Source organism: Xiphophorus maculatus, chromosome 17 (assembly GCF_002775205.1).
Source record: "Xiphophorus maculatus strain JP 163 A chromosome 17, X_maculatus-5.0-male, whole genome shotgun sequence".
Taxonomy (NCBI): Eukaryota; Metazoa; Chordata; class Actinopteri; order Cyprinodontiformes; family Poeciliidae; genus Xiphophorus; species Xiphophorus maculatus.
Genome location: NC_036459.1, coordinates 9,208,109 through 9,784,824, shown reverse-complemented (window position 1 = coordinate 9,784,824; position 576,716 = coordinate 9,208,109). Strand labels below are relative to the sequence as shown.

The 576,716-nt window shown below is 37.5% G+C and overlaps 19 protein-coding genes across 34 annotated transcripts in view; 8 read left to right on the top strand and 11 right to left on the bottom strand.

Moving 5' to 3' along the window:
* Positions 1 to 1,735, bottom strand: part of LOC102235523 (tetraspanin-9) — a 19,195-nt gene extending 17,460 nt beyond the window's left edge. Inside the window, exons 1-4 of one of the 2 annotated variants that reach the window (XM_023350338.1) lie at positions 1,531 to 1,735; positions 400 to 438; positions 93 to 176; positions 1 to 11 (exon numbers count right to left, since the gene is read on the bottom strand). The exon at positions 1 to 11 is cut by the window's left edge and continues 181 nt beyond it. In XM_023350338.1, the coding sequence (XP_023206106.1) occupies positions 1 to 11; positions 93 to 155 (74 nt within the window). In that variant the 5' untranslated portion in view covers positions 156 to 176; positions 400 to 438; positions 1,531 to 1,735. The remainder of the gene's footprint in view (positions 12 to 92; positions 177 to 399; positions 439 to 1,530) is intronic. The other variant, XM_023350337.1, reaches the window with a different exon arrangement.
* A 1,293-nt stretch (positions 1,736 to 3,028) lies between these two features.
* Positions 3,029 to 22,702, bottom strand: LOC102232328 (UPF0577 protein KIAA1324-like). 2 transcript variants are annotated; one of them, XM_023349733.1, is made up of 23 exons: positions 22,613 to 22,702; positions 18,627 to 18,876; positions 15,842 to 15,962; positions 15,579 to 15,768; positions 15,152 to 15,299; positions 14,979 to 15,068; positions 14,046 to 14,151; positions 13,820 to 13,969; positions 13,211 to 13,299; positions 12,929 to 13,109; positions 11,636 to 11,764; positions 10,539 to 10,629; positions 9,119 to 9,221; positions 8,152 to 8,289; positions 7,802 to 8,074; positions 7,449 to 7,622; positions 6,591 to 6,780; positions 6,423 to 6,519; positions 6,255 to 6,356; positions 5,543 to 5,669; positions 5,296 to 5,474; positions 3,963 to 4,125; positions 3,029 to 3,355 (listed from the first exon to the last, which is right to left on the bottom strand). In XM_023349733.1, exons 2-23 carry the CDS (start codon positions 18,759 to 18,761, stop codon positions 3,284 to 3,286), a joined length of 3,048 nt encoding a protein of 1,015 aa, XP_023205501.1. In that variant the 5' UTR covers positions 18,762 to 18,876; positions 22,613 to 22,702; the 3' UTR covers positions 3,029 to 3,283. The 2 variants fall into 2 exon arrangements, with proteins under 2 accessions (XP_023205501.1, XP_005815906.1); XM_005815849.2 differs by lacking the exon at positions 22,613 to 22,702 and having other exon boundaries at positions 18,627 to 18,920.
* On the top strand, positions 19,646 to 24,168 carry klhl42 (kelch like family member 42). The gene is made up of 3 exons (XM_005815851.3): positions 19,646 to 21,589; positions 21,694 to 21,887; positions 22,651 to 24,168. The coding sequence occupies exons 1-3, from the start codon at positions 20,751 to 20,753 to the stop codon at positions 23,103 to 23,105; spliced, it is 1,488 nt and encodes a 495-aa protein (XP_005815908.3). The 5' UTR covers positions 19,646 to 20,750; the 3' UTR covers positions 23,106 to 24,168.
* itfg2 (integrin alpha FG-GAP repeat containing 2) lies at positions 23,062 to 78,410 on the bottom strand. Of its 4 annotated transcripts, XR_002754212.1 has the most exons (15): positions 78,206 to 78,410; positions 77,204 to 77,299; positions 77,089 to 77,130; positions 76,843 to 77,020; positions 76,625 to 76,764; positions 75,754 to 75,902; positions 75,593 to 75,687; positions 75,184 to 75,237; positions 74,774 to 74,865; positions 74,536 to 74,653; positions 69,901 to 70,074; positions 51,428 to 51,530; positions 27,100 to 27,186; positions 24,255 to 24,302; positions 23,062 to 23,148 (listed from the first exon to the last, which is right to left on the bottom strand). XR_002754212.1 is itself a non-coding variant. In XM_023349735.1 (12 exons), the coding sequence occupies exons 1-12, from the start codon at positions 78,299 to 78,301 to the stop codon at positions 51,526 to 51,528; spliced, it is 1,239 nt and encodes a 412-aa protein (XP_023205503.1). In that variant the 5' UTR covers positions 78,302 to 78,410; the 3' UTR covers positions 51,271 to 51,525. The 4 variants fall into 4 exon arrangements, 2 of the variants coding, with proteins under 2 accessions (XP_023205503.1, XP_005800012.1); XR_002754213.1 differs by lacking the exon at positions 27,100 to 27,186; XM_023349735.1 differs by lacking the exons at positions 23,062 to 23,148; positions 24,255 to 24,302; positions 27,100 to 27,186 and having other exon boundaries at positions 51,271 to 51,530.
* Positions 25,135 to 58,683, top strand: nrip2 (nuclear receptor interacting protein 2). Its single transcript, XM_023349736.1, has 6 exons — positions 25,135 to 25,945; positions 45,029 to 45,343; positions 50,501 to 50,583; positions 51,870 to 51,976; positions 53,432 to 53,484; positions 55,389 to 58,683. Exons 1-6 carry the CDS (start codon positions 25,790 to 25,792, stop codon positions 55,503 to 55,505), a joined length of 831 nt encoding a protein of 276 aa, XP_023205504.1. The 5' UTR covers positions 25,135 to 25,789; the 3' UTR covers positions 55,506 to 58,683.
* Positions 78,411 to 81,852: 3,442 nt separating the features above from the next.
* Positions 81,853 to 83,392, top strand: ascl1 (achaete-scute family bHLH transcription factor 1). The gene is made up of 2 exons (XM_005799956.2): positions 81,853 to 82,583; positions 82,667 to 83,392. Exon 1 carries the CDS (start codon positions 81,973 to 81,975, stop codon positions 82,570 to 82,572), a length of 600 nt encoding a protein of 199 aa, XP_005800013.1. The 5' UTR covers positions 81,853 to 81,972; the 3' UTR covers positions 82,573 to 82,583; positions 82,667 to 83,392.
* A 2,738-nt stretch (positions 83,393 to 86,130) lies between these two features.
* LOC111611801 lies at positions 86,131 to 147,935 on the bottom strand. The gene is made up of 16 exons (XM_023349915.1): positions 147,916 to 147,935; positions 141,480 to 141,612; positions 134,831 to 134,896; positions 128,950 to 129,136; positions 127,180 to 127,656; positions 125,848 to 126,294; positions 121,830 to 121,979; positions 116,943 to 117,131; positions 115,026 to 115,102; positions 112,808 to 112,907; positions 106,207 to 106,404; positions 97,312 to 97,382; positions 96,569 to 96,679; positions 96,402 to 96,499; positions 88,656 to 88,725; positions 86,131 to 86,551 (listed from the first exon to the last, which is right to left on the bottom strand). Exons 3-16 carry the CDS (start codon positions 134,888 to 134,890, stop codon positions 86,300 to 86,302), a joined length of 2,487 nt encoding a protein of 828 aa, XP_023205683.1. The 5' UTR covers positions 134,891 to 134,896; positions 141,480 to 141,612; positions 147,916 to 147,935; the 3' UTR covers positions 86,131 to 86,299.
* Positions 147,936 to 158,279: 10,344 nt separating this feature from the next.
* Positions 158,280 to 174,531, top strand: pah (phenylalanine hydroxylase). Its single transcript, XM_005799957.3, has 13 exons — positions 158,280 to 158,410; positions 159,030 to 159,146; positions 162,743 to 162,926; positions 166,451 to 166,539; positions 166,980 to 167,047; positions 168,004 to 168,200; positions 169,491 to 169,626; positions 169,707 to 169,776; positions 169,893 to 169,949; positions 170,874 to 170,969; positions 171,526 to 171,659; positions 172,675 to 172,790; positions 174,111 to 174,531. The coding sequence occupies exons 1-13, from the start codon at positions 158,339 to 158,341 to the stop codon at positions 174,152 to 174,154; spliced, it is 1,380 nt and encodes a 459-aa protein (XP_005800014.1). The 5' UTR covers positions 158,280 to 158,338; the 3' UTR covers positions 174,155 to 174,531.
* A 2,231-nt stretch (positions 174,532 to 176,762) lies between these two features.
* Positions 176,763 to 184,738, top strand: LOC102222085 (tyrosine 3-monooxygenase). The gene is made up of 12 exons (XM_005799958.2): positions 176,763 to 177,216; positions 178,534 to 178,711; positions 178,787 to 178,875; positions 179,854 to 179,921; positions 180,003 to 180,053; positions 180,126 to 180,271; positions 181,835 to 181,970; positions 182,047 to 182,116; positions 182,218 to 182,274; positions 182,658 to 182,753; positions 182,824 to 182,957; positions 184,445 to 184,738. The coding sequence occupies exons 1-12, from the start codon at positions 176,926 to 176,928 to the stop codon at positions 184,608 to 184,610; spliced, it is 1,482 nt and encodes a 493-aa protein (XP_005800015.2). The 5' UTR covers positions 176,763 to 176,925; the 3' UTR covers positions 184,611 to 184,738.
* Positions 184,739 to 188,864: 4,126 nt separating this feature from the next.
* nup37 (nucleoporin 37) lies at positions 188,865 to 207,234 on the bottom strand. 6 transcript variants are annotated; one of them, XM_023350469.1, is made up of 10 exons: positions 207,150 to 207,234; positions 203,478 to 203,672; positions 203,275 to 203,396; positions 197,884 to 197,956; positions 197,618 to 197,712; positions 191,795 to 191,885; positions 190,578 to 190,762; positions 190,456 to 190,506; positions 189,115 to 189,208; positions 188,865 to 189,037 (listed from the first exon to the last, which is right to left on the bottom strand). In XM_023350469.1, exons 2-10 carry the CDS (start codon positions 203,631 to 203,633, stop codon positions 188,924 to 188,926), a joined length of 981 nt encoding a protein of 326 aa, XP_023206237.1. In that variant the 5' UTR covers positions 203,634 to 203,672; positions 207,150 to 207,234; the 3' UTR covers positions 188,865 to 188,923. The 6 variants fall into 6 exon arrangements, with proteins under 6 accessions (XP_023206237.1, XP_005800016.2, XP_023206235.1 ...); XM_005799959.3 differs by having other exon boundaries at positions 203,478 to 203,669; positions 207,150 to 207,219; XM_023350467.1 differs by lacking the exon at positions 207,150 to 207,234 and adding an exon at positions 204,616 to 204,689 and having other exon boundaries at positions 203,478 to 203,669.
* On the top strand, positions 204,963 to 222,625 carry parpbp (PARP1 binding protein). The gene is made up of 11 exons (XM_023350465.1): positions 204,963 to 205,007; positions 205,747 to 205,902; positions 207,174 to 207,410; positions 208,599 to 208,703; positions 209,966 to 210,136; positions 210,242 to 210,396; positions 212,570 to 212,753; positions 212,829 to 213,010; positions 214,880 to 214,961; positions 221,103 to 221,283; positions 222,291 to 222,625. Exons 2-11 carry the CDS (start codon positions 205,753 to 205,755, stop codon positions 222,611 to 222,613), a joined length of 1,770 nt encoding a protein of 589 aa, XP_023206233.1. The 5' UTR covers positions 204,963 to 205,007; positions 205,747 to 205,752; the 3' UTR covers positions 222,614 to 222,625.
* Positions 222,626 to 223,906: 1,281 nt separating this feature from the next.
* On the bottom strand, positions 223,907 to 225,612 carry LOC102234005 (pro-MCH 2-like). Its single transcript, XM_005800003.2, has 3 exons — positions 225,324 to 225,612; positions 224,082 to 224,211; positions 223,907 to 223,998 (listed from the first exon to the last, which is right to left on the bottom strand). The coding sequence occupies exons 1-3, from the start codon at positions 225,549 to 225,551 to the stop codon at positions 223,952 to 223,954; spliced, it is 405 nt and encodes a 134-aa protein (XP_005800060.1). The 5' UTR covers positions 225,552 to 225,612; the 3' UTR covers positions 223,907 to 223,951.
* An 8,832-nt stretch (positions 225,613 to 234,444) lies between these two features.
* On the bottom strand, positions 234,445 to 256,993 carry igf1 (insulin like growth factor 1). 2 transcript variants are annotated; one of them, XM_023350163.1, is made up of 5 exons: positions 256,923 to 256,993; positions 254,172 to 254,331; positions 242,621 to 242,877; positions 242,478 to 242,513; positions 234,445 to 240,163 (listed from the first exon to the last, which is right to left on the bottom strand). In XM_023350163.1, the coding sequence occupies exons 2-5, from the start codon at positions 254,323 to 254,325 to the stop codon at positions 240,104 to 240,106; spliced, it is 507 nt and encodes a 168-aa protein (XP_023205931.1). In that variant the 5' UTR covers positions 254,326 to 254,331; positions 256,923 to 256,993; the 3' UTR covers positions 234,445 to 240,103. The 2 variants fall into 2 exon arrangements, with proteins under 2 accessions (XP_023205931.1, XP_023205930.1); XM_023350162.1 differs by lacking the exon at positions 256,923 to 256,993 and adding an exon at positions 256,085 to 256,375.
* An 11,781-nt stretch (positions 256,994 to 268,774) lies between these two features.
* Positions 268,775 to 276,402, bottom strand: LOC102234262 (zinc finger protein 11-like). The gene is made up of 7 exons (XM_005800004.3): positions 276,266 to 276,402; positions 275,046 to 275,248; positions 274,851 to 274,952; positions 274,677 to 274,772; positions 274,487 to 274,597; positions 272,983 to 273,106; positions 268,775 to 272,054 (listed from the first exon to the last, which is right to left on the bottom strand). The coding sequence occupies exons 1-7, from the start codon at positions 276,291 to 276,293 to the stop codon at positions 269,455 to 269,457; spliced, it is 3,264 nt and encodes a 1,087-aa protein (XP_005800061.1). The 5' UTR covers positions 276,294 to 276,402; the 3' UTR covers positions 268,775 to 269,454.
* A 1,108-nt stretch (positions 276,403 to 277,510) lies between these two features.
* On the bottom strand, positions 277,511 to 283,445 carry LOC102234513 (zinc finger protein 11-like). Its single transcript, XM_023350626.1, has 7 exons — positions 283,358 to 283,445; positions 281,913 to 282,115; positions 281,728 to 281,829; positions 281,553 to 281,648; positions 281,349 to 281,459; positions 280,367 to 280,490; positions 277,511 to 280,202 (listed from the first exon to the last, which is right to left on the bottom strand). Exons 1-7 carry the CDS (start codon positions 283,443 to 283,445, stop codon positions 277,603 to 277,605), a joined length of 3,324 nt encoding a protein of 1,107 aa, XP_023206394.1. The 3' UTR covers positions 277,511 to 277,602.
* Positions 283,446 to 283,852: 407 nt separating this feature from the next.
* Positions 283,853 to 463,962, bottom strand: LOC102235035 (ankyrin repeat and BTB/POZ domain-containing protein BTBD11-A). 2 transcript variants are annotated; one of them, XM_023350132.1, is made up of 17 exons: positions 462,834 to 463,962; positions 332,686 to 332,835; positions 311,349 to 311,556; positions 308,669 to 308,821; positions 306,799 to 306,964; positions 303,161 to 303,250; positions 301,002 to 301,103; positions 300,096 to 300,189; positions 298,791 to 298,926; positions 294,603 to 294,835; positions 293,404 to 293,582; positions 293,095 to 293,200; positions 291,749 to 291,851; positions 291,581 to 291,662; positions 290,576 to 290,644; positions 290,372 to 290,485; positions 283,853 to 288,840 (listed from the first exon to the last, which is right to left on the bottom strand). In XM_023350132.1, exons 1-17 carry the CDS (start codon positions 463,930 to 463,932, stop codon positions 288,601 to 288,603), a joined length of 3,324 nt encoding a protein of 1,107 aa, XP_023205900.1. In that variant the 5' UTR covers positions 463,933 to 463,962; the 3' UTR covers positions 283,853 to 288,600. The 2 variants fall into 2 exon arrangements, with proteins under 2 accessions (XP_023205900.1, XP_023205901.1); XM_023350133.1 differs by lacking the exon at positions 301,002 to 301,103.
* Positions 463,963 to 478,528: 14,566 nt separating this feature from the next.
* On the top strand, positions 478,529 to 484,005 carry LOC102235298 (NADH-cytochrome b5 reductase 3-like). Its single transcript, XM_023350265.1, has 9 exons — positions 478,529 to 478,658; positions 478,913 to 479,038; positions 479,140 to 479,212; positions 479,729 to 479,835; positions 479,925 to 480,054; positions 480,313 to 480,396; positions 482,346 to 482,431; positions 482,511 to 482,610; positions 483,402 to 484,005. The coding sequence occupies exons 1-9, from the start codon at positions 478,638 to 478,640 to the stop codon at positions 483,572 to 483,574; spliced, it is 900 nt and encodes a 299-aa protein (XP_023206033.1). The 5' UTR covers positions 478,529 to 478,637; the 3' UTR covers positions 483,575 to 484,005.
* Positions 484,006 to 484,078: 73 nt separating this feature from the next.
* On the bottom strand, positions 484,079 to 511,049 carry LOC102235557 (liprin-beta-1-like). Of its 2 annotated transcripts, XM_014469099.2 has the most exons (26): positions 510,917 to 511,049; positions 500,364 to 500,443; positions 498,123 to 498,328; positions 496,280 to 496,360; positions 495,209 to 495,322; positions 494,996 to 495,106; positions 492,531 to 492,623; positions 492,350 to 492,388; positions 491,785 to 491,884; positions 490,371 to 490,432; positions 490,221 to 490,287; positions 489,909 to 490,027; positions 489,676 to 489,749; positions 488,585 to 488,639; positions 488,303 to 488,447; positions 487,874 to 488,009; positions 487,679 to 487,801; positions 486,437 to 486,587; positions 486,171 to 486,282; positions 486,004 to 486,092; positions 485,692 to 485,814; positions 485,494 to 485,619; positions 485,231 to 485,419; positions 484,990 to 485,148; positions 484,845 to 484,910; positions 484,079 to 484,765 (listed from the first exon to the last, which is right to left on the bottom strand). In XM_014469099.2, exons 2-26 carry the CDS (start codon positions 500,425 to 500,427, stop codon positions 484,682 to 484,684), a joined length of 2,688 nt encoding a protein of 895 aa, XP_014324585.1. In that variant the 5' UTR covers positions 500,428 to 500,443; positions 510,917 to 511,049; the 3' UTR covers positions 484,079 to 484,681. The 2 variants fall into 2 exon arrangements, with proteins under 2 accessions (XP_014324585.1, XP_023206032.1); XM_023350264.1 differs by lacking the exon at positions 492,350 to 492,388.
* A 45,502-nt stretch (positions 511,050 to 556,551) lies between these two features.
* Positions 556,552 to 575,316, top strand: syt10 (synaptotagmin 10). 3 transcript variants are annotated; one of them, XM_023350624.1, is made up of 8 exons: positions 556,552 to 556,928; positions 558,886 to 559,282; positions 564,342 to 564,903; positions 568,013 to 568,133; positions 568,350 to 568,521; positions 569,817 to 569,946; positions 570,513 to 570,522; positions 572,303 to 575,316. In XM_023350624.1, the coding sequence occupies exons 1-8, from the start codon at positions 556,727 to 556,729 to the stop codon at positions 572,326 to 572,328; spliced, it is 1,620 nt and encodes a 539-aa protein (XP_023206392.1). In that variant the 5' UTR covers positions 556,552 to 556,726; the 3' UTR covers positions 572,329 to 575,316. The 3 variants fall into 3 exon arrangements, with proteins under 3 accessions (XP_023206392.1, XP_005800017.2, XP_023206391.1); XM_005799960.3 differs by lacking the exon at positions 570,513 to 570,522 and having other exon boundaries at positions 556,554 to 556,928; XM_023350623.1 differs by lacking the exon at positions 570,513 to 570,522 and having other exon boundaries at positions 556,555 to 556,913.
* Positions 575,317 to 576,716: the final 1,400 nt, after the last annotated feature.

Sequence of the window (576,716 nt, the reverse complement as noted above, 5' to 3'; positions counted from 1 at the left end):
CATCCGCCCAGCTGGAACGCACAAAAAAATACCTGACAAAAAAATCCTAATCATAAAATATCGTATTACTGTTAACAGTTGTAAGAACTTACCCAGAAGAAGAGGTTGAAGAGGAAAAGCATGTATTTCACACAACAAATGCAACCCCGAGCCATGACTGAAGACAAAGGGATCTGCTAAAATTAAATACAGAGAACAAAAAAAACATAAATGCAACAATTTATCACTCAAGTCTAACTTTAACTTTTCCAAGTTCCAGAACTGTTGGAAAAACTTCTCATATTTGCTGATTCACTTTTTTTTCTTAAACTGAAGACCACACAGTAAGTTCACATAGCGCTTTGATTCATTTTATTTTGGCACCGAAACCACATTAAAGGAAAGAAGCAATAAACTCACCGCTTTAAGAACGAAGACAACTCTGCAGCTTGAAGGTTTCTGTAAAACACAAATATATAATTATAGTCTGGAAATTATATGACAGACAAAAAATAAGAGTAAAAACAATTGGATATAAATGACTTCATGACACAAATATTGTTGAAAAGGAGGAAAGAAAATGCAAATTGTTTGAAAATTTGATTCAAAATGCCTCATTTGAATTAGTTTAACACATTGTTTCATATTTTTATCAACTATTAGGAATCTATATTTGTCCCCACAGCAACATTTACTCACTTTTGTGAATTAAATTTATGTCACACAAAAACATTCGTATTTTCTCCTGATCAAAAACATACTTTTTGTTGATTGGTTTTGGTAATTATTATATATTACAGCTTAGGAAAGCAAAACATTTTAAGATCATATCGTTCAGCCCTAATATTTATATTTCATAGAGTTAATTTGTTCTTTGTCGTTTTAGCAAACATTACTAATTGTTATTGTAAATGTAAAAAAAAACACGCTTGAATCTAACCTTGAAAACGAAAAAGTGTCAAAAAGCAGAATTTTTAAAAAAGACTAAGAAAATCCAATTTAAAGTTTTTTCCTGACTTTTGTTTTACTATCAAATAAAAAATAAAATGACGTTATCAAAAAACTTTCGAAACTCGTTAAACCTAACAATTTTATCTAAAGAAAAACACGCGTTTTTATAAAATAAAATGTATTTTAAAGAGAGGGAGAAAATACCAAGAAAAATGTGTAATAGTTTTAGAGTTGAGATTTTTGGACGTTAATAAAAAAAAAATTAATTAGGCGAAATATCAACTGTCCATTTCTTACTTTATGCTAAAATACATCGTCTGTTTTAACCAGTCTACATACTTTAGGGATTCTACGCCGTGACGTATCGTTTACGTCACGGCGTCCCCAGATTTCGCCGTTCTCAAAAGTTTAGGCAGTAAAAACTGGACGAAAACGGAGAAATGCAGTTTCAAAACACTTCTCCTTGTTTATATTCAGATATGTAATGTTTCTGATAAGCAAATTAACCGCTTTCCTTCGTCTCGTGCCGTGTTTGCTTTCATGCCCATGCAGCCAAAAAAAAAAAAGTGACGAAGAGGAAAATCAGGGATAAAATCTCACCGTTAGCTACGAACTGGCGTCCATCTTCTCACAAAAAGTCTGGCGTCTTTTACAGCAGAAACCTTCACATTCTGCTTCTGCGAACAGCCGGAGTCGGTTTTAAAACACAAGTCCAGTAGCTTGAAACAGTGGCCGCAGCTTTGGAAATCCGTCGACGGCTGGAAGTGAAGAGGAGTTTTCCCCTGCGGAGGGAGGCGGAGCTGGACAGGAGGCCAGGAACGGGCCCGCTCCTCAGTCACCCGCCGGCGCACGACCCGGCTACCACCGCGTTATTACAACGGGCGGAGCTTTTCTCTTAAATCAGGGACACGCTGTAAGAGGGGTTTAAATAAACTATACCACGAAAAATGTAGAACATACCCAACTGAGAAAAGTAATTAACAACTTCCCTTCTTGTGCTTCACTTAATGCTTCTTTTCAGTTTAAATAAGTGAAATTTTCACACCACAATATCCCAGTGACTATAAATTTAAATTCTTCTGGTCCTATGCTAATAAAATATGTCTAACATTAATCAACGAGTAAAAATATTGATTTCAAAATTCCCAGACTTTATTAGGAAAAAAATGCTTAGAACATCAGACAAATAAGTTCTAGTTTACTATTCTTCTTTGATAGTTTTCCTTCAAAAAATGAAAGGTTATTTTAAAAATCTTAGTTTTTTTGTTGGGTTTTTTTACTACCCAGAACTTGGATATTACATTCAGCAAATTTGGTTTTACTTCCTGGAGATTACAGGCTACTAAACAAGATTAATCTTTTCAACTTTTTAAGTTAGTCCTCTGCAATTGTCAAATTACAACATATGTAATGTTTAAAAGTGCTTTAGCAAAGCTTTTGCAAATCCAGCTTTGGATTTCCAAAGCTGCGGCCACTGTTTCAAGCTACTGGACTTGTGAGTCTATTTATAAGTTTTCTAGACTTGAGGATCTTTACGTCTCGGAAATTAACTTCTATAAAACAAAAGGCTTTTTCCAAAACTTATTGTACTTTAATACTGTAATTTTTCTGGAACTAGATTCAAATTTATTGGAGCTCTAACAGTTTTTACAAAGATGTGATACTGGAAGTGACCTGAAAACTTATACCAAAGTAAAAACGATGATCATTCATCTTTTCCAGGAACGAAAAGTGTCCAAATTTATGAGTGCGTACCAAAAGAATTTGAAAAGCAGATTCTTTGTCTTAATCATTTTGTCTTATTTTAAATATTGGAAGCAAGAAAACAAGGATTTTAAAGTCCCAGTACAGTCAAATCCAGGATCATTAATAACCACAGGATTGAGTAAAATATCACAAAACGCAGGTTTTTGCTCTGGTTAAAGGGGCAGCTAAATTAATAAATATTTTCTAAACACATTTCAAAAACTAATCTGATGTTACTGAAAAAAGAAAAAACAAAATGCATTCATATTAAGTTTTATAAACAGTTTTTCTATAAAGTCCGCCTCCATTCACTGGATAATATTGAAGGACATTAACTTGAGAGACCTTCTAATAAAGTCAAACAGGACTTTAATAAACGTTCTTTATCATAACAATATAAATACATTACCCTGAACAGAAAATAAATAAAATACAAAACGTACAAAAAAACATCAAGATGACGTTTGTTTTTTGGTGCAGTTTTTGAATCCATGGAGTTAAACTGTGGGGGAAAATTACGATGTATTATCCAGGCTGTCTGCAGTTCAATAGCAAAAAAGAGACACAGGACTCTGGACAGCGAACGCATCACCGTCCATCAGGAAACTTATCCCAGGACCCATCGATCGGCATGGGAGGAGTTCAGCTGCACCGACTCGCTGCTCTCTCCGCCCTCATGCTGACAAACACAAAACAAATCAGATGAATAAAGCAAGAAAAAAAACAACTTTCCAACTGGTGTCATTTTTCCCACTTAAAACATTAAAACAAATCATTTTTTGTGTAGTTTCTAGTGCAAATATATTACTACACTTGAAATAAGTCAAAACTAGCTCAGAGGTAACATTTCAGTAAGACATAGGAGCTTGTTTAAGTAAATAATTATTTAATATTAATGAAAAGTAGTAGGTACAAGTAAAATAATCTGCCAAGATGGGAAAAATAGCTTGTTCCATTAACAGATTATTTCACTAATAACTACAACCTTTTCATAAATATTAAGGAATTATTGATGTAAAACAAGCTTCTGTATCTTAGAGTAGCATAGCATAGCTTAGCATAAAGTAAAGCCTGTCCAAAGCACAAATAAGCATCATAAGACATGGGTAGACAGGTGCCTGAGTCTGAGAGGTGCTGCTCTTTCATTAAATGAGAAAAATAATTTTCTTGCTGAAAAGTTACTTTTAAGTTAGTTTTGTCTCATTTCAGGTGTGCTAATATATTAGCACTGGAAGCTAGGCCAAAAACCTTGCTGAGATTTTGTGTTTTTCTGTGTTTGTGCCCACCTTGCTGGCGATGGCCCTGAGTTTCCCCAGCAGGGAGGGTTTCTGGGTGTAAACCACGTCGTCTTCGGCCTCCTCTCCTTCCGCCAGTGCACAGCTGTCTGCAGCTGGAAGCTCACACTCCTTGTTGGCGGACATCACCAGACGAGAGTATTTATACTCCAACCTGGACACAAACATCGCTGGGACTTTCAGCACTGGGCCTATTTTAAAAAACCATGAATTTGTCTGATAAAATCATTTTAAAAAACTAATATTTCTACATCTAGATTAAGTGTTTCTAGAAATTTAATGTATTTCCAATCCTTTTAAAATATTTATTTCATAAATATTAATTTTGAAATAATTTTTTGATCTATAGATTTGTTGCATGCAATTATGAATGTAACATTTTATTAAAATATTTTGTGGCGCTATCATGATAAAGAGAAATGCTCATGATAAATTATTGATTACTTATTTTTCTAGAGTGAATTCATGGCACAAACACAAATATTTATCTTGAAAAGCATTGCCATTTGAAATCGGCTTCTTAAAGAATTCTGATTTAAAAAGCTTAACTGCAAATATTAATTGCATTCAACCCTATTTTCAAACTTATTTATAAATTATTTTATAAATTAGTTGTTTCACATAGTAAAAATGATATTTCTGATGTCAGTTTTTAAAAATAATTTAAACATTGTTAATTGAAATTTATTGAGATGATAAATAAAAAAAAAAATACAAAATATTAATAATAAATCAAATTAATCTATAAAAAGTGTAATAATTTAAACAAATAATTATTAAATTAAGTACATTGCACAATAAATGACAAAAACTACATTAAATTAGTGTGTAAAATTTAAACAATATTTTTAAAAAAGATAACAAAATTACTTGTCTCAATTTAAAATAAAAAAATGTGTTTTTTGACCCTGATTAACACATCAGTGAAGTATATTTATTTATTTGTATTTATTTATGTTTTAAAATTATTTCTGGGGATGTTTTTTGCAGCAGCCTTCCTCTATCCTGTCTGGAATAAAACACTTTTTACCAAATACTGAAAAAACAGGGGAAAATGAAAGTAAAGAAATAAATGTTTTATCATATTTATTGTCCCAGTATGCAGTTTATCTAAACGGCTTCAACTCTGTCTATTCTAAATAAAGAGTTTCTGTTACATGAAGAAATATGTTTGTTTTCAGCTCTATGTTGCAGAGTTTTTCAGGTAAAATAAAATCAGACAGTAATAGTGACTCAGCTGCCGTCCGTCTCCACTGTCATTACATCAAATTCCTCTGTAAGTAACGTCTGAGTCATTTAATGGGCCTGTTGCAGGTGTTCCCACCTCTTGTTTTTCTTCCAGAAGTAGAAGGTGAGGGAGACGAGCAGCACGGCGACGAAGGCTCCGACGCCGAGCCCAACCTTCAGCCACAGAGCGATGACCTCGCAGGGGGCGGAGCTTCGAGAAGGCAGCGCCACGCCTTCGGTGCACAGCTTCGGTTCGTTCCACACGTACAGCGTTTCCTGAAAGAAAGGTGAGATTAACTCTTGGGAGACGTTAACCTGCCAGATTAAAATGTTTTCTCTGCTACCTGGATTCCCCCCCTGCAGGCTCCCTCTATCAGGTGGTAGTCGGCCTCGGTGCAGCGCGGACAGGCGCTGGCGCTCTGCCACAGGAAGTGAAACGTGCATCCGTCACACGTCCCTGCAGGACAGGAGCTGCAGAAATCCAGTCAGGGTGAAAAAGGGCCTTTCCTTTTTTAACATAAATCTCTAATGTTCAACTATTTAGTTTGGGAAATTCAACCTAATGTTGTTGGTGTTTCTGTAGAATGTAGGTTCAGGAAACTCAATGCTGAACATCAGATTTAAGAAAAGCATTTAACAGTTTAATGCTGAAATTATTCAAATTTCAGCCTCTAAGACAAATTTCCTAATATTATTACACAGAATTAAACCAAGGATTGAAACACGTGATTTACAGACATGATAATGACATAATATAATATATATTTATAATATATATATACTGTATATACAGTATAAGTATTTTACATATATAGTGTAATTATTTCTCCTCATTTGGCATTTTCTTAAAGCTGTTAAGCTTTTTAAGTCCAATTGAAAACTTGTGTTTTAACATTATTTTCAACTCGAATGTGCTGATGCTTAAATTTTTGAGTTTTTATTGCTAATAAGTAAAAATATTTTAGGAGAAAAAATCTCAGTGAATCTATGGTAGCTGTTCTACCATAGACGAATGGATGGATGGATGGAACCGGGTCAGAACCGTGTCGGCTGTACCTGGGCACAGAAAGTTCTCCTCTGTCTGACGCTTCCGGGTCACAGCGAACCGTGATGACTGAACTTCGACCCTGATCACAGGACGCCGTCGCCTGCGTTGACCTGAAGGAAAATCTCATTAAACCCAGAACCAACCAGGACAAATAAAAATCGCCTGCCTGTCTCCACCTGTAGAAGAAGTTGATGTCCAGAACGTCGTTTGGATTTTCTGGGAACAGATCCGGTTTGGCGTTCACTCCGCTGAGAACCGTGTCCACTGTTGCTCCTGCAGAGAAGAACGGGTCAGATCAGCTTTCACCAGCAGGGGGCGACATAAAGCAGACCAGCAGTTTCTACCTATGAATGTGTCAGCCAGGCTGATGGACTGGGAGGAGATGGCCATCCTGAAGCCCCGCCCATCTCCTGGGATGATGGTCGACTGGCACAGGAAGCTGTCCACCGTGTTGACGAACTGAGACAGGTCACTCTGGTCGTCTTTGCTGGACACGTCGGTGACGTTATCGGTGCAGACGGCAGCTCGTTTTCCCTGAGAAGGAAACGGAAACAGCACTGTTTCTCTATTTTTATCGTTCGGTTTTTATTCTACAAACACTGGTGCTCCCAGAAAATGTTCATAGATGAGGCCAGTACAAATTCAACGGGGCATAAGTAATAATTGCTAAAAAATAATTTAATTCCATTTTTCATATTGTATTTATTTATTTATAAGGTTTTTACATGTTTGTCTTCATAGAAGAAGATGACTTTAGGGCTGTTGGGGCTGTCACTTTTTAAGAACTAGGGAAAAGGATTAGCAGCACTGAAAAAAATATACTGACTTTAAAGTCCAAATTTTAAAGGAAAAAAATAATACTAAAGAAAAAAATAAGAATTCTAAAGAAAAGAAAAAAAATTCTGAAGAAAAAACAAGAATTCTGAAGAAACAAAGTCAGAATGTTGAGAATAAAAGACAAGATTCTGAGAGGAAAAACGTCAGAATTAGTTTTTTAATGGTCCTAATCCTCTTCCGTACTATTAGGGCGCCACTGCTTTTAAATACTTGAAATAGTGAAGTGTTTTATTTTTTTATTTTTTATAATAATTTATAGAAAATGTGGATTCTGTATATAAAACTGTGTTTCTAAATGCTTCGTATTTTAGGAATTAAATAACTTAGACAAACGTACATAGGGCTGATCTTCAGAGATCAGTTACCTCATGGCCACAGAGGCTCACGTTGAACAGGTGTAGATACTTTGTGCCTTTAGAGGTGAAACTTGGCCCCAATATCAGCGAAGCCACGTTACTCATGGGGCTGAGGTCAAAGGTCAGCGTTCTGTTGTTCTCGGTGTGGGTGAAAAAGCAGTCGCTGAAGCAGCGGGAATGCTCCTGAAAGAAACAACAGTTTTGATAATAATCCAGTTGATCTTTTTGTCAGTGTATCTGTTAGTTTCACTGTAAAAGTCAAATTTACATTTGGAATCACATATTTATAATACAAACACTGTAAAACACAAGCAAGAACAACCAGAATCCCAGTCCAGACTGGGATTACTGGATCTCTGTACCTTGTTGCTGATGCTTCCTGGTCCACAGGCGATGCAGGCGTCCTGGCCGTAGGTGTGCCGCCCAGCCAGGTGTGTGTTGGCCGGACACTCCTGGCACCTGTTGGTCTCCCGGTCGATGAAGAACCCGGCGGGGCAGGGAACGCAGGAAGAGCCGGCGCGCTGCGAGTTCTGCGGGACGAGAGCGCAGGCCCGGCACGCCGACGCCACCCCGTCCAGGACGTTGGTCACCTTGATGGAGTAGATCTTCACCGTGTCGCTGACGTAACGGCGCACCTGCGGGTTTAATCCGCTGGTTTTAAAGAAGCGATGGAAAAGGTCGGAGAGGTTTTGTTGTTGAAGATTTTACTCACATCCAAAGCGTGGCTCGTCCTCTGAAAGGCCCAGGTGTACGTCACAGAGGCGTTTCTCGTCATGCTGTGGGAAAACGCCTGCTTCCCCTTACTGCCCTGCCAGGACTCCACCACTGTGGTGCTCTTCCTGTTCACATCCTGCAGGGGGCGCCCAAGACAAAACAGAGAAAAACTCACAAAGTGCTCATTTCTTCTCCTAGGCAACATGTTTGTTTTTTCTTTTGTGTTTTCTCTCAGTAATGTACTTGTCAGTTCATGTGGCATCTTGAATACTGAATGTCTTTCTGCTACAATTAAAGGTTTTTGTAAAGTTTTTTTCACCTATGTTGATATTTTGTTATCAATGGTACCCACAAATTTTACTGAAGTAATAGTAGAGTAACTTCAACATATTTTTACTCAAGAAAGAGAAAAAAGTATTTGGTAAGTAGTCTATTCAAGTACTGAGTAACTAATCAAAATATCAATCATTTAATAGTTAAAAATTACATAATCAAACGGACCAAAATATAAAGTTAAGCAGAAATTTTGGTATTTTAATTCATATAAGTAACAAAAAATAAAGTTAGGCTAAAGAAAAATTTTCCAAATCAGTTTCTTTCAATATGAAACTGAAAAACTGGTAAATTTTTGGTTAAAACAAAAAAAGAGTAGAGATATTTTGTAATAAAATTACTAAGTAAAAGTAAAAAGAACAGTGTCGTAAAAATACTAAAAAACTACTAAAAGTAATTTTTAAAAAAGTTACTTGTAAATGCTATTGAGTAAAAGTAACTTATTACTACTCAATTCTAATTGTTAGTGAGATATCTAAAGGTTTTTGTCTTTTTCTTTAGGATGCACCTCAAACTTATGTGCTGAATGCAAAAGCAAAACAGATTTATTACGAGGGAACACAAAAGAATAAAATTCTCCATGTCCACTAGGGGGCTCTGTAATTTCTGCCAACACACACTGAGACACACACCATCATGAAGTAGAGCTCACAGTCAGCAGAGCAGATCGTCTCGAACACAAATGTGATTTTTCCGATCTCTCCACCGGTCATCCCTGAGAGCGACGCCGGCACCCTGAAACCAAAAACAAGCAGAGATGTTATGCAAACACTGTAGGTTTGAAACGATTAATCGATGACTGAAATCAACTAATTTAGTAATCAATTAGTCATTAACTAAAAAAAAAAAAAAGATAATTTGTTGAAAAATTAACATATTCAAAGCAGTAATTAAGCTAAAATGGAACAAAAAAATCTAAACATTTTGCAATTAAGATAAAAAAAAAACTTTTGTTGGTAAATATGTTTTACCCAAAACTCCTCAAGTGGCAGTTTTAGCTTCACTCAGTTCAAATTCCATTACAAGCAATCTATCCAATTATTAATTAATAAAAAAAACAGATCAGCCATAAACTTTATTGATGTTAAAGAAAGAGCAGAGCTTTCACATGTTGATATTAGAAATATTGTTTTAGCTGCAAATGATTGAGTTTTCCCTAAAGGAATGCTTTGTTACTGCATTTTAGGCAAAACAAATGTTTACTTTCTTATTTAAAAAAGGAACTGAGTGTTTAATATATCTCTAATACTATGTAAAAAAAAAAGTTTAAGTGGTTGAAAAGTTTAAGTGGTATCTGCAAAATGCACAAGGTTATTTTATCCGATTAATCGATTAATCATCATAACAACTGTTAGTTACAACCCTAAAACAGTTAATGTGTCACCACTCAGCCAGTTAAATATTTAAAATAAAGCAAAAGTTTCAAGTTGCCTTTCATTTCTTTGCATTTTCCTTCAGGAACTCAAATAGATGATTCAAAGTGGATTTTATTTTTAAAAATTCAAGTTTATAAGTAAAAGTAAAAAGTAGCCGTGCATGAAATTATTCTAGTAAGAGTAAAAAAGTGTTTGGTAAAACGTCTGATCAAAATATCAATCATTTAATATTTAAAAATTACATAATCAGATGGACCAACATATAAACTTGTTTGTAAATTTTGGTATTTTAAAAATGTCAAAATGAAAATAATTTATATAAATAAAATCAGGCAAAAGAAACGTTGTCTTGTTAAAACTTATGAAGCTTTAACCAAAACTGTCTTTGGTGAATGTTTGGTTAAAACTAATTTTTTCTTCATTCAGTGAGGAACAAGTGAAGCAGGTAGAGGATTCAGAAATGTTACGCAAGTAAACATAGCGATATTTTAAGATAAAAAGGAAGCTCTAACTTTTTTTCCAAAATGTTACTCAAGTAAGTTTAACTGGTTACTTCCCAACTGCGTACCAGACTGAAGTAGAAAGGGAAAAATGGTGAAGTTTGACTATGAAATGAGGGTAAGAACTGGAAAAGAGGTGAATTAACCCAAAGTTATAAAATATAACGATAACTTACTTAAATCCAGGAGCAGTGAGACTGAGGATGAGGTAATCGTTGTCCGAACTTCCTGCCCCGCTGCGGATGTGATCTCCAGCGACCTCCCATCCTGACAAACAGGGTCCAACATGCTTAACTTTACTGAACGTAGTGTAATAAACAAATATACACACAAAATAATGTTTAAGACGGACATTGTTGAGTAAATGTTTGATTCACGAGGGAGAAAATGTACAACAGCTTTGATTTTAATAGCTTAAACTCTGTATAAATAGTTTAGTTGATTCTTCATAAAACATATTTTAAAATGTATTTTAATTCCAATCTAGAATATGTGATTTTGTTATTGAGGCAGATAATAGAAGTCGGTAAGAGTTAAATGTTTTAAATGCAATTTAATTGATGAAAAGGTCAACAGAATGTTTTTATCTAATGGGAAAAAGTAACTTTGACATTTTTCACATTTTCTTTCCCTTTTTGTCACATTTCAAAACACAACATTCAATCTGTTTTATGGGATCTTATGACCTAATTTTCTACCTAAATACACACGATGGACAAGGAAACTATTGATCAGTAAACAGAACAAGAAGTTTTTGTGAACTCTAGAAGTAAAAAGAAAGAAAGAAATCCCAGAGTTTCCTCCAGTGTATTATAAGCCTGGTGAAATCAACTAATTTAGTAATCAATTAGGCTTTACTTGTTTCCCCACCAGGCTAATAAATGCTTATTTATTTAAGTCTTTTTAAAATGTTTGGATTTTTTAAGACTTTATAGTTTATTTTCAGATATTAATCTTCCAATCTTCCAATAACACATAATTATCTAGTGATATTTTCAAATTTCCTGTTACCTAAATCTTTTTTTAACTCAAAAACATAAAGAGCTGCTGAATGAATGACTGCTGTAGCGCCCTTGAAGCCACAAGATGTCCTATTTTAAGTTTCTCAGAAACCAGAACAGAAATAAAGATAAAGAGCAATGTTGGAAGAAAACCTACTGGAGGTTGTAAAAGCCTGGAAACTGAGAAGAAGGACAACAACCCTGAGTTTGAACCGTTTTGCAAAGAACTGGAAAAGATGTTGGTAGAGAAAACCGGGTGTTGATTTTCTCACCGTTCATATCGTCGCATTTGGAGTTCCCCACATTGAAGCAAGACGTCTTCATGTTGGACGGCAGCACGTTCCACCATTTGTACTCGTAACCCAACACGGGTTCGGTGCCTGCAGGACACTCGACGCACGCTGAAACCCAAATATGACATCTAAAAATCAATTCAGGCACACAATGATAAAAAGCTGCAGGCTGCAAAGCTGTTTGAACAGAAATGCTCTGTTCAGAGGAGGATTAACCATCTGTGTCAACAGTTTAATACAAGGGATGGATAGAGAGGCTTTTAGTTATACATACACATGTGGGTACAGTAACCAAAACCATACTCAAGTAAGAGCAGAACTACTTCAATATGCAGCTCTGGAAAAAATAAGAGCCCACAGCACTGAACCCTATTGAAAACCTCCTGGTTATTCCATCAAATATTAATTTCTGAACTCTTCCTGAGTACATTAGTATTGTTGTTTTTAAATTAATATGAACTTGTTTTCTTTGCTTTATTTGAGGTCTGAAATCACTGCATCTTTTTTTATTTTGACCATTTCTCATTTTCTGCAAATAAATACTAAATTTTTGCTTGGAAATTCAGAGACATGTTGTCAGTAATTCATAGAATAAAAGAACAAAGTTCATTTTACTCAAACATAAACCTATAAAAAGAAGTAAAATCAGAGAAATTGATCATTTTAAGAGGTCTCTTAATTTTTTTCCAGAGTTGTATTTTTAGTCAAGTAATTTAAAAAGTAGCCATTCAAGAAATGACTCAAGTATTTGGTAACAAGTCTACTCTAGGTCTCAAGAACTGATCAAATTATCAATCATTTAATATTTTAAAATTACATCATCTGATGGGCCAAAATATAGCTAAGTGGAAATTTTGGTGTTTCCAGGACGAAAATTATAATAATTCTAAGTAAAAAATAACAGAACATTTTTCCAAATCAGTTTCTTTCAATAAAAAAACTTATAAAACTTTAACAAAAACTTCAGGTGTGTGTGTCTGGTGAAGTTTTGGTTAAAACATGTTTGTTTTTCATCCAGTGGGTACAAAATCCAGAACTTTTACTCAAGTAAGAGTAGAAATGCTTCATAATAAATTTACTCAAGTAAAAGTAAACAGTACAACGTAGTGAAAATACTCTTAAAGGTAAATGTTTTCAAAACCGTTACTTGAGTAAATGTGATTGAATAAATTTACGAGTTATTTCCCAACTCTAATTATATATCAGTGCAGGGAAAATCTGGCTCACAGTAACAGCAGAGATAATTGTCCCTGACATGTTTTTATTTTTTACCGTAGATGCCGTCAGAGTGTGTTCCAGGTGGGCAGGGCAGACAGGTGGAGTCGTTGCTGTTGTAGTATCCGGGGTTGCAGGGCGGGCACGGCTCTCTCTGTCCGGTCGCAGGCAGCTTGACGGCCCCCGTCACGTTCTCCACGCAGATTTTTGGCTCCACCCATCGATACAGCACCTGCGTCTGGAGCCGAAACAGACGGAGGGCACGGATGATAAAACCCAGAACCTGTTTGTTGGGATTTTGCTCATGTTGGTGTGTGGATGAAATGTGAAACCTCTGACCTTTCCCTCGCTGTCGCAGGCTGTGTGAATCTGGAAGTAATCTTTCTCTGAGCACGGCGGTCTCACCTTACATTCAGCCCAGCCCTCATCTGAACAAAACACACTCACAAATTAATCACTGCTAGAGGCGAAACACTAAAACAAAACAAAAAAATCAGCAGCTTGAACGGACTTTGGTTGTTATTTTTTTGATAACATACAATCATTCCCACTTCTCTACCTGTCATGAAACACATTTTGGTGTTTCACGATAGACAAATGTATTTTCATCTTAAAAATATATATATTGTAAAGTTTTGGCTAAATTACTGCTTTGAATTTAAAGCTGTTTTCAGTAAAAGGCCTTTTTTTGAGCCTGTATAATCCAGTTAGTGATTAATTGACTACTAAATCAGTTAACGGTTATTTGTATAATTGATTAGTCACAATTAATCAAGACTATTCGCAATCCCGATTAATACGATTAATTGTGATTAACCCGATTAATTGTTCCAGCCACAGATTAAAGTGGATTCCCAAATCTAATCTGAATGTGAATAGTGTTAAATTGGATGGATTGGATTTGGATCTGTCTATGTTTTTGTGCTCTTTCGTTCTCTGTGTACGTACGTGAGTAGTAGTGTTCAGGGCAGGCTGAACAGGCGGACGCTCCCTTTCTAGAGTAAGTGTTGCTAGGACACGCTTGGCAGGATGAGGAACCGGGCATCGGGCTGAACCAGCCGGGCCGACATGGAAAACACTCAGACGTGTAGGCGACACCTGCAGCAAAATATTCAACTGAGCTTCTCAAGATTCTGGTATTTTAATTTGTCACAAGAGCACAACTTAATTTTACCCTCTATTTGGATGTTCTTCAGCAGAACCGGTTTCACCATCTTCCCTCCCACCAGTATCCCCGTCGTTCTCCAGTACAGGATGTTTGTCCCCGACTTCAGGCTCACCTGAACAAGAGACGCTCTGTGAGGAAACAGAACCCTACCAAGTATTTCTGGTCCAGTTTAGTTCACTTGAAATAAGACAAAACCAACTTACAAGTAACTTTTCAACAGGTGTAAGTTAATAATTACTTAATATTGATGAAAAAATACTAGATAAACAGGCAGATTATTTTACTTATAACAAGACGTTACGAGTGATCAACATGCTACTTATAACCCTAATGCTAATGTTAGCATCTTAGCTAATTTTGATATAAAACTCAAACTGAAACTGAAATAGAGTAAATTAACATGCGAGTGATAATCCATATTTTTAGGTTTAATTAACAGTTAAATAATTTGCCAGTGGAACTAGGACTTTTTAATCAATATAAAGGAATTCTTTACTTAAATTAAGCTCGTATATCTTGCTGAAAAGCTATCTGTAACTTAGTTTTGTCTTATTTCAAGTATACTAAAAGCTAGACCATAAATTATTGACTTAAAACAAGCTCCTATTTCTTGGAATAGAATAGAGCATATTTATTAGCATCCCAGGGGGTAAAATGACATCTGACATTTCAGTACAGCCCATTCAAAGAACAAAAAACAAACGAGAGACATGGGTAGACAGAGCTGCCTGAGGCTGCAGCTATGGGACACGCTGCCTTTCATCAGATGAGAAAATGTATAATTTTCTTGCTGAAAAGTTACTTGTCACTAAGTTTTGTCTTATTTCAAATATACTAAGATGTTTTCACTGGAAACTCGATCAATTATATTGTTAAGATTTTGTGTTTTTACAGTGTAAAACATTCCATTGACACAAACCATCAGAACCATGGACTTACTGTATGGGTTCCCCATTCTCCACTGCTAGTGACTTTAATCCACTTCTGGTCGTCAGTCTGGGACATTTCTTGGCATTGCTCGTTCTGGACCTGAACACACATTCAGAATCCCTGAGCCCTGCATGCTTAGTATCAGAGAACGTCACCTTCTAGATGTTGGTAGCATTGCTTACATAAAACTCAAAGAAAATGTTGTTGTCTGGATACTGATAGTTGAACGAGACGGATCCTTGTTTTTCCAGATGGACGGCGTAAACTAGGGACACTGTGCACTCGTCGCGGTTGGACTCCAGGTACACACCCTGCGGCGTCCATGATGAGCTGCAACAACAACACAGTAATCATAAACTTCATTTTTCTATGTTTAAAGGAGACCTATTATGCCTTCTTGAACAGGTTAGGATATGTCTATGAGCGTTCTAAAACATGTTTGTTGCATTTTTGCATAAAATTAAAAAAACAAAACAATTAGGTGGGACATTTTAAGTGCTTAGGATGTTTTCAAAAGCAGTTGAGACCTAAATGGATGTACAAAAATGCGTAAAAAGTTAATTTTGCATAATATATCAAATTGAAAACACTTTTTAATGTTTTTGTTACCTGTTACAGGCCTGAATGTCCTCTCCATTTGGCCCAGGATCCAAAAAGCTGGCCAGGCTGGTGAAGCCCGCAGGAATGGCGTCCCATTGGTCGAACCTCAGTCCGCTGCCCAGAGAGTAAGAACCGGCTGCACAGGGCGTGCACAACTGGGACGACATCTCCAGAAACATCCCAGCCGGACAGGAGAAGGCTGAGAAGATAAAGATAAAGGTTATCTTTATGTGAATACAAAACAAGTTTGAAGAGGAAAAACTGAAGCTCACAGCAGTCTGTTCCTCTGGTTGGAGAGGGGAGGTCCGAACAGGAGCCTGGACTGAGCGGGATGGCGACCCGCCATCTTGACCCGGTGCTGTCACACTCTGTGTACTGGTAGTAGTAATCTCCCTGTGGAAACCACACGTAAAAACATAAAACGATCAATGATCCGTCCACTTTTAGCCGAGTTAGCAGAGCAGGTATGCGGAGATTTAAAACGTATGCCTTAAAACTCTTAAAGACAGAACGTGTCAGCGACAATCCAGCCAAATTTGCAGTACCGTAATTCCGCCACACTTTGCGCTGTCTTAAAAAATCCCAACGGTTTATGAAAGGGGAGACGTTGCGCTTTCCAAGCAATATGGGGTTATTACGGTAATTTCACTCCCGCCATTGCAAGGAGCATGAAGAAGCATTCTTTTAATAGACGGTAAATTGTGAAAATAACCGCTAGATATTGAAAGTTCAAGTTGTTATGGAGAAATGGGCAAATATATTTACTCACAGGACATTTAAAGAACTTCGTACAATTAAAATAAGCAAAAAATATCCAGGCGGAGATTTGAAATTTAGTCCTGAAAGGGCACCAACTTCAGAAAGAAGAAATAATCATGCTAATCTAAGACTTTATAGTCCCAGTTTCTAGAAAATCTTTGTTTGCACTTCAAATTAAAACTCTGCTTTAATTCTAGAGAGAAATTGATTTTTTTTTTTTTTTTTTAAGCAAAGTATTAATTATGAACTTTCTGGTTGTTTACATATTCAGTAACAGACTGAGAGAGATTTGGAGAACAACCCTGGAAACATGTAGTAAGATAATAGTATGCATGACCAAATGTTTAGAAAAGCTGATCATACAAAAAAAAAAATCATGGATGGCCTTTGGTGACTGACCCTGATCACCATGGCAACCAGCAGTTGGAGCTCTAATGGGTCCATCAAGAGCATGACTGCAGGTCAATGGGGTTCTTGTCAAGGACGGCTGCTTGTCGCTTGACATGTAAACTCACTGAACATTTTCTGAAATACTCTCTGACCCAACTCTAATTAGTTGTAGCAAAACAAATTAAAAAAATTTTTTCTCTGAAGAGTTTTTGCGGCGCCAGTGGCTCGTATTTTTTGCGACAGTAGGCAGACAGGAAGGAGGGTGAGGAGAGGGGGGAGGACATGCGGTAAAGGTCGCCGGGACCGGGAGTCGAACCCGCGACATCCTCGTCGAGGACTAAGGCCTCCAAACGTGGGGCGTGCTAAACAAATGTATTCTGATTGCAGGATTTGTGATAACTTTGCAACAAATCTTTGAAAATATTGAACTACATTCCAAACAAATCAAGGAAATAAAAAAATGGTGAAAAAACACAGCTGATTTCATTTTGTCCAATAAAACCCAAAGAAACATTCAGTTTTCTATGTGTCCGACTTCCAGACTGCAGCAGAGCAGTGCTGAATATTTACTTTTCTGCTAATTAATCTGAACGTATTACGAGAATAAATGGCAAAACCTCTGCAGGGAAATTAATCAGCAACATGGAGGCTGTTCAGACGCAGAAGCAGGTCAGGTGTGAAAGCATTGCCAAACGACTAAAGATCGTTATTCATGGTGAACATCTGTCTCTCATCTCCAAACACAAATAATCTAAATGTCGGTTTGCTTTGAGTGTGGAAGAAGTCGAATAAACATGCTGAGAAGGCAACCTACACTGCCTTTATGTTTATAGAAGACTGAGAAAAAGGACACAGACTAATCTGTTTCACTGGTCTCCAGGGTGATTCGGTCTGGCTGTCATGGAGACTGGAGGCAGGAAGCGAGAGGGTAAAATTTAGCTTTTCAACACACCAGTCAGGAGATTTCAAGATTTAACAAAAATATAAAAATTCAGCTGAGGATTTATTTCCTCCTGTTGGGTTCAGTTTGTTTCCACCAACAGCTGCAATGTTTACACACACAGAATAAACAGTTATTAGTGGGAAATTATAATTCTGAAATGAATATTAGAGTTTTTTTAGAGCTGGATAATTAATCAAAAATATATTCAGCATCCTGGGAGATGCACTGCTGGGGTCTACTTTGACTAGAAACCATGAGCTCTCAGCCAATAGTGCCACAAATCGCCACTTTTACCTCTCATATGGGTAGAAAGTCGCACAAAATTGCTGGTTTGTGGTTTAGGACGCCATAAAATATGGATAATATATCAAGATGACACTTTTTGTACTACTGTAAGACTACCTTCTTACCGCTTAAATTACCACATTTATTCTGGACACTGAATGCCACTTTTTAAGCTAATAGTGTTTAGTGAGGCGACCAGAACAAATGCTGTAAATTGTGCAACATTATTACACCGTATTAGATGATGTTTTCTAAAATTATGCAAAGCTCTGCCCATACTTTTCTTATCTTAGTGTGCAGACTACACTAATTCATCACAAATCAGCTGTGCTGAAAAGAGATTTTTTTTTTTGATCGATTTTATATATTCTGCAGAAAAGTGATTTATGGCAATTTTGGTCTTCCATATCCTGACGCCAGCAGACCGCGTCTTCTCAGAGTGCGGCGAGTTTATGGTGAATTAAAAGCCTTTTAATCCGGTCACCGAAAAGACATGAGATTTAATGAAAGGAAAACTTAATTAAGCTAATTAATTAAGCGAATTAAAATGCAGTTGCTCTTGGTACATAAGCGCATTCAGGTGAATTTTAATATAAACTGTTAAATATAGGAACATGCACTTATCAGACGTGCTTGTAAAAGTCAAGTCAACGTTAGCAGATGATACTAGACAGACCCACCTTGTCGCACGGCTGCAAGTCTCCATCGGCTGACGCTGCTGATCTGTGAGCGCTGATGATGAGGAGCAGGAGGAAGAGGAGGTGGATGGAAAGGAGGCAGCGGGAGAAGCAGGAGGTGCGCACCGCCCCCCACATCCTGAGCTCGGATCACAAACAGCTGGCAGTTCGAAGCCTGGAGCCGCGGACGTGAAACAGGCCGAGCGGTGAAGGTTTGACTGCTGTCCCCGTCATTGATGCGCCTGCCGTCCTCCTGCAGCAAAACCAGCAGAACGTAAAGAGCAACAGCAGCACTTCCGGCCTGGGGTTTCAAAAATAAAAGCAACGATTTAAACTAAAATATTTGTTAATATCTACTTCTGACTAAAATATAATAACCATTATTATTATTATTGTGATACTATATAATATACAATATATTACTCTATAATAATATATCTTAAATATATTATATACTAATATATAATATATTATGTTATATATTATACTTTTGCAGTTATTATACAAGTATAATAATTACATAATAATTAGCATTATTATATAATTAAAAAGTACATAACATATTACTATACTATTATTACATATAATAGTGTATTATAATTATTTTTATTATGTACTTAATTTCTTTGATTTTCAATTAGAGCACATTGTTTGAGGTATTTTATTTTTATCCAATTATTTTTGGACAATACTCTTGATTTTTTATTTTGATAGTTTTTCCCCTTTTATTTATGTTTTTAAATCAGTGCATTAATACAATTCTTCAATTATTATTATGAAATTATTTTATTATTAATTTGAGGCATTTAGTTTATTTCAACCTAAGAACAAATTATGAGTATTTTTTAGTTATTAAGAATTAGTTTTTTTTATTGTCCTCAGATTTATTCTTACGTTTGTTTTTCTGTTTATTTTAGTGTTCTTATTTTGGTTAAAAGTAGAGTATTTATGTAATTATTTACCTCCTATTATTATTTATATTAATAAGTATAACACATTGTTAAATTAATTGGCAGAATTGTTATTAAAATTTAATGTTTAATATCTCAAAATTTACTAGTTTTTGCTTGGGGGTAGGAGTAGGAAGGAAAAGATGTGTACTTTTCTTTCCTAAAATCATAATATATAAAGGAATGGCAACACCTCCTCTGGTGGCAACAGTGCATTTTACTTTAAGTTGAATTTGAAACTCATAACATAAACATGACTGAGAATCGCCACAATCACTTTTATTTTGAAGCACAACTTCCTGCCACAAGCTGGTTAATTTGTTGAAGCTTTTCTTCATCTCGTTGTTAAACCTTTTAAATCCTCAGGCTGACGCCACCATTGTGATAACAAGCATTATCTTGACTGACAGCAGGAGGAGCACAGCAGAGCAGCTGAGTTGATTTTAACCCTGAAGGAACTGGGATGAAAACACTGGAATATGTCAATTTTCTTCACAGCTAACAAGGTAGCACAGTATGTCACTCAATTAAATCCCATTGTTGTTGTGTAAAATAGAAAAGAAAATAAATTAAGTAAGATTCATGATGTAATCATGTAAAATGTAGTTCTCTTTTGTCAACTTCACATATTCCTTTAAAACATTATTAACATATATTTTAGTAACACAAACTGTCTCATGTAAATTAAACTAAGCTTAAATAACTTGAAATGTACTGCGTTGCTTTGCCAAACACTTTTTCATCTATTCCATTATTTTTAGGGTTTATGATGCAACAAAGTACTTTTTAAATCTCTGCGCGTCAATTTGAAAATGAACTGCTATTCCAAAACACATCGGTAGGTGGCATCAGCGCACATGCACAGCCAGAGATAGCAGCCAATACACTAACGAGGAAGTAAAGAATCAAAACAGTTAGGGTCTTTGACAGTTTTTTCCCCGAGATGGAGCTCATGAAATTTAGAAGAAAAATACATTTAAATGTCTGAAATACTGTATAATACACCGTGAATATTTTTACGGTCTTGATACACTTTTTCAGGAGAACAGACGAATGTTTGAGGAAAAGGCAGTTGTTGCTGTTTTACTTCTTAGCCGGTTAGCTTCCCCGTTAGCGTTTTAGCCTTTCAGGCTCGGGAGCAGCTCCATGGGGAACTATGGGATGAACATGACCATATATGACCGGACACGGAGCTGCCCCGCCGGTGAACTGTAAACTCATCCTGGAGGCTGACAAACAGCAGGGGGTAAACATGTCAGCGGACCAGGTCATAGCCATCGTGGTGGACGATAGGACCTACGAGGTGAATAAAAAGAAGCTGATCGAGAAAAGCGACTACTTCCGAGCGCTCTACAACTCCGGGATGAGGGAGTCCACAGAGGACTCGGTCCAGCTGCAAGGGCTCAGCGTCCCGGGCCTGGAGCTGGTCCTGGAGTTCATCAACACCTCCAAAGTTCAGGTGGTCAACGAGACCCTGGAGGATCTGATCGAGACTGCCTCCTTCCTGCAGGTTACCTCCATCCTGAAGCTGCTGAGCTCAGAGATCCGGCAGGAAAACTGTGTGGAGCTGTACAGCCTGTCTGAAGTGTACGGAATCCACGATCTGAGGACCGCCTGCCTCAAGTACATGAGCTGCCACTACCACCCCATGCTGCGGCGGCCGGAGTTCAGCAGCCTGCCCACGGCTGTGAGGGACCAGCTCCGGGAGATGCGCATGAAGGGCACCGCCACGCTGGTGGTCATCGGAGACTTCACCTGTCTGTCCTTGGATGTGCCGGATCAGGACGAGCCCTGGTCCATGCTCAGGTACGGGGAGGTGGAGCAGCGCTGGAAGCCGCTGGCCAACAACCTGCCGCCAGACATGATCAACGTCAGAGGCTACGGCTCCGCAGTCCTGGATAACTACCTGTTCATAGCGGGCGGCTACCGGATGACGAGCCAGGAGATTTCTGCGGTGCATTGCTACAACCCCTGCAGGAACGAGTGGAACCAGGTGGCTCCTCTCAACCAAAAGAGGTAGGCCTGTCACAATTAAATGAGCAATAAATCAGTTAATCGCATGATAAATTAAAACTTGCTCAATAATCTCCATTTGCATTCTTTCATGTCTTCTGATCCAGGTCCAACTTCAAGCTGCTGGCTGTCCAGGGGAAGCTGTACGCTGTGGGAGGTCAGTGTCTGGGTACAGTGGAGTGTTACGGCCCAGAGCAGGACTGGTGGACCTGTGTGTCCTCCATGCCCGATTCTCTGGCTGAGTTCTCAGCCTGCGAGTGTCAGGGAATGATCTACGTCATGGGTGGATACACCGCAAGAGGTTGGTACCCAAAGAAATACTTAATAATTTGGTGCTGATGTGTTAAAATATCTGGTCATGTCATGGACCATGTCAGCTTTTTTCTCATTAAAGCAACTTTTTTTTCCTTTGAGTTTTAAGATGTTTTCCTAGTTAAATGTTCTATTTTTTTCTGCTAATATTAAGACTAAACAAAAGCTCTTTGTCATACAATTCAGAGAAGAGATAAAATATTTACTGTCATTTTGTCATTACACTGCAAAAACAAAGTTTCACTAAGTGCTTTTTTTGTCTAGTTTCTAGTGCAAATAAATTTCTACACCTGCAATATGACAAAGCTAACTTATAAGTAACTTTTCAGCAAAATATAAGATATAAGAGCTTGTTTTAAGTCAATAATTCCTTTATATTGATGAAAAAGTGGTAGTTGCACATGCAGGTGATTTAACTTATAAAAAGACATTTTTCCCATGTTATAAGCGAAATAATCTGCCAGTAGAACTAGTACATTTTCATCAGTATTTAAGAATTATTGACTTATATGTTGCTGAAAAGTTGCTTCTAATTTAGTTATGTCATTTCAAGTGAACTAAGATATTTGCTCTAGCAAATAGACCACAATTACTTGGTAAAATTTTGTGGTTTTGCAGTGTAGAAAAGAAAGCAAGCAGAAAAAAATCAAAAAATCTGATCTGGTATGAAAAAAATTACTGGTTTTATTTCTAAGTCGTATCTCCCAGCCTTACCTGCTTATTTCTGATGCGACGTTTTTCCCTCCCGACAGACAGAAACACCAATGTGCTTCGCTACTGCCCCACCTCCGACTCCTGGTCGGTGTTCCAGACGTGTCCGGTTCACATCCGGAAGCAGCAGATGCTCTCGGTGGAGGACACCATCTACCTGGTGGGCGGCTACACCCACCAACTGGAGGCGGGGCGGCGGCAGCGGAGGCCCAGCCAGACGGAGGACGTCCTGTCGGTTCAGTCGTACAACGTGTCGACGGGGGAGTGGATCCAGCTGAAGGAGAACGCGTCCAAGTCGGGTTTGAACCTGACCTGCACGCTGCACAACGATGGCGTCTACATCATGAGCCGCGACATCGGGCTGCCCACCTGCCTGGACCACCGCGTCTTCCTCAAATACAACATATTCTCTGACGCCTGGGAGGCCTTCAGGCGCTTCCCGGCTCTGGGTCAGAACATGCTGCTGTGTTCGCTTTACCTCCCCAACACGCTATGACCAGCGGCCCACCGGGACCAGAGGAACCTCCAAACGAAGCTCACTGCAGTGGAGAGAACATTCAAGAGAAATTGGACCAAACTCAGAAATCCTAATGCTTCTCCAGTCAGTGAATGCACCATAAGACGTCACTTTCATCAGCCAAACATCCGATTATTCACTTCAGTCCTTTGCTACTTGGCATTTCTGCAGTTTTGTAAATTTTTTTCACCCAAAGTAACATTTTTCCCTCAGTAAATTAGCGCAACCTTGTAGCAATTAGCATGATGCCTTTAGGGACCGGAAAAGAGCAGATTTTTGAGTTTCTGACCAGCCTAAAATCAACTAACCTCTACAAACTTTTTTTTTTTATGATTATCTCCATAATTCATCAAACCACTAAAACTGAAGATGAGTGTAAATAAAGTTTGTTTACAGACACAAAATAAGGATCTGAATTGAACTGATGTTTACAGTTAACACTAAACACCAGTAAATGTTTAAAATGTAACTGTCTTAAAATATTAAAGTCTGGTTTCACATCAGAGACTCTTAACACACACAGTGTGACGTCACCTCTTAATGTAAATAATTAGTGAGCGCTTGAGGCTAAAAGGAGACATTTTGAACAACATCCTGATGTTTACACTCCAAATACGGCATTTTGCTACATGTTTTTATTTCCCCCAAAACTTTACAGCTGCATTTCTTCTGTTTATGTTCACATCTAACCAGGGACAAAGCAGCGGTCTACGCAGACACCTTAACGAGAACGGGGGTCCTTGAATGTGTCGGGAAACAAAGTGCCTTGTTCAGTCTTATTTTTCCTGAGATACACTAAATAAACGTCCCTGATGTGCCTTCTGCAACCGCAGTGGAACCGTTGAGGGAAAAAACACAAAATGCAAGACTCTGTTACAGCGCCAGCATCTGACCAAAACTGCTGTTTTTATTTTCTATTTTTGTTGCAGCGGATGTTTGTTGAGCAGTGAAATGAACCTCTGATCATTTTGTGTAATAAATGCAGTATTTATAGGAATTGGATTGTTGTGTTTTGGTTGGAGAATAAAGGTGATGTTCTGGGTTTGATCTCTGTTTTCTTCGCTTGTTGATAAAACAACATTGAATGGATAAGCTGCGGATTTTGTAATATTTTTTTGTTTTTCTTACCATTTGGAGAGGATGTTTAGGATTTCCTCTGCAACTGCAGGTTGGTTCCTGTTACCAAAAGAAAAACATGTTAATATTTAATCTGAATTATCCTTAGAAAAGGTTAAGTAAACCAAACAGCTGTTATGACTGACTTACAGATATTTCAATTAACTTTAAATAATCCCTTTGTAAAAGTCCCACTTTAATGGTTAGTTTCCTAGATTACATTTTGGGCTTTTATAATTGATTTGCTTCTTTTTTGGAATGCACTACAAAAACAGTCTTACCAACTTTTTTTCTTTTACTAGTTTCCAGAGAAAATATCGTAATACACTTGAAATAAGACAAAACTACCTTAATAGTCACTTTTCAGCAAGATATAGGAGCTTGTTTAAAATCAATAATTCTCTAACACTGATGAAAAAGTTTTAGTTTCAGTGGCAGATTATTTCACTTATAATGTCTTGTTATAAGTGAAATAATCTGCCAATGTAACTGGTATTTTTTTAAAGTAATTACTTAAAACAAGCCCCTTATTCTAAATGAAAAGTTACTTCTAAATTAGTTTAGCCTTTTTAAGTGTAGTAAGATATTTGCACTAGAAACTAGATGAAAAATACTTGCTAAGATTGTGTGTTTTTGCAGTGTTTGCTCATATTTCCTCACTCAACAAACACTTCAAACCTAGTGAATTTATTTATTGCTCATTTAATTGTGATTCAAACTAAAATTTAAATTGCTGCATTATTCTTAACATGAGGAATTATGTCATTTATTTGGTTTCAGTGGGAAAAATCAGACTTATAGATGCAACCAGCAGGGGGCAGCACTTGCTTTTAAATAACTCCCCATCTCTAAATGCGCGCTGTATTTTCACCTTCACAAGGACTCCGTTTAAAAACAGATCTGTACCCTAAAGAGGAAACGTTTCACATGGGCGTTGTTTGTGCTGAACAGAGTTATGTTGTTGTTTTTCATTAAATCCGCAGCATCTTCAGCGTGTCATCGTCTAGAGGTCACGGACAAAGATTGGATGGGATATTTATAGAGTGAATGGACGGGAGAAATTGGATTCTGGTTTTAGCTGTGGCACTCAAAGGGGGGACAGAGGAAATCAATATCTGCCAGATTGATCCTCAATGTGAGGTCAGATCCAGCTGCAAAAACACAGCATGAGGCATGATTTTTAAAAAAATTTTTAATGCATGAAGAGCTGTCATTTTTTTCTGTAAAGTCAGGGAAGATGTGCTCTGAATGGTGAGCAAACGAAGAAATCCAAGGACGGCAGCGCTGAGGGGAGGGTAGAAAAGACGCGCACAGACCTAGTAGTCCCACCTTCTTCTTCTTCTTCTCAGTCAGAGGGAACAGATCTCAGAGGAAGATGCAGCTCTACATCCGAAGAGCGCTCAGGAAAAGTACATGAGAGGAGACAGGAGCAGGATTTGACCAGACAGAGAGGAATATCTGGTTGTTTATTCTGCAAAACAGGGGGACGCTAAAGCAGACCGTAAACCGTGACGTCCACCCCGTCTGCTGCACAGACAGCTGAGAGCATGAGTGAGGCGAAGAAAGGAGAGCTGGCCATCCGGGACAAAGCCATCCTGCATCAGCAGAGGCGCCTAAAACAGGCCACCCAGTTCACACACAAGGACTCGGCTGACCTGCTGCCCCTGGACGGACTCAAGAGACTCGGAACCTCCAAAGACCTGGTGAGTCCAGCATCCAGCAGCAGAGACTGTGGAGAGGCGGAGAAGGTTTTCTCCTCAAGTTCACACCACTGCTGCTGATAAAATGCACGTTCGTTTAAATCCCATCTCTAATATAACATCGTAGATACATACAAAAGTAAATAAGTAGTATGTAAATTTCTGCCGAAAAAAACCCCTCAGATTTTGAGCTAGTAAATTTCTGAGTTTTAAAAGTCAAATCTGCTAATAAATAAAAAGTAAAAAAATATATATATTTAAACTCAGAAAATTTCTAGGGAAAAAAGAAATGTTTTACTTTTGAAGCTCAGAAAATGTCAAGGTTTTTTTCTAGAAATTTTTTAGATTAATCTAAAAATTTATGAGTTTAGAGTACATAAGGAAAAGGAGGAGTAAAGAAGGAATACATTTCTGGAAAAAATCCCTCAAATTTTGAGTTTGGAAATTTCCAAGTTTGGAAAAAAAACAAAACAGATTTAAACTCAGAAATTTTCTAGAATTTATTTATTTATTTTTTTAACGTTTGAAACTCAAAATGTCCTTGTGTTTTCTAGAAAATTTCTGAGATTGATCTCAAAATTAGATGAAAAAAAAAACCCTAGTAAATTTATGGCAAAGTACTCTGAAATTTTGAACGTTACCTGAAATTCTCTAGAAAAATGTTTTTTTTGCTGCAATACTTTAATCAGATTTTATTGCTCTTCTTTAACAATTAGAGTATCGTGAATATGTGTAAAGAAACTCTTGGCGCTGATTGGCCAAGAACGGACGGCCATGAATGTTAGCTTGCGCAGCATTGCTAACATAGTTTTGTTTTTTTGCTAACAAAGTTTCCACTCTGTGTATCAATGAATATTGACGTATATTAGTTGCTTGAACCACTAATACAGGCAGTTCTAAATGTTTTTAGAGGGCTCTCAAGTATTTGCGTGTTCTTTTAACATGTATCCGTAACTAACTGACACGGCAGTTGTTATGGAGTTGCTATGACAACAACAAACAAGCCCCATTCTGTGTCGTACGGGCCGAAAAATCCCAAAAGCGGTGATTTTGTTTATATGTATTTCTCTGGCACTTCAGTCAGAAGTATCAATATACTTTATTTTTGTTGGTTTCGGAGCCGAGGTTCGTTTATGCTTTCCGCTGCGATTGCTTACCAAGATGGCGCCGATCACTTCCGGTTCAGACCTGGGGCAGCGTACAACCTTAAGATGTTCAGAAATCATCAATAATCTTACGCAATGCTGGGGAAAGAGCAAAACAAAACTACTGTAAGGTTTTGATGCTAAATTGATTAAATCGCTGCTTTGTTTGTCCATGCTTGTATGTTTATTTTGAGGGTTTTTTGGCAGCATTTCTTTAGAAAAGTTGGTAAACTTGATGTTTTTGAAGGTTTCTTGTGGTTGTTGGAAGTCAAAATATTTCCATTTAAATATTTCTCTTTTTCTAACATGTTCTAACATTTTTCACTAGCTTTTCTATGCCTGCTGTTTTGCATTTGTGTGTGTTTTTTAAAAAATGTAACATTTTCTAAGCATCTCAGAGTTACCCGTCATTTCTTCATCCGCTAATGCTTTGCTTTGCTGTGCACACTGGGTTGCTTTAAGAAAAAAATGAGCAATGTTTGCAGAAGTGGGAACGTCAGCGCTGGTCACGGTTCACTGCGCATCTCCTCTCACACATTTTATAGAATGAAATCCGGCCCTGCATATAAAGTCCTGACTTCCTCTTCTTGAAAGCCTCTGAAGTCAAGCGGTTCTTAGACTCTGGAGGAACTTTCTGTAATAATCCCCACAATTTATTGCTCCTCTAACAGAGTTCTGGTTTAATGGCTGCGGCCCTGATTCCCCTGAGCTTTTTCAACAACTTTCAATACGTCACTCTGGTGTGGGGGAACTGGAAATGTCGCTCTCATGTCTGCCACATTTCAACAGAGACATTAGTTGCAAAAAAAAGATCAACCCTCATTCTCACCTTCAGTAGTTGAGTTTTGTTTCTTAATCAGTCTAATTACAAACATATTTACATTTTTCCTCTGTATTTGCAGTGTTTTTGGTTATAGACGAACTTCCTGAGCCACAGTCTCTGTTTAGCTAATAATATTTTTAGTTAATTCACTCTAATTACTGAATAAAATGACTCAAAAACAACAAATTTAGTGACTCCAAACTATCAAAAGACCCAGACATGATTTATGCACAACAAAATTACCAAAACTGCACAGCAATTTTAAGACAGACAACTTAAAATGAGTTTAAAGAAGAAAAACAATTTAAATGACAACAGCAAGAAAGAAATAGAGAAAGAATCACGTGTCATTCCAACGAGACGACTCAGAATTGACTAATATCATTAAAAAATAACTACAGATATGCCTGCAAGGACACAAGATTTTGTCAAGCTACAGAAAACACAAAATTATTTAAAAAATGACTTCCTCAAAGTTTCATTTGAGGTAGAACTGATAACAGAGCAAAATGTCTCGAGACTGAAGGCTCCTATTAATACCAGAACAAGAACCCATGAAAAACACTTTAAAATAACCCAAACTAAACAATAAAGCAATAAAACTATTATAAAACTATTATATATACCTAATATTGAATTTTTCTACACTGCAAAACATAAAAAGTAAAATATTAAAGCAGAGACTTCAAGAGTTTAAGAATATGAATTAAGTTGGGAAATACCAAACTTAATCTTTAGTAAAGTTTACAGCACTGTTTATTTGTTTATACATTGATGTTAAAAATGTATTTTTTTCCTTTTTGTCAAATGTTTCAGAGCAAACTACTTTTAAGTATCAGAAAAGAAAACCTGAGTAAATGCAAAAAAAAATTCTGAAAAAATGATCTAATTTATTTATGAGGTATAAATGAGCAATAAACATCTTCATGATCCAAGACTTTTAGGAAAATATTCTGTGGACAAATGGGAACTCTTTGTTAAGTGTGATTTTACACCTGAAATAAAGCTAACAGCATCTCAGAAAAGCATGGTGATGGTAGTATGATGCTCTGGGCTTACTTTGCTGCTTCAACTTGTTGTATAATAGAGCAGTAGAAAGATTTTAAGCACAGCAGCAAATTCACTTCTGAGTTTCAACAAACAACAAAAATAGGTTTTTTTTCTAGAAAATATCTGAGATTAATTAAAAAATTTCAAACTTTTTTTTTCCCCTTGCAAAATTTGGACTTTTGGAGCTCAGAAATTTCCAAGTATGTTCTACAAATTTTCATAGATTTTTTTTCTTTCCAAAAGAAATGTATTGTTTTTTTCTAGAATTTCTGAGATTAATCTTAAAATGTCTGAGTTTTTTGGCAGGAATGTACTCTTGTTTTGTTTCGGTCTAAAATGTGCCGTCATAGATTACCAACTGTCAGGATAAAGTGTGAGAAACGCGAAGCCTGGATCCCAGGTGATGGCAAACATTTAAAACTTCCTCCGCAGCCTGATAAACTCTCTGCTCTCACCTGTAGGTAATCAGTCATTCTGGTTTTGTGACGTTAATGATTTTATTCTGCACATGCGGGTCACTTTGGGAAGTCTATATAGAGCAGGGTTGTCCAAAGTGTGGCCCAGTGGCCTTTTGTGGCCCTTGGAATAATTTTGTGTGGCCCCTGAATGATGCAAATGGAGCTGATGCAGATGGACACTGATTGTAATTTTTTAACAACAAAATTTTTCCATGGCCAGCTTAAATGTAAAATGTACAAGATTTTTTTTCTTTTTGCTTTTCTTTTTATTTCATAGAAAGTTGTGCCACAAACATCCAGCAATGTTTTACACAGGCAGAGTTTGAAAACAAATTTTTTATTTTTGTTGCTGGAAATGAACAAAAAAAACAACTTTGTTGGTTTTATAGAACCAACAAAGTAGATAATAATAGGCCAAAGATTAAGGCAAATGTTGGTTTCATTCAAATTTAACTTGCTTAATGTGCAGGTAAAGGAGAAAGAATTCACTATAATCCCTTTTTCTCTTTGCAAAAATAATAATTTTGGCCCTTGAGAACTTTCAGCTTTGGGATTTTGACCCCAACAAATTTACTCCACAGCAATATGGAAACTAAAATCCTGCAGATATTTCAAAAATACTGAAAGAAATGTGGTTCGAGAAGCTGATGGATCAGATTTTTCAGGTTTTCCTTCTTTGCCGGGTTTTCTAGACGGATCAGCAAAAGCAAATGAGGTGGATTAGCTTAACAACCGATTGTATCATCCAGAACATGTGACTGTAAAACATCGTCTTTATCGAGGGGAAATCGAGCCGTTGGCACGTACAGACAGTCAAACAGTAACTGTCTTCAGTCAGAGGCCTCCTCAGATTTGTTGCGATACTGACTGCTACCAGAGATCAGCAGATACTTGGATGATGTGACATATTGAGACTTGGCTTTGTGGTGAAACATGATCTAAAAAGTATTCTTAGTTCACGGTAAAGAAGAGAAATGAAAGGAAGAGATAAATGATCCCATTTTTCTCTCATGACTGTAATTCTGTCTGTAAAAAATCACTGAAAAGCATCGCTTCCATCTTCGCTGGAGCGGCTTTCATTTGTCTCATTTGTACAGCATAAAACATGGAGGTTACACAATAATCTGGGTCATTCTGGGCTCAGGTGTTGAACAGATTTTTCAACCCCACAGACGAACTCGTACCCTCAGAAATCCTTGTAGCGTGTTGCATGAACAAGGCCGAATACTCTGCACTTCCTCCCTGAATCCTTTTCTTTTCTTCCCCTCCACTGCACTCGTGCTGTGGAATTGGGTTTTGCCCTTTCAGAGCGCGCTGCTGCCCCGACTTTGCAGCAGAGCTTGGCTGTGGTGATGCTGAGAGTGAGAGCACCTCGGGCTAAAGAGCAGCAAAACAAACCCAGCCTTACGTAAGAGCTGAGCTGCAAGCAGGGACGAAAGTCAGGCTACAGCAAAAAAAAAAAATCTAATGTGTAAATTAAAGCAGTAGACATTTTTAAAGTCTAATATTGTCTTTCATTTGATTTAATATTTATTTTTTTTATTGTCTCATCGTTTTGGAAGAGATTTGATCCACTTGTTTGCAGAAATTGTTTTAATTCAAACATTTAAACTACAGTAAGTAACTTTTATGAAGAACAGTTTAATTTTTACATATTTAATGAAACCATCACTTAAATCGCCAACCAATCAGAGCCAGGAGGCGGGACTTACTGCTGCCAATCACAATCTCATGTGGCTCTGCTACGCAGCAGTTAGCATGGCCTGTTGTGATGCTAAGGCTAGTTAGTATAGCCACTGTAGATGGCAGATAAACGGTTTCTCTGTAAAGATGAGTTCACCATCAAAAAATTCGGAAATTTTGAGATCAATCTCAAAAATTCTTTTTAAAAAACCTGGAAATTTGAGTTTCAAAAGTTCAAATGTTTTGACTTTTGAATCTCAGTTTTTTCAATCTCAGAAATGTTCAAGTTTTGAGAAAATTTCTAAGGTTAATCTCAAATTTTATATATATATATATATATATATATATAAAATTTGTATATACAACTGGTCAACCTTTTAAACTTAAATTAAAAAAAATTCTAGAAAATTTCTAAGATGAATCCCTTATTTTTATTTATTTAATTATTATTATTATTATTTTATTTTAATATCACAAAAATCACAAAATTTCAGAATAAAAAAAAAAACATCTACAGTGGTCATAATACGCTGCTGTAGATTTTTATATATAAAACACAATAACCCAGCAAACAAATAATGTCCAGATATTTTCTTGCAGACCTACAGAAATATCGTCTCTAATATAACTCAGTTTCACATTTAAAATATGCCTGTAAGTGTCTAAAAAGCAGCAGATCATCAAACCTGTATGGAATAAATCAAGTTATTAGTCAGAAGGAAGATCCTTAAATTAAAGATTTGAGAAATGTGTGAAAATTTTGTCTGTATATTCAAAACTGAAACGACCACGAGCCACATGAGAACGACATCAAGAAGCAGATGCTTTCATTTAAGTAAAACAGCCAAGAAATAACTAATATAATACTAATACGCTTCACTCACTGTAGCCAAGAGTTCATATATTAGGTTATCGTCATTTCTAGGAAGAGCATCAGAAAAAAAAGCAAAAACAAAACCAAACGTAATAAAATCTGTACTGATGTAAAGACATTAAGCATCTCTGCTCCTGCTGCTGTATCCATGGTTTTGCCCTACATACTAGCTGTCCGTTTCCTCGAGTGTAACTCAAACAGATGAGTGAAAGTGTGTGTGTCTGCAGGTACCTGAGGCTAATCAAAAGCTACAGGTCTGGATAGATGGGAACTGGCAGCATTTACAAACAGGAAACCACAGCGGAGAAAAGTCCTTCTGCATAGAATATGTACAGCTAAAGTAGGGATGCAACAAACGATTGTTTTAGTAATCGATTAATTGATTATTTCGACGATTAATCGTATAAACAAAGGTTCATTCTACAGATTTTTCATTTTGCCACAATATTAGAAATGCATTAAAAGCAACAAATGACTAAATAATTAATTTTAAGTAAGAAAATTAAGTTTTATTGCCTAAAATGCAGTAAAGTAGCATTCCTTTGGTAAATCTGAACCAGGTGGAGCTAAAACTACGTCACTTCAGGAGTTTAGAGTATGTTTTTATCTGAAATGATTATATTCTATATATATATATATATATATATATATATATATATATATATATATATAACTTTTCTGAATGGGATTTTTTTCCAGAAAATTGCCCTTTTTGTGTCTGTATATACCCATTAACAATTAATTGATTACTAAATTAATTGACAACAATTTCAATAATCAAATAATCATGATTAATCTTAAATGCAAAATGTATATTATTTGTACAGTTTTGGTATAATTGCTGCTCTGAATATGTTGGGTTTTTTTTTTAGCAAATGGCTTCTAGTCAACAATTAATCATGATTAATCGCTTCAGTCCTAAACCAAATTAGTAAAATTTCCTCCTTGGTGCATAAATAATGAATCCAGGTAATTTTGAAATCAGAAATGAGAGCTGCCAAAGCAGAATTTTGCAAACTGCTTCATTCAGAAGTAAATCTACCCTCCAGAGGGAAACTCTGCTAATCCAGAGCAGAGTTTGGGTTCCAGCACCTAGACATGCTGCGTGAAATCGGTTCAGATGCGGGTTTTATTATTAGCTCCAGGACAATTAGGAGGCTTGGACCTGTCTCACTCCGTGTCATCTGGAGGGGTGGATGGGCGGTGACACTCCCTCAGCTGCTCCCCTCGGAGCGCAGCAGGAAGACTGGAGGCTAAAAATACCCAGCAAAACAAAAACCACGAGCAAACAAACAGACAACGTCCATGTTTGTTCACTAAGGCATAAATTAAGCCAGCTCTGATGTAAATTTTAATTATATTTGGTAGGAACTAAATATATTTCTCATTAAAAAGCATTTATTTGGGTTTTCAAAATATTTAACTTCAATTTCATGCATTTCTTTCAGTATCTCGAGATCTGTACTACGAAGCTTTTTATTTCAAAATGTTAGAACATTTATGCTTAAATTACTATTTCCAACAAACTTCATATGGTGCCCATTTGAGAATAATGGCTCGCTCACACAGAGAAATAATAGAAAAAAATAAATACCTTAAAACAGAAACTGAATTCAGGCGTCGCTTTGAAAGCAAAAAACAAACAATTGGTTTGTTGCATCTTTTTGCTGCGTTGTGGCTTTTGTTGTGTTTTTGTTGATGCACTGAGCTTTTGTTGCTGTGTTGTGGCTTTTTATGTTTTTATTTCTGTATTGTGGGTTTTGATGCATTTTTGTTGCATTGTAGTTTTTGTTGCTCTATGGCTTTATGTTTTTGTTGCTGCATTGTGGCTTATGTTGTTGCATTTTTGTAGTTCTGTTGTGGCTTTTTTGTTTTAGATTTCTGCGTTGTGGCTTTTTAAAAATGTTTTAATGGCTGCATTATGGCTTTTGTTGTTACACTGTTTTTGTTGCTGCATTGTGGTTTTTGATTATACATTGTGGCTTTTTTGCTGCCTTTTTGTTGTTGCTTTTGGTTTTTGTTGCTGCATTGTGGGGTTTTGTTGCTGAATTGTGGGTTTTGTTGCTGCATTGAGGGGTTTTGTTGCTGCATTGTGGGTTTTGTTGCTGCATTGTGGGGTTTTGTTGCTGCATTGTGGGGTTTTGTTGCTGCATTGTGGGGTTTTGTTGCTGCATTGAGGGGTTTTGTTGCTGCATCGTGGGGTTTTGTTGCTGCATCGTGGGGTTTTGTTGCTGCATTGTGGGGTTTTGTTGCTGCATTGTGGGTTTTGTTGCTGCATTGAGGGGTTTTGTTGCTGCATCGTGGGGTTTTGTTGCTGCATTGAGGGGTTTTGTTGCTGCATCGTGGGGTTTTGTTGCTGCATTGAGGGGTTTTGTTGCTGCATCGTGGGGTTTTGTTGCTGCATTGTGGGGTTTTGTTGCTGCATTGTGGGTTTTGTTGCTGCATTGTGGGTTTTGAATTTCCTTGACTCTTCTGGGCCAGTTCAAAATGCTGCCATCACAACAGTAGCAGAAGCTTAAATGACGATGCGGGACATTCAGTGCATCCAGCAAAGCAATTAGCATTAAGTGACCCTGCTTGTGTTCACAATCCTGTTCTAGAGTCTAATCAGATGTACACAGGTTGATCTCCTGAGTTAATCATTTCTAAGTCGGACAGAGGTTTGTTCTCCTGAAAAGTCCTGCATGTATTTTTTATTTTTTTTACAAAGCAGCAGCAGCAGTAATGGTCTCAGCTTTTCACCTTGAATCAGACTCAAAGTTTGACGTTTCCAGCTGCAGACAACTTTTCATACGCCTCACGCCAACCACAGGAAATGGTCATGAATTATACAAATCTTATGTAAATATAATCTCAACCAAGCAGCTGGATGGAGAGCTTAAGAAAAATATTACTTTAGAAACTCAGAAGCGAAGATGGACAATCTTTATTTCTTTTTCCAGGGGGCAATTTTTATAGCAAAATCACAGGAGGGACCCTGCATTTAAAACAAGACAGCATGCAGCTGGGCATAAAATTAAATAATCTTTACAAAGTGATGTTAAACACAAGCTGAACATAATTTACAAGTATTGCTGTCAACTGTCACGAATCCCGTTAATGTAAACAGACAGGACGCTATCTGGCCACTTAGGCCTCCAACAAACTGGTTTGTTTGCTCCCTAAAAATCTCCATTTAAATGAAAAAAGATGCAAGAAACTACAAGATTATAGAGTGAACAACCCAAACACACAGTTAGTTCACACAAGATTTGTTTCTGGAAATGGAGAGTGAAACTCTGTTCTTAGAAAAGGCTAACATGTGACTAAAAATTACCTTCAAATACATTAAAATTCAGTTTTCTTCCTTCTTTAAATAAAGGAAACTGTTCTTTGGTTAAAGTGACAGTCAGATTCAGGGTTCAATACAACACACTCCCCTCGTGGCCCCAGGGTTTCTAGGGTAACGGGCTGGGATTAGCTGGGGTTGCTAGGTAACGAGTGGAACTCTGCAGGGGTTGCTATTACAAATCAGGAAAACTTTTGAAACAGCTCATTTTCCAGACACCAAAAATCAAACTTATTACCAAGAAACTGGCCAGGTGTTTTTTTTTCAAGCGATTGGGTTGATTTTAGAAGAAGTTGAAACCCAAATGGAAGTAAAAAAAATGTGAATTTTACATTGCATCTCCATTAAATAAAGACCTCATGATCTTCATTATATCTAGATATATAAAACGGTAGAAGTAAATAAGGATGTACTTTCCTGTTATTATGACTTTATTTTAGTTCTTACTAACCCGTCAAATAAAATGAGGTATTTTGAGGACTAAAGTTTTAAACAGGAAGAGAGTACAAAAGCTTAATTTTTAAAACTGTCAATTAAAAATATATTAAACTCACTCAGACTAAGTAGTTCTGTTTGTATTTGTCCTCACTGAGCGACTGAGCTGCCCTTGTGGGTTTTAAATGCATTTATTCAAGCTTCTGTTTAAAAAGACTTTAAACAACCTTGACATTTCAGTTGCTTAAAAGAAAATTAAACAAAAATCTAAAAACCGTGCAAAACGTGTTGCTTTCTCATCTTAAACAAACGTCCCCCAACGAAGTTATGCTTTTTCAATCTGTCTGCACAGAGTTTTCATTAGTTTTAATTTGTTGCGACTTTTTATTTGTCTAATTTATGTAGTTTTAATTCGTTTTTTGAGTGTTAGCTAGTTTTTATTAGTTATTAGTTAAATAGTAGCTTTAGTTTTTTCATACTTCGGTTAATTTTTAGGTGCAGAATTAAAAAAAGATTAAAGTATTTAGATTATTTATACATTTATCTTCAACAGAAGTTACTATTTTCAAAAAAAGTATTCAATTTTTGTTGAGCAACCAGTTAACTGGTGTTTTCTCCCATATTGCAGACTTGCCTAAATGCCACCAGGGGGAGTTTGAAGTGACGTATTTTGACGAAAGCTGAGGCAAACTGCTTGTGAGGAGTTAAAAAAAATTAATAATTAAGACATTTCACAGTTCAAAAGGCTAATAAATAGACTCAAACATGAAAACAAAGTCTATTATATATGTAATTTCAGCATGTTTTAGTTTTATAAACACACTTTATCTTCCCATAATAACAACACACATCTCACAATGGGAAATAAAAATGAAAGGAAGTACATTAAATATCAGTGAAAAATAGCTGGCACAATCATCAAATACCGTTTTTATTTATGTGCGTTAAAAACTTTTTCTCAATTTCAGTTTGTTAGTTTTATTTAACTACAATAATCTGAACCATCGGTCGCCAAAACTGGGAAACATCAGGTCACTGCAGCGCTAAACGCAACGCTCATTAAAATGTTTGCAGTTTGGAAATCACTGACCTGGCAAAGTCTGAGCAAAAAAATGACAGCAAAAACTTCCAGGAAGCGGATCAAATAAACCCCGAAGAGCGCCGCTGGAAACCACATGAGCAGTTTATTCTGTCACCAGAGATTTAGTCATCACAGTTACGACGGAGTGGGATGTCGCCACGTGATGAAGACACATTGCAGGTTTATTATTATGAAGAAAGAGCATGGAGGGAAAAGGAGGATCCTGATCGCTGCAGCGGGACGTCGGCTGCAGGAGACGTCCAACAGAATGAGAAAGAGAGCATTAGAAAGCTGATGGAGGAGAGAGACGAGTCTGTTGCTGTCAGATAATTAGTCCACATGGCAATCAGCCTCTAATCTGACTCACAGAGGGAGAGACACAGAGCCAAATAGACAGAGATGAAGAGGAGGAGGAGCAGCCCTGGTGCTGAGCTGACCTGCTGGGGAGACTGGTTTGAACTGGTTGGAGCACATAGGTCGCCACTGGACGCACATGAGCCAAATCAGCAGCTTGACACGAAGGAACAGAAAACACAAGGAGCAAAGTCGATCCTTGTTAGGCCGGATTATGATCATGAGAGGCAAGGCTAACAAAAAATGAATAAAACGAGAATAAAACCATAATATTACGAGAAATCGTACGAGAATAAAGTCGTACAAGGAGTACTATACACTGAACTGTCACGATAAATTTTGTTGACGATAAATTCTCCCAGAAGTTGTTGCGATAAACAATAATATTGTTTTGTGACCATTTTTAAGCAATATAATACAAGAACATATTCTTAGAGATCAATAAACTTTAAGAAGACATTTTAAATATCCAAAATAAGTAAACAAAACAACAGAAACCACCAATAAATTGAATTATGAAGTCTCTGGAAACAGAATTATCCTTCAGAAAAAGGAGCTATTTGAGACCAACGCACAAACTGAAGAGTTTTGTTCTGGTATTTGGTAGAAAGAGAAAAACAATAAATCATGCAGCAAATTATTGAGCTGGTCTTAATGGATCATGCAATTAATTGATTTATTGCTTATTGCGACAGGCCTAATTTTACCAAAGTTCAAGTTTTAGTCCACAAATAGCACAACCAAATACTGAACAGGGCTACAAACTGCAGAACACATTAAATCAAATTTCTTTTACAAGAACTTAGGCCTATTGCAATAATACATTTTGCTGGACGATAAATTGTCCACAGAAGTTATTGCGATAAACGATAATATTGTTTTTTGAAACAGTTTAAGAAATATTATAACGGCAAAAATGATAATGCAAGAAGACATTCTCCAAGATAAATAAACTTTAAATTCTAATGAACATTTAACACTGGCACTGGAAAACATTTTAAATATACAAAATAAAAAAACAAAACAGAAATAAATAAAATGAATAATGAAGTCTCTATAAACAAAACTGTCATTCAAAAAACAGCCTAGTTGAGATCAAAACACCAGACTGAAGACTTTTGATATCCAGTTCTTGGTGGAAAAAGAGAGAAAAACAATAAATTATTCAAATATTGAGTTTGTTTAAATTTATCGTGCAATTAATTGATTTACTGGTTATTGCGCCCAGCTTACAGAACTTTGCCTTAGGCTTTCCTGCAAAGAGATTTGTGGGAAAATGTCGGGTCACAGATCCACAGAAATGTCACCTTGTTGTGAACTCATTTCTGTCTAGCTTAAATAATTTGCACCAAAAAAACAAAAACACATGAATGAAATTTAAAAATCCTGATATAAAATCAAAAGCGTAACACATTGGGTTTTCAGACTCTCCCTGCACTGCACAGCCAGGTTTGCGCTGCGCATCAAGCCGCTGTTTGCATCGCTCTGCCATAAACACATCAGGACGGCGAGTTATTGATGCAGCTTTTCATGCTCTCAATCTGCTAACAAACCGCCGGCTGAGAGAGGCGAGAAAATGTGCCGAAACGTCGAGATGCGTCACCGGGGAGGGAATTTGTCACACTTGACAGTTTGTGAAGAGACTCTCCACAGCTTGCAGAAAATGTGCAGAATGACTCGTTCCAAGTCTGTCACCGTTGACCCTTTTCAGATGGCAAAATAAAAGCACAGAACTTAACAAAAGGTGATTTTTTTATGTGGATTAAACAAAAACTAATGGCAGAAAAAGAGAAAAAGATAAATGGTTTAATGGATTAACGACTTGTTAGGTTTACCTAATTTATACATAAGGATTTTAGCCTGCAGATAATTCAATATGATGCTTTCAAAACTGCCAAAATAACAGCAAATTAATATGCCATCTGCTCACTACTATTATGCTAATAATCTTACAGCTGTTGATCATAACTCTCCATCCAGAGACATTAAATTATCTCAGAGGAAAACAACAAAACTGACGTTAGAGTCATGATCTCTATTCTCAAACGTCACCTTGAACTGATGATATGTAAAGATAAATAAAAAAGGTGGAGAAACATCCTGGGTGGATGCTATGCAAAACTGAAAAGATGCAGAAAATTGCACCCGCTGCTTTCAGATGAACAGGAAAGGTTGGAGGCGTCACATTTCTGTGCACCTGTGGTGCAGATATGGAGAAGAAATTGGTTTGACTGAAGAGATGGAAGGGTTTTATTTTAACCTCGGATGTATTTTGGATCATGCTTGAGTTGTTTAGGTCGGAAAAAAGGCTGATTTTCCTTTTGGTGAAAGGTTTGTGTTGATTTGAGTAAATCAGAGGCGTAAAACTCATTTTCATTCTCATTAACGAAATGCCAATATATTTCTAAATAGCCGTCTCTGCATTTGATATTTATTAAAATTAAAGAGCATCTTTTCACATCGGTCAGTCCCTCCAGGATTGTTTTTGTGAGTTTCTGCAATGAGGATCACAGATTTTGTGGCGCTTATTTAGAAATATTTGCAACAAATATTTCATTAAGCAGATGTTTTTTGTTTTTCAAAGCCAACCAACTGCAAATCAACTGACCACCAAACTTTAAGACAGTGTATTCTTTTTTTAATTGGCCCAAAGTGTGAAATACTAATGTTTGGAGCTACTTATAACCAAAAAATATAAATAAAATCCAGCTTTTCTGGCTTGTTTGGCTTTCTAGCAAAATAAAGTTAAAAGTACCAAGAGTTGATTAGTAACTGGTTACTTACTTTTAGAAAAAAAATACTTCTAGGAGTATTTTTATTATGCTTACTCAAATAATCTTATTTATCGCTCGTACTGGAGTAACATTTCAGAATACTCTACCCAATTAGATGAAAAAATTAACCAAAAATTTACCTGTTACACACCTGCAGTTTTAGTTTAAGTCTCACAAGTTTTATATTGAAAGAAAATAATATAGAAAAAATATATTTTGGCTGATTTTGTAATTATGTTAATTTTAAAACATTTCCAAATACATTTTGTCTGCTTAATATTTTTAAATATTAACGATTGATATTTTGATCAGTTACTCAGTACTTCAGTCATTTCTTGGACGTCTACTTTTTACTTTTACTTTAGTAAATATGATGAAGTAGTGCTACTCTGGGTATAATGTTCTAGTTAATTTAATATGCTACAGTTTCTTTTCGTCTCCTCCTGATTACGTTTGATCAGTTTCTCTCCAGACATCTCTACCATTTCCCGTTTCAACTCTACATTCAAACCAAACAGAACAAATCAATCTTGTGTCCGATAATACGGAGCAAACGCTAACGTTATGATTAACCGCTGTCTGGAAAAGCACTGCTGCTGCTAAGCTAATTTGCTCCATAGCAGTCAGGACTGACCACCAGAAAACATGGAAAAACACTAATAGCTGACATTACGCTCAATCATATTAGCTTTCTTCCGTGGAGGATAATGGAAGCACTTTAGCAGAACTAGTAGGCCGTTTCATTTATATTATAGTCTGAACCGCTGTTGCTGCTAAACCCAGCCTCAGCAACAATCATGACTGATATTTAATATTAAATATTTAATATTTAATCGCATAAAAACTGTTTGGTTATCTTTCACTGGTAATTTTGAAAATCCCTGACTGTGTAATTTTGGTAATTGACATTCAAGAAGCTCAGTGTTGGCCTGTTTTTCAATTCCAGAACCAGTGATGGTGTGTGTTTTAGATAATTTTCCAGTTTAAGGCCCAGCTGGGTTTAAATCGCACCAATCTGACGGAAACCGAAGGAAAACTGGTTAGGATGCTAGCCAAAGGTCTGATGAGCCATTTTCTAAACATGAGACAAAGATTGTGCCATTTACCACAATGAAAACCTTTAAAGGGAGCTTTTCAGCACGATGGTGGCAGCAGTATACTGTGGTGGAGGGTTTATACTGATTGATACAGCAGAGAGACCGCCTTTACCTTTACCTCAAAATAAAAGCTAGATTGTTAAACTTGGACACAGTTGGGTATTGCAACTACTCAATGATCGTTGCACGAATTAAAAAAAATGTTTTTAAAAGATAAATGAGGTTTAAAAAAGGCGCCTAGATCAACCTTAACTTTTGAAAATTTTGGACTAACCCTAAAAAATTAGGCAGTTCTCTAAAGAGATGTCAAATATTCTGCAACTTAGTTTGGTTTTGCAATTCTGACCCAGTATAGATTACAGGAAAACAAAAACATTTAAATACATTTAATAATCAGAAATTAAGATCACAGTTGTGTGTAATTCTTATGCTTGAAAGAATAAATATATATCTCAATAGACGTGTGGTAAACATTAATAGATGATACAACTGATATAATTTAATATTCACTGAACTCTGATAAAGAACCGCACAGCATTCTGGGCGATGTAGGCAGAGGAAGAACTTTAGCTGCTCAGCCTAAGCTAAGTTAGTGGAATCAACTTCACTCACTCTTTGGTTACCTAGCAACTCACTCATTCTTTGGTTACCTAGCAACAACCAGTTGAGTAACTTGTAACAGCAGCAGTTTAAAGTTTTGTCACTGCACCTCATAACTGCTTAAAAATAAACTGGAGCAACAGTTTATTTTAGGTAATTAAAATAAAAAGTTATTATTTAATGAAAATTAAAATAAAAAACTAATCAATAATTATTGATTGACTAATTTGAAACGCTTATAATCGTGTTAGATTTTTCAGCAATTTTGTCTGGTCTTAAGAATTAACTGAAGATGTAGGTAAATCAATCCACATTATTAAAAACTAGCTCAAATAAATATTAAATACATTTTAATAATAATAATTTCCGTAAATTAAAAATTTGAGTTTTTTCTTAAAAATTTCTATTAAATTAAAAATTTTACTTTTTTTGATTTCTGATATTGATCTCAAAATTACTAAATTGTTTGGCAAAAATTTACTCTTGCATTTTACTGTTTGTTAAAAATCCATCATTTAGAAATATTTTTTGCAAGGGATTGAAGGGACAAAATAAGTTAGAACAGTAAACTGAAAAAAAGAGAATGACGCTACAAATTAATTAAATGAGTAATCAAATTAATTTTGTCATCACTTTATTTTCCTTTTTTTAGCATGACAACTTAACTTACTTTGATTACTTGTAACAAATTAAAGTTATATTTAACGTTGGATCACTTGTTTTCTTTTTTCAGTGAACAAAAGGGTAAAAAAATGATAAAGCATTCTAATATCAGCAGTAAATGAGGAAAAAATAAATGGAACAAGTTGAGAATCAGTGATAAAAATGGGGGAAAGTGTCAAGTTGGTTCAGTAATGACGTGGGAGAAGAGGAGAGGTGCAAAGACGAGACGAGGGCATCAGCAGCAGCTGCTCAGCCCCAGCTGGAGAGACGACAAGAGGCCAAATCGAACTCTGTGACCTGGGAGGTGATTACCTGCTGGAGTGTTGCTGAAAAACAACCAGCTAACGCAGAAACCTCATTTTATTCACCCAATTTTATTGTTTATAAATGCCAAGAAAGTCAATTGATGTCTGCCAAAACACCGCCATGTTATTTTGGTTTCCATGAAATACTCTGGGTCCAATTCAAATTCCAGTCAGGAATATTTGAACAGCAAACCAGGTCATATCAGCATGATTGTTAATCAGTGCAAAAAATCCTAAAATAATCACTGGTGTTAAAGAAAAACAGCAGCTTCAGTGTTTATAATTCTTACTACGTTTACACATAACCTGAGACTTAATGGGTTTAAAAGCTGGACAACAACAAATTGCTCAACTGATTGCACAATTATGCAGAAAATTAATCAAAAGCCCAATCAGATGTGTTGGAGCCGATTCTCAAAAACACCTTGTGCTAATAGCTGGAGCTCCCATGAGACGAAGAGCAGGGACAGCGATGGCTGGACGGCTGTTTTTATGTTTGGGAACACGCTGCGGACAAACAGAGCGCTTTCTCTAAAGGTGTAATAGCTGCAGGCTGGTCACTGCAATAAAGAGAAGTGGAGGACAAAAGGACAACAGGCAGCATAGATACATTTTAAACCACTGATTGGATTACTGCAATATTTAGCGAAGGATCATTCAGTTTATTGCTCAAACTAATCCATGTTTACTCCCGTTTCTGTCTAATAATTATATATTTTTTTGTCTGTTTCATTATTTTAATGAGATGCTGCTTGTAGTTTTCTGTCCTGCTGACAAACACTTCTTTTACCTCTAAATTTAAAGAATTAAACTTGTTCAGGTCTGTTTTTAATTGTTGATTCAAATAATGATCCTAAAATTCAGAGTTGTTCATGTAAACAGTCCACATTGTTCCTGATTCAACTTTCAATAGATGGAAAGAAAAACTAATGGAGAGAGGACAACCAGAAGGAACGAGAAATGGAGAAAGAAGGACGAATGAATGGAGAGATGAATGATTGAATGGATGGGTTAATAAACGGATGGATGAACAGATGGATGGATGGTTGATTGGCTGGTTGGATTGTCGCATGGATGGATATTTGGTTGGATGGCTGGTTGGTTGGTTGGTTGGAAGGATGGATGGATGGATGGATGGATGAAAATTATCTTCCATTTTCACTTTAAAATTATGTTCTAATCAAAATCAGAGATGACATAAGTTTAGATTTCTGAAACATTAATCTATTTTGAATAGTTTGACAGAAGTTTTAAATTATTATTTAAAGTTTAACTGAGTAAAAAAGAGAAAAATAATCCAGTGTTCTGGTGGTATGATTTTCAGAGAACCCTTGAAAAAGACGGAAAGCTTTCAACCAATAACTCTGCAGGTCTGGAAAAGCAATGAGATTATAGAGCAACAGGCTGCTTAAATAAAATTTTCTGCTAATATGACGGTGAACAGACAGCCATGTTGGTTTGAATCTGACACAAAACACCAAACGTGCTGAGAAAATAAATTTTACTCCAGGCAGGTGGATTAAGGGATAAAAAGAGCTTTGTCACAACACCTTAAAACCTTTATAGTTCAAGGTTTGTCTAAATAAATCCCTCCCACAGATCTTTCCACGGTAAAGAGCTTTAATATGCAGATTTAGCTTATTTTTATGACTTATTTCAGCTTTAAATTGGTCTTATGTCAACATATGCTACAACAAAATGGCTGACTATGCCAAATCAACACTTTCTTATTCAGAGGTCAAATGTAAGCTTATTGAAAGGCTACAGTTGTAAATTGAAGGTTGATGGAAAAGTAAAAAAAGACTGCACTCTTTCTGTTAGTTAAAGGCAACCCATTGCACTTTTTTGAACAGCTTAGGATAGATCTATGGTCTACACAAAACATGTTAAACTTTTTTTGCAGAAAATCATTCTTAGATAATTAGATTTTAGTCTGATCATTTCTACCAACTTTGAGCTGCTTTAGAACGTCTTGTAACTTTAAATCCAAATAAGCTGCTTCCGGCCACACTCCCCAACTCAACTTTTACATAATTGCACAATGATGTGCAATTATGCGACCGTAGATCTTTGAAAAGCATTAGTAGAGCCTCCTGCACAACCAACGAGAATGCAGCAAGTGGTTTCTGGATGATGAGTCGACAACAAAACACTGGATTTGTCTTTTCCAGCATGGGCTGGAGTTCCGCTTGGGTTGCTAGGTGACAGGCTTGGCTGGGGTTGCTAAGTAACGGGCTGTGCTTGGCTGTGGTTACTAGGTGATTTGTGATGTTACATTCCGAAGGTGACACCCAAAAAACCTTTAAGTTAATCCTTAAAAAAATGTGAATTTTTCAAGTGCTTGAGTTGTTTTTAGAATCAGTAGAAACTTTTTCATTACTATCTCAACATTTACATCTCCGTTTTTCTTTTTTAGCAACCTCACAGCATCGTCCAGCGGCGCCTGCTGGAGGGAAACATCACGCGGCTCCGAGGCGAGGCCCGGGACGCCACCGCCAGGGTTCGCTCGCCGTTGGCCGACTCCAAGGACGGACCTACGGACGCCGAGGAGCGGAGTGAGAGCACGGCGGAGGACTCCACCGAGGAGAGGGAGTCTCTGGAGGAGAGCGAGAGGAGCCTCCGATCGGACGAGGAGGACGATAACAGCGAGGCCGCAGCCAGACACTCAGCCGAGAAGCCGGAGAGCAGGGACAGCTCGACCCAACTCACAGCTTTAATTATTCAATGCAAGGTATCACGCACTGTAAAACAGTCCGCCTGCATTTTTCCCTTTTATTCACCCACGTATATCTGCAAGCAAAGTGAAAACAAAAGGAGACGGGCTCCATTGTGCTCCTGTGACTCATAACTTAAAGCTCATTTTCACTTGAGAAGGAATGAAAAGCTCTGCAGGACCGGCAGCTTTCAGACTGGATCAGAATTACAGATAAGTGAGTCACAGAGACTGAAAATCTAAACGGGTCCAACATGGGTGAAAGTATAACATTTACTGCAGCAGAGCTTAAACAAAACCAAGTCGTGGTTTAAAACAAAACTAATGGGTTTCAGGGCAAAATTAAAAGTCAGTAAATTTGTTACCAACAAATTATGTTCATGGAACTCAAGTTTAGATCCAAGGCAGCATATTAGGGTCATTGTTTATAAAACAAGAGAAAATTTCCAACAGAAAATCTACAATTTTCTAGAAAAAACATGTAAATTTCTGGGTTTGAAAAGTCAAAGATTTTCAAGAAAAAAACCTGGACATTTCTGAGTTTCTGACTTTTGAAACGCAGAAAATTCTCTTGTTTTTTCTTGAGAATTTCTGAGATTAAACTCAATTTCTGAGTTTTACTGTAGCAAAATTTTGACTTACCAAATTCAGAAATTCTTGTCTTTTTTCTAGAGATTTTTTGAGCTCAATCGCAAAATTCAGAAAAATTCTCAACTTTTCAAATTTTACCAAATTTTTCGAGCAAATTTTTTACTTCGTAAAGTCAGAAATTGTCTTGTTTTTTTCTAGAAAATGTACAGGATTAACCTCAATTTCAGAGTTTTATTGTAGCAAATTTTTGACTCTTCAACCTCAGAAATGTCCAAGTTTTTTTTCTCAAAAATTTCTGGGATCATTCTCAAATTTATTTTGACTTTTCAAACTAAAATTTTCCACTTTTTACAGAATTTTTTTAATTAGTCTCAAACGTTTTGAGTTTTTATGTGGAAATGTACTTTTTTTTTCTATCTACCATAATCATTGCTTAATGTCTCCAGATTGGGATTAAATTCCTCAGATTATCTGTTAAATCTAAGATAAATTGAACAGAACTAAAAACAGGCATCATCTGTTTTCTAACAAATATTTTCCCTGTATTGGAAGGGATCAAAGTAATTTAATGAGAAAAAAAGCACATATTGAAGTATGACATTATTATAGTTTAATTCTTTATGAAAACAAAAAGTGTAGTAAGACTTTAGTCCAAAAGTAGCTTATATTTAAAATTTAACCAGCGGCAAAAATGGCTAATATTTCCCTATTTTTATCTTTGAAAGAAATAAATGCTAAGATCAAACATCTCCTGTTCTCAGTGGTGTTTAAATAATGAATCACTTAATGCTGCCGATCTGTTAATATTTTAAATAATTCATCCCATTTTCCAGCACATTCAGCATTCTGGGTTTTATCATCAACTCATTAACAGCTCAGGGTTCTTGTGTTATTCATTCAGCGGCTATTTTTAAAGCATCAGGGATTTGAGAGGCAGCAGGACTCAGAACAAAGAGCAGGTTTCTGTGTCTGCTGATAAGCCTGCAAGAACAGAGCGGCCATCTTGGTCTGTGCAGAGCGAGCAGAACCACAAGAAACCCACTGTGCTCATTTCCACCAGGGCGTCTTTGGTGAAGTGGATAAAGTATTGATTTATGACCGGCAGAGAAGGGTAAATAAATATGATAGAAGATGACTTTTTGAAAATCTTGGTATAAAACAACAAAAGAAGAGAGAAAGTCAAATTTCAACTGTAAATAGATGAGTGGGTGATAAGGATTTAGAATTTTATTGCTATATTTTGTGGTAATATTGTGATTATGGTTTTTAAAAGAAATCTGGACTGGTAACTGTACGACTGACTACATTCATAGCTCCACAAATTTGAAATAGGATTCTTTAAAAATAATACAATAAATATTTTAATAAAATAAAAATTAATCACTTGGTGATTTGAATCACTAAGTGGCACACTGTAACTGCATTAAATCATACTTTTGAAGTTATTGATATTTATTGATGCTTTTGTGGGACAAACAGCGAAGAAAATGGTAAAATACACACAATACTGACTGAAATTAATCGTGACGATAAATGAAAATACTTTTAAAAAATTTCACAATAAATGTGTCAAAATAAGGAATTAATCAATTAATGTCATGATAAATTAAAATGAGCTCAATCATTTTCATTCTGATGATTAATGTTTAATATTTACTTATTATTTGTTTTATTTTGCGTATTTAAAATATCTTCCTGTTAAGTGTTGTGTACAAAATTCAAGTTTATTAGTGTTTGAGAAAGCAAACCTGCCTTATTACTTGAAAATGGTCTCAAGAGAAAATATTATGTTTATTGTATTAATTTTTTATTCTGTCAAGCCTAGAAAAAACATTTACCAACCATTTTAACCCACAATTGTCCCAGTAATTATGGTAATAAACTATAACAATGTTGTTTTGAGACCATTTTAAGTAATGTATTCATAAAGGCATGTTCACCCTTTCAAAGATTAATAAGTACTTTTTAATATTTATAAAGGACATTTAACACTGGAACTGGAAGATATATATATAAAAAAATAAATAAAAACACAATAAACAAATAAAATGTGCTTACAACCAAAACTATAAATATTTTAATTCATCATGCCATTAATTGATTAACTCCAACAGAGCCACCTTTCCAAACAACCCTCTAAATAAAGTGAAATTTGCTGCTGGTTACATTTTAAACAGCTCTACAGTTTGTTAAAATATTGAACAGCTAACAGTGTTAAACTGATGATAGAGTTGTAGTTTATATGAGACTTTATAAAAGATAAAAATAGTCCATACAGCTGAGCGCTATTTGCAGATTATCCGGGAAAATATCTAAATTATGCACCGTGTGGGGGTGGCGTCACCCCACTGCTTATCTCACAAGCCTGCAGAGCCGCCATATGCTGCGTTTACATCCCAAACTCTTCCTTTAATGTTCCTCTACTGACACCAACTTAAAGGTTTCTGAGGAAGGACCTTAGAGACAACACTTAGCATAAACCAGTCCAGTCTGCTGCACTACAGAAAGAAGCACATTGAAATGTCTTGCAGGCAGCAGAGGAACTGTGAAAAGAAAGAACAAAATAAATGTCAGTGAAAATAGGCCAGGCTGCCTGCTGAAGCTGCTACTCCAACACCTCACCTTTAGAAAATCAATGAGAGCTAGAGAATACCAGCTCTGCTAAGATAGTTCAGTTCAGCTAGGCTAGAAAGATTCAAGGATTCAGGATTTTTTTATTGTCATACCACCTTTGCTTGTTTGTGGTACAAAATCCCAGATTAAGAAACATAATTGTTCTGCCCAAGGCTAAAAGTTAGAAATAGTTCATGATAATTTAGTGATAAAAAATTTCAATATTTCTGTAATAATTCATGCTAAAAAGTTGGTCATTTAGTTTAAAAACGTCTATACAGTTAGTATAGGTATATCTGTATTTTATTTTTAAGGTGAATTCTGAGGTCGCATTGCATTATGGGTAGCAGAAGCAGTTAGGAAGACGTTTTTAGTTTGCCTATCAATGTGCAAACTTTGCCTTTTGTGTCTTAAATCTTTTCTTACTCCTTCGAAAGCAATGCCTTTTCACTCAACGCTTTCATTGAGCTTTCCAAACAATTGTACAGAATCGTAAGCTGTCAAGAAGACAGTAATAAAGGAGCAAGACGCTCGGTTTCCTGACTCATTAAAATTGAGTGATAACAGCGCACTAATACACAAATAAAAAATAAATGAATAAATAATGAAGTAATTTATGTGATGTATATGTAGATATGCATATTAAAAAAGAGAGGAAGCTAGCATCCAAATCTTTTAGCTTTTCTAAAACCAGAATTCATATTTTTAAATTTGTTTTGCTATTTATTGAATAATCCAACATGAACAGATCAGATTTAGTTTCAATTTGTCTTTTGTTTTACCAGTCCTTTGTGAGAATGTAAAAAACTGTCTAAATAAATTATTCATTCATAACTGCAAAATGTAATCCTCGAGAAAGCAATAATTGTAATAACATGCAGCAATATTTGAACATAACTCAAATCATAATCTTATAAATTTTCAATGTGAAAAACTAACGCCTTTCCTAACGAGGTTCAGCCAGGAAACATTATGTTTTCAGAGTGGATTCTGATGAAAGCTGAGAGATTAAATCAAAGATGAAACTCATTAAATAGCTCTAGAGCTAATAGAGAGTGCAGGACTGGCCGCTAATTATCTATTATTACCACATTTCACAGTAATTTCTTCTAATTGTATGAGAGAAATGGTTGTAATAGACGCAAGATAACTGGTTGTGGGACGAGAATAATGTTATTCTTATTCAAAGACATGATTTAAGATTTGTGGCATGGCATAAACAGTAAATCACCTCTATGTTTTCGCTTCACTGTACTGTGGTTTGCAATTTGTTAAATGTGCACATATGACTCACTTGGTTAATATTTCATGGTTGGTGGTGTATAAACAGGAAAATTCAAAGTGCATTCAGCAGACCTATGAATCAGCATCTCCTGTCAGCAATATGAGTCTTAATATTTAAGCTAAACATCCCAAAACATCCTTAAAATAAAACATAGAAGCAGAGTGACTTCATAGCTGCTAGCTAATGATGACTACCATTGGTTTTAGCTGTTAAATTGTCAATATCACATGGTAAATCTTAAATGTACGCCTGCTATATAAAAGAAAAAGCACTACAGTGCTTGACAACTAGATAACAAGGTGAGGAAAACGCTTTAATTAAGAAAAAATAGCGAGGGAGAAGGAAGTAGTTTACAATTCTGTTTCGGTTCAGCAAAAAAAAGAAAAAGGCTACCGGCACAAATTTTAAAATTTAAATTAGCTAATCTACCACCGTCTCCAGCGTTGTGCGCATGCACGACATACATGACATACATAACATACATGAGTTCAGCTTGGCAGTTTCATAGACACATTGCAACCAGACAGATTTGTGTAAAAGAGGGAAGATCAGCTTTTTAAAACTCCCTAAAGCTATACTTATGTGCCGCTGTGACAAACCTTTCCCTTGCGTGCAGAATCATTGCAAATGGGAAAATCCCACTATAACACCAAAATCCCCTCCTCTCTCTGAATCTCTCTTCTCAGTGCTGCGAAACTGAAGTGAAGGCATCCATCAACACTGGCAGCCTACACAACCACATCTCCACCTCCTGCTGCCAGAGGCTGGGGTAAGAAACATCCAGCTCAACACACCAAAAACACACCGTTTTCACTGCACTACTTCCTGTTTTTATAGCCAGACAAACCAACTATCAACAAAGATAAAAGTTCTAATAAAAGAGACTTTAACGCACCAAAGGGAAATGTATTTAAATGGACTATCATTTTAATCAGTTCTTATCTTCAGTAATGATTTTATTTTATTATGGTTTATTTAATATACATTTACAAAATTGAGAAATATAAAAAACATATTAAATTTTAATTGTTAAGGGGAATATTTCATTAAATATTGTCCAACAGGCAGGAAAATGGAGACTTATTAAACCGGCACTCAAGATAGCAATCACTACATTCTGGGTTTAATTAATCATAATGGTAGTCTTCAAGTGCTCTGCAAAAACACAAAATTTTAAATGATTTTTGTATAGTTTCTAGTGCAAATATGTTAGTTTAATTATATTTCAATTGTCCTAACTTACAAATAACTTTTCAGCAAGATGTCAGCTTGTTTAAAATCAATAATTACTTATTATTGATGAAAAACTCGAGTTCCACTTGCAGATCATTTAATTTATAACAAGACATTTTCCTCATGTTATAAGTGAAATAATCTGTCAATGGAAATACTTTTTAAAATCAAAATTAAGGAATTATTGACTTAAAACAAGTCCTGTTTTTGCATGGAAAGTTACTCTTAAGTTAGTTTTGTAATACTTCAAGTCTACTAACATATTTGGACTACAAACCAGACCAAAAACACTTGGTGAAATTGTGTGTTTTTGTAGTGTATGAACATATTTTATACAAATGAAGAGTGTAAAATGTGTTTAAAAATATGTAATTTCTTACCTGAGAAGCTTTATGCTGTGTAAACTCTTGCCTTGGTTGTAGCTGCTGACAGCTTTGGGTTTCTTTCCTCAGTTAAAGCCACATCTCCATGTTAGCCATCATCCTAAACCAAAACATGTTTGTAATAGTGACCACTTATTTTCAATAATATCACCATGTTGTCAAGTTATTTATATATATATATATATATATATATATATATATATATATATATAAAAAACAGTTTAATTTTTTTTAAATCTTAAGATTCTACTGGAATAGACAGCTAAACAAATGTGAAATTTTTCTTTCTCCTTTTGATTTCAAATTAGTTTTGAAAGTAGCTGATAAACTGATAAATGAGCTAAATTATTAGTGAAAGCTGCATATGGAACATCAACCAGGTAAACATGCTAATTATTGAAGTTACTGTGAGGATCACAGTGTGTGTATGTCTCCTCAGACTGGTTCCCAGTAAGGACAGTTCACCATGCGGTGCTGCCAGTTCAGTGACTGATCTGCAGCTACAGCTGGGCAGGCAGACTGTCCAGTGTTCAGCATATGTGAAAGGTAAGGACATTGTTATAAAACCGATGTAAAGTAGCTTGGAAACATTTTAAGGATTTGAATGTGATTTTGTATTTTTTAACTTGTATTGATATTTTTATTAATTAAGAATTTGTCCCCTTACCGATGTAATCAATTTCTGCCATTTTAAAACAGTCAAATGTTTCAGATCAATCAAATTTTAATAATAAAAAGAGCTAAAGTAAGTACAAAGAGAAAACATAACATAAAAACCAACCAGGACATACAACTACGCCTCTCTGAGCCATAATTTCAGAATAATTTAATTTCTCTTTGGGATTAATAAAGTATTTTTGAATTCAAATTGAATCCATACTAGACAATAAATCAATAATATATAATCGCAATAAACATGTGATCAATATCAGTAGATAATACGTCTGATAGAATATTCAATAATATTGTTGAACTCCAATCCAGAACCAACTGCTTTTGCCACTCTAGCTGACTCATTCTTTGGTTACCTAGCAACAACTCCCTCACTCATTCTTTGGTTACCTAGCAACAACTTGTTAGTAACTTGCACAGCAGCAGTTTAAAGTTTTGCCTCACAACTGCTTAAAACTAAAAACACAGCTTGGAGTGAAAACTGTGGATAAAACAGGAAAAGCTTCACCTACGGTTTGTCAATATTTCAGATATTGAAAACAAAAAACTAATCAATAATTATCAATATCGACTGATATGACACGCTTATATCATATGTTTTTAAGCCTAAAGTAAGTCAACCATTTTAGATCCAAGGTGTGATGAATTTTATGATCGTCATACCGCAAACTAATCAGAAATCCAACTTTATTGTAGTAAAATTTCTGTATAATTCTTTTTATTTAAATTCTTATATGCCTAACTCAATGGATACGAGTCTGAAATCTGCACAGAAAATGTATCCGTTTATAATCCAAGTCCTGTTTGATAACTCGCCTAGCATTTAAATCCTGTTAGGAAGTGATATGTTTGTCTCTGTAACCTTGGGATTTGTGGCAGTAATTTCTGCTTTTGCTTCCTGTGCAGGTGAAATATCTGAAAGGAAATATGATCCCCATCTTCTATTAACACAGATCAAATCAAAAACGTTCCGGTTTTATATGTTTGCATGTCAAGAAATGGTTATCAAGACAAATCCTAGATGGTCTAAATGAAGCTAAATGAAAAATGAAGCCACACCGTATGGACTTAAATCATTCTAAACAGTGGAAAACAAATAATTCAAGACAAATTCAACTCCATACCCACAGATATTACGTTTTTATGATACAACACCAACCCTCACAAGTACAAGCTCAACAGCTCTCATTATCACACAAAGGAATATTTTTGTAGAACATCAGTCTAATTTATGCATGTTCAGATGAGGTGGTTAAATTGCTTTCATAAAGCAGTTCTATAATACGTTTTATTTTCTCTGCTCTTATCTTTCCTTCTCTCCACTTTTAGAGGATGAGGTGTCTGAACTGTGCCTGGGTCTGCAGACTCTGTTGGAGCTGAAAGTAAGGTTCACTTTTTATTTTAATACTTAGTGAATAAAATGTGCAAAAAAAGAAGTAGTCCAGTTTGTAACTAAAATGCTAAATGGGAAAAGCAGAAATCTGTTTTAAAAAATGGAGGCAGGAGAGAAAAACAGAAAGTAAGTTCATGGTGTGAAAATAATGTGAACTTGGATTTAGTTTCATGGAAGGTGATTTTACCCTCTGGCTTTTTTTTCATTAAAACCTAATTAAATATGACTAGAGGCCTGAAGTACGAGAAGTCTAATTAGAATGTTGTTTTAGTGTGTAGCTGTAAAAATATCACTGCTTCTCCCATAGATCATAATGTCAAGTCCTCCAGACTGGAAAATAATTAAATTTCAAAGCGAAAGTTATATCATGTCCTCACAGGCCTGGTGAAAGAAAGCAAATCCTGCATCAGAGCAACTGTTGACTGAATAAAACCAGAAAGTTATTGATTTCATTTGACTTTAATCAGTCTGTTGCATCATGCTGAAGGATCATCATCTACTTTACAACAGGTTCCCAACAAAGAGCTGTAACCTCTGGCAGGGAACCCCCGCTGTCAACTAACAGGAAATGTTAAGAAATATCAACTTTTACAATGTTTTTCATTCACTATTCACTAATTATTACATTCATTTAACATAAATGCTGTCTCGTAGATTTGGATTTTAGACGGCCATAAGTTCTGTGGCAGAAAATTTTATCATCAGATAATACAATTTTTTATCACAATCCCTTTTTTTGATAATATGTAAAATATCATATATAGTATATGTATATTTTTTGCAGTAGTATCCTCCACAGTCGGGAACTTTCGTCTTTTTTTGGTAAAAACGTTCCCATTTATAGCTAGCTACGCTAACTTAAAAATTTGACTGGCAGCCAATCAGCTAAAAAACATAAATAACATTTAAAGCAATTATTTTAACATATTTTATTTGGAAAAAACATGATTGAATAATAGATTAATCTTTATTTTCCCCTCATCTTCGCTTCAACCTTCTGAGGCCCTCACAGCGCCCCCTAGCGGCCCTTTGAAAAATACTCCTACTACACTTGGAATGAAACAAAACTATCTTACAAGTAACTTTTCACCAAGATAGGAGCTTGTCTGAAGTCAATAATTTCTTAAAATTGATGAAAAATACTGTTATCTGCCAGTGGAACTAGAACGTTTTCATCAATTATTGATTCCAAACGAGCTCCCATATCTCCATTTAAGTAATGATTAAGTTAGTACACTTGAAATAAGGCAAAACTAAGACCTGCAAACTAGAAACCAGACTACAATACTTGTTAAGATTTTGTGTTCTTGAAATTTATAACTTGAAAAAGAGAGGTTACGGTGCAAAAACGCAAAATCTCAAGTATTTTTTTCATCTAGTTTCTAGCACAAATATCTTAGTTTTATCTTATATCAACTTTACTAACTTACAAGAAACTTTTCAGCAAATTAAGTCAATTACTTAATATTGATGAAATTGTACTTATTTCACTCTTAAAACATATAAGTGAAATAATCCGTCAATTTAATTAATACTTTTTCATCAATATTAGTGGATAATTTACTTAAAACAAGCTCCTGTATCTTGCTGAAAAGTTACATGCAAGTTAGTTTTGGTTTATTTCATACAAAGATATTTGCTCTAGAAACTAGACTCAAAATACTTGGTAAGATTGTGTGTTTTTGCTGTGTAGAAAGTAGAAAATATAATCAGTTAAAAAGGTATGAAAATATATAAGTTTGACAAATCAGTGGAGAGTTTTCCTTGGTTTTTGGATGATTTATAACCGAACCCGTCCAACAGGCCTCGGATTAGCCTCCTGAAGTCAGGCTGTCAGCCTGTTTAAATTATTTACAGCAGTAATTACGTCTCACCATGTGAATCCTCCCTCAGTGCTGCTTGGATCTGAACAATCGGGTTCTGAAGCTTCAAGGCTGCGGCGACGAGCTGCCCTTCCTGAACACTGTAACCGACGGCCGGTGCCAACACGACACCAACGAAAACCTGTGAGCCGACTCCACATCAGCTGCCAAGTCTGGTCATCGCTAACGGGCTGCAGCTGCGAGAAACGATGCCCTTTGTTTTTATCTGGACTGTCCAATCACAGCGTCACTGCCAGAACATGGATGAGCGTTCACCTCTGTTGTTCTCAAGCTTACATCTTCATGTCTGCTGAGTTTTGACATGATTTTCTCTTATAATTGTCTAGTTAAGCAGAGCAAATTTTGGGATTATGCTGTATTTTCTCTGTTCTGCTGCTAACAAAAAGAAAAATATTTATGACAATTTGAAGTGAATTTATATTGAATCTGCTATGATTTGGCTGCTGAGGAATTGTGTTGAATTACACCTCAATCACATACTGAGATTTTTTTCCACTTTGGTTTTTTTTCTGTTACAAAAAATTCTACAGTTCTGTTAAACTACGATGACATATTAGAGCCGATGCAGATAGAAAAAAGGAGTAAATTTCTGTTAAAAAAACCTCAAATTTTGAGAATGTTCTAAAAAAAAAAACTTGGAAATTTAAAAGTTTCAAAGTCAAACATTTGCGAGAAACAAATCTGATAGCTTGAGGATAATCTGAGAAATGTTGTATAACAAACAAAAACATTGTCTGTGCTCCAAACAACGAAAATTTGCAAGAAAAAACTCAGAAATTTTGAGATTAAGCTGAGAATTTTTTCTGGGAAAAACTTTCAAACGTCAAAAACTCTGAAATTTCCATGTTTTTGTAAAGAATTTTTTTAGATTCATCTCAAAATGTGAGATTATTTTTTTCTAGAAATTTGTAACTTTTCAAACTCAGAAATGTTCTTGTTTTTTCTAGAAAATTTGATGGAAATTTAATTCTTTCTCCTCTATCTACAATGGCCCTAGTTCCCTGCCATAGTTAACACCGATGTTTGGTGTTTTAAAGTTTAATTTCTTTTTGGCTAAACAGTCACTCCAATTGGCAGAACAATCAGAAACCCGAAAAATGTTTTGGATTAAACCAGTGCTTTCCAACAATTTTAGCCTTTTGGGTCTACTCATACTTAAAGATGACCTTGTAACTAATTGTAAAATTGTGGTCAATACTGAAATTTAAGATACAACGTATCAATTGTCTTACTGTCATCATGACCAACTTTGAGTTTAAATGTTTCTCAGTTTATCTTTTATGCTTATATTAAAGTTAGAAGTCAACCGTGTTCAACTTACAAGGATTTTCTTACTGTTAGCAAAAAAAAAAAAGCTAGTAAAAGTGAATATATTTTTACTGCTACTGAGGCCTATAAACCCTGAGGTGTATGTTCATAAATGTGTTGTTCAGTACAGTATGTGAGTGATTTTATGATGTACAAACACACAGAAGCACAAACAGCTAATCGCTTTATACATGTAGCAGCAGCCATGTTGGATCTCGAGGTCCATCGCAATTTACTTTTACACTGCAATATTTTTTAAAAGTTGCTTATTTTATGGAATTCGATATTCCAACATCCAAGCACAAATGGATCAAGCCATTGTTTAGCTGTGATGATGGTGGCTTTTGAACATTTTTATTCAGAAAACTAAACATTTACGAAATATACTTTAACACCCAATAATTCTTGTTGATTTGTTCAATTTCAAACTCTGAATGAAAGCAGTTAAATAAAAAACACCACACTAGACTACTAAGACTTCATGTTGGCTTAATGTTTGTACATCGCAATAGTTGGCTGTTATCTTCAGAAAACTTTTATTATTCACATTTAAATATTCCTTTAATTTAAAATAGACATTTTTAAAGGACTCATTTGTTTCAAACACAGGAATCTGTAGGTATCCATTCCTTTCTATGCAGCTGAACCGTTAGCGTGCTAGTTAACCTTTAGCATGTTAGCTAACAGTATCAAACCGTTATGGATTTGAAATATTACAAACGATTACTCACAATTTTATCAAATGCGTAAGTTTGAGATTTGAACAGCTAAACATCAATGTTAGATTAACATTTCAGGTTAGATTCTATCAAGCTAAATATATTCAGTTTTAGCGTTTTCTTCAAGCTATTTTTAGCATCAATAGCATCTCCTTACTGTCAAAATAATATTTGGTCTTTTGGCTGGAAATCACTGGTTTAATTAATTTAAGAAACGACTGAGTAAAGTGTACTTTTGTTTTGTTTCTGTTAATTTGGAGAGAGACGGAAAAATAAAACATTACCCCAAAAATTGTAGTCCTTGCAGTAAAGTGGTATTGCATAAAATGATGCAATACCACTTAAATGTATTTTAAAATATTTTAAATTCGGTTTGGCTCAGACCATTTCCTGAAAATATTCCAACTTTCTACAACTTTTAAAAAAAATAATTGTGACTGATTTTTTTTATTTTTTATGTTTTCCACACACTCAGCCTAACGGTAATATAGATTTTATAACAGCACTGTCCAGAAAATTCCCTAAAAACAATTAAACATTGATTTGATATATTTGAATCAGACTCAGAAGCAACAAAAATACTAAGTCAGTCCAGATCTGCATGACTTTGTCAAGTTCAGCCTTTGTATAAATAAGTCTGCATGTGGTGTTCTAGTCAGAAAATGTCACGTTGGGAGTCTGTAGGGGCAGGATGTGAGTATGTTTTGTGTGCATGTTTGAGTTACAAGTCATAGCGAGGTTTTGTTCCTTTTTCACATGGGAAAAAAAACTGAATCCTTCCCGTTTTCCCAACTGGGTCGAAACAGAACACCCTGCCAAAAGCCTACCCCAGCTGCCTTCATCCTCTGCCTCTTTTGGGAGACTTTAATCATTTGGTAACGGCTCAGCTCCATGCCAAGGTCTCCTCTTCATGCTAATCGTTATAGATATGGTCTTTATCAATATAAATATTTCACCATTTCTGTTTCTGATGCAATTGTTTCTGATTTGTCCATATAAAATAAGCAAACCTGGCAACCTGAATTATGTTTTCATGGTTCAGAGGACAAAAGCTGTTTATCAAAGGCCATCATGCTCTGCTTTGAGCCCAATCATGCTTACGACTGTGCTGCACAGCATCCATCCACACACAGATTGGCAATATTTGTTTCTTATAAATGTAGTAGTGAAATTCCTATGCTGTGTGAAAGGAATTAATGTATTAAAGAAATTTATTTTTGGTGTTTTACCTCTTCTGAATAGTATTTTCTCTGCTTAAAATAAAATCTGTATTCTGGCTAGCTGTTTTCCTTAATATTTGTGGAAACTAGTTACACTACGGGCTAGTTTTGTAATGTGGCAAATACAGAAGTGGACTGGGGCCGATGAGGGAAAGAAATTTTTTTTCATTTAATCTCAGAATTCTGACTTTTTTCCAGATTTTTTATTTAGCAGAATTTTGACTTTTTTCAAAATTCTGATTTTATTCTCAGCATTTTGACTTTTTTCTCAGAATTTTGACTGTAATTTTCACGTTGATCTATGCTGACTTTTTTTCAGATTTTTTTTTTCTTCAGAAAAAAAAAGACTTTTCTCAGAATTTACATTTTTTCCTAGAATTCTGATTTTCATCTCAAAATTATCTTTTTTCTTAATTCTGACTTTAATCTTGGAATTCTAACTTCTTTTCAGAATTATTTTCTTTTCATCATTTTGACTTTCTTCTCAAAATTCTGACTTTAATCTCATAATTTTGACTGTTTACCTTCAAATTTCGACTTTTTTCTCAGAATTTTGACTATTTTGTGAGAATTCTTTTTTTCATCTATTTGATTTCCCCCCCAAAATTCTGACTTAATCTCAGAATTTATAATTTTTTTTCTCAGAATTTTGAGTTTTTCCCCTGAATTCAGTTTTTTTTATTCTGAATTTTGACTTTTTCTTGAAATTCTAATTTTAATCTCAGAATTCTGACTAGTCTTCTGAGATTAAAGTCTGAATCCTGAGAAATATCTAGATTAAAGTCTGAATTTGGAGAATTTTTCAATGGCTCTGCTCCACTTCTGCAGAAAAAGATCCCTTGTCTGTAAAATGACTAAGCAGCCTGTTTGTAGGAGGGCTCTGCAAGAAAGAGGGTCAACGCAACCTATGACATTGATTCCCATAGACAAACTATTGGCCCTTCTCTGCCATCCTTCTATAAAAAGCACAGAGAAAGCAGATGTTCCCACAGCACCAGAGGGAAATGACCCACAGCCAGTTTGACAAACACACAATCTCATCCTGCTGCACAATAGATTTTTTTTCCATGACAGAAACACAGCACTGCTGTATACATCATGTCCAAACGTTATTGTCATATAATAAAATCACTTTGAATTTACTGAAATCATATTAAACAATGATTCCACCAGTAAACAAATTTACAGATCAACTGCAAAAACACAAAATCGCAAATGTATTTTGCCAAATGTTTTGCAGTTGAAAAACATGTGCAAACATGTTTCTAGGTAGTACTAGAAACATGTTTTTCTAGTGCAAACATATTAAAGACACTTGAAATAAGACAAAAATAATTTATAAGCAGCTTTTCAGCACAATACAGGAGCTATTTTTAATCACAAATTACTTAATATTGATAAAAAATAACTAGTTATAGGTGAAATAATCTGCCAATGGAGCAAGACATTTTTCCAACATCAAAAGTTAAAATGTCTTGTTTCACTAGATCATCCTAGCAGAAAAATATTTTATCAAAAAGCTTTGATTTCTTCCCCCCAAATTGCTGTGTTTCCATTAAAGCTACAGTATGTAACTTTTATGAAAAATATAGTTTTACATATTTACTGAAACTTGTTACTGTATTGTGACAGTAAGATATGAATTATGTTCTCCCAGTGCTGTCTAGAAACAACCGATCAGAGCCAGGAGGCGGGTCTTAGCGCTGTCAATCACCTCTCCCACACGCCCCTTGCTCTCTGCTAAGCTGCAGCTAGCATAACATAAATGGTCAGCTATTTAGCGTGCCCACTGATGATGGCGAATGAACAGTTTTCCTGTAAAGGCAAGTTATTAGCACATTTAGCAGGGATTACATGCGGTTGATTGACAGCTTTAAGATCCTCCTCCTGGCTCTGATTGGCCGTTTTTGATCTGAAGCGATGGATTTCTTCAGACGGCAATAATAGCTCAAAGAGGAGGTGAAGGAGATCAATCTTTTCACAGATTATCTGTCTAAAATTACACTGTCACAACATGGTGACAGTTTTAACAAATATATATATAAAAAAACATTTTTTATAAATGTAAAATAATGCACCTTTAAGCAAATTTATTTTCATAATTCTAATTTGAGCAATTACATGGTCAATGGAAACATAGCTTGTGTGTTGAAGGAGTACTTCTCTTTTAGTAGAATCAGACATAATGTTGATTTTTGGGGTGCTTAAAATACACCAAAAAATATAAAGTGAACCCATCTAGTGAGCAGGAACAGACACTGACAGCCCTGGTTTAAATTCACAGCACAGTCCAGACCATCTCTGCAAGCTAAAGCAAGTCAAACACCATCCAATTACTGACTGGGGGGGATGTAATTTGATTTCTTCTTGAACTCTACAGTTTCTTAATGTCTAAGCTGCTTTCAGCTTGTCAGACCAGTCGGTTGATGCTTTATTTTATTTTGGCTTCGTGTGACAGCTCGCTGCGTCGATAAGTCAGGAAACGGGGGTCTGTTGGGGGGGAACGGGAGAATATAAAGTCACACCAGACCTTGTTAGAGAAGGGCCCCCTTTATCCACCCCCGTCTACTGTTTTGAGTCATTTTCTACACCCACATCCTGCTAACAGTGCAGCCGATAACACCTCTGGTTGGAAAGTTCAGTTATTCTTTCCTAAATCACAAAGTTGTGCTTTCGCTTTGCACAGCCGCCTTTGTCTCTGCAGCAGCTACAACTCAACGTGTCGAAACCACAAACTGTAAAGCAGAAAAGGAGCAAGTGCTGAATTCATTGACCAATCTTTATGCAGCAGAGCTTCGATATTGAAATGTTAAACAAATTTAAACAAAAACGGCCGCAAATGCAAAAAATGATTTCATTATTAACTGAAAAGCTATCCGAATCATAAATCAACTGTTCTCATATTTTTTGAACAGAGAAGTAGAACATCATTTCATTTATAACACAGAAACAATGTTTAGAAGTGGAATAATCTACCAGTGTAAAAACAACTTTTTAAAAATCAATAATGAAGGAATCTTAACGAAAAGTAACGTGTTAATTCGTCTCATTTCAAGCGTACTAAAAACTAAAACAGAAATACTTGCTAAGATTTAATATTAATGCCCCTTTTAAAACACTTGGTGTGACTAAAGGATCCTTAAAGGTCAGTGTGGGCAGAGGGACTTGACTTAAGCTCACGTCTCGCTCCTTCCTGAAAACCCTGATCACAGGCTGCTCACTCCCACACAACAAGTCTGTCATGGGTGGATTTTACTCTGCCTGCTGCCACACAAAGCTTCAAATATCTATTTGCCCTTCATTTCTTGTCAATACCTTCACTCACCTTCTTATTTATTTATTTCCTCCATCTGCTGAAGAGATTAAAACACACAGTGAACTGTCTGGTTTAGTAACACATTGGGAATGACTCACAATTTGAACCGCAGAGTTTTATATTATCGATCAGATTAGGGCTTTTGTGGTGACGGAAAAAACTTGTATAATTTTCTTTCCACTTCACAACAATGCACTATTTAGTGAGTTTACCACATAAAATCTAAGTAAAAATGCTTTACTTGTGGCTGCAACGTTACAAAATGTGAAAATGTTTATTATTGTTTTATTAAAGTACTATAAACGCAACTTTCAAACTTGACCGTTCCAAACGAACCGTTCCTGACGCAAAATAAACCAGTACAAGCTAGACGAACCGAAGTGAAGCTAATAGCTGTTAGCAGTGAAGCTAATCTCGTAGCGGCTGGCAGTGAAGCTAACTTCAAATCTTTCCTGATTATCTTGAGACAATTTAGTTAAAATCATTAAAACACAACAATAAAACAAGCACAGGTTCATAAAAATTAGCCAAGCTTAATTTACTAGGCTTTTAACAGAACGGGTTTGTGGCCGAGACAAACACTATACCATTTTTTAATCTATGGCATATAACGTTTCTTTAAGCCAGGCGATTAAAAATAACATGGTGTCCAAGAAAAATGGTAAAAATCTCTGCAGAAGCTAAAATAAAACTCATAAAGCAACTGAATCTTATCTTTTCAAAACTGCCTTTATTCAGGAAATAAAAATGAAAAAATACTGCCATAAAAATGTAACCTTATACAAACAAATAAGTCCATAAACCAGACGCTGCACAGATATTTTTAGTCAAACCTCCATATTTTGCCATTAAAAAGGCCAAAACTGCTATTTTGTTAAGCATAATTTGCTTAAAACTGCCTCACAGTTGCGGTCACCCAAGAAGCCAGTAATAACGACAAGGCCAGCGGCCTGGTGCAGCCGGGTCACAGAGTCAGATGTTTCAGACATGTTTCATGCACAAAATTTATGTCTGGGAAAAATCCTGGAGCAAAAGTCAAAGCCACAGAGGATTCATCATCATTGGAGGCCAGAGAGGTTTCTGCATACTAAGCTGACATTTTCTCTGGGAGATCATGCTCAGGAAGCCATGTACATCGGACAGCTTACATATTAAAAACAAGAGCCTGGTTCTGCTTGACCATTAAAGGTCATAAATGAGCCTCCATGAGCTCACAGAATGGAAATGCTCAGCATTTATAAAGGCAAGCTGCAGCCCAACAAAGATGTGCTCTGATACAACTGCAAATGTTATGATTATAAAATCCACTTATCTATAATAGGGGTCAATCATTTTGTTAGGATGCATTTCCTTTTAGGGACGCAAATGTTTTTTATTATCTTAAAGCTTCAAAAAATAAAAATGCAATCCACTTGTTCTTCATTTTGACTACACAAATTACCCAACTAATGACTGAATGATGAAATATTTCTCCGTTGTATTTAATGATGCAGGAATTGAATTGTCATAGTGACAAAAATTTTAATTATTTGAAAATATTAAACAATGCAACAGGATAAAGCAAGCAAAAATGAAGCCACTAATACTACAAATCAAGTTTCCTTATTATTAAATAGCTGAACAGTTATGAATGTCAAACTGATAATTCAACACAATAAATTAATTCAAATACAGCAAGCTGTTTAAAGATATGAAATAATAAACAATTATTTCAAGATAAATGTTCTCAAGACAATGAGAAATTATGGAAATGAAATTTGACGCATGCATTTTGTGAAATTCAATTACAAATTACACAAGATTGTGTGTCTGTAGATGAACTTTTTATGCAGGAGAGAAAGACAAAGACCGAAGTATCCAGAATGTCCAAAAATCAAATGTGAAGAAGAAAAACTACAACAATTTGCAGCAACTTCATAAAAAGCAAAGATTGCAGAACAACTGAGCTAATCAGTGAAACTTTAGGTGTTGGACTGAGCAAGTCTCTAAAGGGCAGATGAGAGGCAGCAGCCTCCCAGGACACCTGAGCTTCCCCCAGTCAAACACAAACACTTCTCATTTATTTTTCATAAGACACAGGCAGCCAAACATGGGCGGTCACTGGATCCTCCCCAGAGGAACAGTGGGTGATTCCCCAGCCTTCCCAATCGTCACACCCTCCGAGGAGATTGCTGCTCGCCGCTGAGACAACACTGCCGTCTTGCTGCCTTTTTCATTATGTAACAAACGCTGTTATGTAACATCAGTAGGGCTTTATAAATTTAAGAGAATTCACTAGATAAAAAAAAAGAGGGGATTTCTTTTTTCTTGTCAGTGATTATTTGACAGCCACATAAAGGCGGTGTTGATTTGGACTCTAGTGAAAACAGCGAAGCGTTTCCCCTGCAACGCCTCGCGCTTTCAACCTCCCCTCGTTTTGCTAGGAGCTAGCCTGAGCAGACAGAATGCAAATGACAGGTAGCACAGAAACAACAGCAGTAGCAGCAGCTGGGGAACGGTCTTTATTACAGAGTATTTACATTAGGAAGAGAACGCCGCGTACTACACATGCATATTGATGCTATTGTAGGTAGGAAAAAAAGGAGGAGTAAATCTCTGCCAAAAACTCAGACATTTTTAGATTAATCTCTAAAAAAAATTTCAAGAAAAAAATAAAGAGTTTGAGGAGTTGAAAATTAACTAGAATTTATTTTTTAATTTTAAGATTTACCTGAGAAAATTTTTAAAAAGAACGAGGAAATTTTTGGGTTTAAAAAGTTTACAGATATCTAGACAAAACTCAAACATTGAGATTATCCAAGACATTTTCTAGAAAGAACAAGGACATTTTTGAGTTTGAAAAATCTAATCAAAATTTTCTAGAAGCTTTTTGACTTTTGAACCCCAGAAATTTCCAAGATTTTTCCTAAAAAAATTCTGAGATTAATCTCAAACTTTGAGTTTTTCTCAAGCAAATGTTCAACTTTTGATACTGTGATAATTTTTCCCAAAAAAGAAATAAAAATAATAAGTAAATTTTCATCCAAAAATTTTAAGATTAATTGCACACATTTTCTAGATAAAAACTTGTAAAGTTTTCAGATTAATCTAAATGTATTTTAGTTTTTGGGTAGAAACTCACTCCTTTTTTCCCTGTCAGCTGTGGCCTTAATACGCCGTTGTAGAAAACAGAGAAGGAGGCTGTGTGGTGGAAATCTGTTGCTGCACTACGTCTGTGCGTCCTGGTACAGAACATTCGCCACCAGATCTCTCACTGCAGCCGGATCTTCACCGTCTGTGGAGACAAAAAGAACAATGTGGCAATTACTGATGACACCGGATAATCATGAGGGCTTCACAAGTCCAAGTACAGAGAAAAAGTATCCATATCCTATCAACTCTTCTACATTTTCTCATCTTCCAACCACAATTGTTAAACTTTATGTGGTCTTTATGATAAAAAAACACAAAGAAGTGAATAACTGAAGCAAACACGTGATTGACAGTGCTAAGACCCTCCCCCTGGATCTGATTGGTTGTTTCTGACTGGGAGCTGTACATTTCTGCAGATTACTGTAGGACAACAGGAATGAGGCAGAGGATTTCTTCACAAATCTGTCTCATGTTATACTTTTACGACATAGTGACAGTTTTACCAAATATGTAAAAAAAAAAAAAAAACTTTTAAAAGTTGCGTGCTGCATATTTAATGCCTACTTTGTAATGTCAGGCAGGTCCTATATAGATCATTTATTTCTGTTAGTGAAACTGGACCTATTTAATAAGACCAATCACAGATAATTCATGATTTATTAAGGGGAAAATTTGTATTTCTACAATAACCTTAATGTAACCTCACAGCATTGCTTAGCACTAAGAATATTCCATGTGATTTCATCCATTTCTTTTATAATGAGGTTTAGGTTTGGGCATTGACAGCAGAGGTCTGGTCACTGACAGCACCGTGACCTTTAAAGAGCATAAAAGGGAGAACTGCTCACACATTAATATGAACACAAACAAAGGACGGTTACACGAGACGGGAATTCAATTAAGTTCAGAGACTTTTGAAGGCATCCTCCCGGATGCAGTGGAGCAAAAAGAAACAAGACAGAATTACATTTATAAATGAATAAAATGAAACTAAATATATAGTGTATACCAGCAGGTCAAAAAGTTTTTTTACATTTATTTCAGATATGATTATTGTGCAGCAGCAATGGATGGATGATGAAAGAATGGAGAAAATGACAGACAAAGAGTAATTTATATATACTGCTCAAAAACATAAAGGGAACACTTTAAGTGTTAAACACCTGTTTAAGTGTTCCCTTTATTTTTTTGAGCAGTGTAACTTTTATGTGGAAACAGAAATATGTTTTTATACTTATTCACACTGGAAGTTATTTTTAAGTCAAATTGTGTAGAAATATGTATGAAAAAGAAACAATAAACCTTTTCCATCCTAAATCTCTGACCTTCTGCTATGATACCATGACGGTTTCCATTGTGTGCATTAATGCATGTTAAAGGTGACCTATTATGCTAATTTGAGCAGGTTAAGTTAGATCTACGGGCTACACAGAACAAGTTAATTTAATTTTTTGCACAAAATAATTCTTAGATAATGAGATTTTAGGTTCTCTTGTCTTTAGTACTTGAAAACGGCTGCAAACGATGCAAAATTATACAACTGTACAGCTCGGACAAGCAGAAGTGGAGTCTTCTGCACAACCAAAAAGAATGCAGCAAGTGGTTTCTGGATGGTAAGTCAACAATAAAAAACTTGTGTTTTCTAGCAGACCAAAAGTGCTGGAGCTCCACCTGGGTTGCTAGGTTACAGGTTGGGCAGTGTCTGCTTTGTCAGTTACATTTTGGAGGTTTTTTTAAAGGGCTCATTTTCCAGACATCAAGAAACTTCATCTTACTGCCAAAAATGGCTGGGTGTTTCCTTTAAGCACTAGAGCTTGAATTTTGGATAATATACTCTTTACATATTTACATACTTTCATTATTGATTTATATTTATTAATTTATTAGGCTTCTTAAACTTCTTAAATGTCGGTATGTTTTATAGGAATTTAAAAAAAATAAAATTAATTACTGGCATGCCGTGGTGTCTTAGGGGAAAGCGCGACCCATATTTGGAGGCCTTGAGTCCTCGACGCGGCCGTCGCGGGTTCGACTCCCGGACCCGACGATATTTGCCACATGTCTTCCCCCCTCTCCTTCCCCGTTTCCTGTCAGCCCACTGTCATATAAGGGACACTAGAGCCCACAAAAGCCCCCTGGAGGGGTAAAAAAAAATTAAAAAATTAAAATAAATAAATAAATAAAATAAAATTACTATCTACCATCTTTAAACTGTTCAAATCAAGCAACTGAAATTATTTTTTGTCCCATTTTTTAATACTTGTATACCTGGTGAAAAAGGAGGTTTAGTTTAACCTGTATTAATAGTTATCAACATCTGTCTCACTTCTGTTGATTTACAGACAAACTTTACAGAAAACTTCCCATTTGTTGATTTCAGGTGAGAAAAAAAAAGCCTGCTTACCTTCTCACATCACAACTCCTCAGGAATGAACCAAGGTATTTGCTTGAGTTGAAACAAGCAGACTGAAGTCCTTCATCACAAATTTAAAAAGTAGGAGTAGCTGGCTTTATTTAGAAACCTTTTCCAGTTGCAACAGAAATCCGAAAGGTTCTTAATAGTCAACGTTTGGCCTGAGGGCACGTATTAATAAAAACGACAGCAGGGGAGAGGCTGAGTGTTGCTGCGAGATGTTTCTGTTAGCTTAGATTACACACAGTACAGACTTCTAATTTATTTTTTCCATTTTTATCCTTATGGCAGCCATTTGGTATATGATCATTAAAAAAGAATCCCAAATATAGATTGCTTCTCTTCTTTAAATGAAATCTGTCACCATTTTTCTTCTGTTCCTGGTAAAGTTAGTCTCAACTTTGACATGATGTGTAAAAAAACAATCTAATGTGTCATTTAAATTGAATCTTATTGAGTGAAAATCACTGCGACAGCAGCGAGTCTAATGTTTCACCGTGAAAGATAATTAACAAAAGAAATTAACATGAAATAAACAACCATGGAGGATTCAGAATAATAATTAACCAAATGCTGACTAAAGGCAAACGTTGCGTTTGTTATTAATACAGAGCAGCAAGAAGAGAGCGGCGGGGAGAAGAGAGGAAAAGCTAAGGAAAAGCAAAGAAAGGAAAAGCAAGCTGCAGATTTGTCCGTATTTGGACAGGATAAATTTCCCTCCTGACCTCCTCTGTCAGTCACTATGAGGGTTTTATGAAAGACTCTTATTAGCTGTTAAATAAAACGCCAGCAGCAGAAGCAGCATCTGGTTAGCTTAGCTTCACATTAACGCTGGAAAATGGAAAAAACAATCCTGCATTTACTTTTTAAATTCTTTATACTTTTAATCCTGATATATTTAAACTTTGTCATAGATAGATTTAATACAAACAGAGCCTATTGAAAGAGTGCTGTTACTGCAATCTAGTAGTTTGTTATGGCCAATTAACAGACTAGAAACACAACCAATTTTGAGTTTTTGAGTACCGATCATCTGCACCCAATACTTCAACAACCTGCAGCGACTTATAAAATGTCTCATTGATGATTATTAGCCACAACATAAACATTCATCCAAAAGCCCACATAGGGACAGACATTATCAATTTGCTTAGGCTCAGAATACTTAAGATAATTTACAATAAGACTTTCCCATATACAAACAAATACATTGAAATCTAATTTATGCAGTTTTCTTTATTTTTGGCATCAAACTGCCTGACTGGAGAGAAGTCCTTCAACATCCATTTTCTAAAAAAACAGAGGAGGTTTGCTGAACTTGATTTAGATTTTGTTCTGGGTTTTCTCTACGTTTATTCAGGTTTTCTTGTGTTTATAGATATATATTTAATGATCAAATGTAAATGAGAGGCTTAATCTGCATTCTTGAATGCATAAATTACATATAAATACAATATAAGCACCGTAAGTGATCTTTTTTTTAACATTTATTTACTTCCTCACTCATTTACATAAAGATTAAATTATTACTATTACGTTGGAGTTGCAAATAATTAATTGACTTATTATCGATTAATAGTTTAGATAAAAATGAGTGCCAATCGATTAACTAATAATGACCGTTTAGGCCTTATTTTAGTGTTGTGGTTGGGCTGCCGTCCAGCAGAGGGCGCCGCTGCTCATCCGTAAGCGGAGCCGAACAGAAACAAAGATGGCGGAGAGCGCCACCCAGAACAGGAAAGTGAAACTCTGAATGGAGTCCGGTTTTTATGCGGTTCTGTTTAATATTACCATTATTAGGCACCAAAAACAAAAATAACAACAATTAGGTCAATTAACAGCTACTGATTGACCTGGTAATATCATTTATTGTTGTGTTTATCCTCGTGTTACTCTTCAATTGTATTTGTTCTCTTCCAATCTTCACAAAAAATAAAAAAGATAAATCACATGTATGATGAGTCACATCCCGTGGCTTAAAGCCAAAGTTTAAGACTTTAATTAAACACTTATAATCTGCTACTGACTTCTTAAAGGTTGTGTGTGTGCAGCTGGTTTGATTAAGAATGTTCTGGTTGGATCTTTGAATTTCACAGATTAGGCAGAAGTGCCAGTCCTGCTTTGTCACTCTTCTCATAGGCAAATAAACACGTTTCTGAAACTGTGAGAAGAAAGTGGGCAGTAAACCTCGCAGAGAACCAGGATTTACTCTCCTCCATCCTCATTACCATTCAGGTCAGAGTCTGAGTGCCAGCTCAGGACTGAACGTTTGTTGGCTGCAAACAGTCACAGTTTGTCTTCTGTTCAAATAAAAACTCCAACTAAGGCAATGTTGGCTGAATTTAATGAACGATATTCTGGTTGGAGCTGAATGTGCTTCCTGGAGACCACCTTCGAGTTGTTTTTGTACTCACCAACTCCTAGAGCCTCCAGCTGGCTTTTAAACTCAGGCTTCTCCTCAAGCACTCGCTGCAGGTTGCTGGACTCCATCCGCTCAAGCTCCACCTTCCAGTAGATGTAGATTTTCTGGTTGAAACTGACGTACACCAGACAGGGGCTGTTTTTACCCTCCTTGCATGTGTACTGACCTGAAATCACAGAAGTAAATCCACATTTTGAACCTAAAAGTTTTGTAAAATAAGACCCATCTGGTCAGGTTACATTCACAATCTTCAATGTTTTGGAGGGATTTTCTGTAACAAACCAAAACAGAGTAGTTCATAACATCTAAAAGGCGAAATTAAATAGTTTGCAGAAGAGCTAATGTTAACATTTTAGCTAATGAAAGCATATAAACAGCAGCTAGCTTAGTAGAAATGGTAAACTAATAATACCTGATGTGCAAACTTGAATATATTATTTTGTGTTAGCATTTTGCCCACTGTTACCATCAAAGACAGGCAGTTCTGTTCTGCAATAAGCTAAAACTAGCATACTAGCTAATGTTGGTATTTTATCTAATGACAGTACAGTATAGCAAATAGTGAAAGACTTTCAACACTGCCACGGCTGCACATTTTGAATCCCAGGTTAAGCACAATGCTACTTATTTAAATAATTGTTAGTAAACAAAACCAAAGCAGTCAATTGAATCCACTCATACAAACAATCTCTTTTACAAATATTCCGAGATATTTAAATGCCTTCAAGTTCAGTTTATTTTTCAACTTAAATTAGTGACTGTGGAAAGTCACTTGTGTTGTGTAATTGACTTTGCAGCAATCCCTCATACAGACCATGCATAGAGCGACAATGGAAAAGAAAACTCCCCTTCAACAGGAAGAATCAGGATCAGCTTGAGCAACAACCACCAAATAGGGGTTTGTGGAGACAGAGCGTATACAAAAAGAAAAGAAAGAAGTGAAAATCAAGAGTATATGTCCCAACAAAAATCTTATGTTGTTAAGTTTGCTTGCAGTTCACAACCGTGTAAAGGATAATGAATGAATTAATTAAATGGCCTTATAATATAGGTTGTGCTGGGTATGAAAGAAAAAACGATATAGACTGGAAAAAAGACAGAGTGGTTGAATCTGAAACACATTTCTCATGTATAAAGTACTGTTAGCCTAAAGTGTTGCTAGCGCTACTGATGCTCTTTGTAGTACTAAATAACTCCGACATGTAGATGATGGTCTATGTTCTGTTTGTTAGCAAATGAGCTAAATGTTAGCATTTCAGAAAGTACACTAAATACTGGTTGTATTGACTCTTTGACCCTACGTCATTTTCGAGGCGCCATGACGGACCGAGCTACTTAAAATTGTTTTACAAAGTTGTTTTTGCCAGTTTATTCATTGTCTCTACTTGTTGGGAGTCGAGCTAATTTATCTGTGAACGTAACAGACCCGGTCGGGGCCCATAGACGGCGATATTTGCTAAGCTAGCTGTTGGAAACAGGTAGCTTATACCACCATAATATACCACCATGTCCTAAACGCCGTTTTTTCTTAAAACGGAGAAGCATTAAAAACGCACAAAAGACGAGATGCTAACTAGTTTGTTTCCATACACGTTAGGCTACATGACGGAGCGCCGCTGTCTCCATGGTTACAAACGGTTACACGCATACCTTCTCCATAATGTAATATTTATAATTATAGATACTTATAAAGTAAATGAATTTTTTTCTTCTTACCTTGTAAAAAGTGTTCGCTGCAAATCCGCGGTTACACCGAGGGCTGTCAATAATAATGACTGACAGCTGCTATCCACCGCCGCCATATTTTTCCTCATTAAAAGTTATAAAATAAAACGACAAGTTTGGTTTCTATCCTTGTCTGTTTATACAGCCGACGGCGCAGCACTCTATGACAGTTTTTAGAGTGAAATCAACTGAGTAGAAGCATTTTTAGGCTACCGGCTGCCTGTTTTTTGACAGGCTTTAAAGGAGCGCATCGGTTGTTTGGAATCCATCATGGCGGAGCGGGCGGATGTCTGAGGAGCGTGACGTCACGTGTTGAAACGTTAGCCACTGTTAGCTAAGATGCTGAGAATGTTATGATCAATAGACTGAGTTCAGGTGGTTTCGATGTTCTGGACTTTATTTCCCTACATTCTACATTCAGTTAGGTGGATCCAAAGATATTTGAAAACTCCTAATTCAATGTGGCTTTGGATTCATACACAAGTCTTTAAATCCTTGGGTGGCCTAGACGTTTTATTAAGTTGTAACTACAAAATAGAAAAGCTCCCTGTTAATTTATCTAGCTTCCATAAGCAACTACTTTTATCCTGGATATTGGTTTATAAACATAACTTTTCCCCTCATAGCTGTCTTATTTGGAATAACCAAAAATATTTGCTTCAAGCATAAATCCCTACTTCTTAAGAATTGGGTGGATAATGATATTCTATCTGTAAAACAATTGTTTAATGAGGATGGTCAACTGTTTAATTATGGTGAATTTCTTTGTAAATATAACTTCCTTGTGACCCCTAAAGAATTTGCTGTTGTTTTCGATGCTATTCCAGCAGGTTTGAAATTTCTGATATCAACCCCAAGTAGAGCCCATGTCCAATATCCCAGATTCCCAGAGTTATTTACTGGTAAATCAGACCCGTTCCTTAGTATTACAACTGGAAATAAACATATTAGAGAAATAATCCAGAGGAATACTGTTAGCAAACCTGCCTCAATCTTTTTTGAAACAATCTTTATTCAGATATTGATTGGGAACAAACATGGCTGTGGCCAAGAAAGTTTTTTGTCTCAAATAAAGTATGGGAGGTGTCTCTTAAAATTCTACACAGGTGAATTCTACACAGGTGAATTCTACACAGGTGTTACCCAGTAAATTCAGCACTGACTAAATATATTCCAAATATTGATCCTCTTTGTTCCTTTTGTCACATCGAACAATAAACATTAACCCACCTTTTCTGGGAATGCTCTTTCAGCAAAACCTTTTGGTGTGACTTCAATATTTTCTTCAGTCAGAAATGTAATATACTTCTTCCTTTGAATGTTAAACATGTTTTCTTTCGTATTTCCAATAACAGTTTGTCTGGGAAATAATATATTATAAACTTTCTTATTCTGTTGACTAAGTTCCACAAACATGCCTGTAAATTTGCTAAAAACAAACCCAACCTCACTGTTTTTAGAGCTTATGTAAGATGTTCTTTGGACTCTTTGAAAATGTGCATCAACTCTAAAGCTATGAAACTTCTAACCTTAAGTGATGAATTTGATTTGTAAACTGTTATTTTTTCTTTTATCTCATGGAATCCTGTGGATTTGTTACCCCAGCACCTGGAGCATACTACTGTCTGCAAATGTATATTCTTTATTTGCAAATAAAGTTTATAAAATAAAAAAATAAAAAAATAGCTAAGATGCTACTACTAGACAAAGTAAACATATTAGTTATTGTGTGCCTATTGTGTGGGCAACACAATAACGTTAGCTTCTGGTAGCAACATGCTAAAAGTAGCATGTTTCCAGAGATGATCTATTTCAAAATACAGATTTCAGAAACGCACTATGGGCTAACAGCTTGCAAAACCATTAAGCTAGGACACTAGAATAAGGTTATTCACTAAACACTGTCCGCTTATGTTATTTAGTATAAGTCCAGCTGTTCAGGTTAATAAGAGAACATTAGTGAAACGGCATCATAAAAAGCAAAGAACACAGCAGAAAGGTCAGAGATGAAGTAGTGGAGAAGTTTAAACCAGAGTTAGGTTCTTAAAACAATATGTCAAGCTTGTGAAAACCTTTGCAGCACTGTCAGGTGATCAAAATGAACAACATGGAGCAGAAGGAGTCAAGTGTAGAGGAGGACTTAGCTCCATTTCAGCAAAGAAATGAACCTAAAATAAATCAAAGAAAATATCTCACGGATTAACAGTGCCATCTAGTGGTGAAGGTTTAGCTCTACACCTGGCCATTGAACGATACAACCAGGCTACAAAATGTGAGGGGCAACCAAAACATATTTCAACGCTTGTTTCAATCACTTCTAAACCCAAATGATTCTAAATATTTGAGTTGATTTTCTATGTTTAACTGTGATTTATCATTTAGAAGCTGACTACTAACAAACTCAGAAGCTACAGAGCATCTTTATCATATTTATGATTAAATATTGAGCACTAGGCTTCATGTAAAATTGTTGAATGTCTCCTCTGCAGCTATTTTTGCACCCCAATCAGAAGAGTTTTATTGATGAGAGAGACTAACGGGATTTAAACCAGACGAGGTTAGAGAGGACAGAAGGAAGCAATTGCAAATAAACCCAAGCTGGTTCTTTTCTGTTTGTTTCTTCTTTCTGGACCAGAACCAAGATGAGCACCGGTGTTTTATTTAAACTGTTGATAGTTGACTTATTGCTGTAAAATACTCAGCAAATGTCTCAGTATAAACAGAGCAGTCTCTCATTTCTTTATATTCAGAGCAGCCACAACTTTTTATAAAAGTGACTTCGGAATTTTAAAAAAAATCTCAATTAAAAAATGAATTTATTTAATTTCCGTTTGGGATTAATAAAGTATTTTTGAATTGAATTTGAATAAAATGAATCTGAATTATGAAGTTGTTGAGTTACCTGCACAGAAGGCGTTGACGTTTTCGTCAAACTGGAAGCGCACCACAGTCCTGTTGTGGTCAATAATGTAGGTCTGACCGTCCCAGGCGCAGGCCACCACCTCCTCTCTGCCATCTCCCTGCAATTAAAGGCCCAAACAAACAGATTTTCACCCAGAAAAATGAACCTCAAACGGATGACAGAACTCATAATAGATTTACTTAAACAACCGGTGAAATTAGACGAAGCACAGACTCACAGTGACATCGAGTTTCTGCAGAGCGAAGAGCTGATGATCGACCTGAACCGACCACAAGAGCTGCTCTGAGCTGTCCATCAGCTTCAGGGTTCCTGAGGACAAACAGTAAGATTTAACATTTTTAAATACAAGAAATTACGCAAAATGTGCCTTTAATAAGCTTTGTTCAAATACATGTGAACATAATACTTGAATTCCTTCATCAGCATTTCACCAAGCTGTGCTGAGGCTAGCGACTATACTTTGGGTGAATCTAAAGGTTGTAGTACAATAGACTCCTGTACTACAATAATTAGTTAATTGAGTATTTAATACCTTATATTGCTTTATTAGTGCTCTAATCTTCTAAAAAACAATAGCTGGTTTTGTCAAAAATAATTATAAAAAAGAGACAAAAATCCCTCTCTCACCATCTAAAGTGCAAAGTGCAAACAGTCCACATTTTGAGGATTCCTCTTTTGAACCTGGAAAATTAAAAAAAACAACATAATTTAAAACAAATTAAATCAATATTTAGAGTTTTTGCTTATGTTTTGTTGTGGGAAACAAAACAAAATACATAGCAGAAACAAATGGGTTGATTATCTGTCTGTTATCAACATTTCTAAATATATATTTTTTATTAATATGACATGAATTCCGATTTTTATAAGTTAATTATTTACAAGCTGAACTCAAAGGAGGAGGAACACTTTGACTAAGACATGACCCAGCAATGTTAAAGCTAGAAAATAATTTTTAAAACGTTTAAATAATTTGTTGTAATCTGAATTAAAAGAGAAAAAGTACTAAAACTAGTATGTTAAATAATTTAACGACCTTTGCTTATGCTGCCGATGAGGTGAGTAGAAACGTTTTTGTTGTGAATCCGCCCGCTGGTCAGGTGGAGAACTACATCTCTGGACGGCCCGTCACTGTGAACAGACACGCAGCTGATCGTCCAGCAGCCGAGCTCGTGTTCTGGGTCTGACGGGGTTTACCTGCCCGGTGTGGCAGGGGCGTCGTCCTCAGACTCGGTGGAGTCCTGCTGTGTCCAGGTGCAGAGCAGGATGGCGTAACCGCAGCCCGGCTGGGACACCATGAGCTCCGGCAAACCCTCGGGACCCGGGTTGACGGACAGGCTGTCCACCTGCAGAACGAACATCAGAACATGTTAAGGATTATTTAACGACAGAAACCACACAGCTGGGTGAAAAGTTTACAAGCAAAAAAAAAAAAGAAGAAAAATGGTTCCTATGAGAGGAAAGTGAAAGGGGAGGGACAGATGAGCGGCGCCAAATGAGATTGTGATTGTCAGCGCTAAAACCCACCTCCTGGCTCTGATTACTTGTTTCTAGAGGAACTTCAATTTTTTCAAGTCAAGTCAAAGTTTATTGTTGTAGCACATTTACAACAGCCTCATCTGACCAACGAACACAACATCACAGGTAGATCAATGATAAAATAGAAAATAAAATTAAGTTTAGTAAAAATAATTAGACAATTATAAAATTGGCAAAGATACCGAAAGCAAATAGTATGAATAAAAACCAAAACAATACTTAATTTTAGCTCTAGCAATTTTCTTCCATCTTTCTTTTACCTTTTCACAGATTATTTGTCTCATAGCAAACTATCACAACATGGTGACAGTTTCAACAAATATGCAAAAAAATATATTTTAATATAAGTTACATACTGCAGCTTTAAACCTGAGGACTCAATAAGTATATCTGAGTTTGATATTTCATGACTTTCAATGCTAACTTTTCCTGATTTGAGGATTGCAAGCTTCATGGATGAGAACTACCTAACTAAATTGTGTAACTATGGATACTTCTGCACCATAAATAATATTTAAAAGCTTGAGACCTGTCCCTCCAGTAGCCACTTCTTCAGGAGAACCAGCTGACCGGATCCCCCATCCGAACTGTCGGACGGTTCCTCCCAGCGGAAAGCTCGGACCACCCGGTCTGTGTATCCCACCACCAACTCACATCGCCCATCTCCGTCTAAACACATGGAGATCACCACATTTAGCAGGGAATACGCTTTGATTTGAAGGAGATAAATGGAAGCAAAGGTTGTACCGATGTCACTGATGAGGATGACTTTGGTGTTGGCCGGGATGTGCTGGGTGAAGAAGGGTCTCTGGTCGTCAGGACACAGGAGCTCATGCTGGCTGGAGGAGTCGGATTTGCTGGCGCTGGCCGCCGTCAGGTCGAAGAGGTGGAACCATCCTTCTGCTCCCACAGCGACGACGAGATTCTGGAAAACATCCAGGAAGCTGAGTGGATCATTCAGGATCCAGCTGCTTCTGATTTAAATCTGCTCACCTTTCCCTTGTTGCAGACGTCTCCGGCTGCGACGCAGGTCAGCTGGAAAAGCAAAACATGTCAAAACGGACCTGAAGTCACATTTTGTTTTGTGGTTTTTTTGTTCCATACCAACCATTCCCACACAGGTTCTTGTGATCCAGGGCTTAGAGTCATCATTCTTGTAAACGAGCAGCTTTCCACTTGTGTCTCCAACAATTAGTTCATTCAGCTGCAGAGATACGAACACAAAGCTTTACTTCATTTATTTATAACTTAGGCTGTGATATTTGCTTCAGTTGAGAAATGTTGATAGAAATGTGAATAAGTTACATTTAATTATCTGATTTTGTGCATGTAGGCTAATAAATGCATCTGGTGCTAGATATATTCAATATTAAACAAATATATGATGATATGTTAAGGCCAATATGGATTGAAAAATATTTAGGAGTACATTTCCAACAAAAAAAGAAAAAAACTCTTTCGAAATTAATCTCAGAAATTTTCTAGAAAAAAACTAATACATTTTTTTCTAATTTAAAAACTTTTTACATTTGACACTCAGAAATTTCCATGTTTTTTCTGGAAAAATTTCAGAATTTTTTTCTAGCAAACATTGACTTTTCAAACTCAGAAATTTCAATGTTTTTTTTCCTAGAAAATTTCTGAATTTTTTTTTTACGGAAATGTATTACACTTTCTGTTCCTGGCTACAATGGCGCTAATACACAGTTATACCAATACGATCTCAAAATCCATTAAAACAAGAATGTTTCACAATTTTTTGTTTTTAATGAACAAAATCGCTTATTTATCATTGCTTACGTCCAAGTCGTCTAAAAATTTATTTCAGATGTAAAATAAAATAATCATCTAAAATTTACAATAAAGAGTCCTATTAAAATACGATACAGTAAAGATATTTGAATTATTTTTATTTTTAAACTAATGAAATCATCCATCCCACATACTGCACTACGGTGAACTTTACTTATCTTTGTTTATTTATAAGCTGTAAAACAGACATAGAACGATAATAATAATAGTAGAAACAGAAATTATCTTCCGTTTGACGTCTAATATTAGGAATACTGGGTCAACTATAACACCAGTGAAGTATAGAGAGGTTCGTTACCGAGTCGTTGTCTGCGTCTCCCAGACAGATGGCGTGAGGAAACATAGTTCCTGTAAAGTCCAAACTGATCCGGTGAACAAAGTTCAACGACCTCATCGCTACTGGATTAAAATCCGCTAAACTGACATGTGGAATACGTAACTTATTCTTGGGCTAAATCGGCAGCTAGCTAGTCTAACGGTCGCTCTGCTTCCTTGTAAACAAAACCACGTGACCTAGGACCAACGGAAGCTCGAAAAGGACAAAAAATCACATTCGCGGACTGATTGGTGCTCAGAAACCATTCAGAAAAACAAAGCATTTTCTTTCTTTCTTTTTTTTTTTAAACATAACTGGAGATAAAATTAATTAGAAAAATATCAGAGCGTTTCTATTTCTAAACAAATTTTAATACGCTTTACGGTACTTAGGTTGTGACAAAAAAATGTACAATTAAAATTAGTCGTTACATTAAAAAAAACACCGTGCAAAACAGACAGATCAACGTCTTAATATTTAAGTTGAAATGAAGACATCTAGTGGTCACAATATGCAAACGCACTGAAACGCAATACACTTTACTTTTTTATTTTGGTCATTATTGTTTTTACTCTATCCCTCCATCTTTCTATCTAGTCCCTACGTCACATTTAGGTTCTGCATGGCAACCCAACCCTATTAAAGAGAAATGTTCATCGGCATCTTTAAAAGTCCATAATGACTCGTGTATGTAAATATTTGACCGGAGTGCAAATACTGACGTCCGCTAGAGGGCGATATTTCATTACAACTTAACATGGACAGTGGAAAAGACACGTTCTCCAGCAGAAGCTGTTGCCTAAACCGTCAACTTGTATTTATATATTAATTTTATATATGCAAAAGCACGAATAAAACAGTGAAAACGTGTCGGGCTCATAATTAGGTCATTAAAAATATTGTAAAATATAATATATACTGGCTCGCCAGGTTTCCGTATGGGCTAAAAAAATGTTTTTGATGAGAAACAAATGAGAGGGTAATCCCTTCATCCCTCACAAATTAGTTTTGGTGCTTATATTATTTTTCTGTTTTGTTTTTATTGTCCTCCCGGACAGTGCACGCATCTCACAAAAGCGTAAAATCACGGAAAGTGGTGAAATGGGAACCCGGGCGCCCAGATGTCATAATAATTATTACACTCAGCTTTGACTGGAAAGCCCCTCCAAGTGAAGCGCGCCCTCCCAGCTTCTGGAAGACCCGCAAAGTCCGCACAAAGCGCTAATTGGACCCTGGAAGCGGGCAGACAAGGGGGCATGGATAGGTTTCAGAAAGCATGGAGATGGGGAAGGGGACGCTGAAAAGAACCCACGCCTCTTTTGCTAAACTCTCTTGCTGCGCCAAAAGGGGAGGAAGAGGAGGAGGGAAGAAAAGAAAGTATATAGGTGGGGCGCACAGGAGTGGGGGTCGCTCAATTGATCCTGAATGCCACCGCCAACAGAAAATGTGCGCAATTTTACAATCCCACTCAACAAGAAGTAGAAGTAGTGGCATATAACTGAAATTGCGCGCGTTTTTTATCCTGTTTCTCCGCATCTCAGAGCCACAATAATCAGCCTGCGCTGCAACCGCATCGGGTGTGTCCAATCAGCCACAAAGCTCTGGATTCTCTGCGCCTCGGCGCTCCCCATCACGATGCGCTCCAATCACAGTGGAAAATTTGGCCTCCGACGCACAATAGAGCCTCAAATGAGCCGCGTCGGGGAAATAAAAAGATGTGCTGCAGCAGCTGCTCTCAGACAAACTACTATGTTGATCTACATTAACGTCCTCCATTTTGGATGACAAAAAAAAAAAAACAATTTAAAAGGCTTAATTAGCTAAAATGCTAATGCTAGCGTAAATGCTAAATGGCTAGTAGTAGAGCTAACTTATAGCTCATATAGGTGAGATATGTTTTGATAAACAAATCCCCTTGCTCATCTTCCAGCCCGAAGTATAAGCGAAATACGTCGCTGTTCAAGGCCACCAGCAGGTGGTGCTAGAGAAGTTATAAGTTCCTCCAAGAACAACCTGGAAACGTAATCAAGTTTGAGTTGAATTTACGACTCAAGATTTTTTATTCATAGCAAATTTAAAAGACATTTTTTACTTTAAAATGTAAATAAACATTTGAATGTACACATAAGTATTTAAAAAGTAGTAAGTCCAGTCATTTTACAGGCAGCCAATCAAAGAATGAGCACCAGAAATAACATTCAAATATAATATTTCAATAACAAAAAACAAAAATTATGATGAAAAGTTTAAGATTAAAAAATGTGTGGAATTAAATTTCTTTCTCATCAACTTCCTGAGGCCCCCACAGCGCCCTCTGGCGGCCCACATTGAAAAACAGTGACCTGTCACTGTCCCTGTTTTTCAATTTGCTTCACTATTATTTTGCAAACTATTATAATCAAGATCAAATCTCACAAAGATACAAGCAAATCTGATTGGATTCCTTTAAGATCTTAACAGTTTGATTGTTGTGTTAAAGTATTTTATCACTACTAGTGTTGTTATTTTTATGCACTATGTAAAATCCAGTCAATCAACTGGCAGTTTTTTATATAAGCAGAACCTTTAAACCATCCATGATGACTCTTTCCAGTTAGTTTTAAAGTTCTTCACCCAATAAAAAATTACATAAATTGGCTGATCACATGATATTCATAGTAAATTTAAGTAATTCATTCATCAAGCATGTGCGACCACAGCCTGATTGGTTGACATTTTATCATATCTGGCTCTCACTAGAAAATCTTAATTAATTCAATTGAAAATTTGCTCTATTACACATAAAGTGATACAACTGATGCATTTGTTCATGTTAATTTTGATGATTTACACAAAATTTAGGTTCTAAACTTGGTAGCAAGATTAATAAAAAAGTAATTTTTTGGTACAGAAATATGGGCCTGTAAAGTTTTGAAATGCACTCAGTTCTTGGCGAGTCATTCTGCTGACCTTTTCTTCTAAAACTTTGCAGTCGTCCTGTTTTCCTTGTGGATTTTTTTCTTTCACACAACTTTCTATTGATATACATTCAACAAAAGATAATATTTTCAACAATTTTATTCATTTATTGTTGAACAACCAACAAACATTGGAGTTTTATCCCAACTTTTACCGTCGCCATTTTGCGGACCAGCGTAAGTGTCGCCAAGAGTGCCGTCAATTGATGACAACTGACGTAAACTGCTTGTTCTAAAAAAAAAAAAAATCAATTTCACATCAATTCAAATGCTAATAATATACACAAAACCAAATGATATTATACCTTTGATTTAAGCATGTTTTATAAACGCACTATAGTTGTAACTAATTACCGTTTTTGTTTATTTCAGTTAACGGAAATATCTTAATTTCAGCTTTTGTTAGTTTTTTTACTTTCTTCCAAATATTTGGAACATTACAAGCTTGCTGAGAAACCGAAAGAAGTCTCGCATTCAGGACAAACTGTTATTGTAAAGAGGTTTCCATCCGCTCACCTCCTCTCCGCGCTCTGTTTGTTTAGCGCTTCAAGTGGCACGCGTCTGACGCGCGCGACGCACCGGTACCCGACGCAGGAGCCCAAGGTGTATCCACGCGACCAGTGGGCGTGGCCAGCTCTCATCCAAGCGCATTGAAAAGCAGTGGAGTCTGTCTTCCAGGACACATTTCAGCGCTGAGAGGCGGACTGCCCCCACCGGAACAAGTGCGGTCGAAACACGTGAACGGCACGAGCGGGACGCACCGCCTCGAGACTTAAAAGTTACTTTCCGGAGATGGACATTACAGCCAAAATGGAAATTAACGTCAGCCAGCAGCAGCTGGTTCCCACCGCGTGTTACTTTTCGGCGCAGAGCATCCAGCTGAGCCCCAGCAGCAGCTGCAGCAGTAGCAGTCAGTGCAGCGGGAAGTCCAGGCAGCCGAAGCGGCAGCGCTCCTCCTCACCGGAGCTGCTGCGCTGCAAGCGGCGGCTGAACTTCGCGGGCTTCGGCTACACGCTCCCGCAGCAGCAGCCGCACGCGGTGGCCCGCCGGAACGAGCGCGAGCGCAACCGGGTGAAGCTGGTGAACAACGGCTTCGCCACGCTGCGTGAGCACGTCCCCAACGGAGCCGCCAACAAGAAGATGAGCAAAGTGGAGACGCTGCGCTCCGCGGTGGAGTACATCCGCGCCCTGCAGCAGCTGCTGGACGAGCACGACGCGGTGAGCGCCGCCTTCCAGGCCGGCGTGCTGTCGCCCGGCATGTCGCAGGGTTACTCCGCGGACATGAACTCCATGGCCGGGTCACCCGTGTCCTCCTACTCGTCGGATGAAGGCTCCTACGACCCGCTGAGTCCGGAGGAGCAGGAGCTGCTGGACTTCACCAACTGGTTCTGAGCATCTCCAAGGTAAGACGACGCACTTGTTTTCTACAACCTTCAGAAACGTTTGTTGAATTTTGATCTAATTGCTTTGTTTTGTTTTTTCACAGAATTCTGGATCAACTCGTCTGAGTTTTGTTGTCCGGCGCTTGGGATGGTCCCGGAGAACAAGGCGCGCTGTTTTAATCCTAAAGACTGATTAAAGACTCAGGGTTAAAAGGAGACAAAGTGGGAAAAACACAACAAAAAGAGATGCTAACGTGAATTCATGCTGTCCAGAAAACAAAACATTATTTAAAATGCCGCTCCTCATCTATGCTAATCCAATCACACCGACCCTTTTTTGTTAAACCTCTCCGAAGCTGAATTCAGTTCAAATGCTTCCAGGTTGCGGATTTATTCTATTAAATTCTATATCAGACGCTTTTTTTGGGAATATATTAAGATATTTTTGTATGTAAGAGATTTATAGATGTTTTGTACACATCCTTTTTGTATATATTTTGTCTATTGCGAAGTTATTTCTAATACCTCCTGCCAACGTAGACCTGTAGTCTATTATTCTCTGGCTCTTGTGTTCACGAGGTCTCCAGCAGGAGTTTGACACTCCGATGTTTTTATTATATAGCACCAATGTGTCTTATTTAATAGCAGAACCATGTTATTGCATTATATCATGTCACAATGATCAAACTTATGCAGCTATTGTCCAAAAAAAGAGTGCAATAGCCATGCATTATACTGCCAGCTCTTTATCTTCTATTCACAAGCAGATGTTGAATAATTCTTTATAACCATATTTTCTACGATTTAGTCCAAAAATAAAGAGATTTACTGAATTTCTTTCAATGTCTTTTTCTTTTTTTCTTGATGTTTGCTATGGAGAGCAGAGTGGAAATGATATAAAAGCAACGAAGGAAAATAACAGAAATTATATTTTTAACCTTTAAGGGATCAACACCTACTCTTCTGTTAACTTTATGCACCTTTTATTAAACGTGAATGCTTATTTTTTTGTGCCTATAATAGACCAAGTTTAGGCCAACATTAAGTGAGTAAAAGTGGTGAAAACAAACATAAAAAAAAAACAGTGAGAAACAAACTTTTACGCAAAGTATTTACGCACAACCCTTTGGGAGTTATGGGAAGAAATGGTCAAAATGCACTAATTAATGGATCAATAAGTGAGTAACTTCAAGAAAACTAAGGAGAAATGGTTCAAATAGAGGAATTAGACATCTTATTTAGAAATAAAGGACATTTTACGCACAGATTGTAAAGTTTTTTTTGGAGCGTGGGTAAAGGTTTTGCGATGAGTAAAGCGAAATAAAGTATTTACCGTGATTGGTAGGATTACGCACATTTTTATTATTTTCAGTTCTTTCCTGAACAACTCTTATTGTCCATCTTTATCTTTTGTTTTTACGCACCGCATCTGAATCACTGGAAGCACTTTTTAGATAAAAGAAGAAGAAAAAAAAAACCCGGATAATGCAGCACGCCAAAAGAGCTTTTACGCAACTTAAATCATCCAATTACGCAACAACCGGACAATTCCAGCTAAACTCCGACATCAGACGCGCAAAGAAGGGAAGAATGTCGCCTTAAATCCGCAGCTGGAGGCGGCGTGAGCGGGACACGCAGCGGGTTGTGAGGTGGTCTGCGCGCTTCGGGACAACTGAGTTTGACAGGTAGGGCGGAGGCTGCGCCGGGACGCGTGTCCGCCGTAATGAGTGAATGGGCTCCGAGTGGAGACACGGAGCTGAACTGACTGACGGCGTGTGCCTCCTGACAGCAGCAGCATGCCGCTGAACACACAGGCAGCCGCCACCTGGAAGGAGAGGAAAAGGTTTCTGTGAAACTGATTTCCAAAGTACAAACGTGTTTTTGTGGTTTTAGAGCAAACATCTTGGTACATTTGAAAGAAGACAGAACTATAACTTTACAGCCAGAAATAAGAACTTGTTTTAAGTCGATAATTTCTTAATATTGATGGAAAAAGCACTAGTTATAATTTCCAATCAATATATTGATAACCAGGGAACTTTTTCGTATTTTGTCACATTACAACCACAAACATTAATATATTTCATTTGAATTGTATGTGAAAACCAACACAAAGAGGCTTACAGTTCTGAAGCAGAAAGAAAGTTATACATGATTCAAACCATTTTTACAATAAAAAAACTGAAAAGTGCGGCATGCACTTTTTTCTCTGAGTGCAACAAATTGCTTTCAGAAGTTGCCCGATGATTGGTAATAACACCTGCGTGTGAGCAAATAGCGTCACTTACAGCAAAGTGAAATAATCTGCCAATGGAATGAGACATTTTCCCAAATTATAAGCTTAAATGTTTTGTTCAGCTGGCAACTAGACTTTTTTCATCCATATTAAAGGTGAAGTTTTATTTAAAAAAAGTTTCATATTTGCTAAAACTGACATTATGTCGTGACAGTTTTTCATTAGGCTGGAAGTCCTGGAGAGATGCACCACTCTAACCAAAAACAACCAATTAGATCAGGGGTGTCAAACTCCAGTCCTCGAGGGCCGCTGTCCTGCAGTTTTTAGATGTGCCACAGGTACAAAACACTGGAATGAAATGACTTAATTGCCTCCTCCTTGTGTAGATCAGCTCTCCAGAGCCTTGCTAATGACCTAATTATTCCATTCAGGTGTGGTGCAGCAGAGGCACATCTAAAAGTTGCAGGACAGCGGCCCTCGAGGATTGGAGTTTGACACCCCTGAATTAGAGCCACGAGGCGGGTCTTACTGCTGTCAATCAAGCTAAAGTACTCGCTGAATGTACTAATGATGGAGAAACGACTTACCGTTACAAGACAACAGCTTATGAATGGAAGGACGTACAAAAAATGAGTGGCAAGATGGAGACTGGACGGTTGGATTTATAACATTAAAACGTCTTTATAGGCAGTGGCAGTGTTTATAAATTCAGTTCTCAAGCAGAGATTGCAGTTGGTGCTATGTTACTGCATGACTGGTAATATGTGGAAAAACTCTAGGATGAAGGAGTTATTTTAACTTTTTATAATCGTCGATAGTGTCGAAGTTTTGGTCTGAAAGAAAAAACTTAAGATGTATAGACATGGCGTTCAACATAAAAACAAATCTGAGATTTTACTTTTAACCCATTACGTCAAACTCTACTTCTGCAAAGTTTTAATGAAATTTTGGCTTTAAAAGTGTCATTATTTACCAAATAATGCAAAGTTGACACTTTAAAAAAAATTTAATGCAAATTTTAATGCAACTTTGTTTTAAAAGTGTAATTACTTAAAGAATAATGTAAAAATGACAACTTTAAGGGACTTTAAAGTTTAAATACAATTTTGCTTTTAAAAGTGTAATTTTTTACCAAATATTGCAAAGTTGACACTTTTAATAAAACTTTATTACAAGTTTAAATGCAACTTTATTTTAAAAGGTTCATTTCTTACTAAATAATGCAAAGTTGACACTTTTAATGAAACTTAAATGCAAGTTTTAATGCAACTGTTTTAAAAATGTCATTATTTACTGAGTGGCAGCAGTCAAACATTCATAAAAATTTCTTCATGTTTAATACTGCCATGTCAGTCTTATGAACACCTCTTCCAATAAAGTGTTACTTTACTGCTGTAACAGTTTTTCATCATTACAGAGCAGTAATATGGTAATTTATTCCCTTTAATATGTTATTCTACCAATCTTCTGACCCCTGAGGTCCGACACGTCGCTGCAGAGCTCAGCAGCGGCCGGAATCCTCGAGCGGGTTGGCGATCACTGATTGGTGGATGAGCATGAAGAGGGGCAGATAGGCCAGGAAGTCCAGCAGGTCCAGCGGGGTAACGCGCTCCAGCTCCAGCCTGATGGCCGCCTCCTGCTCCAGGTGGATGCCGCCGGCCTTCAGCTCCAGAAGCAGCTGCTCGCCGCTGATGAAGCCCCGCTGAGCTCCGGAGACGTCGCGCTGATCCTCCAGGAGGAACAGGAAGAGCTGCTGCAGAGGCCAGGATAACAGATTCAGAAGAAACCAGAAAGATCCTGGAGCCATTAACTTCCTCTACCAGGTCAGGATATGTGTTTGAGCATTACACTGCAAAAACACAAAAATTTTACCAATATTTTTTTTAAATCTTTTTTCTAGAGCAAACATATTAATACATTTGAAATAAGACGAAATTAATTTTCAAAGTAATTTTTCAGTCAGGTATAGGATCATTTAACTTATAAATAAACCTAAAAATATTGCAAGCAACGTTTGGGTTATCACTAGCATATTGACTAACATTGATTCTGTTTTAGGAAGCTAAGTTTCAGTTTTATATCTAAATTAGCTAAAATGCTAACGTTAGCATATGGGCTAGCAGTAGCATGTTGACCACTTGAAAAATCTAGCTATAACCTGCCAGTGTGACTAGCACTTTTTCAACAATATTAAGGAATTATTGACTTAAAACAAACTCCTATATCTTGCTGAAAAGTTAATTTTGTCTTATTTCAAGTGTACTAAAATATTAGACCAACAATACTTGGTAAGATTTTGTGTTCATTAATTTTTTTTTTGCAAAAACTAATTTTTAAATAATGAGGTTTTAGTTTGGTCAGCTCCACCCAGAATGAGCTGCTTTAGGGTGTCTTGTCACTTTAAATCTAGATAAGCTGCTGCTGGCCACGCCCCCAACTCAACGTTTACATTCGAACGTGAAGATAGCTGCAAGCAAATGCGTAATTATCCAACCGCACATCTTTGAAAAGCAGAAGTGGAACCTCCTGCCCAACAACAATGTAGCAATTGGTTTCTAGATGGTAAGTAAACAAAACACTTGCCTTTTCCAGCAGCCATTATGCAGCAGTAAAATCAGCTCAACAGCCTGATAAAGAAGGCAGGTTCTGTTCTGGGCACGACTGTGGAACCTCTGGAGATGATCAGGAAAATTATGGGCAACCCTGACCATCCTCTTCACAAGACTGTCTTGGGAAGGCAGAGCATCTTCAGTCAGAGGCTTCTTCAGATTCGGTGCAGTACAGACTGCTACAGGAGATCTTTCCTGCCAACAGCCATCACCATCTTCAATAACTCTTTGAAGAATCTGACTTAATGAGTTACAACATTTAATTTCCCTTTGGGAACAATAAAGTGTTTTTGAATTTGACCAAACGTGCTGGAGTTCCGCTTGGGTTGCTAGGTAACGGGCTGGGCATCTCTGTGGTTGCTAGGTGACGGGCAGTGCCTTTACATTCCGCAGGTTTTTGTAATGACTGATTTTCCAGACACCGAAAAACAGTTGGGTGTTTTTTGTTTTTAATTGTTAGGGCTGTATTTAGTAGCAGTAGAAACGCAACTAAACGTACAAAAACATGAAATTTGCATGGCAGGTCAACTTTCAGGAACCTGTTTGTGTTTGTGTGGGAATATGTGTGTGTGATTTTGTGTGGCGCAGCCTCAGATTACCACAGTCCTATTTGGGCGCACCTGTTTGCACAGTTAATGCAGTCTAGGTAATAATTGCAGAGCAGAGGGAGGGAACCGGAGGAACAACCCTTCTGGCAATTAGCCCTGCTCCCCCCAGCAGCCTCTCCAGTTAACAACCCTATTCCTAACAACTCTGTAATTACAAAGCCTCCCTACCTGGCTCAGTTTTCCACACCCACAGGCTTTCATGTCCTGCCTGCCGCTACTTCCTCACCAATACCAGCCAGCTGGTATTGGCTCAGCCCAGTCCACCCGAGATGAGCCGTGTGTATCGGGCTGATTACAGGCCGGGGCGGAGTGGACGGCATGTTCACTGCTGGGCACTTTAATGAGATTAAGGCCGTGCTAATCTATGAAAAGGGAAAGACGCCCCCTCTTCCTTTCTCCAGCTTGATTCCCTCATTTCTATGCATGAGGTTCCGAGTGGCTCTCCAGAACAAAATAAAAAACAATGCTTTCGGATCACTCTTCAAAGAGTCGGGACGTTTGTTTCGTTGCAATTATACCTGCAGAACCGTGGAGGTGATGTTTGGGCTGTAAGAGTTAATCTGACGTTGCATCGAGGCCGTTAAGTGCGTCTTGTGTAAACAAATTCAAGAGAACAAACATGTGGAGAGTCAGGATTTACCTTCGCTTTAAAGAGACGCACTTCAAGGGAGCGCAGATCCATGCTGTCGATGAGGGATCGCATAAACTCACTGGGAAGGAGAGAAATTAATCAGATTTAAATGGATGGGAAGGAAGAAAAACTACACAACATTCACTCTGTATCCAACACTGCAAAAACACAAAACCGTATCAAGTATTTGTGGTCCAGTTTTTAGAGCAAATATGTTTGTACAACTTTTCAGCAAGATATAAGAACTTGTTTTAAGTCAATATGTCATAAATATTGATGAAAAAGTGCAAGTTACACGGTTTTAAGTGAAATAATCTGCCAGAAGACCTAATACTTTTTTATTAATATTTAGAAATTAGGAGTTTTTTTTGTAATTCTTTTCCGTAAAAATGTATAATTACCCACAATAAACCCAAAACAGCCAGCTAACTTGGTAAGAAGCAGTAGGAATAATACATTCCCTCTGTATCCTACACTGCAAAAACACAAAATCTTACCAAGTATTTTTGGTCTAGTTTTTATTGCAAGTATTAATTGAAATAAGACAAAGCTAACTTACAACTTTTCAGCAAAATGTAGGAGCTTGTTTTATGTCAAGAATTTATTAATATTGACAAAAACTTGCTAGTTACACTGTTTTAAGTAAAATAATCTGCCAGAGGAACTAATATATTTTTATTAATATTTAGAAATTATTTGTAATGTTTATCTGTAAAAATGAACACTTACCCTATGATAGACCCAATAAAGCTAGCTAACTTGCTAGCATAGGTATATTAACAGTTTGTTAGTGGTAGCAGCACTGCCTCAAGTCAGAATATAATCTATGTATTTATATATCTTTTATTGAACCAGGAAAATAACTCACTGAGATTAAAAATTTCTAGCCCTAAACCTAACAAAAACATACAAGAAAGAAAATGTTTTAGAGCATGTGACTCAAACTTTTGTCTGTCAAAAAACTCCAGAGAGAAAAAAAACAAAACTACACAGCATATGGTTGTCTAAATTACTTTTAAGACCTGTGGTTAATGTATTCAACGACATTTTCTTATGACATTTTAAGGTTTTCATTTTAGATTAATTAATTTAAGACTTTTTAAAGATGCATTAACTACCCAAACAGTCGTGGTTTCTGATGAAACAAAGATGGAGGAACTTGAGGAACTTATTGTACAAATTCAGTGGCTTCTGAAGGTATTTTATTATTGGTTGTTAGATTAAACAAATTAAACCAAAATTTTATCCATCATAGAATATTCTTAGCTTTGTTTCAGTCAAATTTAATTAAATACATAGAAAAACTGTTGCTACAATGTGTTTGTGGATTATCTGTAGATTTTTGGGAAACTTGTGTAAAATTAAAACAAAAGGGAGAAAATTAAGTCCTTTAACACAGGGCTGACCAAAGTGTGGTCTGGGGGCCATTTGGGGTCCTAAAAGAAGTCTCATGTGGCCCCTGGATGTAATTTAAGAATAGTTTAGATAGTTTAACTAACAGATTTATATCTTCAATAGAAAATTATAGATACTGCAAAACAAGTGTTTTTCTTTTTTTGGGTTCATTTTAAGGTCTTTGTACTAAAAGTCAGACTTAATTACACCCAGTAACTAAAATGGCTGACATTTTGTTGTTGGAAATAAGCTAAAATTTATATCTTGAAAAGAAATTAGAAAACTGTACAACTTCGAGATCCTTTTTTGGACTTTTTTAAAATAAAAATACACTTTGATTTGTTGCTGATTATGTAAAATAAGAGAGTTCAGAATAAAATTATTCAGTAATTTTTAAATTGTGGGCCCTGAGTGCTTTCAACTTGCACGGTTTAAAAAGTTTTGTTTGTAAATATGAGTCACGCCATGGCGGGATGTTTTTGGCGGGGTTGTCCCGGGCGACCTCGTGTTTTCCAGCCAGTGATGCTAAAGTGTTTTGAGTCCATTGTGGTTGCTCACAGCCGCCTCGCAGACAGACAATGCGTCGGCACACGGAGACATCCCGCCACATTAACGGATAAAACTGATTTGGGGGACAGTGGGCGTGGAGATGTTTGGGGTTGGCGTGGAGCGGTCGAAGCACACTTTCGTGCAATGTGACGAAATCTGGTCCACGAGGATAATTAGAGGCAGAGTGGAGCGATTGTGTTGGGACGGACCTCTTCAGTCCAGCGTGTGGCACAGCGATGGTCATCCCGTCTCTAACGAGCGCCTGGTGTTAACGAGCCCCTCCTCGCCGAGCGCTCAATGGCCTGTTGGAGCAAAGAATGGCCATCGAGTGCAGCGCACGCCTGAGTGCTCCCCGCGCCGCGGCCGGGCCCCGTCCTCCCAACGACGAGGCAGTCCGGGCTTTGATGAGGACGAGGCAGGACAGGGCAGCTAATGATCATTAATTGCACTTCGTTTGCGGGGCACAAGCACACCGGCGAGATAATGGCGAGGACAAGCAGCCGGGGCGTGGGGGAGGCGGTGGTGATGGACTGCAGCGAGGATAATAACAGCCTAACCCATTTTCTTTTGTCGACCCCCCGCGGTGACCAACACAGAAGACTTCTCACTTACGCAGAGCCCAACATTTTGGCGGCCTTGTCGCTGCAGAGCCTGCAGACGGCGATGCAAACAGATTCTGACCCAGTTTGATCCGACAAAGCTCAGAGTTGTTTGGGGATATTTTAAGCGGGATGGTCGAACACGGCAAAAACAAAATCTTACCATCTATTTCTGTTCAGGGTTTGGTGAAACTATCTTACAAAATACTTGTGAATTAATTGTCTTATTTCAAGTGTACTAAGATATTTGCACTTGAAACTAGACCAAAAATACTTTGGATTTTTTGTTTTTGCAGTGTTCAGTTTGGATTGAAACTTTGTGAACGAACCACAAACCCGATTAAGGAATCCTTGACTTTATGTCACTGTTTTTAGTTTTGCATGTACGACATCTGTACACCATGTCCAAATTATTATGCAAATTGGATTTAAGTGTCATAAAGATAACATTTTTTGTTGTGCTATTAAATTTATAGATGGTATTGTGTGTCAGGGCTCTTTGAATCACTATAATTTCAGAGAGCTGGTTGATTAGTTTGTCTGCTGAGCTCAATTAAAGGAAATCTACTTAAGAAGGATGTTCCACATTATTAAGCAGGCCACAGGTTTCAAGCAATATGAGAAAGAGAAAGAATCTCTGCTGATGAAAATCATCAGATGGGGTAGAGCTGTATGACAAGGTATGAAAACATTAGATATTTAACGAAAACTGAAGCATTATCGTACTGTGAAGAGATTTGTGGCTGATTCAGAACAAAGATGGTTTGTACAGATAAAGGCATAATGAGGAAGGTTTCTGTTAGACAAATTCATCGGATCAAGAGAGCAGCTGTTAAAATGTCTTTACAAAGCAGCAAACAGGTATTTGAAGCTGCTGGAGCCTCTGAAACCTCAAGGTGGAGGATCCTCCAGAGGCTTGCGGTGCATGAACCTACTATTGGGCCCCTAACCAGAGCTCACAAGCAGAAACGGTCGCAGTGGCCCAGCCGAAGATTAATTTTCAAACAGACTTGCTCACTGATTACTGCTGTGCAACCCTGGATGGTCCAGATGGACGCAGTAGTGGATTACTGGTGGATGGCCACCACATCCCAACATGGCTGTGACGTCAGCAAGGAGGTGGTGGAGTCATGCTTTGGGCCGAAATCATGGGGAGAGAATCATTGGTCGGCCCCTTCAGAATTCCTGAAGGTGTGAAAATGACCTCAGCAAAGTATATGGACTTTCTGACTGATCACTTTCTTTCATGGTTCAAAAAGAAGAGCCGTACCTTCAGTAGCAAAATCATCTTCATCATGACAATGCACCATCTCATGCTGCAGTGATACCACTGTGTCATTGGCTGCAATGGGCATGAAAGGGGAGAAACTCATGGTGTGGTCACCATCTTCCTCTGACCTCAACCCTATTGAGAACCTTTGGAGTTTCCTCAAGCAGAAGATCTGAATGCAGTTCATATCGAAACAGCAGCTCTGGGAAGGTTTTCTGACATCCTGCAGAGAAATTCAAGCAGAAACTTTCCACAAACTCACAAGTTCAATGGATGCAAGAATTGTGCAGGTGATATCAAAGAAGGTCCTATGTTAACATGTAACTCGATATGTTAAGATGTTTTTGATTGAAATAGCTTTTGATTTTAGTACATGTGACCATTTAATGCTGCACATTCAAAGAATGACCATTGACCATTTAGGAAAATCTGAGAAAATATCACTTGCATAATAATTTGGAACACGGTGTAAACAAAGCAAATGTCTGACGAACAGAATATTAGTATGTGACATTTTTTTCTGGCATTTGTTTGGTCAAACAGTGTAATTTATGTTTTCTTATTGGTGTAAAAGAAACGTTCCTCAACTCTTTAAAGTGAAGAAACTTTACGTTCAAAAGCAGACTGCCCACTAAAACTAAAGGTGTTTTCATACCTGGCAGACTCAATTGGGGACCAAAATTGCAACATTTGTTACATTTTTATCAGCTGGAATTCGCTTTCACACTGTATCAAACAAACCAAATTGATTGAAATACTTGTTCCCCTCCTTGCCTGTGGGGGCGCTGCACCAAGAACCACTGAAGCAAACAACACAGGAACCTCTGAAGATGACATGAGCTCAGCTTAACTTTTTATCAAAATGTAAACGAAAATGGAGTAGCATCAGATGTTTAGCAGTTGCAGGATTTCTCTGTTGTCGTTGGTAACGACCATGATGCATTTCTCCTGCAAGCACAAAACTAGAGCGTATGTTTTGGTTCTATTTACCCAGAATTCCCTGCACTGTTGCCCGCTTCTTGGTTCCTGCTTATTTAGGTGGACGAGAGTTTGATTTTTGGTCATCATCAGTTTGGTTTTCGCATTCAAAGGAACCAGAGTTTGATTAAAGCAAACTAAACAAGACTTGTGTGAATGCAGATTAAATTTTTATTCTGCCATTCTTTTTTTGTTAGTTCCTGAAGCCCAAACAAGATCTGATCATTAATTTTCATAGCTAAAAATTGTTAAAAACTAAACCCTACACTATTTATCTGCAGAGATTTTGTTGATGTCACTTCAGCGGTCGCTCCCTCATTCAGTCCAGCGACAGGAAGACGCACAATAACCCTAAACGACGACCGCCGTGGCTCCATTGATGCTATTTGTGCTTTCCTGCCAAACCACGTGATGCGCCCTGAGGGAATGTGGCGCACAAAGCAGTGCGGGGACAGATGGGTCTAAAGCAGCAGAGTGAAAAGGAGGCAACAAGAGATGAAAGACATGCGACAGGTAAAGCTGGGAAGAAAGGAGGAGACAGAAGGGGGGGAGGCCTGAAATTGCAAGAAATACATTTCCTCAGATCTCCACATGATCAGAAAGGCTGATTGTGTAACTACTGTAGCGGCTCATTTCCAAAGCGGGATTAGAGACAACAGGATTAAGTGAAACAGGTAAGAGGATCAGTCCAGTTCAGTAAGGATGAGATGCTTTTGTTTTCTTCTTGTTTGGGAGGCGGCATTACGAACGCTGATCGCCTCCCTGCTTATTATTGAAATTGCAAAGAGGAGTTTTGTGTAAAGAGGTTTAATACGGACATTCATTATCATTACGATAATTGCCTCCACATAGAGCAGAAACCCTGGTGTTTTTGTGCCAGCGCAGCAGTCAGGCTACAGGCCGCCTCCAATCCACAAAGAGTCGGCCGTAAATCAGGGGACCCGTGACCCCGGCCCCGGCCTCGCTGAGAGGGCGCTCTCAGAGCGGGGTGAAGGCTCCGGTGCAGGCCTTGACCCCCGGGGGACCTCCGGAGCGAGCTTGGCTCCACTCGCTGATGTCTGTAGGAAGCCTTAGACCCCGGGGGCAAGGCTGAGGAAAAACAAAACGCTGTGTGTGGGAATCTGCGGCATATGGAGCATAACGTTGGGACACGGGGAGGCTGAGGCCAAAGTTTGGCCCAGCAAAGTTCAGCCTGTTCACAGCTGATTCACTGGATCAGTAACATGTTCTCACATACGTGTAATTCATCTAAAAACTGATTCAATCTGAATAAAATGATCAAAGATGAAACAATCAGTATTCTTCAAAGAAACCAGTCTTTGATGTGATTTCTTAGAAAGCTGCAGGATGTAACTTTTATAAAAAATATTTTTAAAAATTATATTTCCATATTTATAAATATATAAAAAGTTTATATTTTATAAATATAAAACACTTATTTTTATAAAGGTTTTATGAATATATAAATATAAAAACATATTTTTATTAAAATATCTACATTTTTATATAAATATAGGTGTATATTTATATTAAAATTGGTTTTATATAAATATAAAATGTACTTGCTTTTGATATATTTTTAAAATTATTTTTTATATAAAATATATTTATATTAAAAATATATATTTGTCCTCTTGGTGTGTGCTATGCAGAATCTGTTGTGAATGCTAAGGCTAGTTAGCAGTGGATAAACTGTTTTCCTGTAACAGTAAGTAGTTTGTCTGTCAATAGCTCATTTAGCAGTGAGTACAAGAGGATGATTGACAGCGTTAAGACTCTCTCCTTGCTCTCATTGGTTGTTTTTGACCTGGAGCGATGTATTTTTTCAGATGGCAATAGTAGCTCATTGATGAGGTGGAGGAGATCCATCTTTTCACAGATTATCTCTCATAACATTCTGTCACAACACCGTTACAATTTTAACAAATATGAAAAAAATTATTTAAATAAAAGGTACATATCGCAGCTTTAAGAGTCTTGTGTTTAAATTAACCTTTGAAAAAAACGGAGTTTCACTTTTTCTTTATAGATGCAGCAAATGAAGAAAAGAAAACTTAACTTCATTATTTTCAAATACTTGAATATTTTTTATATTCATAGAAAGTCCAAAATATTGTTACAAAACCCTTGATATACGGCAACAAACTGTGAGTGTAAACTTGACCTTTGCACACGCATGTGAAAATAGCTCCAAACAAATGCGCAATTTTCCCACCGTACATATTTGAAAAGCAGAAGTAGAGCCTCCTGCACAACCAACAAAATGCAGGAAGGGGTAACTGGATGTTGAGTCAACAATAAAACACTTTTCCACCAGCCACTGTACAGCGCATAGTGACCAAACGTGCTGAAGCTCAACTGGGGTTGCTAGGTAACGAGCGGAACTCTGCTGGGGTTGCTACAGTAGCGGTTGCTGGGGTTGGGGCAGTGCTTGCTAATTTGTGATGTTACATTCTGAAACAGTTGCATTTTCCAGATACCAACAAACATTAGTTTGGGTGTTTTTTTAAGTGCTTGTGCTGTTTTTAGAAGAAGTAGAAACCCAAACTGAAGTAGAAAAATGTGCAAAATATAAATTTTTCATAACAGATTCCCTTTAAACTTAATGAGAATTCTTATTTCTCAAGCACCAACCAGCCAAATGGACTAAATTCACACTAGCTCACATTAAAATTCAGGATGATCTAAACTTTTTGTTGCTTTCCAAGGTAGATCTGTAAAAATAAAAATAAAAACCCTTTTGCTTTCATAAATCATGAAATAATGCTGCAAAGAGTGCAGATATTGCCCAGAAACTGAAGTGCAGCAGATACAAGACAACTCAACGCAGTTCAAAGAGACCCACACACGACGCTAAGATCAGTGGAACAAACTTGGGTACAAACTCTCATCCTTATTTATGGCGGGTCAATGACTCTTCCTCCAGCCTGCGGCTTTGAGGAGTGCGTCCGCCTTTTCACTTACTCCATGGAGGCTATTTTCTGCGCCAGGCTCGCAATCACGGCAAACAGCCTCAGGTCCACCAGTCCGTCTGTCACCCTGAAGTCCACCATTTCCAGGATCTGAAACGGGACGTTGGCGTTACGGCAGGAAGTGAGTGGCCGCTGCGCTGCGGTTCGTCACGGATCTACCCTGTAGACGTAGATCTCTTCTTTTTCAGACAGCAGCTCAGGAGGGATGATGGTTTTGAGAGCGAGCAGAACCTGCAGGCAGGAGATGTAGCCGTCACAGTCGCCGTCCTCCTACACACAAAATATTTTCTGTTGGCTTTATTTGAAGAAGCTTCAATGGAAAAATGTTAATTTGTAACAAAATAAAGAAGAAAACTTGAATGTTGATCACTTCCTGTTGACAACTGGTGACATTTTCTCCTATAAAAATTACATTTACTCCATTATGTAACTTTACATATAAGACGATATCTTATTCTCCTGCTAAATACTCCAATCTCAGTTAAATTGGGTAAAAAGTGTTGAATATTTTCTATTAAGTTTTACTCCTGATGTCAAACAGATTTAAATTTTTACTTTGACTAGACCTTCTCAACTGAAGTTTTCTACCTCCATCCAACAACTCTATAACTCTTTCAATTCTCATATGATGAAATATTAAATTCAAACTTCTATTTTAGTGAATTACAAGCATATTTTTTCTTTAAATTTAATGCTATGTGCTACTTTTTGTGGTCCAACACTTAAAATCCCAAACACATCCCACTGATTTGTGTTTTTAAAAAGTTCACTTTATGTGGGCCTGTTGAGGCTGCAGACTCCACACCTTCCCTCCGACTGAGAGCAACACATACCAGTGAGTGAAACAGAATCTGCTGCTGACAGAGAAAGAACAAAAAGGGTTTAAATTGCCCTTCACTTACTGCTTCAAAAGCCATTTTATACTCCACCAGCTTCTCCTGACTGAAAATGCAATACTTTGCCAGAAAGTCGACTGAGAAAGACAAAAGAAGAAAACAACAGGGGTTAAAGTGTGAGGAAGCATTTTTAAATGTTCATGTTATTCCTGGACAATTGTGTTTTGTTGCATTTAAAATGAGATATTCGCCTTGAATGTCTAATTTAAGGTGTGTGACTGCAGGGCTCCATTTGGGTGGCAGTCACACTTTGCTGTTGAATTATTTAGTTCTTCTTTTTTTAAAAAAGGAACCAAAGGTAGATTTTGTTTTACCCAGTTATGTTTGCAGTTACGTAAATTATTTAAATCAAATGTAAGCACCTGCTAACGGTTCAAATCAGCTTACATCAACTCATCATGAACTTAAATGTTCCATCAGTCAAAGACTCTCATTTTTGCATTTCAACTTTTCTTTTTTCAGGGTGTATTGATTTAATAAAAACATTGAACTTATTGTGTGTTTTATTTTCTTTATTTCTCATCCATACATTGTTCAAATTTAGCACCACTAACGCCGAGTTAAATTTAAACTTAATTTGTTTCCTGTGGAGTTTTAATTAATAAAATAAAAGTAATGACATTCTGCTAGCTTGTAGTTGGTGTAGTTTCTGAGTAGTCGACTCCATCGAGGTCATGACTTCGGTTTGCACCAAAGTATGCTGGATTTTTTTCTGCACTACATTTCTGTTTTTTACAGTACAGCTTCAATTAATTAGTACTTTATCTTTTTAAGTTTATCTGCTAATTTATGTCTTATTTTCCTTCGATCCCAAGTATTAACCGTCTTCCCTGAATAGACAAAAACCTCAAATACTTCTGACCCTAAAAACACTTATTATTGCCCATTTTTTAATATTTAAGATATCAAATACCAAACTTAATGTTTTAACCCTCCCAGACTGAATGGAGCACCGACAATTCAGCCAAATTTGCAGTACCGTAATTCTGCCACACTTTGCGCTATCTGAAAAATCCCAACGGTTTCTGAAAGGGGAGACGTTGCGCTTTCCAACCAATGTCTGGTTATTACGGTAATTTCACTCCCGCCGTAGCAGGAAGTGAAATTATTTTGATTAGACATTTTTTTTAATAGACTGGAAATTGTGAAAATAACTTGCTAGATATTGAATATTCCAGTTGTTATGGCGAAATGGGCAAATATATTTACTCACAGGACATTTAAAACTTTGTACAATTAAAATAAGCAAAAATATCCAGGCGGAGATTTGAAACTTAGATCATAAAGGTTTATACCACCTCAGCGCTACTACATCAGATAACGTCGGCCAAATGTTAATGGTCAAATCTCTGGATTTAGCTGCAACTCTGAGAAATATGTCTGTCTTAAAAGACAGACATATTTCTCTACGACATATTTCTCTAATCTCTACTTTTAAAAATAAAAGTAGAGATTATCAGAGGAGGGCAAACTGAGACAAACCATGAATATTTCATTAGGCAAATTTTGGAGGGAGGAAAGAAATGGCTGCCTTGAAAAGAGACTTTTAAGCTGCTGCCACTTCAATTTAGGAGATGAGAATGAATCTCCGGGATAATGGATCTATTCATGGGTTTCCTGAATAAAGAGAAGCAACAGAGTTGATATCAGTCTGGACTTAAACCTCTGGACCTCTGGGGTTTCTCCGCAGTAGCAGGGGGCCTGTTTGAATCGGCCATTTATCAGCTTAGGCCTAATCAAAACCAGGCCTGGCCTTTCAGATGCAAAATGTTACATTCGCAGCCAGTCAACTTGACTTGTTAAAGCTTGATTGATCAAAAAACCTGCAGGCTGCCGTCATAGCATCTGTTTGCAAATATCTGGATAGGACAAGGCTGGCAGGGTGAGGCAGTCTGCATGCGAACCTGCAGGGATTTAAAGTCCGGATCAGGGAATGGATCACCTCTGCTTTTTAGATAATTTAGAGCTGCAGTTCAGTTGCCTTGGATTGTTTCACTGCTGGGTGTTAGCTGCCATCCACTCTTCTTCTGAGGCGACTAAGAAAATTATTTTACTACCAGGTCTTCTCCATCCAGTTGTCATGCAAATATTGAGCAAACTTTTAAAGTTTAGCAAAAAAGAAAAAGCAAATTTGGGGTCTTTCTGTCTACTGGTTTGGCGCAAATCAACCAGGCTACGAAAAGCGTCATTGCGTCAGATGTTGACGTTTACTTGTGGCAAATGTTCACTACGCCCCCTAAACCTTGGCCTTGGTTTGGTTGAAGGGAACTCTAGGTTCCAAAAGCAGAAAGTGCAGTGCAGTGCAGGGCATTCTGGGTGAAGTGTAGTGCAGGTCATTCTGGGTGAAGTGCAGTGCAGGGCATTCTGGGTGAAGTGTAGTGCAGGTCATTCTGGGTGAAGTGCAGTGCAGGGCATTCTGGGTAAAGTGTAGTGCAGGGCATTCTGTGTAAATACAATCAAAACCAACGTGCTAGTCTAGTGCTAGCGGAGGAAATGGCTCGTGAACTCCATTTTGTTTACATTTCACAAAGAAAGAAGTTGCGTTCATGGCTTCTTTGGTGGTTTTCGTGGAATTTCCTTCAGTGGTTCTTAGTACAGCGCCCCCAGAGGCAAGGAGGGGAACACGTTTTTCAATAGTTTGGCACGTTTGTCACAGTGCAGTTTGAATAAGAACCAGAGCAGCTGAAAATGTAACAAATGTTGCATTTTTGGTTTTCTTTCGAAATGAGTTTACCAGACTACCAGGTACTAGGACAGTCTTTCTGGTGGTCCGTAGGCGCCCCCTAATGGTCTGCAAGGAACTGCATATAAACAACCATTTATTTGCTGTAGTGTTAGCTCAAAGTGAGAGTATTGATGTTGTTCACTAGCAATGTGATTCTTTTGAACAACTCTAAGCTGTGAACGAATCTCAGTTGGTCAGAACAGTTCTTTGTTTTTTACGACTTTACTTGCTTACAATGCTCTGTTCGCATGTCAACAGCCAATGCGATTTTATTTTATTAAAATGATTAAATTAAGCTAATTAAATACAACAGATAAATTCAATTGATAGAAATTGGTGGATAATTGTTATATTTACTGGCGCAGAAGAGAATTTTTGTTTCTGCCAAAGCAACTACAGTCTATTTTTCTTTTATTGTGCTTCTAAATTACAAATAGCCATAAATGTTATTGAAGAACAACTAATTCTTTTTTGATTTGCATTGGTTTGACTTCATTGGAAAGCTTAAAATCCATACTTTCGGAATCTTGTGTTGACCATGATCCTTCATTAGGATGAACAAAGTAGACCAACAATAAGTGACCTAACAGAATAATAATTTTATTTAATGCGTCATTGCAGGGGTAATTTCTGTTGATTACTCAGTTTTCTGGCGACCTTTTGCTCAGTTTTATTAAATAATGTTGATCTGTGAATCTGTGTGAGACCCTGACGGCCAGCGCTGGCTGCTGGAGGTGGTCCCAGGCTGAGGGCAGCGCTCCGTCAGGGAATCAGTCGAACAAAAGACGCAGTGGAGTGAGAGGCTGGTGGAGGAAGCGAGGGCGGGTGGAGGAGCAGGACAAAGCCGAGGCAGTAAAGCCTCCCGCCTGATAGCCTTATCTGATTCCACTCCAGCGCTTGATGGCTTTTTTTTCACCCTGCCTTTAAAGGACACAGGTTGGGCCTTTGGTGTGAAGCCTAGCAGAAAATGTTAATCAAGAGAGGGGCTGTGTGGAGAAAGGCGAGAGAAAGGGGAGAGTCACTCCGTTCAGGCTGTAATCTGTAATGAGACCGAGGCGATTCAGTTGCAATTGAGAGAGGAAGAATAGGGCTATGATGATGATGATGAGCAGGGAGGCTCATGCTTTCACTAGGCGTTTGTTTTTATGTTTTGTTCCTGTTTGTTCACGACTCCTGCATCCGTCTGCAAGCAGCCTGCGGGTCACGACTCATTTACCACGCACTTGGACCTTGTTCTCAGACCTGCAGCTGCACATGAAGAAAAGCACCTAGCTGCTCATTTGACAAGGCCGCTCTTCTGATTATGATTAATATTTTCATTTCTTACACGCAGGGCGATTCATGCCAGGTTTCGACCAACAACTGGAAAATGTCCAAATATTTTTACACTATATTGGTGTTAAAAAAATCAGTTCAGTTAAGTTCTGGTCCAGAAATTTAAAAAGGAGATAAGCAGCATTGCTGCCATTTCCTTTATATTGTATATTAATGTTGAAACCATGTGGATATTTTTTACAGTGCTGTACAGTAGATTTATAAACCTTTCTGTCATCTTGTGTTTATTTGAATTTATTAGGTCAATAGTAAAATCTCCAAGGGTGAACATGAGACATTTAGTGTAAATCTGCGCTTTCTAGTTAAATTGATTTGTTATTTTTAAAGTAAAGACAGTTTATTTTTGCCCCATTCAAAATAATTACACACAAAGAAGGGTCCTTTGTGTTTTAATGTTTTTTTTAAATTTGTTTGTTGCTCCCTTTCTCGTCTAATTCCAGACTTTTGTATAGCAACACACTGCATATAGTGTCCCATAATTCAACACAAAGATCGCTTTGAGCAGCAGGCAGGAGGTGACCCCCTTTTTAGAGCTGAACGGTGGACAGCATGGCCCACTTACACAGCAACATGTGATTAACGGCAACAAAATACATTTACACGCAAGGTCTAAACTGTTCCAGGAGTATAAAAGCTACAAAACAATTTATTTATGGGATGTTTTGTTAATGTGATGATCCAGCAAAATCAACAGGTGTTAAGATGCAGATCTGTTTGCAAAAGTTTAGGATGTGAAGTACAGATCTTGTAAACAGTGAATAAAGACAGATAGGAGGGCACAAAATATTGATCCTGCAACTTTAAATTCAGATTAAAGTAGACTGAGTTACTCTATTATTTACATTTTCTCAGTAATTAGGGATTTATATATCTTTAAAACAACAAAAGATCAGATTTGCTCTTAAATGTAAAACAAAATTTCATCTCTAAATTCTAAGTGCTGCTCAGTAAATTCAGAACAACATTGAAAAGGTAATTTATTCTGATAATTAAAGTGATATAGATTCACATATAGTGGTGCATTTCAAGTATTTGCTTTATTTAAATCAAGTTTAGTTCAATTAGATAATTTTTAAAAAATTTTAAGGAAACTTGATTAATTCTCAAAAATTATGTTTTGACCAAAAAAGAACGAAAGAGTTGTTCACCGTCCAGTCACAGCTGCGTTTCCGTTGGTCGTAATGTTAAGCAAATTGGAATTACGGAAATAAATTTGCTTAGTGGAAATTTTTGCGCTACAATGAAGTTGTTTTTCAGCTGTATTGAAATTAGTGTATTTTGAAAAACTGCAATGGAAACTCTTTATTAGCATCCCGAGTCACATGATCAACAACCAGATGTTGCTACTGGTGGAAAAGACAAAGAAGAAGACAGGAAGCGGTGAGAGGATAATGTCACAAAATGGTTTTTAATGAATTATTGTGCTAAACGTATTTACATGTAATTTTAAGGCTGTTTCATATTTAAGGGAAACACAGCAATTGCAAAATTGTGTTTTTCAACATTAGTGGAGAGTGATTGACGGCGCTAAAACCCTCCTCCTGGCTCTGATTGGTTGTTTCTGCCCGAGTTCTGCAGTTAGCACTGGGAGAACTGGGAGAAGGAAAAGGAACTTGATTTTTTCACAGATAATCTGTTTTATACCATGATGATGATGTAAAAAAAAACCACCCCACTTTTTTGTATAAAAGGTACATACACTGTATAAAACACAAAATCTTACCAAGTAATTTTGGTCTTGTTTCCAGTGTAAATATCTTAGCAAACTTGAAATAAGACAAATCTTATTACAAGTAACTTTTCTAGCAAGATATAGAGGCTTGTTTTAAGTACATAATTACTTAACATTGATGAAAAAGTGCTAGTCCCATTGACAGATTATTTAAGTTACGACAAGTCATTTTTCCCATGTTGCAAGTTAATCAATTTGCCCATAGAACTGGTAATTCTCATCAATATCAAGGAATTATTTACTTAAAACAAGCCTCTATATTTTGCTGAAAAGTTGCTCTTAAGTTAGTTTGTCTTATTTGAAATGTACTAAGGTAAATGCACTAAAAACTAAACCAAAACTACTTGGTAAGATTTTGTGTTTTTGCACAAAATCTTTTTTGTGAGTGTGTTTTTGCAGCTTTACATTAGAATCCTGTGTCTCGAAATATAAAGAATGTTTTATTTTTTAATGTTGATCTTAGAGGAGCGATACGATGAGTTTGTGAAGTACAGCAGGCGTAGAGCAGCTGTTTTTAGCCGCAGAAATCCGATCAGAGCAGAACTTCTTTAATGAGTCGGCACAATATGAAGGCGATAACATTCTCCCGCACGCACTGTTTTACTGAAACAAACACACAACTCTCCAACCCCGCCCCTGCACTTTCTCCAAAAACACAAAGTGTATGTGTGTGTGTGTATTGAGGGGGGTTCAGGCTCTGCTAGGAAAACAAACAAAGACACACGTAGCAGCCACACTCCTGTCTCTGGCTGCATGCCATCCAGCTCACCACAAACCGCAGCCCACGCTTTCCGCACACACACGCACACACTTTAGACCAATCAGCTCAGATCATCGCCGATACGACTCCCATAGGCCAAATCATCTGCTTTAATGTGAGAGCAGATCTCCAGAGATAACCTCACAAAGAAAAATCATCTGCTATTATTGCTCCGCCGCTCCTTGACATTGTCCCATTAATAAGGCCATTGTGGAGAGCGCTCTCTGTTTGGACACCACATAATGGAGCCTTTGACAGATTTACTCTGCGCTCCCTCTCTCTCTCTGAATGCGGCGGCCATATTCCACGCTGCCGCTCATCAATAGGCGAGCTGTTTGTTTGCCCAGTTATTCGGGACCGATGGTAAACACATAATTTCAGTGCAAAGGCTGAGCAAACAGGAGTTGCATAAAGGCAGTGTACCTGAACACACACTTGGAGTGAGAGCAGGTCCCATTACTACAACCTCCTCTCATCTCTTCGACTGCGTTTTGTCGTTTGATGTTTATTTTTGTGTTTCACTGCTTGGACACAAGTTAGCCCTGATATACGCTGCTGATGGTGGGTGGAGACAAAGTGGAGTCGACCCAACGCCGACAGGTGTCCCATACACAGCTGGGTAGCAACTACTTATGTTTACTTAACTCTTTGGAAAAAAATAGGAGTATTTTTTTACTGTACGTTTAGTTTTAAGTAAGTAATTTTACTATGAAATATCGCTACTTTTAGGGCTGGATAATATGGATGAGATAAGTGTTTCATATCAGTTGATATTGATAATTATTGATTTGTTTTTTGTCTTAGACATCTGAAATATTGCCAAACTGGTGGCATTGATTTTTATTTTTAAGCACAATGGTTGGATGGATGATGGTTTAATGATTGGTTGGATGTTTGGTTGGTTGATGGTTTAGTGGTTGTTGGATAATGGTTAGATGGTTGGATGATGGTGAGATGGCTGGTTGGATAATGGTTGGATGATGGTTTAGTGGTTGGTTGGATAATGGTTAGATGGTTGGATGATGGTTAGATGGCTGGTTGGATAATGGTTGGATGATGGTTTAGTGGTTGGTTGGATAATGGTTAGATGGTTGGATGATGGTTGAAAGATGGTTTAATGGTTGTTTTAATGGTTGGATGTTTGGATGATGGTTGGATGATGGTTTAATGGTTGGTTGAATAACGGTTAGATGGCTGGATGAAGGTTGGATGATGGTTAGATGGTTGGATGACGGCTGGATGTTTGAGTCATTGTCGGTCGTTGTTCTTCCAGAAACTTAATGACTGAATCTGCTCTTGGTGTCCAGACTCTCTTCACTCTTCTTCTTTTCATCAGTTACTGTTGACTTCAGACACGAGCCACATGGCGGCTCCCGCTAACCGGCGCTGACCCGGTTGACCCGCAGGGTCACTGGGCTGGTTGACGATGGGTGGCCGAGTACAGGAAGCTGCTGGAGTGTGTGAGCGCGGGGGGAGCAGAGAATTTTGGGAATCCACTGGCAAGCAGTCAGTGTTGGATGAAACAAGACCAATTAAAACCCGTTATTCCCTTTCAGAGCCTAATGAGGGGCCACAAGAGTCTGGACCGGTGGCAGACTGTGGACTGAAAGGCAGAAGCACTTTAATGAACTCACAAACAATGCATGAGGACAAACAGAGAGGCACAGAGACAAAAATAAACCACTGATTGTGTAATCTTAAGCTTTAGAAATACCACAATTTAATTAATTAAGTGTAAATCTCCTGTTAATGTACAAAAAACCTTCATATAAATATGTATTTTTGCCATTTTAGAGGTGATTGTAGTGAAAAAACTGCAGATTTAAAGGTAAAGTAACCTTTACAAAAATATGTTTTATCTGTGTTTATTAAAACTGTCACCATGTTGTGACATTAAGAGGAATAATATTCTCCTTGCTGATTGGTTTGCTGTCAAAAACAACCAATCAGAGCAAGGAGGAGGGTCTTAGCGCTGTCAATCAATCTCATGTATGCGCTGCTAAATGTAATAATGGCACTTCATTACGAATGAAAAGGAAAATTATAAGGAAGGAAGGATTTATTCAATAGAATCTGGAATTTGTTCATTTCCATACTCTGATATGGAAATGAACATTTTATCAGATATTAAACCAACAATCAGCATTTAATCATCTGTTTCATTAAATCTGTCTGTTTTATTATTTAAATTCAGAGGTCGGCAGAGTACCCAAGTAAAAGTAGCGCTACTTCAACATAATTTTACTCAAGTAATAAAGTTACTCAAATAAATATAATTGAGTAAATGCAGCCAGTTTCTACCAAACTGTGTTTAAATTATAAATGCTGAAAGAGTCAGGATAAACTCACAGTCCTCAAAGTTGGAGCGGCTCCTGCTGGTTTTGCTCCGCCGTGGGGCGTTGTCCTGCAGTTTGGAGAGCAAACTCAGCGCCTTGGTTTTCCTCTCCTCCATCGCCTCGTCCCGCTCCTCAACTCGCTCTCCGTCCATCAGAACATGGCTGCTCCTTCCTGGATGTTGCGGTTGGTCCTCAGCCGGGTTTTCCTCGTCTGAGTGGGAACATTAAACCCCCAGTGTGAAACTGTTCACTTAAAAGTAAAAAGTTATATAATCTTCATATCCAAGCCAGTCCTGAATGGTAACAACCAAGAAATCCAAATGGCTAAGTGACTTTCTGGTCAGAACAAATAAATAAAACCAAAACAAATACTATCATGAGATATGTCTCTTGGTCTCTTGCCAAAGACAAAAGAGAAATCCTACAACCACTAAAATCTGATGCTACTCCATTTTTGTTTACACTTTGTCTTCTTCAGAGATTTTCCTGTCGCTTCCTTCAGTGGTCCTTGGTGCAGCGCCGCCACAGGCGAGGAGGGGAACAGGTTTTTCAAGGCGTCTGGCTCATTTGACACAGTGTGAAAAAGAATAGCGGCAGCTGAAAATGTAGCAATTTGCTAAGTGACTTCCGTGTCAGAACAACAGCTATTGGTGCTGAAATTTACCCATCTGATTCTGGTGGTTGTGGTGTTATTATGCTTCCTTGAATTGGATATAATAATAGCAATATATTTTACTTATATAGCGGCTTTTTAAACACTCAAAGACATTTTAGAGGAATCAAGTGAATCATAAAAGGAGAATACTTAAACACATAGCACTTAAAAAAGCAGGATAAAGCAGGACAACAGTCAGTCATTAAAAGCTGTTCTGTAAGGATTTTATAAATGAAACCTACATCAAGTCAGCTTAAAGGGGATCTCTTATGCAAAATTTACATTTTGCATGTTTTTGTGCTTCCATTTGTGTCTCAACTGCCTCTAAAAACTGCTCAAAATATAAAAAACCCCCAAACAAACAAATAAAAAAAACCACACAGCGGTTATTTGGTGTCTGGAAGATGAGCCGTTCAAAAACAGGCACTGCGGCGTTACCTAGCAACCAAAGCGGAGCTCCAGCACATTTGGTCAGCTGGTTTTACTGTTGTATGCGCTGTATAATGGCTGCAGGAAAAGACAAATGTTTTGTTGTTGACTTGCTGCACTTTTTGTTGGTTGTGCAGGAGGCTGTACTTTTGCTTTTCAAACATGTACGGATGCATGATTGTGCATCTGTTTGCAGCCATTTTCACATACTGGTGTAAATGTTGAGTTGGAGAGCATGGCCAGCAGCAGCTTATTTGGATTTAAAGAGGCAAGACGCCCTAAAACAGCTCAGGGAGAATTGAGCAGACTATGATTTTGATTTTGTGCAAAAAAGGAAATCAAATTTTTAGTATAACTCATAACCTCTTCAAGTAAGAATAATAGGTGATCTTAAAACTTACATTTTGTTACTAAAATCCTAAGAAATGCAGGACCGTATCTGAAGCATATTTAAGGTTGCTATTTTTTAAAATTAAAACCAACAATGAGCAAAGTCCGGAGCAAGAAAAACACATTTGTATTCATGATCATCTGCATGTAAGCAGCCACTAGAGCCCATTTCTTTTCTCATCTCATCGTTCTCTCAGATGCAGGAGTTACATTTCCATTCATTCCTTTGAGAGCCACACTATAGACCAAGCGCTGCCCTTGAAACTTAAACAGCCATCCATTTTGTAAAAGCCCAGCCAATTAAGAGTCCCATTATCTCCCAATTCAACCTCCACAGAATACACTTCTCGGTGCAGAAGTGTGGAGACAAAGAGCTCCATCAATGCAGACTCGAGACTAAAGAAGAGTTTCATTGTCTTCTAGAGACGCTTCTATAAGTTTTTTCTTTGCAAACTGTCTGTTTGGTGCACACGCGCATGTGTGGTAATACTAAAAGTGATGCATTCATTAGTATGGCCAGTCGAGAAGCAGCAATGGTTTGGATTCATTGGGCGTTCCGAACACGGTGGAGGGAATTCATTCATCCCGCCGGTGAGCGCAGAAAGGTCAGCAGCGTAGATTGATGGAGCCATGTCTCATTTGACAGGACGTCTTCCACCAGGCTGCACACAATCACACGCCTGCATGTCCTGCCGCAGTGCCGGTGACAACAAAACGGACGGCAGGACGGGGAATTTATTCATCTTCACAACGTAAAATTCATCATTCCTCCTCCCATGCAACAAAAACACGTCTTTCTGACATCATGATGAATGACAAGTGAGGATATTAAATTTCAAAAACCAAAAACTTTCCTTAGGACTGTTACATACAGGTGCATCTCAATAGATCTGAACTTTTGAAAGTCAAAAAAAGTGAAACTTGTCTTTTAGGTAGAGTCTTTACACAAAGACTGATATTTCTCAAGCATTTCTTTCTGATAATTTTCATTCTCTGCTGCAGGGCAACAATGCTAAAAGCTAATAGCTCACTTGCACATTTTAATCTGATTTTGTTTGTCTATTTATGATATGCTTCCAAATCTTACTTCAAGATTTCAAACCTCAGGGTTTTAAGACCTTCATAAGACCATTATGAATGAAATTTAAGACCTGTATCATGACAGAAAACTGAAAAAGAAAGCATTTTCTATAGTAGTGCCAATCTTTGGCATATACATCAAGAGAAATGAGCTAGAGGTGAAGACGACTGGCGATAATTCACAGTTAACAAAAAGGTTAGCGATAGTTTATTAGCAGCTAGTTAGCAGTAGCCTGACTGAAAAGTCCCATGAGAAAAATAAACAGCAGCAAATTTACAAAGCTAGACAATTTTTTTCAGGTATGGAAGCCTTTTATTAAATACTTTAACTACCTGAAAACAATGACAGAATTTAAAATTTTTTTTATTTTTATTTGTTTTGTTTTTGTTTTTTTCTTTTTTCTGTTTAGGATAGCTGATGTTTCAAACTGACAACTTTAGGTGGGCTGTTTGTATTTTTTGGTGAAACTGATGTGCCAAACTACAAAAAAATCCTAAATATGGGAGATTTTTTTTTACAAGTTTAAATAGTACTGCCAGACAATATTTAAGACCTGTGATTAACATATTTAAGGCAAACGTGTACATTTTCTAATGAATTTAAGACATTTTAAGGCCTTAAAATCAGATACATTAATTTAAGACATTTTAACGATGAGGGGTTTTTAAGTTCAGTGGGATATTATTGAGATATATTAGGATAAAAAACAGGGATCATGTTAAGAAAATAAAAAATAAAGCTATTTTTTATTTTTATAAACAAAAAATAATTATTTTTTATAAAAATATTTTTATAATTATTATTTTTACAAGAATATTCTTGTCATAATATTACAAGAATGAAGTTTTGAATTAGGATTTTATTCTTGAAATATTTCAACTTTAACTTCGTAATTATATATTTTAATTTTTTCTTAGTATGGTCCCAATGCTCATTTGTACGTTAGCAAAAGGAATATTGTTGGGTTTTTTTTTAAAACAAAACATTTTCAATACATAAAAAGGATCTGTGTGAGATTATGCAATCAAAACTTTGTTTTATTCAAAGTTTTATTCAATGTCTGTTAAAAATGAGTAAAACAAAAGCTGCATCAGTTTTTCAGAGGGTGGATCTGGAGGATATTCAAATGAAGTAGGTCGACGTTTACCGCTGATTTCAGCTCTGACTGAAATTATTCAGGATTTGAAACCCTTCTTTCAAAGCCCTCCTATATCCAAACCTCCAACACGGCCTAATCTATGAATGCACAGCAGTGATTGCGGGTCGGGTCAAGCTGGAAACAAGAGCTCATCTAAAACCACAGCAAGCGGGTTGCCATACCAACCACAGCATCTCAGCACAGCAGATATCTGGATTTGGCTGAAAGTGGCCGAGTCAAATCCCCTGACTGATCTCAGAAAGGCCACCAGGGACAAAAAACAAAACAAAAACACCCACACCCTTTAACGTCCAGCGCACCAAGCAGAGGCAAAACGGCTGGACTTGTATCGTTTTCTTTGCTTGTTTGAGAAAAGGATGAGCATCAGCGAGACAATCGGCTTTAATGGCAGAACAGGAGGAAGGAGGAGTAAAAGAGAAAATCCTGCGAGTTATTATTCATGGGTAGCGGATTTTCCTTTCAGGCCTTCTTCATTGACGCCTTTCTCCAACTTGTCACCCTCTCTATCAGCCCTGACAAGTGCCAATCAAAGGCCTTGAGTCCGGGGTTTTTGGGGAAATGCTGGAGGATTTCCGAGACAATAGCTTGAGAATCCGAAGCAGCGGTGAATTGGAAACAATAGAAACACGTTGTCAGTGTGTGGTCCGCTGGGGGGAAACGATCTTTGCTCGCTACATGGCTAATCTCTGCAAGAATCATCTCTGTCTTTTAGCAGGGTCATTTCAGATTATCGCTACGTTCATTCAGGCGCTAACGCCTTAGCTACGCAGCTGAATGCTAAACCGAGTGACTGAGGACTAACAACCGTGAAACAAATATGAGGGGAGGGATTAATCTAGCTATAAATGGCTGATGAGCAAAGCGGTTCTGGTGGGAGAAACTCAACCGATCTGAAGAAATGGGCGACTCATGCTAACGACAAACAAGAAAGAAGAAGCTTTCTCAAAAAAAAGTGAGTTTTTTTATCAAGAGTCTGGAAAAGTGTGGAAGAAATTGAAATTTGACCCATTTTTTGGCTGTTAAAGTGCAGGTGAAGGAAAATAAAGGGTGGAAAAACTTTAGGGTTGGTTCACATCCACCATGTTTGGTCCACTTCAATCAAACCATAGTTTGTTTTTCTGAAAGTTTGGTTTGGATGTACAATCAAACTCTAAAAAAGTGAACTCTGGTCCAACTACAAATCTCGGTTTGGTGAGGCTCAAATGCCAATACAATCGAAGACTGCTCCAAAAGCAGGAAGTGGACTAAAGTGCAAGGTATTCTGGGTAAACAAAACCAAAACAAATGAAAGAAATGAGAAATATCTCTTGATACTTTGCCAAAGACTCAAGAGAAATCCTACATCCGCTAAAATCTGACGCTGCTCCATTTATGTTTACATTTTGCAATGAAGGAAGTCGTGTCCATGTTTTTTTCTGAGATTTTTTTGTCGTTTCTTTCAGTGGTTCCTGGTGCAGCGCCTCTACAGGTGAGGAGGGGAAAGGGTTTTTCAATTAGTTTGGTTCATTTGATACAATGCAGTAAGAAAGAAAACCAATCAGATGAAAATGTAACAAATGTTGCAATTTTGGTTCCAAATCAAACTGAATCTATCGGACAATCAGGTCAGAAAACATTTTTATTCCCAAAAAATACATTTTCATTAAACACCTGTTTTCTATCTTTTGTTTTGATTTTTTTTCTGCAAAGTGACTTGAGGCAGCATTTGTTGTAAATTGCTGCTAAATAAATAACTGAACTAAATTTTAAGTGTTTTGTTGGTTTTGGTTGTTATGTTTTATTTTGGATATTTAAATTATCTTCCAGTTCCAATGTGAAGAAGTTCTTAAAGATTATTGGTCTCTGAGAGGATAAATGTTAATTATTGTGCCATTATCACTTGAAAAATGGTCTCTAAACAACAATATTATTGTTTATCGCAATAACGATAAACAATAATATTGTCAATTTATTGTCCAGCTAAATTTGTTAGACTAAGATTCAGTAGTAATTAAACATTTTTGACCCTCTGCATTACAAACCTCACCTTTCCATACAAAGACAAGCCTGGGTGGGGGTCGTTTGGCAGCAGCATGACCTCCAGATTGACCTCTCCATGCCCTAATGATGACCTCTCCTCCTCCAGAGGGTGACCATGCCTTTGACCTCTAAAAGGTCAACGGTCAGAAGCACCTTTAGTCTCCTTCTTCAGGTTTTCATAGTTTAAGAAACTGATGAAACAAACCTTCTTTCAAATGGTTCAGAAACTGCAATAAAAAATATTATGTAAAATAAATAATACAGCAAAAAGCATAGAATTAGACTGAATAGATCCGTCACTGATACTTATCTGTCAGTATTTGGAGCAATGCATCTCTAAATCTAATATATTTTTATTACTTTAGCCATAAATTCGACCTTGGCTTTGTGAAGAAACATCCAAGCAGTATTTCTGCCTCACTGCAGCCTTGATCTAGCAGCTTCGCCGCAGACTGACACCAACACATCCATCTGAAGCCTGATGGTCGCAGAAATACAGCGAGCTACGCATCATTAGAGTCAAAACAAGCAGGACGTAGAAACGGTCAGATAAAGATTTCCAGGGTTCATATCTTAAAAGCCGCTTCGGACCCATCGCTCATGAATCTACAGCCAACTCAACAGGCCAGCTGGCCCTTGCAAGGATTAGCAGGCTTAAGTGTACCGGAGGCAAGAGAACACCAAACACAGAGCTGGCAGTGAGGGGACAATGGCTCCAGGCTGACAGGGACCCACCGGGCTTTTATCGGATCAAACGCTAATGGTGAAGATGGCTTCTCGCATTGATTAAGTATTGTTGTTAAGCTCTGCAGCGGCAGCCGCAGCACTGAGGCGACACGGTGATGAACGTGTTTTAAAGCTGAAACAAACGGGAGACCTACTGGAGAGGAGGGAGGAATCAGAGGATCGGAGTATTTCCAGCGACGGACTCGGGTCGACAATCCAGGAAGACGGAGATGCAGAACCTCCTTCAGACCAGTTCTGACCAAAAACAGAGAAAATGTTCAAAAAGTTCTGGCCGGGCAAACGTTATCTGCAGTGAGTTCAGGGTTTGATCTGGGATTTCTGTTTCAAAATTGTGATTTGATGATTAATCGGACCAAACAAAATGGCACATTCTACAGCCTTTTGATATAACATTACAAGTACATTAAAAGAGGCAAACAAATAATCCAATTCCTTTCTTAAATAGAAAAAACAGACAATTTATTGAGTGTTGCGTGAATAACCAGAGCAGATTATTCATGCAATAATCTGCCAGAACAACATTAGAGTGTGTGTTTATAAATAAACATAAAGGGAAATAAAGTATAGTTTATTATGACAGTGTAATAGGAGCATTGAAAATGTTAATAAAAGTAGTAAATTTAAATTTTCTAGAAAAAAAAAATGTCTGAGTTTGAAAAGTTAAATATTTTCAAGAATAAAATTTGAGATTATTCTCAAAATTTCTAAAAAAAAAAAAAAAAACAACAACAATAAAACAAGGACATTTCTGAGTTTCAAAAGGTGAAGAACTTTGATTTTTCAAACTCAAATTATTTCTAGAAATTTCCTTAATTTAATCTCAAAATGTCCTTGTTTTTTCTAGCAAATTGGTAACTTTTGAAACTACAAAATTTTCTGTTATTTCTACAAAATGTCTGAGAATAATCTAAAATTTCTGAATTTTTTTCTAGAAAATTTTTACTTTTCAAACTCAGAAAAGCACTTGTTTTTTCTAGAAAATTTTTGAGAATAATCTCAAAATTTCCTTATTTTTTCTAGCAACATTTTCAATTTTCAAAGTCAGAACTTGGGTTTTTTTCTAGAAAATTTTCAAGAATAATCTCAAACTTTCGGAGTATTTTTTAAAGCAAATTTAGACTTTTGAAACTCAGAAAGTTTGCTATTTTTTTTAGGAAAAGTTTTTTGGTGGAAATGTACTTTATCTACAATCACCCTCTTTTGGAGTTTATTAAAAAAAACTGAACACCGACTTTAAAATAATTTTTAAAAAATTAAAAATTTCTAAGTAGTAACTTTAGGGAAGTGTTTTTCAAAGCACTTGGCTGAAGCTACCTCAGTGTGAAAAGGCTTTTTTCATGATTTTTTCATTGCGATAATTTATAAAAGTGCTGTCTGTTTCACACTTAAGCAGGAGGTTGATTCAAAGTGTTGAACAGATTCCTGTGGATCGTTTGCAGTTGTGGCTCCTCAGGTGATTTATGAACGTATGAATCCTTCCTTGTGCCGTTGCGTCTAGGTGGGGGGTTACAGCCTCATTCAGACTCTCTCTCCTCTGTCATAAAGCGGAGATTAATCTAAAACCACATGGAGAAACTGAATCCATTCCACAGTAGCACGGGGAGCGACCCCTCCCCACCTTATTGCTGGAGCTTCCTCCTGAAGCAAGGAGTCGAACTCAGTTTAATTTTGAGCCACATTCTAGTCATGAATGGCCAGAATGTGTTGATAAAACCTGTTAATTAATAATAGCTGTGTCTGCATTCTATAAGTGCTTCTTAAAATTAAATAACATTAAACATCTTTTCACACTGAAATCAAAATAACTGATTTAGGAGGCTGATTTACAAATATTAGCAAGAAACGTTATGATATTTTGCGCTTATGTACCACAGTAAATGTGATTTTTGTTTCTTGCCATGTCAATAACAGACAAAAACTTGACCTCATGTAAGGCTGAGGCAGCAGTGGAGTCAAAGTAAGAAATACTGCCACCTGCATCTGGGGGTTCTCACTTAAAACATATAGTTTTTTAACATTTTGGTGTAAAATTTGCTATAAACTTGAACATAAAAGTGTGACGATTTGTTGATCTTACTTAAATTTCTGTACAAAAATTGGGCTGACTGGTGGAACTTCAGAAAAGAGATAAAAATTGCTTTAATTTGATTGATTAAATAGTACTTAAGCATCAAATTGATTTATGTGATCAAGCAGAACGGTGTGTTTACCTCTCAATTAAACACTGACTCGTCTGACAAGCATTTTTTGCAGTTATTTCATGATAGAAGTTAATTTCCTGGAGTGTTTTTGGAGCGAGAGATGAAAAAAAAAGAGGAGAAAAGTTCCTCTTAAAGAGGCAGAGTCGCTCACCGATTTATTCTCCTGGAGTTTCCCTGCAGAGTCGCACCTTTCAGAGCCGCTGCCAGCTGTGAGAGGCCTTGAATGACCTGACAAAACCGCAGAGAAAACATCATCATCAGGACGCTGCAGCCAGAGGAAGTGATTGTGTGTTTGCAGCACACACACCCCCACACATCCCACACACACAAGCACACACATTTGTCTTTTGTACTCGAGTGTGTGTGCTCAGATATGAGTAATGTCGTGTAGTAACCCCAATTATGGCTATTAATCTCTGAGCAAATAATGGCAGAAAAAGGAGCAACAGAGCAGCACCTGTCTGCAGAAGCATGCCAGCTGCAAACATTGTTCTGGAGCCTGAGAGGAAAAATGAGCTTCCAGTGAAGTCAGACACATTTAGGCTCACTGTAAATATTCATAGACGGCTGAAAAGAAAATTACAAAGACCATTTAATATCCTGCTAGTGCCTCAAAGTAACAAAAACACATTTCACTCACCTACTTTGTTGATTTTTTAAAATCTGTTTTTATCACAGCTGTTTTATTCTCCTAAATCTTTTATAGAAAATGATTCTGGAAAAAAAAAGCAACTCACCAAACTAGTTTGTTTTTTGATGCATGTACAAAAAGTTTTGATTTTTTAAATACATTTTTAAATACTTGTTCCTTTGGCAGATTATTTAAATTATAACATGGTAACATGTCTTGTTATAAATTTAATTATCATCAATGTCCAGATAATTCTTAAAATTAAATAATATTAAACATTTTTTCACATTGAAATCAAAATAACTGATTTATGATGTTAAGTGAGCTTAAATATTATGTTATCAGTCAAATCAATGCAGGTTTTATCTGTTTACTGTCAAATTACATTATAAAGGTTATTGCAGATTTTTCTCAAAAGTTGTCAAAAACTTTCTTATTTGTTCAAAACAGCTGCCTCAGCCTTAATTGAAGTCATATTATAGTCTATGATCAATAAAGTAATAAAAAGTCACATTTACCATCATAAATAAGCACAAACATTTCCAAATTATTACCAGGACCACTTAAATTTTTATAGCAAAAAATCACAAAAAGATTCATGAAATCCTGGAGGGACTGAAAAGATGTTCAGTAATATTGTTTAATTTTAAAAATTCATTGATATTTTACCAGTTAGTGAACAAGTTTTATCAATAGATTCGGCACAACTGGCCCTTTAAGAGCATTCATGATCTTGATTTGGACCAAAACAAAAATTAGTTTGACATGAGTTTGAGGAAAGAAAACATCCAAATGATTTCCTCTGATTTATTTTTTGATGTTGCAGAGCTTCAAACCTCTGCTGTTTATCTCCTCTCTGCCTCCTTATCAGCCTTTAAAGGACAGATGATGAGCTAATTGAGCGATCCGCACGCTCTTCTTCGCCTCCTATACGTCGTTACGCGTGCTGTGATTGGTTTAAACTGCCTCCTGCTAACCGGGTCGGACTTCCCCAGTTAATGTTCCACTCCAGCGGTTTGATCTTTAATAATTTGGCTGACATCCCAGTAAACCTGAGCGGCAACACCTTTGGGACAGTTGAAGCTCGCAGTGGCGGATCGGTCGTTAAAAGGAAAGGCCGCTCAGCGTCATAAAGACGTCGCTTGGTCTCAAAGAGAACGCAGCGTTTTGTTTTTCCCCTTTTCTGGAGGTCAGTTGTGTTTTCTCAAACAGGTTTAGACACAAACACAGACACACCTGTCTGACGGCTTCCAGGTATATCACTGATGGTTTCTGCTTATCAAACGATCTCTTTCAAACTGTCAGAAAGTAATAAGTCAAGGACGGAGGACATTATGTTTTAACTGACACATCCAAGGCAGGAAAAGCTCAGATTTCAGATTTATTTCAGAATTAAATTCTGTTTTGTTTTTTCAAGAATATCCTGGCAGTGTTTACCTGGTGAAATGCATTCTGGGAGTTCGTACGGCGACGTCAGGTCAGACCATTCCTGGACCGGGGAGAATCCCTCGTCCAGGTCGGTGTGTGGCACCGGCCGGTCCAGCAGCAGCAGCTGGACCCGGGATAAGGAGCCCAGATTCCCGGAGTCGCAGCCCACTGTGAGCGCTGCGAGGCCCGGAGACAAATCTACACGGAAGAAACGAGAAACTGGAACTCAAAGACACAAAATGATGGAAAAACAGACAGGAAAACAAATGAAGGTCAATAAATTTACCAAAGATTTTTACACGACTGAATTCAACATGTTGGAAAAGTTTTTACAATAAAAAAGAAAAGAGAAATCTGGAGGATGAAATGGTGCTAGAGTGAAAAACGAATGGATGGATGAATGGTTGGATGGTTGTACAGATGAATGGATGGATGTACAGATGGATGAATGGATGAATCGATGGATGAATGAACTGACAGATCTTTCCAGACGTAAGCTACTGCCTGTTAATAAACACTCCACATAATCCCACCTTTAAAATCAAGAAAAAAACAAAATAAATTAATCTAAATCATAAAATTGTTGTAAAACCCAACAGAACCGATAAACTACCCTGATGCAGAGAAGCTACCCCTTGTACCCCATCAACTACCCATCTACCCCCCTTATCTACCCCTCTGCCCCCCCTCCCCAGGCTCCAAAGTTCTCTCCGTCACACCCAATTAAAAGCGGATCAGTGACACTGTGGCTCCCGGCCCATGCAAATCCCAGGTCCTTGCTGGGTGTGGAGCGGCAATCTGAGGGGATTTCACAGAAAGCGCACGCACACACACACACACACACGCACACACACACACACACCCACGCACACACACGCACCCACGCGCACCCACACCTTCCAGTAACATCCAAGAACATCAAACAGAGGAAAGTTCAGTTTGTCCCGTCTCAGGGCACACACACACACACACACACACACACACACACACACACACACACACACACACACACACACACCCCACACACACACTTGTTGATTGGTTGGGTGTTTTCAGTTGGGAAGTCAGACCTGTAAAGTAATCCTTCAGGTGAGGAAGAGGAGCTGCAGTCGTTGGGAGGAAATCCCAGGGATAACGCCGGCGGTAACACAATGAGGCGCGACACACTTTCAGTTAGGCCGGGCTTTAACGCACCAGATTGGAAAACAATTGGCCAACACTTTAGCTGATCAATAACTAATCCTCAGTTTGAGTAACGCGTAAACCTGCTGCCACCCATAAAGACCGTGGAAACGTCACAACTCATCCTTCTTTCTTAATAAATTACTTCTAAAAAGCTATAAATAATTTCTTTTCTTTCTTTCTAATTACAAACTTTTCTTTGGAAATTGACAGAATTTTCTCTACCTTTTTATTTATATGTTTATTTTTAATTTTACAGACACAAACTTCAGTTTTTTCAGTGTACAACCCAGTTATGTTACTTATATTTATTTAAAATGGAAAAAAGTGTTTCAGAACAGAATTCTGAAATGTGTGGAGTGCAAATGTTTTCAGCCCCTTTGAGTCAGTCCTTTTGATTCAACACACCTGACCTAATGATGGTTCATTATGTCTGGACTTTGACTAGGCCATTCTAATACAATAATAACACATTATTATTGGAATAATGTTCCAATAATAATGGAATGGTTTGACTTAGACCATTCCATCAAACATCTGGTGGTTGAGGATTTAGCTGGATTTTACTCCATCAAATCCCATCAAATCAAATCAGCTTTTCTGTCCATGCTGAAGAAAGTCATCCCCACAGCATGACGCTGCCATCACCAGGTCATCTTCTTCAGCCTCTCAAACTTTAAACAGGATTTCTTTTGGATTTTTTTCAAAACTTTCAGTGTCATTTTTCCAATAAGGTCTCTATGGGTGGTTGCCAAGGGCGGTATTGGATTAGGGGTGGATGGAAAACAGTCCAATTTGTGGAATGAGAATTTGTCAACCACCACTTTCTGAGAATTGGGGCACCATTTTACATGCTTGCAGATTGATATTGCAGTTTATCTTCCAAAAACATTGGATAACTTCCTGCGTTGCGATTGGTCGTGTGGTGGAAGGAGGAGGAGCTTATCCAGGAAGAAGTTCATGAAAGAACGACTTGCTTCCTGATTCCTTTTTCTCACGACACTTTTTGCTTTCTAATGTTTTTGAACAGAAAACTTGGATCTAAGCTGATAACATTTACACACAAGTGTAGGTGACTATTTTTAATTAGAGGAATCGTGACAAAAGCAGTAATTAGAGTTAAATATATGACACATTTTAATTAGAAGTATTATAATGTGTAATTTTTCTACCATTTTATAATTGTGCAATACTTTTTAATGGTTTATCAAATAAAATTTAAATAAAGTACACATACGCTTGAGTCAAAATGCTTTTACATAAGACCTAAAATTATTCAGGTATAAATCTAAAAAACACAACTTAGTATAAATAAAACATTTAAGCAACTAGTTTTTAACAGTCTTTGAAATTAAAATGTACTAATTCATTTGGATTGGATGGAAAATGCACATCAATTATTATTTTAAATATTTCAGAATTAGTCCAAAAATTATTTTCCATCTGTTATCTCTGGACAATGAGTAATTTATCTTGATAAAAACAAAGTTTATAGAAATAAAACAAGATTAAAATTACTTAACTACACAAAGGAAACTACAACAGAATTCTTATAAAAAAAGTATAAGAAATAAAACTAAATTAATCAATGTAGATGGCAAAACAGAAGTCACATATTATTCAAAATGTTGACAGATCTGATGTGTCATGAACTAATTTGTTAATTGTTTATATACGGGAAGAACTCTGATTGTTTTTCCTCACAAACTTCCCCACCAAACTAAATATTTTTAACATTTTCAGCGCTGATGATATAAAATCCACCACACCCTATACAGACTTAAGCTGCGCTTCCCATCAGCGTGACAAAAATCTGAGCATTAACTCGCACTTAGAAGAGCTTCTGGCCAAAACCCCAGAGCAGATCTTTATCACTCCACATCCTCAGGGGTCAAAGGTCTCTGGGGTCGTACGGAGGTTCTGGTCAGGTTAAACACCTTGTCAAGGATTAGCAGGCTCTGAGGGAGGTGGAGGAAGTCTTCACTGGCTGATATCTTTCTCTGCAGATGAGAGAAGCTCCTCCAGGACACACAGGCGGAAACACACACACACGTCACGTCAGCGCCGCCTTTGTTGGGCTGATAAAACGAGCCGACAGAGTGAGACATCAGATAAACCCATCTCTGTCTCCGAAGACGCGCAGATCACTCGCTGCATTTCCACTGACCACATAATTACGCAATTTGACGTTTCTAAAAGAAATTCGCTTAATGGAAACTCTGCAATTTTTAAAAAGGTCTTGTTTTTGATAAAAAGTTTCTAGTGGCTGTATAAAATTTGGTTATTTCACAACACAATTGAGCATGTAGAAGATGTGCTGCATAGGAAAATTATCCAGTGAAGACATCTACTGTATATCTGCGTTTCAGTGACCATAAAATTAATATAAATATAATCAATGCAAACATGCCAATTTAAAAAAATGCAGTTTTTGTGCCAGGATGCTGTGGTTTTAAAAAACTAATGGAAATAATTTTTTTGGATTACATAAGTCACACAATCAAAACCGGATATTACTACTGGCACAAACTACAAAGAAAACAACAGGAAGTAATTGAAGGATGATGGAGCGGCGTGTGAACAAATTCATCCACGTGTCACTTTAATTGCGTTTCTTATTTAATGGAAACACAGGAACTGCAAAATTGTGTTTTCTTTTCGACATTAGCGTAATATTAAAAATTTTTTGCACACATTTGCATTGGAGATGCAGCTACAAAAGAAGAAGAGATTAGAAAACGTAGCCGTGACTAGAACCGACCCAGTTTCAAATATGTGTTACATAATAATAAGACAACAAACCCATCAGAACCAGCAGTAAAAAACACTTTCGATATTCTGCTAATGTCAAATAAACACAATTTTATGACCTTATTTGATTAAGAAATGCAATTAAAGTCACATCTTAAGTTTGTAATCGAATAAGTTATGAAAAAACAACATCCTCCAACCACTTTCTGTCGTTTTCTTCGTCTTTTCCACCAGTAGTAACATCCGGTTGTTCATCACATGACTCGTGTGATGCGAAAAAAGTGTTTACATTATATTATGTGCAACTTGAACCATAACAAGAACTAGTTCACCCAGGTACAAATCGATTCATTCATGTTTATAACTCACCAATTTCAACTAAGTCCAGAGTTCTAACATCTTTCATTTATTGTATTTTACTGAAAAGATAAAGTAAAAATAATAAGTTTATAGCATATTCAATTGTTTTGCATGAATTTTATTCTCTTCTGTTGTCTTTATTCATATACATTAAAATTTATAATGGTTGAATTCCCAAAACACCTGCTCTCCGTCACACATTTTTTAACGTTTTCATCGCCAGAAAACAAAACAGTCCAAGTGAGCAAATAAGCTGCAGTTTTAACCCTCATATTACAATGAAAACAATCCAGGCTGCATCTAATTTTCCTTTGGGATCGATAAAGTCTTTTAGAATCTGAATTTGGTATGATTTATTTTAATTTTGCGCTCTAAACAGTCAAAAACAAGAAAATACTAAACATATGCCTGTTGCTGAAAGTCAAAATTTGAATGAAAAAGGGGAATTCTGGTCATAAGAGAAACATGACTGTAATATATTCAGATGGAAAAAGGCCCAGATACTTTATTTCATGCTGAGCATTTGTAGGCTTGTCATTTAGGGTGAAATAATCCTACAGGAAGACAGATTCTTAGTTGTTGCTCATAATCCTTGAGCGTTACCTGTGAGAGGTGAGCGAGGAGAGTCTGACGAGTCGGATGGTCGATCCAGAGACAATGAGGAAGCTGAAAGAGGAGCGATGTCTTCCAGTTCATCAAACATCTGAGACTGACTGCAGCTGATCTCAGAACAGCCTGATGCTGCAGAGAAACCTGCAAACACACAGCGTGGGACATGTCTGGTTACTCAACTCTTACTCTCTCAATTTCTGCTACATATGATGACGAAGTTTATATTACCAAGTATGTTTGGTCTAGTTTCTAAGTAACTTAGAAAACCTTTTATTACAGTAGATAATTCCTTAATATTGATGAAAAAGCACAGGTTCCACTGGCAGATTATTTCACTTATAACATGAAAAAAACATTTTGTAAATATGTTTTTGAAATAATCTTGTACTTTTTAAAAATCAATATTAAGAAATAGCTTACTTAAAACAAACTCAAATATCTTACTAAAAGTTGCCTTTAAATTTCAACTGAGTTATTTGCACAAGAAGCTAGAAGAAACATACTTGGTAAGAGTTCATGTGTACAAACATGAACTTTTATAGCCTTCATCGGCGCTTGTTCATAGTTGAATTGCTACAAAAATATCATTATATTTAGCACAAATTGAGAGAGTAAGAGCAGAATCACTGGGTCATTTCAAGAGTACTGAGATATTTACAGTAAAAACCAGACAAAAAGATAGTAAGATTTTGTGATTTTGAAGTATTCTATAAAAGGGAGATTTCTTAGAGAACTGATAAAATTTTAATTAAAAAAAAAGAATCAGAGAGCAGTAGGCATTAATCTAAATGAATGGCAAAAACAACTACTTAACACAACCATAAAGTCAGAAACATAACTGTTCCTTAAGAATGAAAATACCCCCATGGTAACGGCATTGTAAGAAAATCAGCCTCATAACTTTACACCTGACTCAAAGGAAAAAATTTCACGCTATTCTCTCCCTGTCTGGTTTAGAAATCGGAGGATTAGTTGGTGAAACAGTCACTGCGAGGCGTGCGTTGAGTGGCAGTGAAAAGGACCTGTTGGGGCTTTTCATACATTAGATATGCAGAACAGCTTTCTCCGGACAAAAGGATAATATATACACGGTTTCTAAAAGGAAAGGCGAACAGAGCTCCAACAGGAACTGGAGTATGCGAACGCCGTTGCTCTCGAGCGACTTGCCGCTCCACTCAGACAGACAATAGAAGGACTTGACTTGACACTTCAAAGCATATTGCTGTTGTCAACTGGGCTGCCAGTCTCAGGCGACGAGGGTTGAACTGAGTTTTTCGGGGAGGTTAAGGGGGTTGGTTGGAAGGACAACGCCTCCTCTGTGCGGCTGTAGGCCTCTATTCGCCGGGCTGAAAGGGCCTGAGAGGAGAGGCCAGGCCATGCCAGGACAGAACCCTGGTTTATTGTTGGAGAAAGTCAAACTCTGGATTTTGGTGTTGAAAACATGGCAGCTTGCGGTTGGGATAAGACTCTGAGAGAACCTCAACGGAAGACGTGTTGCTTTTCAAGGACGCTATAAAACAAAATAAATTCTGATTACCTTGGACACCTAACCCATAAAAACTCCACAATCAACATTTAATTTTCTTATTAAAGGGGACATATTAAGCAAAATTTTGCACGTTTTTGTACTTCTGTTTGAGTCTCTACTGTTTCGATAACAGTCCAAAGGCTTAAAAAAAACACCCAGATATTTTCTGTTGTCTGGAAAACCTCCAGAATGTAACTTCACAAATCAGGATGCACTCCGCGTAACCTAGCAACCACAGCCTGTTACCTAGCAACCACAAGTGTTTTGTTGTCGACTTACCATCCAGAAAGCACTTGATCACTTTTTGGTTGTGCAGGAGGCTCTACTTCTTCTTTTCAAAGATGTACAGTTGGACAATTGCACATCTGTTTGCAGCCTGTTTGATTGCTTAGTCACAATGGGCCGTTACCTAGCAACTCCGGCCGAGCCCAAGCTGGTCCCTAAGCTGAGCTCCAGCACATTTGGTCAGCTGGTTTTACCGCTGCATGCGCCACACAATTCAATTCAATCGATCACAAAGGGAAATCAAATGTTGCTGTAATGGCTGTTGGAAAATACAAGAATTTTGTTGTACATTCAGATACAACTTGCTTTATTCTTCTTGGTTGTGCAGGAAGCTTTACTTCTGCTTTTCAAATATGTTCGGTTGTGTAAGTGCGCATCTGTTTGCAGCCATTTTCATGTATCAGTGTAAACGTTGAGTTGGGTGGGTGGCCGGGGGCAGCTAATTTATTGACAAACCGAAGGATGGTTAAATGAAAAAACTAATGCATGCAAAGAAGGACATACAGTTCTGGAAAAAATTAAGAGCCAATTGAACCCCATTGAAAACCTCATCGTTATTCCACCAAATATTGATTTCTGAACTCTTCCTGAGTTAAAACGTTAGTATTGTTGTTTCTAAATGAATATAAACTTGTTTTCTTTGCATTATTTGAGGTCTGAAAGCACTGCGTCTTTTTTGTTATTTTGATCATTTCTCATTTTCTGCAAATAAATACAAAATGTTTGCTTGGAATTTCAGAGACATGTCAGTAGTTCATATTATAAATGAACAATGTTCATTTTACTCAAACAAAAACCTATAAAAGGAAGTCAAATCAGAGAAACCTGATAATTTTACAGTGGATTTTAAAGACAGGGTTATATTTTAACAGTATTGTAGATGTGAAGTTTGTCAAAATGTGTTATTTTATTCTTTGAATTTATGTTGTTTGGTCAACAAGGTGTTTCTTCAGGCATTTGTTGGAGTTTTAAGTTCTGTTACTCTGCTCCTGGCAGTAGGTGGTCACCATAGCAACCAGTAACCGACAGCTCCTCCCCCCTTTTTTATGTTGCCGTCGGTAACAGTGTAATGTATTGGGATCAGCTCTGTGTTTTCTTTACAAATATATCTTAATTAATATTTTGGACAAACTTAATCATTTACAGCGTTTCATGAGTAATTTAGCTATGTTTTGTATGTTTTTAACTGTTGTTATTAATGTCCATTTTAGCTATGTTTAATTTCACAACTGCTAACTTCGAGACATTGCTTTGTAGTTTGTTTACGGTTATTTATTTATTGTTATTTAATGTATAGGGGCAGAAGCTGCTGGACTGATGTTAACCACCAACTTGATTTCCTATGTTGTTATAATATGTGTTGTGAAGTCAACCTACTGGACCTGAGATGAACATAGAAGAGTAACACATTAAAGGATGGACAAATGAAAAATGGACAAACAGATGGCAATATGATTTGCATCCAAACACTCCTTTGGAATTATGATTTTTCAAACTGATGACTGTAATTTGATCCTTTGTGCAGCAGCTGTTGAAACCAATGTTTAGACTGCAAATAAACGTTGAGCTTCATACGCTGCAAGCTCTCTGAACTCCACTTGCCTCCATCTGCAGAGAAATAAATGAACTGGTGACACTCGCTCTGTGTCTGCTGTGAAGAGAACAGCGTGCTGCGATGCAGCGAGGCCCCCCTGCAGTACAGCGCCACACAGAGAACAGTAGACGTCTCTGACAGAAAGGAGAAAATCCCCACACAATTTCCACATTGTTTGCTTTCTTTCATAAAGTTCCCGGAGAAGTCAGATGTCACTGGCCCGGTCCTTTATCCCCATTGGGAACGGTAAATTAGCAGCCGCAGGAAAGCCACCGAGGTATTCCATTGTGACAGTTCGGCTCAGCGATGTGCAGCGGTCAGTGTGGATTTATGACCGTCGGCAACACGTCTCCCTCTCAGGGATTAGAGAATAGAGAAAGCATCGGGGGAACCAAAGCTGAGAAGGAGAACCTCCTGACTTCAACTGTTGGGGCCTCACGCCTTTAAACAACAACAAAAAAAATCAAATGGTACCAGCTTTTCATCTTTTCTATCCCTGACATGCCGGAAAAAGAAAAGCAGTGTTTTTTTGTTTTTTTTTACTGAGGATTCATTATGGATTCAAGCTTTGATGTCCAGCTATGTTCAAGCTCATTTTTTACCTCTTTTTGGGGAGATGGGAGGCAGCACAGGCCAGTGATGTGAATCCAGCTGGGATGGAGGAGGAGTCGGGCTCAGCTTTGGTCCTGATCCAGAACGTGGAACCGACCTGCGTTCATTCAGCTCTTTATCAGGAGATAAACTGGTGACATCCTCCTTCGATGTCTCCTGGTTGATGTTTTCTGTAACTTCTGTCATTTGTTTGATGCTTTGCGGTTCATCTGATGTAGATTTAGCAACTGGTGCAGGATTAGGATAGCGTGGTTGGTGAAATTCATCAGACGTTTTCTCTTGGAGCGAAGATGTAGATCTATAAGTGCTTTTCTTTAATGGTTGTTTAAAGGTTGATTCTGTTGGAGAGGAAGAGGCCAGTGATGACTGGATCACTGGAGGAAGATCCGATGTGGAGGAACCAACGCTCGTCTCAGGACGGGAGTCCAGAAAATCTGCTGCAAATCAAGCAGAAAAATATTTAAGAGAAGCTTTTCAAACTTCAAAATTAAGAGGAAGAACAAAATGGTAACGTATTAGGGCCATGCAAAGAAAATTTTAAAAAATAAAGTTATAGTATTACAAGAATAAACCCATAATATAATTACAATATTATGACTTTATTATATAAGTATTTTTGTCTAGTTTTTTTGAAAATATCTTAGTCCACTTGAAATGAGACAAAACTACTTATAAGTTACTTTTCAGTAAGATATGAGCATTTTTAGTCAATAATTCCTTAATTTTGATTTTAAAAAGTTTTAGTTTAATTAGGAGATTATGTCATTTACATCAAGACATTTTCCCCATGTTATAAGTAAATTAATCATTCAAAACAACTAGGCATGGATTTATCAGAATCCACAATGAGCATTAGCATACTGATCGACTCCGACTGAACAAACTGGAAGATGGATAACTTAAAATGCTAATGCTCATTTAGCTCATTTATTTATGTAGTTTTAGAAAAACTACATTAAACATGACGATACTAGCATTCAAAATGACTAGGCATGGACGTATCAGAACCCAATATTAGCATTACAAAGCTAATGTTCATTTATTATTAGCTACATAAAACTAGGTTTTATGTTAAAGTGCATAAAACGTGACACTACCATCATTCAAAATGACCAGGCATGGATTTTTCAGAACCCAAAGGAGCATTAGCATTAGCATAAAGATGCTAATGCTCATTCAGAATTAGCATTAGCTACATAAAGCTAAATGCTTTATGTTAAACTACATAAAACATGTGGATACTATCATTCAAAATGACCCATTACTGATAAATCAGAATCCAAAATGAGCATTAGCATTAGCATGCTGATGTGAAGGTTTACCAGCAGTGCGATCGCTCAGGATGCTGGTCCTGCCACTGGTGAGGCTGGTGCTCCGACTGAACAAAGTGGAAAACGGATGACTTAAATGCGAAAGAGACTCTAACGAGAGTGATGTAGGCGATGGTAACCATGACGATCCGGAAGGCTTCAGGCTAAGATCGCAGTCCGGCTCCTGTGGAACTGGCTCAAACACAGTTTCCCTTTCAGGAACTACATTTTCTTCAGGTTGAGGGGGAACACGAGGAGGAGCAGGAGATGGATGTATTTCAGGAGTTAGTATAATGCTTGAGTTGCTTTCTGGTGTTTTGGGGTCGAGGTGCGGCGAGTCGGGTTGGAGAGGAGTCGGACCAAAGCTAGATGGAGATACAGGTGGAATTGGAGTGATCTGGAGACGAGGAAGAACAGCAGCGCAGTGTCTTCTCTTCATCAAATCAATACTTTGATCACCGCTCTGTCCTCTAGCAGTGTTGGAATTACCTGTAAACACATTTTAGGAAAAATATGTAAATAAAAACAGTCCAAAGAAGCAAAGCAGAGAGCCACTGGTTGTGATATTCAGCCTTGTTCATTCACACTTTCCCCCAGTTGGGGAGGACACACTGTTTCCCTGCTGAATGGGTTGGCCTGCTAACAAAAGCAGTGAAAAATTCGCCCCACTGCAGCAGCTGCCACTTTCCCAACTCCATATTCACCAGAGTAATCAGAACTGAGGGTGGCAGAAAGAGCAGACATTAAAACTTTAAGCAACCTTTCTCAACACAGGTTTGGGAAACGTTGCTTTTCCAGACTTTCAGTGTTTTCAGGGCTTGAATATTTATACCTTTCATTTACATTTTTGGCAAATTATCTGTAAATAATTGGTGTAAGTACTACAAAACATGCCATAAATCCATATTTCTGTTTTTGCTGAAGACATACAAACTAAATACAGCCAGAAATAAGACGAAGTTCATGAAATAAACAGAGTTTAATTGATAGATTTAGACTATAAAAATGGAATAAACTCTGACAAAACAAATATTTGTTTACACTGTTTGGGAACCTTTTTACTCTTACTCAAATGTCGTACGGTTTTATATATAATCTATTCTATTTAAAGCTGAGGTGTTAATTTTGAGCCATATCAAAAATCGGAAGGGCCGGTTGTGCCAGAATGTATTGATAAAATTGCTAAAATATCAATCGGAAGAGTAACGCAGTGAAGGCCACATTTCTGCACTCCTTTTTCCAATACCCTGCCATTCCCATCTGTTGTGCTCACACACACACAGCTGAATGTGAACTGGTGTGTGTACTAATGTGCATATGAATGACATGTGTCAGAGTGCAAAGCCATGGCATTGGGCGCAGCACGATTCTTTAGGGAGGAGGGTCAAGGATGATTGTGAGGGAGCCAGCCACCATATGGCAGAATAATTAGTATTGGACCTCGGAGCGGAGAAATGCGCCCTCCCTCTGCTGCACACACACACATTTTCACACAGCAAAGCAGCGTCCGACTGGGGAGCGAAGGTGTGAGCAAGGAAAAAATACCTTCACATCTGAAAGGAGCGGCAGAAAACTGATTTCAACAGAAAGAGAGAGAGAGAGGTCCACCAGGAGGGCGGCGCTGTGGGGACATCCTGCCTGATTTAAACTTTAAACTAGAACCAAAAGCAGGGATTACGATCCAGTGACGGACTTGGTGGCCTCCGTGTTGACTGCTCAGAGGAGAACAAAAGGAATGAGAGGCTGCTGGTGTAAAAGCGCCAGATGGTTTAATCAACTTACCCAGAAGAAAGTCAGTCTGTGAGGCAGGAGGAAGGTTAAAACGCTGCATCCTCCCCTCAGACGGAAGCTGCTGCTGTTGATTATTGTTAAGGTAACAAAGAGGGTGGAAGTCCTCAGGACGAGCCTTCATGTGGGACAGAAACCGAGGACACACAGCTGGGGGAAGGCGGTCATAATGGATCTGCGGCTTAAATACAAACATTTTATAATAAATAAAATTTTAAATTAAACGTTTGTTCTTATTATTCTCAATTATTCATATACCTAGAAATAAAATGATAAAAAACAGAATAACCTCATGAATATAGTTATAAAATGCATTTATTTACTCATAATCCACCTTGTCTTTTCCCATTTTAAATGGGCAATTTTGGTTTGAAGCTTTTTTTATTTATTGACATTTCATTAAAAAAAATTATTTTACTAGTTGGGGAAACAACTCTATTGTGAAAAACTACAATAATTAAATAACAATAGCACCAAAAAAGTTAAAACAGAAGAAATAGGGGGAAAAAAGTAAATAAAACAAAGAATAACCTTACAAAAAGCATTTAATACCACTTTTATGCACAATCCACCTAGTCTTTTCCTATCTTAATTGGATAATTTTAATTATATATATTTTTTCAATTATTGCAGTGTAATTTTTTTTAACTATTAGAAAACAACATGATTGTGGAAAAACTACAATTAAATAAAAATAGCAACAAAAAAGTTAAAACTGGAAAAATAGCAACAAAAATAAATAAATACTTGCATGTATACATTTTAAATACTACTACATTTATTACCACTCTTATTTATAATCCACCTTATCTTTACTATTTTAATTAGATTTCTGGACAATTTTGGTTTGACATTTTAAGTATTTATTGAAATGTAAAACAAAAAGCTTTATAGAAAACAGTATGATTGTAAAATAACAATAGTAATTAAATTAAAAAATAAACATTTAAAAGTAAAACTGTATTAAATAACCAAAAAATTTAAGATTTTAATTCATGAAAAAACACAAAATAACTTTTGGATACATATTATTATATAATATGCTACTTCTGTATTTCATTAAAGAGTAACAAAGGGAGATCAAGCTTTGAGAAATTCTGTAAAAAGATTCTTTTTTAATGCTGAGAGAGAATTCAAAGCAATAAATGAATATAAAATGAATAAATTGAGTTTCTTTATAAAATAAATTGATATAAACATAATATTCAAATCAGAGATAACTCATTACAGTCTGGGAGTATAGTTCTTCACTTACAGTATGTTATAACATAACTTGTCACTGCTGCCCCCTTGTGTTGATATAAGTAATTACTTTAAAAACAAGTTCTCCTCAAAGAAAACCTGCCTCCTCTAAAAGTAGAGAAAGAAGCAGAAAATTATTTTCCAGGTGATAAAAATTCAGAATATCTTCCAGGGAAATAAAAGCGGGTAAATAAAACCATGTGGACATCAACCAGTGAAAACCAGTTTGTCCCAAATCTGTGGTGCCAGTGACTCATTCAGAGAGGAAACAGTCGTAATAAATGGCCCACTGGCTTTTATTTGCCTTGGATTTAAGCTTAATCTAAAACAAAGTTCAGCTCCACTTGCTTAAAAAAAAGAAAATGTTTCTGAGGAAAGGAGGAGCAGAAGAAGGAGGGAGACCGTCTGACTGACACAGCGAGGATCAGCTCTTAAATCCCTCCGCCATGTTCTTTTTCAGAGGGTTGAAAGATTTGCTTTCTTGCGATGTAAAGAGGGAGAAGTAAGGAGTGAACAAGAGACGCGCCTGTCCACGTTCTTTGTCCCCCCGCCTCCTCCTCATCCTCATCACTCAGGACGATCGGGATGAAGGAGGTTTGAGGCCAGATGTGAACAGCTGGGTTTCTGCATAGCAGGACTGAGCATTATTTTATACTAAAGTTACAACAGTTTAATCAAAAGACATGAAAACTGTGATTTTTATTAGAGATTTTTATTATTATTGGTTATTGGATGTATAACTTAAAAAATTTAAAAGTTGAACAAAAACAAAATGTGGAGCAAAATAACAACATAGTGATAGAAACATAAAGAAATGGAAAGATAAGGACAGAGAGATAGATGGAGGGATAGAGAGAGAAAAATAGATGGAGAGAGATAGAGACAAAGATAATAGATAGTGCTAGAGAGAAATAGAGAAAGAGGGATGGGTAGAAATGGAGAGAATAAAAACAGAGAGAGAAAGAAAGATGGATAGATAGAGAGATAAATGGATGGATGGGTGGAAGAATGAATGGAAAAAGGGACAGACTGATGCTTGGTTAGATGGGTGGATGAGTGGACGGATGGATGGATGACAGGTGATTAATTATTGTGAAGGGTGGATGAAGACAAATAACTGTACAAATGATGGATAAACAGATGGATGAGAGACTGTATGTTGTATTTACCCAGAATGCCTTGTGCTGTAGTCCATTTCCTGTTTTTGGAGCAGTTTCTGGTCCGGTTAGCGTTCACATGTGCATTCAAACCACATCAGTTCACCAATATTTTGACTTTTAGGTGGACCAGAGTTCTGTTGCGCGTTCACACCTCTCCAAACGAACCGCACTTTCTGGGCAAACGAACCGCACTTTCTGGGCAAACGAACCGGACTTTCTGGGCAAACGAACTGGACTTTCTGGGCAGACGAACTGGACTTTCTGGGCAGACGAACTGGACTTTCTGGGCAGACGAACCGGACTTTCTGGGCAGACGAATAGAAGTTTGACTGAAGCGAACCAAACAGGACTGGAGTGAATCCACCTTTTAACATGAACCCAGTCTGACTGGTGCATCTTGATGTTTGTCATTGGTGTTTTTTAATGTTATTAAAGGTTTCCAGGAGCTTCTGCGACTCTCATTGTCTTTCTATTGAAAGTATAAAGTTTCTGCGAGCGCTAAGCTGCATCTGGGCCTGGCTTCTGACACGAGCTGATAATCAGATTTACCCCCCTGAATCCGCCGGACTCCACAATGCTCCCCACTGTCGTCGGCCCCCACATTGCCTCTTGCCAGCGGCCCCCCTCCATCCCTGCAGCAAAGCCAATTACACCCAACAGAAACACAAATCTCCATGTTTTAAAAAGTCTCTCTTTTTCAGGGGTTTAACCTTGTTAGGCCGTAAGCCTGGCTTTCTTGTGCATCAGCTCTGTGAAGAATTCTCTGTCCCTGCAGCCTTTGGGACATAGACACACTTCTGTCTTTGCTCATAGCTGTCCGCCTGTCAGAGGGTTCACTCGGAGGCAGCGTAATTAAGTGTGTGCATGCGTGTGTGTGTCTGCTTATCGATGCTTATGTGTTTTGGAGGTGGGTGGGTGGTTGAGGAGGGGGGCTGCACACGCAAGGCAGACCATCTGGGACTCGGAGTAACTAATAGACTTCCTACATTCATCGAGCAGCGCCACTTGTGCATCTCAATCAGGGAGCTGTTGAGCACAAACAGGCCCGTAATGACATTAGCCAGTTCTGGCTGTGTGAGGACAGAGTGTGGGCTGCCTGACGCCAGGAGGTCAGCCTGTTTCCTGGGGTCCTGCGAGGGCCCAGAGGAGCCCACGCCGCGGTAATGGGTGTCTGCAGAAAGTGCGGTCCAATGTACTGTCACTGCTGGAAATGCCTTCCTCTGGAAGAGCCTCTAATTCACTTAGCTGGGGCTTCTCAGCAAATCTGCTGACTACCGTGTCATCAGAGTTGAACCCTTAACGTTGTTTTCTCTGCTGTGCGAACTGATTTTGGCAAAGTTTGGAGAAACTTCGAATTTTACTTAAAGTGTGGAAAAAGAAAATACACGGAAATTATTTGTATTTCAGACTTTACAAAGTAAACATTTAAATGTTCCCTTCGGCTACTTCAAAAATAAATCTGAGAATCAGTTAATGTTTTTTTCTCTACATAATTATAATTAGAGAAAATAATTGATATTTTCTCTGAATATTTAGAAAACATATTTCCTGAGAAATAGTTTCTCAAAAGTATTTATAGAAAATATAGAAAATATTAATATTTTCTCTAATGGAAGAAAAATATTAATATTTTATCATAAATATTTAGGAAAAAAATTTCAAGAAAATATTAATATATTTAGAGAAAATATTAATCTTTTCTCAAATATTTTAATTAGGCCGTTAATTTAACAACCTAAACTTGTTAGTTTAACAAGTTTAGGTTATTTAACCTAACCTTGGTAGGTTTTATTTTAAGGAAAACAAAACCTTGTTAGAGACAATATTTTTATTTTCTCTAAATAAAAATATTATATTTAGAGAATAAATTATTCTCTAAAAATAATATTTAGAACATATTATTGTTATATTTAGAAAATGTAATATTTAGTAAATATTCTTTAGAGAATTACGATTCTCTAAATAATAAAAGTTGATCAAGAACGTGCAAATATCTTGGTTAGCTAATAAATCTTTACTGTTCAGTAGAGTTAAAAAAATATTAAGATGAATTAAATGAAAGCTCTTCCTCATGTGCAGAAACTTTTAAGAAAAATAGTGATGTCGAAGTTGACGTGTTTCCATTCAGCTAATTTTTTTTGTAATTTCATTGTTAACGGAAACACAGCTAATGTAAGTTGTGCTGAAAACCCGGATTTCAGGGTTTGGATTCAGTGTTTTGCTCTTTCAAGAATATTTTGGGAGGACAAACTTGCTGCTCAGGGTTAAATTGGTGAACTTCTGCATTGTTTGCGTATTCCTACTTGCATCGCTTCTCCGTGCGACCCTGAAGGACTTCAGCTGCCAGCACAAAGCAGGTTGCTGGGTGAAAAGCCTCTCGTTGGCCTCCTCCATGTTTAGACATCGACGCCCTTTTAGCAGAAGTCGTGTCGCTGTATGACAGGAGCGGTTTTACAGTCACAATGCTCCTCCTGATTTATGAGGTACAGCTGGATCTCAGCAAAGTGGCAGAATGTCAGATAACGGGGCTGGTGGAGATTCTGAATGCAGAAAGCAGTTCAGGATGTAAATGAGGCTGGAAGAGCAAGCGGGTCACTTTGTCTGACGACTTTATTTGCAGAACCAGAGGCCGAGACAGGAAGGCAGCCCACGCGGCTCTAATGTAACCATGGAAACGTCGCCGTTAATGATGGTGCATCCACTCCCAGCCTCCGCTTAGCAAATGGAAGAGGTGGAGACTGGGAGTTTGAGTCTGTGTGTGTGTACTTGGTTATTAAGAACCATTTCTGGTGTATTTACTAAACTAATGGAGGCCTAATGGAGACCAAAGACCAGTCCTAATGCGATCGTAAAGGGTCAGGGGTCCCGTGTGAATTAGGTTTTGGTTAAGGTTAAAGTTAGGAAGAGTCTAGACTAGCACATGAATATTAGAACTTGGTTTTAATAAAGTTTTGATAATTATTGAGTCATTATGTAATATATTTTATTAAATTGATACAGGATAGGATTAAATAATTGGTAAACAAGTTACCTTGTTCTTGGTTATTTATGCACATGTTTTCTCTGTTCTACTGATAGCTTGTTTTCTTGTTTAAAAAAACAGTTTGAAATAAATAAATTCAAATATAATAGCTAAGGTCAGGGAAATGTCTGGGTTAAGATTATTGACAATAACTGAATCAAAAAAATTTTCAATAAAGACATTTAAATAAAGATAAGAACTTAAAATTAAGGTTGCAAACAAGATCTTTCTTAGTAAAATCTTAAAATCAACCCACTAAAAATTTGTTTAAATTTACTTCTAACTCATCACTCAGCTCAGGTTATCAGTAAAACAACAGCAGGAATCTTCTTCAAATCATTTTCTAACAGAGTTTATAACAATAGTATTAAAGATAAACTATAAACAGTTTGTTGTTACTATGTTTATACGATTAGCTATGTTGTTGTTATTACAGAATAGATTAACTTACAGTGTGGTGGCAGCCTCCTCTATCCCACAGAATGGCCTTAGTGACAAAAGAGATGTACATCGGTCTCTAAAGAGGAGGAAGAAAAAGACCAAATGAGAATAGAGCAACAAAGAGACAGTGATTTCAAGAGGTTGTCTTATATTTTGTAGCATTAATCCTAAAGCAAACATTAAAGGTGACCTATTATTCTTCTGTGAACAGGTTAGGAAAAGTCGGGTTTTACAAAACATGTTCATTACATTTATCGTACAAAATCATTCTTAAATGATAAAATTTCAGCCTATTCAGTTCTGTGTAAGTTGAGCTCCTTTTGGGATGAGCCATTTTAGAATGCTTTGTCACTTTAAATTAAAATACGCTGCTGCTGGCCCCGCCCCCAAACTCAACACATAAAAGTGTTGTAACTCAAGAAAGCAGAAAATGGTTTCTGTTCGGTGAGTCAACAACAAAACACTTGTCTTTTACAGCAGACATTGTACAAATCTACTAGAGCTCTCCTTCGGTTGCTAGGTAACCGGCGGAACTCTGCTGTGGTTGCTAGGTAACGGGCTGCTTCACTGGGGTTGTGCCTGCTGATTTGTGACGTTACATTCCAAATGTTTGAAATGGCTCATTTTCCAGACACCAAAAAACTTTAACTAATAGCAAAGAAAAAAATGTCTCGATGTTTTTTAAGTGCTTTTAAAAGCAGTCAAGACCCAAATGGAAGAACAAAAAAGTGTAAAATGTGAATTTTGCTCAATAGGTCCCCTTTAAACAACATAAATATAAGCATCTAATATCTTCTAGATATAAATTGTTCAACGGCTTGACATTAAACAAAACCAACTTTTTTATTATTGCTGGTGTTATACCACTAAACCAACATTTTGAAATGTGTTCCTTTACATCTAATGGTTGTATTTTAAGTTATAAAATACAAGTGTGACTACTCTCCCACTCGGTCCTTTCTAACATCTGTAGCCTGTCTTTACTCAACATCTTCAGGATAGTACAGTGGTGATGTGACCGGTGCGACCTGTGGAGCTGGACGCAGTGCGTTAACTCGTCCATCAAGATGGACACAAACCAAAAACTCATCCATCTCTCTTTGCAGCTCATAGAAGCTGAGTCAGCTCAAGTCGATCCACTGCAGGGAGCAACAGAGCAGATCCTCCCTGAACTCACCCTTCATTCATAGGCCGTAACCCCGAAACAGAGATGGTGACGGGGGGCAAGAGGAGGTCACAAGGTGGAGGACATTAAGACTTTATTGGTGTTTACTCTGAAGTGTGGATCTCTTGTCCGCTGAGGACAGAAAACCTGCAAGTCCAACAAATGAAGACTAGAGGGCAGCATCAGGTCTGACCATCTCTGATTGTGCAGTGGCTTTAACGTATGATTAGTCAAATTATGGCACCAATGTCACAAACTATTCTGTCCTAGAAGCCGCTTTAATTAGAGACAAAGTAATAATGACAGACAGCTGTCATTATTACGTTTAGGCATTTTGTCAGCAGCAGCCTGATCTTATAAGTAAAAAGTTGTAGGTCTACAATATGTCCATGCTTGTTCATATTGCATGTTTCAATGTTCTGCATAAGGACAGGACAGAAAGAAAGCAAAACTGAAGGAAGAAAGAAAAACTTCAAAATGTTTGAAAAACTTAAACTTAAGATTAAAATGAATAGCAGAAATGTATGAAGACATTCAATGTTACTAGAAACATTAAAAAAATGTTTTTTATGGTTCTAGTATCTCAAATTTTAATGTTTATTGAATATGTTTCTCTCTAACTAAAAAAGACAGTCCAGGCATGGACTTGGACACTTTACGGTTGTTTCTGAGCAATTTCTGAAAGGGTTGAGGCTGCAAGTCAACCCACCACTCCTCTGAACTGACAAGAGTAACTGTAATCTGATTACTTTTCTCAGCGAACGAAGAAAGTAGGGGGTTACAATTCCATAAAAATGTTATTACTGTTACTTAACTGCATGCATACTAGGACTGTAAGCACAAATAAATAGTATTTTATATGGTGGAGTAGTTAGAAATGCAGCTCAACAGATTTTCTTAAAATACCCAGAACAGGTTTTAATATATTTAACAAAATTCATCAATAAAAGATTGTTGCATTTCATAAAATTTTTGGTGATTCAATAGGTATGAAGTTAAAAGAGTGAAACAAAACGACCCGGTTTCATTTGAATACATTTTACTTGATGGAATATGAAGAATAAAAGGTTTATTGCTTATTTAGATTGTGCATCATTTATAGTAAAGTAATGAATTACATTTAAAGATGATTACTTATGTAACTGGATTGCTGTCTTGTGGAAGTAATTAGTAACTAATTACTATTTCCAAGTTGACAGATGGTCACTGCGACCAGATCGCTGTGGGATTTTTGGGAGAAAACAGACTGGGATCACCATCTCAAATGATGCTTTTCAACTTTTCCATTTCCTTGAAAAAGCATCAAAACACTACATTTTAAATCAAAACATAAAGTTAAAGGTTTTGCCTCATCAGCTCAATCACAGCTGAATTAATTGATGGAGTTGCTCTGTCTCTGATGTCCTCACTTGACCCATCATCTCCAAAAGGAGACATAATCCCACAGAGAGTTCACCTAAAGTGATTGCTGCTCCTTTTTTCCTGCTCAATCCAGATGATGAGATTAGGGAGATTCCTGGCAGATGGGGTTTCCACCGTGTATGTGTCAACAGGATGCATCCCCACTTTTAAGACTTCATCTCGATCTGGTGAACGCAGAGCAGGCTCCGCAGGAAGCTGCCAGTTTAAGCCGGCAGCGGAGGGGAAATATGGTCAAATATGGCCGGCGTTATCAATAATGAGTAGGTGGGAAAGGGGCAGATCAAATTACCAATTTAGAAGTAATCACCAAAGTGGTTGCTGGTTTGTGTTATCCACTCTGCTTTGTCCTCTGTGGTGATTCCTGCTGCCATCTGTCAGTCTTTCTCAGGGGAGTCCTTCCTTTTTCTCCTGAGCTCCACACTGGATGTTTTATTAACTCCGTTTCACCTGATTACACCCTGCCTGGGAGTCGGCGCTCATTAATAGGCATTTAATCAATGTTTAATTAAGGTAGCAGGCATAAAACACCAAGCTGGAACACTGAGCTGGGGTCAGATGTAAGGACGCACAATAAGTACATGATTCCAGGTTCAAACCTTATGAGCAACTTTCTGCTTAGTGGATATATTATTGAACTGAAATCCATCTTAAATAGCAAACTCTTAACATTTTCATGTGTATTTCCCTAGAAATTGTAAATTTTATGTGACTGCAATCAGACTTTAGAAGAACATGGACGTCTCACAGCAGTTCACTGATTAAGAAAACATTTATGCCACTATTTAGAGAAGCAGCATTCAGCTTCTATGCACCACAAATCTGGAACAAACATCTAGAAAACTGCAAAACAGCCAAAACACTGAGTTCCTTTAAATCAAGGCTAAAAACCCACCTGTTTAGAGTTGCTTTTGAAACATTATAAATTAAACATAATCAATATTTTGATGTGCAACGACTCCGCTTGATAATGTTGACTGTGTTCTATGAATTTGTATTTTTTTTTGTGTGTGTTTTTATGATGTAAAGCACTTTGAAATCCCTTGTTGCTGAAATAATCTATACAAATAAATTTTATTGATTGATTTTTATTATTTAGAGAAGCAGCATTCAGCTTCAATGCCCCACAAATCTGGAACAAACTTCTAGAAAACTGCAAAACAGCCAAACCACAGAGTTCCTTTAAATCAAGGCTAAAAACCCAGCTGTTTAGAATTGCTTTAAAAACACGTTTAATGGAACGCCTTAAGTTTTGTGTTTTTATGACACAAAGCTGCCTTGTTCCTGAAATTTGTAATACAAATAAAGCTGATTGATTGATTTATGGTTTAAATCAATTAATTTTTAGAGTTGTTGAGCAATCGACAACGTCTCAATCAAGTACTTCACTGTCTTTGCATTGTCTGACTCCATTAAAAGTGACAGACCTGTTTGCTGCAGCCATTGTTTAATTGCGGCTGTCTTGCTCTGGTGCAGAATTATGACGCATGTCTTAAGTCAATAGCCAATAACTGTGTTTCCATTACAAATGTGAGCATAACTTGGTCAATATTCCACTAATATCAAACCCCCCTCCCCCACAATTTCACAATTGTGGCATTTCCATTAAACAAGAAATGTAATCAAAATCACATGTGAATAAATTTGTTAATGCGATAAGTCATGTAAAAAAAAAAAGCTGCACCATCGTCCTTCAACAACTTCCTGCCGTCTTCTTCGTCATTTCCACCAGTAGTAACATACGGTTGTTGGTAACATGACAGGCGTGACAGGAAAAAAGTGTTTCCATTGAGGTTTTGCAGTATACATAAATTTAAAAACAGCAGGAAAACCACCTCATCCAAATAAAAAAAGTTATTTCTGGAAAAAAAAATTTCTAATCTGGAGTGTTTCCATAAGGCAAATTTACTTTCATATTTCCAAATTGCTCAATTTTACAGTCAATGGAAATGCATCTAATGATGTAAGAGTCGCATAAAATATGACATGGCCATTCTGACTGCAGAAAACTATTGGAAAAAATGGTTTGGCTCACACGATGTGCTAAATTAAAAAGGAGCTTTGCATGTGTAGCAGTATTTCTACTTGAAACTTCCAACACATATTATTTATTCTAAGTTTGAACATAACAGTCTTTTAGAAGTGAATAACTAGAACTGCATGAGGTCAGGAAACAGAAATTGAGTCCAAAGAGATGACACACTCTCCACAGGATGGTGGAAACAAAGCGCAGGAACAAAGCAGCATCCCGTTTAGAATCGACTGATGGAGCTGCTGACTTCTCAATGCGAACAAAAGGCCTGGGTGAACACCTCAGCATGGCTTAGTCCAGGTTACAGCCAGAGACAGAGGAGAAAAGGATAAAATTGAGAGAGAGAAAGCCTGGGGTCAGCCATAATGAGCCATGAATGTGAGCATCCCACCAATCCTGTTTAATGGGGTTCATCCCTGGAAGATTTCCTGCCCTTCACTGCAAAAACACAAAATCTTACACAGTAAATCTAATTTAACTTTAATTCAAATAACCAAGTACACTTAAAGCTGCATTAGGTAAATTATAACGATTTTTTTAAACATATCTGTTGTTTCTCCTCCATTAGTCCATTGTGCAGCGTGTACACTACATTGATTGACAGCGTTAAGACCTATCTCCTGGATCTGTTTCTTTGTTTTTGATCAGAAGCAGTGCATTCTTGTAAATGGCAAACTTTCAACTAACATTTGAGCAAGATACAGCAGTTTGTTTTAAATCAGTAATGCCTTAACATTGATGAAAAGGTTCTAGTTCCACTTTCAGATTATTTCACTTAAAAATTTTTTCCCACATTTTAAGTGAAATAATGGTAAAGCTTGTATTTTGATCAAATTTGGTGGTAAATAAGTTAGAACGCTGCAAAAACACCTGATTTTACCAAGTATTTTTCATCTATTCTCTTGAGAATATATTAGTACACTTAAAATAAGACAAAACTAACTTACAAATAACTTTTCCGCAAGATATATCAGCTCATTTTAAGTCAATAATTTGTTGATATTGGTAGAAAAAATTGCTAGTTAAATTGGAAAATTATTTTACTTATAACAAAACATTTTTCCAATAAGTAAAAAAAAAATAAATAAATAAAGCTCTTATTTTTGATCAAATTGGTTAGTAAATAAGCTCAAGTATTCCAAAAACACAAAATATTATCAAGTATTTCTGGTCAATTCTAGTGAAAATATCTTTGTGCATTTAAAATGAGACCACACTAACTTACAAGCAACATTTCAGCAAGATATAAAAGCTGGCATTAAGTCAATAACTAGTTCATATTGATGAAAATATCTTAGCACACTTAAAATAAGTTACAAGTAACGTATCAGGAAGATATAGCAGCTCATTTCAAGTCAATAATTGCTGTATATTGATGAAAAAGTGCTATTTTCACTGGCAGATTATTTCACTTATAACATAGGAAAATATCTTGTTATAAGTGAAATAATCTCCCACTGAAACTTGTAATGTTTCTCAATCAAAATTAAGGAAGTATTTAATTAAAACAAGCTCATATTTCTTGCTAAATAGTTACTTCACATTAAATGAGACAAAACTAATACATTTGAATAAGAATCTGGTTCAGATTTTGTATTTTTGCAGTGTTCCTCACACCGGCGGTTCTGTGCGCACACGTTGGGGTTCGGGTCAGGGGGCTGCAGGGACTCTGTGACCCTGAAATGAGCCGGGGAGCCCTGCTGATAGGACAGAGCTGCTTTTCTGCTTTAATCTGCAAGCAAGAGGATCAATATGGTGACTATTGGTGGTGAGATTGTGTGCAGGGCAAAGCGGGTCCAGCCATTTAAGATGTCTCACAGGGGGCTGGCGCACCCTGACAAAAGCACCGCTCTGCTGCCACAATGACCCGGGAGACACTGGCACATCGGTGACTAACCTACTTAACATTCATTAGCTTCAGCGAGGGGGACAGATGCTCTGGACCGTCTCTCTCATGTTCTCGACATGGGGCTCATTTGATGTGTCTTATATTCAGGATGCCGAGTTGTGGAGGAAGACCTGGGTGGGCATGGAGGGACTCACCCTGTGCGGCCCGCGGCGTCCAGAGCCAGAGCAGTCGGGCTGCCTGGCAGGTAGAGACAGAAGCCTCCTCGGATGCTTGAAATCCTGATTTCTGCTCCGTCGGCGTTCAGACAGAAAATCCAGAGCTCCTCTCCTTTCAAAAGAAGACATATCCAACAAGTTCTAGTCTTTACATTTTTATGCTTCTGTACACATAAATATACTTCAATCTTTTGACTAATATTCCCTTCTGGTTTAAAAGTGAAAGAGCAGAGTGAACTCTCTCTGTGGGAGGCTAAACATGCAGACCTTTTTAAATAATATTCTGTTAATAATTACCATTTAGACTCTCAAGCCTGTTTCCCTGAACATTAAGTAACAAAGGCTGGGCCTCTGACAGAGATGGCAGTAACTAGTTTTGAAAAATAAAGTACCTTGAGTAGTATTTTTACTTTTACTTTGGTAATTTAACTATGAATTATCACTACTCTTACTTGAGTAAACTTTCTGTACGCTTTACCCTCTGTTAGTAACTTCACTGAATGAAGAACTAGCTTGTTTTAAGCAAAAATTAATAGGGTTTCATATGTTTTATATGAAAAGAAACTGATTTTGATTTTTTTTTTTGTAAGACAAGTACTAAGGACATGCTAACAAAATAAAAAAATTAAATTAAATTATGAAGACAGAGTTGTTACGAGAATAAAAATATATTTTGGTCCGCCTCATTAAGTAATCTTTAAATGTTAAATGACTGGTAAAAGGCAACTCAAGTACCGAGTAATTAATAAAAGCATCAAATACTTTTTTACTCATTTCATTTACTTGAGTAAACGAATGTTGAAGTAGTGCTACTCTTACTTGAGTACTCTATCCACCTCTGTCCTTCAACGTTACTTTCCAACCACAGACAAACTTCATCTCTGTTTTTCTGTCACATGTACAGAAGAAACAAGGGTAACAACAGAGCAGTGCTTTGAATTAAACATTGAACAGCTGTGCAGCCCAGAGTGACAGAGTCCAGAGCAGGAATCAGGAGCAGCTGGAGAGAAAGACAGCTTTTCAACCTGACTCCAGACGCAACACGGATCAGGTTCTGGACTGGCACGCAGCAGCATAAATCTCCTCTTCTTAATTACATTAGAGGTGCATAGTGGCAAGCTTTGTGATAACAATGGAGCCTGTCGATTCCACAAATAAGAGGCAGCCGAAGTCGGCCGACCTGTGGGTGTGCTCTCTGCGAAGCTCTAGATCTGCGTCTGCAATCTGAGCTCATTGCGAAGAGTGAATGTCGGGCCGGACGCAGCGCAGGAAAGTTCTTGGTTTAATATTAACAAGAAGAATGTGGGGCGGTTTCTCTGGTAACCGGCAAACAGTTACACTCATGACACAAAATTTATTTCTGCTGGAAAAGCAGGGCAATCACATACTACCACCAGATATTACCAAGTATTTTTGGTCTAGTTTCTAGTGAAAATATATTAAATAAGACAAAACTAACTTACAAGTAACTTTTCAGCAAGATGTAACTCATTTTAAGTAAATCATTCCTTAATATTGATGAAAAATACATTTTTTCCTGTTATTTAATTTCCCTTTAAGATCAAGAAAGTATTTTTGAATTGAATTTACCCGATAAAGTGCCACTTCAAGTCAAAGTTGTTTTTTTGGTTTGGAAGGGTTAATATTAAGAATAAGCTTCTAAGGGATGACACTGGTTGCCATGGTGTTTACCGCCGTTTCTCACAGAAAACTTGAAATAATTTCAAAATATGTAATAATTTTGAAATGCCAATGGAATGAGTATTTTTTAAAATCAATATTAAGGAATTATTTACATAAAACAAGCTCTTATATTTTGCTGAAAAGTCCCTTTTGAGTTAGTTTTGTCTTATTTCAAGTATACCAAGATATTTACAACAGAATAGACCAAAAATATTTGGTAAGATTTGGTGTTTTTGCAGTGTTCTCACTTATCATTGTCCAATTTGACCAAGGGAAGAGCTTTATCCATGTTTTTCCAAAGCAAAAGGATCCAACACGACTTGAATAAGCTTCTTTTGGCTTGTGAGATCAAGACCTCTCTTTAACATCTCCCTCCACAAAACTGACTCTGCCTGAGATCTCTCTGTGTTGAAGCTGGTGGGGGCTCTTCAGAGCAGGTCAGCATAATCCAGATGCCAGAGGACTGATTGCTAGAAGACTGCAATGGAAAAGTGTCCAAAAGGACAAAAGCTGGAAAGTCCTGATTCATCTGGCTAATAACTTCAAATCTAAATATGCAAAACAGAAAATCATAATTTCAAATACATTAATTCTAATCCAAACTCATTTATAACATGATTTTTGTTTTGTCTATTTTTCAGTACAACTTCAAATCCCATCATGTTACAGTAAAGAGAGTACTGGCATAACCTGTTCGTTATCCACCATTATCTTCATTCAATTCAAAAATACTTTATTGATCACAAAGGGAAATTCAATGTGAAATAGATAAGGGTGAACTTTAAATCCAACTCAGTTTACACTCACATGTGAAAATGGCTGCAATTATATAGCCGTACATCTTTAAAAAGTATTAGTAGAGCCTCCTGCACAACGAACAATAATTCAGCAAGTGGTTTCTGGATGGTAAGTCAACAACAAAACAATTTTCCAGTAGCCATTGTACAACACATACAGTGGTAAAATCAGCTAAACAATACTGCTGGAGCTCAGCTTGGGTTGCTAGGAGACGAGTGGAGTTCTGCTGGCGTTGCTGGGTAACAGGCTGAGTTTCCCTGGGGTTGCTAGGCGAAGAGCAATGTTAATTTGTGACGTTACATTCCGAAGACATTTGAAACCGCTCATTTTCAAGACACCACAAAACATAAGTTTATTGCCAAAATCCACTTAAAAAAGGAACATTTATAGAAAACTGCTTTATGCATTTACTCTGGTTATCTTTGATATGAAAATATGTTCGAACGTCTTGACAAAATTTGCTTATTTTAGTCAAAGAAACTAATCTACAGGAGTGCAAACACGTTTTCACAGAGCAGTATGATAGTAACACCAAATCCAATCAAAAATAGCTCCTCTTACTGGTAGGTGATGTTTACTGGAGTCATAAATAAACATTTCCTCACAGCGCACAAAAGGAATAATGACATAAATTCTTGGTTGTCAATGCAGAAATGTATTCCTAGACAAAAAGAAAATCCTTATATTCAAAGAACAAACAAATAACAGCCTTTTAATGAGGATGCCAACAAACACATACATCAGCACACAAGAGCTGACAAAGCACATAAAAATACAAGAGCTATCATGCTGTTTTAAGAAAAGCTGCCCTGCCCACCACACGCTGCCCTTTGTCAGGAGCGGGACGGACAATCAAAGAGCCGTGACCTGCACCGGCTGCTGTGGGCAGCAGGCCTGACTCCAAACCCCGGTTACCATGCCATGCTGGGAGCCTCCGCTTGTCCTGTGGTTAGCGCCGCTATTTTCTCAACTCATCAATCTGTCAGCTAAGCTGCTTGACGCAAACCACAATATGGCCGCCATATTTTATTCAATCTCTTACAATATGGTCTCAGTATTTCCAGATTAGTCAGCTCACCCACGAGGTCAGTTTCCCTGCTGAGGAGTAGTGGCAGTGGGTGTCCTCACTGCAAAAACACAAAATCTTACCAAGTATTTTGGCCTAGTTTCTAGTGCACATATATTAGTACACTTGAAATCAGACAAAACTAACTTATAAGTAACGTTTCACCAAACTATAGGAGCTTGTTTAAGTCAATAAACCCTTAATCTTAATGAAAAAGTACTTGTACCATTGGCAGATTATTTCGCTGGAGGAAAATGGAACCAGTACTTTTTAAGCAATATTAAGTAATTTTTTTGTTAAAATGAGCAATATCCTGCTGTCAGGCAAGCCACTACTTATTCTGCTGCTTTCCTTCATTTTTTAAAGTGCACCACTGCTTCCTTGAACAGATTAGGACAAACCTGCACAAAACATATTCATAATTTTTTTTTACAAAAAATTATTTTTCTTCTTCTCAGTTCTGCCTATTTTTACTCCTTTCAAAACTAGATGTTTTAGGGCCTATTGTCCCTTGTAATCCAAATAATTTGCACACACCCCTCCCCACAAGTCAACATTTACACTCGCTTGTGAAAATGGTTGAAAACAGATAAGCAATTATACAACCTTACATCTTTGAAAAGCAGACGTGGAGCCTCCTGCACAACAAACAAGAATAAAGCAGGTGGTTTCTGGATGGTAAGTCAATAACAAAATTCTTGTCTTTTCCAGCAGCCATTATAGAGCGGTAAAACCAGCTGACCAAACGTGCTGAACCTGCACTTAGGTAACAGTACAGTTTCTGTTGATTTTGACTCAATATTTAGGAGTTTTTTTTTAAACATACACCAAAAATCATTAATTTATTGTGTAATTAGTGCTTGGGCAGTTTTTTAGAAACAATGTCAACCAAAATGGGAGTTTATAAACATGCAAAAAGAGAATTTTGCATAACAGGTCCCCTAAGCAAACACCAAACAATGTTCATTTCAAAATGTTTTAAGAAAAAAAATTAGAGGACCACAGATGAAAACCACGGTAAAAGAAAGAACACCCTTACAGCTCATAAATTGTTCAAACTGAAGTTCTCTTGAAACTTTTACTGCTTTTTAGACCGATTTTACATTTAAACCAATCGGTAAAGACATTATTGTGTAAATGCTGGTCGTCTGTCTAAGTTTACAGCACGAGTTTTCTGAGAACAACCTCAGACTGGACTCGCTCGAGAGCCGACCATTCAGTTTATTTTCAAGTAAGGATGAAAGAAAGACTCCAAACTATGTATGTCGCCTATTCAGTGGTGACGCTCTTTAAATGAAAGGACAGCAGAAAGAGTTGGGGACGGGGTGGAGTGCTGCATAAATTTTACATACACAAGGCCTCAGACAAAGTGATTGTTGCTTCCCTGAAACTTTTTTTTCTCCCCCTCCTCCAGCAAACACTTTCCTCACTGAATAGGCACCTATTAGTGACTCCATTATGGGACAGGGCCCTTGAATGGCTCCTCACTGTGCGTCTTTATCATAGCAAGGCCCCCCCTTCCCCGTCCACCCAACCCAGCTTCCTACAGCCTGTTTTGATAGGTGATGATGGGTGAAGTCGGGGGGGAGAAGAGGTGGCCTGCCACTTTCACTCCCCGTTGTGTGCTCCAGGTGTGGTGGGTTAAGCGTAGCGCTTCACAGCTTCTATTGTGACACGCACTTTTTCCCCTTCACCACTTATTCAAGGAAAAAAATGGCTGTTTTTTACATGCATTAGCCGATCCCCTCCTCCCGAAACGAGGGTGGAATCCCTGCTCACTGCCTTGGAGAAGCGTATTGTTGCTGGATTATTCAGGAGTTAGCTGAATGAAAGAGGCAGGCAGAGACGGGTGTCTGTACTTTATCTCCAAGGGAGACAGCGGCTAAAGACGGAGCTTCTTTAGAGGAGTGAGTTACTGCGGCGAAAAGCTCAGGAACACCTGCAGGACACAAACGCCTCCATCTAAAATACAGTAAACTAGCTTCTATTCATCAGGTTGAGGGGAAAGTTTTATAAACCATCAGGCAATGGTACAAAATATGTAAAGAAACGTAATGTAATATTTTATATTAATTACACTGAATTTTATTTCATTTTATTCCCATGGTTCTTGTAGGTTTTTTGCAGCAGTGCCATCCACTGCTGGGCTTTCTTGCTCGTGCTTGCTTGAGGAACAAGCCAATCAGAAAATGGAGCGAAAAAAATAACATTTAAATCTATTATTTTAACTTATATTTTATATATATATAAAAAAGATTGAATAACAGAAAACAGAAATTGTAAGAATAAAAAAAAAATAACTGGGATTGGATTTTTTGCCTCAACTTCTCTCTCCCACAGCACCCCCTGGAGGCCACGGTCCCCCACTTTAACCTGCCACAACCTCGCTCAGACTGTACAAACTCTGCTGTATTCACAGAACCATCAGGTCAACAAACATCTATGCGTGTGTGTGTGTGTGAACCAGGTTTTTATACCCTGGTGGGGACTTACTTCTGTCTACAATGTGGAGTTGTGGGGACCACTGCTCCTTGTGGGGACATTTTGGTCCCCATGAGGGGAAATGCCATTTTTTGGGTAAGGAGTTAGGTATGTGATTGATAGGGGCAGGGCTAGAGTTGGGGTAAGAGTTTGCTATGTAATGGTTAGGGTTAGCGAGAGGGTAAGGGTTTAGCTGTAAAAAATAAATATAAGTCAACGTAAAGTCCCCACAAGTGATGAAAACACGACTGTGTGTGTGTGTGTGTGGGTGTGTGTGTGTGTTTTTCAGCTTTGAAGTTATGCATGCAAACACATTTGAAGAAGAGAGACACTGAGAGTCAGCAAGACTTTATGATGAATATGGAAGCATTGTTCAGCCATGCTTACCTCCACGGGGAACCATCTGCTCCCTGTCAATGCATCACCTGCTCGTCTGAGCCGTCTCCACAGCAACAAGGGGAGGAGGGGATTAGGAGAGGTTACCGCTTCGATGGCGACGGGAGGGGCCGGAGTCGTAGCTGACAGACGGAAGAGCGAATGTCACCCTCTGCTGGTGGAGAAAGGTACAGAGCAACTTAGCTAGACTGACGTGGAGCCACTTGTTGAACACAGCTGTTGCAACCAATAGAAACTCTTATTAATAGAACAGAAATCTATTTTGTTTGTGTCAATTATTGCTTCTGTGTAAATGACAATACTATAAGCTTACCAATAACCTGCAAAGTTGATACATTCGCAACTTTTGGAGCAATATGCAGTAAGGAAAAAACTTTTTAAATGAGTGTGTAAAACCTTAAAAATATGATTCAAAATGCTGTTTATGTTGCTTGTGGATTGTAATTTACAGTTTAACTGGGGAATATGCTTAGAAATAATAATTTTTAAAAAGTCACATTCACAATATTTTTTTTTTACTTTTTGAAAGGGATTCAATAGCACTAACGACTATAAAAGCTTGCACATACAGCTTTGGAAAAAATAGAGACAACTTAAAATGATCAGTTTCTCTGATTTTACGGTTTTATAGGTATATGTTTGAGTAAAATTAACATTGTTCTTTTATTCTATGAACTAGTGACAACATGTCTCCAAAATTCTAAGCAAAAATGTAATATTTATTTGCAGAAAATGAGAAATGGTCAAAATAACGAAAAAGATGCAGTGATTTCAGACCTCAAATACTGCAAAGAAACCAAGTTAATATTCATTTAGAAACAACAATACTAATGTTTTAACTCAAGAAGAGTTAAAAAAAAAACAACATTTAGTGGAATAACCAGCAGGTTTTCAATGGGATTCAGTGCAGTGGGTTCTTAATTTTTTTTCCAGAGCTGTATATCTGCTTGAGTTCTTGATTGAAATAAATTAAAATATTATTTTAAAGAATTTGTTTTCTTTCTTCATTTGCATCATAGCGCTATCTATAAATGTAGATCTGGATGAAAGCTATTCTGGTTCTAGAAATAAACATACAAAAATGCCTGGTTTCCATCTGAAAAAACTCAATTAAATTGTAAATGTAACATATTTTATGCCTTTAATATATTAAATCTTTTACTTAGAAGTAGTTTTAATCTATTTTTGTTATTAAAATGAAGAAAAATAAACTCAAAGATGTTTGGAAATCTTTACTGTGGCATCCAGTAACAAGATTTAGTTTTGTTGCTTTCCCACATTACATTCATACATTGTGAGGAAATGACTTGTCACACATCACTGTGATTATTAGCTGCAGAGTAATTTCCCCTTTGTGTGTTTTCCACGCATGTTTTGTGTTACAAGCAGCATGAAAGAGGATCAGTCGCAGGCTTCTCATTATGTCTGCGTTTTCTCCACCTACAGTACATTGTGCGTTCTGCCAGAGACGGCTGTGTAAACAGAGACCTGAGGACAGCTCCAAAAGCAAACATGAAAACGTTGAAGTGAGGCCAATAAACACGCCACCCAATGACAAAACACGGCTTTTAATTGTTTGCAACTATGGAGAAGCATCTTTATACATACGTCAATGAGTCAAGCAAAAAACTATTTACACAATCTTTTTTTAAGTAGAGATTGCAATTTATTTACATAGATGTAAATGTGTCTTGAATTTATTCAGATTCTCTTTAAATCTTGAGGCAAATAGCAAATATGAAAACTTTAAATGTCGTGAAGTTTTGCTGATTATGCCATTTTTGATTGGGCATCACAAATTACCTAGGAAACCCCCCCAAAACTATATTTTAATCATAAATGTTCAAATTTACACACAAAAAAAAATTTTTCACTTTAAATCTGAATGATAATCAGCGGCAGTAAGGGCAGTTGCCCAGGGCGACATTAGAAAAAAGGGGCACACAAGAACTAGATTGAAAAACATATAGACAACTTACACTACTTCTATACAATCAGAGAGAGTTGAAGTGAACATTAGGTTGCAGAAGCTAGCTGTAATAACTGAAGCTGTTTGCTGAATCTAGATCGTTCGTCTTTAGGTCTGTAGGACTATACAATTAAATTATTATTATTTTTTAAAAGCGGTCTACAAGTATTCAAAGTTATGTTTTCACATTATTCATTAATTTCTAATATATACATTTCTAATTCCTATTAATAAGCAAACTAAATATTCAGTAACATATAGTAATACTGTGACTACATCTCCATTGTTTTGTTCCTATGACAGGCTAAACCTAAATTACTTTTATCTGTGTAACTTTACAAATGTCAGGCAGCAGTAATGAGCCTACAGTTTGTCGCTAAAGCTAGCATGTTGTTCCCTGAAGATGGACTGCCAATGAATCATCAGCCACACTTGAACGCTCACCTGGAGCCGCCCTCCACAGGCGCAGCTACCCCGAAAAGTCTGAGTGACAGGTGAAAGTGAGCGCAGCTGAAGGAAGGAAACACCTTTTGTGTTTGGTCGCAGAGCAGGACGGAGGCGATGACCCCTGCCTACGGCTCACACCCGCCACCTGATGAGCTCATCGGCCCGGGGCAAAGAAGCAGCACGTCCTGCAATGACCACAAACACGCAGCAGCATCCCCTTCAGTGACATGCTCACCAAAACAACCTCAATCTGATCTAGATCTCGACATTTGTAGGAAATAAAATAACCTGAAAGCCACCTGCAGGCAACACTATCCCTCTGTACCATGCAGCTGTCAAGCTAAATAAAGCCTTTAAAGTCCAAAAATCAATAGCTTTTTTCTCCTTTTTTCTGTTTCGCTATCGATTTTAATTTTGAATGCACATCAGGTTGTCAATAACCAGAGGGAGCTGAGTTGTTTAGGGGTTTGTGAGCCATTAACTGGACCGTGAAAGTCATAACTGTCCCCCGATTTTGTCACTTATATAACAAAGGGAACAAAAAAGGACTTTTTCCCCATGGTGGGCACTGGTACTTCTAACATAATCTATAAAAACAATTACAGAGCAATTGGTGTAACTCTTCCAGAAAGGTAAGAGAAGGTTTGAAGTACATTAATAAATATTATTGAGGAATTTTTAATGCTGTTTTATGGGAAGAGTAGATCACAAATACCTTCAGCCACCCTACTTAACATAGATGGACCAATAAATTACAAGTTTAATCTTTTGGAACAGGTGATTTTTTTCACCATAAAAGCCCAGCACACCTCAACTAGATCTCAATTAATCCACACTTTTAACTCAAGTGCAGCCTTTAAGGTGTTTTGTTATGCTTCCTTGAACAGGTTAGGCTGTACAAAACATATTAATTAAATTTTTTTGTAATGAGATTTTAGTCTGGTCAGTTCTGCCTATTTTGAGGGTTCTGTTACTGTAAATCCAAATAAGCTGCTGTTGGCCACTCCCCCTAACACAACGTTTACACTCAGATGTGAAAACAGTTGCAAACAGATGTACAATTACACAACTGTATATCTTTGAAAAGCATTAGTGCAGCCCCCTACACAACCAACAAGAATGCAGCGAATGGTTTCTGAATGGTAAGTCAACAAAAAAACACTCGCCTTTTCCAGAAACGGTAAAACCAGTTGGCCAAATGTGCTGGAGTTCCATTTGGGTTGCTAGGCGACCGGCAGAGTTCCGCTGGGGTTGCTAAGTAATGGGCTGGGATTCACTGGGGTTACTAGATGAAACACCAAAAAGCATTAACTTATTGTCAAAAAACATCTTGGTGGGTTTTGTAACCGTTTGGGTTGTTTTTAGAAACAGTAGAAACACAAATGGAAGCATAAAAATGTGAATTTTGAAATTAAATTTAACACTTTCTTGAAAATATAGTGGTCAGGATTTAAAGACTGAACCTGAAAAACAGACTTTAATGAAAGTGCAAGAATGGATACAACTTTTAGACAATGGTTCATCTGTAAATACTCTTTTCACTACTTTTCCAACTCTGTTCCCCATTTGTTCTAGCAGCCATACAATTCAACATCCAGTCTTCCCCTCCCTGGAAAACAAGTTAATCCTGGGAGAGTTTCTGTCAGGCCCACGTGTGGCCCGGGACACGTCCGAAGAGAAGAAGAAGAAGGGCAGACTTTCCTGGGAGTAAGAATTCAATTATTCAGCTGGGAGAGCGTGTCTGTTGTCAGCGGCAGGCGCACGGCTGCCCATTCCCAGCATGCAACAAGAGGGTTAAGAGCCACAGAAAGGCCTCCATTATCCTGAGTGAGAACGTCCCATGTGGCGGGCTGCACGACTCCGGCTCTCATTCACTCCGCCTCACAACGGCGCTGCCCAAAGTCCCAAACTTTCACTTTGTGCCCCCTTTTTTTCTTCCTCTCAGAAAGGCGCCTTCACAATGCTGAAGTGGATTCTTCGGCACCCCCCGTGGACAGCGCACATGTGGACAACATTCACAGGATGTCCATCATCTTGTCCATTAATCAACGACATCTCATGAAAGCACAATTAGGAGCCTCACAAGTGTATAAGCGATTATCATCTCTAAGCACCCCTGCTACTCCTTCTGCACAGCAACGCTCTGTGTGCAGAGTCGGTTTCAAACAAATCCACTTTTTTACAAATAAAAAAAAAATTGCTGGAGTTGCATAATTGTGACAAAATAATAAATGATTTCGAGGCCACAGATTCACATCTGGCAAATCATTATTACAGAAACAGAATCGCAGTGTGTTGGTCGTCTCAGAATCACTTCTGCTGATAAACGAGTAATTGTGTCCATCATCAGTAATGATGGAGAATGACTCAGAGGGGAGCGCTCCATCCACTGTACAAGCTGACCTTACAGGGGTCATGTGACATCACATCTCTGATTACTGACCAGTAGGTCCCACATTCTGAGGCTCATTGTGAGGGCAACACTGACGGCAAGCGGTTTTCTCCATAGAAAATTAAAAATATCTGAATTGTATGCAGCTGGAAAAGCTGAAATATTGAGGTGTAATGCTAATGGTTGTCGTTTCATTATCCTTGGAGCTGATTGAGGAAGACCATAGCTGTCTCCACTGTGCATGTTGTGAATTTCCCATTTGAGGACGAAAAAAGTATATTCATTCATCAAGGTACAGTACAGACCAAACGTTTGGACAAACCTTGTAATTCAATGAGTTTCCTTTATTTTCATGACTATTGACATTGTAGATTCACACTAAAGGCATCAAAACTATGAATAACACATGTGGAAATATGCACTAAACAAAAAAGTGTAAAACAACAGAAAATACCTCTTATATTCTAGTTTCTTCAAAGTAGCAACCTTTTGCTGTGATTACTGCTTTGCACACACTCTGCATTTTCTTGATGAGCTTCAAGAGGTAGTCACCTGAAATGGTTTTCACTTCATAGGTGTGCCCTGTCAGGTTAATAAGTGGGATTTCTTGCCTTATAAATAGTCATGAAAATAAAGAAAACCCATTGAATTAGAAGGTGTGTCCAAACTTTTGGTCTGTACTGTATATTTGGTATTTGAGCTATTAAAATAGTTCTAACACCAAATATGCTGTAATAATTTTACCTAGTCCTAATCAATACCACTTTATAAGATGATAAAAACTTACAGAAATGTCTCAGATGAATCGTTCCAGAAATTAGGAGCGATTTAAAATGTGCTTTACTCATCCATGCATTCATCTTCAGTCGTATTGATTATTGCAACAGCGTCTTCACAGGTCTGTCCAACAAATCAATCAAACAGCTGCAGCTGATCCAGAATGCTGCTGCTCGGGTTCTCACTAAAACCAGGAAGATAGAGCACATAACACCAGTTTTAAAGTCCCTCCACTGGCTCCCTGTAGCTCAAAGAATAGACTTTAAAATACTGTTGTTAGTTTATAAATCACTGAACGGCTTAGCACCACAATACATTAAAGATCTGCTGTTATTGTATCAACCTTCCAGACCTCTCAGGTCTTCCAGTTCTGGTCTGCTCTGCATCCCCAGAACCAGAACCAAACGAGGAGAAGCAGCTTTCAGCATCTATGCACCACAAATTTGGAACAAACTTCCAGAAAACTGTAAAACAGCTGAAACACTGACTTCTTTTAAATCTCAACTAAAAACCCACCTGTTTAGAATTGTATTTGAAATGTAATCAATTACAAATTTATGGATGGAAATTGACTTAATGCTTTGTTTTGATTATTGATTCTATATTGCATTGTGTTTCTGTGTTTGTAATGATGTAAAGCACTTTGAAATGTCTTGCTGCTGAAATGTGCTATACAAATAAAATTTGATTGATTGATTGATTGATTTACTGCAAATAAAACAAATGAGCAGCAGGTGAGTCAATTAGCAGAAACATGACCTGAGCAAGAGCTTATATATTTTACAGTCTTTTTTAAATGAAATGAAACCTAACAAATAAAGGTTTCCAGTATTACAAACAATATATATAATATTTATCTTACAAATTATGTTAAAAAGTAAATAAATATTACATAATTTGTATACTAAGTACAGTATAAATATTGGTTTGCTTTGTCACTACTTGTCTCAAGCATAATCTATGTATATGGTTAATATTGTAATTTTTTTTAGAACTTCCTGAAACTTCACTTTAGTTACATTTAGTTAGAAATCAAAAAACTGCATTTTAAGCCATTTTTCAACAGAAACAATTCAGTTAATATCCAATTGCATAATTAACAGAAATCTCACTCATTCCAATATAGTCCAATGACACTCAGCCCACTTCCATCCAAATAAATGTTCAACAACAAAGGAGAGCGGATTATTTAATGTCAGGTTGTTCGTTTACATTAAGCTGTTAGCATGCATGTGGTGACAGTAGAGAGGAACAATCAAAGGCAGGTGTAGTTTGGCATTTTTAATGAACTGCAAAAACATTTGAGATAACACTGGGAGGAAGGTGGTGTTTGCTGATTATCTAACCAACATCGCCCTCTTGTGGAGCCTGTTGGTCCCTGCGTTGAATTTAGTTTTGAATCTTTTATTTAGTAAAATTCTTACACAGAGTAAACAGAATTTTCTGGAAAAAGTGTGATTTCTTCCAAGTTTCCAAGATGGGTTCTTTTAAACTTTGCAAATAATTTTGATCAACAGATTTAAAGTTTTCCCTCGATATTTGCTGTGTATCCAACACTTTTACTGCATATTGCACCAGTAAGACCTGAAGTTCTGCAGAAAATACACAATTTTAAAAGCAGCATTCACACTTCAAACTGTTTGAGTGTGTGATACAAGGAGAAACCTCTTTAAGAAAAGTTTCCTGTGAAAAACTAATTGTTCAAAAACCAGATGCATCCTGGGGACAAGCAAAAGTACAGCATTGTTTTCTTCCTGTAGACCCTGAAATTGTGAACGTCATGAGTCCTGAGGGGTTTTGTCTCTGTGCGCTAACTTTCACATGTCACATGTTTATTGGTGTGATGCTAAAGCAACAAAGAACAATAGAAAATATTGATAAAAAGCTTGACAAGCTGATGCAGAATGCTGGAACCTCTCGAGATAATTGTGCAAAGAATTTATCTTAAAATGAGGAGTATTAAAATGGTCTGACTTGAGTCAGAAGCTTATTCAGAATCGCTGTAATACTGACCACTACAGGAGATCTTTCCTGCACACAACCATCAACATCCAGAACATATCTTTGAAGAAATCCGGATGAGCTACAACAACATTTAATTTCCCTTTTTAACCCAATAAGGTGTTTCTGGAATTGAATAATATTGTAATTTTGATTAACTTCTTTTAAAACAATTATTTTTTACAAATTGCTATATTTCTGAAATGGTACAACTGTAGTAAAAAGGCTATTATAAATTATAATGTGACACAGAAGTGGATCAGATTAATTGAACATTGAGAAAAAGACCAACTTTTTCTTAAAACACGATCAAATTCAACTTTACTTATGTTAGGAGTATCAATACAGATTTTCTACACAATTACATTTTATGAGTTTAATCCTTTTTAGTTTACCTTATAGCAAAAATGCAAAATATCACATTAATAACAGATATTCCAGTCACAAATAGGATGGATAGGTGTACATGTACTAATGAAGGCTAGTGTTATACCATTTTCTGGTTGTAGACGAAACTAAAGCTTGAAACATATTTTAAAAATAAAATTTTCCAACAACTGTTTGGAATTAAATAAAAATTGATTCTGCAGAAACCCATCAAACACCATTATTGTTGTGGTTTGTTGTGCAGAAAGCAGCGGTTAGCATGAACAAAATTAGCCGCTAGAGCTAACTAACCACAAGAACTCATTGTTTCAGAAAACCTCTGGTTTTCCCACCAAAAACTGTTTCTCTGGGATGAGGCATGCAAACGCAGCAGAAAATGTGTATTTCACAGACTTTCCGTGTTAACAAGATCGCGTTTTTTATTATGTGCTCGTGAATCAAGACATTGTTCTCTGACAGGATGTGGTTCCTAAAACATAGAAGATGAATGTTCACACATGCAGAGCTCGTCTTCGGTATTGTTTTTGTCTAAACAGAAAATAAAACATACCAGAAATCACTATTTTTTTATTATCTGTTTAAATAGTTCTAGAGTGGACAAGAAATAATTTATTATTGACAAAATAAATGTATAATTTTTTTTTCATATATTTTAAGAATAACATTCTCTGCATGGAAATATAAATTAACATAAACACTGTGTAGTTATCAAAATAATAAAAAATTTACAAAATGTTAATGTGTATTTGTGCATTTAAAATATATAAAATGCAAAAATGTTCTTTAAAATGAGTAAACCTGTGCAAATAAGGAACATACAACCATGTCAACACAATCTGTGTAAAAAAATAAAAAATCACTGAGATAATTTGCACTTGGTGAATTGATTCACCAGAATAAATGAACATTTTTATATTCTAATTTATTGAATGAGTATGTTATCATTTAATTACCTAATTATTGATCCGTTGCACTTTTGAACTTTTTCTGCCAATATTTGTTTTTCCAGCTGGTTACTTAAACATTGTCTAGGCCGCTGAATTCATTAGTCATTTATGTTTATGCCTTTTATGTTTGTTACAGTTTAATTTTTGTCTCTATACAGACAAAACTGTCGGACCTAAAAACACAAAAGTCACACTTTAGACTATAATTTAGGTTGACATGCTCTAAAGCCATGAAAGGCAATGATTACAGTGACCCGATGACTGAAGCAAAAATGTAAATAGTCATTTATTTTATGGGTTTTAAGGTATAGTTAGACATAAAAATTCAACATCTTAAAATCTATTGTTAATTAAATGCAAGATTAAGAGATTAAAAATGTATCTATAGTTGGACATAAAGTGATTTTCAAAAGGAGTCTGGAAGAAATAAACTAGTACTGAGCACAAACTGAATTTATTGTTGACATTTTAACTAAAACGTAGTAAGAAAATCAATGCATAATGGTACTTTATGATGCTCTAATGCAGGGGTGTCCAAGGTGCGCCCCGGGGGCCATTTGCGGACTTTGAAGTTGTCTTTTGAGGCCCCTAGAATAACTGGTACTGCAGCAAAAGGAGCCGATGGAGACTTTTTGTGCTTTTCAATTACAATTTTATATCTTAAATTGAAAATTCTAGGTGCAAAACAATAGTTTTTCTTTTATTAACCAAGACATTTTTGTTCTTTTGCTTTCATTTTAAGGTCATAAAATGTGAACCTTAAAATAAACTGGAACTGGAACAAACCGGTTCAGAAGGCGTACCTAGAAATTCAAAATATAAAGTAAAATACATAAACAATAACGTTGCTCAGAGCACAAAGCACAAATTAGGCTAAACAGATATCCCCTTATGGATCGAGCACATTGTCACCGACGTAGAATTTTTCTTCAATATTGGGACCGATACAGATATAGATATCGGATCGGTGCATCTCTAGTGCAGAGCAGAGGAGGACACTGGTTGGTTTTTAGACCTTTGTTGAGGTAGATACGATTCGGCTTCAGACGATCACCAATCTCCCAAAATTAAGGAATTCTGCGCTGATAAATCGGTGTAAATCTATGTGTAAATACTGAATTTACACACCATGTGTTGGACCGTATCAGCTGCAGATATTTCCACCTGTTTCCAGGTCAGCCAGGCTGCAGGAGACCAATTTGTTTCTGCAAGCAGGCTTTCATGAGCGTCGCCTCGGGGGCCAGTGGCGGACAATAGGATCCAGATGTGATCACAACAGTTCTGTTTCATAACCGTCCTGTGACATACCGATACACGCACGCACACACACACACACACACACACACACACACACGCACACACACACACACACACACACACACACACACACAGGGGGTGTGGCGTCACGTGGCCCACGTAAAGTTAAAACCCGACACACAGGAGAGGCTCAGAGACGGAGAAACCAGCATCAGATCATCATAACCTGCAGAGACGATGGACGCCGCTTACAAGAGAGTGAACGGAGACTACAGCCCGGAGGAAGAGACAGGAGAGCCGGGCACAGGGGTAAAAATATAAAATATCACTTTTCTCTTACTCTAAACAAAATAATCCACCTATTTCATACATGTTGGTTTCATTTTTAAAGGATTTTACAGCCAAATTTTGCTCCTTAATGGAAAATTCTGGTGAGCAAAAAACAACAGCTGGTTCTGCCTTTATGTGCCGTGAATAGAAAGTAAAACAGCTGATGTGAGTGAAAAACAAACAAAGCCCTCTCTCATGCACAGATCCACTGTCAGGAACTTTCAGCAGCTGAAATTTTGCTCTATAAAAATGCAACTTTTTGGCAAATTTTCAATTCAAATTGCAATAGCTGCTTCGGCAATTATCTGCAATTTTCAGCTTTTAAAAATGCCAAAAAAATTCCTGATTTTTCTCAGTTCTGCTCTACAGAAGGAAAGGTTTTGTGCATTTCCCGGGACCAGTTGGGTACATTTGGTCATGGAAGCACAGGAATGCTTGGGTTAAGACTCCAGAGGTCAAAGGGTGCAAAGTCTGCTTCAGGGTTGTCTCCTGAATGTCAAGGCTCAGAATGAGATCTCACGCTCGATCCGTCAGCAGAAAAAAACAGAAATTGAGCTATGAGTTCCAGTAAATATGAATATTTGATTATTTTTTCCAGAAAAGAAGAAACTCGTATCTGGAGGAAGACACCAGCAGGAAGGCGGAGGTGATCACCTGCATCTTTTCCCTGAAGGAGGAGGTTGGAGCTCTGGCCAAGGCCCTGCGGCTCTTTGAGGTAAAAAATGAACTTCATATCTATCCCAATGTTTATCTGACTCAGAGTACATGAAATGTTGTTTTATTTGTTTAAAGGGGTAGGTCAAAAATTTACTTTCTGCTCCAGGGAGCAAAATATTTTTGAACACCACCGTGATTGCAACCTTGATGATGCAACATAGCTTTGTTAAGTTACAGATTAACATGAAACAAAACACACGTGTGTAGAAAAGGCATTTCAGCATCTAAAACTTAAATTTAGAAAGTTTTTTTTTTTATTTTAGAACAGTTTGGATAAAAATATACATAGTTAAAGTATTTTTTGTTGTTTTTGTATCAAATTTGAAGAAATTTAAAGACCCAGTTTGATTTTGTTTGGATATGAGTCGTGTGTCAACAGCAAGAAGCTCTTTGATCCGCTGACGTTTCGCCTGCAGGTTATCTCTATTTTATTAAAGCGGACGTGGCAGGAAATGTTCCCCTGTCTCTGGTGTTCAGCCGGAAACTTTAGGAGTTAAAATAATCTAAAACATATGTGATTTTCTAACACAAACTGTCCGTGAGTTAGAAAACAAGCGTTTCCTTTCTAATTTAACTGCTCTTAGACTTTTAAACAAAGTCTAAGAGCAGTTCAAATGTTAAAACAATAAGCCTACATTTCCCACAATGCAATTCTGTCATGAAACCTTCTTCTGCTTAAATTACACTTTCAAACTTTACAGCTGCGATCAGATTTCATTGAACTCAAGTTTTAAATATCTAGTCGTTAATTTGTTGTAAAACTGAAAAACAAATATGAACCAGTCCCCCAGCATGAAGCTGCCATCACCATACTCTACAGTTCCATCTTGGCTTTAAATAATAAACTGCTACAGTTTAATTCAAATGTGTTTAGTATATTTTCAAAACCACAACAACATATTGTAAGCATTTATCTAGAATAAATATGGCTGACAACCAGTGCAAAACTGTTCCAAAGCATGATGCTTGATGACATTCAACCAAATGTTAAAGTATTTATTTAAACAATTTTATGTCATTACTTTGCTAGCATCTTATAAGTTGACTCAAAACATTTTGGTTAAATTAAATGGAGGCAAATTTCCCAATTTGAGAAGAATCTGTTCAAATAATTATCCACAAGTATGTGAATGTTCATTTAACTCTTCTCAAGCATTGAAAAGCATTTCTGACAGGCTAGTAACAAGTTTGCAAAGACAGCAATAATATTAAGGATTTGGAATAGATACACAAATTCCTTGCCATAGAAGTGCAGTAATACCAGCACTGGGCTTGCCATAAGCTACCATTCTCATTTGCTGCTGCGCAACTCTAGAGATTAAAGTAATGCATCCTTGCATTAGTGTGGTGTGGAGTGCTTTAGATAGTTGCTAGAACCGAAGAGGATTAGGGCCACTGAAAGAAAACCTTTATTTTTTCTCAATTTTGACTTTTGATCCAAGAAATGTAAAGTTTTTTGTATTATTTAGAGTCAAAATTCTGAGATTAAAGTCTGGTTTTCTTCTTCTAGATGAGAGATATTTAATCATTTTAAACAATAATTGTTAGCTTAACCTCACAGGATGCAACAAGTTACAGATTAATCTCCTGGTTACTGTAATTAATCAACTGACTTGTTTTTCTTTCCACCGTGTTTTCTTTCTAGAGATGTTTTTATAACAATATATTCTGGGATAAGCTAAATATTTGCAGTGAAAACGATTGATTTATTATTGAGTACGTGACAGTATGACTGCCTGAGTAAACAATGATTGGCAGAAAAGCCAAAATGTTGCCGTCAACAAGCAGCTGCAAAGCTTTTGGTGAACCTATGAGCTGCTGCTATGCTGATCCTCCCCCTGTTCCACCCCCTCCACAAACCGTGAAGACAGAACCGATTCGAACTGATTTCACTACAACGTTAACGCCAACACTCCAATGAAGACAGCTTGAAGAGGAAACATGTTTCATGTGTCTTATCTTCATTCAAAACCTGAAAAATTACAAATTCCTGACTGTTAATCTGCCAGGAACTCAAGTCACTTGACTGCGTGGTTCACTTGTGAAGCCGAGTCATGCCAGAGGTTGACCTTGAACCTTTCAGGCTGATGAAACATTATTGTTGTTGTCAGCAAGATTCATGAAGGAGCGACGGTTTGTAAAGAGAAATCAGAAAAAGTGACAGCCGCATCCTGATGATTTAACACTCTATTTTTCACTCAAAAATATCAGATGCAGCTCGGTTTTTAGTTTTTATATAAAGATAGAAAAGGTAAGAACGCACAGCGGGATATTCAAACAGAATGAAGTGGGATAAGATGAGATTTTATTTTTAATTTAATTAATTTACAGATTAAAGTGAACATTTCACATGTTGACATAAACACAAGTCTTGAATAAAAATTAGTCGTTTTCTTGTATAGTCTACCTCTTCTCCCAAAAATTAATTTTGACTTATATTTTTCCTGTTTTGTAAGAAGCACTCAAAAATAAGATAATACTTTCCAAGGAGCTTTCCTTGAAAAAAAGAAATAAATGAAATTTAAGCAACTAAGATGTACAAATACATCTTAAACACAAAACAGGCAATGTGTATATATAAAAAATAACAACAAATGAAAAATATATTCAAATTCGATTCAAATTCAAAAATACTTTATTTATGCTTACGGGAAATGAAATAAATGAAAATGAAATATATATTTCAATATACTTTATATATTGAAATATATAATAAAAATTATATATTTTATATATATACACACACACACACACTTTGTAATGATACAGCACTCCACTGAATCAATATACATCAATATACCTGGACTGAATATTATATTTTATTGTTTTATAAAGTAGAAATTGATCTCTTCTCTCTTGTTTCTGTTAAAGTCCTAACTTGGGGTTTTTGAAAAAGTCTCATCTCAAATTATGAATGCTCTCTCTTTTAATAAATAATTTTTGTAAATGTAAATATAATTAAATCTTCAAATTTTATTAAATTTAAGCTGAAGCACAACTGACTTGTTAGATAATTCTAACTGCTCTTTTTTGCAAAGTAAAAAATAATAATCATATCAACTTTGACCTATTTTTTAAGAATGCTAGAGAAACAGAAATGCATGGCCCCACACTTAAAAGTGGAATAGGAACCAGATGGGGGTAAATTAGAGCCCCTCTCACTCACGCCTCTTCTTTTAAGCCTATAGTAGAAAGAGAACAACATACGCCCTCTTCCTCCCCCCAAATGTTGCATAAACAAGAAAACACACACAAACAAAGACTTAGCACATGTGCTAGGTGTCTTCCATGTTGGCCGTTGGAGAAAACAATTAGGAATACCAACAAGAAGCGTCTGGAAAACTTGTGGTTTTGGAGTTTTGCTGAAGAAAGCAGAAATTCCTTCATGAAGTGGGTTTGTGAATGCACTCTTTATGCAAGTCTAGTTTGGCTGAGTTAGTTTGCAGACAGAGTTCAAGGCTGGTGACAGCAGGTCATGGTGGACTCCATGTGTGCTGATAAACCCACAACTTTAGTTATCACACATCACCCTCTAGTGGTGAAAGGAAGTGTTCTTAAACAGATAAAGGCTTACTTACCTTTTCATTTGAGTAGGATAATGGCATCAATCTGACACACATCGAGTCCCGTCCTTCACGGATGAACAAAGAAGAGTACGAGTTCTTCATCAGTGTGGAACCCAGCTGCTCTCAGGCCCTGGATGAGGTTATCGACAGCCTACGCACGCAGATCAGCGGCCATGTGCACGAGCTGTCACGCAACAAGGAAAAGGACACAGGTTAGAATGAAAACACAACATGACAATTAACTAACTGAGGACTAAGTGCTTGTGTGGCGAGTTAGAAATGTATAAATGGGTCAATAGCTCAGAGACTAAGAAATGATGCTCAATTTCTCAGAAAAAATAGGAAGTTAAATACCTGCAAAACTAAAAATCAAACATATTTAATTCTAAATGGATAACATCCTTATTCCCAATAAAGTAAGACTAAAGATGACCAGTTAATTACTTCAATGATTACATTTTGAAAATTTGTCCAAAGGATGACAGTTTTCATCTGTTGCTAAAACAAGGTAGCTATTGCTGTAGATAAATGGATCCAAAATCATATCCTGAAAAGTTTAAATAAAGATTTATTTGAAACTATTTACTCAACATCTACAAAACCTACAGGTGAAATACTATTTTATTATTTTTTCTGACTTTATTTAACTGAATTTATTGATTCATTACATTACAAATTTGTCCTAAACAATGTCATTACTCATCAATTTGAGAAACCTTTTCATTTTAATTATGCAATTATTCAACCGTAACCTCTAGTGTTTAAATAATCATAAAGTGTTTACCAGTTAAACAAATGCAAGGCCAATGCAGTAGTAGGACTGAGAAAATCAAACTTGCAGCTTTTGGTGAAAAGTTAAAAAGAAAACTTACTTAAAATGTGTTTACCTTGTTAATAATGACTTTATGAAGCCTGAGAATAAAGACTCGATTTGCTTTGCAACAATGAATATATTTAACAAAAAAGTATTAGACCTTTGGGGGAGAAAGATGTTAATTGACGTTAAGATGTGACATTTTGCTGAACATGTTCGGCAATTTGTAAATAATTTCATATGAAAAATAAATACACAAGAAAACCAGAGAAACAAGGCAATATTTTTCCACCCCTAATATGCAAGAAGCGTAGCGCTCTCACCCTAAACTGTAGTCCTCCAGGGCCAGGTGAACACGGCGCCGTGAAACATTTAGTTGTCTCTACTACAGCACACCTAGCTCCAATATTAGCTAATTAACGCAGCTCTGTAACGCGGCTTCACTGCATGCTAGTGGGGCAGCTAACTTAGCTTAGCAACAGAAAGCTTCTACTAAATAAAAACAGATTCCGGAACAGTATTCTACTTAACACGATTTCTTTAATTAACTAAATTACGTTATTGACTTTAATTTAGCTCAAAAGCAGCTAAAACGACACTGAAATTAAATCAACATATTTAAAGACGTTACGCATGCTAACAGCTAACAGTTAGCCAGCCGTTAGAACACGATAAGGAAGCAGTGAAGAATTATGCGAATGTTGCTGCTTTGCTACGCATTCAAACCACTTTCTCAAAGCAAAGCTTTAAAATACATTTAGTTAAAGTTATGAAGCATATTTTGGCCAGGTGTTTTTTTACTTATTCTTAGGAATCCAGAAAACCCTTTGCGGCTACTCTTTTGTTTTATATTATTATTATTTTTTTTTTTTTTAAAGAAAGTAAACTACATTTCTTTTGGTCTAAATCACATGTGTCAAACTCAAGGCCCGTGGGCCAAATCCAGCCCACCATAGCTTTTTATGTGGCCCTTTAGATTCTAGACTAAACACTAAGTGAGCCTAAATATGCTATCAATCAAATTAATGCAGTTTTTATCTTGCCAAATTTGATCAATCAGTCCCTCCAGTTTCTTCAGAATTACCATGGAAATTCACACAAAATCAACAAATCCCTGCACTTTTTTGCGCTAATACATAATTGGGAGTTTATTGCAGATTTTCCTCAAAAATTATGAAAAATGTTTTTACTTGTACTAGCAACTGCCTCGGCCTTAGTTGATGTCAGTCCATGATCTATACAGCGAGTAATAAATAGTTGCATTTACTGTCATAAATAAGCACAAATATTGCAAATATTTCCAAATTAATACTAGAAACACAAAATCGTGGAGGCACTGAAAAGATGTTCAGTAATATTATTTAATTTTAAGAATTGACTGATATAACAGTTTGTGAACAGGTTTTATCAATATATTCAGGCTCAAAAAGAAAATGAATATGATACCCCTGGTCTAGATAATGACAAAAAAGTTTAATCTTATCCTGACCATGAATGTTTGGGTGAAATTTAAATACTGACATCTTCAGACCCATGGTTGAAATAAATTTTATGAAGCTGCCATTATTACCACTGAAGTGTCTCATTTATAACCAAAGACAGACATGGTAGTAGACAGTGAGCGTCGCCAGTAAGACTCATGTCTCCTCTCCTCCATCCAGACCTCTTTATTAGTTGTTTCCAGAAACACATTAGTTTAGCTACTGAGGACCAACAGGCCTGGCGCAGACAGAGGACCTCTATGTTTCTCACAGGGAGACAGAACATGCCAGGGTCATGGCAGACTGAGACAGACAAGGCCACCAAGGATCCATGTAGACACCAAGGTCAACTGGTCAGGGTCAAGTTGGACGCAGGGAACTTACAGCCTGTTTTGGAGACAGGCTGTTTATAGGCGAGCCTGATCTGGGGTCTGCTGTCCTTATGAAGCCCGAGGCTGGAACACACTGCTTAAATGTAGATTGATCACTGGACCATTGTGTTTTCTGTGCGCCGTAAATCTGAATGAATGAGCAACATCATGTACTTAAATACTGTATTAAAGACCAAGCACAAGAAATAATAATCAATTTATACCACTGAAGAGGTAGAAAATAGGAGCTTTTCACAGATAACTTTACATATTTTATTAATTTAAAGAATTAAAAAAATAATATAGAATTATTTATTTATATATAGAATATTTAGTCCAAGTACCGTAGCTATATATTCCTTTTCTGTGAAAACATAGGACACTATATGAAATTTTTAGTCGTTTAATAACTCTAACAATGCTAAAAATGTCAAATAATAAAAAAAAACAACAACATTAAAACTGAAGAGAAATGTTTTAAAACAAAAATTTGGTACGTGATGAATTAGGAAAACTCCACATTCACTGGCTGCCTAGAGTAGGATTGGAACAATTAATGGGATAAACTGTGATTAATCAATTACTGGAATAGTCGTCAACTAATTTAGTAATTGATTAATCATTAACTGGTGTATACAAACGTAGAAAAAAGTCATTATTCAGAGCTGTAATTTGAACTGTACAAAATATGAATACATTTTGCATTGAAGATAAAAACATGATTGTCTGTAAATAGTTTTTTGCCAAAATTCTCAAGCGGTTTAGTTTTAGCTTCACCCAATTGAATTCACTAAAGGAGTGTTTGTTACTACATTTAAAAAGGGATGAAATTATTTTATTTATAGTGTAATATTGTATGTAAAAAAATGTAAGTAGCTAAATGGAAAATCTGTAAATGTGCCCATTTTTTATCAAATTAATCATTGAAATAATCAATTACTGAAATAATAATTGGTTACTGCTCTTGTCCAATGAAGATCAACCCAAGAGTAAATATCTGATGCAAAATAAAGTGATCAAACCCCATAAAATGTCAATAAAAATATGTAATAAATGTCTTTATCCTTCAGTGCCATGGTTCCCGAAGGACATCCAGGACTTGGACCGCTTTGCCAACCAGATCCTCAGCTACGGTTCTGAGCTGGATGCTGATCACCCGGTGAGTTCTGACTCATCCATCATCTTGTTTCTCCACATCCTGCATCTTCCCTGCATGTTTTCATAAACATGCAGGGAAGATGCATGGACGCAAGGTACGTCCATGGCCACGCGGCTCATAAAAAGCCGGGCTGCGAAGATGACAGGGCACACTCCAGCGTCCATTGTAATGGAAAGTACACAGACTCACAAATTGATGTCATTGCTTTAATTGAGCCCCTGTAATTATATATAATTGCTCCCTTTTGCTAGTGTCATTAAAGCAAAATGGATTTGCTCTGAACTGAAAGACACTCCTCAAAGGTTTCATTTGAATATGTAGATGGAGGCTCTTGTTGGAGACGGTGTGCATAATGCTGTCAAAGGCCTCAGAGGGCTTAGCGGAGGATTTACACTCTTTGATTTATCAGTTCCAACATGGATTTCCCTTTATGCGTTCAGGGCTTCAAAGATCCGGTGTACAGAGCCCGCAGGAAGGAGTTCGCTGACATCGCCTACAACTACAGACAGTAACTACTCTCTTTAAAAAGTAGATTTTTCGGTTGTCAGAGTGTGAAATGTTGGCGTATGCTGCAAAAACACAATTTTATCAAGTAATTTTGGACTAGTTTCAAGTGCAAATGTCTTAAAGGTAATTCACAAGTAACTTTTCAGCAAGATATAAGAGCTTTTTTTAACTCAATTCCTTAAAATTGATCAAACCTAGCTAGTTCCACTAACAGATTATCTATCTCATATTACACCGTCAGTACATGGTGACAGTATTAAGTACTGATTACTTTAGACCAACATTTAGCTTTATACTGGCTACTTAGCAACCCAGATCAACTGGAACATCTTAAAGTGTTGTTTTTATTACTTTAGACCAATATTTGGCTTTATACTTATAATATTGGAGCAAGACTTAGAGAAACTCCTGCTAGTTTATAAATTGTGGATTATTTAGCAACCCAGAACAAGAATAAAACATGGAGGACCAACATTTAGCTACTTAGCAACCCAGATCAACTTTAACATTTTAAAGTGTAGTTTTTATTTTGCTTTGCTTGTTCTCTTTCTTTTGGTTTTGTTGTTTTGTTTGTATTTCCTTCAAATTTATGTAAAGCACTCTGAAATGCCTTTTTGCTGAAATTGCACTATATAAATACATTTACCATACCTTAGCTATTAACTATGTGAAATACATTTTTTAAAATAAAAGTTACATACTGCAGCTGATTAAAAATGAAATTTATGTATTATTTTTGTTCCACTTCACCATTATTCCTGGTTTTCGTTGGTCTACAACATAAAATTGCAATAAAATACATTACTGTATGGGTTTGGTGGGTTTTTCAAGAGACTAAGTCAGGTTACTTTGCCAAGTATTCAGTAAATATCTCAGGTCTCATTTTATTAATTAATCTGTTAAACAAACTGCTATCCTTTTATGTGTCTGATATGTTTACCTGGGTCTGTGTCCCAGTGGCCAGGCCATCCCCAGGGTGGAGTACACAGAGGAGGAGAAGGCCACATGGCGAGTTGTGTTCAGGGAGCTCAAGGCTCTCTACCCGACTCACGCCTGCCGCGAACACAACCGCGTTTTCCCTCTGCTGGAGGAATACTGCGGCTACAAGCCGGACAACATCCCGCAGCTGGAGGACGTCTCCCGCTTCCTGCAGTGTGAGTTTCATCTTGACGGAGCCAGACTCGACATTTACAACTTTTGGCCTAAAAAACAACAGAATTTAGATTAACTTCACCTGGTTCAACATTACAAATATTACTAATGACACAATGAGATATGGGCAAGGTGTCAACATAATATCAAGTACCATTAGACATTTTCTTTAAAGTTTTGTCTTAAAGGGAATCATTCAGTTTTAAGTTATTAGTATTATTTTAGCTTTAATTGCTCCCAGACGTACAATACGATGAATCAGATATTTGATTACAAATATAGTTTGATTTTAGCTATTTTTATAGTTGATGACTAATAAATTCAGATTAGGGCCGGGTAATAATCACAATAGACAATATCAATATCAATAGATAATCTGATAGAATATCCACTGGACTCCGGTCCAGAACCACACGGCATTCTGGGAGATGTAGGCAGAGAAAAGATTTAGCGCCTCAACCTCTCACAGCTGCCTCAACTTTACTCACTCACTCTATGGTTACCTAGCAACTCACTCTTATTTTGTTACCTAGCAACAGCCCGTTGCATTGAGTGAAAACTGGCTGGTTAAAAGTTATGGCCCCAGCTTGGCAAGATTTCAGATATTAAAACTTTGTAATCAATTACTTAATGCAATGGCCAATGTAAAAAAAAGCATTAAGTTATAAAAATCCTTATCAGATTTGTTGTTGCCATTGTCTAGAACTGCTATTTATTTTGTGATAATTCATAACAATACTTTACAAAACAAAAGTAAATTTCTAAGTTAATAAAATGAAAAATGTCGGGTAATCTTTGATTAACGGTGGATAATTTATTGGATAAGCACAAGCATTAACTAGAATTGTTTCCATGAGGGCTAAGTCTGTTTTTTTCTTCTATTTACAATTTTATAAAACCTATCAAGAATCTTGGCTAATAACCACTAGCTTAACAGATTAGCACCAGGTCTGAATCTGGGTAAATTTAAAAGCAATTTTGTCTTTTAAAATGTCATCAACGTTCTAAAAATAATTATTTAACCTTCTATAAATTGGATCAGGTGTTTGATTTCTTGTTCATTTTTTATTATTCTAGCAATAATAAGGAATTTATAAAATAAATTATTGTTTTTAGAAACAAAATGAATAAAATGTCTCTTTATGACCCACTGAGTCATGAATTTCTCACATAACACACAACATGAAGCGCCTTATTTTGGAGATGGCTTGACCTAATGAAATGCCCCACTTCCTGTGTTTGCCTGTGGAAAACGCGTCATGTTGTGTTTCATGTCTGCTGCCCTCCCACAGCCTGTACTGGTTTTCGGCTCCGCCCAGTAGCCGGTCTGCTCTCATCCCGGGACTTCCTGGCTGGACTTGCCTTCCGAGTTTTCCATTCCACGCAGTACATCCGTCATGGCTCCGAGCCCACATACACACCCGAGCCGTACGCGTTTAAACGTTTGTCACTAAATTAAATATGAATTTTACATTTTACATGTATGATAACGTAATTTTTTTTAACAGGGATGTTTGCCATGAACTCCTGGGACACGTTCCTCTGTTTGCTGACCCTCGTTTTGCCCAGTTTTCTCAGGTTTTCATCCTCCTAAAGCAAAAGTCTTACATAATCTGCAACAAATTAATGTTTTAAATAAGTTTTTCTGTGGGAAAGTTAAGCTAAGGTTACATTGTCTTATTTATGTTTTACAGGAAATTGGTCTTGCTTCTCTTGGTGCCCCTGATGAGTACATTGAGAAACTCGCTACTGTAAGTATATTATTTAGAAAAAAATAACTATACAATAATAATACTCTTCGAGAAAGAGTGTAATTGTTAAAAGCAAATAGCTTCTATAAAACTAAAAACATCCCACTGGAAATGGCTCCCAATACTTTTACCTAAAAAATTAAATAGAACCAACTAATTTATTTAATTTTACACATTTTACACATTGTGAATCACTTCACTAACTTAATTATATAAGGGAATGAATCACCAAATATAAATTTACAGCCTAGTAATTAGCAACAGCTAAAAAAAAAAACAGCAAAGTTTTACGTTTTTCTCTTTTTTTGTTTTAAAACCAAAAAATAGAAATAAAACAATGTTTTTTTAAAAACAAAAGTCAACACAATTCCTAATAGATGTACATATATTTTGTCCAAATTTTTATGTAATATTTGTGGCTCTAATCGAGTTAATAAATGATTCTAAAGTAGGGGTGCCCAAAGTGTGGCTCATGGGCCATTTGTATCCCTTGGACTGATTTTGTGAGGCCACCAACTGCAAATCAAGAATGATGCAAATAAATCCCATCCATCCATATGTTTAACATAAAGAATTCACCTGTTTGTAACCAAACGTTTATAATAAGTAGAACCACGTTGCTGCACCCAAATCAGCTTTTATGCAATCAATTAAACTTTGTTAAATATAACAAGAGTTTCAAAAGACATGACAAAAGTTCTTTTCTTTTAACCGAGAATAAATTTGTTCAATTGAGCTCAAAAGAATTTGAAAACTAGTTGGATCTACGATAAATAACATTCCTTTCCTACAAATATTTACATGATTTTAGTTTTTACTTGTATTTTCTCGGCCCACAAGAATGTTTGGTCACTGAAGGTTTTAGAGGAAGTAAGATTTAAAAACAAGCGTAGAGATCAGATTTGATATATTTTGTGTTTTCAGGTTTACTGGTTTACCATCGAGTATGGCCTCTGCAAGCAAGGCTCCGACATCAAGGTGTACGGAGCCGGTCTGCTGTCGTCGTTTGGAGAGCTGAAGGTAACAGGAAGAATTCAAACATGATGTGTTGCTATGAAAGATACATTAAAATAACTAATAACTGAAACATTATTTGTCATACTTATCTTTTGATTGGCTGCCAGTCAAACTTACCAAGCTAACATTGCAAATGCTAAATGGAGGCCAAACATTGGTGCAAAAACTAAAATCAAACTAAAATCAAAGGTATGCGGTTAGCATTCATGCTAAACGGATATTTCCTATAGCGTTGTCTGTGGGTTAGCAAAGGGGCTAATGCTTATTTGGAGGCTTTAGAATGGGAAGGTTTGTTATAAAGCATTTTGTTCCTCAGAGTGGGTTAGTGGCCCACTCAGGTTCAGTTTAATGTGTCAGTGGGGGAGCCCTCCTGCTGGGCGGCTGCGATTCAGTTCACTGGGTGAGCGAAGGAGAAAATCCAGGTCAGCTTCTTACATCATCATCCGTCAGGAGGAAGTGCACTCTGTCAAATCATGCTGCACTTCCTGCTTATTGTTGCTATGGAAACCATTGAGGAATCTGAAGCCATTCTGCTGTTTTTGTTTTTTATTGTTTCCAGTACTGCCTCACAGATAAGCCCCAGCTGAAACCTTTCGACCTGGAGAAGACCAGCCAGCAGAAATACCCGATTACCGAGTACCAGCCCGTTTACTTCATTGCTGAGAGCTTCGAGGATGCCAAGGAGAAAGTGAGGTATGCGCTCACTGTAAAAACAAAATGTTAGCAGGCATTTATCTACGTTCTAGTGCAAATATCACAGAACACTCGAAACAAAACAAAACTAACCAACAAGCAAGAAATTGCTTATTTTAAGAAAATAATTATTTAGCATTAATTAAAAACATTACTCAACTGGGCGACATTTTTCTATATATGCCACTGGAACTTGTACCTCTTATTAATATTTAAAAGTTATTTATTTAAAACAAGATTCTAAATCAGAGGCTCGGGGGCCATTTGCGGGCCTCGCAATAATTATTTGCGGTCCTTGTCTATAATTTATGAATACCCCAGCTTTATTTCACCAGACTGTTGACGGTGAAATGCTGAAAATGAATAAAATAAAACAATGTAGACAAATTAAAATAGTTCTAAAATGGAAAACCTGAGCAACACAAAATATTCAAATTATAATAACTAAAAATTGTATTTCAATTTGAGTACAACATTTTTACAAAATTGGAGCAAATCAATTTATTAAACTATAATTAAAATATAGAAAAAGAGCAGCCTAGAATACAAATAAAATGATTTATAATTTATTTCTGTATAAAAATCTAAATATTGTGTGTTTAGTTTGTTTTTACAATACAATCAGTTTTGCAGTTTTTCTAAAAAAAAAATCTAATTTTTATTTTTAACTTCACAGTTGCTAAAAGTTTGGACACCCTGAACTATAAGCTAGTTTTGATATTTGCACAAGAAACATAACGAAAAAGACTTGGTAAGATTTTTAATATTAGATATTTCACGTTGTTGATGGGAAAGTCCAATACGAACCAGTTCGAACTGGTGAATTAAAAGATAACGCATTTTTATAAAAATAAAACGCTGCATTTGAACACATCATCCCCAGAGTGGCTTTTCTCCTATACACTATAATAACCTACTCCATGTTGGTGATTTGCATCAAATCCAGTGAAACATGTTAAAGTTTGACGTGACGATGTGAGGTTTGGATATTCAGTTTGAGCCGTTTGTGAAACAGGAAGTTCGCCACCACCATCCCCAGGCCGTTCTCGGTGCGCTACAACCCCTACACCCAAAGCATCGAGGTCCTCAACAACACGCAGCAGCTCACCAACCTGGCAGACTGCGTCCACAGTAAGACGCCGCTTCGTTTAGCACTCACTACTTTAACAGCCTCGGTTTTAATCAGGAATCAATAGACGGCATCCATAATCAATTGCCTGAACAAACAACCGGTGGGGATTTCTGAGACTGGATGACTTTGGGGAATAACGTTTAAACGCATTTTTATTTTTTTAAAAATCCAGATTTTATTAGCCTCAACTTTCCTGAGTTCAACCACAACTAAGAATACAAAATATATATAATAGACCACATGGAAGGAAGGAAGGAAGGAAGGAAGGAAGGAAGGAAGGAAGGAAGGAAGGAAGGAGAAAGGAAGGATGGAAGGATGGAAAGAATGAAGGAAAGAACACAATGGATGAGAGGGAAGGAACTTGAGGAAGAAAAGATGGAAGGAAGGGAGAAACAGAAAGGAGGATGAGATGGAGGGAACAAGGTATGAAGGAAGGAAGGAAAGAAGGATAGAAGGAGAAAGGAAAAAGGATGGAAGGAAGAAACATAGAAAGGAGGATGACAAGGGATGAGATGAAGGGAACAAAGTATGAAGGAAGGAAGGACAGAATGAAGGAAGGAGAAAAAGGAAAGAAGGACGGAAGGAAAAAAGGATGGGAGAAAAAGGAAGGAAGGAAGAAAGAAAAAACAGAAGACAAGCAATGAGATGGAGGCAACAAAACAGAAAGGAAGGAAGGAAAAAGGAATGACAGAAAGGATGGAATGAATGAAGAAACGAGGGATGAGAGGAAGGAAGGCAGAACAGTTTCATACAGGATAAAGAATAAAATCTGAACAGAAATGTGTTCAGTTTTGTTTAGTTGACCAAATTTATTTAAATATTTTCTCCTAACTTCATGTTCTTAACACTGAAGATAAAGAAAAGGTACAAATAAAACATTATTATTATCATCTCATTATTATTCTGTATTTTAGATTTGCTTCCAGCCTTTTTCAAAAGATTGAAAATAAATAAACATTATTAACATAACAGCCGCTCCTTAATTGAAACCTAAATTTAGCTTTGATAGGCTGCGTCAGACGCATATAAATGAGGCGACTGACGGGGTTTATTTTTATCTCACTGCTTATAAAATCTTTTAAAAAACAACAAAAACACTTTGGTAAAACTTTATTTGACAAGATACTGTCATAAACATGAATGTTTGTGTGGTCATTTGGCAAATATCAACACTTTTAAAGCAAACTTGCATTAAAAGTCCAGTAAAAGTGTCGTTATTTACCATTCAACATAAGGCTCCTTCAAATAAAATATTACCAACACTTTTGTTAATATTTTTACTAATTTAACTTTCTGGTTTGGTTTTTGATTTTCTTCAGGTGAGCTGGGGAAGTTGTGCGAAGCCCTGAAGAAACTGGAGTAGCTGCTGATCCAGTTCATATAAAACGATTGTTCAGTTTCTCTTGTTTCTTCTTAGTTTAGCTTAACAACAAATATAGCATTCTGAATATTAGGGTAGAAAATGTATAAAATAAACTGTAGCATGAAACGTAAACAGGAAGTTGTGTGTTTCGGTCAGTATTATAGCTGCATGAATGTTACTGAAGTTATTTTTCACAATAGACGTATTTGGTAGTCAACATCTTATAGTTAACTTTTGTTGAATATAAACTTCACTTGTAGCACTTTTACTTTCTCTGATTTGTTTCTACGCATTTTGTAGAGAAGATTTTTCCTCTTTCCACGTTTTACGTCTGTCTGACAAATGATTTTTATGCATTAAAAAGTAATAGAAATAAATGTTTCATTTTCATTACATTCCTCAACAAACTCCAGAATTATGGCCAGAAATGTGTCTTTAATGGATTCATAACTGGTGTTCAGGTCTAAACCTGTTATACTGAAAAATACTGGATGGATGGATGGATGGATGGATGGATGGATGGATGGATGGATGGATGGATGGATGGATGGATGGATGGATGGATAGATGGATGGATGGATGGATGGATGACCAACCACCCATCCAATCACTGGTTGGTTGGATGGTTAAATGAATTGATGGTTGGTTGGATGGATAAACGGATGGATGGTTAAATGACAGATGGATGGTTAGATGGATGGATGGATAAACAGATGGATGGATGGATAAACAGATGGATGGATGGATGGATGGATGAACGGATGGATGGTTAAATGACAGATGGATGGTTAGATGGATAAACAGATGGTTAGATGGATAAACAGATGGGTGGATGGATGGATGGATGGATGGATGGATAGATGGATAAATGGATGGATGGATGGATGGATGGATGGATGGATGGATGGATGGATGATAAACAGATGGATGAATAAACACATGGATGGATGGATGGATGGATGGATGGATGGATGGATGGATGATAAACAGATGGATGGATGGATGGATAAACAGATGGATGGATGGATGGATAAACAGATGGATGGATAAACAGATGGATGGATGGATAAAAAATTACAACTGAAAACCAGCGATCAGGCCCGAAAGTAGTGATGGACTCTGACCTGAACCTCCAGAGCCACATAAAGACAGTCACAAAGTCGGCCTTCTATCACCTGAAGAACATTTCCAGGATTAAAGGACTAATGTCTCAGCCAGATCTAGAGAAACTCATCCATGCGTTCATCTTCAGTCGTATTGATTATTGCAACAGCGTCTTCACAGGTCTGTCCAACAAATCAATCAAACAGCTGCAGCTGATCCAGAATGCTGCTGCTCGCGTTCTCACTAAAACCAGGAAGATAGAGCACATAACACCAGTTTTAAAGTCCCTCCACTGGCTCCCTGTAGCTCAAAGAATAAACTTTAAAATACTCTTGTTAGTTTACAAATCACTGAACGGCTTAGCACCACAATACATTAAAGATCTGCTGTTATTGTATCAACCTTCCAGACCTCTCAGGTCTTCCGGTTCTGGTTCTGCTCTGCATCCCCAGAACCAGAACCAAACGAGGAGAAGCAGCTTTCAGCATCTATGCACCACAAATTTGGAACAAACTTCCAGAAAACTGTAAAACAGCTGAAACACGGACTTCTTTTAAATCTCAACTAAAAACCCACCTGTTTAGGATTGTATTTGAAATGTAATCAATTACAAATTTATTGATGGAACTTGATTCTATATTGCATTGTGTTTCTGTGTTTGTAATGATGTAAAGCACTTTGAAATGCCTTGCTGCTGAAATGTGCTATACAAATAAAATTTTATTGATTGATTGATTGATAAACGGATGGATGGATGGATGGATAAACGGATGGATGGATGATAAACAGATGGGTGGATGGATAAACAAACAGATGGATGGATGGATAAATGGATGGATAAATGGATGGATGATAAACGGATGGATGGATGGATGGATGGATAAACAAACAGATGGATGGATGATAAACAGATGGATGGATGATGATAAACAGATGGATGGATGGATGATAAACAGATGGATGGATGATAAACAGATGGATGGATTTATAAACAAACGGATGGATGGATAAACGGATGGATGGATGTTTAAGGTTAACGTTTTTGCTATGGATTTTCTCTATTTGCTTATGAAATTGTTCAGTTAATTTTCTTTAAAACAGTAAAAATCAAATCAGTTCACAGAATCCAAACTGAGACCAAAAATAATTAGGGAAAAACTTCCAGTTAGATGACGACACATAAAACACTTTAAAGAATCTTAACTTGCTCAAATTCAATTTCCAGAACATTTTTGAACAAATCTAAAGGTTGGACACTTTGACTGAGGGAAAATAAAGTTTATTTAAATAATCGTTTATATTTTTCACCTTCACTTGGATCTCTGAATAAGTGCAGAAAATAATTAATTTTACACCTCAGATAGTATCAGTCTTCATTTGCATTAGATTTTAAAATAAAAATCTAAATATATGAGCATCTACACTTAATGGGACAGAATTTATTTTATCACTATGTGTGCAACATTTATGTAACCCGATGTTTCTGCTTGAAAACATCTGTTAAATTCACCTGTTAAACTGTTTCTTCCTCTCCAAGCAAAACCCAGAAATAGAAAAATGACGCACGGGTCCCCAAAAAGCCGGACTCACGTGTTGCGCCTGCGCAATTTACCGCCATCAATCCGCTAGGAGCGCTTATTTAACCCCGACCCGCAGCGGCAGCGGGGATGAAGACGCACCGCCCGCTCGCTCCGGTGACCGACGAAGCTGCAGCACAGCGCGGACACATGAAGACCGACGGCGCGGCGCAGGCGCTCGGCGGCAGGAAGCAGAGCCTGATCGAGGATGCGCGGCGGGAGCGCATCGGCAGCGGCTCCGCGGGGCCCTCCGCGGGGCCCTCACGGTCCGGGGACGTGGCCGTGTTCGAGGAGAAGCACGGCAGGGTCGCCGTGAGCGTCCTGTTCGCCCTCAGCAACGAGAAAAACTCCGGATTCTTTCAAACTGGGAAAATATTCGAGGTAAGATAATAAAAAAAGTCATTTAATTCAGTTCTATGTTATTGTATTCTGACTTCCTTAAAAATTAGATTTTTTAAAACCTTTTTTATAAGGTGAAAATCCAGCTTAAAGTAAAGAAAAATTAAATAAATATTTATTTTACTGAATTATTACATTATTTTTTTATCTATTTGTATCATTCCATTATTATTATTTGTGTTTTTATCTGTGGTTTGCACTTTGGTGCATTTAATACCTGCTTTTAAAGTGCTTATAAATAAATTGACATTTGTTTTTAGCATGTTATTAGTTAGTATAAATGGTTCAGAGAGCAAATTTAAGTTGAATCTAATCCAATTCAAGTTCATTAATAACTGAAAACAAATATTTTATTTTATGATGAAGCTGCATCAAAAGTTAAATGTAATGAATATTAATATTTCCCAATATTTTTCTAAAAATATTCACTAATAGATCGTTTTAACCACTTGAAACGTTTATTTGAAACTTGATTCCTGATTTATTTATGAATTTTATTCTCACTGAATCAATGTAGTTGTAAAATTGCTATTAATAACAAATCCATTGCTATATTTAGAGGCTTTTGGGTCAAAAACAAACCCAAGAAAGAGTCTTGATATAGTCTCAAAGAATTTCTGTTAAATTTTACAAATAAAATGCTAAACAGAAATTTAACAGAAAAGAAAAAAATAAGAAAAACAGTAAAATACTGCCAGGAACAACTAAAAAAACATTAAAATCTTTTTACAGTCGTCTGTGATTTTCAAGCAAAACTTTAGTATTCAGTGCTAATTTGACTATTTCTGTGATTTAAGTTCAACCTAATTCAACTTTTAAACCATGAAATAAAGTTATTTGGTGTACTTTGTAAATGTAATTTTAGCTTAAGAAGAAGGACTGCTTTATATTTTGCATAACTGCAAAAAGTTCTGCTAGTTCAAAATGAAAATTAAAATAACTTCTAAAAAATAAGGGTAGAATATTTGAAGAGTTTGCTTTCTCTATTTATTTAATAATGCAAACAATTTATTTGGCTGAATTGTCATCAAAATAAATTAATTCAGAATCCTGTTTTAAAGATTTGTATGCAAAGAGAGCCTACAGATGTTAAATAGGTCAAAAACTCCAAGTGTGGAAAGTTAAAGTCATCTAACAAATTTAGGAAGGCTGCAGATATATTTCTGCAATAAAATCGAGAATCAAGCATTTGAAATTAGAAAAATATTTTCAAAATATCCAATTTCCTGCTTTAGCTTTACCAATCCCAAAGTATTAAATGGAAAAGCGAACATCGTGTGCATATTTCTGGTCATTTAGACGTTTGAAGCCAAACTTCTCCATGTGGAGAGTCGGCCCAGGAGGAAGTCCAAGTTCGGCGGACTTCCTGATCTGGAGTTTTTCATGAGCTGTGAGGTCCACCGCTCGGACCTGGACGTGTTCATCAACTCGCTGAAACGGGTCGCCGATGATGTTCGCGCCGTGCCCGAGGAAAAAGGTAGGACCCCACAGGCGGGATTTACGGTAATATTTAGACTCTTTATGAATTTATTTGTGTTTCCTGCCTTTGCAGCTCCCTGGTTTCCTCGACAGATTAAAGACCTGGACAGGTGCAACCTGCTGATAACGAAATTTGATCCAGACTTACACTGCGATCATCCTGTGAGTGTTTATGTAAAATAATGCGACCTGTGTCTGACCTTTTTACGACAGTCTGAACAACACATATCGGATGTTTTGTCGGTTGCGACCTTTTCAAAAGTGACCTGAATTTAAGCGGCCAGGTCGCGTCCGTTCGACCTGAACGTCATTGATACTCGACAAACGTCACTATTCTGCGTCATGATACTCGCAAGCGAGAAGAAAAACAACAACCAATGAGGCGGAGGATTAAATTGTTGATGTGCTGGTTCTGGTCGGACAACAACTTAAAAATCATAACACACGCAAACACTGAGCTCTTCTTCTTCTTTTTTGTGGCGGTTGGCAAAACTCTGAGCACGATCTCTATGTGTGACGTTACTGCGCCCTCTACTGCGCATGCGTGACACTTTCAGGTCGCTTACAGTTCACACTGGAGATCACATACGAGTCGCATATATTTGGAAGTGACAAAAAATAAATAAATCAGATTTGACAAATCAGAATTGGGTCACTTCAGGCTGCAGTGTGAATGAAGCCTTATTTTTCTTCCATATTTTTCTTATGGACTTTGGTTCCCTTTCTTACCGAGATTACAGAAAAAATGACTTTCAACGAATCTACTTACAAATACCAACAATGCCAAAGAAAAATTGTGGTTTAAACTGTAACGGCAGTCACAAAATAATCAATAGTCAATATTTTATTGTTAAATGCCAAGAAAATTACAACTGTCAAATTGGAAGATTGTGAAATCCCCAACTGTAGAGACTAAAAAATGTAAAAGTATGGGATGGATATGATTTCATTTGTAAATACTGTATATTTACAAATGAAAATTTATATTTTCAACCAGTTCTGTTTTAAATTGTGTAAACCTAAATAAAAATTACAAGTAATTTTGACTCATTGAGGGAAAATAAACAAATTTTGCACAGAGGTTTCTGTTCAAAGATTAAATCTAGGGGTAAATTAATCTAATTTCTTTCTTTTACGCAGGGATATAATGACTCAGAGTACAGAAAAAGACGAGCTGCCATCTCTGAACTCGCATTTAGATACAAACAGTGAGTAAAAATCTCTTAAACAAAGTCCGATATTGGTGATAAATTTTAAAAAGTTATCTCCTAAAACTGTCTCTGCTGCAGAGGCGACCCACTGCCCACGGTGGAGTACACAGCAGAAGAAATATCCACATGGTGAGCTACAAACGCTGTGCGAAAACGATCTGAAATGTGACAGAAGACGTGACGTTTGTCTGCTGCTTACAGGAGGAAGGTTTACCAGCAGCTGAGGAGCGTTTATCCCAGTCTGGCCTGCAGGCAGTTCCTGGACAGCCTACAGCAGCTGGAGGACGAGTGCGGCTACGGAGAGGATCGCATCCCTCAGCTCCGAGACGTGTCCGCCTTCCTGAAAGGTCAGAGAAAAGAAACGATTTTCTCTGGAAAACAAGGAAAGACATCTGTGTGTGGTGTTTTCCATCAGTCAAAGTCAATGTAAAATTTATTTATATTGCACTTTAAAGAGCAGATTTAAGACTGCGCCAAAATGGTGTATAAAAACGATAACACAATAGAATAAGTTGATGAAAAGAGAAAGAAAAAAAAATACTGGAAACAATAAAATAAATAAAAGTAAAATAAGAGCAACAACAAATAGATTAAATAAAAATACCTCACTTAAATTCCAATAAAAATACATTTTAAAAAGTGATTTAAAATAAATGTAAAATATTAGTAATTTTTCATCACATCAGTCTGATAAAATTAGGCAGATATGAACAACTAATAGTTATTCTTATCTTGTTGCCGATTGTGTCTGGTCGATTTATTTTTTTTATCCCTAAATGTGTTAAAATGGTAGTGAAATATACATAAGCTTGGTAAATATTGGTTATCAACCAGAACAGCAATATTAATATCGGATATCGACATCAGCCCATATTTTCATATCAGTTAGAAATTAGAAATATAACAATTAAATCAGCTACTGTTTCTTAAATTCTGGGGGAAGAAACAATGCACAAGAGATTTAACAAACATTTTTTATTCATAATGTTAATTTTCACAGTTTTTTATGTTATATATACACATGAAGAATTTATATAACAGACCAGCATTAATAATCGCATAGAACTGGACAATCAGTTACAAATTTTTAAAAAAATCAGGTGTACAGAAAGTTTATGAGGTATGAAAACATTTGCAATGTATACTGTACATATCTCTGATCAATCAATAGAATTTAATAAACATACAGAGAAATCATCAGTTTTTCCTTTGACTTGACTTTCCTCTTCATTTGCACTTGTATATTACTGAAAAATTTACAGAAAATTGTCACAAACATTGGTTGTAAATGATGCCTACTCCCACCTGCAGGTGGCAGTATAGTTTACTTTTACACTTATGCCTCTGCCGTACTTGATGTCAAGTTCTGGTCTGTAATTGAGTAGTAAAAAGTCACATTTACCGTCATATTTTTTGCAAAATTCCTTGCAAATATTTCTAAATTAGCAATGTTTTGCAAAAAATTACAAAAGAAGTTACATTCTGGAGGGAAGGATTGATGTGAAAAACTGGTGAATATGATTATTTTTAAGAACCTGTCAAACGCAGAGACAGTTTTAACAGTTATCAATACTTTCTGTAACAACCGGCCCTTTAAGAACATTTGAGACCTTAATGTGGCCCAAAATGAAAACAGGTTTTATATGGTTTCCATTTTGTTTGGACGGACAGGTGGGATGGGATAGAAAACACTGTAAGGCCGTTGAAAATCGAAGGAAGAGTAGAAATGCAATAATTCTTCCATATTCCAAAAATAATCCAGACCTAGACAAAACTTTCCAGGAAACTTTTTCAGGTTTTTTTCATGCTAAGTGTCTTAAGATATACCAGTCCCAAGCCCCTAAATATAGAAAACATCATCAACTTTTAAAAATTGGTGACTTTTGTCTACTTTTCCTCTGTGTGTTTAGAGAAAACTGGTTTCCAGCTGCGTCCGGTCGCCGGCTTGCTCTCAGCCAGAGACTTTCTGGCCAGTTTGGCCTTCAGGGTCTTCCAGTGCACCCAGTACATCCGACACCCGTCTTCCCCCATGCACTCCCCTGAACCGTGAGTTAGTTTTCCAGCATCAGACTCATTAAAGCATCTGTTCAGCTCACTAACTCGGTTCAATCTGCCCTGACAGGGACTGCTGCCACGAGCTGCTCGGACACATCCCCATGCTGGGAGATCGGGAATTCGCACAGTTTTCCCAGGTAAATATTCCCATATCTTTTTATTTTCATCAGTCAAGCTGTCTGTTTTTGCTTAAATCACCTCTAACAGTTTTGTTTTACACCTTTTTGTTTGTTTCCAGGAGATTGGACTTGCCTCACTTGGAGCTTCAGATGAAGAGATTGAGAAACTTTCAACGGTAGGAAAGATATGAGTCTGCTGCCATCTAGTGGCCAAAAGCAGTAACTGCATCTCTGCACATAAAAACGATGTTGACGTTTTCGATTTGTAGATGGGATAAAAGGAGTACGTTTCAGAGGAAAAAAAACTCTCAAAAATTCTGAGATTAATTTAAGAAATTTCCTAGAAAAAACAAGGGCATTTCTAAGTTTGAAAAATCAAAAATTTCCAAGAAAAAAATTACATTTGAGGAATTTTTAAAAGACGATGTCAGAGATTTTTGGCAGAAATTTTCAACCTTACAAGATTAGACATATGAGAGTTTTTTTTCTGTGAAATTTATTCTTTTTCTTCTTCTTATCTACAATGGCCCTAACACGCCATCGTACCTCTCCTCTCCAGTTATACTGGTTCACTGTGGAGTTTGGCCTCTGCAAGCAAAACGGTGAAGTGAAAGCTTACGGAGCCGGTCTCCTCTCCTCGTATGGAGAGCTTGTTGTGAGTTTCTTTTTTTTTCACACACAAATAAGCGTTTGCTTGTTGTGCTGATGGTCCTTTCCCCCCTTAGTTCGCCCTGTCAAACAAACCCGAATACAAGCCGTTCAACCCAGAGGAGACGGCGGTGCAGCCGTACCAGGACCAAACCTACCAGTCAGTTTACTTTGTGTCTGAAAGCTTTGAGGACGCAAAGGTGAAGCTGAGGTACGTATTATGAGAAAAGTTTATAGAGAAGCAAATAGATGTGGAGATAATTAGACTATCTGCTAATTAAATCCCTGTCCACCTCTTGTCAAATCAGAGAAGCAGCCAAGAAAATTAAGAATCTTATGTATTCCACCAGTCTGTCCTCTATTGAGATTGAGAAGGAAGCTATAGTCATAACAAATCCACAAGTAGTCCTGTTTCCTGTTGGCCATGTAGGGAAAATAGCAAACGTCCAACTGAACAGACCAACATGCTATGGGGAAACTTTTCTTAAGAAATGGGAGGGAAGTTGGATTCAATCTGGTAGGATCAATGAAAACACTGAGATTAGGTTCCTCTTTCCAGCAGTATAACAACAAGAGATCCCATTAAGAATCTTTGGCAAGACTTGGAAATTGATGTCCATCGTCACTCCCCATTCAGTCGGACTAAAATTGGGCTAATTTGGTAAAAGGTCATTTTTTCACCAGAAAAAAATTGTTAAATTAAGTCATTAATTTGTACAAATTTTGAAAACAATGTCTAATTTATCTCGAACTTCTATGGCCATTTCCTTCCTATGCAATTCTTGCAGGTAACTTCCAGTAAGCTTCATAGAGTTAAACTGACGCGTTATATACGTCACAGCCAAACGTTGGCAACTGGGTAAAGTTTAAAACTTCAACAAAGTCAATGCCTCCAGAAAACAATTGTTTCTAAATAAGCGAGAGACCAGACCTTCTGGCCGGAAGCAAACCGTAGAATAAGAGGCTGGTTTTCACCAGGCTGCAATTCTACACTACTTTCTTCTGTTCTATGAATAAAATCCCAACAAAACATATGGAAGTGAGGAAATCTCCCTCCAGGGAATCCAAGAATAATCCACAAACATCTCCTATGTAGGAGATTGGTCCAAAATTATGTTGCCACCAAGGCAGAGATTGCACAGGACTGATAACAAATGGGTACATGTAAATTTAGGTGAACACTGACGACTTGGTGACAAGAAACATGGCAAATGGTAGATTGGATTTTAATGGGAAGTCCAAGGGGGGACAGCAGGAAACTGGTGCAAAGTGAAGATTTTCTGACACAATCCATGTATGAGGTTCTTTCTCATCCCAGAAAGAGGGATTCCTTCCAGTTCTGAGACCAATTGCTTCCATGAATGAAAAGAGAAGTCAAACACCATTCAAGAACAATTTCTTGGTGACAAATTGGCCTGAAAATTATGCAAAAAGACACTACACTGGTGTAACTAGCACAAACTTTGGCCACAATTGATGGACCAGAGAGGAAAGAAATGTCATCCACAGCATTTGTTTCTAAGCAGGCATAATATGGGCCAACCTTTGATCAGTGAAGCTATCTAAGGTTTCTGGACCTAAATATGCATTGGATGAATAAATTACCCCTCTTTTCTAAATCATTGATGTATTTAACATATTGTAGCCGTTTCCTGAGAAACGAGATGTAATGAATATAAATTTGTTTCTTTTTGACAGGAAATACTCTGCTAACATCAAGCGTCCCTTTGCAGTCCGCTACGACTCTTTCACTTGCAGCGTGGAGGTTCTGGACCAGCCAAGCAAGGTCCAGAATGCTTTGAGCCAGGTCCGGGAGGACCTGAAGACCCTCCACAGTGCTCTGGAGAAGCTCAGCTCATCCTAAAGATCAAAACTGGATCATCAGCAGATCCCAGAAACTTGAAGAAAGGCCAATTGATGATGTAAACTTTTCCATTCGTAGAAAATCTGGACTAGACCTTTTGATATGTGTATGAAAGGTAAAGATTATGTAAAAGAAGAAATAAATATTTTCATGAAATGTGTCCTCAAAAGTTCAGTTTTTACATTCAAAAGAGGCAGGAAAAGTTGCTGACGCAAGAAGAGTTGAAAGAAAAGGAGGCTTGTAGACCATTTTCTAGCTTCTAATTCCAAACCAACTGTTTTCATTTGGGAAATTCTTGGAAGCCATTTGTCTTTGTGTGTTTTTAAGCAAAGGGAAGGAGCTAATTATGAATGATTTGAGTATCGTGTTGCCTTTCTGCTGGATGGCTTTAGCCAACAGTGAGGCCCAGAACATTATCAGTACCAGGTCACAGAGACCTTGCAGTAAAACCGCAGCACGGTCTGCAGAGCTGCGCTGCTGACAGATGCTCTTCTCGCTTCGTTTCTCGCTCTGCGTGCGACTGGAGAGGTTTTTTTTTCCCTTCGTTCTGAAAGAAGACCAACATTTGATTTCAGGCGACAGTGCGTATCGTACCAGCTCACTCCACGGCTGTCCCTCAAGAAGATGGATCATCTTCATCTGCTGGATTCATGAAGAAACGGCGTCATCAAGACGTCAGTCGCGGTGATTTGGGAAGCGTTTCTTTTCCCATAATTGGACTCCACGGTAAATCAAACCTCCCTGGGAAAGCCTGTGTTTGCAGAAGAGGAAAAGATCTCACACTTTATACTTTAGTGAATCTTGTTCTACAATCATTCTCTCCCCAAAACCCACAAATCTTCCACAGAAGTTGTGTTTTCAGGATGCGAATCCAGAGCGCTAAACAAAAGCAGGTTGCTCCAGCAACTGGACAACCACAAGGAGGGATTCAGTTCAGTTCATTTGCCTTTCATGCGTCATCCAAGAAAAAGCGTCTCTTGTTCTGATGTCAGGGCAAGCCCATCTTAAAGCTGGCTAGGTTATCGCCCCTAGGCTGTAGACTAGGTCATCAAGTTCACTTTAACCTCAGGATTGAAGGAAATTATCCATCCATCCATTTTCTTGCACCCTTACAAAGACAATGGGGCAAAAAACTGATCAAGTACGGCTTGTTTGTAAGGGCAAAATCTCTAAATGTCAGCAGAATTTAGGATTGCAACGCTGCATCTGGATGAACAAGACTTCTGCAGCAATCTCCTGCAGCAGAAGAGATAGAGATGTTTGATCAAAATGCAGAGTAACATCCTTGGAGAAAACCGAACACCCTGCATAAGCAATTTTTTTGTTGAATGGAAATGCAATTGAAAAGATCAATGGTGATGGCAATTTTCTGGCTGATCATCAGTATACATAAAGCCTGACCTAATACAGATTGTTTTGTCTGAAAGAACACCAAGTCGGTAACGGTGGACTTTTGGTCCAAACGTGATGTGGTGAGCGGGTCAGTGGTGTTTAATGGTTGAATCGTGGGGTGGACATGAGCTTTAGATTGATTTAAATACCAGATACTGTGAAGGCCTGACTCTTGGTGGCAACAACTTCCATCAAGTGTTTGTGAAAACTAGAATTTAGTCGCACTCTTTTTACCTGAATTGGTTTAATTCAACCACAATGAAGAGTTTTTATAACCTGAACGGCCTGTTGAAGGTCATACCATAGAGTCTCAATTGAATTTCAGTCCAGACTTCGATTTAGCCACTCCAAAACTTTCATTCTGGTGTACTGTATAACTGTTTGTGGATAATGGCTCTCACTATGATTCACTGGAGGACCAAAGGCTTTGAAACAATAGACGTAAAAAATTCTGTTTTTTTAATTTTATTAGATCAGGGCATTATGAGTTACTTTTTGAGATCTTTAACCCTATTTTGTGTTGGTTCAATTTTAATTTCTTGATCTTACAAGTTAATTAAATGGCTGGTGATCACATTTTCACATAGGCCTAGGTTGGTTTAACAGGCGACAGCATTTTGTGTTTGAATAATATCAAAATTTTACACCTAGTCATGCCTTAAAAAGCCCAAACTCTTCCCTGGACTGTATATGAATAATGTATCTTTAGTTTATGCAGTTTATCTGATCAAACTCCACACAAAAAGCGGCGTCAGCTAACTATTTTTCCCATTGATTCTCTTCATCTGATCAAGATCAAAATGAATCGTTTCATCCTGGGAAAGGTCTGCAAACAAACCAGCTTCAAAGAGCCGTAATTTCCATCTTCTCACATCACGCTCCTCATTATTTCTGTTTGCTCTTTTTGTGTTGAGTCAGGGATTAGTTATCTGAAGGGAAGATTAGAGGAAAGCTGGTTTTGAGGAAGCCTGATCTCACTTTTATCCTATTTCACAGTTTGTTATTAGTGTGCACGCTAAGGCAAGGGATCGAACTGCTTGTGAGGCATGAAAACTTTCTTTCAGATCAAAAAGGTAAGCATCCGAGGACGTGCTTACAGGAAAGACCAGAAGATGGTCAAAAAGAGGCGTTGTACTGATTGTCAGGCAACAGATGGCGTCCATGAGTCGTGAGATTTAAGAGAAAACTTTGGACTCATTCAAACAAAGTAGCAGTGGCACGTTTGTGCAGTGGATGGTGGTGAATGGCCCAGTCCAAGAAACATACAAGGCTGGTGAGGAGGTTTGAAGGAACGGTGCTTCTTGCTGCCTCTTCTCACTTCGATCTGTCATTTAGACGAACTGCTACACAATACATCCCAGTGTGTTTCAGCACAATGAGCAGCTCTGTTAGCACTGATCCTGCAACATGTGTGGAAACAGGTGACTGCCTGTCAAAAAAAATGAGAACACTCCCGACTCTGCAGCTCCGGCATGACATTTCAGGTTTAACAGAAGGTTGGAGAGGGAATGACAGGCCTGACTCTGTGCTTAAAAATGTTGGAAAAGTTCGGTTTGAGCTTGCAAACAGAAATGACTAGTAGCATGTACTGCAACCAAAGTTATTACATGTTCAGTTTGAAGAGCAAATAATAAAAATCCATGCTAATCGTGTGTGATGCCAATGACCGACTAATATCTGAATAACAGAATTTAGCAATCGTGGTGTTTCCATTAAATAAGGAATGCATTTGAAATCACACGTTATTAAGTTTGTTCACATGATAAGTCACAAAAAGACGTAACGCACCGTCATCCTACAGTTTCCTGTCATCTTCTTCGTCTTTTCCGCCGGTAGTAACATCTGGTTGTTGATTATGTACCTTGTGTGATGCGAAAAAAATGTTTCCATTGCAGTTTTGCGAAATATGCTAGTTTGATGCAGCAGAAAAAAAAACATTCTAGTGCAAAATCTTTTTTTTCCCTAAATTGCCATGTTTCCATTAAGCAAATGTCTTTTTGTAATTCTAATAATTATCAACTTAGTTTAAGGTAAAGTAATTTAAGGGTTCATTACTTTACCTCATCTTGCATCATCGTCAACTGCTGCAGATCCAAAGGCTTTTCCTTCACAGTCTCAGGGAACCAAAATGATACAGGACTTCACCAGGAGTTTTTAAAACATCAACAAGGCTCCTTAATATTATCAAACTCAAACAAAATGGTGTCAATTCCTTGTTTTTTTCTATTTTTATATTCATAGAAATTAAGGTTGCTTCTACTTATGCTTCAGAACAGAAATGATTAAAACCATAAGATTTCACTTTGTGAAGAAAATGGGAGTCAATCACTGCTTCAAATGGCTGTAAACACACAAAACATTTTAAATATATTACCGTTAAAGTTAACAGAAATATGAGCAGAAGATACACTGATCAGACTGAAATCAGTTTTTTAAGACTCAACTTTAGAGTTTCCTTTATTTTAAATAAAATATAAAAGTTCTCCGTAGATCTATGATAATCAAGAAAGACTAATAGAAAATAAAAAGGAAGGACATATGGAATAACAGACAACTTTCTGACAATTAGAGAATAAAACCTGGAAATACAAATGTTTTCATACAATCTCATTAGTTTTTCCATACTTTTCCAGGCCTGGAGAATAGTAAAATAAAATTTTAGGCTTGTCCAGACTTGGCAGGAACTCTGTGAAATATAATGTTGGAAAAGAAAATCTAAATGTTAAGCACTTTTCCTTCAGAGTTCGCTGCTAAATGAGAAAGGACCACTTCCAAACACTGGAGTATGAATTATAAACTTAAGGATCCAAAAAAATCTCCGTCATGCAGGCAGTTCCATGAACTTTCACACAAATTCATAAATAATTGTGAAGATATATTTTATTGAACGTACAAAAACAAAAAATCCATTCAAAGAGTTGCTACATTTCAGTCATCCAAAAGCAGAGCTTCCTGTCGCCGCCAACCACACAGAGCGGCAACATCCGGTGCCAACTGAGGCCCGATCCGACTGGAGACGATCCGATCATAACGGGCTGCAACGATGTAGGAAGTAACCATCAGCGGAAATGAAATAAGAGCAGCCGCCTGTCTGGTTGAAGTAAAAACCTACCTGTGGGTGACCAAGATGATGGATGAAAACTTGACTGCTGATTTTTCCAGGACATCCTGTGGTGGCGAACAGGTTTTCATTGACAAAGGACCACCTGAAAAGAAAAGAAGTATCTATAAAAAGTCTGAATATTGACAAATTTTCAATTTTGGATAATTTTGAGGTTTAAAAGGGATCCATGATTAGTTGTAACAATCAAATTTATTTGGGAAATATTTATTTTAGATGTAAAAACAATACAGTAATAGTACTGTAGGTTATTTAGTTTTTATAGATTTTAATAAAATATTGTCACAGGAAAGTCGCCATGCTGTTCAAGCTGCAATGCAATCTGGGTAAATGACATCAAATTGGTCCAACTGTCTGGCTCTGTCCAGCCAAAGCAGTGATGAGTAACGTTATTAAGTCTTTTCAATTTGAACCAGAGCACGTCGAACTCGATCGGAGCGCAGAAATCACAAGAGGTGTTGACGAGGAGTGTAACGGGCGTTTTGGCAGCTTTGTTTATTGTTGACCAAAGAGGACATAGTTGACCGTAGAAGCTGCTGCTGCTACCTTCAGCTTCATAAATGACATGATAAATGACTTACCTCTGGACAGACTGTGTGATCCAGTAAGTACATCTATAGCTCTGCGTCCCGATCACCTGAGCTGTATAGGGTCCGGAGTCGTGGTAACAGCTGTTTAGGGTCTTGCCTTGGTTCGGTCGCATCGGTAAATTTAGTACTGGAGGCAGTAGCACCATTAACATTTCAAAGAGCTTCCAGCTCTGCCTGTCTCAGCAGCGCTACACTGCATTTACTTTTAGCTCATTAAGGTAATGATCACCTGTTAGAGCCTTTGTTAGTTTTGCTCCTACAAATGACTCAAAGTCTTCTGGAGAGAAATGTTGAGAGCACAGATTAGGTCCTTCGGACATTGTGTTCTGCTCCAGCTCTCGCACTGCGCTCTCCTTTCTTCCATGTGGGGAAATTATCCAAATTCACCCAATTTTTTTTTCTTTTTGTAAACAGTGACACAGTGGGGCATTATCTAAAATTACACCAGTTAAACGCAATATAATAAACAACTACTGGGGTAAAGTTAGCCTTCCTGTGTTTACTCTGTAGAGTCCAGTACAGAATGTGTCATCAACCCATCGGGTGACAAAATGGCGACCTCCATGGATGAAAAATATATCAAAAGATATACATTTTTGAAGTAATTATGAGTTTTGGCAAATCACAAACAGCAATTTTTTAGTTAATAAAAAAATTGCAACACATTTAAGCCAACATGTTCCACTAATTGTGGATCTCTTTGAGGATCAAAATTTAAGAGATAAAGGAGAAAGTTCCTTACCTGAAAAGTCGTGCTTTGTCTTTATGAGCCGGCCTTTTCTCCTGAGGGTAACTGGATGAATAAAACATAAATTAGACGTTCTGTAGATGAAAGAATGAAGCTTCGCCCCGTCCTTCCCTCACCTGGAGCGCGTGATGTCCCAGATTAGCCAATCGTTGCCCACCACGGCGCCGACTTTGATGGTGTTTGTGAGGCACCAGTCGGCGGACATGAGCGGCCCGCTGTGCCCGGAGTCCAGCGACAGAATGGCCTGCTGGGTAACCAGGTCGTAAAAGCGAATTGTCCCCTTCTTCTCTGCCACCATTAACTGATCAGTAAAGACGTGCCAGAAAAAGTCAGTTTCTCCAGAAACACCAGTTTGTGCAAACTAAACGCTGCGGCTCCCAGTTAGCATGTTAAATGTAAAAGTTAATGATAAGACACACAAAAAAACAAAAGGAGAAAGCAGCTATTGCAGCAAAAAGAATGATTTTAGGAGATGAAAGTAGAAATAAACTAAACATATCTGCAAAACAACACATCTTTAATGTCATTTTCCACAAGTAAATGTTAGCGCAGTCATTCATTCAGCCGACTGCCATGTTTTTGACTTAAGAAATGTTTAAAGTTGAAAGGAAATTTGAAAAAAAAAATCACTTGATAATCATGTGCTATTGGAAGATTAATGCTTGAATATTGACTATAAAGTCTTATAAAAATGCAAATATTTAAAAAAAAAAAGATAAGTTATGCTTAACCTTAGCCAGGCTTATTTTACACAAGGGGAAACTCTGAATTAGAAAAATTAGCATCGTTCAATACGCACAGGTCGAGTTTAACAAGAAATTAAAGTAAAAAAAAAAAATCATGAAGCTGCTGGGGTTTTTTTTAGACTTTATGTGAAAGTTTGTTCAACAAAATACTGACAAAGATAAAAATAAACATAATGTCATTAAATTTCTGTCCTTGAGAAGGAATAAGAAAAGAAAAAATCCAGAGAAAGCTCAAATTTATCTGAGAAAAATTCCTGTAACAGTCAAGCATGGTGGTGTAGGGATGATGATTTGGGCCTTTATTGAGAACAAATCGATGTTCTTATGTCCTGAAAAGCTAAGATTAATAGACAAACAGGGGTGTACTTTCTTTTTCCTCTAACTATACATTCAAATACGGGTTATCTGTGCTGTAGATGTGATTTCAATGGGTTTGTCATAAAAATATACATAATTTAATCAGACAGAAGAAACATAATAAACACTTTAGAGTTCAGTTTATGTTTTAGTAAAGGGACAAAGGTTTATTTAGCTCTTCTGAGACTAAAATAGTATGCTGAAAATAGTTCAAAACAACTTCCTCCCACCTTGAATTCTTCCTGTGGGTGCCAGCAGACGCTCATACCCGGAGAGTGAAGCCTCAGGACGGCCGTTTCATTCCCGTCCAGGTCCCACAGCCTGCCGACACAACACCGCCGAGAAATCAACACAATTAAAATACTTCACTAAAAATACTTGTTTGACCTACTTTGATTTTAGAAATGATTGGGAAAAAACAAGCCTGTGTGAGATTAATCTTCTGCAATTAGTGGTGTGACAGACTAATTCTTTTTGACATGTGAACAGCTTTTGGTCTGAAAGATGCAAAAGATCAGTCTTTCTCCTAATTAATGCCTAAATATAGACTAAAACTAGGAACCAGACTCAGATGCTTATGTAATAATAACAGAAGGAATTCGCTTTCCAACGCTCCTCATTTACAAACATCCTCGACTCTGACTGATATAATCCCAAATAATCCTTTTTTCACAAACAGTACGCCCAATTATCCCGTGTTTGGAGCGTTAAGATAGCACAACAGGGCTTTAATGGATCACATTCAAGATTACGCTGCCCCTAATTAATCAAACCTCTGCTGTTTTCTTGTGAACACAGGCTTCCCATTTTTCTAGGGAAAAGGAGGGTTTTTTTCCTTCACTGACAGAGGGAAACGACAGCCGGAGCCGCGCTACGCTTCACCCGGATGGCAGCCGGTGTTTGGATGTGGGCGGCTCACTTACGCCAGGCGGAGGAAAGCGAGCGGGATCGAAATTCGGTGAAAATGAAACAGAAAGCACAGCCTGACCTCTGTTGTTCCTCGATTCAGGATTCATGCTCACCTGCAGCCGAAGAGTTACTGGACGAGAAGAAAACACTGGAATGCTACTAAAGTCTAAGAAATAACCCCAGAAGAGAATTTAGACGTAAATTTCTCTATAAAAATATTCCTTGAACATTTTCCCCGTTTTATCAAGTTAGGGGATTTTATGTGACCACATAAAAACGCACATAAAATTGATTACGAAATATTTTTAAAATAAAAACAAAAAACTCCATCCGTATACAACTTCTCCTTTGTGAAACATGGTGGTGGCAGCATTATGTTTCACAGAGTTTTGCAACAAAGTGCAGCAAAAATAAAAATCTTTCCATATATATAAAACTGCTAGAAACAAACTCCATCAATCTTGAAGTAATTGAAACAAAAGGTGGTTACACAGTATTTCCAGGAGGCTAGGTGCAATTGCAAGCCACACCTTTCAGATTTTTATTTGTAAAATTAATGTTAGAACCAACTGCTAACAACTTGTTTGTTTGCTTAATTGCCTTATGCAGGTTTCACCAACTCAAATTTAACTTAAGACTACTATGACTTAAATTTAAGACCTTTATCACGACCTATATCACAGCTTGTTAGTTACCCAGCTTGAGAGCTACTTTTTTCATTTCTGAGAGCTACCTGGCTCTACTAAGCCAGACAGCCAGCTAGATAGCCAGCTAGAGAGACATACGATAGCTGCTAAAGCTATTAGCAACTTGTTACCAGTAGCCTTAACCACGTAAGACTGCGACATTTCTGCGATCTTTTTGTGGTTCATGTCAGAAGCGTTGTGCTTCTCACATGGCATATAGCTCTCTAATTAGCTCCGTAAAAAGCTATATGCCAGCTGCTAATGGCTTGTGTGTATGCTAGCCTGCTAGCTGGCAAACATGCTTGCAAGATAGGTTAATCGCCTTGAGACAGAGCTTGCTAGCAGCTGCAAACAGCTTGTTTTTTGGTTGCTAGCTAGGTTTACCACTGTGAGTTACAGCCTGATAGCTAGCTACCAACAGCTTGTTTGTTTGCTTAATTGCCTTGAGTCACAGCTTGATAGCTAACTGGCAACTAACAGCTTGTTTGCTTGCTAGCTACCTTAACCACCTTGAGTCTCAGTTTGCTAGCTAGCTAGCAAGCAAGCATTAGCATCTTGTTATTAGTAGCCTTCATCGCCTAGAGTCACAGAACGCAATGAGTGAAGATGTCTGAGCACAATTTTGCTATATGGAAAATTCCCGCAAGAAAAAAAACTACATATAGGATTAAATTGTTCTGCCATGACAAAATTTAAGACTTGGGATTATTAAAATTGATATTAAGGCCTTAATTTTAGATAATTTTTCTAAGTTATTTACCCTGACCACCAAACACTGTCCTTCCACATTTATTGATTACTTTGTGTTTTGTATCACCTAAAATCCTAAGAAGACAGACTGAAGTTTGTGGTTCGAGCATGACAAAATGAATAAGTTTGAGGTATTAATACTTTTATAGAGGAGGTTGCTTTGTTCCATCCTGTGGCGTGAGTGAGGACATTCCCCTTGTCTCCTGCTAGAACAGAGTCCCGTCAAAACCTGGGGCTTCTTTTCGCTTGCAGAGAGGAAACCCACTGGACCACAAGAGGAAAACAACAACTACACCCTGTTCTTTCTGACCGGTTGCCAAGCGGAGCTCAATCGCACGCAATACCACCAACAGCCAAACTTTGGTCAACCACGCTGCCCTGCGAACGGAGAGCAGCGGCTCTCCACAAAAACAGAACCTCCGCAGGAAGAGGTGAAAGACATAAGGCGACGGCACTCCATGCGCAGCAGAGTTGAAAAGGTCGTCTGAGGTCCTGTATCGTCTTATCAAAGTGTGAAAAAACAGCAGAGGCCTCACAGTTTGCTCTGTGCTTCCAGTAAATGGGGAAACGAGAGCTGCTGCCGGTGCTCTTAAAGGGAGAAGGGCAAATAATTAAAAGTGTCTCTCTGGACGGAGCTAACAGGGTCAAACTGTGTAAATCAGGAATCTGCTTCCTTTGTTATCCAGTAAGCTTTTTTTTTTTTGCCATTTTCCTCCACAGAATAAATGTTTCCCAGAAGAATATCCTTAGATAAGTACGGCTGAAAAATGCATCAGTCGATGTTGAAGATTATTGATTCATTTTTTGTTTTAAATATCTAAAATACTGCAAACATTTATTGTTTTATCCACAGTTTTCACTCCCCCACTCTTGTTTTTTAGTTTTAGGCAGTTATGAGGTACAGCGGTCAAACCATAAACTGCTGCTGCGCAATTACTAAACAGACTGTTGCTAGGTAACAAGGAACGAGTGAGTTGCTAGGTAACCAAAGAGTGAGCGAGTGAGTTGATTCCACTAACTTTGCTTAGCTGCTGTGATTGGTTGAGCGGCTACAGTCTTTCTTCTGCCTACTTTCCCAGAATGCTGTGCGGTTCTGGATCAGAGTTCAGTGATATAATTGGATATTATTGATTGATATTGATCACACGTCTATTGCGATATATATTATTAATTTATCATCCAGCCCAAGCTGAAATATATTTGTTTATGAACTTGTACATTACAAGTTCATAAAATAAAAATTTTCTGTCAGCATCGAGAAAGAACAAGTATTATTGATTATTATTGATCATTTAATTGATCAAACAGTGGAGAAAATAACTAACATGGAATTAATAATAATAATAAAGGAAAAAGCATAGAAGTAGACTGAATAGATCTGAACCAATACGAAAATCTAGAATTTTTTCCAATACAGAAAAAGGAGATGCAAATTGGTACATCTCTTTGATAAACGATACAATAAATGCCCCTCAGTGATTGTATTCAATATTTGATTAAAACTATCTGTTTAATAGATACATTTAAAGTGAAAAGGATTCAACAGTTTCATTCAGAAAGGATGAGATAATATGGCAGCTGTGATGTGTTTTTCCTAACAGAACACATGCAGACACAGATAAGGCTCCAGGATCTGGATCAAGCCAGGCTCAGAGCTGCAGGTGTGTGTTATCCGAGTTCAGCCGCGAACTCCGTCAACTCCGGATCCTCCCAGGACCCTGCAGAGCGGCCTTCTGACCTCTAGGTGGCACGCCCCCGTCCCTCACCCCGTTAACTCCACCCTGCTCCACCCGCAGCGCGGATCAGACTCCATCCAGCCTGAGGAAGTGGAGTGCGGCTCCCCGCCTTGATGCAGTGGCGTCAGGTTGCATACTGACTACAGCAGAGTTCCCAACGCTGCAGGAGACGGCGATGACAAAACTAAGCAAACTTATAATGGAGGCTGTCCTGCCAAAGCCAACAGACTGACAGAGAGGTCGTGAACTGACACATGCTGACATAAACCTCCCTTCCTCCCTCTCTGAGCGGCCGCTGCTCTGTGATCGGCGCTCGGTTTGTGTGGGCTGGCTGGAAGGACGCTCCTCCGCTGCTAACCTGATCTGTCCTAATATTTCCGCCCCGCTCTTCCTCCAACGTCCCGTATTTTCTCATCATGACAGCGTTTAAATCTTTCAGCAGATGGAGCGCTCTCCTGTTTTCTCTGGACGCCCGGCGGAGGGAGGGGAAGCGGTTCAGGAGGAGGGATTTTAATCTGGTGTGATCCAGGGCAATCGCCAAGTATTTCCTCTGATTAACTGATAAAAATGCATTTTGCATTGAGTGCTTCAAGGTTTTAAAGACCGTTCAAATACTTAAGCTGTCATTTTTATCCACATCTATTTTAATAAACCAATTAGGCCCATAAAGCAGGAAAGCAAGAATAGGAAAGTAAAAACAAAATCCACATCAACTATTAGTCTAATTCAGTTCAGCTTTCTAACTAAAGTTTAAAAAATCTGTTGCTCAATAGTTCAGTATGGAGTTATTGCAGATCATTTAAGAGTGGCAAGGTATTAAATATGGACTGATGGATTAGCATAAATACAATCTGCTAAATATAATCGAGCAAATTACTGAAGGTAAAAGCATTTCCACATGTACAATGTGGAGATAACTCAAGAGATTGGGAATGAACAACTGAGTAACCTTAAGAAAACCACTAATCACTGCCTGCGTTTCTATTGCATAACTTGAACCTACAAAAATAAATTTGCTTAATGGAAGCATGGCGATTTCAAAAGAACAATAAACAGTTTTTGCACAATTTTTTGCAGTATTTCGCAATAGAAACACATTTTTTGAATCACACGAGTGATGTGATCAACAGCCGGCTGTTACTACTGAAGGAAATGACAAAGAAGATGACAGGAAGTGGTAGTAGGATGATGGTTTGTTTTTGTTTTTTTCTGAGCAGCTGGAGAAAACAACATAAAGGCTGAACTCTAAAGCAATTGAAGAAAGTCGTGTATTTTGAGATTTACCATCAAGGTAAGAAGAGAGGCAGATGAAGTGATTTTCCCATGATGCCTACTGCCTACTGTAGCAGCCTGTGGAGGCAATGCTAATATGCAATAAACTGGGGTTGTTACGGCAACAATGTGAGTCCAACAAACAATTAAGCCAACCAGTAATTGATGCTAAAGGCAGCCCAAAGAAATGTTAGAGTGTGACCTTTTTGATTTTGGACTTTGTAATTGGTTTACAGTTGAAAACGTGAAAGAAGGTGTAAAACGATAGCAGAGGTTCGAATAAAATGTTTACGACCCAATTAGAGATGGAAATCATTAGATTGATGGTTGAACTAGAAAAAGTTGGAAAGAAACGAAGTTGAGAGCTGCAGTTTCCTGTTCAGGTTCTGTCCCTCCACTGACCCTGGCTACCGACACAGTTTTTTCCCTCTCCCAACCTTAACTGAAGAGGAAAATTTAGGAACCTCGTTACAAACTCTTACCCCCTTAAAGGGGAAAAAACCTCTGTGCAGCTAATTGGCTTTCCATATTTAACAAATTAGCCAGAAATGCTACAAAGCAGCTCAGCGGAGCATGTTGTGCTTAGCATCGGGTTTCACCGTGGAAACACAGTCAGGACTTTCTGCACCATTAACAAAGAACAGGACTGAAAATCAGAAGCTGGGAACACGCGGAGGAGCGGAAACCAAACGGCTCAGACCTGCAAGTGTGGTCATCGCTGACGGAAGCGATCCGCTTCCCCTCGGTGGGCTCGAACACCAAATGGTTAATGTAGCTGCTGTGGCCCTCCATCACCTGGGCGAAGCAGAGAGGAGACAGTCAGTAAAACTGAGCAGAGCTGGCAGCATATCTGCTTTCTATGTGTGTGTGGTTACATTTCCTGTTTAACTAAGTAGCAAATGTATGCGCTAAGTAGAGAGAAAGCTCCCCGTCTGAAGACCAGAGCAGTTCCAGATGTTGGGATACCTTGAATTCATTCTGATCCTTGAGATCAGAAGTCAGCAGGCGTAGTTTTCTGTCAGCCGCCGCCGTGCAGAACCTGCAGAGAGGAAGAGAAGACGCAACAATAAACAAAAGGAGGGAACAGAAAACACCCTGGGTGACAGTCGACATCCATGAATCAGAGTCTGTGTGTGGCAGGAACTTGGAACGGGATCGTCGGCGGGGGAACGCTGCCAGGGATGTTCAAAGATAAACGCAGAGAAAAACAAGACGGCTCACGCCATCTACGCGTGTCTTTGTTGGAAACCCGGTGCCGAGCCGCGGAGAGGACTTTCCCTTCTAATCAGTCCTCGTACACACCAGTGCCTGCAATTACTCACACAATTATACTAACTCACTTCTGACAGGAAAAACACACACGCATCACCAGTATAAACAGACAGCGCTTCACACATTTTCGCAGGCGCAGGCAGATGGATTTGGCATGATGTCATTATAAATATCCTTCAGACAGCTTTGCCTCAGCAGCAGGTTAGATAAAACGCGCAAAGGCGCTAGAACGTTACAGCCTGAACTTTTTGGCACGTCGGCTTTCCTTTAGAAGAACATTTACATGCTGATCTGAGACAGAAAAACCCATTAAAAGCCATAAATAACAGTGTTTCCCCCTAAATAGTAATTAAAATTTCATCACTTTTTATCTGATGATAATAAAAGTGCATTTCTGACACTTCAGGAAATACTTTAATACCAAGGAACTGGGCATCTACTCATTTTTCACAACTTAATTTCTCTTCTTTAAACTTTCATTTAAATACAAAAGTTCATCTTCATTCAGAAGGAAAAATAAAACTCTTATAGTCCGAAAATCTGATAAAATGGTTACAAACAGATCTATTGTAGGCGCTGAAGCAGAGATGTTCTTGTAGTTTAGTTCTTCTAGTACTGAGGTTAAAAACGTCTTCAAGGGGGTGCTATGGTGGCGCAGGGGCAAAGCATGACCCACATTGAGGCATTGGTCCTTGTAGCGGTGGTCGTAGGTTCGATTCCCGGCCTGGCGACGTTTGCCGCATGTCTTCCCCCTCTCTGATTACCCTGTGTCCTGTCAGACTACTTTCAAATAAAGGCCACTATAGCCAACAAAACCTTTAAAAAAAAAAAAAAACGTCTTCAAAAAGGCCCAACATTTTTCAAATCTAATAAACACTTGGTGCTCTAATGTTGCTTCAACGTCTCCGCCATGCTTTAAAGTCCTCCTTCTTGCATCTGTAGTAACATGTATAACAATGCGATTAATGAACAACTAAATCTTGCATAAATAAATAACTGAAACCAGTAGCTAATTCTTCCCTTCTACCCAAATTAATTTATATAGATCTGCATCACAGATTGACCCTCAGACGATCCAATAATCTCTGCTTTGGCATCTTGTTAGCACTTTGTAATCCTTAGCGATCTAATATTGTCACTAATTATCAGTACTATGATCTTCATGCTAGCACTAACACCTTTGACAAGAGCTATCTTTTTGAGAAGCTTTAGACATCCTTAGATTTGATCAGGAATTAGTCCAATAGACACATCTTGTTTTAATCAGGCATTTTTAAAGGACACATATTGTGCAAAATTGACACTTTGCATGTTTTTGTACGTCCATTAGTGTTTCTGCTGCTTCTAAAAACATCCCAAGAGTGTAAAAAAATAAAATAAAATAAACACCGAGCCGATTTGTTGAAAGTTTATGTTTCTTGGTGTCTGGAAAATGTGCCGCTTTAGAAACCTTCCGAATGTAACATCACAAATTAGCAGGCGATTTCCCTGTTGCCTAGCAACCTCAGAAACCAAGGTTGTTACCTAGCAACTCCAGTGAATTTCCAGTACGTTTGGTCAGGTGGTTTTACCGTTGTTTCACTGAACAGAGTGATTGGTTGTTGACTTACCATCCAGAAACCACTTGCTACATTTTTGCTTGTTGAGCAGGAGGCTCTACTAATGCTTTTCAAAGATGTACGGGTGTATAATTGCGCATCTGTCTGCAGCCATTTTCAAGTGTGAGTGTAAATGATAAGTTGGGGGGCATGGCCAGCAGGTTATTCAGATTTAAAGTGGCAGAGGCCCTAAATCAGCTCATCCTGATAGGAGCTCAAAATAGGTAGACTTATCTAAGAATGACTTTGTGCAAAAGATTTAATGTTTTGTATAGACCTAAACAAATAGGTCTTTAATGGAGTTCTGATTAAGCTGCTTCCTATAATTTATTGATGAGTACTGATTCTGTATTTCTGTTAATCCCACCTGTGGCCATCCTGGGAAGACCGTGAACTTTGCCCTCCATGGTTTGGGTGTCGACTCTCGGCTCTCGAAGAAGAGCCAGTTGCTTGCACGTTGGCTGCTGTATTTACTAGATGACAGCCAAGCTTGAAAAATTAGCGTGTGCGGTGGAAGTCAGTGGTTTTAATAGACGTCAGGCCTGTTTTTCAACACAAGCTGCAGTGGTGGCAGCTCAGCCGCTCCCCCCGCCCCCTCCACTCCCCATCAAGCCCGTGAGAACGCTGGACTTTTCTTGGAAGGCACAGCTACGTGCCGACTGAAGGGAGAGCTTGAACCTGAGCGGGTTCTCATCAGCACAATAACATGTGCGCACGTCACAGCGCTGGCTCGAGGGTCCTGTGGAGTAAACCACAGAAGGCCAGGAATTAACGCTGCCTTTCCTTTCCAATTACACAGAGCCTGCGCTCCTCCAGGGGGAATGCAGATCCTTCACATCCACAGCTCCAATCAGGTGGAAACTCTACTTTCTAATAATCCCTAGCTGGGCCTACTCCCCACCTGAAACAACTTGGCCGTGGTCCTGGACGTGTGACAGCGAGGAGTGCTGATGAATACTTTCCGACAGCGTGACTGACACGCTCTCCCAGAAAAAAAATAAATAAATAAATAAATAAAACGATCCTATTATTTTAAAAGTCACAGATGTCGGCTTTTCAGGACGGAAGCGGAGGATGGCTCGACACCATCTAATCCTCCAACAACAGTCTGATGACATCTTACATAACACCCCACACTACACCACTATGGACATACCATCATACACTAACCCTACTGTAGCAAACAACACCTCTTCATTTGGCTTTTCAGAAAAACAGTAACTCGGTCACCACATGGCAGGAAATCGAAGCACTTAAAAGCATTTTTTCTAAACGTAGTAAAGACGAGTTTCTGAAGATTTTCAGGTGGTTGCTGATGTCAGAGGTGAGTGGGCAGACTGGTTTGAGACAACAGATACCAACTCGTTACAATCAGGGTGTGCAGAACACAACCTGTGAGCAGAGAAAAGATCAAACCTTGAAGCAGCTGAGCTACAGCAGCAGCAGACCACACCCAATACCACTTCAACACTGAGTGTGTTGTTACACCTAATATAGTGGTGGATTCGTTCGAATTGTTACAATTTTTAGCTGATGTGGTTTGTTTTCACACTGTGTTGTGTCAAACGAACTAATTGAAAAACCTGTTCCTCTCCTCGCCTGTGGTGGCGCTGCACCAAGAACCATTGAAGGAAATGACAAGATATCCTCTAAACAAGACATGAGTGTAACTTTCTTTCACAAAATGAAGACAAAAATCATTTTTTTGTCTTCAAAAAAGACAAAAAAATGTCTGTTTTTGGAGTGGTGTCACATTTTAGTGGTTGTGGGATTTCTCTTTTATCCTGCTAGAGCTACACTCTCGTGTTTGACTCTCGAGTTTGTTTTACTTGTATGGACCCAGAATATGCCGTGCACTATAACCCACTCCTGCGGTCTCTCGTCTACTTGTATCCACATACGAAACAAACCAGAGCTCTCTTTAATCGAGACCTAGATTTGTAGGCGGACTAGAGTTAGCTTTTTTTGGTCCATTGCACACTCACACTTCCCCAAAAAAACCAAACTTTTCAGACAAATAAACTCAAGTTGGATTAAAGCGAACTAAGCAGGACTAATGTGAATGCACCAAAACTTGACAAGTGGTCCTGTATTAGACCTCGGAAGATCCAGTTCTAATTCTCTACCTTGAGACCACCAGATTCTCTGTTCGATTTTAAAATGGTAAATCCTGAAAAATAGAAATTTGACTTTTTTTCTCCGAATTCAAAGAAAAGTCTATTATTTTCTTTTCTTAGTAGTCCTACGCTTCCTCCATATAAATACTAATAAATATAAATATAAATGGGATGTTGTTGCTAAAAGCATCACAGCAGCCTGAGCTCGTATTTCCCATCTGTGTTAGAGACCGGTGACAGGTTTGAGCCGCGTCCTGCAGCGGCTTCCTGCAGCGTTTTATCCAATTTATGATGAGTTGGAGCGATCCAGCACTGCTACATCACTTAGAAAACTGATTGAGACTCCGCTCATTTTACTCTTCCTGTTCATTGCTGAAAACTGTCCAACTGAAGGGATCTGGTTGCAAAGCAAATTTAGTGACACAAGTTGAATTAAATCAAATCAGAGGTGAAGTAAGGTGGGGAGAAAATTTTTTTTTATTTTTTTATATTTATTCTTGCTTGATAGTTTAAAAATAACACAAGGAGAATTAACAGCTTAATTATCTCATGAGTTATACTTAAATAAGTACAGCTCTGGAAAAATGGCAGCCCACAGCATTGAACCTCATTGAAAACCTCCTGGTTTTTCCACCAAATGTTGATTTCTGAACTCTTCCTGAGTTAAAACATTAGTATTGTTGTTTCTAAATGAGTATGAACTTGTTTTCTTTGGATTATTTGAGGTCTGAAAGCACTGCATCTTTTTTGTTATTTTTCTGAAATACTACATTTTTGCTTGGAATTTCAGAGACATGTCAATAGTTCATAAAATAAAAAAACAATGTTCATTTTCTTCAAACATATACCTATAAAAAGAAACTGATCGTTTTAAGTGGTCTCTTTTTTTTCCAAAGCTGTAGAAGTAATACCTTTGAGATTGTTTACTTTAATACATAAAGAAGCTTTTTTTGCCTATACATCACGTTTTTTCCTTGCAGTTCAACTGTCACAGGAAACAAAATTAATTCAATTACATTAGAAGAGGAAAAAGGTGAGTATTTTCCAATCAGGCAGATATTAAACCTTACCTCCAGCTGTGTAGCACTTTGAGCCTCCAACTGAAAAAGTCCTTTCAACAGCCAACTTGCAGCACTAATCAAACACTTTCAAGCAAAGCATTTGGATTATCGCACCAATGAAGAAGCATCTGAGCAGCCAAGGGACTCTTGTGATTGATATTAGAGTAAAAATAAACTTAGACTCCTGTACATGGATGTCAGTGAAACCTTTGCATTGTGTCTGGGCTGCAAAACAAACAGCATATCTAATCCTTAATGATACAATATGCTGTTACCAGTCAACATGTGAATTATCTTGAAAGGTGATACCTTATGGTGGGTATCCTGTCCAACCGCGACTCGGGACTCCAAGCCAGAGCCTCAACCTGAATGTCATGATGAAAAACTCGGAGAGCATTGAACTGGACCCCGTTCACCTCGACGTCCTCCTCCTGCGGGAGCAGATTTGTGTTTAACGGCAAAGACAAACAATGCGGTGGGTAAATCTAGCAGTGTGGAGCCGCATCCCTTACTTGGAAGAGGCAGGTGCCCACCACCACATACAGGTTTCCACTGAAGGCCAGCAGAGAGGCAGGAGAACCCGAGCTGAACGGGCTGAACTCAACCACGTGGACGTAGTCCTCACATGTCACTGTGTAGCTGGGACTGCGGGTCAGGTCCTCCTGCATGTTGGTATCCGGCAAAGGTGGCTTCAGGTCAGAGATCTACTGGAAACGCAGCAATAAAACAGTAAACAGACAAGCCACATTAGTTCGCAGAAGAACGATAAGCTTTGGCTAGACACTGTAAAAGGCAGATTTTCATCTCTGAATAGAGAGATATAGGTTGTTCAAATTAAACACAGATTCGGTCCAGTAGGAAAAGCAGAACCCATGCTAGAACACCACGTTACTACCACAATCCTGAATTTATTTTCCTGGGACTTTATGAGATTAACCAGCACAAAGCCGTACATAGCGCTTTATTCTGACACCTCCAGCAACCAGTTCCCTACAGAGGACACCCAATAATCCCAGTATAAATAACACTGTTCGATGAAGGGTTCAGAGTTTTGTTTTTTAGAGAACAGCAGTGAACATGAGGACCCCAGGAAAGTCACTGAAATATCAGAGTTAAAGCCTGCAGAAGATTTAACACCTGGAGCTGAGGGTTTCCATGCAAACTGACTAATCTGAAGATACTATGAAAGAAAAATGGGTAAAAAATTAAACCTGTGCGGGGAGGTTGAGTACAAATTTACTCTTTTTAATTTGTAAGATTGACTATGAATGCTCTTGTGTCTTCCTGCTTTTGTCCAAATTTGTTGGAACGAGGTGTTAATTTAACTATAAACATAATTTCCCTCTGATTTGCTGGAAGTAAGCCTAAATAATACACACAATCGTAACAAATCACCTATGTACAGCTTCTCCTGAAGTATGACTGGAATCTAGTTTGCTTTGGAAGAAAGTAAGCAGTTCATACCGTCTTTTTTAACTCGAACGTATTCTTCTTTACTACCACGACAGGTGTTGAAGCTAACCGTAAAAGTCACATGGACACGAAGTATAACGGTTTTCTACTTTCATAGTCCAAATGGACCACAGATGAATTAGTTTCGTCATAAGGATGTGTACATATCATAAACGCAAATGTAACGTGAATATTTACCAAGTTGGTCTTTAAATGGGCTCGCTGAATCAAATACAGCGCGCTTTGGGGGTGTTTTCTGCCCTATTTCCGCATACGTCACCGGAGCGTACCGTTTACTTTACAAGTTCGGGGGGGGGTTCCGGGTGTTAGACAAACCCAAACATATAGAGATAGTTTACAAAATGGTACAATATAATATTACAGTGTTTTTTTATACCAAATATTTTCAAAATTTATTATCATAAGGTCGTAAAATTGGACGGGCATTCAAAAGAATATCAGGAAACCGCAACTGATTCTTACTCAGAGCTGATTGGCTGGAAGGCAAAACGTCATCGTAGATTTAAACGTTCAAATCGGCAGCTGATTTCTGGTTGACTCGCTGCTGAAGACTGGGAACATTATAACAGGTTAGAACTGATTAATCCAACGTTTATTGACATTTCTATAAATATATGTCGCAGGACATATATTTATGCCGCCATAATAATGGCGGCAACTATAATTAAAAAGAAAAAAATAGATTAATTCAAAGCGATTGTTAGGTAATTTAAAGTTGTAGGCTCTGAGAGACGAATTAGTCATGGTGTACTTTTCAGCTTACTTCATTTACATCTAGATTTCTAATTTGGCATTTCAATGAGTGCATTTAATATGCGTGGTAATTACTATAAATTTATCTTAATGTATTTTAATATTTCATGTGGTTGTCTGCTTTATTAAAATAATAAACTGCCAGCCAACAGGTGCCCATAAGGGGAAAATCTGTAAAAAGTGGAACTTCTATAAACAGATACAAAAAATTGCCATGACATAATTCATGCAAAAGGAGACCAAACCAAGTATTCATTGCATAAAAATGGTTATACTTCTTGTATTATCTCCAGAAATCCTGACATTTCTGTAGATAATAAAAAAAAATTCATTGATCTTATGTAATACTCACATTTTTGGTTTTCATTACTTGCAAGCCTTAATCACAAAAATCACAACAATTAAAGGCTTGAACTATTCCACCACATGTGTAATAAATCCGTATGAGTTCCACTATGTGAAACAGGTGACAATTATTGAGCGTCTACGTGATATTTAAATATTTTAGATGTACTTGTAAATGTTCAGGACAGTTTTCTGTAACTTTTCTTTTAGGAAACAATGTCAGCATTCGCAGACCATCTGAAGCTGATGGTAAAAACCTTCAGAAGGGAGTCCCACAGGGTTTTACCGTCAGAGAGGACCACTGTCCATGGAGCCGACAGCATGCTGATGGTGCTACAGCTGGCCATGGCTGAGGTCAACAAGCAGGTAGCAGATTAGCTTCTCTATTCATTAGTATTCAAAAATGTAACCTGGATTAACAATGGAATAATAGTTAAGGTAGCCAAGAGCAGGGTTTCCTCCAGAAAACTTGCTAAGCCTGGTGGTTGAGAGCTAGGGGGGTCATTCATCCAGCGGCCCGTAGTGTTATTGAGTTAAAAAATGTTTTAAATTGCCAGGAAATTTGAAAATATCGCTTGACAATTATGTGTTATTGAAAGATTGGAAGATTAATGCCCGAACACCAAATTCCAAACATTTTAAAAAGACTTAAAAAAATAAGCAATGTTTAGCCTGGTGGGGGCACAAGTAAAGCCTGGTTGCCTGCCAGGCTTAAAATACACTGGGGGAAACTCTAAAAGAAACATTTATGGCATCTGTAGAGAAGAAAAGTCTTAAAGCTGCAGTATGCAACTTTTGTAGAAAATATTTTATACATTTGTTGAAACTGCCACCATGTTGTGACAGTATAGTATCAGCCAGGTAATCTGTGAAAAGAAAATTAAGCTCCTGTGCCTTCTCCCAGTTCTCCCAGTTCAGAGCCAGGAGGCAGGTCAACCTTCCTAAACCCTGAGCTTCTTCTTGATAGCTCATGCTAGTTAGAACTGCCACTGATAGCAGCAGATAAACGGTTTTCCTGTATCGAGGAGTATTTCCCCCCTCCATTAGCACATTTAGCAGCGCGTTCATGAGCATGATTGACAGCACTAAGACACTCTTCCTGGCTGTGATTGGTTGTTTTTGATTGAGGGCGGTGCATTGCTCCAGACAGCAATAGCAGCACAGGGAGGAGGATGAGCTCGATCTTTTCACAGATTATCTGTCACAACATGGAGACAGTTTTAACAAATAAACATTTTTAATAAAAGTTACATACTGCAGCTTTAAAATAAATGTTTTACTGCAGCCGCAGAATCTCAAAATTTAATTTAAGTATGTTTATCCTGGGAAAGCAATTCAATATTACAAAAAAACATTTTCCTTCTTTAATGCAGTCTAACAAGGTACTTCCACTTGGAAGAGATTTTCGGGACAAAATGAGGCATATTGAAAAAAATACTTTAATTGCAGGTTAGTATTAATAACTGACACTCTTATTTTTCCTACCATTAACAACGTAGTACAAATTAAACTCATCTCTTCACATCTTGATGTTGCACAACCTTCCAGTTGCATTTTTTTGTTGTTTTAGTTTCTGGTCCTGACTCGATTTGTCCTTGGCTGTTAGTACTCACCTTCTCTTCTCCTCCCATCGACAGCATCAGGGAGAGTTCAAGGTGGGCCTGAGCGACGTCCTGATGGCGTGGAAACACCTTCTGCTGGACAAACTTCACCTGCCGCCCCCCGGCGCCCCTCGCCTGGAGAACTCTGAGCTCTTCCTGGAGACGTACCAATCTTTCCTGAAACGCTCCAACACTGTGGATCTTACGGATGTTCTGGCCATGAACAAGGAGCTGAGAGCGGCGGGTTCGGATCCGGAGGAACCTGTGAGCGCGGTGAGCAGGAGCTGGTTGACATCAAAATCAATGTTTTATTATTAGAAGAGATAGAAATGAAGATAATAAATAACTTTTCCACATTTTTTCACATTCCAAACACAAACCTTGACATCTTTTTTTGGGATTTTATGTTGATAATTGTTATTATGAAAGGAAAGTGTAAGGTTTTCACATTTCTGCGCCCTTTTACATTGATAGAACTAAATAAAATCAAGTCCAGCAGTTGTGTTAACTTTGTTATCAGCATGATTGACAAAAAAACGGCAAACGGGAATGATTTTCTGCAGGGAGCAGGGAAAAATGATGAAGCTAATTGTATAGCAGTCCTCAAAACAGTTTTAGAGGTTTTTATAAATCATTAATTGGAATTTACATCATAAGAAATTATAGTAAATGATAGATGGCAGGATAAATTATCTATAACTTTAACTCCAACCAATGATTGCCTTATCAATACTGTCTCACGACTAGAGCTGCACTAATTGCAGTTTTCTGGCCGATCTCCGGTTACCGATATTTGGATATTTGCTTGTGAACAGGTTGAGTTTAGCTTTATGAAGATTTACAAATTTGCACTGTTTGAGTGTTGACGAGAGAGCAGATATCATGAATACATTTGCCATTAAACATAATGCAAGTTGAAAGTATGGCATCATTGTTAGCCTCCTTTTTAGCATTTACATTTAGCATCAGGCTAACTTTACAAAGATAATGCAGTATTTTAATTCCACAGTAGAGAAAACCATGTACTTTCAGTAAGTAGATACAGGAAAAAAAATATTGGCATTGGTATCGGTTATCAGCCAAATGAGTTTTAGTATATTGGCATATCGGATATCTACCATATGGTGCAGGTCAAACCTCTCTCACCGAAAAGCAGAAGAGGACAGGCGTTGATTTTTTTTGTCCTTTAAAGAGGAAAATTAGATTGGCTTCACATGTAAGTATCGGCCGATCACCAATGTCCCAAAATTAAGGAAATCGGTTCACCCCTGCTCAGGATATGAATGTGTGCCACACTTTTCAGATTTTCAGGTATTTTTCCTTCCACTTCTTAACTTTTCATTGCTCACATAAAATCCCAAGAAAACAGATTAATACAAAAATAAAGGTGACAATTGAAGAAGCATAAATAAAGGGTAAAGTAGTGAAAAATTCTAATATGTTGCTTATTCCTTTACCAAGATCCAGCTGTTTGAGTTCCTGTCAGGTAACATGGAAACCCCAGATCTCCCAGATTCATCAGCTCCTTTAACGCCGTCTAGTCAGAGCAGGCGCTGCCGCTCCCAGGTAAGCCCAATCCTGTAATAAATCCTTTCTGTTTCCATTTGTAGCAGTATGCAAGCCTTTTTACCTGCTTGCACTGATCCAGGCAAAAGCTTTCCCAGCCTTTCTGGTCTGGAATCCATCCTGTTCCTATTGACAGGAACTCTATATCACATCACTCAGGTTTCGGAGTGTAATGTGAAATCAATTACGGCGCGGATGTTTAACACTTGGCTCGGTGTGGAGCTCAACAGGAGCTTCTGTAGCACAGTCTGCTTCCTCCTTCTGTTACTTGCTAATTTATGAGGTTTCAGGGAAGACTTGCTGCTATTTTACCACTTTTAGGGCGCTTTCATTCTTTATGAGCTCAAAACAGTCCAAGTTTGAGTGCCTTGCTGTGAAGCAACTGTTATATTAGCCCTTTCTGAGATAATATGAGATTTTGATGAATCATTTACAAAGTACCAAGCATAAAAGAAGAGATTCTTCTCAGTCTGAAAAATGTAGAAATTCGCTGCAAATGCCAAAAAAATAAAGTTGTTAGATGGATATTCACTTATCCATCTGTGTGTCTAACCATTTTTTCCACCTGTTCCATTGTCATTGATCTATCAATCTATTCATCCATTTCATACATATTTTCATCAGGGTTTCCCCTCAGAAAACTTGCTAAGCCTGGTGGTTGAGGCGCTGGGGCAGTTATTCATCCAGCAGCCCGCCTTGCTTTTGAGTTAAAAAATGTTTAAAGTTGACAGGAAATTTTAAAATATCACTTAATAATTATGTGTTATTGGAAGAGTGAACTGCAACTATAAAGACTTAAAAATGCAAATATATATATATATATAAAAAAAGTTAAATAAATAAACAATGCTAAGCCTGGTGGAGGCACAAGTAAAGCCTGGTGGCCCGCCAGGCTTATAATACACTGAGGGAAAACCTGATTCATTCTCATTAGTCATTCATCATCTGTCTGTCCACTTGACCACCTGGCCATCATCTTTTCTATCCTTTCATAAATTTGTCCATCCATCCATCCACAAACCTGTCCTTCCATCTATTTGTCTGTTTGTCTGCAACTAGTAATTATTCTATTGATTATTTTTTGATTAATCAGTCTGGTTTCATGTTTAATGCCTGACTTCTCTAATAACAGATGTCTGACTAAAATACAAACAGGAGTCTGATTGTGTTGCTAAAACAATATTTCCTGTGATTAAAACTTAATTTTAACTTGAAGTGCTTGTTTTATGCTGAAATGATCTGTTTTCTGTTTATTGGAGCAGATAAAAATGGCAGTGAGGCGAGTTTTCTGCTCATATCTGAGTTTGCTGGTGAACTCTAGAAACGACATGGCCTTGGCCCTCACCCTCAACGTTCCCTGCCGCTCTCTGGAACGGCAGGCATTCACTGACATCAAGCATGCCGCCCGAGACCGCCAAACATCTCTCTTCTTGGTAAGAAAATTCTCATTTATTCAGTTCACACATTAGCAGCAAAACAAAATATAGAGTCTTCTTGTAGCTGCAACATTTGGGGTGGGGGTTTTGTGGCCTTTTCAGGCTGTGACATCTTTTGTAAGAGCAATCCAGCTTGGAGGGAAGGGGTACGCACCAGCAGAGTCTGATCCCCTCAGGAAGCATATCAAAGGCCTGTCCGACTATGTCCAGTTCATGGACAATCTGGAGGAAATACTGGGGGAAATTCCTGACCCAAGGTACGCAGCACAGCTTAATCCCAACTTGTATTGCAGTTCACAGTGTAACTTGTTAATTTGTACTTGATATTCTAAAGATTCATGGTAGTTTTTAAGGTATTCTTTGGGTAAAAACTTGTAGTAGTAAGAGTAGCACTACTTCAACATATTTTTACTCAAGTAAAAGTAAAAAGCAGCCGTCCAAGAAATTAAAAAGGATTTGGTAAAAAGTCTTCTCAACTACTGAGTAACTGATCAAATTATCAATCATTTAATATTTAAAAATTACACAATCAGGTAGTCCAAAATATAAAGTTAACAGGAAATGTTGGTATTTTAAGGATGTAATTATTAGAAGTAACAAAATTAGATAAAAGAAAAATGTTTCCAAATCAATGTCTTTCAATTAAAAAATTATGAAACTTTAACATAAAATGCAGGTGTGCATCTGTGTCTCTTGAGTTTTTGGTTAAAACATGTTTGTTTTTAATTCAGAGGGCAGAAAGTCCAGAAATTTTACTCAAGTAAAAGTAGTGGTAGTTTATAATAAAATTACACAAGTAAAAATAAATCAAAGTTAACATTCCTTTCCTTTGTAGGTAAAATCACTTTACTTTCGCACATTTAGCTTTCAGGATGTGCCTGAAAGCTAAACCAGGCACATCCTGTTCAAGGTAAGGGGGTGGGAACATTTCCAGCCTCTTGGATAAGGAGCAGGCCAGCACACATATTCACTGAAATCGCACCTGTAATCATAAAATATACCTGTGCCAAAGCAGGTTCTTATTTCTGAAAAATCCTATTCATTTTTCTTCCCTTTTTTCCCAAGATAACACAAGAATAAGCATGTTAATTTTTGCAACATCAAAGCCATGCTTCTTCTGGTTCCCTGACTTTGATCGATCCTGGAGCTCTACACATCATTACAGATCATGTTTAGACGTCGAGGAGCTTGGCGCCACAACAAAAGCGATTATCAGAAATGATTTTCCCGTTCAATCATGTAGATTTGGAAGGGGAAGTCGTTTTAGGTCTTCAGTCCGCAAAGTGAAATCTCTTTCTGATCAGCCATAACATGTTGTCATGTTTATGCAGTGTGCTTTTCAGAGGGCTTTTCAATTCATCCCGTCTAATGAGATGTTGTTTACCTCGTCCAACATGCATCTTTCAACAAGCAGGGCCTTTACGTTCTCAGCAGAGTAATGTATTCCCTCAAACACCTTCAGCGCCCCTCGTTCGGCGAACATCTGTTTTCCCAAATGATATAGTTACTGAGCCTCAGTGTTGGGTCACGGTCGGAGCACCACCTTTCCACCTTGTGGACGTCTTTTCCTGCACGCCTTAGCGCACTTAACAATGAATCCAGTAAACGCTGAAAGGTACGGCTGAGTGCAAGGTGACTTTATTACAAGTTGGGAACATTTTTCACAACTATTACTATTGGCAAAGCATTGCAATGAAATAAAAACACTGAAATGCTTGTGCTTTGCCTTTAAAGCCAATGTCCAAATAATTGAAAGCGAAGCTGCAGTATATCTTGTGAGTGCTTAAAGTTGGCTATTTACATACTCTGTTGTAGAGCTGGACGATACGACTGAAAAACGAGTCACAATATCAGCGTTTTATATCAGTCTAACGATAAATATTGATTAGTCTTTTTTATATATATATATATATATATATATATATATATATATATATATATATATATATATATATATATATATATCTGAAAAACTGCCAAACTACATAGTGGCATGACATTTATTGTTTTATTCAGCTTTCACTCACTTGTTTGTTTTTTAAGAAGTTATGAGGTAGTGGTGAAACCTTAAACTGCTGCTGTTTAAGGTTACCCAACAGGTTGTTGCTAGGTAACCATAGAGTGAGCGAGTTGCTAGGCAACCAAAGAGTGAGAGAGTGAGTGGATTCCACCAACCTTCCTTAGCTAGTTGAGAGAGATTGAGCAGCTGCTTACAGTGAAATTATTGAATATTCTATCAAATATAATTTATTGATATTGATCAAATGTCTATCACAATATATTGTTATTGATTTTATTCTGAAAAGATTCTCTCACTGTTTGACAGTAAATTAATCTGAACTTTTACTATATTAGGTTGCTTTACATTATTTCTTTTTGGTAAATGACAAAATGGTGTCAAGAGAACTTAGTTTTTTTAACTTCCTTCAGTGAATGTGGAGCCAGGCTGCTGGCCGCCATCAGAGCAGCTCTGGTGAAAGGACGCAGTACTGAAGATCCAACGTACGCTGCTGCAGAAGAAACAACAAAAGAGCTAAAAGAGAGGATTGTCCAGCTTCACCAGACCCAGAAACAAGCTGCTAATGTGGATGGGACGGGTATAAGTCCTGCTAGGGTAATCGTCATCCTCATCTCTAAAGGCTATTAGATTTCACTGTAAAGTTCTGATTGCATTCGTTTCCATCCTCAGCCAAAAGCTTACGCAGTCAACCATGCCACTGCATTTGGAGGGCGGGAAACGGTAAAGGTGCTAATGGCGCTGCTTGACGAAGAAGCTGTGGCTCCGCTGTGTGGTAACAAGGCAGACCTGCTGTCTGAAGACCAGCCGGTCCTCAGCGGAGCCGAGGGAACATGTGTCCTCACGCTGTTCAGGTTGGTCATAAGCTCAAAAAGCAGAGTCTGAGTTCAGCTAGCACAAACTAGGTACTGTTTTTTTAAGAGCTTAAAGGGAAATTTTTTATGTAATCTTCCAAAGCAGTTGTTTAAAGATGAGCTGCAACACTTCCTTGAACAGGTTAGGTTTATGGGCGATACAAAACATGTTCATTCAGTTTTTTGCACAAAATAATTCTTACATAATGAGATTTAAGTCTGCTCTGTTCTGCATATATTGAGCTCCTCTCAGAATGTACTGTTTTAGGGCCTCTTGCCACTTTAAATCTAAGTAAGTGCTGCCGGCAACGCAGCGTTTACACTCGCGTGTGAAAATGGCTGTAAAGAGACAACCGTATATCTTTGAAAAGCAGAAGTGGAGCCTCCTCCACAACCAACAAGAATGCAGCAAGTGGTTTCTGAATAGTAAGTCAACAATAAAACACTTTTCTTTTCCAGCAGCCATTGTACAGAGATTAAACCAGCTGGCCAAATGTGCTGGAGCTCTGCTTGGGTTGCTAGGTGATGGGCTGAGGTTGCTAGGTAACAGTTCCTGCCGATTTGGAGGTTTTTGAGAAAGCTCATTTTCCAGACAACAAAATGCATTAATTATTGCCAAAAAACAGCTGGGTTGTTTAGTTTTTTAATTGCTTGGGCTGTTTATAGAAGCAGTAAAGGCCCAAATGGAAGCACAAAAAAACGTCCAAAATGTAAAATTTGCAGAAAGAAACGGACTAAAGCTGATGGTTTATAATAAATTTTCTCAAAATATCACAAAAGAATTCATTCTGCAATCCTCTTGTCTAATGGTACAAAACATTTAGGTTAGATTCACCTGACAGATTCCAGTTTCCACCAGAGTCGGTTTTGGAATACCTCAGGGCTCTGTGGTTTGGTTGGACCAGTCCTCTTTGTTTCATGTATGGTTCCTCTGAAATAAGAGAGAATTGGATGAATGTTTTGTATGCTGACTGCACTATATTATCCTGATTAATTCAATCAGTTAAATGGCTGCAAACAATTTAAAGACATGTAGCTTTCTTCTTTTAAAATCGGACAAGACAGAAGTTGTCTTCACTCTGGTTGAGCATCTCAAGCTGCTGTCAGTCATTTCTTCTGAATGGCACCAATTTAGCTTTCAGTAATTTAAAGAACCACAATTTTTCTAACAAGAACATGTAATTCTATAACTATTGATAGTTATGAAAGGACAAAAATAGAAATATCTTCCAGATTTCTTAAATAGCAAACTCTGAAATCCAAAACATAACATAAAAATTGTTGGGTTTTTTTTTGTTTTTTTTTTACAAATATAGTTTCTAAAAATAAAAAAAAGATACACAAATACTTCCCTTGAAAACTATACCTTTAATTGTTAATATTAGCAGCATACTGTGGACCTATTTTATGTTTTTCTTTGTTACTATCATATGAATTTATGCTGTTAAATTGGTTATTATTAAACTTGAACTGAACTGATAAACTTGTTTTCCTTTGGAGTCCATATTGGAAAAAGGGTTGAAATCTAAAGTTTGTGCTTGTCACACTGAGTTTGAATTAAATTAGGCTGTTTTACACTCTGTGAGAACGGGAAAAGCCCTGCAGCAACGATCCGACCAACATGGGACTCATGGCAACTCTCGATGAAACCACACGGGGGGAAAATCCTCCCACATCACACTGGAACAATTTATCGGGTCAAACATCTGAAAGAAAAATACAGCAAAATAGCAGCCTGAGGGTGTTTTTGCAGTCTGTTGTCTGATGGTTGCGAAGATCTTTGACGGGACAGCAGATTTTTAAAAAACCAGCAAGCATGTTGAAGCTTTTGGCTTTCTTAATTTATACAACTTCACTTCTTGCTTTCAGATCCCCTGAAGTGTCCACTGGATGTTCTCCAGAATCCCTGAGGAACAGAGTCCAGAGCCGACTAAACCTGCTCAAGCCCAAGGTAACACCAGCCCCCAGAACCCAAACCATCACTTACTTCAAATTGAATCAGATGTGCAAACAATGAAAATAATGTCTTTACATCCTGTAATCTCTCCCTGGTACTGTATTATTTATTTGCTTAGCTGAAGCTCACAACTGACTTCCACGGTTAACGTTTTCACAGCTGTGTTTTAGCTCCTAATGCTGGTTCAAGTGTGCAGTTTCGGTCCAGGGCATAAAATGAATTATTTGTGGGGGGCTCATGCCATTAACCATCACCTCGTAATAGGTTATTCATTTGCCTATTTGCTTGCAATGCACAATACTGTATATTTAATATCAATATTTCACTATTTCCTGTTCCAGTTTCTTGGTTTCAGACACTTTCAGTATCAACCTTTAATTCTCAGTGTTCAGACTTGCTGTTTGCGCCGTTTTAATAACCTTTTACCCAGATGTTTGACGTGAGGCACAAGCCTCACCTTATCATGGTGATGCTCTGCAGAAACACTTATTATTCAAAGCCATGACTGGGGAGCAGAAGCAGACACGGAGGTAAACCGAAACCGGTCTGGTTGACGGAGGCAAATAACCGCGAGGCAGTAATTCTAGGTTCAGCTGAAGAAATGTTCCACTCCCCATGCATCTTTGTCACAGCGAGTTTAGCAGGGATCCCCGCTGATTCTTCACACATGAAACTGTGTTCTACGCATGTGGAAGAACATGTGCAATGAGAGGTTTGAGTCCAGAAGGTGCAGAAATAACTTCTGTTGCTGCTGTTGTATACTTCAGATTAATCTGTAAAGTTATCCTAACTCCTACCTGTACTTGAGCCGTTCACAGGTATGAAGGAGTATAAACGTTATGTCCGCTGTAGTTCTTACAAAGCGTAAGTGCAAAATAACTCCCCAGAGTGTTCTCTCACAGAGAGGCAGGCCCACAGCATCACAGATCCTTTACTAATTTTAAATAAAAAATAGCTACTAGCAACTTCTGTCTGTCAAAACCAAGAGCGGTGAGACTGTGATGTAATGTGCGTCAGTGACACAGACTTCTTCCATAATTTCATTATCGTAATTTTCAACCTTTGTTTACATCCTGATTTACTGTGTCTGGCTTTTTCTCGTGAAGCTTAATGAAGCATGTCTCACTAATCATTATCTGCGTTTTTACAATAACTATAGAATAGGGCAAATAGAAATAAAAATAAATTTGCTGAAGAAAAACATGTCAATTTTGACAAAATTCGTGTTTTCGCGCTAGGATGAGTTCATGATGAGCAATGGGAACACTTTCTACGCATCACACGAGTCACGTGATCAACAGTCGGATGTTACTACTACAGGAAACGATGAAGACGACAGGAAATGGAAGAGGGATGTTGTTTTTTTTTTTGGAGAATGTGCATTTGGCTCCACCAGAGTTTTCATATCATCGCACATTTCATAAAAAGTTGTCATTTGAACCTGTTGAATCCATAACTTCTGTAAAATCGCCAAGACGCAACATACATAGTCACTCCCCTGTATTGTTGCTAGGCCTGTCACAATAACAAATTTTGCTAGATGATAAATTGTTCCAGAACTTATTGTGATAAACAGTAATATTTGAAGTTTTTAGACCATTTCAAGCAATAAAATAATTCAAGAACGCATTCTCATGGATCAATAAACTTCAAATTCTAATGAACATTTTTAACACTGGAACTGGAAGGCATTTTAAATATCCAAAATAAATACAGAAAACAACAAATAAAATGAATTATGAAGTCTCTGTGAACAAAATTTTCTTTTTTATAAAAAGGGCTAGTTGAGACCAAAGCACCAGACTGAAGACGTGTTTTGGTAGAAAGAGAGAAAAGAGAAAAAAGTTAAATCAATCAAATGAAAATTTAGTTTCTTGTAATTTATCATGCAATTAATTGATTTATTGTGACAGGCCAATTTGTCACTCCAGTGGCTGAATAAGACGGCAACGTCTACTTTGATGGCTGAATTATGAATATCTCATTACATGTCGTTGCCATCATTTTTAATGACTTATTGTATGATGAAGCTTTTTCACATGTGATTTTAATTTAATTTGTAATTCCGAAACTGCGTTGTTTTTTTTTTTTACATTAACAGGACAGTGACAGAGACGTGTCACTATTTGCAATAGAAATGCAGCAAGTGACTTGAAAGCCGGAGAAAATGCGACATGACCATTCAAGACAGCAAACAAATGGAAGTGGCACAGATTGGATTTTTTGGGGGGTGGGGGGCTATAGGTCGCTCATTTTTGCAAGAAAATCAAATTTGGGTCGCATTTTCCTGCTGTGTGAACGTAACCCATGTCTGTCTAACTTCACACATTTTGAGTTGGAAATGTTTAAAGCTAATCACCTGTGTGAGCCGTTTTTGTTTTCCAGCATCATATGCTGAACACATTTAGCGAAGCAGCTCCTTCATTTGATGGAGCTACCAGATGTCATCCTAGCTCCCCACAACCTGGCCGACTTCCTGTTTGAATGCGGCGTAATGGTCCCCGGGCCGCTCACCGCTTCCTGAACTCCGCGAGCGGAAGCGCTCCGCTTCAGTTTCGCTTTGAAGATGCCGTATCAGTCGCACAGCTCGTCTAGCCGGGGAAACATGAAAGGTTATTTGTTGTCTGCTGAATGACTTTATCCCCAAAATTCTCTGGTGATTTCACCGAACGCTGACGTCAGCTGGCACACATGGAGATGGACTGATTTTGTTTTTGAGACGTTTTTAAATGCATTTCCCAGTGCTACAAACCCAACCTGCAATAACACTCAACATTGTTTTGCAACAGACTCTGATCTCAGAAAAGTGGAATTTATTACATTTTAAAAAGTAGATTATTAGCATTTTATAGTCAATGAGATTAAATCCCTTACAGGTAGGCCTGTCACGATAACAAATTATGCTTGACGAAAAATCGTTCCAGAAGTTATTGCGATAAACTATAATATTGTTGTTTTGAGGCCATTTTGTAAGTGGTCTCAAATTTTGGTAATGACAAAAATAATAATGCAAGAACACATTCTAAAAGATCAGTAAACTTTAACAACATTTATCACTGGAACTGGAAGACATTTTAAATATCCAAAATAAATAAACAAAACAACAAATTTTGAAGTCTTTGTAAACATTGTACTTCAAAAAAGGGTTAGTTGACACCAAAGCACCAGACTGAAGACTTTTATCATATATATCCAGTTTTTGGTAGAAAGAGAAAAAACATAGACAATAAATTATGCCAATGGAAATAATTGAGTTTGTTTTAATTTATCATGCGATTAATTGATTTATTGATTATCGTGACAGGCCTACTTACAGGTGGTACTTGTTTCCAGACCCAGTTTTGGAGAGATCATACATTAAATTTTGGAAGTGAATCTTAAGATAATTTTTGTCCTGAAAAACAGAACCTATACTTTATGGACTCAGCCAGCTTAATTTGCTGTATTTCCCCCACCTCTCTCTCCCATGTTCTGATTTCTTCTCACCACTGTGACCCATTGGCTTGAAGGATAAAATCCCTGGATTGTGATAATCCTGAAAAGCCGTTGATCAAGCAGTGGATCTGAGTGTTCCAGGGCACGGATTCAAGTCTTCAGGATCGTTCAGTTTTGTCAGAACCTTTGTCTTGTGTTAAAAGACTTTACAAAACTTCAAAATTTAGTGTTTTCTCTTGCTAAAAGTTGACCTTTGTGAACAGGTTAGGATAAGTGTTTTGGCTATACAAAACATGTTTGTAACATTTTTTTTATACAAAATCCATCCATCCATTTTCTGTTCACCCTTGTCCCTAATGGGGTTGGGAGGGTTGCCGGTGCAGCTAACGTTCCGGGCGAGAGGCGGGGTCACCCTGGACAGGTGTCCAGTCTGTCGCAGGGCAACACAGAGACATACAGGACACACAACCATGCACACACACTCAGACCTAGGGAGAATTTAGAGAGACCAATTAACCTAACAGTCATGTTTTTGGACTGTGGGAGGAAGCCGGAGAACCCGCAGAGAGCCCACGCATGCACAGGGAGAACATGCAAACTCCATGCAGAAAGACCCCGGGCCGGGAATCGAACCCAGGACCTTCTTGCTGCAAGGCAACAGTGCTACCAACTGCACCACTGTCCAAATAAGCTGCTGCTGGCCACGCCCCCCAACTCGTTGAAAATGGCAGCAAACAGATGCGCAATTATACAACCGTACATCTTTGAAAAGTAGACAAGAATGCAGCAAGTGGTTTCTAAAAAGCAAGTAAGCAACAAAACACTTGTCAGCTATTGTACAGTAGTAGAACTAGCTGACCGAATGCGCTGGAGTTCTGCTGAGGTTGCTAGGTAACGGGCTGGGCTTTGCTGAGGTTGCTAGGTAACGGGCCTGCCGATTTGTTATGTTACATTCCAAAGGTTTTTTTAAACGGGTCATTTTCTGAACACCAAAAAACATTAACTTATTGCCAAAAGAGGCTAGGAGTCTTCTTTTTCTTTCTTTCTTTAAGTGCTTGGGATGTTTTTCAGAAGCAGTAGAAACATAAATAAGTGCAAAAATGTGTAAAATGCAAATTTTACACAATAGGTCCCACTTAAAGCAACACCATTCCCATCTGAGGACATTAATTTCCTTACACTGAGCCTAAATATTGACTACATTATTGCTGCAAACAATCAGTTATTACTTTTCTGAAGGATTTTGTCAACAAAACTACTTACTGTGAAAAAATCTGAAGTTGGTGACGGAGAGCAATAAGACTAAAAACTAAGTAAATGTTTTGGATTTGAATCAAATTAGCAGGCGAGATGAGTCCATGTGAAGACCCCACAGCAGTATGTCTTAGTTAGTTTGGAACAATTTTAATTACGTTTTGCTGTTTTCGTCATAGTTCTAAAGAACCATCTCGTTTTGTTGTTATGGTGAAAACACAAGTAGGAAAATATTCCTCAGCGAGTCTTGAAAGGCAGGAATCCTGGGCATCAACTTGGATTCAGTGATACCGATCAGCATCGTCATATTGTTTGATGTTTTTATTAAAAATATTGACATATAATACTGATTTCTCCGAGCCACCCACAATAAAAGACACTAATTACTTCGGAGAGTCCCGATCCCCTTCCCTGTAATGCCAACATGGCTGCTGCCAAACTCCAAACAATGGATGCCTAGATATTTGAAGTCCAAATAACAGACATTTATGTTCCCTTGAGCATAAGCTCAACTTGTCAAGTCATAGTGGTTTTTCCAGTACACACACTTCTCATTTTTTGGAAAAAGTAGTTGAAGGAGCTGCAGTTTTACAAATTGTTATGCTAACTTTTATTTTTTTCCACATTATAAATCACACTAAAGTGATGCAGGCCACTAAGCAGCTTTCAATTTTCCTTGATACTGACAAGTAACAAAATGTTTAAAAAGTTCAAATACTTAATTTGAATACTTTTGCAGGGTACTATACAGCATCTATTGACTTTTGGTGTTAGTGAGAGCTGCTAAATCGATCAAAATTAGAAAGGAGATTAATAAAAGTTAGTAAAAACTGGGGTTACTTAGTTTAGCTACAACAGAGGACCAGAAAGTCTTACAGCAAAGTCAAAATAAGGAAATAAAGTTGTAATAATGTGAGAATTATACAAGAATACAAGAATAAAGTCATAATAAAATGAGAATAAGTTTGTAATAATGCAAGAATGAAGTTAATATTAACAGAATAAGGTCATATATCAGGAGAACAAAGTACTAATTTTATGAGAATGCCATTATGTAAAATAAATTAAAAAGAAAATGAGGAATCTTGAGCATTTTATGAAGTTATAATTTAATATTGGTTTTACAAACAGACTTTGAAATGATTGTGTAAGCAAATGTATTTTGACAAACGAATCACGTTTTGACAAGCTGGTCACGTCAGATCTTGATATCTAACAAAGCTTTGCTCACATTAAAATGACTTTTCTCAAAACTGCAACTTTTTTCAGGTAACATTGCGTCTTTATTCCGCCGGTATGATCACTTTGTTGTCAGACTTTAGTTTCGTCATTAGAAAAAAAAAAATCTGTGTCTGTTGTGGCTTAAAAAAGTTGATCCAGGAAGTTTGAAAACAAAAAAAAAAATACCAAACGTGCGTTCACATTTGTTTTGTTGGTTTATTTCAGGCTACACAAAGGGTGATCCGGTCCCAGTTTGCCTGCACATATAACGATGAACCGCCGCTCAACCGAGTGCTGGACTTCCCAAGCACCAGCCAGATGCCAACCTGTGTTCACCCAGCGCCAAAGCCAACAACCAGCCTAACTGTGGAAGACGGGTCCAACCCAGATACAGAGGATACAGCAGGTTGGTACACATTTCAACCTGTTCAACAGAAAAAGCTAAAGGCACTTTGTGTACATTTATATATGCAAAAACCCAAAATGTTAGCATGAACTGTGAGTTGAGTTACTACACAACTGGTTGGGAAACTTTACACCTTGATTTTCCTCAGTGGAGCAAACCTTAAACCATTAATTTAATATCTTATTGTAAAATATTTTAACCTGCAATGGCGCATTTGGGCCAATGTAGATAAGCGGGGAAAAAAGTTAAATTCTGCTTTAAAAAAATCTCTGAAATTTCCTACTAGGAAAATGTGGAAATTTTTGAGTTTCAAAACTTGAAAATATTTGATTTTTGAAACTCAGAAAATTCGGGGGTTTTTCTTTAAAATTTCTGAGATTAATTTACAAATTTCTGAGTTTCTGCTAGCAAATGTTTGACTTGAGACTCAGAAATTTATACTTTTTTTCCCCCTAAAAATGTCTGGAATTATTGTTAAAATTTCTTCTAGCAAATTTTCGGCTTTTGACACTAATACAAATTTCTGAGATTAAGCTCCAAACTTGAGTTTCTGCTAACAAATTTTTGACTTGAGACTTCGAAATTTATACTTTATTCTTCTTAAAAAGTTCTGAGATTAACGTCAAAATTTCTGTTTCTTATAGCAACTTTTCAGCTTTAGATTATCAGAAATTTAAAAAAAAAATTTCTAGTAAATTTCCGAGATTAATCTAAAAATTTCTGAAAAATTTCTTTTTTAAAAAATTATTTTATACATTGTTGTACAAACCCCCATATCTACAGTAAGAAATAAAGTGACTCCACAGACTTTTTTTTTCAATGTTTGTATGCATTGATCTGTGAATATGCAGACTCAGCTTCAGAAAGTTTACATGAAAAATGCTGAACTTCTGCTTCATGGCATATATATAAATACACAATGCTTGGACTTCCAGTACACTTTGTGAGTTTACCTTTAGTTGCTTCCAACATTAAAACGTGTTTTTGGGTTATTTCGGTTTTTGCAGCCAAGCCTTCCAGTGAATCCCGGAGAAAAGAGCGCTTTGAGGTACAGCGGGGGGTTGCTCCCGAGCAGAGGAGTGGAAATGCTCAAAACGGAGGTGGATGTCCAAGTAATAAAAGGAAAACTGGCATACAGATGCAGAGCAAGGGTAATAAGAGGAAGCAGCTGGATTCTGAGCAGCACACCGAATCAGAGAATGAACCTCCGGAGAAGAAACAGCACACCCGTGTGTCAGTCAAAGTGCCCGGCAAAAACGTCTGCAAGGCTTCAAATAAAAAGAAACTCATAACTGGACAGGGAAAGCTTACCAGCTTCTTTAGAGTTTAGGCTTCTTTCACTGATTTTATGACAAAATATGATTGTAAATTTGCTTAATTTGAGTCAGCTAAGTGGTTAATTTTACCTAAACACAAATTATGAAACATATTTGTCCCTCTACAGGTTCCCTGACTTATATTTTGTCTACTTTTTCGTTTAAAATTTTGTCCCTTTAAAAATTTGTGAACAGGATCTTTTTTTTGTGGTTCTTGGACATTGATATGCAACATAGCTTAGCCGCTAATTAGCTTGCCTACTTTAAACAAAGGGAAAAAAAATAACTAGAACTGGCTTATGAGTTTTTCCTCAAATATGTATTTCTACAAATTGAGTGGTAAACTGGTTTTACGAAACAATAAAACGATGAGTCTGTCCGACTATAATCTGAGCAAACTGAGAGAAACGGCTAACTATAAATAGCAAACTGGCCACTAGCAAAAATTTTATGCTTAACAAATTTACACAAATGTCTTAATGTCTAGCTAAATCAAAGATGGGCCAAGCAATAAAGTACCTGAAGCAGAGCAAAACCAATTATGACAATGTAAAAAATAATTAGCATAAGTGAAAGCTGGCAGGAAGTGCTGACTAACTAGCTAGCTAGAAATGGCTAACTAAACACTAGCAATAAATTTTAAAAGGTCTTTCTACTAATTAAATTGTATAAACATGTCAGATGTTTCAGATTTTTTCCTTTTTGAACATAACTTGAAATGTCTGACTGTAGCTTATTGATGAGGTAAGGTTAACATTAATCCCTTTTGCTAAAGACGCTAAGCAAAAACAGATTTCTAGCCTTTGGCTACAGATTTGGATGTTTTCCTAGTAACAAAAGTGCCAAATGTTAGCCATGTTTGCCTTTCAATTAAGACGTTGTCAAGACGCAAAAACTGCTAACAACGCTTTTTAGCTAGCCGTTTTTAGCTCAACAACCTTAACACTTTGCTTTATTTCCCAAGTTCTTGGTCAACTTGATGTACTTTGACATATTTAAAAATATCTTAGCTTTTGGATTTGAAAATAGTTCTTGATCCAATAAACAAATAGGTGCGTTTTTTAAAATGCAATTACATTTAAAGGGCAATATAGTTTTTTCCCCAAAGTTAAATTCTCATTTTTAAACTTGAATTGTGTGAGGAAGGAAAATCAAACTTGGAATCCATATTTGATCATTGCACTTTATTTCTAAATTATCTGCATACATGTCAACAGAAATGCATTTAATTACTACATATGAAGTTTGAACTTTTACTACATACAATTCCAGTACATGCTTCCATTTAATAAACTGTTCTGTTGATGTTTTACATGTTATGGTGTACTTTTTGTAGTATATTTGAGAAACACTCAAACCCAACAGGGTCGGTAAACTCTTCCAATCATACATCGTAGTACTGTAAGGATGAAAACATAGAAATCGGTGAAAACAATGATTTGATAATCGTGAAAAAATGAAGGAGACATTTCAGATTCTTACTGTCAAGGTCTTTTTCTCGTTTGTTTAGTTTCAAAGTGAACTCATCAGGTGTGCGGTCCAAACTTCGTTCTTCCACCAGAGGATGACGCCGGTTCAGCCCACGAATACGTTGCCCCTCCAGGTTCATGTCCTAAAATATATTAATCACCACATGTATAATCTGAATAATCAAGACGCAACAACAACTTCAAAAGATTATTTTTCCACTCAGCAGATGTTGGATTTCCCTTTATCAGCTGATCCAACTCTCAGAAAATGGAACAAATGTGTCCTCGTGTTTTTTTACGATATCACAGTAACCTGTTTTTTCCAAAGTCCTGGCTCACTCAGATGTAGATGTCTTTGTTGTTTCAATTATGGCTCTCTGTTCCCCATTACCACAGAGATAACCACTGTGTTCATGACACACTAGAGACGTAAAAGCCAGAAAAACATATTGTAGCCGAAGGCTTTCATGAAACACCAATATATCATCATTCTTCCTGGTGCGATTTCAGTAAATCTTTATGGGCTTGTGATCATCTGACCTTTTCGAGTAATGGCATTTCCCAGTTTTCCAGCACTGCTGTAAAATTATGTTATAATGTGGGTAAAATATTGACTTAACAGTAGATTACTGGATGGTGGCCAGCTGAGAAAGGTCAAATGGAGATAATGTGCACTGTGAAGAAGTCTCACAATGGATGTTTATGGCTATTAGGAAAAAATTACTTTTACAAGTTTGTAGATTAATTCAGATTAATGCTATTGGCTTATAGACACAAAAACCTGCTTGCCGATGATGACTACCATTGGTTTTAGCTGTCAAGTTGTCAACATAACGTGACAAATTTCAAATGTAAATATAAAAGGGATGCATTGCTTTGCTACTCCTTGTCAATACTACGACACGTAGATAAGGTCCAATGGTATCGCAATTCATAGCTCATTAGGTTTTAATCAAATAAAAATAAAAGCTAGTTATGCTTGCTTGACTTTGAAAATATGAATATGTACTTGTGCTGTGAAATTTAATGTTTTGGTTCTGATAAAAATAAATAAATAAAAGGAGTACTCTGATAGATCAACAGTAGAGCAGCCATAGTAAAATGGTAAAACTTACTAATTAATTATATTTCTAATCATTGTATTTCAATTTAAGCTTTCATAACATTAATGCTAACTTGTACAGTCTGGAAAAAAATTGCTTAAAATAGAATCCACACACAGCTAAAAACTTTTTTTATCCCTTGGAAAACTTACCGGTATGACGATGATTTTGGATGTCCCGTCATATGTGAGGCTCCGTCTGTACATCAGAGGAACCATAGCGTGTTCAGTCATGTCGTCATCACCCAGAAATGAGTCCAAACCTTCTTGTTCTGTAGCGCCATCTTCTACTGTAGTTGAAGGAATAGCTACTGTGACCAAGTGGCTGTTCATCTCAGAGAAAAGCATTAAAGCAAGCAGGAAGGAGAAGATGGACATCATCGAAATCAGTGTTCACACTCAGAACTTGCCTGATATTCCCTCACCAAACAGCTGATGTGACAAGGCATTAAGCTGCTTTATATAGTGAAGGATAGTGGAAAATTTCACCAAAATGCAGCTACGTATCTATCTATAAAGGCTGAAGGTGACAGAAAAGTTTAAAAGGTGACTCAAAATAATCTACAATCTAATTAAAAAGAAAAAAGGGAAGATTAGAGATGGGATGAGAAACATGCTGGTTGTAATTCTTCATCCTTATCAAACTGGGGTTGACTGGTCACATAAAAGGTCAGAGGGCAGGAAATAAGCAGGAGTATTAAGTTTACTGAAATAAACTCAACAGGTGGTAGGACAAAAGCAGGGTGGTTAAAGATGCCTGTTGAGCGGTCATAAGGGTCATGCTTTGTGGCTTTTCAAAACCTACTGAAAAGCCATCAACAGATGTCTTAAACACATACTAACCCTCCCAACTCTACTTTATAGTACTAATCCTTACACACTGTTGCAGAGAATGACGTGTTCTCAGTTTATTCAATGTATTTTACGAATTATATTTTACTGCATTGCACAAACACTTTATCTTAAAAAGTATTCTGATCTAGTTTATTATGCTAATATTTCTATCTCTTTTCAGTAAGATATATGAGCTAGGGAAGTCAATAGTTCCTTAACATAGATTTTTTTAAGTCCTATGTTCACTGGCAGGTTTTTTTTTTCACGTATAACATGGGAAAATGTCTTATAAATGAAATAATTTTCAAGTGGAACTGGTACTTTTTCATCAATTTTAAGGAATTACTGACATAAAACAAGCTCCTATATCTTGCTGAACAATGTTGTCTAATTTTATGTGAACCAACATATTCGCACTAGAAATAACACAAAAAATGTGTGTTTTTGCAGCCTATATACTGCACAGAAATTAATCACTGGGAATCGTTTTGCTACGCCTTTTCATTTTCTTATGAACACAAATACCAAGTGAGCCAATCGCATTGCAGGGACTTGGTGCATTTAGGTGTCTGGACATGGTGAAGACGACATGAGGAAAAAATTTATGTTTCGGTGACCGTATATCTACCGGGATTTTGATACACATCTAGACAATGAAAAAGAGAAAATATCCAATAAGCAGCCATTGTGTGGATGAAAATATGTTGTTGGTGTCAGAGGAGAAAGGTAGAGCATCTCTGAACAAACTCCATTTCAATAATCAATCAATCAAATTTTATTTGTATAGCACATTTCAGCAGCAAGGCATTTCAAAGTGCTTTACATCATTACAAACACAGAAACACAATGCAATATAGAATCAAGTTCCATCAATAAATTTGTAATTGATTACATTTCAAATGCAATCCTAAACAGGTGGGTTTTTAGTTGAGATTTAAAAGAAGTCAGTGTTTCAGCTGTTTTACAGTTTTCTGGAAGTTTGTTCCAAATTTGTGGTGCATAGATGCTGAAAGCTGCTTCTCCTCGTTTGGTTCTGGTTCTGGGGATGCAGAGCAGAACCAGAACCGGAAGACCTGAGAGGTCTGGAAGGTTGATACAATAACAGCAGATCTTTAATGTATTGTGGTGCTAAGCCGTTCAGTGATTTATAAATTAACAACAGTATTTTAAAGTCTATTCTTTGAGCTACAGGGAGCCAGTGGAGGGACTTTAAAACTGGTGTTATGTGCTCTATCTTCCTGGTTTTAGTGAGAACGCGAGCAGCAGCATTCTGGATCAGCTGCAGCTGTTTGATTGATTTGTTGGACAGACCTGTGAAGACGCTGTTGCAATAATCAATACGACTGAAGATGAATGCATGGATGAGTTTCTCTAGATCTGGCTGAGACATTAGTCCTTTAATCCTGGAAATGTTCTTCAGGTGATAGAAGGCCGACTTTGTGACTGTCTTTATGTGGCTCTGGAGGTTCAGGTCAGAGTCCATCACTACTCCCAGTGAGTGAACCAAACAGGCTACAGTTGCTTGAGAAAATACAGCAGGCTTAGAAAAGAAAACTAAGGCTACAGTTCAAATGGGTTCACCAAAATTGAACAGTAGGAGAAAGAAAAAATGTTGCCTGGATGAGTTTCAGTTGCAACATCCAGATTATAGGGTCTGAATTTTGCACAAACAGCATCTAGGCAGGAAACAATCCAGCTTTGGAACGAAGGTTCAGCCTTGTGGTGGTGTAATGGTGTGAGGAAAACGATATTTTCTTGTTCTCTTACTAACTGAGCATTGTTTGAGCCTCACAGCAAGCCATCATATTGATGATGATCATGTCTATCGCTTTGACAAAAGCACTTCCATGTCACAAACCTCAACTTATTTCAAAATCTCCTGTTAAATATGACGATGAGTTCATTGTACTAAAATGGCCTCACCATTCACCAGATCTCAGGCCAATAGAGCACCTTTGTGATGTGGTTAACAACCCAAAATTATGGTAAATTAATTTTATACAGCCGTTATCAAGAAATTACTCAGACAACGTATAGACACCATGAAGGAGAGCCAAGAAATTCAAGAACAAATGAGATAAAGTTATTGACATCTATCAGGTTTGTTTTTCTAAGGTCACCAGACTTAAAAAAAAAAAAAAAAGTATTTTCAAGCAGCAGCAAAACACAAAAGAACATAAAAGTGTTGCACATATAAATAGTCTACAACACAATATATAAATTGTTCTATACACTTCAAACAACTAAAAAAATGCAAAATGCAACATATCAAACTACACAAGCCATAGCTGTTATCATATACAGCCCATTTCTACATTTACTGATGCCACAATTCAAACACATAAGCCGCACCCCAAACGAAAATACGAAACAACTCAAAGCGTCAGATATAAAAGCTAAAAATGTCAACAACAGAGATTGTTTTTCTGTAAAACTGGTCTTACCTTTGCTGTTTAGCCACGAAAAAGTTATTTTCACCAATAAATCCAAACCATCTTCTTGCTCTCAAATCGTTCCTCTCAGAGAACCGTTCAATTTCCTAATTCCGAATCTGATTGGCTAAGGGTGCTGTCAATCATTTTGGTCAGTTATAGTGCCGTTCTATTGGTTCTAAGGATTCCAAAGAGGCGGGGCTTAATGAATTCGACCAATGCAATCGCGGCAAAAAGGTTGATTTATTAGAACAGGACTGTCAGTAGCTTTTAGCATCTCAATCACTCAAGCTAGGACTCTGGCAGGAGTTTTTTGGTTAAGATTGGAGCTCAATGAGAATATTTGAGAATAGGTCAGATATTGTGCAATTTAGCGATGTTGAGCTCCAGTTTGATCTTCTCAATGTGATCGTCGTTAAGATAACGTGAAAAGATTTTGTCGTGGGATTGTGTTACAGTGACCTTGAAAATAGCAAAACTACAGATTATTAGTGCCAATATAGATATGAAAAATGAGTGAGGAAGAATAAACTTTGGCCAAAGAACAAGAAAAATAGAAATAGAAATAAAAATCGGAATTTTTTTTAGATTGATCTCAGACATTTTCTAGAAAAAACATAGAAATTTTTTTCAAAAATATTTGACTTTTCAAACTTAGAAAATTTCCAAAAGTGCATATTGAGGCATACTATTTGTGTAACAACTATAAAAATAACATTGAAATGTTATTTTTTTCGTTTTCCATGTGTAATAACTTTTAGTTTGGAACATTCGATGCTACATATGCTAGCTTAGTGCTCTAGAGGGCCCCCTGGTGGTGTGGGGGTCCTAAGCACCCACTTAACTTGGGCAAGCTTTGCATTTCCACTTAGGGTCAGGTTGGTTTGCACTTTGCACAACTTGTTTTGTCAATTAATTCTGAAAAAAATCATTTTAAAACAGCTTCATAAAATGTATTCAATAAAGAGGGAAATACTTTTTCCAACCATGAAAGTCCTGATCTTTAAATTGAAATGGATGCTGCGATGTTCCCGTCTTTTGATTGACAAGCAACAACATGAAAATGCAGACCGTCAGCCGGTGATAAAAAGGCGGAGGCAAGCATAAATGTTGACACAGCTCTTTGTGGGTTTCTTCGCAGCTCAAAGGGCTTACCTTATTAACATCAGAGGATCCCGTAGAGCAGGGGATGGAGAACCAGGGTATGAATAATAACTATGGATCTCAGCTGAAGGGATTTTACTTGGAGCGGTCAGCCTTTATTTTCTAAGTATTATTGTTGGAGGGCTGGGAATTCTGCTGAAGTAGATGGCTGATCCAGCAGAAGCACAACTGAACATTTGAGCTCCACACATTGCTGTTTTAACCTTTAGGGCTCTTACTTTCTGTTTAACAAAACCGCCTTCTTTTTAAGCAGATCTATCCGTTTTATTAAACCTAAACGCGCAGCGGATGGACGACACTTCACTTCTGCACCACCTGACTTAAAGCCTCAAAAAGGAAATTGAAGGAACTATCACACTGTTTTCTCTAGTCTGGATTTCTAAGAAATTACTACCATAATTCTCCAACATAGGACATTAAAAGTGAATCCAAGAGGCAAATAATCTCACGGGAGCCAGATGTGATTTGAGGGATCCTTGCTGGATCTCTGGCTGATGTCTTTAAGGTGTTCTCAGCCCCTGATAAAGCTGTTGCTGACTTGCAGCTGGCCTGGATTTAATCTCCTCCATATCTGCCTCATGCCTTATGTTTTGAGTTTTGAACTCGGAGAGGCTGCTGAGTGTTTTATTCATCAACTCTGTCAGATGCTTGCATCACCTGTCAGATGGCGGTGCTGTATTTCAATCACACCGCCTACGACTTGAAGTCTGGGCTCCATGACATCAGTAGCAGCATTGTTTTATGACCCTCTAGGGGTGCAAGAAAGGTCATTTCCTCATCCTGTATTAACACACTGCCTTTCATCAAAGACACCCGTCTTCTGATGGGAAGCAAAAAACGGGAGAGAAGACAAACGTTTTGCGGCGGATGGGGGTAAGAAGCTCCAGTTCCAGGGAAATTCGATGCTCCGTGCAGGATGCTTCACATGTGTGCGCTCGGAGCCAGGGGGGCTGGCGTTGATGTGGGTGCAAAGATGGAAAGGGAATGAGGGGTGGTCGCATTTTGGGCAAGATTTTTTTCGTTTTGCCAAGAGAACCGACCATGGTTTCCTGGAACAATGCAGTTGATGAGAGTCTCTCCAAGGAAAATAAGGCTCTGACATCATGGGTTCTTAAAGCACACAGCTGAGCCAACACTCTCCTGCTATAATCAAGTCTCAGTGAATTTCCACTGTCGACTGAAACCGAGAAAGAGGGAGTATCTCCAAATCCCAAAGCTTAGTTGCTTTTTTTTTTTTTAAGACACTTTAATCTAGCTACTAATGTTCTGGTAGCACTTGCTGGACTGTTTTCCTCTGCTTCACATCTGGATGATAAAATGCAACGCAGCGCTGCACTAAAGTTGGTCACAATCAATGCATTACTTTCATGGCATCTGGGCACGAGAATCTACTGGGATTCTTGGGGATTAGAGTAAAAAAAATGCTGATCTGACAAAAGCAAAAGCAAAAACTCAGCAGAGTTAGACTACTGCCTGCGCTACTGGGGGAAGAAATGAATGGCTTGAGACAGATGAGGCCTTACGTGGTGCTTTCTTTTTTTCTCCCTGTGAAACAACCACCAGAATAAGTAGTAAAATTGGTGAGTGTAGTAAAACAGACCACAAGGTCATTCAAAAGACAATTGTGTGCTTAAGATGAGGAGTTGAAGAGTGTGGGGAGATTGTGTTTCAGAGTTCAGTCCAAAGTACGTGTCCTTAGATGCACTGGATCTCACAGTGTGCAGATCAATGAGAGCGGAGACTGGTTTTTCCAGTCCTGGCTTCTGAGGTTACTCACATATTCTCGTTTCACGACGCAACACTAAATAAGAGCGCGCAAAGGAATAAGATAATCTTTAATTATTAGCTTGCCGTAAATGTTCTGCACGCAATCTGTCAGATTTATTTGAAGGTTAGCTGAAACTAGGAAAATGAAAATGAAATTGAGAAAAAGGTTTTGATTAAATGAACCAAATTAAAATGGTAATGAATGGGGGAAAACTGTAACTAAAACACACTGAAATTATAGATATAATCCGTCCATTTTCTGTTCACCCTAGGGAGAGTTTAGATAGACCAATTAACCTGACAGTCATGTTTTTGGACTGTGGGAGGAAGCCGGAGAACCCGGAGAGAACCCACCATGCACAGGGAGAACATGCAAACCCCATGCAGAAAGACCCCGGGCCGGGAATCAAACCCAGGACCTTCTTGCTGCAAGGCAACAGTGCTACCAACTACACCACTGTGCAGCTTTTAGATATAATGTCCGTTGTTTTTGTGTTTTTAAATTTATTTAATCTTTTCTCTCAAAATGGCGGCAGAAAAACTTGAACAATAACTGAATGTTTTGAAAATATTGTATGTAATGTGATAATGTAAACACAATCACAATACGTTTACCTTTTTGAATTCTACACCTAAACATTTGCCAAATTGTGATAAAATTAAAACTACTACTACAACTAATAATATTTAACTACTAATAATTATAAAACTAGCAAACACACTCTAAAAACTATTATAACTAACTGAATTAGACATAAACTGTAATGAAAAGCCCAAAGCTAGTTATTATTAGTTAAATATTGTTTACTTTTAGTTTAGTTTTTATTGTTTATAGTAGTAATTTGAGTTTTTTTAACACTTTTGTCAACTTTTAGGTGCAGAATTCAACAATAAATGGATTAAATTATTGTTGAACAACCAACTGACTTTTACAATCGCCATTTTGCAGACCAGTGAAATTGCTGACTTCAGTTTGAAAAGGTCAATAAATAGATTAATTAACATGAAAATGAAAGACATATCTGCAATTTCAGCATGTTTTAGTGTTTTATAAACATACAATGTAGTTCTAGCTAGTTTTTTCCTCATTCATTAATGTTTTTATTTATTTCAGTTAGCAAAAATGTTTTCTTAATTTCAGTTTTTATTGTTTTGTTAGTTTTAGTTTATATATTTTTAATATATTTGTTAAAATTGTCTTCATGTTGTGACAGTTTATGATAATCTGTGAAAAGATCGATCTCCTCCACCTCCTTCCTGAGATATTATGAAGAAATGCACCAACAACCAATCAGAACCAGGAGGCGGGTCTTAGCGTTGTCAATCAAACTCATGTACGTGATCTTAAATGTGCTAACGGCAGAGAAACAACTTACAGTTACAGAAAAAGTGCTTATCTGCCATCAACGGTGGCTATGCTAACTAGCTTTAGGATTCACAACAGAGATTATGATTGACACCGTTAAGACCCGCCTCCTGGCTCTGATTGGTTGTTTCCAGAAAGCAGAGGAGTTCGATTTTCTCTCAGATTATCCATTTCATACCATTTTTTTAAAATAAAAGTTACGTACTGCAGCTTGATAGTGATTAAAACTAACTGAATTAAACAAAAAGTCACAAGAAAATATAACAAGAAACCCAGAACTACTACAACCCAGCTCTGCATCCTGTAACCAGACCGTTGTGGTGCCATAATCAATTCTGTATTAGTCTCGAGGAGGGATGTAATAACATCCAGGATGACCTGGAGCGAGCCGACCTCCCCCTCCGCTCCTCGTTTTGATCCCCGCCGCCTGCTGGGCGGCCGCCAGAGAGTCAATTCATCAAGGTTCCCATCCCTGCTCCATATATGCATCCGTTTGTAAAAGTGCTGACGGCGAGCGGGCTGGAGCGCGGCCCTGTCACTGCGAGCATCCTCCAAAGAGCTGAACATGCAGCTCTGGCCTCAAGGAGAACCACACCCCGTTGTGTTTGGGTTGGCGGACCCCTCCGCCTCCGAGGAAGTATCACGTTGTCTTTCGGTACGACCAGTGCGGTCAGCTTCAGCGTGCACACAGCTTGACTTTTGGCTTTATCTGCAGCCAAAATATCTTAAAGGATTTAAAGAGGGACAAACATCAACTATTTAATTATCTGCCGTTTGTGTGTCTGAGTCAACAGAGTTCCTCGTAAAAGCTGCGACGTTATGTAAGAGGGAAAATAATGTCTTCGCGGTATTAGCTTTCCACCAACCGTCTGTGGGTCTGAAGTGCCTCAAAATTATTCACACCTCTTGTCAGTATAAATAAAACTATTCCGAGTGATTTTTAGTAGAACATTAAAAGCATCGTGAAATCATCATCTGGTCATCCACATAAACAAAATACTTATGCACTCCAAATTTTACGATTTTAACCTCTAAATAAATGGAAAAACATGAAGATTTTCCTTCCAGCTTCAAAATTATGTTCTACTTTATGCTGGAGATCACATAAAAATCCCGATTAAACAGCTTGAGGTCAGGGCCGGCCCGAGACATATGCAAGTTAAGCAGCTGCTGCAATACGACAGTGTCCAAAAAGCACCAGACCGGCATGATTAAAAAAAAATACCTCTGGAAAAAATTAAGAGACTTAATAATCTATGAACTACTGACAGCATGTCTCCCAAAATTCCAAGCAAAATTTTTGTATTTATTTGCATAAAATGAGAAATGCTCAAAATAACAAAAAGATGCAGTGTTTTCAGACCTCAAGAAAACAAGTTCATATTTATTTAGAAACAATACTGTTTTGGCTCAATATTTGGTGGAATAACCAAGAGGTTTTCAGTGTTTATCATCTGTTTTTACTTTCAAATAGTTAAAACAACAACGCTGCATTTCAAAATGTAATTATTTAACTACAAAAACACTAACTATAGCATTTTACACACATTGGAATGACAAAGCAACTAGTATTGGGGGCCCCTAATGAAAACCTGCATAGGGCTCCAAAAAGCCTTGGACCGGCCCTGTGTGATAAAGATTAAGGGCTATAAATGCTTTTTTAAAGGTATAGTGTGCGAGTGTTGAATAAAACAGCCTCCAGACATTTCTGTGACGTTGACAAGTGGTTTATTCAGCAGGAATGGTGAACAGTTTGTCAGTATTTTTTCCTACAGAAGGCAATCAAGCACCATAAATAACAGGGCTGTAATTAAACAGTTTCTTGGACAGTGAGCTTCAGGAAAATACATTTACTCATTAAACACTTCAGGGAGTCATGAATGACTCACACACGTCCTCCCATGCTCAAGTCTTTTTTGATTATTTCACACAATTGACAGACTGAAATGTTCGAGTGATTCATAAGCAGATGATTTGAAGTCGTTTCTGTGGTTTGCTCCTTAAAATATGCAATATACACAAAGAGATTTCTGTCTGGTTCATTCGCACTTTCACTTTTTACAACACTAGCCATATTTCAGATACTTAAGCATTAAACTGCAGTGGAGTCGAGATAACAAGTGAATCATGCTATAGTTATATTTTCATGAGTTATAATTTATTTAAAAAGTCTTTGGTATGTACTGTATATCTAAAGGAAGAACATATTTTCTCCATCTACTGTAGCTTTTACTTCACCCTACTCATCTGGGCAAAAATTCCTATTTTAAAAAGAACATTAAAAACCGTTGCAAACGTTTCACACACTTTAATGTTATTTTTTGACGCTCAAGAGTATCGACTATGCCAGTTAATTGGATGCAAGCAATTTTTGATTTTGAGTGATTGAGTGCTCCTGAACTTCTAAGATTAAGTCAATTTTTTCCTCAATAAATTATTTAAAACCTTATCTGACTTTGAAAGTGGGACCATGCAACTTTTGTTAAATGGTAATAAAAATGCAAATGTTGATTTGTGCATGCGTAAAAATCTCAACTAGCATTTTGACCTGGTGTTAAAATACTATTTTTTTTACATTTTGAAAATAGAGGGAATCATAATGTTTTACCAAAATTATACAAGCAGCCTAATTCTCTAAATTACAGTACCAATTATGCAGTTCAGTATTGAAAAATGAATTTTTCTGTGGAAATGTCTAAATTATCTGTGCCATTTGCTAGTACCAAGGCTCCTCTGTTTAGCTATTTTAGCAATTTAACCCCTTTATTTGTACATACAGTTGTTACAATTTATGTAAAATAACATTAATTAAGCTTGTATCTACTCATAAATGTGAAAGTTTCATGCTTTATTTTGCAAAATAAATGTTAAAGTAAACAAGAAGTCTAAAGTATTTTCATGAATGTGCTTGACTGTTTATAGAAGAAGTCGCAGTGGCTGGTTAGCTTATGTAGCTTAGCTCTGTTAGCATAGCATAGACGTCAAAGAAGGAAATAGCTGGTTAACAGAATATCATAAAGATGTTAGGCTCATCAAATTATTTAGGATGTTGCAGTTTTTTTATTAGCTTAGGATCTTTGAGGCTTCTAAGAACAAACAAAACTACACTACACTGAGACTTTCTAGCATGCTTTTGGCTAAATTTAGCTAATGCTAACAGATATGAAAGTGTATTGGTTCTAGAGATGACGAAAAAATATAACTAAGCAAATGTTCCCAACAGTTTCGGTTCCCTTTAGATCAATGTCCATGAGAATTGATGATTGATTTTCTAAAAATTTGGGGTCTGCTTTGGGAAAACAACATTATGCTAACCGTTTTCGCAATATGTTTTAGGCTAACATGAGCTAACAGCTGAAATATAAACCTTTGACTGATCCTGTGTTATGTTTAGCGAAAGAAAAACCCCTAAAACAAATTTATTTCTCAGCTTTTTGCCAAACTTCGTAAGCATTGCTGAATTATTTGATTAAGTGGTTTGGTGGAATTTTTTCACAACTCTTGACTAGCCATGTTAATATGCAAAATAATAAAGGGACAAACAATAATAATAATTATTTACATATATATAAAGAACACTCTGAAATCTAACTGGAAGTCAGAGGTTACATCTCCAACTTCAATCTATCTGATATGGCTGCCACTAATAAAAGTCAGACTTGGATTTACAACAAGCAGCTGACGTTTTATTCTAGGTTAACACTGCCGCCAGAAGTGACCCAAATCCGATTTTTTTTTCTTTTGCCTTAACGCGACCTGTATCTGATCGTCTCATGAGCCACTTAGATATCCGATATACATCCACTCTTTACAAATGTGATCAGAATCTGAACGGCCTACCTGAACGTAATTGATACTCGGCAAACGTCACTATTCTGGGTCCTGATACGTGCAAGCGGGAAGAAAAACAACAACCATGGCGCTAGAGAGCACATACAAGTCGCATGTATTTGGAAGAGTGAACAACCACGCCGAAAAATACGATTTGACAAAAAAAAAAAAATCGTAATTGGGTCACTTTAGGCTGCAGTGTGAAGGTAGCCTAAGTTAACATATTTTTCTTTTTTTTTTTTTAAAGCTAATATTAGTTATCTTTGTTGCTGAGCAACCAGTTCTAGGTTTTCTTGCAATCAGAGCATGTTTAGGTGCTAATCCATTCACAGGTACAAGTTCTGGATTTTATTATAAAATAAAATGTATAACCTCCTAATAAAGATTGATTTTCAGGACAGCGAAATCACGTTAAGTTGAAGTAAATTTTGTAAGGAAAATAATTTTTAAGAAGTTTACCCAAACTACTTAAATATGATCATGCAAACTATAAAAAAAGTAAAGTATCACAGGCAAAATTATAATAATGAACAAAATGCAATTACTTTCTACCAACAATAGAGGATGTCAAGCAAAAGTTGCATAATCCCACTTTGAGTTCTCCTAATATTAGATACTTTGGCTTCCAGGGAGGCATATGCACACACACGCACACACACTGGACAGACAAAAGCACACCATGACCTTTAACAAGCTTAAACACAACTGGAAGAATCACAGTATTTTTCTCAAGACATTTGGCAAAAGGGATTTATGTTGAGAAAATAATTTAAGAATAGTAGAAAAAATAGCATTTTGCCTTCTTGGGGCCACAACATTGTATACTCATTTTCCTTCCTTTTTTTTTTTTTCTTTCCTTTTTTCTCATTTTACTCTCCATGCTTTCACAGAGATCACACAGATACATTTACTTGCTTCCACTATTGAAACTGCTTACAAATAAAATCACTATTAACATGGTGGCCACAAGGCTGTGCAAAAGGGAAGACCTCCAATGTAAGCCCTGCCATTCGTCTGTCTTAGCCATCTCTTTGCAAGTACCAAACTATAAAATAGCACCATTATACAGTGGATAGGATTTTTAATACAGTTTTGCTATATGAAACCATCATGTACAATGAGTGATAGTAATACATAGGTTAACATATTGGGAGTACAGTTTGATTATACACAGAGAGAGGAGACAGAGCCAGATATGAGCCATATTTGGGGCGTTTTCAGGGAGGCTCAGACAAAACAAAAAAAAAAAACTTGGTTCCTGTCAATTATCATGCAGTGGCTTCTCAGAACTGGCATGTTTGTGAAATTTGTGAAGGTGATCCTGACCCTTGGTCATATTTGGATTATTTATAAGTGTAATTGCGTACTGTTGCAATTCTGCATCTCCCCTGTCAGACGTTGGTTGGTAATGTTTACCAGTTTATTTTGCATGACTTCCCAGTGGACTTTGAAACGGATGCTGTGCTGTTTGGTTGTCATTGCATCAAATTATACAATCCAAGCCAAAACTAATATTGGGAATTTTTTGTCCTCTGCTAAATAAGACATCAGAGTGATAATTAGGCTAAACTTTGCTAAATCTCATTTTACTGGAATTTTAACTAGTAGAATTGAGAAATGGGAAAATTATGTTTTTCCTAAATGTTTCCAAACCAAAATGTGAAAGTTGTGGTGTGCACATGTATTCAGTTTCTGAAATGCCTCTGGAGGAGCTGCAGAGAATCTGTTGATAGGGTCACTGTTAGTCGTGCTCTTTACAAATATTTGTTTTGTGGAAAAGTTGCACAGAGAAACTGAGATTTCTGAAAGAAGTCCTGTTTAAGTTTGCCAAAAGCCACACAAGGAATGAAGCAAACATGTAGAAGAAAGTGAGTAAGTAAGAAGAGACAAAATTTGGGATTTTTCTTATTTTTCTTGTGCACATGCTTTTAATTTGCAGGACCAGGGAACCAATCAGTGTCAAACGGAAGATTAGTGTCGCAGTAAGCAATAAATCGATTATTCGCATGATAAATTTAAACAAATGGAAAATTAAAATAATCATTTCCAGGATTATTTATAGTTTTTCAAAAACTGGATGACACAAGTCTTCACTTTGGTCTCAACTAACAGCTTTTTTAGAAGGATAGTTTTGTTAATAGAGACTTTATTACTGATTTTATTTGTTATTTCAGTTTTTTCCTTCATTGATTTTTGAAAATTAGTTCTAATATTAGTTGAAAACGGTCTGAACGGCCTACCTCTCAAAACAACAATATTATCGATTATTGCAATAACTTTTGTGGGCAATTTACTGTCCAGAAAAATTTGTTATTGCGACAGGCCTATTTACAGGTAAACTAGTAGAGGAGGAGCTACTTTGGAATGGCGTATTCAGGTATTGGAATGGTCTAGTCAAAGTTCAAAATAAAAAAAAAAACAACCCATAATAATGGCAACATTGTAAAATTGATGTAACTGTCAGTCTGAAGATGTGCAAAGCAGGAAGGGACATATCCTGACAGACCTGCAGGATTCTCCCATTTCACAACTTTGTTGTGATTTATAATATAAAAGTCCAATAAAAATTATTATTTTTAAAAATAGCAGTACGGTTAATTTTCCAATATAGTTCCAATATTTTAGTTTTTTGCTTTAATCTTTGGCCTTGGCTCAATTTTCTTTGCCTTATCCTAAGAAGTTACTTTCAAAAAACGGATCATTCATGATTTGTACAAAATGTTTGTCTCCAGGTAGCTGGAGTTTTCGCAATCAGATCTGGGAAAACTGGTGACCTGTGAAAAGCTAACAGAAAGCAAACATAATGGCTGATTTGACTATTTGATTAGCGCTCTCATTTATGCCAGCTGAACTTTGAATCCACTGACTGACCCATTTCTGTTTATTAAACAACCACGACAAGATGAGAAGTCAGAAATCCTGGGTTAATTGAAAAGCTGATTTAAAAAAAACAAACTAACTAAAACCTACAAATTATGGTTTAAGTGGGGCTTGGAAAGGAAATTAACATCAGCAACGTTTAAAAGTTCGACAATAAACAACATGGTGTTGGTCTTTCAGATAAACAACATATCCACAGTAATGCATAGTGCATAAAAACAAACGCTAAAGGTAAAATTGAATTTAAACAGGGATAGTAACTGCTATATGTGGCTGTGACAAAGAAGTAATCAGAAGAGTGAAAAGGATGTGACCAACTATTCCTGTTTGGGTGACGTTCCCACCTCCTCTGGAGCCAAGGAAGGTGGTTGTTGCCGTTTAAACATGGAGGTATAGCAAGCTCTTATTGTGTCTTAGCAGCTAAACTAGTCTGTTAGATTGAGTTAACAAAGATTTCCTCCCGATATGGAATGGTGCAGTGTTTAAGATGATCACAAGTACCCTCATCCAACCCTTTAACTCAACTTTTCTACTGTTTTAAAGCTTTTAGGCCATTTTTAGCTTCGTTTTGTTATGTTATACAGTGAACCATTCCACAGGGGTACCAGGTAAGGCTACTCCCTTCTCTCTTCCTAAGGTGTTGTCCATTCGATGCTTCCCTACATTCGGTAAGTTCTGCCCCCAGAGCTGCCTCGACTTGAGTTTTTCGGATGGACTTCCTGCAACACAAAAACAAACACATCTTAGAAGTCACTACCAATGAAAGTTGGGTCAGTTGTTACAATGCTATGGGACTTTAGGAGCTGTTAAGTTGGAAACCGGAGGATGTTTCTGTGACATTTGAACCAATAGTATTAGTACTTTATACCATTCCCAAACAATACGGATAAACAATCTAATCTACAAGAACAAAACTGAGAACAACCAATGAGAGCCATCAAAATCTAAGGGTATTTTCACATTGGGGACCAAAATTTAAATATTTCAATTTTGTGTCAAACCAACCAAACTCTATGAAAAACCTGTTCCCCTCCTCACCTGTGGGGGCGCTGGACCAAGAACCGTTAAAGGAAAAGACACAAAGGCCTCTGAAGAAGACAATGAGCGCAATTTCCTTCTTTGTAAAATGTAAACACAAATAGAATGGCATCAGATTTAGCTGTAGGATTTCTCTTTTGTCTTTGGTAAAAACCATTTCTACCGCTAGCGCCAGATTCCTGTTTGGTTTGGTTGCATTTACCCAGAATAGTTCACTTCTATATCTACATCTGTATTTGAATCGCACCAGAGTTCACTTCAAACGAGTTCACTTCAAACGAACAAAGACCATAGTTTTTAGGCAGACCAGTGTTTGGTTTTTTAGTTTGCATCAGAGTTCGATTGCGTTCACACCTCCCCAAATGAACCAAATGTTTTAAACAAACTAACTAGAGTTTGATTAAATCAGTCTAAACAGGGCTGGTGTGAATGAATCCTTATTTAGCTTTTTAACCACTTGCTTGTCATGATGACACTAGAGGCATTTCTATTACAAATGTGTGCAAAACTTTGGCTACATTCCGCTAAAGTTAAAAGAGCATAATTTTACAATTGCAGTGTTTCCGTTAAATAAGAAGCACAATTAAAATCACACAAATAAGTTTATTCACACGATAAGTCATTAAAAAAATATATGCCACGGCATTATCTTCCAACTACTTCCTGTCTTCTTTGTGATGTGTGCCAGTGGCAACATTCGGTTGTTGATCGTTTCAAAAAAAGTGTTTCCATTGCAGTTTTGTGAAATAAATCAATTTCAATATGGCCAAAAAAACCACCTCATCCTTCCGCCAAAACATTTTATCAAACAACAATAGTTTCCATTAAGCAAATTTATTTTTGAAATGTTACATTTTGTAATTACATTAAACTAAACATTAAAGTTCATGACATCTCAATTAGAAAAAGACTGTACAAGGACATTTGTTTGTAATCATTGTGGCACAAATCACCTAAACGCCAAAACATAGATTTGGCCATAATTCACTGCACCATGTTTGGAGAAAACCAAACCCAAACGACCTCACACCAGCTGTAGTGGAGGCGTAACACAGTGGTGGTTATGATGGGGGTTTGCTTCGGAGCCACAGGACCTGGACACCTTACAGCCAATGAGTCAGCCATTAACGCCTCTGTAAACCAGAGTATGGCAGCATCAACTGTGAGGCCATATGTCCAATGGTTGGCCCAAGCTGGGGTCAACAACAGAACAGCGATGTACTGACAGCCATACATCTACAATATACCAACTCAGGGGAAGCAGCTGCCTAGTCAAAGTCCAGATCTTATCCTGATTAATATTTAGAGGTGAACCATTAGGAGTGCAAAAAATGACATCTGAAAAGCAGAACGAACTGATGTGGTGAGGAGGTATCATTCAATGTAGGGTGCACTTAATTTTCCAAATTAGTGTTACATAATGTTAATATTAGCAGCATTAAAACATCAGCTTTTACCAAAGGATGAATTGGTTTATCCTTTGGTAAGAATAAACCAAATGATGACACATCCACCAAATTTGGCCAAATACAAGCACCATCTGTTCAAGGTTATAGCCCATTTTCAAGATGGCCGCCATATTGGCTGTAGAATCCCTACATTTTGCTATGAATATGCAGCAACTTGCCCAATATAGAAGGTTCTAGCATAAAATTATATATTTTTGACTATGTAAAAACCAATTCTTAGACTCTAAAATCTTACAGAAGCTTAATTTTTCCTTATTTTGAGCTTAGTTTAAGAAATAAATAAATAATCAAACACTGCTTTAGCTATCGTGCCTGTTTGTATAGATTAGGGGTGACCAAATATTTTCCTAAAGCGGACATATTGGAAATTTAAATCTCATGTTAGGACCATATTATATAAATATTTGTTATTTTGCCTGCAGGTACTATAATATGGAAATGGTATTTAGTTATTGCTCAAATCAAGCCATAAATACGTGATTTTATGGCATTAAGTTGGCTTTAGTTGTGATAAGATCGTCCATACCTTGAAGGATGGTTGACTATGTCCAGATGAAGGTCTCTGTGGGAGAAAAACAAGTTGGATTTATTTAGATATTACTTATTATTTTCAGGATTTATTGTGTTAGTTCATTGGTCTGAATCAGTCAAGGTGTAGAGTTTGCTCACCTTCTTGTTTTTTGTCTTGTCTGGCTGCTGCGCCGTCCTGCGCTCTGTGCCCTTGTCCGCTCGATGTCCCGGGTTGCTGACCTTGGGTGTCCTTGGCACATCTGTGTGGCGCTGTGCGCGAGGAGAACGAGATGTCTTGCTAGTCCTGGCGGGTGCGCAGTACATCTCCAGGCGCCGCAGCTCACAGCTTTGGAAGCAGCACTCGTCCACGATGCCATGCGACCGCCTTGTGCTGGGCCCGTAGCCTGTTGGTTTATCTGTTCGGCGAACAAAGAACCTTGTAACCAGTGGTGATTTAAACCAAATCCTGTCATCTCAGGTTGTTTACATTCAAGCAAAATTCAACAAAACTCTTTATAAAACTGTTTGGTTTTTCCAACAATAGAGTGCCATTTTATAGCAGAGTCAAGTTACCTTCAGCTGTTACAAAAATGCTACATATATGAAATATGGCTTCACAATTTAACTCCTTGAAATTGGGTCTCTGTCTCTTTAAAAACTCATCACACAACTTGTCTGTTAACCCTTTGACACCTTTACCAGCATTGCACTAATTAGTTGGTGTAAGCAGATGAAGAGTTTCACCAGGTGTTTGCTAATTGCAGCTGGCTAGTCTGAAAGAGCTGAGCGATTAATTATGTTACTAGGACAAAATTATAATAGCAAGAAAGGGTAATAACCGCTTAATAACCAGACTTTGTGTTTTCTTTATTTCCATAGAATATCTTAAGCTTTATTCAGTTACTTTAACATTAAAATAAACCGTAAAGCACCTAAAATTGTCTGTAATTTATTAAGTGTTTTCAGAGAAGAAGTGACCCAAATCCTGTTCTTTTTATGAGAATAAGTTCAGGTACATTGTACATATTTTTTAAAATAAGTCCCAAACAATTTGCTAACTTGACATTGGCTTGACGTTGATCTACACATTGCTTTCCTTACTTTATTTTATTAAAATATTGCATGCTTAGTTTATTGTTGAGCAGGTACGTATATATTTTTTGTAGTGCTTGCTCTTCTAAAAGTTATAGTTTTTGGTCTGCTAGTATGTTTGACTTGATGATTTGGCCCCATGTGACAGTTTGAAAATCCCTGCTTTTATGGTATTAAAACGTTTTTGTACCCACATAATTTTAATTTCAAGACACAAATCAACCACCTCAACAATCTACAGAAAGTATATATTTGTTAACTTTGAATGAGAAAGATTTGAGATGCTGCAGGTTAAATTTTAAGCAAGTCTGGAGGGACTTTTTAGTAGTTTTACTGAAAAAGGTTAGAGGTCAACAGACTGATATTTAAACAGTGATAAAACCTGTTAAAAATAAAAATTAATTCTTAAAAATCAAAGTGCCTGTGGTACTAATTTGGAAATATTTGCAATATTTGTGCTTATTTATGATGGTAAATGTGACTTTTTATTACTTTCTGTATTGATCATGGACTACAATCTGACATCAATTAAGCCTGAGGCAGCTGTTTAGTACAAGTAGGAAAGTTTTTGACAATTTCTATCTGCAATAAACTCCCAGTTATGTGTTGGCGCAAAAACATGAAGGGATTTGTTGATTTTTGCATGAATTTCAACGGCAATTCTGAAGAAACTGGAGGGACTGATTGATATAATTTGACAATAAGAGATAAAAAACTGCATTGATAACATAATATTTAAGCACAGTCGGTGTTTAGTCTAGAATCTAAAGGGCCACATATAAAGCTGCAGTGGGCCAGATTTGGCCCACGGGCCTCAAGTTTGGCACATGTGCTTTGGTGGAAATGTTGCCACACTTCTTTCTTCGGGAAAGTTTCCTTAAATTTACCAAGTTTTATCTCTGGCTAACAAAAATTCCCATAACCTTATAATAAAATAAATAATAATAATAATAATAATAATAATAATTGTCCATTCCCAGCAGACTTAGCAAAGTTTCAGTCTATAAAACAGATTGTGTTTTTCTTCCCTTATTGTTCTGGCAGGTTTCCCAACGCTATGCTTGTAGTAGAGCAATGATAACAGCAATAAGTAAAATATGAACCAACCTAATGACATTAAATTCCAACAAGTAAAATTTACAGCATTGAACACTGCACACTGAGGACCAAATCTGGCGGCTACGTATTGGAGAACGTCCTATTCAGCCATTTTTGGCTCCGTAAATTTTTTTTCTTCAGCCCTTTGAGTCCGATCCACCTGCAGAAACATCCAGGCCTCTCTGTTCATTCACATATTCATTTGGAAAAAGCCCCCCTTTAGAGCCATTCAGATGCATACATAAGCAAAAAAGGCTACGAAAATGTTTTCAGTAAAAATTTATAAGGCTATTTGAAGGTCACTCTCTTTTCGTGATGACGCCATTCCTGCCGTCTTACTCAAAGACGATGCTCTTCGTTGGAAAAACTCAGAACCTCCATTTAGAATTCCCAGCTCTTTTGGTAACAAGGAAAAGGCTGGGAAGAGATGGGCTTTTCCCTGTGACCAAATGAAATAATAATAATTTAATATGGCATTTACAAGGAGGAAATGCCTCTCTCTCTCAGAGTTAATAGCTTTTGGCTCCGAAGTCTGCCAGCGCTGACAAAGTGCATTAACTCCTGCTCTGTGTTTGCCTTGTTCTGACAATGTTGCTTGGACAGAGGGCAGCTTTCATTCAGAAACAGAAGCATCTTTCTCTTCTGGATTGAGAAAAAAAAAAGATAATGGAGGCGTGAATGAGATAGAGGAGAGGAGGTTTTGTGGATGAATTATTTATAACTAGGAAACCCAAGTTGTCTAGATGTATAACTTCTGAATGGAACACCTCCTTTGATTGACGGTATGCTAATCTCGTTGAGCATTTTATGCTTTTCCAGGAATTTGTTCCACTTACTGAGTAACAAACTGATGATGTGTTGCTGCAGGAGCAACGTTGGCTGCTATGTTAACGACTGATGTGAAGAAATAAAGAGAGAAAAACTTAACTCAAGTCCACACTGGTGGTTATATAAACACCAAACCATTACAAGCGAAAAGCAGGGATCTGTCTGTTTGTTTGGCTGCATTTCCAAGAAGAAGAAGAAGAAGAAAAGACTTTGCAAATTAACACCCGGTGTTAGTCCAAACACAGTTTGCCACCCTGCTGCACAAACAGCTGGAAGGGAAAGATGAATCAACTGGTTGCTACTCTGGATAGTTAGGAAAAACATACATGAAGTACTCAGCTCTAAAAGGTTTTGGTTTTAAAGGTTTTAACACTTTTGATAATTACGCTAATCCCTCATAAACAACGACTTGCTTTCCAAGAGTGTTCTCAAACAAATGAGAGTAATTTGCATCGGTTTTATGCCTCCCTGAGCTAAGTTGCAGCTTACTTTATTGTCTCCTTGCGTTCCAGAGCTCTAGTATTTTATAAGACTTGTTGTTGTTGTTGTTTTGGTGTGTGACAGGGTGAGCATGTAGGGTTCAATAACTGGCACAGAAAGCTGAGTTTTACAGCTTTTTATGGTTCATAAAAATAGATTCTTGGAGCTAACGCACGGCTCTAACCAGCACAGTGGCCGGCGTTTCTGACGTCTGGGCAGGGACAATGAAAGCTGCTCGAACCCAGCAGAAATTTACCCGTTTACCATTAGTGCCTCTCAAAAATATGTTTTGGCTGATTAAACCATTGCTGTGCAAAAACCAAGAAATGTGATGCAAGGTAATCTGATCTTAAACGTGTACTTCCTGAAATGTCAAGGGATGGAAGGCCTTATTGATTGGTAACTGAAAACAAAGCGATTGCTACGGGTGATAAATGAAAACAAAAAAATAACACCAACTTAGTGTTTTTCACACTTCAGTTTATGTCTACAGTTTATGTCTCAATACATTTCAGTATCATCGTGACTTAAAGTTTTAATTAAGACTGATGTTTAGATTCCCAAAAAATTACTATGTGGCACCAACAAAAATATTTTTTAAGGCAGTAACTTAGGGTTTCCTTCAGTGCATCATAAGCCTGGCGGGCCACCAGGCTTTACTTGTGCCCCCTCCAGGCTTAGCATTGCTTATTTACCATTAGTTTTTTAAGTTTTTTTTTTAGATGTTTGCCTTTTTTAAGACTTTATAGTTGGTGTTCAAATATTAATCTTCCAATTTTTTAATAACACATAAATATTTTAACATTTCCTGTCAACTTTTAAAAAAATGTAGCTAAAAAACACAATGGCCCCTGGATGAATGACTGTCCTAGCACCCAACCACCAGGCTTAGCAAGTTTTCTGGGGGCAAAATTTATGCAAATGTTTTGAGTGAATATAATGCACAGCTTGGCTTCTACATTTCAGAAGCCAGGCTTCAGAATATCTTAAATTTAATCGTTAAAGTTTGGGTTTTCATTATTTGTAAGCCATCAATATGCTTTTACTAGACCACTCTGTGTAAAACTTTGAATAATTAGACATTTACAAATCACGTTAAAACTGAATCTAACCCAAGATAGGAGGTACAAGACGCCCAACGAACATCAAATTTCTTGTAGAGAAGAAATAAGCAAATATTGTCAAGAACATATAACATACAAGTAAAGTACCAACTTACACAAACTCTACAAGTCTAGATTTGCAAGTCTAAAACTCTTTTTTTTTTTTTTATAAAAATTGCACTTTATCCTTTCCTGGAGCCAACTACTACCAACTAGTGTTTCATATCAGCCTTGATGCCAATTATTTATTTCCAGAAAAAACAATCTTGTTTCCATTTAACCTCCCAACTGAACATTGAGAAAGACTGGGAGAGAAAACTGTTGTATAAGTGAAACTACCTGGAGATAAATGTGGTCCACATTCAGTCAGGAATGGCAGAAATGATGATGAAATATCTCACAGAGAACAAATATCTCATTAAAGTACTAAATTCACAGTCATAGCAGCCAAAGAGACGCGATAGGAGGCAGAAAGTATTAATACTGAGGGAGGACAACGACTGACATGCTGCAGCTGGGAGCAATTAACTAACAAAGATCAGGTGTGGAGGAAAACAACAGGACTTTACCTGAACCTAAATTAGATTACTACAGTATTTAATAGTATTTCAATTACATCTTTATCTTTGCTTATCTGAAATACTGAGATATTTTTAAATATGAGTTTAACATATTTAGTCCAACACTCCTAAAGGATCAAGTCATCTTCAAAACCTTGGGTTGATAAAGATTAAAGTTTTCCCCAATTTTCTGAGGTGGATCCTTTAGAAAACCCAACTCTAACATATTAAGGTAATCCTGGTGTATTAAAAAGTAAGTAAGTAAAGCTTTTAGTATATAAAAATAACAATAAACCAATAAAACAAACCAAAATCCAACTTTGACTATTGGAGAAGTTTTTTATTTCCTTTATCACCATCAACAAGAGTCCTCTTCCACGGTTCCAAATATTAAATATTTTAATTATTCTGTTGACTTTGAGTTTTTGGAAATGTTAGACATTTCCTGACTAATTAAGACGAACACACGTCTGACTCACTAGCTGCATTTGTGCAGAAATCTTTGTCTATATTCTACTAATGTCAGAAAAACACAATTTCACAATTGCGGTGTCTCCCTCAAAGGGGCAATATTATGCGTTTTCCAGGCACATAGTGCCATTTTATAGCATAATCAAGAAACTATGTTAATTTCAAATGGTATGACTTAAGAGAAATTTGACTTCATAATTTAATGCCTTGAAATTGGGCGTCTGTGTCTTTAAAAACTCCTGCTCTTTGTGAAACTCCGCCTTCAGGAAATCATCACAACATGGCTCCTCTGTTAACCCTTTAGCAACGTTTTTACCTGACAAGTAGCTCCTATAACGAGCCCAGCAGATGGGCAGCTTGACCAGGTGTTTGCTAATTGCTGCTGGCTAGTCTGAAGGAGCTGAGGTGAGGTGGAAGCTTGTAAACGGCAGCTCTGAGGAGGAGCTGCGCCTCGAAGGCGGGTCTAGGTTCACCCATGTGTTTTTGAGTGGTTGCCACGGAGATGAAAGGATTTCTCAAACATGATTGAAAGAATCAAAGCGGCACTCCAGGTATGTTTTTGATGAAGGAATAAGATTACAACATGATGTAAAGCTGGAAAAAAGTCGATTTTAGATAACACTGCCCCTTTAAGGTGTTTAACCCATTTTCGCCACATGCCAACACAAACAGAAGGTAAAACTCCCTGAATATCCGCTCCACCTGACTTACGGGTCTAAATCCGGAGAACTGACTGTCCTTTACATGAGGCGCCTCTTTGTTCTTCTGAGCCCTAATTCCCGGCGGGATTTGGAGACTTTTTGGTTCAGGTGTCTTTTTTTTTCCGGGGGAAAATACAACTTTTTTTCTTGCCACTGAGGTGGACACAAGAGGCCTTTCTTCAGACGCTTTCTCATCATGTTTGAGCTCAGTGTATAGTGATGGAGGGAAGAGGAGAGGGGAGTCCTGATCATCCTGTAATCCCCGTAATCCCCTGCTGCTGAGGGACGAGGCCTCGTTGTGCACGCTTAAGCGTGGGCGCGCGTGCGTGACCGTGACGTGCTGTTTATTCATCCTCTGGCGCTCAGGAGAAATTGACGGAGTTGAACACCGACCAGGAGCGCTCGTTAACGGCTGCAGCCCAAAATAACTCAGAAAACAATACGTTTCAAGCCCAAAATGTTCGGTTATCTCATCCTGTGACTCATAATGGGCTATGCATTATTCATTCTGAAGATGTCCTGTTCTAAATTTAGAATGGCTAAATATTTTAGCATGACCTAAAAGTGACGGAGGCCACAGAGCTACTTGGAGTTTACACTTAAGCCAAAAAAGCCTTATAAAATATTTGATTCAGAAAACAAACATCCCAGTGAAATCAAAGCACAGCCCATCTGGTAAAGCATTGAGAAGACAAGTCGGGATTTCTAGGTCAGGCTAATATTTGGAAAAAATGACTAGCATCTTGAAATGAAAGAGTGCTACTCTACTGGCTGGTTGCTGAAGGTGGATAAGGTGGGGTTTGGTTCTTGTACCCATTATCAATCAGAGGGCTGCCAAGTTCAACACGTCCGGCAGAAGGGTTCAGGGAAAGGAGCAACGCTGCTTCGCAAAGCAGACGGGTTCCAGACGGACACTTCACACAGTCGAACGTACAGAAGAAAATAAACGAGTGAAACCCAGGAAGACAGCAAGCGGCATATTTTCCAAAGAACAGCACCCTGCTGCTCAAACCTCATCTTTTTTGTTGAAAGAAAAAAGTGAGTGTGCATAAAACACCTCCTCTCCTACAGATTCAAGTAGGTTATAAAGTTCAATATACTCACCAAACACTTTGTTGGGTGCATCTGTTTGAGTCCTTGTTAGCACAAATAATAAATCAGGCAATCACATGGCAGCAACTCAAAGCATTCAGGCAGCTAGAGATCATAAAAACGACTTGCAGAAGTTCAAACCAACCACCAGAAACCAGGGAGTTTTTCTACCCATCACTCTCTCTTGGGTTTGCAGAGGACGGCCAAAAAGAGAAAATATTGGTTCAGGATTATAGTCAAGTAACAACAGATCAAAGACCCACTTGGTAAAACCAATGTATGATATATAGCACCAGAAAACCAAACAGGGAGCCACTCTCGTCAGCTCAAAGCAGGAATATAATCCAACATTTGGATTATATTGGAGACTTGTATCATGGATGTGCCTCTGAATAATACTGTATAAAATGGACCAAAAGATCAAACTATGCTACAAACAACCGACTCTGAAGATAAGAGGAGCTGACTCCAGCTAATATTGAGTGTAGATATGTCTACAGGACTTTTTTAGTTTTCTTTGTTTTAGTAAACATTTTCAGTTCAGTCCAAAAGTCTAGAGTCACTCCAAGTTGCTTCCTAAAAAGGTTTCCATTAGAAATTTTAAGTTTTTTCTTTGGACTTTGAAGAAGCCACTTCTTGTACATGAAATTTAGGAAAGCAGATCAAAGTTGAAGTGTCAAAATTTGAAGATAATACAGTTTGGTAGGAAATAGAATGTTTGCTAGCAGTAGAAAAACCGCCTGAGGGATAAATAATCTCATAAGTTCTTTTTTTAAACGTTTTTCCATTTACAATCACACTTTTAACACTTTTCTATGTTCCAAATGTTTAAGCAATCGCATTAATAGTTTTATAATTACTGGACTGAAGATCATAAAGAAAGCAGGAATATCTTGAGAAAACCTCTCCAGAAAAAAAGGGGAAAATTAATAGAAATCTGGGAATTTTTCAAGCAATATTTAAACTTTGCAATTACTTGGCGAGTATCCAAAAATCGTGCGTTTGGGCAAAGAAATGATAACTTCAGAGTAGGGTAAACAATGAGCATCATCAAGGTGCAGGGTGACCTTACGACTGGACAGCTGATGTTGGATCAATCTGTACAAGTTGCATTGTGCAATGTATTAGCAGTAGTAATAACAGCACTAATATGTTAATTCAGTAAGAGGATAATCAACCATTAGAGTTTGACTTCCATAAACTGTAAATTAGATCTAAAGTCTAAGAGTTTCTGACACAATTTCACCTGCTATAAAGGTTCATTAGAGGAAAAGAAAACGTGATAACTAAACAACACTTGGTCAAAAGCCTATTTCTATATGTGAAATCAGTAAAGAAGAAGAAGATGCAGTGACATAAATGAGGGGATTTTTCTAGTCACATGCTGCTATGTAGTTAATGGACACATTTCTGCCTCTTTTTATGTTTCATTGTGAGAATAAACACTATCAGCTTTTCCCCCACCGTTGCTATGCTTTAAAAATGTCCTCTGAATCCAAAAACTAACTCAGAACTGCCCTCTAGTGGCTATATTACCTAATAATGCTCCCAAAGAGGGCATAAACTATAAACACACACACACACATCTATAAACACTAATACGGCATAAAGGACTAGCTAGCTAGCTAACTAGCTAGCATGTAAAGTTTCAATACAGCTCCACTTTATATGCTAGCTAGCGCTAGCACAGCTGCAACTAGCTGTAAACTTGAGAAACTACTAAAAAAAAATCAGTGTAGGAATCAAATCCCTACTTGTTGCTATTTTTATAGATAGCTCACAAAAAGAATGAGTTTTAAAAAGACGCTAAAATGGACTAGCTGGCTATCTAGCAAAGTTCAATGCAATTCCAACTTATGCTAGCTAGCGTTAGCAGAGCTATGTATTGTAGCCAGCTGTAAATTTGAAGGACTAAAAAAAAATAGATCAGGATAGCAATCAAATCCCCACTTGTTGCTATTTTTTATACACAGCTCACAACAAGAGCAAGTGAGAAAAGAAGCTAAAACTTGGCATTTAGAAGTTGCAGGGTTGTTTAAAATCTGTTTATTATTGTTGGAGACAAATTATTGTAGAGAACTGGGTTTGATAGTTTAAAGATTGTGTTAAGTATGCAATCCCAAAGCGGTGATTAAAGGTGCATTTCAAATACAGGCCACAATGTGCTAACAATCATCATAGAAGTGGCAATAAATGTAGTAAGGTCTGGCAGATTTAAAGAGAACAGAAAATAAAAAAAATACACAGCAGAAACTGAATGTCCTTCACTGTTCCTGTTTTCGTAAATGGTTAGCATTGGTAAATGTTACAGGACATTAAAAATGTTGTCTGGTTGTTGTTTTTGCAATGATGGAACCATTTTTGCAGGATAATTTGTACAAAATGTAAACAGTCGTAGATGTGATGAAAACACTATAGTGAGTTAGGTCCTGTTTAGATGCTAGCTGGCGTGTATAACTGGAGATAACACATTTAATTTAGATCATTTATAGCCACTTTACAAGACAAATAATCCATTTTTACATACAGAAATATATGATGAGATAAAGCTGCGGTACAGCTACTTGCTATATGTATTTAGAAAAGTAGCATATCGTAGAGTGCTTTGTTTTTTTGTGATGTCAAAACCATTTAAACAAGAAGATACATTTTGTCAGGAATTTTATTTAGTTTTCTGCATAATGAAAATAGGAAAGTGAGTTGTTGTTAAAGACTAACGATATCACCAATATATCGGAGAAACAAATGCAGAAGACATTGCCTTAACCTTTCATGCAATTAATCATGGAAGTCAAGATAACCATAAACAACATATTTCTATTAATCATCCGTAGAAAGAATGTAAGCCCTGTTGCTATTTAATGTGCTGTATTTATTCTATCCAGTATGACAGAATAAATGTCAAGATTTTGTTAAAATCAGGACACTGTGAAGCTTCTGCAGAAGCACTTTCTAAACTGTGATGGGAATGAAATGGTTTCATGTGTATTTCGGGTTTTTAAGAGCTCTCCCTTCCCTTCAGCATACAGTAGCTACAACTACTGTATTACCTCTGCTTGGCTGTCGGCTGCGACTCAAAACCTGGAACCCCTTCTGGCCCCCCAGTTTTCCATCAGTCAACAGGTTCTCATGTATTTTCAAACCATTCCTGGTTCAGCCTAAGGTGAAAGCAATCAATAACTGGAAAAGAGAAGAACTGAAAATGTGCTATAGACGCTGATCTCCCTGAGAAATGCTATATCTTCTTCTCCCTTTCTGCTTGAAACTGGCAGCTGACAAAGTCTACTGCATGTGGAAAATCTTTCATAAGTTTGGGACAGAACCAAACCATTCATAATGGATTGTTAGGTCAAAACTACATATGAGTCATAGGGACAATCAGTTCCTGGACAGAACATGGTTTTGTTGGAGATATGATTCTTGCTCAGGACATTAAATACAATTCAATCTAATTGCTGGATGACTGCCACTGAAACGTGAACAATGTGAATAAACTCCAGCTCTGCAGAAAACTGCTAACGTCAAACAAATAAACTTGCATTGGTGGAAAACATTGCAATCATTTTCAAAATAATGTAAAAGCAAACTGTTTCAAAGCAGGAGCTGCGTTTCTGTTATGTTTGCAATACTTTGTCAATGTTAAAAAAAACCCACAATTTTGCACATTGGGGCGTTTTTATTAAATAAGAAATGCAATTATAATCACACATAAATAAGTTTGTCATTAAAAACATCATCCTTCAACCACTTCCTGTCGTCTTTTTTGTCGTTTTCACCAGTAGTAACATCCTGTGTGATTTGATAAAAGTGTTTCTGTTGCAGTTTTGCGAAACTTCTTAGCGACAAATTTGATTTTTAAAAATTTTTTAATTTCATAACGAAATGCCTTCTTGCTGAAATGTGCCATACAAATAAACTTGATTGATTTATTGATAAAAAATATGGATGATTTGGGGCACAAATACTTTAATCCCATATATGCTGTTCTATTGAGAAAAAAAAGGAAAAACTTCACAGCAACATCCAGTCGCTCTTTTTCTTCTTTTTCTGACAATAATCACCAAACATTCAGTCGTATTTTATTTCTGCTTGGATTAAAAGTAAAACACTTGAAGCCAGAGATAAGACTGGAAAAAAGGAGTGAACTACAGACGAAACATTAATGCAGGGAAAGTCAAGACAAGATGCCAAACTGGCTGCTGTTTTATTTATGAGCCTCCTGGAGGTGGAGAGCTCTGAGACCCACACAGCCAGCCTTTATGAATAAATAAAAAGGTGCACTTACTGAAATAAAAGCCCCTCTCTCCACAGACAAACTGCAGCGTGTCGACCAGCTCCGCCCCGCACAGGGTCTCCGGACCCGCCCCTGTTGCCGTCGGAGTCAGGGTGAGGATGCACAGCAGTAGTGAGAGGGTGTGGCTACAGGAGATACAGCACATCGCACCCTGCGAACAGCCAGACAGGGAGAGTGTGTGAGTTACAGTCGGTCGCCAGCTGAAGTAACAAAGCCGGACATGAGGGGAAACGGTTCAGCTTCAAAAACAACCCGGCTGCAAACTCTAAAATAAAAAACAAAAGATCCAGTCGGAAGCACATCCAGAAAGTTTTCAAAGCCAAAAGCAGAATTTTATGTGTTGCAGCTTCTCAACAACTGAGTAAAAAAACCTCCATTTTCACTAACACAAACTATAATAATTTATGAATAATAGGTAATCCATGTGCTTATTCTGCAGAATAAAATCTGGGATTAAACGGGTTAATACAAAAATGTTGCGTTCATTTCTAAATTTCAGAGGAGACTTCAGAGATGACAGATATCCAGCAACAAGATGATGACTGTGCTGTATGGAAAGTGAAGTGGAAGGAAAAACTGCGGCAGAAAAAGATGCATATGAGAAGTGGAAAGCAGCTTCAAGCTGTGCAAATTCACAGCTGGAATCAGTGATTCAAGAGCCAATAGTAGTAGTGTTAGCATTTCATTTTAAAATGTTTTACAAGTTAAAGGTGCAACATGTTAAAATATAAACAAAAAATTCAATTCAAAAAGTGAATTAGAGAAAGAAAAACCCTCTAAAAGTGAAAGTGACTTTCACTTTTGCTTCGATCATTTTTTTTTCTGCCACGGTTTTTCCTTCCACAAAACATTCTGTTTACATCTTTGGATACCTATGTTCTTTTCCATATTAAAAATCAATCACTATAAGTCTTAACTTCTCAGAAACTTTCAGATTTTCAATTTTAATTACGGAAACAAATTAACTTTTCAATTATATGTTAATTTGTTTGCACAAATCAGTAAATAAAACCAACAGTTTGGTGCCTTGCATGTTTGTGAGGATGGGCATTGGCTCCCCACGGCCCCATCTTAGGAGCACCACTGGCAATAAGCCCTAATGCCAGTGGTGCATGGTGCGTGGAGGGCTGCGTGTATCCAAATTAAAAACACACGTTCCCCGTTATCACCCTATACTGCCGCCAGCATATAGAAAGGAGTTAGCAGCAATCCACATTAATCAGGAACATTCATTCATCATATATATCATTAACAAGCAGGCCACCGTCTCCCCTTGCCAAAGCTGTCAGCGCGTTATTACGCACGAAAAGTGCTTCGAAATTCAGAAATAAAGGATGCAGAAAAGAGCCGCCAGGGGATCTTTCCGATCCAAAATGTTTGATGGAAAAGAGTTATCCCGCCAAAGCCAGCGGAGAGAGCGGACCGGGCCAAAATGTGCATAATAAAAACGAATAAATTCATCCACATCAGAACCGCACAGCCCTAAACGCCCTGGAGCGCCTCAGATTAAGCTTTCCCTCCGTTTTCCGGTGAAATATTTAAGGTTTAATAACGCACACTCAGCAGCAATTAAGGTGAAAGTTTTAAAGCTTTCTGCTGCAAAATGGGGCATTACGCATGGAGGCGCAGAAGATACGTGCAAAACCAGGCAAAGCTTTCAAAAATAATGAATTAATCCCCCCAAAAAGGTGCGAATTTTTTGGGGTGATATTAATCTGCAAGAAACACAAATGAGAACTGCATGCAAACTGAATTAAAACGGGAAAAAAAAAACAACATCAACAACAAAAAACTAACAAAAAAAACTAAGCCAAGTTAGAAAAAGCTCCTGGTTCGGTTTAAAGTCAGAAGGATGCTGAGCGCAAGCAGTGAGCAAGGTGACAATGTAAAATCAGCCGAGTTACCTTGAGGACATCACATAAATGCCACCGAGAGGAAGCAGCGCTAGACATCACCGCGGATCTCCGCAAAAAGACAAAGAAGCCCGGCGAAAATGAACAACTTGTTTGAAGTCATTAAAAAAAGAAATCGGGGCAAAGAAAGAGGACAAGATGCGGGGCAATGTCACATCTCAATATTCCCACTTTGTTCCATTGCGCAGGCTCGTTTTGGAGAAGTGAGATTTAGCGAACAGGAGACGGATTTAGAGAGAAAATCCCTCACATTTATCTACATTACACAGACATTTTCAACAGGAAACAGCTGGGGCAGCGTTTGCCTCCTCCTAGTTCTAAGTTATTCATTAAGGATTTTGGGCACATGGTCAAATAACGTCATTTCTCCCCGTTTTTTTTTTTTTTTTTATTCTTTCAGTGAACGAGATGCAGTCTTGATCTTTCTCAGACTTGGTTAGACAGCAGCAGCAGCAGCAGCAGCAGCACCTACCAGAACACCGTGGTTCTGGTTTATCCCCTGAAAGCTCAGGAGTGGGAAGTTAAAGACAAACCAAAGGTGATAGTTTCACTTTCACTGGTTGTGCGCAATCTGGCGCCACGGAATCCAGCAGTAAGTTCGTTTAACAAGAGAACTCGGTGATAAAGTACGATTTTTGTAGCAATAAAGGAGAAAAAGTGAAGTCTTGATCCTTTTAACTTTGTGGGAGAGGAGGATTTCCAGCTTCCCTGCGCTCTGTCAGTGATTTATACCCCTGGGTTTCCTTCTCTTCTCCCTGATTTTCTATCAGTCCGTGTACTTGGCAGGAAAATGAAACATAAAATCATTGGCTTTCAAAGAAATTCTTACGCTTATGACGGGATTTATGTGACGCTCTCCCAGATAGACTCGAAATGTTTCCTGCTCTTTCTGCGCCGGGCGTGAAGCTCAGTCAGATTAGATGGAGAGAGCCTGCAAACACTGATTTCCTCAAACAGATTTAGATCTGGACTTTGACTGGGACATTCTGACGTAAATGTGACTGAATTGCTTATATTTGATGGCTGAGAGGTGTGCAATAATGCGTGTTTTGGTGTCGATCAAACACCAACTAAATAAGGTTTTGATGTGGGGTTTTTTTATTTTGGATTATTTTGTTCAAACCTTGAACAGGATTTAGATAAACTTTATAGGTGTCTACAAAATACTTTAATAACATATTTACAGGATAAATGGAAATAGTAGAAAAACAAAACAAATTTGCGTGCATTATTTTCTAAAAGTGCAAAAGTTAAATTTGAGAAAAAAATCTAACCAAAAAACTTTACAGTAAAGTTGAGAAATTAGATTGCAAATACAATAAACTAAAATATTTATCTTATCACAATAGGACCGATCCGATACTGATATCGACTTGGTATTGATATCGATATTTTGGATCGAGTTCCAGATTTTCCAGTAATGACCTTTTAGCTGACTAGCTTCCATGTTTATGCTAAAGACTAGCATTCCCACAGCATGATGCTGCCATCATGAAGGAAAATAAAACATTTACGCATCTGTTCTTTTTGCTTGTAGTGTTTTTAATTTGAGGCGTTGCATGTTTCCGCTGACCTTTTACTTTTGTTATGACACGTACAACTGCTAGCTGCTGATTAGCATCTGAAAAGCTCAAACAATTCCTGACCTATGACCCCAAATCCCAGAAGAACCAAAAAAAATGGAGGCTCCTGGACCAGAAAGCAGAGACTCCAACGTCTCTCTGCCCGGCTTTCTCACCATAACACCAGAGATTTAAAGACGAGTAGCAAAAGCAAATGAGGTGGATTAGCAGTGCTCGCTAACAACTGATGATGTTGTACAAAATGTGATAGTGGAAAATCATCTCTGCTGGCTTGAAATCGAGCTGTTAGCATGTCATGAGGTCTTTAGCCCATGACTATTCGTTGAAGATACAACATTTAATTTAATCCCACTTTGGGATAAATGAAGTATTTCTGAGTCGACTCAGATTTTTGAATGTCTGACTCCTTTTCCACCGAGCTGAAGCTCAGAAGAACCACAATCTGGCGTCTATATCTGCCTCCCCTGCCAGATTGTGTCATTAACAGGAACTGCTTGTTCCGACGTGGAATACAATAAGGATGCTCCTCTGAAGGACAAAGCTATTTTCCTGATGACGCCGCTAGCGTCCAGTTAGCTTAAAACGCTCTATCTCTGTTCTGAAACCTGATCTGGATTCCTCTGCCTGCAGTGTACTGGAAATGATGAGCTCGCCCAGTCTATAGATATTTGCTGATGAAGAGGAGCGAGGCGGGATGGGAGGGAGGGAGGGTGCTGACCTTCCCCTGCCTGCTTCTGGAGCGTCTGGTTATCTGAACTGTCTCTGTGCCAAGTTACTCTCCCTCACTCCCTCTCTTCTTTCTTTGATTGTGAGACTTTTGAACCCACTCAGCACCACCTCCAGCCACCCCACAGCTTCGTCTTTCCGCCTCGGTGAACTCAACGGCCAAGGAAAGGCTTAATTAGCTTCTTTCTAGAGTTGCATAAATAATACAACTGAATCACTTTAGACAAACAGAAAATGTTTCACACCACCTCTAACTTGATTGTAATGAACAAAACCTGTGCTCTATCTTTTAAACAATATTTTTTCAGGGTTTTCGAAGGTATTTTGTTATTGCTTCAGTTGTTTTGCCAACACTGAAAACAGCTGCGGGGCAAAATAAAATGTATCAAGCCTAATAAAGTGATAAACAAGCGCGAATGCCTTCTCCTGCTAGCTCAACTTATAACAAATAATGAGATTAGCTGTCATAACTATGCAGATGATACACAGCTCTACATTATGATGTCACCAGATGGCTCTGAACCACCCAATCACTGAACAAATAAATGTGTGGATGTGAAGAAACTTTCTCCAGCTGAACAAAAACAAAACTGAAGTTAATAAAGTGGAATAATCTAGAGTCGGTTATTACGGCTCTAAACGAGCGATCAGGCCTGAAATCTGAGTGTGGACCTTCAGAGACACATAAAGACTGTTACAAAGTCGGCCTTTTATCACCGGAAGATCATTTCCAGGATTAAAGGAAGATCTAGAGAAACTCATCCATGTTTTTATCTCTAATTGCATTGATTACTGCCACAGTGTCTGCCAAAATGCTGCTGCTGGCGTTCTGACTAAAACCAGTCCTCCCTCTGGCTCCTTGGAGCTCAGAGAATAGACTTTAAAATACGTTTGTTAGTTTATAAATCACTCAACAGCTTAAAACAAACACAAAACAACAACATTTTTTAAAGATCTGTCCTTGTTGTATCAACCTTTTAGGTCACTCAGGTCTTCTGAACCAAACATGGAGAAGCAGCATTCAGCTTCTATGCACCACAAATCTGCAAAATAGCCGAACCACAGAGTTCCTTTAAATCAACAGTAGGAAAAATGTAATTTTACTGTTGAATAATTGGTTACCGAATTCTGTTTTATGCTTTGTTGCTGAAATGTGTTTTACAAATAAACTTGACTCAGAGGAAAGACTGAGATTTGGATCTACTGTGGATCAGTTTCTGGTTCGCACTTTGAGTTTGTGAAACTTTTCATTCCTAATTAATTTAGAGATCAGATATGGCTCCACAGCGATTCCTCTGGAAATGATCCGGTACTGGATTTAAAACGAGAAACATTCCCACTCTGAAACAGATTCATGGCCAGTAAACGGGGAAACTGTCTTATGTTTAAAGAGTTAACTTACACAGAGTAAAATTCTTGGTTTCAAACTGAGTTGTATCACCTCATTTGGAACAGTGTTTACATGTTAACACACGGCGATCCAAGAAGACTTGTGATTTTGTTTTTCCTGCAGCGCTAACAGCATCCCTTTGCGTCTCTGCTGCCAAACAAATGTCCGAGTCAGCGATGCACACGCGCACACACACACACAGGAGACCGAGAGCGGGGCCGAATGCAAAAGAAAGGATGAAAAAAAAGGGTTGAAAACTGAGATAAAGCTTTTGCAAAACTTGTGTGAACCGAAAACGGGGTCCCGGACCCAAGATGGGAGGGGCTGGCTGAGCTAGCAGGTTCACTTGAGGACACGCACTTGATTAGGAGAGTAATACTTTTGTTTCTGCTGATAATGTGGAGGGCTTTTCCTCCACAATGACTAAAACAAAAGAAGAAAAGCGCTGTAAAAACAATAAATGAGGGGGACAGGATGGGAAATTCTGGTGTTTTACCTCCCCAAACAGTCTGTGTGTGGCAACGTTAGCTCACATTGTTGTCAAAGCCCCCTTGTGTCCTGTACATGTTTCATATGGAAGGAATAAAGGTGCGTCATGGAGCAAATGCAGAAAATGGGGTGCTTGTTTTGATACGCTGTCTTTCCACAGTAACATTTAGGGGTCACAGGATTTTGGCAAAACGGACAGGAAAATCTGTGGTGCCTGCTGATGATCAAAACCCACATTTTCAGAAACTGTTAACTGTTTGTGGCGAGGCTTTCAACGAGCTAAACTTTAAGGCTGCACCACCCTGTTTTACTGGTGATGAAAACAAAAGCAGCAGGGACTGGATTTAACGAAACTGTAGGTCTGAACTCACAGCGACTGTACTTTAACAGCAATGGTAAAAGTTAACCTGCAGACAGGGGTCACTTCATCTATCCGTCACTTGTGGACAAAACTCCAGGCTAGTCTGACCCTCTGCTCACAGCTTTTGCATGTAGACTGGACATCAACACTCCCATAACCTCCCAGCAACTCTACACTGCAAAAACACAAAATCTTAGTGAGTATTTCTAGTGCAAATGTCTTAGTACACTTAAAATGAGGCAAAACTAATGTTTTCAGAAGCTTATTTTAAGTCAATGATTCCTTAATATTGAAAAAAAAAATCTTCCAATGGAACTAGTGCAAATATTAAGGAATTATAAACTCCTATATGTTAAGTTAGTTTTGTCTTATTTCAAGTGTATTATAAGCCTGGTGGGCCACCAGGCTTTACTTGTGCCCCCATCAGGCTAAGCATTGCTTCTTTTTTATTATTTTTAATAATTGCATTTTTAAGGTGTTATATTAGGTGTTCAGGTATTAATCTTCCAATACCACATAATTATCAAGTGATATTTTCAAATGTCCTGTCAACTATTAACATCTTTTAACTCAAAAACATGGACGAATGATTGCCCTAGCACCTTATCTCTGGGATTAACACGTTTTCTGGGGGAAACCTTGAATGTACTAAGAAATTCACACCAGGAACTAAACCAAAAATACTTTGTAAGATTTTCTGTTTTTGGTGTGTGTAAAGCTTTAGTCTCAAAAGTCTAACAGGTATTGTTTCAGAAGTCTTGGGTTTCATTCAGATTCATATTGATTTATTTTTAGCCATCATAAAGTTGACTTTTGCAGTTACTAAGGGGTTTCTGGCTGTTTTTGTTGTCTGACTACATATTTTGTTAAAACTAAGAGAAATCATGACTGTCTTTCTGGAGACGTTCTCTGATCTTTTTTCTTCTATGGTCAAAGAACAAACACATAGTGTTTGGTTGCTTTTATTAATACTAAATAAATTTTAACAGCTAATGTGGTAATTGGAGTCTGTAGAGTTATATTGAGTCAATTGTTTTAAATTCAAATTCAGAAATACTTGTTGCAACTAAAATTCATGTAAGTTTCTTCAAAGAGTGGTGGATGGGATTTCTGCTGTGGATCCCCAGTAGCAGTCAGTCATGCAACAAATCTGAGAAAGCCTCTGACTGAAGACGGTTTCTGTAGGTCACTCTTATGAGTAGCTGTATTTTTATTAATCATGAAATTGCTTAAATTGAAATAAACGTACAATTGCTTAATGGAAACACACCAATTAAAAAAAAAACTCAAAAAAGTTTGTCCGCCAAGATGAGGTGGTTTCACAACCGTATCAAAATAAAATAAATGTATTTCACAAAACTGCTGTGGAAACACGAGTCACCTGATCAAAAGCCAGATGTTACTACTGCTGGAAACCACAAAGAAGACGACAACAGGATGTAGTAACTATCTACATCAGTTGCATGACCAAAATTATTCCTGCATGATTTTAACTTCACTTATTGTTTAATAGAAACACCACAATTGCATAATTATGGTTTATCAACATTCACAGAATATAGACAAAGATTTGCGCACATTTGTAATGGAAATGCAGGTATTGTCACTACATGCAAAGAGTTCAGTATTCAGGCAGCAGAAACTAACCCTAACCCTATTCCACCTCAGTTGTTTTTGCCTCACTTCTTTAAATCTTTGTCTGAGCGTTTGATTAGAAATCTGGGAAGAGTGACATTGGAGTTTTGTTCTTTTGTTCAGCTCTGTTTTGGGGTCGTAGTTCCAGTATTATTTAAGCTTTTGAGATGCTAATCTGCTCCTCCCAGCTGTACAAGCAACACCTTCTCGCCACGGTTAGCATTATAAACACTCTCCAAAAGTCAGAGACGTGTAATGCTTCAACCAAAAAATTATGAACAGAAGTCCACCAAGGAACAAATCATAACTAATGTAACAGAGATATTTCAAAGAGTGATGCAGTGGATGTTTTCCTGTTATACATCATCTTTTTCTTTGTACAATAAGGGAATCCCCTTTTTCTTTTCTCTAAAATAATTCCCTATATGTTTGAAGTGGGTGTTCACACTGGTTGATGATTTAAGAGCCTCTTTTTGCTCTTAAAATAAATTGAGAAACAGGTTGAATGGTGTATTTATATTTAATTTTTAAATATAATTATTTTCAAATAAAGTTGGAAAATAGCATCCCAATACTACATACAAAAACTAGTATTTTACATTTCTATCTTCCAGAAGTAGTTTTGACTTTACACTTTTTTACAAATTTAAGATTTTTCTACATGCCTTTGCTACAAATGAAAGCAGCCACACTGGCACACCCACTAGAACGAAACAAACACACCCAGTGCAACACTCGCGTTCTATTGGCTGAGAGGTTGCCAGGCAATGGTACTTTTTTGTTCAAAGCAGAAGTAGCAAATGATTCCTAAGCAAGCAGAGAGGAGATTTGATCCGAGCGGAGACAGGTTTTGAGAAAGTACAGTGAATATTTGAAAGAGAGCAGAAGTTTTGAGTACAAATTTTAAAAGTTTTGATAACAAAAGACATGAAGTCCTGCTTTCAGACTGAAAATGTGTGCTCTCGAATTATGGCAGAACAATTCCCCCATACCTTTGCTCTTAAAAAAGAACAAACACAGTTACTCTAATAAAACAGCGTGATGGATAAATCCACTGCAACCTTCAAAATAAAAAAGGTTCTTCCGCTTCCCTTCAATTTCTGAAGTTAAACACGAACAGTGTGATAAATTGTTAAAAGAAGGGAATACATTTCTCAAACAGAAAACGCTCGAAGAACATCTGACTTCCAAGAACCGATGTAATGCGTTGTTATTCTAGTAGAACACCCACACAAAAACTACTTGTTAATGGGAACATTAGGAGCTCTTTAAAACCCTTGATATTGGCCTTGAATTTGTCATAAATAATGTTTGGGTTAGGGACCCAGTGGGTGTCGTGGTTTGGGGGCTCTGAGTTTTGTATTGAAAAGGCTTCAGAAATCATCTTAAGGTTAGTAGTTTCCTCGTGTGAGCTGAATCACAGTGGAATCTAACGGAAATAATTGTTGGGGTTTATTTTTCGGGTTACAAAATCACTGCTGGCACAATTATTGGAACCCCTGCTGTTACCTTGTCCAGCCCACTATTACCACTAGTACAGAATGTAGTGTTCTCCTATAATATTTTACAAGGTTGGAGCATACAGAGAGAAAGATTTGTGACCATTCCTCTTCGCACAATATCTCCAAATTGTCCAGAGTCCTGGGTACTCTCTTCAGCTCAGTCCTCAGGTTTCCAATAGGACTGAGGTCTGGGGACTGATATGACCATAAATGCTTTTGGTTTTGCATCTGATGCAACACATCAGAGTTGATTAGGCCCCATGTTTCTGATTCTTATCATGCTGAAAGAATCAGCGATGAGCCATTTTTAGTTTTCTGACAGATTTTTATTTAATACCTCTCGTTTATCTCAACTTCAGTATTTTTAAACATCCTCTGATTGTAGACGTGATCAGGGTTTGGAACGGTAACTAAACACTTGACGTAATTTTTATCATTTTAAAAGCTCAACACAGATTTACTCTATTTGAAGGTAATGTTTTCTCTTCTTTTTCATTTTTGAAGAATCCCTAAAACAGAAAGAAATGGATTACAAACCAGGCTAACAAAATATTAGCATCACCTCAGCTTATCTGGCATATTACCTAACTTTAACAAAGTAGATAACGTTTGTTATTGTTACCTAGCATGTCAATGTTATCACTTCATCTAAAAATATTTAAAAAGCTGCTGACAGCACATAAAGTATATAGAAGTTATTATCTTACACAACCATATTAGCATCGCTAACATGCTAATTAGCATTGTCAATACTTGCTGTTGATAAGATGCTACTGTTAGCATTTTAGCTAACTTGTATTAGCATAACAAATAGTTTATTTTTAGTTAACATGTTTTTGCTAGCCAATTCCAGCATATTAGCTAATGTCACTTTAAATCTAATTTATCGACAAGAAAATACTGATGACTTATGATTGATGATATAAATTTTTTTAAATTAAGTTCTGCTTTTGCATGGTTAAATTATTACAAATAAAGGTAACAGAGCTTTAAATTTCAAAGTCTGGATGGCCCCCTTTACAAATCTTAAAGAGTTAAGTTGCAAAAATTAATAAATAAACTTAAAATACAGTCCTAATTATGAAAGAAAAATATATTTTTTAGTAATATTAGAGCTGTAGATAAAAGCTGCACTGCTGATTTTGTTAAACATGTCTTTAATGTAGCATTTTGGTCACAAAATATTTTGCTTTTGTTTTAGCCGTTCTCCGTTTCCATATTTTGTAACCCAATAGATTCACTGCAAATTATTTATTTTTCTTCTAAAATCTACACAATACATTATGAAATGAAAAAGTGGAAAGATTTTCTCCTGCATTTGTAATTTTATAAACATAATAGTTACATAAGTATTCCCACTCTTTGGTATTGCACTCAGAAGTGACCTCAGGGGTAATTTGATGCAAGTCCAATTGTGGTAACTTTAGACATGATTTGGGTCAGAAAACACTTATCTAGACATGGTCTCACAATTCACAGTGTGGATCAGAAACCAAGCAATGACGTCAAGGAAATTTTCTGTAGACCACAATATATTCAAACAGAAATCAGGCAAAAAATACAAAATATTTTGGCAACACTAGAGGCCCCAAAAAACACTCTGGCCTTCATTACTTGGAAAAATAAGAAATATGAAACTGCAAGGACCTTATGAGCAATCCAGGTGGAGGGTCTTGGTCAGAGAAAGATGGCGCTCGAGTGTTCATTTAGCGACAGAAGGACAAGAAGAAGAAGGTCATCTACTGTCTGCACACTCCACCAATCACATCTTTCCTCACTGAAAGGTACATTAATATTTCTCTGGTCTGAAGAACATAAGGACTGCTAATGACTAAACTAACACCATCTGCACTGTGAAGCATAGTGGTGGCAGTATGGTGCTGTGGGGATTTTTGTGGTAACTAGAGATTTTACAATCAAACCTCCCCTGTAGGTCTCTGAAATTCACACATTGACCCAACAAAGATACAGCCAATATTACGAAGTAACACCTTGGTAAGGAATCTGTAAATGTCCCAGTCAAAGCCTCGACTTGGATTGAATTAAGTATATTTATATGTAAAGCTATAGTATATAGCTTTCACAAAAATGTTTTTGACATATTTGTTGTATGTGACAGTATGAGAAAGATGATCTGTGAAAAGATCAAGCTCCTCATGTGAATAAATGCACGGCTCCTGCGTTAAACAACCAATCAGAGCCAGAGGGAGGATCTTAGAACTGCCAATCATCCTCATCTACGCACTGCTGGATGTGCTAATGGCAGAGAAACAATTTACCTGTTTTTCTGTCGTTATCGGTGGCCAGGCTAATTAGTGTGATCACTTTTGGGGTGAGTTGGCAGCAACATCAAGGATACACAAGGGTGATTGGCAGCGCAGAGACCCTCCTCCTGGCTCTGACTGGTGTGCAGATGACAGTAAGTCCATAGGGAGAATGCAGATGAGCTTGATTTTTTTTTCATACATTATCTGTCTCATATCATGTTCTTGTGATATAGAGACAATCCTAACAAATAAGTAAAAACAAATAAATTTTGTAAATTAAAGTTATATAGTGCAGCTTTGAGACCTAAAACTGGCAGACAGTTTTAGGTGTGATAAAAATGTTAGGTCAAATGGATGATGCACTTCGAACTCGACGGGATACAAATGTGAGCGAACAGAACAGGTGTACCAATCTGTAAGTATTTTGTATCGATCAACGTCGATAATCAACGTTTTAAATATCTGAAATAGAAACAAACTAGTGAGGTGATCTTTCTTGTTTTATTTAGTTTTCACTCCTCGCTGTTTATTTTTATTTTTAAGCAGTTATGAGGCAAAACCTTAAACTGCTGCTGCGCAAGTTACTCAACAGGCTGTTGCTAGGTAACCAAAGAATGAGTGAGTTAGTTGATTCCACGAGGCTTTTCCAGCAGTGAGAGGTTGAGCGACTAAAGCCTTTCCTCTGCCTACATCTCCCAGAATGCTGCGCGTTTCTGGATCAGAGTTTAGTGAATAATCTATCAGATGTATTATCTATTGATATTGATCACGTGTCTATTGCTATATATATTATTAATTTATGCTGTCATATAACAGAGAGTGAATCCTTTAACTTGTAGTAGTTTGTTGCGTCCTGCACGGGCCGTATGGAGGAACCGAGAGTCTACCCCACACACCGACCTGTTGAAGCCTGTTCCAGGCATTCCCCTCTATTTGCAAATCCAGGAAAGTTCTTGTGACTCAGAAACAAAAACACAAAACAAACAGATGAAGGAACAATATTATCCCCCAGTAATTATTGGCTTAATGTGGCTGCAGCAGCTAATCCGAGACGAGAGCCAACATTTCAAACAATGCACAGGTTCACGGTTCGGCTTTGCTGCAAATCTGCTGCCTCATGCTGCATTCAGATCTGGACGGTGGCCTGTAAGTGACACCTCTAAGCAGGCAGGGAAGAATGCTGTCTGTGCAGCTAAGTGAACCAACACAGGAGCAATGGCTTGGTGAGGGCGAGGGGTTGGGCTGCAGAGCGGGCCTCGCTTCTCACCATCTGGCACCGCCGAGACAATGTCTAGGAAAGAGACGGCTGCCAGGCCTCAATTACTGGGGGCAATAATCCAGGACACACTGAAGCAATTAGAGCCCCATATAAATCAATATGCTTTGGGTTAAAAAGCGATCTGCTCCCAACACTCTGGAGAGGCTGCTGCTTGATTTTTCTCAGAGACGGGAGCCTTTTTTTTTTTTTCTGTTAAAAACCGACGGGATGATGCAGCTGTTGCGGTTTCCACCGTCACTCAGGCTGCGTCAACGGTCAGGTGAAAAGGACTGCGAGGAAGAGAAGCAGGATAAATATTGACTCTCGGCTACTGGGCCTGAGTAAACAGTTGTGAAACTGATGTTGCATAAAAGCAGAAGCTGCATAAACAAGCAGGGCCGCCTGCAGAACAAACGCGCCTCTACGCAGAACCTCCACGGCTTACTGAGAATCGGTATTAAGGTTTCAAGTCAAGCAGAAGCTCTGGATTATTTATGTATCAGGATGATTCGCCACAAGCCACTGACACCGATTATCATTGTGTTATTGCCATCTAGTGGCCGAACAGGACAATTACAGGCTGATTTTCCTCTGCTTTAGTTCACTTCACTCTGATGCATCTCTGCAATTTTATTTTATAAAATATAAGAACAGCATGTAAAAGTTTTATTTAATTTACCCACTTTCTAAAAGGGAAAAAACTTGTGACGGTGCATTTGGACATTGTAGATAGAAAAAATAATAATCTAATTTTTTAGAATTTTTTTACTGGGGGAAATTTCTGAGTTTCAAAGGGTTAAAATATGCCAGAAAATATACATATTTTGAGAATAATTCTAGAAAAATTCTAGAAATAAAATTTCAAAAGTCAAAATTTTCAACTTGAAACATTTTTGATATTTGAAATTCAGACTTTTTCATGTTTTCTCTAGAAAATTTCTGAGCGTATGTCAACATTCTTCAATTTATTTCTAGTAAATTTTAGACTTTCAAAACACAAATTTCCTTGTTTATTTCTAGAAATCATCTGAGATTAATCTAAAGTTTAGTTAAATAATTTTTTTTTGTGGAAAATTACCCTTTTTCCATATAAACAATGGACATAAAAACATGATGCCCAGCACACATTTAAATTTTTATCTCAAAGTTCCCAGATCACACCTTGATTTCAACACTTGACCCACCAGTATTTTCTAAAATCAACTAAATCCTACTGTTTTCAATTCTAACCAGTTTTAAATCAAGATAAACTGGACCGGTGGTTCTTATGGAAGAGGATTTGGGCCAATGGAAATAATACATGTTGAATTTAATCTCAAGCATTGTTTTTTTCCCCTTAGAGGTCCATATCCTCTTCCAGAGGTTCATAATCTGTCTAAAACTGTATTTTTATATATTCTGATTCTGATACACTTATATTACACAGTGTCAGATCTTCCATCCCTTACTTGTCAAGTCCAGGTGTAGTAGATGCTTCTTGACCATCCACGCTCCTAAAACTAGAAGCAACCTGCAGATGACAGGACCTCATTATTATTTAAACAGTTAAATGTGAAGGAATGTTGCAAAAACTCCAGTAAGACACTGAAATTTGTTGAAAAGTGTGAGAACTCTGACTGCAGCCGTTCTGTAAAGACTAAGAAACACAGAGACGAAGACAAAGGTGGTGGGAACAAATGAAACAAAGACTTAGTTTTGTTTGACAGAAATCTTGAAACAATATACCCACCCTCAATTCGGTCAGATGAGGAGGATTCTCCAGTTCTCCAGGTAAAAAAAGATCCAGATTAGATCAATTTCTGCACACATCAAATCTATTCCAGCATACGTTTTGATAAAATGTACACAAAGTAGATGTATTCTGCAACAAATAATCTTTTCTCTGTTGACAAATTGAGTAATATTGAAATTACTGTTGAAATGAATCATTTTTACTTAAAAATAAAAAAGATAAAGGATAATAAAAAGTAAGACAGCAACGACTGTTCAAGTTTTTAATGTTTCAAAGTTCAGAAAAGCAACATTTTTCTGCAGCCTTTCCCTGAGGAAGTCTGAATATTCATTCCTTGTTTTACAAGTCAACTCTGTGATGCATAAAGGAAAAGAAAAACACTGACTCGTAAACAAAACCCAATGAAGAAATTCAGAGTTCATGGGTTAAATTCTAGTCCGACTTCTGCTGCAAACGTTTGTTCCAGCTTCACGTCGTGAGTGAGCGAATGTTCCCACAGCAGCTTCTTCTGCAGGAAGACCAATCCACAGTCCTCACAGACGAAGCTTCGCGTTTTCCCGGCGTGAGTCCGCCGGTGTTTCTTCATGTGGTAGGACAGACGGAAGGTTTTATCGCAGAGGTCGCATTTAAACGGTTTCTCCCCCGTGTGGATGCGCATGTGAGACTTCAAGTAGCCCGACTGGATGAAAGCCTTGCTGCACACGTCGCACTTGTACGGCCGCTCTCCGGTGTGGTAGCGGTTGTGAAGCCGGAGCTCGTTGGCGGTCAGGAAGGTCTTCCCGCAGACGGTGCACTGGTGCGGTCTCTCCCCGGTGTGGATGAGCTCGTGCCTCTTCAGGGACGTCTCCTTCATAAACTGCTTGCCGCAGGTCTTGCAGGGATAGCGCACGCCAATGTGGACCTGCTCCACGTGGTTGCTGAGCTGCAGCTTGGTGCGGTAGGCCATGTCGCACTGCGAGCAGCTCCAGGGTTTCTCCTCGGAGTGCGTCCCCATGTGGACCGTCAGCTCCGAGGCTGAGCGGTAGCACTTCCCACACTGCCAGCACAGGAAGGGTTTCTCCCCGGTGTGCTTCCTCTGGTGGACCGTCAGGCAGTTGGACGAGCGGAACTTCTCGGGGCACATGTTGCAGGCGTAGGGGAACTCTCCTTTGTGTATCCTCTGGTGGATGGCGAGGTAGGACAGCTGGACGAAGGATTTGTCGCACTGCGGACACGGGAAGGGCCCAGCGAAGCCGTGCTGCTTCTCATAGTGTTCCCTCAGTCGTCTCAGAAGGGTGAAGCTCTTCTCGCACATTGTGCATTTCATCGGCCGGTGCATGAGCTTGTGCCGTTCATAGGCGGCCTCATTCCCGAGGATCTTGCCGCACTCCTTGCAGTAGAGCGGGTCGTGGATCCGCTGGTGGACTTTGAGCATTGTGACGCTCTTGAACTCCTTATTGCAGTCGTCGCACTTCATCACTTCCCGGATCTCCACCTTGCAGACGTTCTCCTGGTGCTCCTTCAGGGCGGATGGATACTCGAAGTGTTTGCCACAGTTGGAACACCAGACGGGGATCTTGGCCGTTTGGCCTTGTGCGGAGTCGGTACCGCTCGCCTCGCTGTGGCTGGGTCCGGCTCTCTGCTCCTTCCTCCACGACAAACGGGAAGTCTTCTTGTGGCAGATGGCGTAGATCTGGTGTCTCTTCAGGCCGTGCATGTGTTTGAACCTCTTCTTGCAATGGATGCAGTGAAACGGTCGGTCCTCTGTGTGGCATTGGATGTGCCTGTTCAGAGTTTTGATGCTATCAAACACCCTGCTGCACACAGGACACGCCTTTGGGGCTTTCTTTCTGTTCAAACCCACTACAGTCCGGTTGTCCATCGTAGTTTCTGCAGGCGGGTCAAATTCTGTTTCTTTTTTATCTAATCCGTCAGGATCCTCCTGGTTCTGGGGATCTGCTTCCGCCAGGATCTGCTCCACGGTCTTGCAATGCTCCTCTCGGATGCCCTCGTGCCCATGGATGATCTGGTGCTTCTTCAGAGTGTCTTTGTACTTGAAGCCCTTCTCGCAGGTTATGCAGACGTACGGTCGCTCCTCAGAGTGGGAGCGTAAATGCTTTGTGATGTCCGCGGTGCAGGGGAGGATTCGGCCGCAGATTGGACAGATTTTCCCTTCCACCGATGCCTCCGAGTGCGCCTCTGCGTTCGCATCTGGAGCGCCTTTCCTCACTTTCTGCTCCCTGCTCTTACAAATCTCCCTCTCATGCCTCTTCAACACGTACAGATTCTTGAACTTCTTGTCGCAAAACGAACACTTATACGGACGATCTTCTGAGTGGGACTTCATGTGTCGCTCCATGTCGACTTCCCTGGCGAAGTACTTCCCGCACAAGGAGCAGTTTTTATTTTCAGACATCTCAGAGGTGCAGGGATCTCCCAGGTCTTCGTCTTTAGGGCTGCTGCTCATCACTCCCTTCTCGTGAACCCGCATCATGTGGCGGTTCATGTCGTACTGGTCCCTGAACCGCTTATCGCAGCTGCTGCACTTGTATTTCAGGTCGCGGTTTTCATTGTGGATTTCCTGGTGGCGCCTCATGGCTGCGGCTCGCAGGAACGTCTTGTTGCACACGGGACACGTTTTGTTGTTGGAGTATTTTTTCCGCAGCCTCTTGGCCGCTTCTGATTCGCTGTTTGCCTTCAAAGCTTTTCTCTTCAGCTCCAGCCTCTTGCTTTGCTTCAGCGGCTGAAAAGCGGCGGGCTTTAACGCATCGTCCGAGTCGTCGAGCGGTGCTTCCTTGGCGCTGGCGTCCATATCTTCATGATCGTCGGACTCCACCAGAGCCGGCTGCTCTATTTGAATGTAGTCCAACAGCGTCACAGTTTCGCCCTCCACCTGCACGGTCATACAGCCCTGGATCTGGTCTGAAGACGACTGGATCTGAAGCTCGTCAGGATGGATCACGATCTTCTCCAGCTGGGGAAGAGACAGCGAGGACAGGATGCAGTTCCCAAACGATGATGGGATGTTCTGCGTTTCATCTGTGGCGAAATTAAAATTTGATTTCAATGATGGATAAAATTTTTTTTAAAAAGATGCTTTTGTACAAAAACGGGCTGAAAGCTTAGCTGAAATACCCCTTCAACTTTTTTATGTCCGGTTACTACCACACTCTAAGGTTGTGTAGTGGCCTAGTCAAAGCTTGGAGTTGAATTCCAACCCAGCTCGGGCCTTTTAAAATGAAATAACATTCTATGTGGCTAAATTAAATAAATTCTGCAAGCAGAAGACAAGCAGGACAAAATTTCCCCAGAGATGAGAAGCTCACCGTTAGTTTTCACTAATACAGCTGTTTTTGTGGCACAATCAGTTGTTCGGTTTAGGGGGCACATACTTTTTCTACACAAAGAAGGTTTTTTTATACTGAGAAGATTTAAATAATTAAGGTATGACTTTTCATATTCCTTTTGGTCACCTTTGAAATTAAAACGATCTGAAAAATGTGACCGATATTGTTATCAATTAAAAGCAATAAGAGAATAAAAAATAAAAACCTCAAATTATGAAAATTTGACTAATGAATTTCAAAAGGTTCTGGATGCTTTGATTTAGTTTGTGATGTATTTTCAGTTTGTAACATTATATCCAGAAGTTTGTTTCAACTGTTTTCCATGTTTTTAAAAAATCTAAATCCATCTTCAAGAGGAGCAGACAGATCAAAATAAATACTACCAAAGACATGAACATTCTCGTTAGAATGGCCTAGTCAAAGTCCAGACTTAAATGAAATTGAGGCCTGCAGATGTAACTGTAGTAAAGGGTGGGTTCTGAAGGAATTGACCCAGAAAGGTTGAGAGTAAATGCTCAACCAAAGTCACATAAAATCCCAGTAAAAAAAGCATTAAAGTTTGTGGTTGTGTAAAAATCAAGGGTGTAAATACTTTTGTAAAGCGCGTAGTTACAACTCACCAGTAAAATCCATGTGTCCGAGTCTCGTCTGGTAGCGCAGGACAGTTTTCAGGTGCTGGGGGTCCGGTACCGAGTGAGCGCACTCCTCCAGCGCTGTCGGGATGCCACCGATCATGGACGCCGTCTACGACGCAGAAAAGAGAAGAGACCAAACATGAGGTGACAGAAGTTTTCTCAAATATGGGAAATAGTAGAGAGCATTTCCTTAAAGTAAAACAGATCAGCATGGAGTCTCTGTAACAAATACTTAACTAAATCCAGATGCCAGCTGGTTGTTTCAGTACAAGGAAAACCTGTTTTCTGTTTCACATCACAAATTTAAAGATGTGAGTTTGCTCAAAGCTTTTTGGCATAAAGCAAAATGTTAAAGTGTGGGACGCCCCTTCACTCCCACTGTTAAACACAGTGGAGGATCTGTGATGCTGTGGGGTTTTATCTCTTTCAAAGGCAAATTTAAGATGAAGGTAAATTTAGGAAAGAAATAACTTATATATAAGTTATAAACTACTAGCACCAATTGATTGTTAAGAGTTTTATTTAATGTTTTCTACACAATTTATAAAAATACAGAATGCTGCTTTATAAATATAATTTTAAAAGTGCTGCTTTGGCATGATGCTGCCACCAACGTGGCTGATTGTGTTTCCCAGAAACATTCAGAAAGGGATGAATCGGTTTTTCTCGTAATTGACAGAAAGGTGTTTATCAGCCAGCTGACTTGGCAGTGGGCAGCAATAGAACTATGTTAACGTATCCTTCAAACTACAGTGTCCCAAACTTTCTGTGATATCTCGTTAGCTTGTTTTTCAATAGTCAGAGAGAAATTGTAACCTGTGACTACGCTTCTATTAATCATAGAATTATGCAAATTAAAATTACAAACATAAATGGTTTCCCCCAGTGTATTATAAGCCTGGCGGGCCACCAGGCTTTACTTATGCCCCCACCAGGCTTGGCATTGCTTATTTTTTACGTCTCTTTAAAATGTTTGCATTTTTAAGACTTTATGATTGGTGTTCAAGTATTACTCTTCCAATAACACATAATTATCAAGTGATATTTTCAAATTTCCTGTCAACTTTAAACATTTTTTAACTCAAAAGCACGGCGGGCCGCTGGATGAATGACCGCCTTAGCACCCAACCACCAGGCTGAGCAGGTTTTCTGGGGGAAACCTTGAACAACCTTGATTTATGGAAATACTTCAATTAAAAAAAACACAATTATTTTATGCTTTCAGCCATATCAAAAGAAATTTTTCAGGCAAAACTTCTGTAACATGTGTTGAAGTGAGACTTGCCATTGTTTTTAATTACTTATTTTGTGAACTAGCTTAATTATGTGTAATTTAATTTAACTTCTTATTTAATGGGGACACAGCTATTGCAAAATTGTTTCTTTTTTCTAACATTAGCAAAATATCAACAAAGATTTGCAAATTTTTGTAAAGGAAAACGCAGCTTGTGTGTTTAAAACCTTTAAAACGATGTGAATGTTCGTCTACCTGCTGAATGTCGGGAACTGGGAGAAGCTTCTCCAGTCGGGACAGGAAATCCAACATCAACATCTGCAAGGCGTTGTCATAGTCAGGTCCAAAATCTGTGGGGAAAACATCCTAGAGAAGGAAAGGTCGGGTTTAGTCTTAAGAGTACGTAGTTAAGAGGACCTTAAGGTGAGGCGTAAAAACTAAAGACCTGGAAGAACTTCTCCTTCTCTTCAGGATCCTTCAACAACAACCCGACCTGATCCACAAAGTTCGACTCTGGAAACTGAACATCTGAAAAACAAGGCTGGAAACACAGAAAAGTTCACATTTATAATATATGATTGGCTCTGATCGGTTAAATGTTTAATTTTAAGAGGCTAACCTGTGCTGCCCAGGTGGATATTAGGGATTTTATCTGATCCAGGTGGATCTGGATGGATTCTGTGTCGGGGATCTGCTCGGAGCGACACAATTCAAGAACAACCTGAAGGAAAGGATGAAAAGGTGGTAGGCTGAGCAAACTGTTCTTCACTCACTCCCTTATGGAGGAGAACCGATGTTACTCGGTTTTGCTCACCCGTGCTCTCAGTCCCAGGAGCAGCTGAGCTTTCTGGTCTGGATTCAACAGTTCTGGCACAAGATCAGTGATGGTGCTGATGAAGTCCTCCACTAATCCGTATTCGTGAAGGTTCCCGCTCTGCACGATGTGCCACATGGCCGCAGACACAAGGCGGAGTGGGGGGATGAAGAGGCGAAGAGACGGCAGCAGGAGAGGCGGATCTGAAAAACATTTTACAGAATTAGAAAACGACAACCTTTTTTTTTCTTTTTGCTTTTATATTGGAATATCTTAAAATAGTCGAGTTTATTCCCAAAAATAAACAGAAAATTGGTCAGCATATCATGGATTAATGACAATTTAAAATACAAAATAATTTCATGAAAAATTAAACACTTACAAGGTAATAAATTTAAACTGTAAATATTAAGTTATGCATTAAATAGCTGGATAGATTTGACTGTTAAAAAGATGGGCGTTTTAATGCAACATTTTCATTAAATACGGTTTAAATAACGATTTAACGCTTTGTTTATTATTTGATTTTGATCGTTTTTGCGTTCTGTATTGGACGACTAGAAATATGAAATCCGAGGGGAAAAAAAGCTTTCAACACTTGGCTTTCCAAAAAGTTACTTATTTCTGGTGCTAACCATTTATTCTCTAAGATTTCTGACGCCCACTTCAACTTCTGCTCCAGCCTGCCACTTGGTGCGTTCACGGACAGAAACACGTGTGGTAAAAACAAACTATAACACCGGTGCAGTCCGACAGTGTGATGGACGTAACATCCATCACACTGTGGATGATTTATTTACTTAATAACTCATCTTAAAATACATGTAACTGCTGAACATAAACCGCTGCAGTTGATATAGTGGTTGCTCTGCTTTCAGATCTCAGTTGTTTGCAGCTAGCTTTGCTGACTCTAGTTTTACCTGAAGCCCTTGAAGGCAACATTTGTCAGCGGTTAGTCGGTGGCTGTAACGTAAACTAACGATAACCACGATTGAAGCACATATTTAAAGAATGTGAGAATCTGTTTTTGTTAGGTATTGGTCCGCACTTATTTACGCTCATTCACCCAGTCCAGTTCCCCGGCGTGCGGTGCAACGTAGCAAAAACCAACCACCATCTCAGAGCGGCGTACGCCATGTTTGAAATCGGGCGCACACACTCTGAGAGAAAAACCAACAACTCGGTAAAAACAAACACTACACAAACGCTCATCGACTTACCGTCACTGATAGGTTCTGAGCTCTCCATATTGTGCCGAAAAGTACTCAGTTAGGAATATAAATCAATTCGGGGACGTTGTGAGTCGACGTCCGCCCGACCCTGCGGTGCAAGCAGTTGCTGGCGGGGAGGAAAAGACGGTTAAATATCCTGTTCATAGTGCGCAGGCGCAGTATGTCAACATATGCTTATTAGATAACATTTACTGCTTTAACCGTGATGTATTTTCACAAGCTATTAATTATTCTGACATGTTAGAAAAAATAAATAAAAAATAATAATTTTAAAGCCTCTTGCTTGCAAATATCCTTCTTCACATGATTAATACGGTCTATGTTGCTCACCACCGCCACCTAGAGGAAATTTAGTATGAAGTGCCAAAAGTGCCAAGAAAATAAAACATTAACTATTCATTGATCATAAAAACAAAAATATGTGATAGTTTAAATAAAATCAAATATAAATATGTGCAAAAATAGTATATTTTTATTAAATCACAGCACTTTTAATCACTTTCTGAAATCTGAAAATTAATATATGTCTAAAACACTGAAATATATTTGATGATATTGAAAATATGAGTATATGGGTAATGAGCAACACTTGACAGATTTTGTAATAGCTAAAATTTTAAACAAATGGTCACATTTTGTTTTTATTTATTACCAATAGCAAAAGATTTACACCTAATTTAGTTATTGGATTGTACAGACAAGTAAACTGGATGATGAAATAAACATGGGAATGTATTTCTATAATAGAAAATTGAAGGAACTATATCTACATGTAGCCATGTATTGAATGCATGGTTGAAACAAATGTATTTTTGTAATTTAATATATGGATTTCCAAATGTATCAACAATATACACAAGTCCAAAATTAATCCTATGTATAAGAATGAATAATTTTGAGGGCAACTACATATTTAGTGACTTATTTATTGAATTGTTTCACTTTTAACCTCTGATTATTTATTAGTCTCATATTGATTGCTCTAAAACAAACAAAAAAACATTATTTTTTTGGTTTGAAGTTTGTTTTGTGAGAAAGAAATGCCTGTTTAAACTTTATTAATTCATATCAGCTGCATAGTTTTTACACAAAACCAATGAATCTGCATGTAATTTGGATTGATTTAAGTAACTCTTTTTTACATAGATTTCACTTAGCACCATCTCTGAAGTTCTTGTCTTATGGTTTAATCACTGGTGACAAAAACAAATAATGAAAAAGGTTACATGGAAAGAGCTTGTGACCAAAACTTTAATAAAGAAATAGGAATGTCTCAGAAAAGTTAGGAAATGTTACAGACAATTTACGAAGAGCAGACAGGAAGCCTATTGATACTCCAACTCAATCTCATTTCCAAAGACCGTCTCGATGTTCTGTTCGTGAGTGACAGAGTGTTCGTTCAGCAGTTTCCTTTGGGCAAAACTGAGTCCACAGATTTCACACGTGAAGATCTTCTGTTTCCCTTCATGAGTGAGTCTGTGTTTCTGCATGTTTCTCGACAACCTGAAGCGTTTGTCGCAGATTTCGCATGCGTATGGCTTCTCTCCTGTGTGGAGACGCATGTGGATCTTTAAGTAGCTTGACTGGATGAAGGCCTTACAGCATATCTCGCACTTATATGGGCGCACGCCAGTGTGGTACCTGCTGTGCCGCAGGAGCTCGTTGCCGGTCAGGAAGGATTTGCCGCACTCTGTGCACGGAAAAGGCCTCTCGCCCGTGTGAGTGAGCTCGTGCCTTTTCAGCGACATCTCCTTCATGAACTGCTTCCCGCAGGTGGCACATGTGAACCGGATACAGAGGTGGACTTGCTCCACGTGGTTCTTGAGCTGCGCCTTTGTGCGGTAAGCCATGTTGCACTGAGCGCAGACCCAGGGTCTCTCCTCGGAGTGGGTTCCCATGTGCATGGAGAGATCCGAGGCGGCGCGGTACGACTTCCCACACTGCCAGCACAGGAAAGGCTTCTCCCCGGAGTGTTTTCGCCGATGAACCGTCAACAAGGAGGAGGTCCTGAACTTCTCAGGACAACTGTCACAGACAAACGGAAACTCCCCTCTGTGGATCCTCTGGTGGATAATGAGATAGGAAAGTTGGACAAAGGTTTTGTCACACTGGGTACACGGGAAGGGTCCTGTGAAGTTGTGCCGCTTCTCATAGTGTTCTCTCAGACGTCTTGAGATGATGAAAGTCTCATCGCACATCGTGCACTGCATCGGCCTGTGCAACAGCTTGTGCCGCTCAAAGGCGGGTTCGTCAGACAGGATCTTCTTGCAGTCTTTGCAGTACAGTGGGTTGTGAACCTTCTTGTGCACCTTGAGCATCGTTATGCTTTTGAATTCCTTTCCACACTCATTGCATTTCTTCACGGTCGGTTCTGCTCGGCAAACGCTTTCCTGGTGTTCTTTCAGGGCGGACAGGGATTCGAAGTGTTGACTGCAGTTTGAACACCAGACAAATATCTGCTGCAGATCCGTTTCACCTTGATTGGACCCTTTCTTCAGCGAGTAACGTGGGGGTTTGTTGTAGCAGACTGCGTAGATCTGGTGTCTTTTGAGTCCGTACAAGTCTTTATAGCGCCTCTTGCAGTGGACGCAGTAATACGGCCGGTCAACCCTGTGGGACTGGAGATGCTTGTTCAAAGTTTTAATCATATCAAACGTCTTGGAACAGACAGGACACACTTTCAAGCCTTCTTTGGACATCTTCAGAACAGGTACACTCTCTTTTGGAGAGTCTTCAGATCCCTCCAGATCCATTTCTTCTGGTCCACCAGTATCACCAGTACACTGAGCATCAGCCTCAGAGAGAAGCCTCTCCAGTTTCATGCACTGCACCTCCCTGATGCCTTTGTGGCCTTTGAGAGTTTGGTGCTTCTTTATTGTATCTTTGTACTTAAAGCCCTTCTCACACGTGAGGCAGACATACGGTCGTTCTTCAGAGTGAGATCGCAAATGCTTCTTAATGTCTCTGTTGTTCTTAATGGTCATGCTGCAGATGGGACACACTTTATGTTTAACTGATACTTCAGTCGACAGTAGCATGTATGGAGTCAGCTCTGTATTTAAAGGTGGATTGTTTGGAGGTTCTGCTGATACATCTGCAGTTGTTTCTGGATTTAAGGATTCCTTTTCCTTTTTCTTGGCCATTTTCTCCGCTCTTATTTTGCAGCTCTTCTCATGCGACTTCAAGGCGTAAGGGTTTTTAAACTTCTTTCCACACAAAGAACACTGATGTGGGCGCTCCCCTGAATGAGTCTCTATGTGCCGCTTCAGATCACTCTGCCAGGCGAAATACTTCCCACAGTGAGGACAGGTTTGATTTGTGGCGCACTCTTTGGACTTCCTGGCTCTCGTATTAGTGCCGTCACTCGTCTCTCCCTTTTCGTGGACTCGCATGGTGTGTCGCTTCAAGTCGTACTGGTCCCTGAATCGTTTGTCACACTTGGAACATTTGTGATTGTAGTCGCGCTTTGTTTTGTGAATCTCCAGGTGCCGCCTCATGCCGGCAGCTCGCGGGAACGTCTTGTTACATACAGGGCACGTTTTACTGTCGTGGTATTTCCTTCGGACTCTTTTAGGTTTCACCGGATCTTTCTTTTCTTTAAAAACTCTTCTTCTCAGTCGGAGCCACCTTGTTTGCTGCGGGGGCTCTACGCCATTACCTGAATCCTCAGGTGGTGCTTCCTGCACAGATTCCTCCATATTTGATTCTCCAGGATCATCAGGTTGAACTGAACTAGAAGGCCCAACATCGTCAACCAGTGTCACAGTTTCCTCCTCCACTTTGACGGTCAAGGTATCAGGCAACAGCTCCGGCAAAGGCTGCATCTGTATCGGGTCGGAACAGACCACAAGCTGGTCCAACTGAGGAAGAGACAAGGATGACAGGATGGAGGTCCCATTGGAGGATGGAATGGTCTGAGTTTCATCTGTGTGGAAATAAAAACTGTTCAGCCATTTCTACAAACAAGAATTGGCTTGAATTTGCTGAGTTTTCTTCAAATTATACATCCAGTCAGAACTTTACCAGAAGCTCATTGAAGGATACAAGTACAAATACTACACAGATACTGAGACAACAGAGGAGACTCACCGGAAAAATCAAGACATCCGAGCGTTGTGTGGTACCGCAGAACAGCTGCCAGGTGCTGTGGGTCGGGGACAGAGTGAGCGGACGCTTCCAAGGCAGAAGGCACTGTCCTCAGGATGGATGCAATCTGAAAAGTTAGAATTTTGAGGGGGGAAAAAAGTCAGAATTTTTAAATTAAGGTCTGAATTTTGAGATTAAAGTCAAGCATTTTGAGAAAAAGGGTCAGAATTATGAAATTAAATTTGGAATTCTGATGTTAAATTGAGAGTTTTGAGATTAAAGCCAGAATTTTAAAATTTAGGCCTAAATAGTGAGAATAAAAAAGAGAAGAATTTTGAAAAAAACAAACAAAACAAAACAACCCCCCCCCCCCCAGAAATATGAGAATAAAGTTGGAATTTTGAAATCAAGGTGAATTTTTATAAAATTCAATAACTACGGAAAAACGACAGAATGATCAGAATAAATTTGGAATTCTGAGATTAAATTGAGAATTTTTTAATTAAAATCAGAATTTTAAAATTCAGATGTGAATTTTGAGGTTAGTCAGAATTATGAAAAAAATATGGAATTCTGAGATTAAAACCAGTTTTTTAAAATTCAGGTCTAGATAGTGAGATAAAAATCAAGAATTTGGAGAAGAAAAAAAAAAATCAGAAATAGATTAAAGTCTGAATTTTGAAATTAAGGTGAATTTTGATTTTAAAAAGGTATCTGAGAGTAAGGTCTACATTTTGACAATAAAGTCTGAATTTTTGAGACCAAAGTCAAAGTACTGAGATTAAAGTCTGAACTCTGACATCAAATTGTGAAATCTGAGACTAAGGTCAACATTTTGAGATTAAAGTCTAAAGTTTGAAGTCAGAATCCTGAGATTAAATGTGAAATTTCTTATTTGTGCCCCAAAATATTCTGTGGAATACACATTACACTGCATGTTAAGAAAGAACGGAAGCGACGAATGATGAAGCTCCAGCTCTTCTACCTGCTGAATATCAGGAACAGGAAGAAGTTTCTCCAGTCTGGACACAAAGTCCAACATCAGCATCTGCAGAGCGTTGTCAAAATCAGGTCCAAAATCTGTGGGGAAAACATCCTGCAAGACAATGATCACAGTTCACCTATAAATGCATTTTATTTCCAGCCAAACATCAACTTCTGGTCCTATACCACGCCGTTCCAGACAAACCTGGAAGAACGTCTTCCTCTCCTCAGGGTGCTTTAACATCAGCTCCACCTGATCCACAAAGTTTGTCTCGGGAAAACTTACATCTGCAAAGCAAGGCTGGAAATAAGTCGCACAGCTTCAGTGTCAGTTAAAGAATTGAGTGAATGATCCAGAAGACATTGTGTAAGGAACCAACCTGTGCTGCCCATGAGGATATGAGGGTTCTGATCCGATCCAGATGCATCTCGACAGATTCTGTGTCTGTGGACTGCTCCGAACGACACAGTTCAAGAACAAGCTGCAAGAAAAGACGTAATCTCAAACACTTTGTGCATGTGACACATCAGCATTTTTGTACGATTAATAAATGTCTCCGTTTACTCGTGCTCTGAGTCCAAGAAGGAGCTGGACTTTCTGCTCTGGGTTCAACAGTTCTGGCACAACATCTGTGACTCTGCTGATGAACTCTTCCACCATGCCATAATCCTGAATGTTCCTGCTCTGCACCGTGTGCCACATGGCTCCAGAAACCAAACGGAGGGGAGGAATGAAGAGGCGAAGAGACGGCAGCTGGAGAGGCGGATCTACAAATAAAGATTTAAACTTGTTTTTGCAATGACATTGAAAAAGGATGTTTTCAAAAATCCAGCCTTCAGTTTTGAGCTGAATTTTAAAGGATATGTTACACTAAAAGTGGAAAAGGTTATATTTTAATAGGCGTATGTTCACCTCATATATATGAGAACCTCTAGTTTTTCTATACTTAAAATAATAAATCATATATTATGAAGAGATAAATGTAAAATATGTGTAAAAAATACAATTTTATTTATTTGTGATTGTTACCTGGAGAATTTTCAACTTTTTTTCTTTGGCAATGTGTTGGAGTCTGAAATTTGCTAACATGTAATCAATTTGCGTAGACCTACAAATCAGACATTAGGTCAAATGTTTTGAGTCACAATTACAGTTTATTAACTTATTTTTATTATCATTAAATGCACGATAAGAAGGATCTCCTTCTATATTAGGAATATAAGCACATCTTCTGACAGCATGAGAAAAAAGTCTCAGTGGTCTCAATTAGTGGCCCTAACTGTCTTCCATATAATTATGCTGAGAAAACATTTGTTTATTTTTAAGGTTCCGAGTTTATTATGAACACAATTAAGCAATCATTTAATGATGTTGTTTCATTATTTGTGGCATTTTGTTTTAGCTCCATATAGCTTAGCAACAAGTCAGGAAATTGTGTTGCTCCATGCTGCGTTCAAAGGTGACGTAAAGTCGGAGCAGGATGCGCTACCTGACTGAGCAATAGCAACAACAGCGGTAAAAGTTCCCTAGAGACTAAAATGGCATTTTAGGGGGATAACTATCTTTTATAAGATAGCTCAAATGTAGCTTTCCAGAGAACAGTTAAGCTTTCAGACGGCAAAAGGTAACAGTCGAAGTTAAACCCTCTAGAAGTATTTAGTAGTCCATGTTGCGTTCAGTTAAGTGGTCACAGCGTAAATTAAGTTTGAGTAATTTCCAATTCATTAAAACATGACGATGCTTAGAAGTTAGCTAACTTCTAACATAAACTTTTAAGTCTAAGTTGAGCACACAACAGCTTCCTGGTGGAGCTACACGGCACCGAAACGCCGTCAACATCCCGAATCGAGCTACGCCATATTGAAAATGGGGCGCACACACTCCACAACACGAACTAATAACTCATTAAGAACAACGAACGCTGACATTCTGCACGGCTTACCGTTTTCTATATGATCCGGGCTTTCCATGTTGTTTTGTAAAGTTAGCAATCTGAACAGACAGTTTACCTCGACACTGTTTCAGCTCGACGTACACATAGACCTGCAGAGCAGACGGAGAGGAAGGGCGGCGCGGCGGTTTATACGTACGGCGCATGCGCTGTAGCAGAATATAGGTCAATTCTGCCGTCCACCAGTTTGCTTACAGCAGCACAATAATAACACACATCGGTTTTAACGTTGATTTATAAGAGGATTTAATTACCGTACTGTGGAGAAAACAAAATATATTTTAACGTCGCTATCGAGAGATCATTTCATGGAATGAGGAAAATTACTTATATATATATATGGCATTTTGATGTCAATAGTGCCTTGGAAAAGTACTACTAAACTCAATTTTGACAGATTTTAATTGCGTTTTTTGAAATCAACAAGTTTTGCACACATTTTTAATGTCAGAGAAAGGATTTAGCAAGTTTTCCATATGCTTTTGCTTAGCTTAGCCCACAAATACATATTCCTCTCACAAAAACAAGGTAAGAAGACAATTAAGACTTTAAATGTTTTTAAACTGAGGTCTTTATTAGCTGTCCACAATATCATGTCATGGAACGACAGAAACCGTAGCATGAGTGTAACATTTCTCCTTGTTGTTATACTCCACCACATCTCTGCTTCTCACACCATGTATAATTTATATTTTATATATATATGTATATATATATATAATTTGTACAATGTACATTTTCCCTTCAAAGGAACAGAAGTAGCAAAAGTTTCATCCCCATGTGGATTTAAACTAACCCATGCAAGTTATCACTGTGTCTAGGGAAAATTAGGTATATTACCAGTAACAAATACGCAGGATAATAAATGCTCAGACAAACACAAAGGAGGGTGTTGAGACAAAGCTGCTGTACAGAACACATTCCCAACAACATTAAACAAGAAGAGCCATGCAAACTGACATTTACTCTACAGCTTTGACCCATTTTGGGCCTGAAATGCCAGAAATGGGACAAGCTAAGCTGTTTTTTTTTTTGCTACTGGCGTAACATTAAGACTAACAGAAACAGATAAGCATAAAATCTTTGACTTTATTTTCATACTTTAGCTGCTGTTGGGTCACAAAAAGACTTTAACTCAAGCTCACTGGTAAAATACTCTGATTGTGTGAGGCTACAGTAACACTGGCACAAAAAAGTGCTTGACATCATCATGAACCTTGGTTTGCATCAGGTTATGTATCACTTTCAAATAAAGCGTTTCCACTAAAATATGTGAATATGTGATGATTCAGTTAAGTTATTAGCATACAGTAAAATCTTTAAAGCATTCAGGGTAAAATAAACAAAAACACACCATGGGCAGCCACAGATATATAACCAAAAATATATATATTTAAGCAAATTTCAGTCACTCATTTAGCTCACATTTACACTTTAGCTAACCTCATGGGAACACAATCTGATGTAAATATTGCTTCTACTAAATATCTTAGAGCATTATTAAATGTATTCTTTTCAAAACTGCTGAATGTAAAATAAAGTATATACTGCTATGCATGTAGATAAGAAAATAAAACTGTAGTATAGCATCTGTAATCTGTCAATATTTATAGAAGTTCATATATTATATATATATTAAGATTTTCTCAAAATTTGGGCTAAAATATGGATGTAATTTTCAGTGTGCTACAGTAATTATATTTCATAAGAATATAAATAGTGGTTGATAGTGAAACAAACATTACATGTAAAAATGAAAACTTATTTGATTTGATTGCATTTGATCTGTTGCTGGAAAAAAAATGCACGATTTCCTGATCTCCATCCGCTTTGTGTTACATTCATTAAACAGATTTCAGCCGTATATTAAAATACAACTGAATGCATAAAACTTCTTAATGAATTGTCAATATTTGAACAGGGGGAAAAAAACTGTTGCTAAATATTAGGGACCTCTGTTAGCTTTAAGAGAATTACTTGGTATGTACTTTTTAGAAAATTTGAAAAAATATATATATATATATATATATATATATATATATATATTGACCCTTTTCAGATGACGTCACGCTCCGCTCCGCCATGACGGACATCAAAACAACCAATGCGCTCCTGAAAAGAAAAACAATATCGAACCAAACTTGTCATTTTATTTTATATCTTCTTATATGGATAGCAGCTGTCAATCATAATCACTTCAGTGTAATCGCGGATTTGCAGCGGGCATTTTTGACAAGATTAACGTTCATACACTTTATAAGTGTGTATAATTAGAAAGATATAAAATATCGCATTATGGAGAAGGTACGCGTCTAGCCTTGGTAACCATGGAAACACTGCCGCACCGTCATGTAGCCTAGCATGTGTGGGGGAAAAAACTGGTTAGCATCTCGTCTTTTGTATGTTTTTAATGCTGCTCCGGTGTAAAGAAAAACGCTGTTGAGGACATATTGACATAAATTATGTGGTGTGAATTCAGGCAAAGTCGGTAATTTGATCAACACGTCACCAGGGAGGAGATATGGGTCGGTTTCTAAGCTAGCTGTCTCCAATTGTTGTGAACACCGTCATCAATGAGGCCCAACCAGGCGAGTTTACGTTCAGACAAATTAGCTCGACTCGAAGAAGCAGAAGCCACGAATAAACTGGAAAAAACAACTTTGTAAAACAATTGCAGTCGTTCTGTTCAATATTCTCGTCGCTCACTTCCGCCGTCCAACATGGCGCCTCGAATGATAAGAGTGACGTAGATGTTAAGGGTCAATGCTGTATGAGACAGTTGTGTGGAACATTCCGCACTGTGAACAAGGTATTCTTATATTCAATGCATAAATTACCAAGAGATGTTTTTTATTACTTTTCTTAAATTCACACTTTGTATTTAGTAGACTTAAGTTTTTAAACTACTAATTATTAATTTCCTGGATGATTTCTTGATTTTCTACATTTTGTCCTTACGATGGATGATCAAAATGTCGTAAAACCCATGCTACACCAGCAGGGGGCGACCATAGACATTAACTTCATTAAAATCCACTGTAACGCGTGTTTTCTCCAACTCATTTCCTCGGAACTTTTTCAGCTTGTATTTTAATTTTATGAAATCAAAGCACATACATAAGAAGAAAACATAAAAATTACTTAACTGTTGCAGCTTTTAGTACTGAAATACTGAGGGGGAATGCAGAAACCGGGTGCTTTTTAATTGTTTTACGACATCTAGACCATTCAGATGCAACACAAACTGATTGTTTAAAAAAATAAATGTTGCAAAAATATTTGGCATGATCTGCGAGGAGCTTTAATATTTAAGCATTTCTGTCATTATACATTCATGTGAAAATATGATTCCCTCCAACAAGATTCTGTGTTTTTCAGAACATTTAGACATGAAGGTATTTAATATGTATTTAACAACAATTAAAATTTGAAATAATTTAAATAAACAATAAAAGAAAAGACTGTCAAGTCTTTTAGAAGGTTTCCACTTTTAAATCTCAGACATCTTTAGTCTGGTTACTGTTTAAGTGAGAGAAAAGATTTGTAAAAAAAAAAAAAAATTAGACGTCTCAGAATAATTTGTAATAAGATATTTCAAAATAAAACAACTGCTGACATGTCCATGTTGGCCGACAAAGCATGTTCACCCTGAGAGCAGACAGTAAGATGTTAAAAGAAGTTTCCAAAAACCGTGAAATGTCACCACACAACCTACAGCAGGTTTGTGTTACTTTTGATATGAAAGTGTAATTAATAAACTTTAAGTTTAACTTTATTGATGCTCTCAAAGAGAAACATGAATATTTAAGTTTGCAAGAAAGACCAGGAAAAATGTTCTTTCACAAGTTGAGTCTGAAATTTCTCTTGATATCTTTTGTTTAATTATCAAAACAATGTTCATTTTAGTTTTTTAAGCGCAACTATATCACCTTGTTTTCCAGAAATCAACATACATCAAAATGCTAACATTTCATTAGCTCCTTGTGATGTGTTGGACATTATTTGTCATATTTGAGTTTCGTCTTTGGTTTCTTATTTATTTAGTTTATTTTTGGGATTTCTAGATTTTTTTTAAAAAGTTGATCTTTATATTTGCTCCACCTCTGCCTCCCTTTTACCACCAAACAATGACAGCAAAATATTATTTTGTGTGTAATCTCAATTGTATTAGGAAGTTTATTTCAAAACTAAACAGCTAAGATAATTTAATACACAGATGCTGCAGACTAGCCTGAATTTTGTAATCCATCCTGATAATCTGGGATGCTTCAGAGCAAAAATAATTTGAGGGGAGACCCTTCGGTTCAGCTAAAACTGGAGCAACCAGCATCCCACAGTGCGATGTTGCATAACACACAAGTCATACAGATGGATTAAACATGCAAGTTTGCATAATCCGGACGCACAGCGGGGAGCACGTTTAGTAAGGCCGGTGTTGTCAGCCAGGCGAGTGAGTGTGGGGGATTTTATACCATCTTGCAAAAACGATGACTTTCAGAAGATATTTACAGTTTGCTTTCAAAAACATTTGGTCCGTCTCCAGAATCCCGCTCTGTCTTGTGGCGAATAAAAAGTTAATAAGCAGCAAATTCTTTTACTTCCCGCTCAGAAAAGAGGTTCATGAAGTAAGCTGTGCATAAAAAAGCAACATAATGGCAGCTCAGTAAAGGAGGTGTCATGCAAAAAGACGAATTATTTCCCGTGTTTTAGGAATCAGTCAGCATAGATTTGGGGTTTATTGGAACCGGCTCGGCGGCGGCCACGGCGGAAGTTCCTGTGATCAGTTTGGCTTCTGCAACATGGCAGATAAAACACAGTGAAACGTGTCCAGCGAGAACAAACTGACAGACTGAAACGTAAGCAAGTCCACCTTAAAAGTCCTCACATTGCTACGGGTCGTATAGCAGGGATTTAATTTGCTGCTGCCATGGCATCCACTTCCAGAAAATGTATCATTTGTATTGAATGAGTAAAACTTCTACCTTAATTTCTGAGTGAAAAAAGTGTAAAATATGTATTTCATGCACATGTTCTGTATGAAATACAGTTGAGAGTTGGATTATTGTGAATGAGGCGCCTTGACAAAGCCATGTTTGTTTTTATCCGCAGTGAACAGCCGTCAGGACAGGAGCTCAAGGCAAAACAATAAAGTTTAGTCACAAACGTCTACATTAACGTTCAACAAGCAGCAGAATTAAAGGGAAATCCTGGCGGTAGATCGTCCAACAGCAGTTTGACGTGGGCGGGACAGTGTTTGCTAAAATCGATGCTGCGGCTGGATGGGAGCGGGGCGGGCGGCGGTCACACCACCGAGCCCTTGGAGCTGGAGAGGTGGATGGAGTGGATGCGAGTGGCCAGGGTCTTCTCCAGGTCGTGGAGGATGTCGGAGCAGAGGCCGGGGCTGGACGCGGGGCTCTCGGCGGAGGTGGCGGCGGGCGGCTCGTACAGGAGCTGCTTGAAGGCGTCCAGTTCAATCAGCAGCACCATGTTCTTCAGGAAGTAGCCCTCGATGAACGCCGTTAGCTCCAACGCCCCGAGAAACTGCAGAAAGAGAAGAAAGGTGGAAAAACGCAGCTCAAGTAAAGACGATGGGATACCTAGAGATGGGTAGTAACTAGTTACATTTACTCAATTATATTACTTTTAGGAGTATTTTAGCATTGAAAAATGGGGATATATCAGTTTTTTCTTTTCTTTTTATTTACTTTAAGCCAACGATTTGTTTTTGCAAAATGTTAAGTCATTCTAAACATGATCTGCTTTGGAAAGTGTGAATAAATAGAAATCAGTCATATCTTAAAAAACCTTAAAATCAAAACGTTTGTTATGACTTAACATAATTTCTTTAAAAGTTGACCACAACAAGTTTTGTCATTTTTTTAAGGTTTAGTTTTATGCTAAAACTGAATAGTATTTAATTAGTCTGCTGGTTTGTAACTTTGTCACTTGATTACATAAATGTTTTTTAATTACAGGCAATGATCACATTTTATCACTAATACCACAATAATCTTCTGAATTATTCAAAATTTGTGAATCAATAATCTTCACAAATCCTTAAAAAAAAAGGTATTCTGGGAGTTTAGATTTTAATTCCCTTTTTTGATTTGGTTTATTTTTTGTTTTTTGCATAATGACATAAAAATCTGTAGTGAGTAACTTGAAGTTGGTGTGAATTAGAAAAACATCCTATTGTTATATAAATTAAATTGGCTTTAAATAAGCAACGATTGCTTATTGATCATTAAGACTTCACTGCCTACAGGAGAAGATAAGGGCTAGCGATTACATTATTTAGATTTTATGACTGAGAAATGTTCAAAACAAAGCTCTAAAAATTTTTTTATACCAATTTTCTCAATTATGCCTTAAATCAGAGCTCAGCAAAACATAGCTGTAATGTTTATTAGCATTCATAGAAGCATGCTAATCTTAGCATAGTATTGTTAACATTTAAAAATAATTTTAACAGTTAGCATTAGCATGCTAACCTTAGCACCGACAATACCTATTCAGGGGTACAAATTCTGGCAAGAGGTGAATTGCTAACATTAGCATCCAAATGAGCATAATAATGTTAGCATAGCAATGTTAATGTTTAAAGAGAATGATAACATTACCTTTAGCATGCTAACCTTACCACTCATGACTATGCAAGGGGACAAAATGGGAGACAGTAACTGGAAAAGGGTTGAATTGCTAACATTAGCATGCTTCAACATACATTGTTACTGTATGTTGTATTCTATCCGCTACGTCTGCAGCACAGCATTGTCTATTTTAACCAATCTAGGGGTCAAGCTCTGTACTTTCCCTTTATTCTACAAAATTTACAGCTGAAATGTGAAATATTCCAATAAAAGTATGGATTAAAGTACGAGAAACTCCACAAATTTCCTCTTTTTGGACCAGAATACACCAGCTAGCTTTCACTGTTTTCTTTCTTTCTTTTGTTTTGCTTTGTCAAGACAACAGCGAGTTAAAGCCTCCCAGAAATCAGCTGTCATTTGATGCATTAATAAATAATGGAGGAGATGAGCAGATGCATTAACAGTCTGAGGCGTGTTCCCACCTTGGCGTGTTTGTAAAGGTCCACGCAGGTTTCAGTGGTGATGTTCTTTGAGCAGATGATCTCACAGTGTCTCTGAAGGGCCTCTAGTTGGAAGAACTTGGCTGCAGACAGGAGCTGCAGGGAACGGTACATGCAGGATTAAATAAAAAAACAACAAAAACAAACTCAAAGTAATGACGCTGCTATGCAAACCCTCTGCATTACCTCCATCACTTCTGTGTTGCGGATGTGCAGAGACTCTGTGCCTCCGCAGTACAGATACTGCATGACCAGCTGCAAGATAAAACACACCAACATAATATTTAAAAGTAAATAAAAGGCTCTAGATTCGGGTTTTTATTTAACCTTTATTTAACCAATTCTGAACACCTGCTGATATTACGTGACTACTACAAGCTAAAAGAGTGATTGTACTTTACTGGAACAAAACAACAGGACCAAGTATCAATCAATGGATCAGAAAAATTGAGTTATTTGAAAACATTTGGAGAACCCTCAGGATATTTGTGGACTTTTCTCTAGAGGAAAGAGGCCAATTCAGGACAAGAATGACCAGATCAGGGTGTTAAGAGGCAATAGAGTCTCTACGCTGGGTTATCTCCTGTATTTTGGTAAATTATGGGTTTGTTTATTGCTGGTTTTTTTTTCTTTTGTTATTTCCTGTGTTTAATGTGGACAATTTACCAAAATAAAGTGATTGATGATGATGATATATTTAAAAATATATAGATATGTATCTAAGAGGGTGCTTACTGTTGTTGATCATATTGGCTACATGTCAAAATATGTGAAAAAATTCACATGGAAAAAGTAAAGAAAAGATCTCGGGTACAATTTTAGTGGAGGGTTTCTCCCAGTGTTTTATAAGCCTGGCAGGCCACCAGGCTTTACTTGTGCCCCCACCAGGCTATGTATTGCTTTTTTATTTAAGTCTTTTTTAAAATTGTTTACATTTTTAAGACTTTATGGTTAGTCTTCAGGTATTAATCTTCCAATCTTTTAATAACACATGATTATCAAGTGGTATTTTGAAATTCCCTGTCAAAAACATTTTTTAACTCAAAAACACGACGAACTGCTGGATGAACGACTGGCCTAACACCCAGCCACCTGGTTTAGCAGATTTACTGGGGAAAACTTCCAGTCTTACACATATCTAACTTAACTTGCTAAAGTAAATTAAAATAATCAACATGTTGAACTTCTTACGTGGAAAATGTTGTATTTGACATGGCTGATCTCAATGCATGTGTTTTCTGCTGCTGGTCTGTTCTGGAGCAGAGACTTGAACCTGGACGAAACACCAAAAGTGTCAGTTTTTCGATCTTATTGACTAAAATCAAACATATCTGCGTTAAAGCCACAGCTTCCCAGTACCTGGCTGATGCTGTAAACAGCAACACCTTGTGTGCATAAAACGGTTTCCCCTCCACCAGGAAGGTGACGTCAGACATCTCCTTGTTGTTCAGGAAGTGGGGGTCTGGGAAACACAAAAATGCTTTTATTCAAGAAAACTAATTATAAAGAGCAGCAAACAGCAGAAGATAAAGCTGATGTAGGTTTTACATCGAGGTTCCACTCCAAATTAAACAATTACCATTTAATTTGTATTCTAAGTTGTTGTCCCAATGAGTCTCTTAAACATTTCTCTAAAACCCTCATTAATGTTTAGCTTCTTCAATGTTTCATTTCTGATGTAAACACCAGGTGGCGCTGCAACACTGTGCATGTTTCCTGTGTAACCTCAAGGTAAAAAGTTATTATTCCCAGCAAGGATGAATTGAATAAAGTAATAAACAGAAGCACAAAATTGATGACTTTAAAAAATATATTAAAATTATGTATCGTTTGTTCAGTTTCAAGATGAATTAAAACCTAAATATGATAAATTTACAATTTGAAAGCCTATATGGTATTTTTAGAAATTTGAATTTGAAGTATTAAAACATTTACAGATACACATTTAATTTATGAAGCTATTTTTATCTGCTTCATAATCATAAAAAGAGAAATCTCAACGTTACTTCATGATGTGAATATAACAATATAAAAGCTAAATACTATGATGTTTATTTAAGTTGAGGTTGTTTATTTGAGTATTGCTATTTGCTGCTAATAATGCTAATTAGCAACAATTAACTGCACTTTGCTAATAACCCAAACGTTTCCATTGTTATGATTATTCCCTGTTTTGTAATAAGATTAATATGTCGAAATACAATTAATTATTTATGCATCATATTTTTATTTTTAAACATATAATTTATATGATAAAACTTAATTATATCATTTAAATTTACATGATGGAAAATGTATGCAAAGTTGTTATTGCATCAACTTTGCAAAGTTGAACATGATTTCCAATTTCTACAATTCTACCTATATATAAATTACTAATTAATACACACATTAATAATTTGCTCTCTGTTACTGACTAATGTCGTTAAAACGCATCAAACACAAAAATACAAATAATTTGCTATATTAGCTGCAGATCAGATCAACCATGAATCAGCTGTTCACACTCTGACCACTAGATGGTGGTAAAACATTCTAAATGATGATCAACAAGCGGAGAGTATATGGGGCGGAGGAAAGAGGATCGATGCTAATTTACGACAATCGTCCACAACAAGGTATGAGAAGGACTTAAGACACAAAAGAGTCAGAAACTCATGGAAACAAATTAAAAATGATTCTGTTTTCACAAAGTGAAGGCTTACCCAGGCGTGAGGTCTGTTTCCTCTTGATCTCCGTCAGTTTGGGGATGGGGAAAGGTCCGTAGCACTGCGTGAAAATGACCGACAGCTGCTGGCTAATCACTTCATTCTGCAGACACACAGCAGCAGCACCGTTAGGGACAAAAACTTTCCACATGCTACAGCTTTAAACCCTTTGGTTTCCCCCTGTTAATCCTGAAAAAACATCATGCAAATGAGGAAGCTAATAGATTCAGTTTGTATTCCCAACAAGTCAGCTTGTCTTGTGTCTGTAGTCTGAACAAGCTACTGTGAAGGGAAGCCCCCGGCGACCTTGCTGGTTCGCAGGATCTGGAACATGAGCGGCAGGCCGTGTGTGATCAGCTCCTCAGTGTACTCGTCCTCCTGGATGCAGCTGAAGTCTTTGAGCAGACCCTGGATCAGCGGCCGGCGGTTCTGCATGAAGCAGGTGCGCAGGGACTCGAGCCAGGTGTGCAGCGTCCAAGGAACGCCTGGGAAAAACACACACACACACAAAAAAAGAAAACGCAGAGTGAATACAGAGAAATGGAGAAAAGCAAGTGTAGAGTCACAGGAGACTCATGTTTCTCCACTGGATGCCATGAGTGTTGGATTAGTGGGAAATCAAAGGTAAAACAAATGGAGCATCTGAGTTTAATTAAAAGTGCTTGTTAATAACGGCTCTAATGCGATTGATGGAAATGAAGTGAGCATAAAACACAGCAAGACAGAAAATTAGCTACCTACCCTCTGCCTTCATAACGATGAAGATGGGTTTAAAAAGCTTAAAGCTGCAGGTTATGACGTTTATTTTTTTTAAATCTGTTTTTTACATATCTGTTAGTCTCTGTGTCATGCCAGTATAACATGAGTGCTGTTATTGCAGTCTGAAGAAATGCACCAGAAGTAACCAATCAGAGCCGGGAGGAGGATCTTAGCGCTGTCAATCAAGCTAATGTACACTCTGCTCAATGTACTAATGGTGGAGAAACTACTTATCTTGGATATTTAAAATGTATTTTAAAGTGTGAATGAATTTAAAGTTTATTCATCTTTGAGAATGTGTTCTGGAAAACAGTCTCAAACAATGATACCATCGTTTATTGTAAGAACTTCTGTGGACAATTTATTGTCTAGATAAAATTTGTTATTAAGACAGACCTTTGCACACCACTGAGGCAATTTGTTTACACTTTCCTTTTCTCTTTGGATGCTCATCCTGTTTGTATCAAAGCCAAAGTTCTGGTTTCCCGGCTGATTAAAATGTTGAGGTGAATGCACTGAAAGCTGACGGCAGCCACATTTAAAACACGAGCAGCGAGGACAAAGCTTCATCATCCTGTTCACACCTTTGACCCGTTACTATGGCCTCAGATAAAACGGCTCCTGTTTTACGGTTGGGTGAGCTGCAGAGGGTGGGAACAGGACGGGACAGGACGGGACAGCATGAGCACATCTGCAGGACAGCTGGAGGCTTGTGTGCCACTGAGGCATGCATTAGTAAATCTGACCTAAGCTGCGGATGTCAATGGTGATGTCCACATGGCCATGCTCTGCGCTATGGTACATGGACTCTCTCAGGGCCCGCAGTTTGGCCTTTCCTGTTCGCAGCGTCCCGCTACAGTTGGCCTGCGGGGCCAGCCTCTTCTCCCCGGGATCCGAACCCTCGGCCAGGATCTCCTCCAGGGACAAAACGTCCCCCTTTTCCTTCTCTGAGTGGGACAGAAGCTTCCGGAAAACATTCCTGCACAAGAGGGAGACAAAACGCAGGGTTGCACCATGGGTAAAAATACAAAAAAGATGAACTCTGTCAATTCACACATGAGTACTGTAGCTATTTCTCTTGGTAACCATAAAAATCCTCAGCTATTTTTTTTATTTAAATTCTGCATTATTCTCTGAAAATGTTATATTACACCATACTACCACTGACTGACAACCTTATTATTATTCACTGAATTATAAAACCATGTTTTAGTTCATTTAAATATAATTTAACCTGAGAAATATTATTTAAACTGGTAATGGCTGGGTAAAACAGAATAGAATATAATTTAATGATTTCTAAGGATTAACTAAACTGCTTATTAGTTGGCAAGCTGCTCCATCCAAGGAGTTGAACATTAATAATGCAAGTATAACCATAAGCGATTAGGTACATATATTTAATAAATTTAAGAGTGATTCAATATGACTGGATAAATAAATAAAATAAATAACTGAGCATGCACATGCAGACATATTAATCTATAAATGAGCGCAGAGAAAACTTTAGTTTAAGTTACTCAGATCTGAGCATTGTAAAGTCTGATGGCTGCAGGCAGAAATGATCTCCTGTGGTGCTTTTTGGTCAAATTAATAAATCACTAGTAAAAACTGGACTTAGAGGAATATTGACAAAGTTTTGCGCATGTCTGTAAAAGAAACGCAGCTGGGTTTCTTTAGATAGAAAACTTTTTAAACTAATTTGAAGAAACTGAGCTTAACCCTCATCGGCGGAAAGGTGTCGCCGACAACACATTTTTACAACCCAACTCTGTGGCACCGTAACTCTGCAATACTTTGCGTTATCTGAATAATCCCAACAGTTTCTGAAAGGGGAGACGTTGCGCTTTCCAGTCAATGTCGGGTTATTACGGTAATTTCACTCCTGCCGCAGCAGGGAGTGAAATTAATCTGAGGGGCGGTCTTTTACGGTAAAGAACTGCGTACAATTAAAATAAAAAATAAACTTATGCCTTAAATTATTTTACTGCACTGTTTGATCACTGGGATCAATTAGAGTCTATGAGTTGTTGAATTTAAATGACTTTTTTTGGTAAATTGCCACTAGATGAAATTTGTTGTGAATTGGTGCTTTATAAATAAACTGAATTGAATCTGGTGTTTGTGCATCCCCTTTTTAATGCCACTCTGGGCAACTGCCAGATCAAAAACTGCCAAAGATCTTTAAATAAAATCATGATGTAAATAAAATTTTAAAAAAACTCACCACCATTCTGATTTTATTTGCTGGATTGTTTTGGGGTTTGGTTATTCTGTGTTCCTTCGGCTCAATCTTTGATTAGATCTTGTTTCTGTTTCTTGTTACTCCGGTTTAATTACAATTCTTAGTCCTAGTTGTTCTTTATTATTAGATTCATTTCCTAGTCTCATGTGTACTTCTCGTTCAACCCTGTATTTAAACTCCTCTCCTGAAAAACCACAAACTCTCACCAAGTATTTTTAATGTAGTGTCCAGTGCAAATATCTTAGTACGCTTGAAATAAGGCAAAACTAACTTACAAATAACATTTCAGAAAGGCACAGGAGCTTGTTTAAGTAAATAATTCCTTAATAGTAATGAAAAAGTTATAGTTTACATGGATGTTTTCATTTATAATATGGGGAAAATGTCTTGTTATAGTTATTGGATTATTTAATTAAAACAAGCTCCAATATCTTTCTTAAAAGTTACTTTTAATTTAGTTTTGTCTTATTTTAAGTGAACTAAGATATTTTCCCTAGAATACTTGGTAGGATTTGGTGTTTTTTTGCAGTGTTTTAACTTACTAAACAATTTGATCAAAATACAAACTTTATTGTTATTTCACTTATGAAAATGGAAAAACGTCTTGTCAGAAGTGAAATAATATGAAAGTGGAACTAGAACTTTTTCAACAATATTAAGAAATCACTGACTTAAAACAAACTGCTGCATCTTCCTGAAGCGTTGAAAGTTTACCATTTACAAGAACGCACCACTTCTGGTCAAAAACAACCAATCAGAGCCAGGAGGAAGATCTTAACGCTGTCAATCAGTGTCATGAATGCGCTGCTTAATGTGCTAATATAATTATATGCAATAAAATATAATCTGCCAGTACATTTACTAATACTTTTCATCAAAATTAAGGAGTTATTTACTTAAAACAAGCTCCTATCCTGCTGAAAAGTTACTTTTACTACTATTTCAAGTGTACCAAGATATTTGCAGTAGAATAGACCAAAAAACTTGGTAAGATTTTGTGTTTCTTGCAGAGTTCTGTCTTATTTACTATCCAATTTGATCAAAATAAGAGCTTTATTGTAATTTCACTTATATTTTCACTAATAAATTTAAAACGAGCTTCTATATCTTACTGAAAAGTAACTTTTAAGTTAGTTTTGTCTTATTTCAAGTGTATTAAGATATTTGCACTAGAATAGACCAAAGATATTTGGTAAGATTTTGTATTTTTGCAGTGTATTTCACACTCCCTTCTGGTTCCTCTCATCATTTCCTCAGTTTCTTCCCCAGCTGAATTTCTCCTTGCATTTAAGTTTTGTGTTCTGCTCTGGCTCTCTGTGATTTTTATAACTTTATCCATCATGATTTTTTAATTAAACACTCTTCATTTACTCGACTTTTCTACCTTCCTCCACCATCAAAACACGATTTGAGATCCTTAAAAATCATCGCTATCAAAACAAAATTAAAACTGAACATTATATATAGTTATTAGCCTTAATCTGAAGATAATCTGCGTGAGAAGAGACTGCCCTAATTCAGTGCCAGCCTCTTTACAACATATCGCAGCGTGATCACCACTCCATAATTGATTGTCTTAATAATGCTGCATTGTGCTGCTGCCGTCGCTCTCCGCTCCACTCCATTTCCCCGCCGCCCTGAATGCTAATAGGTTTTTATCTTATTCCGCAGAGGCGGTAAAGTGCAGCTGAACACATCGTCACGGAAACGGAGACATCTCCCGTGAGGAGCAGATTGAACGGATGTGAAGGGATCGATACTGTGGTGATCAGAGACGAAGATCCAATATAAGTTTTCATTTTGACCATAACTAATTAAAGCTTCTAACAGTTTAGCAGCAAGAAAGATAAAAGAATGTGCTATATTTTATATTTATTTGAATGTTTTCTTTGGCTGACCTCTCTCTTTTCTTTATGATTAAAATGGAAAATCTTACCTTTATTTAATATAAGGTCCGTGAACTTAGACTTCCCCACAAATGTTTCTGTCATTCTGTCCAACATTAAATTTTATATTGTACAAATCCAGAACTAAATCCTGAACAACTGGAACCAACATTTTGTTTTATCAGAACAAGAATCCGGAGAAACCCTACTAGTTTATAAATTATGGACTACTCATTCTTATTAAACATGGGGAACCGTTATGTAGTTTTATACTTTCTATCTTTTTTTTTTGGTTTTGTTTGTATTTCCTTCACAAGGTTTCCCCCACAAAACTTGCTAAGCCTGGTGGTTGTCATGCAGTCATTCACCAACCGTTAAAAAATGTTTAAAGTTGACAAGAAATTTGAAAATATCCCTCGATAATTATGCTTTATTGGAAGATTAACACCTGAACACCAACTAAAAAGACTTAAAAATGCAAACATTTAAAAACAAACCTAATAAATAGCAATATTTACCGTGGTGGGGGCACAAGTAAAGCCTGGTGGCCCGCCAGGCTTATAATAAACTGAAGGAAACCTTGCTTCTAACTCATGTAAAGCACTTAGAACTGCCTCGTTGCTGAAAATGTGCTCTATAAATAAAATTACCTTACATCATGGTGGTGAAATTACCAAAAAAAAAAACAATTTATAGAAAAGTCAATGATTTTGTTAGCATTGTTAGCATGTATTTTACTTCCCATGGCCTCATTTTCACTTATTAGTGTTACAGGTGGATTTACGGTGATTGGCTTGTTTCACCTGTGCCCGTGCGACGCTGCCAGGCTGAACGAGTTCATGTCTCCCAGCGGAGTGGAGGAGATGCCATTTCGACACATCGTGCCGATCATGGGATCTGCTCCTCTTTCCAACAGCAAGCTCACCAGCTCAAAGTTTCCTAAAAGAGAGAAAATTTTAGATTTACAGATTTAGACACCACGTCGGTTTACTTCTGCTCTGTTTCTTAAAGGTCAACAGTTCAAACGTTAGCATGAAAACAAGCCTAATAACTTAAAAATAATTAAATTAATTTATAGTTTCATTTTAATTCACTGTAAAAACACTGAATCTTCCCATGAACTTTGTACTAATTCAGTCTTTCTCAAATGGTGAGTGAGTGGCACCTAGTGGTCATCAAGGTACTGCAAGCGTGAAACGTGCGATTGTTTTGGGGATTTTTTTTTAGAAATATTTGCAAGGAATTTTGCGATATTTGTGCTTATTTATGACGTTACATCTGATTTTTTTGTGGCTCGCCATATTGATCACAGACTATTGGACATCAAATAAGGCTGAGGCAGCAGGGTGGTAAAAGTAAGAAATACTGCCACCTACAGGAGAGAGTTAGCATCACAAAAACCTAATAATTTAAAAAATAAACTTACAGTTGTGTACTAGTATGAAAAAATGCTGGGATCTGTTGACTTTCTGTGAATTTAAACACAGAAATTCACAGAAAACTGGAGGGACTGATTGATCTAATTTAGCTTCAGCATCTGGCCATCATGGCGGTGAGCCTGTCAGGTAAACAAATTTTGTTGTACAATAAATTGTCTGCAGAAGTTATTACAATAAACAATAATATTGCTGTTGGAGACCATTTGGCAATGGCACAATAATAATAATAATAATAATAGTAATAATAATAATGCAAGAACACATTAAGATCAATTAACTATAAATTCTAATGAAAATTTAACACTTGAACTGGAGAATATCCAAAACAAATAAACAAAATAACAAATAAAATGAATAATAAAGTCACTATAAACAAAACTATTCTTTTTCGTCATCCAGTTTTTGGTGGAAAGAGAGGAAAAATGATAAATAATTCAAATGGAAATGATTGAGTTTGTTTAAATTTATCATGAATTGATTTATTGAGTTTGACACATGTGGGTTAAGTGGTCCTCAGCCTGAACATGTTTGAGAAACACTGCTCTAGTTTCTAGTGCACACTTTAAATAAGACAAAGTCACTTAAAAGTAACTTTTCAGGAAGAAATAGGAGTTTTTTTTAAAAAAAAGTAAATAATTCCCTAGTATTGATGAGTCTGTGCTGCTTCACCTGCAGCTGCAGCAAGTTGGAGCGGCGTCTCTGTGTAGTTCTCCGCCCCATCCTGCAGGGCTCCCTCCACATTGGCTCTGTTATCCAGCAGCAACTGTGGGAGAAATGGAGGAGGGAAACAAACAGGACAGGAGAGGGAAAACAAGCGAGGGAGACAAGGGGTGTTACATTTCGGTTTGGTGAGAGAAAAAGCCTCGGCTACTGGACAGATTCTGAATATGAATCACACTTCCAGCCTCGGCTTCTCGTTCAGTTCTGCTACTGATGTTGAGCTGAGGAGGAAGAATTTATTTTCCTGGAGACAAAACTCTGATTGTTGTCATAAATATTAATAACTTAAAGGTCCTGGAGGCAACATCGTGCACAATAACTATCACTCCAATAAAAGATATCTTATACTAAGAGTGAAAAGACACTCTGCGTCCCTATGGCTGGCTTTTCAGCTCAGCTTCAGGAGTTTCCTACTTTTTAAATGTCGGGACATAATTTTACATCTAGTTAACGTCCCCTAAAAGGATAGCTCAGGTTTTTTCCAGCTGGGGTTTTGTGAAGTAGTTATCAGTAGTCAGCATCTCACTTGATCTAGAAAGAAGAGTTTCGGTGTGAAATCTTAATTTAACCCTTAATTTCAACACATGAAAACAAAAAAAATAACTAAACAATAAAGCCGGATCCCTTTTATGTAAGATACTGTCTACAGATGACTACTCCGCAGAACCCCAATTGGACTATAAGAGCTAATTAATTCCTCTTCTAAAGCACAGCACAACAGGACCAAGGAAGGAGTAATAAAAGGACTTCAGGCATCACTACTATCATGACGCACAGTCATTATCAGTATTTTTTAGTACACAGGTGAGGTCAGGGGTCCAGAGGTGAGAGGTCACAGGTCATTAACGTAACTACCTGCACGACAGGGACGTGTCCGTGCAACACGGCGAACGTGAGTGGCGTCGCCTGGCGCGTTTCGGGGTAAACTGAGGGGTGCTTGTTTACTGTGCTTGGCACCTGGGAAGTCATAGGTGAAGTTCAGGGAGAAAGATACACAGCTGTTATCACATTCAGAGCTCAGGGGGAGAGACGGGGGAGGAAGCAGTATGCAGGACAGGTGGAAGCAGGAAGAGGGCAAGATGGCGGGGCGAGATTTTCCTCTTGAGTTTTGCAGAAAATCTTGAGCAAGTTTAATCCTTCCTCTCATCTCAAATCCCCGCTCTAAGCTTGAGGAGCTACATCTGCCCGGACCCGGTTCTCTGTGCCGGTGTGGCTCCACCTCTTTGTGGAGTTTCGTCTCAACAACAAACGAAGCCAGAGAGACGATGTAACGGTGACGACAAACGCATGCAGGACTGGAGGTGACGACTCAGAAGCAAAGCGGAGGCGACGCTCTGCGGGTTTTTATTGCTGATTAAATGATCGAAATGATTTGCAAAAATCACCGGGAGGAAAAACAACTATTTGATGTGATGTCACATTTCATTTAGGCTCTGATGCTAAGCAGCAGTGGGACTGTTGGTGTTTTATTGTGTAATGATATGAATTATTAATGTCTTTATAATTACAGGCAGGAGGAGAAAAATCTGAGGCAGCAACTGCTGTATAAATAATTATATATATGTGTTTATGTGCAGGAATATGTGTGTTGTGTTCACTTTTTAAAATTCTGATGAGTTTGGACTCCAGATTGTGCAATGTATTTAACAAAAACAATTTAAATGATTCTGGATCATCGTTAAGGCTTCCTACTTATCTAATTAAAACCAAAACATAAAAAAAAAATCAGTCAGAGCATTGATGGTAACAAACTCTGCTCGTTATTACAGGCAAAAACGATTTCACAATGGCAACGAATTAAGAGAGGAAGAGAAGCGCACACGTCTCCAAATTGCACCTATAAGCTAGTTGCCGGAACTGTGACACAGCAGAGTGAGAAAGATCCATTGAAAAAGATTTTTATCACGCAGATTGTGGTAGGTCTTTTCACGTTTTCACAGGCCCAGCCCAGCTACTTCCCAGCGAAATGCTGGTTAGAAAGTTCTGAAACGCTCAATAGAGGAGCCATGTTGTGATGACTTCCTGAAGAGCAGGAGTTTTTAAAGAGACAGAGGCCCAATTTCAAGGTGATAAATTACATTAAATTTCTTTGACATTTGATATAGACAACATTTCTATAACAACTGAAGGTAACGTAGTTACTTTATTGTGCTTAATGGAACTAAATAAATAATACTGACCCTTTAAGGAAAATTGTAAATAACCATCCAAACATCTTTAAGCCAATTAGTGATATTTGCTAAGCCACAGCAGAAAATAACTGCAACAGATTAATTATCTCATACTTTCATATGCTAGGTGAAAAATGAAACCGATGGTGAAGGTGCAGAAACCTTTGTAAACATTCAAGCATTCAGTAGAAGCAGCTTTAGTAGGATGTTCATCATGAATGTGTCTCCTCCAACAGAGACACATTTAATCCAAATTAAGTCATTATTTTTTCAGTAATAAACTTCGGAATGATTTCAAACGGTTGTTATTTGCTTCTGAGTCACCACAGGGAAAAATCTAAAGAAGCCATCACTACTGTGGGCAGCGTTACGTACACTCAGGAAAAACTGCAAAGAAAAAACAAGAAAATGCATGATTTATGATTGCAAAGCCGCTATTTTACTGTCTTATTTCAACTTAACAAATACGTGCAATAAAGTTCATGCGGTACTTGGCAGCGAGTTACACAGAGTGCACCTGGTTGTGTAACAGTGGTGTATTATTGATGCGCCATAAAGCAAACTGCTGTTGGATAGCTGCGGCGTGAAGCGAAATGAAGTGACGGGCAGAGCGGAGGGACTATCAGCGGATTATTATTCAGGATCGGTGGGAAGAGAAACCGACAAACGATAATCGTTTGTTATCAGTGCACTTTGTGTAACGAGCAGAGAGCAAGCAGGTGAGACAGAAACAGCAGAGGTAAGGGAGGGGAGAGGGGACAAAGTTCTCACAGAAACAAAAGTGAATGAAACATTAAACTGGGACAGAAACATTGTGATGTGTCGGAGAGATTGAACTCTGACCTCGCTGTTGATATCGGCGCCAGCGTCCAGCAGCATCTGGACCATGGCCTCGTCGCCGCGCACGCAGGCGTACATGAGAGGCGTCATCCCCTGCAGGAAGCACAAGATGGCCGCATCAGAGATTTATGATGTGTTTCCTTTACTTAAATAAAATAAACACGTTTTCTTGTTTTTAAGGAAATTTGAGATTCTCTGGTAGATCTGAGGTTTTTCACTTCTCTTTTCTGGGTTCAGTGAAGTATGTAAATATATTCACTGTAAACAACTCAGGATGTGAAAACCGGGCAGAGCTGCAGGAAACCCGGCAACTGGGAAACGCCAACTTCCTGTCATCACAGGAAACCCTTCCTTCATCCAAACGACCGATTATTTATCCATTCACCCACCTTTCCTAAGATCTATCCAATTTTTATCCATTTATCTGCTTTTTCTACCGTCCGCCCATCCATAGATCAGTAAATTGTTCTTCTTCTTTTTGTATTTTATAGAAAGTTGAATTTCAAACTACATCGTTCAGTTTATCCAGAGAGTGGAGGTAAATATCAAATCTGAACCTGATACTGCAGCACTTCTCTTCGTTCCACTGCTGAGTCAATATCCCACTTTTACTGCATCAGATGCATTTATGAATTTCCACCTCCATCAGTCGATGAAGGTATCTGTGATTCCTAGAGGCGATTAGTAGAAGCTAATGCGGCTTTCAGATTTTTAAGCTACAATCAATCAATCAATCAAATTTTATTTGTATAGCACATTTCAGCATCAAGGCATTTCAGATTAGATCCACAAGTCAACCTTCCACTCCGATGCTTTGGATCATCCACTTTTTGAGAGTTTATTTTTCAACACAGAAAATCAGCACATTTCGGTGTATTTTATTGGTTATTTATATCATAGAACACCACATTTGTGGAGGGAAGGAAGAAACTGATACATGGTTTTTATATTTACCTTTTCTAGTAAAATATAAGTCACCTAATTATTGAACCTCCTGTGTCAGTAACATTAATTATTTGATGTGAACACACACAAGGTGGAGTACAGTCCAAAGGGTTGTCTTAGTATTTAGCTGTGTCTGAAACACGGCAGTACGAAAATCATTTATTGGTTAAAAATATGCAAAATTCAAATTTAATTTGTAACCCTGATTTCATATTGTGAAAAAGGCGCTGGACGTCAGAGAGCTGAGCAGATAAGGAATTTTCCAATATTTAGCTTTATGTAAAAAATAAAAATAGCAATTGCTGTTCAAAAGCACACATCTTGACAAAATGTCAGTCTTCTTTGAGCATTAGCAACATAAATAAAAATAATGATATTGAAAATTAGTTTCATTCTTTAAAGCAGCAGTATATAACTTGTATAAAAAGCATTTTTTTTAACATATTTGTTGAAACTGTCAGCATGTTGTGACAGTTTATTATGAAACAACTCCTCTGCCTTCTTCCAGCGTTAACTAGAAACAACCAATCAGAGTAAGGAGGCAGGTCTTAGTGCTGTCAATCACCCTCCTCTCTGTGCTACGCTGCAGCTAGCAGAGCCTGCTGTCACCTAGGGAGAATTTAGAGAGACCAATTAACCTGACAGTCATGTTTTTGGACTGTGGGAGGAAGCCAGAGTACCTGGAGAAAACCCAGCATTCCCAGGGAGAACATGCAAACTCCATCCAGAAAGACCCCGGGCCAGGAATCGAGCCCAGGACCTTCTTGCTGCAAGGCAACAGTTCTACCAACTGCGCCACTGTGCAGCCCATATTTAAAAAACAAAACAAAAAAAAAAACATAAAAAACATTTTTTTAAATAAAAGTTACATCCCGCAGGATTGAAAGGGCATGAATAGTTTTTGTGAGACACTGTAATTTGCATTAAATTACAGTTTTATACCCGTGTAATTCTCTCTCAACCACATGAGAGACCACAAGATGTAAAAAGAGCAATAAAGTAAAAGCTGTGGCTCGCCTTCGTATCTGAACTCATCATGGCGGCCATCGGCGTCCATAACGGCCTCCTGATTAAGTAGATCAGTTTTCCAGGAAATACTAAAGACTGAATCATCACAGAGGGATACGAGTCTCTGACATAAAGTGCTGCAGCGGGTTACGAGCGGCTCATAAAAAGCCTCTGTTGAACATAATGGCCCGAGTCAGACATATGATTAAAGTCGGCTTTACAGAAGCCTGTTGAAAACACTTCAGCACCTCTGATGAACGGAAACAACTCTCTGCCTTGCTTATAGTAAAGTTTTCATTCTCTTTCTTTCTGAGCTCAGAGAATAATGTGTGTGGGCAGGAAAGCCTGCATGTGGTTGCAGTGCAAAAACAGAAAATTCAAGTAATTTTGCTCTAGTTTCAAGTGCAAATATCTTAGTAACCTTGAAAGTAAATGAAACAAACTTACAAGAAACTTTTCAGCAAGATATAAGACTAAATGATTCCTCAATATTGGTAAAAAGACTGGAATTAAACTGGAATTTCATAATTATTCCATGTTTTGAAATGATTTCAAGTTTTTTGTGAGAAAAGGAGGGAATCACCATGGCAATCAGTGACATCACTTAGTAGCTTCTCCTTAATATTAACCCTTCACAACCAAAAGACGAGTTCCTCACTTATTACATTGGCAGATGAAATTTTACCCATGTTATAACTATAAACATGAGTGAAATAATAATAAAAACCTTATTTTGATAAGTTAGAACACTGCAAAAACACAAAATCTAACCAAGTGTTTTAGTCTATTCTAGTGAAAATATCTTAGTGGACTTGAAATAGTAGTAAAAGTAACTTTTCTGGAAGATATATGAGCTTGTTTTAAGTAAATAATTACTTAATATTCATAAAAAAGTTCTAACTCCATTGGCAGATTATTCAATTTATAACATGGGAAAAATGTGTTGTTATAAATAAATTAATCTGCCAGATGGAACGAGAATGATTTCATTAATATTGAGAAATTATTGTATCGAAACAAGTACCTACATCTTGTAAGCTAGTTTTGCCTTATTTCAACTGCACTAAGATATTTGCACTAAAAGTAGTTTGTTTAGGGTTATTTATTGCATTTTATTTAATGTATAGAGGCAGAAGCTGCTGGACTGATGTTAACCACCAACTTGATTTCCTCTTTTGTTAGAATAAATGCAGTGAACCTGAATGTGTCTGTTGTAAAGTCAACCTACTGGACCTGAGGCGAACATACAGCTCTGGAAAAAATTAATAGACCACTTAAAATTATCTGTTTCTCTGATTTTGTTTCTTTTTATAGGTTTATGTTTGAGTAATATGAACATTGTTCTTTTATTCTATGAACTACTGACAACATGTCTGAAATTTCAAGCAAAAATTTCATATTTACTTGCAGAAAATGAGAAACTGTCAAAATAACAAAAAAGATGCAGTGATTTCAGATCTCAAATAATGCAAAGAAAACAAGTTCATACTCATTTAGAAACAACAATACTAATGTTTTAACTCAGGGAGAGTTCAGAAATCAACATTTGGTGGAATAACCAGGAGGTTTTCAATGGGATGCAGTGCAGTGGGCTCTTAACAGTAACGTATGTGTGTGTGTGTTTGTGTGTGTGTGTGTGTGTGTGTGTGCGTGTGTGTGTGTGTGTGTGTGTGTGTTGAGTGTCACACCTGTTCGCTCATGCTGTTAATCCCATCGGGCCCCAGCAGGTTGACGGCCTGCTTGACCAGATCCGTCCGGCCGCAGTTGAGCATCCTGAAGCCCAGATCCTGCAGGAACTTGGCCTCGGTGGAGGCTGCGTCCAGCTTCCGGGTGGCGCAGAAACAATCTTCGGCTCTGCAGACGGAAGCAGCAGATACATTATCGTGACTAAGTGGGGGCTTATCTCAGAAATGGATTTGGGGAATCGGTGGGCATTCATCTCCCCAAAGGACGCCGGGAGAGAGCGGGAATGATTATTGCTCAGCTTTTCCCGGCTTAAACCAGAACCGAGTCTATACGCATCGAGCTGTTTACACTCAGAGACGATTCACTCATATTGGAGCGTGAGAGCTCAGTCTTCTGCCTCCTCCAGGTGAGGCTTCTGCTGCGACTCGTTTTCTCTCTCTAATGACTCTTAATTGACGCTGCGAACAGCTGCTGCCGATCCGGTTCTCAACAGGGTCGCAGGGAAACCTCTTCACAATATTAGTCTGATTCTACCTGACAATTATATGTGGCATTTTGAAAAGAGATGCTAATTGATAAACACCTTCGCTGTTCTGTTTGTTTCATCTCCACAAATGTTTGAAGTGGGAGGACTGTTAACCCACGACTCCGTGATAAAATCCTTAAAATTATTGATGTTGCATGAGACAAAAGCTTAGCAGATTCTTTCTTTTCTGTCTGTGAACTGTAACACAGAGATGTGTTTGTGAGAAAATGTTTTTAAAATAGCAACTGCAACTTAGATGAAGCAAAAAAGGCTGCTGGTCCAACAAAAAAAAATAAAGTAATTACATTATTATCACCATTTATGCATTAAAACTTGACCAGCAGGAAAGGTTTATGTTGCCATCTGTATTAGTTGTTTTTGCTACTTTTTAAGATAAAAGGGATTCTGAATAAAAAACAACAAGACTTGTTCTTTTTTTGCAAAGTTTCACACAATAAATTAAACTATTTTTCTGCTGTTTTGTCTTTATTTAGTAACCAAACCAAAACTAAAGAGTCATTTATAAAACTATTGTGTGAATTGTTTCTTGTGTTACAATGTGATGCTAAAACCAACAGGAAAGCAAATAACCTTGAAAAAAAGATTTAATTCACTGATTAAATTTTTATAAATCTATACGCTGATGATATTCGGCTGATGCTGCGTTCACACCAAACGCGATTTGAGAGTCAGGCGCTTCTGGTTTACACTCAAAGTCTGTGTGGAGACGCCCTGCGTCGCGTTTTGTGTGTGCAGCACAATTTGAAGTGTTTCAAGCGTTTGACGGGCGTCAAGGCGTTCAACGCTGGAGTTGGAGAATCTGAACTTCCGCCGCTCGATGTGAGGAATCAACCAATAGAGAGACTCAGCTATGACTCTCTGGTACGTTTTCCAACGTAATCTCAGAAAAAAAAACTGTGGAGGTAATTGTGGCTGTTTGCTTTCGTTCTACAATCTACGAACAATCACAGTTACGACTACAGAGACAGGAGTAGAAAGGATCAGCAGAGAAGTTGGGATGTCGGATAAGTTACAACTTTTACTATTTGAAAATATTTCCCAGCATTTGAGCTATCCGAGTAAGTCCAGCAAAAACGTTGAATGACGTTAAAAAAACATATTTATTTAGACGAAACATGCAGAAGATGGTGGAAGAGTGTGCGGTTCACGTATGAGAGTCCAAAGAGTTTCCTCTCAACGCTCGCCTGGACGTGTTCGGTGTGAACGCAGCGTGAGAAATCTAATCAGTTTTTAACCAAAACCAGTGAGAAATTTGCACAAAGAGTAAGGAATCAAAGCCCGTATGGTATATTTGGGCTTTCTTTTTGCTAGTCGCTCGTTCTTACTTTATCTGCCGCGGCTCACAGTCCACCCCGGGCAGCAGCAGCCTGGCAGCCTGTCTCACGTCGTCGCTGTCGACAGAGAAGCTCCGTCTGTGTTCGGTGTGGGCGACTGCCACCCGGATCCACTCCATCAGCGGAGGCAGAACCAAGAACGGCCTGCAGAGCAGAACAGAGTTCAGCAATGATTAGCATCAGTCATTTTAAAGTCAGATTACATTAAATTTGACGAGGGTAATGATTTGTTCAGCAGCACGGTGTGAGTAAGTTACACTCGTTATACAATTTCAATGTAAAGTATTAATAATTTACACCATTAGCTAAAATCCCAGCCCGGCTTAAACAGTTAATAGAGATGTTGGTTCCATTTGAGGCTCAAACTAAACTAATTAAAGATGTCCTTATAGATATTAGAGAGGCTGCAACACAAAATCAATACTTAAAATTGATTACAGGGACAATTCAGAGCTGAAAGAGATCTAGAAGTGGCAACCTTTCTAAGTGCTGTTATTACCCTCATTTATCACAAAGAGCAATGGTCTGCCTGACTGAAAAATGATATGCACATTCTTCATAATTTATTATAAAAGTGTGTTTTTTAGATTAATCAATCTAAAAATAACCCACACGGTGCTCTGCAGAGTCATTTTATCGGATGCAGGATAAAACCAGGGTCCATCAGAAAGGGAAACAATTTCTGTGAGCAGTCAATTTAAACTATTTCACCTCTTTAAAAATAACAGTGATGGATGAAAGCAAAACAATAGTGTAAATTAAAAGTATTTACAGTTTTTATTCTGTAAAAAAATGAAGGAATCAGTTGTTTATCACCTTTCACTTTAAATTCACTTGGTTTGAAAAATTTCCTCGTTTAAAGTTTGCCGTCTTCATTTCATTTCAAAGTGGTACAAAAATGACTGATGCATTTTTGTACCACTTTGATGGATGCCAATTTTTTTTTATGAAGATTTTTGCTTTTTTACTTTTTATTAGTTTATCTATAGCGATAGAACACTTTAGTCATGTTTAAACAGCTTTGTAAACCCAATTGTGAATTATTTATTCACACTTATAAAAATAATAATAAAAAACATCTTTACATTCATATGTAATGTTATCGCTTGTTAACTCCATTTTGCATGGAGCAAATTAATTTTAATTTGCTGTACATTTTCATGTCAGTATTCAATAAACTTTTGTAATTATGCAACTTTCAGATTTATCTGACCTTTAGAAACAATATTCACATTTAATTACAGATAGTAAAACTTTAAAGTTGTGCAATATGATAAATTAAAGCACATAACTCTAATCTTATCTATCAAAGAGTTATCACTGTAATGACATTTAATAATTAAGCATACACTGTCTAGTCTACACTTTAATATATATATTTTAAATAAATCTTTGAACACTCTGCAGTTCTTTTGCAAATGTAACCTTGCTTCTGTCATTTAGTTTCAACTGAACTTTTTCATCCTATTTAATCACATTGCTTGTCATCCTGCAGATTTATTCAGGTTCTTGCTGCTCGTCTCCAAGCTTTCAGTTGAATGCTAAACAGAGTTTTGTCTCAGAGGAATGGAAACTCTGCTGACGTGTCACTCCGCCTTGACATTCCTCACGTTCCCCAGGGTCGTCTGGATGGAGTTTCAGCGTTTCTCAGCGAGGAAGAAAGCGAGAAAGACGTTGAGATATCTGTCCGTCAAGAAGCTGCAGGCTTTGGCAAGTGTCAGCGCTGACCAGCCCACGCAGCTGGAGGATATATCTTCAGCAGGAAAGTAGAAATGTAGGATTTTATTGTGCGCCTGTACTCAACTTGTCTGGAAGGTTAAAAGTACAAATGCAAAAATCACTTTAGTTGCCAGAAGTCACATTCTGCAGAGTCTAATAAATCTCAAGCTGTTAAAAATTTTATTATTAGTTTCAGAAATAGAAATCAACACCTGTGTCCCACACTGTTAATTGTAACTTTGTATTTAATTGAAGGAGATGAGTGGACACAACTGGACTTTGGTCAAAGTTTAGTTAAACTCAATTAAACGATGATGTGTTAGGAACAAGAGGTAAATGTTCTTGGTAAATGTTCACCAAGGAACATTTACTCTTTGGTGAGTAAATGTTCACCAGAATATATTGATAGACATTTTTATAAATTTCTATAAAAACTAAAATGAAATTTATGTAAACTAAATAAACTTCTATTTAGTTTACAAGATTAATTTAAAGGTATCTAAGGCTTTTACAGCAACTTTTTTTTTACTTTTGACATTCATAAATTTCCATATTTCTTCCATTTAATTCCTGAGATTAATCTAAAAACACCAGAGGTTTTTTTAAAGCAGATTTTTGACTTTTCAATCAGAAACTTGTTTATTCTAGAAAATTTCTAAGATTTTCTAGAGAAAATCTTAGAAATCTTCTTTCAGTGAATTTTGTGGTGTATAGTGAGCAATAAAGTTGACTTTAAGTTAATAAATTAAGTGGATTTAACTTATGTTTTCACATAGTTACAATACATTAAATAAAAACCAAACATTTTAAGTTAAGTCGGCATTGTTTTTCTGTATTTTCATTAAACATCAAATATCTGCATCGTTTTGGAAATAAAAAGAGTGTGTCGGTGCAACCCTGCTGTCTCATTAATCTCTCAATAAACCTTCATAAACCAGGATTCAAACATCACCTCTCGGTTTGTAGGGTGACTTTGGATGGCTCCACGTTGGGGTTCTCCCACTCCATCTGTGGGCAGTGCATGAAGTAACAGAGGGTGTAGAGCGCTTCGGGTTCCCAGTGGACCGTGGAGCTGCTCTTCTGGTGGGCCGGCGTCCCGTTGCTCGGGTTCTTGATGTGTAACGGCTGGAGGTGATGCATGGCCCGGGAAACCAAATCACCTGAAAAACATTATAAAAATCAGCTTCATTGATTAAAACTGGGCTGTAAATCGGAGGTTTAGTTGACGTAAAAAGGAAATGCGTTCCTCTGACACACAAAGCCCGTCTACTGATTAAGCTACCATATGCCCACACTGTCTTGAGTGGTAAATTGTTGTCTTACAAGCCATCCTACACACATAATCTCTGATTTTCTCCTTTGTTCAGTTTCAGTTTCATTCAGTTCATTTATTCAGGGTCAGTGCCCAGCAGAAATATTTCACTTCATAACCAGCACAGCTAAAATCGTCCAATTTTGATTTAGAGTATCTCTAACTGCCTGAGTGGAGAATTTAGGCAAGTTTTGTTAAAGTGGTGATTCAGATTGGGAAAACTTAACTAATCCCACTGGGCAACACTTTTACAGCCCTTCAGGTGTAGCTCTGAAAAACCAAAATATCTCATTTTAATCATCTAAACTTGCAATTCTGAGAGTGTACAAGACAAACAAGATGAATTGAGCAGATTTATTTTAATTATTGACACTTTTTATTTTTTTTTACCAACTATAACATCCGGAACGAGTGGTGAAGATTAATAAAATATATACAGAAGGCAAAATTATGGAAAAACATCATAAAAAAATCAAGAATCAATGTTTTAACAGGTGTTTACTGTTCGAACAGCTGTAAATGAGCAAAATTTATATGTATTTTAATTAAAGTGGGTTTAAAAATGTCATTTATGCAAAGATGCAGCACCATTTTTATCCAAGAAGAGGGATTATCATTTAATCCTAAAAGGTAGGGGTGTCAAACTCATTTTCATTTTGGGTTAAATAAAAAATCTGAATGTTCTTGTGCCAGAATATATTGATAAAACAAATTAAACTGTAAAAATCTCAATAAATGGCTGTTCCTACAGGATTCTGTGATTGCTTTTGAGCTTTCCTGGATCTAAACTACAGATTCTGTGGTGCTAATTTAGAAATGTTTATAAGTAATTTCTACAATATTTGTGCTGATGCATGACGTTAAATGTGACTTTGATCAATTTTGAGAGAAATTTGAGACAAAATCAGAAAACAAATGTGGAGATTTGTTGATTTTGTGTGAATTTTCCAGATTTGTGAAAACTTGAAGAATTTATTGACTTAATTTGGAGTCTACAGGGCCACATAAAAAGCTACAGCGGGCCAGATTGCTCAGATAATGCTCAGATTTACAGCGTTCACAGCTGTGGATCGATCAGGTCATTATTGATGCATTTAAGAATAACGATTAAATGGCTGTAAGAGGGAAAATATTGCAGAGTCAGGCTGCAGGGTTTATTTCACAGATAAATTTATTCCTCTGTTGATCTAATTATTCATTCAGTTTACTGGAAGATTGGAGCTTTGTGTTTCTGTAAGGAATATAAACAAGGAGAAGAAAAAACGCATTATTTTGATTGATGAGGGATTAGAAATGTAATAGAAGTGTGAAAAATGAAGAAAAACAACTCTGAGAGGAACTGTTATCACTCTGTTGAACTATGGGAATCCATTAAGGACAAAACTTGCATGCTGCGTGCTTAATAGTCAAGAAGTAGTAACAGATTTATAACCTTTAAGGAGGCAAAACTTATAGCTGAAATGTGCATTTTGAAGGTGGAACATCCTGCTATCCGAGGAATAAAAAGAGTAAACAGGAGACTGCAGCTTCAAGAACTGACAAGACTCCCGAGGGGTTTGGAAAACACACCACACGATTGCTTCTTAAATAAATAATAAAAAACCAACAACAACTAAAATAACAGACACAACACAAGCAGTAAAAACCGCAGCAGTCCCTGTTAGCTACAACCTGGAGAGAGTCAAAGACGATAAACAAGATTTCTTCGGCTTCATTAATTGTTTCTGTGACTTTGATTTTGTCAGTAGGACGACGTTTGCTCCCATCTTCTCTGCTGTAATTATCCAAGCAACACTCCTGTGGGGTTCATGCTTCAGCTCATCTGAATTAATCACAGGGGACAGCTTACTGCCTTCGTTTCTCCAAGCCAACTCCTACTTGAGTCGGAAGGACTCAGAACCGGGAAACCTTTCTTCCCTTTCTCCTGTAAAAATGCTTAAAAGGGGAAACTATTGCTGCAACAACTCATGAAAACATCAACGGTGGACTTAGCTCGTCTTCTTCAATTGTCATAGTCAGATATAGTGTAGAAAACTCAGTAAAATTGAAATATAACTTCAAGAACAAAAGTTTATATATGTGATATTGATTATGGAAGGTGCTTTGAGCCAAAATTTTCACACCAAGTTCACAAAGATACCTCTTCCACACTAATATTTGGTTGTCAGTAAAGCTAATGCCAACAACAAACAGCAAAAGCTGTAAGTTTTGTTGACTCTGAGGTAGATAAATCCTAAAACTAGTAAATGACGGCAAGCTAACAGTGTGTTAGCATTCAATGTAACGCTAACAATAAACTCTTAACTGTAACATTTGCAAAAAACAATGTTTGCTGATATAAGGTAATCACTAAAGAGTGATTAATGATACCAAGATCACAATCCAAAAGCTATTTATATTTATAGTAAAACTTGAACAGGAAAATTATTTAAAATTGAATAAATTTTAAATCAGTTTTACAATAAAAAATATTTAACAAATCATTTATTTACTGGACAACTTGTTAAACCAGTGGAAAAACACCCACCCACCCACCCACCCACCCAGCAGCTAATTTATTCTCGTTGTAAAAGGAAACACTGCTTATCTCCATCTGTGAACCAGAGCTTTAAAGCGTTACAAGATGCAGTGAGTCTGGGATGGACGATCCCTTCCCTGTCCTCTGACTCACTGTCAAGGCCTATCACCACCCGGAGGACACGTTGTGGACATTTAATCATCGGTTAGTAATACGGCCATCTCAGTGCTCTGCCTCTGGGGCACATTAGCAATTCGATGGCAAATATTAATTACAGTCAATTACAGAACATGTCATCGTCAACAGGGAGAAGCAGTTACTTTTACCAGCAGTTCTCGGGTTGAAATTAATCATCGGTTGATATAAAATATCTGAAAGAAGGTCACAGATAACCGTCTGTGTTTAATGGATGTTTGACCTGCTAGGATGTAGCACACATAAAGAGTTTTAGGCTAGCTAAATCAGAGGCTAATGGCTTATTAGTTGTAGTTTCCCAAGCTGATTTAAGGAATGTGATAAGCAAAAGATGAAGTAAAGATGTTATTTGCAGTCGCAGAAGCTCCAGAGGGAAGCAAGGGTGGCTGAGTCACAAGAAAATCACTGATCCATCATCTAATTTGTCTTCTTGTGCTCTGAGATCATAGGGACATGATGCATTGTTTGTATTGATAAAAAAAAAAATCCAACAAGGAAAGGCAACATGGCATTAACTCCCAACGAGAGGACCGAAAACAAAGAACTGCGAGAACAAATAAGCCGTCTTCCTGCGGAAGCAGCATGATGATTCATTCGGGTTAATACACCAGCCGTCAGAGCAGCAGTTGATGCTCAACTCAAAATAAATACTGCACTGATCCAAACAGAACATAATAAAAGGGCAAAAACAACAAAGGAGGTTCATACAGAGAGCTTTGTTAGAGCTGGCTGTCAAAAAACCTTCAGGTCTGTTGGAGAAAATACAAATTTTCATGTATTTTATTGGGATTTTTATTTGAACAGACCAGTGTAAAGAAGCAAATAATTTCAAAATAGAAGTAGACGCGTTACAATAAATCAATTAATTGCATAATAAATTTAAACAAACTCAGTAATATATATTTGAATGATTTATTGACTTTCTCTTTTTACACCAAAAAACTGGATGACAAAAGTCTTGAAAAAGCTTTGCTCTCAAATAAACTCTCTTTTTTAACGAATAGTTTTGTTTATAGAGACTTCAATCATTTTATTTGTTATTTGTTTAATTTCTTTTGGGTCTTTAAAATGTCTTCCAGTTCCAGTGTTAAATGTTCATTAGAACTGAAAGTTTATTTATCCTTAAGAATGTGTTCTTGCATTATTATTATGCAATTTATTACTTAAAGACGGTCTCAAATAACAATATTATCGTTTATCGCAATGACTTCTGTGGACAATTTATCATCCAGCAAAATTTGTCATGGTGACAGGCCTAAATGGAAAACAAATTATAAGCGGTTTTCACTTTGTAGGAACAGATTTGGATGGTGAAACTCTTTGGTTTCTAGATATTTTTTGACAGAAATATTTGACTATTCCTCTGTGTTTAATCTGTAAACAGAAGTTCAGAAGCCATACCATTGCAGTTCTGGTGTCCCGTGTCATAACGCTGCCACTACCATCTTTTCTTGTGGAGTTGGTATATTCTTATTTTCTGGCACAAACTGTTTGTCACTGATAAAAATACGTAAAGGTCTTGTTTATTTTGTCATTACTTCATCTCTGCAACTCTCTCTAAAGCCGGCCTGCCAGTTTCCAATTAAAGAAAAATCTAAAAAATGTCTCATTTTTGGACCAGAACGACAATAATCATTGCTTCTCTTTGGTTTAGATTTGATCCAAACACAAAAATTCCTCCAAAAACAACAGCAAAGAACACTTGAAGTCAGCAGCAGCGTAACACCATCTGTTTAATCACAATGGGAGACAGCAGGATAATTAAATATTTCGCTGTGAATCATGAATCATCAACATGTTTCTACCACATACGTGTTCACTATTGGAGTCAGCAAGCATCAAACCTCTCATCTGGTTATTTTTCCTCTGTTCTGAAACTAATTCTGAATGAAACAAGCAATTGGAGTCCTGTGATGCAAGATATGGCAAAATACTGTGAAATGTCTTTTTGGGAAAGTTTATTTCTGGATCAAAGCAGAGATCATCACAGCTCCTCCTTTTTCATCATTAGCTCCAGTCTGCTGCAGCAGAAACGACACCAAAGCACCAGAAAAGCCAAAATCACCAGAAAAACAGATGTGATGTTTTATCAGAAACCTACAGGGGACGAAGTGGGACTGCATCAGTGAGCAATGAATGACTTTTATATGTCTGGTTTTTAGTATCCACTGTGTCAAATGAGCTGAGATGTTATGTTTCATCGTAACCATTTTAAAAAGCGCCATAAATGCTTAAAGCCCTGGAAAACATGAAAAGCAAATTTGGTTTGTGCAGCAACAGCTGCTCAAAAGGAGGGTAAATAAACTCTGACACGAATAAACAGCCACAACTAAACACTCTCAGCTACTGTCTTATTGCATATAGCTTAGCATGTTAGCTTTCAAACACTTGCAAATTAAGCAAAGTCAGAAGAATATAACAGCTAATATGCTTATCAACATGTTTGATGTTTAACTGAACTTGTTACCAAGCTAGAGCAGAATCTGAATGCAAAATAACAGGAAATTCAAGGTTTCCCCCAGAAAACCTTCTATGCCTGGTGCTAGGGCAGTCATTCATCCAGCGGCCCGTCGTGTTTTTGAGTTAAAAATCTTTTAAAGTTGGCAGGAAATGAGAAAATATAGCTTGACAATTACGAGTTATTGAAATAATTCACGATTAATACCTGAACACCAACTTTAAAGTCCTAAAAAATTTAAACATTTTAAAAAGACTTTTAAAAAAATCAATCCTAAGCTTGGTGGGGGCACAAGTAAAGCCTGGTGGCCTGCCAGGCTTATAATACCCTGGGGGAATCTTGAGTAAATGTAGCAGCTATTTACAGCCTCACATGTACCTTAAAGTACTACTACTAATCGCTAGATGACATAATCAGCTAACTTGCATATTTGATTATGTTAGATCTGGGCATTTGAAGAAAGGAATATATACTTTGGCAAGAGAAAAGATGATTAAAAATAATCTAAATACATTTAGAGCTAGAAAAGGAACTTTACTAAATAATTTAACAATATAAATTTAGAAATGCCTGAATCTACTCTGCGTAAATCAGTTTTCTACAACATCAAATTTAACCAAAACAGGAGATAAATCAGTGACTGACTCTGTAAGAATCAAATGCAGGAACTTATTTTTAGTTAAAAACAACATAAAAAAATATATTTAAATTATATTTGCATCCTTTGTAATTCAGAGCGGGATCCCCGGCCAATTTCCACCAACTGGACTTCCAATGTTTCAATGGTTCCTCAGCTGCTTTTCCAGGGAAAACAAGATGTTGGATTTGTTCTATGAAAATCTCAGGGATGTTTATACATTTGTTCCAAGACCTCCTCTTGGCAAAGCGGATCAAAATGGGGTTTTTTCTCTGCTCTCGTTCTGAGGAAACCTGTGAGAAAACGGTCAAAGGATTTCTGCAGGGTTGTTTTGAGGCTACAGACTGGGATGGACTTCACTAGACACATGGACAGAACATTAAAGGTGAACTATTATGTTTCCTTGAAAAGATTAGGATAGGTCTATGGGCGATACAAAACATAATCATTACATTTTTGGAACAAAATCATTCTTAGATGATGACATTTTACTCTGCTGAGTCCTGTCTATTTTGAGCTCCTTTAAAGACGAGCTGCTGTAGGGTCTCTTTCTCTCTGCTGGTCACAGCCCCCAACTCAACGTTTACACTTTCACGTGAAAATAGCTGCAAACAGATGCGCAGTTATACAACCATCCATCTTTGAAAAGCATAAGTGGAGCCTCCTGCATAAACAACAGCAAGTGGTTTCTGGATGGTAAAGTCAACAACAAAATGTGTCTTTTCTAGCAACCATTGTACAGTGCATGCAGTGGGAAAACCAGATGACCAAATGTGCTGGAGCTACACTTGGGTTGCTAGGTAACGGGTTGGGCTTCGCTGACTGCATGTTGGGCTTTTTAAAGCAATTGGGTTGCTTTAAGGAGCAACAGAAACCCAGAAGGAAGAACAAAATGTGAATTTTCCTTAATACGCCGCCGTTAATGCCATGATTGAGCGTGAAAGTAATTATCTAAACTCATGTGTGGACAACACCATCCTTACTGAACACGAAGACATTTCCCGAGTTACAAACCCCAGAGGTTTCACAGAGAGAGACAATGAATTAGCGACAATAAAAGCAGACTACCTCCACAAGGGAGTAAAATACTTCATGCAGGTGCGATAATTGGCAAATCAGACCAGTTACACAGTGAAAAGAAAGCAAACCCAAAATACGCAAAACAAGGAGCAAGCAAGAAAAGCAGATAAATCGATTTATTGTTTTATTACTCTAAAACCGCTATTAGCCTCCTGCCTCCATTTTAAAACGCTATTAGTGAGCCTGCATTAGCTGCAGCTGTCTATCTTTCTGGAACAGAGTGCAAAGTGAGTGTTAAACACAGATAAATTCACTCTGTCCCTCAGTTGTTGGAGTCAATGAAAGAGACAATGATGAGTATGCTCTTTTGTCACTTGACGGGTGCAGCGGCAATAATTGCTAATGAAAAAAATAGATTGTTGAGTGTTTACTTTCTCCAGAGAGCTGCTTTACACACAAAAAAGGCCTAGTTTCACAAATCAAAGTCTAGCATTTCAAATATACACATCACTCCTGAAGCTCAAACTTAAAGCTGTTTACATATTTGAGGACAAATTGTTTTAAGACAAATCATCATGGTCACATGATTAAATTTGGGTTTGATACTTTGCAATCATTCAAATTACATTTAATTGTTTTCCTGCTTTGATTGTTTTCTCTCTACAATTTGGACAATTTATGAAGTGATTTCATAGGTCAGTGCTGCCACATTGTCTTCTCATGTGAACAACAAACTGCATCAATCCTGAATATTAATTCACTGCCCCTCTATTACACATAAACTCTTAAATTTGTCTGGAGAAAAAAAAAACTCATTTAAACATCTCAATTGCAAAGGTTTGCTTGGATGTAATTAGGCAATCATATAATCAAATCACTGCTGTTGTCTATTATTTAAATTATAGACAAGTTAAATTGACCTACTGACATTGGTATATACACTCACCGGTCATTTTATTAGGTACACCTTTCTAGTACCGAGTTGGACCCCCTTCTGTCTTCAGAACAACCTTAATCCTTGTTGGCAAAGATTCAACAAGATACATGAAATATTCCTCAGAGAGTCTGGTCCATACTGACATGATAGCATCATGCAGTAGCTGCAGATTTGTCAGCTGCACATCCATGATGTGAATCTCCTGTTCCACCACAACCCAAATTTGCTCTATTGGATTGAGATCTGGTGACTGTGGAGGCCATTCGAGTTCAGTGAACTGTTCAAGGAACCAGTCTGAGATGACTGGCGCTTTATGACATGGTGCGTTATCCTGCTGGAAGCAGCCATGAGAAGATGGGTACACTGTGGTCATAAAGGGATGGACCTGGTCAGCAGCAACACTCAGGCAGGCTGTGGTGTTGACACGATGCTCAACTGGTACCAATGGGCCCAAAGTGTGCCAGGAAAAAAACCCACACACCATTGCACCACCACCATCAGGCTGAGCCATTGATACAAGGCAGGATGGATCCAAGCTGTCATATTGTTGACGCCAAAGTCTGACCCGACCGTCCGAATGTGGCAGCAGAAATCAAGACTCATCAGACCGGGCAACGTTTTTCCAATTTTCTTTTGAGCCTGTGCGGATTGTCGCCTCAGTTTTCTGTCCTTATATGACAGGAGTGGCACCCGGTATGGTCTTCTGCTGCTGTAGCCCATCCGCCTCAAGGTTCAACGTGTTGTGTGGTCAGAGATGCTCTTCTGCATACCTTGGTTGTAACGAGTGGTAATTTGAGTTACTGTTGTGGTTCTATCAGCTCCAACCAGCCTGGTCATTCTCCTTTGACCTCTGGCATCAACAAGGCCCACAGAACTGGTGCTCACTGGATATTTTCTCTTTTTTGGATCATTCTCTGTAAACCCTACAGATGGTTGTGTGTGAAAATCCCAGCAGGTCAGCAGTTTCTGAAATACTCAGCCCAACAACCATTCAAAGTCACTTAAATCCCCTTTCTTCATCGTTCTGATGCTCAGTTTGAATTGCAGCAGATCGTCTTGGTCGTGTCTACAGGCCTAAATGCATTGATCTGCTGCCATGTGATTGGCTGATTCCACATTTGTGTTAAAGAGCTGTTTGACAGGTGTACCTAATGTTGCTGGGATCAGGTACAGATGACATCTCTCACACTATCAAAGTGGCCGGTGAGTGTATTCAGCAAGTTAAATTGACTTTCTAACATACATCTTAATCTACATTCACATCGTTTCCAATAATACCATTTGTGTGGGGCATTAAAAAGATGCATATTATATGGGTCTAAAATGAAGAAATAAAGAGGATTTGTATGACATAAAGTCCTGTCACATCTTTCTCTTCTTACAGCGTTGTAACAAATTACAATACTAAAGTGTGACAAGTGTATCATGGTAATAAAAGGTGGAGGGAACATTATGATGCTGGAAAATAAACAGAGCATTGATTAAATCTGGGAGTATCGACATCTCATTATGATATCATGTTTTTCTAGTATTATGCTGCCATCTTTAGCACAAAAAGAAAGAACCAGCTTTAAGTGATTTGTGACAGGTACACTGACACAATTTGTTTCCATTTCTATGGTGTAATCTATCAAAGATATCAAGATAACACAGTCTGACAGAAAGAAAATAGAATTTCAGAGCTAGGAGCTGAAAAGTTGGAACAGGGTTAGTAAATATTTAACTAAACGACGATGCATCTAAAGTTCTGACTCAGGTTTAGATGGATGTTATATCCTTGTTTCTAAAGTACTGACCTCTATAATATAATATTTCAGACATAACAGTTCTTTTGACTTGGTTAAGTCTGCAAAAAATATCAGAAAAGGAAAGAAATATGACATGATGATGAATATTTCAGATTATACTGGGATTTTCTTGCACTAGAAGGAGAAAATGCCAAGGGAGTAAGAGTTGTTTTGATGAAAAAAGCCTTGAAGATGTCAAAGGTCAGAGAAGAATGGGTATGGAAGTTCAAGAAAGGCGACAGCAGCTGAAATAACCACTAGTTAAAACCAATGTAAGTGGGATACTGTCTCCAACTTTAAAGGAAATGGGTTTCAGCAGCAGGAGGCCAAGCCTGTTGTTGCTCCTTTCAGGTAAGAGAAACATTGGTTCAACAAAACTGAACAATAACTGATTGGAAAAACGTTGACTGGCCTGAATAGTCTGGATTTCAGCAGCAGCATTCACATGGTTGTGTCTGGATTAGGTGTAAACATGACATATGAATCCATGTTGCCATAAATCAACAGGTCAGACTGCCGGAGGAGGAGATCTGTACCAACCTTACTGAATATTATTGTTAACAATTTCCATCTTTATGATCACAGTACAGCCATAGTGATGGCTTCTTCCATTAAGATAAAGAAACATGTCACAAATGGCTTCTTGACTATAACAGAAAGTTCAACTTACTATCTCCCTGTGTCTATTTGCAACAGATTTTTCCAAATATGCAGTTTGGGAATCTGAAATACCTTGGCGCAATGCTACTTTACTCACTACTTGCTAGCAGTTGCAAAACAGCCAATTCAGAAGCAGCATTCATTTTCCTTGATGTTGATTAGCTGAACCTCCAAGTATAGAGACGAGGAAGAGGCTAGCTTCTGCAGTAATGCGAAGTCTGTTTCTAAAGTGCTTATTACTGTATATCAGTCCTGGATTGGCTAACTGGGCGTTTTCCCGGTGGGTCATTCAGACATTTGGGCAACAAGGGCCGGTTTTCTCTCTCTTTTCCTTTTTATCTGGTTTACTATCGCCATCTCTAGGCCATGTTTGGCAGGTTTTTTTTGCATAAAATAGGCTTCATCTGACTATCTGTAATTAAATTCCAAAAACTTCAGGGCTCAAAATGATTCAGTTTGACTGACATTGTTATTTCAAACAAACTGCATGATGCCATCATATCAATACAGATTAAAGTCTCTAAGAACAGCATCTGGAAGCAGGATGAATCCAAGCTATGAAGATTTCAAGACGTTCTGAAGGAAAAACCCAATTATTAGCTATATTAGCTTTACCTAAAAGGGTCAGTGAGCCTACTAACACACTGATTTTTTCTTTCTCAAGTTAAAAGGATACTATTAAGAATCAGGAAATGTTAACCTACCACCCTAACAATAACTCCAATGAGATTTAATTACTGCAAAATACAAGATAAGACTTTGTTTGATTTGGTTTGGATGGATGAGTGTGAACCCGACTTGGACTGCGAGGTGGAGTTGTGTTGTCAGTGTGCCTTTGCTGTCTCTCTAAAGGTTTCGGTAGACAGAGAGAGAAAATGGCATTCGCCCGGAGTTAAAGCTCAGTGAACGTTTCTTTTTAGAAAATATTAACTCTAAGTTGGTGTGACACATACTGGAGAATGGCACGGCAGACTGGTAGGAGGGCAGAGAAGGCTACGCAAAGTGAAGTGAAATGACAGGCGGCCCCCCACAAAAGATTGAGCTGTCCATTATGAAGAGACTGAAAAAGACTCAAGGGTGGTTTTATCATCACCAGCTAAAGTGCTGCAGTGGGCACTGTGCCTGTTTTTAAACTTAAAAGCCCCCAAATCACAGAGACACAGCCTCATCACACCCTGTTTCATGTTGTTTACTAAGTGCATTATGGTTTCTATGAGCTTTTAACAACTTAACAGAGATGTACTGACTCATTTTGTTTTTCTTTCCCCTCCACCATCGTTCTAACCTCACCTGGGCAGAGAAATGGGTCAGACTGTGAAAGATTGGGAATGATGATGTATAGCAAAGTGGGAAAAAGTATTTTAACTCTAATAAAATTAAAAATGATTCAACCTCTGATGGACTGGAGATGAAATGTAACACCCTCTCCTGTGTGCAAAACTATCCCATTATCCCATCTTCACACAGTGAGAGAGGGATAATGGAGCAGAGAGGATGGGAAGATGTCTGAGTCGCAGCAATCAAAAGCTGAGATGTTAATAAAATTTTGCAGAAATGCTGCAAAAGTAAATCTTAGTTATACTTTTTGTATTCAAGGCCCTGACGCTTGGGTACGGGTATAAATTTCAAAGATAATCTTCCTGCAAATCTTGAATTTTTTAACATCTACATTGTCAAGCTGAGGCACAAAAGAAGGATTTCTTAAAAAGTCAAAACACTGAGCTAAATATAAAACAAAAACAGATGGAGCTCTATTTTCGTTTTTGGATACCTGCAATTTCCTACGTTTTTTCACCAGTTTCATCTGTTCGATTAGCGTCATTATTCTCATAGACTGCAGACCTTCTTATTTCAGACATGCTGATGCAAATCCACTAATAAAGTCAAGCAGAACCAAACCATGGTTTTTTTGTGTCAAGTCACATGAAGTGCAGAACTGATCAAAGACGAGAAGAAAAATATTTCAGGTCACATCCACACCACATATGTAAATTGGTAATCAAATAATCTAAACCCAGCTTGTAGTAAAAACCTGAGAGTTTGGATGGATGTTGCTTATTTAAACCAGTTAAAAACTAGTTTTTCAGAGTAATTTGCTTCAGTTTACTTGTCTTGTTGCACGTTTGGTGTAAATTAACGCAAAATAAACGTACAGGATTTGTTTTAATGCATTTGGCAAAAAACGGTTTAGATAAAGTCGTTATAAGCTGTAATTCCACCTTGACATTTCAAAATTTAATCAAAACAAGAATAGTTTATTTAGCATATTAAAGATTAAAAACTCTAACAGTGCAGTAGCTAGGCCTGCCACAATAACTAATGTTGCTGGACAATAAATTGTTCCAGAACTTATTGCGATAAATGATAATGTTGTTTTGAGACCATTTTCAAGTAATATAATGGTAATGGCATCATAATAATGCAAGAACATATTCTTGCAGGTAAACCAATAAACTTTAAAATCTAATGAACATTTACACACTGGAACTGGAAGACATTTAAAATATCCAAAATAAATTTAAAAAAACTACAGAAACAACAAAAAAAATAAATTATGAAGTCTCTGTAAACAAAATTATCTTTCAAAAAAAGGGGATAGTTTTTAGTAAAAAGAGAGGGAAAAGAGAACAACACTAAGTAAAGCAAATGAAAATTATTTGTTTTCTTTTAATTTATTGTGAAATTAATTGATTTCTTGTCTATTGTGACCCATTTTCTGCATTTCTCACAATCAAAGCCACTTGTTTTTCCACGTTTGTGCTTTTACGGGTGAATCTAGCTCAAAAAATATCAAGAAACCAGAATTATGAGGTGAAATAATGATTATAGAGTCTTAGCAACATTGCACAGCATTAAAAATAATTTCCGTGAAGGAGGAACTGCAGCAACAGGAGAGCCTCATTAGTAAAGCCCTGGACTGTATTAATACATCATTTTTTGACAGAAACCTGAGTGTATCTGAAAGGTTCAATGTTCCAGTTGGTCACAATATGTCAGTTCAACACGTCTGGATCGTTTATGCCACACAGAGCACGGCTGAAAAGAAAGCGAAAATGTCCTGAAAGAATAGCTCAGACCCCAGCATCTTTATGCCTCGCTCTGACAAAAACAGTAAAAATATAAGTATAAGATAAGAGGAGATATAATGTTGGCCTCAGAGATAAAACACTTAGCTTTCCCACTTCTAAGGGAATCAAATTATGGACGTAGTGATGAATGCTCTTCTTCAACAGCCTCTTCTATTATCCGTTAATTACCAAACAAGTCGAGCGTGAAATTGCCCCGGCAATCAGCTCTGTGAGACTGCTTTACTTTTAAGCCGCCCTGTTTATAGTTCAGATTTTGAGCTAGTAAGTTAGAAACGATTTTGGTCAAAACAATTCAACTTTCTGAGTTTCTGATGATCAAACACCTGCTCCCTGCTGCTGACTTGTTCCAGGCCTTTTCTGCCACTCTGCAGCTGGTTCACGCTTTCACAAACGGTTCCTTATTATGAGCAATTATTCTGGGTAATTACTGTAAATCAGAGCGCAACTGGATCCAACTTTTATCAAGCATCAAAATGTTTTCATTCTGGATCATTTCTGAGAAATCGTGGTCAGATTCTTTCTCTCCTTGCAGTTTCACACGTACACTTTAGACCTGAGCAGTTTTCTAACAACAGGAAACTTACTCTATGATTCACACAAACTTACTCTATGATTCACACAAACTTACTCTATGACTCACACACAGGCACACTCTGCAGTTTTCACAAATATGCTTCTCAAAGCTCCCGATCCATCTTATTTTTTTGTTGTTCACAAACATCTTGCACAGCGTCTAATTCACAAAGCGAATAACATTTACCTGAGTGAAGTTGCCCCCCCACCTTCTTCAAATCAGACAAAAATGGTGTCAAACATTTGTGCAGCAAACATTTTTAAAGATAATAAAAAATGTTTCTAGAGGTCATGAAAGGTCAGCCAGCCCCTCACCATTTTCTTCAAACCAGATAAAATTTTTGTCAATCAACTTGACTACATTTGTGCTGGATTGTGCGGCAATTTTTTTTGCTTGTGCTGCTTTGGCTTTGAAAATATTAATGAAGTTTTATTAATGATTCTGTAAAAGTGTGGGCTGTTGAGTTTTTGACCTTTAAACTTTTATTAATATCTTCAAAGCCAAAGCAGCACAAACATACAATTTTGCTGCACAAACGTAGCCAAGTTTACCTGACACCAATTTTGTCTGATTTGAAAAAGGTGGGGGGGCTGGTTGACCTTTTATGACCTCTGGAAACATTTCTTAATATCTTTAAAATGATAGCGGCACAAACAAAAATTTTACATTTGACACCATTTTTGTCTAATTTTAAGAAGCTGGGTGGCCAACTTCACTCAGGTTTTTACAACAACTCCTGCAGTTACCGAAAGAAAAGAAATCACAAAAATGAAAAGAATAAAAAAGAAGAGAAAAAATATCTTATAGTTCCTGCGTAATCTCAAATTAAATCAAAAAATGAAGAAAAAAAAAAAACAGCCTTAGACATGATCACCTTTATTCAGGGATGAGAAAATATCAGATTGGGAACTAATTGTTCTGGTGTGCCACAATTATTAGCAGAATAACAAACAATTTCTATTATAAATAGGTAACAAGCATTTTTGTCATTTATATTTTACTTTAAGAAGCTTAGAGAGAAAGTAATTCATTATGTTACAGTATTACATATTCCCACTAGAAAAAGGTTGAATAGTTGTCATAGTATAAGTAAAATAAGAACAATAGCTGCTAAAAAAGAATGCTGACATATAATAACCTCCTTATATAATCACATAGCATCTATAGGGATTTCACCTGAACTTTTATTGAACTGCTGTTGTGGAGGAGTCAGTCTGAAGCTACATTAAATCAGACAAAAAGCAGAAGACTTTGCAGATTTAGGTTGGAGGTTCTCGTTTTTAAAGGGAGGAAATGTAGCAATATTGGTTTGTATAAGGAAGTTCAAGAAGTTTCGTCACAGATTAAAGATGCATCAGTTAGAAAATTTTAATCAGCACATCTTTTAGAACATTGCTTTTTTTTTTTTTTTTTAGTAAATTAACAAGTAGATTTGGTGGAAGCAAGGAATATTCATAATAAATAATTATTAGGTGAGTCTTAATGATGTCTTTAAATCATTGGACGTGCATCCTCAGGCCATTTGAATAATAAGTTAACATTAGGCTGCTTGTTTAAATTATTTAAGAGTACAGAAAGATCCTGACTGTTCCCTCCTCATTTGGAGCTGTAACTTTGATACTCATGTTTTGATTATGCAAACAAAAACAAAACTGTAAAGTTGGTCTATTTAAAGCAACCTGGCCTCTCTTCCTTTGTGCTTTTTATGAGCAAAAGAAAAAAAAGGTCATGTTATATTTTGCCAGACGGTGACCCTTTTTTATCCATCCTGTGTTTGAAGAGGAGGACACATTTCACCATTAAATAGGCACCACACTATTTTATATCTGTCTGAGAGATGTAATAACAGCAAGTATTTATTTATCCACAGTGCTCTGGGAGGAAAATTGCCATCTTATATCTCATCTTTGCTGCTCTGGACCATATTTCACCTGCGACAGGGGAAGTCTGATGGTTCAGGAACTCCATACCAGGAATGAATTATGTATCACTGCAGTTTATCTGAGCAGGCACACTATTTTTTATAGCAAAATTGACTAAGCATAACACCTTTAGACTGCCTTCAAATCGCCTTCGCCTTTTTTAAGTTGTAGTTTTTCCCAAATGCCTATAAATTGCTGTTAATAATATAAATTTTTTAGTGTTTTTAAACGAGTTGGACTCTTTTATTTATTTATTTTTGCTAAATGAATATCGCTGTTGTATTGCAAGATCTAACTTTTTGCAAAAAAAATTGAATTTTGATTTAAAGTACAGTTTGAAAATAACCTTTAAGCAGATATTAAACATACTTTTCATTTCACTTCCGTTATTGGTCGGACGGGATATTCTAATCTTCTAATAAATTAAATTATTTTTGGTAATAAGTATTTGTAAACATCAGTCTTGGCGTAATTAATCTGTATGATTTGTTTACATTATGGTCCGCCTGCATGTTATTGTTTATATCCGGAAATTTTGCGCATGCGCACAACGCTGGAGGGCAATAAGACGATTCGCGCTGCTGCGGTGGAAAAGTTCCGTTAAGTAAATACAATCTGGAGATGCAGGCATTATTAACTTAGTGCATTGCGCCTCAGCAAAGTGTGAAATAACGCAGGAAAGAACAACTCAAAACCACTTATTTATTTCTCTCCGTATGCTATGTACGCAGACTCGTTGCCGTAGCAACGGACAACAGCGCCACAATACGTTTCAGGATACAACGCCCAAAACCCCCCCAAAACATTTCTCAGAACATTCAGTCCGTCACAGAGGCATGCTTTTAGGCTTGATGTGTATCTGCCGATTATTAATAACTGATAGCAGTGGTAGATTAGCTACCGCCGCTAATAGCTAAGCTAACAGTACTAGTTGATTAGCTAATTTAAACACCTGTCAAATTAGCGCAACTGAACTAATTCCCTCTCCCTCTCTATTTTTTCTTAATTAAGACTTTTTTACTCACCTTGTTATCTAGTTGTCACAGTGTAGCAAAGCAACGTCCCTTTTTATATCGACAGCCTAACAGCTAAATCCAACAGCTAAATCCAATGGTCTTCTTCTTCTTCTTCTTCCTTAGATTTTAACGGCAGCTTGCATCCATTATTGTTGAACTACTGCGATCTGCTGGATCCTTATACTTACTCCTGAAATTCTCCCACTGAGCCCAGTGTTTTGTAAAAAAAATTAAATATCTATAACTGAGCAGCCACATTCTCAAATTTCTCCAATAGTATTCATTGTTGTGAAGCAGCTTTTTTCCTCCAGCAGGGAGATGTGTGACGTCACGCTGCAAGGGGTTAAAGTTGAATAGATGCGACTATTTGAATAAATGTCTCACTGTGTCTATGTGGAGAAGTATCAGCTTTGGTAAAAAAAAATTTCCTCTCTTTTGCAAAAAGGCAGATGGAGGAACATGTTGGAAGTAGGACTCCTGATGCAGTCATAATGTACACTTGCTAAGCAGATGCACACTCGTGTTACTCAGTGATTCGTTAACTGAAGATCAATCTGTTCACAAAATAGCAACATGAGGAGAAAATCTTGCCACAGAAGCCACTCAGATCCACTAAACTTACACTTGGAAGCAGTTTGTGTTCGCTGGCTTGTGTGAATGTTTAACTCAGGCAGAGGAAAGCCCAAAGTCTCCACAGGAACAGTGATACTGATAATAAACTGGATTTGTAATTTACAGCATCTAAAAAGTCTTATTAATTTCACCAGGCATATTTCTTTCCAATTGGGCGTGCCGTGGTGGCGTAGGGGATAGCGCGACCCATATTTGGAGGCCTTGAGTCCGCGGGTTCGACCCCCGGACCCCCGGCCATGTCTTCCCCCCTGTCCTTCCCCCTTTCCTGTCAGCCTACTTTCATATAAATGACACTGGAGCCCACAAAAAAACCCTGGAGGGGTAAATATATATATATATTTCTTTGCAATTATTCTAAAATTGGATTAATATCCCAAATATACAGGTATTGAAATTAAATGTGGTTTAGTGAAACGATTTCTCATATTATATAAATATGGATTTACTGAAACTGTATTTGTATTTAATAGGCTGTTGAGTGACTACTCAACATTATTAGTTTGTACATATTAATGATTACAGTTGCCTGGAAACAGCTGAGTAGCGGCTGCTGGTGTCTTGTTAAATTAATAAATATCAGGTGATTTTTTTTCCCCCCCGCATATTTTTAGTTTCTAAAATTACTGCAGGCAAAACATGATTTTTAAGGAATAAGATCTGGCAGTAGTGATAAACTATAAGTGTATTAAACACTCTCTGCATCGACAAATCCCCAAATGGGCTTGTAACCTTTGAAAGGCATCCTAATTATAATTTCCTTCCAAGTCTTTCACCACTTTTTTTATTTCGGATGCCTTTTATTTTATAAAAATTTCTGAGTTTAGTTTTTCTTAAGCAATTTTTTTTAACTTTTCAAACTCAGAAAAATGCACACATTTTTTCTAGAAAAAAATCTCAAATTTATGCTAATATGCTGTCATATAACTTGGAGTTACAAATAAAATAAACAATAAAAGAGCAAAAACTGGACTGCATTAGCAAAAAGGAAGTCTACACAATAAGAACTTGTACATTAGTTAATTTTAAACTTCTCAAACTCAGAAATTTCCTAATTTTTTTTTAGAAAAATTCTCAAAATGTACAAGATTGTTTTGGTAGAAATTATTCCTTTTTTATAGAAATATCTCTACAATGGCCCTAACAAATCCCCAAACTGTTTTGGAACCTTTGAAAGGCAAACTAATTGTAATTTTTTAAGTCTTTCAGAATTTTTGAAGTTTTATTCAATTATTATTTTTGTTGCTTTTTATTTTATAAATATTTCTGAGGTTTTTTCTTAGCAATTTTTTTAACTTTTCAAACCCTCTAATGTATTTTTTTTCTACAAAATTTCTCATCAAAATTTACAAAATGTTTGGCCATATTATGCCTCCATACAACTGACAGAGGAGGTACTGGACTGAATTAATTAAAATGAAGCCTAATATACAATAAAAACTTTGAAAGATCTTCAGAAAATCCAAGGATCTTTTCTTCCACACTGCTTTATAGGATTGTGAGAGTCTGAGCAAAATAAAAAGAAATGGAGGATGACTCAAGACTTTTAGAGCAAAGTACTTCTTTCCCTGATAAATGACATCATGCCTCACAAACTGCTCACAGGTCAAAGAACAGACCTGGAAGCGCGATGATTTATGGTTCTGCAATGCGCTTTAGGGTTAAAGCAAACAGGATAAATGTACAAGGACGCCGCCACGAATTGTTCAAACGTCTTTGGGGGACCGCCGGCTCTAATAAGAGAAACAAAGAGTTAAAGCTTTTCGCTGCAAGTGGGGGTTGAAACCCTCGGAGGCGATGACCTTGGATTTAAAGGATCCCCCCGGCACGGATCATAAACAGGTGTCGGACCAGCTGAAGCACAAAGGATCCTGGCTGCTGCGTGTCAGAGGGAAGTCAGAGGACGAGCAGAGCGACCGTGACAGCCTGAGGGAGCGGCCATGTTCATTCCTACGCCCCCGAGCAACAGGGATATGATGTACAAATCCAAAATATTCACTGTTATTGTTTCATAAAAGGAGAAATAGTGACTGACTGAGCTCTCTGTGAAGCAGAATAAAGAGTAAATTTACATAGACAAAGCAGTCCAGTTTAGCTTAGCACTCAACGTCAGTACGAAGCTTCGCCAGCGTCTTCTTTTTGAATAAAAAGACACTTTAAATTTCAAGAACAAAGAGAAAAACAGCATTAAAATTCATCTTTAAACGTCTGCAATGGAAGCTTGTTGCTCGTCAAATCGAACCATCGAGGTTCACACAGTCTCCTCCTGGATTCCTGTTTTTATTCACTTGTGATGAAACATTTGGTAGTTCAAACGAGGCACAGTTACATTTTGAATCAGTAATGTTTATCTACATCAGAATAACGCATACCCAAACAAAACTATTCACTGATTACATCCCACTGATGACAAAAAGATGGAAAACTCCTTTTCTCATTTTCAACTTCTTTTAGTTTAATTTCACTTAATAGGCAATCAAATTGAACTTTGAATAAAATAATTTTGTGATTTGAGTGTCTTTTTACGAGAGTTTGGTAGTGTATTTCTCGTATCATCTCCAGAACTGTCTTGGACCAAGGTCATTATCATTTACACACTCTTTGTAAATTAACTTTTTAACTTTTTCATGGTGGGAAATTCTTCCTCCTTATTTCGAAAGCACACATTTTTTCACTTTGAAATCAGGATTTCATGTCTTTATTCTCAAAACTGTAATACTTGCACTCAAAACCTCTGCTCTCTTTCAAATATTCACTGTGCTTTCTAAAACTTTTCTCTTCACTCTTGGAGCAGAAAAGTACCGTTGCCTGGCAACCTCTCAGCCAATAGAATGAAAGTGTTACAGTGGGTGCGTTTGTTAAAATGATCAGTTTCTCTGATTTTACTCTTTCTAGGTATATGTTTGAGTAAAATGAACATTATTCTTTTATGCTAACATGTCTCTGTAGCCAAAGCAAAAATGTCATTTATTGGCAGAAAATGAGAAATAGTCAAAATAATGAAAACGATGCAGAGCTTTCAGACCTCAAATACTGCAAAGAAAACGTGTTCATATTTATTTAGAAACAATAATGCTAATGTTTTAACTCAGAAAGAGTTCAGAAATCAATATTAGCTGAAAAAAACAGGAGATTTTCAATGCCGTTTAATGCAATAGGCTCTTAATTTTTTTCCAGAGCTGCATTTATTTATTGTACAGTTTTGGCTTTCCTCTGTGGGTTTTGTTCTTTCAGCAAATGGCTTCTCAATTAATCAATTAACTGGATTAATCCAATCAATCACTCCAACTCCGTAACTGAAGATAACTGTAAGTACCTAAATAAGTGTTTGTTAGGTCGCATAGTGAGGAAAGTTTGAGCGGGTTAAGATGGGAGGCATTCATTTTATAATAATTAATACTATGCTTGACTCCCCCATGAGAGTTTCCATTTGATTCTCCAAGCTGACACGGCTCTGACTGCTGTCTGCTGACTCATTCCTCTAAAAAAACAAAACTTGTTAATGCTGGGTAAGAAGAAGGACGCTCCACTCACTCAGCTCCGCGATGCTGCCCACTCGGGTTGCCAGCAGCGACTGTTCGAGTGTGCGCAGCTCGGCCTGGGAGTATCCGTGACCCTCGCCGCCTCTCCCTGAGCGCTGTTGGTCTCGGTGCAGGTTCAAACTTTCTGGCAGACTCAGCACACCTGGAAGAAACACAGAGACAGACGTCACGGCTCAACAAGCAGCTGAACTCGTATTTGAGGAGGAAATTTAGTTAAACTAACTTTATCTCCCCTCCCCCTCACGTATCACGAAACACCAGGGGGATGGAAGCTGCAGAGGAGACGCAGAAATGCAAATCAGCACTTTTAGCTAAATGTAGAAAAACAGAGCTGGGAGTTCGGAGATCCACATTTATTTTCTTCTCCAGCTGCAGCTTGGGGTAAACATTTATCTTCATGATTAAACGTAAAGCGTAGGGTTAAAAGCATAGAGTGTTTGCCTTCATCGTTGTCTATTTTTAAATTCATCACCTGAAGTCTAATTAAGTTCTGTTATTTCTATGAATTCAAATTGTGACCTTGGTGGGAGCTGTTTCTCGCTTTATATAACTACTTATGATCTCAGGTGTATTGTTTTTTTTGGGTTTTTTTCATCTTTGTTGCAGCAGATTATGTTTGCGGACAAGAATGAATCCATTTAGGAGGCCATTGTTGCAGCCAGGCATTGTTAAGCTGCAGAATGGCTTGTCACAGATTGGATATTGAGTTTTTTTCTCCTGCAGAAGAATGGAAAGCAACACCACACTGAGGGCTAATCCTAATGACCCAGCGCAGCAGGATAAGCCGTTTCTCAACAAACAGTAATTAAAACATGAGGGAACTTAGTCTATTTGTCCATATTTGATGCCAGCATTGAAGAGAAAAGGCCCGTGCAGTTGGACAGAAGGCAACAAGCCAGAGCTTTTCTTGAATTTAGCCTCAAATTCCTCCCACAGCGTTCTCTTCCCACAGTGTCCAGCCCGGGAATTCCAGTATTCCCCAATCAGAGTCCCACTCCCTTCTTCCCACAGCCTTTTTGGGTAGGTTTACTTAATTTAGAGCTTCCAATAATTCCTTTAGCAGCTTTTTTCCATTGCTACTTGACCGCTAAGCACGAGGCGCAACACAAATGATATCTGGGAGTGCCTGAACATAAATTCCTTGGGAAAAATATGTGAAAAGTTTCCAAAGATGGGAAGTATTTCAACAAAACAGAGGTAGATTTTAACCATGTGCACATTTTGATGCGATTAATGACGAAGCTGAAGTTGGTTTCCGATTGCAGCTTCCGATTCGAGAAATGGATGAAGGTGATGCCACCTAATTTTTTACTACCTTCGTCATCTTTAATCTGCTCTAGTTAAAAACTACAATATGTAGACTCTTCAAACCTGGACTGGATCATTCTGCACAGATACCAGAACATTTAAAACAAAGTTTGTGAATCGTGAAACATTCATCTGACTTGTGAAACTTCAATAAAGGTTGATTTCACCACTTTTTACACATATGGATCACACTAGAATTGCTCTAATTCCTAAACCACAACACTTACACTTTTCAAACCTGGACTGGATTATTCTCAACTAATACCAGAATATTTAAAACCAAATGTGGGATTTGTACAAACTTTATCTGATTAATGAAACTTCAATAAAGGGTGATTTCAGCTCTCTTTTTCCATCTGGACCACAAGAGGATTGAACTCCTCCTCTTCTGAAATTTCCATGATTTTTGCCGTTATATGCAGCTTTAGCTTTTTGTTTTCTCTCATAAAACATGCAGAAGATAGTGGAAAATGAGGTGAAACTCCCCTTTATTGAAGTTTCACAATAGAATAGAAGTACTTTATTCATCCCAGCAGGGAAATTACTTACAAGTCAGAGTTTGTCACAAAATCTTTATCTTGTCGCAAAATAAAGGTTTCATAAATCCCACACTTGGTTTTAAATATTCTGCTATTGGAGCGGAATGATCTACTTCATGTTTACAGAGTCTAGATGTTGTAGGTTTTTACTAGGGTAGATAAAAGATACTTAAGGTAGTGAGAAATTTAGTGCAATCGCCCTTTAGCCTTTTTTCAAATCGAAAGCTGCAATCAGAAACCAACTTCAGCTTCGTAATTCAAAGGTAGATGTAGCAATGTAATCAATTATTTCCTCTCTGGTAATATGATCAGCTGTTAATAAATTAGAAAACAGACATTTACAAAAACTGTAAAACACCATATGACATTAAATTAAATTATACTTTATTAATCCCCAGACGTAAATAAAATGTTGCTGCAACTCATATACAATTTTCTTCCAAGAGTTTCTGTAAATGCTGATGCCTCCTGTAGCAGTCTGTATTACATTTGTTATAAATAAGACTCTGACTGAAGACACACATTTGTTGTAATTAAATGATACAGATTGTAAATATTGCTGGTTTTAGGTGAGTTACTCAGATTTTTTTGAATGTTTTTGTGTTTCCAGATAGTATTAAATTAAATGATTGGCCTTAAACTCTTAAAGCAAAGAATTTATTGAAGAAACTGAAAATTTAAGTGTATAAAAAGAAAACAAACATTTCCCTCAGAAGACTAGACATCTACAGATGTTTTTATGTGGTTGCTTGTTCTGATTTAACCAAGAAATATTTGTTAAAAATCACAATACTCACAACTTTTTAACCATATTTGGTTAAAAAGCTGGATTTGAAACCACAGTGCTAAGGTTATACGACCAGCAGCTCATTTAGACGTCAATTGTTCTTGTCATATCCATGTTTAAATGGAGGATATCAACTCGAAGTCTGCAGTGAAGCTAAAGAACGCAGCATATTGAGTTGGTCTTGCAGCAGTTTGTTCAGAACCGTAAATATCATGAGAAAGCAACTGAAGGTTCTGACAGAAAACTTCAAAACGCCTCAAGGCAACCAGGAAATTCATTGAGAGTTTAGCTTTATCTCCTTTCCCACAGCAAGGTTGAGAAATCTCCTGAATTTCTCTGGGAATCCAAAATTAGATTTTGAACTTTGAAATACGTTTCTGTGTTTTCTGAAATCACAGCCAGCTATCGTTACTGCCGTCCAGATTTAATCTACTTATACCTCTTTTTGTTCTCCTACTTCAAAAAGCTATGCTTTTAAAGAACCCACAGGGTGCAACAGAGTTATTTGCTGAATTATTCATCCTGTCAGATCAAGACGTATAAACAAGTCCGCAGCCATCTCTTTTCCCACCTCCCACTCCCTCTACATGTTATCTCTCACCAACATTTGGCTTCTCCGGATACAAAAAAAATGAGGAATATTTGATCCTGGGTGATGTTTGTGTAATAAACATCAGAGGTGAGAAAAAAACGCCAGTCTGGCTTCATGAAGAGGAAAAACTGATGCGCATGACAGATAAGAAAACGATATATATTTTTAAATGTTTGACCTCTAGGGCAACAAGAAGAGTATGGGGGAAGTTGTCTCCCATAATTCGAGAGCAAACATTTTTAGTCTGAAAGCAGGATTTCATGTTTTTCTTCCCAAAACTTGTACTCAAAACTTCTGCTCTCTCAAATCTTTCTCCTAACGCTCAAAACTCGTCTCTGCTCGAATCAAATCTCTGTTTGCACTTGGAACACAAAAGTACCGTTGCCTGGCAACCTCTCAGCCAATAGAATGAAAGTGTTCTAGTGGGTGTGTTTGTTTCCGGTGAGCCTGTGTGGCTAATGTCGATTGTAGCAACCTGCGCCATCCACTGGACGTAGGGAGAAACAGCGGCCTCAGCTATGTGTTAAAAGCAGAGTGAATATTTGAAAGAGAGGAGAAGTTTTGAGAAATAACTTTACAAGTTTGGAGAAGAAAGACATGAAGTCCTGCTTTCAAACTGAAAATGTGTTGCTCTCGAATTATGGCGTTAGAATAAAAGAGCTCAGCAAAATGTTGAGAAATGGGTTAATTCTAACTAAATAGGTAAGATTCGTTGTTCTTTCTTATTTTGGGAGCATGTCAGCCGCTGTCCAGTTGATACTAATAGAGACTGGGTCATTGGGACAAGACCACTACAGAGCTCCACGAGGCGTAAAGGAATCCCTGTAGTGATTTCAACAGGACCACTGCCGCTCATGCAAGTCATCATAAATAATGCAGAGGATATCGAGCTCTGCAAGGATACACACCACGACTGTATGAGAACAAGAAACACAGGAGTATTATTTCAAGTAAAATAAAGATTAAGAGCTGCTAAAACAGATGTCATGTTTTTGCCAAGTTAATGAACCAATCTTTTTGCCAGATTTTTTTAAAGCATTGGTGCGTAGTTATGTGAAGAACGAGTCTCTTCACACATTTTCTCTGAGATGAAGTTATACATTTAAGCAACACCAGAGCACTGATGGCCTGGTCACAATTAAAATTGCATGGATGGAAACCAGAAATATAAATGACCCAACTTAACCCTTTTTTGAACCAGGCTGTCCATATTTTGCCATAGATTTCCAAATTCTATATATTTCTCTTTATTTTCCACATTAAAGCAGTATGTTTGCAAAAAGTGGAATTAAAGAGGACTTGCACTTTCCTTCTGCCACCCCACCAATCAGAATGTAGAAAACTAAATTAGATTCAGAAAGCCTGGCATCAAAAAGTGGGACAAAACATAGTCTGAACCGCCATCTTGGTAGGCAAACACAGGGCAAAGCATGGATGAACCATGACTTTGAGACCAACAAAAAGAAAGTACCAATGTGCAAGAGACAGATTTGTCAATAAAATCACTGCTGTTGGGATCTAAACACATATGAAACACAGAATCTGCTTGTTTATCATAGCAACTGTTATGACAGTTAGTTACAGAAACCTACCAAGATGGCCGTCAGTTACAAAGTTCCCAGAACGGTGGCGTCACATGACAACTATATACAAGATGTTGTCAAGCTAGCTTGATTGCACCTAGCCTGTTAGCAAAAATTAGCACTGCAAGCTGTCAAAGCTGTAGAGGTCATTATTGTTTTAAATAATTTTGACCTCCAAGGTCAAAATCAGTAATTTAATTGAAACTGTTGGCAAGAGCTAATTTTATTAATTAATATATAAAGTAAAAAGTATATTTTGGACAGTCCAACATTAGCTATTGGGAGAATGACTTAGGATAGATGCTAGCAACTAATCTATTAGCACAAACTTGCTAACAGGCAAGTTAGCAAACAGACACAAACTGTTTGCTAACAAGTTTGTGCTAACAAACTTGTTTGTAAGCAAACTTGCTAACAACTTTCAAGTTTCCTAGCTAACAGGCTAGTTAGTCTAACTGCTAACTAGCCTGTTAAGTTTCAACTAGCAATACCTCTGTAATTTCAATATATCTCAATATATTTTGAGATATATTGGAAATATATCTCACAATATTTTTAGATATTTCTGTTAGATTATACCAGAAGGTAGCTCAGTTTCCCATGGCTCCAACTGAATTGATTTTAATATAAATTGTATCCAAAATTATGTTGTAATTTTCCAAAATAAGAAATAATTTCAAAATCTTGTTTGAAACAATTTTCTTTGAGGAATTTTCTGAGGAACAGAAGATTAAAAAATCCCCCAAAAACCTTGTTTTCTGAGACCTGTTACACATAACTACAAATGAAGAATGTCATGCTTTTATTTTCTAAGAATGCCTACCTTTTTATAACACAATACAATGGCAAAAAAAAAATCACATTTTTAAAAGTAGTACTCTGAAGGTTTTGAGAATATTTCACACAACACAATCGTGTGTGAGACGTTTGGCTGAATGGGAAAAATGACAGCCTCTATTAGGCTGGTTGAAATCTCCTTTTCTGAGTCCACAGGAGATCACTTTGAAGACTAGCAGGCACCGGGTGGCTTAGGAAAAACAGCTTACCGTTTTCACAGGTGACGGTACAATGCGGTTTGAGCAGAGCTCAGAGGGAAACACAGCTGGTTTAATGGCACACCTTGACATTTTGAATTGGAAACATACATATCTCTCCAACACCAAACATTTGCTCATGGCATCGAGGGCAAAAACACTTTTATATATATTTTTCTTAGATTTTGTTCACTGAGCCAGAGACAATGCATCATGGCTTCCCCATGTCTGCTGACTTATCAAGATAAGCAACATTGGCATTTTTCTAATGAAAATCAATCTACCTACCTACCTACCTACCTACCTAACTAATTAATCAGAAACAGGCATACCTACTAGACGGAAACAAACGCACCCAGTTCAACGCTTTCATTTTATTGGCTGAGAGGTTGCCAAGTGACGGTACTTCTATGTTCCAAGTGCGAGCAGAAAATGATTCACAAGCAAGGAACATATTTTCAGTCAGTCCAAGATTTCACGATTGTTTTTGTGATATTTTTTGCAATTAAAGAAGTGTTTTTGGTAGTAAGTTATATATACTGGCACGTATGTATGATAGTAAATGCAACTTTTTATTACTTGCCGTATCACTCGACATAAAGTAAGGCTGAGGCAGCTGTTCAGTAGAAATATAGTAGTAGTAAGAAATATTTAGAGCTGACATTTTTCATCCATCCATCCATCCATCCATCTTCTTCCGCTTATCCGAGGTCGGGTCGCGGGGGTAGCAGCTTCAGAAGGGAGGCCCAGACTTCCCTCTCCCCGGCCACTTCTTCTAGCTCTTCCGGGGGAATCCCGAGGCGTTCCCAGGCCAGCAGAGAGACATAGTCTCTCCAGCGTGTCCTGGGTCTTCCCCGGGGCCTCCTCCCGGTGGGACGTGCCCGGAACACCTCACCAGGGAGGCGTCCAGGAGGCATCCTGACCAGATGCCCAAGCCACCTCAACTGGCTCCTCTCGATGTGAAGGAGCAGCGGCTCTACTCTGAGTCCCTCCCGGATGACTGAGCTTCTCACCCTATCTCTAAGGGAGAGCCCAGCCACCCTACGGAGAAAACCCATTTCGGCCGCTTGTATCCGCGATCTCGTTCTTTCGGTCATGACCCAAAGCTCATGACCATAGATGAGGGTGGGAACGTAGATCGACCGGTAAATCGAGAGCTTCGCTTTTTGGCTCAGCTCTCTCTTCACCACGACGGACCGGTACAGCGCCCGCTTGACAGCAGACGCTGCGCCAATCCGCCTGTCGATCTCCCGCTCCCTTCTTCCCCCATTCGTGAACAAGATCCCGAGATACTTAAACTCCTCCACTTGGGGCAGGACACCCCCCCTGACCCGGAGAAGGCACTCTACCCTTTTCCGGCTCAAGACCATGGCCTCGGATTTGGAGGCACTGATCCCCATCCCGGCCGCTTCACACTCGGCTGCGAACCGCTCCAGCGAGAGCTGCAGATCACGATCTGATGAAGCCAAAAGGACCACATCGTCTGCGAAAAGCAGAGATGAGATCCTAAGGCCACCAAATCGGATCCCCTCAACATCTTGGCTGCGCCTAGAAATTCTGTCCATAAAAGTGATGAACAGAATCGGTGACAAAGGGCAGCCCTGGCGGAGTCCAACTCTCACCGGAAACGAGCCCGACTTACTGCCGGCAATGCGGACCAGACTCTGGCACCGGTCATACAGGGACCTGACAGCCCGTATCAAAGGGCCCGGTACCCCATACTCCCGGAGAACCCCCCACAGAGCTCCCCGAGGGACACGGTCGAACGCCTTCTCCAAGTCCACAAAACACATGTAGACTGGTTGGGCGAACTCCCATGCACCCTCCAGGACCCTGTCGAGGGTGTAGAGCTGGTCCAGTGTTCCACGACCAGGACGAAAACCACACTGCTCTTCCTGAATCCGAGGTTCGACTATCCGACGGACCCTCCTCTCCAGTACCCCGGAATAGACCTTGCCAGGGAGGCTTAAGAGTGTGACCCCTCTATAATTGGAGCACACCCTCCGGTCCCCCTTTTTGAACAGGGGGACCACCACCCCAGTCTGCCAATCCAGGGGAACTGCCCCCGATGTCCATGCGATATTGCAGAGTCGCGTCAACCAACACAACCCTACAACATCCAGAGCCTTAAGGAACTCCGGGCGGATCTCATCCACCCCCGGGGCCTTGCCACCGAGGAGCTTTTTAACCACCTCGGCGACCTCGCCCCCATTTTTCATCACTTTTGTGAAAAATGTGCAATAAATTCAAAATTATGCAAAAAGTGGAGGGATTTGGAGGGACTGATTGATACAATTTGGCAGTAAATAAATAAAACCTGCTGTGAATTGATTGATAAAATAATATTTAAACTCACTGTTATCTTGATGGTTCTATTTTTGTGTCTTTTTAGAGTCTAAAGGGCATGAAACGCTGTGGTGGGGGGCGTGCTGTGGTGGCGCAGGGGGTTAGCACGCCCCACGTTTGGAGGCCTTAGTCCTCAACGCGGACGTCGCGGGTTCGACTCCCGGTCCCGACGACCTTTGCCGCATGTCTTCCCCCCTCTCCTCACCCTCCTTCCTGTCTGCCTACTGTCGAAAAAATACGAGCCACTGGCGCCGCAAAAACTCTTCGGAGAAAAAAACAAAACAAAACAAAAACGCTGTGGCGGGCCAGATTTGGCCTGTGAGCCTTGAGTTTGACCCATAAGAGTGGATTTAAACGTAGTATCTTGTAGTTTCTCTGAAAGCTCATTTTCTGCTAATGCCAAGAAATCAGAGCATTTTCATTTTATTTTAGAAAATTTAAGACAAAAAACTGTTAGTTTATTGCCTTGAGTTTGACACGTGATTTATTTTCCTTGCTCCTTTTTCTTCTTATTTCAAGACAAATTAATATTAAAAAAAGGTCTTTTCAAACAGAGAAAAGACAAAAGGTCTGCCTGCTCTGTTTGAGATCAAGCTGGCAGCATAATGAGATCCGTGATCAATTCCTCTTTGTGACAAGCTGACAATCCCGCCTGGATGGTTTTATCGCCAGGAAGCTCAAGCCGTTAAAGTCCAACCTTTGAGCAAACTTCTCAGGAGAAATCCCTGGAAGATAAAAATATCTTAACTAAACTGATTTCCCATTAAAAGCTGCAGTTTGTGTAACAATGATGTCATCCTGAATGGAAAGTGAAGGTCAGTAGGATCAGTCTGCTCCATTTGGATCCTTTTTTTCTGCAGGAATGTCCAATTGACTTCTTTTTTTTTTCTGTTGTGAAGGAACTGCACACCCTCCCTTGTCAGAGAGAAAACTCTGCAGGAATATTAACAGGTAGTTGCCATGGCACTAGGCGCCTGCTGCCTCACGCTGCAGCGATTGGCTGAGCTGGAAAAGCTTTTCTGTAGGAATGCCGTTTAGAAAAAAAGCAGAGTGATTTTTAAACCCAGCAGACAACAAAAGCAACACAAAGCATTTTATCAAAAGGGGATGAATTAGTGTGATAGCTGCTACACCAGAGAGACATTTATTCCCTCATCAATAATGAATGAATGTACTGGGGACCGAAATGGTCAAAATGATTAAATGGTTGACCCAACTGATGGACTGAGAATTGATCCATAACGCAGCTGTTGGTAAAAACCCACAGGAGAAAAGCAACGAGAAATCCACAACCGTTTCGCCAACTTTCTGACTATTATGGGCTTAAATCTAAAAATAAATATCACATCACGACGCATCACTTATATTCTAATCAGAGGAAAATGTGATTATATCTGGAAGAGTTTTATTTGGTGGTATTTCCCAAGCAAACAGAGATTGGTAAGGTAGTTTTTGTAAGGACTTTTTGGATTTTTGGGGGGATAAACTAGATAATCTGAGACGGATGATTTGGTTTTATAAGTGTGATACGATGTATCGCACAATAAATTAAAACTATCTCTGAATTCTACTTTCTCTCTACCAAAAACTGGATGACAAAAGTCTTCAGTCTCGTGTTTTGGTCTCAACCAATTTTTTTCTTTTTTTGAATGATAATTTTGTTTACAGAAACTTCATCATTCATTTTGTTTCTGTTGTTTTGTTTATTTATTTTGGATATTTAAAATGTCTTCCAGTTCCAGTGTTAATAGTTCATTAATAATTGAGGTTTGTTAATTATTATTCCATTACTAATATATCACTTGAAAATGGTCTCCGAACGACAATATTATTATTTATCGCAATAATTTCTGGGACTATTTATCGTCCAGCAAAATTTGTTATTGTGACAAATTGTCACAATTTGTGACATTGGCCTAACATGGTCGTCAACACTGAACTTCGTGTTTTACTCGTCTCTCTGCTCCACTTCACCTGATTTAAATTATTACATTACCTCCTCAGGATGCAAGCAGGTGATGCACAAACCTCGTAATTACTAATAAATTTCAATGCGGCAGAAACGAAGCAGAACCCGGGTTCAGATTTATGTCTCTACAACATCTAAAACATTTAACGGGGCGGCATTACGTGTTTTCCAGGCACAAAGTGCCATTTTATAGCACAGTCAAGTAGCTATGTTAACTTCAATTGTTATAAAAATGCTATATGTACCAACTATGACTTAAAATAAATTTTACTTTGTAATTTAATGTCTTGAAGTTGTGTCTCTGTCTCTTTAAAAACTCCAGCTCATTCTGAAACTCCGCCTTCAGGAAGTCATCACAACATGGCTCCTCTATTAACCCTTTAACAGCGGTTTTACCAGCGTTTAACTGAGAAGTAGCTTTTATAACGAGCTCAGCCGATGCGCAGTTCCACCAGGTGTTTGCTAATTGCTACTGGCTAGTCTGAAGGAGCTGAGCGAGGGAGTCACAAGCTTGGAAACTGCAGCTCTGAGGAGGAGACGCACCTCGAAGGCGGGGCTAAGTCCACCTAGGCGTTTTGCCCAGCTGAGTGGTTGCCATGGAAATGAAAGGATTTCTCAAACGTGCATGAAAGAATACATTTTTGATGAGGGAATAACATGACATGATATAAACCTCAAGCTCAATTTTAGGAAACACTGCCTCTTTAAAATGAACATCTCAGTTAATTAAAACATGTTTTAATTGCTTTCTATGTAAATCATATCTGCCCCATATGCCTTTTTATTGCACTGACTCTATGCATTTTGACATTCTACCCTGAAATTGGGAAATAACTGGGATTTTTCTTGCTGATGTGAGACTCTCTGAACTATATAACTTTGAATAAAACCAGAAAACATGAAATCCAATCATCGCTTTTAGTTGCCTGTTTGCTTATGTATGGTAAATGGTTTCCACCATGCTAGGGAAAAAAACCCTTCACTCCCAGTAAAATGACTCCTAACCAATTGGTCCCTCACGTTCTCATGAATAAATCAAAACAAACAAGCGTATCTGGCATGAGAAGTCATCCACATGACTTCTCTCTCAATAATTTGCAGAGCATGCTCTGAACCTCTTGGCATGTTTGCACACATTCCCTCCCCAAAGATTTTACATTTTCGGAAATGCGTAGCTAAAACGTTCAACTAAATTTGCATTTTTTTGTTAATCTTGCTATTTTGTTATCTGCGTCTCATATTTGGCTGCATAATAAAGTAGTTTGTGTTCACATTAAGGCAGTAAAATCTGGTTGCAAACAAAATAGGTCACATTTTTTTGCAATTATGTTTCAGTTTTTTGAAATTGGATTTGATTAACCTAATTTTTTTGATAAATAATAAATCTTAGAATAAAACAAATAGCTATAAAACTGCTACATGTTACTAGTTATTAATGATAGAGCTCTAGTTACATTTATGTCAGGATATTATATTTTCTTTTGATGAAATTGTTCTTTAATTGCAACATTATTGTGTTTTTATGTGTTCTTTTGCTCTAAACAAGAATTAATTTATGTTCAAAATATTGTAGCATTCAGAACTTTGTATAAAAGTTAATAAAATTACATTTTAAAAGGTAAAAGCTAAATTAAAAATCCCAGATGAAGTTAGAGGAAGAAAAAAAAGGTATTTTTTTATCTCAAATGAGGCAAAGTAAGAATATAATTTAGCCTCTAATATAAATGCTATCAAGCATTTCAAAAGGCTTTTATGAGTCCTTGTGACATTCAGTGACAATCAGATGCAATAATGATGGAAAAAAGGGGAAAAGGTTAAATCTGAATTTATTTATTTGTGAACCAGAGGTAAATATATCTTGAATATATGAATACTTTCAAATGAAACATATAAAATTTATTCTATTCTGCTTCAAAAACCAAAAAAAAGTCTTAAAATGTTTACATCAATTGGCTGACTAGCTGTAAATTAAAATAAAAACTCAAAAATATTGATTTAATTTCTATTTTTGATCTGAACTCGGCAGATGACGCCAAAACAACTACAACTAGAAGTCAGAAACTTACATAAAATATTCAATTACAGTCAACATTGAAGCTACAAGTAAGAAAATTAGCTTTATTTTCCTCACCTCTGAGTTTATTTTCATTTTAAGGGAAACTAGATCGTCAATAACAGCTCTAATTGGTCTGACCTTGAGGAGACTCGAGCCTCGTTCCTGCGCGTAGATCCATATGTTCTAGATCGTAAATCACAAATCTGAAAACTCTAGAGCAACGTGTGGGACTCTGCAGGTTGTTTTCGCTGCTTCGTCACCAAGAGCTTCATCCCTCATCATCTGGGCGTCTTTATCACGCCAAACCAGATGGACCGCAATGTCTGCACCAGATGCCCGACTATATTTACAACCACGTTGCAGCGTCATTGTACTAATTAGATGAGCCACACATTTACCGAGTTGTTTATGTGACAGAATACATAATATGTTGGAGTATCTTTAGTTTATACTCCATGTCAGTCACAAGAGGGGAAGAGAAGAAGAATCATAATGCAATCAGCTGAAGATGTGATTATTATGTTACTCTTATATAAAGAGAGTAAATGTAATAAAGAAGCTATTTTAATTTGAATATACAGTTAAAGCAAATAAAAAGTTTTTTAAAAATACTGGAAAGCATAAAAAAGTCAGAATATCAGTTAATAAATCTCAATACAGTCATAGTTTGAAGGTCAGGAATAATCTAAACATTTCAAATCACAAGAACTGATTCCTTCCACGTTAAAATGTCCTGGATATTATTTAAATTGTTTTTAAATAATATGTTGTAATTAATGCAAAGGTTATGCAAAATGAAAACTTTCTTCTTCTTACAACAGAATCATTAGGAAGCAGCATCAATCCTTAATGCAGTTTTATTTACAAGTTTGCTTTCATTATTTTCTCTTCCAAGACTAAGGAATGTCGTACAAAGAGAGACTGACAAACCTTTATTTACGTTTTTTTCCCCCCAATTTGCAAAGTGCAATTCTTTCTGAACTCTGCGTTTGATTGGTTAGTCAGCACCTTGTGGCGACTCCTAACCCGGAAGTAAAATAGTTTTTACACTAAGGATACTATGCTTTTTCCCATATTTCTATGTATTTATTGTTATGTGCTTACAAGCTTTTTCAAGTAACCATGAAAGAAGAAAAACTATTTCATCTTTAGACGTCGGCCCACACACCAACCTCATTTCGAGTGGATAAAAATAAGAGAATATGATGTGAATGAGGGAAGCATTTTGGTGACTCAGATGAACTTTAACGTCTTTAAGGTTCAGGCAGGAAAATTCCTGAGCAACCGATGAACATTGAGTAAAAATATTGCTTTGGAACAAAAAGGTTTTCCTTAGTTTGCCATTAACTAGTTACAAATTCCAATGGACATGATCCAATTTGAAATGTTTTCTAGATTATTTTGCAGTCATACACTGCAAAAACACAAAATCTTACTAAGTAATTTTGGTCTAGTTTCTAGTGCAAGACAAACTAACTTAAAAGTAACTTTTTAGCAAGTTATAGAGGCTTGTTTCAAGTAAATGATTCCTTATTATTGATGGAAAATTTCTAGTTCCTTTGGCAGATAAATTAACTTATAACATGGGAAATAAGTGAAATAATCTGCCAATAAAACAAATACAATTTGATCAATAATAAGAAATTATTTACTTAAACCAAGCCTCTATATATTACTGTAAAGCTACTTTTAAAATAGCTTTGTTGTATTTCAAGTGTACTAAGATATTTGCTCTAGAAACTAGATCAAAATTACTTGGTAAGGTTTTATGTTTTTGCAGTGTACTGATCTAGACGACGCATCATCACTCCATATATGGGCATGAAGATTTTATATAAAAACAACGTCACTTTTTTGCTTTGAAGAACTGTAAAAAAATTCAAACTTTGAAGTATTTATGCAAGGACTGTTGAGATTTAATGCAAATATTATGGCATTTCCCCTTTTAGGTGGAGAAATTTGAAGCTTTCCTTACTAACAATGTTTGGTTTGTTTGTTTCTATGCACTGTAATCACTAACTTAATGAACACTGCTGTTCCCAAAAGCAGCACGGCTATATATAGCACCAAAACTAATTCATTGGTTCGCTCAGAGGTACCAAGCAATCACACGTTTACACCTTTTCTAATAGAGAGCTGCTGGACACTCTTTCTCGTTCTCTTTGCTTTTTCTTCTGCAGAAATCTGCCACTGGCAATTTTTCTCACAGTATTTCCCAGCCCAGCATGTGTAAAGAGACGGACGGCCGCGCTCATCCCCTCAGCTCCTCCCCGCCAACGTAAATAGAACACGTGTAATTTGGCAAGGGCGATGTTGACATTTGGATCTGATGCCCCGGTGGGAAGGGTAAAACGGCGGCGAATTAGGATGCCGCTGCCGCACAACACCTGATCTGTTCCTCTGTATTCAGCAGAAGGTTCTCGACGCTGCATCAGCGAGAGCAAGCCAAACAAAATCCCCTCATATCTGAGGATTATTAGTCACATCGTTCTACTAAGAAGGCGTTCGGGTCTGAATGGAAACAAGAGCCAGCAGACGCTTTAGAGTTGAATTCCTGCTTTCATTAAAATGGCTAATTTTGCTCTTTTTTGGAAAAAATAAATGGGTGTTTGAATTAACTAAAAAACTGAGGTTCAGTGATTCTTTGGCAGAATAGATCTGAAGGCAAACAACAAATAATCGTGTACTTTGGGAACGATGTTCCTCTTCCTCCCACCTCTTACAAAATCGCTGGCTGACATTAAGACTTGCAAATCAGATAACTCATTAGTTAGTCGTCTTCCTCTGACCGTTTCTCCATGGAAAGATGTCCTTCATGAAAAGCTTGGTCATTCTCATGTTAGATCAGGGCAGATTTGACACAATTAGTCATTACTTGTTTGTCAAAATCAGTTTAAGAAGTTTAATAACAAAAGCAGATTCCAATGATGTGCAAACATTCTGAGATATCTGTAGATTTGAAAATTTCACTCTTTCTTTGGACATATTTTCAACAAATATGTTTTATTTTTGGCTGTGATCAGCTGTCTTTAAAATTAAAACTTCAACAGAACCTGTCTGACAACATGAAGTAGGTTAACTGACATCAAGACGCATCAAGAGCCCGACCAAAATCAAAGATAAAACAGCAGCATGTAAAAACACTACCACTGTCATAACAATATAAGACACATAATGTGAACAAAATCAAGCTCCTCTGCCTATAAACCGAATGTTATCTGCACAAATTCACAGCCAGAAACAACCAATCAGAGACAGGAGGAGGGTCTTAATGCTGCCAATCACCCTTGTTTTCACCATAACATAGCCGCCACGGTAAAAACCCAATAAAACGAAACGTCTATAATTTACAGTAAACTACCGGCAGCTGTGGTTGCCAGAATTTCACCGTTTAACAGCAAAATTCTATACAAATACGATAAAATATGGTACAATTCTGTGTAAACACAATCATATTTGGTATAAATTTGGTAAAATATGGTGCAATTCTGCATGAATTCAGTAAAATAAGGTAAAATTCTGTATAAATGCAATAAAATATGCATTTCATGCATATAAATGCATAATTCTTACATTTTACCGCGTTCTGTATAAACACGATAAAATTCTGGATAAATATGGTAAAATAAGATAAAATTCTGTATAAATATGGTAAAATATGATAAAATTCTGTATAAATATGATAAAAAATGGTAAATGTCTCTATAAATATGGTAAAATATGATAACATTATGTATAAATATGGTAAAATATGATAATATTCTGTATAAATATGGTAAAATATGGTATATTTCTCTATAAATATGGTAAAATATAATAAAATTCTGTATAAATATGGCAACATATGATAACATTATGTGTAAATATGGTAAAATATGATAATATTCTGTATAAATATGGTAAAATATGGTATATTTCTCTATAAATATGGTAAAATATAATAAAATTCTGTATAAATATGGCAACATATGATAACATTATGTGTAAATATGGTAAAATATGATAAAATTCTGTATAAATATGGCAAAATATGATAACATTATGTATAAATTTGGTAAACTATGATAGAATTCTGTATAAATATGGTAAAATATAATAAAATTCTGTATAAATATGGCAACATATGATAACATTATGTGTAAATATGGTAAAATATGATAAAATTCTGTATAAATATGGCAAAATATGATAACATTATGTATAAATTTGGTAAACTATGATAGAATTCTGTATAAATTTGGCACAATATTATAACATTCTGTATAAATATGGTAAAATTTAATCAAATTCTGTGTAAATATGGTAAAATATGGTAAATTTCTCTATAAATATGGTAAATATATCTATAAATATGGTAAAATATGGTAAGTTTATCTATAAATATGTTAAAATATGGTAAATGTATCTATAAATATGGTAAATATATCTATAAATATGGTAAAATATGGTAAATATATCTATAAATATGTTAAAATATGGTAAATATATCTATAAATATGGTAAAATATGGTAAATATATCTATAAATATGGTAAAATATGGTAAATTTCTCAATAAATATGGTAAAATGCGGTACATTTCTGGCAGCCACATCTGCCAGTAACTTACTGTAAATTATAGATCTTTTTCTTTTAAAGTGCATGAATGCTAAGGCTAGTTAGCACAGCAGATAAACACTTTATCATATCATATCAAACTGTAATGTCATGATGACAGTATTTAAAAACATTTCTTATAAAAGTTATAATTTACATGCTTAATGCTGGTATAAAGCTTAACTTTCCTTTTCCTGTTCAATTGATAACTCAGATGCAAGTCAAAACCAAACAAAAAATAAAACAATCATGCAGATCAACACTGGCAGCTCTATATTTGGAGGCAATATAACCGGGCCGCTGATGTTAAGGCCGGCGACATGGCTGATGTGACCGCGCCGCATGCTCACAGGTCACTGCGCCACGGGGCGCCGCCACCAGTCGCACGGGGTTAGGAGGTGGCAGAGGTTAGCCAGCTGTGACCGGCTGCAGCCCGCAGGCTGGCCTCTGAAAATTTCATGTGTCGCCGCAGAGCTCAGATCTCACCATGAAAGAGCGAGAGCGATGATCAAGAGTGTGAAAGAACAATGGAGATGGAGCACAACGAAGGCTGCAGAGAGGAAACAGAAAAGTGGGAACGTAAGAGTGATTGATGTCTGGAGATTGAAGAGGGGAGGATAAGAGTGAAGGAAGAAGACAAAAGGCCAGGAAGTCATGTTTTATCCTTCAGCTTCACAGCTACTGCCCTGCTGAGGAGCCATCTTCTCTTCCTGTTCCTGGCCCAAAAAAATAAAAGCAGAAAATATGGACAACTTGTTGCACCGCTATTTAGGAGTAATTCAGCTCACAGGAAGTCATAACTCCTGATTGATAAAGCAAATAGTGCCTTTAATATCATGGAGCAAACACAACCTTTATGTTTAGCAATTAGCACACAGTACAAACATGACCTTCAACTACAAACAAGCAAACAAACCAAGCGCCTAAAGAGAAAACTGAAGATTTCTGACCGACTGACAATGATTTTTGGATTTGTGTGTCAACCATGGCTTTTGTACAGAGACACATGTGTCAAACTCAAGGACCGGGAGCCAAATTTGGCCCACTCTAGCTTTTTGTGTGGCCCTCTAGACTCTAAATTACATCAATAAGTCCCTCCAGTTTTTCACAAATCAGTAAAATTCACACAAAATCTACAGATCACACATTTTTTCTGATTTTACTTATGTTTTTTCTCAAAATTGGCCAAAAAGATTAATTGACTGCTGCCTCAATCTTACTTAGTGTCAAGTGATTGATAATGTGATTAATAAAAAGTCACATTTAATGTCATACATAGAGAAAATAAAGTAAAAATTCCTTACAAATATTTCCAATTTAGCACCACAAAATCTGTGATTTTGATAAAAAAAAATTAAAAAAAACCACAAAAACAATCACAAAATCCTGGATTGACTGATCAGTGTGAAAGGATGTTCAATATTATTTAATTTTAAGAAATACTTATTGAATGATAAACCAGCTATTTATTGATAATTTAACAGTTTAATGGGTTTTATCAATACATTCTGGTAAAACCGGCCCTTTAAGAACATTCAGACTTTTGATTTGGCCCAAAATGAAACTGAGTTTGCCGTTCAAGCTCTCACGAAAAGCTAAACAAAGTTAGTGGCAGCAACTGACTCGCTCACTCTTTGGTTACCTAGCAACTCACTTGTTCTGTGGTTACCTAGCAACAGCCTGCTGAATAACTGGCACAGCTGCCGTTTCATGTTGTAAATTGGAAATACAAAAGGAAAATTGCGTAATGGAAACAAAGGAATTTCGCAAAAATAAAATCACATTTATTGATAAAAAGTTTTTGTGTATTCCGCAAACTGCAATGGAAACACTTTTTTGCACCATATAAATCACATGATCTGTTATAAACAATAGACATTGTTAATAAAACGAAAATGCTCAAATATCTGGTGGAAACAAAGTAAGTGACAGGATACGATGAGGTACGTTTTTTTTTGTAAACAATCTTTTTCCACGTGTGATTTTAATTGGGGGGGTTTTAACGCTGCAAAATTGTGTTTTTTCTACATTATCAACATAGTTTTGTTTAGTTTTTGTAATCAAGTTAATGCCTCTTTTAGAGAATAAATCATTTGTAATAACTGGCATCAATTTTCGCAAAAATAAACAAAAGACATTGTTAATAAAAATAAAATGTTTAAATATTTGGTTTTGTTGGCGTGGTGTCTTTTTTCTTTTGTATTTCTGCCATTCTTTAGTTCCTCAAAATGCCTGTTGGCCCATGTGGAGCCAAGCTGAAAGGATTTGCTGGCCATAAATATGACTCCAAGGTTGTTTTGCATTCAGCTTGGCTGTTTTTTGTGAATACATGGGTGTAATTTCGAAGCGCTGTGTAAAACAGCCGCTCTAAAGACGAGCGATGAAGCAGTAAACACCGACATTAGTGGCGCTTTAAGCCTTCCTGACTTCAAATGATGCCCCTTTTCCTCGGGAGGATTTTCTCCTCTTATAAACAAGCACAAATCATCATCATCGTGAAAATGTCAAAGTGCTGCTTTTACTCTGTCAATAATGTCAAGCTGCTGACACTTTCACAAAGAGGGAGCGCTTCTTGGAGGAGAATGAAAGTGAAATCGATGCAGAGTTCGCGGCGTTGGTTTTCACCCCTGCTCACCACCGAGGGAGACCCCGAACGCGACCCAGTCACAATGTCCCGGCACCCCTCGGCCGCTCCAGATGGACGCCATATGTCCTCGCACCACGAACACCAGAACCCACGGCAACGAGAGGGCACGCTTCACGGTTTGTTTACCAGTGTTTCCCTCTGCTGTTTGTCTGACGGAGCATCTGCAGCTACAACAGCTGATCTCAGGGGCAAATAAAACGTCGCAGAAAGGGAGAAGGTCCTTACAAAACATTTTGTTCTTTTCCATAGTTCCTGTGGTAAGAAAGGGAGCAAACTAAGGACTCTGGATGATCTGGAGAGACTGTATTGAGCAATGGGAGAAATGTTAAAAGGCACTAAATGTTCACAACAAGCGAAAGAGAAACAACTTCCAACTACGGCTGTCTTCATCTTTTTCTTTAGGATAGAAACCTACAGTATGTGCAAAATCCAAACGCAAAACAGTCCAAACAGACTTTCCATCTGTTTCCAGCCCTTCTAAGAGATAAACAGAAACTTTCCGTAGGAAGGAAAGGAAGAAAAAATACATCCAGACTATTTGGACTATATCAGAGTTATTTTCACGGGGTAATAATATCATCCGTCACATTTTCGTCTTTTTTGTGCTGGTAGTCTGTATGGTTAATAAATCCATGTGCAGTTCCATCTCAACCTTACAGAAACAGACAAAGGTACAGTGATTAAATACATTTTTCAATCAAAGTTAAGAATATATAAACACATTTTCAATCAGGTTCTTTAAATGTGTATATATTTGAAATTTTAAATTGAAATTTGTGTCTGCATACGCAGTAGACCAGAGTGTATTTGCTTATTGTTAGAGAACGCAAAGGAAAACATTTCCCAGTATCTCCTGGGAGGCTCTGTAAGTCATAACCAATTTTGTAAATTGTTTGTAAATTGTTAACTATTGCAATAAATGATAATTTGATATGAGACTATTTTCAAGTATTACTGTATATTGATATGCTCTCAAAGACCAATAAACTTTAATTTTGTATAGAACACTTAAAGGGGAAGTATACAAAATTCACATAGGGCCATTTTATAGTACAATCTAATACCTATGTTACCTTCAATTGTTATAAAGATGCAATATATATCAAATAAGATTGAAAACAAATTTCACTTACGCTGTGAAATTCAGTCTCTGTCTCTTTAAGAAACTCCTGCTCTTTCTGAAACTCCGCCTTCAGGAAGTGATGACAACATGGCTCCTCCATTAATCCTTTAAGAACTTTTTCTTTTTTTCTTTTTTTTTTTTACCAGCGTTTAACTGAGAAGTAGCCCAGCTGATGCGTAGTTCCACCAGGTGTTTACTAATTGCTGCTGGCTAGTCTGAAGGAGCTGAGACTGGGAGGGCAGCAGTTCCAAGGTGGAGCTGTGCCTTGAAGGCGGGGCTAGGTCCACTCAGACGTTTTGTACAGCAGAATGGTTGCCATGGAGATTAAATGACTTATCAAACAGAAATGAAAGAATGAAAGCAACCCTCCATGTATGTTTATGATGAAGAAATAATATGATATCATGTAAAGCTAAAATAAAGTAAATTTTACATAATACTTCCCCTTTAAATATTTTAAGTAAGTAAAATGTAACTGGAAGATGTTTTAAATATCCAAAATAAAATACATGAAACACACAACCAAAACCAAAAATAAAACAGATTATGATGTCTCTGTAAAAAATTGTCATTAAAAAAATGTAGCTTATTTTAATTTATTATGTGATTAATTGAATCATTGCTTATGGCGACAGGCTTGCTGCCAACAAGTTAAAGTTTCCAAATCTGAAAATAATATCCAAGAGTCAGTTCAATGTTATTCAATCAACTCGCTATTTCATTAGTTGGATGTAATATGAAGACATCAAGCAAATGTCTGAAGGAGCTTCTGTCATTTTTACATAAAAGTAATTATGTTTCGTATCATTTTCAGTGTAGGACAAGCGTTAACAGATATTAGCCTCAGGGTTGGTGGATATTATTAATGGAGGGGTCGCAGTCATCAACAAGGCGCCGCTGTGATGTAAAATAAGAACATATTAACCTGTCAAAACTGACTTCTGTTTCTCATAGTTGAACTTTATGACGTTACTTTGGCTCTATGTTTATAACAAGACTTGCTGTAGCGAGTCAAAGTCTATTTAGCTTGAATGTAGTGAAACATGTCGATTTTTTCCCTTAGAAATGTATTAAAAATCTTAAAAGTACTGTAAACAGAGTCGTTTAATGATATTTTGCAATCTTTTTTTTAATTAAAATATATTTTATCATTTTTAAGGGGTAGATTCAGGTTTTCTAATACCTGCAGAGACATTATCTATTGATATTGATATTGATCACATGCCTATCATGATATATGTTGCTCCTTAGTGTTGATGAAAAAGTATTAGTTATAAGTGAAAATCTGCCAGTGGAACAAGACGTTTTCCAATATTACAACTTAAATTATATTTCACTTTTAATTAATACTTTTTAAATCAATTTTAAGGAATTATTTACTTAAAACACGCTTGTATTTCTTTGCTATAAAGTTACTTCTCAGTTATTTTAGTCTTGTACTAATTTATTTGCGTTAGAATCTAGACCAAAAATACTTGGTAAGATTTTGTGTTTTTTCAGTGTATTAGAGCTGGGCAATAAATCAATAAAAATATCAACGTCAATAGATTTCTCATGGCTAGCTAAGCAAAGTTAGTGGCATCAACTAACTCATTGGCTCTCCAGTTACCTAGCAACAACTCACTTAGACATTTTTTGGTTACCTAGCAACAACTTGTTGAGTAACTGGCATTGCAGCAGTTTAAAGTTTTGCCACTCATAAATGCTTAAAGATAAACAACAAAAAGCTGTAGCTAAAAGGTAGTATTTCATATATTTAAAATAAAAGACAACTGATATGAAATATTTATGGCGTGATACGCATTTCAAACCCAGCGACTCCTTCGCTAAGTTTGGCCAACTCCAACTTAACTTCTAGATCCACCAACGAAGCCAGGGATTTTGAGCAAATCCCCGATTAATTTGCAGGAATTGGAAACAACCTCCACCTCCTGAACTCGAGTCGTTCTTCACATGGTGGAGGAAGAAGAGGGAGCAGACAGTCTGAACAACGGGCTGTCAGAGAGGCTGAGCGGCGGCGCTGTAATTACACTTCAGGAAGGCTTGATGGTGTCAGGCCCGCCCTCCCTTCGCCTCGCCAACCTGTCCCTGGAGGCGAATTAGCTGAGCTTGCTTTCCACGGAGGAATCCAGAAAAAGTCGGTATCAAATGTCAGATTAGCATAGCAGAGCGAGAGGTAAATTATTTGGCATTATATCGCTCTTTGAAACCTGAAGTCAGAAAGTACCGACTCCATGTTTCTCCTCTGACTGCCGCCCTTGCGTGACTTTGCAGTGCTGACGCGCGCAGCTTGCGGTCCGTTTGAAAGGAGATAAATCCATGATGGGTGGCAAGTTAAAGGAGAGACGAGACGCTTAGAGTCGGGCTTCACCTGAATCCTGACACGACTTTATCATCATACACGCATCCTAACATGGAGGACAAAAGTGGAATATTAATCCACATATATAAACTTTTTCTGCACAAAATTAATAATTGACCTTTATAGTTTTATTAATGTTCTGTTTTTCAAAGATTCTAAGTTATTAAATACCACAGTGGATCAATGAGAGGGAGGCCGGGCTGTAATCTGTTAGCCATAGGAGTTTATGACTAACAGGGAATTAATGTAGAGTTGCATGACATTAAAATCTGAAAAGTGTGGCGTGCATTTTGTATTCAGCCTTCTTTTTTCCCCCCTAAATAAAATATTCTGCAGCCAGACGTTATTGGATTAGTTAATAATTACGCAACCACAACTCTATAGAATTTAGATGGTAAACAAAAAGGTAGACAACTTCTTTCTGTTTTTTTATTTCCTTGTAAATGTTTTGCAGTTTGTTTGAAAGTGCTTCATAAATAAAGTTTGCAGCTTGCTACAAATCACAGCAAAAATGGGAGAAGGTGTTTTGAAATGGGCCTGTTTGCCTTCAGCAGTAACATAGGAGCTTGACGGAGATAATGAGAAGATTTGTAAAATAAAAGCTATTAGAAACTACGGCAGAGGTTCACTACGGTGGCCGACAGGTGCAAATGCGCAGCAAAAGAGAAAACATGCAAACAAAAAAGAAGACACCCCCGAATGAAATGCAGCAAACAAAAAGAGAGACGCAAACACCCCCGAATGAAATGCAGCAAACAAAAAGAGAGACGCAAACACCCCCGAATGAAATGCAGCAAACAAAAAGAGAGACGCAAACACCCCCGAATGAAATGCAGCAAACAAAAAGTGTTGAAAACGGAAGTGCTCCAGACCACTAGGGGGAGTCAAAGAAAATAGTATTCATTTCTATGGGACCAGATGCAAGATTCAGAGAAAGAAATTTGAAAGAAAGTAAAGGTATCTCTCTGAATCTTGCATCTGGAAAGTGTGATTATTGTGAGAAGTCTGAAACAATAGAGCATGTTATTTTAGAGTGTTGTAAGTATGAAGAAGAGAGAAGATGCATGCTGAGAGAGTGTGTAGGTATTAAAGAAAGGTTTAATTTAATAGAATTTTTGAGGAGAGATTTCGGGAGTAGACATATTCAAATAATTATTCGGTATCTTAAAAAAACAAAGCTATTTCATAGGATATGAGTAGAGCAAGTTGGGTGTGAATGTGTAAAGAATATCAAAGAGGGGTATATAAAGTTATAAGCAAGTTGGATAATATAAGCAGGTGTGTATGTGTGGGGGTATGTTTAATCAGGAGTTAATGGAGGGAAAAGGTAGAAAGTGAAAGTTTATAGACCATCTCGAACCACACTCCATACTGGTAAGTGGCGGTAATGCTACTGTAAGTTTGTTGCCAACCGCCAATAAATACCAAGAAGAAGAAGAAGAAGAATCTTGCATCTGGTCCCATAGAAATGAATACTATTTTCTTTGACTCCCCCTAGTGGTCTGGAGCACTTCCGTTTTCAACACTTTTTATTTGCTGCATTTCATTCGGGGGTGTTTGCGTCTCTCTTTTTATTTGCTGCATTTCATTCGGGGGTGTTTGCGTCTCTCTTTTTATTTGCTGCATTTCATTCGGGGGTGTCTTCTTTTTTGTTTGCATGTTTTCTCTTTTGCTGCGCATTTGCACCTGTCGGCCACCGTAGTTCACTTTCCTTAGATTAAAGTATATTGAAGGATTGGAGTGGCCTAGTTAAAGTCCAAACCTTAATCCAACTGAGAATTTGTAGTAACAAATAAATCACATTTTATTTCGGCTTTTTAAAATCCATTTCACAATTATAAACCAATTTATGTTGGATTATCACTTAGACAGAATTTAATCAGACAGTAAACTCTTTAGTAGACTTTAAACATTTTTAAAAACTGTTCTTGAAGAATTAGGATTGACACTTTTTTCATTGTTACGTGTTTTATTTTAATTTCCATTAATACTTTGTAGATGTGCTTATGTTTTCTTTTCTATATGATTGTATTTCATAAATATATGATGAACTGCATTGTATTACTATCACCTTGCTGCTGAAATGGGCTACACAAATAAACCTGATTGATTCGTTTTTTTCAGTACTATTTTAGGCAGAGACCTTATATACAGTAAGACCCTTGGGCTTTTTTTTTTTTTCCTCTTCCTGGACTGGTTGTTGCTGTTTGTTGGTTGTTGATGATAGTTGTTGTTGTTCCTGGTGGTTGATGGTGTTATTGGTTGTTGTTTATGGTTACTGGCTGTTGGTTGGTTGTTGTTCTTGGTAGTTGTTGGTGTTGCTTGTTGTTGGTGGTTGTTTGGTGGTGGTTGGTTTTTGTTGCTCATGGTTGGATGTTGCTGATGGTTGTTGGTGCTTGTTCTCGGTGGTTGTTAACAGCTGTTGGTTGTTAGTTGTTGTTGTATTTTCTTAATATCTCTGATCTGTACTTTAATTGTCCAGGCAAACTAAGGTAAAACAGTTTAAAGAGTGAATTCATTATTTGACTCCTTTGGTTTCACGTCATTCATGCAGACAGGAGCTCCAACTTTAGAGGTCTACAATGAGAATGAATTATGTTAATTTTAGTTCTTAGAGCGCAATGAGAATCTGCAGAGCCTTACAGCTTTAGAGAAATGCCATAGTTGCATCTCTGTGCTGCTGCGAGCAGTCTGCCCCCAACGCTGAGCCGTCTCATCCGTCAGGCTGACGGGGCGCTGACGGCTGGTGCTGACTCGAGGAGAGGCCGGCGGCCGCTCCAGAACCCGGGTCAGAGCTCCAGATCAGGACGCCATCTCCGTCTGTCACATCCCGTCAAAGGCGCGTCGCCCATAGCTGCGGTTGACGGATGAGAGTGTCAGTCGAGTTCTGGATCCTTCGGTAAAAACACGACCCCTCCTTCGACCTCTGTCACCTTTTACTGCAGGTGTCAGGTGGGATGGCGCTGATACGGCCGCTGTCTGTCTGAAGCTACAGGTTAAACAGGGGATGATGATCGCTCATGTCAGCAGCACGCAATGACCCAAACTGCCCCACGCCGCCGACCCCTTTCCTCTGCTTTCAACCCAAATTAGCTGAACAGAACTACAACAAAATGAGACAATCACAGTGCAGGTGTGTCGGATAATTACCAACGAAGAGAAATCAATCCGAGTTCAGCATCGCAGCTTTATTTCCTTTCGTCTGCAAAAACACAAAATCTCACCAAATGTTGTTGGTCTAGTTTTTTAGTACATTATATAAAAAAAACAAAGTTAACTTAAAAGTAAATTTTCAGGAAAATATAGGAGCTTGTTTTAAGTAAATAATTCCTCAATGTTGACAAAAAAAGTTCAAGCAGATAAATTAACTTATAACAAGGGAAAAATGTCTTGTTATAAGTGGATTAATCTGTCAATTCATCATTATTAAGTAGTTATTGACTTAAAATAGCTCCTATATCTTGCTGAAAAGTTACTTTTAATTAAATTTTGTCTTATTTCAATGTACTAAGAAACTAGACCAAATTTACTTGGGAAGATTTTGTGTTTCTGCAGTGCTTATCTGCAGATACGCAGATTTTATTTCACTTTCGGTTTACTACTGTGAACGGATGTAAAAATAGCTTGTAATAATGTCTATCAATGAGATTAAATAGTTTTGTTTATTTATTTACTAAGTTTATTTTAAAGGGAACAACGCACAATAACATAGACAACGTGAATAAAGCAACCTGTGTCATGCAATATTATAATTGGATAAAAAAAATGTAAATATGGTCTATATACTGTATATATGAATAACGGTTTTATTTTAACAATATTATAAATGTGAAGTTTATCAAAATGTGCTTTTTATTCTTTGAGTTTATTTTGTTCAGTCAAGGTGTTTCTTCAGACATTTGTTGGTTTATTAAGTTCTGTTACTCTGCTCTTGGCAGTTGGTGGTCACCATAGTAACCAGTAACCGACAGCCCCTCCCCCTTTATTCTGTTGCCGTCGGTAACCGTGCAACGTATTAGGATCAGCTCTGCGTTTTCTTTACAAATATTTTATTTTGGCATATATTTTAGACAAATTTAATAATAAGTGTTGCATTTGTAATTGTGCTATGTTTTGTATACGTGTTTAACTGTTATCATTATTAATGTTGTCTATTTTAGCTATGTTTAATTTTACAAATGCTAACTGCTGCCAACTGCTAACTGTTAGCCATTGCTTTGTAGTTTGTTTAGGATTATTTATTGCATTTTATTTAATGTATAGAGGCAGAAGCTGCTGGACTGATGTTAACCACCAACTTGATTTCCTCTTTTGTTAGAATAAATGCAGTGAACCTGAACGTGTCTGTCATGAAGTCAACCTACTGGACCTGAGACGAACATAGAAGGGTTACATTTATCAAAAACAAGCCACTTTAGACGTCTAAAAATACATTTCTTTTATGTTAAATAAAAACACAGAAAATCCCCAGTTTTGTAGATGGAGCCAATTTATCCCAAAGGCAAAATAACTCAAAAATGATTTACTAAAACTTCTGTAAATTTGGTTTAGTTTGCCTCAGCTGCATCAATCTTTGTACACTAATAGGGATATATGACTATTTCTAATGCGAGGCACAAAAGAAATCCAAATAATTTTCTGTTCCATTATTGAAAGAGTTTGTAATTGGTGAGAAAAACTAAATTAGATTCAGGTATGTTATTTTAAACACATGTGAGGCTCATGAGGTTTTGTAACAGACCAGGAGAGGGAAAACGAGGTTTTTTCAGACATAATCGTCCTTCTTTTGTAAAGTTTCGTTCACGTTTGAGGAAAATGATTTCAGACGCTTCGCTTCTAGAAGGTAACGCAGTAAATTTGAGTAGCAGAGCCTCGTCTGAGTCAGGTAGCTAGGAAACAGCCCTGCCAGCCGGCGGAGGAGGGTTTGCAGAGGATGCTGCAGGGAAACTGTGACTTTTCAGATCCTCCTCTTGCGTCACAGATTTAGATGCTCACCGACTGGAAGACGGGGGTTTTGCTTGCGGATGGGTCAGAATACTCTTGGATTTTACCTATGTGTTTACTTTTTTATGTATTTGTAGGCTGAGGCATGGCTTTTTTCTGTCCTGAACTCCCACTGATTTAGGCTTCCTGCCAGGATGTGGTTAGAAAATATCAGCAGTGAGGGAGTTTCTCTTCAGAACTGGGTCACTCAGTCCTTCTGCCTTGTAATTAAATTCACCTTTTACCTGTTTTCTGCTCGCAGGAATTATTTTAATTCACTAGACCAGACATGTTTTTTTTCTGAATAAGTGGTATTTGTGTCTGCTGGGATTATTTATGATAAAACGGTTGCGGCGTGGGAGCAGTTTACTCACCTCGCCATGACACACGCCATGATGCAGTGATGATAAGATCCATCTGCTTTATTCGTCTGTTTGTTTGAAACCTGAGGGAATGGTTTACGGCACCGCAGCGCTGTTGTAGTGAATTTTAAAGAGTTTTCGTCAGATTCGGAGGCTGTGAATTTGACCTTCTAGATCTCCGAGAGGAGATTTGCGATTTCGTTTTTTAAAAATTCGTGTTCTGGACGACCCAGAGGATGGGCCGCGTGTCAAACCCTTATTTTGACTTCCTCCGTTTTCGCCGCTCTCCGTCTTGTTTGTGTATCTTCTCAGAGTTCCTGGGATTGTCTCCATGTTTAATTCATGCAGAGGTTTGTGTATAAGTCAGCGAGTTTCTCTTCCTTTTCCTCTCCGCTGCAACTGAAGGAGGGGTGGCAGGAAACGAGGCCGAGCGGGTCAGTTTGATCTCAGACCAGAGAGAGTTTGTGATGATTTACAGCCGGCCCACCTGTCAGCCGCAGATGTCAGTCAGGAGGATCGACCCGCTGTCTCCTCTGAGTAAAACAACATGACATTTCTGTGCTGCTCAGAAACACTTCTGCCCTGGAGTTGTTTCTGTAAAACAAACTTACTTTGTTTTTGTTTTTTGTTGCCGAGTTCTGGTTTCTAAGGACGAGGATTAGGGACACTGAAAAAATAATAATTTTGACATTTTTCTCAGAATTTGGACTTTAATCTCCTGAGATCAAACGTCAGAATACTTTTCTTTTTTGGTCCTAATCTTCTTCCGCAGATTACTCTAAAATTTATGGGATCAGAAGTAAATAATACTTTAATTAAGGCCATTTACTGTAGGTGACAATTTGAAAAATATTCACAACTAAGAATGTTTTTATTCTTAGTTTCATACTAACAGTAGATGCCTCTAGTTTATTTAATTAAAGTAAAAATATTTGTACATTTTCTTTGTCTAAAAGTATTGGCTAAAACAATCAGTTTCATTTTAAATGCATTTAGTTTTATTTAATTATTTTTAAATTATATTAATATAATTTTTTAGTCTTGCTATTATAATAGATAAATCTAACAATTAAAGTATAAACATAAGATATTATTTAAATATATTTTTATAGAAAAAATTGTATTAATGATAATTATGTAAATATATATACTCAGATTTATTTTTCTAATATTTTTATTTTTTATTTTAATGTGTGTTCATTGTACTTCATACTAGTCCCCTACATAGGGTCAGTTTTAGGACACATTTATTTATTTATTTGTATTTGATTTGATTTGATTTATTCTGCTTTGTTGTTTTATTTATCCTTTTCTAACTTTTTTTTTGTAAGAAATAGCTTTGGGGTATAACTGAGTCATTCCTGATAAAAAACAAATCACATTATGGTCACTTCAATAAATACTATTTAAAAAAAAATCACATAAAAAGGATTAAACTAAAACACATATACGGAATAAATTCTGAGTTGTGCTGAAGAATAATGCCAAACGTGTGTAAATGATGGATCATTTAAATAGAGATTTAACTATTTACTTATGCAATCAATATGTGGAAAACATCTGGATTATGAATCAAACTACTGGAAAATTATTTAAACTACCAATCGATCCTAAATCTGAATACTGAACAACTAACCCAAAAGGCAATAAAGTAAAAACAAAGAATCTTTCCAGAGTAAAAGCATGTTGCCGTAGCAACACTGATTCTTCACAATGTCTCTCTGTCTGTAAGCAACAGATATTTTCTAGATTTTAAACGGTTCATAGTAATACTAATCTGTAAAGTTTTATCTCTACTTACACAGTCCTTAGATAACCCTTTTAATTATGATTATATGGTATTATAATCATAATTAAAAGGGTTAGCTAACAAAACACATGGGTCCATCCTTTCCTTTAGGTTTTATTTTAACATTATAAATGTGAAGTTCATCAAATTTTGTTTATATATTATTTGAATTTACTTTGTTTAGTCAACAAGGTGTTTCTTCAGACATTTATTGGTGCTTTAAGTTTTGTTGTGCTGCTCTTGGCAGTTGGTGGTCACCATAGTAACCGGTAACTGACAGCTCCTCCCCCTTTTTTCTGTTGCCATCGGTAACTGTGGCAGCGTTTTCTTTTTACAAGTGTTGTATTTTAACTGTGACTTATTTATTTCCTTGTTTATTTTAGAAGTGTCATTAGAATCAGAATCAGTTTTACTGGCCAGGATTCTGAGAACAAACAAGGAATCTGACTTCAGCTTTAAGTGAACTTTAGAGGAAATATAGAATAAATAGAACAGTATGCACATCAGCATATGTACTGTCAAATTCTTATACAAAAAAAAAGAATATAAAAGCCAGAGTGAAGATATATTTAATCAAAAGTGTCTCAATAAAGAAAAAGGATGCAATGGTTCTTGAATTGTTTTATCCTCCTCCTTTTCAGTTGAGCTTTTCTGCAAAAAAGCTGCAATAAAATATAGCAGATGTATTACAAAACATTTGGGTTAGTTTCATCGCTTTCGGGAATAACATCAGTTCTAGGAAAAGCAAGAACCATCATGTGAAAGCCATTCAAATGGTGCAAATATATTTCAGCAAATAGCAGCATCAGAGCAAGAGTAAAGATGGAAAAGACGAGCTAAACGAAGAGTAAACGTTGGTTTTAGACTCATTAGGGAGCCTGAAAGTTGACTCCTAACCAAATGCAGCTCAGTATCCCTTGGTTACAAGTTATGATTTTGAAATAAAATTGTCTTAACAGCGAAATGTCATATAGAAAATTATTTCAAATAACGAAAACCTTTGTAAGAGTTTGCTAGTCAAGAAAATAAAGCAAAGGAAAAATAAAAAACAGGGCACAGAATGAAAATTCAGAGCAATTAATTAAACTCTGCTGCGCTTGGTAAGGTTGTAAATAACCAAGAAAAAAAAATCTGCATCAATTACAGTTGCAGGGAGATTTTAACTATATTCAGCAGTTATTATCTGTGTTTTTGTGCCATTTTTCCAGGTGTGGTGTTGAAAAAAAAATCAAACTATCTCTATGAAAATGAGTTTTAATTGTGCTGAGAATCATTTACAGCTGCGACCATGAAAATGAGGCGACGCCTGATGTAAAAGCCAGGTTTAATTATCATATAAATGAGGATTAGACTGAGCTGATATTATCATATGTCTCCTCTTGCTTAATACGCACCGTTGGAGCTGCTGAGTACGAATGTGTCAAAACATTCACATTAATTATCCAGCTCACCCCCGACTGTCAAGATTTGGAAATAATGACTCCAGTCCATCTCTAAATTTGAAATTAATGGCCACTATTAATATTTATTTTTGCAGGTACAACAGCAGCAGATTGCCACCGTTTTCTTCCAATGAGGCTAAAGTAATTTACTGGGAAAGTGGACCAAGGTTGAATAAGTTGCAGTTCAAGTTTAATGTAATGCGAGTAACTTTAAACATGCTAGGAAGCGGTTAGCTTAGCATGTAGCCTTAAAACTAAAAGATCCTAGACGTTTTGCTACATATCACTCATTAACAGCAAACCAAATATTTAATGTGAACAGAAAAAACTAGAAATACAAAACTTAGAATTTACTTAATGTAAAACAGATAAATATGTTTAGTAAAATAAAGGTTAAAGGAGATTAGCTTAACAACAAAAGCTAAAATAAATGAACTACTGCATAATATTGTTGGATACTTAGCATGTTAGCCTCAAAGATGTTCACAAGTCTTTTTTAAGTCTTTAACTAATGAAATAAACATTTTTCTATCAAATCTATAAAGTCTTTACCGATTCAAATCTGTACCGTTTGTCCTATAGTCGCCATTTAGGAAAATAGCTTTTATCTTCTACAACTTAGTAGTTTTATTTTAATATTTCAACATTTAGTTCAGCATGAAAACTGACCAAATGTAACATTTATCGCATGAGAAATGTATGCGCAAAGAAAATAGTGGTAAGAGATAAAAACCTGTTTTAATGTTGAATTGATAAAATAATGACTCAAATAATTGTGTGTTTATAATGACTAAGCTAACATAATTTTATTTCTGTCTTCATATCATCTACCTCTTAATAATTTATTGGATTATTATGCAACTCTCTATAATATTGGGAATAAATCTAAAATGCAATGTACAGCACATGCATTTTTAAACACAAGCATTTGAATTTCTATTATTTTACAGTTAATTCTTATGAATTTTAATTTTATATTTTCATTTTTATTTATTACAATTTTTAAATGATATAATTCAGTTTGGTTTAGTATAATAATAAATCAGAGTAAGTTTATTTGCTCAGTTTTAATTTGCTTTCCAGTTGTGTGTCAATCATTGTTTGTTTGTGAACAGTGGCAGCCATCTTGAGAGTCCCACATTATTAGTTTCCCTTATTTTCAAGCCAGAAAAGGAGAAAAACTATTTCATTTCACAGGAAAAACAGCTCCAATAAATTACTGAACACTCCACAGGGCTTTTGCACAATACCTCCAACTTGGCTCTACTTTCCCTGCTCTAGGTGCCCTGATGAGGCTGCAGGATAAATAATTTGATTTGAAAGTAAGTCAGTGCAGCTCAGGGAAGCTCAGAGGAACAACTGGGGATGATCTTATTCGACTGCAGCGCCTGAAAACCCTTCATTTCGAATGCATTGCTTCCTTTTAGCCTTTCAGCAGTATTACTGTACCTCTTAAAGAGGCTCCTCATCTTTTGTTGTCCTCTCGTTTTTTTTCTCCTGCACCTTAAATCTGTGTCTCATTTTGTAAAAAGACAAAAAGCAGCGTTTTCACAGGTTCCTGGAAAGCTTATTGTAATCTCTCTTCCTGCAGAGTCATGATGCAGTGAACTGTTCCAGCTAATCTGGTGTTTTCCTCCCAGATGTTGGACCGCATCCAGAAGCTGAAAAAAAATGGAGGATTGTTTCGTTTTTAACAGACTTTCTTCATTAACCGGATGATTTTACACATCCAGGTTACGCAACAGACACAGACGTCGCCTGGGTGGCGTTAACTTGACTAAGGAGCCAGGAAGGTAAACAAATATTTATGAGCAGCTATATTTTTGCATTTACAGAAAGAAGCATTTAGCCACAGCTTATGAACCCTAAAAAAGCCTCTTATCCCCTGCAAAACACCTGCAATGAGGAAGAAGCTTTGCCAGAACTTTCTCAGGCTCTTTCTATTTATAAAAGCTGCGATTTGAAGGATAAATAATAATACCAGCCAGGTATTGTTATGCCATGTCTGTTCTTCTGCAGGAATAAGTGTCCACATTGTGTTTTTGTGATGATTTTTTATTTTCCTGAGTTCCAACATGTTTATGAAGTTATGTGCAAATGAGCGATGAGTCAATTTCCATATAATTTGTGAGTGAGAAAAATGAAGCTTTGGTGAAAAGGAGAAATGTATTTAATGCTGGTTTATTTCAGGTTTCTTTTAGGTCATTTGAGCTCTGATACTTTCCCTTTTTAGCTATAAAAGTAAACGTGTCTTTGTTTCATGAGCTGACAAATTTACTGTCGAGTACCAGTCACCTTGTCTTTTCAACTCTGATCATATCAGCTGATTTTAGAGTGAAAAAACAGATGAGAGACATAATTCACCTCGTCTTCTATGAGTTTTTGGACAAAATTCTGCAATATTATGTTATACAGTATTTAAAGCATAAAAGCAACAACTAATCCCACTGCAGCAAAAATATTTGAACATACTGATGATTTTGACACCACTGACGACTCGGTTAAACCACAAAGTTATCATTTGGTTTAAATAACTGCGAGTTGAAAACTAGCTTTCTGATAGATTACAGAGTGAAAAAATAAATAGGAAACACTGAGCCTTTTTCTTTGCCTATTTCCAAAGGTGTTCCACAGGGTTCTGTTCCAGAGTCAATTGTGTTTGCGATTATAGAACTGTGAATTTCATCTTTATGCTGATGATACTGTGATGTATTCTTTGACAGACTCTAATTGTAAAAATCTACAGATTTCATTTAATCTCCTGAAAAAAACAGTTTTCTTTTCATTTACAACTCAAAAAAGACCAAATATAAGATCAGAAACTCCAGAAAAAAACAATGATGAAAGCCTAAAACTCTGTAACAGAGATAGTTACTATGGTAATGAATTTTATTAACCACAATGAATTCTGCTCAAAAACATTTAGTGTGAACAGGATATTAAAATAAACGTTTATCTTAATAACACAAGAATCAGATCAGCGTAATGCACTTCCATCTCAGGATACAACAACATGCCGCTAAGCATTCTAGGAAGTAGTTCCCACTCCTGTCTTTTTCTTCTTTCAGTTTTTTAAGTGCTAACCTAAAACTCTAGTTTATTCAACTCTTTGAGCGTTAACAAAAATAATAAAAAAACAACAACTTACTTCTGTAAGTTCATCTTTCACAAACTCACAGATTTAGTTTCAAAATCTAAAGATTTATTTGACTTAAAGAGTAGAAGATAGTAGACAAAACTAAATGCAGCTCAAAATGTTTTACAGTGTAGTAGACTGTTACAAATGTCTGTCAAACCACAACACAACCAAGATGGAATAAGTATACAACTAATGCCTGATGATGCATATTCAACACATACAGGATTGAGAATCATACTGGAAGCACTCTGCCATCTAGTGGTCAGAGGTATATATCTGATATGTCCTTCCTTCAGATATTATGTATCTGTTGTAGCTGCTACAAATTAACAAGCTTCACTTAACTTTGAATCCGCAAAAACTGAATTTATAATAAAGTAAATATTTCCTCCCAAATACCGTCATTCCGCCAAAAAAGACTTTAAGCCCCAGTAACCAGCCCGTGTTATCTTCTCCAATAATTCAATCTGTTTTGACAAAATGAATTTGGACCTGCTGCAAATTTAGGCACAATCTTGTAATGAGTCATGAAATATTCAGGCCTGTTCATAAAACACTGCAGGAGATGTATAGTGGAAATTAGGCTGAAAACTTAATGAGTCTGCCTCGGTTTCATCTCTGCTGGCACATTTTTAGATTAAAACACAGGAAAGTTGATCTCCTTTCACACAATCCAAGTCTCAAATGCAATAAACTAACAGTTTTTTCTTAAAGCTTACAAAATAAAACGAAAACACTCAGATTCTTTGCTATCAATTGGCATTAGCTTTCACAGAAATTACATGTAGCAGTTTAAATCCTCTCAATGTTTGCATATTTTACAATTGAATTAACTTTTTTCTCTACAAAACTGCAGCTTTAGGTTGAAATTCACCAGCGTTTCTTTTGCCAAATTAACGTAAACCCCTGCTATGGACCACAGGAAGCATTTATGAACACTTACACTTGTTTCATCTAATAAAACACACATTGATGAGCTTAATAAGCAGCTTTTCACATTTTCTTAAAGCAACACAGTTTGTTTCAGCTCCTCCAACCTTCACTGTTGCTGCTCTCATTACTGGTTTTAGTAAAACTTCAAAAGCTAATACCTGCTGTCTGAAATGTTTGCTTTTTTTATCTACACTTTTTTCTTTTTCCACTTTAAAGTAAAGCAAGCATCAAAAGCCAAACTACTTCACCCATTGTTCAGCAACTTTGAATGAAAACGATAAGGAATAAAAGGGATTTATGATTTTAACACAGAGCGCCAGCAGGATATTGAGGTTTATTTCCTATTTTCAGCTGATTTATGCGCGCCACGTCCTGCTAAGATCAGCCGCGTGCGATAGCTTCGCTTTGGATGCAACAGGAAGTGCGGTACTGTGAGGAGAGAGTAGCTGGGAGGCTGCCGCAACAAATGAACCAAATCCAAAGACATGAAAAAATACAAAACCCTGCTGCTCAGCAACTGATTACAGAGAGGAGTTCAAATATTAGAGGAGGAGATCCGAGTCCAGCGCTACGATCTACAGGAAGTTTTCTGTGACCAAATCCGTTTTGATCAAGGTTTCCTCGAGACGACGCTCTGCAGCTTTTAGTCGCCTCCAGGTATTCTGTTTTATTTTATTTCTTGGGTCCATTTTTAGTTTTTTTTTTTAATTAGGAGAGTCAAACTCCTTGATTTTGGGGTACATCAATATCATGAATGCTCTTAAAGGGCCGGTTGTGCCAGAATGTATTGATAAAATCCATTAAGAAATTGTTAAAATATTAATAACAGCTATCTCGGAATTCGATAAATGCTTCTAAAAGTTAAATAATGTTGAACATCTTTTCAAAATCACGTAACCTGGTAGAATACAGATCAGAACTGCTTTGATTTGACTGATAAAATAAAATGTAAGTACATAACTGTAATCTTGAAAGCTCTATTTCTGTGTCCTTAGAGTTAATTGGGCCTCATAAAAACATACAACGGGCCGGATTTGGCCCCCAGGCCTTAAGTTTGACAAGCAAATCTTCACAAAATGTTTGATTTCCTATAAATCTTTCAGTTTAAACCTCTTTATACTCATTTAAAATGAGTTTTGCACAATTATTGCAGCATTTTGTTTAAAAAAGCAGTTTAATGAGCTTCCAGACTGAACATGTCGGCGACGATCCAGCAAAATTTGCAGTCCCGTAACTCCGCCACACTTTGCGCTATCTGAACATTTTTTCAGTTTCTGAAAGGGGAGACGTTGCGCTTTCAGCCAATATCGGGTTATTACGGTAATTTCATTCCCGCCGCAGCAGGTAGTGAAGTTAATTTGATGAAACACTCTTTTAATAGACAGTAAATAATGAAAATAACCGCTAGATATTGGAAGTTCAAGTTATGGAGAAATGAGAAAATATATTTACTCACAGGACATTTAAAGAACTTCGTACAATTAAGATAAGCCAAAAATATCCAGGTGGAGATTTAAAATTTAGGACGTAAAAGCTTAATCTCTGTTCAAAAACTCCTTTTTCCTCTACAACTTGTTGTAAATTTCTCCGAGACCACATAAACGTTCAGAAACTGCAGAACAAAATGATTATAAAAACCTAAAACTCCTTTGCAGCATCTCTTTACATTTACTTAACGTCAGTTTTCCACAATTACTGCAGCATTTTGTCTAAAAAAAACCAGTTTAAATGCGTTCAATAAGTGATGATAACATTAAAACCTATAAAAGGTGTATGTTTTAAAATGTTTGCTAGGAAAAAAATCCACTGTCCACTGGGAAAAACGCTGCTGCCAATTAAAACCGGACGCAATCAGGCTTAACGCTTTAAAAAACAACAACCTGACAGGAAGCTGCTTCGCAGATTCACCAGTGCAACAAAAAAAAATAGACATTTTCCTCCTTTTTCATCCTGCTGCTAAACATTTGCTGCTCTAATAGACCGCCAGCCTCATACGCTGCAACTTTTTTAAGGGCGCTGGGGAACTCCAGCTTATGTAATACCATCCAATTAGTAAGCTGGGTCAGTCAGAGAAGCTCTTGTAAACATAAAGCAGCTCTTTTCCACGTTTGAGGCCTCGGTTCCTCCTGAGCGAACGGCCCCGGCCGCAGATGTGGACGGGAAGGCCGCCCGCCGTCTGGTTCCTACGCCTGACCTCATCCACGCATTTAGCAGCAGATATACATAGAACATCTGTAAATATATACTTGGAGGAGACGAAGAGACGCATGTGGATGTCAGGGGAGTTAAAATAAGAGCAGAGAAAAAATAAATAAAATCGGGATAAATCTTGTAGTTTGTTCTTTGCTGATTGACTGAATCCCACATGCATGTTTAAAATTTCTGAGTCGAATCCAAACCAAACTGGGTAATTAGAGCACCATGATACTGGGTTAACTGGACCACAGTGGGAGAAAACCAGCACTTATATGGAGCTGCTTCAACCACATGTTTCATATGAGTTGCAAACTCAAAGCAAAGTCTGTTTTATGAAGCATTTCTGAATTATTTTAACTTATTTATTCGCTTTCTTAAAAGCGCGCAGACGTCACCTTCACATCAGATTACACAGGGAAATAAACATCTAAATGCACGTAAACACCTTTAATAGACAATCAGCTGAGCTGTCATTAGAGAGCGCTGTAAACATTTTATGCAACCAAACACAAATGCAAACATCAGCGCTAATTTAAAAGTACGTTAAACTGGGATTAGATTAGGGGAATATTAGACGGATGATTTTAAAGCTCAGTTGGATTTTTCTTTGTAAAAATGAAATGAATGAAACTGATGCATCTCCTCTTTTTCTTGGTTTCCATTTCCAGCAATACTTTCCAAGTTTTGACCAATCAGATACTGTAAATCAAAGATATCAATATGCTATTATTAATCTTTTAACTGCATCACATCATAAGAAGAGAAAATGGGGAATAATTGTGCAGTCAAAGCTTCCTTTTGCTTTCCAAGCTGTTTTTCTCTTTGAAGATAGAAAATGTTTTCTTGAGACAAAAAGCTCCGTTAAAGTAACTACAGGCAGTTTGAGAGATTAATTTACTGGCATCGCCTCACCTCATTATTCACCAAAACACACAGTAAGTTCCTCAGAAAGCTGCAGACAGCTCCATCCTCTAATGAGCCTCAGATCCTCCCAATCTCTCCTCACAGAAGAAAATAAAAGAACCAGAACCAAGAAGTTGTTATATTTATGTGCTTTTCCGTCCTGACATGTTGCAGATTCCTCTCAAGTTAATGTACTGCGCATATTTTGGACATTTCTGCAGGAAAGGAAAATCAATTTGGGCAATTCATTTTTTTTTTTTTTCTGGAAGCAGAGTATTAATATTTCAGTTTAAGGATTTTCCAGAAGGATCCTCCACTCCTCCTGTCCTGAATGTGCTGATTTGGCCCTGCATACCCTGGAAGGGTGGAGGACTTATATAACTCAAACTTTCTCTGCAGAATCACTCACTCACACACACACACACACACACACACACACACACACACACACACACACGCACACACACACACACACACACACACACACTCACGTTGGAGAGCGGGAGAAGCTCGGCTTATCCTCAAATAACTCAGGTCATCGTATTTTTGGAGGAGGAAGAAGGTAAACAGTTTGGAGAAGAAGAAGAAGAAGAAGAAACTCTTCTTGGCGTCTGTTTTGGATCTGTGGGTTGGATATTATTCTGCAGATCAGACCTGATCCCTTCCGGAAACAAATAATCTTAGCAGGAGAAGATGAAAATAAGCGTCAGTGTTTACAGAGATTTTTTTTTGTCTCCAAGTATCTCGCTTCCTCCTGATCAATTTTCGACAGATTGCGTCTTAATTCTCAGAATCGTCCGTTGATCCGATTTGTTGAGAGCCGATTTTAGATGGCTGATGTCAAATCAGTGGAACATCAGTTACGTTTTTAAAGATTTTCTATTGTTTTAAGGGTTTTTTTGTCTGCACCTCAATGTAAAAAGCATAACAAGAGGGCTGCGTGTGTAAAAAGGGAGAGGAGGATTCATCCAAAAAGCTCATCTGTGCTTCAACAAGCATCTGGTCTGCAGGCCTCAGAAATGAGACGAGGCTCTAACCGATTTATTATTTAAAAACGTTTTGAAAACAACATGGAAACTCGAATTAACCCGGGGCAGAAGAAGGAAAACACTGGGATTAAACTGTTTACTTGTGGCTTCGCTTTTCTGTTTTAATATAAAAAAAACTAAATTAAAATAAAATTTAATGTTGTAGCTTTCATGAACCAAAGATGTTTCTGTCATGATTTTCTGAACGTCGCCACACCTGTGTGATCAGTGAAGCAGCACACCTGGCGCTCATCACCTGTCTCTCTGGTTTCCTGTTTTCAGTTAAACGTTGTGACGTTTTCCTCCAGTCGTCGTCTCTTTGGTTCCTTCAGCTTCAGAACCAAACAAAAGTCTGAGAAACAATAAAATTAGTTATTAAATATTATTTAGCTAGATACGTAAATCTGATCCAACATAGACTTTATACAACAGATTGGAGATACATGGAATCGGCTTTCAATTCCAGGTCATCGATGGATGGATGGATGGACAGATAGATCAGGATTTGCTACCATTTCTCTGGACACACACATCTGTGTGTCCAGCTGATTTACGGCCTCCTCTCCTCTCCTCTCCTCTCCTCTCCTCTCCTCTCCTCTCCTCTCCTCTCCTCTCCTCTCCTCTCCTCTCCTCTCCTCTCCTCTCCTCTCCTCTCCTCTCCTCTCCTCTCCTCTCCTCTCCTCTCCTCTCCTCTCCTCTGGATTGGCTAACTGGGAGTACTGGCACATTTCCTGTTGGGCCGGTTTCCTCTTTCTCTTTTCCGTTTTATCCGGTTTGCTACTGCGGTCTCTACTCTAGCCATGTATGGCAGGCCATTTTAACATAAAATTGCTTTCAACTGACCATCTGTAACTACATTCCAGTTATCTAAAAATGGGTTTCAACCAGACAGCTACACATCTATCCTGGAAATAAAGTAAGAAGCCACTAAAATGATCAGTCTCTCTGATTTTACTTTTTATAGGTTTATGTTTGAGTAAAATGAACATTGTTCTTTTATTCTATGAACTACTGACAACATGTCTCTGAATTTCCAAGCAAGAATTTAGTATTTATTAGCAGAAAATGAGAAATGGTCAAAATAACAAAAACATGCAGTGCTTTCAGACCTTAAACAATGCAAAGAAAACAAGTTCATATTCATTTAGAAACAACAATACTAATGTTTTAACTCAGGAAGAGTTCAGAAATCAATATTTGGTAGTATTTCCCAGAGCTGTATAATTTCTATCAGTCAGTCAGAACTTTACAGCAACCAAATATCAACTTCAAAATTCTTACTGTTGTATCTGAGATAAAGTTGTGATGTATGTAGCTTTAAAATCAAGTTTCTATTGAACCAGAATTTGAAATTTTTTTTAAAAAGCACATTAAAAGAAAAGAATACATAGAACTACCACCCAAGATCATATATCTCCAAAGTCCCACTCTATGTGCATGACTCAGTCCAGAGAGATTAAAAATGTTTTCAAATGACAAAAGGAGAATCAGAAACACCAGCAGATCTGATCTACATCCACACGCTTCAGAAACTCTGCTTCGACCTTCAAAGAGTGCTTAGCAAGCCAGATGATCCAACGATCACAGACCGGACGTCTTCCTGAGACGGCGTTTCTCTCCCACCTCTGATTGACCCGAGCCGCCCCACCGGCCTCAAACGATAAGAGCAGATCAAAAACCTCGCATAATACCATCGCTGCAGGTGTTCAGGCAGCGAGCGCTCCGATAGCGCAGCCACAGCAACGGACATGAAAATCTGAGACGCTGCAAAAACACAGAATATTACAAACAGTTTTAGTCTAGTTTCTAGTGCAAATGTCTTAGAACACTTAAATTAAAATAAATTAAGAAATAATTCCTTTATATTGATGAAAAAGTAAGATGTAAAATGTCTTGTGATAAGCAAAATAGTCTGTACTTTAAGAAAAACATTAGGTTTCTATTCCTTGCTTAAAAGTTACTCGTAAGTCAGCTTAGAGCTAAAATTAAAGGGAAAATAAATCAATATCACAATATTGATTTATTTCAGAGTGAAATAATATTCAATTATTTCACTCTGAACAGCATTCTGGGAGATGTAGGAAAAGCAAAGCCTTTAGTTACATTTGTCAAACTCGAGGTCCGGGGGCCAAATCCGGCCCGCTGTAGCTTTTTATGTGGCCCATTAGATTCCAAATTACGTCAATAAGTCCCTCCAGTTTTTCACAAATTCTCAAAATTCACACTAAATCAACAAATCCCCACATTTTTTCTATGATCTTACTGAAATTTTTTCTCAAAATTGATTAAAAACATTAAGTGACTGCTGCCTCAATCTTACTTGATGTCAAGTGATTAATAAGGTGAATAATAAAAAGTCACATTAGCGCAAATATCTTAAAAATTCCTTCCAAACATGTCTAATTTTGATGTTCAATATTTAATCTTAAGGAACACTTATTGAAAGCTGAAACAAAGCTATTTATTAATAATTTATAAACAGTTTAAAGGGTTTTATCAATACATTCTGGTACAACCGGCCCTTTAAGAACATTCAGATTTTTGATTTGGCCCAAAATCAAAACGAGTTTGACATTCAACCTCTCGCGCAAAGCTAAACAAAGTTGGTGGCAGAAATTGACTCACTCACTCTTTGGTTACCTAGCAACTCACTCACTCATTCTATGGTTACCTAGCAACAACCCGCTGAGTAACTGTCACAGCTGCTGTTTCACGTTTTACCATAACTGCTTAAAGATCGAAAAAGTGACAGGAGAAAATGAGTAGAAGAGTTCGAGAGGGAATTGTGGATGAAACAGAAAAGGTTATGTAAAAGGAATTTCAGTTTTTTAAAACAAAAAACGAATAAAAATGTATCGATATCAACCGATATTAAGCCCTTTTATCGTGAAACATTTTTCAACTTATTTCAAGTTTTGTCCTAATTCGAGCGTACCAAACTATTTACAGCAGAAACTAGACAGAAATACTTGCCGAGATTTTGTGTTTTTGCAGTGTACCTGCTCTCAATTCAACATAAATCCATTATTATTTAATCAAAAGTAAACAAATCAGTTAGAGGGTAAAATCTAAAAAGTAAACAGCTACAGGGACTCCTGTGAATACCTGAGATCTCCTCTATAAATGCTACACACGCTTAAAATAATCATTGTGTATAAACTGCAACAATGTACTAAAAATACCTCATAAAATGGATGAACGATTATGGAGAACACCAAAGCAGCAGCAGAAAAATAAAAAATAAAAAACAAATACAAAAAAACATATATAATGTGATACTAAGTGAGAACAGAAATACAAATAAAACGATTCGACATGAAAATTGAAGCAAAAAACACTTGAGGCAACAAACCGGAGGAGGACACAGGAAGGTGGCACTCAGCTGTCCGGTCAAGATGGCCGACACGACAGCGAGGCGGCTCCAGGGGCATCTGCTCCCGAATCCCCTCGGAATAAGACAGGACTCCACCTGCAGGGGCTTAATGCCCCACCAGTGATGCATCAGCGCAGTAAACGCTCCGGGGGATTTTGGTTTCATAGGGATGAACTGCTGCAGATTAAAGATCCAAAAGGTTTCCACAGGAATCACCATTTTATCCCACAAGTTTAATAATCATGTAGCAAAGTTTGACACTTTGGTCACAAACCTCTCACAGTATTTTGCTACAGTTTTCAGTTTTAAGATCTGCTCACATATTTAGTAAAAAACTGAAATCAGAACTTTTCTTCCTCTATAGTTATTAGCCTCATTAGCTGCATTTCCATTGATTATATAATTATGCGATTTGGCATTTAGAAAATAAATTTGCTTAGTAGAAACAGGTTTTTAAATTTCTTAAAAAGAACTCTCTTGATAAAAGTTTTGGCACTTTTTTCGCAATGAGTCATGATCTACAATCGGATGTCGCTAGTGGCGCAAACTATGAAGAAGAACAAGAAGACAACAGGAAGTGGAAGGAGGATGACGTCGTAGCATGTTTTTTTAATTACTTATTGTGCAAATTGCAATTGCAAAACCGTGTTTTTTCGATATTAGTGGAATATAAACAACGTTTTGAGCATATTTGTAATAAAAACACGGCTAATGTCCGTTTGTTAGAACTGTTAGCACCCAAACTGATTCGGTATTTCTCAAAATTTCCTCATGATTTCATGAAGTGCATCAGTCTGTTTTCCACACAGCATAATGCTGCCTTCACAGCTGGAGAAGGTTTTACAAAATTCCCAAAAGCACCGACTCAAACACAGTATCCTCATTAGGACAAGAAAGATAAAATAAAATATTAAAACTATGATAAATCCAAAGATGCTTTAAGTGGAATGAATTCACTTAAAGCAAGAGTTGATAATTAGACCGTCATCTTCTTGACTCTTCCGTTTATTTAAAGGTGTAGCAGTAAAAAATGGACAAAAAAAAACTAAAACAACTTCTACCATGTGTGAAGGAAAAGCCACGCATCATCTGACCTTTTCTGTTTCTTTTAAAGATGAATACGAAGGATTAAGATCTTTATAAATAAAATTCCTCCAGGCCCGTTTCCTCCACACTGATTTACAGCTTTCTCTTCGGCCGTAGCAACTCTGGGACGTCTTACGTAATGCCGAACGAGCTGCCAGGTAAATTACAGGCCGCAACTTGACGAGGAAACTGTTTACAGAGCAACGCCCCCCCACCGCCTCGACGTTGGCCCGCAGGAAGACCCGCCCCCGTCAGCAGATCTGGAGCGCTGCCGCGGTCAGGCGGGGTCACGGCTCAGAGGGAGCCCACTGTAATCAGAGGCACGCTTTCCTACTCTGCCTGCTTCCAGGCGGTCACAGTGAAGTGTTGCGCATGAAAGGAAACGCGCAGCGGTCTCAGATGTGCTGCAGCGGGGCGTCTGTCGGACGCGTGCGCCGCAGAAAGGAGAGATTGATCTGATAAACACGCCGTTTGTTCGGTTAGAAGCGGTACCGTCAGGGCAGAGGAAAGGAGAAGAAGGGCGCAATGAAATTCCCTTGGAAGATTTAATCTGCAGGGATTATTTGGAGAGAACCGGGACAAAATCATGTGTAATCATGAATACTGAATACTAGTTACAGTAACTTTATTATGACGTATCGACTCTCGTACAAGTCTGACATTGGTTTTGGTTTCCAGTTGTGTCCATATTTCCACCACGTAGCTTTTGATATCAGATGAAATTAAAGAATTAGTTGGCGTTATGGCTTCTTTATTATTCCATTCCTTTGGTACAGTGTTATTTACAGAGTTGGGTAGTAACTAGTTGCGTTTACTTTGAAACAAATTACTTCATCTGTATTTTTACTATGCTGTACTTTTTACTTTTACTTGAGTTAATTTATTATGAAATATTTCTCCTCTTACTTGAGTAAAATTTCTGTTTTCTCGACCCACTGAATGAAGAACAAACATGTTTTAACCAAAAATTCACCAGACGCAGACACACACCTGCAGTTTTTTAGTGTAAAAAAATGATTTGAAAAATGTTCTTTTGCCTGATTTTGCTATTTTTTGTTACTCATATGAACTATTGTCATTTTGGTTCTGAATTACCAAAATTTCCACGTAACTTTATCACTTGGTCCATCCATTATTTGGAATGGCTGCTTTTGCAATACTAGTGCAATTTTTGAATGCTCTGTCAACCTCTGGTTGCAATAAATACAACAAAAGATGGAGAATCCCAGCCTTTCTTTGCTATTTTGTTTAATATATATATTCAAACTGAAACCTCCCACGGTCTTTGGTTTGAATAAGCATTGACAAACAACATTCCCATCTTCAAATCTTTGTATAAATTAGATTAACCTAAATTTATTTAATTTTTTGTTGCTACAGCAGAAAATTGCAGTTTTGCAGTGTTTTCTACACTGACCAATTGTCTTTGGTTTAGTTTTGTGTTAAAATATCTCAGTACACTTGAATTAAGACAAAACTAAATTACAAGTAGCTTTTAGCTTGTTCCAAGTCAATAATTCTTGAATTTTAATGAAAAAGAAATAGTTTCACTAGCAGATTATCTCATTTATAACCTGGTAAAATGTCTTATTTCAAGCGTACTAAGATATTCGTACTCAAAATGGCACCAAAATACTTGGCAAAATTTTTGTGTTTTTGCAGTTTATCACCTACATCTAAACTTGGACAATAAATCAATAACAATATGTATCCCAATAGACAGGTGATTAATATCAGTAGATAACTAAACGTCTAATAATTTCACTGAACGCTGATCAAGAACTGAACAGCATTCTGGGAAATGTAGGCAGACGAAAAGCGTTAGCGGCTCATCTAACTCACACTTTCTCTGGTTACCTAGCAACTCACGCATTCTTTGGTTGCCTAGCAACGGCCCCGGCTGAGTAAATAGCGCAGAAGCAGTTTAAGGTTTTGCCTCATAACTACTTAAAAATAAAAAAAATAAACAGTGTGGAGTGAAATTTGTGTAAAACAACTTTTTAGACATTGAAAACAAAAAACTAATCAACAATTATGGATATCGACTGATACGAAATGCTTATATCCTGATACTTTCAGCCCTACTACCGGGTGACTTAGAAAATTCAAGAACCTTGATCACTGGTGGGCCTATGATGAAAAAAAACAAAAAAAACCTTCCTGTAGACCTGCTAAGAAAAATTTAAAGAATCTGATAAATTGTTGAAGGTAGGTAGGTAAGATTTAAAAAAATGGATTACAGGTCCAAAACACAAAACTGCAACCCTGAGATACACAGACAGACCTGGATTTTTCTTACATAGTGGACAAACTAATCTGTATTGGTTAGCAAGATTATTCTTTATACTAATAAAAGACACAAAATGTTAAACTCCATGAAATAGGCCCCTAAAAGCTCCGCCTAGTGGTAAAATACAGAATAGCGTATCATTTACCCATATTGAAGAGTGTCATGTCTTCCCATTTCATATCCTCCATTTTGCCACCAAATGAAGTCATCTGATATTACCAAATAAAATGTCAGGGGCAAAAATAACCCTGCAGAGTTGGTTATTAAGCATAAATAATTACCAGGATGGGTGACAGGTGCAAAATGAGTGTGATAACAAACCCACAGGAGCATGAGTCGGGTATGTGCATGCACATTCATGAGAGGAAAATGAGACAGGCTTGTAACTCTGCGCCTTGCCATGACATCCTGCTGACTTTTAATTTTTCCGGAGAAAGCAATTTAACACATCAGGTCTTGTTGTGGGAAGCAGGCTGAATAAAACGGTCTGTGTGTATTAGTGAGCCGAAACACGGTGATAAGCAGAGGAAGACAACAAGCATAAAAGTTGTTGATTGAAGGGAATCAGGATTATTTTATTTGTAAAAACAGAAGAATTAAGTTGGATATTAGCTGGTTTTTAATCCTTTAGAGGTGTTAATTTCTGAACAGAATACAAAGTGTTTCCTTTAAGCAACTTTGTTTGCTATTAAATTTTCATTTTTTTAAAAAATAAACACAATTTGGGGTTTATCAAACTTTCATTTATGAAGGAAAAACAAGCATTTACAACTATTTAAGCTAGAGATACTCCTCTGTAAACTTTGATGAAATGGTAAAGCTTGCTAGACTAGTTCTAGTAAATGCTAAAGCCTGCACATGTGCTGCTTTAACGATGGTTAGAACCAATTATCAACCCCATTTCCCATCATTCCTCCTTCAAATCGCTGGAATGAACCTAAATTACAAAATACGTTGTTGTTGCTTGGACACAGAATGCCTCAGCCAAATGTTTGGAATTGTGAGCATAACAAGTAATTATCTTAAAGATTGTTGGCCTTGATGTTTGCAAAATACCAAAACAAAATAGGCTGGAAGCATAAAAATATGATCTGAAGTTGTGTCCAGACGAATCTATATAGTCCAATAAAACTAATCTGCAATAACATCACCTTATCAGACGAACCAGTCAGCAACATTCACCAATATCTAACGTTTTAAGTGATTAACCTTTAAGTTTAACTCAAGAACACACAAAATATGAAATAAATGATACAGAAGAACGTTCATGGTCAGTTTCTGCCAGTGAGTTTTGGTGCAGTCATCTGACGAAAGGATCTTTCTGTGCATACTGATAGCACTTTAAATCAACACAGACCAGACACACAGGTAGCTCCAAACACAAGCAATGAGATTGATTTTGACATTTTCTGGCTCAGATTTAAGTTCTCTGCTTACAAACTACAGTTTCTGCAGCTTTTAGAGGAGCATTAACAGAACTAAGTGCACATTTATGGAGATTTCCGTTTCCCCTCACTGGGGATGAAAGGAGAAAACAGTAGTTTCTGAGGTCACAGCGACTGCCTCTGCCTCATCCCTCCAAACAGCAGCAGGAGGATTAGATGGCTGTGTTGCCATGCGTGGCTGCAGCCTGCGTTGCCCCACTTAATAGCTGCCATGAGATTGAGGGAAAGAAAGGCTCAGGGTGATCTAAGGCAAGGAGGCAGGAAGGGAAGGAAGAAGAGCCCAGCCAAGGCGAAGGGATTCCCCATAAGTCTGGGCCGTAACTCTGGCTGACAGGCAGCCTGACGCCGGGGATGAAGGAGCTCCTGCTTCTCACTCAGACGCTAAAACTGATGCCACATTGTGAGATCAAGTTGCTGAAATGGATACTTTTATGTGTGCAATATTAGGGAATGTTTTCATTCAAATGGTCTAGGAGTGGATTGATAGAAAAATAAAACAAACAAATAAAAAGTGGACATCGACGAAAAATAAATACTTTAGAATCAATCAATCAGAAACCATTAAAAAAATTATTCTGCAAAAAGATCGACTCCAATATTCATGAATATCAGGCAGAGTTTTGAAACTGAAAGACAAGAATGATGAATAAACTGGTTATTAATTAAAAAGAAAAAAGATAAATTAACACTATCCATGCAAACACAAGGTCGATACTCAAAATTAAATTTGAGCAAAAAAATTCAAAAACAGCTAAAATAAAATGTAACATTCATCCATAATCAAAACTGTCCACCTTCTAAAAGTCAAGAGAGAATTATACTAAATAAATGTGAATGTAGTCAAATTATTTAGGTCTGTCTGTACAACAAGGTGAAATTTACAGCATTGACACTAGATGGCAGTAAATCTGATAACTCAGACCTTTAAATGTCTCTTTGCGGCAACTTGTGGCATTTTGATTTCTGTAAATGAAAATACCACGGCTTTTTTTAAAAATTGGTAATAAGAGAAACAAATAAAACATCGCAAATACTTCACAACCGTCAGCTGAATTAACTGCAGGGAGAGTTTTTCTTTTTATAAACCCAGCCAGCGAATGTAACTGTAACTGTAAAAGATGAATCGGCTCCAACAAAACATTTCTGTGTCACGCACTGCGATCCAGTGATAAAGTTGTCTTGTAAAGGGAGATCAATGCATGTTTTCCTGCAGGCGGTGTCCACTCCGGCTGGATGCGCTGAATGATTTTTGCCATCCCAACCTGCAGAGAAATCGATAATTACCCCCTCCTCCCTTCCCCGTAACAACCACAGCGTCGGTTTTATTTCTCACTGCTGGTTATCAGGCGAGTTGCAGTCATCGCTGCAGGGTCAGGCGGAGGTTAATTACAAACCGAAAGGAAAGGTGATACTGAGTAATTGTGTTTAGATTTTACTTATTTGAAGGAAAAAACAACAACAAAGATTCGGTTTAATTGGATGCTCAGCAGAAATGCGCGAATGAGAAACGCGGAGGATGTGCAGGTCAGAGTTACAAGCCGGAGTCGAAGAGAAAAAACTCCAGGTGTGAATTATGAGAAAAGTTTTATGATTGCAAGCTGAAAAAAACATAGCTCTAACCCTAATTTACTGCAGGATAGATTCAGAGCAAACACCTGCTCATGAATATTTCCCCCACTGATATAAAACGGACTACAGAAGCACCAAAACCAAAGTTTCAGTAGAATATGAACTGCACCTGCAGGGAAAATGTTTTGGTTTCTGAAGAATCTTGTTAATTAGTGTGAGAGCATCTAGCGAAGAAGTTATGTGTTGAAACTGATGCAATCAAAAGCAAAAGTGTCACCAGAATACAAGAAACCTGCATCAGGATATAATTACTGCAAATCATTTAGCTTTAACCATATATAAGCTACAAAGAAATGGGCCGAGAACTGAACCTTGAGGTATGCCCCTAAAAAATGTTTATGAAATAATGATTTCTCAGCACTTGATTTTGAAAACAAATCATTTGTGAGTTACAGGGCATGATTTAAACCAATCAAGAACTTCTATTTTTGATAATGTCAGATTAAAAGAGCTGATTAAATATCACCTATAAATACTTAAAAACTGCTCCAACTACTATAACTGTAAAAGAACAACAACGATTAAGTATTTATTTTACTTGTTAATTAATGAAGTAATCAGTATATTGTAATAGTCTTTGACAAAGAAGACAAAATACCAAATGACCTCCAGCCGTACATTTCCAAACTCAAGTTCAATGTTACTTTTTAGCCAAATTTAAGTACAATACAAAATGTTGTTATGAATTTATGGCAGTTATTGCATCATTGGGCTGGCTTCTGGAATAAAACATGAAAAAAAAATTATCAGAAGAAAGTGGATGAATGGATGCATCATTTCAGTCCATCACAAAAGACAATTTAGAGACCCAACACTCAATAAACTCTTGGTTGAAGCAATGTTTTTGCTGGTTCTGGTTCTTGTGCTGCCTCCCAACACCCTCTTACTGTGCACTGCTGGTGAAGCTGGCTGATATAAGGCTACTTCACTTCCTGTCAATACATTAGTTTTGTTTTCTCCTCCTAGTACCTTGGTGTAAAGTTATTTGACGTCATTGCTTGCCATTTGCAAAGCAGCCAATTCCTTGTTGCTGATTGGCTGAAAATAAGGAAGACTGCAGCTGTTAGCTTTAGCAGCAGCGCTAACACGTTCTTCAATGTGTGTATTAATGCACTAAGACAGGAGTGTCAAACTCATTTTCATTTTGGGCCAAATCAAAAATCTGAATGTTCTTAAAAGGCCGGTTGTGCCAGAATGTATTAATAAAACCCATTAAATTGTTAAAATATCAATAAATTGCTGTTTCTTTCAGCATTCAATAAGTGTTTATTAAAATTAAATAATATTAAACATCTTTTTACACTGATCAGTTCATCCAGGAATTTGTGATTTTTTTTCTGGTTTTTCCACAGATTTTTTGGTGCAAATTTAGAAATATTTGTAAGGAATTTTTACAATATTTCCGCTCATGTAAGACGTTAAATGTAACTTTTTATTAATCGCCGTGACAATCACTGAGTATAACTTCAAGTAAGGCTGAGGGAGCAGTCACTTAGATCCAATGTTTTCGGACAATTTTGAGAGAAATTTCCAGGAAAAACCAGAAAAAATGTGGGAATCTGTTGATTTGGTGTGAATTTTGGGTATTTGTGAAAAACTGGAGGGATTTATTGATGTAATTTGGAGTTTAGAGGGCCAGAAAAAACAGGAGTTTATGAAAGAACAGGAAAAGAAGACAGACATATAAAGGAAGGTGCAGCCAAATCCAAAAGGATCTCTACACCTTTCAGCTTAAGTGTTGTTGCTTCTCCTTCTCCAAATCCAAACGTCAAGTCCTGACAACTCTCTGATCTCAGCAGCTGAGACCTTGTGAGTCACAGTTTATTGAATCGATCCTCCACAGGAGACTCAATCATGGCTAAGAGACGGCAGTGGCTCCTGATTATTACCTCAGTCGGACTGGCCACATCTGTCTAATTTAAGGACTAAAAAAAATAAAACGGTCTTCTAAGAAGCAAACCCAGAGAAGTTAATGCCTTCATGCAGATAGAGAGAGAGAGAGAAGAGGTAATGAGCTTCGTTCTTTCTCCTGCCGTTTGTTTGTCTCCTCTTTTGGTCTCTGATCTGTCCTGAACCGAAAAACGAAGGAGGTGGGGGCTACTGCGACAAATTCTTATTCAACCCCTGCAGCAGAGCGTCACCACGATCGATCTTTTATCTCTCAGCCGCCTCACCTGTCGGATCACTTCTCTGAAGATTGAAAAAAAGAAAAAAATCCGGCTTAGCAGCAGAGGATAATCAAGAGGATGGACAGGACAGCAGATTCTAGTGCTGTCTGAAGAGATCCCGTTAGAACACCCTGGAGCTTGGATTTACACCGTTTACTGGAATATTTACGGTGGAGAATCTGCAGCGAAGATGAAATCATACATGTGGAAGAATACATGAATTTTCTGCTATATTGCTCTGTTTATTCATCCACTGCTGGATGATAGGAGGATTCTGATTCTCTTTGGAAAAACCTTTACAGCTTTCTTCCCTTTGAAACCAGCCATCTTAAAGAATTGATGATTTATTTGAACCTGAAATATGAGTTCTGTCCTCTACCAGAGCAACACATTTTCCGTCTGAAAGCAGGACCACATGTCTTTCTTCTCAAAACTTGTAATGCTCGTACTCAAAACTTCTGCTCTCTTTCAAATATTCACTGTGCCTTCTCAAACTTTTCTCCTCACACTCAAAACTTGTCTCTGCTCAGATCAAATCTCCACTTGCAAACCTCTCTGCTCGCACTTGGAACAGAAAAGTGCCGTCACCTGGCAACCTCTCAGCCAATAGAATGAAAGTGTTACTCTGGGTGAGTTTGTTTCCTTCTAGTCGGTGTGCCTGTGTGGCTAATGTTGACTGTAGCAACCTGCGCCACCCACTGGATGTAGGGAGAAACAACAGCCTCAGCTTTCTGCTCGGTGCTACACTACAGATCCACCAACTGTGTGCTACTGATCACTAACAGCTACTGGACTTAGGCAGGAATTTGTTCACCCAACCAAAGAAAATGGATCCACAGAACCAACAGTGTTACAACTTAGATATCATGTTCTGTCTGTCCGTCCTGATCAGGAACAGGCACACCCACTAAAAAGAAACAAACACACCCAGTGTAATACTTTCATTCTATTGGCTGAAAGGTTGCCAGACGAAGGTACTTTTATGTTCCAAGTGCGAGCAGAGAAAAGTTTTGAGCGCGAGGAGAAAAGTCTGAGAAGGCACAGTGAATATTTGAAAGAGAGCAGAAGTTTTGAGTACGAGCATTACAAGTTTTGAGAAGAAAGACGTGAAGTCCTGCTTTCAGACGGAAAATGTGTTGCTCTCAAATTATGGCAGAAACATTTCCCCATATGAAGGTTCTTGCTTTGTGACAGTGGCAATGTCACAAAGCAAGAAAGCAGGGAGTAAATACTTTTTCAAAGAACTATGGATGACATTATGCATTTTGTTTACTATTTTGGTGATAATTTAAAACCATATCATTCTTATCCAAGGTTGATATGAAGTGAGAATCCCTGAGAAACTCTAATAATTCAACTTCTCAAAAACCAACTTGTCCTTTGCAGCTTTATTTAGCTTTAACATTTTGCATGTTTGAAGTTTTACCACAGATGGGAGTCACTGACCACATGAACCTCATCCTGACAGAGACGACCTTTCAGGGAACTCTACAGTCTCCCCAAATTTAATCAAACCCACTCTGTCAGTTTGATGTTCCTCTTTGTGTCCATATGTCACTGAGCTTCCAGCAGCACCAATATCTCCAACCAATTACCGAGTCTCTCTGTGGGACCGGGCCACCATGAACGCTTCAAGGTTTTACAACCAGCCAACTAAGACGTTGACTTTTACTCTGATACTCAAACATGATGCAATGCTGTTTTTAGGTACAGACAGCTGAGTTTAGCCCAGTGTGATACAACTGAGTAATAATAATATTACATAATATTTGTGTTCAAAGTGTTGGAAAGACTGGAGTAGGCCTATCACAATAATCAATAAATCAATTAATCGCATGATAAATTAAAACAAACAATTTCCATAGGCACAATTTATCGTTTATCTCTTTATTTCTCTCTTTCTACCAAAAACTGGATGATAAAAGTCTTAAGTTTGGTGTTTTGGTCTCAACTAGCCCTAATTTTGAAGGACGGTTTTGTTTACAAAGACTTCAAAGTTAATTTTATTTGTTGTTTTGTTTATTTAGTATGGATATTTAAAATGTCTTCCAGTTCCAGTGTTAAATGTTCATTAGAACTTAAAAGTTTACTGATTTTTTAGAATGTATTCTTGAATTATTTCAATAATTTTCTCAAAAATGCTCTCAAAACAATATTATCGTTCATCGCAATAATTTCTGGAACAATTTATTGTCCAGCAAAATTTGTTATTGTGTTAGGCCTAGGCTAGAGTTCTTTTAAGCTCATTTTTTATACTTTTCTGGAGTCAAATTTCAAGATTTTTCCAAACATCCTGACCATCCAGTCTACAACTTTGACGATAACCTACAGTAGCTGTGTTTTCGTTGAGCGTAAAATGCCCAAATTGGAATTGCCAAACTAAATTGGAAACCATTTTTAAAAACTCATGTTTTTAGAAAGTTTTTCAGCCATAATGAAATGTATATATTTGGAAAAACTGAAATTTTTTTTTGCATCTTGCCAGTTTGTGCAGCAGAAATGTACAATGACCAGTTTATTAAAAGTTGAGTTTGACATTTGGACATGTTGACATCAGATGAGTGTCTACATCTCTCGACAGAAAGATTTTTAATGATTTATCTTGTGAACAAACTTATTCATTTTTAATTGCATTTCTTATTTAATGGAAACAGCAATTGCGAAACGGTGTTTTTTCGACATTAGCAGAATATTATTTTGCACACGACTAAAATGTTCAATTGTTTTCAGTGAAAACAGGAAAAGTCTTCCGTATATTTTCACCATTAACCCACCTAAAAGTATCGCACCAATGTAACTCTGCTGTTAAAATTATATGTATTTATACATTCTAAAGTCCAACATACATCACTAGGAAATTATGTAAGAAATGGCAAATAAGGATAAAAGTCAAGGGTTGTGACCTTCCTGCCCCTTGGTACCACTGGAGGACACATCAATGCAGCGTCATCATTTCATTCAGAAAGATTTAAGCAACATGTCAGATCCCTTTATATCACAGTTTAAGAAAAAAATACAAGAGCAAGAAACTTTTAATCAGTTATTTCAGAGAAAACTTGATTTTTCTGGTAAGAATGGAGCTTCTCACTGATCTGCTTTAAATACCAGCCTTTCCTAGATGCATGGCCCAGTACAATAATGCATATAGGCCTTAATCTTTTCCCTGGCAGCTGGAAGAGGGAGGCGAGGTCTGGAGGAGACGGTGGATTGTCCAGCCGTGACCTCACCTCACCCTGCTGATGTGAGCAAGGCTGACAAGCCGGCCCAGAGCTGGGCGACAGCGAGGCCGGCGGCGCTATTCAAGGACTGGATTCTTTCCGAGAATAAATAACCATGTTTACATGTTTACTGTATCGAAAACACACATAGCCGTCTTTTCTGACATTAAATCGTACCAACTTCATGTTGCGGGCCAGTTATTTTTACCATGACGTGTGTGTGTGTAGGGAACCAGATTTGAACAGTTTTAATCTTCTCTGCCGAGTTTCAGAAATCAACAACATCATATTTGAGGAGGTCTGCACTTTTGGTTCTCTCCATCCAAACTCTTACTGATGGATTTTGGACATAAATCTTTCATCACATCCAATAGTTTGGTAACATTTGTTACATTTTCAGCTTCTCTGTTTCTTTTTCACACTGAACTAAGTCTAAAGATCCAAACCATTTGAAAAACTTGTTCCCCTCCTCCCCTGTGGTGGCGCTGCACCAAGAACCACTGAAGGAAACTACACAAAAACTTCTGAGCGCAACTTCCTTCTTTATAAAACGCAAACCAAAAATTGAGTAACGTCAGATTTTTGTGGTTGTAGGAAATGGCTGAAAAACAGTCAATGACAATAATATATAATCCTTTATTTATACAAGAAAAAATTCTTGTCTCATTTACAAAAACAAACAAAACAACATAAAAACTAATTGTTGATTAGCATTTTCTTTCAAATATCTAATATTCTGCCAAATTGGTGGCGTGGCCTTTCCTGTTTTATCCAGTTTTGACTCCACATTTTTTATTTTTAAGCGGTTATGAGGAATGATTGTGACAACTAAAACTGCTGCTGCGCACGTTACTCAACAGGTTGTTGCTAGGTAACCATGGGGTGAGTGAGTTAGTCGTTGCTAGGTGACCATAGAGTGAGTGAGATAGTTCAGGCCACCAACCTTGCTTAGCTGGCAGTAAGAGGTTGAGCTTTAATGCCCGCAATCCGTCCAGCAAAAACTTTGAGTAACGTTAAATAAAAAATAAAGTAATATTAAATAAACGTATTTATTTAAACGAAATAAGCATGAGGTGGTTGAAGAGTTTGAGGGACACGAAGGCCAAGAAGTCTCCTCTCAACGCCCACCTACAGAGATTTTGATGAGTCGAACTTGAAGCATTGGATGCGTTTTTGATGCGCGTAACGCATTTGGAGTGAACGCACCATAAGCCTTTCCTCTGCCTACATCCCCCAGAATGCTCTGCAGTTTAGTGAACATTCTTTATATTGAATACTGAACGTGATCACCTTCCTAAAGCAATGACCTGAGACAATTTTTTTGACCAAAACATCTTTTTGGACAAAATCACTATTATATCAGATGTCTTATCTATTGATATTGATCATATTTCTATTGTCGTTATTGCTGATTTGTTTGAGACGAAATGAAAACAGCCTCTTCACACAAACTTCCTTCATGTTTCCATGACTTTGGCTCCTGACATTCAAGAACCAGCCAACCAGCAACATCCAGTTGATTACCTCTGCTGTTTCCGCTACAGCCAAACAATCTGTGTAACTGTGGGAAAAGGAGCTCTCCAAGCAAACCACCAGAGGGCCGCTGTACTCTTGTCCGATATAAAAAGACATGACAGGCAACACGTAAGAAGAGGGCCGTGCATCTTCTTGGCAGCGGATGGGAGTTGTTCCGTGAGGAGGCTTCAGAGACTTTTTAAAATACTTTATTTTTTCCATTTCCGCCTCGCCGTGCCGTGTTACGCAACCTAATCATCTACGAGTGTGGTCTGTGGAGCAAATCAACTCTGCAGTTTATCTGTGCGGATGAAATTTCAATGAGCAGGTGGAGGAATAAAAGCTAAAATGTCTCCCGGAGCGCCTCACAATTACAACGGCGGCTTATTTCGAGCAATTTTTGTTTAAAAGTGAAGAGAAATACCCCGCGACGAGCTTTAGTATCAACACGTATAACATTTCCCGCATTATATCATTTATGGCGGCGGCTCCTCCGAGTGAACAAACTCAACTGGAGAGCAGCAGCAGCGGCCAACATCCATCCAGTGAAATCATGTTCAGGCAAAATGGAGTGGAGGTGCTGGATGAATTTTTTTAAACCAGAAATTCGCCTCAGACTAACTTTCCTGAGTCACACACACACACACACACACGCACACACACACACACTCCATTAGCTAATTATTTCCCTCTAAATGACAAATGTATAAGGCAGAGGGCAGCCGCCACATGAATACTAACTGGATTTTACCAGGTGGGTTTTATAAGCGGAGAGTAAAGCAACCTACAGCAACAGGAAAGAAGAAAGAGGAAAAACAGGACGGACTCCCTGCTGAGATCAACGAGGCCAGAAGGATTAAAATGAGCAAAGAAACTGAGCTACCCTTTATTTAAACTAGATTTTTTATTTCTGCAGAAATTATATCCTGACTCAAGGTTTCAGAAAACTCCTTCATCATGAGGGAAGTTCAAGAGTAAAACAGTTTATACAGTAACTATTTAAACAAGTACAATGTTGACTATGAAGCTAATATGGTTGGTTGGTTGGATGGATGAAATGTTGGATGGATGGATGGATGGATGGATGAAATGTTGAATGGATGATGGATGAAATGTTGGATGATGGATGGATGAAATGTTGGATGGATGGATGGATGATGGATGGATGGATGGATGGATGGATGATGGATGAAATGTTGGATGGATGGATGGATGGATGGATGATGGATGAAATGTTGGATGGATGGATGAAATGTTGGATGTAATGTTGGATGGATGGATGGATGGATGGATGGATGATGGATGAAATGTTGGATGGATGGATGGATGAATGGATGGATGGATGGATGATGGATGAAATGTTGGATGGATGGATGAAATGTTGGATGGATGAAATGTTGGATGGATGGATGGATGAAATGTTGGATGGATGGATGGATGGATGTTGAATTTAATGAAAATGCAGCTTGAAAACCTAAATTAGCTTGTAGCAATGTTACTAGCTTACATTGTCAAAACAGCCAATCAAGGAGCAGCATTCATTTTCCTTGCCACTGATTGGCTGCTCATGTTCATATCACCTCCTACTGTAGATACAGAGAAAATCTTTATTTTGAGACAAAAAAGTATTTTTAAATACTTCTCTGAATCTGTCCCTGAGTTTATTTCCTTTTAGAAATAAATATGCTACATGCTAATTTCAGTATTCAGATGCTGCAGCATCTACTCACATCCACATTAAGACGTTTGTTCTGCTGAAAACCTTTCTCTTAAGAAGTAAAACATGTAATTTAATCCTTTTGCTTTCATTTCCTGAGTTCCCACTGATCATAATTCGCCACGCAGCGACATAAACTCAGACCAAACAGTGATTTCAGCCCAGCAGCAGTTCCTGAAATAAATTACCGCGCAGCCGGCTGATGACCCCATTTTACTTCCTCGCCAAAGTCAATTCTTTCCTGTGTTCTGAGCGTTCGCCGAAAATGAAAGCTGCAAATCTTTCCCGGAAGAAACATGAAAGTAAATAACATCAGCAACCAAGAGAAGGGAATTGTGTCTGAGGACAGAGATGGAGAGTAAATCTTCAAAAAGATGCTAAAATACAAAATCGACTTATTTATTTAGACTTATGGGTCCAACAAAGAGGCTTATGTGACGTATTAACAAAATGTAATTAAAGTATAAATGTTGTGTCTAAAACACTAAGAAAAATAAATAAATTAAAAACTTTAAATTAAATTATAACAGGAATTATTGCAATAAATGATAATACTGTTGTTTTGAAACTCTTTTCAAGTAATATAAGGATATTAGCATGACACTCTTGTCAAAGAACAATAAATTTTAGTTTTTAAACAAACTGAAACTCATTTTAAGAGATTAATAAAACCAAACTGAGTGGAAAGTGAAAATAATGAGGCTATAGATATTTTTGCAAAAAATTAAAATAAAATAAAAGCCTTTGGGGAAAAAAAAAGATTCTTAATTGAGCAAAAAAAAAAAAAAGAAATATGTATTCCTTAGACCTTAGAATGGAAATATAAGCAATAATTCAAACAATTTAAATTAATTTAAACAGAATATTTAAAGCAGGAGTGTCCAAAACGCAGAATGTGGCTCTGGAAGAATGAGATAAAGTTGGCTGATCTTTTTTCTTACAACAGAAAAGGAAACAGTTAATTAAAAACCCGTTTTGGTATCAAGTAGGAGTGGAAACAAGCAGCAACTTCTGGTCCAAATGGGATAAATTCAGCAACGGCCCTGATGGAAGCGAGACCCAGATCCAGTTCACAACAGAAACATTTCTCAAGACAAAAGTTCAGGATCATTCTTGTATTTTCCGCGATGATTAGCGGATTCTTTCCCCCCAACAAAAATCAAAGTGAAATATTGACTTCCAATGAAGATCAATATTCAGAGACATTAGCATTTAAATTAGGCCACAGCAGCCTGGCAAGAAAACAAACATGAATTTAGCTAAAAAACAAAAACCACAGAGCAAAACAACAAGATGACTCACTTTCAAAACCAAGAATTGTGTGAGAAGTCGCCACAAACACCAAACTGTTAAGGATGACACGGCTCCTTCCAATTTCCTCCGTTACACAACGTGAAAAAAAATTATGTATTTGCTTTTTATACGGCCAACTGCCCCGCAATTAAACACAGCCAGCATCTCCACTGGCCGCAGCGCAGTGGGAGAATGTACAGACTCCCAATTTCACAACTTGTTAGGCGGCAGCAAATTGTTTTTCATGCTTGGCAAGCGGCCCGAACAGTCGCAGGGAAAGTTAACACGGCGAGCCCAGAGTAAGTGCAACAGAGAGGAGCTTACCTGCAGTGGACAGACGGACAGACGGAGGGATCAGGTCCAAACGTATGGAATGGACAAGAGAGAGAGAGAGAGAAGATAATGTTAGCAAAAACCTCTGAAATTTAGCTTACAGACAAACAGCAGGATTATAGTTTCTGGGGATCAAAATATTGAAAAGTTAATTAGAACAGGTGATGTTCTGCTACTGGTCTGAAGCTAAACATGCTCTGCATTTGTTCCACTTGGAGTTAAATGTGCTTCGTTTTTCTGTTGTAATCAGCATCAAAATGTCTGAAACCAAAGAAATTATAATTTCATATGGAATCATTTCTACAGCTGCTTAGTAAACATTATTCACTGCTTTTTAAAAATTATTATTTTCTCTTGTTTTTAAGTAAAAATTAACAACCTTAAAGTATAGAAGATGCAATACCGCTAACAGCCACTAGGAGTCAGATCTAAAACCATAAAGTTGCATTAATATATGAGAAATCACTTCTGTAGTTTAAAGTCATTTTAAAATCTTTTCTGGATGTACAAAGGATAAAGTAAAGCAGCACTGCCCCTCCCCAACTTGTTGCTATGCACGGCTGGTCAGCTGGCTGAAAGAAGATTGTTAATTTTCCTCATCAATGCAGAAATATTTACATAAATTTGGACAAACGAGACTGAATAATTGTTTTGTTTCTTATTAATAATCTAAACTGAAAATATATAGCATACGTATATATAAACATTGAAAGATTATAGGAAAAACAATAACACACATGCTATCAGGGTTCTTATGAATAAACTAGCAATGGTTACAAAAATAAAAAAATCAGATTCACAATATGGATTCAAAATAGATCCACATTTTTTAGTTTTAAATTGAAATTTTTCACAGTATTTTAGCTTGTTATTAGTATTTTCTACAATAATAAAAAGTAATTATGGAGTTTTCTTATTTTTGGAATAAAAAAGTGATGAAATCTAAATAAAGCAAACTTTGCTTACTTCAATATGTCATTAAAAGTGTTTAATTCACAGTTTAATTAGACAACCAGTCTCACTCCATTGTGTATTTCATGAAAAATATCATTTTCCCAAATATATATTTTTTAAAATAGCATAATTATAAACTTTTCGAATATATTTTCCATTTTGTCAAATTTTCAGGGAACAAATATTCCCATATTTGCTGTAATTGTGCTGATTCATGAGTATAAATAAATACTTTTTTGCTCTGCAGCTTGCTAAACTAAAACATTTTCCTATCATATATTGTTACACTTCTATATTTCTTTCTGGATCTTTTCTGTTTGTGGCCAGAACTGATTGCTGGCAATCCTGCGATGTCCAAAGTTTTTTTTTTTCAGCTGCTTGCAGGGCGATCATCCCTGCATCAGCTCTCCTCCTTACATAACTCTCCACCCACTGAAATAAAAGAAATCCTGCCTGTCACTCAAACGGTCTGAAGATGTGGGGGAGTAAGAGGAGAAAATGTGCAGCAAAGACGTTCATTAACGCTCCCTGAACTGAGAACTTCACAAAACAAACATTATCCTTCAAATTATTAGTCTTTTATCCTGCGACTGTTAGCTTTTCGAACAGAGCGTGAGAATCCAGCCAAATTTACAGTACTGAAAATTACTGAAACTGAGTATAAAACCATAATGAAAAGATAAAATGCAGTATATTTGTGAAAAGTTAAAACAACAATTAATGGACTATGATTGTATGTCAGCTTTGCTATCTAACCTGTTAGCTTGTTTAGCTAACACTACTTCAGAAAAATACTTCAGATCCACTACGTATAAAATCATGATACAATGTATTATATTTGTGAAAAGGTAAAAGAGAAATTACAAGTAAAATTAATAGACTATCATTATATGTTAGCCTAGCTATCTAACCTAACCTGTTAGCTTCTATCCTAACCTGTTAGCTTGTTCAGCTAACACTACTTCAGAAAAATACTTCAGAATACTTCAAATGTGTATAAAGTCATGATAAAAAGATAAAATGTGAAAAGGTAAAACAGAGACTAATAGGCTATGACTATATGTTAGCCTAGCTAGCTAACCTGTTAGCTTGTTTAGCTAACAATACTTCAGAAACAATTGTGTATAAAATCATGATAAAATGTACTATATTTGTGAAAAAGTAAAAGAGAAATTACATATAAAATTAATAGACTATCATTATATGTTAGCCTAGCTATCTAGCCCAACTTGTTAGCTTCTAACCTAACCTGTTAGCTTGTTTAGCTAACACTGTTTAAGAAAAATACTTCAGATCAAATGTGTATAAACTCATGATAAAAAGATAAAATGTATTATATTTGTGAAAAGGTAAAACAGATTCAAGTAGGCTATGATTATATGTTAGTCTAGCTAGCTAATCTGTTAGCTTGTCCAGCTAACACTACTAAACTTCAAATCATTTGTTTAAAAAATCATGATAAATATATTTTATTTGTAAAAAGGTAAAACAAAAATGAATGGACTATAATTATATGTTAGCTTAGATATCTAACCTGTTAGCTTGTTTAGCTAACTCTGCTCATTTATCCATTGTTCATTATGCACTTGTCCTATAGCGAAGGAATTATGGGGGAATTGGTGACCATCTCCAGGAAATACCTTCCTTTTGAGCACTTTACATCAACTGTTTCACCAAATCATGATCACATTAATGTAAATACAACAGAAAACACATTTTATTCTTTTTATCTGACCGTCAAATAAACTTCTACCCCAGAGGAAAGCCCCACAGAGCAACATGAGTTCTCAATTTTATTAGCTGCTTTGACCAAAGGGGGCTTCAGAATTTGATAGAATAAAAAAAGGAAAACCTCACAGAAGTGTCAGATCGTGAGTGTCAAGCCCCGAATTTTCCCGGTGCAGCAGTGACAATGCTAACGTGGATGTCAGACTGTCGGATTGAAGCAGGCAGAAAATCCCTCCGCTATGTTCCCACGTCCAATTATCTTCCAGAGAAAAATGACATTTACTCTGCTCCCCACAGATTTGGAGAGAAACCCAAAGAGACAGGCATGAGAGGAGTCTTGAATACTAAATACAAATGGAAACAGTGAAGAAGCACCTTAATAAATCAGCCAAAGGTTACAAACCTTCTTGCAGAAAATGTGCTTTAAGTGGTCAGCGTCTAAACCACATGAGGTTACACAGAACCGGTCCAGAGAGGTTGTCCGGTCTCAGTTGGATCAGAGAGGCGTAAAATATTTCATTCTCTCACATGTATAGAGCCAAAAGGAGAAGTGAAGATCCAAATTACATTTCCACAAGGCGGAATAATTTCAACATCTACTAACAATTGAGTTAAAAAGTAAAACTCTCTAACAAGATTACGTCTCAGCTTGGAAGTACGGGGTGCTGAGTCGGGAAAAATGGAGTGAAATTTAAGGAAATGGCAAGAAAAAAAAGAAGAAATGCAACCTGAATTTATTCAAAAATTATAAGCATTAAGACTCAAACATTCTGACAGAAATGTACTTCTTTAAGGTAGGGATTGTTTTTATGTGTTATAAGTCCATCACTGCCCATTTATTGCCAAAATTATAATTAATCCATCCATCAACCCATCCACCCGTCCATCCATCCATCGTTTACAGATTAATGTTAATGTTTAATGCTAATGTTTACATGTTCAACCCCTGACCCTCAAACTGAGAAAAAATTTAAATTTATTATCAAAAGGATTTAATTAAAGGGTTTAAACACTCAAAAAATATTAATATTTTTAATGCATAGTGGACTAATGTTAACTCAAAAATGTAATTTTTACTTCAAAGACAAACCTTCAAAAATAAACTTTTTGTGGCACGTGATTTTTTTAAGTCACAAAACAATAAAACTTATATTTGCAATTTATTATCAAATATACATTTAACAAAATGTATTTATTTTGTCAATTTATACTATATGAAATTAATAAAAAAAATAAATGAGAATCAAGAAGAGTAAGAATAAAATTTAATACTCATTTGTTTATATTCTATTAATCTAATATTAGCTTAAAAGTCAACACATTTACATTTATGCACATATTTCAACTACATATGATTCTGATTTATTTGGCGCTAAGTACTTAATACTTACATGTGTTATCTGCAATGTGAAGATTGCTTTTCTAATTCAACAGATTTCTAATTTCCTTCTAAACGATCCTGACTGTGGTATTTATCTCTTCTTTCTGCAGCTTATTAAACAGAAAATGTGAGATATAAGCAAACAGTATGACTGTAATATTTGTCAAACTGCCACTGCAAACCAAAATACAAGTGCTGAAATTATCTTTCTTTTGATTAAACTTCCCTCTGAGTGAGATCAGACCTTCACTAAACTCTGCGTCTGTGCTTCCCCTGCAGCTTTCTGCCTGCCGTTTGTGTATTTTTTCAGCTCCAAATGAATGACAGACTGACCTTAGCAAACCCCACCAGCTGACAAAGTGATTTATACTGGCTGCTGATGAGCACATTTGGCAGATTTCCCCCCCTAACGGTGTAAATACCTTCAGACAACCTCCGCTCTTCTCCACAATCTTGGCTGTACGGCAACAAACCTAACAGCCTTATGAGGAACGGCGTCATCGATATGATGCGGATGTTTCTCTGGGTTCGTGTAATCCAATAGAGTCCAAACTTTTTCTGGCATGAGGGCCAAAATCGTCAAGTCAAAGTAACAAGCTGGCTAAAAAACACAGAATTGATTAAAAGTGCTCGTCACTTACAGATTTTAATTTTTTTTATTGTTTTGTCACGTTAAAACGATGCATATGGCGACACCTTCCTGTCAAAAATGCAAAGAGTGTATTAAGTAATCACAACTGTGCATATACTGTTTGAAAGAAGGCCACATTTCCTTTTACATGGAGGGCCATGAACGCAGCATGTTTCTAAGTCTCTAATTATTTGTCAATTGGGGCGGTAACTTCTCTGATTAATCTGATTGGTCGGATTTTTGAGGAGAAGAAATACAAGAATATGATGTTGGTTCAAAGAGAAGAAGGAGGGGAGATGATGAGAATGAAGAATATGAAGGTAAGATATAATGAAAGTTAGTTGATTTTTTTCTTCTGATTCTTTTTTCTGATGTTCTTACTCCTCCTCCTCTTCTTCTCCTCCTATAACGCCAAGTACCAAGCTGGCCAAACTTTGACCAATCAAATTAATCAGAAACGTTATTTCTCAATTAATATGTGCTGTTGTGATTGCTTCATGAGCTCCTCGGATTTTCAGCATGAATGTGACGCCATATCAAAAATAATCAATATTATAACTGTTTTTAAATCAGGATTTCACTAGTCACACCAGCTAAATTGATCCAACAGAAACCCATGAAGGAAAAAAGATCAGAAAATAACAGATTTTTTTTTTTTTTGAATGGCCCAGTCAAAGTCTGGACTTAAAACCAACAGATGTTATGGCTAAAGGAGTGGGACAAAATATTAATTTAGTTATAGGTCAATTATTTTGTGACCAAAATCTGAAAACTACACTATGAGCTATATTTTAATGACATTAAACTTTGTTTTATAAATTTAAAGATAAAAAAAATACTTTATCAGAGCACAGTAAAAAAACAAAGCCCAAGAAGTTCTGAGACTTAAGTAGAACTATGTTTTTGTATTATTTCTAGGTGTGTAAGATAAAATCCCCTTAACTTTAATTATATTTTGTTGGGTTCAAATGGTTTTCCTACAGAGACGAGCAGAACAGTTCCTCTTCTTGTACGGTTGTCACTATTGATTCCAGTCCTGGGACAAAACTTCCTCTTTCATGACACACAAAAGGCTGCAGATACAGATACAATTCTCACAGCCTTGGTGGAAAGTCAAGAAAAATGTGTTATCAGTCTCTAAAGGTGAGAAAGACTGAAGTGACTCTGAGAACTGTCAAGTTTGTCCTCAGATTATCCTACTTTTATTAGGACGTCATTTTAATATACTTTATTCTGAAATTGGGATTTAATCAAATTATAATTGCACTTTTTTTGTCCCAGAAGTAATTGTTAGTCATTTTTATGTTAAAACATATACTTTTTAAAATAATGATGTAAATAAGGAGATTTTTTTTTTTACTATTTTTTATTGGTTGTCTCATTTAAATGCTTTATATGGCAACATATTCCTGTCAAATACAAGGAGTGTATTAAATAATCACAACAGCTGTTCCAGACTTAGACTTCAGAAAATAACAGAATAAGAATAAGAGTCTCTTTTTCTTTTCTATTAACCTTGAAAGAAAAAAAATTAATATATCATCCAGTTAATATGCTTTAAAATTTACAATATTGTGTTTATTTATTAAATCCACGTATGAAGAGGGCTTAGCATTTAACCAAAGGGTCTGAAGAATGAAAACATGAACAGTTTTCCAAGGTTCTTGTTCTTATTATTGGTATTTATTCTTAACTGGATAACGTAGTAAGAGCTGAAAGAAAGGTTAAAAAAAGAAAATTTTATATCAGATAAAGAAATTATTGACTTTTAGAATAAAAAAAACATAGTATTTGTATCTATATTTGCAACACACTGATTTACATCACCTTCTTACCGTTCAGTTTTAAAGAAAATAAAAGTTCAGCTGTATAGTGTCAGTGGACACGTGCAATCGCTAGCAGCTGCCTGGAGGTAAAACTGTCACGCCATCTAACATGGGTTATTGACCCGGACAGCATGCAGGCTGACGCCATCCGGATCAATGGTACATTACATCCAGATGTGCTTAAATCTTAGCTTTAATAAAGATTCTTCAGATTGTTTTGGTTCTGTATTGAAAAGCAGAGATCGTCTTCATTCTCTGTGATTTTACTTCTCTAAATGCTGCTTTTGTATATTTAGAAGGATATGAAGACACCATCTAGCTAAATGCTGAAAGGTTCCAGTACCTCAAAAATAAAAGAGATCTGCGTCAACCAAAGAACGAACTGGGCTGGTTGAGTCCACTTTTACATTCCCTAACAAAATGGCATCCAACGTGGGGCAAAATATTTTATTATTGTATAGAAAATTTTATTTCACTTTTGCATTTTCTAAACATTCAAAGTTCGATCCCCCCCAGTTAAGGAGCTCAATAACCAATTCTTCCAGTAGGCGGGGAATATACATCTATGGTGCTGGTGTTAAAAGAAAAAAAAAGCAGGAGGAAACCAAAAATCCAAAACTATTTTACAGAAACCTTGCATCTGAAAACAAACTATACGTTCTGTGACCCAATTCATCCATGTATGGATTCAAAATGGTTCCTCACCAATTTCGGTCCATATTTAAAAATAGAAGTGGAGACTCCTGAACAACTAACAGGAATGCAGCGGTTTCCGGATGGTAGGTCAACAACAAAACACTTGTCTTTTCCAGCAGCCGTTGTACGGCATGTACAGCGGTAAAACCAGCAAACCAAAAAAGCCGGAGCAACCTGGGTTGCCAGGCAATGGGCTGGGGTTTACTGGGGTCGCTAGGTAACCACAGAATGTGACTTAAGAATTGGGAAGTTTTTGAAACTGCCCATTTTCCAGACACCAAAAAACACCTAGGCATTTTTTTTTAAGTACTTGGAAGTACAACTGCAAAATGTGAACTCATATTTTACATTCTTGGTTCCTTTTATTAATAATAATAATAATAATTGTAATAATAATAAAATTAAATTGCCTGCCAGATTATGTTTATGAAGCAAAATCTAAGAGAACAGATTCTAAGAAAAGAAAAACATATCCATTTGTACCCAATATAAACCCATCCTGAGGAAAGCCAAAGTGACTTGCTCCTTCCGGCACCAACTACTGTCTGAACCTCCTCCTCCCTCGGGGCGTCTGCTCGCTCACTCTGCCTTTATAAGAACCGGCCAAGAAACGGTCCCCAGTGGGCGGCTTGCTCTTTCCACTCCTGCATTACACGGCCGGTGAGATCCTTTGTCCTCCTACTGTTTACATCACTAAGTGCTCCATCACCTCATTGGGGAAATACTGTACAGGTCTAAATCCGTAATGCATGCTGGAATATACACATTTATTTATGTGAACGTGCAGGAAGTACAGCTCCAAAAATATTACAAGCATTTCTTCAACCAAAACAGAAACTCAGTTCATCCCTCTGGTGAAACAAAAACGCACAAAAATAGACTTGTTCTCAGCCAGCTTCGTTTTTAAGATAACGTTTGTTTTTGTTTCCTGTATTCTTATGACACTTTGACATTTTCCTTGCAGCATCACTGCTAATGACCAGAAACAAGTAGAGATGTTCGGCCTGTTTGCGCCACGATGCACGAGCAGCAAAACATCAACTATTAATTTAATAAGGATAAAAAAAACACACATTACATCCATGTATTTATTTTAATGAAGCAAAATTATTTGATGAGATCCAACAGCTGACTTGTGCATTGAGGCTACAAATGTTCCTTTTAACCTGTTTGTATTTTAGATGTTCGGATTGTTTCTCTTTGAATGCTTCTTTAGCCAGCTTGCACATTTCATGCACTACTTTGGAAATGATTTATGATATAAAAAGAATAATAAAATGTGTTCCTACTTCTATCACTATCTTTTTTCCCCAAAGGGTCAGTAGGTTGTGCAATAAGATTAAATTTGTTTTTTGTCACGTGGCATCATAAACTGCATAGACAGAACTACTATCTAAAGCAGTCCACACCAAATAAATGCAACAATAACTGAAAATGATGAAAGGCATGAGGTTCAAAACTCTTATTTATTTATTGTTTTTAAAAACTGCATATTACACGCCAAGCGTGAAGAGGAAGTGTTTTGGAAATGTCAAGTTTTTAATGATTATTTAAATAAAAGTGCATCTATGGCAAGCTAATTGTGTATTTAATCTTTTTGACATACTAGTTCCCAGTTTGCAATGCCTGATAGAGTTTAATAAATGGTATTAAGTATGCTGCAGAGCAATAATATACACCAAATGGTTTGTTTTGTTTTTTCCTGCTTCGGAGGAAAGTTTGCATTTTTTTTCTTCTGCACATAACCTAAAGTGAACCGTAATCCAGATAATGAGCTGTATGCTGAACTGTGATTTGTTTTTCTGATGTGTGACGCCGTTTTCTGATTTCAGAAATGTCTGTTAGTGGAGATGCACCAATCTGATATTATTAATACCTGTATCAGTCACGTATTGAAAACAAAACAAATATAGATTGGGTATCTGCTCAGTGTAATTCTCTGATTTGTGCTCTGACCAATGCTTTATCGTTTATTTTACATTATATTTAGTTTTCCTAACTGCACTTTATAAGCAGTTTAAAAGGTTTGCTACAGTTTATTTTTTATATGTTTCACTAAAATAATCATTCTATTGTTTTTCAACTTGGATGTTGCACTCATAGCAAATTAAAATTACATTTCTGTTGTTTTTACATGTTTAAATAAACTTGTGAAGCAGCTGGTGTTTTTAAATGTGCTGCTCTGGTTATCAGATTATTTTTTAAATCAGTAAATTTATGTCTGTTTTTAAAAACAGGAATATTTTGAGTCAATTCAGCTGTTTTTCTTTATCAGCTGATACTAAACCCAGGGTTCCCCCCCACTGTATTGTAAGCCTGGCGGGCCACCAGGCTTTACTTGTGCCCCCACCAGGCTAAGCAATGCTTATTTATTTAAGTCTTTTTAAAATGTTTGCATTTTTAAGACTTTATAGTTGGTGTTCATGTATCAATCTTTCAATAAAACATAAATATCAAGTGATATATTCAAATTTCCAGTCAACTTTAAACATTTTTAACTCAAAAACACGACGGGCCGCCAGATGAAAACCGGGCTTAGCAAGTTTCCTGGGGGAAACCTTGTAAAACTCAAGATATCTGTCTCAGAAACAAAATGTGTATCGGTGGATCCCTAACCTGCAGAGCTGAATTGTTTTTTTATATGAAAAATTTTTTAAAGATTTCTTTGCAGATTTTTTGGGAGAAAGCTGAAGCTAGTTTTGATGTAAAGTTAGTTTAATTTGTAATTTTTTAACCTATTTAACTCGACAGCAATTTACCTCCAAGTAAACTTAAGCCCTTCACGTCACACACTACATAATAAATATTCATAAAGCTCTCATTATAGAGACTTAACTGGGCGTTCTCTGCACTAACCTCATAATTACCCGTAATTTATCACTTTTCCGACTCACTCGATCATTTCGATCTCACCAGGCGGCGTGCGACAGCCTCGCTGCGGCTTCATTCGTTCTGCTGCATTAATCGCAAAATCTGAAACCTGCCTCGACGCCAGCGCCACGAGGTTTTATTCTGGGAAAATCAGCTGGAGTTGTGTTTGGAGATAAGCCCACACAAAGTTTCTGTGTTCGAGTCTAATTGCATGATGTAATGGTGCTGATGTGGAGGGATTAGTAAGAGTTTGTGTGTTTTATCTTTGCTTGGATTTTGTGTTTTTTTTAGCCGTTTTTCAGTGAGAATCTGTTCATAAACTGTTTAGCTCATGATTACTTGTTCAGTTTCAGGACCAAGGAATATTTTCAGCTTCTTTCACGGGATTAGATAGAAAGATTATGACTTCATATTTCATACAGATGAAGCTGCAGACAGCAGCTGGGCTTGGCATATCTGTACATGAAGATATGATTCATAATCTGAGCTGAGAATCCAAATTCAAAGGTGCATCTCAATTAATTAGAATCTCATTAAGAAGTTTATAATTTGAGTCGAAAGCTAATGAATACATAAACACAATATCCAAATGATGATATACACGGCCAATAAAATAAACATGCTAGAATACAGAGGAAGCTGCTTTCACTAAAAGTTAAGTGGAAGGAAAAACTGTGTGAATTTATGTCACATATATTTAGATTTTCAATTTGAATTCCTAAAATAAGTAAAACTTATTGAATCCCTGCTTCAAACTTTTAAACTGTGCTAATATACAGCTCTGGAAAAAATTAAGAGACCATTAAAAACCTGCTGGCTATTTCACCAAATATTTATTTCTGAACGCTTCCTGAGAGAAACATTAATATTATTAATATAATATAATATATATACTATAATATTATTATAAACTTGTTTTCTTTGCATTATTTGAGGATGCACCTTTTTCTTATTTTGTCCATTTCTCATTTTCTGCAAATAAATACTAAATTTTTGCTTGGAATTTAAGAGACATGTCAGCAGTTCATAGAATAAAATAATGTTTATTTTATTCAAACATAAACCTATAAAAAGTAAAATCAGAGAAACTGATCGTTTTAAGTTTTCTCTTAATTTTTTCCACAGATGTATTTAAGCTTTGGTAAAAAACTTTATTTGAAGGGTTGTGCATTTCAAACATGAAGGAGTCTTCATGAATGTTTATAATTATTGTCATGAATGTCATTCCATAATAGTGACACTTTTAGTGCAAACTTGACACTTTTAATTGACTTTAATGTAAGTTTTAATGCATAAAAATGTAATTATCAAATAATGGTAAATTGATACTTTTAATGCACTTTTAATACATATTTGCATTAAAAAGTGTCTTTATTTAGAGAAAGACACTTAATGACACCAGAGTAATGTTCTTATGCACAACCCTTCAGATAAAGAGTTACTGAAGCTTATTTATTTGTAACATTGGAATAAATTACATTGTTTTTAAAATTGAATTAAGGATTTGCCCAAATAGCAACAAAAAATGTTGCTGAAAGTCAATTTAAATTCACACATCCACATCCAAACGTCTTCTATAATTTTCGATAATTCATCCATCAATAAGTTCCTCATTTAACCATTTTTATGATTTATGAATCCAAATATTGTTACTCATAATCATCTATTTATCACCCGTGAGCCCAATACGCAACTATTTAGCATTTTTCTTATTCTTCAAAATGATTTCTTGTGCATTTGACTGCTTTTTAAGATACTTTCTACTATTTTATCTCCTCTGTTTATAGACAGAGTATCTGCAAAATATTTTACAGCATCAGTGGACTCAGTTTTCTTAAAGAATACGACTTTAAAATAACATAAAATGATGTTGGCTCCTTATTCTGATGGTTTCAGAAAACAAACAATGCATAGATGCTATAGCTATTAAACATCCAGACAGATTTGTTTTCACGGTACAGGCCATGCACTGAATAATTGATATATACTGGTGGAGGTTGAAAGGTCTTGCTGTATTTTGTGTGCAGATCATACTGTAAAAACCACGTTATGCGAACATTACTTTTATTACTGGCTGTGGGAGTTTGGTCGCAGCCGCTCGGAGGCGTATTTCACTTAAAACGGGCGGAAGGCTGAAGCCTCATAAATCTGATGGAATAAAAGATTTAGTCTCTTCATTGTTCTTGCTTCTTCTTTCCCCCCAAGAATGATGCATTAAAATAAGAAAAATCTTAATCTAATTATAATTTCAAGAGCACCACAGTGAAATGGCATTTTCCAAATCCCACAGCAGCCGCGTTTATGACTCCAGGAGGATGAAACTTCCCCTCTTCTCTCTGTCTCTCCGTACCCTTTTTATGACATTTGCAGCAGATTTCCTGGAAATTTATGGCCCTGTTAGGGCTCCTTAATTTGAGCCACAGCCAGCCGGGCTGGCCACAGAACAGTGGCAGCAGTGGAGGCCATTACAACTCTGGTCTGGGTTTGGAGATGACCTCGGTCACAGATGACATAAGAAAGAGTCATTTGCCTCGCTGGAGTCTTTCAAACTTAGTGGAGCTGCTTCTTCTGCTGCCATCGCTTTCATTGGATTACTGCTCTCAAAACCAATTTGGGGCTGTTCAGATAAAAGGAAGACAACTTTCCCAACTGGAAATTTAAAATCGATACAAAAAGGGGGAAAAAAATTTGGTAGTTGGTTTCGGTCACTCCAGCACAAACTCCTCCAAAAATGTCAGATTTCAAAATAAATGTGACCATTATCTATATGCACAATTTCCTTTTTTTTTTTTTTTTAAATTTTAAAGTTAAATCTGAAGATGAAACTTTTTTTCCCAATATTTCATGCATGTTTTATCATTTTTACTTGTATCAAAATGGGAAACACCATTTTCTCCATTTAATTATAAAGTTTTTAAAAAAAGAGTAAGCCATACAAAAAATTTTTATGAAAATAAACTATTTTTCTTATACATATTTTTTCCTATTTAGGTCTAGAATGTGTCTGAATTGTCCATACTTGCACTGAAAACACAAAAAGTCTTCAATTATTAATTTAGGGTTTCAACATATTTTTTTTGTCCTTCAGTGTATTTGCAGATAAGAGTAATTTAGACTAATGGCTTCTTCCTCTCTGATTGGCCTTTCAGTACCAAACCAATTTTAATGTGGATAATCAAACTAGCTTAAGCTAGCATCTTGGCAGAGTCTTATTTAGGTGCAGCGTTGATGAAAACAGCTCACAACAAAACAAATCCGTCTCTGGGACCCAGAATACACGACATCATAGTTAGACATTACTAAGGTGTTTATTCTTCTAAATAATTGTTTGAACAAATGAGAGCTGCAACTTCTGGTATCTGGAAAGTAAACTCTAGAATAAAACGGATTTAAAAAAAAAGATGTTACCCATAAGTAAAGCCTAGTGGCCCGCCAGGCTTATAATGAGACCCATCCAGTTTTTAACTACAGCTAGATCAATTCTTGCATCACTGTTAGTGATTTGCCACAGGATCTTGCTTTAGAGTAGAGATAGTCAACCAACACACATTGCGATATTGAAGCGTTTGGCCACTGTGGGAGTTCAACCCATCGAGCCAGAGACGTCATTCAGTGACTGTAACTGCATGTGATCAGTCAGTGACTGAAAGCTTTTCACGTGTTGAATAAAACAGAGCCAGGACGATGAGAGGTTTCTGCAGGGCGTTGCATCTGTTTGTGCATCTAAAGCATGAGCTGCGTGTTTCTGCAGAGGTTTGTATGCATGTCACATGTTGACTGTTTTACAGCAGGAACAGAGAAGAAGCAGGAATGTAAACATGATGTCATTCTGCACTCATTCAGTCATGAGCCAAAAACTACATCCGGTATTGATGCCAGATTTCAGTCTATGTGTGCCAGAAAAGGTTCTGGATGCCTCAGGGTGAATTCACACCAGCGCTGTTTAGTTTGCTCCGATCGAACTCCACAAACTCTACTTCGTTTGCCTGAAAAGTCTGGTTCGTTTGTGAACGTGTGAATGTCTAAACGAACTCTGATGCGGTTCAAATGCATTTCTGAGTGTGCATCACCGCTGTAAAAGCAGGAAGCAGTTGATAGCGCAGGGCATTCTGGGAAAATACAACCAAAACAAACATGCTAGCTCAGCGCTAGCGGGAGATATGGCTTGTGGTATTTTACCAAAGATAAAAGAGAAATTCTACAACTGCTAAAATCTGACACTACTCCATTTTTGTTTACATTTTATGAAAAAGAAAGTTGGCCTCTTGTCTTTGTCTGAGGTTTTTGAGTAGTTTCTTTAAGTGGTTTTTGGTGCAGCGCCACCACAGGCGAGGAGGGGAACAGGTTTTTCAATTATTTTGGTTCATTTGACAGTGCAGTGAGAAAAAGATGAAAATGTAACAAATGTTCCAACTTTGGTCCCAATCAAACCAAATCTACCAGACTAGCAGATGTGAAAACACTGTTATTCTCAATTCTTTTTTCCAAAAAAATATGTATCAGTCAATACACAAAATGTCTGTTTTCCATCTTTTGTTCACTCATGTCTTTGTCAGAGGTTTTTGTGTCATTTTCTTTAGTGGTTTTTGGTGCAGCGCCACCACAGGCAAGGAGGGGAACAGGTTTTTAAAATGGTATGGATCACATGGTGGCGAACATGTAGATGAAATTCAGCAAATGCTGCAATTTTGGTCTCCAGTAGAACCAATTAATCAGACTATCATGTGTGAAAACAGCCTTAAGTTGCTGTTTAACTTGTTTGCATGGCATTAAGTTAATAAATACTGAGGTGTAATGACAGCAGACCTAATTAGAAAGTCATCTCTAACTGGAAATTGTTTGGTGCAGACGCAAACATCGAGAAAAAAATGATACCCGACCTCTTCTGACAATTTAATTCTGAACCAGAAAATATTGAATTTACAAAATGCTGATTGTTGAAAAAACTGTTGTCATTGTTGTCCAGCAGCCTGAAAGCCATTATTTGCAGGTTTCCAGGTTAACTACAGACATGCTGCAGGCCTGACCTTTATCTCCCAGTATAATTGCTTCTTCTCTACACCAGGGCCTTTTCTGTGGTAATAGTTTCATTACAGCAGATTCTGTTATGGACCTCAGCAGTCTCATTCACCGCTGTGATTTGCTCTTTCACATTCCTCAGTTTGTCAGATACCTGCTGCTGCCCAGGTCTCACCTTTTATTCAGCTGAAATGTGATTTCTATTTCATGAGAGGCCAAAGTGCAACAGAAGACACCAGAATAGCAGCTCAGGTTTGACCTGTACGCCCAAATCAGACCAACAGGAGGACGATTTTCTAACAAAAACCATCTGCAGTTGGGTATTTTACTTCCTTGCATTCATTTAGTGCGATAAACAAACTGAAAATAAACATCCTGTAAAGCCGGGAGTCCAACTCATTTCTGTTTTGGGCCGAATCAAGATCATGAATTCTCTTAACACTGGGACGTTTTAAATACCCAAAATAAACAAAAACAGAAACTACAAATGAAACAAATTGTAAACAAAATCGCCCTTCACATAAATGGTTAGTTGAGACCAAACCACCAGAACGAAGACCAATTTTGGTAGAAAAATACAAAAGAAAACAATAAATAATTCAAATGGAAATTACTGACATCATTTAACTTATCATGCAATTAATTGATCTATTTTTAAATACAAATTAGTTTGATAACTCTGCATCGGTACAGCACACTTCAGTACAACAATAGCTGCACAAGCTTGGTCAAAAATGTAAAAATAACAAACTTGGTTTGTTCTGTCAGCAAATATGAAATAAGTATAAAAGAAACAGAAATAATAGGGTGACTACTTTGGTCAAATATGTAAAAATAAACTGCAACAAACCTTTCAAATAGCTCAGAAAGTGCAATAAGAAAAAATAATGAATTTATTTCAACATCAGAACTGATACAGATATTAATGTCAGATCTAATTTAACATTTGAAGAGCAAAACTTTGATTCTGTGTCATAAAAAGACACCTGAATATGTCGGAATGACACTATTGACTCACATAATGAACATAAATAAATTATGAGCTGATTTCAGGAAAGCATCTGTTTGCTGTTAGCAAAAAGAGAAATGTGCTCTTGTCGTATTTTTCCTCTTGAAGTGGGACGAATGTGGACGCAAACTCAATTATTTCCCCTCTTTTAAACGGTAAATAGATGCAGAAATTATTATTTTGTTCCTGACATTTCATTTCAGATGCGACATGCAGCCGTCAGGATGCATGTAAAAGAGGGCAGGGTTTTGTTTTAAGCTTCTGACATACATCTGAAAGTAGTTTAGCAAAATCACATGACTCAGTTGGAACAAACAAGCTGTGCGGAAGCAGATCTTTGACAGATAGGGTCGTTTAGGAACACAATGACAGCCGGTCAATAAAACACCGGCAGGGAAATTACAGTGAGGCTACTCAGAGGTCTGTTACCATCACCTTTACAAATGTCCACCACCCGTGTGTCATTCTCCTTAACTCCTTAAAAGCTGGATTTTTCTCTCACTCATTCACCGTCCAACAGATAAAAACGCTGATCTCTGAATTCCCATGAAGGCCCACATCCACAGATTGGAACGTGCTCACCAGATGATAAGGGCTATGATCATTTATTTCTGAGATTTAGTGGCTGGAGATAAGATGGGCCCTCAGCAACAATGGAGGGCCTCAGGGAGAGTAGATAATGAAGCCGCTGACCCCTGTAGTATGCTAGGCTTAGCCACTCGCCTTGCTTTCTGTCAGTGGGTTTATCTGCTGGGAGTAGCGCAACGCTGCGCGTCTATCTGACTCTTCCAGCTTGGCAGCAGTTCCTACATGCTGTCGTCAGTCCCAGAGGTACGAAAGCTCAACGCAGCTTAGAGTCTGTATCCAGAAACCAAGTAGGGAGTGTACTCTGCAGCACACAGAGGGAGGGAGAGGAGATCACAGCCTCTGTTTAAAAACCAGCTATCTGGAACTGAGAGGAAATGCAAAAATATCATCTTTAAAAAATGGAAAACAACAGACAATATCTCCGTTATTTCTGGAAACTGAGGTGGAAAACTTCTATTTTTGGTTTTATTATGTATTTTGAATCATTACCTTGCTTAAAGGTGACCTATAATGCTCCCTTGAACAGGTCAGGCTAGGTCTTAAGGCTACACAGAACCTGCTCACTAAATTTTTTTTTTTTGTTTTGCAGAAAATCATTCTTAGATAATGAGGTTTTATCAGAAGCTGACACTTAAAACCCAAAAATGCTGCTGCTGGAAACTCCATCTAACTCAACGTTTACACTCGCACATGAAAATGGCTGCAAACAGATGGGCAATTATACAACTGCACATCTTTGAAAAGCAGAAGTGGATCCTCCTGTACAACCAACAAGACTGCAGGAAGTGGTTTCTGGATGGCAAGTCAACAACAAAACATTTGTCTCATGCAGCAGGTAAAACCAGTTGAACAAACGTGCTGAGGCAACGTTTGTTGCTAGGTGACGGGCCGGGCTTTGCTGTGGTTGCTAGGTAACCATCGAGTGAGACTTAACAATTGGGATGGTTTTTGAAACTTTCCCAGACGCCAAAAAAAACATCAACTCACTACCCAAAAATGTCCAGGTGCAACAGTAAAACCAGCTGATTAAACGTCTTAGAGCACAGCCCTGGTTGCTAGGCAACAGGCTCGGGTTGCTAGGTAAAGGGCGGTGCCTGTTGATTTGTGACGTCACTAAAAACCGGAGGTTTTTAAAACGGCTCATTTTCCAGACAACAAAATACACAAACTAATTACCATGTATTTAGATACATGGTAAACAAAGCTGGTTAAAAAAAAACAGCTGTTTTATTTATTTATTTTTTATTGTTTGGATTGTTTTTAGAAGCAATAGAGACCCAAAGGTGCAAAATGGACATTTTTCACCTTTGAAAAACAACATTTGGTTTCAACTTTTCAAAGATGGAGTAGTAGTGGTGCATGCTAGGAGAGAAAAGGCTTTTTCTCAACTTTTCCTGTTTTTAAATGTGCTACATTAATAAATGTAACTTTCACAACACACATCAAATTAGCGCATTCTTTTGTTTTTCCCATTTTGAAGAGTGGCAGCGAATTAAAGGAAAATATGAATGTAAGTTACAAAAATTGCTTTAGGTACATTTATTTCTATGCATTTTCATGGGGCCAACAAGTGTTGATTTTGTTAAATAATTATTTCTTAATGTGCTTTTTAAATTAAAGTGCTGGTTATACAAAAGTCGTAATAATTATTAAGAGACTGGAACCAACTATTTCTGACAGCATTTACTAAAATATTCCAAAACATTTTACACCAAATCTGTCAAGCAGCTTGATTAATTGAAAGTCTTGACAGCAGAAACTTTATTTGAAGAAAAAGGGTTTGAATTACCATTTTGACTTTAGTAACATTAATATAAATCTAACGGCTGCCAGTCGGATTCCATAGGATCCTCAATGACTATTACCATATTTATAGATAAAAAAAAAGCACATAAAGCTTTATTAATGATCATTCATGTGCTTGTCGTGTCTGAAAATGTTTAACTGTTGCACAAAGGTATGGTGATGACGGCCTTGCTTCAGAGCTGGATGTCGTAAATCTTGTAGATGACACATGCAGCATACAGATAGCCTCATTAGGTTCTGATTTATGTCAGAGCAGCAGATCATCGACTAGCACTACGGCTAATGGTCCCAGGTGATGACAAGGCCCGAGAAGAGGAAAGTGAAAGTTACATTTTGCAGCATAAAAAGGAGCAAAATGTACATTAGCAGGGGGCAAACAGCATTTTTTAACACAGGTGCACTCAGGGGCAAAACAAACTCTTCCAGACTGGGTTGTACATGTTCAGCAGGGAGCATTAAATATAAAATACTTTCTGCAGCACCTGAGGTGACTTTACAGTATGAGCAGCATGTGCTTTAGGCTTCAGCAGGGAGTCCAACTCATTTCTGCTTTGGGCCAAATCAAACTCATGAATCCTTTTAAAGGGCCGATTATGCCAGAAAGTATTGGTAAAACCAGTTCACAAGCTGTTAAAACGTCAATGAATTCGTAAAATTAAATATTACTGAACATCTTTTCAGTGCCTCCAGGATTTTGTGATATTTTACTGATTATTTGCAATAAAAATCAAAGTTTTTATGGTAATAATTTGGAAATATTTGCACTTATTTAAATACAACTTCTTATTACTCGCTGTATAGATCATGGACTGTAATCTGACATAAATTAAGGCTGAGGCAGCTGTTTAGTACAATAAATAAAGTTTTTGACAGAAGAATCTACAATAAACTCCCAGTTATTGTTGATTTTGTCTGAATTTCCATGATAATTCTCAACAAACTGGAGGGAGTGATTGATACAATTTGGCAGTAAACAAATAAAAACTGCATTGATTTGATTGATAGCATAATATTTAAGCTCATTTAATGTTTAGTCTAGAATTTAGAGGGCCAGATAAAAAGCTAAGGTGGGCCGGGTTTGGCCCAGAAAACTTTCTGCTCGGGGCGCTAGCACAGCCTGTCCAGCCTGCCGTGTTTTTGAGTTAAAACATGTTAAAAGTTGACAGGAAGTTTGAAATTATCACTTGATAGTTATGTGTTATTGAAAGATTGGAAGATTAATACATAAACACCAACTATAATGTCTTAACAAAGGCAATCATTAAAAAAAACTAAAACAAATAAACGATGCTAAGCCTGGTGGGGACACCAGTAAAGCCTGGAGGCCCGCCAGGCTTACAATACACTGTGGAAAACCCTGGCGGGCCGGATTTGGCCCCCGGGCCTCGAGTTTGACACATGTGGGCTACAGGTCCAAGTGTAAGTTGGACCATTTTGTTTGACTGCATTTGTTTATTCTGAATAATTCAACTCATGCTCACGCAGTCCAAGCTGTTAAGACTCATTTGCATTCCAAATGTTTCCTGATTTTCACTTGTTTTCCACAAAAGGAAGCAAGAGAAGATCTGGTTTCCATGACATAAATAATTAAGCTTGTGAACCGTGCAGATGGAAAAAAAAACACTAAGTGGTTTTTATTCCATGAACGCAAATGTCAAGATGAGCTTAGCGCGACCCAACGGATCCGCCGTTCAGAATAAAGATCACAGACGTTTAATCAGGTGTGAGTGTCACAGAAAACAGAGGCGGCATCGTCTCAGGAAGCCGCCTTGGGGTTCACGCTTTGCTCAATTAGGGGATTAGGAATATCACACGGTCATCTCCTTCATTCATTCATTCATTCATAACACCATGGAGCCACAGGCCTCTGGATACTGAGGCGATTACCATTGTTGAATTTCACATCTGCTTTGCACATTGTCTCATTTGTCCTTTTGCAAAATTGTGTGTTTTCAACGTTAACAGAATATCTACAAAGTTTTACACACATTTGTAATGGAAAACAATTATATTTTCTAACACAAACATCTTCGGTCTCAACTAGACGGTTGTTTTTACAGACTCCAGTATTCATTTTATGTTATTTATTTGGGGTATTTAAAATATCTCCCAGTTCCACTGTTAAATGACATATTCTTCTGAATATTTCGCACATTACGTCTCTGTTTAATCATTTAAATCAGGAATGTCAAATTCATTATTCCATAACTATCACAAACTATCAAATATTTTACACACATTGAAGTACAAAATACTCTTCAAATAAATAAAGCCAATACTGTCCAATATAATTAGGAATTTCCATTCATAAATATAAAAATAATTCTAAATTAAGTACTGCATTGCAATTTAAAATTGCCCATTGCGAAAAATCATTAAGCATAATATTTTGCATTGCAAACTGTCATCTGAATATCCGATTTTTCGTAGAGCCTTGTTAGCGTTGAGTGGATTGTCGGTTCCGTCAGGGCCATCTATTCCTCTTGGAGAAGCTGATTTCCGCCCAAGAGGAATGGATGACCCTGACGGAACCGACAATCCACTCAACGCTAACAAGGCTCTACGAAAAATCGGCGATGCCTTCATAGAGCAGTTTCCAGTCCGTCCCAGCTACAATGTCATCTCAGCCTGCATCCAAGGCCCAAATGAAGTTTACACTGATTTTTACAGATGCCTCTTTGACATCTTTTCAGCTCACTCAGGATTGGATATTCCAAAAGATGACTGGATGGGAAATTATCCAGCAGGCCCTTTTGAACTCCTTCTCTGCCAGAAGTTTTTAGAAGGACTAAGACCTGAAATCAGAGATGGAATTAAAAGACCGCAAAGAAAAGCGCATGGAAGATGCTCAGCTCACCCTGATTCAACGCGTCACTGCTCAGAACTCCAACCACCATAAACCTGCAGTTGATCAAAATGGAGGTCCCTCACAAGATCCATGTTTCAACTGTGGCCAGATTGGACACTGGGCTCGAGAATGCCCTCAGAAGAAGCGAGACAGAGGTTTCCACCACCATCAAGGACGTCCAAACCCACGCGGCGGTTTTGGCCCACGCGGCCGAGGGTTCCTAACTCGGGGTGGTTTCAACAATCAAAGAGGACATTGTTCCACCTGACTAGTGAAACAGTCTCAATTTAATCAATAGTGTGGAAATTTCTCCATTCAATACACTGCACTTCCCATCCCAGGTCAGTAGGGGGCAGAAATATCCACTTATGATATGAGAAATATGAGAATGGCAAGCGATTTCCCCAAAACAACTGCAGTTGGTTTATATGACATCACTTCCTGTTAGTGGCACATGACAAAGGTTTCACATTGACAAATTATATCCTGAATAAATGGGACGTCGTGGTTTTTAGCGTGGGAGTCATGAGTTGTAGTTTTCCTTTCAAAAAGCTCAATTTAGAGTCGACAAACGTCTAAATTCAAAACTACAACTTCCAAGTAGAGATGCAGTGGAGATAAATACAAAAAAAGTTTGTTTTCCGATACATCCATCCATCCATCCAGTCAACAAGTTGGAGAAGTTTTTGTGGGAAGTTGGAGATATTTTTGGCTAAAAAAGAAACAACCAAGCTCTTCCTCGTGGCCACCCCTGTGGCTGTTAATGTTTACTGCCTTGTTTATTTCTCTCCTGCTGGTCTCCCAGCAGCAGAACTGCAAGGTACACTTCAGGTGAGGACACTAAGAAAACTTCCAGTCTCTCCACAAAGTGTGAGAGACTTCATTCATTGTGCTAAATGAAGACATATGGGAATAAAAATGGGAAGTGTAGCTCGTTTACTTTCCTGGCTTTTGGGTTTTTGTTTTTTTACATATAAAATGAAAAACAAGTTGCTTTGTGCAAAACATCCAGATTGCTCTAAAAAAAGAAAAAACAACTAAATATTGCAGAAAATGTGAGACAAAAATAAATGCATACAGGTTTATTTATTGGATTATTCTAAAATCTAGAGCAAGGGTGTCCAAAGTGAGGCTTGAGGGCCATTTGCGGCCATTGGAGTAGGTTTGCATGGCCCCTGGATGCAGTTTAGGAATGGTTTAATTGGTAATCCAGCAGGGGTTTCCCCCCAGTGTACAGTATTATAAGCCTGGTGGGTCACCAGGCTTCACTTGTGCCCCCACCAGGCTAAGCAATGCTTATTAAATTAAAAGAAAAATGTTTACATTTTTTTAAGACTTTATAGTTTGTGTTCAGGTATTAATCTTCCAATCTTTCAATAACACATAATTATAAAGTGATATTTTAAAATTTCCTGTCAACTTTAAACATTTTTTAACTCAAAAACATGACGGACCGCTGGATGAATGACTGCCAAGCACCCAACCACCAGGCTTAGCAGGTTTCCTGGGGGGAAATCTTGCAGAGTGAACGCAGATGGAGACTTTGTGTTCTTCTTTTTACTTTCAATGACAATTTTATATCTTAAATACAAAATTTTAAGAACAAAACCCAATTTTTTGCTTTCGTTTTTATGTCAGCAGGGTCACAAATGGGATAAAAACAAAGTCAGTTCTCACTTTTGTTGCTGGGAAACAACAAATTAAGAAACTGTACAACTCTTAAGAAAGTTTTTTGGACCTTTTCAATAAAAATATTATGTTAATTTTAGCAGATAAAGAAAAAGAATTTATAATAAAATTATTTATTTTTAATTGAATTTAAATAACTAAATAAATTACGACTTCCAAGAGCTTTCAAATAGTCGATTTTGGACATTTACTTGTTTTAATATCCTTTTAAGCCATCATAATCCACATGAACCGAAAAAAAAGCTCTTTATAAGAAGATGCATTACTTATTGGATTAGCGTTTATAAAGTTTATTTCTGTGAGGATTTATCTCTTTAGGTGGCTTATTCCCGCTATAAGTAGATAAAAAGATAAAGAAAGGCTTAGAAAATGATGGATAAGATAATTTCCAGGTTGTGGGACGTTAACCCAGCATGCAGTTAAACTAAGGAATCAATAACAAATCAAACTTGACGAAATGCTCTGAGTGATCATTAATAAAAACAGTATTCAGTTTCATCCTGAGGCGTTCAGGTAACCTTTGGTGGTGCCGTATTTCTGACCACCTGCAGCTCTGCTTTCCCTCTGTTCCCGGAGGAGCGCGGCTCGCCGTGCGCTGCCATCCATCAGGCTTGTCTCGAGTCGCTCCGGGGCGGTTTCGCTATATCTGCGTAGGACTCGCCTCATTTCCCTACTCTGATTATCCGGGCCCACTCAACGGGAACGGGCCGCGGCCCCTTGGGTCTTCGCCGCCCGACTCTTCCCCAACGTCTTCCTAAATTCAACCTCCGCTCTGTCAGCGCGGTTATTGCACTTCAATTTTTTTTTTGTCCCCCTGGATCTCATCACTTCAACACTACAGCTTCTTCTTGCCAAGCACAGATCAGCAGAATCTGATGTTTTCTGTCTCTCTCTCTCGGTGTTCCCCTGGGTTTTTTGGGGGAAAGCTCGGGTTTCACCAGAGTCACTCATTTACAGAGCTTTGTCCTATATGGCAGCAGGTACAGAAAACCAAGGTAGAAATCTATTGTTAATCAATACATGTTAAATAAATGGAAAAAACCAAACTTTTTAAATATTTAGTCACTGATCTGATCGTTTCCATAGCAACGACCAGAAGCAGGACCCAGAGCCACAGTGACCTCACTGATGACATCATGAACATCACAACAGATCAAAGAAGTTCTGAGGCTTTGAATGCTTGAATGTCAACACATCAGTTAGAATCCAAACGCTTCAGTGAGATTCAGGTTTTGTGTATAGTAAAGATTTTTTGTTTCCAGGATGAAAAACCTTCTTATTTTGCCACTCGGTCTTGGAGTAGGATATCTCGTGTCAACAGGAATAAAGAAACTTTTCGACCATTTCTTTCCCGTAAATGACTCAGTCGAAAGTACCTCCAAGGAAGTTGAGAAAGATTTGTTTTGGGACGGGCTTCCATCGGTTCCCAGCGAGCAAGCTGACCCGGCTGGGGAAGATTCTTCTGATGACAGGCTGAGTCGTTTCTCAAGCTCCAAGGACGTTGAGAGAGACTTGTTTTGGGACGGGTTTCCGTCGGATCCCAGAGATCAAACTGACCCGGCTGGGGAAGTTTCTTCTGGGGCAAATCTCAAAACTCGGGCTTTGATTTCAACCATTTTATGTCCGGCTTGTTCAGAAAAGACATCGAGAAATGGCGCATCCTCCACGGTCTCGGACCTTAAATGTTCCCCAGACGGAGCATCAGGGTTAACACCCAGGAGCAGCAGTGGAGCCCCAGGCAGTAAGACTGCTCACAAAGATAAAACTGCCCTGAACGAGGGCAGAAGGGGTAGCGCGAAGTCAGAAGATGAAGAAAGACTTTTGGAACCATTATTACACAGTTCCCCAATAAACAGCTACCCCGGACGGGGCAATTTCACCTTAGAAGAGGAGGAAAAAATTTGGGACCGGATGTTATTGATTCCCCACAAGAAAAACTACCCCTTTCTGGATAGTTCAACCTCAGAAGATGAGGAAAAGACTTGGGATCGGATGTTACCGATTCCTCCAAAGAAAAACTACCCCGGACGGGGTAGATCACCTGCAAAAGACGAGGAAAGACGATCAGAACAATTTGTACGCGGTTCCCAGATAAAAAGCTACCCCGGACGGGGCAGTTTATACTCAGAAGAGGAGGGAAGAATTTGGTGCCGGATGTTTTCGATTCCACAAAAGAAAAACTGCCCCGAATGGGACAGTTCAACCTCCGAAGATGACGAAATTTTTTGGGAACGGATGTTTCCGATTGCCTAAGAGAAAATCTGATAGAGATTGTGAAGTTTTCTAGGATCAGCGCAAAGATCATCCTGAGACTCCAGCTGCCATAAAGTCCTCTGCAGAGGACAACCTCTGTAAAATTTCCCAACAGGTTCAGAAATTGTTCTCAGTTTTTAAAGCTTTCTGAACCTGTTCTCAAGAAAACATGTACAAAAGCAGGATTCATAATGAGAAGCAAACACATGAAGAGAAACGCCACACTCCACAGAAAATCCCACCTAATGGTTTCTCCTGCCACTAACCTCCAAAACAACAAAGCTGTTTTTTTAGAGGAGGAAAAAACATTGAATTTTGTGAATAAACTATCAAAAGTTAACATCCTGTTTGCAGGTTTCTCTCCGGGCGCTCCGGCTTCCTGCCACAATCTAAAGTCATCACTGTTTGGTTAATAAGTTTCTAAATTCTCCTTTGGTGTAAATAAAACATCAGGGCTGCTCAGTGGCTCAGTGGGCAGCACTGCTGCCTTGCAGTAAGAAAGTCCTGGGTTTGAATCCCAGCCTGATTCTGTCTGCATGGGGTTTTCTGGTTCTCCATTGTCCATATTTGGGTTCTCTCCGGGCGCTCCGGCTTCCTCCCACAGTCCAAAAAGTTTTAGTGTGATTTATAACGGATGTATGTTAATAATAATAATAATAATAATTATTATTATTAATATTACCATTACTATATATAAATAGATATTTTTACGGAGTAAAGCTTCTTCTCAAACAAGACGGAGGCTCGTATTTCTTTTACTGAACCTTTCTGTTCAGTATTTATTGAAGAGAAAAAGAACGGCGTCGGCTGATAACGAGCAACAGCTGTTCGTTACCAAGGCAATCAAAGTCAACAAAGCAAGATAGTGACAAACAGTAACAGATCCTTAAACATTCTTCAAAATAAAATACTTCCTCTATTCAAATAAATCATGTCTTGCAATAAATATATTTCACTTCACTTCACCTTTGTAATTATATACAATCATGTTCAATACAATTAATAATAATCATCATGTAAATTATGCTTAACATACAATTGTAAATCAGTCACTTATCATGCAAATATACCGAACAACATAAGTGTAAAAAAGTCACAACATCCTCCCGCCCGATGAACAACTGTTCATATGTGTAGGATTTACCTTTCATTTAAGATACCTCTAAAGGGTACAATAACTGAATGGGCCTGCGTAACAAGCCACCAGTCGAAGTACGAACATTGCATGAACGTATGAGACCATCCCTGCCTGGAAAGACCTCTACAATTCTACCCATTTTCCATGTCTGTCTGGGTGTATTGTCCTCCCCCAAAAGAACTACATCTCCTACTTTAAGTAGTGTTGGAGTACGACTGTTCACCCTGTGGGCTGATTTCAAGTCCATCAAATAATCTCTGCGCCAGCGTTTGCAAAAGCCTATCAAAAGTTTCTGTTGGTATTTCCACCTCCTACCTAGCTGTTCGCGGTTTGCAGTGAGAACCTGATTTAGGTGAGGTGAAGGACTAACCTTTGGTGGCAAGGAAGTTAAGCGTTTACCAACTAGGAAATGAGATGGGGTAAGTGGCTGAGGCTCTAATGCATCACTAGTTACATAGGACAGAGGCCTAGAGTTCAAAACTGCCTCAACTTCAGTAAGAACAGTTGTGAGCTCCTCAAAACTCAAAGATGCTTTCCCCAGTACCTTTCTTAAGCATGTTTTTACAGATCTCACAAGCCTTTCCCAGAATCCCCCCCACCAAGCTGCTCGCTCAGCGATAAACTTCCATGTGATTCCCTTGTCAGTGAAAAACTCTGTGAGTGTCGATCCTAAGATATTTTGCCATAACTCTTTTAAATCTTTGTCAGCTCTTTTGAATGTTCTAGCATTGTCAGAGTAAATGACCCTACATAGACCTCGTCTTGCAATGAATCTCTTTAAGGCCAATAAGAAATTCTCTGTAGTCTGATCTGAGACCAACTCTAAGTGTACTGCTCTTGTCACTGCACATGTAAACAGTGCTATATATGATTTTACAGACCCGTCCTTAGTTTTAACATATAAGGGTCCAGCAAAATCTACACCAGTAACTTCAAAGGGAGGTGATTCTATTACTCTGTCTCGAGGTAAGGGAGCAGTAATCTGTTGTGCTGCCTTAACCTTTAGTTTTTTGCAAATGTAACATTTTGAAACAATGTTTCTTACAAGCTGTCTGCCTCTCAAAATCCAATATTGTTCTCTAACTTGAGTTAATGTGTCTCTTACACCAGAATGCATCACTCTCTCGTGACATGACTGAACTAATAGTTCAGAATACTTGTGATTTGTCGGTAGTATCCAAGGGTGTTGTTCTCTGAAACTAAGATCTGAATTCTGCAGTCTTCCCCCAACACTTATTAGACCATTTTCATCTAAGAATGGTTTCAAATCTTTGATTTTTGAATCTACCTTCACATTTTGGTTTGACCTTAACTGCGATATTTCAGAACTGAAACAACTCTCTTGTGTTGACTTAATCCAGTACATTTCAGCTGCACCAAGTTCTTCTGTACTTAACTCTCCCTGAACCTTCAGACAAGATCTTGTGTTACTAACAAACCGCTTTACCCATGCAGTGATTCTTAACGTGGTCTTAAGCTTGCTGTACTTTTCTAAGTTTAACAGAGGTTCAGTTTGCTCGGTGCCAGTGAACTGCACGACAGTCTCATACCCAGCCCTCAGCTCTGCATTCACTTCATCCACTACATAGTCATTACAAATGTTCAGCTCCTTCTCATCTGTAGACAGTGAAGTGGGTCCCTTCCACCACAGCTGGCTCTCAATAAGGCTCCGAGCATGGTAACCCCGCGTAAGAAGGTCGGCAGGGTTCATTTTGCCAGCACAGTGGGACCAGAGTTCTGGATTTGTGAGCCCTTGTATTTCTGCCACTCTGTTGCTCACAAATGGTTTCCATCGACGTGATGAGCTGCGGATCCAGTGAAGCGTAATCATAGAGTCCGTCCACATGTTGAGCTGGTTTTTCTCCATGTTCAGTGGCTTAAGGAGGCTGTTTCCTAATCTTGCTCCAATAAGTGCACCCATGAGCTCCAAGCGAGGTAATGTCATTTTCTTGAATGGTGCTACTCGTGACTTGGAGGCCACAAAACTGGTAATAGTCTCTCCTAGGTTGTTTTGTCCTTGAAGATATGCCACAGCACCGTAAGCCTTTTCACTTGCATCACAGTAGACATGCAACTTTACAGTGTGTGACTCTTTGTTGATCTCAGTGTGGTACCACCTGGGAATAGACACCAGGTGTAACAGTGGTAACTCCACACACCACTGCTCCCACTTCTTTTCTAAGTCAGTAGGTAATGGTTCATCCCAGCTCAGTCCCTTTTCCCACATCTCTTGGAAAAGGCACTTTACTCGGACTGTAAAAGGAGTAAGAAACCCAATAGGGTCGAATAAACGGGCTGATGTTCTTAGTACACTTCTTTTTGTATTTTCTCTGTCTTTCAAAATGTCCATTAACCCCTTTTGATCAAACACAAAATCATCGTGTTCCGGTCTCCAAACCAGTCCAAGTACTTTAAGCACATTTCCACTGGACTCTGTATCACCTGTGAGCTCTACTCCATTCTCTTTCCACATGGCTTTCAGATCAGGTGAGTTGGTAACCCATTTGCAGAGGTTCATGCTTGCCTGAGAGAGAATGTACTTTGCTGCAGTTGTCATGTGAAGAGCATCCTGCACAGTAGGTGAGCTTGAAATAAAGTCATCTACATACATAGAGTCTCTGAGAGCCTGTACTGCCCTTGGCTGTTTTCTTTCAAATTGTTTGAGATGTTTTCTGATGGTGGCAGCAAGCAAGAATGGGCTGGGAGTTACTCCAAAAACAATTCTTTTCATCCTTAGGACACGCACCTCATTTTTCCAGTCCTCAGCTAATGGTCTGTGCATCCACAAGAACCTGACAGCATCTCTGTCCTTTTCTGCTAGTGAGATTTGAAGAAAAGCCTTAGTTATATCAGCAGTAAATGCTATCTTGTGCAATCTGAACTTTATGAGCACATCTAGCAGGTTTGGGTTCAGGTTAGGTCCAGTGTACAGACAGTCGTTGAGGGATGGACTGTTTGCCTCATGTGAGGATGCATCAAATACCACTCGAAGTTTGGTTGTGGCCTTTTCTTCTCTTATTACCGCATGATGAGGCATATAATATTTCACAGTCTGTTGATCCATTTCTGGTTTTCCATCTGCAACCTCCTCACAGATACCATTTTGAAGATAGTCTTCTATTACATCGTTGTATCTGGCAAATAAATTTACATCAGTCTTCAGCCTTCTTGTTAGATTCTCAAAGCGTTTCTTCGCTACCCTGAAGTTGTCTGGAAGCTGGTCTTTGTCACATTGCCAGGGCAACTCAACTTGGTACCTTCCGTCTTCAAATGTTGTTGTTTGTTCAAAACGTTGCATAATTTCTAAGTCCTCTGGGCTTTCTGACTGTTTGTTTACAATACCCAGGGACTCCACCTCCCAGAATGCATGCAACTGCTTAGACAGCTGGGTGTCTTCGTTCAAACTAATGTGCATACACGTGGTGTCTGTAACACTGGAGGTAGTCACTGGTCCCTGTAAAGCCCATCCAAAAAGGGTTTCAACTGCCACTAATGAATCTGTAACCCTTTGGACCTTTCCAGTAACAGCCTGCCAGTAGTAATCTGCTCCAATTAACATCTGCAACTCTTGTTCATTAGCACCCTCTAGTGGAAAGTCTCCAAGCTGCAGTCCTCTTTTCTTAACCCTCTATGGCATGACTTTTTATTTTTGTGGGGAAGAAATATTTTCCTGCATTCTTTGGGAGCTTGGTGGTCCCTAATTACATGTCAATCATAAAATCGGACTCTGACACCTCCTGGAACCAGATTTGGGTTTGTTGCCTCAGGGTAACATTGGTCTAGAACACCAAGATTGTCTACACTGATTATGAGAAATGAAATACAAATCAAACAAAAACTATATTCATAAAATAACTATTTTTTGGACAAAAATATGTCAAAAATCATGCCCCCCAAAAAATAAAATAAAGGAGCAATGTGAGGTACAGCTATGTGGTTTGTTGCCTGAGGGCAACGCCATGCCATAGAGGGTTAATCTCTGCTTGAATGGGCTCAGTTGGTACCTTTATTACAGCAGTGCACACCTCGGGGGTCTCTACAGCATCTATTTCGATTTTCCGTTCAGTGTTCCACACATTTTCAAATTGAACTCTCACTATGTTGCGTTTCTCTACTACAGGACTAGTGGAACCAAAAACATGGAGGTTTAGTGTCTCTTGCCTCACAACTGGCAGTCCTAGGGCTCGGACAATGTCTCTGTGAACAAAACTATGCTGGCTACCTCCATCTAACAGACAGCGAGATATTTTTCTCTCCTTTGGTCCTACAGCCCATGCCTTAACCGTTTGGAGCAATACTGTGTTCTGAGTATTTGTCTTCACTTTGACTGAGCTGGTCACCGAAGACAACACAGCCTCTGCATTTCCACTATTGCTGGTACTGTCGACTTCTGGTTTAGCTTCAGATTGTTCACAAACTGACAAGTGGTGTTTTCGATTGCACTGTCTGCACAAAATCTTCACTCTGCAGTATTTTGCAATATGTTTCGGGCCCAGGCAGACAAAACACCGTCCAAGCCTTTTCAGTTTCTCCCTGCGTGCACTTACTGTAAAACCAGGACAGTTCTCTGGTTTATGGTCATTACCGTCACAAAACACACAAGTTTGTGGCACGACGCTGGCTGTGTGCAAAGCAGTCGCTGATGGGATGCTCCACTTTCTGGGTTGATCACAGGCATAGGATGGCTTACCCACATGCTTGTGTTGTGGGCTCGGGCTCTTCAATGTGTGGCCTGGTCTGGTCAGCAGAAGCGCCCGTTCTCTGCTTTGCACTTCATTTTGCAGAAACTGAATCAATTCTGGGACTTTCCATTCGTTAGTTGAGTTTTGTTGCCGTGTATAAGCAAGTGCTATGTCTTCTGGAATAAGCTGTAGCAACACTGGACATAGGAGACAGCCGTAAGTATCACTTTGCACTCCAAGAGACTCCAAGCTGCGTATCTGGATCTCGCATTCATCATAAATGTGCCTCAAAGCTGCAACATCAGATGATCTTCTCACAGGTGTCAAGTTCAGCAATTTAGACATATGAGCACTTATCACAATATCCTTCCTTCCAAAACGATTCTGGAGTAACTCTATTGCAGCATCATAGTTGACATCTGTCATTGTCAGTCCTGCAATAGTCCGAGCAGCTGCTCCAGTTAGGTAAGATCTCAGGTAAGTGAACTTGTCCGTCTTACATAGTCCATCATTTCTGTGAATGGCTGATTCATACTGTGACCAGAATTCCTGCCATTGGCTTATTTCTCCATCATACTTGATTATCGTTAGTTTGGGCAGTTTAACCGTCTGTTTGGACTGTGATGAAAATGAGCCGTTGTTTACGTCACTCACACGCGCTCTCAGGGTGTCTGTAGCGGTCTCCTGCAATCCAATAACATTGGTGGTGCGAACCTTCCAAACGAGAATCCGGTCAGTGTAATCCTGTGAGTTCGTTATCTCAGTGTCCAAGTCTTCAATTGACGTTTCATCTTCTATGCTCTTGTCCAAATCCAATAAAATTTCCTCCTTAGAAGATAAAACTGCCAGGAACTCACGCAGTTTATCCATATCTGGACTCTCTTTGCCCACCTCATCCTCTAGTCGAGTTAACAGCTTTGTCGTTGCTGTTCGGATAGTCGACCGTTTCCTCTTTAACCGCTCCAGTCCTTCCGTCATGTTGGCTGCTAAACTGAGCCTTAGCTTCACTTCGTTCAGAAAAATCAAAAAAATCCTTATTCCCGGGTTTCGGCACCAAAATGTTACGGAGTAAAGCTTCTTCTCAAACAAGACGGAGGCTCGTATTTCTTTTACTGAACCTTTCTGTTCAGTATTTATTGAAGAGAAAAAGAACGGCGTCGGCTGATAACGAGCAACAGCTGTTCGTTACCAAGGCAATCAAAGTCAACAAAGCAAGATAGTGACAAACAGTAACAGATCCTTAAACATTCTTCAAAATAAAAGACTTCCTCTATTCAAATAAATCATGTCTTGCAATAAATATATTTCACTTCACTTCACCTTTGTAATTATATACAATCATGTTCAATACAATTAATAATAATCATCATGTAAATTATGCTTAACATACAATTGTAAATCAGTCACTTATCATGCAAATATACCGAACAACATAAGTGTAAAAAAGTCACAACAGATATATCTATCCATCTATCAATCAAAAGATATATCTATATCTATGTATCTATATATATCAATCTATATCTATCCATCTATATATATAAATATATATTTATTTATATAGATCTATAGATAGATCGATCTATCTATATATATATATATAGATAGATCAATCTATCTATATATATATATATATAGATAGATCAATCGATAAATAGATTTATCTATAGATCTATTTATCAATCTATCTACATATGTGATACTTTTCTATTCATTTATTATTTGTTTAAGATCTGAGTTTAATCAATCCTAATATTAGTTGTGCAACAAATTACATCATTACTGATATTAACAATTTCAGGACAAGGTAGTATAAAATATATAAAATGTGATCATTAACAGAGAGTTAAAGATTAGAGAAAATTTTGTTCTGCAAATGTTTATAAAATCTAAACAATTTCCTCCCAGAACCAAATTAATAATGGATAAAGACAATTTATATGGCAGCAGGTACAGAAAACCAAGGTAGAAATCTATTGTTAATCAATACATGTTAAATAAATGGAAAAAACCAAACTTTTTAAATATTTAGTCACTGATCTGATCGTTTCCATAGCAACGACCAGAAGCAGGACCCAGAGCCACAGTGACCTCACTGATGACATCATGAACATCACAACAGATCAAAGAAGTTCTGAGGCTTTGAATGCTTGAATGTCAACACATCAGTTAGAATCCAAACGCTTCAGTGAGATTCAGGTTTTGTGTATAGTAAAGATTTTTTGTTTCCAGGATGAAAAACCTTCTTATTTTGCCACTCGGTCTTGGAGTAGGATATCTCGTGTCAACAGGAATAAAGAAACTTTTCGACCATTTCTTTCCCGTAAATGACTCAGTCGAAAGTACCTCCAAGGAAGTTGAGAAAGATTTGTTTTGGGACGGGCTTCCATCGGTTCCCAGCGAGCAAGCTGACCCGGCTGGGGAAGATTCTTCTGATGACAGGCTGAGTCGTTTCTCAAGCTCCAAGGACGTTGAGAGAGACTTGTTTTGGGACGGGTTTCCGTCGGATCCCAGAGATCAAACTGACCCGGCTGGGGAAGTTTCTTCTGGGGCAAATCTCAAAACTCGGGCTTTGATTTCAACCATTTTATGTCCGGCTTGTTCAGAAAAGACATCGAGAAATGGCGCATCCTCCACGGTCTCGGACCTTAAATGTTCCCCAGACGGAGCATCAGGGTTAACACCCAGGAGCAGCAGTGGAGCCCCAGGCAGTAAGACTGCTCACAAAGATAAAACTGCCCTGAACGAGGGCAGAAGGGGTAGCGCGAAGTCAGAAGATGAAGAAAGACTTTTGGAACCATTATTACACAGTTCCCCAATAAACAGCTACCCCGGACGGGGCAATTTCACCTTAGAAGAGGAGGAAAAAATTTGGGACCGGATGTTATTGATTCCCCACAAGAAAAACTACCCCTTTCTGGATAGTTCAACCTCAGAAGATGAGGAAAAGACTTGGGATCGGATGTTACCGATTCCTCCAAAGAAAAACTACCCCGGACGGGGTAGATCACCTGCAAAAGACGAGGAAAGACGATCAGAACAATTTGTACGCGGTTCCCAGATAAAAAGCTACCCCGGACGGGGCAGTTTATACTCAGAAGAGGAGGGAAGAATTTGGTGCCGGATGTTTTCGATTCCACAAAAGAAAAACTGCCCCGAATGGGACAGTTCAACCTCCGAAGATGACGAAATTTTTTGGGAACGGATGTTTCCGATTGCCTAAGAGAAAATCTGATAGAGATTGTGAAGTTTTCTAGGATCAGCGCAAAGATCATCCTGAGACTCCAGCTGCCATAAAGTCCTCTGCAGAGGACAACCTCTGTAAAATTTCCCAACAGGTTCAGAAATTGTTCTCAGTTTTTAAAGTTTTCTGAACCTGTTCTCAAGAAAACATGTACAAAAGCAGGATTCATAATGAGAAGCAAACACATGAAGAGAAACGCCACACTCCACAGAAAATCCCACCTAATGGTTTCTCCTGCCACTAACCTCCAAAACAACAAAGCTGTTTTTTTAGAGGAGGAAAAAACATTGAATTTTGTGAATAAACTATCAAAAGTTAACATCCTGTTTGCAGGTTTCTCTCCGGGCGCTCCGGCTTCCTGCCACAATCTAAAGTCATCACTGTTTGGTTAATAAGTTTCTAAATTCTCCTTTGGTGTAAATAAAACATCAGGGCTGCTCAGTGGCTCAGTGGGCAGCACTGCTGCCTTGCAGTAAGAAAGTCCTGGGTTTGAATCCCAGCCTGATTCTGTCTGCATGGGGTTTTCTGGTTCTCCATTGTCCATATTTGGGTTCTCTCCGGGCGCTCCGGCTTCCTCCCACAGTCCAAAAAGATTTAGTGTGATTTATAACGGATGTATGTTAATAATAATAATAATTATTATTATTATTAATATTACTATATATAAATAGATATATCTATCCATCTATCAATCAAAAGATATATCTATATCTATGTATCTATATATATCAATCTATAGCTATCCATCTATATATATAAATATATATTTATTTATATAGATCTATAGATAGATCAATCTATCTATATATATATATATAGATAGATCAATCGATAAATAGATTTATCTATAGATCTATTTATCAATCTATCTACATATGTGATACTTTTCTATTCATTTATTATTTGTTTAAGATCTGAGTTTAATCAATCCTAATATTAGTTGTGCAACAAATTACATCATTACTGATATTAACAATTTCAGGACAAGGTAGTATAAAATATATAAAATGTGATCATTAACAGAGAGTTAAAGATTAGAGAAAATTTTGTTCTGCAAATGTTTATAAAATCTAAACAATTTCCTCCCAGAACCAAATTAATAATGGATAAAGACAATTTATATGGCAGCAGGTACAGAAAACCAAGGTAGAAATCTATTGTTAATCAATACATGTTAAATAAATGGAAAAAACCAAACTTTTTAAATATTTAGTCACTGATCTGATCGTTTCCATAGCAACGACCAGAAGCAGGACCCAGAGCCACAGTGACCTCACTGATGACATCATGAACATCACAACAGATCAAAGAAGTTCTGAGGCTTTGAATGCTTGAATGTCAACACATCAGTTAGAATCCAAACGCTTCAGTGAGATTCAGGTTTTGTGTATAGTAAAGATTTTTTGTTTCCAGGATGAAAAACCTTCTTATTTTGCCACTCGGTCTTGGAGTAGGATATCTCGTGTCAACAGGAATAAAGAAACTTTTCGACCATTTCTTTCCCGTAAATGACTCAGTCGAAAGTACCTCCAAGGAAGTTGAGAAAGATTTGTTTTGGGACGGGCTTCCATCGGTTCCCAGCGAGCAAGCTGACCCGGCTGGGGAAGATTCTTCTGATGACAGGCTGAGTCGTTTCTCAAGCTCCAAGGACGTTGAGAGAGACTTGTTTTGGGACGGGTTTCCGTCGGATCCCAGAGATCAAACTGACCCGGCTGGGGAAGTTTCTTCTGGGGCAAATCTCAAAACTCGGGCTTTGATTTCAACCATTTTATGTCCGGCTTGTTCAGAAAAGACATCGAGAAATGGCGCATCCTCCACGGTCTCGGACCTTAAATGTTCCCCAGACGGAGCATCAGGGTTAACACCCAGGAGCAGCAGTGGAGCCCCAGGCAGTAAGACTGCTCACAAAGATAAAACTGCCCTGAACGAGGGCAGAAGGGGTAGCGCGAAGTCAGAAGATGAAGAAAGACTTTTGGAACCATTATTACACAGTTCCCCAATAAACAGCTACCCCGGACGGGGCAATTTCACCTTAGAAGAGGAGGAAAAAATTTGGGACCGGATGTTATTGATTCCCCACAAGAAAAACTACCCCTTTCTGGATAGTTCAACCTCAGAAGATGAGGAAAAGACTTGGGATCGGATGTTACCGATTCCTCCAAAGAAAAACTACCCCGGACGGGGTAGATCACCTGCAAAAGACGAGGAAAGACGATCAGAACAATTTGTACGCGGTTCCCAGATAAAAAGCTACCCCGGACGGGGCAGTTTATACTCAGAAGAGGAGGGAAGAATTTGGTGCCGGATGTTTTCGATTCCACAAAAGAAAAACTGCCCCGAATGGGACAGTTCAACCTCCGAAGATGACGAAATTTTTTGGGAACGGATGTTTCCGATTGCCTAAGAGAAAATCTGATAGAGATTGTGAAGTTTTCTAGGATCAGCGCAAAGATCATCCTGAGACTCCAGCTGCCATAAAGTCCTCTGCAGAGGACAACCTCTGTAAAATTTCCCAACAGGTTCAGAAATTGTTCTCAGTTTTTAAAGCTTTCTGAACCTGTTCTCAAGAAAACATGTACAAAAGCAGGATTCATAATGAGAAGCAAACACATGAAGAGAAACGCCACACTCCACAGAAAATCCCACCTAATGGTTTCTCCTGCCACTAACCTCCAAAACAACAAAGCTGTTTTTTTAGAGGAGGAAGAAACATTGAATTTTGTGAATAAACTATCAAAAGTTAACATCCTGTTTGCAGGTTTCTCTCCGGGCGCTCCGGCTTCCTGCCACAATCTAAAGTCATCACTGTTTGGTTAATAAGTTTCTAAATTCTCCTTTGGTGTAAATAAAACATCAGGGCTGCTCAGTGGATCAGTGGGCAGCACTGCTGCCTTGCAGTAAGAAAGTCCTGGGTTTGAATCCCAGCCTGATTCTGTCTGGCTCATAACAGAACCTGCTAAAATGCTTCTGCTGGTGGATTTTGACAGTGAGAAAGGTGTGGAGCCAAGATCCTGCTGTGCATGGCAGTGAAACATATGCAGCCATATTTGGTTTAAAATTAGAGCTGACATAAAGGGAATGCAGCCTGGTTGAACTCATTTCCTAATATTAGCAGCTGACAGAATCTTTTACACACAGGTCAGTGTGATTCAGAGCCACAAATCACATATCAATCACTACAATTACTAGCATTGCTTAAATAACATAAATGTATTTGTTTATAGTGTAAGTAGGATTTTGTAAATTTTAGAAAACCATTAAGTTACCTACCATAAAATTAATTTACAGTAGCTACTATTGCAATATTTTCACTTCTAGTACTATTGATGTTTTTTCATAGACAGTATCAAAATCATCGTACAATAATAATTTATTATTTTAACTATCTTTATAATTACAGAAGTTTCTTGTGATTTTTGATTCGACTTTATTTGTTATAATTACTACTGTAATTTACATTTTATTAATAAATCTCAAAAGTTTATTTTAAGAATGTCTTCTGCAAGTTATATCTCAAAATGCCTTTAATTTAATTTGCTTTATCGCCAAAGAACTGGAAAATTGTTTAAGTTTTCTGGAACAAAATTCTAGAAAACTGCAGAACAGCCGAAACACTGATTTCCTACAAAACGATGCTAATAAACCTCACCTGTATATTTGCCTTAGATTTATAATAACTGGAACATTGTTTACTGTATGTGATGTATATTTGCTTGATTATTTCTGATGTAATGTTAATTGCTTCATAATTTATTTCTGTCTTTATGTTTTTATGACTTTGAACTGCCTGGTAGATAAAAATTAAGCTCATGTTTGCAATGAACATCATAATATATGTAATTGAAGTAAAATTTTCTCTCAACTCTTTGAAAAATGAATGGGTATATACCAATATTTTCCTGCTAAAGGTGTAAAAGTTGACGCTCCACCATTGGACTGAGGACAGTAGTGGATAACTTCAGTGAAATCTTCAGGTTTTTCTTCTAAAAATGGATTTAAAGTTTGTGTCTGACTTCTGTTTGAGGCAGAGCTGATCGATATTTCAGGACAAAGGAGTCTGGAGATGAAGTTAGTACACAGAAAAAGAACATGTCCGTAAATATTGATCCTTTTACATTTCTTGTTGTTTGAACTTTTAGACTTACACGTGTTTCTCTGCAGTCATGTTATAAGTTCTTTATTCCCGTCCCACTGAGTGTGCATTCACACCAGTCCAGTCCTCTAATTTGCTTGCCTGGGAAGTCTGGTTTGTTTGGGAGGCGTGAATGGGCAACAGAACTCTGGTCTGCCTAAAAACCTCAGTTTTGGTTCGGTTGAAGTGAACTCTAGCACAGTTTGAATTAGGAATGTGCGATATATATGGCATAAAAGTCATATCACGATATATATCTCTATCATAGGCCAAATTTCTACTGTTTCTACCGTATATATTGCGCATTCCTTGTTTGAATGTAGATTTGGATGCAAGAAAACTGGAGGCCGCTCCAAAAGCAGGAAGCAGATTATATCGCAGGACATTCTGGGTAAAAAAAAAACCCTACCAAAACAGGTAGGGGCGTCTATTACTAGTGAGAGAGATGGCTAGTAGTCAAAAAAAAAATTCGACAACCGCTAGAATTTCATGTTACTACCTTTTTGTTTACATTTTTCAAAGAAGAAAGTTGCATTTAGTGTTTTCTGAGGTTTTTGTGTTGTTTCCTTCAGTGGTTTTTGCTGCAGCGCCACCACAGGCAAGGAGGGAAACAGGTTTTTCCCAAGCTTTTATGTCATAATTTTTATTTTGCCCGTTATGGTTGCTTTATTTTTTGTACAAATTTTATTGTAAGTCGGTTTGTGATTTCATGTCTGCGAAAGTGCTTTATAAATAAATTTTAGTCATTTTCTTACAATCGAACTGTGTCTACCGGACTACAGGGTGTGAAAACACACCAACACTCAGGACTCCACAATGATGATGACGATGCTTCACAAAGCTCAGCACTCTGCGAACCGGATAACATTACTCCGACACGTAAAATTAAAGAAGAAAAAATGTATTTCACCCACAAACAAACTGTGAAGCACTGCAAGAAAATGTTGCAGCTGAACCAAAACAGGCGGATTTCCGTTTTGCTGCATTTCCAGAGCTTCATTCATCGCTTTGACAGCCCAGACTCCCAGGAGGCTCCTCCAAAACGCTGCCTCATACAGCGACCAAGGAGGTTCACTCGGCACGGCTGCTCCCAGGCATGAGCTGGCCTACTTTAAAACCAAGTCTGCGTGAACGACAGGCTGAACTTCAAGCTTCCATATCTAGAGGACGTGAGGATCCACTGGAGGGCTGCGTCATCGGAAGCGCCTCCACTGAGTCTACCCAGAACGTGAAGACTCGCCACTCGCCGTTCCAGATCACCAGGCTACGGGACGCAGTAAAGCTGTAAGCTTTCCACGTTAAGGGTCTAAATAAACTCAGAAAAACAAGAAACCCAACAACAAATGTTGACTTTTTCCCCCATCACTGCTGAGACGGACCATTGTTAAATATTAAACTAATTGCATAAATGTAAAGAGTTTGTGACATTTTTTGTTTTGATTTGAACTTAATCACGTTTAATTTTACTCGTTTGATTATAAAAATGACAATAGTAATTTGACCAAATTGAATTAATTTCAATTCATTATTCATATAGCACCAGTTTACAATAAATGCTACTTCAAGGCATTTAAATTAGGCCTGTCACAATAAACAATAAATCAATTAATCACATGATAAATTAAAACAAGTTCAATAATTTTCATTTGCATGATTTATCTTTTTCTACCAAAAACTAGATGACCAACCCTTTTTTTGAAGGACAATTTTGTTCACAAAGACTTCAATATTCATCTTACTTGTTTATTTCTGTTGTTTATTTTGGATATCTAAAATTTCTTCCAGTTCCAGTATTAAATGTTCATTAAAATCTCAAATGTATTAATCTTGGAGACAGCCTTTATCATTATATTGCTTGAAAAATATCTCAAAACAACAATATTACTGTTTATCGCAATAACTTCTGGAACAATTTATCATCCAGTAAAATTAGTTGTCGTGAGAGGCTTACTTTAAATCAAAAAAGTTATAATTTATTGCAAAGATTTTAATTAGGTCCAGGTTTGATTCAGATCAATCTAACTCCAACAAAAAATCATCATCTAGTTGATTTTTGCAGCAACAAATCATCCTGTAGTGCTGTCTCAAATGCATCTTATTATTTCAGAATAAAATCAAAAAGTCAGTTAATTTTGTGCAGTTATAACAATTAAAAATAAAATTCAGGTTTTATAGATTTGTGACTCTGACATATTTTAAGCACCTAAGTCTTGAAATATTTATGCATAAAACCACAGTCAAAACGCATTTTTAGTTTACTAAAAACTAGGCTAAAGTACTGTTTAATATTTGGTTGAGGCTCGTATTGCATGAAACACTGCAGCTTGGCAGGGAGGTGATCAACCTCACATAATCATTTAGCATGTGAAAATTGCAGGGTTTTTTTTTTCTTCCCATTGACTTGTTTTTAACATTCTGATTTCTGAAGAACTGAGTTTTGAGTTTTCTTTACTAAACAAACGCTTTGAATACGTCACTGTGTGAAATGACTCCATGTTAGCTTTGCCTTTTAAACTGGAGCATCAGATATGGAGCGCTAAGGGCTCAGCCTCTGATAAAATCTAATCCAGAATCTAAAATATGTCTTCAAAACAGAAAAAGGATGGCACGTGTACCTTCTGTGGTACCAACAAGCAATTTCTTTGTTCTTCTTCTGTTACCTGCATAAAAACTAATGTTTTGACCCAACTGCAGCGTTCTTTAGGAGGCAGACAGAAGACAAAACTTCTCATCTGACGAAGCGTTTGAATTCAAATCCTCACCTACGCAAACTTTCCAGTTTCCTGGGAGTTTCCTGAGCTGTTTGGAGAACATTGTTATTACAAATCTTGAATGTCTGATGGAGGTTGAACATCCACACACCAACTTCCCTCCCGTGGGATCATTAACTCAGATGAGAAGGTGGGGAAAAAAGCAGAAGTGATTTATGTTGTATAACGTTAAGTGGCTTTGGACTACAACGGATATGTTGCTGCAGTTGTTAAGGTTTTCTTTATGAAACATTGACAAGGACTCCCTCACCCAAGACATGACTCACTGCCAGTAATGCAGCAAAACAACTGCAGCAAGCTTGTTCATCTGCAGCTATACAACATATGGGTTTGATGAGGGTGGCTGAGTGGGAGTGTGACAACAAAGTCGCTGCTGCTGCTGCTTCTAAAACCGCCAATATATTATTTTTTCCTCAGAATGTGAAATCTCATCAGTAAAAAAGACTAAAAGTTGATTTAAAGACAAAGCAGAATGCTGCTGAAGGAAAAAAAACGGGTGAAATGATGGAAATGCATTGTTAACTACTTAATTTTTCCAAAATTATGTTTAATTACTAAATGCCAGAATGTTGAGAGACACATTTGTAGAGATTTCTTACTAGTCCGACTTTACTGCTACGACTTTATTTATAAAGCACCTTAGAAACAAAGTGCTAAGACAAAATCAATGAACATTCAAACTATTGGAAAGGAAAAAAAAAAAAAAAATCGTTAAGATGCAAAGAAGAAAATCAGAGCAAAAGTCTCAAATAGACCGGTCACGATAATAAAATTTGCCAGACAATAAATTGTCCACAGAAGTTATTGTGATAAACAATAATATTGTTGTTTGAGACCGTTTTCAGGTAATATAATGGTAATAATGGAAAAATAATAATGCAAGAACACATTCTTAAAGATAAACTTTAAATTCAAATGAACATTTAACACTGGAACTGGAAGACATTTTAAATATCCAAGATAAATAAACAAAAACAACAGAAGAAAACAAATACCAAACAAAACTATCCTTCCAAAAAATGGCTAACTGCGACCAAAGCACCAAACTGAAGATTTTTGTCATTCAGTTTTTGGTGGAAACAGAAAAGTGATAAGTTATTAAAATGGAAATTATTGAGTTTGTTTAAATTTACAATCCTATTAATTGATTATGTTAAAAGCCAAAAGGAATAAATAACATTTTAAATCATTCTCAACCAACTTAGAAATCTGAAGAACTAAAACTACTTTTCTTTCAGCACTTTATCAGCTTTTGACTAAACAGAAAAACTTCTACAGATGTCTCTTATGGCAACAACAAACCACATCATGTTTGTGTGACGTCACAAGAAAATAATTTTTTAAACAATCATGGAAAATACCAGGAAGGCAAATGTGGATTTCCACAAATCTGGTTCTAATCTCCAGATGCCTGAAGTTTCTCTCTAGCTATATATAAATGTCTAGATTTTATATGAATTAGTTCTGTGAAAATGATCAACATGAGCTGCAGAGCCGCTCAGAAAGGAAGGAGCCGCAGGACGGGAAGGTGCTCTTCAAAACGTAGATGGATGGCATCATGAGGAAAGGATGTTATATGGAAAAGAGGGAGCAGAATCTCAAAGTATCAACCAGGAAGTTAAAAACTGAAAAACTGGTTTTGTAAATGGAAATTCGTGAATTCCCTCTGGCAGGGAATATGCCAGATTAACAACAGCATTAATAACATTTATTACCATGTCAAGTTGGTTCTGCTGACTCATCATCCTTCATTTCAATTATACAATGTAATTGTAAATAAATCCAAATTCAACATACAGAGCTTACAGTGTTTGTAGTGATGGTCTTGCTCCTCTCTAATCACCATGGAAACGTGGTGATTATTGTTATAATTTGTTGCAAATTTTCCCCTACATGAGTGTTCCCCACAGTTCTGTACTCGGGGCCCCTGCAATTTACTTCTATCTTTTACTGTACACAACATTGAATATATTTTAAAAACGTCGCATAAATGTATTACTGTCATTGATGTGTTTTTTTTTTCTATTTTTTAATATTAGACCGATGAGTCAAGTCTGTGTTTGAGGTGATATGCCTTTCTCATTTTATGTTCTTACGATATACAACCAATAAGGTTGCCAGGGTTGCCCCTAGAAACCGAGCGAAGCCCGGTGGTAGAAGGGCTGGCATCCAGCAGCCGGTTGTTTGAGTTTAAAAATACTTAAAGTTGGCTGGAAATTTGAAAATATCACTAGGTACGTATGTGTTATTGGAAGATATTATTAACAATACCTAAACACCAATTATAAAGTCTTAAAAAAGCAAAAATAAATAAACAATGCTCAGCCTGATGGGGGCACAAGTAAAGCCTGGTGACCCGCCAGGCTTATAATACACTAAGGGAAACCCTGAGTTGCACTTTCTTGTCCATTTGTTCCCTTTAAAATTCTGGTGTAATAGCCTGGAGTATTTCAGAAATGATTCCATCAACTTGAACTCAAACAAATTTAGCTTTGAGGTGATGATGAGAAATCATATTTCTCATGTTTCCAACAAACTTAACGTGAGAAAATGGCCCCTCATACGCCTACAAGAAGCTTTTCTTCAGTCTTACTTCTCAGTTATTCCAATTATAAGTGGAGGTTTGTAAACCCCCCTAAAGTGACACTTGGATACAGAGACAGGCTCATGTTCATGCTGTCCCACATAATCCCCAACTAGACCTCAGAATAGTAATTCCCCGTCCGTCTGCTCCCAATTACTCTTTTGCACAAGCTGACTCATGAATGCTGCCTCACAGCTGAAGAGCATCACAAATTAGCTCACTTAACAGAAACTTTATTATATTTTTTCAGCCTTGCTGTCAATTTGTGCATTGGGAAGAAGGTTTTTCCACTCTTGGGCATAATTAGGGTTGAAGCCCGAGGAAATAAATGATCCAGAAAGCAAATTAGAGACATGCAGAGGTATAATGTTTCCCTCCTCCAGAGTGGAGCTTCATATGAAAAATCTGGTTATAAGAGGAAACAGGAAAACCAACAAAATACAACAATGTAGTTGTGTTTTACCAGAAGCATTCGGTGCTTTTCCACCTGACAAGCCTTCGCTACATCAGCTGAATACTGATGTGTGAGAAATATCCCCTGGCTTCAGCACTTACATTCCAGTAAAAATACTGAAACAACACAACAATGTGCCTTTTTTATTATATCTACACATTAACTGGATTCACTTAGTTTTCCACTTTAGAAAATTGGAAATAAAGACAAGGGAACATCATTTTATTAAGTTATTTCTACATTGGATTTCGCTCATCTAGCCAACTTCTATTCTTCCTGCATAACCACCATTGATTGGTTTAATCAGAATGGGCTAAAAGTGCAAATATACACTACTTTTCTGTTTTTAAATGCAAGAATTTACCTCTTCTTGTTTGCATTAGACTTAAACTTAAAGCAGGCAGAAACCGTCATCCATCCGTGGCATTGTGAAGACTTGCTAACTTCTTTAGAAAATTAACAGCAAATTTGAAAAATACAAACGGCAACCAGGTAGTGTTTCAGATTTAGTTCATGTCAAATCTCTCAGATTTCAGAAATGTAGTTTTTTTTTCCCTTGCCTGAGATGTTTGAAAAGGTTTCACTTTTGAAAACAAATTACAACTTTTTCAAACTCTACAATGACCTTGATGAATGCAACAGGTGGATGGGTTTGAGTCATTTCTAATAAACTCATCATAATTTACTAGTTTTTATTTAAATGTTCTGTACAACATTGAATATTGGTAACTAAGAGCTCCCAGAGTTGGATCCAAACTAATTTTAACGTTTGATTGATGAAAACGTTGCAGGATGAGTGGTTTTGGGGAAATTCCCAACACGGTTATGACCTGGTTGTTTTACCAACTCTCTAAACATCTCTTCCCACTACGCATGATAAATGATCATGTGCTCAGAGGTCAGAGTGGATAAAAAAAAAAAAACAACACCATGAGTCACTGGGGTTCTTTGTTATTCTGTTTCAAGAAGGTAAACAAACAGAAATAATACTTTAGAAACTAGAAAAAGTTTTTGACAGAAAAATCTACAATAAACTCCCAGTTATTGTTGATTTTGTCTGAATTTCCATGATAATTCTCAACAAACTGGAGGGAGTGATTGATACAATTTGGCAGTAAACAAATAAAAACTGCATTGATTTGATTGATAGCATAATATTTAAGCTCATTTAATGTTTAGTCTAGAATTTAGAGGGCCAGATAAAAAGCTAAGGTGGGCCGGGTTTGGCCCAGAAAACTTTCTGCTCGGGGCGCTAGCACAGCCCGTCCAGCCTGCCGTGTTTTTGAGTTAAAACATGTTAAAAGTTGACAGGAAGTTTGAAATTATCACTTGACAGTTATGTGTTATTGAAAGATTGGAAGATTAATACATAAACACCAACTATAATGTCTTAACAAAGGCAATCATTAAAAAAAAACTAAAACAAATAAACGATGTTAAGCCTGGTGGGGACACCAGTAAAGCCTGGAGGCCTGCCAGGCTTACAATACACTGTGGAGAACCCTGGCAGGCCGGATTTGGCCCCCGGGCCTCGAGTTTGACACATGTGGGCTACAGGTCCAAGTGTAAGTTGGACCATTTTGTTTGACTGCATTTGTTTATTCTGAATAATTCAACTCATGCTCACGCAGTCCAAGCTGTTAAGACTCATTTGCATTCCAAATGTTTCCTGATTTTCACTTGTTTTCCACAAAAGGAAGCAAGAGAAGATCTGTTTCCATGACATAAATAATTAAGCTTGTGAACCGTGCAGATGAAGAAAAAAAAATACTAAGTGGTTTTTATTCCATGAACGCAAATGTCAAGATGAGCTTAGCGCGACCCAACGGGTCCGCCGTTCAGAATAAAGATCACATTCTGTTAATGTTGAAAACACACAATTTTGCAATTACGGGACAAATGAGACAATGTGCAAAGCAGATATGAAATTCAACAATGGTAATCGCCTCAGTATCCAGAGGCCTGTGGCTCCATGGTGTTATGAATGAATGAATGAATGAATGAATGAAGGAGATGACCGTGTGACATTCCTAATCCCCTAATTGAGCAACACGTGAACCCCAAGGCGGCTTCCTGAGACGATGCCGCCTCTGTTTTCTGTGACACTCACACCTGATTAAACGTCTATGTCACAGGTGTCAAACTCCAGTCCTCCAGGGCCACTGTCCTGCAACTTTTAGATGTGCCTCTGCTGCACCACACCTGAATAGAATAATTAGGTCATTAGCAAGGCTCTGGAGAACTGATCTACACAAGGAGGAGGTAATTAAGCCATTTCACTCCAGTGTTTTGTACCTGTGGCACATACTGAGGTGATTACCATTGTTGAATTTTGCTAAGAAACTCTTAGCAAACAGAAAGGAAGGAGTTCAAACAGAAAGAATACTTTAGAAACTCTGGAGGACATTTTGTTTGATATGTTGCATGGATATTTAGAACAATTTACCTACTACAAGGTTTTCTCCAGAAAACTTGCTAAGCCTGGTGGTAGTGGTAACATTTGTCATTCACCAACCGTCTATTTGAGTTAAACAATGTTTAAAGTTGACAAGAAATGCGAAAATGTCCCTAGATAATTATGTTTTATTGGAGGACTTGAAGATTAACACCTGAACACCAACTAAAAAGACTTAAAAATGCAAACATTTAAAAACAATTAAAATAAATAAGCAATACTTAATCTGGTGGGAGCACAAGTGAAGCCTGGTGGCCCGCCAGGCTTATAATACACTGAAGGAAACCTGTACTAAATGTATATATTGAGTAATTACTTCTATGCAACACAGACCAAAACATAATTAATCTATCATAGTCATTACAATCTCAATCTAAAGTTAAATATCAAACTTAATCCCACACAGAGGACTAAAATCCCTCTGATCAACCTTCAGGGGAAAATCTTTGTGTACGTCTTCAAACCAGACAGCTGTGTTTATTAAATTTGTTCTTTTCATGGGTGTGTGACTGGATGCCAACCCGGCACAAGATGCTTCTTGTTGAAATCTGGTTTCCATATAAAAAAGGCAAATCAAAGCTGAATTCAGAGTACCTGCCTCCAGTCTTTGTCATCTCCTACATTCAGGATCTCGTGTTTATTTCCCCAAGGCCGACTCGTTAAAGACACATCACCTCGTTTGTGTTTGTTCACAGGAAAATGTCTGACAGAGCGGCATCCGGAGGCTCACGCAGAGATGAACACGCACAATAACGGCGACAAAGAGCCGCTGACACTCGGGACAGGCCGGCGGGAACGACAGGAGCTGTTCTGTTTTATTCAATGACTGCATTGTTATGCTAAATGTTTCTAATATGCAAGCAAACACATTGATGCACAGAGAAACCATGATATATTTGAGGCCCGGCATTATTTTCCTCCATCTATCACACAAACTGTTCCCTGCTGATAATTTACTTGGTCCCATCACATAATTTAACTCCTCTGTCCTTTTCCTGTCAGTTCAGCGCAAACATTATTTAGGACGACGCGGCTCACCGTCTTGTCTTTGCATTGATGAATATGTAAGCCTTGGATAGTTCTGTCATCACAGGTTCTGCAGACAATGTAAAAATGTTCTTGCAGTTCTTCATATCCCGAGGGAAAAGAATTACTCCTTAAATTATCGAGGATTTTTAAATTTGTAATACGATTAACTGATTTATTATATAAGACGGTAAGAATAATATTGTGAAAAGTATGAAAAGTTAAACCAAAATACATGAAACTGTGCCAATAAGTTGGCATTATATGAGGGTTTCCCTTTATAAGGGCTTCATGGAAAAAGAAATAAAATAAGAAGGCAGCCGATCCATCTCCCAGCAGGTTAAATCTCTGTTATATTCAATCTATTTCTCCTCTAACCTCAAGAATAAGCTCCCTAACCCCATAAATATATCACCACTGTATTGCACTAAGACATGGATGACTCAAATCCTTCATGAGAAGAACCTGTGGCAGGGCGCTCCATCAGCTCCACTTTCTTCTCTCATGAGGACTCCTGGATTTATGCACAGGAGGAAACACTCAGAGAGACGGCTGCAGAGCAGCCGAGGTGAAGGCCGTCAGGACTTAACCAAACAGAGGGAGAGGTTTGCAGAGCAGGAGGAGGAGTGATTTAGTCTGGGAAATGAAGGCATGATTGATGTTTCCTGGAAAATTTCACAGCCCTCGACTTCCAGCAGATCGAGGGAGAGAAAGAAAAAAAGTCAATTTCTAATTTTAGAAAGAAAAAAAACCAAAAGGGGAAGTTATCTTGAGTCACTTGGTGTAAAAGTCAGTTACTGGTAATCGGAAGGAAGAGCTTAAAATACAGATGAATTGGTATAACTACAAAATAATTATTCAGATTTAGTTGTTTATGGTTGCATATCCTTGTGTAGATTTTGAAATATTGTTCTCAAAGCTCTTATTTCAAGCTAATGTTGGATAATGTGAACCCTGATTATATTTTAATATTTGAACCACAACAAAATTCTTGAATTGCAGTTGGGGGCCACACAAAATCACTCCAAGGGCCACAAATGGCCCCTGTGCCACACTTTGGACAAACCTGCAGTATTTGTTGGGAAATTGACTGTGTATTTCAATTTCCATTAAGTCAATCACCTGTCAGTTTTCTTTCACTTCTTTGTACAAACATAAAAAACAAACACTGAGAATAATTAGCTTTTAGCTATAGAAAGACATTAGCCGTGTTAGCATTAGCCGTGTTAGCATTAGCCAGTCTTTATGAGGTGTCTGTTTATAACCAACAAGTCTGATTTTGCTCCTTGTGAACAGTGTTTCAGTTGCATAAAATACTAATAGAATATTTTCCCTAGTATTTTATCGGCATGTTATGCAACTGAAACACTGTTGCTAACTGGTGTCATCAATAAACCTCTGGGTTTGAATTGCTAACAGCAGTTAGCCTGGTCGGTGTGTATTAATAAATTGGTAAAATACCAATTTGCAACTGAAACAGGATTAAAACAGGTGCTAGAATTGCAAGCAAAAGCCCAAACAAAACCTAAAAAATATGAATGCTTTGTCTGTTTCTTGTAAACAATGAGAAAAATTTGCAAAGTGGGATTTAGCAGTCAATTTGTGGGGTAATCAGCGAGCAAACTAGCAGAAAATTACTTCAGCAGTAGCTACATCGTTTATAAAAGTCATTTATTTAAATACAACTCCAAGACAGCCAAACTGAGCTTTGATTGGTCTGATTTCTACATTTTCATTTCTAATCTGATTAAAATGTCCCTCATTTTCTGGTAGTTCTGTACATTTCATGCATCCCAACATAAACTCAGAATGACTCACACATTTAAAACCAGGGAAAATACAGATCAGAATGAGATCTGTTACACTGCACCCCCCTCTTCATGATGCATTCATCTGCGAGAACAAGCCAAAAAACAAACTGTATTTGGTGATATTACCGGAAAACCTCTGGGACGCTGTGACGGATGGTGGGCACTGATGAGACCGAGTATCTGTTATCTGTTATGAGTGCAGGGGAGAGAAAAAAAAAAATCTAAATTCAGCCTGAGGATTATTGAGTTTAAGAGTGTAGAAGCAGGAATGGTATCATGCAACTGCTCTGTGTAGGTGTGCATTAGCATAGGTGAATGAGTTATTGGATGAATAAACCTGGCAGTGCAGCATGTGCATGAATCTGGGTGAAGAAATTCAAGCCGTTTAACATTAGGAGACTTCGTGCTATAAAATGATGATGATGTTAAGAGTGCTTTGTGAGATGCTGCTGCTGCAGAGACCAGATAGGTGAGGTATATGCAAGCAGACGGCTGCAACAGGTGGCAAATTTCATAAAAACTCTCATCCTGCGTATCTTTTCCAATTTTCTGCCATTGAGGATGAAGTTTGAGAAAAGGCCAGACTTTTATATTGGAAACACCTGCAGTTAGGGGAGGGAATTAATCATATCGTTTATCATTTATTGTGGTAAATTTGTTTAGATGATAAAAATTTCAATGCATTGCTGTCACAATAAACTACAATTAATCATATTTTAAATCCCCCAAACTGTCTGTATTGTCGTTATTTTACTTTTACTGTCTTCTCCAATGTTTGTGCAATAAAAGTATTTTTAAAAATCTAATTTAATTTGATAATATGAGATAAATTTTGTTTTATGATTGGTGTTCTAAAGAAGCTTATTACAAATGGGTATGTTTTTCCAGAGCAGCATTTGAAGTGACCTAAAAATTTTTTTTTTTAAGTTCTTATTGTCACATTTATCAAAATCACATTACAATAAAAGATCACAATAAAACTTTAAGTCTGCATTTAAACCAATTAAAGCAGCCATTTTCGGATTGCCTGAATTTCAGTATTCCAATAAATTTTCATGTCAAGCTACAACCAGTTTCCAAATATACATTAAACAATTTTCACTCCTTTTGGAAGGGGTTATATTTTATATACAGCTCTGGAACAAATCAAGATACTGTTTAAAATGATCAGTTTCTCTGATTCTACTTCTTTTTATAAGTTTATGTTTGAGTAAAATTAACATTGTTCTTTTATTCTATAAACTACTGACAACATGTCTCTGAAATTTCAAGCAAACATTTTGTATTTATTTGCAGAAAATGAGAAACGGTCAAAATAACGAAAAAGATGCAGTGATTTCAGACCTCAAATAATGCGAGGAAAACATGTTCATTTAGAAACAACAATACTGATGTTTTAACTACATCTTGTTTCACTGTCATTAACTGACACAAAACCCTGTGTGTGTTCAGAAATCAAGATTTGGTGGAAAAACCAGGAGGTTTTCAAAGTGGTTCAATGCAATATATTGGTGGCAAATATTTAGAAAGTGGTTACCCTTTACTTCCAAAACCAGCAAACCTCAGTAAGAAAGACTGAATTCAAAAATTAATAGAAGCACAAACATTTTTTTACTCTAAATTACATTTTTACAGACTGCATAGGAAGCTTGGATTGTATTTCTTCTAAAGACGGTATATCAGTTACAGTGATTGACATCTCACTCATTTACCTGCCTATTGTGCTGTTCATGTTGGGGCAAGCTGCACTGCTCCTTTATTCTTTCTATTATTCCACACACTGCGGCAGCAGCATGCAGCTTTAAACTCAGCTCTGCCCACCTTCAACATACGCCTCTAATGAGGTAGAAGAACTAAAATCCCAATCCCCGACGTGTAAAAGCTTGACGTTTCAACAGTAGGACAATTACAAGTCTGAAACCAGGCTTCATCATCACGCAAACTCCTAAATTATATGTCAAATATTCAAATCAGGGGACAAGAGACCAAAGAATTCAAAAATAGAAATAAGGAGAGCGACCGAGATTTTTTTAAAAACTGATCTTCATTTGTGCAACTTTGATGAAATACAAAAAAATTCATAGCCAATCTGGCAAACTTTAATGAAGTCATGATTAAATGATGCTAATTCAAATACTTGAAATATTTGATTTATAGATGACTGCCAGCAATTAAAAACAATCATATCTAGTGTAATAATAATGCAGTACATTCTATAAACTATTTCTATTTTCAAAGGTAAATTATGCGTGAACAACCTTAAAAATAAACAGAACTGTATGCAAATTCAAAATACTTTATTGATCCCAAAGGGAAATTAAATGTTGTTGCAACTCATTAATTCAAAATTCAAAGAGTTACTGTACGGCGATGGTTGTGGGCATGAAAGAGCTCCTGTAGCAGTCCGTATTACAGCAAATTTAAAGAAGCCTCTGACTGAAGACGCTGTTTTAGTAAGAGCCTCATGAAGAGGAATGGGCAGGGATGTCAATAATTTTATTGATTTTATGTAAAATTCTTATAACATAATCTTACAGAAATATAGAAACTTTCATTTGAATTCCAAATGAAGAAATAATTATTTCCATAAAAAATATAAAAGCAATGGCATCAAAAAATCATAATAAGTCATTTTCTTTAACAATTCACTGATCTGAGTGTTTCTTTTGGGATGCAGATATGGAGTGACACACAGGCCCATTTCTCTTCGTCTCTCTTCACAATGGGAAAGACAAGAGAACATTATTTTTAAATAAGCTAGATGTGTTTGAAACTACAGAACGGAACTACTTCCCTCAACTTGATTAAACTTGAGCAATAACTAAAATGTTTTCCACACGCGGGAAGAATATGGAAATATGACTTAATTCCCATTCAGTTTGAAGCCTTCCACTTCTGTCCAGCCACCTGACGTTGTTCTCTCACAGGCGCAGGAAGATGAACACACACAGGCTTTTGTGTCAGTTAATGACAGTGAAAGAAGATGTAGTTAAAACAAACTCTGATGCAAGGCGACTACAACTCACTGTGCCTCTACTTGTCCATAAAGAGCTCTGGGATGACGTAAAGCTGGTTCAACCAGTCTGGTGGCAAAACAAAAACATAAATCCCTGGAGGGTAATCGTAACTTCTCTTAATGCACCGGTGCAAAAAGCACAGGTGCCCACTTATGTAAAAGGTGTCCTAAACAAAGGAACATGAAGAGAAGGGAAGATTTGTCTGGAATTATTTTGTTGTGATTCGTTGACACCTACAACAACCAACCATGATCCTCAATTTATTTTTATTTATACTGAAGCCCCATTCAGCCAAGCAGAAGCTAATAGCTTCAGTCCTTTTGAGTAACATTAGCATTTCTTCATGACATAAAAAAATGTCAAAGAAAAAATTAAATGCAAGTCCTTAAGGGGTGATAATGCAGCTAGATGTAATCTGGAGCTGTTGAATGAGAGTAAACGTTTATTATGCCATCCATCACTTGTCACCTCTTATGAAAACAGTTTGGAGCTCATATACATAAACATATCTGGTTTTCTGTGGAAACGTTTTCACCAGTTAGAACTTTCTTTTCTAACACAACAAATATTTTCAGATCATCAAACAAACGCAATAAGTACAGATGGCGATCAGGGTTTCCTCGGGTGTATTATAACCCTGGCGGGGCACCAGTCTTTAAGTCTGTCCCTGCCAGGCTTAACATTGTTCATTTATTTTAGTTTTATTTTTTTATTATTGCCTTTTTTAGGTCTTTATAGTTGGTGTATAGGTATTAAAGTTTCAGCCTTTCAATAGCACATAACAATCAAGTGGTGATTTCAAATTTCCTGTCAACTTTAGACATTTTTAACTCAAAAACATGGCCTGGATGACTGCGCCCCAAGCATTGGGCTTATAAGGTTTTCTGGGGAAATCCCGCTGATAATCAGTATTTAGTATTTTATATCACTTAGGAGGAATTAAAGTCCAAATGCCGTTAGGATCCAAGATGTTTTTATGGAAATTGTTGAATCATTGAACACTGACGTTACCAAGGGAAATCTTAGATTTTTGATGACTCCCCGAAGAGTTGTCAAAACACAGCTGAAGTAATCCTGGTAGGGGAAATCAATCAGTCATGTGCTGCTTTTTACAATCTTTTGTGTTGCAACCAGACAGGTTGTATTTGAATAAATTTAAGATTTTATGGATGTGGTACTAAGCAAGCCTGGATATGGATAGCAAAATGGAATCAAAATGAAATTCAGTTAATTCTTGATTTACCAAAGGGAGCACTTATTTTCTCAGATCCAGGTTGTTTTGGATAGCTTTATTGGTAAATGTGGCCACACAAAGAGTCTGTGACAAATAACAAATCTTACTTGATAATAAATTCTCCCAGAAATTATTGCTATAAATGATAATTTTCTTGTTTTGAGACCATTTTCAAGTAATATAATGATAATGACATAATAATAATAATAATGCAAGTTTGTTTTCTCAAAGATTAAAACTTTAATTTTGTGCAGAACACTTTTCACTGGAACTGGAAGATATTTTAAATATTCAAAATAATGCACACAAACACAATAGTCAGTGTACATACAATTGCCCTTCAAAACATATTAATCTTCAGAATGGAAATTATGAAGCTCATTTTAATTTATCATTGCTTACTTATAAAAACACAAAAATTACCAGAAGAGCAATCAGACTAAGGATGAATCAACCTTTTTAAAGTTCCACACATTTAGAGGAGAAATGTCAGCTAATACCTCGATTCTACATTAGGCGTTTGGGTTTAACCGCCTGCCCAGTGACATTAAAACCAACAGTGGAAACATTTTCCTGAATACCATAAAATTCAGATCCAAACAGCCCCGACTCGTGCCGTAACACTCAGTGGAAATGATGCAAAACACACCGTTTCACTACCAATGTTTCCATTGAAAATTAAAATTGTGCAAATTGAAATTACGAAAATAAATTATCTAAAAGGAAGCATGCTAATTCCAAAAAAAACTTTTCCAATCAAAAGATGTTGCACCAGGATGAGGCTGTTTTTCAAAACACTTTTTCCACATCACTTGATGTGGAAAAAGTGATGTTACTTCTAGTGAAAAGGACAAAGCAGACAACAGGAAGTAGGAGGAGGATGACGGTTTGTTTTTGTTTTATCCGACAATGTGCAGTTGGCTCCACCAGAGCTCTCACAGCATACCACAGTTCATAAAAAGTTGCATCATTTGAACATATTGAATACATAACTCTTCAGTAAATTCAAAAACTATAATTTCCCCAAAAGGCTGCATACATAGCCACTCCAAAGTATAAGGAGCTTGTTGCTCCAACGCCTAAATAAGACGCCGACGTCTCCTCTGATGGCTGACAGATGATCAGAGCTAGCATCAGTAGCGCCTGCAGATGTATGGCTGTATGCATTGTGCGTACCTTGAGATTTTCCTTTAAGTAACGGAAAAAAATATCATCTATCCCTCTTTATTATTAACATTTTGGGGGGGGGGGGGGGGGGGGGGAGTATTTTGTGTCAAAACATCATGTACATAGCCCACATCTGTGTGAGTCTGTGGGACTGGGCACATGTACGTCCCAAAGCTAAGTTTTATTTGTCAGTTTACTTTTGTTATTTGGCAGCTTGGCGCTTTTACTGTAAGCCAAAGGTGACTACGAAGCAAAGATAGCTAAAGCTGAGTAAGTGGAGAGTTCTGAGAGACGTCGAGTGAACCCCATCTGAGCTTTTTACCGTGTGCACAGTTCTGACGACTCGCCATCTTACAGCTTTTTTTTTTTTTTACATTTGTGGTTTCGTGACCTGAAGAGCTAATGGGTCACTCAGTTGGCCGACTGTGACATCTGCTGCACTCTTCTTGAGCATCGCGCTAAGACTGTGGGATAGTTACACAGTTAAATATAGTAGCATGAACAAGCTCGTTCACGTGATTTTAATTTCATTTCTCATTTAATGGAAACACCGCAATTGCGAAATTGGGTATTTTCGACATTAGCAAGATTTGCTCACATTTGTAAAGAAAACGCAGCTACCGACTGAGTGGAGAGGTTCTCCATATTATGAAATCCCCACGTGTCTGTCAAAGGAAGCGTCCCTTCCTACACAGTCAGAAAATTGCCTTATCTTCATGCCAAGTTGGAGGAAAAAAGCTCCCGATTTCAGGGCAAGTGTAGTCGGACAGTGTGTCACTGTTTAAGAGGAACGGCTTACGTAACCGTGGGTTTCAAAACAGAAAGAGTCAAAAAAAAAAAAAAAAGGAATGTTGTTTCTTTCGCATGGCAAGCTGTTTGAGTTGGCGTTTGCTCTTGACAAGCCAAGATTAAGTGGTGGAGTAAGAAAACAAATACAAAACAGGGAGGGCAAATATATTCAAGTGTAGGTCTTAATTGCCCAAAATACCCCCCTGGACTCTGTTAGCCATAATGCCACAATAACACCCAACACAGGCCTAGTCGGTTTCACTCGCTCCAGATGATGCCCCTTAGAGCAAGAAGGCTAATTTCCCTCTCTCTCCACCTGGGAACAACCAGAAAGTGATTCATCATGCCGCCCTCATTAATTAAATGTTGTAAATGTGACGTTTGAGCCGTGTCGGGATGTAACACACCGAGCGGGGCAAGCAGGGGGACACGGATACACACCGGGAACAGGAAGCAGCACAGTTGGTGTATACAATGACTCTCAAAATTGTACATCTTGTTCAGATTAATTGAAAAAAAAAAAGCAAGTTTAATATTGACAAAAAAGGTGCAATAATCTGGTTTCACAAATACTTTAGGAAAGCCTTTTCAATTCAAAAGTAGCAATGATTCTTTTGTTAGAGTCTGATACCACAATCTTTCTCATGCAGGGCTGGAGCGATTAATCGGATTAATCGTGATGAATCAAATATCGAAATAGTCGTCAACTAATTTAGTGACTGATTAATCGTTACTGGAACATAGATTCAAAAAAAGGGACATTTGCTGAAAGAACAACATATTTATAACAGTAATTTGGCCAAAACTGTATATATAAAAAATACATTTTGCATTTAAGATTAAAATAAAAAATTTAAAATTTAATGTGTTCTACCCAAAACATCTCAAATGGAAAGTCTTTTAGCTTCACCTGATTCAAATTCCGCAACAAACAAACAAACAAAAAACTCTGTATCTTCTACTGTTCAATTATTAATCAGTTAATCAAAAAAAAAAAATCAGATTATTCCTACATTGTACTGATTTTTCGGTACACATGATCAAGTGTACACTAAAAGAATTTGACATTGTTGCAATAAAATGTTTATTTTCCTTTCTTTAAAGGAATTATTTAATTTGTTTATTTGCATCGCTCAATGCATTTCTAATATTGTAGAAAAAAGGCTTAAATAAAAATAAAAGTGCCAAATATTTATCCATTTAATTTAACCTATCAGATAGCTGATAGATTAATGGATAACTAAAACAATAATAGCTCATCGACCTACGTTATATTTGGTTACCAAAAACATTAGTGCCAACATTTTATTTCCTTGGATTTGTCTTCTATTTGCTTAGAAACTCTTTATTACACTGAATAGACGAAAACATGTTGCAGTTTTCTAAAACCAATGATTTCTCATTGGCGTAATTCATTTGCATCAGTTAAAGTTGTAATATTCTGAGTGGACGTGAGGCACTTCTTCCTCATTCGTCTGCCATTTGTCATTTTTCGCTTCAAAATCAATTTACAATTTCCATTTTAAAGCCAGGATCCTCTTCATTTTCCAAATTAGAAATAAAGCAATTAACTTAAAACATCAAACAGAGGCTAAAAATATATACGTCACAACTTCAAACAGCTGACATTTTCTCTCCGACGTCTTTAGAAGATATTCAGATTTTTTTGGGAGCATGACTTGCAAGTATTACACAAGCATTACACAATTCCCTCCAGCCAGACATATGATGCATTCTTAGTAGGAGATTCATCACTGTGGGCCAACAGCTGACAGACATTATCTTTTTGTATGAAAGTATCCAAATGCTTCTGTTTTAGGCCTGCAGCTTATTAAGGTAAACTTGTCTGGGATTTGTTTGTAATTGCGTCAATGCAATTCAAATATGCTAAAAGGAAACGCTCATCAGTGAATTTGGAGAAGCAAGCAAGAAAACATTTCTCACCGCTGCCAGGACTTTAGAGATGAAATGAGTCAAAGCCAAGTAATCATGTCAGAGTTGTTCTAATCCACTCTCGTTGAGGCTGCTTGAAGCTGAAAATCTGTTTTCATTAAAAAAAGATGTTATCAACCAACATCAATCACTAAAAATGGAATGGAAACCTACAAACATGCTGAAATCAACTTGATAATATGACTCAATGGGGGCAAAAGGGCCTGAGAAGTCAGAAAATCTCAACTCAAATTTCCATTAATTCTGTAGAAAATTAAAATAAAAGTGGACATGGATTCCAGAAATATACTCAAGATTAATGTTGTGACTTCACCACATTTTTAGCATGTGGGAAAATGGTGTTAAAGTTTTCTACTTGGACCATCAGACGTCTGTTTACAAACAAATGTGACAATTGATGGCATATTAACAAGTGTAAATTCAGAGTATTACAGTAAGATCTGACCTTTTTATGAGAAATTGAGAAGTTTAAGATTGTAAATCGCTATCTTTCTATATGTACTGCAGACGATATTCAGGGTTTCCCCCAGTGTATTATAAGCCTGGTGGGCCACCAGGCTTTACTTGTGCCCCCACCAGGATAAGCATTGCTTATTTATTTAAGTCTTTTTAAAATGTTTGCATTTTTAAGACTTTATGGTTGGTGTTCAGGTATTAATCTTCCAATCTTTCACTAACACATGATTATCAAGTGATACTTTCAAATTTCCTGTCAACTTTAAACATTTTTAACTCAAAAACACGACTGGATGAATGACTGGATGACAGGGCTTAGCAAGTTTTCTGAGGGAAACCTTGATATTGTATTAAAAATCTCATTTCTAGAGGAAATCTCCCTTACTTTCAAACATATTTGAGATTACACACACTAAAAAAAAAAAAAAAAAACCTTGAATAGAATTCAAATTACTCCATTATCTCTGGAAGAAAGGAGATGTGAATATAATTTTTCACTCATTTTGAAGAGCACTCAGCAGAGAGGCTACTATCAACAGCAGCACATAGAGTTACCACCGAGTCCTCGCTCTCATGTAGGAGGAATACACTGCATTTGCTGCTTCTTGTTTAAATATATTACAGGCCGCTGCAGACAACTTCACGATCTCTGCAGTAAATGTGTACGCAAGGCAGGATCTGCTTGTGATTGATGCTTTCTGCTTTTAAAAACAACAACTCGCACGCAGCTAAACCACTGGAAATCATCCACACAGATGCCAAAATTATCTATATGACTCAACAAAGCATGGAGATATAGTTGAAGTGATATGATTAATCTGTATTATGCAACCGTCTGCTTAATTAAAGCAAAATTTAAGAGGCCAGAAGGCTATTATTTTTTTCCGCTGAATAAATTATTTGATGATCCTCCGACAAAAGCAAACACGACAGCAAATATTTAGGTAGTTCAAGGTTCAAACTCGTCTCTCAGCACTGAAAAATTAGGTTGGTTTAGTCTAAATTTATAAGAGATGTCAGAGGGTGTTGCATCCTCATTCCTTGTCCAAGAATGACATCAGTGTTACAGAAAATCTACAATTTCACAATTGGTCAATAGACTTACTCACAATGTTTCACACTCAGCCTCTTAAGTTTTTTTCTCAAAAGATAAAATTGTTACTGTTAGGATTTTAAAAATCTAGCTCAAAATCACAAAGTGGTTTATTTACGGACTGCAAAGCACAGAAAATGTGTGAAAGGTCTGATCAAAAGCATCATTAAACAAGAGCCACAGGCCTGCAGAGACGAGATGGCACAGGGCGAAATTTATGAGGAGGAAGACATAATGTAGCCGACAAGATGCACGGCTTTTTTTTATTATTACAACGGCACAAAAAAACATCAGTTTTAAACCTCAAAGGGTTACAGACTAAATAATTCAACAACAATAAAGCTCAACAAAGTCATTCTTTATATCTAAATGTACTTTTCAGCTGAGCTTAACATCAGTTTTGGTCATGAAGCTAAAATATTTTAAATATATGTAGACACTACAGCCCACCACAGAAACAGATCCTAAAAAAGTTTGTGAAAATGTTCATTTTTATTCATTTTATTCAGATTATACATGTAGAGTAGTGCAGCATGTTTTAATTATTGTTTTTACCCGTTTTGAAATTTAAACAAGTACAGGATGATTTTTTTTTGTACAGGTTTTGGCCCTGAAACACGATGGATGATTTGGGCAAGCAGTGTAAAGTAATACACTGTCCTTAAAGGTCAACATATTTTGGTTTCTGTTTTAAAAGGTTAGTTCATCTGAAGAAATAAGGATCCCTCTTAAAAATGTATAAATCAAAAGCAAAAGCGATGGCAATGTGTCATTTTAGGGTTCTGAAAAGTGATATGAAAGTTCTCTAAAAAAAACACTCTGAAAGTAACCTGCAGGTCCATAAAAAGAACCGTCAGCTCTGGAGCAGTTATCCACATTTTGGAAGCTTTCATTAAATAAACTGAGACCTGCAATAAGACATATAGGTTCTGGGAAACATGTTGCAGAAAACTAACCTGTAAATTTAGTATATTAATCTTTAGATTCTGGAAAAAAGTAAAGTTACTTTCAAGAAAAGAATCTGCTGCCTTAGTTCCACTTTGCTGGAAAGTATGTTGTAATAAAAAATTTACAAAAACACACACAATATGAAAGTAAGCGGGGAAAGTAAACTACACATTGTAGGAAGTTGCAGGAGAATATCCTGTAGGTTTGTTAAAGTACAATCCAAGTTTCAAAAAAGCAACATGTAGCTGCTGGAAAGTTCCAGGAAAGTAATCTGTGACTTTTTGGGAAAAGTAATCAGAAACATCTCAGCATGTAACCTCTCATTTCTGTACAGTAACCACTCAGTTTTAAAATAAAATATCTGTATATTTCTAGGAAAGTATTGGCAACGTATGTATTGCTTTGAGAGAGCAAAATTAATTTAGAGAAAATATAAGTTTTCTAAGACAGAGTATTAGGGCCATAATAAAAAATAAATAAATAAAGAGAAGTCATAATATTACGAGAATAATCAAAATCATGAGAATAACGTCATCATAGTTTTGCAAGAATAAAGTGACAATATTATCAGTTTATTCTCATAATTCTATGACTTTATTCTCATCATTTTATAACTTTACTCTCCTACTTTTTTATTTTCTTAGTGTGGCCCTAAAACTCCGTCGACATTGTCGACAAATAATTTTAAAGGATTCTTTTAACCGACTACATGCTCTGGTTATTAATTCCTCCAGGATGTATCTGCTGAGTTGGGTTTCCTACTGCTGACAGGTAACATCACATAACAGCTTTTTCTGACAGCAGCTGTCAAAGGTTTTCTCAACATCAAAGAAATCCTGCGCGTCTTCCACTTAATTAGGATTTGTGTCACTGTGGCATTCGCTTGTTCGCTTGTGCATTTGGTAGCGTCTGGTAACACAATTAGGTCATTTTGTCACTTCACGATAGTTTCCCAGCCCACTTGGGTGATTGTTTTGAGACGCACATAGCTCCAGATCCAACAGGACACCTATTGAACATGAATCACACCCACAGCGACGGCCATGGAGCGGCACATGGAGCTCATTAAAAACAACAAGTCATCTTTCACCGTGGCCCGAGTGTGACAAATCCAATCGGAGAAAATATTTCACACCCACACGTCCTCATACTTTCCTTTGTTATGCCATGAAAACAAACACTGAGACAAGTAACAAACCCATCTATTGTATCTAATAAACAACAACACGACAACTGACAGAATCCCAACAAACCGGTTTGTGCGGAAAAGCATTTGACAAAAATAACTATTTTTCTCAACATAAATTCTTAAATAAATCTATGCGTTTTATTTTGTGGGGCATGTTGATGTTTAGTAATATTTGCTACTCAACTTTTTGGAACTGTTATAATAATTTGCATTATGAAAACAAACAATTTATGAAGATAAATCAAAAAACATTAGGTAAAAATAATTACTGAATAGGCTGAAGTTAGCTTATCTTTATTAGCCACTTTGTTAGCATAGCTTGGTTGGTTTCTCACAACGGCTGATTTGTCCTGTTTGTTTTCCATTTTTATTTTTTCAATTCGTTCTTTAACCCTATAGTTTCGTTTCCATCATAAACAAACTTCACTTGGCACAAATGTGGCATAGAAATTACATTTTTTCTGAAAGCTAGCTGGACGAATTTAGACATTTACTTCTTCCTCTTGCATTAGCTTATTTTTAGCTTAAATTGTTTAAACATTATTTCTTGTCGTATCTGTTGTTATTCCACAACATAAAAATAAGATGTCACTTTCTTATCAAAATTAAAGCTGGTAAGCAGAATTATTGCATTTAGTATCTTAGTTTACATTTTGTTAGATTATACTGCATCTCACATTCATCTTGAAATTAAGTTAATTTTCTGACAGATTTTTTTATATTCATAATTTGACTTTTGGTGGTTTAGGATTCGGATGAAATCTGTTGTAAATATGCTATAGAGTTAAGAAATATTCTGTCTTGCTTTAGTAAGTTTTTATTAAGGTGGCTGAAAACAGTAAAGCTAACATTTTTCTATGCTCCGTTCCTGATTATTCTCATTTATGAATCCAATAGCCTGAGGATAAAAACTCCCACTCAGTTGCTCTGTGTTGGCTTTCGGCTCAGACATATTTAGTGCACAATATAGTTTAAAATTATGCAGCTATATTTAATAAGTGAAATACTTCGCAATGGAAATCTCTCTTCTTCAATCAAAGTTGGAAAAAACACTTCCTAACTTGACTCATACTCTAAATACTTTAGATTTGACTCAAATGTCCTTAATTAAGAAATGAAATAAGCCGGTAAGTGTAAATCATTTCCTGATTATGTTAGGAATCTTTGCTATGTGATTAAATAGAAGATTCTACAACACAGTCTCATTAAATCATATAAAGGATAGAAGATATTTGTTTGTAGCTACACAGAGAAATCTGATCAAACTTGCCAATTTGGACTTTGAAGGAATGGATATAAAGTATGAAAGTGTTTTTTGTTCTTCAGCCCTCCCTTTGTGTTTCCTGTTGCTAATCTTAATGACCAACTGATAAGCATAAGTGTTAATTAAACAGATCAGCATGGTAATTATATCCTGGAGGAACCCGTGCCAAAGCCTTCGCCGCCCAACCTCATCCAGCTGACACTCTGGCCTGATTCCTCCTCTTCCACTTAACTCCCTCACTGCATTACGCACTGCTAACACACTTCTCTTATTATCTCATCCTGACCCAGTACATTCACCTACTTAGTGAAAATGAAAGAGGAATCTACTGTCCAATAAAAGAGAAGTAATAAAACCAAAACAGTTTGAGCTGCTCCCCGCTGAACCTTACTCATGTCGGGAATCTCCTCCAGTGGAATCACCCCGAAGTTAAAATGAATATTATGAAACCAAAGGCTCATAAAATGCATCTTGGCCACACAACACGTTCACGATCACCGATCGTTGCTCAAACTGGTTACGGGGGCGAGTGGGAAGTCTATGGCCAGATGAAATTACCGTGACATAAAAATCCATCGCAACCAGCTTTGCTCGGCTGAATGCTCACAACAGCAGCAGAAAGACAACAATCTGTCCGCTCGTTTCCGTGCACCCATCCTGCCAGGAGGAGAAGGGACAGACGGAAAATTACGACAGAATGGACAACAAGAGGCTCTGCCAGAATCCTGTTGTTATGAGCCGAGCTTATTATAAACCACAGTGGAAAACAAATATGCAAACACAGAGCCCGCCCCCAGCAGAAAACACAATAAAATATGGTGTGAAAGACAGACTGGGACGCCATGCTGCTAATTTAATAGGCTGGCTGAGACCTGCTTTGCAATTCCATTATGTTGTGTCATCTGTCCCACGGAGGTCGGAGCAGCTCCTTCGGGAAGGTCACGGGAAATGACAGGAAAGCTCACCATCCCTGCGGTCCTGGAAGCTGATGACCAGGCTTTTTATTAAATATATACAGAACAATCTGAAGGTACATACTAAACGAGCACCACACGGAATAACTTTGTGTTTTATTGAGAATTACTTTATCCTTATTGGCGCTGTTGATATTTTTGTGTTTTATTTTCAGGTAACTTTAACTATTATGATGCAAATAGCCTAAAACTTGACCAGATTGTGTATATAGCACTGATTCACACACCGTTTGTTTGGTAGCTGCAGTGCACAGCCTAATAATGATTTAATTGAATAAAAAAGTGATTAAAAGTTGGTTAATTACAATTTACAACTTAATTCCAAATCCTTCTGATTATGTCTCAATGCTGAAATATAAAATAAAGAATAAAATGTGCACAGAAATTTTACCACCTTTCGTGTTTTTTTTCTATTAAAACTAAATTAAAAAAAAAGAGAAGTAATCTAACACTGGTATCTAAAGGGTTGAAATTTTACAAAGTTCATCAATATTTATAACATATAGAGAGGTGAACGCCAATATTAAAAAGAGCAGTTTTCAGGTATAATGTACAAAGAGGAAGCACAAAAATCAATAACTAATTGGATGGTAAATATATAAGCCTTCATTCTTGTGTGTAGAATAATAAGCTCAGAGATTTAACCCATCCCAGTAAATCACAATAATTTTAAATGGTTAGAATAATATTCAATAGGATCCATCACTCCTGAAACAAATTACTGAAATGTAATCTCAATTTTGAGATTAATGTCATATATGCACAAGAAAAACTGGACTATTCTTCACTTTTAAAATTCAGAAATTTGCAACATTTTTTCCTAACTAAAGGCAGAAATATAAAAATATTAAAACTGACATAAGGTATAAAATCAGAAATTTTTAGGACTTTTTTTTTTCTTTTATATACAATGGAGCTTTTCCTCAATTGCACGAATAAGTCTTGTTTACTCTTATATTATCTAATCAAAATAAGAGACTGACGGCTTTCCAGACAAGATCAAACAATCTGGTGAATCTCAAACAAACCAGTCAAGGCACCATCAAGAAAAAAGTCACAACAAATTTAATGACTGAAGCCTCAGGCTTTTCCAAAATCCAGATAGTCCCGGTTGTCCCGTGATAAGTTGTGCTGTATGAGTCTTATGTCAGTTATTATTGCCTTCCATGTCAGCCTCAGTCAATCTATCTGGATTCATGCAGCGTATTTTGCTTTATTAATAAAAGCTCGTTATTTTCTGCACCCCTCAGCCTCCAGCATCAGTCTATATTTGGAGCCCTGCAGTCCTGCAACACAAACAGTTGCAGTACAGTGACAGTGAGACCATGCAAGGCAGCTGCAATAACGTCCTATACTTTTCAGACTTTGTGGTGAAGTATGTGTTTAGATACTCAGTGCAGTAACGCCTGAAAATGTGAACATATTCACAAATAATAAAGTAAAATCTACACACATTTACCATCACATATTTTCAAAATAAATGTTATGGGACACCAAAAACAATTCTGCTACAATGAAAACCTTGTCATTGTCAGTGCATGCTATGAGTGTAATATGTACCCACTTTACTGTTTTTTTAAAAAAAAATTGATATTAGAGCAAAATGAAAGCTTACAGTTCTCCAAATGACCTCAAGAAATGACAGAGGGGCTTTATAGTTATTTAAATGTTATTCAAATACAGAAATACTTATGATCCCAAGGGGAAGATAAATATTAAATGTTAAATGTTGATGTAACTCAAAAATATTTGATATTTCAAAATAAATTGTCATTTCATCAGTATTTTTTGTAATTACAATATAACAAAACATTCAAAAGGTCATTTTTGACTAGAAAAGCAAAACAATGACAAATGAAATGACATTTTATCTATAATTATGCTGCTGCTCTCTTGTTACTCTCCATTTATGTCTAAATTAATATTTATTTTCTGAATGAACCTATTGACAGAGGAAATGTTGCTTGTTTTCTGCATTTTGTCTGATTCTTTTATAATTCTTGTTCTGTGGTTTTATGTCTAACTGTGTGTTTCCTGTTCTGTCAGAGCTTTTCTAGGGCTGGACTGTAAATCAATAACAACATACATCTCCATAGATATGTGATCAATATCAATAAATAATACGTCCAATAGAACTTTCAATAATTTCACTGAACTCTGATCCAGAACCACACGGCATTCTGGGAGATGTAAGCAGAGGAAAGGCTTTAGCCGCTCAACCTCTTGCAGCTAGCTAAGCTCGGTTGGAGACATCAACTAACTAATTCACTCTTTGGTTACCTAGCAACTCACTGATTCTTTGGTTACCTAGCAACAACTCTGATTCTCTCCCAGCCTGTTGCGAAAGTTGGCCACTCAACACAAACCCTGTTTCTGGTTGCTCTAAAGGTTCTTCCTGGATAAATGGAGTTGTTCGTTTCTACAGTCGCCACATGCTTGCTAGACAACTGCAAAGTAAACAACTTGACAAAATGCGTTTGGTTTTTAGTAACTTATTTATAAGTATTCAACTGAATATGTTAGGAATGGTTTGTGTTTAAATGAACTGACGTCCATTTGAAATGTCATTAGCAGCTAATTCTGGTATTTAATTTGTGCGTTGATGATGTGAAAATATGTATCTGCACTTGACTCAATATATTTTGAATAGATCTACTGAAGTTATTGTGTTGTCTAATACAGAAAAATAGGAACAAAAAAAAATATATATATATATATTTATTTTCTTTTTGTAGGCTTCTTTCTCCATCAGGCAGCTGTATTCAGTAAATACTTTCAAGCTGCTTTTGGAAATCATTCTGTGCCAAACTGTAGATAGACACAAAAGAAATATGAAACCAAAGAAGCTTTAGGATGCAAGGACATCGACTGGAAGCTTTAAATAAAAGCATTATAGTGCTACCTTTAGCACTTACATAAACACACAACTTGAAAGCCAATATGAGAACCTTCTATGATTACTTTAGTTGCATTCGTCATTTCTATGTATGATGTTTTTATTCTGCAGAGCAGTGGCGACAAACAAAACCCCGAAGTGAATATTTCATGCAGACAGTGACAAACAAACTTCAGTGATTTCAGCCTGACAGCAGGCTTTCCCTGTCGTACACAATGAATAAAGCAATGCAAGCGGAAACTGAAGGAAGACAGGAAGATATCACGCAGAGTGAATGCTTCACAGAGCTGCAGCCAAACAAAGGTTGGAAAAATGACTGGGAAGCAACAGCAAAGAGCATTTGGACGAACTGCAGACCAGTAATGAGCTTTTACACAGCAACACCACAGAGACCTATACCGTAACATTCTATCACTACCTTAGGGCATTTTAAAGTGTGAGGCTTGATGCAGAGCTACCAAATTCAGCAGTAAGTTACTTGACCTTCAGGTTGTTTGGTTCCTTTTGGATCCGTTTTAGGTCTTATACCACTTCTGCATTCAGCAAACAGAATTCCATAATGCAGTTTGGGTATTTTTGATCATTTGGTGTATAAAACTATTTAGGATCCTGAAATAGAAATACCATTTACACTAAGTTAATCTCTTAAGGCTCCTAAACTACAATTGAGCCATTTGTTTGTTTGTTCTTTTGGTGTTTTGGACGCCGTTTGAAATGTGGCATTGCTGGTGAAATGCCTAAGATGCCTGGGTGTATTTTCTAACAGAGTAGAACATATGCTAAAATATGCCTATGCTAACAGAGTATTTAATGTATTTTTAATGAATGAGTTGATGTTTGATGTGCAACATATGATGAATTAATTATTAACAAGCTCATTTGTAATTGATGTGAAACTTAGTATTGATGGTTGGAATTTTGAAACATTACTGGTACTATGCATTAGATTTGTTAATTGCTAATTGCCCTCTGTTAAGAGTTGCTAGCTGGTAGGACTATTTAACTACTTTTCCCCTCTTTTTTATCTCTGGACAATAGATGTAGTCATATTTTTGCAAGAAATGGTCAAATAAGAGTCAAATTAGAGTGTGTGTAGCTTTTTTCAGGACCATTACTGCAGGGTTACAGCACATATCACAGTTTTTTTTCTTGCAGTCATCATGATAGTTCTGCAGAATACAGTCAATGTGCATCTCTGCATTCACGTTTCATCACCACCCACTCCACCCATTACAGTGGAGTGGGTGGAGTGTGTGACTCGTTCCAGTATTTCAAAAACCGTCTACATCAGAGGCTTTTGAAATCACTTTGCAAAAGTATTTCTAAAAGATTTTTCTTTAAAGTCGGAGAGCAGCATTTACTTCTTCTGGACACAAAGGCTGAAATTTTGCTCTGCTCAATAAGAGCAGTCAGGTATGGTCAGTGGGAGAGCAGGACAACCCAGATTCAGTCATTATGTGCTGCATCACTTTTCTTTTTCAGATGAACACTCAGCAATGGGAGCATGTGTCTCTGCATGAAGGGTTTCTTTCACACCTTCAGCTGCTTATTGTCTCCTCTCTTTGACCAGAACTGCAACAAAGGAGACATTTCACACACCTGATTGGATGTTAGATTAAAATCTGATTAAAAATCGGAATAAATATGCTGCAGGTGTGAGAATCAAACTTGAAACTGTGAGACCAGTATAATGAGAGGTTTAAAAATGTATCTCCTGAAAACTGGAGAAATTCTACTGCTATCGATTTTCTTATAAACTAGTTCCTCTAGAGGCAAAGAGATAGGAAGAAGGATGCACATCGACGCTAAAAGCTGTCGATAGAGAAGGAAAGATATGTTTAAAAATTCTATTAAGAACAATGACGAATCATATCTACAACAATATTTCTGAGCATTGCAATTTTAAATACAAAAAAAGAATCAGATAAATAACAAACTAAGTTAAAAAGTAGCTCAAATCTAAACAAAGACCAGTGTGAAACCTTTATCTTTTGATCGAGACAAAGGAAAAAATCTCAACAAATCACCCAACATTTTTGCACAGTACTAGATAACATAAAAATTACCATCCAACTTATAAAAACAAATCAATGTTATCAATCAGACTATGTGGTCTGAACTGTATTTTGTATAACCTAATATTTTTGTCACCTTATGAACTGGATATCTATATAAGTAAACTGAAATGACTTAAAAACTTACATCAGATGGTAAATAATGGTGTCTAAAACTAATCCTCAGTTTCAGCATGTACTAATTTTCCTATAACGTCACATCAGAGTGAGTAGTTTCTGGTACTGAACAAAAAGAATCTGATTCTTCTTCCATGATATTTGGATTCAGATCACATCATATCATGATGAGACCCATTTCAGATCAATTTATCTTCAGATTGCCTCTCACAGTCTTTCTTTTCGAAGCTGTTATTTAACAAATCACGCCCATATGCACATCAAAGAAATGTTTCACTTTGCCAAAGCTATCGCCTGAAAACCATCACTGCAATATGACTTCTTTCTGTTCAATACTGCATGTCCCAGTTTGGCTCTCAGTATGTCAAGTCCCTTCTGCTTTACAGTTTCAGCCAACTCATTCAGTGCTTTTCGATGGAGAAAAAAAATAATAATAAAAGGCCAACCCACACTCACTGACGGCTTACACCTTCTGGAGTGACACAGCGGCATTGTCAACAAGGCCAGCACACAATACATAACACGAAATCCTGCTTCTGCTAAATTATTGCACGATGCACACCAACTCAGACTGTCAAAAACACCCATTAACATTCATGCCTGCCATACAGCAGCATGGGAAACACAACGGCTCACAGTGACACAAGATGGAGTTTGTTTGATCTTTTTCTCACCATAAACACCAATTTGACTGTAGATGCTGCAGGGCTCTGATAACTAAGAAAGAGAGAACTTGTTTTGGAGGCGGATTGAAAACTGACAATCTTTTTTTGGAAGCACATTTATAGATGTATTAAGAACACTGGAAATTTCTACAACTATAAAACTGGTTTTAAAAAAATGATCTCATCCACACTCACAAAGTTATCTAAAAATGATTTAACTAGATATTGGTTCAGTCAAATGTTAGCTATTCTTACTGATGGCTGTTTTACACCATGATTATATGAACACAATAAAAATTAGACACGAATCATAACAGTTGTGGCCGAGAAGGTTTTTGTGTTGTTTCAGCAAGAATTTTAATTCAAATACAGTTAGCATAGATGTAGCACTGATGCTAAGCTAACTTATACGTGTTAGCATGCTAGCTAACGGTACTGCTGCTCAACAAGTTAAAGATACAAACTAGTAAATCGTGATTTAGTAAAAGCTTAAAACTGTTGTAACATTTAGTTTCAGTTTCTAACGAGTTTAAGAAAAAACCCGCTTAAGCTGATTTCACAACAGAGCTAAAGCTAAAAATCTATTAGCTTCAGCACACCTGGCTACAATGTTAGCTCATTAGCAGAGCTCTGTAAAACCTGACTGCATGCTACTGAGGCAGTTTCACCATTTAATTCAAACATACAGGACAAAGGAGACATCTAAAAGTTGCATGCCCTGTTTGAGACCACAACCAAAGCATTTCTGGTCTTATGTTCTAATAAATCAATGACAATATTTAGGGTTTTGGATATTTATAGGCCATAATTACCTAAATTAATAGAACTATATCACTTTGGGTGTTGTTGGTTTACTTGTAGTGTCCAGATGGAGGTTGTCTCCCACTGTCAGTGGAAGTGTGTGTGTTTTGTCATGCTTTCCTACCGCTTGAATTCTTGCCGCAGATGAGGTGCTGGTAGGGCTGCAGCAGACCCCAGATCTCCGAGTCGTTGCTGATGGCTTGCTCCATGGACTCCAGCGTGATCTTGGGGATCCCGTTGTCCCTCTCCACCAGCGCGCTGCGCAGGACGCGGCCGAACACCTCCCTGAACAGGCTCTCCATGCAGGCGCACAGGTAGATGGCGGCGTGCTCGTGTATCCTCAGGGCCACCCGGCTGTCCACCATCCACCTGAAGAACCTCCCCACGGAGAACACCAAGCCGCAGCGCACCGACTTGCCGCGGCTGAACTTGTCTCCGGCGCTGGACATGTTGTAGAGGGAAAGCGCGCTGAGCGCCGCCGTGATGCAGTTCACCGAGATGGTCCATGAGAGCACCACCTTGATGGCGCTCTGGATCTCATGTTTGGTGCACTTGGCGTAGCGCAGGCTGAGCCGCTGCGCCTCCCGGGCCACCCTCACCAGCACCCGGCTGATGAGGGCGGACAGCCGCGCCAGGACCTCCGGAGTCGGGTTCCCCAACATCAGCTCCTCGTCCTTCCTCAGTGCGCCCTCCACCTCTCCGAGGCTCCACGGTACCTCCTCCAGCTCGGGCAGCTTGGCGCAGTGTCCCGCACACTCCAGGATCTCCGTGTCCTCCGCCAGGACGGTGTTGACCGTGTCCAAACTGTTGTGTCTGCTGTGCATGGATTCCGTCAGATGCCAGTAGTTGCCTCCATGCGAGACGGACTGGTGCGTGTCGGAGCAGCAGAGCGACACGCTGGACGACCTGACCGAGTCCGCGGCTCCACCATAACCAGAATCAAGCGTTAAATCCTCCAGCGTCCTCACGACTGTCTTATCCTTGCCTGCCATAATTGCACCACATAATGTTGGGTATCCTTGGTTCTCGCAGATAAACGCCTCAAACTCGCCCCGCTGCCTTATTCCCTCCCAGTTTGACCAATGAAAAAAACAAAAAAAAAAAAAAACAGCCAGAAGCCAAAATTTTACTCTCCTCGATCTTCCTGACGCACACGACAACTTCTCCTTCTCGGCGTGTCTGTCCAAGAAGAGCGCACAAACCCCGCAACAAGCGCAGAGCATGCAGGCACGCAGGCAGGCTGGGCTCCGGTGGAGAGGAGGAGCGCGGAGACCCCGCGGAGCTCCAAACGAGCCAATCAGCGTCTCGGTTCAGCTGTGAGTGACGCAGACGCGCAACCTGCTGCGTCTCAGCACCTGGTGAAGCACGACTCAACGCAACCGGAAAGGCATGAAGCTGCGGCGAAGTTTCCCTCTGAGCACAAGCAGAGTGGAATATACACCAATATATATTTTAAAAAGTTGTTAAGCTGCAATAAATTACATGCAGCTCACTTGTTTAGATTTGAATCGGTATCTCTGAATTAGAAACAATTCAGTTTTAGTAAGTTAGTGAATAAAACGTTCTTTTTGTAGCACATTTCAAGAGCACAAAGTTTCATAAAAGACAACAAATGCATAAAAACGCAAGAGAAATTAATACAAAGCTGATTTAAAATGACAAAAACTTGGGAGGGTGAAAGAAAACCAGTTAGATCAGGGGTGTCAAACTCCAGTCCTCGAGGGCCACCGTCCTGCAGTCTTTAGATGTGCCACAGGTACAAAACGCTGGAATGAAATGGCTTAATTACCTCCTTCTTATGAAGGTACATTCTCCAGAGCCTTGCTAATGACCTAATTATTCTGTTCAGGTGTGGTGCAGCAGAGGCCCATCTAAAAGTTGCAGGGCAGTGGGGCCCCCAGGACTGGAGTTTGACACCTGTGAGTTAGATGATGTGGGAAGATGATCGTCTGTCTCCAGAAAATTAATCTGACAATATCTACATGTAATTATGCCAGTTTTAAATTTTAATGCCGTTAATTTCCACAGTGTTTTTCTCTACATTAAATCTGGATAAAGCAGGTTTTCCATGCCAAGCTGTTGGTTTCATCAAGCTACTGCACTTTTTAAGAAAATCAGATAGGCAGATGTTAACCAAAACTTGTTCTGTCCCATATGTCTATGAATATTTTACAGTTTAAGAACTTTGCCCCAAGACTTTCAGAGACTGATTATTCCAACATCTTGTAAAAGCTTCAAGATTTAGCTCCATTTGCTGAAAATAATCCCTCTGAAGCGTTTATTGCCTGTAAATACAGAATTTCTTTTTGTTGTTGTTGTTGGCTAAAACAAAGAGTGAGCGAGCTAAATCCTGACGTGCAGAGAGAAGCAGTTGGTGGAATGATGATTCATCCGTTCTGCTGGGGCTTCTCCTTGTGCATCCGAGCTGGATCCACCATCTGTCCCCGCTGCCTGCCATGCCAGAGGCACTTTCCTGCTTTCTTTGCATGACGCTGCATTGTGCCAGAGCTGGAAAAACAGACCGAGGTGACATGGGGAGAGTTATGCAACGTTTGGGAAAGTGATGGAGCAGGAAAAGTGTAAAGCGAATCAACCCAGTGTCTTACAGCTGTGTGTAGACAATAACAGGAGCGAAAGAAGCATCTTATGTTTAAACGTGAGGATTTCTTTTCATCTCTCGTCTTTGTCTTCTGGTCTGCGTCGCCTTCTGCAGCTCCTGATGCACTGCAGATCTTCCCTCCTTGCTCAGGTGAGAGCGGCGGAGGTGGGCAGCTGTCAGCGACGCCTCAGAGTCCTCTGCTGGTGCTCCAGAGTCCGTCCTCAGTTATTAGGCCTTGGTTGCCTGGTAACTGGAAAAATTATCATGATTTTCCCTGCAAAGATGATAGATCATGTGTTTCCCAGCAGAAGCTGTGCGTCGCATATAGACCTTAGTCATGCTGCGCAGACACATTTTGAAGTAACTAAATAAAGAAAGAAATTTTTGAAGTTTTTTTTAAACATTGTATTCATGTGTTATGGAGTTGGAGGTTGCCCCAAAAGCTATAAACAAATTAACTAACTGATTTATTCAGAAATGACTAAATGCAAAGACAGAAATAAATAAATAAAAAACATATTTAGTAAACAAAATAAATACATTTAAAATTAAATAAGATCAATTAAATGTTTTATTGCCAAACCTTTAGAAGTAATATGAATAAATACTGTTAATATTTTTAGTACATTCTTTATACATTTTGAAGAAAGAAAATGTAAAAATATTAGTAATGCAAAAACAAAAGATTGAAAACTAAAAGATAGTAAAAGAGAAAAAAGATCAAAAACAAAAAATATCAATTTATTTTCAGGTTATCTATCAATTATGACAAAGTTAACTAAAACCAGTAATAATAATAAATTAAACTTGAAAAATGAGAAATATAAACTAAAAATATCAGAAAGCCATGTAAGGATACTTAACTGATTAAATCAGTGGTAAAAACTGATAAATATTTCTTTAAAATGTTACACAGTTTATTATAAAAGTATGGAACGGAGCAATAAGTTGCAAAAAAGGTTATTAATGTATGATACTATACTGCCTCTCTCTGGTAAACGAAGTGTACTGCAGCGTTTGGCAATGCGACAATTTTTCCGGTACGAGTAAAATTATGAATAAGGATGTATTTTTTAAACATCACATTAATGGTGCAATTTGAAAAGACACGAGATAAATTATTTGCAAAAAAAACTGTCATAAAGGCAAAAGAGCTGCAAATTTCACAAATAAAAACAAAAATAAAGTGACAATGACTGACTGAAGTGATTATATCAGTCAAATTAGTATTTTTTAAATAATAGTAATAATGTATTGCATATCATAATACATTATTATCACAATAAGCTATTTTAAATGTATTTTGAATAAATGTTCAAACATAGAAATTTCCCTTGCAATTTTGATTTTATGCTGCCACACTCAGGCGAACAGGGTGAATTACATTGCTTTGTTAAAGTAGTATTTTACCCTTGCATAATTAACCCAAATTATCTGCGTGATGCATTTTGCTATTTTGAATATTAATTACAAAAGAAAAAAAATCTGCTCACAACAAAGTGTCCATTTGAGAATTTTTGTAAGACAATAAAAGAACACAAATCTGTTGGTGTAGTCGAGCACAAAAAATAAATACTTTTACAGCAATAGAGCAAACAGTAAGCAAAAAGTTATATTATATCACATTTGGCTGTCTATTATTACAATAACGGCCTATTTAACTGAGGAGAAGTGGAGAAAAGTACTCCAAGTTCTCTAAAGTAGAAGAACACATACTTGTGTTAAAAAAATATATTCCAGTCAAAGTAAAAATACAAGTTGAAGGGAAACAGGTTGGATGGGGGAAACAATAAAGCCTGGTGGCCCGCCAGGCTGATAAAACACTGGGAGAAACTGACATCTGTCTATAGCTCTGGCTGTAAGCGGGTACCCCGTTTATATCGCCATCTGTAAACAGGAACACTCTGTGTTTATATTACTAAGCGATCTTTGGGCTGCTCTTGGTCCGATCCCTCACCTAGGACTTGTTTGTCCCGGCAGCCCTCACCCAACTTCAGGTCTCTAGATGGAGGCAGCCTCCAACAGCCCTAGGATCATTGGGACACTCAAACCCCTCCACCACGATAAGGTGGCAGCCCACGGAGGGGAAAAACAAAGGCAGAAACAGTTCCATTCTCTGACCTGAACTGATCTGGAGAGAGGCCAGAAGGTGGCGCTCTGGTGTTTCTAACGAAACAAGAAGTTTCGTTAGAAACTAAACCTTTTCCAACTAAAAAGCTTAGTTAGAAACTAAATTTTGTTTTCTCAGTTATTTTTCTTTCCATAGATTCTGCACTGGGTCTGGTGTTCTGATTGGCTGTGGTTTCTTCCTGGAGGAGGGCATTGGCTGACATAAGTTTACGAATGTGGAAAGTTCTCCTGGATCAGTTGACCTTTGTTGTGTCTCTGCTCGGCCTTCCCTCACCTCCAGTCGGTCATGGCAGATGGCTGCTGGTACTGAGCCCGGTTCCGGTTCTGCTGAAGATTTCTTCCTGGTAGAGAGGTGTTCTTCTTCTTCTCCATAGTCGCTACCTGCATGCTCTTCATGACGGACTGCTGTTAAGTCAACAACTCAACACAAGGGATTTGCTGTCGCCCCCTGCTGGTCAGATGGAGTGAATGCTGTTAGTAATGACTCCATACAATCTGCTGGGTTTTGTTTGGTACAAACGTTTTAAACTACTGTATAATTAACTGAACCTAATGAATCGATAACCTGGATCAATAGTAATCTGAATAAATTGAAATGACTTTTCATAAAATGCCTTGACAAGAACATTGTTGTGAATTAACGTTATAACTAAAATTTTTGAACATTTTGATATCTATTTTTGAGGGTTTTGAATATTTTGGTATCTATTTTTGGGGTTTGAATGTTTTGATATCTATTTTTGGAATTTAAATGTTTTGGTATCTATTTTTGGGATTTTGAACTTTTTTATATTGGTTGTTGGGGTTTTTGTATTGTTTATTTGTAAGGCTCATTTGTCAGTTTGAAAGTAAAATTTTATATATTGCCAATTCACAACAAATGTCATCTCAATGCACTTTGAAATAATTTTGGTCCAATTACATGTACTCCAATTGCTAGTACAATAAGCTCAGATGATTATAAAAGTAGTTTAAAAAGTTTGTACCAAACAAAACCCAGCAGATTGTATGGAGTCATTACTAACAGCATTCACTCCATCTGGCCAGCAGGGGGCGACAGCAAATCGCTTGTGTTGAGTTGTTGACTAAACAGCAGTCCGTCATGAAGAGCATGCAGGTAGCGACTATGGAGAAGAAGAAGAACACCTCTCTACCAGGAAGAAATCTTCAGCAGAACCAGAACCGGGCTCAGTACCAGCAGCCATCTGCCGCGACCGACTGGAGGTGAAGGAAGGCCGAGCAGAGACACAACAAAGGTCAACTGATCCAGGAGAACTTTCCACGTTCGTAAACTTATGTCAGCCAATGCCCTCCTCCAGGAAGAAACCATGAGGGGGGAAAAAATAAGTGAGAAACCAAAACAGTTGAAATAAATAATGTAACAGAAAATATCAGCAGCATAAATACACAGATCACAATAAACCAATCTAAGCCTTTTCATAATCAACGCCATGGCCATGGCAACACTAAAATGATGCAAGAACACATTCTCAAAAATCAATGAACATTAAGGTCTAACATTTAACACTGAAATAGGAAGACATTTTAAATAACAAAATTAAAAGTCTCAAAATTGTCCATTAAAAAAAAACAAAAAACAATGGCTAAATGAGGCCAAAGTACTAGACTGAAGACTTGTCCAGTTTTTTGTAGAAAGAAAAAAAGAAACTGAAGTTGCTTTGATAAATGTTTCAAGTTCAGCCATTTTCCTCTGTCGGCGGATGGGGGGCAATGAAGGGCAAAATCCGAGACAAAAAAATAAAAAATAAGATGATCCAGGAGGATTCCTGAAGAAAACAGGACATTTGCAGGTTTAAGGTAAAACCCTTAACTCAGAATGAAATTGTCACTTTTCAAAAACACGCAATTATAACTTAAAAAGCAAAATACCTGCAATATTTCTTGAGGAAGACTGCTGAACCCGATGGTAGGTTCCCTAAGGTCATCCATCAACAGGGTGGCAATGAGGTTCTTTTCTGTTGTCGTTGGGGCAGTGATCCAGGAGGGTTCCCGCAGGACAAGAAGACAGGAGGACAACAACAGGACGGGTGCAGTTTTAACCCCAACTGAAGAAGAAGAACTGGTTAGTTTTCATACCTCGTACCTGTCGGTAAGGTTCGTTTACACACAAACCCGACCCAAGGGTGACTAACCCCGTGCCCGTCGGTAAGGTTCGTTTACACACAAACCCGACCGAAGGGTGACTAACTCCGTGCCCGTCGGTAAGGTTCGTTTACACACAAACCCGACCCAAGGGTGACTAACCCCGTGCCCGTCGGTAAGGTTCGTTTACACACAAACCCGACCCAAGGGTGACTAACCCCGTGCCCGTCGGTAAGGTTCGTTTACACACAAACCCGACCGAAGGGTGACTAACCCCGTGCCCGTCGGTAAGGTTCGTTTACACACAAACCCGACCGAAGGGTAACTAATCCCGTACCTGTCGGGAGGGTTCGTTTACACACAAACCCGACCGAAGGGTAACTAACCCCGTGCCCGTCGGTAAGGTTCGTTTTCACACGAACCCGACCGAAGGGTAACTAACCTCGTACCCGTCGGTAAGGTTCGTTTTCACACAAACCCGACCGAAGGGTAACTAACCTTGTACCCGTCGGGAGGGTTCGTTTACACACAAACCCGACCGAAGGGTAACTAACCCCGTGCCCGTCGGTAAGGTTCGTTTACACACAAACCCGACCGAAGGGTAACTAACCCCGTGCCCGTCGGTAAGGTTCGTTTTCACACAAACCCGACCGAAGGGTAACTAACCCCGTGCCCGTCGGTAAGGTTCGTTTACACACAAACCCGACCGAAGGGTAACTAACCCCGTGCCCGTCGGTAAGGTTCGTTTACACACAAACCCGACCGAAAGGCAGCCAAACCCTCGTCCCGTCGGGAGGGTTCGTTTTCACACAAACCCGACCGAAAGGCAGCCAAACCCTCACCCGTCGGTAAGGTTCGTTTTCACAGAAACCCGACCGAAAGGCAGCTAAACCCTTGTCCCGTCAGGAGAGTTCTTTTTCACAAAAACCCAACCTAAGGGCAACCAACACTTTACCCATCGGGAGGATTCGATTTCACACACCCGACTGTAAGACAACCAACACTTTACCCATCGGGAGGATTCGTTTTCACACACCCGACCGAAAGGCAACTAACACGCAGGATGGGTCTTGAGCAAGCTCAAGCAGGCTCAAGACCCATCTTTTTAACTGTATGTCCTGAATTGAATCGGAGGTGGGGGCAGGGGGCTCGCTTTCACACCTTTACCCTTTTGTAACCAACATCAGAACTACCTTTAAAATGGCCTAGTGTGTTTTTCTTGGGTGGAGCATTGTGCATAAAATGGATCGATCCCTTCATTGTACTCGTTTGATACCAAATTCCTTGAACTCATCCGATGACTTCATAGCCTTGAGGAGTGGCTACCAGAAATAGCAAACTGCATTGCTTGGCGTTGGATTCACACTTCTACCTTTCACAGTCTGAGGCTCTCTGGTGTCTTCAGAGTCTTCATTCCATCTCAACAGAAATTGATTGGCTTCTATATCTTCCCAGTCCATATACCATACCTTCCCAGTCCGTATACCATACCTTCCTAGTCCATATACCATGTGGTGTTGACAAGGCCTTAAATTCTCAACCATGAGCTCAAAACTATCATCCACCACCACAGACACTGAGGATGCATGAGGTAACAAGACTTTCCAAAAAGACTTCCTTTTAACAGAAAGATTTTCAAAAAAAAAAGAAAGACTTCCCTTAAACAGGAAGACTTTCCAAAATACGGTCAACACTGCACCAATTATTTAAATTGGTTAAAAGTTAAGCTAAAGCAATGACTCTTACTGAGGATCCCATCTGGTGACAGTGGAGAGGAAAAACTTCCCTTTAACAGGAAGACATTCCAAAAAAAAAAAAAAAAATTAAAAACCAGTTATCAAACATTGGTTAAAGGTATGAAAACTTAAGCAATGCCTCATGTTGATGATACATGTGATGACAGTGGAGAGAAAAGAATTCCCTTTAACGGGAAGACTTTCCAAAGATAAAAACCTCCCTTTAATGGGAAGACTTCCAGAAAAATTAACACTGCACCAATTACATAAATTCATTATAAATAAGCTTAAGCAATGCCTCCTACTGAGGATCCACGTGGTAACGAGAATGGAAAAACTTCCCTTTAACAGGAAGACTTTCCAAAATAAGGTTAACACTAGACCGATTATTTAAATTGGTTAAAAGTTAAGCTAATGCAATGACTTGGACTGAATATCCATCTGGTGAGAATGAAGAGGAAAGACTTCCAGAAATATTTAACCCTTTGGAGTCTTGGGTCTAAATGGCCGTTTTGGTCTAATTTTGAATTTACCCTTATATTTTCACCATAAAAACTATTTACCTTACCTTGTTTGGTATCATTATTTTCAGAACATCCTAAACTTTGTGATTTTACAGTGTTTGTTTCATTTTGACAAAATTTATTATCACATTGGAGCAAAACACACACACAGAAACATGACGTCATGCCCGCCACAGGGCGGGCGTCGACCTCAAAGGGAATGCCTCCTACTGAGGATCCAAGTGGTAACGAGAATGGAAAAACTTCCCTTTAACAGGAAGATTTTCCAAATAAAAAGGCAAACACTGCACCAATTACTTACCGTAAATTGGTTGACATTTAAGAAAGCTAATTCAATGCCTCCTATTTAGGATGCATGTAGTGACAGTGAAGAGGATAAACTTCCCTTTAACAGGAAGAACCCTCCAGCAAAACCAGAAGTTGGCTCTGTATGAAAGGCCATCTGTCACTACCCCCGGGGGATTTGAAAGGACAGAATAAAGAGAGAGACAGAAAAAGAAAAAGAGCTTCTCCAGGAGTATTTCTATAGGAGAAAACAGAGTTAGTTGTAGTAGAAGCTCCTTTGGTGGCTTTATCTATGAGAAAAAAAACTGTTATTTGGAACAAAAGGTCCGCCAGTTGCTTAATCTAGAAGAGAAAATGGGTTAAAAACAAACTTAAACACTGAAGGACAGGTCCCAGTCGATCCTCTCTTGAAGGAAAACATGGAGTTCAGCTGAAAACCTGCAAATAAGAGATGGTGGATTACAGTGTGGACATTATCTAGGTGACCTCCTGCAGCTCCAGCAGATCTCTCTGTTCTCGTCCAGAAGAAATGAAGTCGCATGACAAAATTGCACGAGGCCACACGTTGTTTTGGAGCAAAAATTAATCGTTTTTCGCGTTTAAATTGAACGTAAATTAAATTTGTTTGAGTTATTGAATTATTAAAGTATGGACCCTAAATTTCAAACTAAATACTAAAGTAGGTACGAAAAATTTTATGTATTTTGAAAAATAAAGACCTCATATTCACCCAAACACATATCTGATATTCTTTATCATTCTGCAATATTATCCTAATGCAGCTATACTGTCATCATAGCCACATTATATTAATACTAATAAGTAGGTATGTTAAGCTGAATCACTTCCTACAGCCTCTAAACTGTATTTGCCAAGTCCTTGGATTTACAACAGCAGAGTCCTTCTCAGCTCATTGACTCTCAGCAGAGAATCAAACCAAACCAGCACACCAAGAGGCCTAGCGTTGGCCTTCAGCAAACAGCGTTAGCATCAGCAGCGCAGCAAAAACCCGCAGCAGCTCCTACCCTGAGATGTCTTCTGGACCCGCCATTGGAACAGTTGCTTGACCTAACCAACCTTTGATGGGTTGGGCAGATCCGCTAGGCACCTTGTAGGGAATCCTCAGCTTGACGGAAGTGATCCTCAGTTTCACTGAAAGGAATCCTCAGCTTGATTGTAGTAAATCCATAATCGATCAACTGCTCGCTCCAGATGTCTTTATATCTCCTCAGATGTTTCAGGACGCCAGCAACCAAACAAACCGCCGCTGAGAGGCCGTGGTCGGGTCTCTCCTTGTGTGCTGCTCTGTTTAGACACAAAAAATGGCTTCACTTTCTGATTCCAGCTTACAATTCGGGAATGGCTAAAGGGCGGTTCCACCTACTTTTTCACAACTTTCTGCATCTTTAATCGTCTCTAGTTAAAAAACTACAACTCCTAGACCCCTACCTCCTACCCTTTTTTGCCATCTAGTTCATATTAGAACTTCTCTAATTCCAAAACCACAAGACCTAGACACTTCAAATCTGGACTGGATTATTCTGCTCTAATAGTAGAATATTTAGAACTATGTTTGGGATTTGTGAAACTTTTTTCTGATTTGTGAAACTTCAATAAAGGTTGACTTTTTTGCCTCTGGATCACACTAGAATGGCTCCAGCTCCAAAACCACAACACCTAGACTCTTTAAACCTGGACTGGATTATTCTGCTCTAATATCAGAATAAAGTGCCTTGCGAAAGTATTCGGGCCCCTGGAACTTTTCAACCTTCTGCCGCTTTTCAGGCTTCAAACATAAAGATCTAAAATTTTTATTTTTTGGGGAAGAATCAACAAGTGGGACACAATCATAAAGTGGAATGAAATTTATTGGATATTTTAAACATTTTTAGCAAATAAAAAATCTGCAAAGTGGGGCTTTTAATATTTTTTAGCAATTTTTTTGTCAAAATTTTGACAAAACTTACAAAAGTTTGTCAAAAGTGCGTATTTTGACAAATACGCGCTTTTGTAGGACAATTTCACTAATGATTTGGGGTCAATATGTTACATATCCCAGAAGCCATTAAATAAAAATACTAAATGTTAACAAAAAACAACAACAAAAGAAGCCAACAAAAAAAATGAGCTAAAATGGAGTAAGAATGAGTGTGCCTCATCGACACACTTTAGTAGAACAATTTCACACTGATTTTGAGTCAGTGGGGCACATGACTTGGAAGCTATTGAAGCAAAAATTATATGATTTAATATTAAAATTATTTAAAATATTGAATATGACTTAAAAATTCAATAGAAAATGGTGCGTCTCTTGAAACCCTAATTACCACTTGTTTGTGTCAGTTGGTCACAAGGCAAAGCATTTATTTACATTTGTTTGTCAGGAGTGTTTGGTTCGGAAATGTGTTGACAGTCCATCAGTGAACCTCCGAGCGCTTGAGGAGGAAGCAGGAGGTAGCGGTAGATTAATGCCTGAAGAAAATACAAGGTAGAAATCTAAGCCTTTTCAAAACACTAATATTGAAAGACCAATGTTTTTGTAATATCTAATAAAAACTTTGATCAGACATGACCTACTTCAAAACGTATTAATGGCAAAGAGAACAGGCCACAGCAACACTGACCAACGACATGTACTAACAGCATGGGCCAAAGACATTGACCAATCACAGAAGGTAAAGACATTCAGACAACTACTTGAACCAACCAAATCAGAAAAAGGTTTCACAAATCCCAAACATGGTTTTAAATATTCTGCTATTAGAGCAGAATAATCCAGTCCAATTTTGAAATGTCTAGGTGTTGTTGTTTGTTTGGCAAGAGTTGATTAAAGATGCGTAAGATAGTGAAAAATTAGGTGGAATCGCCCTTTAGCCATTTTCCGAATCGGAAGCTGGAATCGAATCGGAAACCAACTTCAGCTCGTGGCTAGCCCTGCAGGCACCTAGAGTAAAATCCCATTTTCAATAGACCGGAAGCGACCGAGCCACTTATTCCCGGAAGCGGATGCTGATGTGCAAATCCAGTCCAAGTTTGAAGAGTCTAGCTCTTGTGTTTTTTGGAATTAGAGCAGCTCAAGTGTGACAGTGATTAAAAAAAGGGGGTAAAAACTGCCCTTTATCCAAGTTTCACAAATCTGAAAAAAGTTTCACAAATCCGAAAAAAGTTTCACAAATCCTAAACATGGTTTTAAATATTCTGGTATTAGAGCAGAATAATCCAGTCCAGGTTGACGTGTCTAGGTATTGTAGTTTTTAACTAGAGTAGATTAAAGATGCGGATGGTAGTTAAAAAAAAAATTAGGTGGAATCGCCCTTTAGCCGTTTCCCGAATCGGAAACCATCTTCAGCTTCGTATAACAACGTCATCGGTGGAAAAAGACAAACAACTTAGAATAAGGTTTCTGAAAAATAACTTACCGAATAACAAATGCAGCGATTTCAAACATGGCGCTCCCGCGGTCTACTTGCCATCACTGCGGCCATCACTGCAGTACTTGCCACCACTGCGGCCTACTCGTAGGTCAAGTACACGACGCCATGCTAGGCCTCGATCAACAATGACATGATTTCAATCGGATCCACAAAAGTTTCAGTCATAAGGCTGGGCGTCGACTCGGATTCCGCGTCTTGGGAGATCCGAAAATATCATTTTTAATCCAGGTCCCAAAGTTCATGACAATCAGACCGACGGTTTCGCGTCTCACTGCGGCCGGGCGCTAGCCGCATCTTTTTAAAAAAAAAAAAAAAAAAAAAAACCCTCACGTAAAGCTGCGTCATATTAATATCCAACATGACGCATGCGCGTCACGCTCATTAATAACAAAAATGGCGCCATTCGCCTCTGTTGCCAGATTGGACATTTTCCAGTCCAAACACAGGATAAAACTAAACCTGTCAAACCTACACAACTTCAAAGGAACAGTTCGAATCTAAACCGAGGCAAAATTAATTTAACTATATGTTTTATTCATAATCTATCCCTAATATATTTTTAGAATAATTTAGTCATTAATTTATTAAAACTCTTCACTCTCCATAGATCTGTGTCTTTTGATCTGTCTCTAAATAATATAAGTTTATTAATAAATTGCTTATTTAAAAATGCACAATAAAGTTTTGTAAAATAAATGTTTATTTATCTTTGATTAATTTATACAACAACGTGCATACATTTATTATTTTATTTATTTATAAAATAATAAATGAATTATTAGATGGAGGAGAAACAAATCCAAACAAATAAAGGCATAATAAATAGTAAATTCATGGATTTATGCAATATGAAAACAAAGACAAGTATAAAGCTTATATAAACGAGAATAATCAAACAGCAAAACAACATTTGAAATACATTGAAAATAAAATAAATGACTACATCCGAGATAAAAGGAAGAGAAAGACTGAAATAACAAAACGTAAAAATAAATCAATAAACCAAATGAAATTCAAAGACAAACAAAACTGGTCCTTAAATTACAAGGCAAAAACAAACAGAATAAATTAATAAAACAATGAAGCAAATGTTGTCAGAACGAGATGCCTTTCTGTTCAGTTGAAGCTGCTTTAACTTTCAGGATAACTAAAGGATAGTTTTAATATTCATCTACTTATGAACAAAACATATGAACTGTGGATAAAAATCAATAAACTTGAATATATTAAAAAAGTTCAGTTATTTTTGTCAACATTGATAATTAGGCTTACTGCATTCATTCACCCATGTGTATGCATGATGTATTTGAAAATAAAAACTAATTTATATAGTCAATTGGTTCACTTTTGGGCTATCAAAATATCTCCTCGATTCATTAAGTATTTCATTTTTGTGAGAAACTGAATTTTGGGTTTGAGAATCAGATATTAACAGAAAAGGTTTTAAATGTACCACTCCGAAGTGAATCTTTATTATATACCTTGAAGTTGTTTGCAAGCTTTCATAATCAAGAAGAAGAAGAATCGGTTTCACTGTTTAGCTAAATTATTTAAATTAATATTCTTTAAGTTCTACTTTAAATTACTGACGCAGATTTGGTTCGCACTTCTACGGAGCCCCCTAGGGGACATAGGGATTTTTTTTTCTTTTGCGTTCCCTCGCAATACTGTACTGGTCAGTTATGCAGCATAATTGAACACTGCAAGCCTTTCTTACGGTGGGCGCCGTACTTTATGCTTTAATATAAGGTTATGTGAGGTTTTTCCATGAATGTTAGAATCTTTTTGTGAAATATCTGAAGTTTTATATCTTTCTTTAGGATAGAAAGGCGCCACAAACCTACGATATAAACAGAAACTTTCCGTAAGTAGGAAAGAAATAAAAATACATTATAATCTGGACTATTTCTGAGTTATTATCGCGGGTAATAAATCATCTGACAGTTTTGATTGTGTCTCTGTTGTGTTCGTAGTCTGAATGGTTTAAAGAGCTGCTTTCAGTTCCATCTTAGCCTTAACAGACATAAACATGCAGTAAATAAATCGATTTTCAATCAGTGTTTTGCACCAAACAGTTTTTACTGTTAACAAGTTTTTATTATTAAAAACACGACAAACTAATGATGGTAAAGGGCCGCACTGGGTTAACTCGGGGAATCTCATCTGTCCGTGTATCAATCAGCTCCAAACCTTTTCTTTGTTCTGTCACAATTATCGATTTATTCCATTTTGATGATCAGGCTCCAAACTTTGTAAGGACTGACCGCCCCGCTCACCGCTTCCTAAAACACACAAAGCCAGTGTCCTTCCCATTCATACCTGGTGACGTCACTCCCACGTCGACACACCTAAGTGTCAAAGCCTCTGCTCCTGTTATATCAATAATTACTTATTTCATTCATATGGCTCTTACAGAGCCTCAGTGAAAACTTGTTTATTATTATTAACTGTTTGGTGCAAAACACTGATTGAAAATCGATTCATTTTTACTGCATGTTTATGTCTGTTAAGGCTAAGATGGAACTGAAAGCAGCTCTTTAAACCATTCAGACTACGAACACAACAGAGACACAATCAAAACTGTCAGATGATTTATTAACCGCGATAATAACTCAGAAATAGTCCAAATTAGGATGTATTTTTATTTCTTTACTTACGGAAAGTTTCTGTTTATATCGTAGGTTTGTGGCGCCTTTCTATCCTAAAGAAAGATATAAAACTTCAGATATTTCACAAAAAGATTCTAACATTCATGGAAAAACCTCACATAACCTTATATTAAAGCAGAAAATACGGCGCCCACCGTAAGAAAGGCTTACAGTGTTCAATTATGCTGCATAACTGACCAGTACAGTATTGCGAGGGAAGGCAAAAGAAAAAAATTCCCCATGTCCCCTACGGGGCTCCGTACACTTCAAACTTAGAGCTTAGTTCAGCGTAGGGAAATGTTTTTTATACAAATGCTTTAATTTTGAAAAGCTGTAACCGGATATAGTTTCACGTACAAGCATAGAGACGACCTAAACTTCCGTTACAGTTCAGACAGTTGCAGCAGTACCCTCCTCCCGAGCTGCGCTCTCAACAAACAAGCAAGCTAGCGGACTGAACGGACTGAAAATGTTGTCTTACATCATCGGGGTGAGTTTTGTTCTCTTTTGCAACATTATTTAACTCGTTTAAGTTTAGCTAACTTCTCACAGCTAACATTAGCCAACACTCAGTTTTTCCTCGTGAAGTCCAGTCGTCCTCCCCGCAGGAATTTGCGTGACTCATTTCTCCTGTTAAGGGGGGATTAAAGTAAGATGACTTTCAGTTGTGACAACGCCCCGCAGGGCTCCTACACAGGCTGTAGCTAATGCTAACCGGTGGTCTGCTGTCTGACCATCTCGCAGCTGATCCGAGGAGGCTTTGACAGCATCCTCAACCTCATCTTCAGGCTGCTGTTCTCCAAGAGGAGACCTGCCATCACCTTGGAGGACCCCAACATCAAATATGCGCTCAGGTTAATCGACAAACAGGTAAGAAAGGGGCTGTTTAGCAACATCTGCTAATGTCTGCAAACTCTGCTGGTGCGTTCACGTGACACTTATTTGATCAGATTGTGTTGTGCTTCCTTTAGATTGTGAGTCATGACACAAGAAAGTTCCGCTTTGCCCTGCCTTCTCCTGAACACGTCCTCGGCCTGCCTATTGGTCAGTATGAGCTCCTAAAACACACACACACAATTTAGGCCAGAAGAGTATGTATTAGACTATTAGAAAGTAGTATTGCAAAGGGCTGTTTGGATTAGCTCCCAGCGCAACACTCTGAGATTGAATCTTTCACTAGAGCAAAGTGCTAAAGGTCACAGAGTGTTGGAATCGCATTCGTTGATCTTTGTAATGTTCTCCAGCAAACCTCTGAGGCCGTCACAGAAAAGCTGTATTTATGCTGAGAAACAAAATAACACGCAGGTGGACTCTTCTCTGATTTATTCAACTTTTAGAGGAAATGAATTGCCCTGGATTAGATTGAAGTGGAACTTAATAAATACACATTTTACAGATTCTCAATTGAAAAACCATTTCTCATTTTCCTTCTGTTAACATAAAATTTATTGAAATGCAAATTTTTTTTTGAAAGTTTCTAACTTTTTCAAGTTTTAGTGGCTTTTCTCAGAATTATAAAAGCTAAATAAAACCGATGTCCGTCTCTGCTCTCGTCTTCAGGGCAGCACATCTATCTGTCCGCAAAAATAAACGGGCAACTCGTCGTCCGCCCGTACACGCCCGTCTCCAGCGATGATGACAAAGGCTTTGTGGACCTGGTGGTGAAGGTGAGGTCCAGAAGCAAGTCGCTTCTCTGCCTATGTATTGCATTTAAATTCATGAATTTAAATGTCTTCTATCTGCTTTTCTCTAATAGGTTTATTTCAAAAATGTTCATCCTAAATTCCCAGAAGGTGGAAAGATGAGTCAGTATTTGGAGAGCCTCAAGCTCAGCGACACAATTGACTTCAGAGGACCCAGCGGTCTTCTTATCTACAAAGGCAAAGGTGAGATCTGCTTGATTTGATCAATTTTCACCTTTGAAAAAAATAAAGGGTTTGGAAAATGTTTGAGTTTCCCATCTTTATTCTTTTTTATATATAAAATTAAACTGGGCAGACAGTTCTAAAATGTTAAACTCAAAAGAGCTTGGAATCATTAAGCTCTTAAGAAAAAAAAAGAGGCCCTGCATGCTGAAGTAGCCTCATTGCTAACAGCTACTCGACTTTGGTGTCTGAGAACTGAGCCTGCTGCTGTTTCTGCAGGTGTTTTTGCCATTCAGGGGGATAAAAAATCTCCAGCTGTGACCAAGACGGCCAAACATGTGGGCATGATCGCTGGAGGAACAGGTGAGTTAGAAAAACTCACATCTGCACCCTATTTGCTTCAGAGATTGTATTATGCTGTAACTATTGGTAATATAGAATAGAATAGAAGTACTTTATTCATCCCAGCAGGGAAATTACTTCGCAGTTACAGCATAGAGACAAGACAAGAGACAAGACACAATAACAACGTCTGGGTGTTGAGTCTGGAGTTTGGCTGATGACATCACAGGCCACCGCTGCATCAGCTGATGGGGGAATGTAAACAGCGATCAAAATGGCGGACGTAAACTCCCTTGGTAAATAACACGGCAGCATTCCCACAGCCAGAAGTTCAATGTCTGGGCTACAAATCTGTTCCTTCACGTTAACATGACCGGGATTACACCACCTCTCACTCACATAAAGTGCAATCCCGCCGCCCCTCTTCTTCCGACTCTTGGAAGGGAAATCCAGGGACCTCCACGCTGTATTCCGGAATAAGCGAGTGCAGCCAGGTTTCCGTGAAGCAGAAGATACTGCACTCCCAGTACTCCTTCTGGGTCCTAACCAGCGCCGTGAGTTCGTCTGTCCTATTTCCCAAAGACCTCACGTTCCCCACAATAATCGCCGGTACCGCTGGCCTGCGCCGTCTCCTCTTCTACCTCCGTTTAGCTCCAGACCCGCAGCCCCGTCGTCTCCTCTGTAACTCCTCTGGGACCACAGGCCTGTCTCCGGGCAGCAGCAGAGGCCCACACAGTGCAATCAGCCGTTCACGCGAGCAAACAATGCCACTACTCCTCTCGGCGAGGTTCTCCGCAACCAAGAGTATAAAAAGTAGCAGAAGAACGCGGAGAACATCGACAGAACCACATCCAGCCATTGTGGAAAGCCCAACTGATGATCCTTGGGTTCTTCAAGCACAGATCCTTAATCGGTTACAGCAAATATACACAGACAAACACACACGACGGGAGCTGCGTCTGCAGGCAGCCAGGCTGCGCCGGCGCCATCTTGACGAATGTGGATATATGAGCTTCTGTTTGCTTTCTGCCGTCTCAAACCAGTCAGCTAATTCTGCGAGTGCAGCTCACTAGATGTTATATCTCTATAACCATCAGAGATCGATTATGGGAAGTTTCTGAAATACTCTGTTTAAAAAATACTGACCCGTGTGATCGGTTTGTTCCAGTTAACTCTTTGAAAAAACAAACATAACTCAACTAAAAGAAGATTCGTGGAGAGCTATGAACTGAAAGCTTGAAATACCAAACATGATACATCTGTCTGGTGTTAGTTGAAGTATTTCTTAACTAGGCTAAACAGCAAAACCTTTGCTTTTCAACTCTTTCACGATAAAAGAATAAAAATTGGAATCTAACTGGACAATACAGGCCTGACTTGAGAGCCTATTTTCCTGCAAATTGAGTTTTATTAATGAAGTCAAATCAGAAGCAAAAGCAGTTTAAACACAAGTATAGAAATAAACTCTTGATTTCATAACAATGCTGAAATGTGCTATTTTTAACAGACTTTGTTTTCCACTGTTAAACTGGAGAGGAATTTGAACTTAATTTATGAAGCATAATAACCTTTAAACATAGAGCATGTTTTCATACTGTCACATGCAACAGATTTGAGGTTCAAAACAAAAGTCATTTACATGTAGTTGATCTGTTAATATCCTGAAACTCAACTCATGGTTCTTTAATGTGTGACTGTCGGTTAGTTTAATGCCTAACAGTTTTTCAACAATGATTATTTTTCTATCTAATTACTTGTGGAGCTGATTTGATGCTGCAAAGTTGTAAGATACTCATACAGAGATTTTGTCATGAGAAACTTATTTGTGATTCTCACGAGTTCAGATTAATCTGCTCAGCTGACTCTTTCAAACACAAACGGCTCCATTATTTAGTCACCGATATTTATTTTAATAGAAAAACTGTGTGTAGTTACTCATAACACCAGAGACTTTCCTGTTCTTTCTGCAGGAATCACCCCCATGCTGCAGCTCATCACTGCCATCATTAAGGATCCTCAGGACCAAACGGTGTGTCATCTGCTGTTTGCCAACCAGGTGAGGTCCACAATTTATCAATAATGTTCTGCATATCTGAAGGGACCGTTGTACAATAACCCAACTCCTGTGTCCACAGAGTGAGAAGGACATCCTGCTGAAAGACGAACTGGATGAGATTCAAGCCAACCATCCAGACCGATTCAAGCTGTGGTACACAGTGGACAGAGCACCTGAAAGTAAGCCCTGGAAGAGTGTTTTACCTGAAATCTGTCAGGTTTAAAAGCACTTCAAATGTCAGCTAATCATTTAAGAACAGTGTTCAGAAGACTTAGCCTTGTTAAAGTGAGATGCAAACTCTATATTTAGCTATGAAACTAGTAATTTAAGTTGGTAAACGCATCATGATGTGATACACCTTCAGTTGAATAAGTCAGATATGTGTGTCAGAGTACAAAAAGCAAAGGACTAAATACTTAGCCTTGAGGAACTCCAAAATCTAGTTATTTTCAGTTTAAACAGACTTAATGTAGGATATGCAGTTCATGTTACAGTGTTGCACATTAATCTGCTCTGACCATTTTTGCATAAATTAAGCTAGTGGAAATCAATCTAGAAATGTATAGTTTGTTGCCAAGTGCAAACCTGTGAGTTGAGCTTTTTTAGTTGATGTTTAGAAAACTTAGCAGATTTTGACCAGTTTTAAAACATGTAAGACTCAAGGTTTACATGCTAGTATTTTTACCCACTATGTATCTAAGCAAAGTTAATTTCACAGCATGAATAGTAATATGCAGTTTTCTTGGTGTGGGAAAAGTGGCACCATCTAGTGGACATAAATGAGCTTAAAGTCAAAGGTATATTTCTTTACAGCTGAACTGTTAAGACTTATTTGTAGTTTGAATCCTCACTTTTTTTTTTTATATTCAGCTTCAAATGTTAACTTGAAATTGTTGCAGTTCCATGTTTTCACCAGCAGATGTCACTAAAATAAACAAGCTGTCTTACAATCTAACTTTACTGTGCTCAGACTGGGAGTACAGCCAGGGCTTCATCAATGAAGACATGGTGAGGAAGCATCTGCCCCCTCCTGGTGATGACACGCTCATCCTGATGTGTGGACCTCCACCCATGATCCAGTTTGCCTGCAATCCCAACTTGGACAAAGTGGGCCACGCCCCCAACCGCAGGTTCACCTTCTAGATGTCGGTCCATTTGGAGGAAAATGAGTTTGGTTGTTTAAGGGCTTTGTTATTGTCTCTGCCCTTAAGGCACTCAAGCAGAGGGATTTGCACAGTTTACACAATATTTATACAGCTATATTATTGATGCAAAGGAATCGTAGCTAAGACCAAACCACAGGGGGAAGAGTTGGATAGGCCAGGGAGTTGGGAATCATGGTGAGACGGGATTTTTAGTTTGGTGTTGAGATGTTTGAGTTACTGTGGCTTTATGGCTGTTCATCCAGTGCCTTAAAAACCTGCAGAACTCTGTTTTTTGTTTAAGGTCATCACTGCTTCATTGCTTTTGAACGCCTCCAAGTTGAACATGTCAGTTTTTTGCTAAATGTTACCTAAAGTGTAAATCTGGTTGCTTGTATTTAACATGGAGCATAAAAATCTGTTGCTACTGAAGAAATGTCTGGGGTTGTTTTTGGACAGCAACTTCTCCTACTAGAACAGAAAAAAGAATTTAAACATTTATTTCTTCACTTTTATTACCAAAACAATTCAAATTAAAAGATTTAGCTTCCAAAAACAGTTCTTTGGTTACAAGTTGCTCACTTAGTGACTTCCTGCTTCACAGTTTTTGGCTTAAAGGGACAGTGCAGGATTTGTAAATGAACGTATGTTAAACTTTAAGCAGATGCATCTTGCCTTTCTCATGACACTGAAGTCATTTTAACACAGAAGTTCTGTCTTAAAATTACTTCATCCAACTGCTTAGAGTTTAACAGAAGCTCACTTTTAAAAAGTCAGTACTATCCCCTTAACTTCAATGTAGCTTACAGTGGCACAAATGTTTAATTTTTCTTTGGAGTAGCAATGAGGAGTCACAATTCACTCCTGAAATACAAGGATTATTTCTCCAAGTTGAATTTTTTCCCGATTCAAAAACTTCACTCTATATTGCAGGTAAGACAATGACTGCTCAGAACTACTCCACAGGAAGCTGCTGAACCTACATTATTTATTGTAACAAATCAGCCTCCTCTACTGCAAACAAAATAACTATTTTCATGCATATTGTGAGAAACCTCAATAAACACAGTATGGAGACTAAATACTTTGGTCAGATGTAACCTGCTTCTCAGGAGGAGTTGAGAGTTTCTGTTTTATCATCGGAGGAACAAATTGAGATCACCTGGAACAGCTCATCCTCCTTCAGCATGCTCTGAAACACAAACAGAAAGTAACATTTTACATTTCCAGTAAATATGGAAACGTACTAGCAGATCAGCTAGGCCTCATACCGTCAGGTTGTTGATTCCCTCTGAAAATGCTCCAATCTCTCTGACTGTTCCTTCAGAATCCTCCAGCTACGTGGAAAAGGAGACGTGGCTCAGATTTTACTTAGTAAACCTAATCTAGAATGAGTTGCAGTGGAAACACCTGTACCTGCTCAAAGTGGTCCAGAGTTTCTTCGTAGACACAGACTTTTCTCTGGAAGCTGCTGCTCTTCGGCATCTCCACGTTCATAGGACAGATGTAATCCTCTCCGTCGTCATGACGTTTCCTCCTCAGAGAGCCAAAACCACCAAAAGATGAACGTCTTGGCTGAAACAAACAGAAGTGCTGCAAGTGCAATTTTTCCAAAAAGACATTAAACCACAGAAGCAGATTTGCAGTGATTAATTACCTTAACCTTAGCGGTTGCCGTGAGGACACTGTAATCTGGGTTTTCCAGACATTCCTGTTTGAGGCGCTGCGCCTCTGAGCCGACCAGCAGGTGGAAGTGTGTGGCAAGGTGGCGTCTTAGCAGGGTTTTACTGGGAGGAATGTTGAGCAGGAGGGCGAGCGCTTCCACGTTGAATCGAGGCTCCAACACCTTCGAAACACACAAAGCAGTTAGTCGATTCGATTCTGGAAGTTCCTGGCTAAAAACACTCATGTGGTTTTCACCATCAGTCCTCCATGAACTCCACTCCCTCTAAGGTTGGGCGCGTATTCTGCCAGATCCACGGAGCGCAGCCACTCCATCACTCTGTGGTTGGTCCACCGAGAGATCTCAGCCGGCGTGATGTTGCTCTGCACAAACAAAATGAAATATTAGAAAGCATCAGCTGTGAATCAGAGCAGAAATGTCAGGTTTTATAATACCTCATCAGAAGGGCGGCGCCGCAGACAGTTGGGTTCATAGGAGTTGAGACGCAGAACCTGGATGGCTCTTTTGATGCTGAGGTGATGAAGAACACTCCCGACCTTCAGAGACAGCAGGTCTTCCTACGAAGGACGAAGAAACAGCAGCAAAGTCATAACATCTTCATTCTTTTGTTTATTTCTTTACAATCTACAAATGACCAAACTACTTAATTCAGGTGTTTTAAAGCAGAGAATGGAGTTTGAGTACTAAAGAAACATTTTTCTATTATCCAAGCTTGTTGGGAACCTTGTAAAAAGCTCCCAGCTCACCACTGTCATGTAGTGCAACATGCGTCCATCAACTCGGGCTTCATCAAAGTTGCTCTTGTACTGTGGGAGGCCGATGTCATCCAGCCATCCTGAAAAAGAAAACATCAGTGCAGAAACTAAACCCGCTGCTGGAGACAGCAGGTCTGCTCTGAAACACCGTCACTCACTGGTGACCCAGTTGTGGTCCAGTTTGCCCTGAAGGTCATCGCCCTCTGAGCCAAGAGTCTGCAGGGCAAGCTGCAGCTTCTTCCTGTGGAGAGGCAGCTTCATTCCCAACTCCTAACAGGGAAAACAGGAAGAGTTTCACTTAAAGTGAATCACATCCTGTTTATCTCTTAATAAATGAATAAAATACATGAATCTTACAACAGTGTGATTCTAAACCTTATTAAACAAGTGAAGTTGTAATTTGTGAGCAGGAAACTACTCCCACCTTCTCCAGATCATGTTGTGATGCCTGCAGTAACGTTTGTCCCGATTTGATCCAGTTCTGTCCCTGAACCGAGTACAAGCCGAGGCCCTGCTCCTGTAGCCAGGCACAAACATCCTCTTTCCTCCACAGAGATAAAGGAACGTCTACGGCCCTGAACACAGACACACAACTCTTAGTCATTTCAGCAGGAAAACACAGCCATTATCAGCAAATTAAATCAAAACCATCATTCACACAAAATGGTGCAGATGGGGACAATGGATTAAAATTAAAAAATAAATGGACGAAGTGAAAAAACAGGTCTTTAGATGTTAAATGATTTCCGATTCTATAATAAATAATTCATGTCATTTGGGTCTTTTTATTTACCACCCTATTACTTTACTTTAATCTATTAGAGCAGGCTTAATATTTGTAGCTATTCTTTATGCTGGATATCTATAGCATGATGTCAGAAATAAACTAAAATGAGTTTGTAACGCTTAGGTTGTGTGCAGCCAGGTTGCCTTCATCTGAAATGAACGTCATTCATGCTAGACAAACGTCACTATTCTGTGTCCTGACTGGTGCAAACAGGAAGAAAAACAACAACCATGGCGGACATTAATGAGGATTAAATGGTTAATGTGCTGGCTCTGGTCGGATAACAACTCTAAAAATCAGAAGACACGCTCCACTATTAGTATCCATGTTTACTTCTGCAGTCGCTGACACTTCTTCTTCATGGCACTCGCTACATTTGGCATTACTGCGCCCTCTACTGCACATGTGGCACACCTTCAGGTTGTTTGCAGTTCACATACAAGTTGCATATATTCGGAAACAATCTGATTTCACAAAGAAATTGGAGTTGAGCATTAAAGCCTGCAGTGTTAATGTAGCATTAGTTTGGTATAAGCTGACTAAATGACATCAATAAAAGTACAGAATTTTTTTTATTTTTCCACAAATTGTAAACAGTATTTAATAGGTTTAATTAGGTTTGACTTCTCTGATTTATTTTAGATCTATTTTAGACCTAATTTGACCTTATCAAGAAAGTTATTTCCATGAGTTATTAGTTTACTGTTGTATTTATGGTATTTAACAGCTGAGTGTTAAATGTACATGTGAAGTAAAACGAATTAAGAACAGAAGATATACCAACAGAAAGCAGACATGTGTCAAATGAAATACTGACAGATTAATCACTGCTTCAGATCAAACAGTTGGTATAAGCAATTATTGCAAATCTCAACTTACACGTGTTTTGAGTCGCGTGACCAGCCGAGCCAAGGCCCGGCCGTGGCTCTGACTCCGCCCCTCCTGAACTCCGTCTCAGCTCCGTCGTCCAGGTTAAACGAGGTGGAGTGGCTTCTCTTTAACCTGCAAGCGACGCATGTGTAAACATACAAACTCTGAGTCCAATCAAAGATCACACTATACGCCATGCCTTACCTGCCAAAGAATTTCCTGAACCCGCTTGACTTCTTCTTGGTTTCTGGAGACGACGGAAGAGGAGCCGCATGGTGGGGTTTCTGTGGAGGAACACCAGCGAGGTCGAGGTGATCTGTGCCTTTACGTTCATTCTCAGCTGTCAAAGAGAAAGCAACGTGCACAAGATCAGAGTTTGATTCATTTAACCTCACAAAATAACATTCAAATATATGCATTTTGTTCCGACTTTTGCAAAATACTGGGGATTTCTTCAACTGATTTGGTGTCATGTAGAAAAACCCCCACTATGATGTCTCTATCGTCACTGCAGAATCTATTTTAGGTATCGTTCTTAATTAATAATGACACTATGTGCAATCAGTGGTACTCCAGGTACAGTTTCAGTTAAGAAACCATAAAAGTGATTAAACAAAAAAAAGTTCTGCTCACCCAGGTTGGGCGAGCTGGCCATCTGTTTGCCGCCACGCAGCTTAAAAAAGCCACGGCCAAATGAAGCACGAACTTTCTTGCTGCCAAAATTTCCGTCACTTGTGTTCCCCTTAGAAGAGGAAGCAGTTCCTGATTTGTTCTTAACCTAAAAGAAATAAAAAAAAAACATTAGATGGCAGCAGAGGTACTTGCAGGACAGCTGGAGAATCAAAGCTCAATAAAAAATGTATCTTTAAATAAATTATAGATGTATGGCACTATGTGCTGTTCAGGTGGTTCTACCTGCTCAGTGCTGCCAGTTACAGCTGAACCGTCACCATGTGAATCATCTGAGGAGCTGAAAAAAAAATTAAAACAGTCAGAAACAACATAAACATGCTGTTCAAACATCTACTGAAAAACCAGCAAATGGGAACAGAAGGAAAATGCAGTATCATGGATCAAGTTCTACTTTCCACAAGGACAATTGAGCTGCGGTGAATAAGACAAACACAAACTGCTTTTATCCTCAACTAGTTTTGTTCGTAAGTTCTTTAAGGTTTATGTGCAGTGGAGAAAATCTAAAAATGGTGACCTTGATGTTTCATTTGCTGACTTTTTTTTTAAACAGAAAATTACAGAATTACAGATGCAAACATTTCATTAGGACAAACGATCAACATCTGGTTCTGCTAGTGGGCTCATATAAACAATCAGTTCAAGTAAAATCACATGGTTTTTGGTGCTGCTACAAATCCAACCTAATGACTTCATAGTGTTTCAGCAGCGTAAACCACAAGGTTGGGAAAAGAAGAGGAAACTGAAAAAGTTTTCACTCCTCTTACAATTTTACACATTTTCTTGTTTAACAACTAAAAACTTGAATGTATTGGGATTTTATGTGGAACACTGACCCAAAATAAAACTGAGGTCTAGTTAAAAAATGTTTTTAAAAAGATGGCTTTTGTATTAGTTTAAAAACAAAACGGTTGTTTATCAATTGACTCATCTAAATTCTTGTCAACTTAGCATATAAGGAAAACAGAAACTACTGTCTTATAATAAACATTTCTAATATTTATTATAATAAATATTGCCTAATAACCATTTCTAAGCATTAAAAGATCATCAACTTGTCAAGTAACAGACATTTTCAGAAAAGTAGTCGCCCCCTGCTGCCCGTTCGATGAAATGTAAGGCTAGGTTCCATTTGCACATTATGTTCAAGTTGTGAATAACTAACGCTACTAAAGCTGTGAAACTTAACATGTCCCAAAGCATAGTGACTCAAAAATGTTCCAAAGCAAATGGACAAGAAAACAGGACAAATTAATAATAATAATAAGGAAGGGAGCAGTAAAGTTCAGCCAATTCATGTCTTAAATTAGTTTTACCTTTGCGCTGCTTGCAGCTGTCGTTCTCTGTCCAGTTCATTCATTTCAGAGAGCACTGCTATGCATGGTATGGACTGAGAAAACAGAAGAAAACATGATTACTTCATAACAGAAGCTCTGAACTCTTCAGGGAGACCATTTCAGAGTGGGAGGCCGAGATTGGAGCTTTTCTGAAGGAAGTTTCCAGTCTGGGGTTCATCCTGTGTCAGCTGTTTGGACAGAGTTGTGTTTACCTCATCGCAGCTCCTTCCTGCCTCCCCCTCAAGCTCCAGGGTGACCTGATCCACCTCCATGGACAGAGAAAGCAAGGGATCATCTGTTATATCAGCGTAGTCGTCTTCTTTCAGCTTCTCTGTGAGAGAGCAGTTCATACAGTCATGCACTGAATCACAAAGAAGCTATAATCTCCTTTCAGAGCTTTCATCTTTTAAGGCTCTAAAAATCTCAAAGAAAACACTCTGCAGTTAAATATAGTTTTACTGATTGGGTCTAACATCATGGCGGGTTATTTGCACTTTATGAGTAATATCTGCAGATCCTCTCACCTCTGACCAGCTCCTGTACTCTCCTGCACTTCGTCAGTGATTCCTCCAGCTCTTTAATCCTTCTCTCCTGCAGACAAAAATAAAAGCTGAAGTCATGACACATCTGGGAGGCTGGAGCAGCTGCTGAGCTGCTGACATGCTGCTCTGTACCTTCTCATCGTTTTCTGACGTCAGCAGCTCCAACACCCTCTTTATTTTCACCATCTCTGTATCTGGAAAGATGACAAAACCAAAGTTTTGTTCTGGAAGCTAAGCTCCAACTCCGTGTGGCTTTCAAGGAGCCAATAAAAAGAAATAATGAAGTCAACAGGGACTCGAGTTGCAGGGCAGCAGGGTTCTTATTTCAGCTTGTTGGTGCTAAAACCCTGGACCAGTCAGTCAAATCTTTCCAGTCTCGAGTTTCCAGACTAACCAGTTCTTTTGGTCCACTTTTTAAAGTATAACTCCCAAAGTTCACCATTTAGTTATGACACATCTGAGCAGATGGATAAATAAAAGAAGGATTCTTCATAAAAATAAATATATATACATTTATATACAATCCTCTTCATGAGACCGTCTTCAGAAACCAGTGTCTTCAGTCAGAGGCTTCCTTAAATACAAACTGCTACAAGATTCATTACAATAACTCCTTAAGGAATTTGAACTAATATCAGTTACAACAACATTTTTTTCCCTTTGGGATCAATAAAGTATTTTTGAACTTTAATTAAAATCACTGGATGGATTCATAGATAAATAAAGGGACTGGGAAACATCTCCCTTCTCAAATGTTGACAAATATTTCTTAGTTGCTCCATGAACTGGTAAATGTAACTGCTATTGAACAAGGAAGTCCCTTCCTCATGAATTTTTTCACATTAATGGATAATTGTTTGTCAAAAACATTGAGTTTAAGTAACTGCCAACTCCCACCTGCAGGTGGCAGTATTTCTTCTTTCTACTACATAGCCCCCATCATGTTTCTGCCTCTATATCAATAATTTCGAAGGGGTTTTAATTAAGAAAACATATTGTAAAATTCCTTGCAAATATCTCTAAAGTAGTCCCACAAAATCAGTGATTTTGACTGCACAAAAAAGAAAAACAAAAAAGAAAAACAAATCTCAGAAACAATCGCAAAATTCTGGAGGAGCCGACCAGAGAATTCCTTCAGGACTTTACGTCAGTTCCACATGTAAATAAAGATGTTCACCAACTCCAGGGAATAAAAAAAATCTTTTTGGTGTTCAAATGAATCTTTAGAAATATTTTCCAAAGCAGTAGTGACAGAGAAATCCTAACAAAAACCTACAGAGACCAAATTTGCTTGATGATTTCATGTTAAAAACTGCAGGGATAAGATAAAGTCAGCTGAGGTTGGAAGGAGAAACAGAATGATGTGTTTGAAATGAAAGGAGGACCAATTCACAATAAGACATGAAATTAGTTTAACTGTAATTAATACAGAAAATAGATGACACTCTGTGGATGCTGCGGCAGTAGGAATTATTACTTTTTTCAAGTGTTAAAGGGCAAGAAATAAGAAACAAGGAATTCAGATTGTTGTGAAAACATTTCACACCTCTTTCTACCCCTGCAATTTTGTGGTGGGTCTCTCCCTTCAGCCTCCTCAGCTCATGGTCTTGCTCCTCCAGTTGCCTCTGCAGATCCTGCATCTCCTCCTGAACAGAGTTATGGTCAAAATAAGTCAAATTGCAGCAACAGGAACTTGAAAAGAGTCACATCTGAAAAGACATGAACCAGGCGGTATGTTCCATTTTTTATTGTTTCTGACTGAGAGACCGAGGCAGGACAGCAACATGTTCAACTTGTATACATTTATCTTAAAAACTGTCCAGAAATCAGCCCTTCAATTAACCGAGTTAGAATCACACGGATGAAAAGTGGATAAGTTAGTATTTTAATTTGTGATACAGACAGCATTCAGTGCAAACTTATGCGGGCTTATGCAGAAAATTGAAGGTGCTAAAGAATGACTTCTATCCAAAAGATTAATGTTCAGAAAACTCAAGCAGCACTCATTGAGGCACTTACAAAAGTGTGATGAAAGTCAGGAAAGCAGTGTTCAGCAGGTGAGAAGTAGGAGCTTTTAGAAAGAAGAAACAGGCTGGAGATTAAACCTTCACCTCATCTCCAGTGAAGCGCTTTGAGTTCCACTTTGGATGCTTAAAAGGTAAGCAGGTTGCACAAAGACATTAACAAAATGAAAGATGAAAATCAGGAGCAAAGTTTAGAGCTCAAGAACAAAACAATAAGCAGAGATGATTAGATGGAAGTAAGTTATGGTTGTTAAAAACAAACACTCACTTTGGCTCCTTTTAGTTTCTTCTCACACTGCAGTCTTTCATTCTCCATGTCCGTCAGCCTGAACCTCAGGTCTGTCACTTCCTGGTACAAACCCTAAGGAGGAAATATAAAGATGAAATTATTCATAAACAGACACAAAGCACCACATGCAGATACTATTTAGAGAAGCTTGATTTTAGTACTAAGCAATAAAACAAACATAAAAAAGAGGTGCAAAGGAGTGACATGAGTTTTCAAACCAGAATTCAGAAACTTTTTCCTGGCAGAAAAGCCAAATTTCAGTTTTATTTCTAACTAGAATGGATTTTAGCACAGCAGTTAAACTTTATTTGTTTTGCACATTTCAGCAATACAGTAGTTCAAAATGCTTTACATCAGTGGTCCCCAATCCCCGGTCCGCGGACCGGTACTGGGCCGCGCAAGAACTAATTAAATATTTCCGTTTTATGTATTTTTTGAGTCTGGAGGATCTTTTATTTTGAAAATTCTTTAACCGGATTCTCTCGGTTACGTCTTGCGAGCCAACATTGAGCCCAAGCAGCAAAATGAGTAAAAAACAGATCAGATGTCTTTGGAAAGTTTCTTTGTGAGGAAAAAAGGCCCAGAGAAGAGACAGGAGAATTGATTTATCCTGGTAAGTGATTCCCACATTCCAAGCTCTGCATGATATGGTGACCGGATGTTAATCAGGCAATGAAGCTTCAAACTGCTTCGCTACATAGAGACCAGGCACCCTGAGCATAAGCAACACTTCGGGTGTCATTGTCTCATCACTCCCAGATGGGACAATTTCCAAACCTCTGTGACCACACACGACACGAGCCGATAAAAGTCCAACGAGATCGATCGGGTCGTGTGTCCAGCCACACGGCCGGAGCAACACACCACAGAACCGATTCCCCTCACGAACATCCCGATTCCAGAAGAAAATCCAGTAAAACCCCCAACATACCAAACGTGAATTTAGAATAATCAAACACGGATGCAGAAGCAGCAGTGATAGTTTGTGGCTCATTTTAAACGATAAAAGACGTAACAAAAAGAAAAGGTGTTTGATAAAAGACGGCGGGAGCAGCTGCTCTATTTGCTGCACTGTGATTTGGAGGTGAGTTGTATTTTTTCGTAGTTAACATTTTTAATTGAATAAACATAACCACATATAATAAACATATATAAAATTACCTTTACATATAGTAATAAACATTTCCACATATCACCTCTGATGTCCACTGGACTCTCGGTTGCCATGTCAACTGTTTGGGATTCCCTCCGTTCTTACGTTACGGCGCTTTCTGATTGGCTACCTGTCACATTCAACAGGCTGTGTTGTCGCTCCCAGTCAGGAAAAACCCCACAGGCTGCGATAATGGGGCCAAGACAATGTGGAATATGCCCGATTTTAGATCAGGCATATTCAACACACCACCACGTAACACAGCACTCACTGCAGGACGTTGTAAGATTGTCGTAAAGGGAAAATCGGGGAAAAAAAACAAAAAAAGGCTTTAGCGAGAACACCAACACGCAGAAACCTTATCCGACGGTTCTTCCCCACGCCAGCAGCAGCAAAATTGCCAAGTTTTGATCGGTCCGCGGTGATGATTTAAAAAAAACAAAAAAAAACAACTGGAGTGGCAAAATACAGTAGTAAATGAAGGTTGGACTAGAATTAATCTATGTTCCAGTTATTAATTAAAGACAACTTTACAAAGGCTGACTTTGAAACTGTCTTTATCTGTCTCTGAATATTCAGGTCCGTCAGTACACCCAGGGTTTGAACCTGATCAGTAGTTTCTATCTGTAAAACTATTTTTACAAGTTTCACCAACTGAAGTTTAAGACATTTTGATTTTAGTCTGATTTTTGATCACTTTTTTCTTGTTTGTGTTGCTGATGTGAACAAATCTGCCTTTTTATGGCAACAGTATGAGCAAGCTAATCTATGCAATTAGAATAACACACATTCTATGCAACGTGTGTCTGCCAGGTAATTCAACATGATGACTGTAGGAGTTTAATTTAAAGTGGTGATAGAAAGAAAAATAAACATTCATAGATGAATAACGGTTTATGTGTCCTTTGTGCTTTTAGAGTCTTAAAAAAACCACACATTCTATCCCAGGCAGTAAAAGGACACGATGGAAACTCTTACTTTTACTCTGGAAAGCTGAAATCTGAGTGGGTGGATGGGGTTGGGGAGATTCTGTCAGGAAACAGCTGCTCGAGTAAGAAGGGAGTTTGGGCCTCCTTTGTGACCCCCTAAAAAAGTTCAACCAACACCACATGACAGATCCGAGTCCTCAAGCCGAGCGAGACGGACCTTTGTGACTCTAAAAACAATGACTGAACGGACTGGACGGCCGCCAGGATTCATAGTGCAGGTGCAACTTCAAAAGATAGCTGCTCCATTTCACAGCCACTAAAAGTACATTTTCAAAGAGCGGATGGGGGGGGGGGCGTCTTACTTCGTTGCCCCTGTGATCCCTCTCCAAAGTGGCCAGCTTCAGCTTCAGACTCGACACCTCGGTCATCAGCTCCAGCTTCTGGGTCTCCAACGCCGTCCGGTTTAGCAGCTCCTGAGGATCAGCACGGATGGTCAGTAAAGTAGCACAGTCTTTTCTAAAACAGTAACAGCTTTCATTTCCAGTCTTTCCATTTAATGACGGCAGCGGCCTCACCTGCTGAAGCAGCTCTTCTGCAGCATTCAGCTTCTCCCGATGAAGCTCCAGACTTTTATCCAAGTCCCGGATCTTTTCTCCCTGCACCTCCACCTGGTCTGTCAACACACTGACCTGCAGGAACGCCAACTTTAATTAGGATGTTTAAAATTTTTTAATTATCGAGCTTAACCCGACTTGATTCCAATATTAAGAACCCTAAAACAGAGATATGCAATCTAATGAACCATTTAAGCAGTTCTAGCAAATCCTAAAGCAGCAAACTACTGAAAACAGAAAAAACTTGTTTATTTGCTGAAACACTGAAAAAACACACAATCTTGTCAAGTATTTTTAGTCTCATTTTAGTGCAAATATCTTGATACACTTCAAATGAGAAAAAATAACTTACAAGTACCTTTTCAGCAAGATATAGGAGCTTGTTTTAAGTAAATAATTTCTTAATATTGATGAAAAAGTTCTAGTTCCATTGGCAGATCATTTCACTTATAACGTGGGGAAATTGTCTTGTTATAATAAATGTAACTGCCAAAGTAACTGGTACTTTTCATCAATATTAAGTACTAAAAATACTTGGTAAAATTTGGTGTTTTTGCAGTGAAAACAAAGAATAAAACAATTACAAGTTTATGTGACTGGGAAATTGGATACCCACAATAATGTTTCTTTTTAAAATTTGCATTATGATTAGGCTAATGAAAACTCTACATTATAGAGATAAATAAAAAAACACCTGACTTTCTAATCCTTATGAATGAAAACTCTATGGACCTTTTTTTTCATATTTGCAGAAAAATTAACAAATATGACGGAAAGATGATGGAATAAATGAAAGATATAATAATTGTGGTACCACTATAATAGTTCAGTTTTTGTCTTTTTTAAGTCTTTCATGCCTAAATTTGTACAGATATCTAAAGTTTTGCCCCTTTCCCACCAGAAAACTTAAACAATGCCCTTCTTGGCTCAACTAACTACACAGTAAATTTATACAATCAAACCAAATTGGATATTTATTAGCAATTGTTGTGTTTTGCAGCAATGAATGGACGTTTTTTGTTCTTCACAAACCTGCAGAATAAGACACTCTTTGTCACTCTCCAGCCGTGAAAGACGTTCTTGGTAGACGGCCCCAGAGCCGTGGACGTTGGGCTGAAAGAAACAGAACAGGCCATCATTTCTACTGTTTGTCAAAAGGAAGCCAAAATTCATATTCCATAGGAATCAACAAAGGATGGGTGAAAAAAATATCTAGGGCATAATTATTTTAGAAAGAGCATACATTTGTTAATTTTTATCATTGTTGGCCACAACAAAAGGCCTGAAATGCAGCAATTAAAATCTCAGTTTACAAAAAAGAAAACAAAAACAGAATCTCAGTACTGGTCTGATACCTGGAGTCATATGAACACAATGGTGAGTTTCCTATGCTGAGATAAATGCACTGTCTTTATTTTATTCTGCCTTCATCTCAGCCTACAGCAAATAGGACGACTTGCTAATATTTGGGCCAATAAAAACCCTCTGAGGATTCTTTGATTGCATGTTTCAGGCCACTGTGAATCATTCAGTATGCTATCTAAACAAAGAAAAAAAATCCATTGATGCCATAAATGCAGGAATTTAGTTAAATATGCAATTAAAGCTGACAGTAAATTACATTGTGGAAATTCTCCAAATGTTTTGGTACACCAAGGCGAGTCTCTCAATGATGAATCTGAGGTCTCATCTTAATCTTTTCAGGAAAAAAGATTAAGATTAATCTTAAAAGATGAAGATGCAAATGATTAAGATTCCTGGGTTTTGGCTCAAATCCAAATTCAATAAGAACCAAATTCTTCAGCTGTTTAATACGTTTGATTAACAATCAAAGTTCCAAATTGGTTTTCAGGCAAAAATTCAAAGTTATTACAAAGTTCTCCATCATATTTCAGACCATTTTCAGAGTGGAAATATGAAAGTAGATCAGGATTTAGATATGGAACCTTGAAGTAAAGTTTGAAGAAGTAGAAAAGGACAAACAAATAGCTGGATGAACCAGTAGGTGGAAACTACTGGCCGTGTCCAGGTAATACACAAAGTTGGTTCTCAAACCTCTTATTTTATTGATAATCAGAGAAACCTGAGAAAACGCCTCAACTTCACCTGTTCTGCATGTTTGGTGGCACAAATTAGTGTGAGTAATGAAGATAATGGAGATATTAAGCCGTGATGCACGCCTCTAGCAGTTTCCACAGCTCAGCGCTTAACAAACATTACTGTACTTATTGTCAAGTCATGATGTCAAGCATCCTCCTCTTGCAGAAAAACAAATACTTATATACAGTACAGACCAAAAGTTTGGACACACCTTCTCATTGAATTCAATGAGAAGGTGTGTCCAAACTTTTGGCCTCATTGAATTCAATGAGAAGGTGTGTCCAAACTTTTGGCCTCATTGAATTCAATGAGAAGGTGTGTCCAAACTTTTGGCCTCATTGAATTCAATGAGAAGGTGTGTCCAAACTTTTGGTCTGTACTGTATATTCTGCTTCATAATTCTTTCTTGCTTGACTACATTTTTAAAGATTCAAATCATTTTAATTCATACATTGAGTTTTGGCCATTGCTGTGTGCCGATGCAAATTTTTCTACACTTTTTTCTTCATACTTATCTGGGTCTGAAAATTTACTTTAAATTAATACATTTCCATGTTGAATCAGAACGCTACAGTCTCTGTAAGACATTATTCATCTCTCCTCCTCCGTGTTATATCAGAACCAGTTGGGTCTGTGACGATAGCGGCTGAAATCACTCCATCTTTCACTGAGTCATTAAAGCTGCGGGAATGAAGTGGCTCCAGTGGTTTAAACACAGACATTAATTACAGCTTAGGAAGCCTCCAGGTCGTAAAAATCCCTCTCCTTCTCTTACTGTCCGTCCGTGCAGCCACTCCACCAGCCCCTCTGCGGTGGAATCTGGGATCTGACAGCGCAGGTTGTCCCGCTCCTCGTTGTCCATCAGCTCCAGCGCGGCTCTGAGGTCCTCCAGCAGGTGAAGCACGCGGAAGCCGCCCAGGAAGGGAGACGTGGGCGACTGGCAGTCAAACAGCCCGTTGGAGTAATCAATGGCCTTGGAGCCTTCAGGAGCAGACAGAAGAGTTAAGAGGCAGGCTAAATTTATTTCTGATGAGTCAGAAAAGAAAAAGTCAAAGCGATGACAGAACTAGAAGTAATTGAAATCGGGGTGAAAACCCTAAATGAGAATCAAATGTGTTCCCAGACGCATTAAAGCTGCACTCTAACTTTTCAGAAAGATTTATGACTGAGAACAATTTTAATGTTAATCTGTGGGAGGAGAGAGCAGATGATAAAGAAATAAAGCTTTTTATGCAACTGGGTCTTTACTTCTGTTTCCAAAATGTGCCGATTTTATAAGGTAACAAAGTGGAGAACAGCCTCATGTCCATTAAACCCAAGTCACATGATGAAGTAAACAAGCTTTGTTGTGTCCCTATTAATCTGAATGGTTTCCTTTAGAGAGCTCTCTGACTAAAACTGGATTTAAATTATGGCAAATGCAGATAAAGGCTTGAACTTTACTAAAACAATATAGCTCTGGACTCAGTGCATTTCCAATTTACATAAAAGGAGATTCAATGCTAAGATGATCAATGCCTTCATTTGGAACTAATTGACCAGGAAAATGATGTTATTTGAAAACATTACTATCTAGGGGTTAAAGCTAATTCAAATGAATCAGTTTAATTTTATTTTTTTTTAGCTCTGACCCTCGCTATCAGTTTTCTTTAAGGTACGATACATTTTTTGTTTGCTTTTGGAAATATATTACAGCATATCTCCACATAGGATATGATCCTGTACGGCTTACAGTAACATAGTATCCATTACCTTAAATTTCTTTTCACTTTGTGACGTTTCAACCATCAATCAGAATATAATCCATTTGCATTTTATGATTATTTTATCCTCATTTTAACCATTAGAGGAAATTCCTAGAAATGTTTCCACTACAGTGCATCAAGTGAAACACGGAAAAAAATACAAGCTTTGCCCACAGACATTATTGCGATAAATGATAATATTGTTGCTTGAGACCATTTTCAAGTAATATAAAGGGAATAGTGGCATAATAATAATGCAAGAACCCATTATCAAAGATCAATAATCTTTAAATTCTAATGAACATTTAACACTGTAATTGGAAGATATTTTAAATATCCAAAATAAATAAAACAGAAATAAATCAAATGAATAATAATATCTGTATAAACAAAAATGGAAATTATTAAATTTAAATTTATCATGTGATTAATTGACTTATTGTTTTATTTTGACATCATCCTTTTCCTAATTGAGCAACTCAAATTACAGATTAAGCTTCATAATTATTGTTCATTATATTCTTACTTCAGAATCCATCAAACAGTGTAAAGCAAATAATCAATCTTCTCCATTTCTGCATTGTTTCTAATTCTGTCTGCTTCATATGCATCAGCCTTATGACTTTACCACAACACACAATGTTCCCATCATGCATCTCTGTCGGCTCCATGCCGTCCGTCTTAAATGTCAGCTGTAATCAAGATCTCCTGGATTAACAACGAGGGAGCCGAATAAACAAATGAATACTAAAATATTCAGACAATCACAGCAGCGAGGTGAGGCTCGATGATGGCTATGGTTTCTGCGGAAACGGGAGAGACCAGTCGGTGTCATGTGATCAGCCGTCGCGCTCCCATTGTAAAGGTCAGCGCTATAATTACACACATCAGCGGAAAAGTGGGGACTGTAAATCTGTAGGCTGGTCCGCTCATCTGCAGCAGTGGAAGTAAACCGAGCAAGAGCCAAAAGTTCATATTCCAAACTCAGAGCTTGAACAGTCATCAGCTTCCACCAATGCAGGGACGACGGAAACTTCCTGTAATCTCTCTCATGCAGTGATGCGGGGATCCAGAGGCAGTTTCAGACGAATTCAAAACGCCTCCATTTTCACAAACTCATTATTAAAGCAAACGTAGGAGAAGTAGGAGGACAACGAGTTACAGTTAACGAGAGTGGCTTTTGCAGCCTGCAGTTTAACGTCTTCCAGATGGGAGCAGACCCATAGCACGTTCTGCCCACTTATATAAAAGCTCGGGTTTAGAGGGGTTACCTGCAATGATCCCATCCATCTGCTCCAGGGCTGCTGCCAACATCTCACTAGCGTCTGACATCATCTTCTGTTCAACAAATCTGAAAAAGAGGGGAAGATTTAAGTTCAGCTTCAAAACAGCTACTAAACAGCTAAAATTGCACAAATGCAATTTTTAGCTTTATTAGCAGATGTGACCTGATAATAAATCTAAGAATAAAAGGAAAAGTATTGTGAGAGTTCATCTTCTGGAAACTTCAGCAAACAGTAGGGCGGGTCTGGCTGCCCTGCAGGGTCAAGTCAGATTTGCTTTACAAAAAGTTAAACGTTCCTCTTGTTGAATAAATAACTTTATCCAATTCATACAACTAAGTAGCAGCTAAGTAGGGCCAAACAATAACAGGTGAACTACAATAAATCAAAAATATGAAAAAGTTCTTCAGTAAATGTTTTATAAATTAAAACTTAGCTTCATTACACCCAGTGGTATATTTCAAGCAATATATAGGTTTATTTTTGATACATAAAGCTTTCAAGTAATGAAAACCCATAGTTCAACTTATCTAAACACATAAATATTACATTAGCCCAATATAAAAATGATTTTTTATGTTGTAGCCATGCACAATCATAGGGAAGGACTGTCTAGTAGAGAGTCACTGCAATCCTCCTCAAGGGAGTTAAGCTTTTAAAAGCTCACTGATGAAAACGCTGACTGTTTAGAGTGTTATGTGCAGGAATATTTATGAAAAATTAAGGGGAAGAAAAAAATGTGTTCAGCACTTGGGCTAAAAGTGTCACATTTTGCCATGTTAAGCCACTCCTGCACCAGCAACAAGTAAAGTAAAGAGGATGATGGGATTTTTGTGTTATTTTCTGCGAAACTGAATTTTAAGTTTTTATTAACTATCAGCCATAATCATCCAAATTAACAGAAAAACACTTGACAAATGACACTAAGAGGCACTTACCCAGCTGTTCTTAATTAAAACCAAAACCCACAGCAGCAATTACAGTTTCTACAGATCTCTGCTAAACAACAACCACAAATCTGCAGTCCTGTATATCAGTAATCGGCGTGCAATAATGAGAACGCTCCGCTATACCATGTCAGGCCTCAGCAACACTGTGAGAATACAGACTGGAACTCGTTCAGAAGGATGTTTTGAGCCGCTACGCGAGGAAAAACAGGAAAGACGAGCCACTTCCGTCGAGCGGGGGGAGAATAATGAGCAAATTACTCACATGAAGTCCTCAAAACTGTAATCTTAACTGCAGCATGAAGCAAATCCATGAGAAAATCTAACAATTTTGCTGAGCTGATAATGAGAAACAAGTCCGTTATGTTGATTTGTAATGATTAGATGTATTCTCTTTTAAATTTACATTAAATAAAAAGAGAAATTGCATTATCAGGAATTGTACGTCAGTTTGGTACAGGGTTTCATTCTTCTCCAAAACTGCATCAAATTAACCCTGCAGTCCTTTCAGCCTCAGAGACAAAAACAAAGTGATCTCCACTCCAGGATTTATTACCCAGCAGGCTGCGTTTCCGGTGCTGCTATCAGGAATAAAAGTACTATTCTCCCAGGGGTCTCCAGTCTTACAGCGTTGGCATGATCGGCATCTCAAACCTCCATAACAAAGCTGGACAGCATCCCCATGACTGCTCAACACGCATCACATGTCTTTCTGTAGCTAAAGTGAGTCACTCATCACTTCCAGCAAAATGTGATTTGCAGAAATGGAGACGGTGTGAAGTACGCACTGCGCCAGGACGCAACAGGAGGGAGGAAGGGGGCTGGAACAGCAGCTCTGCTTCATTTCCTCCATCTCTGGGGTCACTGGGTCAGAACCCTCAGGGTACCAAATGAGCATTAGGAGTGTAATTAAACCAATGACCTCAATATATAAACTTTTAAGGCTTCCTTTAAGCACACAGGCAAAGAAAAAAGGCAGGAATCTCTTTCAAAATGCTGTTCACGTTGATTTAGATTTGCAGCATCCACAGCAAACGAATTACTGAGCAATAACAGAAAACAACTTGCTTTTCTATTTAACTTTAACGATGCCCTGAGGAGTTCAGGTTAAGGAGTCTCACAGATGGACATCTTACTGAAGTATTTCCGTAGTTTAATGGGAATCATTCATTCTCAAGGCAGGAGCTTTATGTATTTAGCTGTTGAGAGAAACCTACAGTCTAATAATACATGAATACTGAAAATAAAATATCCTGTTGCACTGATTCAACATGGTGAACAGATCAGTAAAGATAAAATTTAATCAGCTCCAAGGCAAAGTCAGGGTTGTCTTCAGAAAAAGAAAATGCTTTTATGAGTTTCATGAGAAATCCCCTTTAGCATTTTACAGATAGACTCTTAATAGCCCACATGGAAGTAATTTCAGGATAATATCCTGAAAAACTGAAATCCAATAAGCAGCCGTCTCTGTAGCATAAAGTTCCCACGTTTAGCCCCTCAACCACTACTGGGACCCCATGTGAGGGCGAAGAAACGCCCCACATAGTCATTACAGCTAGTGGTGACGGTAACGGTTCCCATAAAATAATTTAAGAGCTGTTCCAATTTCCAACATCCGTTGATTAGTGTCTAGGAACCTTTAATCAAATTTACATGACTTTGTGTTCCCTTAGGGTATAAATAAAGTGTGACACAAAGACTCCTAGGCAGAAGGAAGGAACCAATAGCTTGTCTTGGCAAAAAAAAAAAAAAGAACAGTTTTAAATAAGATAATAGCATCTTTTGGCACCATTATGACAATAGCCTGACACAGAGAAGAAGCTTGTTTACATAACTTTTGCTAAATCAATGAAAACATGACACGTGATGTAATTTTTTTTACAGAAAATAAGATTTTAGCTGAAAATCTGAGACTTTCTGGTGAAGTCTATTTAACTATTAAAGTTGATTAGACCTCATTTCCCCCCTGGGTTATAAGGATCACATGACACAAAAGCAGATTTCTTTTGGCCACTCTTTAAAATGGGATAAACAAGAAAACATTCCATTCAATTAGGACAATACACATCTAAACCTGTCAACATTTACTGTCAGATCAATAATTACAAACTTTGGAATGACTGGAATTGTGAAATACAAGGCTGGAAAAGAACCCAAGTTTATCCAGCCACCACAAAAAAAGAAAGAGCAAATATACAGAAACTGGTGGCCTGTTGGGATCATTAAGTCTCTATAGCAACCATTGGACACCATCTACTGGGTGAAAGCATGTTTTCCACATATTGACAGCCCTAAAACTGATCAATAATTACGAGAACAGTTTTTCAGCAATTACATGTGTACATTTATCTCCCTACAAAATTAAATGCACCCAAATCAAATAATTAAATCTGTAGCAAAATTAGACAGAATTTCATTCCTAATTACTTTCCTTTTGTATTTGCATCAATCACAATAAATTTGTGATTTTCTGACCCGAAACTAAGAGAAAAGCCCATAGATGAGATCCCACCACTCAAGCTATCCAAACAAGGGTCTGGATGGGGGGACTGTGATTGATGACAGAGTCCAGACGCCCACGGTGAGTGGAGGCTGAGCGCTACACCCACTCACATTCCTGAGCAGGTTAGTCTCCATTAACGCCTGGTACCAAAATCCCTGCTGACATTTTTGACCTTCCACATTTCAAAACATTTCCAATGATCCAACAACAAAAAAACAACAAAAAAAAAACACACTGGAAATGTGTACATTTATTATCAACACAGATGAAGTTAGCTTTCAGACCAGAACTGCTCCTTCAGCAGGTATTTTTTCTGTAACCAGAGCCTGAAACATCCTTATTTATCAGTGACATCAGGCCTCTATTGTTTTGACTGTAACACACACACACACACACACACCCTCGAGCATCCTGCTCCTGTTAAATCCGCCTCAAAGGAACCCAAAGTATATTCTGCCCTGATGAGAACAGCATAAACATCTGAGAGTAACTGAATGTAGGAACAAACTTGTTTAAACCAGACAGTCACAGAGATCCAGGACCAGATTAACAAAAATCAGGTTTTTAAAAAAAATGGAGTGAACCTCCAACCACAGACATTTTATGTGAATTAGGAAGGTTCCAAACTTTTGGATCACTTTAAAAATGTTCTTAAAGAATGTGGCTAAAACAAATTAAACATAATTGAAAATACAAAAAATCTTGATCTGCAGCCAAAAACAACCAAACATTATTCATCTCATCACTTTCCTTCTACGTTAAACTAGGGGGTCTCCATCTCTCTTGCAGAGTTTTGGTTTAAATATCAAGCAGCTGGACTGAGAAGCATATAGAGGGAGGAAGGAGTAGACATCCTAAAAAATAAATACGAGGATAGGATTACGTTGATCTCCCAGTCTCACAAGCCTCCTTCCATCTGCAGCCTACTTCCAGCTGTGCTGCAGATGTGCAACTCTTAACCAAACTGGCTCACTGAAGGGGAAGCAGTATAATTTCTAGGAAAAATAATGCATCTAGATCCAATGGCATTGCATTATTCATTAACATAAGAATGAATTCAACATTTTAAGGACTCCATGACAATGTGTGTTTCCAGTTGCATATAGTGATGGTGAAACCATGCTGGGTGAAACCAGTTTGTTCCAGACAGTGCTTACACTCCTCTATCAAAGATGTTTAAAACAGACGCAGCGACTAAATCCACACACACACACACGATCTATAGACATAAACTAAAGCTTTGAGCTGGCATTTATAAGATTAACCTACATCTAAATCAGAAAATGAGATCATTGAATCATATCAATCACAGTCTGGTTCAGGCTGATGCAAACATACTCTAAATGGAGGCAACATTTACACAACTGACTTTACATTTAGGCTCCATCCAAAACACTGGTTGGTTAAGACTCCTGCTCTCCTTATTTGGTGTACATGTAGTTTTCCTTGTTTTATAGGTAAAGATAATTGGGGTAATGAGTAATAACCTCTATTTCAAAGGTACGTAATACAACATCAGTGTTTCCTCCAATGTCACCAGGCTTTCCTTGTGCCCCCACCAGGCTAAGCATTGTTTATTTATTTATGTCTTTTCCAAATGTTTGCATTTTTTAAAGACTTTATGGTTGGTGTTCAGGTGCTAATATTCCAATCTTTCAATAACATGATTATAAGTGATATTTTCAAATTTCCTGTCAACTTTAAACATTTTTCTTTAGATTTATACACAACTACAAATCACCTGACTCCTGCTTAGCATCCATTTTGAAATGCAGTTTTTGAGTTTGGCTACTGTCTGAATTTGGCAGAAACAACTTGCATTTTTTGGGCCTAATTGTTTTGCTATAAATGGTTTTTACAGGGTTCTTCCATACAATATTCCTAAGGAATCTGTAGAAATAGGGATTTTTACTTCACTTGCCTGAACAAGTCTTGACAGGTGTGAAAAAAAAAAATCAGGAACAGAAATGTTCCTAAAGAACATAAAAATTTGAATAAATTAAGTCTTTTTGTGTTGATTTCATCCAGGGATGGCATTATTTTTTTGTTTCTAATTTCCACACATTCCAAATGAAGAGTTCATCCGACCAGTTGTTTTGGTTTTGAACTAACTGATTGAAGATTTCTGAAAAAATTAACGCACAATAAAATCCAGATTATACATTACCAGATTAGATGTGGGAAAATGATGGTAATGTTTGGACTACATAGATATGGTGTGAATTTTGCTGAAATAGTATGAGCCTCTTGTCTAGAGGCGGTCCTAGCCTGTTTGGTGTCCTGGGCAAACAGCCCAACACCCCAACACCCCAACGATTATTTAATCTTTGGAGAATTTTTAAAGATACATATATAGAAGTAATGATGCAGACATGAAATTAACTTTTGTATTTTGGCCCCACTTTAAAGCCAAGCTTCCATCAAACGCTCCTCTTTTGTTTACCCTCCCCCATGAGATATGTTCTGGACTTTTAGTCTGAGCTGCTGTGAGGTCAGATTGTTTGACAGAAACGTCAGCCAGACTTTAAACGGCTGCTTTATTTCTCTGCAGTGGCGGTGGCCACACTGACGCGCCACACAAACAAGCCTTTGTCTTTCCCAGACTCACATGGTAGCATGGTAACACTGATCCCAAGTTATTGCAGATTTTCCACGTGGCCCCAACTACAGAGACACAAATCACACTGGAAGAGTGAAAAAAAAAGAGCTGGAGGAAATGAGTAAGACTTCCCAGCTAGCCAAGAAAAACTGCAGATCTTTCCTTTTGTTATCAAGAAGAAGCCAACAGATATGGTGGCTTATGGCTTAATCTCAAAGTGGTTGCTTTAAAGATAAAATAATGCTGAAATAAACTATTTATGCAAAAATAGACCAGAACTAAAAGAGAGACATCCCAAAGTTCAGGAAGACCTTGACAGACTGGTGACAGGAAGCGCTTCCTGGTACATTGTGGAGAAATGTCTTCCTTCTCAGAAACTTCCATTTTCCTGTAATCCTGAAGCCAACAGCTAAACAGACAATATACATTACATTTGTCACACCAGCTCAGACACTGAAGCATCAACTGAGCTCAATTTAGAGAGGACTATACACAGCTCTCATGGAAAGAAAATATTCTTGTTGCCATGATGATTTGAAGCAAATGTTTTAGATTAAGCTAATATCTTAATGTAATTTTAAAAGTATGTAAACATCCCTATAAATCTGAAAGTGACAGCTTGCTTCTTCCAAAAGACGCCACAGCAAAAATGCAAGGAATGCAGAAAGGATAAAAGGTTCCAGAGACAGAAAGGCCCAGGCAATTTTTGGACACGTGACTTCAACAAAGATAAGGACAGGAAGCTACAAATCTATCAGTATTCTGATAACAAAACCCTAATTTTGTCTTTCTATTAGAGTGAAATAAATGACTCTTTTGTTTAGTCATTATGCAACCTTCAGCCACCCAACTGAAAAGGTTAGAAAATATCAGTATAACTTTTTGGAAGACTCGGCCATTAGCTCGGTGAGTAAGCTCAGAGTACAAATATGGCTGCAAAGACTGAGGGACACAAAATCCTTTGTTATGATTTCAGTTCTGTGGAAGCCAAGAGAGCAGAGGTACGCATGGCGCTGCCAGAAGGTCCTGCTGATTCTCACTGGGAGGTTTTTATTTAACTCATATTTATAAAACAGAGGTTTGACCTCACAAACTCTACATTGTTTTAAGATAAGATTTAGTCATTCTATGTAAATGTTATGTCAACTCCAAGAATACAAGTGCAACAAATGATTGATACACCTATTTGTACTTTATCCATACAAATAATCACAAATGCTAAAAAGCTCAGGAAAGGAACGTATTCAAAAACAAGTTGAGATTGTTATAAATACTTTACTTGTTGGAGGCTCTCGGATTCAACAAGATCCTTTTGTCACTTTTTAAGTTTTAATAACTAATATTTGTTCCAAAGTTAATGCTAAAGGTTAACAGTTTGAGTCAATGTTAAAAACATTACATCACAGTTTAAAACTCACATGTACATTGTGTTGGTCCAAACTGGTGTCCAGTTAAATGAAAATATTAGAACGTATTTTAAATTAGGCATCACATAAAGTCTTACCTAAATATTTTCAATCGGCTTTATTCTTCATGAAATTACAAATTACCTGGTAGTAGACAGCAGAGATAATGTAGGGGTCTAAACATGTCCCTCTGCTGTATTTCCTGGCATGATTGCAAAGAAACAACACCTATTATCACAGTTTATGAATAATCAAGACTTCATATTCTATATTTTGGTTTTTCTTTATCAAACAGAGACTGCTATTATGCTAAAATAGCACAAAATCAATGGAAATGTAAAAGTTCTGATTTGGACAAAAATTGAAGTAAAAACATCAACTTGCATGAATTATTTTCGAACACATTCAATGGACAGATGTGTTAATATTCACAGGGTGGAAAGTGTGTTTTTCAGGAGGGAAACCCGTAATGCCAGGTAGGTAGGAAAAGGAGTGATTTTTATCATTCAATATTTCAACTGTTTTCAGTTGTGATTAAAACATATTTTTCAGTCTACCTTCATATTTTAAATGCCTAGTGTGTGAAAAATTAAACAGCATCCAAGCAATTTTGTAGCTACAAAAAATCCCTTTTAGTCAATGTCCCCTCATGCCTGAAGCTGTTCCTGAACTGCAGAGCTCCTTTAGTGACACACTGCTGCATCCCAGGTGCACAAAGGAGCATTACTGCAGATCCTTCTATGTAAATATTAAATATTAAGTTTTCTTTGAATCTATTCTTGGTCTTTAAGGCCTCAAGTTGACTTCAGTAGATTGTTTTGTTTATTTTAGATAACTACATTGCTTCTTTAAATCTATGCATATATATCTGCCAACATGTCAACTGACTGATCTTTGTGTTTTCCATTTATCAGCCTGGAATAAAAAGGGAAGTTCAATCAGTAGATTAATAAGCAATGACTTAACCAGCAGCAGTTAACTCATTGAGATCTTTACCCTCATATGTTTAAGCTGAATAATATATTTAATCAAAAATTGTCATCACAATATAAATATGTTCAAAATCACAATTACAAATAACTAGTTAGATGTAATTATTTCTTAGATTTTACTCATATTGTGTGGCCCTACTTTATAGACAGGTTCCATTTAATTTATTTCCTGACCACTTTTTATATAAATCAGATCATTCGCTGAACTGAAACATTAAACTGTAACAAAAACAAATAATAGCTGTAAGGGGCAAAAGTATTTATAACAAAAAGCATAAAATTATGCTGCACTTCTAGTTGTTTTGTTTTATTAAATTGGTGTAAAGCTCCTTTGTTTACTACTGGAACAAAATATTAATGAGCAAATATTATCTAGAAAGGTTTAAATCTGCATCATCTGACCTTAATAAATAGCCCATCTCCTCCTAATGAGTTACTTAAGGTCTAAGAATAAAACACTCTATTCTTCTGTCCTTTCCCCCCACATTTCATAAAAAATGCTTTTTAATAAATTACATTAAAGTTCATACTTTAATCTGCAGCTATAAAACTAAATATTCCAAAATGTCTTAAAGAAATTGATATAATTTAAACTCAATATTTCACAGCTACTTAAAGGGAATGTGAAAACTAAGTGTAAAAACAAAAAACATTCATAGCCTATGGATAGTAGATTTAACATTTTCAGTAATTCACATACCAGTGATTCTTGAGAAGTGGGACAAAATGAGTTTAAATTTAAAAATTTAATTATTCCTCAAGCTTATGTATTCAAATATGATAAATAATGTTTTGGAAATATAAAGATGCTAAGGTGCAGGCTCCCAGTTGCAACATTTTTTGAAAATTACATTTTTAATGGACCTGACCCAGAACTTTGTCAACACCATCTGATAAAAATAAATATAAAATTATTTAATGACCCTATTAGTGATATTTTTACAGACAAATGCTTCTCAAGAAACTAAAGAAATATTCAAAATAACATAAAGTCCATCTGATCGAGTTGACAGAACTGAAGGTGGTGACAAACTAGTGAGTAAAAAGAAAAACTTGATACATGTGAAGTAATGCCATTTATATAAAAGACATTAAAATGAATTAACTGCACACTTAAGTGAGATTTGTCAACACTATCACTGAAAGAGTCACACTTTCAGCTAAAATCTCTGACAGAGTTGACAAAATGCCAAACTACCTCAATTTATGATGTTATTCTGAAGGAGGCCATATTGTAGCTCATCAGGTCAGTGAAATCTCTACAGTTTACTAAAATCAAGCATTTATTTAACAAACATTTTGTAAATTGTCAGTTATGGTGTTGACACATCATGGTTGTGACGAACAACTTAGGAATAAAACAGAAGAAAAAACTAAAGAACAACATTAGCTAACTAGAGCTGCTTAGCAAAGGAAGAGAAAGAGGTCACGGGGTCCTCAGAAGTTCTGATGCCCCCCAATAATGCCTGATTTTTTTTTACATTCAATTTATGTCTGACGGTGAGGACAAAAACCTGGGACAAATTTCAATTGAGTTGGAAAATATATAAAAATGATTTTTAATTACATTTATTGATACTTCTATAATTATTTATTTTAATACTTATACTTAATTGTCATATTATCTTAGTATTCCTTTAATTGTTTTAAACTATTATAATGTATTGAGTTCTGTTTAAATAAAAAAAGATTCAGCTAACACCAGGAAAATATACATTGTTGTGCTCACATGGCCCAGGTTAGTTTAGTCAGATATTTTTAAAAAGTTATATTTTATTAAAATGTTGGGCTTTATCCATAGGACCTGTTTTGACCCTCTTCTCAATAATCACTGATACTATAATTCAAGTGACCAAACGTTCTACTAAGATTTGTTAAAAAGACCCCAAAACGTTTTATATATACTTTACATAAATCAAACAATTAATTTGCAGAGCTAGGGGTTGACGGCTTATAAATTACACAAAGAAGCTGCAGCTGGAGTCGTTAATTAAATTAAGCCAGCAGTCCAGCGACGCCAGAACCAAAAGCCCGTTAATCTTGGATTCTGCCAGAAAACTGAACAAAACTTCAATGAAACTTTGCTCAACTTACCGCTTCCGGTGTAGAAATAGTTTCCGGCTGTATCATTTAACCTCAAGAGTATTAAGATCCCAAAAAGAGGCTTTATTGACCTTTCACTACAGCGGCATGCTTCGCCTTCACCTTCCCATTGAATTATCCCAAAGTTTAGCTTTCAGAAAGGAAAAACGAAGTCAAGCTAACGATTCCAGAGTGATACCGGAAGTTGTGCCTTCAAAATAAAAGTTTTTGAAAGCATTTCCGCTAGCATCTTATGCCTCCTGATTCTACTCTAAACAGTTTATTTTTAGATTTTAAAGTGTGAGCAAATAGCTTTTAGTAGTATGAAGTATACTTTTCTCACTGATTTCAACTTCAAAATCCTGTAAAATGTAGTAAAATATTCAGAAATAAAACAATTAATTTCTGAGACTTTTGTTTCATTACGGCAAAAACAAATGTATTTTCTCGCACCATTCAAGATAATTCAAGGTTTTTAAAAATAAATTAAATAAGTTAGATAAATTTATCAAAACACAAAATATTTTATATAACTGTCAATGTAATATGTTTAACAAAAATAAATAAACAAAGCCCCTGTTTTATTAGATTCAATCATCAGTCAGGTTTTCCTTGGCTAAAGCATTTCTGATAGATTTAGAAATGTTGTATCTAGCAGACAATGAAAAATCGATAAATCTTATGCATCAGAACTTGACCTTAATATGATTATATATATATATATACAGTACAGACCAAAAGTTTGGACACACCTTTTAATTCAATGAGTTTCCTTTATTTTCATGACTATTGACATTGTAGATTCACACTGATGGCATCAAAACTATGAATAACACATGTGGAAATATGCACTAAACAAAAAGTGTAAAACAACTGAAAATACCCCTTATATTCTAGTTTCTTCAAAGTAGCAACCTTTTGCTGTGATTACTGCTTTGCACACACTCTGCATTTTCTTGATGAGCTTCTAGAGGTAGTCACCTGAAATGGTTTTCACTTCATAGGTGTGCCCTGTCAGGTTAATAAGTGGGATTTCTTGCCTTATAAATAGTCATGAAAATAAAGAAAACCCATTGAATTAGAAGGTGTGTCCAAACTTTTGGTCTGTACTGTACATATATATATATCTTTTATATCTTTATATATATCTTTTATTAAACTCAAATAAGCGCATGAAAACCTGCTGATGGTTAATCGTTAGGAACAGAATGGTTCTCCTGATTAAAGCTGATCAAATGATAACTGGACACTTTCAATCCAATACTTTTTGTCACAAGTTCATTCAAGGATCATTGAATCATTTCTGCTGCCATCTAGTGGTGAAAGTAAAAATAGCAACTCTCTTAAACCTGTCCTGTTATCCAGCAACTAACCAAACCAGCACTGGTTGGAAAAAAAACAACAACCTCTTAGTTATTTCTTTGTTGTTGATCAACTATTTTTAAATGTTTTTATATCTTTTTACTTTTTAATTTTTTTATATGCCTGTGCTCCTATGTTATTTTTTTTATATTGTGACAGATAGTAAACATTTCTCCTCACTCAGGTCACTTTTCTCCTGGTCTTGTGATTTTTATGTCCATTTTGGTCTTTAGGCGATTGTAAATCTGAGTGACCTAAGCTCAGTTTCCTCGAGGCTCCATTCCAAGACAACTTTTATTTAAACTCTAAATATTTTATGCAAGTATTACAGCATCTATTTCCAGAAACATGCTGATGATACGCAACTCTATATTGCTGTATCACCACATAAATACAGTCACCAAAACAGTAGGATCAATAAATATACATATATCCAAAACTCTAAGCTGAGTAAAGAAAATGAATGAATAAATTGATAAATATACACAAATAAACTTGCCTTGCCAACTTTCATGTCATGTTGTCTAGACTGTATACTACTTTTTTATTTTTAGCTGTGTTTTTTTCCCTTTTTGTAATATTTAAACTGACTAAATAAGAAAGAACATGAGGTACAAAAAACTGACTGAACAAGGATTCATACATTAAAAATAAATATCATATATAGCTAGTTGCTTCAGATTAGAAATCAGATGCCACCTCAGCATCTATAGCAAAGGTCTCAAACTCATTTTTGTTTTGGGCTAAATCAGCATCATGAATGTTCTTTAAGGGCCAGCTGTGCCAGAATGTATTGATAAAACCAGTTCACAAACTGTTAAAATGTCAATGAATTCTTAAAATTAAATAATATTACTGAACATCTTTTCAGTCCCTCTAGGATTTTGTGATACTTTTTGTGATTTTTTTGCAATAAAAATAAAGGTTTTTGTGGTACTAATTTGGAAATGTGATATCTGAGCTTATTTATTACAGTAAATATAAATTTTTATTACTCGCTGTATAGATCATGGTCTATAATTCGACATCAATTAAAGTTGAGGCAGTTGTTTAGTACAAGTAAGAAAGTTTTTGACAATTTTTGATCAAAAAATTACAATAAACTCCCAATTATTAACGCAAAAAGTGCAGGAATGTTGATTTTGCATGAATTTACATTCATTTCTCAAGAAACTGGAGGAACTGATTAATATAATTTGTCAGTAAGAAACAGATACAAACTGCACTGATTTGATTGATAACATCATATTTAAGCTCACTTAGGGTTTAGTTTTGAATCTAGACGGCCACAAAAAATCTACGGTGGGCCGGATTTGGCCCACAGGCCTTGAGTTTGACACTTGTGATGTATAGGATCATTGATATAAACATGTGGGTGAAGGGATTGCAGCAACAAACTGAGCTTCAATCATGGATTAAAAACCGTTCCACTGGCAAAAAAAGGTCACATTCATTTTCATTGCATCTTACAATGTGATCCGTTGAAGTCTAGTGATAAATGCACCAGCAGGGGGCGGTAGAGGTATTTCAAGCTGAGAACAAGCAGCCTGTTCCCAATACAAAGGAGTTATAAAACACTACATGTGTACTATAGACATGATGTAACAGACAAGAGCAAAATAAATAAATAAATAAGATATATCTGGATGTAATTTTGTTTTCTTGACAGAAGTCTGGAGAAAACACCCAACATGAGGGCATTTGATTTAATGGCAGTAAACAGCACTCTGTTGCTGGAGGAGAAACAAGGCGATAATGGTACAGCAGCCTGCAGTGCAGCATAATGACTCTGCTCAGATTAAACCTGCTCTCTCACGGGTGGTCTTAAAGAACACGGACCTGCAAGCCCTCAGATTCCTGCAAGTGTTTGCAACCAAATTTAAAATACTCTTCTGGTTTGTCACCCTTTTGACAAAATGATGGAACAAAATTACAGGCTTTGATTATTGTGTTTTTAGAACAACAAAATAAGATTACCCAGGAAGTTACATTATCTTTGACTGACTACACTTTACTGTTATGCACAAAATGCTACTTCAATTTATATAAATACACAAAAACTAAAGGAAGGACAATTTTATATAAACTGTAATAAGAATGTGAATAAATTAGGACATTCCCACAGTTATTCCACCTTGAAAGCACTGAAATTGGACATAGGCGAATCACTTCAGGTGATTGAAGCAAAGCACCATGACTCGGTGTTTTGAATGACATTTTTCTCTTTTTATACCTCAGATATATACTTTGGTGTGCTCCAGACTGTTACAGTCAGAGTGAGCACCACAGTGAGATTCAAAGAGCCATCTGAGGCCTGCAGAAGGGAGATTATGCTCAGATTTAATGTTTCTGGACATGGCAGATTCAGCAGTGGTAATTTAGACACTGACAACAGAATATCCCTCCTTTTTCTGTTGAAATAATCACAGGCGGTTCAGGGAAAGTCCACTCCTTGTTTATAATAGGACACTAATGAATTACTTCATGAGAAATATTTTAATCTCTTAAGAAAAGGAATTTAATTGCACTTATCCAACAAAAATTAATCTACATTGTTTGTCTAATTATTCAACCCTAATTACTTTTAACGATGTTGTTTGAGGATATTGTCTTAAAACAACTTGCAGTTTGTTTACGTTTGATAATTGACTAAAACCCTTGAATTGTTGTCGAAGTAGACACAATACAGATGATCAACATGAATTAATTATAAGCTTTTATCATTTTTATTTGAGCACTATTTGAAATCTTATCTAGGAACCTCCTGTTTGGGGTTTATATCATCTTTTTGTTGATTTTTCTCCAGGTAATCCTGTTCGTTCCGACAGTCTAAACATTTATATCATAGATAAATTTGTTGTAGGTGAAACTGTAGCAGTATTTTCTTGCAGTAAGAAGGTTTTGGGTTCTAATCCAGGCTTGGGATCTTTCTGCAAAGAGTTTGTATGTTTGTATTTTTTGCTTCCTGTCAGTCCAAAAAAAGTGATGGTTAGGGTAATTGTTCCCTTTAAATTGCCGTTTAGACATGAATGTGTATGCATGCTAGTTTGTCTTGGATCTACATTAAATATAATAACATTTTGACATTTTTCACTCTACTTTACTAGGAATACAGATTGATTATGTGGAAAAAAGTGAGACTTCCAGACCCACATAATGGCTCCCCCATATGAATCATGCTTATGACCCCGTTGTTTGGAGAAAAGGAATTGCTGACACCTTGAAGCAGCAGTCTGAGAGGTTTTTCTATCTAAATGTCACAAGCTATTAGGTCACCACTTGGTGAGCTACACGGAAATTTGGTTCACATAAGAGAGCTTTTAAATCCTTGGGTTGGGTGTTTGGTTGTTAAGTCTCTAGATTTCTCCACTCTGAAGCTTTTCTCCTTGCTCACTTGTTCAACACCACTGGAGAAATCTCCATGTAAAACTTAATGTTATAAATCCATGTTGCAGATTTCCCTTTTCTCTCTGTGTTTGTGGAGAATCTTAAGGATTCTTAAAATTTCATTTTGTACTTTTGATAATTCCAAGAAATGTGCTAAAACGTTCAGGTGGGAATGAGTTGAGCAAACTGAGCAGATTAAAAACGGTCAGAAGATTTATATATTTGATTTGTGCGCCGGATGTTTGCCCAAGCTTAAAGATGTCTGCTCTGCACTTCACAGTGCAGACATTTGACTTTTCAGTCAAGACTCCCTCAGACTCAAGCAGAAAGCAGGAGCTTGGATATTAAAGTCATCCTCTGTTCTCTGATGTGTAATAGCCTCTCATGTCCCTTTTAAAGTAAAATATTTACCAAAGTGTGCATTTTGTCAGTCAGATCCCCTTTATTTCTTTTTAACTGCTTCAAATGTGAGACCCTGCTCTTGCTGACGTGTTTACTGTCTCAGTGCGAAGTTGCTATAAAGGGAAAAAGCCCAAGGGAACTTCAGTAGACTTTGACATGCTGCCACAGATCTGACACAGTAAACTGGAGGCCAATTCTTTGAAGCAATACTGAGTAAAAAAAAAGCTGCTGACCTCAACTCTGCGTCAGCCTGCTGCTGTCTGTTATTACCATATGATGGTAGATTGACATGAATAAGAGGCTCAACCTCCATCCATCAATGCCAAAACACGACAGGATGAAGTCGGACTTTAGAGACAAACAATGAAAGATTTTTCTACTATGTTGGTTTCACATGCATGTTTTCCTTCCAATTTTACCATTTTATATTAAATAGTAATATATCTTACCATTTTATATAAGAGAATGGTAAAATGTATTACCATTCTTTCCATTTTATATTAGAATTGTAAGAGTCCAGAAAACTACAAAACAGCCGAAACACTGATTGTGTTTAAAAACCGACCCAATTAGAGTTGCTTTTGAAACGAAACATTAACATTCAGATGTTGACCAAATATAATGCTTCTATTGTTGATTGTGTATTCTATAACTTTGTTTTTTGTGTGTTTTTATGATGTAAAGCCCTTTGAACTGCCTTGTTGCTAAAATGTGCTACATAAATAAACTTAATTGATTTTTTGATTCATTATTCTACTATGGGTGTTTCCACTGCGGAGTTTCAAATCGGCTGTGTCGTTCCTGACTATTACAAAGAAAAGAAAAGAATTTAAAAAATAATTATGGCTTTTTCTTTTAATTCTGAGCTACAGTGAAATTACTACTCAAAACCTACCTGTTCTACCTGCCTTAACCTCTTCTTAATTTGTAGCTATTTTATGTTGATGTTTGCCTGTGCTTTCCGGAAACCAGCAGACACTGTTTTGGAAAGAGAAGGGCTGCTGAATTTCTAAAATCACACAACCTACAAAAAACAAATAGCAGCAGGAATGGTGCGACACGGCTTTCAACACAGCAGTCACAGGAGGAGCAGCGAGCCGTCTAGACGAGGCCTGACCTTTCTGTTGCCATCCGTGTTCCACTAAAGTTCGGGTGTTTTCAGAACTTCTGCATAACATAAACTGACTGGTTACAAACACTGACCTTAAGTTGCATTATATTATACTTTCTAAACATAGGCTCAGGGCTATTACCAATCCTAGTGGGCTTATTTTACCCTGTTTCCCCTCTCACTTTCACTTCTGTTTGCTAAACTTCCAACAAAGTTCTCATTAATTGTTCATTTTGTCATAATTATTTGATGGGGAGCTGCTCATTTCCAAAAGACTGACAGCTCTGCAAATGTGATTATTTCATGAATTTGTTCCCACCAGATAAATGATCTTTCATCTGTAGCAGGAGAACAGCAGAGTTACCCTTCTGTTGCTTCTTTGCATGACCCTGTTTGTCATGTGTGTGTACGTCTTGTGAAGTTAATGTCAAACACCTCCAATGTGAGTCTCCAAACTCTCACACTCACCGTGTTTTTTCTTCTTCTCCGGTTTTATGCCACCTGCTGAGTTTTCCTCAGGATATGTCACTATCCCTGTCATGGACAAAAGAAGAAGAAGAAGAAAAGGAAATTGTGGAGAAAATTAATTGTCCAATTTGTCAAAGCATATGATTCAGTCTTTGATCAAATCTTTCAGTGGTAATAAACTGATTTAAGATCTATTTTCTTGATTTTTCAAACCATAAATTTGGCTTTTATTACTTCCAGCTTGATATTTTTACATTCGATTCATCTTTATGCTTTAATTTCTTCAACCTTCTGTTTAACTTATTGTTGTTTGAGTGTTGCAAAACTCCCCCAAGACATAAGAAATTTGAAACAATTCCAGATAATACATGACTTTAGAGGCTTAGTAGCGTGAGAAAAATGAATTCCAGCCCATTAATCTTATTTCTGCACTAAAGCTGGTAGAGATAATATAATCTGCTCAATGTTTTTTGATTTGAGGGAATAGTATGAGCGGTTTGCCTTCACCCTAAAAAACTTTGCACGATTTACAATAAAAGGCAGAAACTCTTAGTCAAAATTTGTATTTAGCAAAATAATTCAAAGTAAAACTGGATGTTTCTCGGATTACAAAGTTCAAAACTGCTATGATCCAAAGGTTGGGGTTTAAAATTGTAATGAAAGTGTTTTACACTTTAATAATAAGAAAAGAATTTGTGAAGACAAATATTTCAGAGGCCAATGTTAATATTAGGTCCTGTAGAAGTTATGTAATAAAGACGACTCAGTGTTTTTTTTTCTTTTTTACTGCGTTCAAAGGTTTATTCCAAAGCTGTTTAGAAAGAGCTTACCCTGCAGGAGATTGATCACAGGATTAATGCAGCAGGGCGTCAAAGGGACGCCTACGCTGTTTTAATCTGGGGATTCTGGCATTATTTACACTACTTTCAAAATTAACCCTCAAAGGTCCATTTTCTCTGTTTTCTCATAGTTGGTGCTGAAAGAATTGAAGCTAAATATTTAATCATACAATATAAAAACACAAACAACTGGTTTTTTTCCCTCTTTCTGTTTAAGTTCTGCTAGGATTCCCAACGTTTTTCTATCTTATTTGCTTTTATCAAGTAAATAAAAACATTATTTGCAGCCAAATATGTTGATTATCTAACACTGATCTAAAATTTTAGCTGTAGTTTTTCAAATGTAACTCTGAAATTTCAACTTTCTCCAAAGTGTCCAATCAAAGGATTGATTGTTTGGCCTCAGTTCTGGGAGCTGTTGTTTGATTTCACTCTTTGTCAATGAGAAACGATTCATATTTTTCATCTTATGCACAACTACACAAATTCATTCATGCACTTCAAAGATTTTTTCACATTTTATGTGACAGACCAAGACAAAATTAGAAATAATCATGAAGCAGAATGGTGTTTTGCAGACATTAATCTGAACCCCTTTTTACTCAGATGGCCTTCAATAAACCCAGTTACCTTCACAAATCTCCTAATTTTGAAATAATGTTGCATAAGTTTGCTTTGCTGCACAGATGCAGATGCCAGAACACCACCAGACAGAGAAAACCTGGCATGTCTTATCTGAGGACTAACAAATTTAAGATGAAGCGGTGATGCGTTCTCCTCTGTGGTCGGACAGAGGAGCCTCAATATAAACATAATCAGGTTTACGACAGAAACACGCCACATCCCATCAGCCAGAGAGGGAGCCAGATGCTGGACTGATCTGTTTTATCGCTTATTCAGATGGTGGAGTGGGAATATCACCTCACACACATCAACAATACCACCATAAATCTAATTTTGCTGATTGGATAAAGATGAAATTAGAATATGAGTCTTTATTGCCAAAAGACTAATCTATAATCACATCTTTAATATCTCTTTTTATTTGTACCAAGTACTTGTGATGATACAGTTAGAAGAAATTAGTCCACAGAGGTACATTCAATAAATTCAATTAGGATGTATAAATCTGCCATAATTTTAATTATTAAATTTAGAAATAAATATCTGACATTATCTTTATGATCATGATTATCAACAGCAGCTCTGTTCACACTTTACTGAGTCCCACATCGTTTTGGCACCGCGAGCGAAAACATATGACAGCTTGAATCCTGAATCCCCTCCAAGGACATTATTTGCCCAGTAAGATGTAGGTGGTGCTATACTGGTGCACAGGATGCAAACAAGCCAAAATAAACAAAATAACAGTAACATATGGAGTTTCATTATTATTTTCCACACAAAAATTAACCTTCTGTTTTTATTTCAGAAGTTTGAACACATCAGGGCTTAAATCTCTCCGATTTAATTTATTGTGCTTTATTTTCTTTCTTTTTTTTAATAGATGTTAATAACTTTGTTTCTCATTTGTAGTTGAATTTCTTTATATAAATGAGAAACAGTTCTCCAATTTCAAAAGTATAACTTAAAAATAAATAATAAAAACTGTGTACGGATGCCAGCATGTCTGTTGGTAACTGTGCTGCCGTGTTTTGGACCAGCAGCTGTGACAGACTGGCACCTGAATAAAAAACATTATATTACAGGAGGTGAGATGGAAAAAAAGGCAAGGATAGCTCTCTCAAATGGCTTCAGTTGTGTAAGTAGTCAGAGATGAAAGAAGCTTTGATTTTCAAAAGTTAGAGTCCTCTGGAAATTCACAAGTTTTTAATTAGGGATTTTTTCAGAAATTTCTAAAGGGCCGAAATCACAGGGACCAAACACAAAAACCTCTGTTGTCTGCTCACTTAAACTAGAAAAAGTTTAAGGCCATCCATGTCTTAACGTCTTCAAAACAACCAAATAAAACCTTCATGAAATGACAGATGCAAATGGCAATGCTAAACTTCAGTCTCGCCTGTTTGATTCAGACACTTTGTTTAAACTCAAACTTGATTTTTGTTGCCTCTGGATCTGAACTGCAGCACCGAGGAGATAACAGACTGTCATCACATCAACTGGACACTGTAACTGGTCATTCTGGCAATCAGTTCACTTCACATTAGCGTTTAAGAAAGAAAGCGATTGGTAGCCTGGCAACCTCTTACCAGATGACATCATCAACTGGTAAAACAGTCTAGCTCCGCTGGTTGACGTTGTTTCTAACAGATCTGCCACTAATAAAATATTCAGGGTGCAGAGAAACATATTGTGCATCAGTAACAGCATGAGAGACTTTGATTACTTTGGCATTTTATTCATCCAGACTCAGTAGAGAACGCAAAAACAAACAACAGCACTATCAATATCTGGTTATTTGTTTCATTCATTAGTCCATTCAGTCATCTTAGGTCTGAGAAAGGCTTTCAAAAATAAGAAGAAGTTCTTCAAGAACAGTTTGTTTGGGGTTAAAAATGTCCTGAGTTACTGGTTTTCAGAGTCTTCTGAGATTTTAAGTGGAGTGTAAAGTCATTAAGTTTGTGACTTGAAAGTAAGGGAGTTACTTCAGTCTTGGCTCTTTAGATTGAAAAATTAATACAATTTGCTGCAGTTTTGCTTTAGCAAAACATTTTTTGATGAACCCAGGACAACATGTTCCTGCACTGAACATTTTGGCTTTTATTCAATTTGCGTGTCCTAACCTCGGCTTTATACACTAAGTGCCAGTTGAAACATCTTTGAAAAGTGATTACAGCTGATGGCAGAGTCTCTGAGGGAACCATTTGTCGTTGTTGCAGGAAATAAAAAGCGTTTTCAGCCACACGTGTACATGTGAAAGTCTGAAAATGCCAGTGCAAGAGGAAGCAATCGGCTTTTATCTGTCGTCTCCAGGTTCTGTTTTCCAAACGATAAAAGCATCAACAGTTAAAGGGCTCCGCTGATTTAGCACAAACAGATGAATCATCTTAACCTGGCTTTTCAATTAAATACGGTTAGCTTCTCTTCGCTCCTTTGACTCGAGCAGTGCCAGAGAAAATTGTGTCAATTTAGAGGCTTTCGTAATTGCCGAATTATGCTCTGCGGGGATTTCCAACTGGGTTCAACGCGGTGTGTAATGTGCTTCCTCTGGCACTCTGTGTTCTGGCCTCTGAGCTGCAGGAGAGGTTGTGTGTTTGTATGGGAGTGTGTTGTTTGTCATCTGTACCTTGATGATGTGAAAGCGGCGATGAGCTCGATCCTCTGCAGCCTGTTGCTAGGTTTCCCTGCGCTCCACCTGGCAGAAGACAGACACAGCAGAGGCTGTTTTTCTCTGGAGATGTTTCAGTTAAAGCGTAATGTTTTAACACAGAAGTACTCATAATATGAGCTCATTTCTATGGATTTATTTTCTTCTTCAGACAGTAAAAACATTTGATATTTCACATTTAATCCTGTCAGCTTCTTTTAGTTTATTACAACTTGTCACTTTCCTTTGAATTTCAATTTATTTCCATATTCCATCAACACAAGTACATTAAAACAACCATGCAAATATGCTAAACTCAAGGTCCGTGGGCCAAATCCGGCCCGACACAGCTTTTTATGTGGCCCCCTAAATTCCAAATTAAATACTAAGTGTGCTTAAATGTTATGTTATCAGTCAAATCAATGCAGTTTTTATCTGTTTACTGCCAAATTATATCAACCAGTCCCTCCAGTTTCTTGAGAATTATCGTGGAAATTCATGTAAAATCAACAAATCCCTGAAAGTTTTTCTCGAAATTTGTCAAAAACTTTCTTATTTGTATTAAACAGCTGCCTCAGCTTTAATTAATGTTTATACAGCAAGTAATAACAAGTCACATTTACCGTCATAAATAAGCACAAATATTTCCAAATTATTACCAGAAACACTTTGATTTTTATAGCAAAAAAAAAATCACAAAAAGAATCACAAAATCCTGGAGGGGCTGAAAAGATGTTCAATAATATTTAATTTTAAGAATTTATTTATATTTTAACAGTTTGTGAACAAGTTTTATCAATATATTCTGGCACAACCGCCCCTTTAAGAGCCTTCATGACCCAAAAGGAAAATGAGTTTGATACGCCTGTGCTGGATGTAGAAACAGGAGCTAATTTTCATCTGGCAGGTTGACAGTAAAAAAATTGACACACATATAATTCACTGGAAATTAGAAGAAATGGTTAATAATGGTACAAATGAGCAATTATAAAAAATAACCGATAAAAACAAACATTTAAAGCTGTTTAAAGATGTTCATTTAAAACTTGCTTGCAGTTTTGATTATTCAGAAATCACTGCTTAGCTGATTTTCTCAAACTGTTCAATGATCTGATCCATCTTAATTCTAATGGGAATGTTTTCCAGCAGTGTGATTAAGGAAGCAATTAGAGTAGGAATTATTTTTCCTGAAATCATTATTCTGTGTGTGGTGGAAGCTTCTCCCACCACATCGTGTTAGTATTATTTCTTTATATTAGTTACAGTTTATAAGTTAAAGTTAGTTATTTCATCTAGACATATATTTTCTAATGGGTGCACACTTTAGTTAATGTCTGTCAGAATGGTTTATTTACCCTTGTTTTTTGTTTGTGGTGCTGCTGGAGGAGGAAACCTGGAGCATACCCTTTGTTTATTGAAAGACTGAAGGGGGAGACTTGTTTCAGGACTTGTTTCAGGACTTGTTTCAAGTTCTTATTATTGTTTCTGCTAAGTGAGAGTAAATTTTGCTTTATTTGTTTCATAGAATGCTTTATTTAATTTTGTATTTATTTGTTCCTTTGTTATGTCGTGCCTCCCTCATGTGGTAGATTTAGGTTACTCCAGCCCTATTTAAGCAGCCTTTTGTTCTTTGTTTGCAGGTCAGTTTGTTTGTGTTTAGTTAAATTCTTAGTTAAATTGGACCCAAAATTGTTATTTATTCTTTGACTTATTTTTTGCATTAAATCTTTATGTTTTGCTTGCTATTTTTGGAAGAATTAAATTGAACTTTTTCTACTTTGAACATTTTTTTGTCCTCGTTTGAGCCTGGTCCCTCACACTGTACAAATGTCGTCGTTAAGGCTGGATGCGTTTTACAATCTTACAAGTCTGTTTATATTTCACAACCAGACTTTTTCTTATAATCTTTCAAAGTGGACTTAATCAAAAGTTCCCAGTCTTTCATTGTTTTCTTTGGCTGATTTTCTCCTTATGTTGGTCCAGTAGCTGACCGTTTTCAGCTGATTGTTTTCTTTTTATAGTTATTAATCCACCTAACTCTGACCTATGAGTCACATACAAGAGAAAAGCCAATTTTAAATTGCAGTCTGGCACACCATGCAGCTTCGTCTCAAAATTAATGAAAGCACAAAAGATCATTTTTAAGACATGAACTATTTTACCTGTATAGGTTTTGTTCCCCAAAGGAATATTAGCTCAAAACCTGACAAAGAGCGATGTTTTACCCTTGTACTGCTTTTAAAAATCAATCATGATCAACAAAATTTGACATAAATGGTTCACCAGGCACAAAATCAACTTTTTAAATTGCAATCTCAGTCCACAGACGTAAATATTAAAACCTGTGAGGTGAGTTTATGGGAGAAACCAGGACTGAAGACAATATAAATGAGCAAAAAGGAGAAATCACTTCCCTCCATTTCTGTTGTTTTTGCTCTTTCAGTTCATGTTGCACCTCTGGAGTGTTGTGACGTCTGCTCTGGAGAGGTGTTATAACTTCGCACAGTAAAGAACGGTAAAGGTGAATCACTGTTTTACTGTGAATCACTCCTTTATGACTAACATCTAAACTTTCAGTTGTTGTAGGAAACTGACTACACTGTAAAACATTTGAAGCTGGTTTAGCTTGAAGATGAAAGTCCACCTTCTGCCTTGAAAATGCAATTTAAATCAACAAGAACACAGTTTTGGTTTTAACTCAGAAATTAAAGTTCATGAAGTTGATTTAACAAGAGACAAGTTGTCTAAACATTGTTTTTTAAATTCATTAATCTTGAATTGTAATTTTTAACTTAATGCTGCAACTTAAACCAAATAATTTGTTAAACAGTCACATTTCTGTATTATTTTCACTCTATCAAGTAAAACTACTTATTTTTACATTAGAATCATTTAAATCCGCGTTTCAAACTGCATGAACAAAATTTCTGATCTGATAATGAATTTTATTAAACATCACAATAAATTCAGACAAAAACATGCCGCTAAGCATTGTGGGAAATAGTTCCCACTCCTGTCTTTTTCTTATTTCAGCTTTTTTAAGAGCTAACCTAAAAACTCAAGTTTATTCAACTCTTGGAGGTTTAAAAAAATAAATAAAAAAAGCTAACACAACTGACTGCTTACTAGGTTAAAAATCTAAAACTTGCTAAATTTATTTGACTTAAAAGTGTAGAAGATAGTAGACACAACTAAGAGCAAATGTTTTACAGTGTACCAGGAGTGTTTGCGTTATAGTAAGTGTAAGTCTGGCGATAAGCCCCAATGCATGATGGGGCGTGGTGGATGGTAATAAACAACTGATTTCTACTGGGGGGTGGATTTGCCCATTTTGAAAGCAACAATCATAAACACACAGGTAAAACTTCAACACCTTTTTATCATAGTTATAGTCACGGCTCATGTGTGAGCTTTTGTTTCTATTATGTTCCTGGAATGTAATACAAGTTGTGATTCTTTTCAAATAATCGACTGTTCCCAGAATAAAGGCATTTATTTATTCTAAGGAGAGTATTTTTCTTTGAAAAGAGAATCAAGAACAGAGAATTGTGTTCTCTCTGTTAAGGCTTCAAGATCAAGAACTTTCCTTTCTGGCCAGGAGATTTTATATTTAAAAAATTAGGTGCAGAACTCTTGAGAAGGTCCATAGGTCTCTACTTCTGCAAGAAAAACGTTTGGTAACTTTTTATTTGAAGGTGTACAGGACAGTCATAAATAAGTCTTTATGAATGTTTATGACTGTTGTCATGAAATGTCATTTGGTAAATAATGACACTTTAATGCAAAGATGGCAGTTTTCATTGACTTTTAATGCAACTTTTAAAGCAACTTTGCATTAAAAGCGTCATTATTTATGACAGCATATTAATATTTATGATGGCATCATGTCAGTCTTTAAATAAAGTGTTACCAAACGTTTGTTCCCAGATTATGTATTAAGAAGAATCACATGGAATCTGATCGGATGTTTAACCTTTAAAGAAAATAAGTTTCTTACTTTAATTCACTTTGGCCTTTTTGGCTTCAAGCCACAGCTTTATCATTATCGCCCTGACGACCACAGACTGATTATGGGATGTCATTGGTCTTCGAGCAGCTGATGGACAAAACTATTTATGGAGTGTTCTTTACTCTGACGCTTTAATTTGCACCTAACATGCAGATGGGATGACATGGAGCTCAGATTGCAGCCTTGGATTAAACCCTGAGCAGAAACTGGACCTCCTGGTTTCCTCCATTACTTTAACCTTTTATTGTTATATATAAATCACACGTCTCTCTGAAACCATGACCATAAGAATAATTTAGTAAACACCATCTGCTTGTTATGACATAAGTGGAAGTAACTTAGATTTCTTTGCAGAAGAATAAGAGCGCGATCATGTTTCATCGAAGCTGCTTTGCAACACTGGCAGACTTGTGAACCTGTGGCAGAGAGAAGACGGCGCCACCTGAGCTCTGATCTTATTATTTATCAACCTGAAGTTGTGTTGCATGCAGTCTAATGATCCTGGTTCTGAAAGGATTTGAAGCCCGGCTAATGAAGAGGTCACCCACCCTTTCACTGGTGATCTTAGAAAACCTTCCAGGCTTCATAAAAAACTGGGTTTCTGCAGAATATCAGACTTATTATGTAAATAAATAATAACACTTCCTGAAGTGAAGGTGTAGAGATTTAATGTAAAAGCTCTGGATTTGGATGTTTCAGTAAATAATTACTTTAAGTTTTTCTTCTTTTCTGCTTTTTTCAAATTAAGTGAACTAGTCATCATCTGTGTTTGGATTTTCTGTAAGTCTTTGGTTGTGTTTAAATGTTTTGATTAGCTTTTCTAATCACTGTAAAAAAAATGTTTCTCTAATCTACGGTAAAATACCATCAGTTGTGGCCGGCAAAATGTTACGAATTTATTCATCCATCCATTTTCTGGTCACCCTTTGTCCCTAATGGGGTCGGGAGGGTTGCTGGTGCCCATCTCCAGCTACGTTCCGGGCGAGAGGCGGGGTACACCCTGGACAGGTCGCCAGTCTGTCGCAGGGCAACACAAAGACATACAGGACAAACAACCATTCACACACACACACACTCATCTCTAGGGAGAATTTAGATAGACCAATTAACCTAACAGTCATGTTTTTGGACTGTGGGAGGAAGCCGGAGTACCCGGAGAGAACCCACGCATGCACAGGGAGAACATGCAAACTCCATGCAGAAAGACCCGGGCCGGGAATCGAACCCAGGACCTTCTTGCTGCAAGGCAACAGTGCTACCAACTGCACCACTGTGCAGCCCCGGATTTATTCATATTTAAATAAATAAATACAGATTTATATTGTATTTATACATATAAATTCATATAGATACAGATTTTACCGTGAAGATTTGGTAAAAATATTTAAAAATGTTACCATATAAATATGGATTGTGCTGTATTTATACAATAAAATTCTGTAAATTCTTTACTGTGAATTAGAGACTGTTTTTTACAGTGTAAGTTAATTGTACATTATAAAACAGGGACTTTCATTAAGCTTTTGTTCTATTTTTTTAAAAGTTTTGCTGTGATTTATTTGTTTCGGATCTCTAAATTGTTCCCAAATATCATTTCAGAAATATTTTTAAATAGATTTCAAATGTTTCTTTTCATGTATTGAAATGAAACATTTGAAAAGAAATAAAGTTGGTTATTTGGCCAGAAATGTGAGTGGTAAACAGCTTTTGTATGTACTAATTTATCCTTTTATTTATCATTTATCGTATTAAATTATTGTAGTGAAATTCTGATCTATCTGCTCAACAAACAGCGTCTCATTTTCCTCTCGGTTTTCTTGATTTTTTTGGACAGATGACATTTATGTAAGTTATGAAATAACGGTCATAACAAACATAATGGCACAGTGAGCCCAAAGTCAAATTGAACTCAGCAAGAAGATTCAAAATTATTCAAAACAATCATTTTTGTTTACAGCTCCAGTGCTTCCACAGCCGTTTATATCCGTCACTCAGCTGGAGTTCAGCAGTCCAGCAGAAATAAGAACAACTTGACATCTTTTTAACTATTAATTCCTTTTTTAAGTTCTTTCAAACTGCTGCAAGCTGCACAGGTAGACATCTCAGAGAAATGTTGCCATAGCCACAAAACCTGCAGAGCTGCATGGAGAAAAAGAGCAACAAAGCTGTTTGTGAGAAAAATCAGCTTCCTGCGGACTGTATGTATTTTCAATAATCACAACAAATAACATTTAAAAGTTATTGGTGCAGAAATTGTACAAGGAGTATTTCAGGTAACTGATGAATGTATGGAATAATAAGAAAGCAGCATAGATGAAGGAAAGTAAGTTAATTAAAGTGTTCTGATGAATCATAACAGTGGAAATCTGATATTTATAATCACTGTAAATACTCTTTTTCACACTACATGACATTACATCAAGTTAAATCTTTCCTATTTTAAATCTGAAAGGTTTACTAAAATTATTTCTGTTTGCTAAATGCCACAAAATGAGTCTTTAGACAGTTCAGTAAACAAAAACCGTCAGGAGTATGAGGTTTAAAAAGAAAACCAAACCATTAAATGAGTGATGGTGTGATGGCAAATTTAAGTGTGAGTCAAATTTATTCCTTACCAGAAACGATTGTTTATAAACAACTGAATATGATTAATATATTACACCCAATTTTCAGTATTGTTTAAATTGAAAAATGAATGTCCAAATGTCCAGAGGTCGTGTATTGTCATGATTTTCCTTCTTTATATCTCTACACAATTAAGCTTAAAAATATTAGAAACTACAGAGATTTATTTTACTTTTATTTACCCAATTAAAATATTTTAAGGTCACAGTCAGGTTGAGATTGTTTGGTTCAAAGAACAACTTTAATGTCGCCTTGCAACAGATTATGTCATAATAAAATGTTAGAAATCAGTAACAGGGCCTTTCAAGCAGAGGTGTTGATGCTCGTTTTTTTATGTAAACTGTAATTGAAGGGTTCGTTAATTTACTTAATTTGCTCATGCACGCAAGCAGCTAAATCTCACCTCAGCCAAGACGCCTCAAACGCGTCAACACGAATATATTTCTGCTTCACATCACTTTAATGGGATTGAACCAAAGCAGTGAGTGCATAATTTAGCTAGCTGGCATTAACCCTCTAACCTCAGTAATGTAACAAACTGAAATTGCAAAGCAACCGGTCTAATCTCCCCTTTATTAGCTGCTGTATATGAACAGGAACTGTAACTGTGAGGATGTTGCTGGAAGCAGCTCTTAGTTGACTGACACTTTTGTAGAGGAAGAAGAAGGGCAGGGGGACTGCAGCGCCAGTTGTGGGTCACTGGGAGGACCGGCTCATTATTTCAGCTTCAACGCCACGCGGCGAGAAGCGCGCCTCACAGACGCCTTCATTAGATCGACGGGCGGCGGTGCGTCCACTGGAAAACGCTCTCATGTCAGAAGAAAAGGCTGGGCGGCAGGATGCGTAATGGGTTGGGAAGGACAAAATGTGAAAGTCAACGCACATCCTGTAATGGCTCTGGTGGGAACTCGGACCTGTTGGCAGCACTTGATGATTGAGTTTGAGTCTAGTTAATTGTCTAGCGGTTAACTTTTAAGGTTTTTAGTCAGCTTCACTCAGATTAATTAAAATTTCTTGCTTACTTGTTTCATTTTGCTTCTGAACATTGATACGTTTCATTTATTTCAGATTGTATCACTATTTTGTGTTAGTGTTTGGTTCCTTCAGTGCAGGTTGTAACCAGCTTTTGGTTTCCAGATCAACACTGAATCTGTTCTCACTCTCTTGTGCCCTGAATTGAATTGAAAGTGCAAATACCACTATGCCTTTTTATTCCTGCAGTTTTTTCTTTTTAGGCTAAACTTCAATAAGTTATTACTAATTGATTTGTCTCTCAAACGCTGATTTTACTTCTGAAGTCTTCTGGATCTGGCTCCTGAAGTTATTGCAACACTAAAGGCTTTCCTCTAAAATAACTTATAATAATATAATAATAACGAAGCAAAGAAGGGCAATAAGTTAAGAGTTCAGAGGTTATTTAAACACAGAGTGAGTGTGGCTGACCTAATTTCTTAGTGTGTTGTGTAACTGAACAACTTTGCACCTCATCTTTAATTGTGTTGACATAAAAACATTCGGTGTGAAAATGACTCAAAGCAGCTTTTACAAGTTTCTCTCTGTGATCGTCTCTTTAATTACTAGGGATTTACTGATGCAGTCCTTATAAACTAAACAGTAATTACAGACAGCAAACCAAAACACATCAAGCAGAATATATATATTTGTGTTTTTTTAAGCATTTTTTTTTATTCTGCATTTAGCTGTTGGTCAAAACCTCAATACCTTTCAGTCACTGAATAAATAAAACTATTTACTATGAAAAAATCTGAAAATATGTGAAAAAATAAAGGCTTGAAAATAAAGGTTTAAAATGCTGCAGTGTGTTTGATAAAAATAGGTGTTAAATTATGTCCATCACAGCTTTTTAAGTTGTTGGATATATTAAAAATGTTAAAGGTCTTGATTTGCTTTAAGAGTTTTTTTGTAAGTGCAGAACAAGAAGTTAAAGTTCATCCCTCATTTCCTGATCAACGGCTCTCCATTTTCACTCATGTTCTGTCCTTGTACTTGACCAAGTTAGCAAACTGTGTGATGAGCACTTATAAAAGAAGTACAGAGGTAAGTAAGTGTTTGTGTCCTGTAAAAAGTACACCTCGCTCAGTGCTCCTGTGTTCAACTGAACCAGTTCATTTAGAGAACAAGTTCTGCCTCTAACCACCAGTTCTCTCCGTTTTCCACAGAAAGACTTTTGGTTCAGTGCTTTAGTTAGCTGTGCCTCTTTCTTAGTTTAGATCATTGATGGAGCCACTTCTCCAATTTAGACAAAGGCTGTAGCGATACACTAATCTCACGATACAATATGTGATATTCTGCTCATGATAACCAGTGAACGATACGATTCAATACATTTTTAAGATTTTCTGAAAGATTTTAGAGGGACAGAGTGATTCTGGTGACATTTTGTGATGTTCCATAGACTTGGATTGAATTAATTGAACTGATGGTGTAATAAATGTTGCTTTTGTTATACATTTGCTTTGTTTAAATGTTAATTGCGTGGCTTTGTTTATTTGGTTATGCAGAAAAGGAACCTTTTTTGTCCTATTCATTTATATTAGGTAATGTAATTTATCTATTTCTATTATTTAATGACTTGTAACTGGTTGTTTCATTACATGTCATTTTTAATGTACATGTGCAAATTTAATTCAGGTGGATTTGACATAAAACTCAAAGTGGGACTTAATGCATTGATACTCGTGGATGAAAAATCGATACTTTCTGAGGAAAAGAATATTGATAAATATTGTAGAATCGATAAAACTACACAGCCCTAATTTCTATGTAATTGGATCTAATATGACTGGGATAAATTGAACCAATTAGCTCATCCACGCCATGTCTTTGCAGGGTTGTGGGGTAATTTAGCTCAACTCATTTCATTTATAATGTGCCAATTTCCAACAGATCTCACCTCAAAGCACTTCACAAAGCAAATAGGTACAATTTATATACAAAAATATACAGTCAGTTCAATTCAATCATATGTACAGATTCAAAGGCAAATGCAAACATGCCAGTTTGATGCTGTATTGATTGCAATGTGTTACTAAATTTGCAGAAATCCATCATGCTGAGCATGCATCTGGTGATAGTTGACATCAACAACTGATTTTTAACAGGAAGAACCTCCAACAAAACCTGACTGACCTGCCACGACCGACTAAGACTTTGGGAACATGGAGCAGACACCAGAGAAAATACAAAATCAGCAGTTCAGACGTACCCAACACGGAGTGACAGAAATAGCTCCTTCAGTTGCTTTGTCAAGGAGTGAGAGGTTTAAATACAGAAAGACTGGTCACCTATAGGAAGAGAGCGTGAATTTTCTACTGAACTGGAAATAAAAGAAAAAGCAACCAAGAAGAAACTCTGAAACGTCTTCAGAAGCAAATAACCTTCCTTACCTCATTTTAATTTTATTCTCCTTAGAAACAGGCCAAATCCTTTAATCTGTGTGACAGGAAAGAAGACATCTGTCATAACAAGCCATGTGGGGACCAACTGGATTTCCTGGTGTCTTTCCAGTGCAGACTCACCTCCCGGTCTTTATTGGCTCTGTATCTCCGTCCCTGTCACTACACGTCTCTTGCAATCACAATTGCGCCTTGTTTTTTTCCTGTCATCCCCTTCAGCTCTAGGACGATGCTTATGTAACACAATGCACGATGCGTGATCACCAGCCTGTTTGTCTCTCAAGAAAATCAATCTGCTCCATCTCTTCTCACCTTGCCCTTTTCTCACAGCGCAGTGCTGCTACTTTGCTTTCGCTCTTTGCCATGGGTTCAGAGTGTTTCCTGCCTGTACGGCTGAGCAGCGGGGGTTCCTCTGTGGTGACTAAGAAGCAAGACTACCACTCTGCCCACAAACGAAAACACATACTGAGTTTGAAGTTTATTCTGCATGAAATACGGCACTCAAAGACCAAATATTTTCAAGCAGCTGAAGGCGGTTAGTAATTACTGTGTCTGAGGGCTGATATTTTACATAAACCTCTCAAAAGATTCAAAGCAAACTCAAATGAGTCTCAGAGAAGGACATGTACAATTAATTTGCTGTCAAACGCATGCAAGTCTGAGAGGGACAAATGTGATGCACATAAAACATTCTGTTGCACTTCACTGCACAGGAGAGGCAGGAAATATATTAACCTTTCAGGCAGCAGGAGAACCATCCAGGTATCGGGACAGCAGTGAATGCATCTGCGATTAAAGGTTACGGGAAGACGTGGAGTAATGAAGCAAAGACGCAGAGGAGAAGTAGGATGAGATATCCAACGACACAAATACACAAATCACACTTCATCCTTCTAGATGTATTCTTGAAATGATTCTCTGTAGGTAATGTAAACAGTAAAATACAACCTGTAGCTCTTGATTTTTAATTTTTTGTGGCTTTCAGAGTTTAAATTGTTGGTGAAGACCATTTATAAAATCATTGAACTGGAGTTATTTCAGCTAAAAGAGCAATTCTGATATTAGGGGGTTTGGGTGTGACATTGTTATGATATGGTTCAATAAGTAAAAAATGTGATTGTCTTTGTTGTTTGCATGTAATTAAATAATTGTCTTATTTTTTCACATTGCTTTAAGAAAAAAACCCAGAAATAGTTGCATTAGGCACAAATAAACATATTAAAATCTAATGTTTCTTCAGGTTCTATTGATGAAGTTAGCATTGGAGGTTTTTGGAATAACCTTTTCGCCTTAATAAATGAAATCACCATCATTGTTTGACTTAGTTTACCTAAACAAAGTTTCATCAAAAAAGCAAAAGGAAACAGTTCTTAAATTCTGGGCAAAACAAATAAACAACAATAAAAAGACAAGAGAGGCTTTATATTATTGTCCAGCAGTTTGTTTTGAATCTCTGGAGATAATTGCCTCATTATCTCTGATAATGTTGTTTTTGTTGATTCAACGGAGGATTAGTGCTGCAGAGAAGTAGCTCTCTGAAAGGATTGTGACCTTTTTTAAACTGAGAAGTTAAAATAAGAGAGTATCAGAGAGTACTTTGGTACTAGACCGGGTTAAAGAGATTAGGAGAACGTCAGTCAGCAACCTTTTTGGGAGAGTTAGCCTCATTTTTTGTTTATATTCCTCTGGAAATTCTTGTTTTCTCTTTGAATCAGCCTGAAAATGCTAAAGTTTATCACAGCAGGAGAAGGCATGTCTTCAGCACCACACTTCCTATGAAAATCAGGCTGTGCGAAATCAGCAAGACGTAACTTAATTTCCTAGAATCCTGCGCTTTGAGAACCAACAAATAATGTATTTTTCTAATGTTATGCAGAATGGCTGTTTGTCCTTTGTGTTTCTCTGCGTTGGCCTTTGATGGACAGGATGCAACTCGACTCTCGCCTCTCTGCTGACATCAGTCTCACCTTCCTGAGAGTAAAGTATTATGCTTCCCATAAATGACATGCTTGATTGTTGTCACCCAAAAGGTGAACGCTCTCCCACACGGAGGATGGCAGGGGTGTAAATTGTTTGGGATAAATAATTGATCTGTCACACAGGCCCATTTGTCTTTGCCACTCAATAAAATTGGAAATACAAGAAAACATGGCATTCATTAAAGGAAGGTGTGTGTGTTGATCTTCATAAGTTGGGAAATGGCAGCAAGGAAAGAAGTGCTTGTGTAGACAAGATCAATAATTAAAACAACAAAACTGAGACTAACAAAGCTAAAAATGGGCCTAAGTTTATGTTGCCAGTGAATCTTTAGAGGCTTCTGACTGAAGACGGTAGCTGTATTAGAGTCTCATGCATCCATTTTTAATTATTCTGACATTTGGGGGTTAGTTCAGGAAATATTTGAGCTTTTGAGATGCTAATTAACTGCTGCTGCCTGTATAATATCTTGTTGCCATGGTTATGTGTCACAAATGTCTGAAAATTAAAAAGTTTGAGCAAACCTAAAGCATTAACAGCTCCAACACAAGAAAGGCACATCACAGCAGAGCGAATCTAACATTACCAGCTAATGTGCTCAGCTAATCAATAACTGTAGCTAACTTTCATTCATCAGCATGAACCATTATTTCCTGTCCAGCAGACGCCCACGCTGAGCCTCCGAGAGAAACGACGGCTCAATGAGTCGGTGGATTGATGGTTCGACCCATGCATGTACCCACGATACTCCTATCACATCTTCTTCTGCATGTGTATAAATGTACAATAAATTATTCTGCTTTTCCATCAATAAAAATCCCAAATTATGTAACCAAACTGGAGTAAAACATTTAATAAGATGATCCAGAAATAGCGAGTTTAGATAAATAAGCGGTCAGTAACCTGCGTTAAACATGGAAGGAGGAAATTTCCGTCTACATAAAAAAAAAGTCTGCATAATCTTAGATAACAGCCATATGGAGAACAGTAATGTGAAAACATTTTCTGGTTTTGCTTTTTGTTACACTTAAAGGTTTCACACCAAACTAAATTTAAAATAAAACCAACATAAACAGTGTGAAAACCAAAACTCACTGATAAATACCAGCAAACGTGTCCTTGTGCTGTGTAAAAATGTGGACACTCACTAAACTAAATTACTTTTGTAAGGTATAAGTTCGGACTTTGACTAGGCCACTCTTAAACCTTTATTTTCAGAGGTGAACTACATTAATTCAAGTCAGCTTGAGACTAAAGACACAAACTGATAACCAAACGTTCTCCAGGATTTTCTGATTAAAAGCTAAATTTTCGGCTGTATCTACATGATAAATTGCCAAGTTGTATATTTGCTATAATTTTATTCTGAATTATTTTTATTTTATTTCTGTGGAGTCATACGTGATAATTAATCATCTTAATATCATGGCATCACTTAGCTTGTGTTTTTTTTAGATAACAGCTTAATATATGTGATAATTTGAGTGATAAATTAAACCAGAGATGCTGCAAACATGCTGGAAACATCCCAGTCACAGATTAAAATTTAATACTGTATCTAATCATCTTCACACCCTGACAGCAATATCATCAGAGGACACTGGAAACAAAACAACATGGCTCACTTTTGCAGCATCATGATCTTGTGATCTCAAGAAAACAAAAAACACACAGAAATGTTCTTACCTGAAGCTAATTTTTCATTATCATACAATGATAAGCTTTGTTTTCCCAAGATTCCTTCAGATTAATTCGTCATTAGTGGCACAAAATACATTAAAGCCGCATTCAAATCATTAATGCAACATGTGAAATACTGCAACTGCAGAGATCTGCTTGGATATGATATTTATGTCTGTATGTGATTTTGATTCAATGGATTCAAGGCTCCTGAGAATGAAATGATGCAAAAGAAGGATTATTAATAAAAGTGTGGTTTGGTCCCAAACTATATCCTCATAGCAATACTCAACAATATTGTGTCAAATATTCTGCAGCCTTGTTTGTAATTTTGAGAAATCCACTTCAGATTAAATAATCTAAATGTTTAAGAGAATCTCTTCCTATTGATGAGAAAGCAAGTAAAACATTTTTGCTTTTACATCCTGTTAGACGATGTTTCAGTTTGTTTTTGCACTCAACAATGTCAATTTTGCTTTTCTAACTGCTAACTAACAAGGGATGTATTGAAATGATTCAGTTACTTTGATATAACCTTGAATAGTCTTTTGTTTGGCTGACTTTGATAGAGCAGGCAGCAAACTGAATTAGCAAATAAGGCAAAAAGCTTCCAGGGCAGAAGGACGGCCAAGAACAGCTGCCAGCTACAAGTTTCCAACATCCCCATTTTTAATTTTTGGGTCTGTCTGAGATGGCATAGCTTCAATAGTTCACTTTTTGTCCTAGTCGGCAATATGTAGTGGTAATATATAACAGAAAGCAAAATATTCTCATTTAAGAAGGCAATGAGGATTTCTGTCTGAAGTCACATAAAAGAATATGAACACATTTGACTAAAATCACTCTCATTTTCTCAAAATGCATTTTTTTACATTCCTTTCATGCTGTACTGTCATTCTCTGTGCAACAGAGTGTATAACTCCTGGTATTACATACCCTACATATGGGGAGAAAGTAATCAAAAAGATCATTTTGCGTCCATCACGTTGCTAATATTTCTCAGAAATGCTTCAGTAATTTTGTGCAAGGAATTCAAAGGGAGCTTTCAGGCAAAGTGACAGCTGCATTCAGACTCAGACAGACCGAACAATCTGGGAGAAAAACACTTGACAAAAGAAACCGTTCGAGCTAACTTCATTTTTATATCAAACTACACAGCAATGCATGTGTGGAATCTGCTATATACCATTGCTAGGATAAACAAGGACGTTGTAGCTTTAAAAGCAGTGCTAGTGTAAAGATAACAAGCTAATTAGTCATCCATCCACACTAGCTCTGAGCGCTAAATGAAAACCTTTTAGTCTGCAAAGTCTTTCCTCACCAACATGTGTTACTACTGTGGCTGAAAATCTAACATGTGCTTCGTCTCTCAGCAGGCGTCTGGGAGGAAACACGACTGTCATTAACCCACTGCCAGATGTCAAGAGTACCGCCGAGAGACTCCTCTTTAAGTTCACAGTTTGATCTGCGTGATGCCAATGAAGCTGTGCTTTTCTATCTTTAATATGACACATACACCCTACAAAATTTAAATAAAATACATTTTTTTTGATAATGCTGATTTGTACCCTTTCGCTGAAGCCAGGGTATCCAGGAATGTTACAAAGGTATCAGTCAGGAGAAGGCTACAAAAACATCAATTTCAAAATTAAGGTGTTATTGTCATCTGTTTAACCAGGAGTGTCAAACTCATTTTTATTTTGGGCCAAATCAAAAATCTGAATGTTCTTAAAGGGTCAGTGGTGCCAGAATGTGTTGATAAAACCCATTAAACTGTTAAGATATCAATAAACAGCTGTTTGTTTCAGCATTCAGTAAGTGTTTCTTAAAATTAAACAATATTGAACATCTTTTCATACTGATCAGCCCATCCAGGATTTCACACATTTTATGATTTAGAAATATTTATAATTGTTTATTTTACAATACTTGAGCTATGATGTTAAACATGACTATTTATTAATCGCCGTTTCACTCACTATAACTTGACTTCAAGTAAGAATGAGGCAGCAGTCACTTAAACCCAGTGTTTTGGCCAATTTTGAGGAAATAAAAACTCAGCAAAATCAGAAAAAATGTGTGAATTTTGGAAATAAGAAACACTGAACTAGCAGCTTTAATAACAACTTACTGTAACTTGAAACAAAGATGGTGGAGACAGTCCTCTCATTTACAACCAAGTCTAATAAACACAGTTATGTCATTCTATCTTAGGAATACCTGCAGAATTTAAAACTTTTAAATAGTGACTTTGTCTGTAGTTTGAGATTATGTCTTCAGTTTTTAAAAGGTGTTCTAACTAATACATCTGCATTCTAACCTTTTAAGCTAAAAATATATAAATATCTACCACAGGCGAATCCTGGACGACTATAATTAACTTGTAATGTAAAGGACAGAAAACTGAGGGATGCTATTATCATTTTACTGTCAGAAAAAACAGCACATTTTCACATTTAAGTGAGCCATACATGTCAAATTATTTTTCTTCTTTTATTGGTTTACTTGAAAGGTTATTCTCCAGAAGTGGGAGTACACCTTAAACATATCTTCAATTTCTCCAAATCAATCTTATCCTATTTAATTTATGGCTACAGCATATAAAGTAATTTTTAATAGGAGATAATGCCAGAAGGAATATTGGTTTGGCTCAGATATTTTTTTATTTGCTGTTAGGCTTAAACCAATGTGCTTTTTAAGATACAAATGTTCATTCTCTCATTTTAAATCTTGAATAATTTGCTTTTAACCCCCAAAAACCAAGAAATTCAACCTAGCCTGCAGTGCTTTACTATTTCACACCGGAGAAGAATGGTTTAGAAAACCTTTTAGCCCAAATTGAAAACAGATTTTTGTTTTTATCTTTAATATTATAATTTGTCTTAAGTTCTGACCAAATTAAATGTGACAAAAAAGGGAAACAGAAGAAATAACCACTGTTCTCGGCACTGCGTGTGCTTTGATATTTTCTGTATGGACTGGAAAATAATAAGTTCTGTTTTGTACATCCAGTTCTTGTTTGTCATTGAAGTTGCATCCTCTATAATCAAGCACAAGACTAAAATTACAATCACGCCAAAGACGAGTAGATAAAAATGTCTAGAAGCCACTGTAGCGTCCTTAGCATTACTCCCTAAGATGAAGAACGTGAAACAGCTGCAATTTTGGTCTTAATGTGAAATAAATTACATTTCCATTAGAGCTTTGCAGTGATGTTTCATCAACATGTTCCCTATTTTCCTAAAGTTAAGTGGAAACCCGCTATTATTCTTGAAATGATGGAAAGCAATTTTGTTTGGGTGAACTAAATTTCCCCTCCTCCGCTGGCTAACATATTTCTGTATCACTATTTTTCCAGTTAACAAATCTTTGCCTCCACTTTAACCAGCCAAAACATGAGAAAGTAAAGCAAATCATTCTTCAGTCATTGTTTAGGAGCATCACTGTTGTCAGTCTAACAGGACCATTTTGTTTTTGCGCATTCGCCTCCTGAAAAGCAGCCTGACAACCCAAACTGTTGCCTTTTACACTCCTGCCCTATTAATTCCTCCAAAACCATTACCCCCATGTCTGATGGTGCACTCTGATAAAAAAGGAAAAAAGACTTAGACTGAAGCTGTCTCTCTGCAAGCTTCAATTACACAACAATGTTATCCCTTCCTTTTGCGTCAGGCTTTTGTGGAAGGTGATTGTTGATGAACTGCTGCTTCCTATAGACACGTTATCTCAGGAGCCCATCCAAGCACAGGGGTCGCAGACGGGAAGATAAGATCATCGCCTGCCTGAAAAAGAGCCGAGCCAAAGGCGAGACACCGTGATGGCCTCTTCTCCTTTGTCAGTGTGTTTTACAGAATTGGTGTTAGTGTGAGAAAAAGGATCAATAAGTGATGGGAGTGTGGATAGAGACAAACAAATTGACAGCGGTTACCAAGTGGAGATTATCAAAATAACTTTGTAGTTTTTGATTCTTTTGAACATTTGAACGGAGCTCAACACTAATGTAATATTTTTGATTTATTCAAGGATGCAGTTTTAACAGATAAGTAATGCAATCTTGAGTCGTGTTTTTTGAGGTTTGTTTATATTCCCCTAATATTTCTTTTTCTTGTTTTGAAATCCTTAAAGCAGAGCAAATATATACTTCTGAACTCTCTTGGCATCAATATATGCTTGAATTACACTACTGAGGTTAGCGTATCCCACTACGCAGATGACACTAAGATTTATGTTCGATTATGCAGACAGCACTCAGATTTACATCCAACTACGCAGACGACACCCAGCTTTATGTCCCACTACGCAGACGACACTTAGATTTATGTCCCACTACGCAGACGACACCCAGCTTTACGTCCCACTACGCAGACGACACTTAGATTTATGTCCCACTACGCAGACGACACTTAGATTTATGTCCCACTACGCAGACAACACCCAGCTTTATGTCCCATTACGCAGACGACACCCAGCTTTACGTCCCACTACGCAGACGACACTTAGATTTATGTCCCACTACGCAGACGACACCCAGCTTGATGTCCCACTACGCAGACGACACTCAGATTTATGTCCAACTACACAAACGACACCCAGCTTTATGTCCAACTACGCAGACGACACCCAGCTTCATGTCCAACTATGCAGACGACACTCAGCTTTATGTCCAACTACGCAGACGACACCCAGCTTTATGTCCAACTATGCAGACGACACTCAGCTTTATGTCCAACTACGCAGACGACACCCAGCTTTATGTCCAACTACGCAGACGACACCCAGCTTTATGTCCAACTACGCAGACGACACTCAGCTTTATGTCCAACTACGCAGACGACACTCAGCTTTATGTCCAACTACACAGACGACACTCAGCTTTATGTCTAACTATGCAGACGACACCCAGCTTTATGTCCAACTATGCAGACGACACTCAGCTTTATGTCCAACTACGCAGACGACACCCAGCTTTATGTCCAACTACGCAGACGACGCCCAGCTTTATGTCCAACTACGCAGACGACACCCAGCTTTATGTCCAACTACGCAGACGACACTCAGCTTTATGTCCAACTACACAGACGACACTCAGCTTTATGTCTAACTATGCAGACGACACCCAGCTTTATGTCCAACTATGCAGACGACACTCAGCTTTATGTCCAACTACGCAGACGACACCCAGCTTTATGTCCAACTACGCAGACGACGCCCAGCTTTATGTCCAACTACGCAGACGACACCCAGCTTTATGTCCAACTACGCAGACGACACCCAGCTTTATGTCCAACTACGCAGACGACACCCAGCTTTATGTCTAACTATGCAGACGACACCCAGCTTTATGTCCAATTTATGTCCAACTACGTAGATGTAAAACAAATTTCCACTTTTGTTTTATACATTTTCAGAGATTTTTCTAAATTACGAAGGAACCCTTCTTTATGAAAGGCTTTCTTTCATAGGGAAGGTTTCCTATGAAATAGCTTATTTATGTCTCTGAAATAAGCTTTTTCAGAGTAATTTGAGCTTTTCAGTGGATGTCAAAACTCCTAATTTCACACTATTAGACATAAAAAGTGAATAAATTACTGTGCGCACAACACATAAATCTAAAGACAAATTAGTTTTTATTGTAAAGGAAAAATTTGATATTTCAATCTAGTTTATTTCTATTAATGGACTTTTGATTTGTTCTGGGAATAAAATCTGCCTTTTCCAACAATGATGTTCATCGCAGCAGCAGGTAAGCGCTCTTTGCACAACGTGTTTTATGTAACACTGCACCTATCTATTCTTATGTAACCATCAGAGCGAATCTCAGCCTTGGCTTCTCTTAATAATCCCCCCCCCAACAGATGTTCCTCAAGATCCTCTTTAATAACCTCGGACGGAGAAGAAAGGAGTGGAGCTGGAGAGGAAAAAGGGCTCCTTCAAAGGAGACTTCATTCACGTTTTCTCTTTGAGTGGGCGAGGGCTTAAGGGCGGGTCATCTCATGTTTGTCGAGGGTTGTCAGAGTAGATAGACGGAGCTCAATGCGGAGCTGTTTGTTTGGGTGCTTGCAGATGATTTCAGTCAAAAGTACCTGGTGATTCTAATAAAGTCCAAGAGGCTCTGTGACTTTCTGGGGGATTAGGTGTTCCTGCCTGGTCATCCATTTACAACTTTTCGGGTAGAGATCAGATGGCAGCATTGAACAAAAGAGAAAACTGAGGATTACTAGATTTATTTTTACAAATCTGGAGCTTGCAGTAAGAACAAACTGCTTTCTGTCTAAGCTATTATTATATTACTGAATGATGCAAAATGTGTGGATCATCTCTTGGCTTTTAAAGTTTTATTTAAAAAGAAACCAGCCGACTAAAATGGCGGGGAAAAAAACAGACCGGAAAATAGATAAAAATGTGACATTGGGATGCTGAGCATTAGTTATCATATCACTCATCTCAGACTCAAAGTGAGAGCTTTGTTGAGTTGATGGACCAAAACCTCATCCAGAAATCACGCTGAGTGCCACTGAACCAGCGTGTTTAATTATAACTGTGAGAGAAGTGGGGAGACGCTTTCTCTCTCTCTCTCTTTCTGTCTCTGCTTCAGCATGGGATCCATTAAACATCCAGGTAACCATGACAACAACTCAATGAAACCAAGACTCTTGAATTGTGGACGTCTGTGCTTTAGAAGTGTCTGTGGAAACAATCAGACGAGTGGTCGCCCCGAACACAAGACTGTGATTCAATTTTACAGAAAAAAACAGAAGAAATCATAAAAACAGGTGCTGCAGCCATCGCACTGATGAAGATTAATTACAAATTCTCACTCAAATAAGTATCTTGGATGTACAAAAAGGTTTTAATTATTCGGGGTTTGTTGTCACACAAATTTCTGATAACTAAAATTTAATAACAGGAAGATAACCTGAGTAAAGAAAAGCAGAAAATATGGTTCCTGATGGAAACAAGAGTTCTGCTCTTAGCCAAATAAAATCTGCAGCAGAGCAATGATCTAAAGTGCAACAAGTCCAGTTCTTACTGACTCGAAAGACTCGGATGTTGTGGCATAACCTCAATCAGGCTGTCTATCAAACACAGCAAAGAGCAACTCAAAAAGAGTTGGCCAAAATTCCTCCACAACAATATAAAAGACCCAGTTTTTGCCGCCAATAGTGACAAAATCAGCTAAGAGCCAGATTGATTTGCTTGTTGTTGTTTTTCCTTTAACATTGAAATCATTATTTGAGATCGACTTGGGTTATGTTTCTCTGATAATAAAATTTGTTTAGTTTCAGTGCCAACTCCTGAACCATGTAAGACCGATTCCCGGTCCGGGGTTTAGCTGAGAACTCACCGGAAAGCTTCAGTGAAATATGAAGAAGTAAATAATTTCCTCTTTTATTGGATTTAAGGTGGAAAGTAGCAGTTAGGTGTTACTAATCAGAGAGCGATCACTGGTTATTGCTACCAGAACCCTGTATTAATGCCAATGTACAAAGACATTAGCAATTATTTTAAGTTTTCCTGTAAAACTTGCTTACAAAAGCCTGACAGTAATGCTTACAGTTTTTTTTCTAATTAGTTTTCCCTTTTTTAGGTTCTATCTTATATCAAGATGGCTAGAAGATAGCCTTCTTATACCTTATCGTTATCTTCCTGGTAGCTACCAAGGCTAACTTGTCAACTGATATCGAAATTTCCAACACTATACTGAAACTTGGATTTTATATCAATTTGATGGACAAAGAAGAATTTGAATCATTAAAACTAAACTTTCCAAAAAAGTAGTAAATTATGCTGCTGATGATTCATCCACTTTATCCTTCATCTTACTTGAAAGCAGATTTCTCCCCCCCTACAAAAGTCCATTATATTTAAATGTATTCTCCTCGTCTTTACCATCAAAACCTTCACAGCCTTGACATTTCATTTAGAAATCTCCAAAGTATCCGTTTAGCTTTGTAGTTTCCAGCTGACCCAAATGCAAAACATTGCTGCCCTGTCCAGCAAATGATCGTAATTTGAACCGTGCATCCGGATTGCCCTGGTGGCTCAAACTCTGGTGTTAATGTGAATTAATTGTGACGGTAGTGAGCAGCCTCTGGGTGAAATAATGACTTCACCTGAGGGGTCCTGAGTGGCAGCGAGGCAGAGGTAATTGTTCCGAACATCCCAGTGAGGCGCTCTCAGCTTGATCAGTTGCCACTTATTCAAGTGTGTGTGTTTCCGAGATGAAGAAGAGTGACTCTTTATTACTGCAGTTCATCATGAGCAGCACTACTGAAAAGTTTATTGCAGTTTCACACCCTGCAAGGCGTAAACTACTAGAAGAGCATTGTCTTTCAACTTGGGTTGTTTCTTCCTACTGACTGTATTTGATTCCCTGATGAATTTGTATGTTTTATTACTGATAAATAGTCTAAAATTAAATTAGAGAAGCATTGCAATCGTTTTATGGGTGATCAGTCAATTCAGGAAAAAAGAAAAGCTGTAAAAAGTTATCAAATTCAAGTGTATTATTAATGAATACAAACGTTTGGTTGGAAATTGTATAAGATGAGACCAAAAATGTTAAAAATGATATAAAAAAAAGTATAAATAATTGTACATTTACAGATGAGAACGTGAGATTTAAGTGTCATGTAATGTGGAAATAATTTAAGTTTACATGTTTATAAATTGATGAGTATGAGAGGTGCATAAAATCATAAGACCTTGTATCTTCTACCTGCTCCTTTTCAAAAAAGGCACAATACTTTGTTTTAATTTACATTTTTTCTTATTTCTTACTTTTACGTTTGTCTGTTGGAAATAAATAAAATAAAATAAAATTAATAAAAACCATGGTGGATGCATGGTATCCATTTAGGACACAGGTGTCAAAATCTAAGGCACAGGGGCCAAATCTGGGTCGCCGTTGGCTTTTATGTGGCCTTCTAGACTCCACATTACATCAATAAGTCCTTCCAGGTTTTCACAAATCTGCAAAATTCAGACAAAATCAAAATCAAATCCTGATTTTACTGCAAATTCTCTCAAAATTGTTCAAAAACATTGAGTTTAACAGACTGCTGCGTCAGCCTTACTTGACTTTATAATAGAGTAATAAAAAGCCACATTTAACATCATACATTAAAGCAAATATTGTACAAATTCCTTACAGACATTTCTAAACTGGCACCACAAAATCTGTCATTACTAAATCACAAAATCCTGGAGGAACAGCTATTTATTGTAATTTAAGTGGTTTCATCAACATTTTCTGGCACAACCAGCCCTTTAAGAACATTCTGATTTTTTATTTGGTCCAAAATGAAAATGAGTTTGACATCGCTGATTTAGGGCCTCTACTTTGAGGCGCTGCCTGTGTCAGTAGAAGAAGAAATAAAGGCAGCTGCCTTGGCATTAAAGAGAAAAACGTTTTATATAGAATCAGAAAATGTTTGGAGTTGCAGGCGATGACCAAGAGAAAAATGAAATGGAAAAGATGGACAACCTGTTAACAGGTCAGCAGTGAGTCCTGGTCCAAAGCATTCAGGGAGAGCATGAGGTTTAACATCTCCTACTCGCAGAGAAAGACAGGTTTTATTTCGAGGAAAAATATCTAGCAAAGCTGCAGAAATGTCCCGTTGTCTGACCTTTATGTAAGTAAAATAAAAAAGAGATGAAGACTTTCAGAGTCATAACTTCCAGTCAAAGAGTTGCAATAAACTCCCAATTATGTATTAGTGGAAAAAAGTGCAGGAATTTGTTGATATTGTGTGAATTTCCACAATATTTCACAAGAAACTGGAGGAACTAATTGATACAATTAGGCAAAAGTGTTTGACCTTTATGTAAGTGAAATAAAAAAGAGATGAAGACTTTCAGAGTCATAACTTCATGTCAAAGAGAGCATCTTGTTTTCTGGCATCTCGTTTAAAGAAATTTAAAGCGCATGAAGGAGAAAGTAGTTGTTTATGCATCTCCATAGGCTCTAAGGTAGGTGACAGGTTCATATTTCACAGGAGGTATTTATGCAAAGAGTTTTTTTCCATCCCTACTTAATTTCCTCATTTTTAGTCAGTTATATCAGGGATGTCAAACTCATTTTTGTTTTGCGCCAAATCAAGATAATGGATGCTCTTAAAGGGCCGGTTGTGCCAGAATATATTGATAAACTGTGAAAGCAAACTGGCAAACTGTGTGTGTATCAATTATTTCTTAAAATTAGATAATATTGTTGAACATCTTTTCAGTCCCTCCAGGATTTCATGATTGTTTTTGTGATTTCTTTGCACTAAAAAGTGTTTCTGGTACTAATTTGGAAATATTTGCGACAGTAAATGCGACATTTTTATATAGATCATGGACTGTAATCTGATATCAATTAAGGCTGTGACAGCTGTTTAGTACAAGTAAGAAAGTTTTTCACAATTTTTGAAAAAAGTCTGCAATAAACTCCCAATTATGTATTAGCAGAAAAAAGTGCAAGGATTTGTTGATATTGTGTGAATTTCCACGATATTTCACAAGAAACTGGAGGAACTAATTGATACAATTAGGCAGTAAACAGATATAAACTGCATTAAATTGATTGATAACTAAGTTTAACCAGAATTAATGTTTAGTTTAGAATATAGAGGGCCACATAAAAAGCTACGGCGGGCCAGATTTGGCCCACGGGCCTTGAGTTTGACACATGTGAGTTATATTCATTATAAAATATGGTCGTCAAGAACGCCTTCAGACTTCTTTCATGGTCAATGATTGTGAAAAGTGTGAAGAACAAAGTTTTAGATCTGTACTGTTTTCAGATAGTAGTTTAGCAGATTTTAACTACTTCTGATTTATGGGTATAATTCCTTTCTGCAACAGGAACACTTTGAGTAATCAAAGAAAGAGATACTGGAATTTTCCTCACTGGATTTATTGTTTCTATTTAAAATTTTAATTGCATACTTGGTTTCATTCAATGTGTTTGGGGGAAGAACAAATACGGAACGCTGGAGGAGACAAACGAGCGTTATTTGAAGGCTGATGGGGGGAAATGGATGTTGGTTAGTGCTAATTATTTCTAAAGGTAGACGCAGGAAAAAACACGCTAAGCTTGTTTTTGTGGCGTCTGGGCCGGAACTGCAGAGGGAGAATGTGGTGAGAAATGTCTGAGTGTTACAAATGTGAGAGCAGTTAACCTTTAAATGGCCCAATTAAACCACAGAGCCATTAGGAAACCTGTGATTAAACCGAACCGGCTCAATGACGGGAATTAAAGACATCTATTTAGCAGGTTATGTAAAGATCTTTTATATTATTCGTCAAAAAGGGGAAGAATAGCGAATATTTCTGACTATTTTATACATTTATTGAATGTTTCTTAGAATATCTGTGAAATAAAGATTGGTGTTCTGTTAAGTAAATCTGTTTTAGGTTTTATAGATGTTGTAGCAATAAAAACTGCATATTTTTGCCATCATCTCAGCTTTGGTATGATTAAAAGCAAACCGCTATTCTTCTGCAGTCTCGCAAAATTTGGATGATAAAAACACTAAATTCTGCAAAGATCTTTGTTCTTTTATGGAGAGCCATTTCATCCAAAATTTAATTGACCAACAAATAAATAAATAAATATTTGTTTAACTTATTTATGCAATAATTCTTGTTTTATTTAGTTTTGGCTGACATGGCTCTCCATATTCTGGAAGTTGTAGCCTGAAACTAAACTAAAAAACTAAACTTTCTGTCTAACTGCTGCATACGTAAAAATATACGTAAATCCAATTAGTTTTTAGAAATTTAACAACTTAAAATTTCAAAAAAAGCTAATTGAAAACAATTTTACATTCTTAAAGTCAAAATTAAAGAAGCAAAAGTGTCTTTATTAAACTTCTGCATTGTTTTGTGGACTAACATTTTCTACAAATCTAACACATGTGTAAACTGTTGCATGCTTTTCTTTCAGTTTTATTTTTGAACTTCCAATCATTTTACTCCCAAATTTTAATGTATATTTAGCAACTCCTAAGAAAGTCAGACTTTAAATATGCAACCTGGAAACCACAAAATTTGACAAAGGATTTATAGTCTGACAGATGGATGATTAACTTTTAAATAGCATAATAAATATTGTGTGGAAATACAAATACTTTTTATGTTAACAAAATAAAAAAGCTCCAGAATATCTAAGAACCCTGGATAAAAGATGAGCAGCATTTTCTGAATATCTGTCAGAAAGTGTTTTGGTATTTACCCAACTTAGCACAACATTTCAGAAACCAGCTTTATAATGGAAATACTTTTCACTCTAGGGCCTGTAAATATAAGACGATAATCCCTGTCTTGTCACTTGCACTTATAAATCTGCCAAAAAGGCACTTAGTGACAACAAGGGCTGTGAGGATAATTAACACAAAACAGTCTTTTCAGGATAGCGCTACCAGGGCCCCTGAGGTGTCATTAAACTGTTCAGTAACAAATTGATCCAGCTTCACTCATCACAGCTTTGCGAATGGGGGAAAAAAAAAAGAAACCACAGCAAACAGAAACATGATCCAGCTCATCTAACACTGCCAAAACCTGAGAAGCTCCTCAGACAGAAACAGAGAGCTAACAGTGTTTATGTTATTATATTAGCTACACATCAGTGAGCTAGACATTCAGAAACAGGGCTGCCTCTCCGCCTCACGTTGTGTCGGCTCATTTAGATTCCTGATGATGTTCTCGTCGTCTCCAAACTGATCAATTAGGGAGGTAATTTCAGTGTTTTCCTACGTGTGTTTGGTTGCAGGCAGCAGAGCAGCATGCTGGAAGCCACCTATGTTCCTGCTCATGAATAATGAATGAAATGATGTTAATGATGAAATCGTTTCTCACTCATCGGCTCCTTTTTCCAATGTCAGCCAATGTGACAGACTATGTGCTAAACATCCACCTGTCTCCTCTGTGGGGGTTTTTTTCTGAAAATGATGAACAGCTTCTAGATTAATTTGATCAAACCTGGTTCATTTAAAAAATGTGTTTCTTCTTATCCTCCCTGACACAACAGACTTTCATCTTTACATGCTGCTTACCTACCTCGTTCTGCAGGTGACGGAGGGAACGCTTTGTACCGTTCCTCTGAAATATCAACGCTGTTGCATTGGAGGCCACTTTGCTGACATTTACCATGACATTTGACATTATCACACTCGGTCCTCCTGCAAGCAGACACAAAGGAACACAAGCAATGATTAGAAACTTGCTTCAAAAGTGTTTGAGTTTCTCACCTGCTGACACTACAGAGTGTGAACTTAGTCTAGCTTTTTGCTTTGCCTCTGTGTGTTTTCAAATGTAACTGCATTGTAAAAAGTTTTTAAAATCCTCTAAATTGCCAAACCTTCTTGTAATCTTAACGTTTCTTCATCTCTCTACATATCTGATACATTTTCTTTCAAAGTTTTCTTGACCTTATGTGTCTTTTTTTCCCAACTCGTTGAGTTCTACCTTGTTATGTGTTGTGCTTATAGAGGACGTTACAGCGCCATATTAGAGCCATTTTAGAAGGAAATGTACAAAAAATTTATTTCAGACATTTTCTAGAAAAAATAAAGAATATCGGAGCTCAAAACGTGAAAGATTTGTGATAAAAATATCAGAAAATTTTTAATTAAAGGTCAAAAAATTTTGACTTTTAAATCTTCCTCACTGAATAAAAATGAATCAATGGTAAAATATAATAATGCAAAACAATAATGCACATAAAGAAAGATTAAATCAATATGTATTGTTTTTAAAATCTTTTTTTTTCTAGCCAAAAGCATCAAAGTAAATCATCGCCTCTTCTTCGCCTGATGTTAAATCTATCAGAAATTTTAAAAAACATAATGAAGGAAAGCTTTGAAAAAGATCTAATGTCACTCTTCACTACATAAAGTGGTGGCATTGAGCAGAATAACTGTCTCACATATCAAACCTGCAGGTAATCAGTTCTTCAAGCTGCAGGAACCGATATAATCATCCAGAATTACCACAAAGATGGGAAATTCATCATCCCAGGCCAGATCAGTATCTGTGGAGGAGGGTCACTCCAACTTCTTAATTCAACAGTTAATCAAATATAACCTGACCTTTTTTATTAGCTCTGATTGGTAGCCAGCAGTTCATCCTGGAAATACAATATTTCAGAAACAAACATTAAGTTCTGCAGCTTTGCTTTGTGTTTTCAGGCACCAGAACGAAATGCAGAAGAGTTCAGAGCTTGTTCCTTCAGTCATCTAAGGGTAATGAACCAGCAGCCAACAAAACAATCCTGCTAACAGTTTTAAAAGCACTCATGTTATTAGGGAAAATTTCACTTTGCTCTCGGCCTTACAATGTAAGAAAACATTTCTGTTTCCTGGCCATATTCTGCCTTGATGCGCTTGTTTTGGCAGAGCTGTGATGAGACTTATTTTAATAAAAAGCAGTCCTGGTTATTATCCAAAACCCACTTCCATAAGAGCCACAAGTCGGAGTTAATATTTTATTCTGCTATCTTTGGGCTCCTAATGAGAAAGCCTGTGGGGAGAGACAATGTGGACAGTGATTGGTGTTATGTTTACGTTTTTGCATCAAGATAATCACTCCGAAACGTTTCCTGCTTTCAGCGTTCCAATTACTAACCTATAAATGCCAATTAAGTGTTTACTATAAAGTCATTTTGATTTTTTTTTTCAGCCACACAACAACAGAAACTCAGCCACAAGTAGAGACTAAATCAAACCATTAAGTCCAGAAGGAAAACAGAGCAGGCGGTGCATTGGGAACGTTGTCAAGGTGACAGCAGGGTTCTGACTATGAAATTTCAGATTTTTCCCGTCTCACATTCTTAAATTTTAAATACAAAGTTTTAAAATGAATCTATGGCCTACCTTTCTGAGAAGGTTTGGCTTTAAATATGGATGCATGGATTGAAACTATAAACAATCTCTCATGTTTTTGCAAACTTTCCCAGAGCTCCTACCCTCAACAATCAGTAGCAGCTAATTATATATTTATAACTGAATGATTAGTTCAACTTCTTAGGACTATGGAAACTTACAAAAGTCCAAAAAAAGTTTTAATCCCAGATTTTAGAGCATGGCGCTCCAAAATCATGTTCCCTTCACAGCTGCTAAATTAAAATGACCTGCTTTGAACATCAGGTATTTATTTATCCTTCTGCTGCTTTATTTCTGTTAATGGAGGGAATAAGCTTTATTGATCACGACGCTCCAAAATCTGATCTGATCATTGATACAGCTTTGGAAAAAATGAAGAGACCACTTCAAATGGTCAGTTTCTCTGATTTTACCTTTTATAGGTTTATGTTTGAGTAAAATTAACTTTGTTCTTTTATTCTATGAACTACTGACAACATGTCTCTGAAATTCCAAACAAAAATTTAGTATTTATTTGCAGAAAATGATAAATGTTCAAAATAACAAAAAAGACGCAGTGATTTCAGATGTCAAATAATGTAAAGAAAACAAGTTAATATTCATGTAGAAACAACCATACTAATGTTTTACCTCAGGAAGAGATCAGAAATCAATATTTGGTGGAATAACCAGGAGGTTTTCAACGGGGCTCAGTGCTGTATTTAGGAGTTCAATGATGGTGGATATAATATAAATATTTTACAACTTTCACAATAACAAGCGTTTCCAAAACAGCCAAACTGCCAATGCAGCTTGATGTTTAAAACTAACCAATGAAATTAAATCGCAACCTCATGTAGATTAGATAATGTCGCCAGCTGGATGATTGGCTCAAATGTTTTTGATTTAATTCAAACAGTCAACCATATGTGACGGTTTGAGTGATGATGATGTCATCATCATGAGTTTTACCTTGGCTCTTCTGTGCCTGATCTATTGATTTCAATAATTTGACCCACTACTCAACTACATCTAGTTCAGTTCAGCTTTTTCACTCAGTAGTGGCACCAAGACTATGAAGCTCATTTAAGAGATGCACAATTGATGAAAAGGCTAAGCAACAAATTAAAGCACCAGAAGAAATACAGAAAGAAAATATTAAAGTTGAAAAGTAACAACAACAACAAAAAGAAACTGTAAAACTGTTTTAACAATTTTAATTTTAAACCCCTGAAAATACCTTAAGAACAATTTAAGATTAACAGCTTCTGCAGCTAATCTGACTACAGCTCATAAAATAAACACTTACTGCCTCTACAGTTGCACCAGAGTTTATGTTTTTGATCAGTTTGATGACATTAAACTCAGAGAAGCTGGGAAATCCAACAATATGGTGAGTAAGAAAAAGAGAGGATTTAACGCTCTGCTCGTCCGACACACAACCTATTTCACGTGAGAATGAAAGACTTTTTTCCTTATTCATAACTAGTTTTGCAAAGGATCAAAATAGACGTTTATATTACAAGAACAAAACTGTTCAAGTGTTTGTAGGATGAGAACATTTGCAGACTAAATAGTCTTCTGTCATATGCATGCAGTACTTTCTGGAAGTCGCCCTCCAGCCCTCAACAGGCGGCTTGTCATATTGTCACATGTGCTTTGCCAGAACGGTGTTGACCGGGTCCAAACTGTTGTTTCTGCTGTACCTGGATGCCAGAAGTCGCTCCAACCTTTCTAGGTTGGAGGAACTGTACAAAATGTAAGTCTAAAATATGTAGCAAGAACATTCATGACTAAAGGAAAAGTGGAAACTTTGATCAATGCTTTTGTTTAAAGTTATACTGAGTAAATGTTGAAATATTTCAGACGTTTATGAAAACAATACCATAGAAAATTTGTGCTGTAATTAAAATGAAAAGAGATCCAACAACATAATGAGAGATTGTGACCTTTTTTTTTTTAGCCTTGTTATTGTTCGTGTTACTTAATGGTTACTTTACCAGAACTTTAAAAGCGCTTTCCAGGAACAAAATATCTTAGCAAGTACTTTCCTGAAACTTTGATTGAATTTGTTATTTAATGTGTTATTTATTGGTTACTTTCTTGCAACTTTAAAGAAATTTATTATGAGACCTTAAACAAAAACATTCCTTGAACTCAACAAATACTTTCCCTGAACTTTCCAGGAACTGTTTGTCACTTTCCTGGCAACAGGCTGAGTTAACTTATTACATGCCAGACTTTCCTGAAGGTACTTTCCTGAAAATTACTGGTTCTTGGAAAACATGTGATTTACTTTGTAGTACAGCAAACCTTTGGACCATCAGAGGTTGAGGCAGCAGTGATGTTGGCCGATCTGTTACAGAAAGTAGATATGAAGACAGAGACTCCAATCAGAGCAGCAAAAACAATTAAAATAAACTCCAACGATAACATTTTCCTGCCCAGTTGAAGCTCTAACACACGTCTAAAACTCAAGGCCCACTGTAGCCTTTTGTGTGGCCTTCTAGATTCCAGACTAAACACTAAATGTGCTTAAATATTATGTTATCAATCAAATTGATGCAGTTTTTATCTGTTTCCTGCCAAATTACATCAGTCGGTTCCTCCAGTTTCTTGAGAATCATCATGGAAATTCACGCAAAATCAACAAATCCCTGCACTTTTTTATACTAATACATAATCGGGAGTTTATTGCAGATTTTTTTTCAAAAACTTTCTTATTTGTACTAAACAGTTTTAACTGATGTCAGATTATAATCTATGATCTATACAGCGAGTAATAAAAAGTCGCATTTACCTACATAAATAAGCACAAATGTTTCCAAATTAATAACAAATCCTTCAGGATTATGTGATACTTTTTGAAAAGATGTAAAATTTTAAGAATTCATTGATATTTTAACAGTTTGTGAACAGGTTTTGTCAATGTATTCTGGCACAACAACCGGCCCTTTAAGAGCATTCATGATCTTAATTTGACCCAAAATAAAAATGAATTTGACTCCGCTGCTCTAATACTTTCCCCTCACAAACATGTCTGCAGTATGTTAGTCAGACATGTTTATATGACGTGTCTGAATCATAACTTTAGTGAAAAGGTTTCTCTTTCCTTTCCGGTTAATTTCCCCTCGTTGATAACATCCCTTCTGGACAGTTTCGTCTCAGAAGCCACAGCTGAAGATTTCCGAATCACCCGATGTGTCACTCTCCCGCTACAGCTGTTATTGCTCTCCTCTTTCCACGGCAATTTCCAGTTTCCCTTAGCTACAGCTTCATGCTCCCGGCTGGCACAGGGTATAAGATAATGAAGAGAAACACCATGTGACGATAGGTTGGAGAAGTATCTCCAGGGAAGCCATAACAAAGATCGAAGAACTTTCTAACTTTAGATTGTACAGCCTTCTGTGTGAAAATGGGAACGAAGCCTTGGCATTCATTGTTCAAGATGATGATGTTATGATCAACTTAATTTATCTGTTACTGAGAAATCCAGACATGTGGACATCAAAATAATTCAATTGTTTCTATGTTTATTACAATAAAGTAATATTAAATGATTTTATTAGATAATAAATGACTATTTATTAAAAGCTTTGAGGTTTATGCAAACTGGGACGTTTTTAAAGGGAGTTCTTGTAACAATTAGCAAAGTTGGACAATTTTTCTGACCTTCAGAAATGAATAAAAATTGAAAATAATAATATTAACATCACCTTTTGTAAAACATTAAATAATCATCCTTTTATGGTGCTGGAAGAAATCCTGTTTTATCCTCCATGTTCTGATTATTGCAACATGTCTTAATCCTGCTTAACATGTTATTTTTGCACTGCCTTGTTAAAAATCCAACGGTATTTTTTCAGTTTCAAATGGATTCAACAAAACCTGAATTTCACCGTCAGCCATTTTTTCTACAGAGTTCTCTTGTGTTAAGACCAAACATGTAATCATAAACTCCTTGTTTAAAGTGTGAACGCCATTTTTTAGTCCTCAGAGAGTCTGGTCCATACTGACATGATAGCATCATGCAGTAGCTGCAGATTTGTCAGCTGCACATCCATGATGTGAATCTCCTGTTCCACCACAACCCAAATTTGCTCTATTGGATTGAGATCTGGTGACTGTGGAGGCCATTCGAGTTCAGTGAACTGTTCAAGGAACCAGTCTGAGATGATCGGCGCTTTATGACATGGTGCGTTATCCTGCTGGAAGCAGCCATGAGAAGATGGGTACACTGTGGTCATAAAGGGATGGACCTGGTCAGCAGCAACACTCAGGCAGGCTGTGGTGTTGACACGATGCTCAACTGGTACCAATGGGCCCAAAGTGTGCCAGGAAAAAAACCCACACACCATTGCACCACCACCATCAGGCTGAGCCATTGATACAAGGCAGGATGGATCCAAGCTGTCATATTGTTGACGCCAAAGTCTGACCCGACCGTCCGAATGTGGCAGCAGAAATCAAGACTCATCAGACCGGGCAACGTTTTTCTAATTTTCTTTTGAGCCTGTGCGGATTGTCGCCTCAGTTTTCTGTCCTTATGTGAGAGGAGTGGCACCCGGTATGGTCTTCTGCTGCTGTAGCCCATCCGCCTCAAGGTTCAACGTGTTGTGTGGTCAGAGATGCTCTTCTGCATACCTTGGTTGTAACGAGTGGTAATTTGAGTTACTGTTGTGGTTCTATCAGCTCCAACCAGCCTGGTCATTCTCCTTTGACCTCTGGCATCAACAAGGCCCACAGAACTGGTGCTCACTGGATATTTTCTCTTTTTTGGATCATTCTCTGTAAACCCTACAGATGGTTGTGTGTGAAAATCCCAGCAGGTCAGCAGTTTCTGAAATACTCAGCCCAACAACCATTCAAAGTCACTTAAATCCCCTTTCTTCATCGTTCTGATGCTCAGTTTGAACTGCAGCAGATCGTCTTGGTCGTGTCTACAGGCCTAAATGCATTGATCTGCTGCCATGTGATTGGCTGATTCCACATTTGTGTTGAAGAGCTGTTTGACAGGTGTACCTAATAAAGTGGCCGGTGAGTGTATTGTGCAAAAAGAAAACTCTCTGTATGGTTAAACTTTTAAATTATAGCTAACTCAATGCTATGCAGTAGCAGAAGTTGTGATCTTATTGTATTTTAACCTTTATATATTAAGTTTGGACTAAATTGATCAAATTCTATTAAGATTTTCATCATTATATGATGTAAAAAAATTACTAGGTTATAGGAATGCATTTTGAATCATTTTCTAGATATAATCAAATAATTGGTTTTAATGTACTGAAGTAGGAGCTGCTTAAATGGCACCGATTACAAATTGTTACAAGATTGCACCTTTTTTACATGATTATTAGTGGTTCTTCAACCTGTAATCAACTGCTGAGTAAATTACAAAACACTGTTTTACTTAAAATTATAAATGATTTTAATTAAATAAAGTTTAATGTTCAGGTTTATAAATAAAAATCTTTTAAATCTCATCCAAAGAAAGTTGTGTTTTCGGTAAAATCAGCCAAAAACGTGATTTAACCGACTGTTTTTAACACAGACAGGGAAGCTTTTCATTGTCGATAAAAAGTTTGTTTCACAAAACTGGAAGAAAACCTATGAGGCTGTAAAAGACGTGAGCCTGGAACAAATGTTCTCTTTCCAGCAGGAAAACAACCCTAAACACACAGATCTCTGCATGTTTTTGAACGGTTCAGCCAAAGTTCAGGCCAAAACACAGGTCAGGATCTGTGACCAAGATAGAAAAATAAAATTTTCATTAAATCTGACTGAGATCGAGATATTTTGCAAAGATGAGTTGGCAGAAATGTTGGTTTCTGGATGTCGGAAACAATTAATTTGGAAGATTTTTCTTTCTCTTCATAATTCTGCACTATTTTGAGTTGATCTAACGCCTAAATGTTTGGTTTTGACAGGCAGCATATGTGCATGAATAATACAAAGAGGTCAAGTAGAGTTTATTCATTTCCTTCTTCAGGTGATTTATGTGGCAAACTGTTTTATACCTGCTAAAAGCTGACATGTCCTGAACATTATGTCATATTATTAGAATAATTTGGATTTTTTTTCACAAATACTAAACCTTCTGGTGTCCATCCAGAGATAAACAGGCTGCAGACTGGAGTTTATAATCCAGCATGTGTTGGACGGCAGACGGGGACACGCACAGGTCGTCTGTCGCTCATAGGGAGAACTCCAGTCATTACCAGAAAAAGTAATCTCGTTACAACCAGCAGCCAACGGGATTCACAACCAAACCGAGGCGCACTGCTATTGGGTGCAGCGGATGGGTTGGACTCCCGTCACCCCGCTGACTGCTACTCTAATCGCGGGAACGCGACGCGGACAGTCGCTCCTCTGGTTATGGATCAGGACGCAGCGCGCCTCCCTGCTGTCTGCGGCGCGTAGAAAGGTGCCCAAATGAACCGCCGCCCTCCCGGCTCCTCTGGAGTGCAATGGCTTAACAGGAGAGACATGAGTGTCCGAGCGGATGACAGCATCACCCTGTGCCAGAGGGCTCTGCAGATCGTTACTGAACTTTGCCTTGCGGGACACGTGGACCGAGAGAAATGCGCGGACATTTTTCCCTTGGAGAGCAGCATACAAGGTAAAGGACACGCAGGTAAATTGTAAAAAAAAAATCAAAACGAAGTTTTTTCCTTTCATATATTTTTTTTGCCATTTTGGAGTAAAGAAAGAGAGCTCAGCAGAAACACGGAAGAAAAGCACTTTGTCTTTAGTTCATCATGTTCTGGAACTGCGCCTACCTGTTACGCCACACTGAATAGTTTGCAACAGGTGCATCAGAAACAGCTGCAATATTCCTCTCGTTCTCTTTACTTTATTTCCCTTGTCAGTCTTTCATATTATTATTTTGGGATATGATGTGGACGGAGAGAAAAATGTGGAGGTCAAAAAGTGCCACTAGTTTAAATATTTCATGTAAATACAAATGCAAAGACAAAATATTAATTTAGAGCTCTAATAACATTAAACTATATAACGTTTTTTCTGTATTTAGGTATTTTATGGTCTGGAGCTGCAGCTTATAGGGAATGGAGTCAACAGTACACAACTCAGTAGATGAGAATATTCCCCAAAAGGGAAAATATTTGAATAATTATATACCTTATATAGATCAAATATGTTGGCATTTGATTTGCTGTCTTATAGAAAATTAATAGAAATGCTTCAAACTGTCCAAAAAAATTCAGCATTTACTGAGACTTTGTTCTGATGCACAAGTGAACATCTTTAGAGCAGATCAGAATGAGATATATAAGTTGGGTCAGTTGATTCAATGCCTATTACAGACCATAAATGGACATAATTACAAGAATATTTTCCAATATCTTCCTCTTCCAACGAACAGCTTGCTTATGTTAAAAACTAAAGTATTATTTAAAAGCCAGCTTTCCAAACTGTTTTAGAAAGTAACTCAACACATTGATATGAGTTTAACTAAAAGTGATTAAAGATCAATAAAAAAAATCATTAATTCTTTAAGTGGATACATACAGTATATGCTAAACTCTTTAGTGGGTTTGGCTTCACAATATTCTCAATACTGTTGGTGTTCCTGTTGTTTGAGCATCTTATTGTTAACTACATTTTTCCTTCCACTAAATTTCTACGAATGTGCTTGAAAGCAGCACTTTCAATTTGTGGCATACACTGAAAAAAATGAACTTAGCGGGTTTTCACATTAACAAAAGAATATCATGTACTTTTAACTAAATAATTTCATGTTTCAAACAAAAACGTGATACAATCATGTTGGATAAACAGGAAATTCAACAACTTAACGTTTATGAAATGTAATCATGTTGAGATAACATGATTCATTACAGTCAGACTGATCTTGTGCTGAAGATGACGAGCGAGATCACGGGATATCGCGCGAGTTCACACGAGATCACGGGATATCACGCGAGTTCACACGAGATCACGGGATATCACGCGAGTTCACACGAGATCACGGGAAGTCACGGGAAATCACACACCACGCGAGACAGTCGTTTTTTGCTTTAAATAGGAATAACCATAATAAATTAAGTTGACCAACACATTTGCTTTAAATAGGAGTAACAGAATTACATGGTGCTGAAATAAAGCAAAGTAATCAGGTGGAAATCCTTTCCATGATTTTTTAATGTTCATCCAAAGAGTTATTTTTTTCAGTGCACCCTCCTTATGTTCTTGATGATCTGTTGGACAAAATGTGCTCTTTGTAACATGATGATACCAGAATATTTTGACATTTAAGATTCAAAGCTGGTATTGTGATCTGCAAAACCAACAATTAGGTAAAAATATAATCACTGTTTAATGAATCTTTATTTTTTTAATTTAATCTTCTAATTTCTCTAAAAGCTAGCCATCAGATTAAATTTTCAGATTATTGTGAGTATTTTTGACATTGTGACACTTTAGACACTCAAAGCTGTTTATCAAACAGATGCAGATGCTGCCAGCTGTTTCTTACATCTTTCTCTCCTGTTTTCTCTTTCTCCCTCGCACGTTTGTCTGTCATATCTTTCCTGTGTCACCCGTCTTCTTCTGTGGTTTAATAAATGCAGACATCTCTATCAGTCTCCTTGCTGTGGTCGTGGGTTTCTGTGGCCTCGCCTTGCTGGTAGTCTCTCTCTTTGTCTTTTGGAAGCTGTGCTGGCCCATTTGGAGGAGCAAGACTCTGTCGGCCCACGCCGAAAATGGCCTCCACGTGGGTTTCCCCGAGGCGCCTCCTCCCAGTTCCACTCCGGTCATCGAGTGCAAAGTGGCGGAGGTGGAGAAGAAACACCCGCCGGAGGTGAAAGTGAACGGACGGAGCAACGTGAAGTACCTTGAAGGAGCCATGAAGATCAGTCAGACGTCGCCAGACATCCCTGCAGAGGTGCAAACAGCCCTAAGGGAGAAGATCAGCAAACAGCCAACGAAGATCCAGAGGCAGACGACTGAGCCAACGTCCTCCTCCAGGTACCAAACGCAGCCCTGCATCCTCCAAACACCACCATGTTACTCACATATGCGCCAAGGTGGGAAAACTACTCAATTTTCTACCATATCACTCCTGTGGTTTAAAATTAATTTAATGAAACGTCAATGAAAGGGCAAGAGTGAAGTTTTAATAATGCAGCACTGCCCCTCCCCCACCTGCTGCTGTGACTAAACTAAAAGGAAGCAAGTTTTCTCATATATACAGCACCTTGGAAAATAATTTTTTCACGTTATTCTAGATTGTAACTACAAACTTTAAGTGACTTTCTGGAATTTTTGTACAACAGATCATCATGATATTTCCTTCATATTTCAGTGCAGCTGAAGCTACAAGTCTTTAGTGGCTTGTCGTCATGAAATTTGTGCATCTAGATGCTCAAAGTTGTTTTTAATCCTTTTCACCAAACGTGAACAACTCCATCAAGTTGGATTGAGAAAATCTGAATATCAATCTTTAAGATTCTCAGTTGAGTTTACTGTAGGTCCATGCTGTGAGGATGCTTTGGTGTAGCTGTCACCACCATGGTGCAAATGTGGATAGTAAGTTCAGGCATTTTAATTTTCTGCCACACATTTCATCTTGCATGCTCTTTGTTTAGTAATGTTCTGCAACAAATCAGGAAAACAGAACTTATGCTTTATGAAACATAGAAATCGGGGTGCACCAATTTCAGTTTTCTGGCCAATCGCAGATTACCGATCTTTTAAAAAACCAAACTTGCTGACTCCGATTTTGGCCGATACCATATTTTTTGTCTGAAATGTTTCTCAATATATCAAGAAAGTTGCTGAATTGGCAACCGTGGGGTGACTTTTGTTAACCGTAAATGTGCAGACATGACCTGGTCGGCCAGTTTGTCACAGGAGAAAAGAAAATCACAGAGGTTGACTTTTAGACTTTTTCTGAGGTTGATAACATCGGTGGACAAGATCGGCTTCACATGTAAAAATCGGCCTTTCACTGATCTCTGAAATTTAGGAAATTGGCACCGATAAATCGATGCACCCCTACTGAGAAACAGTTCACTCTGGTAAAAATGTGGCAGCTTTCAACTACATGCAACAGTTGTTTTCCCCAGTATACCTTAGATATAGATATAGATCAGTGTTACCAGGTCAAATACATGTTAAAAAATTACAAGCTTAGTTTTAGAGTTTTAGAGTACAAAAGTTAAACAAAATAAAAGCATATCACAGTTTGCATATCAATAATATGCCATGCAGTTATAATTCAAAGTAGATTTTGTGAAGAAATCCCAAATTCGTCAAGTGTTAGCAATAAACAAAAAACACAACAGTTCAGTCAAAACTAAAACTGAACTAAACTTCTGCTGTCTCAAAACTTAAATTCTTGAAAATCCTTGAAACAGGAAGACAACTGCATACGTCAAAGCCAACCAACTCCAAATGAATACAGCTTCCTGGCAAGCATGTTTCTTTACTTAGCAAAACAAACATAATTCATGACCAGACAACCAACTTCTAGCAGCTTTCCTTTGAAATAGTAGACAAAGATTTCATGTTTTCTAGTATTCTTGGGTTTGAGTGCTGCATTGAGCTTTTTTCTAATTTCACCAGAGATTTTCAATACAGAACAAGTCAGGCAGCTCATGAAACTAAACCCCTTTTTACATTTTAAATTGTTATTGATTTATGTTGTAAATTTCTGCAGGTTTGTTTGTTGTGTTAGAATGACTAATTGTAGGTGTAATTTAGAAGAAAGGAGGTCCTGTTATCTGTTTTTGTACGAATCTCATACCAGCCTCTGTCTGCTTTGGTTTGCATCATCCTCCCCAAGACGTATTAAAAACTGCTCCGTCGGTGCCGAGCGCGATTCATGACAGAGTCCTCGAGGTAGTTTGCCACGCATCGTGCAAATCATCGCTGACTGCCTGGTGACCTTGGGCAGGCTTAGCAAACTGAAACAATACAGAGAAAGTGATGCTCTATAGCAAATCCAACATCCAGTTCGAACCCTATAATCACTTGTGCGTGAGAGTCGAGCTGCTATGGCAACATCGGGAAGAAACCCCAGTCATTAAACAATCAGCTCTCGCTTCTCTTTGTTCCCCAGCTCTGTGTTTAAACCAGAACGTCCATAATTAGCAGAGCTGCAGGGCCGGAGCTGTCAGGGTGGAAGGGCAGGTTCCTGGTGACACACAGCGGCCAGCTGTGATCGGCTTCTCACAGGGAGCCGCTATCGACACTTGCTTTTGCTTGTCATTAAGCTCATTAATTCAATTATTTTGCTGCCAAGGTCTTCGTGAATCACACAGCCGCCGGTCAAGCGGAGAGGCCGAGCCGGAGATTACGACGCCCACTTTCACAGGCCTTCCTCCCACTTTTCTGACAGCCATGCCACTCTCTAAGAAATGCCCCCGATCGCTCAGCTTGGGGATGTTATGACACCACAGAGAGCATGAAAACAGTCTTGACGTTTTGCTTTTATTTCTTTTGTTGTTTATTAGGAGCTATTGATTTGTTGGAAAAAATAGCAGCTGCTCATGTTTTAACTGAGGTTTGGCTTCCAGCAAGTCAGATTTTAATGAAACATGGTTTGAATCTAGTATTGATTAAATACGTTTGAGAGATGTTAAATGAGTAAACAGATCACACTGAGATGTATTTTTAGATGGGGGAATGTGTTTTATTTTTTATTTTCATGTTTCAACTGGAGGTGCACCAATCTTTCGTGTGGAAAGCAATCCAGATTCACCTCGCAGTTTTCTTTTTGTTTGTTTTTTTAATTACCGCCAACAGTGACAGTGTGGCATTATCTAAAAATACCCCAGTCAAATGCAATATAAACAATAACTCAGGTAAAGTTAGGCTTCCTGTGTTTACTCTGTAGATTCCAGTTCATCAACCCATCAGTGAAAAAATGGCGACCTCCATGGGTGAAAAATATAACTTTTTATATACAGTATATAAGTTATATTAATATAACATATTACTTTTTGAAGTAATAGTGAGTTTTGGCGCATCACAAACAGCAATTTTTTAGCTAATAGGAAAATTACAACATATTTAGGCCAACATGTTCAGCTAATCTTGGATCCGTTTAAGTCCCAGTTCAACACTTTGAAATTACTTTTGCAACGATAGATTTTATTCACTGCACAATCCCACGATCCTGCTAATCTGGTAGTCTGACTTCTCTGAGATCGCAATGAGAACACACCAACCACTCTAGCACGATGCTTCCAATGGTTATTTGCACAAAATTGTTTCCATGACCTTGACAGGATAAGCAGAGTTTTCCCTCTAGACTTTCTAAAGGCCAATAAAATATGTCTCAGAGTATTGTCTTTATTTGCACATTGGGAGCACAGACTGGTTTCTACAGCTGCAGATTGGTAATTTGTTAACTATCCACAAAAGTGGCAGTTTTAAGAGTTTTATGCTGAAGTGCAATTGCAACCAGAGGTCAAAAGAATTGTGACAAATATTTAGGTGCAAAGTAAGTAAAATGTATGGTGATAATTTTCTCTTTAGCCTCATATAAGCTGCACAGCCTCCCTGTGTTGTTTACTATGCTTTAGTGTTGCATTTAATCTTCCGCTGTGCTTCCCATGCAGTATAATTTGTGCCACTGCTGTGATTGTCTTACTGTCGGAAAGCAGAAGGGCCAGTTGCTAGGTGACAAGATTGGAGACTCAGAGTTTTGTCTGATGTCTCACCAAAATCTGAACAAGGAAGGTAATTGGTAAATGGCCCTAATGTGAATGCACAGGATGCAATTGGTTTTTTCCGTACAACAGCAAAAAAAAAAAAATCTATAAAAATCAAGTTTGCTTCTTAAAATTGAATAGATATTTTTTCCAACAATTTGAACAAACAGTTTTCAGTGAAAGTCTTTTTGCTTCAAACTGCATGAAAGTACTTTATTTAAATGACGATATAAGGGGGAAAAAGCCATCCAATCCACTATTTCCTTACCTGAAGGTGTAATTGGCTTCCTTGTTCAATCATGAAAGTGATTGAACACATTTTTGTTGCTAAAACGCTAAAAAGATCTCAAAACATAAGACATGACCCGATCTATAAAGTTTAATAGAGGACCACCAAAGCTGCTCTTGTGTTCTTTTCTTTCTTGCCATTTATTCCTGCATTTTAAAAACATCTTATGTAGGTGAAATGAACCAAAACCACTTCTGAATAATGTTTGCACTGGCATCAGTTGTGTGCAGTTCACGTTTTTCACTTCTACTGGTGTCGATTGATACTGACCCGATGCAGAAAACAGTGAAGAATTAACTTAAAACTTTTGTTTTTTAAAACATAGACTGAATTAAAAATTTGTTTAGTAACTTATTTGATAACTCTGCACCAGTACAGCTCATTTAAATACACCAACAGCTCCTTGAGCAACCTTGGAAAAACAACTTTAATTTGTTCAGAGTATAACAGCCAAAGTAAAATAAATAATAAAGAAACTGAAACTGACAATGACTACCTTGGTCAAACATGTAAAAATGCACTGCAACACACATTCTTTCGAAGTGGTTCAGAAAAAAACAATCAGGCATTCTAAATATAATGTAAAATAATAAATAAAGCACTCAAAGCATAGAATTGGACTGAACAGATCTGCCATTATGGATCAGGCACATTATCACCGATACCAGATGTAGAATTTTTCTAAATATCGGCACTGATACAGATATTAATGTCGGATCGATGCATTTCAGTTCACAGCGACTGGATATATTGCTTTTCCTTGACATCTCAATATTGTTTAACTTATTCTGATGGGTTTTTTTTCAAATTAAGTAATAAAATGACCATTAAGGGATGAAATTTCATTACTGTAATTTCTTGATCAAAAGCAGGAGATGTTCAGTGCTCCTAATTACACGTGACATCCCAAAGTTTTTTAGGTTTAAAGACAAATATTAAGTTTGAATAGATGTTCCCTTGAAAAACACCATTAGAAATCCTCTGTTGGTGTCTGCAGGTGAGATACTAATCACTCATAAATGCTTCAAAAAAACATGAGCTGTCATATCAAATGTTAAAATGTTCTCTGTTTCCACAGGCACAATTCATTCCGCCGCCACCTCCCTCGCCAAATGAATGTCAGCAGCGTAGACTTCAGCATGGACAAAGTGCCTCTCCGCCAGTCGTCTACACTGAGCATCGGAAGAATAAAACCAGAACTGTACAAGCAGAAGTCTGTGGACTCTGAGGATGAGGCCAAAGGTCACGTGGAAATCTGCGGGAAGCTCAGTTTCTCGCTGCTTTACGACTACGAGGAGCAGGCCTTAGTGGTGAGGATCCTCAAGGCCTTGGACCTGCCGGCCAAAGACTTCACAGGCACCTCCGACCCGTATGTGAAGATCTACCTGCTGCCAGAGAGGAAGAAGAAGTTCCAGACGCGAGTTCACCGCAAGACTCTGAACCCCATGTTCGATGAGACCTTCCGTTTCCCCGTGGCGTACGACGAGCTTTGCAACCGCAAGCTGCACTTCAGCGTCTACGACTTTGACCGTTTCACAAGCCACGACATGATTGGCGAGGTCGTGGTGGACAACCTTTTTGAACTGTCTGATCTGTCAAGGGAGGCAGTAGTATGGAAGGATATCCACGCAGCAACCACAGTGAGTAGCAGCTTAAAATAAGGTCTCACCAAATCCTCTGATTACTGCTACTACGAGTATCACTGCAGCCATTGAGGATAAATATTCAGTTAATAGGGCATTTATGCCGTTTTTAGAAAGCTCTCATCAGTAAACATCGCACCAATTGACTTTTGAGAGCCTGAAATCCTCAGCAGCGCTTGACATAAGAAGCAGGTGGAACGCATTACATAATTCAAACGCTTTGGGAAATGCATTTAATCAGCCAGACACCCACACACATTTTCTAGAAACTGCTGGGTATTCTGCACACATAAATATAACCAGCGAGTAAAAATATCCAGCAGCAGATACAGTAGATTTATAGCAACAAAATAAACTGAAAATCCTGGCTGCTTAAGCAGACTTCACAGCTATAAACTACTCCCGATAGACAAAGTATCTCTTTAACACCAACATTTATCCCACTTTGCACTTCTTTAATAATGAAAACATTTCCTGCGATAAATGCTGGGTTTGTGTACATAATGCACACTAATTTTGAAGCAACTGAGAACCTAAGATTTAGTTTCACACAGAATGAACCTAATGAACAAACAGATCAGAGACTTTCTGAAGAAGTAAACAGCTATAAAAACCTTTTATGGTGTTTGCTGCTACATATTTATGAAGATTTCTGCTGTTTGCTCCCTGAAGTTACAGAAAATGTTGGCACAGAAGTGATCCTGATTACTAGTTGGCTGCTAAAACTGGTTTGTGTCTCTATCCTGAGTGATAAAACACCAGAGGAAAGTTTCTAGTACTTTAAAAACAAACATTAAGATTAAGATGTTTGCAATACCTTCTTTAAAAGTGTATGAGCTTGTGGAACGTTTGTTTATTTCCATTTGAATGGAGATTAAATTCAATGTAAGGTAAATGCATTGTTGAGTATGTGGAAAATTTGCAAGTCCAACTGATTTTGTTGGTCATTCTGGCATGAAAATTAGGCCCAAGATTATCCTAAAATGTGGTTAAGATCATAACTCTCTTGAATCCAAGATCTAACCTTTGACCTTGAGATATTGTTGCAATTTTCTTACAATATCCTGCAAGAATTCTCAAAAAGAGGCGATATGGTAAAGAATCTCATCTTGATATCATGTTAAGATCAAGTAAGTTTTTTGCAGGTGAAACCTGCATTTTTAACTCACCTTTTACTTAGAAATGTTTTATTACTTCTGAAGGAAAACAAAAAGGCTTTCCAATGTACACAATTTATTGCCAAGAAGCGTTGTTACATACAGAAAATATACACTAAATTCAACATTTCAACCAATTAGCGTCAAAATAGACCTATATTCTTAAAATTCCTCAATTTACAAAATGAAACGTTTTCTTCGAATGCTGCTTCTCTTGTTTTGTTATAACACTTGGTTTACCTTGTTTCAGACAAAATAGGATTCAGATTGCATGTTATAAAAGTTTCAGACATAATGTGAGAAAACTGCTACACCTTGCAGATGCTTTGGCATCTCATAGCTTCTGATAAGAAAACCGTTACCCAACTGCTTTAGACACTTTCTTATCTAAACCCCGAGCCAAACATTGAGGCTGAAGCAGCCATTCCCCAGATTTCTTATTTCACCTTTTTTATACTCAATACTAACAATAAAAAACAAAACTAGATTGTATCAGGGGTTTAACTCTTCTGCAGAATGTTGTTTCAAGCTGTAGACTGTCTTGTTGTCTGGGAACAGAGAAAGTTGTAAACTCTGAAACTGATAGAGGCTTGTAATGGGACTAGAAATCCCAGCTTGGTTTTATGGTTTTATTATAATTTGGAATGCTGTGGGAAAGTATTTGCCTTCTTAAAGAGTACTTCTTTTGTTTGTTGAAACACAAATTTTAAGTATCAGCATCCAAATGATGATATAATTTAGTAGTCAACATGTCACACTGTCAAGGTGCAACTGCACAAGATTAGTTATAATGAAGATATTGACCGAAAAATATTTTAAAACCTCATTGCTGGACAAAAAGGCAAACTTGGTTGTTTAACTTCACAATAATTCCTGGTCTGATGGCTATAAATGCAAAATTTCCCCCAGAAAACTTTCTAAGCCCAGTGCCAGGGCAGTCATTCATAAAGCAGTCCGTTGTGTTTTTGAGTTAAAAAATGTTTAAAGTTGACAGGAAATTTGAAAATATCACTTGGTAATTATGTGTTATTGAAAGTTTGGAAGATTAATACCTGAACACCAACTAAAAAGTCTTAAAAATGCTATCATTTTAAAAAGACTTAAATAAATAAACAATGCTCAGCCTGGTGTGGGCGCGAGTAAAGCCTGGTAGCCCACCAGGCTTATAACACACTGGGGGAAACCCTGGAATGTGTCTGCAAAAGGCAAAATTAATTTAACCCAAAGAAATGAAGTAACAGTTATCATAGGCTACGTTCACACTGCAGCCTGAAGTGACACAATTCCGATTTTTGTCAAATCAGATTTTTTTTGGCACTTCCAAATATATGCGACTTGTATTTGATCTCCAGTGTGAACTGCAAAAGACCTAAAAGTGCCCTGCATGCACAGTAGAGGGCGCAATAACGTCACAGATGAAGAGTGTGCTCGGTGTTTTGCCAACCGCCATAAGAAAAAGAAATGCTCAGTGTTTGCAGAAGTAAACATGGATGCTAACGATGGAGCTTCTCTTATGATTTTTAAGTTGTTGTCCGACCAGAACCAGCACATCAACTTAATCCTCATTATGGTCCGCCATGGTTGTCGTTTTCCTTCCCACTTGCGTGTATCATGACGCTTAATAGTGAAGTTTGTCGAGGATCAATGACGATCAATGAACGCAACCTGGCCGTTCAGATTCTGGTCACTTTGGATATTTATTAGATATCCAATTAGCCTGGGTCGGATTAAAACAAAATCCGACCTGGGTTGTTCAGACTGTCATGAAAATGTCAGATACAGGTCGCATTGAAGCAAAAATAAAAATCGGAATTGGGTCACTTTGGGTGTGAATGCAGCTAAAGGTTCTGCATTGCTTTAAAAGTTACCGGCTTTTTAATTCACAGAATGAGGTCTGCTCATTCAAAGCAGCCTAAATTCTTTATGTTCTCTCCTTTCCGTCGCTCCAGGAGAGTATCGACTTGGGCGAGATCATGTACTCGTTGTGCTACCTACCCACAGCGGGGAGAATGACCCTAACAGTCATCAAATGCAGAAACCTCAAAGCCATGGACATCACAGGCTCTTCAGGTAACCCGAAAGCAGATAAAGCTCACATAAAAGCAAACAGAGGCTCGAATTAACTGAAACGCGACAGCCTATTGCGGAAAAAGTGGAGGAGACACGAGATAAAATTATTGTTTCAACTTCCTGAGAGAGAATATATTTTCATAGCTGTTCCCTTTTTGGTTTTTCTTGCTCCAGTCAAATTCAGCACATTAAAAACACTACATTTGTCTAAGGCAGATCCGTATGTGAAGGTTTACCTGGTGTGTAACGGACGGAGACTGAAGAAGAGGAAAACGACAACCAAGAAAAGCACACTCAATCCTGTTTACAACGAGGCCATCATCTTCGACATTCCCCCAGAGAACGTGGAGCAAGTCAGTCTCTCCATCATGGTGATGGATTACGATCGGTAAGTTGAAGACTCACTATAACTCGAGCCATTTTTAGGTTACCAAAACTTCTGATTGTATAAAGAAATCAACCAGTTTCACTTAAAGTGATCAGGATGAATGTAGCATATTTAAGGAGAAAATGGACCAACTTCATGAATCAACAAAAGCAGCTCCAGGTATGCATTAAAAGGTCTTAAATGTATTATTTATGGTTTTTTTTTTGCATTGTTATTGATATTACTAATTAAATCAGACTTCTTCCTGCATGTGCAGAAGAGGAACGTAAACTGTGCACAGTTTAGTGAAGGAATAATAGATGCCGCCATTTGTAGATCAGTTTTAAAGTTGTTGCAGTACTGTCACAAGATCAAGGAAGTCAAGAAAAAAAGAGACCAAAACTAAATATCAGTGGGTTTTGTGGAGCATTGACTGTAGTTTTTGTAGAGAAGTCTGTTTGAATGTGTAGTCAGAACAATTAGTGGTAGGATTGTGATGACAGACAATTATGACACATGCAGCTGATCCAAAACGCTGCTGCTGGCGTTCTGACTAAAACCAGGAAAATGGAGCTCTTTATCTCAGTTCTAAAATCCCTACACTGGCTCACTGTAGCTCAGAGAATAGATTTTAAAATACTGCTGAGAGTCTATAAATCACTGCACAGCTTAGCACCACAGTACATTAAACATCCGCTGTTGTCGAATCAACTTTGACTTTGTATTTTTGTGTTTTTAAGATTTAAAGCACTTGGAAATGCCTTGCTGCTGAAATGTGCTATTCTAATAAAATTTGATTTGATGTCTCACATTAATGACACAGAAGTCGGATAAAATGCGACATGGCCTTTCTGGCTGCTGATGCTTGGATACATACCCACCACACATGGAAGTGGCACATATCTGATTTTCTTGAAGTGTGAAATGAGCCGTTCAACTTGCCATGAAAAATATAGATATGGGTCACATATGAGCAAACAAAAAAGGATTTTAGTGGCATTCAGTGTGTAAAAGTAGCAATGATTCATAGCCTTCATATATTGGTGCCTGCTCTTCCTCTTTTATATCTTATAATAGGATATAAAATTAAAATGATGATTTATTTAACCTGTTGATCACCAACAGAGCAAATTCACCTATTCTGCTCTCTGATCATATGACTAGTTCAGCTCTACTTACGTCCATATTCAGTTTTAAATTTAAAAAATCACAACTGCTCTTTGCCAAAAGAATTTCTAAACTATTTATTTTTCCATTTAGGCCTAGGAAAATCATTGCTTTATGAATTGAGGTGCATGTTAATGTAATCATAACAGGGTTGGACACAATGAGGTGATTGGTGTGTGCCGAGCCGGCCCAGATGCTGTGGGCCTTGGACGGGATCACTGGAACGAAATGTTGGCTTACCCACGAAAGCCCATCACACACTGGCACGCTCTGGGAGAGGTACACAAACATCCCCTCTTTTAATTCAGCTTTTTTTTATTCCTGAGTGAAAGGAGCTCCGACATACAGAGATTCACAAAGGTTCTTGAATGCAACATTTAGCAGAATTTTCTCAAACTCTGAGTTGAACGGATTTAAAATTAAAATTGTTAAAAGTTGATTGATTTTGTCTTTTCAGACCAAAACATTAATTGAAGAACAACCGAACATTTAATGCTAAAATTTACTGCCAGCTTTTTTATTATTTTAATGGAAGTTTGAAATACCAGAAGCACAGCTGGTGAGTAATCAGCAGCTGCTTGTTGATGCATGGAGACATTTAAAGCTACTCTGAAAAATAATGTCGTTTTTGGTGTAAAACCTCACAAAAACAAAAAAATTACCTGTAAGCAAAAGATGCAGATGCTGAAAACAAGATTTCTTTAAAGTTTTTCTCATTTTACTTTTGCATCTTTAACCAAATGAAAACAAAAAGTTTTCTTCTATAAAAGAGCTGCTTCACTGACGTTAGTGTAATTAATTTCTTGTTCTTCTTTTGTCACACCTACTCTCCACCTGATGAATAGGAAAATACAGGTGATTGCATATTTTCAGTAGCAAAACTGTTTTACACTTTAGTTTAAAAAAAAAAAACTGTGATCAAAGGCAAAAAAAAACACCAAACATTATTTAACTGACCAAACAAATTGTTTTTTGATCCTAAGAGATCCATCCATCCATCCATTTTCTGTTCACCCTTGTCCCTAATGGGGTCGGGAGGGTTGCTGGTGCCCATCTCCAGCTACGTTCCGGGCGAGAGGCGGGGTACACCCTGGACAGGTCGCCAGTCTGTCGCAGGGCAACACAGAGACATACAGGACAAACAACCATGCACACACACACTCACACCTAGGGAGAATTTAGAGAAACCAATTGACCTGACAGTCATGTTTTTGGACTGTGGGAGGAAGCCGGAGTACCCGGAGAGAACCCACGCATGCACAGGGAGAACATGCAAACTCCATGCAGAAAGACCCCGGCCGGGAATCGAACCCAGGACCTTCTTGCTGCAAGGCAACAGTGCTACCAACTGCGCCACTGTGCAGCCATCCTAAGAGATGTTTCCTAAGAGATGTTTCAGAAAGTCGCAACAGGATCAACATTTTACAATTTGTGTTGTTAAGTTTTTGGTTTGATTCAAGTTGTGCTTTTATTTTAGGTTGTTTGTAGCTTAAAAGCACTAAATAATACAGCAATGCTTTTCTAAACTCAGAGGTTAGTTCTGAACCTACGGGTCACTTTTCCTAAACTCACATATAAAACCTTTTCCCTCAGCTCAAAAGTAACTGCTGAAAATATACATATTTTTACAGATCTTAATGATAATCTTTATGTCGTTTACTGGCTTCTTTAAAGGAGATAACACGGTCCTTCAGGGCTGCACAATATCATAGCAAATCTTAATAAATGTCTCCGTACGTTTTCATTAACTTCATCAGAAATTATCCATTACTTCCACGTAAATTATGGGAATGTTCCCTTTGAAAATATAGAGGATATTTTCTCGGGACTTATTAGACACTTTTATATAATTTACAAAACATGCACCTTATTCTTGCTACTACTTTCTAAAATTATTTAAGATACTTAAGAGCAGTTGCTGTGGAGCTGAAAGTAAAATCTTGGAAATAATTTTACTTAAATTTACAAGAACCTATCCAAAAACTTACAAGAAACTTTTCTGAAAAATACAAAGAACTTTCTTGGTAAACTCTAATTTTCAAATATATCATAATGCAACCAAAAGCTAATTTATACGAAATGTGAAGTAAATTATACCTGAATAAGTTATGACATTCATTCATTATGGTTTTGAATCTATGCAACATTGAATCACATATTTATTGTAAATAAAATGTATTGTATTGTAAATACTTTATTGTATTTATAAAGTGTTTTCCCTTTGTGGATACTTTATTATTTAAGCTATTTAAACAGAGATTGGTTAACAGTTTTAGGACATTGGTTTTTTTATTCATGAGTTGAAGTGGCTGTAACAAGAGAAAATTGGGTCTTTTCTTAGTTTAATACTTTTCTAAATCAGAAATAGTGTCGTCTATTTTGCTTTGTAAGTAAGTTTTTTTTACGGTGTTGTTAAAAGATAATCGACAGACTTTCTGAAGGTCATTTAAAGTTGTTTTGGGGACTTAATCTACACAAAAATCTTCAGGTATTTTTCCATTATTAATATTATTTGGCTGAGGCTTTATTTGCCTATGATCACAGTGCGTCCTCAAAGCTACAGAAATACCAGATAAGTTCCCACAATCAAACCCAATGCCTCAGTAACTTTGCTCTGTTATATTTTGCCTTGCAGTGGAAGGGAAGAGCTGCAAGCTTTGAGAGTCAAGGTTCGTGTCCTTCGCCCAAACCTCTGCAGACTCCCTGACGATTCCAGGCAGAGTCAAAGCATCGCTGCTGTGGGAAACCAGAGATATTTACTGTTCTGCAGGGAACAGGGATGGAAATCTGATCATTTGTTCTGGGAATTGAACAACGTCTTTTATTGAACCATGGAGACGGCTATGCACAACACTCACAGGCATTCAGACAGTTTATGGAGAGTTTTTACCATCCATTTATAGAGATAACATCAATAATAATAATAATATTAATAACAAGCCTCTCTTCCAGGAGTCCATGATAGTTCATGTGCAACTACGGTATTTAATCCCTTTCAGTATTTAAGCTCTTTTAGCCTTTGCTATTTTAATTTGAAATGGCACAAAGTTAAAGGGCTACGCCACTCAGAGCCATGGAAACATTTAGTGAATAAACAAGTCACCCTCCGATTTCTGCAGGTAGCTAAACATCTGCAAGGGCTGAGTAAATTTCAGAAAATTCATCCGTCACATTTAGAGAAACAGCTGCTGCAGAAACGAGTAGCAAACAAATTACCAGAGCAACAGAGATCAATGAAATACAAGTTTGTCTAAAATTATTTTGTGCTGTTAGTTTCTTAAAGCCAAACTGAACCGCAAAATCTAATAAAAAAGCTGAGTATTTATTTTTTTACTGACACAAAAGTATTTAGGTAACACAAATAAAACTTAATCTTTGTACTTCCTTTATAGTAAAGCTGAGGACTCCATTGATTTAGCTTCAGGTTAGAAGTTTCCATTAGTCTAGGGCTTTTACTGACCTATTTGAATTGTTTTTTTTCCAAACTGGATGATTATAGAGCTGTAAGGAGTAGATACATTTTCCACCTGCCAGGTTGGACCCCCTATTTACTCTAAAATTGCCTTAGTTCCTAATTAATTTGATAAATAAAAGTGTCCATTTTGACATTACAGCTTTAAACAGCAGCTGCAAACTCATCCTCTGCATCAAGGATGTGTCTTTAAAATATAAAATGTTGTCCTATTGCAATCAATTATGGGATTATGATGGGATTTGAGGGAATTGCTGCTCTGTTTTAAAAACTCTGCTACAAGTTTCAACAAAATAGCAATTCTTAGGACAGAAATTTCCCAGTTTGTTGTATGGTCACAAAAAGACGGTTCAAAGAAATCATCAAACATCTAAAAATTATTAGAGTGGTAAGAAGGCGTAAACTTTTATCTGCAACTGTACATAAATCAATACCACATTAACAGATTGTCTCAAATATTAAATTAAAACGTTACTTGGGAGACTGAACAAAAACCTTTTTAATTAAATATTCTTCATTGTCATAAATTCAGGGAAACACTATGAATTCATATACCGAATATCAAATTCATTTCTGAAATCTTCATGTTAGTAATAAAATATTCAGCCTAGCAATTAGAGAAAGGCTATGCACTGTTATCTTATTGCACATGCAGTATACAATGCTTTCCTTCTGCTTTATCCTCAGTATGAAAAAAGTCCTATTTTTACTTGTAGCATGTCTGTCGCCACTTTAAATAAAAAAAGCACCTACTGAAGAGAAAAGAGTGCAATGTTTAACTCTAAAAATCTTAAATTTTGTGTTTACAGTTGTGTAGATATCAATGCACAGAATCATGTGGACACAGCTCTGTTTCATAAAAAGTTGGGACTGTGTAAATAAAAAGCAGAATGCTGTGATGTTCAGATGATGTCAACATTAAATTATTATAGTTGCATCACAACAAAATTTGGACTTATACTCGTTAGAAAAATCACTAAATAAGTAATTCTGCAGATAATGAATCACCAATAGGGATCCACTGCAGTTCTTTGATGAATTATCATGGTTTCTATGCTAGAAAACTAGAATATATATATTTATTATCACTATATAACTGTATGCATATTGCAAAAATACTGCCTGATTGCAAATGTTGTCGAATTATTTAAGTAAAATGCATAAAACAATGAGTTTGATTAAGTTGAGTTGATGCCAAAACTGCAAATATTGAACAGAACCAAAAGCAGAAAGACATTTTTTAGCTTTTTATTTATGTTTAAGTTTCCTCTCAATAAGCAAATACCCCCGGTCTACTTTATATGCAGTCACAAATGTCAATTTAAAAAGTTTCTGCTTATATTTTAGCAGGGATGGAAAAATATAGAATGGCTGTTTTGGTTTTGCATTTTGGTCATAAGTTTGTGATGCATTTCTACCCTAAAGAGAAAGATATAAAACTCCAGATATCTCACAAATGATCTATTAACATACATGGAAAACCTTAAGAAAACCTTATATTAAAGCAGAAAGTACGGTGTCCACCGTAAGAAAAACTTTCAGTATTTAATTAAAGAACTGATCAGTACATAATTGCGAGAGAACGCAAAAGAAAACAAAATTCTCCAGGTCCGTTAGGGGACTCCGTAGATTAAACAAAACTTCAATTTTCAAAATTACAAAAAGAAAATCCCTTTTTGTGTTAAGACAGTATTCTGCTTCTAATTACATCCCACACAGATCCTAAATGCGTTTTGGAAGCAGGGTTGTTCTCGACAGCAGCTCTGTTTGTAAATACCAAGAAGTGAAACCTGGCAAGTTGTTGTGAATTTATGGAAAAACAAAGACATCAAAATGTATTTCTATCCTTTGGTGACACTTTAAAAGTCTCAGACTTGTATTCAAGTGACATTTCTACATGTCCTGTAATAGTCGTGAACAAATAAGTGGAGCTGGGAAACCCAGCGAAGCCAACTCTTAACTTATCAACTCGTTCTGTATGTAGGAGACTAGAGCTTTGAGCTGTAATTGTTTAACTATTCGGTTCAATCTGTATTAAGCAAGAAATAACTGCTGCCAATGTCATGATGTGTACAGTTTGTGATAACTTTTGTAAAACATTGGAGATCTTATTTATTGTAATTGTTTCATATGTATTTTAAAGACAAATAAAAATGTCATGGTTTGTCTTTTAGGTGTTAACGGGATTTTTTTTTTCCTTTTTGGAAAAATTTTAAGGAGTTTTAGTCAGATAGGAAATTAAAAAATTCTCAAAAACTCAGATTTGAAAGCTTTTAGTGAGGAGTTATAATAAAAGATAAAACATGCTGACGTTCCACAGTCTATTTGATATATTTACTAAATGTTTGTGACGCATTTAGTTTTTCTAAGCCGCCATAAATGCGCCTCTTGTGCTATGCCACACTGATAGGGGGCAGTGTTGAGCCCCATAAGCACAATGGCTAAAAGGTGTTGTTCTTCTACGATTTGAAAAGACTGACAACAAGCAGTCAGAACAGAACCGTCCCAACCAACTCGTCTTTACCAATCATCTCTATTGAAGCAGATAAGGACAGCGGATAGATATATTCGTGGACTTTATCTACTAATAAAGATGAGATCGGTTTTAATTGCAAAAAAAAGAGACCAGACATAAAAATATTAAAAACTATAAACAAAATTTGACCTTATAAGCATAAATAAAAGCTTTTAAAACAACTAAACATTTCAGGTAAGTTTGAAATTGGAATATAAGCTTCTATTTTGGGTTTTATATATTTCTACATCTAACTCCGGAGGTTTCTGTGCCTCATCATGAATGTCACCAGCACAAAGTTCAAAGTTCAACTTGATATAAAAAATATTTGGGGTAATGGGAGCAGAGACTGTGTATTCTGGGTCATCCAACATCAGTGTCTGACCTCAGAAATGGTCAAACACCCAGTCCCAAACCTTGTGGAAATCCTTTCTGTTAAAGTTTATTTTTCTATTTGTTTACTTTCTTTTTCTCCCTCTCCTTTCCACTTCTTCCCAAAATATCTGTGATGCTAAGTTAATCAACAGAAAATGTATTCAAATTTTAAAATAACTGCTATGACTTATAGAAAAAAGTATATCCCAATTTATATATTAATCAATTTCGTTTTTGTTGTCATTTTAATATATACTTCCTTGTTTGGTTATTTTATTTTTATTGCTGTTACTCGTTCTATTACCTGGTTAATTATTTTGTAGATCAATTCCACTTCTTGCCTTTTGTCAGTTTGTAATGTTTGTTGTATAAACACTAATTGGTGAATTAAAAAAAAAAAGTTGAAGCTGTTGTAGCTGCAACTAAAGCCTCTCTGTTGAATGTGGGATGTTAATAGTTCATGTCTGTGTTGAGTCAAACGACCTAAGATTTTTATCAAATTAAAATTATCTAAGCAAATAAACTGCAACTATACAAATAAATTCATAGGTGACGATCAGAAACATTTCTGCTCACAGTAAAAAAACAAAACAAAAAATCCCCCACACATTTTACTGACCGTTATTCCACATCTGAACTTTTAGTAAATGTCACTGAAAAAACCTTTTGCTCTGCAGGTGAAATTTT

Coding starts and splice junctions, on each gene's coding strand:
- itfg2 (XM_005799955.3), bottom strand. CDS start 78,301: ATGAGGTCGTTGAACTTTGTTCACCGGATCAGTTTGGACTTTACAGGA. Junction 77,131..77,203: donor CAAGAACCTGTGTGGGAATG/GTTGGTATGGAA, acceptor TTGCTTTTCCAG/CTGACCTGCGTCGCAGCCGG. Junction 75,238..75,592: donor CATCGGCAGCATAAGCAAAG/GTCGTTAAATTA, acceptor TTAATTTTCCAG/GTTCAAAAGAGGAATCCTCA.
- pah (XM_005799957.3), top strand. CDS start 158,339: ATGGACGCCGCTTACAAGAGAGTGAACGGAGACTACAGCCCGGAGGAA. Junction 162,927..166,450: donor CAACAAGGAAAAGGACACAG/GTTAGAATGAAA, acceptor TTTATCCTTCAG/TGCCATGGTTCCCGAAGGAC. Junction 171,660..172,674: donor GATGCCAAGGAGAAAGTGAG/GTATGCGCTCAC, acceptor TTTGTGAAACAG/GAAGTTCGCCACCACCATCC.
- LOC102222085 (XM_005799958.2), top strand. CDS start 176,926: ATGAAGACGCACCGCCCGCTCGCTCCGGTGACCGACGAAGCTGCAGCA. Junction 182,117..182,217: donor AATTCGCACAGTTTTCCCAG/GTAAATATTCCC, acceptor GTTTGTTTCCAG/GAGATTGGACTTGCCTCACT. Junction 182,754..182,823: donor CCTCGTATGGAGAGCTTGTT/GTGAGTTTCTTT, acceptor TTCCCCCCTTAG/TTCGCCCTGTCAAACAAACC.
- LOC102234005 (XM_005800003.2), bottom strand. CDS start 225,551: ATGATGTCCATCTTCTCCTTCCTGCTTGCTTTAATGCTTTTCTCTGAG. Junction 224,212..225,323: donor CCAAAATCATCGTCATACCG/GTAAGTTTTCCA, acceptor AATATATTTTAG/GACATGAACCTGGAGGGGCA. Junction 223,999..224,081: donor ACGAGAAAAAGACCTTGACA/GTAAGAATCTGA, acceptor TCATCCTTACAG/TACTACGATGTATGATTGGA.
- igf1 (XM_023350162.1), bottom strand. CDS start 256,132: ATGTCTAGCGCTGCTTCCTCTCGGTGGCATTTATGTGATGTCCTCAAG. Junction 242,878..254,171: donor AGAGAGGGGCTTTTATTTCA/GTAAGTGCACCT, acceptor TTCGCCGAACAG/ATAAACCAACAGGCTACGGG. Junction 240,164..242,477: donor ATAGTCAACCATCCTTCAAG/GTATGGACGATC, acceptor TTTGTGTTGCAG/GAAGTCCATCCGAAAAACTC.
- syt10 (XM_005799960.3), top strand. CDS start 556,727: ATGAACCGCCGCCCTCCCGGCTCCTCTGGAGTGCAATGGCTTAACAGG. Junction 556,929..558,885: donor ACAAGGTAAAGGACACGCAG/GTAAATTGTAAA, acceptor TAATAAATGCAG/ACATCTCTATCAGTCTCCTT. Junction 568,522..569,816: donor ATGGTGATGGATTACGATCG/GTAAGTTGAAGA, acceptor TAATCATAACAG/GGTTGGACACAATGAGGTGA.
- LOC102235557 (XM_014469099.2), bottom strand. CDS start 500,427: ATGATGTCAGACGCTAGTGAGATGTTGGCAGCAGCCCTGGAGCAGATG. Junction 485,420..485,493: donor GAGTTCATGGAGGACTGATG/GTGAAAACCACA, acceptor TGTGTTTCGAAG/GTGTTGGAGCCTCGATTCAA. Junction 484,911..484,989: donor CTCTGGACCACTTTGAGCAG/GTACAGGTGTTT, acceptor TTTTCCACGTAG/CTGGAGGATTCTGAAGGAAC.
- nup37 (XM_005799959.3), bottom strand. CDS start 207,176: ATGCTGTCGATGGGAGGAGAAGAGAAG. Junction 197,957..203,274: donor GACAGGATACCCACCATAAG/GTATCACCTTTC, acceptor TCCTCTCTGCAG/GTTCTGCACGGCGGCGGCTG. Junction 190,507..190,577: donor TGGGACATCACGCGCTCCAG/GTGAGGGAAGGA, acceptor TTATTCATCCAG/TTACCCTCAGGAGAAAAGGC.
- LOC102232328 (XM_023349733.1), bottom strand. CDS start 18,761: ATGTGGGGGGCGGTGCGCACCTCCTGCTTCTCCCGCTGCCTCCTTTCC. Junction 11,765..12,928: donor ACACTCTGACGGCATCTACG/GTAAAAAATAAA, acceptor TTTGGGTTTCAG/CGTGCGTCGAGTGTCCTGCA. Junction 4,126..5,295: donor TTCTGGAAGAAAAACAAGAG/GTGGGAACACCT, acceptor GTTTGTGTCCAG/GTTGGAGTATAAATACTCTC.
- LOC111611801 (XM_023349915.1), bottom strand. CDS start 134,890: ATGTACATCTCTTTTGTCACTAAGGCCATTCTGTGGGATAGAGGAGGC. Junction 126,295..127,179: donor CCTGAGCGATCGCACTGCTG/GTAAACCTTCAC, acceptor CTTGATTTGCAG/CAGATTTTCTGGACTCCCGT. Junction 96,500..96,568: donor AAGAGATCTACGTCTACAGG/GTAGATCCGTGA, acceptor GTCCCGTTTCAG/ATCCTGGAAATGGTGGACTT.
- LOC102235035 (XM_023350132.1), bottom strand. CDS start 463,932: ATGCTCTGCGCTTGTTGCGGGGTTTGTGCGCTCTTCTTGGACAGACAC. Junction 311,557..332,685: donor GGGCAGCATCGCGGAGCTGA/GTGAGTGGAGCG, acceptor AATGTTTTTCAG/GTGATTTGGTTTCCCGGGCC. Junction 290,486..290,575: donor GCAACACAGAAGTGATGGAG/GTAATGCAGAGG, acceptor CGTTCCCTGCAG/CTCCTGTCTGCAGCCAAGTT.
- nrip2 (XM_023349736.1), top strand. CDS start 25,790: ATGAGTGAGGCGAAGAAAGGAGAGCTGGCCATCCGGGACAAAGCCATC. Junction 51,977..53,431: donor GTGTTCAGCATATGTGAAAG/GTAAGGACATTG, acceptor CTCCACTTTTAG/AGGATGAGGTGTCTGAACTG. Junction 53,485..55,388: donor AGACTCTGTTGGAGCTGAAA/GTAAGGTTCACT, acceptor ATCCTCCCTCAG/TGCTGCTTGGATCTGAACAA.
- klhl42 (XM_005815851.3), top strand. CDS start 20,751: ATGACCGGACACGGAGCTGCCCCGCCGGTGAACTGTAAACTCATCCTG. Junction 21,590..21,693: donor GCTCCTCTCAACCAAAAGAG/GTAGGCCTGTCA, acceptor CTTCTGATCCAG/GTCCAACTTCAAGCTGCTGG. Junction 21,888..22,650: donor GGGTGGATACACCGCAAGAG/GTTGGTACCCAA, acceptor CCCTCCCGACAG/ACAGAAACACCAATGTGCTT.
- ascl1 (XM_005799956.2), top strand. CDS start 81,973: ATGGACATTACAGCCAAAATGGAAATTAACGTCAGCCAGCAGCAGCTG.
- LOC102234262 (XM_005800004.3), bottom strand. CDS start 276,293: ATGGAGAGCTCAGAACCTATCAGTGACG. Junction 275,249..276,265: donor CTCAGAACCTATCAGTGACG/GTAAGTCGATGA, acceptor AATGTTTTTCAG/ATCCGCCTCTCCTGCTGCCG. Junction 274,598..274,676: donor AGAAGGAGAAGTTCTTCCAG/GTCTTTAGTTTT, acceptor TTCCTTCTCTAG/GATGTTTTCCCCACAGATTT.
- LOC102234513 (XM_023350626.1), bottom strand. CDS start 283,445: ATGCGCCGTACGTATAAACCGCCGCGCCGCCCTTCCTCTCCGTCTGCT. Junction 281,649..281,727: donor TATCCTCATGGGCAGCACAG/GTTGGTTCCTTA, acceptor ACTTATTTCCAG/CCTTGCTTTGCAGATGTAAG. Junction 281,460..281,552: donor AGAGGAAGACGTTCTTCCAG/GTTTGTCTGGAA, acceptor ATTGTCTTGCAG/GATGTTTTCCCCACAGATTT.
- parpbp (XM_023350465.1), top strand. CDS start 205,753: ATGTCAGCATTCGCAGACCATCTGAAGCTGATGGTAAAAACCTTCAGA. Junction 207,411..208,598: donor CGGAGGAACCTGTGAGCGCG/GTGAGCAGGAGC, acceptor TCCTTTACCAAG/ATCCAGCTGTTTGAGTTCCT. Junction 210,397..212,569: donor GGGGAAATTCCTGACCCAAG/GTACGCAGCACA, acceptor AACTTCCTTCAG/TGAATGTGGAGCCAGGCTGC.
- LOC102235298 (XM_023350265.1), top strand. CDS start 478,638: ATGTTGTCTTACATCATCGGG. Junction 480,397..482,345: donor CATGATCGCTGGAGGAACAG/GTGAGTTAGAAA, acceptor TTCTTTCTGCAG/GAATCACCCCCATGCTGCAG. Junction 482,432..482,510: donor ATCTGCTGTTTGCCAACCAG/GTGAGGTCCACA, acceptor CTGTGTCCACAG/AGTGAGAAGGACATCCTGCT.